This window comes from Stegostoma tigrinum, chromosome 22 (genome assembly GCF_030684315.1).
Source record: "Stegostoma tigrinum isolate sSteTig4 chromosome 22, sSteTig4.hap1, whole genome shotgun sequence".
Taxonomy (NCBI): domain Eukaryota; kingdom Metazoa; phylum Chordata; class Chondrichthyes; order Orectolobiformes; family Stegostomatidae; genus Stegostoma; species Stegostoma tigrinum.
The window spans coordinates 49,448,591-50,025,306 of NC_081375.1; the positions used below are offsets into that span (position 1 = coordinate 49,448,591).

A 576,716-nucleotide genomic window follows, 5' to 3' on the forward strand; every position below is an offset into this window, starting at 1 on the left:
ATTATCTCTAACTAAAACAACAGGAACCATTGGATGCTTTCTTCAGATGGGTGAGGCAAAAAAAGGCCTTCATTAAAAATATTGATTTCCTTTTTGGAATTAATCATTGATCCACTATTCTATTACAGAAAGCAATGAATAAACATCTGAGATAATGGGAACTGCAGATGCTGGAGAATCCAAGATAACAAAGTGTGAAGCTGGATGAACACAGCAGGCCAAGCAGCATCTCAGGAGCACAAAAGGTGATGTTTCGGGCCTAGACTGTTCATCAGAGAGGGTCTAGGCCTGAAACGTCAGCTTTTGTGCTCCTGAGATGCTGCTTGGCCTGCTGTGTTCATCCAGCTTCACACTTTGTTATAATAAACATCTGATTTGGTATTGGTGATGGAGAATGCCATCATCTCTGGAGAAACTTGGGAAAGATTGCCTGAAAGAGATGGCCCTTCCTACAACAGTATCAAACTATCCCATGCCTAATAAAATGAATAGAAGGTTGAATTCAAGAAATCATCTTTTATTTTCCAAAAAAAAATGTAATGCAGATTTTGAAAAGGCCACGGTCAACATCAGCTAGGCTTTGGGACTCTACATGTTAGTTTCCAAGCCATCTCCCATCACTTTATAACAAAGTGTCAAGCTGGATGAACATAGCAGGCCAAGCAGCATCTCAGGAGCACAAAAGCTGACGTTTCGGGCCTAGACCTTTCATCCCATCACTTTATTTCTGTTTGGCATAACAACTTTGGACATGGAAGGCAGCAAAGTATAATGACACATGGCAGTTGGAGACACCTTTCTCAATGTACAGAATATGCCTGTTCAGGAAATTTACTGATTCATTTGAAACTTATGAGGAAGAACCTTTGCTTTTGGTTGCGGTAATGATTAACAGAATCTTTCAATCTATCTAACACACAAGTTCCAGTTATTATCAATCCTTGGAAATGTTATGGCACTATCCAGGGTCTCCCATGACCAACGTATCTTACTTCACAACAAAGTGGACATGAACGAGAGTGAACCACCTTCTATAACTGCTTGAGCACCCACTAGCTTTGCAGAGTGATTCTCCGCAACTATCCTGTAGACATCATGGGTGGTTTGGAATTTTTTTTAACTAAAGGCTATTGAAAATAGCCCAAGTCACACCAAACCTAACTGATGTGAGTCTTTATAGTTCGACCAATGTCCTGAGGAGCAAACTAATTGATAAATAAATAAGTAAAGACAGCAGGTGAAGAAATGCACATCAGAAACAGCAAAACCCTGCAACAGGATGTAACCCAAACAACTAGTACAGTATTAAAATCACATCTTGGTTATGCTAACTTTCAAGATTGAGATGACCTCTCAGAGTCATGGTTACAGTGGAGTGCCATTTTTTGATGCCAGGCAACCAAAAATTTCAGTTAACCACACAGATTGAGTAAATATTGCAATTTATTTTATTTATAAATATTACTTTTTCTCTTCTTCTAAATATATTAATGGTGGGATCTTTGCTTTGTGCCTTTTCAGAGAGAAGGAAAAATGCCCAGGCCAACTGAATTGAAATCTGATAAAATGGATGTCATTAACAATGTTTAGAAAAATAATAATTCTGGGGATGGGGACATCACTGGCAACGCTGGCATTTATTGCCCCTCCCTTGTTGCGTCAAACTGAGTTACAAAGTGAATCCTGGAATTCTCCAGCACTACCGCTCGGCATTTTAACTCCCAATTTCAAAAGGGGAAACACCTTTCACATTAAAACAAAAGTGACGCTCCACTGTGCAGAACTATCTGGGTGAATGGTCAGTTGGTCACCTGCTTGAGTGCAAGGCAGCGCAGCATTGCAAGGGCTGCAGTAACCCTTGTTACTGTATGGATAGTGAAGAGGGTGATTGGCGGGATTTTGACCTCCAGTGCCAGTCAGAATGCAGAATTCTTCATTAATGTCAGGAAAGGATGAAAAAAAATGTTTTTGTCTTTTTTTGGCAACAAAAAAAACAATTCAACAATTCAGTTCAGTGGTCCTCCTCGGTCTTATCCAAGGAAAAACTTGAAAGAGTCAGCAAATCCTTCACTGGAGAGGGAGAGGTGCGAGTGCCTTCAGGAGGCAGTGGGTCTACAAGGTCTATGGACTCCTTGTGAGGGGCTGAGTCACAGGATGGGGCACGCCTTCTCAAACACATGTCACTGGATGATGCTTGCCCATGAGTGCCTTGTGTCGTCGTGTGGTGGTCCTCTGGCGGCTCTATAGAAATGCACGGGGGGCTCATTTTCTGCTTCGGCCGTACTGTTTTCTGACTGTCCAGTTCTGTCACTGCCTGGCCAATGGCCCAACAAGACGCCGCGGAGAACTGGTGCTGTGGAGCTGTGCCAACAGACGAGCAGATCTCAATTGAATGTCTCCGAGGGTCATCCAACCACGATGTGGGCTTGGCCAAGAACCCTTGAGTATCCACGCTGTAGAATTTTTTGATGTCTTTCATGGTGAGGTTTCCTGTGCTGCTGCACATTTTCATGGGCAGTGTAGGGCACATGGGAGGTTTGGAAGCTCTCTTGCTGCCACTGTTGATTTGAGAGACTTCCTGGTCCGCTGAGTTAGGGAGTTCCCTGAAAGGGTTCCGAATATGACGTGGTGACGTTGTCACAAAGTTAGTGATGTTGCATTGGTTACGGCGGTGCTGTTGAATGTGGACACTATGTTTGGTTGGTGCGTTTGGTGAGGCAGACAGTAGGACCACAGACGGTTGCACAACAGACACATGCGGCACAGACACATTCAAGAGTGAAGGCTCATTAGTCTGTACCTGCAAATTTTCCTTGGACTCCATACACAGTGGATCCAGAGAGTCATTTGTTACAGCAACCTAAAAAGGGTGTTAAAATTGTGGGGAGTGGGAGGAACAGAATAGGCCACAGAAAGGTTAGTGTGCTGACAATTCTTAAATCTACGTGGTGCTTTGGTAAATAATTTTAAAGTATGCTGGTTTGTGCAAAATCAAAAAGGGGCAAAAGATTCCGTGCTTAAAACAGCCACACCTAAGCTCACATGTGCTTGTCAGTTCTGGTTAATCACTAACTAAGACAGTGATGATTAAATACAGGCAGGATACAATTCTACATTTGTGACAAAACTGGTTTGAGTTGAGGAATTTTACAATCTTTAATGTCAGAAAAGTCTAGTGCCTTTAATTTGGAATTAATGCTGTGGTAATATATTTCTCCTCAGATCTAGACCCCAGTGAACTTTTACATCAACTTCCCCATCATGTAGATAATCCCTTCATGTTGAGGTCCTACTTCTGTTTTCTATGTTTCTGTGTTATGCCGTGGCAGGATGGTCAGATTTGGCTGTCATTTCTTTCTGTGACACTCGGGGTAATTTTTGCCTTTGCATTAACGGCTGGTGACTTTGGGGCAGTGCCTTTGATGAAGTTGTGAATGGGTGGGTTCTGCAACTGCCCACACCTGTTCAGTGGCCGAGCAGAGCAGATCTTACACCCATCTCCTTTCACCAAGGGCACAAAACTGCACAGAGCTTTATGTGGCAAACAAATTGTTCCTGTAAACATTTCCAATTGAGTGGAGGTGCTTGGTGCAGTTAGAGAGTCTAAGCCATTAAACTAACAGTTTCTACAGAATTATTTCTGGCACTCTGTGCTACTGTAACACTGGGCTGTGCTGAATTCATGACATTCCTAAGATTTTCCAACCTACGCAACTGTAGGCTGTGTGCCTGGAATAAAGGGTGTCAGTTCCTGGTGTTGGTTTGAGACGGGTTTGGTATGGAATGGAGGGGCCACCATGGTCTGTTCTGTCGTTTACTCTAAAGCTCTGTTTGTCCTTCTCCGCTATGAAATTGAATTGGTTGCTTGACCTTATTTGCCACACACTGTCAGTAACATGGACATAGATATGGTAAGGTAAAACCATCCCAACTGTTTATTCCACTACAGTAGTGTCTCTAACAGTCCCCATCTCAGACTCTTTCTTACAGTGTTCATCATGTATTCACATCAGACTGATTCGCACTAACCTCTTACTACGCAGGTTATCACCTCCCGAATACATGCCCAGCCTTTCTGCAGCTCAACGTATGAATCTTTGCCATCCTGTGTGACTGATAGTGGGGCCCTTTCCCTCCTCATTTCTATGAGTTGATGCAGCCTTTGACAGTCAGCCACACTGTCCTACTCCAATACTTCTCCATTGTGCAGCTTCAATTCTCACCCTTCAACCCCAGCATTGCCAGCATCAGAGTCTCTTGTCACCCTTACATTATTTCCCGTGTAATCCCTGAAGAAAGTGTCTTTGATTCCCTCCGTTCCCTCACCTATAGACTGGCCCTTGGTGGAACAGACTCAAGAGGGTCAGTGGCTTTGTCCTGTTCCTATACTTGAGTTCCTGTGATGCCCTTGACAATACAGCTTCTCTTGACCTCTCTGCTCTCCTTATTCTGTTAGGCTGCTTGTCTAATGCCCAGTCTTGGGTGAGCCACATTTAGTCCAGTTAAACATCGGGAAGATTAAAGCCATCATCTTCGCTTTCCACAAACTGCCATGCCATCGGTGCCTAATCTCTGGTCACTGTCTCAACTTAAAGTAGACCTTGTTCCTTCTTCAATGCCAGCTGAGCATCTAAAGCCTCCATCCCCAAACTAAGAGCAATTTTTCCCTCCAGAATATCACACATCTCTTTCACAGATTACTGCTTGCGATTCTCAACCAGGCCCCGGCACATAATATTCCATTGATGTCTTGGCTACCTCTGACCCTGCACTGCCTTATAAACTTCAGCTCATTTAAAAAAAAATGCTGCTGCAAACATTGTGCCCCACAATAAGTCTCATTCATCTCACAATCATCAACCTTGCTGAGATGACAAGGTGTGGAGCTGGATGAACATAGCAAGCCAAGCAGCATCAGAGGAGCAGGAAAGCTGACGTTTTGGGTCTGGCCCCATCTTCAGACCCTTTTGTGAAGAAGGGTCCAGACCCAAAACCTCAGCTTTCCTGGTCCTCTGATGCTGCTTGGCTTGCTGTGTTCATCCAGCTCCACACCTTGTCTTCTCAGATTCTCTAGCATTGGCAGTTCCTACTGTCTCTGAATCAACCTTGCTGACTTGGGTTGGCTTCCGATCTATCGATGCCTCCATGTTAACATTCCGAAAGGGCTGGGGATTGCGAAGCTAAGAAGCTTCCTCATCTATTCCGTATCATTCAGTTCCAAAATGGACAGAAAAGAGATAAGAACCATATAATCACAGAATCCCTGCAGTGTGGAAGCAGCCATTTGGCCCATTGAGTCCACACGGACCCACTAAACAACATCCCAGCCAGGCCCATCCCCATACCATATCCCTGTAACCCTGCATTTCCCATGGTTAATCCACCTATCCTACACATCCCTAGGTACCATGAACAATTTTATGTGGCCATTCCACCTAATCTAAGGGCCTATAACTCTCAGTGTCCTCTGCTCTGTACTGACCAGCAATTTGCTGGCTATGACCAAGAGGTACAGACACCTCCAGGGTCACCTAGAAGACTGTAATGTCTGCACCTAAATTTGAGGGTCAAGAAGGAGGATGGAAACTGGAGAAAGTAAGTCATTTTCCTTTACAGATACTGGCCATCATCTTCAGTGTGGCGGTCATTCTGGTTGCTGTTTGTGTGTGTTATTGCTGCTGCTACAGGTGTCCCAGGCTGGATTTATGCCCTGTTGTTTCCAAGTCCAACATCATTTTTGCTTTCTTTATCCTTTAATGGGATGGTGGCACACCAGCAAGGCTAGCATTTGTTGCCCGTCTCTAATTGTCATTGAACTGAATGCCTTGCTGGGCTATTTCTGGGGGCAGTTAAGAGTCAAGCACATTGCCGTGGGTCTTGAACTTAAAATGTACCAGCTGCCAATTGAGCATCCCCAGAGCATATTGTAGCCTCTGGTTGTAGTCCAGTGGCATTATCAGTGCTCAGCATACAATCCCCCTGAGGTACCATGTGTAAGCTTGTTCCAGCATCTATCTGCCATAAATGATGATGAAAGAGATCTACAGGTGAGTCCAAGATGATTTTGGGTGTGAGCCAGTATAGGGAATACGGCCTTGAATGGTCTGACTCAATTTTTACTGTAACCAATCAACAAAGGTATGAGGGTATCAAAATGGCAGGCAAATTGCCTTTCAATCTTTATCAAATTTTTATTAGCCTTTCCTGAAGACATTCTTTCCTTACGGAGATTCCAAAATGCTTAACCCAAGACACCATTCTGCATGTGAGTGACCAAGCAGTGAGTTTTGAGAGGCTAAGCCTGAGTGAGGAGAGATAAGAACTCAGGAGTAATGCAATTGTTGCCCTCACAGTGTCTACACACACACACACCTTTCAGCACGGGTCAGTGGGTTGTGGTCAGCCTGGCTGAAAATTCATTCTCCTTTCTGTAGTGGTGTTAGTGGGATCGAGTATATCATCCTAACTGAGACCATCTAAGTAACTGGAGTCGGGACTTAACTCCAGATATTCTTGTTCTTAACTTTTCACCAAATGATCACTGCATTAATATATTTAGTTAGCAGGCAATCTCAACCCCATAATCTTAATGATGTCAGAACAAACTAGTCATTTGCCTGAGGGTAGTTTCAAAGTGATGTCAATGAGGGGTACGTTTCTGTCTTGACAATCTCAACACGCCAGCGATATTCATTTCTCAAGCACATAGCTGTGGGTCTTGAATTTAAAAATCTACCAGCTGCCATTTGAAGATTCTCTTTGACAGGAATTCCTTTGATTTGAATCAAATTGCCCAGTAATCTGTAACTTGAATTCAACAAAAACCTGAAGGTAAATGTGAGTTCATCATGGTGACCATGTAATCGACAGTAGCAACTCCAGTTCATGCTGTCAATTGTATGTTCACCACTCATTCGTCTATTTTATTGCCAGGTTTTGGTGGAATTTAAGCTTCACTATCAGCTGTGGTGGGGTCTGAACCCATGTCGCCATTAGCCTGGGATTCTGGATCGCTGATCTAGTGATATTACCACTGCCCTGTCAAGTGGCACATATGGAGCTTATGGCATTGAGGGTCAAACCTGTATATGGGCACAGAACAGAGAGAGAAGATATCTCTTGAAACGAAATCAATAGGAACCAGAAGAAATGTATAATACAGGCGTCTGAATCAATATTGTTCATTCTACACTGTCACACAAAGTAATAATTATTCTCATTCTTTTGAGACTTCTAATGACAAGAGGTTCCACTACTCTCCAGTAGCTTTGGCTGCACTCCCTTTAGTCAACCGTTAGGTCATGTGTGTCAAAAGATAGTTTAAACCCACACTTTAACTCTAAATATTTTAAAAATATATGTTCAAAAATTGACATTGTTTCACATGAAAATCTGGGACTAACAGTCTGCAAAGCAGTAGAGGTGAAGTGGCACGCCTGTTAAATGTCATTTGTACTGAAGGAAACGGGAGGCCAGTGTTAGTATTCGTGCCGGAAGCCCATCTTCAACACAAAAAGGAAACAGGCTCCACACATCAGCAGATTCACTGTGAACACTTTTTAGTCTAGAAGGTGCGTACGATGGTAGGAGAGTAACCATCCTGGGAGCGGGGGAGGGAATAGGTGATGAAGGTATTAGCAACAAGAGTTTCTATGATATGCAGGGCTTCTGCCATGAGATCGAGGATGAAAAAAGCTGAGCTACATGTTGTCAAAACAAAGAGAAGGGGTGGAGCGGGGGGAGGGGGGGAGATCAATTAGAAACGAATCAGCAAGGATAATGCAAATAATGTTATGCAAGTTCTACAAGTATACCACGAATGCACTGCGTTTCTACAATAATAAGTCATCTTCTACAGAACACCATTACTAAAGTTTTTCAGATCATAAATTAAATGTTACATGGGAAATGGCTGCACATTGCAGGTAAGTCAATATATGATGAACAAGTGAATGCTGACTATTTTGCAATTACTCAGGCAGCGACTATGGAGAGAGATACCAAATTAAAGTTTCAGACTGTTGGCCTTTTATCAGCACTGACGCATTTATTTTAATTAATGGATGGGAATGTTACTGCCATGCCCGATTTTATTGCCCATCAACTGAGTGACTTGCTCAGCCATTTAAGACTCGGCTACATTTCTGTGGCAGTTCTGAGGAAGGCTTACCGGACCAGAAACGTTAGCTCTGATTTTTTTTCTTCACAGATACTGCCAGACCTGCTGAGCTTTCCCAGCACTTTTTGTTTTCGTTCCTACATTTCTGTGGGTCTCCAGTCGCGCATAGATCAGACCAGAGAAGGCCAGCACAGTTTTCAGTGACAATCACTGATAGCTTCATGGTCACGGTTATTGAGATAAACCTTTCAATTCCAGATTTTATCGGGTGGGTTTAAATTGAACCTGGGTGTTGTCAGCCTGGGCTGCTGAAATACTAGCCCAGTGACATTACCTCATTGACAACACCTCTACTGGAAGGCACAGCTTCTGGCAATTTCTACTTCAAAATTGCAGCATCCACTGTATTTTACTTAAGGAAAATGTTAACACCAGTTCTGAACAGCTGCTACTCTGTGAGGTTCATAAAACAGCTTCTATAAGGACTTTCATCCGACAGTGTGCTGTATTCTTTCTCCCTAATTGCCCTGGAGATGTTGGTAATCTGCCTTTTTGAACCACTGCAGCCCTTGTGTGAAGGGACACTCGCAGCTTGGAAGGAGTTCTCTGATTCTGACACTGTGACAGTGAAGGAATGGTGATATATTTCTGAGTCAGGATGGTGAGTGGCGTGGAGGGTAACTTGTGGGTGTACCTCTCATACAACTGCTCGTCCCTTCTATGGGAGAGACCGACTTTAGAAGGCACTATGGAACGATGCTTGGCGAGTTGCTGTGATGAATCTTGTAAATGGTGCACCAAAAAAACCGAGAGTCGGTGGGTGGAGGGAGTGAACATTTAATTTAGTGGATGATCGGGTGGTAATCAAGTGGGGCCGCTTTGTCCTGGAAGCTGTGCAGATTCTTCGATGTTGTTGGAGCTGCAATGCAAGGGGAGGATATTCCACCATGACTGATGCCTAGTAGACAGTGGACAGGGTTTGGGTAAAGTTAAATTAGAATTGCAGCCTTCTTAGTTAATATTGTGATTAACCCCAGATTCTATTAGATTAATTCAAATGCTGAAATTGACATTCTTGTCAATATCCTTTCTGAAGTGTTTTGACAAGTTAGTTACTGAGAGGCTAATTTTCTTGGCAGTGGATCTAGAATTGGGGATAAAGGGTGAATTTTGTTGAAGAGACAGGGAGCTCGCCTGATGACCTCAGTTAAGAGAACTGCATTGCATCCTTTGGGAAGGGCAGTCAAATCACAGGCTAATAAAGATAGAGGTGAGCCTTTCCCTGGGATCCTGATCATAGGGATAGATTTCCTGCCTCCTGACAGCTGCTGGCCAATAAGAGGTGGCAGCTTTTCTGCTCAGCAGTGATACTGGGAAGGAGACGGTCGCTGTTGGAATGCCAAACGCCAGACACCTAAGATTGATGGACGACCCAGGTAAGCAAGGGAAGGAGGGGTTCTCAGGGTGGTGATCGTAGAGGGCAGTGGGGCGGGGGTGTAAGGATCAGCAGTTAGGATGGAGGCTGAGTTTCAGCAAGCAGCTCCCTTCACGATGCTGGGTCCCTCAATCTGGCATTGAGTGCCTTTGAAGGAGAATTGATTCCTCAGTCTCCCTCCCTCACTGGGAGACAGAAAGAAGCCTGTGTCTCACATCACCACGGACTTGCTAATGGCTGGGTTAATATCCGTGGTGGTGGTAAGGACCAGTGGTCATTAATTAACAAAGTGTGGAGCTGGATGAACACAGCAGGCCAAGCAGCCTCTCAGGAGCTCAAAAGCTGACGTTTCAGGCCTAGACCCTTCATCAGAGAGGGTCTAGGCCCGAAACATCAGCTTTTGTGCTCCTGAGATGATGCTTGGCCTGCTGTGTTCATCCAGCTTCACAGTTTGTTATCTTGGATTCTCCAGCATCTGCAGTTCCCATCATCAGTGATCATTAATTGTCTGCTTAACAGGCTCCATTGGTGGCAGGGTGGGAAGTCTGGCCATAGACCTTCCTCTCTCAGAATTAATCAGGGTGGGTGTGGGAATGTGGGGTAGGTTCCAACTAACTGCTTCCTGGTGGATTTAATGTTTACCCCCCCAACCCAAATCTACCACCAGAGAGGGCAGAGGGTAGAGTAGGCGATGAAAGGTAGGCAATGGCCTCGTGGTACTATCACTAGACTATTAATTCAGGCACTCCGGTAATGTACTGTGGATCTAGCTTTAAATCTGGATATGGCAGATGGTGGAATTTGAATTCTATAATAATCTGGAATTAAAGGTCAAATGATGACCATTAATTCATTGTCAATTGTCAGGGAAAAACCTATCTGGTTTACTAATGTCCTTTTGCGAAGGAAACTGCCATCCTTACCTGGTCTGGCTTACATGTCATTCCAGACCCACAGCAATGTGGTTGACTCTTAACTGCCCTCCGGGCAAGTAGGCATGGGCAATAAATGCTGGCATGGCCAGTGACATCTACATCCCATGAATGAGTTTTAAAAAGAATGAAAAATATTCTACCCATGACTCAGGGTAATGGGATATCCATTGAGCACTGAGATGAGGAGAAATGTCTTCACTCAGAGTATTGTGAATCTTTGAAAGTGTCTGCTTTGGTGAGCTATGGACGCTCAGAATGTTCAAGACCAAGACTGGGAGGTGTTTATACTCTAAGAAGTCAAGCTTTCAGAGGTGTATTTTGTCCTTTTTTTCTGAAGAGTGGTTTTAACGCAGAGGTTACAAGCTATCTATTTGAATCTAATAAAGTAAACTGCCTGTGAGATATTGAGTTTTTTTTTAAAAGTTGAAACAATAGAAGCAGCCCGAATGAGTGGGGTCAAGCTTCTTCAAAATTAAGATTCTTAGTTTGAAACTTTCAGTAGCAATTGCTGTTGGGATCTTGAAACTGGATGTGGGAGCTATTTTTCCTCTCAGTTACACATAAAAGGTGGGGGCTGTCTTCCTGCTGCTAGATTGCATGTGAGACTATTTATTTTAATGAATTTGCCTTTTGCCAAAGGTGTGTTTATGAATTGTTACTATATTCCAACAGTTACTGTTTAGTAGTTAGATAATCTATTATTCTGTTAAGTTTTTCAACAGAGTCTTAACTCTATTCTCAACTTCTTTCTTTTATTGTACTTTAACTGAGGTGTATGAATAAAGTATGTTTTGCTTCAAAACCAATTGACCAATTGAATTGCATCTGGAATGCCACAGCTGGCACTTGCCTTTAGAGTAAGAAAAAGTTAGGGTCTAGGCTATCTTCTTAATATATTTTGAGAGGATTTCGTCTGGTCTATAACAGTGGGTAGGAAGAGTTGAAGTCCACAATCAACGATGATCGTATTAAACGTGAAATAGGCTGGAGGGGCATACAGTCCACTTGTGCTCCTGGATCTCTGTCTAACAGAGCACACAAGACAGGCTGAATAAAAAGTAGGAAGACACAGGTTGGGATAGGCACATATTATTAGCAAAGGGAACAGGTTTGTGTAGGACAGAGCGTAGAAAGATCAGGCATAGATTACCGAGAGCGGCATAGACTTTCTAGAAAGTGATATACTTGGGATTGATTTACAGCACCTGCTAGAGGATGAGTAAGTACTGCAAACCTAGATTCAAATGTCAATTTCTTTCCTGGTTTAGTTTCATGTTTCAAAATGAAAGCATTAAAAAAATACATGTAAGTGCTGGGTTAAAGGCATAGCCACATTTCTTGCTATGTCTGAACAAGGGAAAAAGGAAATACTGCCGACAGGTAAGAACGAGAAGGCAGTTTTGGTTTGAGATGGGTAGAGGGACCTTGTACCCACAGATGCTGACACCTACCTGCCTACGCAGCATTCTGTGAGCACTCACAGATCTCCGAGGGGGAGGTATCTTCGGGATAGTTTCAGAATCAAAACTGCTCTGACGGCTGACAGGAAGGAACAACCCGATGGGAACCTGGAGGCGGCCAGTGGCCCCTGTGGGCTGAGACTGAACTGAGGTGGTGGAACCTGGGGAAAGATAAGCAGTGATGGTTATTTGTCAAGTTTTGAACCATTGGATCAAATTTACCTGTGCAAGATAAAAACATTTTTACTAATTAATAAACAAATGAACTTGAATTTATGTCACGTTTTTCACATCTTCAGAATATCTGAAAGTGCAGCACATTATACATCATTGTTATTTTGTAGATAAATGTGGCAGCAAATTGGGACATGCCCATACCTGACAAATTACAAGTTTATCTGTTCTTGATGATGTGGTTCAGAGGTAAATATTGGTGAATCTGTCAGGAGAGATTCCATAATCATTGTGCCATGTACCTGTATATTTAATAGTTTAGCAGGGCATCGAAGAAATAGCGCCTACAACAGGACAGCTATCCCTTAGTACTGTACTCAAGTGTTGCACCAGTCTATAAGCTCAAGTGGGGCTTAACCTACATGCTGCATACACAGATGTGGATAGAATTAATGAGTGAAAATTAATCAGGGAACTCAGAGAAGTATAAATGTCAGTGGGCAATCAAGCAGGCTGTTTTGCCTTGGATGGTGCCAAAATTCTTGAGTATTGTTGGAGCTGCCCCCATCCAGGTGAGTGGGAATATTCCATTACACTCCTGACCTATGCCTTGTAGAGGGTGTACAGTCTTTGGTGGGGCGGTGGTGGGTGTTGGTGGTGTTGGGGAGGAGGAGGTCAGGAGGTGAGTTATGTGCTGCAGGATTCCTAGTCTTTGCCCTGCTCTTGTAGCTGTTGTATTATTGTGGCCATCCCAGTTCATCAATAGTAATAGTTAACATCAATAGTAAACCCAGAATGTTAATAGTGGGCGACTCAGCAATGGTAATGCCATTGAATATCAAGGGGTGATTGTTAGATTCTCTTGTTGGAGAAGGTCATTGCTGAGCACTTGTGTCATGTGAATGTGACTTCGACTTGTCAGCCCAAGCCTAGATATTTTCCAGATCTTGTTGCATTTGAACATGGACTGCTTCAGTGTCTGAGAAGCTATGAATGGCACTGAACATTGTGTAATCATTGATGACTATCCCCCCCTTCTAACCTTATGATGGAGGGAAGATCATTGATAAAGCAGCTGAAGATGATTGGGCCTGGTTCACTACCCTGACGATCTCCTGCAGAGATGTCCTGCAGCTGAGATGACTCATTTCAAACATGACAACCATCTTCCTATTTGCCAGGTATGACTTCAACAATTCCTTGACTCCCATTGATTCCAGATTTGCCTGGGCTCCCTTACACTCAGCTAAATGCAGCCTTGATGTTAAGGGGTGTCGCTCTCGCCTCACCTTTGGAACTCAGTTCTCTTGTCCATGTTTGAATTAAGGCTGTAATGAGATCAGGAGCCAAGTGGCCCTGGCAGAACCCAAACTGGGCATCATTGAGTGGGTTATTGCTGAGTAAGTGCTGCTTGACAGCTCTGTTAACAATCCTTCCATCACTTTTTACTGATGATAGAGAAGCGACAAAAATGGCTTAGTTGGATTTGTTCTGCTTTTTGTTTACCTAACAAACCAGGGCAATCTTCTACACTGCTGGGTAGATGCCAGCATGGCAACTGTACTGGAACAGCTTGGCATAGCTGGTGGAACACAAATCTTTAGAATTTTGTCAGGACCCACAACATTTGTAGTGTCCTGGGCCTCCAGGGGAGTAAAGGCTCAAGAAGAGGCCAAGATAGATCATCCGCTCAGCACTTTGAATCGTAGAATCCCTACAATGTGGAAGCAAGCCATTTGCCCTATTGAGTCTGCACTGACTGTCCAAAGAACATCCGACCCGCCCCCACCCTTTAGCTGTAGCCCTGCATTTCCCACAGCTATTTCACCTAGCCGGCACATTTCTGACAACTGTGGGGCAATTTAGCACGGCCAATCCATCAACCTGTACATCTTTGGACAGTGGGAGTAAACCAGAGCACCTGGCAGGAACATAGAACATAGAACATAGAAAAGTGCAGCACAGTACAGGCCCTTCAGCCCACTATGTTGTGCCGTGGAATAATCCTAATCCAAAAATAAAATAACCTAACCTACAGTCCCCTCAATTCACTGCTGTCCATGTGCATGTCCAGCAGTTGCTTAAATGTCACTAATGACTCTGCTTCCACGACTACCACTGGTAAACTATTCCATGCGCTCACAACTCTCTGGGTGAAGAACCTCCCTCTGACGTCTCCTCTCTACCTTCCTCCTAACACCTTAAAACTATGACCCCTCGTGGCAGTCAATCCTGCCCTGGGGAAAAGTCTCTGGCTATCGACTCTATCCATGCCTCTCATTACCTTGTACACCTCGATCAGGTCACCTCTCGTCCTCCTTCTCTCCAGAGAGAAAAGTCCGAGCTCAGTCAACCTCTCCTTGTAAGACAAGCCCTCCAAGTCCAGGCAGCATCCTGGTAAACCCACACAGATCTGGGGAAAATGTGCAAACTCCACACAGACAGTCAGCCAAGGCTTGAATGGAACCTGGTTCTCTGGCGCTGTGAGGCAGCATTGCTCACCAGTGAGCCACCATGCCATCCACTGCTGGCAGAAGAGTTTTCAAATGCAGCCTTATCTTTTGCAATGATTTTCTTATTGTTGAGGATTTTGAGGGTTGGATTGATGTAGAAAATGTGATTGATTTTCAACTTGAATTCCCTTTGCCAGAACTGTTGGGCATAGTGAGTTGTTGCATTGAGTAGATCAAATGAGTGGCTGATATCTAACCACATCACTTCCATACAGTACTGATGGATGAGACATACCTGATTGTAGCCGGTGACTACTCTCTGATCTCTGTAGGCCCTGCAAGGGAGCAGGGTCAACAGGCTGAAACATGTAGCTGTCATTGGGCAGTGAGTGTGTTCGACCTACAAAAGGCTTCCTCACAGTCAGAAGGTTCTTCTCTGGGATCTCCTCCTTCGCTTGCTGTTCTTGGATCTGCTCAGCCTGCAGGACAGAAAAGGTGCCATGAGGCTCATGGGGCACAGAACAGGATGAGAACTGAACGAAGCTGAGCTGCTGATAATATGAAACACACTCATGCAGAAGGTCATTGACACACAGAAACATCCTTCAGTAACAGCAACAGAAAGGCAACAAAACAAAAAGAGAAAGTTCAAAACGTCTGAGCAGGACATGTTACATCACTTTGCTATTAGGCAATGGTTTACAATTTCATTATGCTGCAACACAAAACAGACAGTCATGTGTCACAGATCGTTAGGACACAATACTGGGCACTCTGTGAGTACACGAACCATGACAATGCCAATTCCATCAGTCAGCTGCTTCATGCAAACATATCATCCTCTCTGCATATGTGCAGTATTCTTTGTTACCAAATACAGTGTCTTCAAGTGAATGACTACAAGTGATTAATCATTTCCACCAGCAATTTCTTGAAGTTACTGACAGGACCTATCACGCAAATTGGGAAAGGTATGCTTGACAGCAAAGGGCAAAAAAGTAAAAATATGCTGTAAATGAAAATCTGGGGAAAATTAAACTTTAAAAATCAAAACAGTGGGCTTAAAAACTTGCCTTGCCCATCATTAAACAACAGCTGGCAGATAATGATTTCTGTTGGAATCACTGGTGGCCTTTTGCCTGAATGGCCAAGACAATTCCTACCCCAACTGGTCCTCTTCTCCTTGTTTATGTCACTTCAAGATAAAACTGGAGCTGCATGAGTCCGAATTAAGGACCGGAGTGCAGGTTAGAATGCACTCAAATGCTTTTGATGAAGAAATTAATATTTTCAATGCAACATCTCTACTATCCACAGATTGGCCATTGTCTATAAAGGCTTGGTGCAAAAGAAAAAGTTGGGGTTAAATGTGCTAGGCTCTCAGAATCCAGCAGCATTGTGGAGAAACTGTTAACCAAACACTTGACTCAATTCTGGCTTTGCATAGGAAGACCAGTCAGCGAGGAACTGGCAGACTGGTTATCACCAGGGGCTTAAACAGTAGCTTCCTTCCATTGGTGTTAGTTCACCCAATGTGGTAGATTGTGCCTCCCATTCTATATATGAAATGGTGCTAACCTCAATTTATTTTGGTCCCCAAACCAACTCCAGAGTAAGTTGCATGCTATTTCTTTCCATGAAGACACTCATTCTATAATGGCTACCCCATGCATCTTCATCTTAACCATTTGATTATCCAGTTCACTTTTGTTATCAGGCCGGGTTTCAGCTGGGTAGCCTTATTTTGGAATATATTTGGCAAATGTTTGTCCAAAATGAACAATTTTGCACTTGTCAATTCTCTCCAGTCTTCAAGGTGTGACACCATGCAGGGGCTTGTTTCATTGGTGCTGGTTGCTGTCAGGTATCTGACTCAACCAGACATTCATATATGAACCATGAAGAAGGCAGAGCTCTCTGACCACAGTTTAACATCACAACTGAGCCTAAGCATGACCTTACCCACTGTTGACAACAGGTGAGATCTTCCACTCTAGCATTATGGTTTAATGGTGAACTGATTCTTGAAGTCATAGTTTTGATGATGGGTGAAAATGTCTAAGAGCGGGGCAGTAGAGATGACAATGCTTCATTAAATTCTGCCACCTCTTCGTAAAAATTGCCCTGTCCTTCAGCCCAGGCTGAGAAGCTTTAACCTTTAAAATTATTAAAATGTACAGCAAAAATATAGAGGAACTAGAAGAATGCACTTAATAGTCATTCTCTGATTTTGGACAAAGCATTGCATGAAAGATAATACTTGCAACCATTTACTGTTATTTTTGTTCACATGTACCTACCATTTTACATCTGTACCATGAGGCTAATAAGAAGAATTGCACCTGTACACATTTATCTGCTTAACACCACCCATTAATTCCAAATAAATTGTCTACCAGAACCAATGTCAACACTTAATCACATGCTCTTGCATGAGGCATGATGGGAATAGTACTCATTGTCATAGGCAATGGCTACAAGATAGCACAACAGCATTTCTGTGCTACTGTACCATGAAGACACAGTCAATGATGGGATGACATCAACAGAAGCACAGGCAGACCTAACGGAAGACAGATACAAGATCCAGAAATGTTGGCTTGAGATAAAGGTACTGTTGCGCGACAGTTGAAAGCATTAGTCTACACATCAGCCTGGAAATGTCGAATGCTTGGGCAACGGAGAGGAGCAGATGGTTTTATATAAAAAATCAGGGCTAGAAATACTCTTCCTTTGTGCATTTCCCACCAAAGTCAATGCAAAATAACCCAATAGTAGAATTCGATGGCTATAAACATAAAGTGTAACATTTTGTGTTTAGTTTGAAATGCCCAGAGTCTTGTTAGGTGTCGATAGTTTTACAACATGCTTTCTGGTTTTGTCATGTGGAGGATGTTCATCAATGACTGATGCAATGCTGTCTCTGAATGGAAAGCCTAGCCTAGGACTTATCATTCAGATTTGCCAAAATTGAAGAGTTTAGAGTTTGTCATTGACTTTCTAAACTCTGTTTCTCGGTGGTAATCATCGCCTTATAATCTCAGAATATTCAGCTCATTCTTTTTAAAGTAATTTATATTTCTTACAACAAATGTTGGAAGTAGCCTTCATTGCTGGCTCCACAACATCAGTCAGGTTATCTGTAGTAGAATCGGAAACAGAGGCTAGCTAGTCCCAGTCAAGGGGCACAAGGTGCATCCTATACTTGACCTCAGAGAGGTTTCTTTCCCTCGATGGCTGTCCAAAGGATCTTTCAATGACCTTCATCATTGAAGAGTGGCTGACACATGCTATCATAGCTCAAAGATGAGTGAAATGGTGGGAGGACAGCATCAACCAGAATCTGACAAGGAGACACCACCTTCAAGAAGGAAGGAGAGGGGAGATCAGTTTAACAACATTCTCTGATCTTGAGTCTGTTGTGGGCAGAGAATTGTCAGAGGTGCAGGCGATCAGTGCAGTCCAAATGGGGGAAGTGATCATTGATCAGTGTTTCCATGACAACATGTTGGTTGTCATCGCTGGACTGTTGTGCCTCATATCAAGTGATGTCATATCACATGACTCACGCTATGTTATCAGGTCATCGGTGCAGAATGGAGAAAAGTGTTTTTTAGTTGAATCAAGTTTGCTGTGTCTCATCGACTTGCTTTCAGGTTTATCCTACTTTATCTGTTCTTAGGTGAACACAGTTTCTTCCCTTTTCTCCTAAACACTTCATTGGGCTAATAACTACAATCCAGTCAAATGGCTAATAACTATGTTGAAAGGAGTCCTCTGTGAATTAAAACTGTGAACACATCTACAATATGCTATTGGAGGAAATCTTTTCCACTGGTGTTAAACTGTTTCTTAAAACATTCTTCTGTTCATAGCCGTGCCCTTGAATATCTCTCAACAGCTACTTGATCAATTCCTTTTATTGGTTCATGACCAACACTAGACTCCTATTAGCTTATTTTTCCAATAAGGATCAGTTTATGCTCAATTGCATCTCTCACCAGCTTAATGAACTAACAACTAAAACAATCCTTTACATAGAATTGTTTCAGTGTAGGAGGCCATTCAACCCATTGTGTCTGCGCTAGCTCTCTGAATGAGCATTTCACTGAATGCCATTCTTTTGCTTTCTTCCTGTAATAGTGCACACTTCCCTTTCAAATCACTGTGTAATCCTCTCCAATTGAACTTGCCTTCATCTCACCTTAACCACTCGCCTTGCCATAAAGTTTCTCCTCATGTTGCCTTTTCATGTTTTTACCGGGCCCTTGCTCAGCTCTGAATCTTAATGATTTGAAGACCTCTTTCCGATCTCCTCTCAGCCTTCTCTGTTGCAAGGAAAATAATCCTTCCTCAAACATGATGCCCAGAGCTGGATGCCGTACTTTAGCTGAAGAATAACCTCTTTGCTCTTATCTTTGAACCCCTATAAATAAAGCCATGGATGCATGAATTTATTATTAGCCACTCTTTCAACCTGCCCTGTGACCTCCGATAATTTATTCCTTATTCTCCTCTCCTGATTCCTCTCTATTTTTGTCTTACCTGGAGTTGGCTCCCTCCTTTTGAATGTGGTGACTCATGCAGGGAGTTCCAGGGGAGTTGGGATCTTAGTTCCTCATGTGTAAACCTTCACAAGAAGTGATGGTCTGATTTCCAACTATTGGCCCACCACTGGATAGTCCAATATAGTACTCAGCAAGTCTGAGATTTCCCAGGAAGAACCAGGATTCAAAGTATCATACCAGACTCAAAACTTTAATTCTCTTTCGCTCCACATATGCTGCCAGATCTGTTGGGTTTCTCCAGCATTCTCTGAATTGTTTCAACGTTAAAAGGAACTGATTTTTGCACTGCCACTTGGCTCTGGGGTTCTAAGCCTAATTATTATGCCCACAATGCTGAGTCAGAACTGCAAATTAGTAGGGAGCAGTTTGGGATGCATCCCTCCAGGATTGCTCTTGAGTCTATAGGAGTTAAAGATTAATTTTCTAAACACTGTGGCCAGGAAACTGGTAGACAAATCGTAGGGACATTAATCGAAAACTTGTTCATTTTCTTTGAAATATTTTGTTCATTGGTTATAAGAAAAAGGCTGCTTGACTGTGCAATTTTGTTGGAGGTTTGGAATGAAACTGCTAGAATATGTGTAATCGGAGCTGGTGACCCTAGTGGGATGCAATTATTCAATAATGTTGGACTATGGATGTCTGTCTAATTTCAGCAACAGAATACACAGACATGCACAGTGCAAGTACTGGGCTAACTGTGACAGCTCAGGCAGGTTTACTTTATACTGTGTTTTGTACATGTCAGTGTACTCATAAACGGCAGAGATAAATGATCAATAACATCAACACACAGTCAGTACTCAAGCTAGCTCCAAACAAGGGTAAATATATTAATAATCTAATATAACTCTTAACCAAAAGCTAACCAATCTATTTTAAGGGCATAACTGGGTGTGATGCCTATATAGCAACATAGTGAGTGTCTGGAAGGCATTTAAATGTTGAGTCAATTGAGAGTCTACCATCTCATCAGTAACAGACCTCCATAAAGGTGTAGAGGAGGAGGTCTTGAGATGCCATGGGTAGCATCTCTGTCACTGAGGCAGTAACTCCGGTCCAAGATCCACACCAGGACTTGATGATTGGCAAGGAAGGTATGCTCATAACGCAGGCTAACATGTTGAGTATCCACCTTTGTACCCTTCCAACACATGTCCTTGACAGAAGGTAAGAACCTTTCCTGGTCAGCCCTGTGTTGGAATCTCTGCTGTCACGGTCTGTAGCCCCACAATACAATATGCACATAAAGTTGCTCATTGCCACAGCAGCTCAGTTGGTGGAATGGCCACTCTGACTCCAGTTGGTGTTTCTAGCTGCTTTGTCTTAGGGACCTGTTTCCTTGTCCAATCCATGGTAGATGTTGTGACTCTGTGGGTTGTATCTGGCTTTTGGCAGAGAATATAAAGGGAAATAAGGGGTGGCACGGTGGCTCAGTGGTTAGCACTGCAGCCTCACAGCACCAGGGACCCAGGTTCGATTCCAGTCTCGGGTGACTGTCTGTGCGGAGTTTGCACGTTCTCCCCATGTCTGTGTGGATTTCCTCCCACAGTCCAAAGATGTGCAGGCTAGGTGGATTGGCCCTGCTAAATTGCCCGTAGTGTTCAGGGGAGTGTGGGTTCATGTGTTTTTGGGAGATGGATCTGGTGGGATGCTTCAAGGGGCAGTGTGGGCTTGTTAGGCCAAAGGGCCTGTTTCCACACTGTAGGGAATCTAATCTAATCATAATATGCATGAGTCCCCTTCTACTCCAATTGAGTTTATATGAACAGAAGTATAAATCAATGCTTCCTAAACTTTTTCCCACTGTGACCCTATTTCATGGCCTGTTAGAATGGGAACAAGGCTGTTGTAATTTCATTCCATTTCAATGACAGCCATTCCTACCTTGAGTCTTGTGGCACCAAAATTGTAACTCCTCATCCCTCCCCAACCCCTAAACACACACATCTTTAGGAAGCCCCGACATAAACTGTATTTATAGTGCTTTGAATTCCTTTCTTGCAGACAAGGACCATACAATTTGAAATTTACAAACAGGGTTAGAATTTCAGCTAACAAGGTGTAGAACTGGATGAACACAGCAGGCCAAGCAGCATCAGAGGGAGCAGCAAAGTCCAGACCTGAAACGTCAGCTTTCCTGCTCCTCTGATGCTACTTGGCCTGCGGTGTTCATCCAGCTCTACACCTTGTTATCTCAGATGCTCCAACATCGGCAGTTCCTACTATCTTAGAATTTGAGCTGATGATTTTCAGGTCAGTTGTTATTAAGCCTTTCAGAGAAGGACCCAGCTTTTAACTGTGTGTTTTGTCTCCTCTTGTTTCTGGAGTTGACTTCAAACGGCATGAGAATGATGTGCTAGTTGCTTCAAACCATAGAACAACAAGGTACTGAGGTGGAGGTCAATCAGAGGTTTGGTGCATGCATATTCTTTTGCTTGTATTATAAACGGATAAGAAAAAGTAAACCGGATGAGTATTTCGAGCCCTGTTGTAAGTGGAGTACAGGTGTGAAGTATGTACATTGCTTTCCAGCGTATTTAGTAAAAATACGTTAGCATCATCGGGTAAAGAGTCATCCGTCAGTGCTAACGACCACGATTTCTCAGACTGAATATCAGACGTCAGAGAAACAGCCTCCATCTCAGCTAGAGGGATCTAAAACAGGGGAGAGACGACCAGTTGTGAGAAACTAGGACAACAGTTCATAGATGGACTTTACACCTCACAGTCTGCACACTCACTTACCAGAACTCTCTCAGAACGGTAGCAGGTTTTTAAGTACAGGTTCATTACAGCATCTGGACACATTTTTATCCCGATCCCAGTTAATTTTCCACACATTCTTTTGCAGAGGGTTATCCCACTGGTGAGATATTATTAAGAGGTTTGCTGGCCAATGTGTTGATTGAGACTACCTCTTTTATTTGACTACAAGTTTTGGAAATTATTTCCTGGATTCAATTTAGTTCACAGAGAGGATATATTTTTGTTCCCCCTGTTGTTTTAAAAGTGTGCAGAAGAGTCCATGGGCTGCTTGAAAATAGAGGTGAGACTCCGAAAGAGCAGACAACACTGCCTGAAAGTGTGAAACTATTAAAAAACAAATACACATTGAGCCATCTGCCTGTTCATATCCCACATAACGTAAGAAAAAGGGGTAGGCCATTCAGCCCCTTGGGCTTGCCTATACAATCATTTAGACTGCAGCTGTTCTGAACTTCTTCCACCTTCCTTTGAAAACTATCCCTAACCATTTACTTCAGTTGTGGAGATCTCCAGTTGGGAAAATTCAGGACCTGCTTACGGTTTTCAGAAGAAATGAGCTGACCCGGTGATATAGGGAACAACGCATTTGCAATCAATATGACAAATGCGATACAGATCATATTGCACAGTGTTTTGGAAAACCTTATTTAAATGCCTGTTTGGCAAAAGGTAAAAGTGAACAGAGATAAAATGATTCCTTTGTGTTCATCTCAGCTGGAGACAATAGTATGCAGCGTTCATTCAGAAAATTTACCTGTTTTCATTTATCTGTGCAGGAGAGGTGGTGGGATTACAGCTATGTTGCTGACTAGTAATTCTGGGGGCCATGGTTAATGCTTAATGATTACTGATGGAATTTAGTTTGGATGATTTTAAATCTGAATTTGGCTAGTTATCAGTAATAGCATCCATAGAATGATTGTCAATTAAACACTTTTAAGGAGAAAAGAATCTGATGTATTCATGCCTTTTGGAGGAGGGAATCTGTTGTCCTTACCCAATCTGGCCGACATGTGACTCCAGACCATAATGGCTCTCTGAAATAGCCTAGTTAGCCACCCAGTTCAATTCAAAATGGGTAACATATGTTTTGCTGAGACTTGGGAGGCTTTTGCTAGAGTAAAGTTCCTCAGTATTGGCAGCCCCCACTTTACGACGAGCTAAGTGACTATTCTTCCTATGACAGATTCTGGGCCAATTAGAACTGAGCTGAGTTTGGAAATGGGTCACCCATTGATGTTCCCTTTAACTTCTGCTGGCAGTGTACAGCCAGCTGGTTGGACTGTGCAGTCCCTTTAAGAATTGTACTCAGCTGTTCATGCATACACCTTAAAGGGGGCATTGCTATTTGCGAGCAAGTTGTCCCTACACAACACATTTGGGATGGCTGCGTCAGGAGCACCTTTGAGGGAACAATGCTGCCAAACTTCCAGGGTTGTCCTGGAGTCACCCAGACATTGCTACGAGGAAACAAGGGGGTAAAATCACAGACCAACCAATCAGTGCCCTCTTCTCCTGTAATGTAAATTGTTGTCCCCAATTTGAAATTTGGCATCTTTGTGTTTGCCCCAGTGAATGCAAGGCCAAAAAAAAGCTTCAGAAACATATTTCCCTCCTCAGTATCTTTCACATTCTGTGCAACCAAGCCACTGCATCATTTATTGGAAAAATACTGGAAGAAGGCAGCAATGGGGATTAAAGGCTGTTTGCTTGGGCAGGGTGGTTGCAGGAAGGTGATCAGATGTTGAAATCCTCAGGAATGATTCTAGCTGGAGCTGGTAATGCCAAATGCTAAGGATCCCAGCCTGTTACTCATGTGAATTGAGATCAAGAATTATATTTCAGGTCTTTCAAAGAAATTCATTTGGAAAGATTTGTAATCATCTACATGAATTCTGGAATAAGGTTTAATCAGAATAACATCAGCATCCTCTGGGAAAATAGACAACATCTCTTACATTGACTGGAGCTACTTCACACAATTGGAACTCATGTTGGTACGTATTTCAATGTGAGGCTTTGATCTCTCCCAGTTTTCTCACTGTTTCGCTGAGTTGGAGGGTCTGTGTTGGAGATTTCTCCACTTTGAAGCAAATTAGGTCTCCAGTGCTATTTGGATCAGTAATTTATTAAAGATTCTTGGGAACGTAAGTGGTAGGGTTGATTTGGGGGAGCCAGTGGATACAATACACTTAATTTTTAAAAGGTATTTGAGGAGATACCACACAAAAAGTTAATATGCAAGAATAAGGGCTCATGGATTTGGGGCAATATGTTAGCATGTAATGAAGACTGGGTAATGGATGGAAAGGAAAGAATGGAAAAATGGCTCATTTTCAAGTTGGCTGTCCGTGACCAGTAGGAATGCTGCAATGATCAGTGTTGAATCTTCAGCTATTTGCAATCTCATTACAACATTTAAAAGACATTTGAATAGGTACATGAATAGGACAAGTTGCGGGATATGGGCCAAACAGAGGCAAATGGGACTAGTTCACTTTGGGAAACTTGGTCGGCATAGATGAGTTGGATTGAAGGGTCTGTTTCTGTGCTGTATGATTTATTAAAATAATCCACATTTTCTAACAATACAAATCTGTTTGGGAATGTAAGTTGCAGTTCGGCTGTAAAGTGGCTACAAAGGGATATAGGGTAAGAGATAACAAGGTGTAGAGTTGAATGAACACTGCAGGCCAAGCAGCATCAGAGGAGCAGGAAGGCTGGCGTTTTGGGCCTAGACCTTTCTTCAGAAATCTTTCTGAAGATCTAGTACCAAAATGTCAGCTTTCCTGCTTCTCTGATGCTGCTTGGCCTGCTGTGTTCATTCAATTCTACATCTTGTTATCTCAGATTCTCAACCATCTGCAGTTCCTACTGTCTCTGAAACCAAGGGACACACACAGGTTAAGTGAATGGGCAACAAGGCATCAGAAATGCATGGTATGATAATGTGTGATGTTTTCACTTTGATAGTAAGACCAGAAAAGCAGAAAAATATTTTAAAACATGCACAACTTGCAAATGGTGATGCTCAGGTTGACTTGGGTGTAGAGTGGTTGAAACAGCCAAAGGTTTTGGTGAGGTCAGTAATGTCCTTATGCAGCATTTGGTGCTATTTCTTTGCACTTTTAAGCGAATGTGGCAGATGCAGTATAATATGAGGTAAGTATGAACTTGTCCATTTTTGCAGGAGATACAGGAAAGCAGTATCTATTTAAATGGAGGAAGACTGCAGAATTCAGTGGTACGGAGGGATCACATAGTTAGACTGCAGGAAAGCGAGGAGGCAACTGGAATGCTGTTATTTATTGCAAAATAAATGGAATATAATAGGGAAATTTTATTGAAGCTGCACAGGGTATTGGTGAGACTACATTTGGAGTACTGTGTACTGTTTTGGTCTCCTTATTTGAAAACTGACATAATTGTCTTAGAGGCAGTACAGAGATGGTTCATTTGACTCATTTTTAGGAATAAAGAACTTATTTATGAAGAAAGATAGAACATGTTAGGCCTGTTTCAAATAGGGTTTCAAAAAAATGAGAGATGTTTGCATTGAAACATGTAAGATCTTGAGGGCATTGGATAGAGTGGAGATTTTTTTTCTTTTTGGTGAGACCTAAGACAGAGGAATTCTCTTCCCAGAAGGTGATGGAGGATGCATCTTTAAACTTATTCAAGAAATTTGATTGCCTAGGGTGTCAAGGGCAGTGGGATACAGACAGAAAGTGAAGTTGAGACCTCAACCAGATTGACCAAGATCTTAATGAATGATGGAGTAGACTTGAAGAGCCAAAGTAACCTACTGCCCTTCCTTAATCCTCTGCACCCATGCTACATGAGATTGATCACCTTCACAACAACCATCTATCATTTGGGTTGGTGGGTGCTTCCCCATTTACAGGGCTACACTGATAACCACTGGCTTGCCTACACCAGTGGCTGTTCTTATATCCCTTAAACTGATCTTTAACCTTGACTTTCATCAGGTAGAATGCAGTGAAAACAATCGAGGGGTTATGACAGACACCATGAGAGTCTGTTCAACCAATCAGCAAGTGATGGAACTGCTGGAAGCAAAACAGACCAACTTCTTCTTGGATGAACTTCAACTTATTAACTTGAGTGCAATGTCAGTTTGAAAGGGCATGCTGCAACTTTTCTTTGCGAACTAGTGGCGACGGTGCTGCACAATTGATCCAAAATCCACAGAGGATGATGCTGAGTGCATTATCAGTGGAGGAAGGAAGGCAGAAGCCAATAACTGCTGGGTTTTTCAAGCATGAACATATGCTTAGCCAAGTGCAGTGGTACATTAACATTTCTGTTAATCTTCCTTAACTGTATATAAATCGAGTGGGAAAGAGGAGCCTGTCATAGTTATGGTTATGATAAAGAGAGAAAATTGCCTGTCCATCCAAATGCATGTCTTAAACAAATACTGCAGTGCTAAATAAATAATGAATGCATTTAGTTGCTGCTTTTATTCACTGCTTAATGTGGACTCTTGCTGAGAGATCTTTGTATCTCCTGATCACTGCAATTACAAGATTTACTGCTGAGAGCTCTTGTAAATGCCTCATGGGAATCAGACATGATCTATAACCACAACGATCACTATAACTTTTACCAAATGTCAAACCATATTTGAGTCAACCCTTGTGCTTCTGCACAGAAGATAAAGCCACTGAGAATCACAGCAGCTTCTGGATTGAATGAATGAAGTGGAAAGTAGAACGGGTCAGTTATAGTCCACAGTTCTGCTTCAGATAACATCTGCTGTGGAAGTGACAACTGGGCAAAACCTAGAGCAAGCCATACTGTTGCCAAAGTGAGGGAGATGAAGATTAATCCTCCTCTTACTACTGCTACAACTATAGGGATTCTTGAAGCTTTTCTCAATGCAAGTTCTGCATCAATACCGAGCTTGCTTGGCACTTCTGGAGTAATGGTCTGATCTCCCATCACAATCCAGCAGGAGTAAACATGAAACAAAAAATCTCAGATTGTGAGTGAACCTTTCAGTTTCAATCCTTCCTATAATTTGTCAACAATAAATCTACCCATAATCTGCAAATGCCAATTTATTCTGTCGTCACTTAAATTTAAATTTTTAAGAGCTAATGATGTGTTTATTTTGGAATTTATATCGAAGCAGAATCAAGGATTAACTAGCCTGTGCCCTCTTTGTGAGGGCTTGCTGCACTCGAGCTGCTGTTTCCTACTCTATTGAAACACACTGCTCATACCATAACAAGATAAAGAATGATCAGACATAAAGCAGTCACTCTTACCAAACATGCTTCCGGCGAGCTATTCCAAATCACTATATATTATGTATCACTATATTCAAGCTATACCATACCAGTGTCACTCAGCATGCAGAGAGAAAAGCAAGTCAGTAAATGAATGAACATTAAAATCAAGTTAAATATCACTTATGCATCACCCAAGCTCATTTCACTGTCAGCAATCAGCTGTGATGCAGTCATTTGCAATTTCACTGTCTACAAACTTGTCTTCTTATTGCATTAAAAGGCCCATTTCTTGCAGCTCAAATGGCATAATTTTGCTGAGTAACTTTCTCTCTCTCTCTCTCTCTCTCTCTCTCTCTGTCTCCAGCTGATGCTGGGTGGACAGTTCCACTCATGTTTACTTCACAGTTAATTGCCCATTTTTCACGTGACTGCAGACTGCACTCATCCAAGGGCTGTCTGACCAAGGACAGCATTGCCCACTCTGCCCATTGCCCAGTCACATGTTGGCACTATTTGACAGGTCCCAGAAATCAGAGGCTAATACTTGATCAACTGCCCCACCTCAAAAGAAATCAAAACTTGTACAGCAGAGGCCAGTTGGAGAGTTCCCAGAGATATCTTGGTTGAGGCTCAGTAGCTCAGTACACTATACAAGCTCAAAAACTTCTCTAGGACTTTTGATACTGCTGTATGGCAAGGAAAGTGCTGTTCCACCCAAGCAATCATCAAACCCAGAATTCAGTACTGTTAGGGTGAACAGTATAGTAAGAAATGCTTAACACAAAGGTTAAATAAAACAAAATAACTCATGTTCGCTCTTGCTGTAGCCTGTGAATTATTTGTAGGGGACTGAGAATGGAAGGTGGCACAAGTCTGAACTAAATTCATGAATAGAGTGCCTTCCATCGTTCAAACTGTTAAAATTTGGAGAACCAAGATATTAAATGTGAAAGGGTTTCATCAGAATACCACTTTCTGCCCCATTCATTGATTTGACATAAATGCTGATATACACTAAGTTCACTCTTCCCAGTCTCACTCTCTGCTTTCAAATGCATTTTCCATTTTGTATGGACAACAGGCATTGCAATTTTCTCAGGTACGTAGCCATGCACATAAGGGTTGCAATTCAACCAAATGGGGTGAATGAGAATGAAATAGAACCAGATGGAGCCTCTCACCACCTAGCCAGCTGTAGGAACGTGTACTCTACCTTGCTACCTCTATGAGTAATTCATGGCAAGTTCTCTGGATCAAAGGTAAACCTTTGGCAACACAATCACAGTTAGTCACTTGGTAGCACAGAACTTGAGTATTACTAGAAAAGGAGATATGCTCTCAAAGCATTTCATCTTACATTCATTAGGATACACCCAAGGAAACCAAACTCAAAAGGAAAATCAGATTAACTAGCATGTGAGAAACTGCTGATTAGTTGGCAAGTGAATTCTGATTGATTAAGGTGTGGTTGTGGAGAATCAGGCCAGGAAACAATTACCATTTCCCCCAACTCCCTTCCCGTGAATGCAAGACAAAAACTTCAACAACACATCTATTTTTTTCAGCAGTAGACAATAACGGTTCTTACTATTGGCTTCCATTGTTGCCACCTGATACAATGCAATCTACAAAGCAAATAATCTGGGTTATACTACCTGAAGTGAAGAAGGTCACTTTCAGAAAGGAATTAGATATTTGATGTGTAAAAATTAAAAGTTTGTAGTTATTGGGAAACAGGGCAGGGATTGGACTGACTAGATAATTCTTTCACAGAGCCAGCACAGGCATGGCTGGTATTGCACCATTCTATGATAACTAATCTGCTGCATCCCAGGGACTGTTTCTGTTATAATTTGTCTTATTTAACTCTGCTGTTTTCGCAAAGGGTAGACAAGACTATTGAGTGAATAACAAGACTGGGTAGATCGCAGGCCTTCTGGCTTGTTGCAGATAGATTTCTGGGGAATGAAAGTTAGCTTTGATGGGTTACAGAGAGGAACATCAGTCAGGGTTTCCACTTCTCACTGCTGCTCAGTTTCCATCAGGAGAAATGTGGAACAGGTTAACCTATCAATATCTCCCATTTTACATTGTTGCGAGATATTGCAAAGACCTAACATCACACCCTTCCCCATAGTTTCGTCTTTCCTACTCCAATGACATGAACACTGTGTTGGCAGTGTGAATGCTACATTACATTAAGTTTCACTGGGCCTGGACATGCTTGTATCAAACAAAAAGTTTTTGCATGACCCAGTATTGTTTCAGGCAGAGTTCTCTTCAAGACAACATTAGCTTGTGAAGAACAAACCTCCCTTCCTCATGAAGTAACTAGCAATGAAGAAGAAATTATAAAAAAAAGGATCAACGAGAATTTCAAATATACTTTTTTGCTTGAAGGCACTCCTTTAAATGTTTTTACTGAAATAATTCACATTTTCTTGTGCCTTACCAAAACAATGCCGTGTGAATTTATTGAGTAGTTAAAGGAGGCAGATTTCTGCCAATGATGAGAGAGTACGTTAATTGCAGAGACCTGGCAGCAAGCCATCTGTCTACCCTCCATCATGAATGGTTGATGCCCTGCAAAACTGGGAGGGAAAACTATTTTTCCAATGGCTATCATGACCTTCATTCAGGGTCGGTCCTTTACTTGGTTAGGACAGTTTGAGAAACGATAATTATTCAGGTCTGGTTCATCCTGTGTGCAAATCCAATATTCAGAGTGATTTGGATGCGTTCTGTTCTGGGGCCTGTGAGGACTGAAAGCATTAAATTGATTGCATTAAGATGGCACCAGTCTCTGACAAACCTCAACATGACCATTGAACTCAGCAGAAGGGAAGAAGGAAATAGAATTACAAAAACAAATAATGCAATGCAAGTAGCTCCATCTCCAGATCAGGAACCTCAGCTAACTTAAGACAAGGCCTGAAAGGCTTGGACTCGGCAAGCTTTAGCTGAAGGATTTGAAAGCTTGAAATGTAGGAGTTTCATTTACGTAGAATCAATTGTTTTTGTTGATTACCCTTCCCCTACAATCTAACATCCAAAACAATAAAATGGACCACGATATAACTCAGTAAAAGTAAGGGGAGGGTGACAAAAAGTATTAAAATATGCCCACTGTTACGGCTGAGACTGAAACACTATAGAGAATCTTTTTTCAAACTTCTCCTTTTGACCTCTGTCTGAAGAGTGCCAAACATTGCTGAGGAAGCAGACTTTCCCATGTGTGAGTCTAGACTGAGAGTGCCTGTAAGCCTTTTATCCACACAGGCAAGGGGCTGTTCAGTTCACTCACACAACACAGGTGTCTTAGTGGGAATCACTGAACAGCAATGAGTGCAGTAATCTGAATCCCATTGCATAAGCATGTGATTACAAACTGAAGCCACTCTAATACTGCCCAGCCAGATCCATTCAGTCCCACGATTAATGCTAGAAACTCCATAGCCTATATGTGCTGGTACCAGACCTAGTAGTTGTATTGTTCTGTCCTTCTACAACAGCAGTTTCAACTCTTGTCATTATCCGGTATTACAACTCTAGTCTGCGCTACTTTATTTGCTGTCACGTGAAGCAGGAAATCCCAAGATCACTTTTATGCTCCTTAGTACACAGGATTAGATATTTACAAGTGTAAGGTTGGAGGTTTGCATCTTAGGCTGAATCTATTTAACGTAAATTGAACCACTTTTGCACCAAAGTGTATTAAGTCAGTGGCATCATTGCTTGTCTGTTTGGACAGATTATATGCAACTTGTCTCCTGATGGGCTCGACATACTGTGTTCATTTTGTCTGGTCTCTTATGATAATGGAGTGTCAAAACTCCAAAATATTCCTTTTTTAAAAATATTCAGAAGGGCTATCACACACAACTGAATGGCTTTTTCCATCACCAAATCACCTGTGGCAGTTCACACCAAATGTATTAACCACCACCATTACATCACCCAACTTTCCAATTGTTTAAGGAAGAGAGCTAAAGAAAACTGGTGGATGGGGAGATAAGGCACTGTACCCCCTCCAGTGCCCACCTCTCTTCAAAGTCATTGGTCGCTGCTATGTGTTCTTTCTTCAAGGACATCAAGATACGAATATAGCTGCAGAAGAGGGGCAGACCGTTGACAGATATGATCTTATCTAGTGCCAGCTGCCTGAAGCTGCGAACAACCACAATTGGGCTGGGAGTCCGTGAGCCACTGTCAGCTGGGGAGGGGGTGGGGCTGGTGGTGGACAGAGTGCTTTAGGTTCCCATCTAACTCCATTCCGATTTTGCGCTCACACTCCCACTTGCTCAGCTTTAATGTCACTGCATTGTCCTCAACTTTCTCTGCACACAAACTGAACATTTGGAAACACAGATGATGTAGTGATGGCGGTTAACAGGTGACAACTGCCACAGGTGGATTTGGCGATGGGAGGAGCCGTTCAGATGTTTGTGATACCACTTCTGGATACAGAAAATCAGGAATAGTTCAGAGTTTTGACACGTGATTACCATGGGGGACTAGGAAAAACATGGGACTACATGTGTCCAAGTCCCCAAGTGGAACGTGGGACGGTCTCCCACATAGAGAGCTCTCCACTGGGAAAAATAGCCCTCTATTCTCACACCTCCAATACTGAACAAGTGAAGAGATTCTGGACTGACTTCACAATGCTAGCAGGGATTCACAGCAGCTGGATTATGCATAACAAGGTCCCACAGGCACATTATACACAGCCAATGGATAAAGTTCCTTGTAGGAAGGGTGGGGTCCTTTAATCTCCTTGGTGCAAAAACATGATCGAGTGTTGTTGCAATTCGCTTTAAGACTGACAAATGCACAATGGAATTTCAAGGCGTCATCCACATTGGGCAGCATGCTGGCTCAGTGGTTAGCACTGCACCAGGGACCCGGGTTCGATTCCAGCTTTGGGTAACTGTCTGTGTGGAGTTTGCACATTCTCCCCATGTCTGCGTGGGTTTCCTCTGGATGTTCCGGTTTACTCCCACAGTCCAAAGATGTGCGGGCTAGGTGGATCGGCCATGCTAAATTGCCCCATAGTGTTCAGGGGTATGTGGGTTATAGGGGGATGGGTCTGGGTGGGATGCTTCAAGGGGCGATATGGACTTGTTGGGCTGAAGGGCCTGTTTCCGCACCATAGGGAATCTAATCTAATTCCAACTGAGCCCCCCTGTTCAGGGTTTATAATTCTCTCTGCAGTCCAAAACTGTACAAGAATGGAATATTGCTCACAAAGCTGAGAAGTGGAATCTCTTCAACACCTGAATACCTGCCCATCCAGCTGAATAGGCATGGCCTGACTCAGACTGCAACCCAGCTCCAACATCTGGCAAACTCAAGCTGTTCAAAACGTGAATATTGTTGCCAGGTGCACAGGAGTTCTTATAACAATCATCTTGCACGATTGGGCAGAACAAAGGAAAAGTTAATAGGTGGCCTGTCTCTTAACTTTAGCTCCTGACTTTTCTCTCTCTCTGAGACGTCCACGTGTCTTGCCACAGGCGTGTTAGCCTTGGCTCTGCCGATAGCAGGCTTGCCTTGGAGTTGGAACATTCTGGGTTCAAGTCTTACCACAGGCTTGAATACAAAGTTCACGTTGACACGCCTGTACAGAACCACGTGCTCCAGTTGACACATTACAAGGCTCTGCCTGCTCTCTTAAGTTTACATAATAGAACCTATGCCGCTAATTTGAAGAGGAATACGTAGTCTTCTCCACAGCCAATATTTATCCCCCAACCAACAGATCGAGGAAACCAATTTGGTGGCTATTTATGACATTGCTGTTTGAAGGGTCTTACTATGAGAAATTTCCCCGAATTACAGCCAAGAGTACATTTCAAGGTCATTGGCTTTAAAGGGCTTTGGGATGTGATGAATTGTAAATCCACTGTTTAAAATCAGCCGTTTTTCACTTCAGGAATTTTAAAATGCTAAAGTATAAGGTAGCTTGTCCTTGAGGGTGCATCCTTTCATTTCCTTCAGAAGGTGGTAGGTACACTTCCAAAAGAGTTGTGGAGCCTGATTTTCAAGGCCTGAGGTCATTGGACTTGATGGGGGCAGGATTGAAAATTTGCAGACCTAGACCTTGTCTTGGGTTCCTAATGCCTCCAGGATGGTTCAACACCTGGCTCGTGGGATGGCAAACATTCAGAGCAGAGAGGAAAAAAAACTGCTCCTTCAGTTGTCTAATGAATAAATCCTTAATTTGGTAAAGCCAAACAGTCTGGTCCACAATGGCGTGACTTCACCTTTGGTTTCGCAGTTGGGTCACCAGACACAATCCCACCATTTATTCAAGGCTGACCTTTCTGGACTTTCTTATGCCAGTTGTAGCATTGCTCAGTGTTTGACCCTGCGCGACCCCTCCATTGCCATGGATGCAATTGGCACTGTCTTCAGAAAGGTCGCTGCAGGCTCCAACTGCTGACACCACTTTGCACTCGGAAGCATTTATATTACTGACTGGATGCTGAGCTCACCTCCTCATCATTTCGGTCACTTGACGATTAAAAATAAGACTTGAGAGGAAAGTGGTTCGGGAATGCTAGCCCTCGGAATTCATTGGGATCAACCTACATTGAAAACTTGGTCTTTAGAAAGTGGGGAGATGGATGGAAATATTTCCCACATGATGCCTATAATGTAAGTATACTCCCTAAATGCCCACTCATGGAAAATAAGACTGATTGTATTCAGGAAAAATGCCCTATGTGCTATATCAATCAGAGTGACACTATTGAAAGGCACCTGTTGTATCCTCTTCAATGGATTCCCTTTGCCTCATTTAGCCTTGGTCTTTTGAGCCATTCTTAGGTTCCCGGTCTGAACATGGGACTTTGGTAGAGAAGCTAGAATTATTAACCTGTTTGTCAGCACAGCATTTGTTTTGTTGGGAGATGGCGTAGTTGTGGCAGACAGAACCTGAGAGGTTGTCCATGAGGGTTAACTCTCCTTCCAGTGAACCTTGGATCAGCAGGGACACATTGTCGAAAAATTGCTTGTCCTGTGTATACGAGGCATGTGGGAAAGGAAGGCAAAGTGGAGGGGTTAACCAGGGAAGAGAATGGTGGAAGGGTAAGGGTTGCATCAATACATCACAGGGTGGGTAGGAGACAGAAAGGAAAAAGAACACACCATTAAATAACATTCACATTCAGTAACTGTGAAACTGTTGATGTACAACCTTGGAAAACAATCTGATTCATTGTGTCCTGAAGCTGTACATTGTAAAGAATACATGTTGCTCATTTGGGATAGAGGATGCTCATATGAAGACATCATACTTACAGATACTTATTTTAGATGGCATGAGGTATTAAATAATTATCTGATTCATATCAACAGGTCTGAGATAGAATGGGATTCAAAATGTTTACTAGGATGGCAGTGGAGTGGGGTCTTGAGCTGGAGCTTGTCTGCTCCGGCCATTTCTTTTCTTCTTTTACCTTGTTTCATTTTTTTTTCTCCTTTTTATTCTCTCCACTTACCTCCAGTGCTGGCATGGCATTGGTGGTGGAGAGTTGAGCCAGTGCAGACTCAATGTACTCCCAGTCTTAAGGTGAAGGAGGGTGGACTCCCTGCTTTAGAAAGTCTGTAGTGCTGAATGTTTACATTTATTTCTTTATTTTTCTAATTCATACCAAAGATTTTGTACCGAGGTATCTTTGTACCTCGCTTTATAAGGACAATGATGCAGATCTCCTAACTTTATTTCTGCATTTTTCAAATGATACCAACAATTTTCTGTCTAGGTATCTTTGCAGATAATCTGACGCCTGAAATGATGACTTCAGAAATTTCGGGAACAACTCAGCAGGTCTGGCAGCACCTGTGAGGAGAAATCAGAGTTAACGTTTCCGGTGTGGTAACCCTTCCTCAGAACTGATGGTAGTTAGGAAAATGTTGGTTTTTATGCAGATGATAGGGTGGGGGGAGGGGGTAAGGACTAAATGATAGGTGGAGATAGAGCCCAAAGAGAGAGACAAACAGTTGGTCAGACAATGGAGTGGGTAACAATCTTGCTAGGAGGGTGAATAGCTGTTAATGGAGACTGTTTGTGGCTAACAATGGGTTGTGTGTAATAGCAGACTGTGTGATAACAAGGCCTGGTGTGTGAGGGTGAGGGCCAGGACATAGTGCAGTTCAAGCTCTAAAATTATTGATATTGAGTCCAGAAGGCTGCAGGGTCTCCAAGTAGAAAATGAGATGTTCTCCTGGCTTATGCTGAGCTTAGCTGGAGCACTGTAGCAAGTGGGAGATAGAAATACTGGCCAGATAACAGGGTGGTATGTTGAAGTGGCAGGCAACTGGAAGCTTGAGATTTTTTTTTGTGGGCAGATGGTAGATGTTCTGCAAAGTGGTCACCCAGTCTACGTATCATTTCCCCAGTGTACAGGAGACCACATTGTGAGCAGTGAATGCAGTAGACTAGATTGTGGGAAGTGCAGGTGAAGTGCTGCTTCACCTGGAAGGTATGCTTGGGCCCTTGGATGCTGAGGTGGAGGAGGTAAATGGGCAGGTGTTGCACCTTCGGTGATTGCAGGGGAAGGTGCTGTGGGACTGCTGGGAGGCGCTGGTAGTGAAGGAAGAGTGGGCTAAGGCGGAAGAGGGAGAGGAGGGGAATATGTGTCTGGTGGTGGGATTTCGCTGAAGATGGCAGAAGTGGTAGCTAATGATTTTCTGGATGTGAACGCTGGCGGGATGGTAGGTAAGGACATCGTGTTGTAGGAGGGAAGTGAGGGGTGAGGGTGGAGCTATGGGAGATGGGTCTGAGCCAGTTGAGAGCCCTGTCAACAACAGAGCTGGGGAGTCCATGTTTGAGGAAGAGGTGGACATTTCAGAGGCTCCTTTGTTGAAGTTGGCCTCATCAGAACAAATGCGACGGAGGTAGAGGAACTAGGAGAATGGGATGGAGTCTTTGGAGAAAGCAGAGTGTGAGGAAGTATAGTCCAGGTAACTGTGGGAGTTGGTGGATTTACAGTGAATATTGGTGGCCAGTCTACCCCCCGACATGTAAACAGAGATGTTGAGGGAGGGAAGGGAGGAGTCAGAGGTAGACAAGGTGAAAGCAAAGGGCACGGTAGAAACTGGAAGTAAAATCGATAAACCCTTCCAGTTTCGGACGAGAGGGGGAAGCAGCACTGATGATATCACTGATATATCAGAGAAAGAGTTGTGGGTGGGGTCTGGAATAGGACTGGAACAGGGAATGTTGTGCAGGAAGTTCAGTCTCCTTCACACACGTTTAGGAAGGAGTCAGTGAGGAACAAACTGTACTTCAATCCCGGGGCTGCCACCGCTCCGCTCCTGCCCTGGATTCCCCAAGAATTAAAGATTAATCTCTGGGATGTTTCTGCCGGCAAGTCTGGCAGAAACTTTACAGACATCATTAAAAGTATTACACCCTTTTATTTTATACTTTCCTCCAGCCATTTCACTTATGAGCTGGCTATTTGATAAATCAGTTCGCATAACAAGGTGTGGGGTTTGCTTTATTTTAGTTAAAGAAAGGAGAATAGACGAGGTGCTGTTACCAATGGGTGATCATGTGATGAATCCTCCAGGGATACATCTAACCAGAATCACAACTCTACCTTTTAACGAATAATATTGGGACCCAAACCTAGCCACCAGACTGTTATTGTTGGGGTCTCTTCAGCCCTTTTAGAAACACTAGGCTGGATATTAAGTGCCCCCACTGGGCATGTTGACAGCAGGAGATAGGGTGCTTACTCAGTCCATCATCTTCCCACTCACCCTGAGCTCATACGATAGTAAAGGGCTGTGTGGGCTCGGAAATCAGCCTGCACGCCAAATGTAACTAAACGAGGGGCAATTAAATCTGTTCCAGTTCAACAGGCTCTAATAATACACTGCTCATGTTAGAATATGTTGGTGTTGGCAGGCAGGCAGGCAGGAGTAGTTAGGCGATTTTTTTATTTGCAGAGATGGGCAGGAGAGGATCCTCTTTTACGAAAGCACCTGCAGTACCAGCAGTGCCCTCTACTGAGCTGGTGGCGCTGCCAGGGCTGCTGGAGCTGTTGGCCACTCAGATCAGCCTAAGAGTGGGGCCTTATTCCTGGTGAGGGCCTGATGAATGGCCCATTCTGACTTTGCTGTCGCTGCCTGAAGTGTGTTCTTGTTGTTGTTGCAGGGAGACACCTTTTGTCTCTTTTGTTGATTTCTGACCAACCTTTTTGTTGGGAAGGGGAGCTGTCTGCTGCCCAGTCTTCTGTCAGTCACATGAGGAGGGGCACAAACTATGCTGATGCATATGAATGTACAAAGCAAATGCAGGAGTGGGCCATTTGGCCTTCAGATCATTCTGGCCATTTAATAACATCGCAGCCGAACAGATTGTGGCCTCAACTTTCCTGCCTGCTTCCAATGCCATTTGCCCTCTACTTTTGTTACTCAACAATCCATCTATTCTGACGTAAAAAGGTTCCAGGACCCTGGCTCTACCCTCTCTGAAGAAGAAAATTCCACTGACTCATGACCCACTGAGAGAAAAGAAAATCACCTCACCTCTGTTTCAAATGAGAGAGGCCTGATACTTTTAAACAGCACTCCACCACCCCACCCTGGTTCTCATCTCTCCCACATCTCTCCCTTCCATATCCACCTTGTCAAAACCCCTCAGGACTTAGTCTATTCCTCAAGTTTCCATCTGGCTTTGTAAGGGATGGGTCCTAAGCCTGCCTCTTACATGGTCAGTGAACCAGGCAGGTGGAGATGAGGATCAGGCCTGGGATAGGGACTCAGAGATATGGGAACTGCAGATGCTGGAGAATCCAAGATAACAAAGTGTGAAGCTGGATGAACACAGCAGGCCAAGCAGCATCTCAGGAGCACAAAAGCTGACGTTTCGGGCCTAGACCCTTCATCCTCTCTGATGAAGGGTCTAGGCCCGAAACGTCAGCTTTTGTGCTCCTGAGATGCTGCTTGGCCTGCTGCGTTCATTCAGCTTCACACTTTGTTATCTGGGATAGGGACTCCCTTTCCTGGAGCTCAATGGATCAAGAAAGGCAGATATGCTCAATATAGCCCCTGAAGAGCACAAATCAGATTCATGGGATCGTATGGCGTTAATTGCCCACTTTAGGCATTCAATTGATTGATTGCAAATCTTGGGATTGAAGACATACAGGTCACTAGGAACTATTGACTTGCACCCAAAGGTATTAAGAGAATTGGTTGCAGAGATACTGCAAGCATTAGTCGAGGGAGGTGATGGCCTAGTGATTATCGCTGGACTGTTAATCCAGAGACCCAGATAATATTCTGGAGACCTGGGCTTGAATCCCACCATGGCAGAGGGTGGAATTTGAATTCAATAAAATATCTGGAATTAAGAGTTAATTGTTGGGAAAAACCCATTTGGTTCACTGATGTCCTTTAGGGAAGGAAACTGCCATCCTTACATGGTCTGGCCTACACATGGCTCCAGACCCACAGCAATGTGGTTGACTCTGAACTGCCGTCTGGGTAATTAGCGATGGGCAATAAAAACTGCTTAACCAGTGACGTTCTCATTCCTTTAATGAATAAAGAAAAAAAATTTCTAGAACTCACTGGAATCCAATGGATAGTTATGAATGTAATGCCCTGTTCAAGAAGCAAGGGAGCCAGAAAGCAAGGGATTATAGGCCAGTTGGCCTAACATCTGTCTTTGAGAAAACATTAGTGTCCCTTATTAAGGAAGAAATAGCATGAAATACCTTAATGCAATCAAACAGAGTCCACATAGTTTTGTAAGTGGAAATCGAATTTGAAAAATTTGCTAGGGCTCTTTTTGGATATTACAAGCAGACTAGATAAAGAGGAATGGGTAGATGCAGTATATTTGGATTTCCAGATGACATTTGATAAGATGCCACATTAGAAGGTTATTGTGCAAGTTCGAAGCTCACTGTATTGGGGATACCAAAAGTATGCACCCAGGTCTCTGGGTGTTCTTTTGCATGAAACACAGGAAGTTAGCAAACTGGTGCAGCAAGTTATTAAGGGAAATGAGACTCTGGCATGTACTACTTAGGAATTGGAATTTAAAAATGGGGAAGTCTTGTTTTACACTGCATTTCAGAAAGATGTACTTGCATTGGTGGTTGGTCATGAGGTATTTACTAGGCTAGTTTCTGGGATGAAAGGGTTGACTTATCAAAAATGGCCAAACAATTCAAGCCTTTATACATTACAATTTAGAGAATGAATGGTGATCATATTGAAGCATTGGAGATTCCAAGGAGGCCTGACATGGTGGATGTTGAAATAGTTGTTTCTATTAGCGGGGAGGATCTCAAACATTACGGAATGAGGGGATACTCATTTACAACTGAGATGTGAAGGAATTTCCTCTCCCAGAGGTGAGTGAATTCTCTGAACAGCCAACTCCTACTGTAATGTCTTATGGGTATACTTGCAAGAGGGTCTTGTAGTATACTGGACATTGTCCCCATTTCTAGGACAGAAGATTCAGGTCCCTTTTGCCCTGGAGGTGTATATCAGCATATCTGAACAGGTTGATTAAAAAGAAGGGGAACTTGCAGTTTGTATGGAGATAATGAACTCAGAAATCTCTCTGCGTGAGGATTAATGTTTTTCATTACACATTCCAAATGAACCATGTTGGGGCATTGTGGATTTTTCTGTTCCAAGACTCGAGATCATCAAGAATCACCTTCCAAACCGACTTCCATCTAGAAGGACAAGGATAGCTGATACATGACAACACCACCACTGAAAAGTTTCCCTCCAAGCCACTTACCATCCTGACTTGGAAATATATCCTTGTTCCTTCAATGTCGCTGTGTCAAAGTCCTAGAATTCTCTCTCTAATGGCACTGTGGGTCAACCTATAGCATGTGGACTGCAGCAATTCATGGTTAAGATGGCATTTGGCATGCTTGCCTTCATTGCTCAGACCACTGAGTATAGGAGTTCAGATGTCACGTTACGGCTGTACAGGATGTTGATGAGGCCACTTTTAGAGTACTGTTTAAGTTTTGGTTGCCCTTCTACAGGAAGAATATGACTAATTTAGAGAGGGTTCAGAAAAGATTTACGTCGCCTTGAATGGAGAGTTTGAGTTATAAGGACAGGCTGAGACTTTTTCCACTGGAGTGTAGGAGGTTGAAGGGTGACTTTATAGCGGTTTATAAAATCACGAGGGGCATAGGCAAGGTGAATAGCAAAGGTTTTTTCTTTCCCTAGGGTGGGTAGTTCAAAACTAGAGAGGATATTTTTAAGGTGGGAGGAGAAAAAAGGTGGGAGGCATTTCTTTTTTACACAGAGGGTAGTTCATATGTGGAATGAACTGTCAGGGGAAGTGGTAGATGAAGGTACAATTACACTATTTAAAAGATATTTGGTCAGGTACATGAATAGGAAGGGTTTAGAGGGATATTGGCCAAATGCAGGCAAATGGGACTAGGTCAGATTGGGACACCTGGTTGACATGGGTAAGTTGGACTGAAGGGTCTATTTCCATGCTGTATGTCCTTATAAAAAAATCAAGGCTGGATTCAGTATAAAGTTTACTCTATTTTGCTTAAGCCACTTCATCCTTCCTTGCTTGGGTATTCCATCTGGAACTGTGATGAATTAGGGAAGCACACACAGGGTCTGATTGTAACAAGGCGAAAGGTCGAAAAGTGAAAGGGATTTGATGTGGAATAGGATTCAGCAACAGAATTTTGTTGAGTCAATGCTTGTAGGGCCCTTTATGGACAATGGGAGGCTGGCTGGGAAAAACCTGGAGTCAGAAGGGGACAAAAGTACCGATGAGGGCTTCAGAGGATGGAAGGGAGGCAACGTGACAAGGTGAAATCCCTGTAATGAGGAAGAAATGGGAAGGAAGCTCACCTCTAGGTCAAGTAACCTTCTGAGGTCTCAAATAATCTGGTTCAGCCTGAGACAATAAGAAGGGGAGGGAACATAATCAGTGGCAATGAGTACTTACTGAGTTTGTATCAAGAGCTGAGCTTATCCTAACATTTATGTGTATGAGACTAAGTTCATTTAAAACCGGACTTTCGACAGAGTCTGACAATACAGAAGAGGTGAAAGGGCAGAGAGAGGTGATGGACAAGTAGAGGTAGAAGCCATCAGCATACATTGTAGGTGGCTCAGTGGTTAGCACTGCTGCCTCATAACACCAGGGACCCAGGTTTGATGTCAGCCTTGGGTGACCATCTGTGTGGAATCTGCATGTTCACCCTGTGTTTGTGTGGGTTTCCTTCGGGTGCTGTGCTTTCCTCAGGCTAGGTTGATTAGCACTGGGGAAATGCAGGGTTACAGGGATAGGATAGGCATCTGGATCTGGGTGGGATACTCTTCAGAGGATCAGTACAGAGTTGATGGGCTGAATGGCATCCTTCCTCCCTGTACAGTTCCTATGATACATATGGAAGCTAATCTCATGCCCAACAGTAATGTCACCATATTACAGCAGAGAGGTGAGGTTTAGATCCTTGGGGATAACATCATAGAGTTGGTTCGAGAAACCATTGGTTTGGTAAAAATGGAACCAAACAAGAGCAACTACACTGAACTGATTAATGGAGGAGAGAAGTTTTCTCCATTGAGAGGAGAATGAAGAAGGATGGTGTCATAGTCAAAGAGGAAGAAGGAGGATGAATAATGCACCAGGGATACAGTCATAGAGAATGCTGTTTGTGACTGACGACAGTGGCAGAAATCTGGTTGGAGCAATACAAAACATGAAACTGTGGAAAAGATATACAGGGACTTGTGAAGAGCCAGCTCTTTTAAGAATATTGGAGAGGAGGAGGTTTAAGAGTTGGGGCAGTAAGCTACGAGAACAGGGTAGGTGATTTTGAGGGGGAAATGCCAACATGAATTTTAAAAGGAAGGATTCATCATTTGTGGGGAGTAGCTAGCTAGCAGGGAGCCAGAAAAGAAAATCTAGTGGTCAGCAAGACTTTCTATTTCTACTGGGGAACACGGACTACCTTCCACATGACATCCTGAGAAATGGTGCTGATGGGGTGGAAAAGTAAACATTTTCCACAACAGCCCCAGCCAAAGATTTTACATTGAGTCCACTAATTTTCATTGAAAATCTAGAAGAAGAGGATGTATCCTTACAATCAGAGACAAGTCAGTTAAAAATAAATCACTAAAACTTCAACAGAAGGTTCTCAAGCGAACTGCCTCAGAAGCTGACAGATGCAGAATTGATCCACTTTGTTAAACTCTCTTCATTATTTTAAGCAGCTAAATCAGATTGTTCCTTTATTTCTTGGGACATAATCCAAATTACACTGCCTCACATCATAGCTCAGAGTTTCCACTGCCAAGACATGATTCTTGGGAGTCCCCACTGACCTCCAAATCAAATAGATCTGTGGGATGCCCAAACCCAAATACAATGCACCAAACACCAGTCTGAATTCTGGGACTATTTACAATGAACTAGGGGGCAGAGCCTCAAAATAAGAGGGAGCAGATTCATGACTGAGTTGAGAAGGAACATCTTCACCCAAAAGGTTGTTAATCTGTGGAATTCCCCGTCCAGTGAAGCAGTTAAGGCTGCCTCATTGAATGGTTTGAAGGCAAAGATAGATAGATGTTTGAACAGTAAAGGAATTAAGGGTTATGGTGAGTGGGTAGATAAGTGGACCTGAGTCCATAAAAAGACCAGCAATAATCTTATTGAATGGCAGAACAGATGGCCTGTTGCTCTATTTCTCATGTTGTTATGGTAGGACTGATGTATGGAGAGAGACCAGGTCAATTAAGACCATCTTCACTAGCATTCAGAAGAAGAAGAGCTCATAGAAAACCTATAAAAGTCTAAAGGGGCCAGACAAGAAGCATTTCCCAAATGACTGGGGAATCCAGAAACAAGGGCTCACTGTCTAAGGATAGGCTGTTTAGGAGTATGATGAGGAGACTTGCCTTCAAACAATGTGTGGTGAGTCTGTGAAATTCTATAACACAGAAAGCCATTAAACGCTTTCAAGAAGGAGTTAGATATAGTCAGAAGTTACATGATATCAGATTATAGTCAAACAGGTTTATTTGAAATCACAAGCTTTCGGAGCGTTGCTCCTTCGTCAGGTCACCTGAAGAAGCAGCAATGCTCTGGAAAGCTTGTGTTGTCAAATAAACCTGTTGGACTATAACCTGGAGTCAAGTGACTTCTGACTTTGTCCGCCCTAGTCCAACAATGGCACCTCCACATCAGAGTTAGATATAGTTCTTAGGGCTAAAGCACATGGGGAGAAAACAAGATATTGAGATCAGCCATGATCAGCCACGAAAGGACTGAACGGTCTGCGCCTGTTCCCATTTTTCTGTTGATAATGGGAACTGCAGATGCTGGAGAATCCAAGATAATGAAATGTGAGGCTGGATGAACACAGCATGCCCAGCAGCATCTCAGGAGCACAAAAGCTGACGTTTTGGGCCTAGACCCGAAACATCAGCTTTTGTGCTCCTGAGATGCTGCTGGCCTGCAGTGTTCATCCAGCCTCACATTTCATTATCCTATTTTTCTGTTGCTATGTTTCTAATCCTTTCTGATCAAGACTCTGAATGATTGCACAGCATATTATTAGTTTTAATTCATGAAGTCTTGTATCTCTTTCACTTTTTTTAGTGAGCCTGCACTCTAGTTTCTAATGATTTTTATAACAGAGTCCCTAAATCACACCCTCAACATTTGCCTGCTTATATTGTATTTCCATCTACAATTCATACCGTCAAATTTTACAGTGAATATAAGCTTGGCAGATTGGGATATGTAGAAATACATCTGTTTTCATTCTACCCACGCAGTTTTGTCCTTATGTTCTACTATTGTCATGTCTAAATCTGTCCTTTCTTGATGCACACAAAAAATTTCTATTGAGCATGATACCATCTGCAAGTGGATTTTGCTTTATTGTTTCTTGGCACTCATTACTCTCCTTGCCTTCTTTTGTTCCTTTCTATAATTTTCAATCTTAGCATTCTTGCCTTTCTTTTTTGACTGTGCATAAGCTTGCCTATTAAGTCTCTCATTGATTCTGATCACTCACTAAAACATGCTTGTTGATCTAGAGATTAGAAACCGTTCATTTGTTAACCACAAATAAACTCCTTGCACGAGTCTGCTGTTGATCTGCCAAGTTAACTACTGCCCTTTGATTCCTGCTTGTAATCCTCAGAGTGGAGGATTGGAGACCTTGTGGGACTACAGAGAATCCTTAAGCAGACCCACTGGATCCAGGTGGTAAGTGTAAAGGCCATCACCTCCTGGATCTGTTGGTCTTTGTCCCATTTTCTTACTTGCTGCTTGGAAAACCTGACTTCCTTGTCTATCAAAAATCTCTCTCACTCAGCCTTGAATAAAATCAATGATCTAGCCTCCGATGTTTTCAAGCGTAGGGAATTCCACAACCTTACAAGTCTTTGTGAGAAAAACAAAATCTCTTTGCATCTGTCTGAAAAATGAAACCCATTATTTTCTTCAATGGTGTCCCCGAGTTCCAGTCTCTCCAGCAAAGGGAAATATTTTCTCAGAATCCACCTTGTCAGGTCTCCTCAGGATCTTAGATGTTTCAGTAAGAACACCTCTCATTCTGCTAAACTTCACTGGGTACATGTCCAACGTGACTGAATCCTACATAATACACAGGACTCCTAACTATTAATTAGCCCAAATTAATTTAGCTTGTATTAAATGAATCTTTTTATTGATGTTGAGCAATAATAGATTGGGATTTAAATGAAACGGACTGTTATCTAGATCAAAGTTATTGACTCCTTGGCTCTGTTCTTTTGTATGTATTCTACCATGTAATTTGGTGATTAGAAATTCCATGCTGTATAAATACTTTCCATTAATGCTCTGTGGATGAGAAGTATTCAGACTAATATACTGTATCTTACCAATGGTGGCTCTAAAGAAAACGGCGAATCCATCTTGATTTGGAGTGACTCAGATGGACTCCCAGGGCTGTCACCTGCATCTCCACCTTCACCACCTCCCCACGTCACACCGTCCACATTCCCCTGGCCTGTATTCAACATTTTTAATTCGAGTTCCAGCTCTGCCTCAAGTTCTGCTTCCTCCTTCGCCTCTTTGTTGCTCTCTTCCAGGTGTTTCATCAGCACCGCGATAACTACATTCACCAGCACAAACTGAGCTGTCAGCACAAACGAGACAAAGTAGATTGGGGACACCACTGTGTTATAACAGGTGCCCTCTTGGTTACAGTCTCGCAAAGTATCCTGCCAATGAGGGAGAAAAGCAGTTAAAAAAAAGCAACAGAAAGCTCAGAGTCTGTTATGTGGATGGCAGTAGTGAGAAAACATGATTGCAAGTTCAAGAAGGTGGAACAAATAGCTTTCTCAAATATGGAACTAAATTTAATGTACTTCAAACTGTCATGTCAGTTAAGTGTCCCCTGGTGAAATGGGCATTTGGCTCAATTGAAGTAATTATTTTAATTTGATGCAGAAATCTAAATAACAACTATTAGGTGCTCCAGTATAGAAAGAATGTTAAAATTGTTGAGCTGAGATTCACTCGGATGACTTTAGATGGGAAGTAAAATTATGAAGAAATATTGGAATCATTTTCACTTGGGAAGAGAAATTCAAATGAGATTTAATAATAGTTATTCATGGGATTTGAAAGAGGAAGTCTTCTGATGAGGACTTTGGCTGAAGTCAGTAATTTAAACTATTGAATTGGTGGGGGTGATGAGAGATGGGGGTCAATGTCTTGACACAAAATTGTTCTGGGTAGAAGGAATAGTTGAGGTCAAGAGAGCTTCGGAAGGTGGGGGGAGGGGCATGATATTTGAAATTGAGGAAGGTACAGGAATCTGGGGAGAGAGGAACCTGATAAGTTTCAGGTTACTTCAGCCTCTTGTCTTGTTAAATTTCACTGGGGAGAAATGGATTGTAGGCAGGAAATGTAAAATGTGCTGTACAACACCAGCTGCTGATTATAAGCTTCGCTGGAACTGAATACTCACTGGACCCAGGCTGTACTTTGTGTTCAGCACTCCTACCCAGGGCACCGTTCTACCCTGATGCTTTTACTCTGTAATGTCTTCATGCACATTGCAAGTTTGGTTGATTGGCATGGTTGACTGCAGTCGTGCTCAATTTTGACAAATTAGAGACAATTAAAACAGCAGAGTCTAAAGCCGTTGTTGGAAGCAGATGGTGTCTAATATGTCAGAAACAGGACAGATGTCATTTGAAGAGAGTTGCTTCAAGTTATTAGCCAGAAGATAGAAAATGACCAATGAAAAGGCAGAAAGAAAAGATACCCACACCTTCAACATCTTCCTGTTCTAGTGAAAGGTTATCTAACTGACTGTTCCTCACTCCAAAGATGATGTAAAACCTGCTCAGTGTTTTACAGCATTTTCACCAAAGCAGAGAAACTGGATATTTGTCTCTTTGATGTTTATACAATCTTTACATGTGTGAATTAGCAGCTGGATTGGCTTATAAAACAACAGGGACTTCACTCCAAAAATAATTCATTGTTGCAAATTAGTGGGAAACATTCTTCAGGACTTGGAAAGTGCCATATGGCTATTGGTTGCGTTTTCTTCCTCATAGACAGAAGGACAGTAGAAAGGATTCCTGAAAATGATATTAAATCTTACTTTCAGCAGGGAATGGCATCAGATCACATTTGCTGAATTAGATACTAGTGATTTTCAGTGAAAGATTCTGTAGCCGGGAACAAAGGATGTCAAAGCCGTGTTCTGAAATGTATCAGACAACATAATTTCCACTTCACACACCAGGATGGGCTACATTTCCTTAAAGCAGTGCTTCCCAAACTTTTTCCTCACGTGACCCCATTTTAATACCCCAGACTTCATGTGACTCCAGATGAAGGTGTAGGTGTTTGTGAGAGTTTGTTGAGTGGTGGGGTAAGGATTTTCTTGAGTGGTTGATGGGGAGAGGGGGAGAGATACTGAATCTGCCGGAATGTGTTTAAATTGCATTTTGTTTTTAGAACATTACTAATTTTCAAAATTCTTTTTGTAGCAGTAGCAACCAGGCTTCGATAAGCTTCTTTGTTAATCCAGGCCCATCACTTAAAGAGGCCTCATGTTTGTTAGCATTCAGTCCGAGCACTGCCCCCAGCCGCTGAAGCTTACAATCATTAAATCTTGTCTCACGGTTCCAACGTTGGTTAGTTTGGGAAGCCCCACCTTTGGATTTGGGAATTTTACTAAAGGAGGAAAAAGCTCACCTTCATGATCCCATTCCAGTTATCTCCAGTTGACACTCGGAATAAAGTGAGGAAAGCCATTCCAAAGTTTCTGAATGTGGCATGTCGCCCTAACCCCTCACAGGGATGATAGTCATCACATTCTACAAAGAAGATATTAAACAAAAACTGTTGACTGAAATAAAATATCTTCTGAGGGTTCAGGGCGAATATTCTGTTATGTTGACATAATAAATTAGCAGTGTGGAGACCATTCTTCAGAATTAGACATTTAACTTGACCAACAGATCAAAGGAACAAGAGTAGGCAATTCAGTTTCTTTAGTCTGTTCCACCATTCAATTATATCATGATCGATCTGTATCTTAACTCTATTTTACCCATACTTAATACTTTGCTGAACAAAAATTTCCCAGTCTTAGTTTTCAATGTTATCACTAAATATTGCACAATTATGATGACGCCACTCAGCCTTCATGGCTGCATTGGCTCCCTGAATGAGTAATTTACTTAATACCATTCCCCTTTCTTCATCCTGTAATCCTACATATTTGTCCTGTTCCTAGAAACATTCTAACTCCATAGTAAATTTATCTATTGAACCAAGGAAAAATTGGATTTTCAATTTTTGAAAGAAATTCTCTTGCCTCTCAGCTACAACAGCTTTTTGGGGCGGGGAGGTGAGTTGCAGACTTTGACTACTGTTTGTGAGAGGAAGTCATCATGATACCAACACAGAATGACCTAATCTACATTGATGGTTGTGTTTCCCTCTACCCTTTGTTCTGAAAACCCCACTCTCTGCTTACCCTATCAACTCTTTTAATCATCTTAAACCCACATTAAATCACCCTTGATCTTTTAGGCTCACTTAATCTATGCAAGATACAATGGCCTAGGATTTGCAGTCATCAGCGAAGCCAGGGTGTTCACTTCTGACCTTGAAGAAAACCACTCACAAAGCTCTGGTGATCTTGTTGATGCAGTTTCTAGGCAGCAGTTTAAATCTGGGGCCAAATTAAGAAGCTGTCAAGGCACCAAGCAACAGTGACATTTGCAAGATGGTAAGGGATGCATAACACTGAGGTATTCACATACAGCTAACTAGGAGGTTAAAAGCATTCAACATCCTCCACTTTTAAATCAGTTTCTCACATGTAAATGATAAAGATTCAAATGATAAAGAAGTTAAATTGTAATCAAACTTTTAGAAAAGCCAACAATGTTTCTATAAATATAAAGCAAAGCTTTGGGGTAATTTCAGTATTTAGCAGTATTTGTGATGTTTGTACGCTATTAAAACACAGTCACACTTCATTTAAAAAGGGGTAACTTTTTTTAGGGAGTTTTATAAGAAGACTGACACTGTAGGAATGACAGTTTGATTGTCATTGAGTGTTGCCTGATCACTGGAGGCTGGGAGGAGGAGCACCTTCTAGAGATGGGTAGAATCACCACCAGGGGAGTAATGATGGCAAATGCAGTCAGTTTTGTGATCATTTATAGTGCGAGATCTGAGCAGATATTCCTAGGAGGAGGTGCAATGAGTAAGTCGCTCCGTCTGAGCCAGAAACACAGGGAATTGACAGCTAACGAAGGTGCCATTCATCTGTTTAACACAATCAATGGCAGAAAGTAAAAATGGGACAGACTGCTGGTCAGCCATGAGACGGAAAGAAATTGAAGTTTCTATTGTCATTGTCCATACCCCCAGTCAGCAGGGAGTTTGATCCCCGTTCCAGTGGCAGTAGATTTGGGACCTGCCTCCCATCCCTGCCCATGGGAGAGGTCATGTTATGCGTTACACCTGTATTGGGCAGAGAACCGATCAAGAAGATGAGAAAACCAAAGGTTTAGCTCTGGGCCATGTTGTGTTATTGAATCTGAATTTTGAACCTCTGCTCTCAACTGGCCAGATAAATGTGACCAACACAACATATCTTTGGTGGTAAGCTCTCTCCAGACCCACAGCAATGTGGTTGACTCTTAACTGCCCTCAGGGTAATTAGGGATGGGCAATAAATGCTGCCTAGCTAGCAACGCCCTCATCCCGTGAATGAGTAAAGAAAGAACTAAAGAGTTGGAGCTTCCTTACCATAACTATGTCCAGATTATTGGCAAAATACAGCAGATAGGAACAACCAAATCATGAGTAGAACTCTACGGAGGACAGGGACAAGCTGTCTAACAGTCAGGACAGCCCAGTCCATGCTGCAGGGCTCCACTCCAACACCATCCCAAACCACTTTCCATTGCTGTTAGCAGCCAGAAGCCATTGTTAAAACTACCTTGTTCTCATAACAATAAGACAGCAGATTCCCTAAATTCTGATGCAATTAATCCATGTAAGAGGTTTCATTGATGAGTAACCAACCCTCTGGTAACTTTTATTATTTAAGAAAATAAGATTTTGGGCTACATTATGTGCGTGCACTGACGTATGAAATGTTGTAAATGTAGCACATTTGAGAAGAACAAGTGATTTTGGACATCAGGTTCCCAAAGGTCTCCCACCATTCAGTGTTTACTCCCCTCATGTTTGGGTCTGTTGCAGACTAATACATAGACGTTGAGAGATGATTTGCTATGATTGTCATCCACTGTGCTCTTATCAAATCCCAGTTACAGGAGCTATATTAAATTGAGGAAAGCAGGTCAACAAATGAGTATCATGCAATACAAAGGAATTTTCAACTCAAAATAAATGTATTGTCCCTGCTGTATCTCACCTAGGTCCCCAAAAAGTTCAACTCCAAGAGCTGCAAATATGAAAAACAGCAGCATGAACAACAGTCCAAGATTTCCGACCTGAAAGAGACAGAAAGAGCATGATGAACATTGGTGAACATGCGTGGAACTAACACATGGGATGTCTTCAAATGATCATGTCATCTTTTACTTCTGATTTACAACATTAGATGAACGAAATGGTCACACATTGTACTTTTGTTTAATTGATGCTGTAAGCTTCTGATCTGACGATTCTTCAAATAGCAAGTCAGAGAAGCTTCCGGAATCAATTATGGTAAGTAAACTTTCATTTTGGAGGGTTCAATTTGAGACAATAGACTAGAAGTTTCTGACTGGAATATCTGCTGTAATATATGTAACATGTTTACATGACATTACTTTTTAATTTCAAAGGAAGCATTAATTTGATTTAAAAATTGTCATATGAATTGTTAACTAACTAGAAGCTGACATCACAAAAGGTAACTTCTAAAGATAAATTTATTTATTTCAACCTATAATAAATATTTGACCCAGCAGCTGAACAAAGAGAAGATCAATAAACACAGGCATCAAGTAATATTGAAGTAATACAACTCAGTCACTTTATAGTTTCATCAAGTTTGACATTATGGAGAGAGAGAGAGACAGATGGTATGTTTTTGACGTGGAATGTTAGGACAAGCCCACCTTCTTGTGGGGTGTGGGGAGATGTGAAAGATGCTAATGGTACCCTTTGAATAAGAATCAGGGAGTTTCTGCTGAACTATATTCATCACTCCAATCATGAAATCATAGAATCCCTGCAGCAGGGAAGAGGGCTTTTGGACCATTGAGTCTGCATTGACCCTCTGAAGAACATCCCACCCAGACCAACACTCCTACATTTTACCTGTAACCCTGCGTTTCCCATGGCTAATCCACTCTGCCTGCACATCCCTGGACAATATGGGGCAATTTAGCACGGCCAATCCATCTAACGTGTTCATCTTTGGACTGCAGGAGGAAACCGGAGCACCCAGACGGACCACTGCCGACACAAGGAGAATGCGCAAACTCCACACACACAGTCGTACATGCCTGGAATATAACACAGATCCCTAGCACTGTGAGGTAGCAGTGCTAACCACTTCACCATCTTGAGCAGTCACTCCAAGCCCTTCTTGTCATTTGGTGTAGATGGGACCAGAGAGGATAGAGCACCTCCTTGTTAATCTGCTCCTGAGTCTCATCAAGGTGGTTCCTAACAGGTACAAGTAGCAAGCAGGATGATGACGGGCTCATTTTTCTGTGGGGGCGAGGGTGTCACACACAATGTCAGCTGGTACACGTGAGGCCTTCCTTCAGTGCTGGCAATCAACATGACCAAAACAGATGACCTTACGATACCAACATTTGTGGAAGTTTGAAGCACTCAACTGGCACTTCAAAATGTCATTCAGGATTTGTGAAGTACTGTAGGATACCTGGAAGTTGTAAAATGAACTATATTATTGCAGGCTCTTTCTTTCTTAAATTGAAGAGATGCAATGTACAGAACGCTACTGAATCTGAAAGCATTGAAGATAAGTTAGGTCAAAGAGAATTGCCTAGGTGAAGTTAGTCCTGATTTTTAAAAGCCTGTATATTATAGTCCATGCATGAATTTAATGTGGTCACCAGGGGTCTTGCCTGCCAGCTGGAAAAGCAGGAAGAATCCCACATGCCTCTTTTGGAGAAGGTCTGTTTTGACTTCCTTGGCGTTATTAAATGTAGCACAACTGAGCTAACTGGGAGATCTGAAATGTGAGGCTGGATGAACACAGCAGGCCCAGCAGCTTCTCAGGAGCACAAAAGCTGATGTTTCGGGCCTAGACCCTTCATCAGAGAGGGGGATGGGGTGAGGGTTCTGGAATAAATAGGGAGAGAGGGGGAGGCGGACCGAAGATGGAGAGAAAAGAAGATAGGTGGAGAGAGTATAGGTGGGGAGGTAGGGAGGGGATAGGTCAGTCCAGGGAAGACGGAGAGGTCAAGGAGGTGGGATGAGGTTAGTAGGTAGGAAATGGAGGTGCGGCTTGGGGTGGGAGGAAGGGATGGGTGAGAGGAAGAACAGGTTAGGGAGGCAGAGACAGGTTGGACTGGTTTTGGGATGCAGTGGGTGGAGGGGATGAGCTGGGCTGGTTTTGGGATGCAGTGGGGGGAGGGGACAAACTGGGCTGGTTTTGGGATGCGGTGGGGGAAGGGGAGATTTTGAAGCTGGTGAAGTCCACATTGATACCATTGGGCTGCAGGGTTCCCAAGTGGAATATGAGTTGCTGTTCCTGCAACCTTCGGGTGGCATCATTGTGGCACTGCAGGAGGCCCATGATGGACATGTCGTCTGAGGAATGGGAGGGGGAGTTGAAATGGTTCGCGACTGGGAGGTGCAGTTGTTTATTGCGAACCGAGCGGAGGCGTTCTGCAAAGCGGTCCCCAAGCCTCCGCTTAGTTTCCCCAATGTAGAGGAAGCCACACCAGGTGCAGTGGATACAGTATACCACATTGGCAGATGTGCCGGTGAACATCTGCTTAATATGGAAAGTCATCTTGGGGCCTGGGATGGGGGTGAGGGAGGAGGTGTGGGGGCAAGTGTAGCACTTCCTGCGGTTGCAGGGGAAGGTGCCGGGTGTGGTGGGGTTGGAGGAGAGTGCGGGTATACTGCAGAGATGGTAATGGCTGCTGGTAATGAAGCCTCCTCAAGTCCAGGATGGCTGGGGGACACAGGCTACAGGTCAGTGATAGTAGAAAAGGGATCGCGGGGGTGAGGGTTGTAGGAGTAGGCGGAGAGGGATTGGCACACAGGGCAGGTGTCACCCTCAGTGGACCCCTCCCTTCTTGATGCCAACTCCCTTGCTCAGGCAGTGTGCTCTGACCTCCTCCTCCCAGAAGCTGGGTAACAACCCCAATGACATTTGCTATTTGGGTTTTCTGTACGATTAAACTCCCACGTATTGCTAGCTGTAAACTTGGTGGGGTGGAATGAGATCGCCGAGTGGCATTAATTGCCTGCTCAAGGGATCCAGCTGGTGGTTGAGTGGGAAGGCCCAGACTAATCAGGGAAGAAGCAGGATGTAGACAGGGCCCTCGCATGTGATCCTTCTGTCTGAAGTGCAAATGTTGATGTCAGAGTGACAGCCGACCATTTACATGAACAAATCACTCATCCCAGTTACAGGGAGAACAGGACATGCAGAAGTAAATGTTAAAGCTATGAAACTGCTTCTGATTTCTCAGTTTTATTCAATGCTTTACACATCAGGTTATCTTATTGACGTCATTCTCACTAATGTGTGCTCCATTCATTGGCTGCAATTCAAAATGTAAATCTCATACCTTCTAATGCCTTTTTTAACTTGGAGAACATCTGAATAAAATATCTAATTGAAGGACAATTACACGATTTTATTGAATGTTCTGCAAATTTTCTGTCTGCCCCCAAACTATCTACAACTTATCTGACAGTCACCTCATTGTCACCACTGCCCTCTGCATTCAACAGTAAATACTATCTTGATGGTAAAGTCTTTCAGCTCAGTCCCCTCTGTGCCAACATTAAGAGATGAGGCACACGTGATGCATTTGGATGACTGGTACTATCATTGGCTGCTCTGCTCCAGATTTTCAAGCCAAGCTCAATGTCTTCAATTCTGCATATGAAAGATTTGGTCTGTCATTGAATGTCACAGAGTTATAAAGCTGTACAGCATGGAAATTGACCATTTGGTCCAACTCTTCCATGCCGACCAGATATCCTAAATTAATCTAGTCCCATTTGCCAGCATTTGAATCATATCCCTCTAAACCCTTCCAATTCATATACCCATTTAGATGCCTTTTAAATTTTGTAATTCTACCAGCTTCCACCACTTCCTCTGGTAGCTTGTTTCATACATGCACCTCCCTCTGCATGAAAACGTAGTCCCTTAGTTCCCGTTAAAATCTTCCCCCTCTCACACTAAAACTATGTTCTACAATTTTGGCCATGAACACATTGACTATTTATCCTATCCGTGCCCCTCATGATTTTATAAACCTGCATAAGGTCACCCCTCAGCCTCCCACACTCCAGGGAAGATAGCCCAGGCCTATTTAGCCTCTCCCTATGGCTCAAACTCTCCAACCCCAGCAAAATCCATTTTTCTGCACCCTTTCAAGTTTCACAAAATCTTTCCTATAGCAGGGAGACCAGAACTGAACGCAGTATTCCAGAAATTGCCTAACCAATGTCCTGTGCAGCTGCAACATGACCTCCCAACTCCTCTAGTAAATGAGATAACAAAGTGTGAAGGTGGATGAACACAGCAGGCCAAGCAGCATCTTAGGAGCACAAAGGCTGACATTTCGGGCCTGGACCCTTCATCAGAAAAGGCTTTTCTGATGAAGGGTCTAGGCCAGAAATGTCAGCTTTTGTGCTGCTGAGATGCTGCTTGGCCTGCTGTGTGCATCCAGTTCCACAATTTGTTATCTCGGATTCTCCAGCATCTGTAGTTCCCATTATCTCCTTTAGTAAATATACTGAGCAAGAAAGGCAAATGTACCAAATGCTTTCTTCACTACCCTGTCTAAGTACAATTCCATTTTCAAAGGTATATGAGCCTGCACCCAATTACTCTTTGTTCAGCAACACTCCCCAGGATCCTATTGTTAAGGCTTTAGGTCCTGTCCCAACCATAGCTCATATCAACCTGGATCTAGTCAGTAAAATACACCATCTAATGTAAATGCTGACAGAGAGACTCTGGAACATGTTGAGTATTTTCCATACCTTGTGTGGCCTACTCCCAGAAAAGGCCACTGTAAGACCAGTACAGAAATTCGACCACAAAGATGCTGCCACACTGAGGAAGGGTCACCGGACCCGAAATGTTAACACAGATTTCTCTTCACAAATGCTGCTAGACCTGTTAAGCTTTTCTAGCAACTTCTGTTTTAATTTCTGCCACACTTGTTGGATTTAATGGGAGAATTGTTCAACAAATGATTGTGTCCCTGTTGAAGCCAGTTTTATTAGCAATCAGACAAACTCTTACAAAATCAATTATGTTGGTCTGCACTTCGAGGCAGGTTGGCTGAAAAAAGTCTCTCATGCTAGGATCTTTTTCTGTCAGCTCTCTGATGGTTCTTAGCGGAGGCAGGTGGGGGGTGGGGGGAAGCGGAGAAAGGAAATGCTACAGAATACTCTGAAATCCGCCTAAAAGCAGAACAGCACTGATGTTAATGACTGGTGGGAGCTCATGGCCAACTATTCAAAATTGTTGTAAATTGTTCATCAAGCATCACAATTCCCAGTATTAAATACTGAATTCAAACAGGGCAACAGCACGAGAGAAAACAAAAGGATGGAAGCCTTGTATCTGGAAAAGGAAGAAAAGCCCTGGAACATCCTGCCCAATGTGCCCAAATGTCTGTGGATCACAAATCAGCATCTTCAGTCACATGAAGACCCTCAGCAGAAACCCTTGACAATGATACTGAAAATTGAATCAGAGCGGGGGAGAGACAGTTAAAATCCTCACTTCACCTAGTTTGAGAGTGGGTGCTGAATGAGTGTTCCGTGCTGGTAAGTACCAGTAATGAACAAATGTTCAGTGCCAGTGTGTACTAGTAATGATTAAGTGTTCAGTGCCAGTGTGTGTCATTATCAAGAGTCAATGTTAAATGAGTGTTCAGTGCCAGTGTGTGCCAGTACTGATTCTCACTTTTGAATGGATATTCAGTGCCAGTGTGTGCCAGTACTGAGTCTCAGTATTGAATGGGTGTTCAGTGCCAGTGCGTGCCAGTATTGAGTTTCAGCATTGAATGGGCGTTCAGTGCCAGTGTGTGCCAGTATTGAGTCTCAGTATTGAATGGGTGTTTAGTGCCAGTGAATGCCAGCATTGAGTCTCAGTACTGAATGGGTGTTCAGTGCCAGTATTGAGTCTCAGTATTGAATGGGTGTTCAGTGCCAGTATAGAGTTTCAGTATTGAATGGGTGTTCAATGCCAGTGTGTGCCAGTATTAAGTTTCAGTATTGAATGAGTGTTCAATGCCAGTGTGGGTCAGCATTAAGTTTCAGTATTATATGGGTGTCCAGTGCCAGTATTGAATCTCAGCATTGAATGGGTGTTCAGTGCCAGTCTGTGCCAGCATTAAGTCTCAGTATTGAATGGGCCTTCAGTGCCAGTATTGAGTCTAAGTATTGAATGGCTGTTCAATGCCAGTATGTGCCAGGATTGAGTTTCCGTATTGAATGGGCGTTCAGTGACAGTGTGTGCCAGCATTGAGTTTCAGTATTGAATAGGTGTTCAGTGCCAGTGTGTGCCAGTATTGAGTCTCAGTATTGAATGGGTGCTCACTGACAGTGTGTGCCAGCATTGAGTTTCAGTATTGAATAGGTGTTCAGTGCCAGTGTGTGCCAGTATGAGTCTCAGTATTGAATGGGTGTTCAGTGCCAGAATTGAGTTTCAGTATTTAATGGGTGTTCAGTGCCAGTGTGTGCCAGTATTGAGTCTCAGTATTGATTGGGTGTTCAGTGCCAGCATTGAGTCTCAGTACTGAAAGGGTGTTCAATGCCAGTGTGTGCCAGCATTGAGTCTCAGTATTGAATGAGTGTTCAGTGCCAGTTTGTGCCAGAATTGAGTTTCAGTATTGAATGGATGTTCAGTGCCAGCATTGAGTCTCAGTATTGAATGGGTGTTCAGTGCCAGCATTGAGTTTCACTATTGAATGGGTGTTCAGTGCAAGCACTGAGTCTCAGTTTTGAATGGGTGTTCAGTGCCAGTGTGTGCCAGCATTGAGTCTCAGTATTGATTGGGTGTTCAGTGCCAGTTTGTGCCAGAATTGAGTTTTAGTATTGAATGGGTGTTCAGTGCCAGCATTGAGTTTCAGTATTGAATGGGTGTTCAGTGCCAGTATGTGCCAGTATTGAGTTTCCGTATTGAATGGGTGTTCAATGCCAGTGTGTGCCAGCATTGGGTTTCTGTATTCAATGGGTATTCAGTGCCAGTGTGTGCCAGCATTGAGTCTCAGCATTGAATGGTTGTTCAGTGCCAGTATTGAGTTTCAGTATTGAATGGGTGTTCAGTGCAAGTGTGTGCCAGCATTGAGTCTCAGCATTGAATGGGTGTTCAGTGACAGTATTGAATTTCAGTATTGAATGGGTGTTCAGTGCCAGTGTGTGCCAGCATTGAGTCTCAGTATTGATGGGTGTTCAGTGTCAGTATTGAGTCTCAGTATTGAATGGGTGTTCAGTGCCAGTGTGTGCCAGCATTGAGTCTCAGTATTGATGGGTGTTCAGTGTCAGTATTGAGTCTCAGTATTGAATGGGTGTTCAGTGCCAGCATTGAGTTTCACTATTGAATGGGTGTTCAGTGCAAGCACTGAGTCTCAGTTTTGAATGGGTGTTCAGTGCCAGTGTGTGCCAGCATTGAGTCTCAGTATTGAATGGGTGTTCAGCATCAGTATTGAGTCTCAGTATTGAATGGGTGTTCAGTGCCAGTGTGTGCCAGCATTGAAAACAGTATTTAATGGGTGTTCAGTGCCAGAAGTGAGTCAGAGTATTAAATGGATGTTCAGTGCCAGTGTGTGCGAGCATTGAGTTTCAGTATTGAATGGGTGTTCAGTGCCAGTGTGTGCCAGCATTGAGTCTCAGTATTGAATGGGTGTTCAGTGCCAGTATTGAGTTTCAGTATTGAATGGGTGTTCAGTGCCAGTATGTGCCAGCATTGATTTTTAGTATTAAATGGGTGTTCAGTGCCAGTGTGTGCCAGCAGTGAGTTTCAGTATTGAATGGATGTTCAGTACCAGTATGTGCCAGTATTGAGTTTCCGTATTGAATGGGGGTTCAGTGCCAATGTGTGCGAGCATTGAGTTTCAGTGTTGAATGGGTGTTCAATGCCAGTGTGAGCCAGCATTGAGTTTCAGTACTGAATGCGTGTTCAGTGCCAGATTGTGCCAGTACTGAGTCTCAGTATTGAATGGGCGATCAATGCCAGTGTGTGCCAGTATTGAGTTTCTGTATTGAATGGGTGTTCAATGCCAGTGTGCCAGTATTGAGTTTCCATATTGAATGGGTGTTCAATGCCAGTGTGTGCCAGCATTGAGTTTCCGTATTCAATGGGTATTCAGTGCCAGTGTTTGCCAGCATTGAGTCTCAGTATTGAATGGGTGTTCAGTGCCAGTATTGAGTTTCAGTATTGAATGGGTGTTCAGTGCCAGTCTGTGCCAGCATTAAGTCTCAGTACTGAATGGGCCTTCAGTGCCAGTATTGAGTCTAAGTATTGAATGGGTGTTCAATGCCAGTATGTGCCAGGATTGAGTTTCCGTATTGAATGGGCGTTCAGTGACAGTGTGTGCCAGCATTGAGTTTCAGTATTGAATCGGTGTTCAGTGCCAGTGTGTGCAAGCATTGAGTTTTAGGATTGAATGCGTGTTCGGTGAAAGTTTGTGCCAGTACTGAGTCTCAGTATTGAATGGGTGTTCAATGCCAGTGTGTGCCAGCATTGAGTTTCCGTATTTAATGGGTGTTCAATGCCAGTGTGTGCCAGCATTGAGTTTCCGTATTGAATGGGATTTCAGTGCCAGTGTGTGCCAGCACTGAATCTCAGTATTGAATGGTTGTTCAGTGCCAGTATTGAGTTTCAGTATTGAATGGGTGTTCAGTGCCAGTGTGTGCCCGCATTGAGTCTCAGTATTGAATGGGTGTTCAGTGCCAGTGTGTGCCATTATTGAGTCTCAGTATTGAATGGGTGTTCAGTGCCAGTGTGTGCCAGCATTGATTTTCAGTATTAAATGGGTGATCAGTGCCAGTGTGTGCCAGCATTGAGTCTCAGTATTGAATGGGTGTTCAGTGCCAGCACTGAGTCTCAGTACTGAATGGGTGTTCAATGCCAGTGTCTGCCAGTATTGAGGTTCTGCATTGAATGGGTGTTCAATGCCAGTGTGCCAGTATTGAGTTTCCGTATTGAATGGGTGTTCAATGCCAGTGTGTGCTAGCACAGAGGTTCCGTATTCAATGGGTATTCAGTGCCCGCATTGAGTCTCAGTATTGAATGGGTGTTCAGTGACAGTATTGAGTTTCAGTATTGAATGGGTGTTCAGTGCCAGTGTGTGCCAGCATTGAGTCTCAGTATTGAATGGGCCTTCAGTGCCAGTATTGAGTCTCAGTATTGAATGGGTGTTCAGTGCCAGTATTGAGTTTCAGTATTGAATGGGTGTTCAGTGCCAGTGTGTGCCAGTATTAAGTCTCAGTATTGAATGGGCCTTCAGTGCCAGTATTGAGTCTCAGTATTGAATGGGTGTTCAATGCCATTATGTGCCAGGATTGAGTTTCCGTATTGAATGGGTGTTCAGTGACAGTGTGTGCCAGCATTGAGTTTCAGTATTGAATAGGTGTTCAGTGCCAGTGTGTGCGAGCATTGAGTCTCAGGATTGAATGGTTGTTCAGTGCCAGTATTGAGTTTCAGTATTGAATGGGTGTTCAATGCCATTATGTGCCAGGATTGTGTTTCCGTATTGAATGGGTGTTCAGTGCCAGTTTGTGCCAGAATTGAGTTTCAGTATTGAATGGGTGTTCAGTGCCAGCAGTGAGTTTCAGTATTGAATGGGTGTTCAGTGCCAGTATGTGCCAGTATTGAGTTTCCGTGTTGAATGGGGGTTCAGTGCCATTGTGTGCGAGCATTGAGTTTCAGTACTGAATGCGTGTTCAGTGCCAGTTTGTGCCAGTACTGAGTCTTAGTATTGAATGGGCGATCAATGCCAGTGTGTGCCAGTATTGAGTTTCTGTATTGAATGGGTGTTCAATGCCAGTGTGCCAGCATTGAGTTTCCGTATTCAATGGGTAGTCAGTGCCAGTGTTTGCCAGCATTGAGTCTCAGTATTGAATGGGTGTTCAGTGCCAGTATTGAGTTTCAGTATTGAATGGGTGTTCAGTGCCAGTCTGTGCCAGCATTAAGTCTCAGTATTGAATGGGCCTTCAGTGCCAGTATTGAGTCTAAGTATTAAATGGGTGTTCAATGCCAGTATGTGCCAGGATTGAGTTTCCGTATTGAATGGGCGTTCAGTGACAGTGTGTGCCAGCATTGAGTTTCAGTATTGAATAGGTGTTCAGTGCCAGTGTGTGCAAGCATTGAGTTTTAGTATTGAATGCGTGTTCGGTGAAAGTTTGTGCCAGTACTGAGTCTCAGTATTGAATGGGTGTTCAATGCCAGTGTGTGCCAGCATTGAGTTTCCGTATTCAATGGGTATTCAGTGCCCGCATTGAGTCTCAGTATTGAATGGGTGTTCAGTGCCAGTATTGAGTTTCAGTATTGAATGGGTGTTCAGTGCCAGTCTGTGCCAGCATTGAGTCTCAGTATTGAATGGGTGTTCAGTGCCAGTGTGTGCCATTATTGAGTCTCAGTATTGAATGGGTGATCAGTGCCAGTGTGTGCCAGCATTGATTTTCAGTATTAAATGGTGTTCAGTGCCAGCGTTGAGTCTCAGTACTGAATGGGTGTTCAATGCCAGTGTGTGCCAGTATTGAGGTTCTGCATTGAATGGGTGTTCAATGCCAGTGTGCCAGTGTTGAGTTTCCGTATTGAATGGGTGTTCAGTGCCAGTGTGGCCAGCACTGAGGTTCCGTATTCTAAGGGTATTCAGTGCCCGCATTGAGTCTCAGTATTGAATGGGTGTTCAGTGACAGTATTGAGTTTCAGTATTGAATGGGTGTTCAGTGCCAGTGTGTGCCAGCATTGAGTCTCAGTATTGAATGGGCCTTCAGTGCCAGTATTGAGTCTCAGTATTGAATGGGTGTTCAGTGCCAGTGTGTGCCAGCATTGAGTTTCCGTATTGAATGGGTGTTCAATGCCAGTGTGTGCCAGCATTGGGTTTCTGTATTCAATGGGTATTCAGTGCCAGTGTGTGCCAGCATTGAGTCTCAGCATTGAATGGTTGTTCAGTGCCAGTATTGAGTTTCAGTATTGAATGGGTGTTCAGTGCAAGTGTGTGCCAGCATTGAGTCTCAGCATTGAATGGGTGTTCAGTGACAGTATTGAATTTCAGTATTGAATGGGTGTTCAGTGCCAGTGTGTGCCAGCATTGAGTCTCAGTATTGATGGGTGTTCAGTGTCAGTATTGAGTCTCAGTATTGAATGGGTGTTCAGTGCCAGTGTGTGCCAGCATTGAGTCTCAGTATTGATGGGTGTTCAGTGTCAGTATTGAGTCTCAGTATTGAATGGGTGTTCAGTGCCAGCATTGAGTTTCACTATTGAATGGGTGTTCAGTGCAAGCACTGAGTCTCAGTTTTGAATGGGTGTTCAGTGCCAGTGTGTGCCAGCATTGAGTCTCAGTATTGAATGGGTGTTCAGCATCAGTATTGAGTCTCAGTATTGAATGGGTGTTCAGTGCCAGTGTGTGCCAGCATTGAAAACAGTATTTAATGGGTGTTCAGTGCCAGAAGTGAGTCAGAGTATTAAATGGATGTTCAGTGCCAGTGTGTGCGAGCATTGAGTTTCAGTATTGAATGGGTGTTCAGTGCCAGTGTGTGCCAGCATTGAGTCTCAGTATTGAATGGGTGTTCAGTGCCAGTATTGAGTTTCAGTATTGAATGGGTGTTCAGTGCCAGTATGTGCCAGCATTGATTTTTAGTATTAAATGGGTGTTCAGTGCCAGTGTGTGCCAGCAGTGAGTTTCAGTATTGAATGGATGTTCAGTACCAGTATGTGCCAGTATTGAGTTTCCGTATTGAATGGGGGTTCAGTGCCAATGTGTGCGAGCATTGAGTTTCAGTGTTGAATGGGTGTTCAATGCCAGTGTGAGCCAGCATTGAGTTTCAGTACTGAATGCGTGTTCAGTGCCAGATTGTGCCAGTACTGAGTCTCAGTATTGAATGGGCGATCAATGCCAGTGTGTGCCAGTATTGAGTTTCTGTATTGAATGGGTGTTCAATGCCAGTGTGCCAGTATTGAGTTTCCATATTGAATGGGTGTTCAATGCCAGTGTGTGCCAGCATTGAGTTTCCGTATTCAATGGGTATTCAGTGCCAGTGTTTGCCAGCATTGAGTCTCAGTATTGAATGGGTGTTCAGTGCCAGTATTGAGTTTCAGTATTGAATGGGTGTTCAGTGCCAGTCTGTGCCAGCATTAAGTCTCAGTACTGAATGGGCCTTCAGTGCCAGTATTGAGTCTAAGTATTGAATGGGTGTTCAATGCCAGTATGTGCCAGGATTGAGTTTCCGTATTGAATGGGCGTTCAGTGACAGTGTGTGCCAGCATTGAGTTTCAGTATTGAATCGGTGTTCAGTGCCAGTGTGTGCAAGCATTGAGTTTTAGGATTGAATGCGTGTTCGGTGAAAGTTTGTGCCAGTACTGAGTCTCAGTATTGAATGGGTGTTCAATGCCAGTGTGTGCCAGCATTGAGTTTCCGTATTTAATGGGTGTTCAATGCCAGTGTGTGCCAGCATTGAGTTTCCGTATTGAATGGGATTTCAGTGCCAGTGTGTGCCAGCACTGAATCTCAGTATTGAATGGTTGTTCAGTGCCAGTATTGAGTTTCAGTATTGAATGGGTGTTCAGTGCCAGTGTGTGCCCGCATTGAGTCTCAGTATTGAATGGGTGTTCAGTGCCAGTGTGTGCCATTATTGAGTCTCAGTATTGAATGGGTGTTCAGTGCCAGTGTGTGCCAGCATTGATTTTCAGTATTAAATGGGTGATCAGTGCCAGTGTGTGCCAGCATTGAGTCTCAGTATTGAATGGGTGTTCAGTGCCAGCACTGAGTCTCAGTACTGAATGGGTGTTCAATGCCAGTGTCTGCCAGTATTGAGGTTCTGCATTGAATGGGTGTTCAATGCCAGTGTGCCAGTATTGAGTTTCCGTATTGAATGGGTGTTCAATGCCAGTGTGTGCTAGCACAGAGGTTCCGTATTCAATGGGTATTCAGTGCCCGCATTGAGTCTCAGTATTGAATGGGTGTTCAGTGACAGTATTGAGTTTCAGTATTGAATGGGTGTTCAGTGCCAGTGTGTGCCAGCATTGAGTCTCAGTATTGAATGGGCCTTCAGTGCCAGTATTGAGTCTCAGTATTGAATGGGTGTTCAGTGCCAGTATTGAGTTTCAGTATTGAATGGGTGTTCAGTGCCAGTGTGTGCCAGTATTAAGTCTCAGTATTGAATGGGCCTTCAGTGCCAGTATTGAGTCTCAGTATTGAATGGGTGTTCAATGCCATTATGTGCCAGGATTGAGTTTCCGTATTGAATGGGTGTTCAGTGACAGTGTGTGCCAGCATTGAGTTTCAGTATTGAATAGGTGTTCAGTGCCAGTGTGTGCGAGCATTGAGTCTCAGGATTGAATGGTTGTTCAGTGCCAGTATTGAGTTTCAGTATTGAATGGGTGTTCAATGCCATTATGTGCCAGGATTGTGTTTCCGTATTGAATGGGTGTTCAGTGCCAGTTTGTGCCAGAATTGAGTTTCAGTATTGAATGGGTGTTCAGTGCCAGCAGTGAGTTTCAGTATTGAATGGGTGTTCAGTGCCAGTATGTGCCAGTATTGAGTTTCCGTGTTGAATGGGGGTTCAGTGCCATTGTGTGCGAGCATTGAGTTTCAGTACTGAATGCGTGTTCAGTGCCAGTTTGTGCCAGTACTGAGTCTTAGTATTGAATGGGCGATCAATGCCAGTGTGTGCCAGTATTGAGTTTCTGTATTGAATGGGTGTTCAATGCCAGTGTGCCAGCATTGAGTTTCCGTATTCAATGGGTAGTCAGTGCCAGTGTTTGCCAGCATTGAGTCTCAGTATTGAATGGGTGTTCAGTGCCAGTATTGAGTTTCAGTATTGAATGGGTGTTCAGTGCCAGTCTGTGCCAGCATTAAGTCTCAGTATTGAATGGGCCTTCAGTGCCAGTATTGAGTCTAAGTATTAAATGGGTGTTCAATGCCAGTATGTGCCAGGATTGAGTTTCCGTATTGAATGGGCGTTCAGTGACAGTGTGTGCCAGCATTGAGTTTCAGTATTGAATAGGTGTTCAGTGCCAGTGTGTGCAAGCATTGAGTTTTAGTATTGAATGCGTGTTCGGTGAAAGTTTGTGCCAGTACTGAGTCTCAGTATTGAATGGGTGTTCAATGCCAGTGTGTGCCAGCATTGAGTTTCCGTATTCAATGGGTATTCAGTGCCCGCATTGAGTCTCAGTATTGAATGGGTGTTCAGTGCCAGTATTGAGTTTCAGTATTGAATGGGTGTTCAGTGCCAGTCTGTGCCAGCATTGAGTCTCAGTATTGAATGGGTGTTCAGTGCCAGTGTGTGCCATTATTGAGTCTCAGTATTGAATGGGTGATCAGTGCCAGTGTGTGCCAGCATTGATTTTCAGTATTAAATGGTGTTCAGTGCCAGCGTTGAGTCTCAGTACTGAATGGGTGTTCAATGCCAGTGTGTGCCAGTATTGAGGTTCTGCATTGAATGGGTGTTCAATGCCAGTGTGCCAGTGTTGAGTTTCCGTATTGAATGGGTGTTCAGTGCCAGTGTGGCCAGCACTGAGGTTCCGTATTCTAAGGGTATTCAGTGCCCGCATTGAGTCTCAGTATTGAATGGGTGTTCAGTGACAGTATTGAGTTTCAGTATTGAATGGGTGTTCAGTGCCAGTGTGTGCCAGCATTGAGTCTCAGTATTGAATGGGCCTTCAGTGCCAGTATTGAGTCTCAGTATTGAATGGGTGTTCAGTGCCAGTGTGTGCCAGCATTGAGTTTCAGAATTGAATGGGTGTTCAGTGCCAGTGTGTGCCAGCATTGAGTCTCAGTATTGAATGGGTGTTCAGTGCCAGTATTGAGTTTCAGTATTCAATGGGTGTTCAGTGCCAGTATGTGCCAGCATTGATTTTTAGTATTAAATGGGTGTTCAGTGCCAATGTGTGCCAGCATTGAGTCTCAGTATTGAATGGATGTTCAGTGCAAGTATTGAGTTTCAGTATTGAATGGGTGTTCAGAGCCAGCATTGAGTCTCAGTATTTTATGGGTGTTCAGTGCTAGTGTGAGACAGCATTGAGTCTCAGTATTGAATGGGTGTTCAGTGCCAGTTTGTGCCAGAATTGAGTTTCAGTATTGAATGGGTGTTCAGTGCCAGCAGTGAGTTTCAGTATTGAATAGGTGTTCAGTGCCAGTATGTGCCAGTATTGAGTTTCCGTATTGAATGGGGGTTCAGTGCCAGTGTGTGCGAGCATTGAGTTTCAGTGTTGAATGGGCGTTCAATGCCAGTGTGAGCCAGCATTGAGTTTCAGTCCTGAATGCGTGTTCAGTGCCAGTTTGTGCCAGTACTGAGTCTCAGTATTGAATGGGCGATCAATGCCAGTGTGTGCCAGTATTGAGTTTCTGTATTGAATGGGTGTTCAATGCCAGTGTGCCAGTATTGAGTTTCAGTATTGAATGGGTGTTCAGTGCCAGTGTGCGCCAGCATTGAGTCTCTGTATTGAATGGGTGTTCAGTGCCAGTGCGTGCGAGCATTGAGTTTTAGTATTGAATGCGTGTTCAGTGAAAGTTTGTGCCAGTACTGAGTCTCATTATTGAACGGGTATTCAATGCCAGTGTGTGCCATTATTGAGTTTCCGTATTGGATGGGTTTTCAATGCCAGTGTGTGCCAGCATTGAGTTTCAGTATTGAATGGGCCTTCAGTGCCAGCATTGAGTCTCTGCATTGAGTGGGTGTTCAGAGCCAGCATTGAGTCTCAGTATTGAATGGGTGTTCAGTGCAAGTGTGTGACAGCATTGAGTCTCAGTATTGAATGGGTGTTCAGTGCCAGTTTGTGCCAGAATTGAGTTTCAGTATTGAATGGGTGTTCAGTGCCAGCAGTGAGTTTCAGTATTGAATGGGTGTTCAGTGCCAGTATGTGCCAGTATTGAGTTTCCGTGTTGAAAGGGGGTTCAGTGCCATTGTGTGCGAGCATTGAGTTTCAGTACTGAATGCGTGTTCAGTGCCAGTTTGTGCCAGTACTGAGTCTTAGGATTGAATGGGCGATCAATGCCAGTGTGTGCCAGTATTGAGTTTCTGTGTTGAATGGGCCTTCAGTGCCAGTATTGAGTCTCAGTATTGAATGGGCGATCAATGCCAGTGTGTGCCAGTATTGAGGTTCTGCATTGAATGGGTGTTCAATGCCAGTGTGCCAGTATTGAGTTTCCGTATTGAATGGGTGTTCAATGCCAGTGTGTGCTAGCACAGAGGTTCCGTATTCAATGGGTATTCAGTGCCCGCATTGAGTCTCAGTATTGAATGGGTGTTCAGTGACAGTATTGAGTTTCAGTATTGAATGGGTGTTCAGTGCCAGTGCGTGCCAGCATTGAGTCTCAGTATTGAATGGGCCTTCAGTGCCAGTATTGAGTCTCAGTATTGAATGGGTGTTCAGTGCCAGTATTGAGTTTCAGTATTGAATGGGTGTTCAGTGCCAGTGTGTGCCAGTATTAAGTCTCAGTATTGAATGGGCCTTCAGTGCCAGTGTTGAGTCTCAGTATTGAATGGGTGTTCAATGCCATTATGTGCCAGGATTGAGTTTCCGTATTGAATGGGTGTTCAGTGACAGTGTGTGCCAGCATTGAGTTTCAGTATTGAATAGGTGTTCAGTGCCAGTGTGTGCGAGCATTGAGTCTCAGGATTGAATGGTTGTTCAGTGCCAGTATTGAGTTTCAGTATTGAATGGGTGTTCAGTGCCAGTGTGCGCCAGCATTGAGTCTCAGTATTGAATGGGTGTTCAGTGCCAGTGCGTGCGAGCATTGAGTTTTAGTACTGAATGCGTGTTCAGTGAAAGTTTGTGCCAGTACTGAGTCTCATTATTGAATGGGTATTCAATGCCAGTGTGTGCCATTATTGAGTTTCCGTATTGGATGGGTTTTCAATGCCAGTGTGTGCCAGCATTGAGTTTCAGTATTGAATGGGCCTTCAGTGCCAGCATTGAGTCTCTGTCTTGAGTGGGTGTTCAGAGCCAGCATTGAGTCTCAGTATTGAATGGGTGTTCAGTGCTAGTGTGTGACAGCATTGAGTCTCAGTATTGAATGGGTGTTCAGTGCCAGTTTGTGCCAGAATTGAGTTTCAGTATTGAATGGGTGTTCAGTGCCAGCAGTGAGTTTCAGTATTGAATGGGTGTTCAGTGCCAGTATGTGCCAGTATTGAGTTTCCGTGTTGAATGGGGGTTCAGTGCCATTGTGTGCGAGCATTGAGTTTCAGTACTGAATGCGTGTTCAGTGCCAGTTTGTGCCAGTACTGAGTCTTAGTATTGAATGGGCGATCAATGCCAGTGTGTGCCAGTATTGAGTTTCTGTATTGAATGGGTGTTCAATGCCAGTGTGCCAGCATTGAGTTTCCGTATTCAATGGGTAGTCAGTGCCAGTGTTTGCCAGCATTGAGTCTCAGTATTGAATGGGTCTTCAGTGCCAGTCTTGAGTTTCAGTATTGAATGGGTGTTCAGTGCCAGTCTGTGCCAGCATTAAGTCTCAGTATTGAATGGGCCTTCAGTGCCAGTATTGAGTCTAAGTATTGAATGGGTGTTCAATGCCAGTATGTGCCAGCATTGAGTTTCCGTATTTAATGGGTGTTCAATGCCAGTGTGTGCCAGCATTGAGTTTCCGTATTCAATGGGATTTCAGTGCCAGTGTGTGCCCGAATTGAGTCTCAGTATTGAATGGGTGTTCAGTGCCAGTGTGTGCCAGCATTGATTTTCAGTATTAAATGGGTGATCAGTGCCAGTGTGTGCCAGCATTGAGTCTCAGTATTGAATGGTGTTCAGTGCCAGCGTTGAGTCTCAGTTCTGAATGGGTGTTCAATGCCAGTGTGTGCCAGTATTGAGGTTCTGCATTGAATGGGTGTTCAATGCCAGTGTGCCAGTGTTGAGTTTCCGTATTGAATGGGTGTTCAGTGCCAGTGTGGCCAGCACTGAGGTTCCGTATTCTAAGGGTATTCAGTGCCCGCATTGAGTCTCAGTATTGAATGGGTGTTCAGTGACAGTATTGAGTTTCAGTATTGAATGGGTGTTCAGTGCCAGTGTGTGCCAGCATTGAGTCTCAGTATTGAATGGGCCTTCAGTGCCAGTATTGAGTCTCAGTATTGAATGGGTGTTCAGTGCCAGTGTGTGCCAGCATTGAGTTTCAGAATTGAATGGGTGTTCAGTGCCAGTGTGTGCCAGCATTGAGTCTCAGTATTGAATGGGTGTTCAGTGCCAGTATTGAGTTTCAGTATTCAATGGGTGTTCAGTGCCAGTATGTGCCAGCATTGATTTTTAGTATTAAATGGGTGTTCAGTGCCAATGTGTGCCAGCATTGAGTCTCAGTATTGAATGGATGTTCAGAGCCAGCATTGAGTCTCAGTATTTTATGGGTGTTCAGTGCTGGTGTGAGACAGCATTGAGTCTCAGTATTGAATGGGTGTTCAGTGCCAGTTTGTGCCAGAATTGAGTTTCAGTATTGAATGGGTGTTCAGTGCCAGCAGTGAGTTTCAGTATTGAATAGGTGTTCAGTGCCAGTATGTGCCAGTATTGAGTTTCCGTATTGAATGGGGGTTCAGTGCCAGTGTGTGCGAGCATTGAGTTTCAGTGTTGAATGGGTGTTCAATGCCAGTGTGAGCCAGCATTGAGTTTCAGTACTGAATGCGTGTTCAGTGCCAGTTTGTGCCAGTACTGAGTCTCAGTTTTGAATGGGCGATCAATGCCAGTGTGTGCCAGTATTGAGTTTCTGTATTGAATGGGTGTTCAATACCAGTGTGCCAGTATTGAGTTTCCGTATTGAATGGGTGTTCAATGCCAGTGTGTGCCAGCATTGAGTTTCCGTATTCAATGGGTATTCAGTGCCAGTGTTTGCCAGCATTGAGTCTCAGTATTGAATGGGTGTTCAGTGCCAGTATTGAGTCTCAGTATTGAATGGGTGTTCAGTGCCAGTGTGTGCCAGCATTAAGTCTCAGTATTGAATGGGCCTTCAGTGCCAGTATTGAGTCTAAGTATTGAATGGGTGTTCAATGCCAGTATGTGCCAGGATTGAGTTTCCGTATTGAATGGGCGTTCAGTGACAGTGTGTGCCAGCATTGAGTTTCAGTATTGAATAGGTGTTCAGTGCCAGTGTGTGCAAGCATTGAGTTTTAGTATTGAATGCGTGTTCGGTGAAAGTTTGTGCCAGTACTGAGTCTCAGTATTGAATGGGTGTTCAATGCCAGTGTGTGCCAGCATTGAGTTTCCGTATTCAATGGGATTTCAGTGCCAGTGTGTGCCAGCATTGAGTCTCAGTATTGAATGGGCGTTCAGTGCCAGTATTGAGTTTCAGTATTGAATGGGTGTTCAGTGCCAGTGTGTGCCCGCATTGAGTCTCAGTATTGAATGGGCGTTCAGTGCCAGTATTGAGTTTCAGTATTGAATGGGTGTTCAGTGCCAGTGTGTGCCCGCATTGAGTCTCAGTACTGAATGGGTGTTCAATGCCAGTGTGTTCCAGTATTGAGGTTCTGCATTGAATGGGTGTTCAATGCCAGTGTGCCAGTATTGAGTTTCCGTATTCAATGGGTATTCAGTGCCCGCTTTGAGTCTCAGTATTGAATGGGTGTACAGTGACAGTATTGAGTTTCAGTATTGAATGGGTGTTCAGTGCCAGCATTGAGTCTCAGTATTGAATGGGCCTTCAGTGCCAGTATTGAGTCTCAGTATTGAATGGGTGTTCAGAGCCAGCATTGAGTCTCAGTATTGAATGGGTGTTCAGTGCTAGTGTGTGACAGCATTGAGTCTCAGTATTGAATGGGTGTTCAGTGCCAGCAGTGAGTTTCAGTATTGAATGGGTGTTCAGTGCCAGTATGTGCCAGTATTGAGTTTCCGTATTCAATGGGTATTCAGTGCCCGCTTTGAGTCTCAGTATTGAATGGGTGTACAGTGACAGTATTGAGTTTCAGTATTGAATGGGTGTTCAGTGCCAGCATTGAGTCTCAGTATTGAATGGGCCTTCAGTGCCAGTATTGAGTCTCAGTATTGAATGGGTGTTCAGAGCCAGCATTGAGTCTCAGTATTGAATGGGTGTTCAGTGCTAGTGTGTGACAGCATTGAGTCTCAGTATTGAATGGGTGTTCAGTGCCAGCAGTGAGTTTCAGTATTGAATGGGTGTTCAGTGCCAGTATGTGCCAGTATTGAGTTTCAGTGTTGAAAGGGGGTTCAGTGCCATTGCGTGCGAGCATTGAGTTTCAGTACTGAATGCGTGTTCAGTGCCAGTTTGTGCCAGTACTGAGTCTTAGTATTGAATGGGCGATCAATGCCAGTGTGTGCCAGTATTGAGTTTCTGTATTGAATGGGCCTTCAGTGCCAGTATTGAGTCTCAGTATTGAATGGGCGATCAATGCCAGTGTGTGCCAGTATTGAGTTTCTGTATTGAATGGGTGTTCAATGCCAGTGTGGCAGTATTGAGTTTCCGTATTGAATGGGTGTTCAATGCCAGTGTGTGCCAGCATTGAGTTTCCGTATTCAATGGGTAGTCAGTGCCAGTGTTTGCCAGCATTGAGTCTCAGTATTGAATGGGTGTTCAGTGCCAGTCTTGAGTTTCAGTATTGAATGGGTGTTCAGTGCCAGTGTGTGCCAGCATTAAGTCTCAGTATTGAATGGGCCTTCAGTGCCAGTATTGAGTCTAAGTATTGAATGGGTGTTCAATGCCAGTATGTGCCAGGATTGAGTATCCGTATTGAATGGGCGTTCAGTGACAGTGTGTGCCAGCATTGAGTTTCAGTATTGAATCGGTGTTCAGTGCCAGTGTGTGCAAGCATTGAGTTTTAGGATTGAATGCGTGTTCGGAGAAAGTTTGTGCCAGTACTGAGTCTCAGTATTGAATGGGTGTTCAATGCCAGTGTGTGCCAGCATTGAGTTTCCGTATTTAATGGGTGTTCAATGCCAGTGTGTGCCATCATTGAGTTTCCGTATTCAATGGGATTTCAGTGCCAGTGTGTGCCAGCATTGAGTCTCAGTATTGAATGGTTGTTCAGTGCCAGTATTGAGTTTCAGTATTGAATGGGTGTTCAGTGCCAGTGTGTGCCCGCATTGAGTCTCAGTATTGAATGGGTGTTCAGTGCCAGTATTGAGTTTCAGTATTGAATAGGTGTTCAGTGGCAGTGTGTGCCATTATTGAGTCTCAGTATTGAATGGGTGTTCAGTGCCAGTGTGTGCCAGCATTGATTTTCAGTATTAAATGTGTGATCAGTGCCAGAGTGTGCCAGCATTGAGTCTCAGTATTGAATGGGTGTTCAGTGCCAGCATTGAGTCTCAGTACTGAATGGGTGTTCAAGGCCAGTGTGTGCCAGTATTGAGGTTCTGCATTGAATGGGTGTTCAATGCCAGTGTGCCAGTATTGAGTTTCCGTATTGAATGGGTGTTCAGTGCCAGTGTGTGCCAGCACTGAGGTTCCGTATTCAATGGGTATTCAGTGCCCGCATTGAGTCTCAGTATTGAATGGGTGTTCAGTGACAGTATTGAGTTTCAGTATTGAATGGGTGTTCAGTGCCAGTGTGTGCCAGCATTGAGTCTCAGTATTGAATGGGCCTTCAGTGCCAGTATTGAGTCTCAGTATTGAATGGGTGTTCAGTGCCAGTGTGTGCCAGCATTGAGTTTCAGTATTGAATGGGTGTTCAGTGCCAGTATTGAGTTTCAGTATTGAATGGGTGTTCAGTGTCAGCATTGAGTCTCAGTATTGAATGGGTGTTCAGTGCCAGCATTGAGTCTCAGTTTTGTTGTGTGTTCAGTGCCAGTGTGTGCCAGCATTGAGTCTCAGTATTGAATGGGCCTTCAGTGCCAGTATTGAGTCTCAGTATTGAATGGGTGTTCAATGCCAGTGTGTGCCAGCATTGAGTTTCCGTATTCAATGGGTAGTCAGTGCCAGTGTTTGCCAGCATTGAGTCTCAGTATTGAATGGGTGTTCAGTGCCAGTCTTGAGTTTCAGTATTGAATGGGTGTTCAGTGCCAGTGTGTGCCAGCATTAAGTCTCAGTATTGAATGGGCCTTCAGTGCCAGTATTGAGTCTAAGTATTGAATGGGTGTTCAATGCCAGTATGTGCCAGGATTGAGTATCCGTATTGAATGGGCGTTCAGTGACAGTGTGTGCCAGCATTGAGTTTCAGTATTGAATCGGTGTTCAGTGCCAGTGTGTGCAAGCATTGAGTTTTAGGATTGAATGCGTGTTCGGTGAAAGTTTGTGCCAGTACTGAGTCTCAGTATTGAATGGGTGTTTAATGCCAGTGTGTGCCAGCATTGAGTTTCCGTATTCAATGGGATTTCAGTGCCAGTGTGTGCCAGCATTGAGTCTCAGTATTGAATCGGCGTTCAGTGCCAGTATTGAGTTTCAGTATTGAATGGGTGTTCAGTGCCAGTGTGTGCCCGCATTGAGTCTCAGTATTGAATGGGCGTTCAGTGCCAGTATTGAGTTTCAGTATTGAATGGGTGTTCAGTGCCAGTGTGTGCCCGCATTGTTCTCAGTATTGAATGGGCGTTCTGTGCCAGTATTGCGTTTCAGTATTGAATAGGTGTTCAGTGCCCGTGTGTGCCATTATTGAGTCTCAGTATTGAATGGGTGTTCAATGCCAGTATGTGCCAGGATTGAGTATCCGTATTGAATGGGCGTTCAGTGACAGTGTGTGCCAGCATTGAGTTTCAGTATTGAATCGGTGTTCAGTGCCAGTGTGTGCAAGCATTGAGTTTTAGGATTGAATGCGTGTTCGGAGAAAGTTTGTGCCAGTACTGAGTCTCAGTATTGAATGGGTGTTCAATGCCAGTGTGTGCCAGCATTGAGTTTCCGTATTTAATGGGTGTTCAATGCCAGTGTGTGCCAGCAATGAGTTTCCGTATTCAATGGTATTTCAGTGCCAGTGTGTGCCAGCATTGAGTCTCAGTATTGAATGGTTGTTCAGTGCCAGTATTGAGTTTCAGTATTGAATGGGTGTTCAGTGCCAGTGTGTGCCCGCATTGAGTCTCAGTATTGAATGGGTGTTCAGTGCCAGTATTGAGTTTCAGTATTGAATAGGTGTTCAGTGGCAGTGTGTGCCATTATTGAGTCTCAGTATTGAATGGGTGTTCAGTGCCAGTGTGTGCCAGCATTGATTTTCAGTATTAAATGGGTGATCAGTGCCAGTGTGTGCCAGCATTGAGTCTCAGTATTGAATGGGTGTTCAGTGCCAGCATTGAGTCTCAGTACTGAATGGGTGTTCAAGGCCAGTGTGTGCCAGTATTGAGGTTCTGCATTGAATGGGTGTTCAATGCCAGTGTGCCAGTATTGAGTTTCCGTATTGAATGGGTGTTCAGTGCCAGTGTGTGCCAGCACTGAGGTTCCGTATTCAATGGGTATTCAGTGCCCGCATTGAGTCTCAGTATTGAATGGGTGTTCAGTGACAGTATTGAGTTTCAGTATTGAATGGGTGTTCAGTGCCAGTGTGTGCCAGCATTGAGTCTCAGTATTGAATGGGCCTTCAGTGCCAGTATTGAGTCTCAGTATTGAATGGGTGTTCAGTGCCAGTGTGTGCCAGCATTGAGTTTCAGTATTGAATGGGTGTTCAGTGCCAGTATTGAGTTTCCGTATTGAATGGGTGTTCAGTGCCAGCATTGAGTCTCAGTATTGAATGGGTGTTCAGTGCCAGCATTGAGTCTCAGTTTTGTTGTGTGTTCAGTGCCAGTGTGTGCCAGCATTGAGTCTCAGTATTGAATGGGCCTTCAGTGCCAGTATTGAGTCTCAGTATTGAATGGGTGTTCAGTGCCAGTATGTGCCAGCATTGATTTTTAGTATTAAATGGGTGTTCAGTGCCAGTGTGTGCCAGCATTGAGTCTCAGTATTGAATGGATGTTCAGTGCAAGTATTGAGTTTCAGTATTGAGTGGGTGTTCAGAGCCAGCATTGAGTCTCAGTATTTTATGGGTGTTCAGCGCTAGTGTGTGCCAGCTTTGAGTTTCAGTATTGAATGGGTGTTCAGTGCCAGTTTGTGCCAGTACTGAGTCTCAGTATTGAATGGGCGATCAATGCCAGTGTGTGCCAGTATTGAGTTTCTGTATTGAATGGGTGTTCAATGCCAGTGTGCCAGTATTGAGTTTCCGTATTGAATGGGTGTTCAATGCCAGTGTGTGCCAGCATTGAGTTTCCGTATTCAATGGGTATTCAGTGCCAGTGTTTGCCAGCATTGAGTCTCAGTATTGAATGGGTGTTCAGTGCCAGTGTGTGCCAGCATTAAGTCTCAGTATTGAATGGGCCTTCAGTGCCAGTATTGAGTCTAAGTATTGAATGGGTGTTCAATGCCAGTATGTGCCAGGATTGAGTTTCCGTATTGAATGGGCGTTCAGTGACAGTGTGTGCCAGCATTGAGTTTCAGTATTGAATAGGTGTTCAGTGCCAGTGTGTGCAAGCATTGAGTTGTAGTATTGAATGCGTGTTCGGTGAAAGTTTGTGCCAGTACTGAGTCTCAGTATTGAATGGGTGTTCAATGCCAGTGTGTGCCAGCATTGAGTTTCCGTATTCAATGGGATTTCAGTGCCAGTGTGTGCCAGCATTGAGTCTCAGTATTGAATGGTTGTTCAGTGCCAGTATTGAGTTTCAGTATTGAATGGGTGTTCAGTGCCAGTGTGTGCCCGCATTGAGTCTCAGTATTGAATGGGTGTTCAGTGCCAGTATTGAGTTTCAGTATTGAATAGGTGTTCAGTGGCAGTGTGTGCCATTATTGAGTCTCAGTATTGAATGGGTGTTCAGTGCCAGTGTGTGCCAGCATTGATTTTCAGTATTAAATGCGTGATCAGTGCCAGTGTGTGCCAGCATTGAGTCTCAGTATTGAATGGGTGTTCAGTGCCAGCATTGAGTCTCAGTACTGAATGGGTGTTCAAGGCCAGTGTGTGCCAGTATTGAGGTTCTGCATTGAATGGGTGTTCAATGCCAGTGTGCCAGTATTGAGTTTCCGTATTGAATGGGTGTTCAGTGCCAGTGTGTGCCAGCACTGAGGTTCCGTATACAATGGGTATTCAGTGCCCTCATTGAGTCTCAGTATTGAATGGGTGTTCAGTGACAGTATTGAGTTTCAGTATTGAATGGGTGTTCAGTGCCAGTGTGTGCCAGCATTGAGTCTCAGTATTGAATGGGCCTTCAGTGCCAGTATTGAGTCTCAGTATTGAATGGGTGTTCAGTGCCAGTGTGTGCCAGCATTGAGTTTCAGTATTGAATGGGTGTTCAGTGCCAGTATTGAGTTTCCGTATTGAATGGGTGTTCAGTGCCAGCATTGAGTCTCAGTATTGAATGGGTGTTCAGTGCCAGCATTGAGTCTCAGTTTTGTTGTGTGTTCAGTGCCAGTGTGTGCCAGCATTGAGTCTCAGTATTGAATGGGCCTTCAGTGCCAGTATTGAGTCTCAGTATTGAATGGGTGTTCAGTGCCAGTATGTGCCAGCATTGATTTTTAGTATTAAATGGGTGTTCAGTGCCAGTGTGTGCCAGCATTGAGTCTCAGTATTGAATGGATGTTCAGTGCAAGTATTGAGTTTCAGTATTGAGTGGGTGTTCAGAGCCAGCATTGAGTCTCAGTATTTTATGGGTGTTCAGCGCTAGTGTGTGCCAGCTTTGAGTTTCAGTATTGAATGGGTGTTCAGTGCCAGTTTGTGCCAGTACTGAGTCTCAGTATTGAATGGGCGATCAATGCCAGTGTGTGCCAGTATTGAGTTTCTGTATTGAATGGGTGTTCAATGCCAGTGTGCCAGTATTGAGTTTCCGTATTGAATGGGTGTTCAATGCCAGTGTGTGCCAGCATTGAGTTTCCGTATTCAATGGGTATTCAGTGCCAGTGTTTGCCAGCATTGAGTCTCAGTATTGAATGGGTGTTCAGTGCCAGTGTGTGCCAGCATTAAGTCTCAGTATTGAATGGGCCTTCAGTGCCAGTATTGAGTCTAAGTATTGAATGGGTGTTCAATGCCAGTATGTGCCAGGATTGAGTTTCCGTATTGAATGGGCGTTCAGTGACAGTGTGTGCCAGCATTGAGTTTCAGTATTGAATAGGTGTTCAGTGCCAGTGTGTGCAAGCATTGAGTTGTAGTATTGAATGCGTGTTCGGTGAAAGTTTGTGCCAGTACTGAGTCTCAGTATTGAATGGGTGTTCAATGCCAGTGTGTGCCAGCATTGAGTTTCCGTATTCAATGGGATTTCAGTGCCAGTGTGTGCCAGCATTGAGTCTCAGTATTGAATGGTTGTTCAGTGCCAGTATTGAGTTTCAGTATTGAATGGGTGTTCAGTGCCAGTGTGTGCCCGCATTGAGTCTCAGTATTGAATGGGTGTTCAGTGCCAGTATTGAGTTTCAGTATTGAATAGGTGTTCAGTGGCAGTGTGTGCCATTATTGAGTCTCAGTATTGAATGGGTGTTCAGTGCCAGTGTGTGCCAGCATTGATTTTCAGTATTAAATGCGTGATCAGTGCCAGTGTGTGCCAGCATTGAGTCTCAGTATTGAATGGGTGTTCAGTGCCAGCATTGAGTCTCAGTACTGAATGGGTGTTCAAGGTCAGTGTGTGCCAGTATTGAGGTTCTGCATTGAATGGGTGTTCAATGCCAGTGTGCCAGTATTGAGTTTCCGTATTGAATGGGTGTTCAGTGCCAGTGTGTGCCAGCACTGAGGTTCCGTATACAATGGGTATTCAGTGCCCTCATTGAGTCTCAGTATTGAATGGGTGTTCAGTGACAGTATTGAGTTTCAGTATTGAATGGGTGTTCAGTGCCAGTGTGTGCCAGCATTGAGTCTCAGTATTGAATGGGCCTTCAGTGCCAGTATTGAGTCTCAGTATTGAATGGGTGTTCAGTGCCAGTGTGTGCCAGCATTGAGTTTCAGTATTGAATGGGTGTTCAGTGCCAGTATTGAGTTTCAGTATTGAATGGGTATTCAGTGCCAGCATTGAGTCTCAGTATTGAATGGGTGTTCAGTGCCAGCATTGAGTCTCAGTTTTGTTGTGTGTTCAGTGCCAGTGTGTGCCAGCATTGAGTCTCAGTATTGAATGGGCCTTCAGTGCCAGTATTGAGTCTCAGTATTGAATGGGTGTTCAGTGCCAGTATGTGCCAGCATTGATTTTTAGTATTAAATGGGTGTTCAGTGCCAGTGTGTGCCAGCATTGAGTCTCAGTATTGAATGGATGTTCAGTGCAAGTATTGAGTTTCAGTATTGAGCGGGTGTTCAGAGCCAGCATTGAGTCTCAGTATTTTATGGGTGTTCAGCGCTAGTGTGTGCCAGCTTTGAGTTTCAGTATTGAATGGGTGTTCAGTGCCAGTTTGTGCCAGAATTGAGTTTCAGTATTGAATGGGTGTTCAGTGCCAGCAGTGAGTTTCAGTATTGAATAGGTGTTCAGTGCCAGTATGTGCCAGTATTGAGTTTCCGTGTTGAATGGGGGTTCAGTGCCTGTGTGTGCGAGCATTGAGTTTCAGTGTTGAATGGGTGTTCAATGCCAGTGTGAGCCAGCATTGAGTTTCAGTACTGAATGCGTGTTCAGTGCCAGTTTGTGCCAGTACTGAGTCTCAGTATTGAATGGGCGATCAATGCCAGTGTGTGCCAGTATTGAGTTTCTGTATTGAATGGGTGTTCAATGCCAGTGTGCCAGTATTGAGTTTCCGTATTGAATGGGTGTTCAATGCCAGTGTGTGCCAGCATTGAGTTTCCGTATTCAATGGGTATTCAGTGCCAGTGTTTGCCAGCATTGAGTCTCAGTATTGAATGGGTGTTCAGTGCCAGTGTGTGCCAGCATTAAGTCTCAGTATTGAATGGGCCTTCAGTGCCAGTATTGAGTCTAAGTATTGAATGGGTGTTCAATGCCAGTATGTGCCAGGATTGAGTTTCCGTATTGAATGGGCGTTCAGTGACAGTGTGTGCCAGCATTGAGTTTCAGTATTGAATAGGTGTTCAGTGCCAGTGTGTGCAAGCATTGAGTTTTAGTATTGAATGCGTGTTCGGTGAAAGTTTGTGCCAGTACTGAGTCTCAGTATTGAATGGGTGTTTAATGCCAGTGTGTGCCAGCATTGAGTTTCCGTATTCAATGGGATTTCAGTGCCAGTGTGTGCCAGCATTGAGTCTCAGTATTGAATCGGCGTTCAGTGCCAGTATTGAGTTTCAGTATTGAATGGGTGTTCAGTGCCAGTGTGTGCCCGCATTGAGTCTCAGTATTGAATGGGCGTTCAGTGCCAGTATTGAGTTTCAGTATTGAATGGGTGTTCAGTGCCAGTGTGTGCCCGCATTGTTCTCAGTATTGAATGGGCGTTCTGTGCCAGTATTGAGTTTCAGTATTGAATAGGTGTTCAGTGCCCGTGTGTGCCATTATTGAGTCTCAGTATTGAATGGGTGTTCAGTGCCAGTGTGTGCCAGCATTGATTTTCAGTATTAAATGGGAGATCAGTGCCAGTGTGTGCCAGCATTGAGTCTCAGTATTGAATGGGTGTTCTGTGCCAGCATTGAGTCTCAGTACTGAATGGGTGTTCAATGCCAGTGTGTTCCAGTATTGAGGTTCTGCATTGAATGGGTGTTCAATGCCAGTGTGCCAGTATTGAGTTTCCGTATTGAATGGGTGTTCAATGCCAGTGTGTGCCAGCACTGAGGTTCCGTATTCAATGGGTATTCAGTGCCCGCATTGAGTCTCAGTATTGAATGGGTGTTCAGTGACAGTATTGAGTTTCAGTATTGAATGGGTGTTCAGTGCCAGCATTGAGTCTCAGTATTGAATGGGCCTTCAGTGCCAGTATTGAGTCTCAGTATTGAATGGGTGTTCAGTGCCAGTATTGAGTTTCAGTATTGAATGGGTGTTCAGTGCCAGTGTGTGCCAGCATTAAGTCTCAGTATTGAATGGGCCTTCAGTGCCAGTATTGAGTCTAAGTATTGAATGGGTGTTCAATGCCAGTATGTGCCAGGATTGAGTTTCCGTATTGAATGGGCGTTCAGTGACAGTGTGTGCCAGCATTGAGTTTCAGTATTGAATAGGTGTTCAGTGCCAGTGTGTGCAAGCATTGAGTTGTAGTATTGAATGCGTGTTCGGTGAAAGTTTGTGCCAGTACTGAGTCTCAGTATTGAATGGGTGTTCAATGCCAGTGTGTGCCAGCATTGAGTTTCCGTATTCAATGGGATTTCAGTGCCAGTGTGTGCCAGCATTGAGTCTCAGTATTGAATGGTTGTTCAGTGCCAGTATTGAGTTTCAGTATTGAATGGGTGTTCAGTGCCAGTGTGTGCCCGCATTGAGTCTCAGTATTGAATGGGTGTTCAGTGCCAGTATTGAGTTTCAGTATTGAATAGGTGTTCAGTGGCAGTGTGTGCCATTATTGAGTCTCAGTATTGAATGGGTGTTCAGTGCCAGTGTGTGCCAGCATTGATTTTCAGTATTAAATGCGTGATCAGTGCCAGTGTGTGCCAGCATTGAGTCTCAGTATTGAATGGGTGTTCAGTGCCAGCATTGAGTCTCAGTACTGAATGGGTGTTCAAGGCCAGTGTGTGCCAGTATTGAGGTTCTGCATTGAATGGGTGTTCAATGCCAGTGTGCCAGTATTGAGTTTCCGTATTGAATGGGTGTTCAGTGCCAGTGTGTGCCAGCACTGAGGTTCCGTATACAATGGGTATTCAGTGCCCTCATTGAGTCTCAGTATTGAATGGGTGTTCAGTGACAGTATTGAGTTTCAGTATTGAATGGGTGTTCAGTGCCAGTGTGTGCCAGCATTGAGTCTCAGTATTGAATGGGCCTTCAGTGCCAGTATTGAGTCTCAGTATTGAATGGGTGTTCAGTGCCAGTGTGTGCCAGCATTGAGTTTCAGTATTGAATGGGTGTTCAGTGCCAGTATTGAGTTTCAGTATTGAATGGGTATTCAGTGCCAGCATTGAGTCTCAGTATTGAATGGGTGTTCAGTGCCAGCATTGAGTCTCAGTTTTGTTGTGTGTTCAGTGCCAGTGTGTGCCAGCATTGAGTCTCAGTATTGAATGGGCCTTCAGTGCCAGTATTGAGTCTCAGTATTGAATGGGTGTTCAGTGCCAGTATGTGCCAGCATTGATTTTTAGTATTAAATGGGTGTTCAGTGCCAGTGTGTGCCAGCATTGAGTCTCAGTATTGAATGGATGTTCAGTGCAAGTATTGAGTTTCAGTATTGAGCGGGTGTTCAGAGCCAGCATTGAGTCTCAGTATTTTATGGGTGTTCAGCGCTAGTGTGTGCCAGCTTTGAGTTTCAGTATTGAATGGGTGTTCAGTGCCAGTTTGTGCCAGAATTGAGTTTCAGTATTGAATGGGTGTTCAGTGCCAGCAGTGAGTTTCAGTATTGAATAAGTGTTCAGTGCCAGTATGTGCCAGTATTGAGTTTCCGTGTTGAATGGGGGTTCAGTGCCAGTGTGTGCGAGCATTGAGTTTCAGTGTTGAATGGGTGTTCAATGCCAGTGTGAGCCAGCATTGAGTTTCAGTACTGAATGCGTGTTCAGTGCCAGTTTGTGCCAGTACTGAGTCTCAGTATTGAATGGGCGATCAATGCCAGTGTGTGCCAGTATTGAGTTTCTGTATTGAATGGGTGTTCAATGCCAGTGTGCCAGTATTGAGTTTCCGTATTGAATGGGTGTTCAATGCCAGTGTGTGCCAGCATTGAGTTTCCGTATTCAATGGGTATTCAGTGCCAGTGTTTGCCAGCATTGAGTCTCAGTATTGAATGGGTGTTCAGTGCCAGTGTGTGCCAGCATTAAGTCTCAGTATTGAATGGGCCTTCAGTGCCAGTATTGAGTCTAAGTATTGAATGGGTGTTCAATGCCAGTATGTGCCAGGATTGAGTTTCCGTATTGAATGGGCGTTCAGTGACAGTGTGTGCCAGCATTGAGTTTCAGTATTGAATAGGTGTTCAGTGCCAGTGTGTGCAAGCATTGAGTTTTAGTATTGAATGCGTGTTCGGTGAAAGTTTGTGCCAGTACTGAGTCTCAGTATTGAATGGGTGTTTAATGCCAGTGTGTGCCAGCATTGAGTTTCCGTATTCAATGGGATTTCAGTGCCAGTGTGTGCCAGCATTGAGTCTCAGTATTGAATCGGCGTTCAGTGCCAGTATTGAGTTTCAGTATTGAATGGGTGTTCAGTGCCAGTGTGTGCCCGCATTGAGTCTCAGTATTGAATGGGCGTTCAGTGCCAGTATTGAGTTTCAGTATTGAATGGGTGTTCAGTGCCAGTGTGTGCCCGCATTGTTCTCAGTATTGAATGGGCGTTCTGTGCCAGTATTGAGTTTCAGTATTGAATAGGTGTTCAGTGCCCGTGTGTGCCATTATTGAGTCTCAGTATTGAATGGGTGTTCAGTGCCAGTGTGTGCCAGCATTGATTTTCAGTATTAAATGGGAGATCAGTGCCAGTGTGTGCCAGCATTGAGTCTCAGTATTGAATGGGTGTTCTGTGCCAGCATTGAGTCTCAGTACTGAATGGGTGTTCAATGCCAGTGTGTTCCAGTATTGAGGTTCTGCATTGAATGGGTGTTCAATGCCAGTGTGCCAGTATTGAGTTTCCGTATTGAATGGGTGTTCAATGCCAGTGTGTGCCAGCACTGAGGTTCCGTATTCAATGGGTATTCAGTGCCCGCATTGAGTCTCAGTATTGAATGGGTGTTCAGTGACAGTATTGAGTTTCAGTATTGAATGGGTGTTCAGTGCCAGCATTGAGTCTCAGTATTGAATGGGCCTTCAGTGCCAGTATTGAGTCTCAGTATTGAATGGGTGTTCAGTGCCAGTATTGAGTTTCAGTATTGAATGGGTGTTCAGTGCCAGTGTGTGCCAGCATTAAGTCTCAGTATTGAATGGGCCTTCAGTGCCAGTATTGAGTCTCAGTATTGAATGGGTGTTCAATGCCATTATGTGCCAGGATTGAGTTTCCGTATTGAATGGGTGTTCAGTGACAGTGTGTGCCAGCATTGAGTTTCAGTATTGAATAGGTGTTCAGTGCCAGTGTGTGCGAGCATTGAGTCTCAGTACTGAATGGGTGTTCAATGCCAGTGTGTTCCAGTATTGAGGTTCTGCATTGAATGGGTGTTCAATGCCAGTGTGCCAGTATTGAGTTTCCGTATTCAATGGGTATTGAGTGCCCGCTTTGAGTCTCAGTATTGAATGGGTGTACAGTGACAGTATTGAGTTTCAGTATTGAATGGGTGTTCAGTGCCAGCATTGAGTCTCAGTATTGAATGGGCCTTCAGTGCCAGTATTGAGTCTCAGTATTGAATGGGTGTTCAGTGCCAGTATTGAGTTTCAGTATTGAATGGGTGTTCAGTGCCAGTGTGTGCCAGCATTAAGTCTCAGTATTGAATGGGCCTTCAGTGCCAGTATTGAGTCTCAGTATTGAATGGGTGTTCAATGCCATTATGTGCCAGGATTGAGTTTCAGTATTGAATGGGTGTTCAGTGACAGTGTGTGCCAGCATTGAGTTTCAGTATTGAATAGGTGTTCAGTGCCAGTGTGTGCGAGCATTGAGTCTCAGGATTGAATGGTTGTTCAGTGCCAGTATTGAGTTTCAGTATTGAATGGGTGTTCAGTGCCAGTGTGCGCCAGCATTGAGTCTCTGTATTGAATGGGTGTTCAGTGCCAGTGCGTGCGAGCATTGAGTTTTAGTATTGAATGGGTGTTCAGTGCCAGCAGTGAGTTTCAGTATTGAATGGGTGTTCAGTGCCAGTATGTGCCAGTATTGAGTTTCCGTGTTGAAAGGGGGTTCAGTGCCATTGTGTGCGAGCATTGAGTTTCAGTACTGAATGCGTGTTCAGTGCCAGTTTGTGCCAGTACTGAGTCTTAGGATTGAATGGGCGATCAATGCCAGTGTGTGCCAGTATTGAGTTTCTGTGTTGAATGGGCCTTCAGTGCCAGTATTGAGTCTCAGTATTGAATGGGCGATCAATGCCAGTGTGTGCCAGTATTGAGGTTCTGCATTGAATGGGTGTTCAATGCCAGTGTGCCAGTATTGAGTTTCCGTATTGAATGGGTGTTCAATGCCAGTGTGTGCTAGCACAGAGGTTCCGTATTCAATGGGTATTCAGTGCCCGCATTGAGTCTCAGTGTTGAATGGGTGTTCAGTGACAGTATTGAGTTTCAGTATTGAATGGGTGTTCAGTGCCAGTGCGTGCCAGCATTGAGTCTCAGTATTGAATGGGCCTTCAGTGCCAGTATTGAGTCTCAGTATTGAATGGGTGTTCAGTGCCAGTATTGAGTTTCAGTATTGAATGGGTGTTCAGTGCCAGTGTGTGCCAGTATTAAGTCTCAGTATTGAATGGGCCTTCAGTGCCAGTATTGAGTCTCAGTATTGAATGGGTGTTCAATGCCATTATGTGCCAGGATTGAGTTTCCGTATTGAATGGGTGTTCAGTGACAGTGTGTGCCAGCATTGAGTTTCAGTATTGAATAGGTGTTCAGTGCCAGTGTGTGCGAGCATTGAGTCTCAGGATTGAATGGTTGTTCAGTGCCAGTATTGAGTTTCAGTATTGAATGGGTGTTCAGTGCCAGTGTGCGCCAGCATTGAGTCTCAGTATTGAATGGGTGTTCAGTGCCAGTGCGTGCGAGCATTGAGTTTTAGTACTGAATGCGTGTTCAGTGAAAGTTTGTGCCAGTACTGAGTCTCATTATTGAATGGGTATTCAATGCCAGTGTGTGCCATTATTGAGTTTCCGTATTGGATGGGTTTTCAATGCCAGTGTGTGCCAGCATTGAGTTTCAGTATTGAATGGGCCTTCAGTGCCAGCATTGAGTCTCTGTCTTGAGTGGGTGTTCAGAGCCAGCATTGAGTCTCAGTATTGAATGGGTGTTCAGTGCTAGTGTGTGACAGCATTGAGTCTCAGTATTGAATGGGTGTTCAGTGCCAGTTTGTGCCAGAATTGAGTTTCAGTATTGAATGGGTGTTCAGTGCCAGCAGTGAGTTTCAGTATTGAATGGGTGTTCAGTGCCAGTATGTGCCAGTATTGAGTTTCCGTGTTGAATGGGGGTTCAGTGCCATTGTGTGCGAGCATTGAGTTTCAGTACTGAATGCGTGTTCAGTGCCAGTTTGTGCCAGTACTGAGTCTTAGTATTGAATGGGCGATCAATGCCAGTGTGTGCCAGTATTGAGTTTCTGTATTGAATGGGTGTTCAATGCCAGTGTGCCAGCATTGAGTTTCCGTATTCAATGGGTAGTCAGTGCCAGTGTTTGCCAGCATTGAGTCTCAGTACTGAATGGGTCTTCAGTGCCAGTATTGAGTTTCAGTATTGAATGGGTGTTCAGTGCCAGTCTGTGCCAGCATTAAGTCTCAGTATTGAATGGGCCTTCAGTGCCAGTATTGAGTCTAAGTATTGAATGGGTGTTCAATGCCAGTATGTGCCAGGATTGAGTTTCCGTATTGAATGGGCGTTCAGTGACAGTGTGTGCCAGCATTGAGTTTCAGTATTGAATAGGTGTTCAGTGCCAGTGTGTGCAAGCATTGAGTTTTAGTATTGAATGCGTGTTCGGTGAAAGTTTGTGCCAGTACTGAGTCTCAGTATTGAATGGGTGTTCAATGCCAGTGTGTGCCAGCATTGAGTTTCCGTATTTAATGGGTGTTCAATGCCAGTGTGTGCCAGCATTGAGTTTCCGTATTCAATGGGATTTCAGTGCCAGTGTGTGCCCGAATTGAGTCTCAGTATTGAATGGGTGTTCAGTGCCAGTATTGAGTTTCAGTATTGAATAGGTGTTCAGTGGCAGTGTGTGCCATTATTGAGTCTCAGTATTGAATGGGTGTTCAGTGCCAGTGTGTGCCAGCATTGATTTTCAGTATTAAATGGGTGATCAGTGCCAGTGTGTGCCAGCATTGAGTCTCAGTATTGAATGGTGTTCAGTGCCAGCGTTGAGTCTCAGTACTGAATGGGTGTTCAATGCCAGTGTGTGCCAGTATTGAGGTTCTGCATTGAATGGGTGTTCAATGCCAGTGTGCCAGTGTTGAGTTTCCGTATTGAATGGGTGTTCAGTGCCAGTGTGGCCAGCACTGAGGTTCCGTATTCTAAGGGTATTCAGTGCCCGCATTGAGTCTCAGTATTGAATGGGTGTTCAGTGACAGTATTGAGTTTCAGTATTGAATGGGTGTTCAGTGCCAGTGTGTGCCAGCATTGAGTCTCAGTATTGAATGGGCCTTCAGTGCCAGTATTGAGTCTCAGTATTGAATGGGTGTTCAGTGCCAGTGTGTGCCAGCATTGAGTTTCAGAATTGAATGGGTGTTCAGTGCCAGTGTGTGCCAGCATTGAGTCTCAGTATTGAATGGGTGTTCAGTGCCAGTATTGAGTTTCAGTATTCAATGGGTGTTCAGTGCCAGTATGTGCCAGCATTGATTTTTAGTATTAAATGGGTGTTCAGTGCCAATGTGTGCCAGCATTGAGTCTCAGTATTGAATGGATGTTCAGAGCCAGCATTGAGTCTCAGTATTTTATGGGTGTTCAGTGCTAGTGTGAGACAGCATTGAGTCTCAGTATTGAATGGGTGTTCAGTGCCAGTTTGTGCCAGAATTGAGTTTCAGTATTGAATGGGTGTTCAGTGCCAGCAGTGAGTTTCAGTATTGAATAGGTGTTCAGTGCCAGTATGTGCCAGTATTGAGTTTCCGTATTGAATGGGGGTTCAGTGCCAGTGTGTGCGAGCATTGAGTTTCAGTGTTGAATGGGTGTTCAATGCCAGTGTGAGCCAGCATTGAGTTTCAGTACTGAATGCGTGTTCAGTGCCAGTTTGTGCCAGTACTGAGTCTCAGTTTTGAATGGGCGATCAATGCCAGTGTGTGCCAGTATTGAGTTTCTGTATTGAATGGGTGTTCAATACCAGTGTGCCAGTATTGAGTTTCCGTATTGAATGGGTGTTCAATGCCAGTGTGTGCCAGCATTGAGTTTCCGTATTCAATGGGTATTCAGTGCCAGTGTTTGCCAGCATTGAGTCTCAGTATTGAATGGGTGTTCAGTGCCAGTATTGAGTCTCAGTATTGAATGGGTGTTCAGTGCCAGTGTGTGCCAGCATTAAGTCTCAGTATTGAATGGGCCTTCAGTGCCAGTATTGAGTCTAAGTATTGAATGGGTGTTCAATGCCAGTATGTGCCAGCATTGAGTTTCAGTATTGAATAGGTGTTCAGTGCCAGTGTGTGCAAGCATTGAGTTTTAGTATTGAATGCGTGTTCGGTGAAAGTTTGTGCCAGTACTGAGTCTCAGTATTGAATGGGTGTTCAATGCCAGTGTGTGCCAGCATTGAGTTTCCGTATTCAATGGGATTTCAGTGCCAGTGTGTGCCAGCATTGAGTCTCAGTATTGAATGGGCGTTCAGTGCCAGTATTGAGTTTCAGTATTGAATGGGTGTTCAGTGCCAGTGTGTGCCCGCATTGAGTCTCAGTATTGAATGGGCGTTCAGTGCCAGTATTGAGTTTCAGTATTGAATGGGTGTTCAGTGCCAGTGTGTGCCCGCATTGAGTCTCAGTACTGAATGGGTGTTCAATGCCAGTGTGTTCCAGTATTGAGGTTCTGCATTGAATGGGTGTTCAATGCCAGTGTGCCAGTATTGAGTTTCCGTATTCAATGGGTATTCAGTGCCCGCTTTGAGTCTCAGTATTGAATGGGTGTACAGTGACAGTATTGAGTCTCAGTATTGAATGGGTGTTCAGTGCCAGCAGTGAGTTTCAGTATTGAATGGGTGTTCAGTGCCAGTATGTGCCAGTATTGAGTTTCCGTGTTGAAAGGGGGTTCAGTGCCATTGTGTGCGAGCATTGAGTTTCAGTACTGAATGCGTGTTCAGTGCCAGTTTGTGCCAGTACTGAGTCTTAGTATTGAATGGGCGATCAATGCCAGTGTGTGCCAGTATTGAGTTTCTGTATTGAATGGGCCTTCAGTGCCAGTATTGAGTCTCAGTATTGAATGGGCGATCAATGCCAGTGTGTGCCAGTATTGAGTTTCTGTATTGAATGGGTGTTCAATGCCAGTGTGGCAGTATTGAGTTTCCGTATTGAATGGGTGTTCAATGCCAGTGTGTGCCAGCATTGAGTTTCCGTATTCAATGGGTAGTCACTGCCAGTGTTTGCCAGCATTGAGTCTCAGTATTGAATGGGTGTTCAGTGCCAGTCTTGAGTTTCAGTATTGAATGGGTGTTCAGTGCCAGTGTGTGCCAGCATTAAGTCTCAGTATTGAATGGGCCTTCAGTGCCAGTATTGAGTTTCAGTATTGAATGGGTGTTCAGTGTCAGCATTGAGTCTCAGTATTGAATGGGTGTTCAGTGCCAGCATTGAGTCTCAGTTTTGTTGTGTGTTCAGTGCCAGTGTGTGCCAGCATTGAGTCTCAGTATTGAATGGGCCTTCAGTGCCAGTATTGAGTCTCAGTATTGAATGGGTGTTCAATGCCAGTGTGTGCCAGCATTGAGTTTCCGTATTCAATGGGTAGTCAGTGCCAGTGTTTGCCAGCATTGAGTCTCAGTATTGAATGGGTGTTCAGTGGCAGTCTTGAGTTTCAGTATTGAATGGGTGTTCAGTGCCAGTGTGTGCCAGCATTAAGTCTCAGTATTGAATGGGCCTTCAGTGCCAGTATTGAGTCTAAGTATTGAATGGGTGTTCAATGCCAGTATGTGCCAGGATTGAGTATCCGTATTGAATGGGCGTTCAGTGACAGTGTGTGCCAGCATTGAGTTTCAGTATTGAATCGGTGTTCAGTGCCAGTGTGTGCAAGCATTGAGTTTTAGGATTGAATGCGTGTTCGGAGAAAGTTTGTGCCAGTACTGAGTCTCAGTATTGAATGGGTGTTCAATGCCAGTGTGTGCCAGCATTGAGTTTCCGTATTTAATGGGTGTTCAATGCCAGTGTGTGCCAGCATTGAGTTTCCGTATTCAATGGGATTTCAGTGCCAGTGTGTGCCAGCATTGAGTCTCAGTATTGAATGGTTGTTCAGTGCCAGTATTGAGTTTCAGTATTGAATGGGTGTTCAGTGCCAGTGTGTGCTCGCATTGAGTCTCAGTATTGAATGGGTGTTCAGTGCCAGTATTGAGTTTCAGTATTGAATAGGTGTTCAGTGGCAGTGTGTGCCATTATTGAGTCTCAGTATTGAATGGGTGTTCAGTGCCAGTGTGTGCCAGCATTGATTTTCAGTATTAAATGTGTGATCAGTGCCAGTGTGTGCCAGCATTGAGTCTCAGTATTGAATGGGTGTTCAGTGCCAGCATTGAGTCTCAGTACTGAATGGGTGTTCAAGGCCAGTGTGTGCCAGTATTGAGGTTCTGCATTGAATGGGTGTTCAATGCCAGTGTGCCAGTATTGAGTTTCCGTATTGAATGGGTGTTCAGTGCCAGTGTGTGCCAGCACTGAGGTTCCGTATTCAATGGGTATTCAGTGCCCGCATTGAGTCTCAGTATTGAATGGGTGTTCAGTGACAGTATTGAGTTTCAGTATTGAATGGGTGTTCAGTGCCAGTGTGTGCCAGCATTGAGTCTCAGTATTGAATGGGCCTTCAGTGCCAGTATTGAGTCTCAGTATTGAATGGGTGTTCAGTGCCAGTGTGTGCCAGCATTGAGTTTCAGTATTGAATGGGTGTTCAGTGCCAGTATTGAGTTTCAGTATTGAATGGGTGTTCAGTGTCAGCATTGAGTCTCAGTATTGAATGGGTGTTCAGTGCCAGCATTGAGTCTCAGTTTTGTTGTGTGTTCAGTGCCAGTGTGTGCCAGCATTGAGTCTCAGTATTGAATGGGCCTTCAGTGCCAGTATTGAGTCTCAGTATTGAATGGGTGTTCAATGCCAGTGTGTGCCAGCATTGAGTTTCCGTATTCAATGGGTAGTCAGTGCCAGTGTTTGCCAGCATTGAGTCTCAGTATTGAATGGGTGTTCAGTGGCAGTCTTGAGTTTCAGTATTGAATGGGTGTTCAGTGCCAGTGTGTGCCAGCATTAAGTCTCAGTATTGAATGGGCCTTCAGTGCCAGTATTGAGTCTAAGTATTGAATGGGTGTTCAATGCCAGTATGTGCCAGGATTGAGTATCCGTATTGAATGGGCGTTCAGTGACAGTGTGTGCCAGCATTGAGTTTCAGTATTGAATCGGTGTTCAGTGCCAGTGTGTGCAAGCATTGAGTTTTAGGATTGAATGCGTGTTCGGAGAAAGTTTGTGCCAGTACTGAGTCTCAGTATTGAATGGGTGTTCAATGCCAGTGTGTGCCAGCATTGAGTTTCCGTATTTAATGGGTGTTCAATGCCAGTGTGTGCCAGCATTGAGTTTCCGTATTCAATGGGATTTCAGTGCCAGTGTGTGCCAGCATTGAGTCTCAGTATTGAATGGTTGTTCAGTGCCAGTATTGAGTTTCAGTATTGAATGGGTGTTCAGTGCCAGTGTGTGCTCGCATTGAGTCTCAGTATTGAATGGGTGTTCAGTGCCAGTATTGAGTTTCAGTATTGAATAGGTGTTCAGTGGCAGTGTGTGCCATTATTGAGTCTCAGTATTGAATGGGTGTTCAGTGCCAGTGTGTGCCAGCATTGATTTTCAGTATTAAATGTGTGATCAGTGCCAGTGTGTGCCAGCATTGAGTCTCAGTATTGAATGGGTGTTCAGTGCCAGCATTGAGTCTCAGTACTGAATGGGTGTTCAAGGCCAGTGTGTGCCAGTATTGAGGTTCTGCATTGAATGGGTGTTCAATGCCAGTGTGCCAGTATTGAGTTTCCGTATTGAATGGGTGTTCAGTGCCAGTGTGTGCCAGCACTGAGGTTCCGTATTCAATGGGTATTCAGTGCCCGCATTGAGTCTCAGTATTGAATGGGTGTTCAGTGACAGTATTGAGTTTCAGTATTGAATGGGTGTTCAGTGCCAGTGTGTGCCAGCATTGAGTCTCAGTATTGAATGGGCCTTCAGTGCCAGTATTGAGTCTCAGTATTGAATGGGTGTTCAGTGCCAGTGTGTGCCAGCATTGAGTTTCAGTATTGAATGGGTGTTCAGTGCCAGTATTGAGTTTCAGTATTGAATGGGTGTTCAGTGTCAGCATTGAGTCTCAGTATTGAATGGGTGTTCAGTGCCAGCATTGAGTCTCAGTTTTGTTGTGTGTTCAGTGCCAGTGTGTGCCAGCATTGAGTCTCAGTATTGAATGGGCCTTCAGTGCCAGTATTGAGTCTCAGTATTGAATGGGTGTTCAATGCCAGTGTGTGCCAGCATTGAGTTTCCGTATTCAATGGGTAGTCAGTGCCAGTGTTTGCCAGCATTGAGTCTCAGTATTGAATGGGTGTTCAGTGGCAGTCTTGAGTTTCAGTATTGAATGGGTGTTCAGTGCCAGTGTGTGCCAGCATTAAGTCTCAGTATTGAATGGGCCTTCAGTGCCAGTATTGAGTCTAAGTATTGAATGGGTGTTCAATGCCAGTATGTGCCAGGATTGAGTATCCGTATTGAATGGGCGTTCAGTGACAGTGTGTGCCAGCATTGAGTTTCAGTATTGAATCGGTGTTCAGTGCCAGTGTGTGCAAGCATTGAGTTTTAGGATTGAATGCGTGTTCGGAGAAAGTTTGTGCCAGTACTGAGTCTCAGTATTGAATGGGTGTTCAATGCCAGTGTGTGCCAGCATTGAGTTTCCGTATTTAATGGGTGTTCAATGCCAGTGTGTGCCAGCATTGAGTTTCCGTATTCAATGGGATTTCAGTGCCAGTGTGTGCCAGCATTGAGTCTCAGTATTGAATGGTTGTTCAGTGCCAGTATTGAGTTTCAGTATTGAATGGGTGTTCAGTGCCAGTGTGTGCTCGCATTGAGTCTCAGTATTGAATGGGTGTTCAGTGCCAGTATTGAGTTTCAGTATTGAATAGGTGTTCAGTGGCAGTGTGTGCCATTATTGAGTCTCAGTATTGAATGGGTGTTCAGTGCCAGTGTGTGCCAGCATTGATTTTCAGTATTAAATGTGTGATCAGTGCCAGTGTGTGCCAGCATTGAGTCTCAGTATTGAATGGGTGTTCAGTGCCAGCATTGAGTCTCAGTACTGAATGGGTGTTCAAGGCCAGTGTGTGCCAGTATTGAGGTTCTGCATTGAATGGGTGTTCAATGCCAGTGTGCCAGTATTGAGTTTCCGTATTGAATGGGTGTTCAGTGCCAGTGTGTGCCAGCACTGAGGTTCCGTATTCAATGGGTATTCAGTGCCCGCATTGAGTCTCAGTATTGAATGGGTGTTCAGTGACAGTATTGAGTCTCAGTATTGAATGGGTGTTCAGTGCCAGTGTGTGCCAGCATTGAGTTTCAGTATTGAATGGGTGTTCAGTGCCAGTATTGAGTTTCAGTATTGAATGGGTGTTCAGTGCCAGCATTGAGTCTCAGTATTGAATGGGTGTTCAGTGCCAGCATTGAGTCTCAGTTTTGTTGTGTGTTCAGTGCCAGCATTGAGTCTCAGTTTTGTTGTGTGTTCAGTGCCAGTGTGTGCCAGCATTGAGTCTCAGTATTGAATGGGCCTTCAGTGCCAGTATTGAGTCTCAGTATTGAATGGGAGTTCAGTGCCAGTATGTGCCAGCATTGATTTTTAGTATTAAATGGGTGTTCAGTGCCAGTGTGTGCCAGCATTGAGTCTCAGTATAGAATGGATGTTCAGTGCAAGTATTGAGTTTCAGTATTGAGCGGGTGTTCAGAGCCAGCATTGAGTCTCAGTATTTTATGGGTGTTCAGCGCTAGTGTGTGCCAGCTTTGAGTTTCAGTATTGAATGGGTGTTCAGTGCCAGTTTGTGCCAGAATTGAGTTTCAGTATTGAATGGGTGTTCAGTGCCAGCAGTGAGTTTCAGTATTGAATAGGTGTTCAGTGCCAGTATGTGCCAGTATTGAGTTTCCGTGTTGAATGGGGGTTCAGTGCCAGTGTGTGCGAGCATTGAGTTTCAGTGTTGAATGGGTGTTCAATGCCAGTGTGAGCCAGCATTGAGTTTCAGTACTGAATGCGTGTTCAGTGCCAGTTTGTGCCAGTACTGAGTCTCAGTATTGAATGGGCGATCAATGCCAGTGTGTGCCAGTATTGAGTTTCTGTATTGAATGGGTGTTCAATGCCAGTGTGCCAGTATTGAGTTTCCGTATTGAATGGGTGTTCAATGCCAGTGTGTGCCAGCATTGAGTTTCCGTATTCAATGGGTATTCAGTGCCAGTGTTTGCCAGCATTGAGTCTCAGTATTGAATGGGTGTTCAGTGCCAGCATTGAGTCTCAGTTTTGTTGTGTGTTCAGTGCCAGTGTGTGCCAGCATTGAGTCTCAGTATTGAATGGGCCTTCAGTGCCAGTATTGAGTCTCAGTATTGAATGGGTGTTCAATGCCAGTGTGTGCCAGCATTGAGTTTCCGTATTCAATGGGTAGTCAGTGCCAGTGTTTGCCAGCATTGAGTCTCAGTATTGAATGGGTGTTCAGTGGCAGTCTTGAGTTTCAGTATTGAATGGGTGTTCAGTGCCAGTGTGTGCCAGCATTAAGTCTCAGTATTGAATGGGCCTTCAGTGCCAGTATTGAGTCTAAGTATTGAATGGGTGTTCAATGCCAGTATGTGCCAGGATTGAGTATCCGTATTGAATGGGCGTTCAGTGACAGTGTGTGCCAGCATTGAGTTTCAGTATTGAATCGGTGTTCAGTGCCAGTGTGTGCAAGCATTGAGTTTTAGGATTGAATGCGTGTTCGGAGAAAGTTTGTGCCAGTACTGAGTCTCAGTATTGAATGGGTGTTCAATGCCAGTGTGTGCCAGCATTGAGTTTCCGTATTTAATGGGTGTTCAATGCCAGTGTGTGCCAGCATTGAGTTTCCGTATTCAATGGGATTTCAGTGCCAGTGTGTGCCAGCATTGAGTCTCAGTATTGAATGGTTGTTCAGTGCCAGTATTGAGTTTCAGTATTGAATGGGTGTTCAGTGCCAGTGTGTGCTCGCATTGAGTCTCAGTATTGAATGGGTGTTCAGTGCCAGTATTGAGTTTCAGTATTGAATAGGTGTTCAGTGGCAGTGTGTGCCATTATTGAGTCTCAGTATTGAATGGGTGTTCAGTGCCAGTGTGTGCCAGCATTGATTTTCAGTATTAAATGTGTGATCAGTGCCAGTGTGTGCCAGCATTGAGTCTCAGTATTGAATGGGTGTTCAGTGCCAGCATTGAGTCTCAGTACTGAATGGGTGTTCAAGGCCAGTGTGTGCCAGTATTGAGGTTCTGCATTGAATGGGTGTTCAATGCCAGTGTGCCAGTATTGAGTTTCCGTATTGAATGGGTGTTCAGTGCCAGTGTGTGCCAGCACTGAGGTTCCGTATTCAATGGGTATTCAGTGCCCGCATTGAGTCTCAGTATTGAATGGGTGTTCAGTGACAGTATTGAGTCTCAGTATTGAATGGGTGTTCAGTGCCAGTGTGTGCCAGCATTGAGTTTCAGTATTGAATGGGTGTTCAGTGCCAGTATTGAGTTTCAGTATTGAATGGGTGTTCAGTGCCAGCATTGAGTCTCAGTATTGAATGGGTGTTCAGTGCCAGCATTGAGTCTCAGTTTTGTTGTGTGTTCAGTGCCAGCATTGAGTCTCAGTTTTGTTGTGTGTTCAGTGCCAGTGTGTGCCAGCATTGAGTCTCAGTATTGAATGGGCCTTCAGTGCCAGTATTGAGTCTCAGTATTGAATGGGAGTTCAGTGCCAGTATGTGCCAGCATTGATTTTTAGTATTAAATGGGTGTTCAGTGCCAGTGTGTGCCAGCATTGAGTCTCAGTATAGAATGGATGTTCAGTGCAAGTATTGAGTTTCAGTATTGAGCGGGTGTTCAGAGCCAGCATTGAGTCTCAGTATTTTATGGGTGTTCAGCGCTAGTGTGTGCCAGCTTTGAGTTTCAGTATTGAATGGGTGTTCAGTGCCAGTTTGTGCCAGAATTGAGTTTCAGTATTGAATGGGTGTTCAGTGCCAGCAGTGAGTTTCAGTATTGAATAGGTGTTCAGTGCCAGTATGTGCCAGTATTGAGTTTCCGTGTTGAATGGGGGTTCAGTGCCAGTGTGTGCGAGCATTGAGTTTCAGTGTTGAATGGGTGTTCAATGCCAGTGTGAGCCAGCATTGAGTTTCAGTACTGAATGCGTGTTCAGTGCCAGTTTGTGCCAGTACTGAGTCTCAGTATTGAATGGGCGATCAATGCCAGTGTGTGCCAGTATTGAGTTTCTGTATTGAATGGGTGTTCAATGCCAGTGTGCCAGTATTGAGTTTCCGTATTGAATGGGTGTTCAATGCCAGTGTGTGCCAGCATTGAGTTTCCGTATTCAATGGGTATTCAGTGCCAGTGTTTGCCAGCATTGAGTCTCAGTATTGAATGGGTGTTCAGTGCCAGTGTGTGCCAGCATTAAGTCTCAGTATTGAATGGGCCTTCAGTGCCAGTATTGAGTCTGAGTATTGAATGGGTGTTCAATGCCAGTATGTGCCAGGATTGAGTTTCCGTATTGAATGGGCGTTCAGTGACAGTGTGTGCCAGCATTGAGTTTCAGTATTGAATAGGTGTTCAGTGCCAGTGTGTGCAAGCATTGAGTTTTAGTATTGAATGCGTGTTCGGTGAAAGTTTGTGCCAGTACTGAGTCTCAGTATTGAATGGGTGTTCAATGCCAGTGTGTGCCAGCATTGAGTTTCCGTATTCAATGGGATTTCAGTGCCAGTGTGTGCCAGCATTGAGTCTCAGTATTGAATGGTTGTTCAGTGCCAGTATTGAGTTTCAGTATTGAATGGGTGTTCAGTGCCAGTGTGTGCCCGCATTGAGTCTCAGTATTGAATGGGTGTTCAGTGCCAGTATTGAGTTTCAGTATTGAATAGGTGTTCAGTGGCAGTGTGTGCCATTATTGAGTCTCAGTATTGAATGGGTGTTCAGTGCCAGTGTGTGCCAGCATTGATTTTCAGTATTAAATGTGTGATCAGTGCCAGAGTGTGCCAGCATTGAGTCTCAGTATTGAATGGGTGTTCAGTGCCAGCATTGAGTCTCAGTACTGAATGGGTGTTCAAGGCCAGTGTGTGCCAGTATTGAGGTTCTGCATTGAATGGGTGTTCAATGCCAGTGTGCCAGTATTGAGTTTCCGTATTGAATGGGTGTTCAGTGCCAGTGTGTGCCAGCACTGAGGTTCCGTATTCAATGGGTATTCAGTGCCCGCATTGAGTCTCAGTATTGAATGGGTGTTCAGTGACAGTATTGAGTTTCAGTATTGAATGGGTGTTCAGTGCCAGTGTGTGCCAGCATTGAGTCTCAGTATTGAATGGGCCTTCAGTGCCAGTATTGAGTCTCAGTATTGAATGGGTGTTCAGTGCCAGTGTGTGCCAGCATTGAGTTTCAGTATTGAATGGGTGTTCAGTGCCAGTATTGAGTTTCAGTATTGAATGGGTGTTCAGTGTCAGCATTGAGTCTCAGTATTGAATGGGTGTTCAGTGCCAGCATTGAGTCTCAGTTTTGTTGTGTGTTCAGTGCCAGTGTGTGCCAGCATTGAGTCTCAGTATTGAATGGGCCTTCAGTGCCAGTATTGAGTCTCAGTATTGAATGGGTGTTCAATGCCAGTGTGTGCCAGCATTGAGTTTCCGTATTCAATGGGTAGTCAGTGCCAGTGTTTGCCAGCATTGAGTCTCAGTATTGAATGGGTGTTCAGTGCCAGTATTGAGTTTCAGTATTGAATAGGTGTTCAGTGGCAGTGTGTGCCATTATTGAGTCTCAGTATTGAATGGGTGTTCAGTGCCAGTGTGTGCCAGCATTGATTTTCAGTATTAAATGGGAGATCAGTGCCAGTGTGTGCCAGCATTGAGTCTCAGTATTGAATGGGTGTTCTGTGCCAGCATTGAGTCTCAGTACTGAATGGGTGTTCAATGCCAGTGTGTTCCAGTATTGAGGTTCTGCATTGAATGGGTGTTCAATGCCAGTGTGCCAGTATTGAGGTTCCGTATTGAATGGGTGTTCAATGCCAGTGTGTGCCAGCACTGAGGTTCCGTATTCAATGGGTATTCAGTGCCCGCATTGAGTCTCAGTATTGAATGGGTGTTCAGTGACAGTATTGAGTTTCAGTATTGAATGGGTGTTCAGTGCCAGCATTGAGTCTCAGTATTGAATGGGCCTTCAGTGCCAGTATTGAGTCTCAGTATTGAATGGGTGTTCAGTGCCAGTATTGAGTTTCCGTATTCAATAGGTGTTCAGTGCCAGTGTGTGCCAGCATTAAGTCTCAGTATTGAATGGGCCTTCAGTGCCAGTATTGAGTCTCAGTATTGAATGGGTGTTCAATGCCATTATGTGCCAGGATTGAGTTTCCGTATTGAATGGGTGTTCAGTGACAGTGTGTGCCAGCATTGAGTTTCAGTATTGAATAGGTGTTCAGTGCCAGTGTGTGCGAGCATTGAGTCTCAGGATTGAATGGTTGTTCAGTGCCAGTATTGAGTTTCAGTATTGAATGGGTGTTCAGTGCCAGTGTGCGCCAGCATTGAGTCTCAGTATTAAATGGGTGTTCAGTGCCAGTGCGTGCGAGCGTTGAGATTTAGTATTGAATGCGTGTTCAGTGAAAGTTTGTGCCAGGACTGAGTCTCATTATTGAATGGGTGTTCAATGCCAGTGTGTGCCATTATTGAGTTTCCGTATTGAATGGGTTTTCAATGCCAGTGTGTGCCAGCATTGAGTTTCAGTATTGAATGAGTGTTCACTGCCAGCATTGATTTTCAGTATTAAATGAGTGTTCAGAGCCAGTGTGTGCCAGCATTGAGTTTCCGTATTGAATGGGTTTTCAATGCCAGTGTGTGCCAGCATTGAGTTTCAGTATTGAATGGGTGTTCAGTGTCAGTATTGAGTCTCAGTATTGAATGGGTGTTCAGTGCCAGTGTGTGCCAGCATTGAGTCTCAGTTTTGAATGGGTGTTCAGTGCCAGCATTGAGTCTCAGTATTGAATGGGTGTTCAGTGCCAGTGCGTGCGAGCATTGAGTCTCAGTATTGAATGGGTGTGCAGTGCCAGTGTGTGCCAGCATTGAGTTTCAGTATTGAATGGGTGTTCAGTGCTAGTGTGTGCCAGCATTGAGTCTCAGTATTGAATGGGTGTTCAGTGTCAGTATTGAGTCTCAGTATTGAATGGGTGTTCAGTGCCAGCATGTGCCAGCATTGATTTTCAGTATTAAATGGATGTTCAGTGCCAGTGTGTGCCAGTATTGAGTCTCAGTATTCAATGTGTGTTCAGTGCCAGCATTGAGTCTCTGTATTGAATGGGTGTTCAATGCCAGTGTGTGCCAGCATTGAGCTGCAGTATTGAATGGGTGTTCAGTGCCAGCATTGAGTCTCAGTATTGAATGGGTGTTCAATGCCAGTGTGTGCCAGCATTGAGTTGCAGTATTGAATGGGTGTTCAGTGCCAGCATTGAGTCTCAGTATTGAATGGGTGTTCAGTGCCAGTGCGTGCGAGCATTGATTCTCAGTATTGAATGGGTGTTCAGTGCCAGTATGTGCCAGTATTGAGCTTCAGTATTGAATGGGTGTTCAGTGACAGTGTGTGCCAGCATTGAGTTTCAGTATTGAATAGGTGTTCAGTGCCAGTGTGTGCGAGCATTGAGTTTCAGTGTTGAATGGGTGTTCAATGCCAGTGTGAGCCAGCATTGAGTTTCAGTACTGAATGCGTGTTCAGTGCCAGTTTGTGCCAGTACTGAGTGTCCGTATTGAATGGGTGGTCAATGCCAGTGTGTGCCAGTATTGAGTTTCTGTATTGAATGGGTGTTCAATGCCAGTGTGGCAGTATTGAGTTGCAGTATTGAATGGGTGTTCAATGCCAGTGTGTGCCAGCATTGAGTTTCCGTATTCAATAGGTGTTCAGTGCCAGTGTGTGCCAGCATTAAGTCTCAGTATTGAATGGGCCTTCAGTGCCAGTATTGAGTCTCAGTATTGAATGGGTGTTCCATGCCAGTATGTGCCAGGATTGAGTTTCCGTATTGAATGGGTGTTCAGTGCCAGTGTGTGCGAGCATTGAGTTTTAGTATTGAATGCGTGTTCAGTGAAAGTTTGTGCCAGTACTGAGTCTCCGTCTTGAATGGCTGTTCAATGCCAGTGTGTGCCAGTATTGAGTTTTCGTATTGAATGGGTGTTCAATGCCAGTGTGTGCCAGCATTGAGTTTCCGTGTTCAATGTGTATTCAGTGCCAGTGTGTGCCAGCATTGAGTCTCCGTATTGACTGTTTGTTCAGTGCCAGTATTGAGTTTCAGTATTGAATGGGTGTTCAGTGCCAGTGTGTGCCCGCATTGAGTCTCAGTATTGAATGGGCGTTCAGTGCCAGTATTGAGTTTCAGTATTGAATAGGTGTTCAATGCCAGTGTGTGCCATTATTGAGTCTCAGTATTGAATGGGTGTTCAGTGCCAGTGTGTGCCAGCATTGATTTTCAGTATTAAATGGGTGATCAGTGCCAGTGTGTGCCAGCATTGAGTCTCAGTATTGAATGGGTGTTCAGTGCCAGCATTGAATCTCAGTACTGAATGGGTGTTCAATGCCAGTGTGTTCCAGTATTGAGGTTCTGCATTGAATGGGTGTTCAATGCCAGTGTGCCAGTATTGAGTTTCCGTATTGAATGGGTGTTCAATGCCAGTGTGTGCCAGCACTGAGGTTCCGTATTCAATGGGTATTCAGTGCCCGCATTGAGTCTCAGTATTGAATGGGTGTTCAGTGACAGTATTGAGTTTCAGTATTGAATGGGTGTTCAGTGCCAGCATTGAGTCTCAGTATTGAATGGGCCTTCAGTGCCAGTATTGAGTCTCAGTATTGAATGGGTGTTCAATGCCATTATGTGCCAGTATTGAGTTTCAGTATTGAATGGGTGTTCAGTGCCAGTGTGTGCCAGCATTAAGTCTCAGTATTGAATGGGCCTTCAGTGCCAGTATTGAGTCTCAGTATTGAATGGGTGTTCAATGCCATTATGTGCCAGGATTGAGTTTCCGTATTGAATGGGTGTTCAGTGACAGTGTGTGCCAGCATTGAGTTTCAGTATTGAATAGGTGTTCAGTGCCAGTGTGTGCGAGCATTGAGTCTCAGGATTGAATGGTTGTTCAGTGCCAGTATTGAGTTTCAGTATTGAATGGGTGTTCAGTGCCAGTGTGCGCCAGCATTGAGTCTCAGTATTAAATGGGTGTTCAGTGCCAGTGCGTGCGAGCATTGAGATTTAGTATTGAATGCGTGTTCAGTGAAAGTTTGTGCCAGTACTGAGTCTCATTATTGAATGGGTGTTCAAAGCCAGTGTGTGCCATTATTGAGTTTCCGTATTGAATGGGTTTTCAATGCCAGTGTGTGCCAGCATTGAGTTTCAGTATTGAATGAGTGTTCACTGCCAGCATTGATTTTCAGTATTAAATGAGTGTTCAGAGCCAGTGTGTGCCAGCATTGAGTCTCCGTATTGAATGGGTGTTCAGTGCCAGTGTTGAGTCTCAGTATTGAATGGGTGTTCAGTGCCATTGTGTGCCAGCATTGAGTTTCAGTATTGAATGGGTGTTCAGTGCCAGTGTGTGCCAGCATCGAGTCTCAGTATTGAATGGGTGTTCAGTGTCAGTATTGAGTCTCAGTATTGAATGGGTGTACAGTGCCAGTGTGTGCCAGCATTGAGTCTCAGTATTGAATGGGTGTTCAGTGCCAGTGCGTGCGAGCATTGAGTCTCAGTATTGAATGGGTGTTCAGTGCCAGTGTGTGCCAGCATTGAGTTTCAGTATTGAATGGGTCTTCAGTGCTAGTGTGTGCCAGCATTGAGTCTCAGTATTGAATGGGTGTTCAGTGTCAGTATTGAGTCTCAGTATTGAATGGGTGTTCAGTGCCAGCATGTGCCAGCATTGATTTTCAGTATTAAATGGATGTTCAGTGCCAGTGTGTGCCAGTATTGAGTCTCAGTATTCAATGTGTGTTCAGTGCCAGCATTGAGTCTCTGTATTGAATGGGTGTTCAATGCCAGTGCGTGCCAGCATTGAGTTTCTGTATTGAATGGGTGTTCAATGCCAGTGTGGCAGTATTGAGTTGCAGTATTGAATGGGTGTTCAATGCCAGTGTGTGCCAGCATTGAGTCTCAGTATTGAATGGGTGTTCAGTGCCAGTTTGTGCCAGTACTGAGTGTCAGTATTGAATGGGTGGTCAATGCCAGTGTGTGCCAGTATTGAGTTTCTGTATTGAATGGGTGTTCAATGCCAGTGTGGCAGTATTGAGTTGCAGTATTGAATGGGTGTTCAATGCCAGTGTGTGCCAGCATTGAGTTTCCGTATTCAATAGGTGTTCAGTGCCAGTGTGTGCCAGCATTAAGTCTCAGTATTGAATGGGCCTTCAGTGCCAGTATTGAGTCTCAGTATTGAATGGGTGTTCCATGCCAGTATGTGCCAGGATTGAGTTTCCGTATTGAATGGGTGTTCAGTGCCAGTGTGTGCGAGCATTGAGTTTTAGTATTGAATGCGTGTTCAGTGAAAGTTTGTGCCAGTACTGAGTCTCCGTCTTGAATGGGTGTTCAATGCCAGTGTGTGCCAGTATTGAGTTTTCGTATTGAATGGGTGTTCAATGCCAGTGTGTGCCAGCATTGAGTTTCCGTGTTCAATGTGTATTCAGTGCCAGTGTGTGCCAGCATTGAGTCTCCGTATTGACTGTTTGTTCAGTGCCAGTATTGAGTTTCAGTATTGAATGGGTGTTCAGTGCCAGTGTGTGCCCGCATTGAGTCTCAGTATTGAATGGGCGTTCAGTGCCAGTATTGAGTTTCAGTATTGAATAGGTGTTCAGTGCCAGTGTGTGCCATTATTGAGTCTCAGTATTGAATGGGTGTTCAGTGCCAGTGTGTGCCAGCATTGATTTTCAGTATTAAATGGGTGATCAGTGCCAGTGTGTGCCAGCATTGAGTCTCAGTATTGAATGGGTGTTCAGTGCCAGCATTGAGTCTCAGTACTGAATGGGTGTTCAATGCCAGTGTGTTCCAGTATTGAGGTTCTGCATTGAATGGGTGTTCAATGCCAGTGTGCCAGTATTGAGTTTCCGTATTGAATGGGTGTTCAATGCCAGTGTGTGCCAGCACTGAGGTTCCGTATTCAATGGGTATTCAGTGCCCGCATTGAGTCTCAGTATTGAATGGGTGTTCAGTGCCCGCATTGAGTCTCAGTATTGAATGGGTGTTCAGTGACAGTATTGAGTTTCAGTATTGAATGGGTGTTCAGTGCCAGCATTGAGTCTCAGTATTGAATGGGCCTTCAGTGCCAGTATTGAGTCTCAGTATTGAATGGGTGTTCAGTGCCATTATGTGCCAGTATTGAGTTTCAGTATTGAATGGGTGTTCAGTGCCAGTGTGTGCCAGCATTAAGTCTCAGTATTGAATGGGCCTTCAGTGCCAGTATTGAGTCTCAGTATTGAATGGGTGTTCAATGCCATTATGTGCCAGGATTGAGTTTCCGTATTGAATGGGTGTTCAGTGACAGTGTGTGCCAGCATTGAGTTTCAGTATTGAATAGGTGTTCAGTGCCAGTGTGTGCGAGCATTGAGTCTCAGGATTGAATGGTTGTTCAGTGCCAGTGTTGAGTTTCAGTATTGAATGGGTGTTCAGTGCCAGTGTGCGCCAGCATTGAGTCTCAGTATTAAATGGGTGTTCAGTGCCAGTGCGTGCGAGCATTGAGATTTAGTATTGAATGCGTGTTCAGTGAAAGTTTGTGCCAGTACTGAGTCTCATTATTGAATGGGTGTTCAAAGCCAGTGTGTGCCATGATTGAGTTTCCGTATTGAATGGGTTTTCAATGCCAGTGTGTGCCAGCATTGAGTTTCAGTATTGAATGAGTGTTCACTGCCAGCATTGACTTTCAGTATTAAATGAGTGTTCAGAGCCAGTGTGTGCCAGCATTGAGTCTCCGTATTGAATGGGTGTTCAGTGCCAGTGTTGAGTCTCAGTATTGAATGGGTGTTCAGTGCCATTGTGTGCCAGCATTGAGTTTCAGTATTGAATGGGTGTTCAGTGCCAGTGTGTGCCAGCATCGAGTCTCAGTATTGAATGGGTGTTCAGTGTCAGTATTGAGTCTCAGTATTGAATGGGTGTACAGTGCCAGTGTGTGCCAGCATTGAGTCTCAGTATTGAATGGGTGTTCAGTGCCAGTGCGTGCGAGCATTGAGTCTCAGTATTGAATGGGTGTTCAGTGCCAGTGTGTGCCAGCATTGAGTTTCAGTATTGAATGGGTCTTCAGTGCTAGTGTGTGCCAGCATTGAGTCTCAGTATTGAATGGGTGTTCAGTGTCAGTATTGAGTCTCAGTATTGAATGGGTGTTCAGTGCCAGCATGTGCCAGCATTGATTTTCAGTATTAAATGGATGTTCAGTGCCAGTGTGTGCCAGTATTGAGTCTCAGTATTCAATGTGTGTTCAGTGCCAGCATTGAGTCTCTGTATTGAATGGGTGTTCAGTGTCAGTATTGAGTCTCAGTATTGAATGGGTGTTCAGTGCCAGCATGTGCCAGCATTGATTTTCAGTATTAAATGGATGTTCAGTGCCAGTGTGTGCCAGTATTGAGTCTCAGTATTCAATGTGTGTTCAGTGCCAGCATTGAGTCTCTGTATTGAATGGGTGTTCAATGCCAGTGTGTGCCAGCATTGTGTTGCAGTATTGAATGGGTGTTCAGTGCCAGCATTGAGTCTCAGTGTTGAATGGGTGTTCAATGCCAGTGTGTGCCAGCATTGAGTTGCAGTATTGAATGGGTGTTCAGTGCCAGCATTGAGTCTCAGTATTGAATGGGTGTTCAGTGCCAGTGCGTGCGAGCATTGAGTCTCAGTATTGAATGGGTGTTCAGTGCCAGTATGTGCCAGTATTGAGTTTCAGTATTGAATGGGTGTTCAGTGACAGTGTGTGCCAGCATTGAGTTTCAGTATTGAATAGGTGTTCAGTGCCAGAGTGTGCGAGCATTGAGTTTCAATGTTGAATGGGTGTTCAATGCCAGTGTGAGCCAGCATTGAGTTTCAGTACTGAATGCGTGTTCAGTGCCAGTTTGTGCCAGTACTGAGTGTCAGTATTGAATGGGTGGTCAATGCCAGTGTGTGCCAGTATTGAGTTTCTGTATTGAATGGGTGTTCAATGCCAGTGTGGCAGTATTGAGTTGCAGTATTGAATGGGTGTTCAATGCCAGTGTGTGCCAGCATTGAGTTTCCGTATTCAATAGGTGTTCAGTGCCAGTGTGTGCCAGCATTAAGTCTCAGTATTGAATGGGCCTTCAGTGCCAGTATTGAGTCTCAGTATTGAATGGGTGTTTCATGCCAGTATGTGCCAGGATTGAGTTTCCGTATTGAATGGGTGTTCAGTGACAGTGTGTGCCAGCATTGAGTTTCAGTATTGAATAGGTGTTCAGTGCCAGTGTGTGCGAGCATTGAGTCTCAGGATTGAATGGTTGTTCAGTGCCAGTATTGAGTTTCAGCATTGAATGGGTGTTCAGTGCCAGTTTGTGCCAGTACTGAGTGTCAGTATTGAATGGGTGGTCAATGCCAGTGTGTGCCAGTATTGAGTTTCTGTATTGAATGGGTGTTCAATGCCAGTGTGGCAGTATTGAGTTGCAGTATTGAATGGGTGTTCAATGCCAGTGTGTGCCAGCATTGAGTTTCCGTATTCAATAGGTGTTCAGTGCCAGTGTGTGCCAGCATTAAGTCTCAGTATTGAATGGGCCTTCAGTGCCAGTACTGAGTCTCAGTATTGAATGGGTGTTCCATGCCAGTATGTGCCAGGATTGAGTTTCCGTATTGAATGGGTGTTCAGTGCCAGTGTGTGCGAGCATTGAGTTTTAGTATTGAATGTGTGTTCAGTGAAACTTTGTGCCAGTACTGAGTCTCCGTATTGAATGGGTGTTCAATGCCAGTGTGTGCCAGTATTGAGTTTTCGTATTGAATGGGTGTTCAATGCCAGTGTGTGCCAGCATTGAGTTTCCGTGTTCAATGTGTATTCAGTGCCAGTGTGTGCCAGCATTGAGTCTCCGTATTGAATGTTTGTTCAGTGCCAGTATTGAGTTTCAGTATTGAATGGGTGTTCAGTGACAGTGTGTGCCAGCATTGAGTTTCAGTATTGAATAGGTGTTCAGTGCCAGTGTGTGCGAGCATTGAGTTTCAGTGTTGAATGGGTGTTCAATGCCAGTGTGAGCCAGCATTGAGTTTCAGTACTGAATGCGTGTTCAGTGCCAGTTTGTGCCAGTACTGAGTGTCAGTATTGAATGGGTGGTCAATGCCAGTGTGTGCCAGTATTGAGTTTCTGTATTGAATGGGTGTTCAATGCCAGTGTGGCAGTATTGAGTTGCAGTATTGAATGGGTGTTCAATGCCAGTGTGTGCCAGCATTGAGTTTCCGTGTTCAATGTGTATTCAGTGCCAGTGTGTGCCAGCATTGAGTCTCCGTATTGACTGTTTGTTCAGTGCCAGTATTGAGTTTCAGTATTGAATGGGTGTTCAGTGCCAGTGTGTGCCCGCATTGAGTCTCAGTATTGAATGGGCGTTCAGTGCCAGTATTGAGTTTCAGTATTGAATAGGTGTTCACTGCCAGTGTGTGCCATTATTGAGTCTCAGTATTGAATGGGTGTTCAGTGCCAGTGTGTGCCAGCATTGATTTTCAGTATTAAATGGGTGATCAGTGCCAGTGTGTGCCAGCATTGAGTCTCAGTATTGAATGGGTGTTCAGTGCCAGCATTGAGTCTCAGTACTGAATGGGTGTTCAATGCCAGTGTGTTCCAGTATTGAGGTTCTGCATTGAATGGGTGTTCAATGCCAGTGTGCCAGTATTGAGTTTCCGTATTGAATGGGTGTTCAATGCCAGTGTGTGCCAGCACTGAGGTTCCGTATTCAATGGGTATTCAGTGCCCGCATTGAGTCTCAGTATTGAATGGGTGTTCAGTGACAGTATTGAGTTTCAGTATTGAATGGGTGTTCAGTGCCAGCATTGAGTCTCAGTATTGAATGGGCCTTCAGTGCCAGTATTGAGTCTCAGTATTGAATGGGTGTTCAATGCCATTATGTGCCAGTATTGAGTTTCAGTATTGAATGGGTGTTCAGTGCCAGTGTGTGCCAGCATTAAGTCTCAGTATTGAATGGGCCTTCAGTGCCAGTATTGAGTCTCAGTATTGAATGGGTGTTCAATGCCATTATGTGCCAGGATTGAGTTTCCGTATTGAATGGGTGTTCAGTGACAGTGTGTGCCAGCATTGAGTTTCAGTATTGAATAGGTGTTCAGTGCCAGTGTGTGCGAGCATTGAGTCTCAGGATTGAATGGTTGTTCAGTGCCAGTATTGAGTTTCAGTATTGAATGGGTGTTCAGTGCCAGTGTGCGCCAGCATTGAGTCTCAGTATTAAATGGGTGTTCAGTGCCAGTGCATGCGAGCATTGAGATTTAGTATTGAATGCGTGTTCAGTGAAAGTTTGTGCCAGTACTGAGTCTCATTATTGAATGGGTGTTCAAAGCCAGTGTGTGCCATTATTGAGTTTCCGTATTGAATGGGTTTTCAATGCCAGTGTGTGCCAGCATTGAGTTTCAGTATTGAATGAGTGTTCACTGCCAGCATTGATTTTCAGTATTAAATGAGTGTTCAGAGCCAGTGTGTGCCAGCATTGAGTCTCCGTATTGAATGGGTGTTCAGTGCCAGTGTTGAGTCTCAGTATTCAATAGGTGTTCAGTGCCAGTGTGTGCCAGCATTAAGTCTCAGTATTGAATGGGCCTTCAGTGCCAGTATTGAGTCTCAGTATTGAATGGGTGTTTCATGCCAGTATGTGCCAGGATTGAGTTTCCGTATTGAATGGGTGTTCAGTGACAGTGTGTGCCAGCATTGAGTTTCAGTATTGAATAGGTGTTCAGTGCCAGTGTGTGCGAGCATTGAGTCTCAGGATTGAATGGTTGTTCAGTGCCAGTATTGAGTTTCAGCATTGAATGGGTGTTCAGTGCCAGTTTGTGCCAGTACTGAGTGTCAGTATTGAATGGGTGGTCAATGCCAGTGGGTGCCAGTATTGAGTTTCTGTATTGAATGGGTGTTCAATGCCAGTGTGGCAGTATTGAGTCTCAGTATTGAATGGGTGTTCAATGCCAGTGTGTGCCAGCATTGAGTTTCCGTATTCAATAGGTGTTCAGTGCCAGTGTGTGCCAGCATTAAGTCTCAGTATTGAATGGGCCTTCAGTGCCAGTATTGAGTCTCAGTATTGAATGGGTGTTCCATGCCAGTATGTGCCAGGATTGAGTTTCCGTATTGAATGGGTGTTCAGTGCCAGTGTGTGCGAGCATTGAGTTTTAGTATTGAATGCGTGTTCAGTGAAACTTTGTGCCAGTACTGAGTCTCCGTATTGAATGGGTGTTCAATGCCAGTGTGTGCCAGTATTGAGTTTTCGTATTGAATGGGTGTTCAATGCCAGTGTGTGCCAGCATTGAGTTTCCGTGTTCAATGTGTATTCAGTGCCAGTGTGTGCCAGCATTGAGTCTCCGTATTGAATGTTTGTTCAGTGCCAGTATTGAGTTTCAGTATTGAATGGGTGTTCAGTGACAGTGTGTGCCAGCATTGAGTTTCAGTATTGAATAGGTGTTCAGTGCCAGTGTGTGCGAGCATTGAGTTTCAGTGTTGAATGGGTGTTCAATGCCAGTGTGAGCCAGCATTGAGTTTCAGTACTGAATGCGTGTTCAGTGCCAGTTTGTGCCAGTACTGAGTGTCAGTATTGAATGGGTGGTCAATGCCAGTGTGTGCCAGTATTGAGTTTCTGTATTGAATGGGTGTTCAATGCCAGTGTGGCAGTATTGAGTTGCAGTATTGAATGGGTGTTCAATGCCAGTGTGTGCCAGCATTGAGTTTCCGTATTCAATAGGTGTTCAGTGCCAGTGTGTGCCAGCATTAAGTCTCAGTATTGAATGGGCCTTCAGTGCCAGTATTGAGTCTCAGTATTGAATGGGTGTTCCATGCCAGTATGTGCCAGGATTGAGTTTCCGTATTGAATGGGTGTTCAGTGCCAGTGTGTGCGAGCATTGAGTTTTAGTATTGAATGCGTGTTCAGTGAAAGTTTGTGCCAGTACTGAGTCTCCGTCTTGAATGGGTGTTCAATGCCAGTGTGTGCCAGTATTGAGTTTTCGTATTGAATGGGTGTTCAATGCCAGTGTGTGCCAGCATTGAGTTTCCGTGTTCAATGTGTATTCAGTGCCAGTGTGTGCCAGCATTGAGTCTCCGTATTGACTGTTTGTTCAGTGCCAGTATTGAGATTCAGTATTGAATGGGTGTTCAGTGCCAGTGTGTGCCCGCATTGAGTCTCAGTATTGAATGGGCGTTCAGTGCCAGTATTGAGTTTCAGTATTGAATAGGTGTTCAGTGCCAGTGTGTGCCATTATTGAGTCTCAGTATTGAATGGGTGTTCAGTGCCAGTGTGTGCCAGCATTGATTTTCAGTATTAAATGGGTGATCAGTGCCAGTGTGTGCCAGCATTGAGTCTCAGTATTGAATGGGTGTTCAGTGCCAGCATTGAGTCTCAGTACTGAATGGGTGTTCAATGCCAGTGTGTTCCAGTATTGAGGTTCTGCATTGAATGGGTGTTCAATGCCAGTGTGCCAGTATTGAGTTTCCGTATTGAATGGGTGTTCAATGCCAGTGTGTGCCAGCACTGAGGTTCCGTATTCAATGGGTATTCAGTGCCCGCATTGAGTCTCAGTATTGAATGGGTGTTCAGTGACAGTATTGAGTTTCAGTATTGAATGGGTGTTCAGTGCCAGCATTGAGTCTCAGTATTGAATGGGCCTTCAGTGCCAGTATTGAGTCTCAGTATTGAATGGGTGTTCAATGCCATTATGTGCCAGTATTGAGTTTCAGTATTGAATGGGTGTTCAGTGCCAGTGTGTGCCAGCATTAAGTCTCAGTATTGAATGGGCCTTCAGTGCCAGTATTGAGTCTCAGTATTGAATGGGTGTTCAATGCCATTATGTGCCAGGATTGAGTTTCCGTATTGAATGGGTGTTCAGTGACAGTGTGTGCCAGTATTGAGTTTCAGTATTGAATGGGTGTTCAGTGCCAGTGTGCGCCAGCATTGAGTCTCAGTATTAAATGGGTGTTCAGTGCCAGTGCGTGCGAGCATTGAGATTTAGTATTGAATGCGTGTTCAGTGAAAGTTTGTGCCAGTACTGAGTCTCATTATTGAATGGGTGTTCAAAGCCAGTGTGTGCCATTATTGAGTTTCCGTATTGAATGGGTTTTCAATGCCAGTGTGTGCCAGCATTGAGTTTCAGTATTGAATGAGTGTTCACTGCCAGCATTGATTTTCAGTATTAAATGAGTGTTCAGAGCCAGTGTGTGCCAGCATTGAGTCTCCGTATTGAATGGGTGTTCAGTGCCAGTGTTGAGTCTCAGTATTGAATGGGTGTTCAGTGCCATTGTGTGCCAGCATTGAGTTTCAGTATTGAATGGGTGTTCAGTGCCAGTGTGTGCCAGCATCGAGTCTCAGTATTGAATGGGTGTTCAGTGTCAGTATTGAGTCTCAGTATTGAATGGGTGTACAGTGCCAGTGTGTGCCAGCATTGAGTCTCAGTATTGAATGGGTGTTCAGTGCCAGTGCGTGCGAGCATTGAGTCTCAGTATTGAATGGGTGTTCAGTGCCAGTGTGTGCCAGCATTGAGTTTCAGTATTGAATGGGTCTTCAGTGCTAGTGTGTGCCAGCATTGAGTCTCAGTATTGAATGGGTGTTCAGTGTCAGTATTGAGTCTCAGTATTGAATGGGTGTTCAGTGCCAGCATGTGCCAGCATTGATTTTCAGTATTAAATGGATGTTCAGTGCCAGTGTGTGCCAGTATTGAGTCTCAGTATTCAATGTGTGTTCAGTGCCAGCATTGAGTCTCTGTATTGAATGGGTGTTCAATGCCAGTGTGTGCCAGCATTGAGTTTCTGTATTGAATGGGTGTTCAATGCCAGTGTGGCAGTATTGAGTTGCAGTATTGAATGGGTGTTCAATGCCAGTGTGTGCCAGCATTGAGTCTCAGTATTGAATGGGTGTTCAGTGCCAGTTTGTGCCAGTACTGAGTGTCAGTATTGAATGGGTGGTCAATGCCAGTGTGTGCCAGTATTGAGTTTCTGTATTGAATGGGTGTTCAATGCCAGTGTGGCAGTATTGAGTTGCAGTATTGAATGGGTGTTCAATGCCAGTGTGTGCCAGCATTGAGTTTCCGTATTCAATAGGTGTTCAGTGCCAGTGTGTGCCAGCATTAAGTCTCAGTATTGAATGGGCCTTCAGTGCCAGTATTGAGTCTCAGTATTGAATGGGTGTTCCATGCCAGTATGTGCCAGGATTGAGTTTCCGTATTGAATGGGTGTTCAGTGCCAGTGTGTGCGAGCATTGAGTTTTAGTATTGAATGCGTGTTCAGTGAAAGTTTGTGCCAGTACTGAGTCTCCGTCTTGAATGGGTGTTCAATGCCAGTGTGTGCCAGTATTGAGTTTTCGTATTGAATGGGTGTTCAATGCCAGTGTGTGCCAGCATTGAGTTTCCGTGTTCAATGTGTATTCAGTGCCAGTGTGTGCCAGCATTGAGTCTCCGTATTGACTGTTTGTTCAGTGCCAGTATTGAGTTTCAGTATTGAATGGGTGTTCAGTGCCAGTGTGTGCCCGCATTGAGTCTCAGTATTGAATGGGCGTTCAGTGCCAGTATTGAGTTTCAGTATTGAATAGGTGTTCAGTGCCAGTGTGTGCCATTATTGAGTCTCAGTATTGAATGGGTGTTCAGTGCCAGTGTGTGCCAGCATTGATTTTCAGTATTAAATGGGTGATCAGTGCCAGTGTGTGCCAGCATTGAGTCTCAGTATTGAATGGGTGTTCAGTGCCAGCATTGAGTCTCAGTACTGAATGGGTGTTCAATGCCAGTGTGTTCCAGTATTGAGGTTCTGCATTGAATGGGTGTTCAATGCCAGTGTGCCAGTATTGAGTTTCCGTATTGAATGGGTGTTCAATGCCAGTGTGTGCCAGCACTGAGGTTCCGTATTCAATGGGTATTCAGTGCCCGCATTGAGTCTCAGTATTGAATGGGTGTTCAGTGACAGTATTGAGTTTCAGTATTGAATGGGTGTTCAGTGCCAGCATTGAGTCTCAGTATTGAATGGGCCTTCAGTGCCAGTATTGAGTCTCAGTATTGAATGGGTGTTCAATGCCATTATGTGCCAGTATTGAGTTTCAGTATTGAATGGGTGTTCAGTGCCAGTGTGTGCCAGCATTAAGTCTCAGTATTGAATGGGCCTTCAGTGCCAGTATTGAGTCTCAGTATTGAATGGGTGTTCAATGCCATTATGTGCCAGGATTGAGTTTCCGTATTGAATGGGTGTTCAGTGACAGTGTGTGCCAGCATTGAGTTTCAGTATTGAATAGGTGTTCAGTGCCAGTGTGTGCGAGCATTGAGTCTCAGGATTGAATGGTTGTTCAGTGCCAGTATTGAGTTTCAGTATTGAATGGGTGTTCAGTGCCAGTGTGCGCCAGCATTGAGTCTCAGTATTAAATGGGTGTTCAGTGCCAGTGCATGCGAGCATTGAGATTTAGTATTGAATGCGTGTTCAGTGAAAGTTTGTGCCAGTACTGAGTCTCATTATTGAATGGGTATTCAATGCCAGTGTGTGCCATTATTGAGTTTCCGTATTGAATGGGTTTTCAATGCCAGTGTGTGCCAGCATTGAGTTTCAGTATTGAATGAGTGTTCACTGCCAGCATTGATTTTCAGTATTAAATGAGTGTTCAGAGCCAGTGTGTGCCAGCATTGAGTCTCCGTATTGAATGGGTGTTCAATGCCAGTGTTGAGTCTCAGTATTCAATAGGTGTTCAGTGCCAGTGTGTGCCAGCATTAAGTCTCAGTATTGAATGGGCCTTCAGTGCCAGTATTGAGTCTCAGTATTGAATGGGTGTTTCATGCCAGTATGTGCCAGGATTGAGTTTCCGTATTGAATGGGTGTTCAGTGCCAGTGTGTGCCAGCATTGAGTTTCAGTATTGAATAGGTGTTCAGTGCCAGTGTGTGCGAGCATTGAGTCTCAGGATTGAATGGTTGTTCAGTGCCAGTATTGAGTTTCAGCATTGAATGGGTGTTCAGTGCCAGTTTGTGCCAGTACTGAGTGTCAGTATTGAATGGGTGGTCAATGCCAGTGTGTGCCAGTATTGAGTTTCTGTATTGAATGGGTGTTCAATGCCAGTGTGGCAGTATTGAGTCTCAGTATTGAATGGGTGTTCAATGCCAGTGTGTGCCAGCATTGAGTTTCCGTATTCAATAGGTGTTCAGTGCCAGTGTGTGCCAGCATTAAGTCTCAGTATTGAATGGGCCTTCAGTGCCAGTATTGAGTCTCAGTATTGAATGGGTGTTCCATGCCAGTATGTGCCAGGATTGAGTTTCCGTATTGAATGGGTGTTCAGTGCCAGTGTGTGCGAGCATTGAGTTTTAGTATTGAATGCGTGTTCAGTGAAAGTTTGTGCCAGTACTGAGTCTCCGTATTGAATGGGTGTTCAATGCCAGTGTGTGCCAGTATTGAGTTTTCGTATTGAATGGGTGTTCAATGCCAGTGTGTGCCAGCATTGAGTTTCCGTGTTCAATGTGTATTCAGTGCCAGTGTGTGCCAGCATTGAGTCTCCGTATTGAATGTTTGTTCAGTGCCAGTATTGAGTTTCAGTATTGAATGGGTGTTCAGTGACAGTGTGTGCCAGCATTGAGTTTCAGTATTGAATAGGTGTTCAGTGCCAGTGTGTGCGAGCATTGAGTTTCAGTGTTGAATGGGTGTTCAATGCCAGTGTGAGCCAGCATTGAGTTTCAGTACTGAATGCGTGTTCAGTGCCAGTTTGTGCCAGTACTGAGTGTCAGTATTGAATGGGTGGTCAATGCCAGTGTGTGCCAGTATTGAGTTTCTGTATTGAATGGGTGTTCAATGCCAGTGTGGCAGTATTGAGTTGCAGTATTGAATGGGTGTTCAATGCCAGTGTGTGCCAGCATTGAGTTTCCGTATTCAATAGGTGTTCAGTTCCAGTGTGTGCCAGCATTAAGTCTCAGTATTGAATGGGCCTTCAGTGCCAGTATTGAGTCTCAGTATTGAATGGGTGTTCCATGCCAGTATGTGCCAGGATTGAGTTTCCGTATTGAATGGGTGTTCAGTGCCAGTGTGTGCGAGCATTGAGTTTTAGTATTGAATGCGTGTTCAGTGAAAGTTTGTGCCAGTACTGAGTCTCCGTCTTGAATGGGTGTTCAATGCCAGTGTGTGCCAGTATTGAGTTTTCGTATTGAATGGGTGTTCAATGCCAGTGTGTGCCAGCATTGAGTTTCCGTGTTCAATGTGTATTCAGTGCCAGTGTGTGCCAGCATTGAGTCTCCGTATTGACTGTTTGTTCAGTGCCAGTATTGAGTTTCAGTATTGAATGGGTGTTCAGTGCCAGTGTGTGCCCGCATTGAGTCTCAGTATTGAATGGGCGTTCAGTGCCAGTATTGAGTTTCAGTATTGAATAGGTGTTCAGTGCCAGTGTGTGCCATTATTGAGTCTCAGTATTGAATGGGTGTTCAGTGCCAGTGTGTGCCAGCATTGATTTTCAGTATTAAATGGGTGATCAGTGCCAGTGTGTGCCAGCATTGAGTCTCAGTATTGAATGGGTGTTCAGTGCCAGCATTGAGTCTCAGTACTGAATGGGTGTTCAATGCCAGTGTGTTCCAGTATTGAGGTTCTGCATTGAATGGGTGTTCAATGCCAGTGTGCCAGTATTGAGTTTCCGTATTGAATGGGTGTTCAATGCCAGTGTGTGCCAGCACTGAGGTTCCGTATTCAATGGGTATTCAGTGCCCGCATTGAGTCTCAGTATTGAATGGGTGTTCAGTGACAGTATTGAGTTTCAGTATTGAATGGGTGTTCAGTGCCAGCATTGAGTCTCAGTATTGAATGGGCCTTCAGTGCCAGTATTGAGTCTCAGTATTGAATGGGTGTTCAATGCCATTATGTGCCAGTATTGAGTTTCAGTATTGAATGGGTGTTCAGTGCCAGTGTGTGCCAGCATTAAGTCTCAGTATTGAATGGGCCTTCAGTGCCAGTATTGAGTCTCAGTATTGAATGGGTGTTCAATGCCATTATGTGCCAGGATTGAGTTTCCGTATTGAATGGGTGTTCAGTGACAGTGTGTGCCAGTATTGAGTTTCAGTATTGAATGGGTGTTCAGTGCCAGTGTGCGCCAGCATTGAGTCTCAGTATTAAATGGGTGTTCAGTGCCAGTGCGTGCGAGCATTGAGATTTAGTATTGAATGCGTGTTCAGTGAAAGTTTGTGCCAGTACTGAGTCTCATTATTGAATGGGTGTTCAAAGCCAGTGTGTGCCATTATTGAGTTTCCGTATTGAATGGGTTTTCAATGCCAGTGTGTGCCAGCATTGAGTTTCAGTATTGAATGAGTGTTCACTGCCAGCATTGATTTTCAGTATTAAATGAGTGTTCAGAGCCAGTGTGTGCCAGCATTGAGTCTCCGTATTGAATGGGTGTTCAGTGCCAGTGTTGAGTCTCAGTATTGAATGGGTGTTCAGTGCCATTGTGTGCCAGCATTGAGTTTCAGTATTGAATGGGTGTTCAGTGCCAGTGTGTGCCAGCATCGAGTCTCAGTATTGAATGGGTGTTCAGTGTCAGTATTGAGTCTCAGTATTGAATGGGTGTACAGTGCCAGTGTGTGCCAGCATTGAGTCTCAGTATTGAATGGGTGTTCAGTGCCAGTGCGTGCGAGCATTGAGTCTCAGTATTGAATGGGTGTTCAGTGCCAGTGTGTGCCAGCATTGAGTTTCAGTATTGAATGGGTCTTCAGTGCTAGTGTGTGCCAGCATTGAGTCTCAGTATTGAATGGGTGTTCAGTGTCAGTATTGAGTCTCAGTATTGAATGGGTGTTCAGTGCCAGCATGTGCCAGCATTGATTTTCAGTATTAAATGGATGTTCAGTGCCAGTGTGTGCCAGTATTGAGTCTCAGTATTCAATGTGTGTTCAGTGCCAGCATTGAGTCTCTGTATTGAATGGGTGTTCAATGCCAGTGTGTGCCAGCATTGAGTTTCTGTATTGAATGGGTGTTCAATGCCAGTGTGGCAGTATTGAGTTGCAGTATTGAATGGGTGTTCAATGCCAGTGTGTGCCAGCATTGAGTCTCAGTATTGAATGGGTGTTCAGTGCCAGTTTGTGCCAGTACTGAGTGTCAGTATTGAATGGGTGGTCAATGCCAGTGTGTGCCAGTATTGAGTTTCTGTATTGAATGGGTGTTCAATGCCAGTGTGGCAGTATTGAGTTGCAGTATTGAATGGGTGTTCAATGCCAGTGTGTGCCAGCATTGAGTTTCCGTATTCAATAGGTGTTCAGTGCCAGTGTGTGCCAGCATTAAGTCTCAGTATTGAATGGGCCTTCAGTGCCAGTATTGAGTCTCAGTATTGAATGGGTGTTCCATGCCAGTATGTGCCAGGATTGAGTTTCCGTATTGAATGGGTGTTCAGTGCCAGTGTGTGCGAGCATTGAGTTTTAGTATTGAATGCGTGTTCAGTGAAAGTTTGTGCCAGTACTGAGTCTCCGTCTTGAATGGCTGTTCAATGCCAGTGTGTGCCAGTATTGAGTTTTCGTATTGAATGGGTGTTCAATGCCAGTGTGTGCCAGCATTGAGTTTCCGTGTTCAATGTGTATTCAGTGCCAGTGTGTGCCAGCATTGAGTCTCCGTATTGACTGTTTGTTCAGTGCCAGTATTGAGTTTCAGTATTGAATGGGTGTTCAGTGCCAGTGTGTGCCCGCATTGAGTCTCAGTATTGAATGGGCGTTCAGTGCCAGTATTGAGTTTCAGTATTGAATAGGTGTTCAGTGCCAGTGTGTGCCATTATTGAGTCTCAGTATTGAATGGGTGTTCAGTGCCAGTGTGTGCCAGCATTGATTTTCAGTATTAAATGGGTGATCAGTGCCAGTGTGTGCCAGCATTGAGTCTCAGTATTGAATGGGTGTTCAGTGCCAGCATTGAGTCTCAGTACTGAATGGGTGTTCAATGCCAGTGTGTTCCAGTATTGAGGTTCTGCATTGAATGGGTGTTCAATGCCAGTGTGCCAGTATTGAGTTTCCGTATTGAATGGGTGTTCAATGCCAGTGTGTGCCAGCACTGAGGTTCCGTATTCAATGGGTATTCAGTGCCCGCATTGAGTCTCAGTATTGAATGGGTGTTCAGTGACAGTATTGAGTTTCAGTATTGAATGGGTGTTCAGTGCCAGCATTGAGTCTCAGTATTGAATGGGCCTTCAGTGCCAGTATTGAGTCTCAGTATTGAATGGGTGTTCAATGCCATTATGTGCCAGTATTGAGTTTCAGTATTGAATGGGTGTTCAGTGCCAGTGTGTGCCAGCATTAAGTCTCAGTATTGAATGGGCCTTCAGTGCCAGTATTGAGTCTCAGTATTGAATGGGTGTTCAATGCCATTATGTGCCAGGATTGAGTTTCCGTATTGAATGGGTGTTCAGTGACAGTGTGTGCCAGCATTGAGTTTCAGTATTGAATAGGTGTTCAGTGCCAGTGTGTGCGAGCATTGAGTCTCAGGATTGAATGGTTGTTCAGTGCCAGTGTTGAGTTTCAGTATTGAATGGGTGTTCAGTGCCAGTGTGCGCCAGCATTGAGTCTCAGTATTAAATGGGTGTTCAGTGCCAGTGCGTGCGAGCATTGAGATTTAGTATTGAATGCGTGTTCAGTGAAAGTTTGTGCCAGTACTGAGTCTCATTATTGAATGGGTGTTCAAAGCCAGTGTGTGCCATTATTGAGTTTCCGTATTGAATGGGTTTTCAATGCCAGTGTGTGCCAGCATTGAGTTTCAGTATTGAATGAGTGTTCACTGCCAGCATTGATTTTCAGTATTAAATGAGTGTTCAGAGCCAGTGTGTGCCAGCATTGAGTCTCCGTATTGAATGGGTGTTCAGTGCCAGTGTTGAGTCTCAGTATTGAATGGGTGTTCAGTGCCAGTGTGTGCCAGCATCGAGTCTCAGTATTGTATGGGTGTTCAGTGTCAGTATTGAGTCTCAGTATTGAATGGGTGTACAGTGCCAGTGTGTGCCAGCATTGAGTCTCAGTATTGAATGGGTGTTCAGTGCCAGTGCGTGCGAGCATTGAGTCTCAGTATTGAATGGGTGTTCAGTGCCAGTGTGTGCCAGCATTGAGTTTCAGTATTGAATGGGTGTTCAGTGTCAGTATTGAGTCTCAGTATTGAATGGGTGTTCAGTGCCAGCATGTGCCAGCATTGATTTTCAGTATTAAATGGATGTTCAGTGCCAGTGTGTGCCAGTATTGAGTCTCAGTATTCAATGTGTGTTCAGTGCCAGCATTGAGTCTCTGTATTGAATGGGTGTTCAGTGTCAGTATTGAGTCTCAGTATTGAATGGGTGTTCAGTGCCAGCATGTGCCAGCATTGATTTTCAGTATTAAATGGATGTTCAGTGCCAGTGTGTGCCAGTATTGAGTCTCAGTATTCAATGTGTGTTCAGTGCCAGCATTGAGTCTCTGTATTGAATGGGTGTTCAATGCCAGTGTGTGCCAGCATTGAGTTTCTGTATTGAATGGGTGTTCAATGCCAGTGTGGCAGTATTGAGTTGCAGTATTGAATGGGTGTTCAATGCCAGTGTGTGCCAGCATTGAGTTTCCGTATTCAATAGGTGTTCAGTGCCAGTGTGTGCCAGCATTAAGTCTCAGTATTGAATGGGCCTTCAGTGCCAGTATTGAGTCTCAGTATTGAATGGGTGTTCCATGCCAGTATGTGCCAGGATTGAGTTTCCGTATTGAATGGGTGTTCAGTGCCAGTGTGTGCGAGCATTGAGTTTTAGTATTGAATGCGTGTTCAGTGAAAGTTTGTGCCAGTACTGAGTCTCCGTCTTGAATGGGTGTTCAATGCCAGTGTGTGCCAGTATTGAGTTTTCGTATTGAATGGGTGTTCAATGCCAGTGTGTGCCAGCATTGAGTTTCCGTGTTCAATGTGTATTCAGTGCCAGTGTGTGCCAGCATTGAGTCTCCGTATTGACTGTTTGTTCAGTGCCAGTATTGAGTTTCAGTATTGAATGGGTGTTCAGTGCCAGTGTGTGCCCGCATTGAGTCTCAGTATTGAATGGGCGTTCAGTGCCAGTATTGAGTTTCAGTATTGAATAGGTGTTCAGTGCCAGTGTGTGCCATTATTGAGTCTCAGTATTGAATGGGTGTTCAGTGCCAGTGTGTGCCAGCATTGATTTTCAGTATTAAATGGGTGATCAGTGCCAGTGTGTGCCAGCATTGAGTCTCAGTATTGAATGGGTGTTCAGTGCCAGCATTGAGTCTCAGTACTGAATGGGTGTTCAATGCCAGTGTGTTCCAGTATTGAGGTTCTGCATTGAATGGGTGTTCAATGCCAGTGTGCCAGTATTGAGTTTCCGTATTGAATGGGTGTTCAATGCCAGTGTGTGCCAGCACTGAGGTTCCGTATTCAATGGGTATTCAGTGCCCGCATTGAGTCTCAGTATTGAATGGGTGTTCAGTGCCCGCATTGAGTCTCAGTATTGAATGGGTGTTCAGTGACAGTATTGAGTTTCAGTATTGAATGGGTGTTCAGTGCCAGCATTGAGTCTCAGTATTGAATGGGCCTTCAGTGCCAGTATTGAGTCTCAGTATTGAATGGGTGTTCAGTGCCATTATGTGCCAGTATTGAGTTTCAGTATTGAATGGGTGTTCAGTGCCAGTGTGTGCCAGCATTAAGTCTCAGTATTGAATGGGCCTTCAGTGCCAGTATTGAGTCTCAGTATTGAATGGGTGTTCAATGCCATTATGTGCCAGGATTGAGTTTCCGTATTGAATGGGTGTTCAGTGACAGTGTGTGCCAGCATTGAGTTTCAGTATTGAATAGGTGTTCAGTGCCAGTGTGTGCGAGCATTGAGTCTCAGGATTGAATGGTTGTTCAGTGCCAGTGTTGAGTTTCAGTATTGAATGGGTGTTCAGTGCCAGTGTGCGCCAGCATTGAGTCTCAGTATTAAATGGGTGTTCAGTGCCAGTGCGTGCGAGCATTGAGATTTAGTATTGAATGCGTGTTCAGTGAAAGTTTGTGCCAGTACTGAGTCTCATTATTGAATGGGTGTTCAAAGCCAGTGTGTGCCATGATTGAGTTTCCGTATTGAATGGGTTTTCAATGCCAGTGTGTGCCAGCATTGAGTTTCAGTATTGAATGAGTGTTCACTGCCAGCATTGACTTTCAGTATTAAATGAGTGTTCAGAGCCAGTGTGTGCCAGCATTGAGTCTCCGTATTGAATGGGTGTTCAGTGCCAGTGTTGAGTCTCAGTATTGAATGGGTGATCAGTGCCAGTGTGTGCCAGCATTGAGTCTCAGTATTGAATGGGTGTTCAGTGCCAGCATTGAGTCTCAGTACTGAATGGGTGTTCAAGGCCAGTGTGTGCCAGTATTGAGGTTCTGCATTGAATGGGTGTTCAATGCCAGTGTGCCAGTATTGAGTTTCCGTATTGAATGGGTGTTCAATGCCAGTGTGTGCCAGCACTGAGGTTCCGTATTCAATGGGTATTCAGTGCCCGCATTGAGTCTCAGTATTGAATGGGTGTTCAGTGACAGTATTGAGTTTCAGTATTGAATGGGTGTTCAGTGCCAGTGTGTGCCAGCATTGAGTCTCAGTATTGAATGGGCCTTCAGTGCCAGTATTGAGTCTCAGTATTGAATGGGTGTTCAGTGCCAGTGTGTGCCAGCATTGAGTTTCAGTATTGAATGGGTCTTCAGTGCTAGTGTGTGCCAGCATTGAGTCTCAGTATTGAATGGGTGTTCAGTGTCAGTATTGAGTCTCAGTATTGAATGGGTGTTCAGTGCCAGCATGTGCCAGCATTGATTTTCAGTATTAAATGGATGTTCAGTGCCAGTGTGTGCCAGTATTGAGTCTCAGTATTCAATGTGTGTTCAGTGCCAGCATTGAGTCTCTGTATTGAATGGGTGTTCAATGCCAGTGTGTGCCAGCATTGAGTTGCAGTATTGAATGGGTGTTCAGTGCCAGCATTGAGTCTCAGTGTTGAATGGGTGTTCAATGCCAGTGTGTGCCAGCATTGAGTTGCAGTATTGAATGGGTGTTCAGTGCCAGCATTGAGTCTCAGTATTGAATGGGTGTTCAGTGCCAGTGCGTGCGAGCATTGAGTCTCAGTATTGAATGGGTGTTCAGTGCCAGTATGTGCCAGTATTGAGTTTCAGTATTGAATGGGTGTTCAGTGACAGTGTGTGCCAGCATTGAGTTTCAGTATTGAATAGGTGTTCAGTGCCAGTGTGTGCGAGCATTGAGTTTCAGTGTTGAATGGGTGTTCAATGCCAGTGTGAGCCAGCATTGAGTTTCAGGACTGAATGCGTGTTCAGTGCCAGTTTGTGCCAGTACTGAGTGTCAGTATTGAATGGGTGGTCAATGCCAGTGTGTGCCAGTATTGAGTTTCTGTATTGAATGGGTGTTCAATGCCAGTGTGGCAGTATTGAGTTGCAGTATTGAATGGGTGTTCAATGCCAGTGTGTGCCAGCATTGAGTTTCCGTATTCAGTAGGTGTTCAGTGCCAGTGTGTGCCAGCATTAAGTCTCAGTATTGAATGGGCCTTCAGTGCCAGTATTGAGTCTCAGTATTGAATGGGTGTTTCATGCCAGTATGTGCCAGGATTGAGTTTCCGTATTGAATGGGTGTTCAGTGACAGTGTGTGCCAGCATTGAGTTTCAGTATTGAATAGGTGTTCAGTGCCAGTGTGTGCGAGCATTGAGTCTCAGGATTGAATGGTTGTTCAGTGCCAGTATTGAGTTTCAGCATTGAATGGGTGTTCAGTGCCAGTTTGTGCCAGTACTGAGTGTCAGTATTGAATGGGTGGTCAATGCCAGTGTGTGCCAGTATTGAGTTTCTGTATTGAATGGGTGTTCAATGCCAGTGTGGCAGTATTGAGTTGCAGTATTGAATGGGTGTTCAATGCCAGTGTGTGCCAGCATTGAGTTTCCGTATTCAATAGGTGTTCAGTGCCAGTGTGTGCCAGCATTAAGTCTCAGTATTGAATGGGCCTTCAGTGCCAGTATTGAGTCTCAGTATTGAATGGGTGTTCCATGCCAGTATGTGCCAGGATTGAGTTTCCGTATTGAATGGGTGTTCAGTGCCAGTGTGTGCGAGCATTGAGTTTTAGTATTGAATGCGTGTTCAGTGAAACTTTGTGCCAGTACTGAGTCTCCGTATTGAATGGGTGTTCAATGCCAGTGTGTGCCAGTATTGAGTTTTCGTATTGAATGGGTGTTCAATGCCAGTGTGTGCCAGCATTGAGTTTCCGTGTTCAATGTGTATTCAGTGCCAGTGTGTGCCAGCATTGAGTCTCCGTATTGAATGTTTGTTCAGTGCCAGTATTGAGTTTCAGTATTGAATGGGTGTTCAGTGCCAGTGTGTGCCAGTATTGAGTTTCAGTATTGAATGGGTGTTCAGTGCCAGTGTGTGCCAGCATTGAGTCTCAGTATTGAATGGGTATTCATTGCCAGTGTGTGCCAGCATTGATTTTCAGTATTAAATGGGTGTTCAGTGCCAGTTTGTGCCAGCATTGTGTCTCAGTTTTGAATGGGTGTTCAGTGCCAGCATTGAATCTCAGTATTGAATGGGTGTTCAGTGCCAGTATTGAGTTTCCGTATTGAATGGGTGTTCAGTGCCAGTGTGTGCCAGCATTAAGTCTCAGTATTGAATGGGTGTTCAGTGCCAGTATTGAGTCTCAGTATTTAATGGGTGTTCAGTGCCAGTATTGAGTTTCTGTATTGAATGGGTGTTCAGTGCCAGTGTGTGCCAGCATTAAGTCTCAGTATTGAATGGGCCTTCAGTGCCAGTATTGAGTCTCAGTATTGAATGGGTGTTCAATGCCATTATGTGCCAGGATTGAGTTTCCGTATTGAATGGGTGTTCAGTGACAGTGTGTGCCAGCATTGAGTTTCAGTATTGAATAGGTGTTCAGTGCCAGTGTGTGCGAGCATTGAGTCTCAGGATTGAATGGTTGTTCAGTGCCAGTATTGAGTTTCAGTATTGAATGGGTGTTCAGTGCCAGTGTGCGCCAGCATTGAGTCTCAGCATTAAATGGGTGTTCAGTGCCAGTGCGTGCGAGCATTGAGATTTAGTATTGAATGCGTGTTCAGTGAAAGTTTGTGCCAGTACTGAGTCTCATTATTGAATGGGTGTTCAATGCCAGTGTGTGCCATTATTGAGTTTCCGTATTGAATGGGTTTTCAATGCCAGTGTGTGCCAGCATTGAGTTTCAGTATTGAATGAGTGTTCACTGCCAGCATTGATTTTCAGTATTAAATGAGTGTTCAGAGCCAGTGTGTGCCAGCATTGAGTCTCCGTATTGAATGGGTGTTCAGTGCCATTGTGTGCCAGCATTGAGTTTCAGTATTGAATGGGTGTTCAGTGCCAGTGTGTGCCAGCATCGAGTCTCAGTATTGAACGGGAGATCAGTGTCAGTATTGAGTCTCAGTATTGAATGGGTGTACAGTGCCAGTGTGTGCCAGCATTGAGTCTCAGTATTGAATGGGTGTTCAGTGCCAGTGCGTGCAAGCATTGAGTCTCAGTATTGAATGGGTGTTCAGTGCCAGTGTGTGCCAGCATTGAGTCTCAGTATTGAATGGGTGTTCAGTGCCAGTGCGTGCGAGCATTGAGTCTCAGTATTGAATGGGTGTTCAGTGCCAGTGTGTGCCAGCATTGAGTTTCAGTATTGAATGGGTGTTCAGTGCTAGTGTGTGCCAGCATTGAGTCTCAGTATTGAATGGGTGTTCAGTGTCAGTATTGAGTCTCAGTATTGAATGGGTGTTCAGTGCCAGCATGTGCCAGCATTGATTTTCAGTATTAAATGGATGTTCAGTGCCAGTGTGTGCCAGTATTGAGTCTCAGTATTCAATGTGTGTTCAGTGCCAGCATTGAGTCTCTGTATTGAATGGGTGTTCAGTGTCAGTATTGAGTCTCAGTATTGAATGGGTGTTCAGTGCCAGCATGTGCCAGCATTGATTTTCAGTATTAAATGGATGTTCAGTGCCAGTGTGTGCCAGTATTGAGTCTCAGTATTCAATGTGTGTTCAGTGCCAGCATTGAGTCTCTGTATTGAATGGGTGTTCAATGCCAGTGTGTGCCAGCATTGAGTTGCAGTATTGAATGGGTGTTCAGTGCCAGCATTGAGTCTCAGTGTTGAATGGGTGTTCAATGCCAGTGTGTGCCAGCATTGAGTTGCAGTATTGAATGGGTGTTCAGTGCCAGCATTGAGTCTCAGTATTGAATGGGTGTTCAGTGCCAGTGCGTGCGAGCATTGAGTCTCAGTATTGAATGGGTGTTCAGTGCCAGTATGTGCCAGTATTGAGTTTCAGTATTGAATGGGTGTTCAGTGACAGTGTGTGCCAGCATTGAGTTTCAGTATTGAATAGGTGTTCAGTGCCAGTGTGTGCGAGCATTGAGTTTCAGTGTTGAATGGGTGTTCAATGCCAGTGTGAGCCAGCATTGAGTTTCAGTACTGAATGCGTGTTCAGTGCCAGTTTGTGCCAGTACTGAGTGTCAGTATTGAATGGGTGGTCAATGCCAGTGTGTGCCAATATTGAGTTTCTGTATTGAATGGGTGTTCAATGCCAGTGTGGCAGTATTGAGTTGCAGTATTGAATGGGTGTTCAGTGACAGTGTGTGCCAGCATTGAGTTTCAGTATTGAATAGGTGTTCAGTGTCAGTGTGTGCCAGCATTGTGTCTCAGTTTTGAATGGGTGTTCAATGCCAGTGTGAGCCAGCATTGAGTTTCAGTACTGAATGCGTGTTCAGTGTCAGTTTGTGCCAGTACTGAGTGTCAGTATTGAATGGGTGGTCAATGCCAGTGTGTGCCAATATTGAGTTTCTGTATTGAATGGGTGTTCAATGCCAGTGTGGCAGTATTGAGTTGCAGTATTGAATGGGTGTTCAATGCCAGTGTGTGCCAGCATTGAATTTCCGTATTCAATAGGTGTTCAGTGCCAGTGTGTGCCAGCATTAAGTCTCAGTATTGAATGGGCCTTCAGTGCCAGTATTGAGTCTCAGTATTGAATGGGCGTTCCATGCCAGTATGTGCCAGGATTGAGTTTCCGTATTGAATGGGTGTTCAGTGCCAGTGTGTGCGAGCATTGAGTTTTAGTATTGAATGCGTGTTCAGTGAAAGTTTGTGCCAGTACTGAGTCTCCGTATTGAATGGGTGTTCAATGCCAGTGTGTGCCAGTATTGAGTTTTCGTATTGAATGGGTGTTCAATGCCAGTGTGTGCCAGCATTGAGTTTCCGTGTTCAATGTGTATTCAGTGCCAGTGTGTGCCAGCATTGAGTCTCCGTATTGAATGTTTGTTCAGTGCCAGTATTGAGTTTCAGTATTGAATTGGTGTTCAGTGCCAGTGTGTGCCAGTATTGAGTTTCAGTATTGAATGGGTGTTCAGTGCCAGTGTGTGCCAGCATTGAGTCTCAGTATTGAATGGGTATTCATTGCCAGTGTGTGCCAGCATTGATTTTCAGTATTAAATGGGTGTTCAGTGCCAGTTTGTGCCAGCATTGTGTCTCTGTTTTGAATGGGTGTTCAGTGCCAGCATTGAATCTCAGTATTGAATGGGTGTTCAGTGCCAGTATTGAGTTTCCGTATTGAATGGGTGTTCAGTGCCAGTGTGTGCCAGCATTAAGTCTCAGTATTGAATGGGTGTTCAGTGCCAGTATTGAGTCTCAGTATTTAATGGGTGTTCAGTGCCAGTATTGAGTTTCTGTATTGAATGGGTGTTCAGTGCCAGTGTGTGCCAGCATTAAGTCTCAGTATTGAATGGGCCTTCAGTGCCAGTATTGAGTCTCAGTATTGAATGGGTGTTCAATGCCATTATGTGCCAGGATTGAGTTTCCGTATTGAATGGGTGTTCAGTGACAGTGTGTGCCAGCATTGAGTTTCAGTATTGAATAGGTGTTCAGTGCCAGTGTGTGCGAGCATTGAGTCTCAGGATTGAATGGTTGTTCAGTGCCAGTATTGAGTTTCAGTATTGAATGGGTGTTCAGTGCCAGTGTGCGCCAGCATTGAGTCTCAGCATTAAATGGGCGTTCAGTGCCAGTGCGTGCGAGCATTGAGATTTAGTATTGAATGCGTGTTCAGTGAAAGTTTGTGCCAGTACTGAGTCTCATTATTGAATGGGTGTTCAATGCCAGTGTGTGCCATTTTTGAGTTTCCGTATTGAATGGGTTTTCAATGCCAGTGTGTGCCAGCATTGAGTTTCAGTATTGAATGAGTGTTCACTGCCAGCATTGATTTTCAGTATTAAATGAGTGTTCAGAGCCAGTGTGTGCCAGCATTGAGTCTCCGTATTGAATGGGTGTTCAGTGCCAGTGTTGAGTCTCAGTATTGAATGGGTGTTCAGTGCCATTGTGTGCCAGCATTGAGTTTCAGTATTGAATGGGTGTTCAGTGCCAGTGTGTGCCAGCATCGAGTCTCAGTATTGAATGGGTGATCAGTGTCAGTATTGAGTCTCAGTATTGAATGGGTGTTCAGTGCCAGTGCGTGCGAGCATTGAGTCTCAGTATTGAATGGGTGTTCAGTGCCAGTGTGTGCCAGCATTGAGTCTCAGTATTGAATGGGTGTTCAGTGCCAGTGCGTGCGAGCATTGAGTCTCAGTATTGAATGGGTGTTCAGTGCCAGTGTGTGCCAGCATTGAGTTTCAGTATTGAATGGGTGTTCAGTGCTAGTGTGTGCCAGCATTGAGTCTCAGTATTGAATGGGTGTTCAGTGTCAGTATTGAGTCTCAGTATTGAATGGGTGTTCAGTGCCAGCATGTGCCAGCATTGATTTTCAGTAATAAATGGATGTTCAGTGCCAGTGTGTGCCAGTATTGAGTCTCAGTATTCAATGTGTGTTCAGTGCCAGCATTGAGTCTCTGTATTGAATGGGTGTTCAGTGTCAGTATTGAGTCTCAGTATTGAATGGGTGTTCAGTGCCAGCATGTGCCAGCATTGATTTTCAGTATTAAATGGATGTTCAGTGCCAGTGTGTGCCAGTATTGTGTCTCAGTATTCAATGTGTGTTCAGTGCCAGCATTGAGTCTCTGTATTGAATGGGTGTTCAATGCCAGTGTGTGCCAGCATTGAGTTGCAGTATTGAATGGGTGTTCAGTGCCAGCATTGAGTCTCAGTGTTGAATGGGTGTTCAATGCCAGTGTGTGCCAGCATTGAGTTGCAGTATTGAATGGGTGTTCAGTGCCAGCATTGAGTCTCAGTATTGAATGGGTGTTCAGTGCCAGTGCGTGCGAGCATTGAGTCTCAGTATTGAATGGGTGTTCAGTGCCAGTATGTGCCAGTATTGAGTTTCAGTATTGAATGGGTGTTCAGTGACAGTGTGTGCCAGCATTGAGTTTCAGTATTGAATAGGTGTTCAGTGCCAGTGTGTGCGAGCATTGAATTTCAGTGTTGAATGGGTGTTCAATGCCAGTGTGAGCCAGCATTGAGTTTCAGTACTGAATGCGTGTTCAGTGCCAGTTTGTGCCAGTACTGAGTGTCAGTATTGAATGGGTGGTCAATGCCAGTGTGTGCCAGTATTGAGTTTCTGTATTGAATGGGTGTTCAATGCCAGTGTGGCAGTATTGAGTTGCAGTATTGAATGGGTGTTCAATGCCAGTGTGTGCCAGCATTGAGTTTCCGTATTCAATAGTTGTTCAGTGCCAGTGTGTGCCTGCATTAAGTCTCAGTATTGAATGGGCCTTCAGTGCCAGTATTGAGTCTCAGTATTGAATGGGTGTTCCATGCCAGTATGTGCCAGGATTGAGTTTCCGTATTGAATGGGTGTTCAGTGCCAGTGTGTGCGAGCATTGAGTTTTAGTATTGAATGCGTGTTCAGTGAAAGTTTGTGCCAGTACTGAGTCTCCGTATTGAATGGGTGTTCAATGCCAGTGTGTGCCAGTATTGAGTTTTCGTATTGAATGGGTGTTCAATGCCAGTGTGTGCCAGCATTGAGTTTCCGTGTTCAATGTGTATTCAGTGCCAGTGTGTGCCAGCATTGAGTCTCCGTATTGAATGTTTGTTCAGTGCCAGTATTGAGTTTCAGTATTGAATGGGTGTTCAGTGCCAGTGTGTGCCAGTATTGAGTTTCAGTATTGAATGGGTGTTCAGTGCCAGTGTGTGCCAGCATTGAGTCTCAGTATTGAATGGGTATTCATTGCCAGTGTGTGCCAGCATTGATTTTCAGTATTAAATGGGTGTTCAGTGCCAGTTTGTGCCAGCATTGTGTCTCAGTTTTGAATGGGTGTTCAGTGCCAGCATTGAATCTCAGTATTGAATGGGTGTTCAGTGCCAGTATTGAGTTTCCGTATTGAATGGGTGTTCAGTGCCAGTGTGTGCCAGCATTAAGTCTCAGTATTGAATGGGTGTTCAGTGCCAGTATTGAGTCTCAGTATTTAATGGGTGTTCAGTGCCAGTATTGAGTTTCTGTATTGAATGGGTGTTCAGTGCCAGTGTGTGCCAGCATTAAGTCTCAGTATTGAATGGGCCTTCAGTGCCAGTATTGAGTCTCAGTATTGAATGGGTGTTCAATGCCATTATGTGCCAGGATTGAGTTTCCGTATTGAATGGGTGTTCAGTGACAGTGTGTGCCAGCATTGAGTTTCAGTATTGAATAGGTGTTCAGTGCCAGTGTGTGCGAGCATTGAGTCTCAGGATTGAATGGTTGTTCAGTGCCAGTATTGAGTTTCAGTATTGAATGGGTGTTCAGTGCCAGTGTGCGCCAGCATTGAGTCTCAGCATTAAATGGGTGTTCAGTGCCAGTGCGTGCGAGCATTGAGATTTAGTATTGAATGCGTGTTCAGTGAAAGTTTGTGCCAGTACTGAGTCTCATTATTGAATGGGTGTTCAATGCCAGTGTGTGCCATTATTGAGTTTCCGTATTGAATGGGTTTTCAATGCCAGTGTGTGCCAGCATTGAGTTTCAGTATTGAATGAGTGTTCACTGCCAGCATTGATTTTCAGTATTAAATGAGTGTTCAGAGCCAGTGTGTGCCAGCATTGAGTCTCCGTATTGAATGGGTGTTCAGTGCCAGTGTTGAGTCTCAGTATTGAATGGGTGTTCAGTGCCATTGTGTGCCAGCATTGAGTTTCAGTATTGAATGGGTGTTCAGTGCCAGTGTGTGCCAGCATCGAGTCTCAGTATTGAATGGGTGTTCAGTGTCAGTATTGAGTCTCAGTATTGAATGGGTGTACAGTGCCAGTGTGTGCCAGCATTGAGTCTCAGTATTGAATGGGTGTTCAGTGCCAGTGCGTGCGAGCATTGAGTCTCAGTATTGAATGGGTGTTCAGTGCCAGTGTGTGCCAGCATTGAGTCTCAGTATTGAATGGGTGTTCAGTGCCAGTGCGTGCGAGCATTGAGTCTCAGTATTGAATGGGTGTTCAGTGCCAGTGTGTGCCAGCATTGAGTTTCAGTATTGAATGGGTGTTCTGTGCTAGTGTGTGCCAGCATTGAGTCTCAGTATTGAATGGGTGTTCAGTGTCAGTATTGAGTCTCAGTATTGAATGGGTGTTCAGTGCCCGCATGTGCCAGCATTGATTTTCAGTATTAAATGGATGTTCAGTGCCAGTGTGTGCCAGTATTGAGTCTCAGTATTCAATGTGTGTTCAGTGCCAGCATTGAGTCTCTGTATTGAATGGGTGTTCAGTGTCAGTATTGAGTCTCAGTATTGAATGGGTGTTCAGTGCCAGCATGTGCCAGCATTGATTTTCAGTATTAAATGGATGTTCAGTGCCAGTGTGTGCCAGTATTGAGTCTCAGTATTCAATGTGTGTTCAGTGCCAGCATTGAGTCTCTGTATTGAATGGGTGTTCAATGCCAGTGTGTGCCAGCATTGAGTTGCAGTATTGAATGGGTGTTCAGTGCCAGCATTGAGTCTCAGTGTTGAATGGGTGTTCAATGCCAGTGTGTGCCAGCATTGAGTTGCAGTATTGAATGGGTGTTCAGTGCCAGCATTGAGTCTCAGTATTGAATGGGTGTTCAGTGCCAGTGCGTGCGAGCATTGAGTCTCAGTATTGAATGGGTGTTCAGTGCCAGTATGTGCCAGTATTGAGTTTCAGTATTGAATGGGTGTTCAGTGACAGTGTGTGCCAGCATTGAGTTTCAGTATTGAATAGGTGTTCAGTGCCAGTGTGTGCCAGCATTGTGTCTCAGTTTTGAATGGGTGTTCAATGCCAGTGTGAGCCAGCATTGAGTTTCAGTACTGAATGCGTGTTCAGTGCCAGTTTGTGCCAGTACTGAGTGTCAGTATTGAATGGGTGGTCAATGCCAGTGTGTGCCAATATTGAGTTACTGTATTGAATGGGTGTTCAATGCCAGTGTGGCAGTATTGAGTTGCAGTATTGAATGGGTGTTCAATGCCAGTGTGTGCCAGCATTGAGTTTCCGTATTCAATAGGTGTTCAGTGCCAGTGTGTGCCAGCATTAAGTCTCAGTATTGAATGGGCCTTCAGTGCCAGTATTGAGTCTCAGTATTGAATGGGTGTTCCATGCCAGTATGTGCCAGGATTGAGTTTCCGTATTGAATGGGTGTTCAGTGCCAGTGTGTGCGAGCATTGAGTTTTAGTATTGAATGCGTGTTCAGTGAAAGTTTGTGCCAGTACTGAGTCTCCGTATTGAATGGGTGTTCAATGCCAGTGTGTGCCAGTATTGAGTTTTCGTATTGAATGGGTGTTCAATGCCAGTGTGTGCCAGCATTGAGTTTCCGTGTTCAATGTGTATTCAGTGCCAGTGTGTGCCAGCATTGAGTCTCCGTATTGAATGTTTGTTCAGTGCCAGTATTGAGTTTCAGTATTGAATGGGTGTTCAGTGCCAGTGTGTGCCAGTATTGAGTCTCAGTATTGAATGGGTGTTCAGTGCCAGTGTGTGCCAGCATTGAGTCTCAGTATTGAATGGGTATTCATTGCCAGTATGTGCCAGCATTGATTTTCAGTATTAAATGGGTGTTCAGTGCCAGTTTGTGCCAGCATTGTGTCTCAGTTTTGAATGGGTGTTCAGTGCCAGCATTGAGTCTCAGTATTGAATGGGTGTTCAGTGCCAGTATTGAGTTTCCGTATTGAATGGGTGTTCAGTGCCAGTGTGTGCCAGCATTAAGTCTCAGTATTGAATGGGTGTTCAGTGCCAGTATTGAGTCTCAGTATTTAATGGGTGTTCAGTGCCAGTATTGAGTTTCTGTATTGAATGGGTGTTCAGTGCCAGTGTGTGCCAGCATTAAGTCTCAGTATTGAATGGGCATCCAGTGCCAGTATTGAGTCTCAGTATTGAATGGGTGTTCAATGCCAGGAGGTTACGGAATTCAGTTTCCGTTTTGAATGGGTGTTCAGTGACAGTGTGTGGCAGCTTTGAGTTTCAGTATTGAATAGGTGTACAGTGCCAGTGTGTGCGAGCATTGAGTTTTAGTATTGAATGGGTGTTCAATGCCTGTGTGTGCCAGTATTGAGTTTTCGTATTGAATGGGTGTTCAATGCCAGTTTGTGCCAGCATTGAGTTTCCGTATTCAATGGGTATTCAGTGCCAGTGTGTGCCAGGATTGAGTCTCTGGATTGAATGGCTATTCAATGCCAGTATGTGCCAGGATTGAGTTTCCGCATTGAATGGGTGTTCAGTGACAGTGTGTGCCAGCATTGAGTTTCAGTATTGAATAGGTCTTCAGTGCCATTGTGCGCAAGCATTGAATTTTAGTATTGAATGCGTGTTCAGTGAAAGTTTGTGCCAGTACTGAGTCTCGGTATTGAATGGGTGTTCAATGCCAGTGTGTGCCAATATTGAGTTTCCATATTGAATGGGATTTCAATGCCAGTTTGTGCCAGCATTGAGTTTCCGTATTGAATGGGTGTTCAATGCCAGCGTGTGCCAGCATTGAGTTTCCGTATTCAATGGGTATTCAGTGCCAGTGTGTGCCAGGATTGAGTCTCAGGATTGAATGGTCGTTCAGTGCCAGTATTGAGTTTCAGGATTGAATGGGTGTTCAATGCCAGTGTGTGCCAGCATTGAGTTTCAGTCTTGAATGGGCGTTCAGTGCCAGTGTGTGCAGGTATTGAGCCTAAGTATTGAATGGGTGTTCAGTGCCAGTGTGTGCCAGCATTGAGTCTCAGTATTGAATGTGTGTTCGGTGCCAGTATTAAGTTTCAGTGTTAAATGGGTGTTCAGTGCCAATGTGTGCCAGCATTGAGTTTTAGTATTGAAAGGGTGTTCAGTGCCGGCATTGAGTCTCAGTATTGAATGAGTGTTCAGTGCCAGTGTGTGCCAGTATTGAGTTTCAGTATTGAATGAGTGTTCAGAGCCAGTGTGTGCCAGCATTGAGTCTCAGTATTGAATGGGTGTTCAGTGCCAGCATTGAGTCTCAGTACTAAATGGGTTTTTAATGCCAGTGTGTTCCAGTATTGAGGTGCTGCATTGAATGGGTGTTCAATGCCAGTGTGCCAGTATTGAGTTTCCGTATTGAATGGGTGTTCAATGCCAGTGTGTGCCAGCACTGAGGTTCCGTATTCAATGGGTATTCAGTGCCCGCATTGAGTCTCAGTATTGAATGGGTGTTCAGTGACAGTATTGAGTTTCAGTATTGAATGGGTGTTCAGTGCCAGTGTGTGCCAGCATTGAGTCTCAGTATTGAATGGGCCTTCAGTGCCAGTATTGAGTCTCAGTATTGAATGGGTGTTCAGTGCCAGTATTGAGTTTCAGTATTGAATGGGTGTTCAGTGCCAGTGTGTGCCAGCATTAAGTCTCAGTATTGAATGGGCCTTCAGTGCCAGTATTGAGTCTCAGTATTGAATGGGTGTTCAATGCCATTATGTGCCAGGATTGAGTTTCCGTATTGAATGGGTGTTCAGTGACAGTGTGTGCCAGCATTGGGTTTCAGTATTGAATAGATGTTCAGTGCCAGTGTGTGCGAGCATTGAGTCTCAGGATTGAATGGTTGTTCAGTGCCAGTATTGAGTTTCAGTATTGAATGGGTGTTCAGTGCCAGTGTGCGCCAGCATTGAGTCTCAGTATTAAATGGGTGTTCAGTGCCAGTGCGTGCGAGCATTGAGTTTTAGTATTGAATGCGTGTTCAGTGAAAGTTTGTGCCAGTACTGAGTCTCGTTATTGAATGGGTGTTCAATGCCAGTGTGTGCCATTATTGAGTTTCCGTATTGAATGGGTTTTCAATGCCAGTGTGTGCCAGCATTGAGTTTCAGTATTGAATGAGTATTCACTGCCAGCATTGATTTTCAGAATTAAATGAGTGTTCAGAGCCAGTGTGTGCCAGCATTGAGTCTCCGTATTGAATGGGTGTTCAGTGCCAGTGTTGAGTCTCAGTATTGAATGGGTGTTCAGTGCCATTGTGTGCCAGCATTGAGTTTCAGTATTGAATGGGTGTTCAGTGCCAGTGTGTGCCAGCATCGAGTCTCAGTATTGAATGGGTGTTCAGTGTCAGTATTGAGTCTCAGTATTGAATGGGTGTTCAGTGCCAGTGTGTGCCAGCATTGAGTCTCAGTATTGAATGGGTGTTCAGTGCCAGCATTGTGTCTCAGTATTGAATGGGTGTTCAGTGCTAGTGTATGCCAGCATTGAGTCTCAGTATTGAATGGGTGTTCAGTGTCAGTATTGAGTCTCAGTATTGAATGGGTGTTCAGTGCCAGTATTGAGTTTCAGTATTAAATGGGTGTTCAGTGCCAGCATGTGCCAGCATTGATTTTCAGTATTAAATGGATGTTCAGTGCCAGTGTGTGCCAGTATTGAGTCTCAGTATTCAATGCGTGTTCAGTGCCAGCATTGAGTCTCTGTATTGAGTGGGTGTTCAGAGCTAGCATTGAGTCTCAGTATTGAATGAATGTTCAATGGCAGTGTGTGCCAGCATTGAGTTGCAGTATTGAATGGGTGTTCAGTGCCAGCATTGAGTCTCAGTATTGAATGGGTGTTCAGTGCCAGTGCGTGCGAGCATTGAGTCTCAGTATTGAATGGGTGTTCAGTGCCAGTATGTGCCAGTATTGAGTTTCAGTATTGAATGGGTGTTCAGTGACAGTGTGTGCCAGCATTGAGTTTCAGTATTGAATAGGTGTTCAGTGCCAGTGTGTGCGAGCATTGAGTTTCAGTGTTGAATGGGTGTTCAATGCCAGTGTGAGCCAGCATTGAGTTTCAGTACTGAATGTGTGTTCAGTGCCAGTTTGTGCCAGTACTGAGTGTCAGTATTGAATGGGTGGTCAATGCCAGTGTGTGCCAGTATTGAGTTTCTGTATTGAATGGGTGTTCAATGCCAGTGTGGCAGTATTGAGTTGCAGTATTGAATGGGTGTTCAATGCCAGTGTGTGCCAGCATTGAGTTTCCGTATTCAATAGGTGTTCAGTGCCAGTGTGTGCCAGCATTAAGTCTCAGTATTGAATGGGCCTTCAGTGCCAGTATTGAGTCTCAGTATTGAATGGGTGTTCCATGCCAGTATGTGCCAGGATTGAGTTTCCGTATTGAATGGGTGTTCAGTGCCAGTGTGTGCGAGCATTGAGTTTTAGTATTGAATGCGTGTTCAGTGAAAGTTTGTGCCAGTACTGAGTCTCCGTATTGAATGGGTGTTCAATGCCAGTGTGTGCCAGTATTGAGTTTTCGTATTGAATGGGTGTTCAATGCCAGTGTGTGCCAGCATTGAGTTTCCGTGTTCAATGTGTATTCAGTGCCAGTGTGTGCCAGCATTGAGTCTCAGTATTGAATGTTTGTTCAGTGCCAGTATTGAGTTTCAGTATTGAATGGGTGTTCAGTGCCAGTGTGTGCCAGTATTGAGTTTCAGTATTGAATGGGTGTTCAGTGCCAGTGTGTGCCAGCATTGAGTCTCAGTATTGAATGGGTATTCATTGCCAGTGTGTGCCAGCATTGAGTTTCCATATTCAATGGGTATTCAGTGCCAGTTTGTGCCAGCATTGTGTCTCAGTATTGAATGGGTGTTCAGTGCCAGCATTGAGTCTCAGTATTGAATGGGTGTTCAGTGCCAGTATTGAGTTTCCGTATTGAATGGGTATTCATTGCCAGTGTGTGCCAGCATTGAGTTTCCATATTCAATGGGTATTCAGTGCCAGTTTGTGCCAGTATTGAGTCTCAGTATTTAATGGGTGTTCAGTGCCAGTATTGAGTTTCTGTTTTGAATGGGTGTTCAGTGCCAGTGTGTGCCAGCATTTAGTCTCAGTATTGAATGGGCATCCAGTGCCAGTATTGAGTCTCAGTATTGAATGGGTGTTCAATGCCAGGAGGTTACGGAATTCAGTTTCCGTTTTGAATGGGTGTTCAGTGACAGTGTGTGGCAGCATTGAGTTTCAGTATTGAATAGGTGTACAGTGCCAGTGTGTGCGAGCATTGAGTCTCAGGATTGAATGGGTGTTCAATGCCAGTTTGTGCCAGGACTGAGTTTCCGTATTGAATGGGTGTTCAGTGCCAGTGTGTGCGAGCATTGAGTTTTAGTATTGAATGCGTATTCAGTGAAAGTTTGTGCCAGTACTGAGTCTCAGTATTGAATGGGTGTTCAATGCCAGTGTGTGCCAGTGTTGAGTTTCCGTATTGAATGGGTGTTCAATGCCAGTTTGTGCCAGCATTGAGTTTCCGTATTCAATGGGTATTCAGTGCCAGTGTGTGCCAGGATTGAGTCTCAGGATTGAATGGCTGTTCAATGCCAGTATGTGCCAGGATTGAGTTTCCGTATTGAATGGGTGTTCAGTGACAGTTTGTGCCAGCATTGAGTTTCCGTATTGAATGGGTGTTCATTGCCAGCGTGTGCCAGCATTGAGTTTCCATATTCAATGGGTATTCAGTGCCAGTGTGTGCCAGGATTGAGGCTCAGGATTGAATGGTCGTTCAGTGCCAGTCTTGAGTTTCAGTATTGAATGGGTGTTCAATGCCAGTGTGTGCCAGCATTGAGTTTCAGTATTGAATGGGCGTTCAGTGCCAGTGTGTGCAGGTATTGAGCCTAAGTATTGAATGGGTGTTCAGTGCCAGCATTGAGTCTCAGTATTGAATGGGTGTTCAATGCCAGTATGTTACGGGATTGAGTTTCTGTTTTGAATGGGTGTTCAGTGACAGTGTGTGCCAGCATTGAGTTTCAGTATTGAATAGGTGTACAGTGCCAGTGTGTGCGAGCATTGAGTTTTAGTATTGAATGTGTGTTCAATGCCAGTTTGTGCCAGGACTGAGTCTCAGTATTGAATGGGTGTTCAATGCCAGTGTGTGCCAGTATTGAATTTCCGTATTGAATGGGTGTGCAATGCCAGTGTGTGCCAGTATTGAGTTTCCATCTTGAATGGGTGTTCAATGCCAGTGTGTGCCACCATTGAGTTTCCGTATGCAATGTGTATTCAGTGCCAGTGTGTTCCAGCATTGAGTCTCAGTATTGAATGGTTGTTCAGTGCCAGTATTGAGGCTCAGCATTGAATGGGTGTTCAGTGCCAGTGTGTGCCAGCATTGAGTCACAGTATTGAATGTGTGTTCAGTGCCAGCATTGAGTTTCAGTATTGAATGGGTGTTCAGTGCCAGTGTGTGCCAGCATCGAGTCTCAGTATTGAATGGGTGTTCAGTGCCAATGTGTGCCAGCATTGAGTTTTAATATTGAATGGGTGTTCAGTGCCGGCATTGAGTCTCAGTATTGAATGGGTGTTCAGTGCCAATGTGTGCCAGTATTGAGTTTCAGTATTGAATGAGTGTTCAGAGCCAGTGTGTGCCAGCATTGAGTCTCAGTATTGAGTGGGTGTTCAGTGCCAGTATTGAGTCTCAGTGTTGAATGGGTGTTCATTGCCAGCGTGTGCCAGTATTGAGTCTCAGTATTGAATGTATGTTCAGTGCCAGTGTGTGCCAGCATTGAGTCTCTGTATTGAATGGGTGTTCAGTGTCAGTATTGAGTCTCAGTATTGAATGTGTGTTCAGTGCCACTGTGTGCCAGCATTGAGTCTCAATATTGAATGGGTGTTCAGTGCCAGTATTGAGTTTCAGTATTGAATGGGTGTTCAGTGCCAGTATGTGCCAGCATTGATTTTTAGTATGAAATGTGTGTGCAGTGCCAGTGTGTGCCAGCATTGAGTCTCAGTATTGAATGGATGTTCAGTGCCAGTGTGTGCCGGTATTGAATCTCAGTATTGAATGGGTGTTCAGTGCAAGCATTGAGTCTCAGTATTGAATGGGTGTTCATTGCCAGTATGTGCCAGTATTGAGTCTCAGTATTGAACGGGTGTTCAGTGCCAGTGTGTGCCAGCATTGAGTCTCAGTATTGGATGGGTGTTCAGTGTCAGTGTTGAGTCTCAGTATTGAATGGGTGTTCAGTGCCAGTGTGTGCCAGCATTGAGTCTCAGTATTGAATGGGTGATCAGTGCGAGCATTGAGTCTCAGTATTGAGTGGGTGTTCAGAGCCAGCATTGAGTCTGAGTATTGAATGGGTTTTCAATGCCAGTGTGTGCCAGCATTGAGTTTCAGTATTTGATGGGTGTTCAGTGCCACCAGTGAGTCTCAGTATTGAATGGGCGTTCAATGCCAGTGTGTGCCAGCATTGAGTCTTCGTATCAAATGGGTGTTCAGTGCCAGTTTGTGCCAGAATTGAGTTTCAGTATTGAATGTGTGTTCAGTGCCACTGTGTGCCAGCATTGAGTCTCAGTATTGAATGGGTGTTCAGTGCCAGTATTGAGTTTTAGTATTGAATGGGTGTTCAGTGCCAGTATGTGCCAGCATTGATTTTTAGTATTGAATGGGTGTTCAGTGCCAGTATGTGCCAGCATTGATTTTTAGTATTAAATGGGTGTTCAGTGCCAGTGTGTACCAGCATTGAGTCTCAGTATTGAATGGATGTTCAGTGCCAGTGTGTGCCAGTATTGAATCTCAGTATTCAATGGGTGTTCAGTGCCAGCATTGAGTTTCAGTATTGAATGGGTGTTCAGTGCCTGTGTGTGCCAGCACTGAGTTTCAGTATTGAATGGGTGTTCAGTGCCTGTGTGTGCCAGCATTGTGTATCAGTTTTGAATGGGTGTTCAGTGCCATTGAGTGCCAGCATTGAGTCTCAGTATTGAATGGGTGTTCAGTGCCAGCATTGAGTTTCAGTATTGAATGGGTGTTCAATGCCAGTGTGTGCCAGCATTAAGTTTCAGTATTTTATAGGTGTTCAGTGCCATTGTGTGCCAGTATTGAGTCTCAGTATTGAATGGGTGTTCAGTGCCAGTATTGAGTTTCAGCATTGAATGTGTGTTCAGTATCAGTGAGTGCCAGCATTGAGTTTCAGTATTGAATGGGTGTTCAGTGCCTGTGTGTGCCAGCATTGAGTTTCAGTATTGAATGGGTGTTCAGTGCCTGTGTGTGCCAGCATTGTGTATCAGTTTTGAATGGGTGTTCAGTGCCAGTGAGTGCCAGCATTGAGTCTCAGTATTGAATGTGTGTTCAGTGCCAGCATTGAGGTTCAGTATTGAATGGGTGTTCAATGCCAGTGTGTGCCAGCATTGAGTCTCAGTATTGAATGGGTGTTCAGTGCCAGCATTGAGTCTCCGTAGTGAATGGCTGTTCATTGCCAGTATGTGCCAGTATTGAGTTTCAGTATTGAATGGGTGTTCAGTGCCAGTGTGTGCCAGCATTGAGTCTCAGTATTGAATGGGTGTTCAGTGCCAGCCTTGAGTCTCAGTATTGAATGGGTGTTCAATGCCAGTGTGTGCCAGCATTGATTTCAGTATTCAATGGGTGTTCAGTGCCACCAGTGATTCTCAGTATTGAATGGGTTTTCATGCCAGTGTGTGCCAGCATCGAGTCTTAGTATCAAATGGGTGTTCAGTGCCAGTTTGTGCCAGAATTGAGTTTCAGTATTGAATGAGTGTTCAATGCCAGTGTGTGCCAGAATTGGGTCTCAAATTGAATGGGTGTTTAGTGCCACAGAGTGCCAGCATTGAGTGTCAGTATTGAATGGGTGTTCTGTGCCAGTATTGAATCTCAGTATTCAATGGGTGTTCAGTGCCAGTATTGACTATCAGTATTGAATGTGTATTCAATGCCAGTGTGTGCCAGCATTGAGTCTCAGTATTGAATGGGTGTTCAGTGCCAGTGTGTGCCAGTATTGAGTTTCCGTATTGAATGGGTGTTCAACGCCAGTGTGTGCCAGTATTGAGTTGCAGTATTTTATGGGTGTTCAGTGCAAGTGTGTGCCAGTATTGAGTCTCAGTATTGAATGGTTGTTCAGTGCCAGTATTGAGTTTCAGCATTGAATGTGTGTTCAGTGCCAGTATGTGCCAGCATTGAGTTTCAGTGTTGAATGGGTGTTCAGTGCCAGTATGTGCCAGCATTGAGTTTCAGTATTGAATGGGTGTTCAGTGCCAGTGTGTGCCAGCATTGAGTCTCAGTGTTGAATGTGTGTTCAGTGCCAGCCTTGAGTCCCAGTATTGAATGGGTGTTCAGTGCCAGTGTGTGCCAGCATTGAGTCTCAGTATTGAATGGGTGATCAGTGCCAGCATTGAGTCTCAGTATTGAGTGGGTGTTCAGAGCCAGCATGGAGTCTGAGTATTGAATGGGTGTTCAATGCCAGTGTGTGCCAGCATTGAGTTTCAGTATTGAATGGGTGTTCAGTGCCACCACTGAGTCTCAGTATTGAATGGGTTTTCAATGCCAGTGTGTGCCAGCATCGAGTCTTAGTATCGAATGGGTGTTCAGTGCCAGTTTGTGCCAGAATTGAGTTTCAGTATTGAATGAGTGTTCAATGCCAGTGTGTGCCAGAATTGGGTCTCAAATTGAATGGGTATTCACTGCCAGCATTGGGTTTCAGTATTGAATGGATGTTCCCTGCCAATGTGTGCAGGTATTGAGTTTCAGTATTGAATGGGTGTTTAGTGCCACAGAGTGCCAGCATTGAGTGTCAGTATTGAATGGGTGTTCAGTGCCAGTATTGAGTCTCAGTATTGAATGGGAGTTCAGTGCCAGTGTGTGCCAGTATTGAGTATCAGTATTGAATGGGTGTTCAATGCCAGTGTGTGCCACTATTGAGTTGCAGTATTGAATGAGTGTTCAATGCCAGTGTGTGCCAGCATTAAGTTTCAGTATTGAATGGGTGTTCAGTGCCAGCATTGAGTTTCAGTATTGAATGGATGTTCAGTATTGAATGGATGTTCAGTGCCAGCATTGAGTCTCAGTATTGAATGGGTGTTCATTGCCAGTGTGTGCCAGCATTGAGTCTCTGTATTGAATGGGTGTTCAGTGCCAGTGTGTGCCAGTATTGAGTTTCCGTATTGAATGGGTGTTCAATGCCAGTGTGTGCCAGTATTGAGTTGCAGTATTTTATGGGTGTTCAGTGCAAGTGTGTGCCAGTATTGAGTCTCAGTATTGAATGGTTGTTCAGTGCCAGTATTGAGTTTCAGCATTGAATGTGTGTTCAGTGCCAGTGAGTGCCAGCATTGAATTTCAGTGTTGAATGGGTGTTCAGTGCCAGTATGTGCCAGCATTGAGTTTCAGTATTGAATGGGTGTTCAATGCCAGTGTCTGCCAGCATTGTGTATCAGTTTTGAATGAGTGTTCAATGCCAGTGTGTGCCAGAATTGGGTCTCAGTATTGAATGGGTGTTCAGTGCCAGCATTGAGTTTCAGTATTGAATGGATGTTCAGTGCCAGCATTGAGTCTCAGTATTGAATGGGTGTTCAGTGCCAGTTCGTGCGAGAATTGAGTTTCAGTATTGAACGGGTGTTCAGTGCCAGCATTGAGTCTCAGTATTGAATGGGTGTTCATTGCCAGTATGTGCCAGTATTGAGTCTCAGTATTGAATGGGTGTTCAGTGCCAGCCTTGAGTCCCAGTATTGAATGGGTGTTCAGTGCCAGTGTGTGCCAGCATTGAGTCTCAGTATTTTATGGGTGATCAGTGCCAGCATTGAGTCTCAGTATTGAGTGGGTGTTCAGAGCCAGCATGGATTCTGAGTATTGAATGGGTGTTCAATGCCAGTGTGTGCCAGCATTGAGTTTCAGTATTGAATGGGTGTTCAGTGCCACCACTGAGTCTCAGTATTGAATGGGTTTTCAATGCCAGTGTGTGCCAGCATTGAGTCTTAGTATCGAATGGGTGTTCAGTGCCAGTTTGTGCCAGAATTGAGTTTCAGTATTGAATGAATGTTCAATGCCAGTGTGTGCCAGAATTGGGTCTCAAATTGAATGGGTATTCAGTGCCAGCATTGGGTTTCAGTACTGAATGGATGTTCCCTGCCAATGTGTGCAGGTATTGAGTTTCAGTATTGAATGGGCGTTTAGTGCCACAGAGTGCCAGCATTGAGTCTCAGTATTGAATGGGTGTTCAGTGCCAGTTTGTGCGAGAATTGAGTTTCAGTATTGAACGGGTGTTCAGTGCCAGCATTGAGTCTCAGTATTGAATGGGTGTTCATTGCCAGTATGTGCCAGTAGTGAGTTTCAGTCTTGAATGGGTGTTCAGTGCCAGTGTATGCCAGCATTAAGTTTCAGTATTGAATGGGTGTTCAGTGCCAGCATTGAGTTTCAGTATTGAATGGATGTTCAGTATTGAATGGATGTTCAGTGCCAGCATTGAGTCTCAGTATTGAATGAATGTTCAGTGCCAGTGAGTGCCAGCATTGAGTCTCAGTATTGAATGAGTGTTCAGTGCCAGTGTGTGCCAGTATTGAGTCTCAGTATTGACTGGGTGTTCAGAGCCAGCATTGAGTCTCAGTATTGAATGGGTGTTCAATGCCAGTGTGTGCCAGCATTGAGTTTCAGTATTGAATGGGCGTTCAGTGCCAGTGTGTGCAGGTATTGAGCCTAAGTATTGAATGTGTGCTCAGTGCCAGCATTGAGTCTGAGTATTGAATGGGTGTTCAGTGCCAGTATTGAGGCTCAGTATTGAATGGGTGTTCAATGCCAGTGGGTTACGGAATTGAGTTTCCGTTTTGAATGGGTGTTCAGTGACAGTGTGTGGCAGCATTGAGTTTCAGTATTGAATAGGTGTACAGTGCCAGTGTGTGCGAGCATTGAGTTTTAGTATTGAATGCGTGTTCAATGCCAGTTTGTGCCAGTACTGAGTCACAGTATTGAATGGGTGTTCAATGCCAGTGTGTGCCAGTATTGAATTTCCGTATTGAATGGGTGTTCAATGCCAGTGTGTGCGAGTATTGAGTTTCCATATTGAATGGGTGTTCAATGCCAGTGTGTGCCACCATTGAGTTTCCGTATGCAATGTGTATTCAGTGCCAGTGTGTGCCAGCATTGAGTTTCAGTATTGAATGGTTGTTCAGTGCCAGTATTGAGTTTCAGTATTGAATGGGTGTTCAGTGCCAGTGTGTGCCAGCATTGAGTTTCAGTATTGAATGGGTGTTCAGTGCCCGCATTGATTTTCAGTATTAAATGGGTGTTCAGAGCCAGTGTGTGCCAGCATTGAGTCTCAGTATTGAATGGGTGTTCAGTGCCAGTATTGAGTTTCAGTATTGAATGGGTGTTCAGTGCCAGTGTGTGCCGGCATTGAGTCTCAGTATTGAATGAGTGTTCAGTGCCAGTATTGAGTTTCAGCATTGAATGGGTGTTCAGAGCCAGTGTGTGCCAGCATTGAGTCTCAGTATTGAGTGGGTGTTCAGTGCCAGTATTGAGTCTCAGTATTGAATGGGTGTTCATTGCCAGTGTGTGCCAGTATTGAGTCTCAGTATTGAATGGGTGTTCAGTGCCAGTGTGTGCCAGCATTGAGTCTCTGTATTGAATGGGTGTTCAGTGTCAGTATTGAGTCTCAGTATTGACTGTGTGTTCAGTGCCACTGTGTGCCAGCATTGAGTCTCAGTCTTGAATGGGTGTTCAGTGCCAGTATTGAGTTTCAGTCTTGAATGGGTGTTCAGTGCCAGTATGTGCCAGCATTGATTTTCAGTATTAAATGGGTGTTCAGTGCCAGTGTGTGCCAGCATTGAGTCTCAGTATTGAATGGATGTTCAGTGCCAGTGTGTGCCAGTATTGAATCTCAGTATTCAATGGGTGTTCAGTGCCAGTATTGACTATCAGTATTGAATGTGTGTTCAATGCCAGTGTGTGCCAGCATTGAGTCTCAGTATTGAATGGGTGTTCAGTGCGTGTGTTTCAGTATTGAGTTTCCGTATTGAATGCGTGTTCAGTGCCAGTGTGTGCCAGAATTGAGTCTCAGTATTGAATGGGTGTTCAGTGCCAGTGTGTGCCAGCATTGAGTCTCAGTATTGAATGGGTGTTCAGTGCCAGTTTGTGCGATAATTGAGTTTCAGTATTGAATGGGTGTTCAGTGCCAGCATTGAGTCTCAGTATTGAATGGGTGTTTATTGCCAGTGTGTGCCAGCATTGAGTCTCAGTATTGAATGGGTGTTCAGTGCCAGCATTGAGTCACAGTATTGAATGGGTGTTCAGTGCCAGTGTGTGCCAGCATTGAGTCTCAATCTTGAATGGGTGATCAGTGCCAGCATTGAGTCTCAGTATTGAGTGGGTGTTCAGAGCCAGCATTGAGTCTGAGTATTGAATGGGTGTTCAATGCCAGTGTGTGCCAGCATTGAGTTTCAGTCTTGGATGGGTGTTCAGTGCCACCACTGAGTCTCAGTATTGAATGGGTGTTCTCTGCCAGTGTGTGCCAGCATTGAGTCTTAGTATCGAATGGGTGTTCAGTGCCAGTTTGTGCCAGATTTGAGTTTCAGGATTGAATGAGTGTTCAATGCCAGTGTGTGCCAGAATTGGGTCTCAAATTGAATGGGTGTTCAGTGCCAGCATTGAGTCTCAGTATTGAATTGGTGTTCAGTGCCAGTGTGTGCCAGCATTGAGTCTCAGTATTGATTGGGTGTTCAGTGCCAATTTGTGCCAGAATTGAGTTTCAGGATTGAATGAGTGTTCAATGCCAGTGTGTGCCAGAATTGGGTCTCAAATTGAATGGGTGTTCAGTGCCAGCGTTGAGTCTCAGTATTGAATGGGTGTTCAGTGCCACCACTGAGTTTCAGTATTGAATGGGTGTTCAATGCCAGTGTATGCCAGCATTGAGTTTCAGTATTGAATGGGTGTTCAGTGCCACCACTGAGTTTCAGTATTGAATGGGTGTTCAATGCCAGTGTGTGCCAGCATTGAGTCTTCGTATCGAATGGGTGTTCAGTGCCAGTTTGTGCCAGAATTGAGTTTCACTATTGAATGAGTGTTCAATGCCAGTGTGTGCCAGAATTGGGTCACAGTAATGAATGGGTGTTAAGTGCCAGCATTGAGTTTCAGTATTGAATGGGTGTTTAGTGCCAGTGAGTACCACCATTGACTCTCAGTATTGAATGGGTGTTCAGTGCCAGTATTGAGTTTCAGCATTGAATGTGTGTTCAGTGCCATTGAGTGACAGCATTGAGTTTCAGTGTTGAATTGGTGTTCTGTGCCAGTGTGTGCCAGCATTGAGTTTCAGTATTGAATGGGTGTTCAACGCCAGTGTGTGCCAGTATTGAGTTGCAGTATTTCATGGGTGTTCAGTGCAAGTGTGTGCCAGTATTGAGTCTCAGTATTGAATGGGTGTTCAGTGCCAGCATTGAGTCTCAGTATTGAATGGGTGTTCATTGCCAGTGTGTGCCAGCATTGAGTCTCAGTATTGAATGGGTGTTCAGTGCCAGCATTGAGTCTCAGTATTGAATGGGTGTTCAGTGCCAGTGTGTGCCAGCATTGAGTCTCAATATTGAATGGGTGATCAGTGCCAGCATTGAGTCTCAGTATTGAGTGGGTGTTCAGAGCCAGCATTGAGTCTGAGTATTGAATGGGTGTTCAATGCCAGTGTGTGCCAGCATTGAGTTTCAGTCTTGGATGGGTGTTCAGTGCCAGCATTGAGTCTCAGTATTGAATGGGTGTTCAGTGCCAGTGTGTGCCATTATTGAGTCTCAGTATTGAATGGGTGTTCAGTGCCAGTATTGAGTTTCAGTATTGAATGGGTGTTCAGTGCCAGTGTGTGCCAGCATTGAGTTTCAGTATTGAATGGGTGTTCAGTGCCCGCATTGATTTTCAGTATTAAATGGGTGTTCAATGCCAGTGTGTGCCAGAATTGGGTCTCAAATTGAATGGGTGTTCAGTGCCAGCATTGAGTCTCAGTATTGAATTGGTGTTCAGTGCCAGTGTGTGCCAGCATTGAGTCTCAGTATTGATTGGGTGTTCAGTGCCAGTTTGTGCCAGAATTGAGTTTCAGGATTGAATGAGTGTTCAATGCCAGTGTGTGCCAGAATTGGGTCTCAAATTGAATGGGTGTTCAGTGCCAGCATTGAGTCTCAGTATTGAATGGGTGTTCAGTGCCAACACTGAGTTTCAGTATTGAATGGGTGATCAATGCCAGTGTGTGCCAGCATTGAGTTTCAGTATTGAATGGGTGTTCAGTGCCACCACTGAGTTTCAGTATTGAATGGGTGTTCAATGCCAGTGTGTGCCAGCATTGAGTCTTCGTATCGAATGGGTGTTCAGTGCCAGTTTGTGCCTGAATTGAGTTTCAGTATTGAATGAGTGTTCAATGCCAGTGTGTGCCAGAATTGGGTCACAGTAATGAATGGGTGTTAAGTGCCAGCATTGAGTTTCAGTATTGAATGGGTGTTTAGTGCCAGTGAGTGCCAGCATTGAGTCTCAGTATTGAATGGGTGTTCAGTGCCAGTATTGAGTTTCAGTATTGAATGGGTGTTCAACGCCAGTGTGTGCCAGTATTGAGTTGCAGTATTTTATGGGTGTTCAGTGCAAGTGTGTGCCAGTATTGAGTCTCAGTATTGACTGGGTGTTCAGTGCCAGTATTGAGTTTCAGTATTGAATGTGTGTTCAGTGCCATTGAGTGACAGCATTGAGTTTCAGTGTTGAATGGGTGTTTAGTGCCAGTGTGTGCCAGCATTGAGTTTCAGTATTGAATGGGTGTTCAGTGCCCGCATTGATTTTCAGTATTAAATGGGTGTTCAGTGCCAGTGTGTGCCAGCATTGAGTCTCAGTATTGAATGGGTGTTCAGTGCCAGTATTGAGTTTCAGTATTGAATGGGTGTTCAGTGCCAGTGTGTGCCGGCATTGAGTCTCAGTATTGAATGAGTGTTCAGTGCCAGTATTGAGTTTCAGCATTGAATGGGTGTTCAGAGCCAGTGTGTGCCAGTATTGAGTCTCAGTATTGAGTGGGTGTTCAGTGCCAGTATTGAGTCTCAGTATTGAATGGGTGTTCATTGCCAGTGTGTGCCAGTATTGAGTCTCAGTATTGAATGGGTGTTCAGTGCCAGTGTGTGCCAGCATTGAGTCTCTGTATTGAATGGGTGTTCAGTGTCAGTATTGAGTCTCAGTATTGAATGGGCGTTCAGTGCCAGTATGTGCCAGCATTGATTTTCAGTATTAAATGGGTGTTCAGTGCCAGTGTGTGCCAGCATTGGGTCTCAGTATTGAATGGATGTTCAGTGCCAGTGTGTGCCAGTATTGAATCTCAGTATTCAATGGGTGTTCAGTGCCAGTATTGACTATCAGTATTGAATGTGTGTTCAATGCCAGTGTGTGCCAGCATTGAGTCTCAGTATTGATTGGGTGTTCAGTGCCAGTTTGTGCCAGAATTGAGTTTCAGGATTGAATGAGTGTTCAATGCCAGTGTGTGCCAGAATTGGGTCTCAAATTGAATGGGTGTTCAGTGCCAGCATTGAGTCTCAGTATTGAATGGGTGTTCAGTGCCACCACTGAGTTTCAGTATTGAATGGGTGTTCAATGCCAGTGTGTGCCAGCATTGATTTTCAGTATTGAATGGGTGTTCAACGCCAGTGTGTGCCAGTATTGAGTTGCAGTATTTCATGGGTGTTCAGTGCAAGTGTGTGCCAGTATTGAGTCTCAGTATTGAATGGGTGTTCAGTGCCAGCTTGTGCGATAATTGAGTTTCAGTATTGAATGGGTGTTCAGTGCCAGCATTGAGTCTCAGTATTGAATGGGTGTTCATTGCCAGTGTGTGCCAGCATTGAGTCTCAGTATTGAATGGGTGTTCAGTGCCAGCATTGAGTCTCAGTATTGAATGGGTGTTCAGTGCCAGTGTGTGCCAGCATTGAGTCTCAATATTGAATGGGTGATCAGTGCCAGCATTGAGTCTCAGTATTGAGTGGGTGTTCAGAGCCAGCATTGAGTCTGAGTATTGAATGGGTGTTCAATGCCAGTGTGTGCCAGCATTGAGTTTCAGTCTTGGATGGGTGTTCAGTGCCAGCATTGAGTCTCAGTATTGAATGGGTGTTCAGTGCCAGTGTGTGCCATTATTGAGTCTCAGTATTGAATGGGTGTTCAGTGCCACCACTGAGTTTCAGTATTGAATGGGTGTTCAATGCCAGTGTGTGCCAGCATTGAGTTTCAGTATTGAATGGGTGTTCTTTGCCACCACTGAGTTTCAGTATTGAATGGGTGTTCAATGCCAGTGTGTGCCAGCATTGAGTGTTCGTATCGAATGGGTGTTCAGTGCCAGTTTGTGCCAGAATTGAGTTTCACTATTGAATGAGTGTTCAATGCCAGTGTGTGCCAGAATTGGGTCACAGTAATGAATGGGTGTTAAGTGCCAGCATTGAGTTTCAGTATTGAATGGGTGTCTAGTGCCAGTGAGTGCCAGCATTGACTCTCAGTATTGAATGGGTGTTCAGTGCCAGTATTGAGTTTCAGTGTTGAATGGGTGTTCAACGCCAATGTGTGCCAGTATTGAGTTGCAGTATTTTATGGGTGTTCAGTGCAAGTGTGTGCCAGTATTGAGTCTCAGTATTGACTGGGTGTTCAGTGCCAGTATTGAGTTTCAGCATTGAATGTGTGTTCAGTGCCATTGAGTGACAGCATTGAGTTTCAGTGTTGAATGGGTGTTCAGTGCCAGTGTGTGCCAGCATTGAGTCTCAGTATTGAATGGGTGTTCAGTGCCAGTATTGAGTTTCAGTATTGAATGGGTGTTCAGTGCCAGTGTGTGCCGGCATTGAGTCTCACTATTGAATGAGTGTTCAGTGCCAGTATTGAGTTTCAGCATTGAATGGGTGTTCAGAGCCAGTGTGTGCCAGCATTGAGTCTCAGTATTGAGTGGGTGCTGAGTGCCAGTATTGAGTCTCAGTATTGATTGGGTGTTCAGTGCCAGTTTGTGCCAGAATTGAGTTTCAGGATTGAATGAGTGTTCAATGCCAGTGTGTGCCAGAATTGGGTCTCAAATTGAATGGGTGTTCAGTGCCAGCGTTGAGTCTCAGTATTGAATGGGTGTTCAGTGCCACCACTGAGTTTCAGTATTGAATGGGTGTTCAATGCCAGTGTGTGCCAGCGTTGAGTTTCAGTATTGAATGGGTGTTCAGTGCCCGCATTGATTTTCAGTATTAAATGGGTGTTCAGAGCCAGTGTGTGCCAGCATTGAGTCTCAGTATTGAATGGGTGTTCAGTGCCAGTATTGAGTTTCAGTATTGAATGGGTGTTCAGTGCCAGTGTGTGCCGGCATTGAGTCTCAGTATTGAATGAGTGTTCAGTGCCAGTATTGAGTTTCAGCATTGAATGGGTGTTCAGAGCCAGTGTGTGCCAGCATTGAGTCTCAGTATTGAGTGGGTGTTCAGTGCCAGTATTGAGTCTCAGTATTGAATGGGTGTTCATTGCCAGTGTGTGCCAGTATTGAGTCTCAGTATTGAATGGGTGTTCAGTGCCAGTGTGTGCCAGCATTGAGTCTCTGTATTGAATGGGTGTTCAGTGTCAGTATTGAGTCTCAGTATTGACTGTGTGTTCAGTGCCACTGTGTGCCAGCATTGAGTCTCAGTATTGAATGGGTGTTCAGTGCCAGTATTGAGTTTCAGTCTTGAATGGGTGTTCAGTGCCAGTATGTGCCAGCATTGATTTTCAGTATTAAATGGGTGTTCAGTGCCAGTGTGTGCCAGCATTGAATCTCAGTATTGAATGGATGTTCAGTGCCAGTGTGTGCCAGTATTGAATCTCAGTATTCAATGGGTGTTCAGTGCCAGTATTGAGTTTCAGCATTGAATGTGTGTTCAGTGCCATTGAGTGACAGCATTGAGTTTCAGTGTTGAATGGGTGTTCAGTGCCAGTGTGTGCCAGCATTGAGTTTCAGTATTGAATGGGTGTTCAACGCCAGTGTGTGCCAGTATTGAGTTGCAGTATTTCATGGGTGTTCAGTGCAAGTGTGTGCCAGTATTGAGTCTCAGTATTGAATGGGTGTTCAGTGCCAGCATTGAGTCTCAGTATTGAATGGGTGTTCATTGCCAGTGTGTGCCAGCATTGAGTCTCAGTATTGAATGGGTGTTCAGTGCCAGCATTGAGTCTCAGTATTGAATGGGTGTTCAGTGCCAGTGTGTGCCAGCATTGAGTCTCAATATTGAATGGGTGATCAGTGCCAGCATTGAGTCTCAGTATTGAGTGGGTGTTCAGAGCCAGCATTGAGTCTGAGTATTGAATGGGTGTTCAATGCCAGTGTGTGCCAGCATTGAGTTTCAGTCTTGGATGGGTGTTCAGTGCCAGCATTGAGTCTCAGTATTGAATGGGTGTTCAGTGCCAGTGTGTGCCATTATTGAGTCTCAGTATTGAATGGGTGTTCAGTGCCAGTATTGAGTTTCAGTATTGAATGGGTGTTCAGTGCCAGTGTGTGCCAGCATTGAGTTTCAGTATTGAATGGGTGTTCAGTGCCCGCATTGATTTTCAGTATTAAATGGGTGTTCAATGCCAGTGTGTGCCAGAATTGGGTCTCAAATTGAATGGGTGTTCAGTGCCAGCATTGAGTCTCAGTATTGAATTGGTGTTCAGTGCCAGTGTGTGCCAGCATTGAGTCTCAGTATTGATTGGGTGTTCAGTGCCAGTTTGTGCCAGAATTGAGTTTCAGGATTGAATGAGTGTTCAATGCCAGTGTGTGCCAGAATTGGGTCTCAAATTGAATGGGTGTTCAGTGCCAGCATTGAGTCTCAGTATTGAATGGGTGTTCAGTGCCAACACTGAGTTTCAGTATTGAATGGGTGATCAATGCCAGTGTGTGCCAGCATTGAGTTTCAGTATTGAATGGGTGTTCAGTGCCACCACTGAGTTTCAGTATTGAATGGGTGTTCAATGCCAGTGTGTGCCAGCATTGAGTCTTCGTATCGAATGGGTGTTCAGTGCCAGTTTGTGCCTGAATTGAGTTTCAGTATTGAATGAGTGTTCAATGCCAGTGTGTGCCAGAATTGGGTCACAGTAATGAATGGGTGTTAAGTGCCAGCATTGAGTTTCAGTATTGAATGGGTGTTTAGTGCCAGTGAGTGCCAGCATTGAGTCTCAGTATTGAATGGGTGTTCAGTGCCAGTATTGAGTTTCAGTATTGAATGGGTGTTCAACGCCAGTGTGTGCCAGTATTGAGTTGCAGTATTTTATGGGTGTTCAGTGCAAGTGTGTGCCAGTATTGAGTCTCAGTATTGACTGGGTGTTCAGTGCCAGTATTGAGTTTCAGTATTGAATGTGTGTTCAGTGCCATTGAGTGACAGCATTGAGTTTCAGTGTTGAATGGGTGTTTAGTGCCAGTGTGTGCCAGCATTGAGTTTCAGTATTGAATGGGTGTTCAGTGCCCGCATTGATTTTCAGTATTAAATGGGTGTTCAGTGCCAGTGTGTGCCAGCATTGAGTCTCAGTATTGAATGGGTGTTCAGTGCCAGTATTGAGTTTCAGTATTGATTGGGTGTTCAGTGCCAGTGTGTGCCGGCATTGAGTCTCAGTATTGAATGAGTGTTCAGTGCCAGTATTGAGTTTCAGCATTGAATGGGTGTTCAGAGCCAGTGTGTGCCAGTATTGAGTCTCAGTATTGAGTGGGTGTTCAGTGCCAGTATTGAGTCTCAGTATTGAATGGGTGTTCATTGCCAGTGTGTGCCAGTATTGAGTCTCAGTATTGAATGGGTGTTCAGTGCCAGTGTGTGCCAGCATTGAGTCTCTGTATTGAATGGGTGTTCAGTGTCAGTATTGAGTCTCAGTATTGAATGGGCGTTCAGTGCCAGTATGTGCCAGCATTGATTTTCAGTATTAAATGGGTGTTCAGTGCCAGTGTGTGCCAGCATTGGGTCTCAGTATTGAATGGATGTTCAGTGCCAGTGTGTGCCAGTATTGAATCTCAGTATTCAATGGGTGTTCAGTGCCAGTATTGACTATCAGTATTGAATGTGTGTTCAATGCCAGTGTGTGCCAGCATTGAGTCTCAGTATTGATTGGGTGTTCAGTGCCAGTTTGTGCCAGAATTGAGTTTCAGGATTGAATGAGTGTTCAATGCCAGTGTGTGCCAGAATTGGGTCTCAAATTGAATGGGTGTTCAGTGCCAGCATTGAGTCTCAGTATTGAATGGGTGTTCAGTGCCACCACTGAGTTTCAGTATTGAATGGGTGTTCAATGCCAGTGTGTGCCAGCATTGATTTTCAGTATTGAATGGGTGTTCAACGCCAGTGTGTGCCAGTATTGAGTTGCAGTATTTCATGGGTGTTCAGTGCAAGTGTGTGCCAGTATTGAGTCTCAGTATTGAATGGGTGTTCAGTGCCAGCTTGTGCGATAATTGAGTTTCAGTATTGAATGGGTGTTCAGTGCCAGCATTGAGTCTCAGTATTGAATGGGTGTTCATTGCCAGTGTGTGCCAGCATTGAGTCTCAGTATTGAATGGGTGTTCAGTGCCAGCATTGAGTCTCAGTATTGAATGGGTGTTCAGTGCCAGTGTGTGCCAGCATTGAGTCTCAATATTGAATGGGTGATCAGTGCCAGTATTGAGTCTCAGTATTGAGTGGGTGTTCAGAGCCAGCATTGAGTCTGAGTATTGAATGGGTGTTCAATGCCAGTGTGTGCCAGCATTGAGTTTCAGTCTTGGATGGGTGTTCAGTGCCAGCATTGAGTCTCAGTATTGAATGGGTGTTCAGTGCCAGTGTGTGCCATTATTGAGTCTCAGTATTGAATGGGTGTTCAGTGCCACCACTGAGTTTCAGTATTGAATGGGTGTTCAATGCCAGTGTGTGCCAGCATTGAGTTTCAGTATTGAATGGGTGTTCTTTGCCACCACTGAGTTTCAGTATTGAATGGGTGTTCAATGCCAGTGTGTGCCAGCATTGAGTGTTCGTATCGAATGGGTGTTCAGTGCCAGTTTGTGCCAGAATTGAGTTTCACTATTGAATGAGTGTTCAATGCCAGTGTGTGCCAGAATTGGGTCACAGTAATGAATGGGTGTTAAGTGCCAGCATTGAGTTTCAGTATTGAATGGGTGTCTAGTGCCAGTGAGTGCCAGCATTGACTCTCAGTATTGAATGGGTGTTCAGTGCCAGTATTGAGTTTCAGTGTTGAATGGGTGTTCAACGCCAATGTGTGCCAGTATTGAGTTGCAGTATTTTATGGGTGTTCAGTGCAAGTGTGTGCCAGTATTGAGTCTCAGTATTGACTGGGTGTTCAGTGCCAGTATTGAGTTTCAGCATTGAATGTGTGTTCAGTGCCATTGAGTGACAGCATTGAGTTTCAGTGTTGAATGGGTGTTCAGTGCCAGTGTGTGCCAGCATTGAGTCTCAGTATTGAATGGGTGTTCAGTGCCAGTATTGAGTTTCAGTATTGAATGGGTGTTCAGTGCCAGTGTGTGCCGGCATTGAGTCTCACTATTGAATGAGTGTTCAGTGCCAGTATTGAGTTTCAGCGTTGAATGGGTGTTCAGAGCCAGTGTGTGCCAGCATTGAGTCTCAGTATTGAGTGGGTGCTGAGTGCCAGTATTGAGTCTCAGTATTGATTGGGTGTTCAGTGCCAGTTTGTGCCAGAATTGAGTTTCAGGATTGAATGAGTGTTCAATGCCAGTGTGTGCCAGAATTGGGTCTCAAATTGAATGGGTGTTCAGTGCCAGCGTTGAGTCTCAGTATTGAATGGGTGTTCAGTGCCACCACTGAGTTTCAGTATTGAATGGGTGTTCAATGCCAGTGTGTGCCAGCGTTGAGTTTCAGTATTGAATGGGTGTTCAGTGCCCGCATTGATTTTCAGTATTAAATGGGTGTTCAGAGCCAGTGTGTGCCAGCATTGAGTCTCAGTATTGAATGGGTGTTCAGTGCCAGTATTGAGTTTCAGTATTGAATGGGTGTTCAGTGCCAGTGTGTGCCGGCATTGAGTCTCAGTATTGAATGAGTGTTCAGTGCCAGTATTGAGTTTCAGCATTGAATGGGTGTTCAGAGCCAGTGTGTGCCAGCATTGAGTCTCAGTATTGAGTGGGTGTTCAGTGCCAGTATTGAGTCTCAGTATTGAATGGGTGTTCAGTGCCAGTGTGTGCCAGTATTGAGTCTCAGTATTGAATGGGTGTTCAGTGCCAGTGTGTGCCAGCATTGAGTCTCTGTATTGAATGGGTGTTCAGTGTCAGTATTGAGTCTCAGTATTGACTGTGTGTTCAGTGCCACTGTGTGCCAGCATTGAGTCTCAGTATTGAATGGGTGTTCAGTGCCAGTTTGTGCCAGAATTGAGTTTCACTATTGAATGAGTGTTCAATGCCAGTGTGTGCCAGAATTGGGTCACAGTAATGAATGGGTGTTAAGTGCCAGCATTGAGTTTCAGTATTGAATGGGTGTCTAGTGCCAGTGAGTGCCAGCATTGACTCTCAGTATTGAATGGGTGTTCAGTGCCAGTATTGAGTTTCAGTGTTGAATGGGTGTTCAACGCCAATGTGTGCCAGTATTGAGTTGCAGTATTTTATGGGTGTTCAGTGCAAGTGTGTGCCAGTATTGAGTCTCAGTATTGACTGGGTGTTCAGTGCCAGTATTGAGTTTCAGCATTGAATGTGTGTTCAGTGCCATTGAGTGACAGCATTGAGTTTCAGTGTTGAATGGGTGTTCAGTGCCAGTGTGTGCCAGCATTGAGTCTCAGTATTGAATGGGTGTTCAGTGCCAGTATTGAGTTTCAGTATTGAATGGGTGTTCAGTGCCAGTGTGTGCCGGCATTGAGTCTCACTATTGAATGAGTGTTCAGTGCCAGTATTGAGTTTCAGCGTTGAATGGGTGTTCAGAGCCAGTGTGTGCCAGCATTGAGTCTCAGTATTGAGTGGGTGCTGAGTGCCAGTATTGAGTCTCAGTATTGATTGGGTGTTCAGTGCCAGTTTGTGCCAGAATTGAGTTTCAGGATTGAATGAGTGTTCAATGCCAGTGTGTGCCAGAATTGGGTCTCAAATTGAATGGGTGTTCAGTGCCAGCGTTGAGTCTCAGTATTGAATGGGTGTTCAGTGCCACCACTGAGTTTCAGTATTGAATGGGTGTTCAATGCCAGTGTGTGCCAGCGTTGAGTTTCAGTATTGAATGGGTGTTCAGTGCCCGCATTGATTTTCAGTATTAAATGGGTGTTCAGAGCCAGTGTGTGCCAGCATTGAGTCTCAGTATTGAATGGGTGTTCAGTGCCAGTATTGAGTTTCAGTATTGAATGGGTGTTCAGTGCCAGTGTGTGCCGGCATTGAGTCTCAGTATTGAATGAGTGTTCAGTGCCAGTATTGAGTTTCAGCATTGAATGGGTGTTCAGAGCCAGTGTGTGCCAGCATTGAGTCTCAGTATTGAGTGGGTGTTCAGTGCCAGTATTGAGTCTCAGTATTGAATGGGTGTTCATTGCCAGTGTGTGCCAGTATTGAGTCTCAGTATTGAATGGGTGTTCAGTGCCAGTGTGTGCCAGCATTGAGTCTCTGTATTGAATGGGTGTTCAGTGTCAGTATTGAGTCTCAGTATTGACTGTGTGTTCAGTGCCACTGTGTGCCAGCATTGAGTCTCAGTATTGAATGGGTGTTCAGTGCCAGTATTGAGTTTCAGTCTTGAATGGGTGTTCAGTGCCAGTATGTGCCAGCATTGATTTTCAGTATTAAATGGGTGTTCAGTGCCAGTGTGTGCCAGCATTGAATCTCAGTATTGAATGGATGTTCAGTGCCAGTGTGTGCCAGTATTGAATCTCAGTATTCAATGGGTGTTCAGTGCCAGTATTGAGTTTCAGCATTGAATGTGTGTTCAGTGCCATTGAGTGACAGCATTGAGTTTCAGTGTTGAATGGGTGTTCAGTGCCAGTGTGTGCCAGCATTGAGTTTCAGTATTGAATGGGTGTTCAACGCCAGTGTGTGCCAGTATTGAGTTGCAGTATTTCATGGGTGTTCAGTGCAAGTGTGTGCCAGTATTGAGTCTCAGTATTGAATGGGTGTTCAGTGCCAGCATTGAGTCTCAGTATTGAATGGGTGTTCATTGCCAGTGTGTGCCAGCATTGAGTCTCAGTATTGAATGGGTGTTCAGTGCCAGCATTGAGTCTCAGTATTGAATGGGTGTTCAGTGCCAGTGTGTGCCAGCATTGAGTCTCAATATTGAATGGGTGATCAGTGCCAGCATTGAGTCTGAGTATTGAGTGGGTGTTCAGAGCCAGCATTGAGTCTGAGTATTGAATGGGTGTTCAATGCCAGTGTGTGCCAGCATTGAGTTTCAGTCTTGGATGGGTGTTCAGTGCCAGCATTGAGTCTCAGTATTGAATGGGTGTTCAGTGCCAGTGTGTGCCATTATTGAGTCTCAGTATTGAATGGGTGTTCAGTGCCAGTATTGAGTTTCAGTATTGAATGGGTGTTCAGTGCCAGTGTGTGCCAGCATTGAGTTTCAGTATTGAATGGGTGTTCAGTGCCCGCATTGATTTTCAGTATTAAATGGGTGTTCAATGCCAGTGTGTGCCAGAATTGGGTCTCAAATTGAATGGGTGTTCAGTGCCAGCATTGAGTCTCAGTATTGAATTGGTGTTCAGTGCCAGTGTGTGCCAGCATTGAGTCTCAGTATTGATTGGGTGTTCAGTGCCAGTTTGTGCCAGAATTGAGTTTCAGGATTGAATGAGTGTTCAATGCCAGTGTGTGCCAGAATTGGGTCTCAAATTGAATGGGTGTTCAGTGCCAGCATTGAGTCTCAGTATTGAATGGGTGTTCAGTGCCAACACTGAGTTTCAGTATTGAATGGGTGATCAATGCCAGTGTGTGCCAGCATTGAGTTTCAGTATTGAATGGGTGTTCAGTGCCACCACTGAGTTTCAGTATTGAATGGGTGTTCAATGCCAGTGTGTGCCAGCATTGAGTCTTCGTATCGAATGGGTGTTCAGTGCCAGTTTGTGCCTGAATTGAGTTTCAGTATTGAATGAGTGTTCAATGCCAGTGTGTGCCAGAATTGGGTCACAGTAATGAATGGGTGTTAAGTGCCAGCATTGAGTTTCAGTATTGAATGGGTGTTTAGTGCCAGTGAGTGCCAGCATTGAGTCTCAGTATTGAATGGGTGTTCAGTGCCAGTATTGAGTTTCAGTATTGAATGGGTGTTCAACGCCAGTGTGTGCCAGTATTGAGTTGCAGTATTTTATGGGTGTTCAGTGCAAGTGTGTGCCAGTATTGAGTCTCAGTATTGACTGGGTGTTCAGTGCCAGTATTGAGTTTCAGTATTGAATGTGTGTTCAGTGCCATTGAGTGACAGCATTGAGTTTCAGTGTTGAATGGGTGTTTAGTGCCAGTGTGTGCCAGCATTGAGTTTCAGTATTGAATGGGTGTTCAGTGCCCGCATTGATTTTCAGTATTAAATGGGTGTTCAGTGCCAGTGTGTGCCAGCATTGAGTCTCAGTATTGAATGGGTGTTCAGTGCCAGTATTGAGTTTCAGTATTGATTGGGTGTTCAGTGCCAGTGTGTGCCGGCATTGAGTCTCAGTATTGAATGAGTGTTCAGTGCCAGTATTGAGTTTCAGCATTGAATGGGTGTTCAGAGCCAGTGTGTGCCAGTATTGAGTCTCAGTATTGAGTGGGTGTTCAGTGCCAGTATTGAGTCTCAGTATTGAATGGGTGTTCATTGCCAGTGTGTGCCAGTATTGAGTCTCAGTATTGAATGGGTGTTCAGTGCCAGTGTGTGCCAGCATTGAGTCTCAGTATTGAATGGGTGTTCAGTGTCAGTATTGAGTCTCAGTATTGACTGTGTGTTCAGTGCCACTGTGTGCCAGCATTGAGTCTCAGTATTGAATGGGTGTTCAGTGCCAGTATTGAGTTTCAGTCTTGAATGGGTGTTCAGTGCCAGTATGTGCCAGCATTGATTTTCAGTATTAAATGGGTGTTCAGTGCCAGTGTGTGCCAGCATTGAATCTCAGTATTGAATGGATGTTCAGTGCCAGTGTGTGCCAGTATTGAATCTCAGTATTCAATGGGTGTTCAGTGCCAGTATTGAGTTTCAGCATTGAATGTGTGTTCAGTGCCATTGAGTGACAGCATTGAGTTTCAGTGTTGAATGGGTGTTCAGTGCCAGTGTGTGCCAGCATTGAGTTTCAGTATTGAATGGGTGTTCAACGCCAGTGTGTGCCAGTATTGAGTTGCAGTATTTCATGGGTGTTCAGTGCAAGTGTGTGCCAGTATTGAGTCTCAGTATTGAATGGGTGTTCAGTGCCAGCATTGAGTCTCAGTATTGAATGGGTGTTCATTGCCAGTGTGTGCCAGCATTGAGTCTCAGTATTGAATGGGTGTTCAGTGCCAGCATTGAGTCTCAGTATTGAATGGGTGTTCAGTGCCAGTGTGTGCCAGCATTGAGTCTCAATATTGAATGGGTGATCAGTGCCAGCATTGAGTCTGAGTATTGAGTGGGTGTTCAGAGCCAGCATTGAGTCTGAGTATTGAATGGGTGTTCAATGCCAGTGTGTGCCAGCATTGAGTTTCAGTCTTGGATGGGTGTTCAGTGCCAGCATTGAGTCTCAGTATTGAATGGGTGTTCAGTGCCAGTGTGTGCCATTATTGAGTCTCAGTATTGGATGGGTGTTCAGTGCCAGTATTGAGTTTCAGTATTGAATGGGTGTTCAGTGCCAGTGTGTGCCAGCATTGAGTTTCAGTATTGAATGGGTGTTCAGTGCCCGCATTGATTTTCAGTATTAAATGGGTGTTCAATGCCAGTGTGTGCCAGAATTGGGTCTCAAATTGAATGGGTGTTCAGTGCCAGCATTGAGTCTCAGTATTGAATTGGTGTTCAGTGCCAGTGTGTGCCAGCATTGAGTCTCAGTATTGATTGGGTGTTCAGTGCCAGTTTGTGCCAGAATTGAGTTTCAGGATTGAATGAGTGTTCAATGCCAGTGTGTGCCAGAATTGGGTCTCAAATTGAATGGGTGTTCAGTGCCAGCATTGAGTCTCAGTATTGAATGGGTGTTCAGTGCCAACACTGAGTTTCAGTATTGAATGGGTGATCAATGCCAGTGTGTGCCAGCATTGAGTTTCAGTATTGAATGGGTGTTCAGTGCCACCACTGAGTTTCAGTATTGAATGGGTGTTCAATGCCAGTGTGTGCCAGCATTGAGTCTTCGTATCGAATGGGTGTTCAGTGCCAGTTTGTGCCTGAATTGAGTTTCAGTATTGAATGAGTGTTCAATGCCAGTGTGTGCCAGAATTGGGTCACAGTAATGAATGGGTGTTAAGTGCCAGCATTGAGTTTCAGTATTGAATGGGTGTTTAGTGCCAGTGAGTGCCAGCATTGAGTCTCAGTATTGAATGGGTGTTCAGTGCCAGTATTGAGTTTCAGTATTGAATGGGTGTTCAACGCCAGTGTGTGCCAGTATTGAGTTGCAGTATTTTATGGGTGTTCAGTGCAAGTGTGTGCCAGTATTGAGTCTCAGTATTGACTGGGTGTTCAGTGCCAGTATTGAGTTTCAGTATTGAATGTGTGTTCAGTGCCATTGAGTGACAGCATTGAGTTTCAGTGTTGAATGGGTGTTTAGTGCCAGTGTGTGCCAGCATTGAGTTTCAGTATTGAATGGGTGTTCAGTGCCCGCATTGATTTTCAGTATTAAATGGGTGTTCAGTGCCAGTGTGTGCCAGCATTGAGTCTCAGTATTGAATGGGTGTTCAGTGCCAGTATTGAGTTTCAGTATTGATTGGGTGTTCAGTGCCAGTGTGTGCCGGCATTGAGTCTCAGTATTGAATGAGTGTTCAGTGCCAGTATTGAGTTTCAGCATTGAATGGGTGTTCAGAGCCAGTGTGTGCCAGTATTGAGTCTCAGTATTGAGTGGGTGTTCAGTGCCAGTATTGAGTCTCAGTATTGAATGGGTGTTCATTGCCAGTGTGTGCCAGTATTGAGTCTCAGTATTGAATGGGTGTTCAGTGCCAGTGTGTGCCAGCATTGAGTCTCTGTATTGAATGGGTGTTCAGTGTCAGTATTGAGTCTCAGTATTGAATGGGCGTTCAGTGCCAGTATGTGCCAGCATTGATTTTCAGTATTAAATGGGTGTTCAGTGCCAGTGTGTGCCAGCATTGGGTCTCAGTATTGAATGGATGTTCAGTGCCAGTGTGTGCCAGTATTGAATCTCAGTATTCAATGGGTGTTCAGTGCCAGTATTGACTATCAGTATTGAATGTGTGTTCAATGCCAGTGTGTGCCAGCATTGGGTCTCAAATTGAATGGGTGTTCAGTGCCAGCATTGAGTCTCAGTATTGAATGGGTGTTCAGTGCCACCACTGAGTTTCAGTATTGAATGGGTGTTCAATGCCAGTGTGTGCCAGCATTGATTTTCAGTATTGAATGGGTGTTCAACGCCAGTGTGTGCCAGTATTGAGTTGCAGTATTTCATGGGTGTTCAGTGCCAGCTTGTGCGATAATTGAGTTTCAGTATTGAATGGGTGTTCAGTGCCAGCATTGAGTCTCAGTATTGAATGGGTGTTCATTGCCAGTGTGTGCCAGCATTGAGTCTCAGTATTGAATGGGTGTTCAGTGCCAGCATTGAGTCTCAGTATTGAATGGGTGTTCAGTGCCAGTGTGTGCCAGCATTGAGTCTCAATATTGAATGGGTGATCAGTGCCAGCATTGAGTCTCAGTATTGAGTGGGTGTTCAGAGCCAGCATTGAGTCTGAGTATTGAATGGGTGTTCAATGCCAGTGTGTGCCAGCATTGAGTTTCAGTCTTGGATGGGTGTTCAGTGCCAGCATTGAGTCTCAGTATTGAATGGGTGTTCAGTGCCAGTGTGTGCCATTATTGAGTCTCAGTATTGAATGGGTGTTCAGTGCCACCACTGAGTTTCAGTATTGAATGGGTGTTCAATGCCAGTGTGTGCCAGCATTGAGTTTCAGTATTGAATGGGTGTTCTTTGCCACCACTGAGTTTCAGTATTGAATGGGTGTTCAATGCCAGTGTGTGCCAGCATTGAGTGTTCGTATCGAATGGGTGTTCAGTGCCAGTTTGTGCCAGAATTGAGTTTCACTATTGAATGAGTGTTCAATGCCAGTGTGTGCCAGAATTGGGTCACAGTAATGAATGGGTGTTAAGTGCCAGCATTGAGTTTCAGTATTGAATGGGTGTCTAGTGCCAGTGAGTGCCAGCATTGACTCTCAGTATTGAATGGGTGTTCAGTGCCAGTATTGAGTTTCAGTGTTGAATGGGTGTTCAACGCCAATGTGTGCCAGTATTGAGTTGCAGTATTTTATGGGTGTTCAGTGCAAGTGTGTGCCAGTATTGAGTCTCAGTATTGACTGGGTGTTCAGTGCCAGTATTGAGTTTCAGCATTGAATGTGTGTTCAGTGCCATTGAGTGACAGCATTGAGTTTCAGTGTTGAATGGGTGTTCAGTGCCAGTGTGTGCCAGCATTGAGTCTCAGTATTGAATGGGTGTTCAGTGCCAGTATTGAGTTTCAGTATTGAATGGGTGTTCAGTGCCAGTGTGTGCCGGCATTGAGTCTCACTATTGAATGAGTGTTCAGTGCCAGTATTGAGTTTCAGCATTGAATGGGTGTTCAGAGCCAGTGTGTGCCAGCATTGAGTCTCAGTATTGAGTGGGTGCTGAGTGCCAGTATTGAGTCTCAGTATTGAATGGGTGTTCATTGCCAGTGTGTGCCAGTATTGAGTCTCAGTATTGAATGGGTGTTCAGTGCCAGTGTGTGCCAGCATTGAGTCTCTGTATTGAATGGATGTTCAGTGTCAGTATTGAGTCTCAGTGTTGACTGTGTGTTCAGTGCCACTGTGTGCCAGCATTGAGTCTCAGTATTGAATGGGTGTTCAGTGCCAGTATTGAGTTTCAGTATGGAATGGGTGTTCAGTGCCAGTATGTGCCAGCATTGATTTTCAGTATTAAATGGGTGTTCAGTGCCAGTGTGTGCCAGCATTGAGTCTCAGTCTTGAATGGATGTTCAGTGCCAGTGTGTGCCAGTATTGAATCTCAGTATTCAATGGGTGTTCAGTGCCAGTATTGACTATCAGTATTGAATGTGTGTTCAATGCCAGTGTGTGCCAGCATTGAGTCTCAGTATTGAATGGGTGTTCAGTGCCAGTGTGTGCCAGTATTGAGATTCCGTATTGAATGCGTGTTCAGTGCCAGTGTGTGCCAGAATTGAGTCTCAGTGTTGAATGGGTGTTCAGTGTCAGAGTGTGCCAGCATTGAGTCTCAGTATTGAATGGGTGTTCAGTGCCAGTTTGTGCGATAATTGAGTTTCAGTATTGAATGGGTGTTCAGTGCCAGCATTGAGTCTCAGTATTGAATGGATGTTCATTGCCAGTGTGTGCCAGCATTGAGTCTCAGTATTGAATGGGTGTTCAGTGCCAGCATTGAGTCTCAGTATTGAATGGGTTTTCAGTGCCAGTGTGTGCCAGCATTGAGTCTCAATATTGAATGGGTGATCAGTGCCAGCATTGAGTCTGAGTATTGAGTGGGTGTTCAGAGCCAGCATTGATTCTGAGTATTGAATGGGTGTTCAATGCCAGTGTGTGCCAGCATTGAGTTTCAGTATTGGATGGGTGTTCAGTGCCACCACTGAGTCTCAGTATTGAATGGGTGTTCTCTGCCAGTGTGTGCCAGCATTGAGTCTTAGTATCGAATGGGTGTTCAGTGCCAGTTTGTGCCAGATTTGAGTTTCAGGATTGAATGAGTGTTCAATGCCAGTGTGTGCCAGAATAGGGTCTCAAATTGAATGGGTGTTCAGTGCCAGCATTGAGTCTCAGTATTGAATTGGTGTTCAGTGCCAGTGTGTGCCAGCATTGAGTCTCAGTATTGATTGGGTGTTCAGTGCCAGTTTGTGCCAGAATTGAGTTTCAGGATTGAATGAGTGTTCAATGCCAGTGTGTGCCAGAATTGGGTCTCAAATTGAATGGGTGTTCAGTGCCAGCATTGAGTCTCAGTATTGAATGGGTGTTCAGTGCCACCACTGAGGTTCAGTATTGAATGGGTGTTCAATGCCAGTGTGTGCCAGCATTGAGTTTCAGTATTGAATATGTGTTCAGTGCCACCACTGAGTTTCAGTCTTGAATGGGTGTTCAATGCCAGTGTGTGCCAGCATTGAGTCTTTGTATCGAATGGGTGCTCAGTGCCAGTTTGTGCCAGAATTGAGTTTCAGTATTGAATGAGTGTTCAATGCCAGTGTGTGCCAGAATTGGGTCACAGTAATGAATGGGTGTTAAGTGCCAGCATTGAGTTTCAGTATTGAATGGGTGTTTAGTGCCAGTGAGTGCCAGCATTGACTCTCAGTATTGAATGGGTGTTCAGTGCCAGTATTGAGTTTCAGTATTGAATGGGTGTTCAACGCCAGTGTGTGCCAGTATTGAGTTGCAGTATTTTATGGGTGTTCAGTGCAAGTGTGTGCCAGTATTGAGTCTCAGTATTGACTGGGTGTTCATAGCCAGCATTGAGTCTCAGTGTTGAATGGGTGTTCAGTGCCAGTGTGTGCCAGCATTGAGTCTCAGTATTGAATGGGTGTTCAGTGCCAGTATTGAGTTATAGTATTGAATGGGTGTTCAGTGCCAGTATGTGCCGGCATTGGTTCTCACTATTGAATGAGTGTTCAGTGCCAGTGTTGAGTTTCAGCATTGAATGGGTGTTCAGAGCCAGTGTGTGCCAGCATTGAGTCTCAGTATTGAGTGGGTGTTCAGTGCCAGTGTGTGCCAGCATTGAGTCTCTGTATTGAATGGGTGTTCAGTGTCAGTATTGAGTCTCAGTACTGACTGTGTGTTCAGTGCCACTGTGTGCCAGCATTGAGTCTCAGTATTGAATGGGTGTTCAGTGCCAGTATTGAGTTTCAGTCTTGAATGGGTGTTCAGTGCCAGTATGTGCCAGCATTGATTTTCAGTATTAAATGGGTGTTCAGTGCCAGTGTGTGCCAGCATTGAGTCTCAGTCTTGAATGGATGTTCAGTGCCAGTGTGTGCCAGTATTGAATCTCAGTATTCAATGGGTGTTCAGTGCCAGTATTGACTATCAGTATTGAATGTGTGTTCAATGCCAGTGTGTGCCAGCATTGAGTCTCAGTATTGAATGGGTGTTCAGTGCCAGTGTGTGCCAGTATTGAGATTCCGTATTGAATGCGTGTTCAGTGCCAGTGTGTGCCAGAATTGAGTCTCAGTATTGAATGGGTGTTCAGTGCAAGTGTGTGCCAGCATTGAGTCTCAGTATTGAATGGGTGTTCAGTGCCAGAATTGAGTCTCAGTATTGAATGGGTGTTCATTGCCAGTGTGTGCCAGCATTGAGTCTCAGTATTGAATGGGTGTTCAGTGCCAGCATTGAGTCTCAGTATTGAATGGGTTTTCAGTGCCAGTGTGTGCCAGCATTGAGTCTCAATAGTGAATGGGTGATCAGTGCCAGCATTGAGTCTGAGTATTGAGTGGGTGTTCAAAGCCAGCATTGAGTCTGAGTATTGAATGGGTGTTAAATGCCAGTGTGTGCCAGCATTGAGTTTCAGTATTGGATGGGTGTTCAGTGCCACGACTGAGTCTCAGTATTGAATGGGTGTTCTATGCCAGTGTGTGCCAGCATTGAGTCTTAGTATCGAATGGGTGTTCAGTGCCAGTTTGTGCCAGATTTGAGTTTCAGGATTGAATGAGTGTTCAATGCCAGTGTGTGCCAGAATTGGGTCTCAAATTGAATGGGTGTTCAGTGCCAGCATTGAGTCTCAGTATTGAATTGGTGTTCAGTGCCAGTGTGTGCCAGCATTGAGTCTCAGTATTGATTGGGTGTTCAGTGCCAGTTTGTGCCAGAATTGAGTTTCAGGATTGAATGAGTGTTCAATGCCAGTGTGTGCCAGAATTGGGTCTCAAATTGAATGGGTGTTCAGTGCCAGCGTTGAGTCTCAGTATTGAATGGGTGTTCAGTGCCACCACTGAGTTTCAGTATTGAATGGGTGTTCAATGCCAGTGTGTGCCAGCGTTGAGTTTCAGTATTGAATGGGTGTTCAGTGCCCGCATTGATTTTCAGTATTAAATGGGTGTTCAGAGCCAGTGTGTGCCAGCATTGAGTCTCAGTATTGAATGGGTGTTCAGTGCCAGTATTGAGTTTCAGTATTGAATGGGTGTTCAGTGCCAGTGTGTGCCGGCATTGAGTCTCAGTATTGAATGAGTGTTCAGTGCCAGTATTGAGTTTCAGCATTGAATGGGTGTTCAGAGCCAGTGTGTGCCAGCATTGAGTCTCAGTATTGAGTGGGTGTTCAGTGCCAGTATTGAGTCTCAGTATTGAATGGGTGTTCATTGCCAGTGTGTGCCAGTATTGAGTCTCAGTATTGAATGGGTGTTCAGTGCCAGTGTGTGCCAGCATTGAGTCTCTGTATTGAATGGGTGTTCAGTGTCAGTATTGAGTCTCAGTATTGACTGTGTGTTCAGTGCCACTGTGTGCCAGCATTGAGTCTCAGTATTGAATGGGTGTTCAGTGCCAGTATTGAGTTTCAGTCTTGAATGGGTGTTCAGTGCCAGTATGTGCCAGCATTGATTTTCAGTATTAAATGGGTGTTCAGTGCCAGTGTGTGCCAGCATTGAATCTCAGTATTGAATGGATGTTCAGTGCCAGTGTGTGCCAGTATTGAATCTCAGTATTCAATGGGTGTTCAGTGCCAGTATTGACTATCAGTATTGAATGTGTGTTCAATGCCAGTGTGTGCCAGCATTGAGTCTCAGTATTGAATGGGTGTTCAGTGCGTGTGTTTCAGTATTGATTTTCCGTATTGAATGCGTGTTCAGTGCAAGTGTGTGCCAGAATTGAGTCTCAGTATTGAATGGGTGTTCAGTGCCAGTGTGTGCCAGCATTGAGTCTCAGTATTGAATGGGTGTTCAGTGCCAGTTTGTGCGATAATTGAGTTTCAGTATTGAATGGGTGTTCAGTGCCAGCATTGAGTCTCAGTATTGAATGGGTGTTCAGTGCCAGTGTGTGCCAGCATTGAGTCTCAGTATTGATTGGGTGTTCAGTGCCAATTTGTGCCAGAATTGAGTTTCAGGATTGAATGAGTGTTCAATGCCAGTGTGTGCCAGAATTGGGTCTCAAATTGAATGGGTGTTCAGTGCCAGCATTGAGTCTCAGTATTGAATGGGTGTTCAGTGCCACCACTGAGTTTCAGTATTGAATGGGTGTTCAATGCCAGTGTGTGCCAGCATTGAGTTTCAGTATTGAATGGGTGTTCAGTGCCACCACTGAGTTTCAGTATTGAATGGGTGTTCAATGCCAGTGTGTGCCAGCATTGAGTCTTCGTATCGAATGGGTGTTCAGTGCCAGTGAGTGCCAGAATTGAGTTTCACTATTGAATGAGTGTTCAATGCCAGTGTGTGCCAGAATTGGGTCACAGTAATCAATGGGTGTTAAGTGACAGCATTGAGTTTCAGTATTGAATGTGTGTTTAGTGCCAGTGAGTACCACCATTGACTCTCAGTATTGAATGGGTGTTCAGTGCCAGTATTGAGTTTCAGTGTTGAATGGGTGTTCAGTGCCAGTGTGTGCCAGCATTGAGTTTCAGTATTGAATGGGTGTTCAACGCCAGTGTGTGCCAGTATTGAGTTGCAGTATTTCATGGGTGTTCAGTGCAAGTGTGTGCCAGTATTGAGTCTCAGTATTGAATGGGTGTTCAGTGCCAGTTTGTGCGATAATTGAGTTTCAGTATTGAATGGGTGTTCAGTGCCAGCATTGAGTCTCAGTATTGAATGGGTGTTCATTGCCAGTGTGTGCCAGCATTGAGTCTCAGTATTGAATGGGTGTTCAGTGCCAGCATTGAGTCTCAGTATTGAATGGGTGTTCAGTGCCAGTGTGTGCCAGCATTGAGTCTCAATATTGAATGGGTGATCAGTGCCAGCATTGAGTCTCAGTATTGAGTGGGTGTTCAGAGCCAGCATTGAGTCTGAGTATTGAATGGGTGTTCAATGCCAGTGTGTGCCAGCATTGAGTTTCAGTCTTGGATGGGTGTTCAGTGCCAGCATTGAGTCTCAGTATTGAATGGGTGTTCAGTGCCAGTGTGTGCCATTATTGAGTCTCAGTATTGAATGGGTGTTCAGTGCCAGTATTGAGTTTCAGTATTGAATGGGTGTTCAGTGCCAGTGTGTGCCAGCATTGAGTTTCAGTATTGAATGGGTGTTCAGTGCCCGCATTGATTTTCAGTATTAAATGGGTGTTCAATGCCAGTGTGTGCCAGAATTGGGTCTCAAATTGAATGGGTGTTCAGTGCCAGCATTGAGTCTCAGTATTGAATTGGTGTTCAGTGCCAGTGTGTGCCAGCATTGAGTCTCAGTATTGATTGGGTGTTCAGTGCCAGTTTGTGCCAGAATTGAGTTTCAGGATTGAATGAGTGTTCAATGCCAGTGTGTGCCAGAATTGGGTCACAGTAATGAATGGGTGTTAAGTGCCAGCATTGAGTTTCAGTATTGAATGGGTGTTTAGTGCCAGTGAGTGCCAGCATTGACTCTCAGTATTGAATGGGTGTTCAGTGCCAGTATTGAGTTTCAGTATTGAATGGGTGTTCAACGCCAGTGTGTGCCAGTATTGAGTTGCAGTATTTTATGGGTGTTCAGTGCAAGTGTGTGCCAGTATTGAGTCTCAGTATTGACTGGGTGTTCAGTGCCAGTATTGAGTTTCAGTATTGAATGTGTGTTCAGTGCCATTGAGTGACAGCATTGAGTTTCAGTGTTGAATGGGTGTTCAGTGCCAGTGTGTGCCAGCATTGAGTTTCAGTATTGAATGGGTGTTCAGTGCCCGCATTGATTTTCAGTATTAAATGGGTGTTCAGTGCCAGTGTGTGCCAGCATTGAGTCTCAGTATTGAATGGGTGTTCAGTGCCCGCATTGATTTTCAGTATTAAATGGGTGTTCAGTGCCAGTGTGTGCCAGCATTGAGTCTCAGTATTGAATGGGTGTTCAGTGCCAGTATTGAGTCTCAGTATTGAATGGGTGTTCATTGCCAGTGTGTGCCAGTATTGAGTCTCAGTATTGAATGGGTGTTCAGTGCCAGTGTGTGCCAGCATTGAGTCTCTGTATTGAATGGGTGTTCAGTGTCAGTATTGAGTCTCAGTATTGAATGGGCGTTCAGTGCCAGTATGTGCCAGCATTGATTTTCAGTATTAAATGGGTGTTCAGTGCCAGTGTGTGCCAGCATTGGGTCTCAGTATTGAATGGATGTTCAGTGCCAGTGTGTGCCAGTATTGAATCTCAGTATTCAATGGGTGTTCAGTGCCAGTATTGACTGTCAGAATTGAATGTGTGTTCAATGCCATTGTGTGCCAGCATTGAGTCTCAGTATTGATTGGGTGTACAGTGCCAGTTTGTGCCAGAATTGAGTTTCAGGATTGAATGAGTGTTCAATGCCAGTGTGTGCCAGAATTGGGTCTCAAATTGAATGGGTGTTCAGTGCCAGCATTGAGTCTCAGTCTTGAATGGGTGTTCAGTGCCACCACTGAGTTTCAGTATTGAATGGGTGTTCAATGCCAGTGTGTGCCAGCATTGAGTTTCAGTATCGAATGGGTGTTCAGTGCCAGTTTGTGCCAGAATTGAGTTTCACTATTGAATGAGTGTTCAATGCCAGTGTGTGCCAGAATTGGGTCACAGTAATGAATGGGTGTTAAGTGCCAGCATTGAGTTTCAGTATTGAATGGGTGTTTAGTGCCAGTGAGTGCCAGCATTGACTCTCAGTATTGAATGGGTGTTCAGTGCCAGTATTGAGTTTCAGTATTGAATGGGTGTTCAACGCCAGTGTGTGCCAGTATTGAGTTGCAGTATTTTATGGGTGTTCAGTGCAAGTGTGTGCCAGTATTGAGTCTCAGTATTGACTGGGTGTTCAGTGCCAGTATTGAGTTTAAGCATTGAATGTGTGTTCAGTGCCATTGAGTGACAGCATTGAGTTTCAGTGTTGAATGGGTGTTCAGTGCCAGTGTATGCCAGCATTGAGTCTCAGTATTGAATGGGTGTTCAGTGCCAGTATTGAGTTTCAGTATTGAATGGGTGTTCAGTGCCAGTGTGTGCCGGCATTGAGTCTCACTATTGAATGAGTGTTCAGTGCCAGTATTGAGTTTCAGCATTGAATGGGTGTTCAGAGCCAGTGTGTGCCAGCATTGAGTCTCAGTATTGAGTGGGTGTTGAGTGCCAGTATTGAGTCTCAGTATTGAATGGGTGTTCATTGCCAGTGTGTGCCAGTATTGAGTCTCAGTATTGAATGGGTGTTCAGTGCCAGTGTGTGCCAGCATTGAGTCTCTGTATTGAATGGGTGTTCAGTGTCAGTATTGAGTCTCAGTATTGACTGTGTGTTCAGTGCCACTGTGTGCCAGCATTGAGTCTCAGTATTGAATGGGTGTTCAATGCCAGTGTTGAGTTTCAGTATGGAATGGGTGTTCAGTGCCAGTATGTGCCAGCATTGATTTTCAGTATTAAATGGGTGTTCAGTGCCAGTGTGTGCCAGCATTGAGTCTCAGTCTTGAATGGATGTTCAGTGTCAGTGTGTGCCAGTATTGAATCTCAGTATTCAATGGGTGTTCAGTGCCAGTATTGACTATCAGTATTGAATGTGTGTTCAATGCCAGTGTGTGCCAGCATTGAGTCTCAGTATTGAATGGGTGTTCAGTGCCAGTGTGTGCCATTATTGAGTCTCAGTATTGAATGGGTTTTCAGTGCCAGTATTGAGTTTCAGTATTGAATGGGTGTTCAGTGCCAGTGTGTGCCAGCATTGAGTTTCAGTATTGAATGGGTGTTCAGTGCCCGCATTGATTTTCAGTATTAAATGGGTGTTCAATGCCAGTGTGTGCCAGAATTGGGTCTCAAATTGAATGGGTGTTCAGTGCCAGCATTGAGTCTCAGTATTGAATTGGTGTTCAGTGCCAGTGTGTGCCAGCATTGAGTCTCAGTATTGATTGGGTGTTCAGTGCCAGTTTGTGCCAGAATTGAGTTTCAGGATTGAATGAGTGTTCAATGCCAGTGTGTGCCAGAATTGGGTCTCAAATTGAATGGGTGTTCAGTGCCAGTATTGAGTTTCAGTATTGATGTGTGTTCAGTGCCATTGAGTGACAGCATTGAGTTTCACTGTTGAATGGGTGTTCAGTGCCAGTGTGTGCCAGCATTGAGTTTCAGTATTGAATGGGTGTTCAGTGCCCGCATTGATTTTCAGTATTAAATGGGTGTTCAGTGCCAGTGTGTGCCAGCATTGAGTCTCAGTATTGAATGTGTGTTCAGTGCCAGTATTGAGTTTCAGTATTGAATGGGTGTTCAGTGCCAGTGTGTGCCGGCATTGAGTCTCAGTATTGAATGAGTGTTCAGTGCCAGTATTGAGTTTCAGCATTGAATGGGTGTTCAGAGCCAGTGTGTGCCAGTATTGAGTCTCAGTATTGAGTGGGTGTTCAGTGCCAGTATTGAGTCTCAGTATTGAATGGGTGTTCATTGCCAGTGTGTGCCAGTATTGAGTCTCAGTATTGAATGGGTGTTCAGTGCCACTGTGTGCCAGCATTGAGTCTCTGTATTGAATGGGTGTTCAGTGTCAGTATTGAGTCTCAGTATTGAATGGGCGTTCAGTGCCAGTATGTGCCAGCATTGATTTTCAGTATTAAATGGGTGTTCAGTGCCAGTGTGTGCCAGCATTGGGTCTCAGTATTGAATGGATGTTCAGTGCCAGTGTGTGCCAGTATTGAAACTCAGTATTCAATGGGTGTTCAGTGCCAGTATTGACTATCAGTATTGAATGTGTGTTCAATGCCAGTGTGTGCCAGCATTGAGTCTCAGTATTGATTGGGTGTTCAGTGCCAGTTTGTGCCAGAATTGAGTTTCAGGATTGAATGAGTGTTCAATGCCAGTGTGTGCCAGAATTGGGTCTCAAATTGAATGGGTGTTCAGTGCCAGCATTGAGTCTCAGTATTGAATGGGTGTTCAGTGCCACCACTGAGTTTCAGTATTGAATGGGTGTTCAATGCCAGTGAGTGCCAGCATTGAATTTCAGTATTGAATGGGTGTTCTTTGCCACCACTGAGTTTCAGTATTGAATGGGTGTTCAATGCCAGTGTGTGCCAGCATTGAGTCTTCGTATCGATTGGGTGTTCAGTGCCAGTTTGTGCCAGAATTGAGTTTCACTATTGAATGAGTGTTCAATGCCAGTGTGTGCCAGAATTGGGTCACAGTAATGAATGGGTGTTAAGTGCCAGCATTGAGTTTCAGTATTGAATGGGTGTTTAGTGCCAGTGAGTGCCAGCATTGACTCTCAGTATTGAATGGGTGTTCAGTGCCAGTATTGAGTTTCAGTATTGAATGGGTGTTCAGTGCCAGTGTGTGCCGGCATTGAGTCTCACTATTGAATGAGTGTTCAGTGCCAGTATTGAGTTTCAGCATTGAATGGGTGTTCAGAGCCAGTGTGTGCCAGCATTGAGTCTCAGTATTGAGTGGGTGTTCAGTGCCAGTATTGAGTCTCAGTATTGAATGGGTGTTCATTGCCAGTGTGTGCCAGTATTGAGTCTCAGTATTGAATGGGTGTTCAGTGCCAGTGTGTGCCAGCATTGAGTCTCTGTATTGAATGGGTGTTCAGTGTCAGTATTGAGTCTCAGTATTGACTGTGTGTTCAGTGCCACTGTGTGCCAGCATTGATTTTCAGTATTAAATGGGTGTTCAGTGCCAGTGTGTGCCAGCATTGAGTCTCAGTCTTGAATGGATGTTCAGTGTCAGTGTGTGCCAGTATTGAATCTCAGTATTCAATGGGTGTTCAGTGCCAGTATTGACTATCAGTATTGAATGTGTGTTCAATGCCAGTGTGTGCCAGCATTGAGTCTCAGTATTGAATGGGTGTTCAGTGCCAGTGTGTGCCAGTATTGAGATTCCGTATTGAATGCGTGTTCAGTGCCAGTGTGTGCCAGAATTGAGTCTCAGTATTGAATGGGTGTTCAGTGCCAGAGTGTGCCAGCATTGAGTCTCAGTATTGAATGGGTGTTCAGTGCCAGTTTGTGCGATAATTGAGTTTCAGTATTGAATGGGTGTTCAGTGCCAGCATTGAGTCTCAGTATTGAATGGGTGTTCATTGCCAGTGTGTGCCAGCATTGAGTCTCAGTATTGAATGGGTGTTCAGTGCCAGCATTGAGTCTCAGTATTGAATGGGTTTTCAGTGCCAGTGTGTGCCAGCATTGAGTCTCAATATTGAATGGGTGATCAGTGCCAGCATTGAGTCTGAGTATTGAGTGGGTGTTCAGAGCCAGCATTGATTCTGAGTATTGAATGGGTGTTCAATGCCAGTGTGTGCCAGCATTGAGTTTCAGTATTGGATGGGTGTTTAGTGCCACCACTGAGTCTCAGTATTGAATGGGTGTTCTCTGCCAGTGTGTGCCAGCATTGAGTCTTAGTATCGAATGGGTGTTCAGTGCCAGTTTGTGCCAGATTTGAGTTTCAGGATTGAATGAGTGTTCAATGCCAGTGTGTGCCAGAATAGGGTCTCAAATTGAATGGGTGTTCAGTGCCAGCATTGAGTCTCAGTATTGAATTGGTGTTCAGTGCCAGTGTGTGCCAGCATTGAGTCTCAGTATTGATTGGGTGTTCAGTGCCAGTTTGTGCCAGAATTGAGTTTCAGGATTGAATGAGTGTTCAATGCCAGTGTGTGCCAGAATTGGGTCTCAAATTGAATGGGTGTTCAGTGCCAGCATTGAGTTTCAGTATTGAATGTGTGTTCGGTGCCACCACTGAGTTTCAGTATTGAATGGGTGTTCAATGCCAGTGTGTGCCAGCATTGAGTCTTCGTATCGAATGGGTGTTCAGTGCCACTTTGTGCCAGAATTGAGTTTCAGTATTGAATGAGTGTTCAATGCCAGTGTGTGCCAGAATTGGGTCACAGTAATGAATGGGTGTTAAGTGCCAGCATTGAGTTTCAGTATTGAATGGGTGTTCAGTGCCAGTATTGAGTTTCAGTATTGAATGGGTGTTCAACGCCAGTGTGTGCCAGTACTGAGTTGCAGTATTTTATGGGTGTTCAGTGCAAGTGTGTGCCAGTATTGAGTCTCAGTATTGACTGGGTGTTCAGAGCCAGCATTGAGTCTCAGTGTTGAATGGGTGTTCAGTGCCAGTGTGTGCCAGCATTGAGTCTCAGTATTGAATGGGTGTTCAGTGCCAGTATTGAGTTTCAGTATTGAATGGGTGTTCAGTGCCAGTGTGTGCCAGCATTGAGTCTCACTATTGAATGAGTGTTCAGTGCCAGTATTGAGTTTCAGCATTGAATGGGTGTTCAGAGCCAGTGTGTGCCAGCATTGAGTCTCAGTATTGAGTGGGTGTTCAGTGCCAGTATTGAGTCTCAGTATTGAATGGGTGTTCATTGCCAGTGTGTGCCAGTATTGAGTCTCAGTATTGAATTGGTGTTCAGTGCCAGTGTGTGCCAGCATTGAGTCTCTGTATTGAATGGGTGTTCAGTGTCAGTATTGAGTCTCAGGACTGACTGTGTGTTCAGTGCCACTGTGTGCCAGCATTGAGTCTCAGTATTGAATGGGTGGTCAGTGCCAGTATTGAGTTTCAGTCTTGAATGGGTGTTCAGTGCCAGTATGTGCCAGCATTGATTTTCAGTATTAAATGGGTGTTCAGTGCCAGTGTGTGCCAGCATTGAGTCTCAGTCTTGAATGGATGTTCAGTGCCAGTGTGTGCCAGTATTGAATCTCAGTATTCAATGGGTGTTCAGTGCCAGTATTGACTATCAGTATTGATTGTGTGTTCAATGCCAGTGTGTGCCAGCATTGAGTCTCAGTATTGAATGGGTGTTCAGTGCCAGTGTGTGCCAGTATTGAGTTTCCGTATTGAATGCGTGTTCAGTGCCAGTGTGTGCCAGAATTGAGTCTCAGTATTGAATGGGTGTTCATTGCCAGTGTGTGCCAGCATTGAGTCTCAGTATTGAATGGGTGTTCAGTGCCAGCATTGAGTCTCAGTATTGAATGGGTTTTCAGTGCCAGTGTGTGCCAGCATTGAGTCTCAATATTGAATGGGTGATCAGTGCCAGCATTGAGTCTGAGTATTGAGTGGGTGTTCAAAGCCAGCATTGAGTCTGAGTATTGAATGGGTGTTAAATGCCAGTGTGTGCCAGCATTGAGTTTCAGTATTGGATGGGTGTTCAGTGCCACGACTGAGTCTCAGTATTGAATGGGTGTTCTATGCCAGTGTGTGCCAGCATTGAGTCTTAGTATCGAATGGGTGTTCAGTGCCAGTTTGTGCCAGATTTGAGTTTCAGGATTGAATGAGTGTTCAATGCCAGTGTGTGCCAGAATTGGGTCTCAAATTGAATGGGTGTTCAGTGCCAGCATTGAGTCTCAGTATTGAATTGGTGTTCAGTGCCAGTGAGTGCCAGCATTGAGTCTCAGTATTGATTGGGTGTTCAGTGCCAGTTTGTGCCAGAATTGAGTTTCAGGATTGAATGAGTGTTCAATGCCAGTGTGTGCCAGAATTGGGTCTCAAATTGAATGGGTGTTCAGTGCCAGCGTTGAGTCTCAGTATTGAATGGGTGTTCAGTGCCACCACTGAGTTTCAGTATTGAATGGGTGTTCAATGCCAGTGTGTGCCAGCATTGAGTTTCAGTATTGAATGGGTGTTCAGTGCCACCACTGAGTTTCAGAATTCAATGGGTGTTCAATGCCAGTGTGTGCCAGCATTGAGTCTTCGTATCGAATGGGTGTTCAGTGCCCGTTTGTGCCAGAATTGAGTTTCAGTAATGAATGAGTGTTCAATGCCAGTGTGTGCCAGAATTGGGTCACAGTAATGAATGGGTGTTAAGTGCCAGCATTGAGTTTCAGTATTGAATGGGTGTTTAGTGCCAGTGAGTGCCAGCATTGAGTCTCAGTATTGAATGGGTGTTCAATGCCAGTATTGAGTTTCAGTATTGAATGGGTGTTCAACGCCAGTGTGTGCCAGTATTGAGTCTCAGTATTGAATGTGTGTTCAGTGCCATTGAGTGACAGCATTGAGTTTCAGTGTTGAATGGGTGTTCAGTGCCTGTGTGTGCCAGCATTGAGTTTCAGTATTGAATGGGTGTTCAGTGCCAGCATTGAGCTTCAGTATTGAATGGGTGTTCAATGCCAGTGTCTGCCAGCATTGTATATCAGTTTTGAATGAGTGTTCAATGCCAGTGTGTGCCAGAATTGGGTCTCAGTATTGAATGGGTGATCAGTGCCAGCATTGAATTTCAGTATTGAATGGATGTTCAGTATTGAATGGATGTTCAGTGCCAGCATTGAGTCTCAGTATTGAATGAGTGTTCAGTGCCAGTGAGTGCCAGCATTGAGTCTCAGTATTGAATGAGTGTTCAGTGCCAGTGTGTGCCAGTATTGAGTCTCAGTATTGACTGGGTGTTCAGAGCCAGCATTGAGTCTCAGTATTGAATGGGTGTTCAATGCCAGTGTGTGCCAGCATTGAGTTTCAGTATTGAATGGGCGTTCAGTGCCAGTGTGTGCAGGTATTGAGCCTAAGTATTGAATGGGTGCTCAGTGCCAGCATTGAGTCTGAGTATTGAATGGGTGTTCAGTGCCAGTATTGAGTCTCAGTATTGAATGGGTGTTCAATGCCAGTAGGTTACGGAATTGAGTTTCCGTTTTGAATGGGTGTTCAGTGACAGTGTGTGGCAGCATTGAGTTTCAGTCTTGAATGGGCGTTCAGTGCCAGTGTGTGCAGGTATTGAGCCTAAGTATTGAATGGGTGCTCAGTGCCAGCATTGAGTCTGAGTATTGAATGGGTGTTCAGTGCCAGTATTGAGTCTCAGTATTGAATGGGTGTTCAATGCCAGTAGGTTACGGAATTGAGTTTCCATATTGAATGGGTGTTCAATGCCAGTGTGTGCCACCATTGAGTTTCCGTATGCAATGTGTATTCAGTGCCAGTGTGTGCCAGCATTGAGTCTCAGTATTGAATGGTTGTTCAGTGCCAGTATTGAGTTTCAGTATTGAATGGGTGTTCAGTGCCAGTGTGTGCCAGCATTGAGTTTCAGTATTGAATGGGTGTTCAGTGCCCGCATTGATTTTCAGTATTAAATGGGTGTTCAGTGCCAGTGTGTGCCAGCATTGAGTCTCAGTATTGAATGGGTGTTCAGTGCCAGAATTGAGTTTCAGGATTGAATGAGTGTTCAATGCCAGTGTGTGCCAGAATTGGGTCTCAAATTGAATGGGTGTTCAGTGCCAGTATTGAGTTTCAGTATTGAATGTGTGTTCAGTGCCATTGAGTGACAGCATTGAGTTTCACTGTTGAATGGGTGTTCAGTGCCAGTGTGTGCCAGCATTGAGTTTCAGTATTGAATGGGTGTTCTGTGCCCGCATTGATTTTCAGTATTAAATGGGTGTTCAGTGCCAGTGTGTGCCAGCATTGAGTCTCAGTATTGAATGGGTGTTCAGTGCCAGTATTGAGTTTCAGTATTGAATGGGTGTTCAGTGCCAGTGTGTGCCGGCATTGAGTCTCAGTATTGAATGAGTGTTCAGTGCCAGTATTGAGTTTCAGCATTGAATGGGTGTTCAGAGCCAGTGTGTGCCAGTATTGAGTCTCAGTATTGAGTGGGTGTTCAGTGCCAGTATTGAGTCTCAGTATTGAATGGGTGTTCATTGCCAGTGTGTGCCAGTATTGAGTCTCAGTATTGAATGGGTGTTCAGTGCCAGTGTGTGCCAGCATTGAGTCTCTGTATTGAATGGGTGTTCAGTGTCAGTATTGAGTCTCAGTATTGAATGGGCGTTCAGTGCCAGTATGTGCCAGCATTGATTTTCAGTATTAAATGGGTGTTCAGTGCCAGTGTGTGCCAGCATTGGGTCTCAGTATTGAATGGATGTTCAGTGCCAGTGTGTGCCAGTATTGAAACTCAGTATTCAATGGGTGTTCAGTGCCAGTATTGACTATCAGTATTGAATGTGTGTTCAATGCCAGTGTGTGCCAGCATTGAGTCTCAGTATTGATTGGGTGTTCAGTGCCAGTTTGTGCCAGAATTGAGTTTCAGGATTGAATGAGTGTTCAATGCCAGTGTGTGCCAGAATTGGGTCTCAAATTGAATGGGTGTTCAGTGCCAGCATTGAGTCTCAGTATTGAATGGGTGTTCAGTGCCACCACTGAGTTTCAGTATTGAATGGGTGTTCAATGCCAGTGAGTGCCAGCATTGAGTTTCAGTATTGAATGGGTGTTCTTTGCCACCACTGAGTTTCAGTATTGAATGGGTGTTCAATGCCAGTGTGTGCCAGCATTGAGTCTTCGTATCGATTGGGTGTTCAGTGCCAGTTTGTGCCAGAATTGAGTTTCACTATTGAATGAGTGTTCAATGCCAGTGTGTGCCAGAATTGGGTCACAGTAATGAATGGGTGTTAAGTGCCAGCATTGAGTTTCAGTATTGAATGGGTGTTTAGTGCCAGTGAGTGCCAGCATTGACTCTCAGTATTGAATGGGTGTTCAGTGCCAGTATTGAGTTTCAGTATTGAATGGGTGTTCAACGCCAGTGTGTGCCAGTATTGAGTTGCAGTATTTTATGGGTGTTCAGTGCAAGTGTGTGCCAGTATTGAGTCTCAGTATTGACTGGGTGTTCATTGCCAGTATTGAGTTTCAGCATTGAATGTGTGTTCAGTGCCATTGAGTGACAGCATTGAGTTTCAGTGTTGAATGGGTGTTCAGTGCCAGTGTGTGCCAGCATTGAGTCTCAGTATTGAATGGGTGTTCAGTGCCAGTATTGAGTTTCAGTATTGAATGGGTGTTCAGTGCCAGTGTGTGCCGGCATTGAGTCTCACTATTGAATGAGTGTTCAGTGCCAGTATTGAGTTTCAGCATTGAATGGGTGTTCAGAGCCAGTGTGTGCCAGCATTGAGTCTCAGTATTGAGTGGGTGTTCAGTGCCAGTATTGAGTCTCAGTATTGAATGGGTGTTCATTGCCAGTGTGTGCCAGTATTGAGTCTCAGTATTGAATGGGTGTTCAGTGCCAGTGTGTGCCAGCATTGAGTCTCTGTATTGAATGGGTGTTCAGTGTCAGTATTGAGTCTCAGTATTGACTGTGTGTTCAGTGCCACTGTGTGCCAGCATTGATTTTCAGTATTAAATGGGTGTTCAGTGCCAGTGTGTGCCAGCATTGAGTCTCAGTCTTGAATGGATGTTCAGTGTCAGTGTGTGCCAGTATTGAATCTCAGTATTCAATGGGTGTTCAGTGCCAGTATTGACTATCAGTATTGAATGTGTGTTCAATGCCAGTGTGTGCCAGTATTGAGTCTCAGTATTGAATGGGTGTTCAGTGCCAGTGTGTGCCAGTATTGAGATTCCGTATTGAATGCGTGTTCAGTGCCAGTGTGTGCCAGAATTGAGTCTCAGTATTGAATGGGTGTTCAGTGCCAGAGTGTGCCAGCATTGAGTCTCAGTATTGAATGGGTGTTCAGTGCCAGTTTGTGCGATAATTGAGTTTCAGTATTGAATGGGTGTTCAGTGCCAGCATTGAGTCTCAGTACTGAATGGGTGTTCATTGCCAGTGTGTGCCAGCATTGAGTCTCAGTATTGAATGGGTGTTCAGTGCCAGCATTGAGTCTCAGTATTGAATGGGTTTTCAGTGCCAGTGTGTGCCAGCATTGAGTCTCAATATTGAATGGGTGATCAGTGCCAGCATTGAGTCTGAGTATTGAGTGGGTGTTCAGAGCCAGCATTGATTCTGAGTATTGAATGGGTGTTCAATGCCAGTGTGTGCCAGCATTGAGTTTCAGTATTGGATGGGTGTTTAGTGCCACCACTGAGTCTCAGTATTGAATGGGTGTTCTCTGCCAGTGTGTGCCAGCATTGAGTCTTAGTATCGAATGGGTGTTCAGTGCCAGTTTGTGCCAGATTTGAGTTTCAGGATTGAATGAGTGTTCAATGCCAGTGTGTGCCAGAATAGGGTCTCAAATTGAATGGGTGTTCAGTGCCAGCATTGAGTCTCAGTATTGAATTGGTGTTCAGTGCCAGTGTGTGCCAGCATTGAGTCTCAGTATTGATTGGGTGTTCAGTGCCAGTTTGTGCCAGAATTGAGTTTCAGGATTGAATGAGTGTTCAATGCCAGTGTGTGCCAGAATTGGGTCTCAAATTGAATGGGTGTTCAGTGCCAGCATTGAGTTTCAGTATTGAATGTGTGTTCGGTGCCACCACTGAGTTTCAGTATTGAATGGGTGTTCAATGCCAGTGTGTGCCAGCATTGAGTCTTCGTATCGAATGGGTGTTCAGTGCCACTTTGTGCCAGAATTGTGTTTCAGTATTGAATGAGTGTTCAATGCCAGTGTGTGCCAGAATTGGGTCACAGTAATGAATGGGTGTTAAGTGCCAGCATTGAGTTTCAGTATTGAATGGGTGTTTAGTGCCAGTGAGTGCCAGCATTGACTCTCAGTATTGAATGGGTGTTCAGTGCCAGTATTGAGTTTCAGTATTGAATGGGTGTTCAACGCCAGTGTGTGCCAGTATTGAGTTGCAGTATTTTATGGGTGTTCAGTGCAAGTGTGTGCCAGTATTGAGTCTCAGTATTGACTGGGTGTTCATTGCCAGTATTGAGTTTCAGCATTGAATGTGTGTTCAGTGCCATTGAGTGACAGCATTGAGTTTCAGTGTTGAATGGGTGTTCAGTGCCAGTGTGTGCCAGCATTGAGTCTCAGTATTGAATGGGTGTTCAGTGCCAGTATTGAGTTTCAGTATTGAATGGGTGTTCAGTGCCAGTGTGTGCCGGCATTGAGTCTCACTATTGAATGAGTGTTCAGTGCCAGTATTGAGTTTCAGCATTGAATGGGTGTTCAGAGCCAGTGTGTGCCAGCATTGAGTCTCAGTATTGAGTGGGTGTTCAGTGCCAGTATTGAGTCTCAGTATTGAATGGGTGTTCATTGCCAGTGTGTGCCAGTATTGAGTCTCAGTATTGAATGGGTGTTCAGTGCCAGTGTGTGCCAGCATTGAGTCTCTGTATTGAATGGGTGTTCAGTGTCAGTATTGAGTCTCAGTATTGACTGTGTGTTCAGTGCCACTGTGTGCCAGCATTGATTTTCAGTATTAAATGGGTGTTCAGTGCCAGTGTGTGCCAGCATTGAGTCTCAGTCTTGAATGGATGTTCAGTGTCAGTGTGTGCCAGTATTGAATCTCAGTATTCAATGGGTGTTCAGTGCCAGTATTGACTATCAGTATTGAATGTGTGTTCAATGCCAGTGTGTGCCAGTATTGAGTCTCAGTATTGAATGGGTGTTCAGTGCCAGTGTGTGCCAGTATTGAGATTCCGTATTGAATGCGTGTTCAGTGCCAGTGTGTGCCAGAATTGAGTCTCAGTATTGAATGGGTGTTCAGTGCCAGAGTGTGCCAGCATTGAGTCTCAGTATTGAATGGGTGTTCAGTGCCAGTTTGTGCGATAATTGAGTTTCAGTATTGAATGGGTGTTCAGTGCCAGCATTGAGTCTCAGTACTGAATGGGTGTTCATTGCCAGTGTGTGCCAGCATTGAGTCTCAGTATTGAATGGGTGTTCAGTGCCAGCATTGAGTCTCAGTATTGAATGGGTTTTCAGTGCCAGTGTGTGCCAGCATTGAGTCTCAATATTGAATGGGTGATCAGTGCCAGCATTGAGTCTGAGTATTGAGTGGGTGTTCAGAGCCAGCATTGATTCTGAGTATTGAATGGGTGTTCAATGCCAGTGTGTGCCAGCATTGAGTTTCAGTATTGGATGGGTGTTTAGTGCCACCACTGAGTCTCAGTATTGAATGGGTGTTCTCTGCCAGTGTGTGCCAGCATTGAGTCTTAGTATCGAATGGGTGTTCAGTGCCAGTTTGTGCCAGATTTGAGTTTCAGGATTGAATGAGTGTTCAATGCCAGTGTGTGCCAGAATAGGGTCTCAAATTGAATGGGTGTTCAGTGCCAGCATTGAGTCTCAGTATTGAATTGGTGTTCAGTGCCAGTGTGTGCCAGCATTGAGTCTCAGTATTGATTGGGTGTTCAGTGCCAGTTTGTGCCAGAATTGAGTTTCAGGATTGAATGAGTGTTCAATGCCAGTGTGTGCCAGAATTAGGTCTCAAATTGAATGGGTGTTCAGTGCCAGCATTGAGTTTCAGTATTGAATGTGTGTTCGGTGCCACCACTGAGTTTCAGTATTGAATGGGTGTTCAATGCCAGTGTGTGCCAGCATTGAGTCTTCGTATCGAATGGGTGTTCAGTGCCACTTTGTGCCAGAATTGTGTTTCAGTATTGAATGAGTGTTCAATGCCAGTGTGTGCCAGAATTGGGTCACAGTAATGAATGGGTGTTAAGTGCCAGCATTGAGTTTCAGTAGTGAATGGGTGTTCAGTGCCAGTATTGAGTTTCAGTATTGAATGGGTGTTCAACGCCAGTGTGTGCCAGTATTGAGTTGCAGTATTTTATGGGTGTTCAGTGCAAGTGTGTGCCAGTATTGAGTCTCAGTATTGACTGGGTGTTCAGAGCCAGCATTGAGTCTCAGTGTTGAATGGGTGTTCAGTGCCAGTGTGTGCCAGCATTGAGTCTCAGTATTGAATGGGTGTTCAGTGCCAGTATTGAGTTTCAGTATTGAATGGGTGTTCAGTGCCAGTGTGTGCCAGCATTGAGTCTCACTATTGAATGAGTGTTCAGTGCCAGTATTGAGTTTCAGCATTGAATGGGTGTTCAGAGCCAGTGTGTGCCAGCATTGAGTCTCAGTATTGAGTGGGTGTTCAGTGCCAGTATTGAGTCTCAGTATTGAATGGGTGTTCATTGCCAGTGTGTGCCAGTATTGAGTCTCAGTATTGAATTGGTGTTCAGTGCCAGTGTGTGCCAGCATTGAGTCTCTGTATTGAATGGGTGTTCAGTGTCAGTATTGAGTCTCAGGACTGACTGTGTGTTCAGTGCCACTGTGTGCCAGCATTGAGTCTCAGTATTGAATGGGTGGTCAGTGCCAGTATTGAGTTTCAGTCTTGAATGGGTGTTCAGTGCCAGTATGTGCCAGCATTGATTTTCAGTATTAAATGGGTGTTCAGTGCCAGTGTGTGCCAGCATTGAGTCTCAGTCTTGAATGGATGTTCAGTGCCAGTGTGTGCCAGTATTGAATCTCAGTATTCACTGGGTGTTCAGTGCCAGTATTGACTATCAGTATTGATTGTGTGTTCAATGCCAGTGTGTGCCAGTATTGAGTCTCAGTATTGAATGGGTGTTCAGTGCCAGTGTGTGCCAGTATTGAGTTTCCGTATTGAATGCGTGTTCAGTGCCAGTGTGTGCCAGAATTGAGTCTCAGTATTGAATGGGTGTTCAGTGCAAGTGTGTGCCAGCATTGAGTCTCAGTATTGAATTGGTGTTCAGTGCCAGTTTGTGCGATAATTGAGTTTCAGTATTGAATGGGTGTTCAGTGCCAGAATTGAGTCTCAGTATTGAATGGGTGTTCATTGCCAGTGTGTGCCAGCATTGAGTCTCAGTATTGAATGGGTGTTCAGTGCCAGCATTGAGTCTCAGTATTGAATGGGTTTTCAGTGCCAGTGTGTGCCAGCATTGAGTCTCAATATTGAATGGGTGATCAGTGCCAGCATTGAGTCTGAGTATTGAGTGGGTGTTCAAAGCCAGCATTGAGTCTGAGTATTGAATGGGTGTTAAATGCCAGTGTGTGCCAGCATTGAGTTTCAGTATTGGATGGGTGTTCAGTGCCACGACTGAGTCTCAGTATTGAATGGGTGTTCTATGCCAGTGTGTGCCAGCATTGAGTCTTAGTATCGAATGGGTGTTCAGTGCCAGTTTGTGCCAGATTTGAGTTTCAGGATTGAATGAGTGTTCAATGCCAGTGTGTGCCAGAATTGGGTCTCAAATTGAATGGGTGTTCAGTGCCAGCATTGAGTCTCAGTATTGAATTGGTGTTCAGTGCCAGTGTGTGCCAGCATTGAGTCTCAGTATTGATTGGGTGTTCAGTGCCAGTTTGTGCCAGAATTGAGTTTCAGGATTGAATGAGTGTTCAATGCCAGTGTGTGCCAGAATTGGGTCTCAAATTGAATGGGTGTTCAGTGCCAGCGTTGAGTCTCAGTATTGAATGGGTGTTCAGTGCCACCACTGAGTTTCAGTATTGAATGGGTGTTCAGTGCCAGTGTGTGCCAGCATTGAGTCTCAATATTGAATGGGTGATCAGTGCCAGCATTGAGTCTCAGTATTGAGTGGGTGTTCAGAGCCAGCATTGAGTCTGAGTATTGAATGGGTGTTCAATGCCAGTGTGTGCCAGCATTGAGTTTCAGTATTGGATTGGTGTTCAGTGCCACCACTGAGTCTCAGTCTTGAATTGGTGTTCAGTGCCAGTGTGTGCCAGCATTGAGTCTCAGTATTGATTGGGTGTTCAGTGCCAGTTTGTGCCAGAATTGAGTTTCAGGATTGAATGAGTGTTCAATGCCTGTGTGTGCCAGAATTGGGTCTCAAATTGAATGGGTGTTCAGTGCCAGCATTGAGTCTCAGTATTGATTGGGTGTTCAGTGCCAGCATTGAGTCTCAGTATTGAGTGGGTGTTCAGAGCCAGCATTGAGTCTGAGTATTGAATGTGTATTCAATGCCAGTGTGTGCCAGCATTGAGTTTCAGTATTGAATGGGTGTTCAGTGCCACCACTGAGTTTCAGTATTGAATGGGTGTTCAATGCCAGTGTGTGCCAGCATTGAGTCTTAGTATCGAATGGGTGTTCAGTGCCAGTTTGTGCCAGATTTGAGTTTCAGGATTGAATGAGTGTTCAATGCCAGTGTGTGCCAGAATTGGGTCTCAAATTGAATGGGTGTTCGGTGCCAGCATTGAGTCTCAGTATTGAATTGGTGTTCAGTGCCAGTGTGTGCCAGCATTGAGTCTCAGTATTGATTGGGTGTTCAGTGCCAGTTTGTGCCAGAATTGAGTTTCAGGATTGAATGAGTGTTCAATGCCAGTGTGTGCCAGAATTGGGTCTCAAATTGAATGGGTGCTCAGTGCCAGCATTGAGTCTCAGTATTGATTGGGTGTTCAGTGCCAGCATTGAGTCTCAGTATTGAGTGGGTGTTCAGAGCCAGCATTGAGTCTGAGTATTTAATGTGTATTCAATGCCAGTGTAGGCCAGCATTGAGTTTCAGTATTGAATGGGTGTTCAGTGCCACCACTGAGTTTCAGTATTGAATGGGTGTTCAATGCCAGTGTGTGCCAGCATTGAGTCTTGGTATCGAATGGGTGTTCAGTGCCAGTTTGTGCCAGCATTGAGTTTCAGTATTGAATGGGTGTTTAGTGCCAGTGAGTGCCAGCATTGAGTCTCAGTATTGAATGGGTGTTTAGTGCCAGTATTGAGTTTCAGTATTGAATGGGTGTTCAACGCCAGTGTGTGCCAGTGTTGAGTTGCAGTATTTTATGGGTGTTCAGTGCAAGTGTGTGCCAGTATTGATTCTCAGTATTGAATGGGTGTTCAGTGCCAGTGTTGAGTTTCAGCATTGAATGTGTGTTCAGTGCCACTGTGTGCCAGCATTGAGTCTCAGTATTGAATGGGTGTTCAGTGCCAGTATTGAGTTTCAGGATTGAATGGGTGTTCAGTGCCAGTATGTGCCAGCATTCATTTTCAGTATTAAATGGGTGTTCAGTGCCAGTGTGTGCCAGCATTGAGTCTCAGTATTGAATGGATGTTCAGTGCCAGTGTGTGCCAGTATTGAATCTCAGTATTCAATGGGTGTTCAGTGCCAGTATTGACTATCAGTGTTGAATGTGTGTTCAATGCCAGTGTGTGCCAGCATTGAGTCTCAGTATTGAATGGGTGTTCAGTGCCAGTGTGTGCCAGTATTGAGTTTCCGTATTGAATGCGTGTTCAGTGCCAGTGTGTGCCAGAATTGAGTCTCAGTATTGAATGGGTGTTCAGTGCAAGTGTGTGCCAGCATTGAGTCTCAGTATTGAATTGGTGTTCAGTGCCAGTTTGTGCGATAATTGAGTTTCAGTATTGAATGGGTGTTCAGTGCCAGAATTGAGTCTCAGTATTGAATGGGTGTTCATTGCCAGTGTGTGCCAGCATTGAGTCTCAGTATTGAATGGGTGTTCAGTGCCAGCATTGAGTCTCAGTATTGAATGGGTTTTCAGTGCCAGTGTGTGCCAGCATTGAGTCTCAATATTGAATGGGTGATCAGTGCCAGCATTGAGTCTGAGTATTGAGTGGGTGTTCAAAGCCAGCATTGAGTCTGAGTATTGAATGGGTGTTAAATGCCAGTGTGTGCCAGCATTGAGTTTCAGTATTGGATGGGTGTTCAGTGCCACGACTGAGTCTCAGTATTGAATGGGTGTTCTCTGCCAGTGTGTGCCAGCATTGAGTCTTAGTATCGAATGGGTGTTCAGTGCCAGTTTGTGCCAGATTTGAGTTTCAGGATTGAATGAGTGTTCAATGCCAGTGTGTGCCAGAATTGGGTCTCAAATTGAATGGGTGTTCAGTGCCAGCATTGAGTCTCAGTATTGAATTGGTGTTCAGTGCCAGTGTGTGCCAGCATTGAGTCTCAGTATTGATTGGGTGTTCAGTGCCAGTTTGTGCCAGAATTGAGTTTCAGGATTGAATGAGTGTTCAATGCCAGTGTGTGCCAGAATTGGGTCTCAAATTGAATGGGTGTTCAGTGCCAGCGTTGAGTCTCAGTATTGAATGGGTGTTCAGTGCCACCACTGAGTTTCAGTATTGAATGGGTGTTCAATGCCAGTGTGTGCCAGCATTGAGTTTCAGTATTGAATGGGTGTTCAGTGCCACCACTGAGTTTCAGAATTCAATAGGTGTTCAATGCCAGTGTGTGCCAGCATTGAGTCTTCGTATCGAATGGGTGTTCAGTGCCCGTTTGTGCCAGAATTGAGTTTCAGTAATGAATGAGTGTTCAATGCCAGTGTGTGCCAGAATTGGGTCACAGTAATGAATGGGTGTTAAGTGCCAGCATTGAGTTTCAGTATTGAATGGGTGTTTAGTGCCAGTGAGTGCCAGCATTGAGTCTCAGTATTGAATGGGTGTTCAATGCCAGTATTGAGTTTCAGTATTGAATGGGTGTTCAACGCCAGTGTGTGCCAGTATTGAGTCTCAGTATTGAATGTGTGTTCAGTGCCATTGAGTGACAGCATTGAGTTTCAGTGTTGAATGGGTGTTCAGTGCCTGTGTGTGCCAGCATTGAGTTTCAGTATTGAATGGGTGTTCAGTGCCAGCATTGAGCTTCAGTATTGAATGGGTGTTCAATGCCAGTGTCTGCCAGCATTGTATATCAGTTTTGAATGAGTGTTCAATGCCAGTGTGTGCCAGAATTGGGTCTCAGTATTGAATGGGTGATCAGTGCCAGCATTGAATTTCAGTATTGAATGGATGTTCAGTATTGAATGGATGTTCAGTGCCAGCATTGAGTCTCAGTATTGAATGAGTGTTCAGTGCCAGTGAGTGCCAGCATTGAGTCTCAGTATTGAATGAGTGTTCAGTGCCAGTGTGTGCCAGTATTGAGTCTCAGTATTGACTGGGTGTTCAGAGCCAGCATTGAGTCTCAGTATTGAATGGGTGTTCAATGCCAGTGTGTGCCAGCATTGAGTTTCAGTATTGAATGGGCGTTCAGTGCCAGTGTGTGCAGGTATTGAGCCTAAGTATTGAATGGGTGCTCAGTGCCAGCATTGAGTCTGAGTATTGAATGGGTGTTCAGTGCCAGTATTGAGTCTCAGTATTGAATGGGTGTTCAATGCCAGTAGGTTACGGAATTGAGTTTCCGTTTTGAATGGGTGTTCAGTGACAGTGTGTGGCAGCATTGAGTTTCAGTCTTGAATGGGCGTTCAGTGCCAGTGTGTGCAGGTATTGAGCCTAAGTATTGAATGGGTGCTCAGTGCCAGCATTGAGTCTGAGTATTGAATGGGTGTTCAGTGCCAGTATTGAGTCTCAGTATTGAATGGGTGTTCAATGCCAGTAGGTTACGGAATTGAGTTTCCATATTGAATGGGTGTTCAATGCCAGTGTGTGCCACCATTGAGTTTCCGTATGCAATGTGTATTCAGTGCCAGTGTGTGCCAGCATTGAGTCTCAGTATTGAATGGTTGTTCAGTGCCAGTATTGAGTTTCAGTATTGAATGGGTGTTCAGTGCCAGTGTGTGCCAGCATTGAGTTTCAGTATTGAATGGGTGTTCAGTGCCCGCATTGATTTTCAGTATTAAATGGGTGTTCAGTGCCAGTGTGTGCCAGCATTGAGTCTCAGTATTGAATGGGTGTTCAGTGCCAGAATTGAGTTTCAGGATTGAATGGGTGTTCAATGCCAGTGTGTGCCAGAATTGGGTCTCAAATTGAATGGGTGTTCAGTGCCAGTATTGAGTTTCAGTATTGAATGTGTGTTCAGTGCCATTGAGTGACAGCATTGAGTTTCACTGTTGAATGGGTGTTCAGTGCCAGTGTGTGCCAGCATTGAGTTTCAGTATTGAATGGGTGTTCAGTGCCCGCATTGATTTTCAGTATTAAATGGGTGTTCAGTGCCAGTGTGTGCCAGCATTGAGTCTCAGTATTGAATGGGTGTTCAGTGCCAGTATTGAGTTTCAGTATTGAATGGGTGTTCAGTGCCAGTGTGTGCCGGCATTGAGTCTCAGTATTGAATGAGTGTTCAGTGCCAGTATTGAGTTTCAGCATTGAATAGGTGTTCAGAGCCAGTGTGTGCCAGTATTGAGTCTCAGTATTGAGTGGGTGTTCAGTGCCAGTATTGAGTCTCAGTATTGAATGGGTGTTCATTGCCAGTGTGTGCCAGTATTGAGTCTCAGTATTGAATGGGTGTTCAGTGCCAGTGTGTGCCAGCATTGAGTCTCTGTATTGAATGGGTGTTCAGTGTCAGTATTGAGTCTCAGTATTGAATGGGCGTTCAGTGCCAGTATGTGCCAGCATTGATTTTCAGTATTAAATGGGTGTTCAGTGCCAGTGTGTGCCAGCATTGGGTCTCAGTATTGAATGGATGTTCAGTGCCAGTGTGTGCCAGTATTGAAACTCAGTATTCAATGGGTGTTCAGTGCCAGTATTGACTATCAGTATTGAATGTGTGTTCAATGCCAGTGTGTGCCAGCATTGAGTCTCAGTATTGATTGGGTGTTCAGTGCCAGTTTGTGCCAGAATTGAGTTTCAGGATTGAATGAGTGTTCAATGCCAGTGTGTGCCAGAATTGGGTCTCAAATTGAATGGGTGTTCAGTGCCAGCATTGAGTCTCAGTATTGAATGGGTGTTCAGTGCCACCACTGAGTTTCAGTATTGAATGGGTGTTCAATGCCAGTGAGTGCCAGCATTGAGTTTCAGTATTGAATGGGTGTTCTTTGCCACCACTGAGTTTCAGTATTGAATGGGTGTTCAATGCCAGTTTGTGCCAGCATTGAGTCTTCGTATCGATTGGGTGTTCAGTGCCAGTGTGTGCCAGAATTGGGTCACAGTAATGAATGGGTGTTAAGTGCCAGCATTGAGTTTCAGTATTGAATGGGTGTTTAGTGCCAGTGATTGCCAGCATTGACTCTCAGTATTGAATGGGTGTTCAGTGCCAGTATTGAGTTTCAGTATTGAATGGGTGTTCAACGCCAGTGTGTGCCAGTATTGAGTTGCAGTATTTTATGGGTGTTCAGTGCAAGTGTGTGCCAGTATTGAGTCTCAGTATTGACTGGGTGTTCATTGCCAGTATTGAGTTTCAGCATTGAATGTGTGTTCAGTGCCATTGAGTGACAGCATTGAGTTTCAGTGTTGAATGGGTGTTCAGTGCCAGTGTGTGCCAGCATTGAGTCTCAGTATTGAATGGGTGTTCAGTGCCAGTATTGAGTTTCAGTATTGAATGGGTGTTCAGTGCCAGTGTGTGCCGGCATTGAGTCTCACTATTGAATGAGTGTTCAGTGCCAGTATTGAGTTTCAGCATTGAATGGGTGTTCAGTGCCAGTATGTGCCAGCATTGAGTCTCAGTATTGAGTGGGTGTTCAGTGCCAGTATTGAGTCTCAGTATTGAATGGGTGTTCATTGCCAGTGTGTGCCAGTATTGAGTCTCAGTATTGAATGGGTGTTCAGTGCCAGTGTGTGCCAGCATTGAGTCTCTGTATTGAATGGGTGTTCAGTGTCAGTATTGAGTCTCAGTATTGACTGTGTGTTCAGTGCCACTGTGTGCCAGCATTGATTTTCAGTATTAAATGGGCGTTCAGTGCCAGTGTGTGCCAGCATTGAGTCTCAGTATTGAATGGATGTTCAGTGTCAGTGTGTGCCAGTATTGAATCTCAGTATTCAATGGGTGTTCAGTGCCAGTATTGACTATCAGTATTGAATGTGTGTTCAATGCCAGTGTGTGCCAGCATTGAGTCTCAGTATTGAATGGGTGTTCAGTGCCAGTGTGTGCCAGTATTGAGATTCCGTATTGAATGCGTGTTCAGTGCCAGTGTGTGCCAGAATTGATTCTCAGTATTGAATGGGTGTTCAGTGCCAGAGTGTGCCAGCATTGAGTCTCAGTATTGAATGGGTGTTCAGTGCCAGTTTGTGCGATAATTGAGTTTCAGTATTGAATGGGTGTTCAGTGCCAGCATTGAGTCTCAGTATTGAATGGGTGTTCATTGCCAGTGTGTGCCAGCATTGAGTCTCAGTATTGAATGGGTGTTCAGTGCCAGCATTGAGTCTCAGTATTGAATGGGTTTTCAGTGCCAGTGTGTGCCAGCATTGAGTCTCAATATTGAATGGGTGATCAGTGCCAGCATTGAGTCTGAGTATTGAGTGGGTGTTCAGAGCCAGCATTGATTCTGAGTATTGAATGGGTGTTCAATGCCAGTGTGTGCCAGCATTGAGTTTCAGTATTGGATGGGTGTTTAGTGCCACCACTGAGTCTCAGTATTGAATGGGTGTTCTCTGCCAGTGTGTGCCAGCATTGAGTCTTAGTATCGAATCGGTGTTCAGTGCCAGTTTGTGCCAGATTTGAGTTTCAGGATTGAATGAGTGTTCAATGCGAGTGTGTGCCAGAATAGGGTCTCAAATTGAATGGGTGTTCAGTGCCAGCATTGAGTCTCAGTATTGAATTGGTGTTCAGTGCCAGTGTGTGCCAGCATTGAGTCTCAGAATTGATTGGGTGTTCAGTGCCAGTTTGTGCCAGAATTGAGTTTCAGGATTGAATGAGTGTTCAATGCCAGTGTGTGCCAGAATTGGGTCTCAAATTGAATGGGTGTTCAGTGCCAGCATTGAGTTTCAGTATTGAATGTGTGTTCGGTGCCACCACTGAGTTTCAGTATTGAATGGGTGTTCAATGCCAGTGTGTGCCAGCATTGAGTCTTCGTATCGAATGGGTGTTCAGTGCCACTTTGTGCCAGAATTGAGTTTCAGTATTGAATGAGTGTTCAATGCCAGTGTGTGCCAGAATTGGGTCACAGTAATGAATGGGTGTTAAGTGCCAGCATTGAGTTTCAGTATTGAATAGGTGTTCAGTGCCAGTATTGAGTTTCAGTATTGAATGGGTGTTCAACGCCAGTGTGTGCCAGTATTGAGTTGCAGTATTTTATGGGTGTTCAGTGCAAGTGTGTGCCAGTATTGAGTCTCAGTATTGACTGGGTGTTCAGAGCCAGCATTGAGTCTCAGTGTTGAATGGGTGTTCAGTGCCAGTGTGTGCCAGCATTGAGTCTCAGTATTGAATGGGTGTTCAGTGCCAGTATTGAGTTTCAGTATTGAATGGGTGTTCAGTGCCAGTGTGTGCCAGCATTGAGTCTCACTATTGAATGAGTGTTCAGTGCCAGTATTGAGTTTCAGCATTGAATGGGTGTTCAGAGCCAGTGTGTGCCAGCATTGAGTCTCAGTATTGAGTGGGTGTTCAGTGCCAGTATTGAGTCTCAGTATTGAATGGGTGTTCATTGCCAGTGTGTGCCAGTATTGAGTCTCAGTATTGAATTGGTGTTCAGTGCCAGTGTGTGCCAGCATTGAGTCTCTGTATTGAATTGGTGTTCAGTGTCAGTATTGAGTCTCAGGACTGACTGTGTGTTCAGTGCCACTGTGTGCCAGCATTGAGTCTCAGTATTGAATGGGTGGTCAGTGCCAGTATTGAGTTTCAGTCTTGAATGGGTGTTCAGTGCCAGTATGTGCCAGCATTGATTTTCAGTATTAAATGGGTGTTCAGTGCCAGTGTGTGCCAGCATTGAGTCTCAGTCTTGAATGGATGTTCAGTGCCAGTGTGTGCCAGTATTGAATCTCAGTATTCAATGGGTGTTCAGTGCCAGTATTGACTATCAGTATTGATTGTGTGTTCAATGCCAGTGTGTGCCAGCATTGAGTCTCAGTATTGAATGGGTGTTCAGTGCCAGTGTGTGCCAGTATTGAGTTTCCGTATTGAATGCGTGTTCAGTGCCAGTGTGTGCCAGAATTGAGTCTCAGTATTGAATGGGTGTTCAGTGCAAGTGTGTGCCAGCATTGAGTCTCAGTATTGAATTGGTGTTCAGTGCCAGTTTGTGCGATAATTGAGTTTCAGTATTGAATGGGTGTTCAGTGCCAGAATTGAGTCTCAGTATTGAATGGGTGTTCATTGCCAGTGTGTGCCAGCATTGAGTCTCAGTATTGAATGGGTGTTCAGTGCCAGCATTGAGTCTCAGTATTGAATGGGTTTTCAGTGCCAGTGTGTGCCAGCATTGAGTCTCAATATTGAATGGGTGATCAGTGCCAGCATTGAGTCTGAGTATTGAGTGGGTGTTCAAAGCCAGCATTGAGTCTGAGTATTGAATGGGTGTTAAATGCCAGTGTGTGCCAGCATTGAGTTTCAGTATTGGATGGGTGTTCAGTGCCACGACTGAGTCTCAGTATTGAATGGGTGTTCTATGCCAGTGTGTGCCAGCATTGAGTCTTAGTATCGAATGGGTGTTCAGTGCCAGTTTGTGCCAGATTTGAGTTTCAGGATTGAATGAGTGTTCAATGCCAGTGTGTGCCAGAATTGGGTCTCAAATTGAATGGGTGTTCAGTGCCAGCATTGAGTCTCAGTATTGAATTGGTGTTCAGTGCCAGTGTGTGCCAGCATTGAGTCTCAGTATTGATTGGGTGTTCAGTGCTAGTTTGTGCCAGAATTGAGTTTCAGGATTGAATGAGTGTTCAATGCCAGTGTGTGCCAGAATTGGGTCTCAAATTGAATGGGTGTTCAGTGCCAGCGTTGAGTCTCAGTATTGAATGGGTGTTCAGTGCCACCACTGAGTTTCAGTATTGAATGGGTGTTCAATGCCAGTGTGTGCCAGCATTGAGTTTCAGTATTGAATGGGTGTTCAATGCCACCACTGAGTTTCAGAATTCAATGGGTGTTCAATGCCAGTGTGTGCCAGCATTGAGTCTTCGTATCGAATGGGTGTTCAGTGCCCGTTTGTGCCAGAATTGAGTTTCAGTAATGAATGAGTGTTCAATGCCAGTGTGTGCCAGAATTGGGTCACAGTAATGAATGGGTGTTAAGTGCCAGCATTGAGTTTCAGTATTGAATGGGTGTTTAGTGCCAGTGAGTGCCAGCATTGAGTCTCAGTATTGAATGGGTGTTCAATGCCAGTATTGAGTTTCAGTATTGAATGGGTGTTCAACGCCAGTGTGTGCCAGTATTGAGTCTCAGTATTGAATGTGTGTTCAGTGCCTGTGTGTGCCAGCATTGAGTTTCAGTATTGAATGGGTGTTCAGTGCCAGCATTGAGCTTCAGTATTGAATGGGTGTTCAATGCCAGTGTCTGCCAGCATTGTATATCAGTTTTGAATGAGTGTTCAATGCCAGTGTGTGCCAGAATTGGGTCTCAGTATTGAATGGGTGATCAGTGCCAGCATTGAATTTCAGTATTGAATGGATGTTCAGTATTGAATGGATGTTCAGTGCCAGCATTGAGTCTCAGTATTGAATGAGTGTTCAGTGCCAGTGAGTGCCAGCATTGAGTCTCAGTATTGAATGAGTGTTCAGTGCCAGTGTGTGCCAGTATTGAGTCTCAGTATTGACTGGGTGTTCAGAGCCAGCATTGAGTCTCAGTATTGAATGGGTGTTCAATGCCAGTGTGTGCCAGCATTGAGTTTCAGTATTGAATGGGCGTTCAGTGCCAGTGTGTGCAGGTATTGAGCCTAAGTATTGAATGGGTGCTCAGTGCCAGCATTGAGTCTGAGTATTGAATGGGTGTTCAGTGCCAGTATTGAGTCTCAGTATTGAATGGGTGTTCAATGCCAGTAGGTTACGGAATTGAGTTTCCATATTGAATGGGTGTTCAATGCCAGTGTGTGCCACCATTGAGTTTCCGTATGCAATGTGTATTCAGTGCCAGTGTGTGCCAGCATTGAGTCTCAGTATTGAATGGTTGTTCAGTGCCAGTATTGAGTTTCAGTATTGAATGGGTGTTCAGTGCCAGTGTGTGCCAGCATTGAGTTTCAGTATTGAATGGGTGTTCAGTGCCCGCATTGATTTTCAGTATTAAATGGGTGTTCAGTGCCAGTGTGTGCCAGCATTGAGTCTCAGTATTGAATGGGTGTTCAGTGCCAGTATTGAGTTTCAGTATTGAATGGGTGTTCAGTGCCAGTGTGTGCCGGCATTGAGTCTCAGTATTGAATGAGTGTTCAGTGCCAGTATTGAGTTTCAGCATTGAATGGGTGTTCAGAGCCAGTGTGTGCCAGCATTGAGTCTCAGTATTCAGTGGGTGTTCAGTGCCAGTATTGAGTTTCAGTATTGAATGGGTGTTCAACGCCAGTGTGTGCCAGTGTTGAGTTGCAGTATTTTATGGGTGTTCAGTGCAAGTGTGTGCCAGTATTGATTCTCAGTATTGAATGGGTGTTCAGTGCCAGTGTTGAGTTTCAGCATTGAATGTGTGTTCAGTGCCACTGTGTGCCAGCATTGAGTCTCAGTATTGAATGGGTGTTCAGTGCCAGTATTGAGTTTCAGGATTGAATGGGTGTTCAGTGCCAGTATGTGCCAGCATTCATTTTCAGTATTAAATGGGTGTTCAGTGCCAGTGTGTGCCAGCATTGAGTCTCAGTATTGAATGGATGTTCAGTGCCAGTGTGTGCCAGTATTGAATCTCAGTATTCAATGGGTGTTCAGTGCCAGTATTGACTATCAGTGTTGAATGTGTGTTCAATGCCAGTGTGTGCCAGCATTGAGTCTCAGTATTGAATGGGTGTTCAGTGCCAGTGTGTTTCAGTATTGAGTTTCCGTATTGAATGCGTGTTCAGTGCCAGTGTGTGCCAGAATTGAGTCTCAGTATTGAATGGGTGTTCAGTGCCAGTGTGTGCCAGCATTGAGTCTCAGTATTGAATGGGTGTTCAGTGCCAGTATTGAGTTTCAGCATTGAATGCGTGTTCAGTGCCAGTGAGTGCCAGCATTACGTTTCAGTATTTTATGGGTGTTCAGTGCCAGTGTGTGCCAGCATTGAGTCTCAGTATTGAATGGGTGTTCAGTGCCAGTATTGAGTTTCAGCATTGAATGCGTGTTCAGTGCCAGTGAGTGCCAGCATTGAGTTTCAGTGTTGAATGGGTGTTCAGTGCCTGTGTGTGCCAGCATTGAGTTTCAGTATTGAATGGGTGTTCAGTGCCAGCATTGAGTTTCAGTATTGAATGGGTGTTCAATGCCAGTGTCTGCCAGCATTGTGTATCAGTTTTGAATGAGTGTTCAGTGCCAGTGAGTGCCAGCATTGAGTCTCAGTATTGAATGGGTGTTCAGTGCCAGTGAGTGCCAGCAATGTGCCTCAATATTGAATGGCTGTTCAGTGCCAGCATTGAGTCTCAGTATTGAATGGGTGTTCAGTGCCAGTGTGTGCCATTATTGAGTCTCAGTATTAAATAGGTGTTCAGTGCCAGTATTGAGTTTCAGTATTGAATGGGTGTTCAGTGCCAGTGAGTCCCTGCATTGAGTTTCAAGATTGAATGGGTGTTCAGTGCCAGCATTGAGTCTCAGTATTGAATGAGTGTTCAGTGCCAGCATTGAGTCTCAGTATTGAATGAGTGCTCAGTGTCGGTGAGTGCCAGCATTGAGTCTCAGTATTGAATGGGTGTTCAGTGCCAGCATTGAGTCTCAGTATTGAATGAGTGTTCAGTGCCAGCATTGATTCTCAGTATTGAATGAGTGTTCAGTGCCAGTGTGTGCCAGTATTGAGTCTCAGTATTGAATGGGTGTTCAGCGCCAGCATTGAGTCTCAGTATTGAATGAGTGTTCAGTGCCAGTGTGTGCCAGTATTGAGTCTCAGTATTAACTGGGTGTTCAGAGCCAGCATTGAGTCTCAGTATTGAATGGGTGTTCAATGCCAGTGTGTGCCAGTATTGAATTTCCGTATTGAATGGGTGTTCAATGCCAGTGTGTGCGAGTATTGAGTTTCCATATTGAATGGGTGTTCAATGCCAGTGTGTGCCACCATTGAGTTTCCGGATGCAATGTGTATTCAGTGCCAGTGTGTGCAAGCATTGAGTCTCAGTATTGAATGGGTGTTCAGTGCCAGTATTGAGTTTCAGTATTGAATGGGTGTTCAGTGCCAGTGTGTGCCGGCATTGAGTCTCAGTATTGAATGAGTGTTCAGTGCCAGTATTGAGTTTCAGCATTGAATGGGTGTTCAGAGCCAGTGTGTGCCAGCATTGAGTCTCAGTATTGAGTGGGTGTTGAGTGCCAGTATTGAGTCTCAGTATTGAATGGTTGTTCAGTGCCAATGTGTGCCAGCATTGAGTCTCTGTATTGAATGGGTGTTCAGTGTCAGTATTGAGTCTCAGTATTGAATGTGTGTTCAGTGCCACTGTGTGCCAGCATTGAGTCTCAGTATTGAATGGGTGTTCAGTGCCAGTATTGAGTTTCAGGATTGAATGGGTGTTCAGTGCCAGTATGTGCCAGCATTCATTTTCAGTATTAAATGGGTGTTCAGTGCCAGTGTGTGCCAGCATTGAGTCTCAGTATTGAATGGATGTTCAGTGCCAGTGTGTGCCAGTATTGAATCTCAGTATTCAATGGGTGTTCAGTGCCAGTATTGACTATCAGTGTTGAATGTGTGTTCAATGCCAGTGTGTGCCAGCATTGAGTCTCAGTATTGAATGGGTGTTCAGTGCCAGTGTGTGCCAGTATTGAGTTTCCGTATTGAATGCGTGTTCAGTGCCAGTGTGTGCCAGAATTGAGTCTCAGTATTGAATGGGTGTTCAGTGCCAGTGTGTGCCAGCATTGAGTCTCAGTATTGAATGGGTGTTCAGACCCAGTTTGTGCGATAATTGAGTTTCTGTATTGAATGGGTGTTCAGTGCCAGCATTGAATCTCAGTATTGAATGGGTGTTCATTGCCAGTATGTGCCAGGATTGAGTTTCAGTGTTGAATGGGTGTTCAGTGCCAGTATTGAGTTTCAGTATTGAATGGGTGTTCAGTGCCAGTGTGTGCCGGCATTGAGTCTCAGTATTGAATGAGTGTTCAGTGCCAGTATTGAGTTTCAGCATTGAATGGGTGTTCAGAGCCAGTGTGTGCCAGCATTGAGTCTCAGTATTGAGTGGGTGTTGAGTGCCAGTATTGAGTCTCAGTGTTGAATGGGTGTTCAGTGCCAATGTGTGCCAGCATTGAGTCTCTGTATTGAATGGGTGTTCAGTGTCAGTATTGAGTCTCAGTATTGAATGTGTGTTCAGTGCCACTGTGTGCCAGCATTGAGTCTCAGTATTGAATGGGTGTTGAGTGCCAGTATTGAGTTTCAGGATTCAATGGGTGTTCAGTGCCAGTATGTGCCAGCATTGATTTTCAGTATTAAATGGGTGTTCAGTGCCAGTGTGTGCCAGCATTGAGTCTCAGTATTGAATGGATGTTCAGTGCCAGTGTGTGCCAGTATTGAATCTCAGTATTCAATGGGTGTTCAGTGCCAGTATTGACTATCAGTGTTGAATGTGTGTTCAATGCCAGTGTGTGCCAGCATTGAGTCTCAGTATTGAATGGGTTTTCAGTGCCAGTGTGTTTCAGTATTGAGTTTCCGTATTGAATGCGTGTTCAGTGCCAGTGTGTGCCAGAATTGAGTCTCAGTATTGAATGGGTGTTCAGTGCCAGTGTGTGCCAGCATTGAGTCTCAGTATTGAATGGGTGTTCAGAGCCAGTTTGTGCGATAATTGAGTTTCTGTATTGAATGGGTGTTCAGTGCCAGCATTGAGTCTCAGTATTGAATGGGTGTTCATTGCCAGTATGTGCCAGGATTGAGTTTCAGTGTTGAATGGGTGTTCAGTGCCAGTGTGTGCCAGCATTGAGTCTCAGTATTGAATGGGTGTTCAGTGCCAGCATTGAGTCTCAGTATCGAATGGGTGTTCAGTGCCAGTTTGTGCCAGAATTGAGTTTCAGTATTGAATGAGTGTTCAATGCCAGTGTGTGCCAGAATTGGGTCACAGTGTTGAATGGGTGTTCAGTGCCAGTATTGAGTTTCAGCATTGAATGTGTGTTCAGTGCCATTGAGTGCCAGCATTGAGTTTCAGTCTTGAATGGGTGTTCAGTGCCTGTGTGTGCCAGCATTGAGTTTCAGTATTGAATGGGTGTTCAGTGCCAGCATTGAGTTTCAGTCTTGAATGGGTGTTCAATGCCAGTGTCTGCCCGCATTGGGCATCAGTTTTGAATAAGTGTTCAATGCCAGTGTGTGCCAGAATTGGGTCTCCGTATTGAATGGGTGTTCAGTGCCAGCATTGAGTTTCAGTATTGAATGGATGTTCAGTGCCAGTGTGTGCAGGTATTGAATTTCAGTGTTGAATGGGTGTTTAGTGCCAGTGAGTGCCAGCATTTCGTCTCAGAATGAATGGGTGTTCAGTGCCAGTATTGAGTCTCAGTATTGAATGGGTGTTCAGTGCCAGTATTGAGTTTCAGTATTGAATGGGTGTTCAATGCCAGTGTGTGCCAGTATTGAGTTGCAGTATTGAATGAGTGTTCAATGCCAGTGTGTGCCAGCATTACGTTTCATTATTTTATGGGTGTTCAGTGCCAGTGTGTGCCAGTATTGAGTCTCAGTATTGAATGGGTGTTCAGTGCCAGTATTGAGTTTCAGCATTGAATGCGTGTTCAGTGCCAGTGAGTGCCAGCATTGAGTTTCAGTGTTGAATGGGTGTTCAGTGCCTGTGTGTGCCAGCATTGAGTTTCAGTATTGAATGGGTGTTCAGTGCCAGCATTGAGTTTCAGTATTGAATGGGTGTTCAATGCCAGTGTCTGCCAGCATTATGTATCAGTTTTGAATGAGTGTTCAGTGCCAGTGTGTGCCATTATTGAGTCTCAGTATTGAATGGGTGTTCAGTGCCAGTATTGAGTTTCAGTATTGAATGGGTGTTCAGTGCCAGTGAGTGCCAGCAATGTGCCTCAATATTGAATGGGTGTTCAGTGCCAGCATTGAGTCTCAGTATTGAATGGGTGTTCAGTGCCAGTGTGTGCCATTATTGAGTCTCAGTATTGAATGGGTGTTCAGTGCCAGTGTGTGCCATTATTGAGTCTCAGTATTGAATGGGTGTTCAGTGCCAGTATTGAGTTTCAGTATTGAATGGGTGTTCAGTGCCAGTGCGTCCCAGCATTGAGTTTCAAGATTGAATGGGTGTTCAATGCCAGTGAGTGCCAGCATTGAGTTTCAAGATTGAATGGGTGTTCAATGCCAGTGAGTGCCAGCATTGAGTTTCAAGATTGAATGGGTGTTCAGTGCCTGTGTGTGCCAGCATTGAGTTTCAGGATTGAATCGGTGTTCAGTGCCAGCATTGAGTTTCAGTATTGAATGGGTGTTCAATGCCAGTGTGTGCCAGCATTGAGTATCAGTATTGAATGGGTGTTCAGTGCCAGTGAGTGCCAGCATTGAGTCTCAGTATTGAATGGGTGTTCAGTGCCAGCATTGAGTCTCAGTATTGAATGAGTGTTCAGTGCCAGTGAGTGCCAGCATTGAGTCTCAGTATTGAATGAGTGTTCAGTGCCAGTGTGTGCCAGTATTGAGTCTCAGTATTGAATGGGTGTTCAGTGCCAGCATTGAGTCTCAGTTTTGAATGAGTGTTCAGTGCCAGTGTGTGCCAGTATTGAATCTCAGTATTGACTGGGTGTTCAGAGCCAGCATTGTGTATCAGTATTGAATGGGTGTTCAATGCCAGTGTGTGCCAGCATTGAGTTTCAGTATTGAATGGACGTTCAGTGCCAGTGTGTGCCGGTATTGAGCCTAAGTATTGAATGGGTGTTCAGTGCCAGCATTGAGTCTCAGTTTTGAATGGGTGTTCAGTGCCAGTATTGAGTCTCAGTATTGAATGGCTGTTCAATGCCAGTAGGTTACGGAATTGAGTTTCCGTTTTGAATGGGTGTTCAGTGACAGTGTGTGGCAGCATTGAGTTTCAGTCTTGAATAGGTGTACAGTGCCAGTGTGTGCGAGCATTGAGTTTTCGTATTGAATGCGTGTTCAATGCCAGTTTGTGCCAGTACTGAGTCACAGTATTGAATGGGTGTTCAATGCCAGTGTGTGCCAGTATTGAATTTCCGTATTGAATGGGTGTTCAATGCCAGTGTGTGCGAGTATTGAGTTTCCATATTGAATGGGTGTTCAATGCCAGTGTGTGCCACCATTGAGTTTCCGTATGCAATGTGTATTCAGTGCCAGTGTGTGCCAGCATTGAGTCTCAGTATTGAATGGGTGTTCAGTGCCAGTATTGAGTTTCACTATTGAATGGGTGTTCAGTGCTAGTGTGTGCCGGCATTGAGTCTCAGTGTTGAATGAGTGTTCAGTGCCAGTATTGAGTTTCAGCATTGAATGGGTGTTCAGAGCCAGTGTGTGCCAGCGTTGAGTCTCAGTATTGAGTGGGTGTTCAGTGCCAGTATTGAGTCTCAGAATTGAATGTGTGTTCAGTGCCACTGTGTGCCAGCATTGAGTTTCAGTATTGAATGGGTGTTCAGTGCCAGTATTGAGTTTCAGTATTTAATGGGTGTTCAGTGCCAGTATGTGCCAGCATTGATTTTCAGTATTAAATGTGTGTTCAATGCCAGTGTGTGCCAGCATTGAGTCTCAGTATTGAATGGGTGTTCAGTGCCAGTGTGTTTCAGTATTGAGTTTCCGTATTGAATGCTTGTTCAGTGCCAGTGTGTGCCAGAATTGAGTCTCAGTATTGAATGGGTGTTCAGTGCCAGTGTGTGCCAGCATTGAGTCTCAGTATTGAATGGGTGTTCAGTGCCAGTTTGTGCGATAATTGAGTTTCAGTATTGAATGGGTGTTCAGTGCCAGCATTGAGTCTCAGTATTGAATGGGTTTTCATTGCCAGTGTGTGCCAGTGTTGAGTTTCAGTATTGAATGGGTGTTCAGTGCCAGTGTGTGCCAGCATTGAGTCTCTGTATTGAATGGGTGTTCAGTGTCAGTATTGAGTCTCAGCATTGAATGGGTGTTCAGAGCCAGTGTGTGCCAGCATTGAGTCTCAGTATTGAGTGGGTGTTGAGTGCCAGTATTGAGTCTCAGTGTTGAATGGGTGTTCAGTGCCAATGTGTGCCAGCATTGAGTCTCTGTATTGAATGGGTGTTCAGTGTCAGTATTGAGTCTCAGTATTGAATGTGTGTTCAGTGCCACTGTGTGCCAGCATTGAGTCTCAGTATTGAATGGGTGTTGAGTGCCAGTATTGAGTTTCAGGATTCAATGGGTGTTCAGTGCCAGTATGTGCCAGCATTGATTTTCAGTATTAAATGGGTGTTCAGTGCCAGTGTGTGCCAGCATTGAGTCTCAGTATTGAATGGATGTTCAGTGCCAGTGTGTGCCAGTATTGAATCTCAGTATTCAATGGGTGTTCAGTGCCAGTATTGACTATCAGTGTTGAATGTGTGTTCAATGCCAGTGTGTGCCAGCATTGAGTCTCAGTATTGAATGGGTGTTCAGTGCCAGTGTGTTTCAGTATTGAGTTTCCGTATTGAATGCGTGTTCAGTGCCAGTGTGTGCCAGAATTGAGTCTCAGTATTGAATGGGTGTTCAGTGCCAGTGTGTGCCAGCATTGAGTCTCAGTATTGAATGGGTGTTCAGAGCCAGTTTGTGCGATAATTGAGTTTCTGTATTGAATGGGTGTTCAGTGCCAGCATTGAGTCTCAGTATTGAATGGGTGTTCATTGCCAGTATGTGCCAGGATTGAGTTTCAGTGTTGAATGGGTGTTCAGTGCCAGTGTGTGCCAGCATTGAGTCTCAGTATTGAATGGGTGTTCAGTGCCAGCATTGAGTCTCAGTATCGAATGGGTGTTCAGTGCCAGTTTGTGCCAGAATTGAGTTTCAGTATTGAATGAGTGTTCAATGCCAGTGTGTGCCAGAATTGGGTCACAGTGTTGAATGGGTGTTCAGTGCCAGTATTGAGTTTCAGCATTGAATGTGTGTTCAGTGCCATTGAGTGCCAGCATTGAGTTTCAGTCTTGAATGGGTGTTCAGTGCCTGTGTGTGCCAGCATTGAGTTTCAGTATTGAATGGGTGTTCAGTGCCAGCATTGAGTTTCAGTCTTGAATGGGTGTTCAATGCCAGTGTCTGCCCGCATTGGGCATCAGTTTTGAATAAGTGTTCAATGCCAGTGTGTGCCAGAATTGGGTCTCCGTATTGAATGGGTGTTCAGTGCCAGCATTGAGTTTCAGTATTGAATGGATGTTCAGTGCCAGTGTGTGCAGGTATTGAATTTCAGTGTTGAATGGGTGTTTAGTGCCAGTGAGTGCCAGCATTTCGTCTCAGAATGAATGGGTGTTCAGTGCCAGTATTGAGTCTCAGTATTGAATGGGTGTTCAGTGCCAGTATTGAGTTTCAGTATTGAATGGGTGTTCAATGCCAGTGTGTGCCAGTATTGAGTTGCAGTATTGAATGAGTGTTCAATGCCAGTGTGTGCCAGCATTACGTTTCATTATTTTATGGGTGTTCAGTGCCAGTGTGTGCCAGTATTGAGTCTCAGTATTGAATGGGTGTTCAGTGCCAGTATTGAGTTTCAGCATTGAATGCGTGTTCAGTGCCAGTGAGTGCCAGCATTGAGTTTCAGTGTTGAATGGGTGTTCAGTGCCTGTGTGTGCCAGCATTGAGTTTCAGTATTGAATGGGTGTTCAGTGCCAGCATTGAGTTTCAGTATTGAATGGGTGTTCAATGCCAGTGTCTGCCAGCATTATGTATCAGTTTTGAATGAGTGTTCAGTGCCAGTGTGTGCCATTATTGAGTCTCAGTATTGAATGGGTGTTCAGTGCCAGTATTGAGTTTCAGTATTGAATGGGTGTTCAGTGCCAGTGAGTGCCAGCATTGAGTCTCAGTATTGAATGGGTGTTCAGTGCCAGTGGGTGCCAGCAATGTGCCTCAATATTGAATGGGTGTTCAGTGCCAGCATTGAGTCTCAGTATTGAATGGGTGTTCAGTGCCAGTGTGTGCCATTATTGAGTCTCAGTATTGAATGGGTGTTCAGTGCCAGTGTGTGCCATTATTGAGTCTCAGTATTGAATGGGTGTTCAGTGCCAGTATTGAGTTTCAGTATTGAATGGGTGTTCAGTGCCAGTGCGTCCCAGCATTGAGTTTCAAGATTGAATGGGTGTTCAATGCCAGTGAGTGCCAGCATTGAGTTTCAAGATTGAATGGGTGTTCAATGCCAGTGAGTGCCAGCATTGAGTTTCAAGATTGAATGGGTGTTCAGTGCCTGTGTGTGCCAGCATTGAGTTTCAGGATTGAATCGGTGTTCAGTGCCAGCATTGAGTTTCAGTATTGAATGGGTGTTCAATGCCAGTGTGTGCCAGCATTGAGTATCAGTATTGAATGGGTGTTCAGTGCCAGTGAGTGCCAGCATTGAGTCTCAGTATTGAATGGGTGTTCAGTGCCAGCATTGAGTCTCAGTATTGAATGAGTGTTCAGTGCCAGTGAGTGCCAGCATTGAGTCTCAGTATTGAATGAGTGTTCAGTGCCAGTGTGTGCCAGTATTGAGTCTCAGTATTGAATGGGTGTTCAGTGCCAGCATTGAGTCTCAGTTTTGAATGAGTGTTCAGTGCCAGTGTGTGCCAGTATTGAATCTCAGTATTGACTGGGTGTTCAGAGCCAGCATTGTGTATCAGTATTGAATGGGTGTTCAATGCCAGTGTGTGCCAGCATTGAGTTTCAGTATTGAATGGACGTTCAGTGCCAGTGTGTGCCGGTATTGAGCCTAAGTATTGAATGGGTGTTCAGTGCCAGCATTGAGTCTCAGTTTTGAATGGGTGTTCAGTGCCAGTATTGAGTCTCAGTATTGAATGGCTGTTCAATGCCAGTAGGTTACGGAATTGAGTTTCCGTTTTGAATGGGTGTTCAGTGACAGTGTGTGGCAGCATTGAGTTTCAGTCTTGAATAGGTGTACAGTGCCAGTGTGTGCGAGCATTGAGTTTTCGTATTGAATGCGTGTTCAATGCCAGTTTGTGCCAGTACTGAGTCACAGTATTGAATGGGTGTTCAATGCCAGTGTGTGCCAGTATTGAATTTCCGTATTGAATGGGTGTTCAATGCCAGTGTGTGCGAGTATTGAGTTTCCATATTGAATGGGTGTTCAATGCCAGTGTGTGCCACCATTGAGTTTCCGTATGCAATGTGTATTCAGTGCCAGTGTGTGCCAGCATTGAGTCTCAGTATTGAATGGGTGTTCAGTGCCAGTATTGAGTTTCACTATTGAATGGGTGTTCAGTGCTAGTGTGTGCCGGCATTGAGTCTCAGTGTTGAATGAGTGTTCAGTGCCAGTATTGAGTTTCAGCATTGAATGGGTGTTCAGAGCCAGTGTGTGCCAGCGTTGAGTCTCAGTATTGAGTGGGTGTTCAGTGCCAGTATTGAGTCTCAGAATTGAATGTGTGTTCAGTGCCACTGTGTGCCAGCATTGAGTTTCAGTATTGAATGGGTGTTCAGTGCCAGTATTGAGTTTCAGTATTTAATGGGTGTTCAGTGCCAGTATGTGCCAGCATTGATTTTCAGTATTAAATGTGTGTTCAATGCCAGTGTGTGCCAGCATTGAGTCTCAGTATTGAATGGGTGTTCAGTGCCAGTGTGTTTCAGTATTGAGTTTCCGTATTGAATGCTTGTTCAGTGCCAGTGTGTGCCAGAATTGAGTCTCAGTATTGAATGGGTGTTCAGTGCCAGTGTGTGCCAGCATTGAGTCTCAGTATTGAATGGGTGTTCAGTGCCAGTTTGTGCGATAATTGAGTTTCAGTATTGAATGGGTGTTCAGTGCCAGCATTGAGTCTCAGTATTGAATGGGTTTTCATTGCCAGTGTGTGCCAGTGTTGAGTTTCAGTATTGAATGGGTGTTCAGTGCCAGTGTGTGCCAGCATTGAGTCTCTGTATTGAATGGGTGTTCAGTGTCAGTATTGAGTCTCAGTATTGAATGGGTGTTCAGTGCCAGTGTGTGCCAGCATTGAGTTTCAATTTTGAATGGGTGATCAGTGCCAGCATTGAGTCTCAGTATTGAGTGGGTGTTCAGAGCCAGCATTGAGTCTGAGTATTGAATGGGTGTTCAATGCCAGTGTGTGCCAGCATTGAGTTTCAGTATTGGATGGGTGTTCAGTGCCACCACTGAGTCTCAGCATTGAATGGGTGTTCAATGCCAGTGTGTGCCAGCATTGAGTCTTAGTCGCGAATGGGTGTTCAGTGCCAGTTTTTGCCAGAATTGAGTTTCAGTATTGAATGAGTGTTCAATGCCAGTGTGTGCCAGAATTGGGTCTCAAATTGAATGGGTGTTCAGTGCCAGCATTGAGTCTCAGTATTGAATTGGTGTTCAGTGTCAGTGTGTGCCAGCATTGAGTCTCAGTATTGATTGGGTGTTCAGTGCCAGCATTGAGTCTCAGTATTGAGTGGGTGTCTAGAGCCAGCATTGAGTCTGAGTATTGAATGGTGTTCAATGCCAGTGTGTGCCAGCATTGAGTTTCAGTATTGAATGGGTGTTCAGTGCCACCACTGAGTTTCAGTATTGAATGGGTGTTCAATGCCAGTGTGTGCCAGCATTGAGTCTTAGTATCGAATGAGTGTTCAGTGCCAGTTTGTGCCAGAATTGAGTTTCAGTATTGAATGAGTGTTCAATGCCAGTGTGTGCCAGAATTGGGTCTCAGTATTGAATGGGTGTTCAGTGCCAGCATTGAGTTTCAGTATTGAATGGATGTTCAGTGCCAGTGTGTGCAGGTATTGAGTTTCAGTATTGAATGGGTGTTTAGTGCCAGTGAGTGCCAGCATTGAGTCTCAGTATTGAATGGGTGTTCAGTGCCAGTATTGAGTTTCAGTATTGAATGGGTGTTCAGTGCCAGTGAGTCCCAGCATTGAGTTTCAAGATTGAATGGGTGATCAGTGCCTGTGTTTGCCAGCATTTGGTTTTCAGGATTGAATGGGTGTTCAGTGCCAGTGAGTCCCAGCATTGAGTTTCAAGATTGAATGGGTGTTCAGTGCCTGTGTGTGCCAGCATTGAGTTTTTGGATTGAATGGGTGTTCAGTGCCAGCATTGAGTTTCAGTATTGAATGGGTGTTCAATGCCAGTGTGTGCCAGCATTGAGTATCAGTATTGAATGGGTGTTCAGTGCCAGTGAGTGCCAGCATTGCGTCTCAAGATTGAATGGGTGTTCAGTGCCAGCATTGAGTCTCAGTATTGAATGAGTGTTCAGTGCCAGTGAGTGCCAGCATTGAGTCTCAGTATTGAATGAGTGTTCAGTGCCAGTGTGTGCCAGTATTGAGTCTCAGTATTGAATGGGTGTTCAGTGCCAGCATTGAGTCTCAGTATTGAATGAGTGTTCAGTGCCAGTGTGTGCCAGTATTGAATCTCAGTATTGACTGGGTGTTCAGAGCCAGCATTGTGTATCAGTATTGAATGGGTGTTCAATGCCAGTGTGTGCCAGCATTGAGTTTCAGTATTGAATGGGTGTTCAGTGCCAGCATTGAGTCTCAGTATTGAATGGGTGTTCAGTGCCAGTATTGAGTCTCAGTATTGAATGGCTGTTCAATGCCAGTAGGTTACGGAATTGAGTTTCCGTTTTGAATGGGTGTTCAGTGACAGTGTGTGGCAGCATTGAGTTTCAGTCTTGAATAGGTGTACAGTGCCAGTGTGTGCGAGCATTGAGTTTTCGTATTGAATGCGTGTTCAATGCCAGTTTGTGCCAGTACTGAGTCACAGTATTGAATGGGTGTTCAATGCCAGTGTGTGCCAGTATTGAATTTCCGTATTGAATGGGTGTTCAATGCCAGTGTGTGCGAGTATTGAGTTTCCATATTGAATGGGTGTTCAATGCCAGTGTGTGCCACCATTGAGTTTCCGTATGCAATGTGTATTCAGTGCCAGTGTGTGCCAGCATTGAGTCTCAGTATTGAATGGGTGTTCAGTGCCAGTATTGAGTTTCACTATTGAATGGGTGTTCAGTGCTAGTGTGTGCCGGCATTGAGTCTCAGTGTTGAATGAGTGTTCAGTGCCAGTATTGAGTTTCAGCATTGAATGGGTGTTCAGAGCCAGTGTGTGCCAGCGTTGAGTCTCAGTATTGAGTGGGTGTTCAGTGCCAGTATTGAGTCTCAGTATTGAATGTGTGTTCAGTGCCACTGTGTGCCAGCATTGAGTTTCAGTATTGAATGGGTGTTCAGTGCCAGTATTGAGTTTCAGTATTTAATGGGTGTTCAGTGCCAGTATGTGCCAGCATTGATTTTCAGTATTAAATGTGTGTTCAATGCCAGTGTGTGCCAGCATTGAGTCTCAGTATTGAATGGGTGTTCAGTGCCAGTGTGTTTCAGTATTGAGTTTCCGTATTGAATGCTTGTTCAGTGCCAGTGTGTGCCAGAATTGAGTCTCAGTATTGAATGGGTGTTCAGTGCCAGTGTGTGCCAGCATTGAGTCTCAGTATTGAATGGGTGTTCAGTGCCAGTTTGTGCGATAATTGAGTTTCAGTATTGAATGGGTGTTCAGTGCCAGCATTGAGTCTCAGTATTGAATGGGTTTTCATTGCCAGTGTGTGCCAGTGTTGAGTTTCAGTATTGAATGGGTGTTCAGTGCCAGTGTGTGCCAGCATTGAGTCTCTGTATTGAATGGGTGTTCAGTGTCAGTATTGAGTCTCAGTATTGAATGGGTGTTCAGTGCCAGTGTGTGCCAGCATTGAGTTTCAATTTTGAATGGGTGATCAGTGCCAGCATTGAGTCTCAGTATTGAGTGGGTGTTCAGAGCCAGCATTGAGTCTGAGTATTGAATGGGTGTTCAATGCCAGTGTGTGCCAGCATTGAGTTTCAGTATTGGATGGGTGTTCAGTGCCACCACTGAGTCTCAGCATTGAATGGGTGTTCAATGCCAGTGTGTGCCAGCATTGAGTCTTAGTCGCGAATGGGTGTTCAGTGCCAGTTTTTGCCAGAATTGAGTTTCAGTATTGAATGAGTGTTCAATGCCAGTGTGTGCTAGAATTGGGTCTCAAATTGAATGGGTGTTCAGTGCCAGCATTGAGTCTCAGTATTGAATTGGTGTTCAGTGTCAGTGTGTGCCAGCATTGAGTCTCAGTATTGATTGGGTGTTCAGTGCCAGCATTGAGTCTCAGTATTGAGTGGGTGTCTAGAGCCAGCATTGAGTCTGAGTATTGAATGGTGTTCAATGCCAGTGTGTGCCAGCATTGAGTTTCAGTATTGAATGGGTGTTCAGTGCCACCACTGAGTTTCAGTATTGAATGGGTGTTCAATGCCAGTGTGTGCCAGCATTGAGTCTTAGTATCGAATGAGTGTTCAGTGCCAGTTTGTGCCAGAATTGAGTTTCAGTATTGAATGAGTGTTCAATGCCAGTGTGTGCCAGAATTGGGTCTCAGTATTGAATGGGTGTTCAGTGCCAGCATTGAGTTTCAGTATTGAATGGATGTTCAGTGCCAGTGTGTGCAGGTATTGAGTTTCAGTATTGAATGGGTGTTTAGTGCCAGTGAGTGCCAGCATTGAGTCTCAGTATTGAATGGGTGTTCAGTGCCAGTATTGAGTTTCAGTATTGAATGGGTGTTCAGTGCCAGTGAGTCCCAGCATTGAGTTTCAAGATTGAATGGGTGATCAGTGCCTGTGTTTGCCAGCATTTGGTTTTCAGGATTGAATGGGTGTTCAGTGCCAGTGAGTCCCAGCATTGAGTTTCAAGATTGAATGGGTGTTCAGTGCCTGTGTGTGCCAGCATTGAGTTTCAGGATTGAATGGGTGTTCAGTGCCAGCATTGAGTTTCAGTATTGAATGGGTGTTCAATGCCAGTGTGTGCCAGCATTGAGTATCAGTATTGAATGGGTGTTCAGTGCCAGTGAGTGCCAGCATTGCGTCTCAAGATTGAATGAGCGTTCAGTACCAGTGTGTGCCAGTATTGAGTCTCAGTATTGAATGGGTGTTCAGTGCCAGCATTGAGTCTCAGTATTGAATGGGTGTTCAATGCCAGTGTGTGCCAGCATTGAGTTTCAGTATTGAATGGACGTTCAGTGCCAGTGTGTGCAGGTATTGAGCCTAAGTATTGAATGGGTGTTCAGTGCCAGCAGTGAGTCTCAGTATTGAATGGGTGTTCAGTGCGAGTAGGTTACGGAATTGAGTTTCCGTTTTGAATGGGTGTTCAGTGAGTGTGTGCGACCATTGAGTTTTAGTATTGAATTCGTGTTCAATGCCAGTTTGTCCCAGTACTGAGTGACAGTATTGAATGGGTGTTCAATGCCAGTGTGTGCCAGTATTGAATTTCCGTATTGAATGGGTGTTCAATGCCAGTGTGAGCGAGTATTGAGTTTCCATATTGAATGGGTGTTCAATGCCAGTGTGTGCCACCATTGAGTTTCCGTATGCAATGTGTATTCAGTGCCAGTGTGTGCCAGCATTGAGTCTCAGTATTGAATGGTTGTTCAGTGCCAATATTGAGTTTCAATATTGAATGGGTGTTCAGTGCTAGTGTGTGCCAGCATTGAGTCTCAGTATTGAATGGGTGTTCAGTGCCAGTATTGCGTTTCAGTATTGAATGGGTGTTCAGTGCCAGTGTGTGCCAGCATTGAGTTTCAGTATTGAATGGGTGTTCAGTGCCCGCATTGATTTTCAGTATTAAATGGGTGTTCAGTGCCAGTGTGTGCCAGCATTGAGTCTCAGTATTGAATGGGTGTTCAGTGCCAGTGTGTGCCAGCATTGAGTTTCAGTATTGAATGGGTGTTCAGTGCCAGTGTGTGCCGGCATTGAGTCTCAGTATTGAATGAGTGTTCAGTGCCAGTATTGAGTTTCAGCATTGAATGGGTGTTCAGAGCCAGTGTGTGCCAGCATTGAGTCTCAGTATTGAGTGGGTGTTCAGTGCCAGTATTGAGTCTCAGTATTGAATGGGTGTTCAGTGCCAGTGTGTGCCAGTCTTGAGTCTCAGTATTGAATGGGTGTTCAGTGCCAGTGTGTGCCAGCATTGAGTCTCTGTATTGAATGGGTGTTCAGTGTCAGTATTGAGTCTCAGTATTGAATGTGTGTTCAGTGCCACTGTGTGCCAGCATTGAGTCTCAGTATTGAATGGGTGTTCAGTGCCAGTATTGAGTTTCAGTATTGAATGGGTGTTCAGTGCCAGTATGTGCCAGCATTGATTTTCAGTATTAAATGGGTGTTCAGTGCCAGTGTGTGCCAGCATTGAGTCTCAGTATTGAATGGATGTTCAGTGCCAGTGTGTGCCAGAATTGAGTCTCAGTATTGAATGGGTGTTCAGTGCCAGTGTGTGCCAGCATTGAGTCTCAGTATTGAATGGGTGCTCAGTGCCAGTGTGTGCCAGTATTGAGTTTCCGTATTGAATGCGTGTTCAGTGCCAGTGTGTGCCAGAATTGAGTCTCAGTATTGAATGGGTGTTCAGTGCCAGTTTGTGCGATAATTGAGTTTCAGTATTGAATGGGTATTCAGTGCCAGCCTTGAGTCTCAGTATTGAATGGGTGTTCATTGCCAGTATGTGCCAGTATTGAGTTTCAGTATTGAATGGGTGTTCAGTGCCAGTGTGTGCCAGCATTGAGTCTCTGTATTGAATGGGTGTTCAGTGTCAGTATTGATTCTCAGTATTGAATGGGTGTTCAGTGCCAGTGTGTGCCAGCATTGAGTTTCAAGATTGAATGGGTGTTCATTGCCTGTGTGTGCCAGCATTGAGTTTCAGTATTGAATGGGTGTTCAGTGCCAGTTTGTGCGATAATTGAGTTTCAGTATTGAATGGGTGTTCAGTGCCAGCCTTGAGTCTCAGTACTGAATGGGTGTTCATTGCCAGTATGTGCCAGTATTGAGTTTCAGTGTTGAATGGGTGTTCAGTGCCAGTGTGTGCCAGCATTGAGTCTCTGTATTGAGTGGGTGTTCAGAGCCAGCATTGAGTTTCAATATTGAATGGGTGATCAGTGCCAGCATTGAGTCTCAGTATTGAGTGGGTCTTCAGAGCCAGCATTGAGTCTGAGTATTGAATGGGTGTTCAATGCCAGTGTGTGCCAGCATTGAGTTTCAGTATTGGATGGGTGTTCAGTGCCACCACTGAATCTCAGTATTGAATGGGTGTTCAGTGCCAGTGTGTGCCAGCATTGAGTCTCAGCATTGATTGGGTGTTCAGTGCCAGCATTGAGTCTCAGTATTGAGTGGGTGTTCAGAGCCAGCATTGAGTTTCAGTATTGAATGGATGTTCAGTGCCAGTGTGTGCAGGTATTGAGTTTCAGTATTGAATGGGTGTTTAGTGCCAGTGAGTGCCAGCATTGAGTCTCAGTATTGAATGGGTGTTCAGTGCCAGTATTGAGTCTCAGTATTGAATGGGTGTTCAGTGCCAGCATTGAGTTTCAGTATTGAATGGATGTTCAGTGCCAGTGTGTGCAGGTATTGAGTTTCAGTATTGAATGGGTGTTTAGTGCCAGTGAGTGCCAGCATTGAGTCTCAGTATTGAATGGGTGTTCAGTGCCAGTATTGAGTCTCAGTATTGAATGGGTGTTCAGTGCCAGTATTGAGTTTCAGCATTGAATGCGTGTTCAGTGCCAGTGAGTGCCAGCATTGAGTTTCAGTGTTGAATGGGTGATCAGTGCCAGCATTGAGTTTCAGTTTTGAATGGGCGTTCAATGCCAGTGTCTGCCAGCATTGTGTATCAGTTTTGAATGAGTGTTCAGTGCCAGTGAGTGCCAGCATTGAGTCTCAGTATTGAATGGGTGTTCAGTGCCAGTAAGTGCCAGCATTGTGCCTCAATATTGAATGGGTGTTCAGTGCCAGCATTGAGTCTCAGTATGGAATGGGTGTTCAGTGCCAGTGTGTGCCATTATTGAGTCTCAGTATTGAATGGGTGTTCAGTGCCAGTATTGAGTTTCAGTATTGAATGGGTGTTCAGTGCCAGTGAGTCCCAGCATTGAGTTTCAAGATTGAATGGGTGTTCAGTGCCTGTGTGTGCCAGCATTGAGTTTCAGTATTGAATGGGTGTTCAATGCCAGTGTGTGCCAGCATTGAGTATCAGTATTTAATGGGTGTTCAGTGCCAGTGAGTGCCAGCATTGAGTCTCAAGATTGAATGGGTATTCAGTGCCAGCATTGAGTCTCAGTATTGAATGAGTGTTGAGTGCCAGCATTGAGTCCCAGTATTGAATGGGTGTTCAGTGCCAGCACTGAGTCTCAGTATTGAATGAGTGTTCAGTGCCAGTGAGTGCCAGCATTGAGTCTCAGTATTGAATGAGTGTTCAGTACCAGTGTGTGCCAGTATTGAGTCTCAGTATTGAATGGGTGTTCAGTGCCAGCATTGAGTCTCAGTATTGAATGAGTGTTCAGTGCCAGTGTGTGCCAGTATTGAGTCTCAGTATTAACTGGGTGTTCAGAGCCAGCATTGAGTCTCAGTATTGAATGGGTGTTCAATGCCAGTGTGTGCCAGCATTGAGTTTCAGTATTGAATGGACGTTCAGTGCCAGTGTGTGCAGGTATTGAGCCTAAGTATTGAATGGGTGTTCAGTGCCAGCAGTGAGTCTCAGTATTGAATGGGTGTTCAGTGCCAGTATTGAGTCTCAGTATTGAGTGGGTGTTCAGTGCCAGTATTGAGTCTCAGTATTGAATGGGTGTTCAGTGCCAGTGTGTGCCAGTCTTGAGTCTCAGTATTGAATGGGTGTTCAGTGCCAGTGTGTGCCAGCATTGAGTCTCTGCATTGAATGGGTGTTCAGTGTCAGTATTGAGTCTCAGTATTGAATGTGTGTTCAGTGCCACTGTGTGCCAGCATTGAGTCTCAGTATTGAATGGGTGTTCAGTGCCAGTATTGAGTTTCAGTATTGAATGGGTGTTCAGTGCCAGTATGTGCCAGCATTGATTTTCAGTCTTAAATGGGTGTTCAGTGCCAGTGTGTGCCAGCATTGAGTCTCAGTATTGAATGGATGTTCAGTGCCAGTGTGTGCCAGAATTGAGTCTCAGTATTGAATGGGTGTTCAGTGCCAGTGTGTGCCAGCATTGAGTCTCAGTATTGAATGGGTGTTCAGTGCCAGTGTGTGCCAGTATTGAGTTTCCGTATTGAATGCGTGTTCAGTGCCAGTGTGTGCCAGAATTGAGTCTCAGTATTGAATGGGTGTTCAGTGCCAGTGTGTGCCAGCATTGAGTCTCTGTATTGAATGGGTGTTCAGTGTCAGTATTGAGTCTCAGTATTGAATGTGTGTTCAGTGCCACTGTGTGCCAGCATTGAGTCTCAGTATTGAATGGGTGTTCAGTGCCAGTATTGAGTTTCAGTATTGAATGGGTGTTCAGTGCCAGTATGTGCCAGCATTGATTTTCAGTATTAAATGGGTGTTCAGTGCCAGTGTGTGCCAGCATTGAGTCTCAGTATTGAATGGATGTTCAGTGCCAGTGTGTGCCAGAATTGAGTCTCAGTATTGAATGGGTGTTCAGTGCCAGTGTGTGCCAGCATTGAGTCTCAGTATTGAATGGGTGCTCAGTGCCAGTGTGTGCCAGTATTGAGTTTCCGTATTGAATGCGTGTTCAGTGCCAGTGTGTGCCAGAATTGAGTCTCAGTATTGAATGGGTGTTCAGTGCCAGTTTGTGCGATAATTGAGTTTCAGTATTGAATGGGTATTCAGTGCCAGCCTTGAGTCTCAGTATTGAATGGGTGTTCATTGCCAGTATGTGCCAGTATTGAGTTTCAGTATTGAATGGGTGTTCAGTGCCAGTGTGTGCCAGCATTGAGTCTCTGTATTGAATGGGTGTTCAGTGTCAGTATTGATTCTCAGTATTGAATGGGTGTTCAGTGCCAGTGTGTGCCAGCATTGAGTTTCAAGATTGAATGGGTGTTCATTGCCTGTGTGTGCCAGCATTGAGTTTCAGTATTGAATGGGTGTTCAGTGCCAGTTTGTGCGATAATTGAGTTTCAGTATTGAATGGGTGTTCAGTGCCAGCCTTGAGTCTCAGTACTGAATGGGTGTTCATTGCCAGTATGTGCCAGTATTGAGTTTCAGTGTTGAATGGGTGTTCAGTGCCAGTGTGTGCCAGCATTGAGTCTCTGTATTGAGTGGGTGTTCAGAGCCAGCATTGAGTTTCAATATTGAATGGGTGATCAGTGCCAGCATTGAGTCTCAGTATTGAGTGGGTCTTCAGAGCCAGCATTGAGTCTGAGTATTGAATGGGTGTTCAATGCCAGTGTGTGCCAGCATTGAGTTTCAGTATTGGATGGGTGTTCAGTGCCACCACTGAATCTCAGTATTGAATGGGTGTTCAGTGCCAGTGTGTGCCAGCATTGAGTCTCAGCATTGATTGGGTGTTCAGTGCCAGCATTGAGTCTCAGTATTGAGTGGGTGTTCAGAGCCAGCATTGAGTTTCAGTATTGAATGGATGTTCAGTGCCAGTGTGTGCAGGTATTGAGTTTCAGTATTGAATGGGTGTTTAGTGCCAGTGAGTGCCAGCATTGAGTCTCAGTATTGAATGGGTGTTCAGTGCCAGTATTGAGTCTCAGTATTGAATGGGTGTTCAGTGCCAGCATTGAGTTTCAGTATTGAATGGATGTTCAGTGCCAGTGTGTGCAGGTATTGAGTTTCAGTATTGAATGGGTGTTTAGTGCCAGTGAGTGCCAGCATTGAGTCTCAGTATTGAATGGGTGTTCAGTGCCAGTATTGAGTCTCAGTATTGAATGGGTGTTCAGTGCCAGTATTGAGTTTCAGCATTGAATGCGTGTTCAGTGCCAGTGAGTGCCAGCATTGAGTTTCAGTGTTGAATGGGTGATCAGTGCCAGCATTGAGTTTCAGTTTTGAATGGGCGTTCAATGCCAGTGTCTGCCAGCATTGTGTATCAGTTTTGAATGAGTGTTCAGTGCCAGTGAGTGCCAGCATTGAGTCTCAGTATTGAATGGGTGTTCAGTGCCAGTAAGTGCCAGCATTGTGCCTCAATATTGAATGGGTGTTCAGTGCCAGCATTGAGTCTCAGTATGGAATGGGTGTTCAGTGCCAGTGTGTGCCATTATTGAGTCTCAGTATTGAATGGGTGTTCAGTGCCAGTATTGAGTCTCAGTATTGAATGGGTGTTCAGTGCCAGTGAGTCCCAGCATTGAGTTTCAAGATTGAATGGGTGTTCAGTGCCTGTGTGTGCCAGCATTGAGTTTCAGTATTGAATGGGTGTTCAATGCCAGTGTGTGCCAGCATTGAGTATCAGTATTTAATGGGTGTTCAGTGCCAGTGAGTGCCAGCATTGAGTCTCAAGATTGAATGGGTATTCAGTGCCAGCATTGAGTCTCAGTATTGAATGAGTGTTGAGTGCCAGCATTGAGTCCCAGTATTGAATGGGTGTTCAGTGCCAGCATTGAGTCTCAGTATTGAATGAGTGTTCAGTGCCAGTGAGTGCCAGCATTGAGTCTCAGTATTGAATGAGTGTTCAGTACCAGTGTGTGCCAGTATTGAGTCTCAGTATTGAATGGGTGTTCAGTGCCAGCATTGAGTCTCAGTATTGAATGAGTGTTCAGTGCCAGTGTGTGCCAGTATTGAGTCTCAGTATTAACTGGGTGTTCAGAGCCAGCATTGAGTCTCAGTATTGAATGGGTGTTCAATGCCAGTGTGTGCCAGCATTGAGTTTCAGTATTGAATGGACGTTCAGTGCCAGTGTGTGCAGGTATTGAGCCTAAGTATTGAATGGGTGTTCAGTGCCAGCAGTGAGTCTCAGTATTGAATGGGTGTTCAGTGCCAGTATTGAGTCTCAGTATTGAGTGGGTGTTCAGTGCCAGTATTGAGTCTCAGTATTGAATGGGTGTTCAGTGCCAGTGTGTGCCAGTCTTGAGTCTCAGTATTGAATGGGTGTTCAGTGCCAGTGTGTGCCAGCATTGAGTCTCTGCATTGAATGGGTGTTCAGTGTCAGTATTGAGTCTCAGTATTGAATGTGTGTTCAGTGCCACTGTGTGCCAGCATTGAGTCTCAGTATTGAATGGGTGTTCAGTGCCAGTATTGAGTTTCAGTATTGAATGGGTGTTCAGTGCCAGTATGTGCCAGCATTGATTTTCAGTCTTAAATGGGTGTTCAGTGCCAGTGTGTGCCAGCATTGAGTCTCAGTATTGAATGGATGTTCAGTGCCAGTGTGTGCCAGAATTGAGTCTCAGTATTGAATGGGTGTTCAGTGCCAGTGTGTGCCAGCATTGAGTCTCAGTATTGAATGGGTGTTCAGTGCCAGTGTGTGCCAGTATTGAGTTTCCGTATTGAATGCGTGTTCAGTGCCAGTGTGTGCCAGAATTGAGTCTCAGTATTGAATGGGTGTTCAGTGCCAGTTTGTGCGATAATTGAGTTTCAGTATTGAATGGGTATTCAGTGCCAGCCTTGAGTCTCAGTATTGAATGGGTGTTCATTGCCAGTATGTGCCAGTATTGAGTTTCAGTATTGAATGGGTGTTCAGTGCCAGTGTGTGCCAGCATTGAGTCTCTGTATTGAATGGGTGTTCAGTGTCAGTATTGATTCTCAGTATTGAATGGGTGATCAGTGCCAGCATTGAGTCTCAGTATTGAGTGGGTCTTCAGAGCCAGCATTGAGTCTGAGTATTGAATGGGTGTTCAATGCCAGTGTGTGCCAGCATTGAGTTTCAGTATTGGATGGGTGTTCAGTGCCACCACTGAATCTCAGTATTGAATGGGTGTTCAGTGCCAGTGTGTGCCAGCATTGAGTCTCAGCATTGATTGGGTGTTCAGTGCCAGCATTGAGTCTCAGTATTGAGTGGGTGTTCAGAGCCAGCATTGAGTTTCAGTATTGAATGGGTGTTTAGTGCCAGTGAGTGCCAGCATTGAGTCTCAGTATTGAATGGGTGTTCAGTGCCAGTATTGAGTCTCAGTATTGAATGGGTGTTCAGTGCCAGCATTGAGTTTCAGTATTGAATGGATGTTCAGTGCCAGTGTGTGCAGGTATTGAGTTTCAGTATTGAATGGGTGTTTAGTGCCAGTGAGTGCCAGCATTGAGTCTCAGTATTGAATGGGTGTTCAGTGCCAGTATTGAGTCTCAGTATTGAATGGGTGTTCAGTGCCAGTATTGAGTTTCAGCATTGAATGCGTGTTCAGTGCCAGTGAGTGCCAGCATTGAGTTTCAGTGTTGAATGGGTGTTCAGTGCCTGTGTGTGCTAGCATTGAGTTTCAGTATTGAATGGGTGATCAGTGCCAGCATTGAGTTTCAGTATTGAATGGGCGTTCAATGCCAGTGTCTGCCAGCATTGTGTATCAGTTTTGAATGAGTGTTCAGTGCCATTGAGTGCCAGCATTGAGTCTCAGTATTGAATGGGTGTTCAGTGCCAGTAAGTGCCAGCATTGTGCCTCAATATTGAATGTGTGTTCAGTGCCAGCGTTGAGTCTCAGTATTGAATGGGTGTTTACTGCCAGTGTGTGCCATTATTGAGTCTCAGTATTGAATGGGTGTTCAGTGCCAGTATTGAGTTTCAGTATTGAATGGGTGTTCAGTGCCAGTGAGTCCCAGCATTGAGTTTCAAGATTGAATGGGTGTTCAGTGCCTGTGTGTGCCAGCAATGAGTTTCAGTATTGAATGGGTGTTCAATGCCAGTGTGTGCCAGCATTGAGTATCAGTATTGAATGGGTGTTCAGTGCCAGTGAGTGCCAGCATTGAGTCTCAAGATTGAATGGGTATTCAGTGCCAGCATTGAGTCTCAGTATTGAATGAATGTTGAGTGCCAGCATTGAGTCCCAGTATTGAATGGGTGTTCAGTGCCAGCATTGAGTCTCAGTATTGAATGAGTGTTCAGTGCCAGTGAGTGCCAGCATTGAGTCTCAGTATTGAATGAGTGTTCAGTACCAGTGTGTGCCAGTATTGAGTCTCAGTATTGAATGGGTGTTCAGTGCCAGCATTGAGTCTCAGTATTGAATGAGTGTTCAGTGCCAGTGTGTGCTAGTATTGAGTCTCAGTATTAACTGGGTGTTCAGAGCCAGCATTGAGTCTCAGTATTGAATGGGTGTTCAATGCCAGTGTGTGCCAGCATTGAGTTTCAGTATTGAATGGACGTTCAGTGCCAGTGTGTGCAGGTATTGAGCCTAAGTATTGAATGGGTGTTCAGTGCCAGCAGTGAGTCTCAGTATTGAATGGGTGTTCAGTGCCAGTATTGAGTCTCAGTATTGAATGGGTGTTCAATGCGAGTAGGTTACGGAATTGAGTTTCCGTTTTGAATGGGTGTTCAGTGAGTGTGTGCGACCATTGAGTTTTAGTATTGAATGCGTGTTCAATGCCAGTTTGTGCCAGTACTGAGTGACAGTATTGAATGGGTGTTCAATGCCAGTGTGTGCCAGTATTGAATTTCCGTATTGAATGGGTGTTCAATGCCAGTGTGAGCGAGTATTGAGTTTCCATATTGAATGGGTGTTCAATGCCAGTGTGTGCCACCGTTGAGTTTCCGTATGCAATGTGTATTCAGTGCCAGTGTGTGCCAGCATTGAGTCTCAGTATTGAATGGTTGTTCAGTGCCAATATTGAGTTTCAATATTGAATGGGTGTTCAGTGCTAGTGTGTGCCAGCATTGAGTCTCAGTATTGAATGGGTGTTCAGTGCCAGTATTGCGTTTCAGTATTGAATGGGTGTTCAGTGCCAGTGTGTGCCAGCATTGAGTTTCAGTATTGAATGGGTGTTCAGTGCCCGCATTGATTTTCAGTATTAAATGGGTGTTCAGTGCCAGTGTGTGCCAGCATTGAGTCTCAGTATTGAATGGGTGTTCAGTGCCAGTGTGTGCCAGCATTGAGTTTCAGTATTGAATGGGTGTTCAGTGCCAGTGTGTGCCGGCATTGAGTCTCAGTATTGAATGAGTGTTCAGTGCCAGTATTGAGTTTCAGCATTGAATGGGTGTTCAGAGCCAGTGTGTGCCAGCATTGAGTCTCAGTATTGTGTGGGTGTTCAGTGCCAGTATTGAGTCTCAGTATTGAATGGGTGTTCAGTGCCAGTGTGTGCCAGTCTTGAGTCTCAGTATTGAATGGGTGTTCAGTGCCAGTGTGTGCCAGCATTGAGTCTCTGTATTGAATGGGTGTTCAGTGTCAGTATTTAGTCTCAGTATTGAATGTGTGTTCAGTGCCACTGTGTGCCAGCATTGAGTCTCAGTATTGAATGGGTGTTCAGTGCCAGTATTGAGTTTCAGTATTGAATGGGTGTTCAGTGCCAGTATGTGCCAGTATTGAATTTCCGTATTGAATGGGTGTTCAATGCCAGTGTGAGCGAGTATTGAGTTTCCATATTGAATGGGTGTTCAATGCCAGTGTGTGCCACCGTTGAGTTTCCGTATGCAATGTGTATTCAGTGACAGTGTGTGCCAGCATTGAGTCTCAGTATTGAATGGTTGTTCAGTGCCAATATTGAGTTTCAATATTGAATGGGTGTTCAGTGCTAGTGTGTGCCAGCATTGAGTCTCAGTATTGAATGGGTGTTCAGTGCCAGTATTGCGTTTCAGTATTGAATGGGTGTTCAGTGCCAGTGTGTGCCAGCATTGAGTTTCAGTATTGAATGGGTGTTCAGTGCCCGCATTGATTTTCAGTATTAAATGGGTGTTCAGTGCCAGTGTGTGCCAGCATTGAGTCTCAGTATTGAATGGGTGTTCAGTGCCAGTGTGTGCCAGCATTGAGTTTCAGTATTGAATGGGTGTTCAGTGCCAGTGTGTGCCGGCATTGAGTCTCAGTATTGAATGAGTGTTCAGTGCCAGTATTGAGTTTCAGCATTGAATGGGTGTTCAGAGCCAGTGTGTGCCAGCATTGAGTCTCAGTATTGAGTGGGTGTTCAGTGCCAGTATTGAGTCTCAGTATTGAATGGGTGTTCAGTGCCAGTGTGTGCCAGTCTTGAGTCTCAGTATTGAATGGGTGTTCAGTGCCAGTGTGTGCCAGCATTGAGTCTCTGTATTGAATGGGTGTTCAGTGTCAGTATTGAGTCTCAGTATTGAATGTGTGTTCAGTGCCACTGTGTGCCAGCATTGAGTCTCAGTATTGAATGGGTGTTCAGTGCCAGTATTGAGTTTCAGTATTGAATGGGTGTTCAGTGCCAGTATGTGCCAGCATTGATTTTCAGTATTAAATGGGTGTTCAGTGCCAGTGTGGGCCAGCATTGAGTCTCAGTATTGAATGGATGTTCAGTGCCAGTGTGTGCCAGAATTGAGTCTCAGTATTGAATGGGTGTTCGGTGCCAGTGTGTGCCAGCATTGAGTCTCAGTGTTGAATGGGTGTTCAGTGCCAGTGTGTGCCAGTATTGAGTTTCCGTATTGAATGCGTGTTCAGTGCCAGTGTGTGCCAGAATTGAGTCTCAGTATTGAATGGGTGTTCAGTGCCAGTTTGTGCGATAATTGAGTTTCAGTATTGAATGGGTATTCAGTGCCAGCCTTGAGTCTCAGTATTGAATGGGTGTTCATTGCCAGTATGTGCCAGTATTGAGTTTCAGTATTGAATGGGTGTTCAGTGCCAGTGTGTGCCAGCATTGAGTCTCTGTATTGAATGGGTGTTCAGTGTCAGTATTGATTCTCAGTATTGAATGGGTGTTCAGTGCCAGTGTGTGCCAGCATTGAGTTTCAAGATTGAATGGGTGTTCAGTGCCTGTGTGTGCCAGCATTGAGTTTCAGAATTGAATGGGTGTTCAGTGCCAGTTTGTGCGATAATTGAGTTTCAGTATTGAATGGGTGTTCAGTGCCAGCCTTGATCCTCAGTACTGAATGGGTGTTCATTGCCAGTATGTGCCAGTATTGATTTTCAGTATTGAATGGGTGTTCAGTGCCAGTGTGTGCCAGCATTGAGTCTGTGTATTGAGTGGGTGTTCAGAGCCAGCATTGAGTTTCAATATTGAATGGGTGATCAGTGCCCGCATTGAGTCTCAGTATTGAGTGGGTCTTCAGAGCCAGCATTGAGTCTGAGTATTGAATGGGTGTTCAATGCCAGTGTGTGCCAGCATTGAGTTTCAGTATTGGATGGGTGTTCAGTGCCACCACTGAATCTCAGTATTGAATGGGTGTTCAGTGCCAGTGTGTGCCAGCATTGAGTCTCAGCATTGATTGGGTGTTCAGTGCCAGCATTGAGTCTCAGTATTGAGTGGGTGTTCAGAGCCAGCATTGAGTTTCAGTATTGAATGGATGTTCAGTGCCAGTGTGTGCAGGTATTGAGTTTCAGTATTGAATGGGTGTTTAGTGCCAGTGAGTGCCAGCATTGAGTCTCAGTATTGAATGGGTGTTCAGTGCCAGTATTGAGTCTCAGTATTCAATGGGTGTTCAGTGCCAGTATTGAGTTTTAGTATTGAATGGGTGTTCAATGCCAGTGTGTGCCAGTATTGAGTTGCAGTATTGAATGAGTGTTCAATGCCAGTGTGTGCCAGCATTAATTTTCAGTATTTTATGGGTGTTCAGTGCCAGTGTGTGCCAGTATTGAGTCTCAGTATTGAATGGGTGTTCAGTGCCAGTATTGAGTTTCAGCATTGAATGTGTGTTCAGTGCCAGTGAGTGCCAGCATTGAGTTTCAGTGTTGAATGGGTGTTCAGTGCCTGTGTGTGCCAGCATTGAGTTTTAGTATTGAATGGGTGTTCAGTGCCAGCATTGAGTTTCAGTATTGAATGGGTGTTCAATGCCAGTGTCTGCCAGAATTGTGTATCAGTTTTGAATGAGTGTTCAATGCCAGTGTGTGCCAGAATTGGGTCTCAGTATTGAATGGGTGTTCTGTGCCAGCATTGAGTTTCAGTATTGAATGGATGTTCAGTGCCAGTGTGTGCAGGTATTGAGTTTCAGTATTGAATGTGTGTTTAGTGCCAGTGAGTGCCAGCATTGAGTCTCAGTATTGAATGGGTGTTCAGTGCCAGTATTGAGTCTCAGTATTGTATGGGTGTTCAGTGCCAGTATTGAGTTTCAGTATTGAATGGGTGTTCAATGCCAGTGTGTGCCAGTATTGAGTTGCAGTATTGAATGAGTGTTCAATGCCAGTGTGTGCCAGCATTACGTTTCAGTATTTTATGGGTGTTCAGTGCCAGTGTGTGCCAGTATTGAGTCTCAGTATTGAATGGGTGTTCAGTGCCAGTATTGAGTTTCAGCATTGAATGCGTGTTCAGTGCCAGTGAGTGCCAGCATTGAGTTTCAGTATTGAATGGGTGTTCAGTGCCAGCATTGAGTTTCAGTATTGAATGGGTGTTCAATGCCAGTGTCTGCCAGCATTGTGTATCAGTTTTGAATGAGTGTTCAGAGCCAGTGAGTGCCAGCATTGAGTCTCAGTATTGAATGGGTGTTCAGTGCCAGTGAGTGCCAGCATTGTGCCTCAATATTGAATGGGTGTTCAGTGCCAGCATTGAGTCTCAGTATTGAATGGGTGTTCAGTGCCAGCATTGAGTCTCAGTTTTGATTGTGTGTTCAGTGCTAGTGTGTGCCAGCATTGAGTCTCAGTATTGAATGGGTGTTCAGTGCCAGTGTGTGCTAGCATTGAGTCTCAGTATTGAATGGGTGTTCAGTGCCAGTATTGAGTCTCAGTATTGAATGGGTGTTCAACGCCAGTGTGTGCCAGTATTGAGTTTCCATGTTGAATGGGTGTTCAATGCCAGTGTGTGCCAGTATTGATTTTCAGTATTGAATGTGTTCAATGCCCGTGTGTGCCAGCATTAAGTTTCAGTATTATATGGGTGTTCAGTGCCAGTGTGTGCCAGCATTGAGTTGCAGTATTTTATGGGTGTTCAGTGCCAGTGTGTGCCAGTATTGAGTCTCAGTATTGAATGGGTGTTCAGTGCCAGTATTGAGTTTCAGCATTGAATGCGTGTTCAGTGCCAGTGAGTGCCAGAATTGAGTTTCAGTGGTGAATGGGTGTTCAGTGCCTGTGTGTGCCAGCATTGAGTTTCAGTATTGAATGGGTGTTCAATGCCAGTGTCTGCCAGCATTGTGTATCTGTTTTGAATGAGTGTTCAGTGCCAGTGAGTGCCAGCATTGAGTCTCAGTATTGAATGGGTGTTCAGTGCCAGTGAGTGCCAGCATTGTGCCTCAATATTGAATGGGTGTTCAGTGCCAGCATTGAATCTCAGTATTGAATGGGTGTTCAGTGCCAGCATTGAGTCTCAGTTTTGATTGTGTGTTCAGTGCCAGTGTGTGCCAGCATTGAGTCTCAGTATTGAATGGGTGTTCAGTGCCAGTGTGTGCCAGTATGAGTCTCAGTATTGAATGGGTGTTCAGTGCCAGAATTCAGTTTCAGTATTGAATGGGTGTTCAGTGCCAGTATTGAGTCTCAGTATTGAATGGGTGTTCAACGCCAGTGTGTGCCAGTATTGAGTTTCCATATTGAATGGGTGTTCAATTCCAGTGTGTGCCAGTATTGAGTTTCAGTATTGAATGAGTGTTCAATGCCCGTGTGATCCAGCATTATGTTTCAGTATTATATGGGTGTTCAGTGCCAGTGTGTGCCAGCATTGAGTCTCTGTATTGAATGGCAGCGTGTGCCAGCATTGAGTCTCAGTTTTGATTGTGTGTTCAGTGCCAGTGTGTGCCAGCATTGAGTCTCAGTTTTGATTGTGTGTTCAGTGCCAGTGTGTGCCAGCATTGAGTCTCAGTATTGAATGGGTGTTCAGTGCCAGTGTGTGCCAGTATGAGTCTCAGTATTGAATGGGTGTTCAGTGCCAGTATTGAGTTTCAGCATTGAATGGGTGTTCAATGCCAGTGTGTGCCAGCATTGAGTATCAGTATTGAATGGGTGTTCAGTGCCAGCATTGAGTTTCAGTATTAAATGTGTGTTCAGTGCCAGCGAGTGCCAGCATTGAGTCTCAATATTGAATGGGTGTTCAGTGCCAGCATTGAGTCTCAGCACTGAATGGGTGTTCAGAGCCAGCATTGAGTCTCAGTATTGAATGGGCGTTCAGTGCCAGCATTGAGTTTTAGTATTGAATGGGTGTTCAGTGCCAGTGTCTGCCAGCATTGTGTATCAGTTTTGAATGAGTGTTCAGTGCCAGTGAGTGCCAGCATTGAGTCTCAGTATTGAATGGGTGTTCAATGCCAGTGAGTGCCAGCATTGTGCCTCAATATTGAATGGGTGTTCAGTGCCAGCATTGAGTCTCAGTATTGAATGGGTGTTCAGTGCCAGCATTGAGTCTCAGTTTTGATTCTGTGTTCAATGCCAGTGTGTGCCAGCATTGAGTCTCAGTATTGAATGGGTGTTCAGTGCCAGTGTGTGCCAGTATGAGTCTCAGTATTGAATGGGTGTTCAGTGCCAGAATTCAGTTTCAGTATTGAATGGGTGTTCAGTGCCAGTGTGTGCTAGCATTGAGTCTCAGTATTGAATGGGTGTGCAGTGCCAGTATTGAGTCTCAGTATTGAATGGGTGTTCAACGCCACTGTGTGCCAGTATTGAGTTTCCATATTGAATGGGTGTTGAATGCCAGTGTGTGCCAGTATTGAGTTTCAGTATTGAATGAGTGTTGAATGCCCGTGTGTGCCAGCATTAAGTTTCAGTATTATATGGGTGTTCAGTGCCAGTGTGTGCCAGCATTGAGTCTCTGTATTGAATGGGTGTTCAGTGCCAGTATTGAGTTTCAGTATTGAATGGGTGTTCAGTGCCAGTGAGTCCTAGCATTGAGTTTCAAGATTGAATGGGTGTTCAGTGCCTGTGTGTGCCAGCATTGAGTTTCAGTATTGAATGGGTGTTCAGTGCCAGCATTGAGTTTCAGTATTGAATGGGTGTTCAATGCCAGTGTGTGCCAGCATTGAGTTTCAGTATTGAATGGGTGTTCAGTGCCAGCATTGAGTTTCAGTATTGAATGGGTGTTCAGTGCCAGTGTGTGCCAGTATGAGTCTCAGTATTGAATGGGTGTTCAGTGCCAGTATTGAGTTTGAGTATTGAATGGGTGTTCAATGCCAGTGTGTGCCAGCATTGAGTATCAGTATTGAATGGGTGTTCAGTGCCAGTATTGAGTTTCAGTATTAAATGTGTGTTCAGTGCCAGCGAGTGCCAGCATTGAGTCTCAATATTGAATGGGTGTTCAGTGCCAGCATTGAGTCTCAGCACTGAATGGGTGTTCTGAGCCAGCATTGAGTCTCAGTATTGAATGGACGTTCAGTGCCAGCATTGAGTTTCAGTATTGAATGGGTGTTCAGTGCCAGCATTGAGTCTCAAGATTGAATGGGTGTTCAGTGCCAGCATTGAGTCTCAGTATTGAATGAGTGTTCAGTGCCAGCATTGAGTCTCAGTATTGAATGAGTGCTCAGTGCCGGTGAGTGCCAGTATTGAGTCTCAGTATTGAATGGGTGTTCAGTGCCAGCATTGAGTCTCAGTATTGAATGAGTGTTCAGTGCCAGTGAGTGCCAGCATTGAGTCTCAGTATTGAATGAGTGTTCAGTGCCAGTGTGTGCCAGTATTGAGTCTCAGTATTGAATGGGTGTTAAGTGCCAGCATTGAGTCTCAGTATTGAATGAGTGTTCAGTGCCAGTGTGTGCCAGTATTGAGTCTCAGTCTTGACTGGGTGTTCAGAGCCAGCATTGAGTCTCAGTATTGAATGGGTGTTCAATGCCAGTGTGTGCCAGCATTGAGTTTCAGTATTGAATGGACGTTCAGTGCCAGCGTGTGCAGGTATTGAGCCTAAGTATTGAATGGGTGTTCAGTGCCAGCATTGAGTCTCAGTATTGTATGCGTGTTCAGTGCCAGTGAGTGCCAGCATTGAGTCTCAATATTGAATGGGTGTTCAGTGCCAGCGTTGAATCTCAGTATTGAATGAGTGTTCAGTGCCAGTGTGTGCCAGTACTGAGTCTCAGTATTGAATGGGTGTTCAGTGCCAGCACTGAGTCTCAGTATTGAATGAGTGTTCAGTGCCAGTGTGTGCCAGTATTGAGTCTCAGTATTGAATGGGTGTTCAGTGCCAGTATTGAGTCTCAGTATTGAATGGGTGTTCAATGCCAGTGGGTTACGGTGTTGATTTTCCGTATTGAATGGGTGGTCAGTGACAGTGTGTGCCAGCATTGAGTTTTAGTATTGAACAGGTGTTCAGTGCCAGTGTGTGCGAGCATTGAGTTTTAGTATTGAATGCGTGTTCAATGCCAGTTTGTGCCAGTACTGAGTCTCAGTATTGAATGGGTGTTCAATGCCAGTGTGTGCCAGTATTGAATTTCCGTATTGAATGGGTGTTCAATGCCAGTGTGTGCCAGTATTGAGTTTCCATATTGAGTGGGTGTTCAATGCCAGTGTTTGCCAGCATTGAGTTTCTGTATTCAATGTGTATTCAGTGCCAGTGTGCGCCAGCATTGAGTCTCAGTATTGAATGTTTGTTCAGTGCCAGTATTGAGTTTCTGTATTGAATGGGTGTTCAGTGCCAGTGTGTGCCATCATTGACTCTCTGTATTGAATGGGTGTTCAGTGCCAGTATTGAGTTTCAGTATTGAATGGGTGTTCAGTGCCAGTGTGTGCCAGCATTGAGTTTCAGTCTTGAATGTGTGTTCAGTGCCAGTGTGTGCCCGCATTGATTTTCAGTATTAAATGGGTGTTCAGTGCCAGTGTGTGCCAGCATTGAGTTTTAGTATTGAATGGGTGTTCAGTGCCGGCATTGAGTCTCGGTATTGAATGAGTGTTCAGTGCCAGTATTGAGTTTCAGCATTGAATGGGTGTTCAGAGCCAGTGTGTGCCAGCATTGAGTCTCAGTATTGAGTGGGTGTTCAGTGCCAATATTGAGTCTCAGTATTGAATGGGTGTTCAGTGCCAGTGTGTGCCAGTATTGAGTCTCAGTATTGAATGGGTGTTCAGTGCCAGTGTGTGCCAGCATTGATTTTCAGTATTAAATGGGTGTTCAGTGCCAGTGTGTGCCAGAATTGAGTTTCAGTATTGAATGGGTGTTCAGTGCCAGTGTGTGCCAGTTTTGAGTTTCAGTATTAAATGGGTGTTCAGTGACATTGTGTGCCAGTTTTGAGTCTCAATATTAAATGGATGTTCAGTGCCACTGTGTGGTAGCTTTCAGTTTCTGCGTCCAGTGTTAAATGTCAATTTAATGACACTTTGAGATGTTAGTGCTCCAACAATAGCCCTCGCATAAACACTGCCGCCGGATTGTGTCAATGTTGCCCTGTAGGATTGAGCATGTATCTGTTTCAGAGTCATAACACTGGGTCAGTTATGTTGGAAGCACACTGACCACACATTCTACACAATATACCACCTACTGACATGTCTGAAGCTGTGAAATTACAGCATCGTGCTTACCTGTGGTAGAGCCTGGATTACAGTGTTCAGCAATGCTCTCATTCCCACTGCCATCTTCAAGAGCTTGAGAACTTGTTGGGGATATAAGTAACAGTTATAAATGGTACAAAAACATAATGTCTCAAATATTTCCTGACAATTTGCTCTTTCGTCCCAAGCAACACATTGCACCTTCTAATAATGTTTCACTTTAAATAATTCAGTTAAAGGCCTCATTTGATGCCAATGCAAGACCCTTGGACAGGTTAATGACATCCCGCTTTAATTCAAGGCAAGCTACTTCTTCATGCCTGTTTGGAGCTGGCCGTATTGGGAATTCTATCTTTATTCAGTACTCAACATTGTTCTAAATGAACAGACCAAACTAACATGAATACAGCAAGCTCAGAAGAGACGTGGTAAAGGAAGTAAGGGAGGCAGGGAGACAGTATGAGGTGACACTGGCAGCCAAGGTAGAAAGGAACACCAAAGTCCTTCAGAGTCTTTCCAATAATCAAAAGGTAGGAAGTGAAGGTGGTGGGGTGGGAAGACCAAAAAGGGAAGCTAGACAAGGAGGCTGAGATATTAAATGAATACTTTGCATCTGTCCTTTTATAGAAGGAGACACCGCTGAAGTCATAGTGAAAGAAGACATTGTCAAAATACTAGATGGGTTAAAGTTTGATAAAGAGGAGGTGTTAATTATTGCTAAGTCAACAGTATCACATGGATTGCATCCAAGGAGGCTGAGGAAATAAGTGTGGAAATTGCAGAGGAACTGGCATCTTCCAATCTTCCTTACACACAGGGTAGTTCCAGAGGACTGGAGAATTGCAAATGTTATACTTATGTTTAAAAATGGATGAAAGGGTAAACCTAGCAACTGTAGGCCAGTCAGCTTAACCTTAGTGGAGGACAAACAGGAGGCTGGAAGAACACAGCAAGTCAGGCAGCATCTGGAGGAAAGGAGGGGTCAATGTTTCAGGTATTACCCTTCTTCGGGACCCTGAAGAAGGGTTATACCTGAAACATTGAATGCTCCTTTCCTCTAGATGCTGCCTGGCTTGCTGTGTTCTTCCAGCCTCCTGTTTGTCTGGCTTGGATTCTAATATCTGCAGATTTTTTGTCTCTAAACTTGGTAGTGGGACAACTTTTGGAAACACTAATCTGGGACAAAATTAACAATAATTTGGAAAAGTACACATTAATGATAGAGAACCAACATGGATTTGTTAAAGGCAGAGTCTGGGAAAGGGGAGTATAAACAGCGCTTGTCACCGGAGCCTAGGATCAGGCAACATCATTCCTCTAGGACCAAACAGACCCAGGTCAAACACATAGGCAAGAGAAAGAACATGAGGAGCTCCTGCTCCAATCTCAAGTTATTGCTCACCTCATTTTCTACTGATAGGCTGACTAATGAACCAATCAGTTGTAAGTATGGGAAAGAGCCAGCCTCTGATTGAAGAAGCAGCTGGGAAGGTGATTTGCCATAAGGAGCAGGTCCCTGGGACTACAGATGTGAACTCAGGCTGGGCTTGGTGGTGAGGGGTGGTGAGAGGGTATGGGGTTGGTGCTCAGCCAAGGGAGGGACAGGGGCTGAACTAGGACAGGTTGGTGTGTGAGTACACATTTTCCCAGAATTTCTCACAGTAGGCTGATGTTGGTGCCAGGTGGGACGTTTGGCAGAGTTTCCTGTTTGAGCTGGCAGCAAGGAAGGAGTGACGTACCAACTGTACAAGGCCCATAACCCATTACAGACATCCCCCAAGACCTTCCCTGCCCATTTCATTTGCATTTACTTGCCCTTCCTCCCCTTCTTGCTCCTTTGCCTGACCACTTCAGTCCCCCACTGTCACCATCTCCCCACACCGCTCCAGCAATTGTCACTACTGGAGATAGGTTGTAGTCCCAATTGGCTGTACGGGCTGGAATGCTGAGTGACACCCAACAGCGTGGGTTCAATTCCCATAGTGGTTGAGGTTACCATGAAGTAGTCTCCTTCTCCACCTCTCCGCTCACCCTCAGGTTAAACTGTCTCATCAGAGAGAGGTAGCTGCTGGTGAGTAGCCCTATGGTCTTCTAGTACTCTGGGAAATGGACGATGAGTATAGCCAATAATTGACTAATAGTTTTGTCTGGCAATTCTTGGGTCACTGGGAGTCGCATATCTGTGCTAACAAAGTGTGGAGCTAGACGAACACAGCAGGCCAAGCAGCATCTTAGGAGCACAAGATGCTGCTTGGCCTGCTGTGTTCATCCAGCTCCACACTTTGTTATCTTGGATTCTCCAGCATCTGCAGTTCCCATTATCTCTGATGCAAATCTGTGCTCCCAAATCTTGTGGGACCTGGAGGAAGGATCCTCAACAGCAATAATCCCTCGGTGTCTCCAGGATTTAATGGATACTAACCCTGCGATTTGGAAGGGTGAGGTTGGTGTCAAAGGAGTAGACGGAGGTCCCAGCTTAATGTACTATCCCTGGTGTTTAGTACAGAATTGCTGGGCCATCATCTATAACATTAACATCAACTGTGCCTGTTCATTCTGTGACAAAGTTTGAAAAGATTGATTCAGCATCCAGGTGATGTAATCAGCCTCAGACTGAGTGCCACTTAGACCAGGTGGGGCATTGCTGCATTGTCTGACCCTAATCCGCAATCATACAGCACTGGCAATTATTTGTCTATTCCTCTTGGGCTGATTCTTTGAGTCCAACTGGGTCCAATTAGACCCACACTCCCATGCCTCTTCCCTCCAAGATCTGCAATTTGTTCTCCTTCAAGTATTCATCCAATTCCTTTATGAAAGTTGTAAACTGAATCTGTCTCTGCCAACATTTCAGGCAGCGCATTCTGAATCACAACTCAGAACGTAAAAGTCAATTCCTCATTTTTGCATCGACTCTCACCTTACCTCATCTCTAAAAGCACAGTCCTAAACCACCAGGGATGTGAATTTTTACATCCAAAGGAGTTTTACTTCGACTGCAGTGAATAATTAATACCGGTTTTACAGACCTCTAGCAATGCGGAGAACTCTCATGATTCTGATGATTGTGGGGTTGATTGGCAGGGAAGCATTCACTTCGATCTCTTCAAGGGTGATTCCCATAATGGACAGCAGGACAATAGCTAGGTCAAGCTGGTTCCATCTGTAGATAAACCACAAAGGAGGTATCACGAGCAATCTTCAAAACTTAGCAGCTACAGTGGCTTTGCAAAATTGCCTTTGTCCTGTGGCCATGTGGAAAACTAACATGCATTTGAAACTCACAGAGCAGTAGGTAAGCACAATGATAAAGAAACTCATTTTAACATGTCGATTGTGTCTTCATTTTTCAGGGTGATGGGGCATCATGATATCGAGCACCTAGGTGTTTGATATCTCTAGTTAGTGTCATCAGGGCCTGATAAAATATTAAAGATATTGTAAATTTCCTTCATGGTTGTAAGATGCAGATCTCCCTGGTAACAGACTGTTTGAGAAGAGAGCTTTTTAATCTCCGACCTTAGCAACATCACGTTGAGGGCTAAAGGAGTTTTATTCAATCAATAATAATTTTAAATGCTGTCAAATTTCCACATGCAATATTAAATTGATTACAGTCTGTTACACAGGGGATTTCAAGAGTATAAAGAGGCTTTGATCGGTCTGATGGTTTAGATGGTTGAGCACTTTTTCATAGACAAAGACTCATGTTAAAATTTCCTCCAAATTTGACGGGTTAGACCATAAGACCATAAGACATCGGAGTGGAAGTAAGGCCGTTCGGCCCATCAAGTCCACTCCGCCATTTAAATCATGGCTGATGGGCATTTCAACTCCACTTCCCTGCACTCTCCCCGTAGCCCTTGATTCCTTGTGAGATCAAGAATTTATCAATCTCTGCTTTGAAGGCATCCAATGTCCCGGCATCCACTCCGTGGCAATGAATTCCACAAGCCCACCACTCTCTGGCTGAAGAAGTGTTGTCTCATTTCAGCTTAAAGTTTACCCCCTCTAATTTTAAGGCTGTGCCCACGGGTCCTAGTCTCCCCGCCTAACGGAAACAACTTCCTAGTGTCCACCCCTTCTAAGCCATTCATTATCTTGTAAGTTTCTATTAGATCTCCCCTCAACCTTCTAAACTCTAATGAGTACAATCCCAGGATCCTTAGCAGTTCATCATACGTTAAACCTACCATTCCAGGGATCATCCATGTGAATCTCCGCTGGACACGCTCCAGGGCTAGTATGCCCTTCCTGAGGTGTGGGGCCCAAAATTGGACACAGTATTCTAAATGGGGCCTAACTAGAGCTTTATAAAGCTTCAGAAGCACATCGCTGCTTGTGGTGCAGTGATAGTATCCCTCACTCCAAACTAGGAGGCCAGGTTTCAAGTCCCATCCGCTCCAGAGCTATGTCATAATATCTCTGAACACGTTGTTTAGAAAATATCTGGGGCATTATTGTTAACAGTCTAATGTAAAAGAAAGAACTATAGATGCTAGAAATCTGAAAAAAATTAGAAATTGTTGGAGAAACTTAGGCCTGGCAGCACCTCTGGAAAGAAAGCAGAGTAAACATTTCAAGTCCAGTGACCCTTCTTGTGAACACTGTGAAAAGTCGATTCGCCATATTTCGAGGCTGTTGTCACCTCATTAAAACTTTTGGGTTATGGGAAGTTAAACTGCTCCATACTTGACGTTACAATGATGTGGGACCTGAATGTTACTACAAACCAATTGGAAACCAGTGGACTCATTACCTGTTGTACTCGATATACCTGTGTTGCTGAGTCTATGACTCAGAAGAGTGAATGGGTGAAGCTGGCATGATGCAACATGCCATCCCTATGTCAGATTGCTGTGTCTCTGGACAATGCAGAAATGTTTTCATAATAACTGCATTGTCCGACACTAGTGTGTGTGCACATTTAAAAAGTTCTGGGGGACATTGCTGTAACTTAGGCAGGGATAGGGTCCAAGGGAAAGCAGGATGGGGGAGGGGTGGGTCATGTGGAACCTGAGTTGGGGTAGGGGTCAGGAATGTAAAGCTCTGGGACCTGAGGGGACTGGGTGGAATTGGGAACTGATTTGGGGGAATCTGGGGATTAGGACTTGAGTTGGGGGTGGGGAGGGGGATTGGGACCTGAGTTGGGGGGGGTGGGGATTGGGACCTGAGTTGGGGGAGAGGGGGAGGGGGATTGGGACCTGAGTTGGAGGGGTGGATGGTGATTGGCACCTGAGTTGCAGGGGTGGAGGGTGATTGGAACCTGAGTTGGAGGGGTGCAGGGTGATTGGGACCTGAGTTGGGGGTGGTGATGGGGATTGGGACCTGACTTGGTGGGGGGAAGGGGATGGGAATTGGGAGCTGAGTTGTGTGGGGCGGGAGGGGAATTGAGACCTGAATGGGTGGGTAAGGGGCATTGTGACCCGACAGGAGTGGGGGAATTAAGAACTGAGCGGGGTGGGTGGAATTGGATCTGGGGTAGGAGAGGGGAAGGAAGGGGCAGGGGCTTTGGGACCTGAATGTGGCAGGGCAATGAGCATTGAGACCTGAGTGGGGGAGTGGGGCAGAGGCATTGGTGCCTGAGAGTAGTGGGGGGAATTAGGATCTATGTGGAGGATATGGAGGGTGGAAGGGGCATTGATACCTGAGTGGGGGGGGGGTGTACAAGCGTTGGCACCTGAATGGAAGGGGGATCGGGGCATTGGGACTAGAGAGCAGTAGGTGGGGGAGGTGGCAGGGGTATTGGGACCTGATTGGAGGTTGAAGGGGTATTGGGACCTGAGCGAGGTGCTGGGAGTAGAGGCAGAGGCTTTGGGACCTGAATGGGATTGGGAGTAGAGGTAGGGGTATTGGGTTCTCAGTGGAGATACAGGGGTGGGGGCAGGGACAGTGAGACATGAATGGGGTTGGGAGTAGAGGCAAGGGCATTGGGACTTCAGTGGGGGTGCAGGGACACTGGGACCTGAGACGGAAGGGGGAGCAGTGGGGAGATTGGGCCTGGGGAGAAAGGCTGGTGTGGAACAGGCACGTGGGGCCTAACTGGGGGAGGGCTGTGTGAGGTAATTGAGACCTGTAGTATGGGGATGTGGAAGGATGGGAAGTTGGAGTGGGAAACTCTTCCTTCCCTCTCCAATTCACCAGGATCTCCCGATCTCTCCTGACTCTTTGCAACTGAAGGCCATCCACAAGCAGGTGGGGAGGGAGGGGGATTGGGATCTGAGTTGGGGCAGGAAGGGGATTGGGACCTGAGTTGTGAGGGGGTGGAGGGGGATTGGGACCTGAGTTGTGAGGGGGTGGAGGGGGATTGGGACCTGAGATGGGTGGGGGTGAGGGGGATTGGGACCTGAGGTGTGGGGGGGAAGGGGAAGGGGGATTGGGATTGGGACTTGAGTCGGGGAGGGGTGGAGGGGGATTGGGACTGAATTGGGTGGGGGGAAGTGGAGGGGTATTGGGACCTGAGTTGGTGTGGGGGGGAGAGGGATTGGGACATGAGTTGGGGGTAGGGGAGGGGTATTGGGATCTGAGTTGGTAGGGGGGGGGAAGGGGATTGGGACCTGAGTTGGGTAAGGGGTAGGGAGGGGGATTGGACCTGAGTTGGGTGGGGGGGGGTGATGAGAGGTAGTGGGGCCTGAATTGGGTGGGGGGAAGGGGGATTGGGACATGAGTTGGGGGGGAGGGGAGGGGTATTGGGATCTGAGTTGGTGGGGGGGAGGGGGATTGGGACCTGAGTTGGGTAGGGGGTGGGGAAGGGGATTGGGGCCTGAATTGGGTGGGGGGGAGGGGGATTAGGACGTAAGTTGGGGGAGGGGAGGGGTATTGGGATCTGAGTTGGTAGGGGGGAGGGGGATTGGGACCTGAGTTGGGTAGGGAGGGGGGAAGGGGATTGGGACCTGAGTTGGGGGGAGGGGAGGGGTATTGGGATCTGAGTTGGTGGGGGGTGAGGGGGATTGGGACCTGAGTTGGGTAGGGAGGTAGGAAGGGGGATTGGACCTTAGTTGGGGGGTGCAGGGGAGGGGGATTGGGACCTGAGTTGGGGTACTGCCAGGACGTCACACGTCCAATCACGAGATGACGTTTGACCTGGAACAGTACACATGTGCATTTCTTGATTAGCATGTGCAGAGTGTCCCCTGCTTTCAGGTGTCAGCAGACTCTGTTTCTTGTAATTCAGGAGGAAAACCAGCAAAACTGGTGAATGATACAAACTGGGTTGTCTTGTACACTTCAGAATGGTGGACCAATACCTTCATATCCAAGTCTTTCACTGGATTTGGAGAATGCACCATTTAAGTAGGGCTTGAAAGATAAAGGCTTTTTCTCCTCTGTACCAACTAAAATAAACTATCACTCAGGAAAGCGTGAAGCATTCATCTTCCCCACTGCACCTCCCAACTTTGGTACTGTCATGGAATTTTACCTATCCTTGAAGAATCGGCGAAAACCAAAGGCAACCAGTTTGAATACAGACTCCAGGACAAAGATAATCGTGAAGATGTAGTTACAGATCTTCAAAGCCTCATCCAGAACCTGTGAACATTAGAGATTATGATTACATGTAAAGTATTACCTTAGAACAATGACAGAATTGCCTTTTTGTGGATACCAACTGATGTTTGACGCTATAAGGTACAGTGTAGAGGGAGATCATTTGGACCATTCCATCATTGTTGGTTCTTTGGTATGGCTATTCAATTAATACTGCTCTTTCCGCATTGCCTAGTAACATTATCCCTTTCTTCTCTTTTGAAAATTGTTGTTGAATTTGGTAATTCATATTTTTTTCTAATTTATTTTGTTTTGAAATTCACCTGTTTTTGTCCTGTTAAAATTTACAGTTCAAATGTGTACATTTTAATCCAGTATATTATGTTGATTCCTAAGATATATTGGTAACTATTACTGTGACAGAAGGCTTTGTGAGTCCATTGGAACGGTTATAATGGAATAGTGAGTATTGGAGTTGTTAGACAATTCGGGATTGCTGCAAAAATATCCTTTTGGAAGACAGCAAGATTTGGGAGTTGAGAAATACTTCTGACTGGGCGACAGTGGCCAGAGAAGAAGCCAATTATGTGTTCAAAATTTGTCATGATTATATTACACAATTGGTAGAATCTTAATATTCCAATAGATTTCACCTTCAAAATAATTGCTACCATTTATTTAGGAATCCTGTTAGTCTACCATGTCAGTTATCAAAAGTTGGGATTGTGTTGCTACAAACAAGAGAGCTGACAATGTGGTTTTTCAATAAATGTGCTCACTGTATTTTATTCAGTTTTACAATCAATTATGTCTCAGACTGTCAGAGTTGCACTGTGGTTGTGAGTACCCAGTACTAAACTTCAGTGCAGTCAATATGAGTGACCAGCTTGCCAGAAGTACCACTCGATTGGATGGTTTTGTTCCATGAACTCTTGAAGCCCGATTGGATGCATCACCTACTTAGGCGATCAACACCAGCAGGCTCTTCAGTCCCAAAGATGTTTTGATGTTCAAGATGACTTGCAATTTATTGGCTCCAGTCATATTCCCTGCCAATACTTTAAAAGCAGTCAGTTTTATGAAGCTGAGGGTGGTCAGCTTCATAACTGTGACTGAGGCAATTTTTAGGGTTTGTAGTTTGATGAGAAAACAATCATTCTTACCTTTGGTTGCCGATAATGTTCCATTGCCATGGTGATTACATTCAGCCCAATCACTACAGTGATGAACAAATCCAAATAATGGCTTGTGCACATTTTGTGGATGAGAAGCCGAGCAGGGGAATAGTCAGAGTAATAAGGTTTACACTGTGCTTCTAAATGGAGGCAAGACATTAAACAAAAGAAATTTACGTTTTAAAACAATGTCATTTTCTGCGAGATGTTATATTTTTCCATGCATTATAGAGCTCATTTCCTGCCAGGATAACTCCAGATATATTCAGTGTCGAAAGCAGCCAGCAAACAAACAGATAGGAATCCATCCATTGCAGGTCAGGTCTGAAAAGTACATCAGTTTGAGATGACAGGTATTCATTAAGATCTTTTAAGATCACTGTTCTCTGTGTTCTAGGAGGTTTAGCTCCTTGCATGCATTGCAATGACCCAGTGGTGTAAATGTTTCCTGAACTTAGGGTGTCTTGTCTCACTATCTTAGCTTTCAAGAAAGTTGAGGTCAATTCATAAATGGATGATTCAATATTTTAGTCAACCACACTTTGAAACCAGAAGGCACATTGATTTCTTAGTTCACTTGGGGCTTATCAGTAACTAAGAATTTCTAATCTAAACTGTTAGAAATCACGTCATTTGAGTATTCTTTTAATCATGGTTTTCAGAAAATTATAGTGCAAGCAACCAATGATTAAATAGGACAAAAATATGAGGGAGCTTTACACTCATGGGTCAAAGACTATTCATTTTAGTTTGGGCACCTTGCTTTTACGTTCCTCAAGTACTTAGCACAAGTCACATATTTTATTAAATAAATTCTTCTATTTGTGTATATTATTTAACCGATTAGCTCTATTTCTCTTAAAATAAATATGCAAAATTCTTGTTAAAGCACCAATGTTGACAGGATTGTTCTTTTGACACTGAAAATCTGAAGTGGTAATCATGAGTAATGTGCAGGCATAATTAGTCTCACAAGAGACGTGACTCTAGCTTGTTAGCTTTGTGAAACTCTCAACACTTTTAAGCAGCAGGACTCTGATTCAATGTTTTACAAGGGACTGCTCAATACAATCACCAGCACAATATACAGAAAAGGTAACTCCAAAAAATTCATTGTCAACAAATAGCCTTCTGAAATTACAATGAAAATGTATTGCCTTACTATCTTACCACTATTTTGCTTCTATACCCTCAAAAAATATCAATTATTTGAACTTGTCTCCCTGCTTATTTCTCTTTCCAAGCTAAATGACCGTGAACTACAACAGATGGATCTGGGTTGCCATCTATCATGATCAAATAAGTGACGGGATCAGCTGAAGAGGCTTATCAGCCGTTCTAATACCTTGAATGTTTTCCTTAGTCAGCAGAGATTGAGCGCATAGAGTATGACTTGACCCTCAATACCATTAATGCCTGTGGATAAGCCACTGCAGGAACTGTCAGCAATGGGAGGTTACATTTCCCCCTCCCCACACTCTCTCAACCATCACCGGGTCAAGCATCCTCACCCCTTGCTAAGATAATGTGGTTGATACCAGAAAAAAAAAGTGTGCCTTATTCCCAACTGATAATATCAAATGAGAATGGGGTCGAACCCCAAATCATCTCATGGAGAGCCCGGCTACCTGAATTCTGCAAACTTGGCTCTGGTCAGTAAAGTGAAAGATAATGTTGCCATGATCCAACCAGGCCATAGAGGTACTCTTTCATTAGAGACAGATGACTAGTGGTGGTTTAACCTGACAAACAAGGTCAGAAATTATAAAATTAATGGTCGGCCCTGGGCAGTGTTGTAGAACAGAGAGAACTAGGGGTTCAGTTGCATGGTTTGAAATTTGCATCATGGGTAGATAAGGTGGCTAAGAAGCCATTTAGTATGCTTGCCTCCATTGCTTAGTCCTTTGAATATAGGAATTCAGACATTATGTTGAGAATGTACAGGACACTGGTGAGGCCTCTTCTGGAGTACTGTGTCCAGTTCTGGTTACCTTGCTATAGGGAGGATATTAAAGATAAATGAAGGATTTAAATTAAGGAGTTTTCAGAAAAGATTTATTATGATGTTGCCAGAGACGAGTTCTAAGGAGAGGTGGGATAGGCCGAGACTTTTTCCACTGGAGTGCAGGAGTCAAGGGCTGACGGTATAGAAGTTTATAAAATCATGAGGGACATAGATAAGGTGATAGCAAAGATTGTTTTCCTAGGGTGGATGAATTTAAACTGGGGGGCATATTTTTAAGATGAGAGGAGAAAGATTTAAAAGGGATATGAGGGGCAACTTTTTTTACATAGTGTGTGGAATGAATGTCAGAAGAAGTGGTAGATGCAGTTACAATTACAACTTGTAAAAGCAATTTGGAGAAGTACATGAGTAGCAAAGGTTTGGAGGGATATGGGCTAAGCCCGGCAGGTGGGACTAGTTTAGTTTGGGAACATGGTCAGCATAGACTGGTTGGACCAAAGGGCCTGTTTCCATGCTGCATGACGCTGACTCTATGATAAGAGCGATGTCAAACAAGTGCATCCCTCTCCATGCAACTGTCTGAGGCTGAACTAGATTGTTCACAGATTTTGTGCCACGTTTGATGTGGAGGTGAGCTTCCAAGCCGCATATCTGCTCCATTACTGAGACCTCTTATTTTCATCTCTATAACCTCACTTGACTCTAGCCTTCCCTCACCATGTCTCCAGATGAAGCCCTTCACCATGTCTTTGTTACCACCAGGCTTAAATGGTCCAATGATCTCCTGTGTAGGTTGCCATCTTCTACCCTCCACATGACCATGATGTCATTTGAAATCCTGCTGCCATTTTTTAACTAGTAACAAGACCTAATCAACTACCAGCCCAGTGTTTGCTGGCCTGTGATCGCTAAAATTCTCCTCCTTAATTTCAAATAGCTCCATGGCCTTACTCTGTCACGGGTCTCCAACTTATCCAGCACTACAACCCACCGTGTTCTCGGCCCATCTCCATTTCTGGCCTCTTGCATGTCCCCAATTTTAAATCACTACACTGTGGGGGCTTGGTCTTCATCTGTCAAAGTCCTAAGCATTTGTGCCTCTCCATCTCTCTGTGGTTCTTTATGGCACCCCTTGAAACATAGGTATTGGTTATCTATTCAATAACCACCTTATGAGACATGTCATCAAAACTGCTCGATACAGTTCCACTGAGGAGGTGCTTTGGGATGTTTGTTGCATCGAGGACACTTTATAAATGGAGGCTGATGTTATTTTAAACTATTGACAGATTTTGGCACATGTCAAATCACCATTCCTTAAATATTTAGATTTTAAAAGGAATTCTTTTCTCGGTTGTCTTAAAATATTTGTGGTATTTCCAAATTGAGTCCTTGGAGAAATACAGTTCTGTATGTGCTACAAACCAGACCTAAATTTAATTAATTTGTAATGTTATTCCTAGAAGAATAATAATATTGAAAGATACTATTCCCGATTTAACACTACACCCGAGAATTCATTTGGATCAAATGCCGATGTCAGAATATCGAATGATGTCTAGACTGGAGAATTTTAGTCATGTGTAAGATTGCTTAGGGTTGGGTTTGCTTTCTTTGGAACTGAGGACCTGATGGGAGATCAGATTAAAGTGTGGAAAATTATGAGTGCTCTAGGGATAGTGGGTAGAATTACTCTTTTCCCCTTTGTTGAGAAGTTTATAACCATTGGGCATTACTTGAAAGAGTTTAGAGGGGAGTCGAAGGGAAATGTTTCCACCTGAAGGCTGGTGAGGAGTTGGCATGCACTGTATGGCATTGTGGTGGACACAAAAATCCTTGCAACAATTAAAAAGGGCTTTGGTTACATTGTGGGCCATTAGGCTGAAGCCCTCAGAGCTGAACACTGGGAATAGGCTAGCTGTTGTCAGCATGGACTCAAAGAGCTGAAAGGCACCTTACTTAGCTGTAAATTTCAATAATTGCCATGGAATTTATATAATCTCTTTCAACTGTACTACATGAACTGGAAACTTTCCACAGTGATTCGCAGGGTGAGAAACAATGTAGGCTATTGTAATGGACACAAGGCATCCATGATGGAGTGACATATCCTGCATGTATTAGAGTTAAGAAGAGGACTATTAGGCAGTCACTGCATGGCAGACTTCATACATGTTGCTAATCAATGAGGCAGCAAATATTTTATAGTGGCACCTTGCTACAACCCAATGGTTTCCATGGGAATAGAAAACCAATGCATTGAGGGGGACTATTCCACACCTTTATGTCACCCCTTTCAACTTGAAAGAGAATGGTTGGTTCTAAGGAGAGCAAAATAGCAATAAACGAGGGAAATTAAGTAAATTAAAGGGAACAAGATCAGCAAAATAAACAACCAGACCATAGTTTTACCCAAGAAGTTCCATTATATCTGATTGTTAAATCTTGTCTATCCTTCGAATCTTTCTGTACAGCGTGCTTTGATGAACTGAACAGTCCCTTCAGTCACACCGAGAATTTATAATTAGTGCTTTCAGATTGTCCATCTTTTTCTTTTATAATTCATACAGTGATTGGCTAACGAGAAATAGCTTGTAAAATTCACCAATCCAATGTAACATTTTGAAAAACTAACATGCTGATCATGCAGCTGAATATATCATTAATAGCTACTTTTCTTTTGGCAATTAACAGTAGAATACATCTTCATGCAGTCGGTAAAGCTTAGTTAATTATAAGACAATCTTCATGGACAGTCTTTAATAAGGAGGCATGGATCCATTTTAGATTGAACATAGGATCATTTTGGAGTGTGGACAGACTAAGATTGGCTCTGCAATGGCTTCAGTATATTTTACTCACGTAATTACTTTCTGGCAATTTGTAGAAATAAAAGTGAAAGGATCAAATGGGAATTTAAAAATTACATGTCAGGCCTCCACTGGAGTAACCTGGATAATTCTGGCACTGAGCTTCAGGTGAGATGCCTTAGAGCACAGAGGAAGGTTCACTGAGTTGTTACCAAAAACAAAGGCCTTCCTTTAAGGAGAAAAGTTCGAACTGTTTGTCAAGAAGTGACTAACAAAGGGTTTCAGGGTGACGATAAATTAGATAAAGAAAATTGTCCCCTAGTGAGTGGGTCAATAACACAGAGGTCATAGATTTAATATGCTTGACAAATGATCTAGAGGGGAGATGAGGACAAATCTTATCTGTCAGAGATTTGTCAGATCTGGATCTGAAAAGTTGGTGGAAGCCGATTCCACAAATAACTGCAAGAGGCTTAAACAATTTTTTTGAGGATGCAGGATGTGCAGGGTTACGAATGGAACAAAAGTGAGGATGTAGCGCTAAGCACAATGGTCAAAGTGCTAGAAGATGCACGACAGGCCAAGTGGCCTGTTCTATGTTACATGTTTCTATGATGCAGTGAATCTGGAGAATACTTTGGATCAGGCCTTGGTAATGGGAGAAGTAGACTATGTTAACAATAGGTCTGGCAGCGTCTGTGAAGGAAAAGAGTTAACGTTTCAGGTCCGGTGACCCTTCTGAGGTACTGAGCAAAGATGGCCCAATCATGTTGAATTGCAACAGCCCAGATAAGGAGGAGATTTCTATCCTATTCACCCATGCCGGTTTCAGGATGCAATGGTCTCAGAGGTGAAAGCACAGCACAAGGCAACACCAGGGGTGTGCCATAACACCTCTGAACGGCTTGATTAAAAATATCTACACAGTCACTTTGTCGCTAGGAGACATTCTGCTGTGCAGTGCAATAAAACAGAACCATCCAAATGAAATTGAAATATGTTCAATGAGATCATTCTCTGCTTGAAATTCACAAAAGATTTTTGATTGTAGTCCATGACTCCTTATTGTTTGTCCCGCGGTTAAAAGAGAAAACAGTTTAGTCTTGGGAAATACAGACAACTTCTGTGGCCTTTGTCACGCATCAGAATACACACGCTGGCACAGCCAACAAAAGATACTACAAAGAACAGAGAGTTGGGATCAGAATCAGGGGGACCACATTGATGTCCTTAAAACTCCGATTGGACTGGATTAGACTGACTGACACCAAACCTAACAGATAATCAAATGTTAGAGCACATGGCCTGGAACATGTGTGGGGAACAGGAAACAAATTAGCAAATGAAAATTGCACAGTTGGTCATAACATAAATGTTGGACACAATCAAGCTGTAAATCCAGCCATTAGACAACAAAAGTAGGAAGTTTGGCTTGATATTCTGAACACAGGAAAAGAAGTAATGGATTTTTCTACATTCTCCCTCTATAGCCATCAGCACGTAATGTTAAATTGTGAATTTAGTGTGAAGCAGTGTATTGCTAAACCAGGGATATAACTTACAGCTTCTTATATGGTGGGAGAATGCACGTCTATTTACTTGATGAACAGGAACATCTGTTGTAAAAACAGAGAGTGCTGGTACATCATTGACTCCTTGAGAATTCATGGAATCCTGCTTGCTGATGGTGGAGGGGGTTGATGGGGTGATGTCATGGGGGTTATGGATATGACCGAACTCTCTACAATGTTTTCTTAGGCTCAACTCAAAGGTGAAGAAAAATTCAAATTCCTGTACTTCATAGGCTTGAATGCTTGGATTCCCAATTTGTGTTCAGGTATATCTTCAAAATAGAGTCAGGTGATTTGAGTCTGCTTATTGTGTGTGTTTGAACAATCAGGTAGGCTGCAAGTAAGAGGGAGCCGAGTGGTTTAAGGTTAAGGCTAATTTTACAGCTTTTTGCAGTGACACATGAGCAGAATGTCTTTTTCAACCAAAAACGTCCTTCAGCAACACTGCACCCCATAACGTCATGATGGAGACTCGAAACTTCACGAGTAATCCTTACAGTATTAAATTCTTATTACCGTAAGATTTTGGGAGCGTGATGTGTGTGAGTATGTAAGCGCCTTGGATAATTTTCTTTGTTAAAAGTATAAAAATAAAGGCAATTTGTTGTTTATGTGTGGAACTCCTTGACTACATGTTTAGAGTGCTGGTTTTGTGTTTTGTAGGTCCTGGATCTGATAGTAATTGATAAAGCCTGGATTTCAGAATGCTTCAGAATATGATTTTAAACAAAACACAAAATTCAATCGCAGGCCATTATCATTCAGCTGGGCAGTAGAAGTGCTGAACGTTAGCTGTTTTTTGACTGCCTCTTTTCTCATTTCTTAACTTACAGATCTATGTAGGTGCCTTTTTCTAGGTGCCTATATTTTTACCATTATTTTCTCAAAACCAAAACAAATTTTCCCCAAAATAAGGCAGATTTTCTTTCACTATGTATAATGGATGTGCTTTTGCCAATGCCTAAAGGAAGAAAATTTCGATTTTATAAAATGTAAAAAACACACTGTAGATATCAGGATTTTTATGTCAATGTAATTTGTGCTAAATGGGTCAAGTTTTGACTTGTTCAGCATGTAATGCTCTGAAGGCTTTGGGGAAACAGACATCTGCATTGATAACCACAAAGTGTGTTAGTGTCCTCACTTTTATTCCCTAGTTTCAAAAATCATTAGTGGATATTGGCAAGTGGATACTAAAACATTGCGACACAACAGACAGTCGAACAAACTATGAGGAGTCAGTACAAACACATATTTCACACAGACAGTATTAAATAATTAAAAAAGAACCTGACAAACACACATGGAGACAAACCACAGTGGTCTTTCTGAGTCTGCATTTGAAGAGTGGGAATCTTTGGGATGAACAAATGGAGATAAATTATAGGAGCCTTGTAATTTTTAACCAATCAGATAGTATTCCAGTTGTCTTACCAGCCGATTGGGGGATTGTATCCCATTTGAATTTACCTTATAATGACGGGGTTTCTAGCTCAGTACGACTGTTCAGGCTTAACAAATATAAAGGTGATTTAAGTTGACTGCAAACTCCGCTCGATGCCTTTCTCAGAGTAGTACTCTACTTAGATGCAGAATTTTTGCAGTACTAATTTGGACATTGATGACATTTTTTAGGGTCGGTTTTTAAATTACAATTCAGCAGCAGCATCAGTGTTACCAATGAGACTATCAATAGCAACTGGAACCAAAAGAATTGGATTCTTACAACCATTTTCCAAGCTGAACCTTGTGTTCATTTGTGCCAATGTATGGCAAACTTTCTTCTTACTCTTTTGATCTGTTCTAATCTCAAGGAGAGTTTTAAGATTCAACTGGCATTGGATTACTCCAAGGCAGGGAGTTTAAGGTATAATAATGATTTTAATAAGTTCAACTGTTTTATGCCAGTTGAACCTTACCTTGCTGAATAAAGACAAATCTCTGCGTGGCTGCAGCAATCTGTTCTGTGACTAATGATGTACATGTTTATTTGTGTTTACTCCAAAGGTGAAGCTTTGTCATTTGTTAGCAGCAACGCAACACCACATGCATGCTGCTCGATAGCACAGGGCTCAACTTTATATAGCGTCAGCCTGGTTAACCTGTTAGTTAGAGAAGCAGATTTACCAGTGAGTTAACGTTAACGGAGCCCTCACTCACAATAAACAAACACCGTGGTGGCGCCCGACCTTACTGGAGAAATGGCATGAACAAGCACCTCCTGATTCCTGCTGAAACTATCGGGAAGAGATGGAGGCCGCCTCCACAAACTGCCTGTGCAATTCTGCTCCGACTTCTATCCAGGGAAAATGTAATCTGGCAAACCGACATTGGTTGGGACATTGACAAGAGCTGGAAAAGCTCAGCTGACACATTAACATCACGTGAAGGTGAGCAAAATGAGTTGATGCATATCTTTGCAGATGAGAGAGGATTGTCAAAGAGATGCTTTTTACCCCTCAAAATGGCGACCTTCTCTTTTGCTATGATGTCTGAACTTGAAGGTTCAAAGCTGAAGTGTCTCACTGGAGACACAGGAAGGTCACTGTCGAGTCCCTTAGGAGGTGACTCCATTGAGATGCAGCATCACCTTTTGAACCATCACCTTTCTAACAACTACCCCTGGCACAGCCCTCTTGACAGAGAGAATCGGGCTAGTCTGTCTTTTGATTATTTTTCATTTGATTCTGGAACTGTTGGCAGAAGTATGCACATCTCAACATATCAAGGAAAACCCTCAGAATGACTCAAGAAAAAGAGTTTTGGACCTGATTTCACAAATGAACTGAGAATATTCAGTTCACTACTGCTGTACTGTTCAGGTTGAGACTTTTCCAACTAACACCGATTAGCCGAAACAGACGAGAAAGTCAGAACTGTTACACAGAGAGCATTTTCTTTAGATTTGAGATGACGTTCCTAAGACTGCAAACATTTTTTGTTGTGAAGTGAACAGGAAACAAAGTCAGTTTGAAGGTGAAATTAACATTCAATTTTCTAACAAAATAATAATTTGCCATATCAGCCAATGATTGAGAAGCAATGAATCTAGCAATCAGACAGCTGCCTTACTGGATTTACCACTCATTTAAAGTTAATATTTATTTAAATCTTTGTTGGGTAAAATCCACACCTATTTCTTAATTTATAAGAAAGCTTTTTATTGCACTATTTAATTTCATTAACATTTAACAGTGGGTTTGTGAAATCTCATTCCCTACTCACACTGGGACGTTATTGTACAGGAACCAGCTTGAACATGATTTTGCCAGTTGAGTGCTTTTGAGAAGTGAGCATCATCTTCACTTAGAACACTGTTATCAAAGTCTATTATCAATCTTCATATTACCTGACACAAGAAGAAAAGACATATTGCCGCAGGAGCAGCAGATAGCACTCCTATTACAAATGCACACCAATAGAGTGAATGTACCAGTTCTGATTTTCTTGTATGTTTTAGCTAATCGGTATTAGTTGGAAAAGTCTCAACCTGAAGAGTAGAGCAGTAGTGAATTGAATATTCTCACCTGACACTTGTCAGGTCAGAATACAGTTGAATTTGGTAGGGACTCTTCAGATTATACCAAACAATTAACTTTGGTACTTACAGATACTGGCTTTGTACGTAATCTTACCCAAAATCTTACGTTACCCAAAACGTAATCTTATTGATATGGCATCAGTTAAGTGCAGGTCATTCCCTTTCCTGGAGCTTTCTGTCTGTCTGTGTGCAATTAAGGGCATTGATGATTTCACGCCGTATTTGAGATCATAATGATCTGTATCACAAATTTGAAAGGCTGCGGTTAGGTTGAAACTTAAGGAAGTAAAGCATTATCTGGGAAAATCGTGCAGGTCAGTGGTAAATCACAAGGCATGAAAATGAGTAAATTTTTATTTAGTGTTCATCTTAACCATTTTTAGTTGTAGGGATGGAATTATGCACAGTTTTCCTCAGGAAGGTAAATGTGAACAGTTGGCAGGGCAGATTCTATAGAGAGTTCGGAAAGAGCAGCCTCGATACATCAAATTATGTTTCATTTCTGCACTTTTAAAAAATGTTCTTACATTTAAATGGTCATTGGAAGTTGTTTGTAAACATGACCTCTCAGATTCTAATTATAATGGGCAGTCAAATTGGGAATTGGTTATTTTGCTGACTGATGTTTCAATCAATAACAACAGTGGAACTCCCAGTTACTTTAAGGAATACCACAATCCTGTTTTCTTAAAGAATACAGCTGATCAAGGTTGAATAGTACGTATTGCAATATTGGATCAATATCCTTGAGATTTTATTTGATGACCTGGGGAATTAGGGAGAAATTTCATTGCATCAAGAGATTAGTAAATTGAATACAGAGGGTGACTGTGTAAACTCTCAGATAGAAATGGTCTTTCATCATGCAACATTTTTAAAAGATTCCACGTTGATATTTGTACTTGTAAGCAATTTGCAAGGGATTGTACATAAACAATTGGCGAAATTCGAGAACATTCAATGATCAATTCAAATTACATGTAGCAAAGAAACTGAAACATTAATAAGTATTTGGTCTAACTAGTGTGATGATATTATGGCTGTAAGAGGTATAATTTGTTCCGGTCTTTTATGAAGAAAGGTTGAGACAGAGGTGCTGAGCCATCTGCTTACAGCTAGTAATGTAAACAGCTTGTGAGGCCTTAAGGTTTTTTTAAAAGTTAGAACAATAGAAGAAACCTTAATGGGTGCCATCAGGCTTCCACAGAACCAGGATTTTTAGTTTCAGCTCTCTGCTGTTATCGAGGTCTTAGAGTTGGATATGGAATTTCTTATTCATCTCTGTTACAACTAAAATCTGTTCTTGCTGTTGGAATTACATGTCAGACAATCTATTTCACCTTTGCCAAAAGTGTATGTATGGGATGTTACTACATTGGAACAGTCACTTATTAGTTAAGCGTTTCAGTAGTTACAATTGAACCAATTATTTTGTTTATAGAAAAAGTTAGGGTCTAGTCTAGCTTAATATATTTTGAGGGGGTTTGGTCTGGTCCCTAGCACTAGTGACTCCTCAATATCAGATTGGGCTGGAAAATTCAGAGACCATATTCAGTTCCTGTTGATGTTTGTATTTTCTCCATCAGCTACGTTCCAATTTTGGCAGGTTTGCTAGACGCACTCCAATGTGGTGGGTGGGAATGGGGATGGATAAGAAAATTAAATTTGGACAAAACAAGTCTGGCACAAATCTCCTGGTGGATCAAGAACTGATGCACTCCATTGGTGGATGTGGGTTAAGCTGGTTTGTTTACATCAATTCTTGATCAATCTTCAGAAAGTCCAGCCTTTATTATCACCCCTAGTTATCCTGAGGAGAAGATGATGCCTTCTTATGATGGCAAAACCACTTTTAGACTGAGTTTTGATACAACTGAAATCTCACTTAGATCAGCCCAGGCAAGGATAAACAGATTTCCTTCCCTAAAGAACACTATTGAATCATTTTAAATCGTGCTATAATTCATTATTACCAAACCCCTATCATGGTACTATAAACTCATTGCCTACATTATTAGTCTAGGATAGTAACCACCAAATTACAAAACCATTAGGAATCAGGAGGATAATGGCACAGTTGGTAGTGTAGGCGAAATAATTTTCTCTCATTTGTTTTATTATATTGTCAATCTAATTTGGCAGCTGTCTTTTATCTGATGAACACAACTTATTCCTTGAGCCAATTATGCTGTTCAGTTTCACCATCAATGCAAGGAACAACTCCACCCACACTTGAACATCTGGGAGAAGAGTTTCCGATCCTGAGACTTAGATGTTACAGTCGGTTTTACATTTAAAAAAAATTAAGTCAGACTTATGTGGATTGAAGTCTATCTGTTCTGATCTATTTCTGAGGCATTTTTAGGATTAATGTCCAGGGTTTACATTGGCAGCTATGTTTCCTCTTTTACTGTGGTTCAACTCAGATGCTAACTTCAAATAAACTTTGCAGCTATTCCTGTGTATTTGTGAAGGTCTTGCATATGGTGGCTATCACAGAACTTGTGTTTGTATCTTTTTCTAAAATGTGCTTGACTGTGCTGCAAGGGACTGGTCCCCAAGTGAGTCCGCCCAATCCTCGATGCTGAATCAGAAGGCCATGTGTTCAAGTCCAACTCCAGGGACCTGCACACAAAATCTACACTTAGCAGCCCAGTTTATTTCTGAGTGAATGCTATACTGTTGAAAGTTGACTTTTGGAAGTGACATTGATATGAAGCTTTGCCTACCACCTGCGATGACACAAAAGATCCATGGTACAATTCCGAAGAGAAGCATAGCAGTTAGCACTGATGATTTGGTCAGTATGTGACATTTGTACAACTTCACTAGTGGGGATGATGTGGTCATTATTGTATTGTTGGGTGTGAACTGGTTGTTGTGTTCTGCTGTTGTTACAGCAGTGACTACAATCACAAATCACTTCCTTGGCTGTAAATGTTTTTAGACGTGATCTAAGTGAGAGTACACTAGATTCCAGTGACAATTCTGGTATGTATTTTGGGAGATGGGGTTTTTAACAGTCTGGGCTCTCCCTGTCATTGACTATAAGTAACATACCCTTTGTCCAATCCATCCCTGTGAACTGTATGACTGGCTCCGTGATAGCAAGGCCATAGTTCCCCTTCTCTTTACATCAGCTGGAAGTTTAATGCTTGCGAAAGCTTGTCACCTTTCCTAGTAACTCCAGCCTCCAGCTGATGAAGGGTGGAACTCTCTGCTGTCTTTGTGGACAGCTTGCAAAGCCCACATTACCCTAGACATCCAACGCATGTACAGAGTGATTTCCCAATTGTTTAAACTGGGTTCCAAAGTGAGCAACTTGTGTGGACTCTCTCACTCAAGGTTTTTTCTTCATTCATTCATGGGATGAGGCATGACTGGCTGGGCTGGCATTTATTGTCCATCCCTACTTGTCCAAAGGGCAGTTAGGTGTCACCCACATTGCTATGAGTCTGGATTCACATGTAGTCCAGACCAGGTAAGGATGGCAGATTCCTTCCCTGAAGAGTGTTAGTGAACCAGGTGGGTTTTTCTTGCCAACGGATATATGGTCATCATTCGATTCTTAATTCCAGATTTTTATTGAATTCAAATTCCATCAACCATGGTGGGATTTGAACTCAGAACATTAGCTGCCCCCAGAACATTACCTGCTTCTGGATTAACAGTCCAGCGATAATACCACTAGGCCGTTACCTCCTCTTAGGTGCTCAGTGACAGACCAGCACCGTTTCTCACATGCTGTGTGAGCCCACTGGCTGTGACTGTTCTCAAGAGTGGCCAACAAAGTCAAGGTCAGGGCATTTATGACGATACATCGAAGCAGATAAACAGCTCAGCAAAAAGACCGACATAAATCTGACTTAATTTTTTCTGCAAAATCGCTCACTGTTCCCAAGTGATTCAGAACTAAAACATGCTGGCAGGCTCTCTCTCGAATGTGTTACAGTTAAATGTGAAATTTCGATGCTGACACAAGAAAAGAGCAGGAGAAGAGAGATTCTGGAAAAGTCACAAGAGCAATGATAATATAGACATGTAGAGAAGAAAAGAAGGCTGCCTACACTTCACTAAACCTGTACTATATTTAGTTATTTAATAATAATCTCTAGGAGAGACTTCTATTTAAATGGTGAATTTGACGATGCATCAACCAGTCTCCACATATATTTTGTAAGAGGCTGCACTCCTCTAGCAAGTGTGTATCAAGGTCTTGTAGCTTGACTGTGGTTTGGAGGATAAAATTAACAGTTGATCCATTCAAAGCTTTTCAGGGATAGGCAGAAATGTAGATTTGAGGTTACAAACAGATCAGACAAAATCTTACTGGATGTCAGAGCAGACTTGAGTTGACCATTCAGCCCATCCTACTCCTGACTTGTATGTTTGTCTGCGGCATCATGGTAGGGAGCAGGGAGGAGGGAAATCTCTGCAATGGGGCTGCTTACATCCCAGCTGGAGGGCAGCAGATTATCAGCTAAAACGTGAGGTCGGATAGCACCTGATCGTGGGTCAGTTCCTCCAAGAAGCTGGGTACCATCAGGGCCATACAGCCTGTGGGGTGGAATAGTGACCCATTATTGCTTCAAAGGCCATCTGGATTCTATTGGCCATCCTCAGGTGATCAAAGGCCTATGTTGCGTAACCTAATTCCATGCCCTTATGTTTCTTCATAGGTGTACCCCTATCACCTTGTCATGCAGTGTGTTCCAGATCCCAACACCCTCTGGGTGAGAGCATTGTTCTCCTCAGCTCCTCGCTAACCCTTCTGCCAGTTTGCTTTACAGGTATTTCATTTGCTGGGACTGGCTTTGATCAAGGAGACTTTATGGAGCTGTGGGCAGCATTCCTGCCTCCCAGACAGAGGTTTTTGGCCCCCGATGCTGTGTCCTTTCATCAGGCATCAAGTTGAAATTGAATGAGTGGCACCGTTTCTACCCAACCCTCCTAGGAGCCCAGAAGCAATCCCCTGCTTAGATCTACTGGTCATGTTCTCTGCTTGGTGCTCATTGAGAGCCTCAAATTAACCGTGGACCTGCTCTTCGATAACTTCTCCCCTTAGATACTCTGGCACTGATTCAGGACTGATTCAGTGCAAAGACTGTGACTTTCCTCCTTTTTGAAGGGACTGTCAACACTGGGACTTACAAAGAGCCAGCGGCAGCCAGACAATGGCTCGCCTTTTAACAGTTTGGTTCACCTGACTATTTGACTGGATTTGTGCAGTGTACTGAATGGACCTCGAAAGTGGAGTTGCAGTTAGACAGGTTAGTGAAGGAGGCATTTGCTACGCTTCTTCTTTATTGGTTAGTGCATTGCATATGGGAGTTGAGAGGTCATGTGGCGGCTGTACAGGACATTGGTTAGGCTCTGTTTAGATTTCTACGTTCAATTCTAGCCTCCTTGCTATAGGAAGGATGTTGTGAAACTTGAAAGGGTTCAGAAAATATTTACAAGGATGTTACTTGGGTTTGAGCTATAAGGAGAGGCTCAATAGTAGTGGGCTGTTTTCCCTGGAGTGTCGGAGGCTAAGGAGCGACCTTATAGAAGTTTATCAAATCCTGTTGGGCGTGGATTGGGTGAATTTTCCCCATGGTAGGAGAATCCAAAACTAGATGGTATAGGTGAGGGGTGAATGATTTAAAAGGGACCTGAAGGGCAACTTTTTCATGCAGAGGGTGGTGCGTGTATGGAATGAGCTGCCAGAGGAAGTGGTGGAGGCTGGTACAGTTACAACATTTAAAGGGCATCTGAAGGGTATATGAATAGGAACTAGATTAATTTAGAAATTTGATTGGCATGGACGAGTTGGACCTACGGGTCTGCTTCCTTGCCGTATGACTCTGAAAGCTTAGCAGGGACACATAGTAAAGGATGATGTTTCACATTAGAAGTTGGAATAAAGGGGGCTGATGCAGCCTGACTCTAGACAGGCATCCTCTATCTTTAAGCATCAGCTTGTGCTGCTTGAACTGGCCACAGTAAATTCTTCCAGTGATACATCTACAAGGAACAAATTTGTCAAACAAATGACCCTTTAGTTGAGTAGTTGGAGAACTGCAACGCTGCTGAATTAATTCGAGATAGCTACCATGATTTTCCTTGTAGCTTGAAAGATTTGCTCTTTCGAAGTTTCATGCTTTTTGAGTGAACACTTTAAGATGTGCAAATTTAAAAGCAGCCATCTCGAAGGACTGCTTTTCTTTTTAAACATTCTGGTGTCCACACTACAGATTGTTTTTCAGGGGAAAGGAGAGATTAGCTCCAAGTTCAGGCTCCAAGTTTGCTAATTGCATTGAACAGTGGAAGAAGTGAAGGAAAGAGAGCAAAGTGTAGAAAGGTGGAGAGGATGGAAAGAGACGTAGACTGGAGGAAAGCTGAGCAACAACAGCAGAAAGGAACCGACAATAGATAGAAAGGAGGAGGAGTAGGAGGAGGAGGCATGCAAAGCAAAGAGACAACTTTTGATTTACAGGCAAATCAAATTACAACACACCCTGCAGAAGCACCTCTACTCTTGGAAATAGCTGATAAAAACAAGGAACTTTTCACATCTCACTTCGACAGCTGTCAAAAACAAGTTTAAAATCAATGCAGAAATATCTGCCAGACTATGGTACACTTTATAAAAAGGTAGAATCTGTTAATTTTAAAAGAATTTATCACCAGTGAAATGCAGTTTGCTGTGTCTGACTGCAACAAATATATGAAATAGCAGTGTTGCCTCTAGATTAGCTGTCACAAATGTGACATTCCATGCCCTACTTAAATATTTAGAAGTATAGTGAGCTGTTGCATCTAGAGTGTGACCTTTATCTGTATTTCTCAAGGATTTTTGATAGATTTTAAATTTTGTTTTTTATGCACTGTTTGACTCATTGGATTCTTGAGTTACCACCTTGAGCATGACTGCTTCAGTATTGGATGGTGTCCTTCAATTCCCTCGTCCTGTGGCATATTTTGGAAAGGGACAAGGCACAAAACAATTTGACTTCTCCATATATGAGGCTGTGGGATAATGATCACTAATCCACAAACATCAATTATCTGGTGCCATTTCATCTTCACGTGAACGCAAGACACAATGCAATGCTGGTATTTTCCTATAGTCCACAATCATAAAGTTCATCAATAGTTTTGCAAAAGACTGCTAGTCAATTTTCATGAGCCTGATTGTGTCACAACAGTGTGGAAGTCATTGTACTCAAAGATGGAAGAGAACAAATACTAAACATTATCTCCAAATCTAAGGCATTTTTTAAACTCTGAAAGCCTGATTTTTTGACCAGGCTCTTGAAAAACAACTGAGCTATGAACTTGATACTGAAGATATGAAGGAATCCATTTCTGCCTCTGGCCTCCATTTACTTCTTGTGTGTCTAGTCATAGTACTATCTGCATGCATCACTGATAATTGCAGTCAAGCACAATTGTGGGGTCATACCGATGATTCTGATCCTACTGTATCAAAGTGCCGTGCTACGCCCCTTCGCTGTCTTAATGTCACACATTACTTGTCCCTGCGCTATCCTGCTTTGATCCTGTGTCACACAGCTACTGGCTGAGTTAAGCTGTTCTTTGTGACCCCAGAGTTAACCTGGGCAGTAAGAGTGTCTCAACGTTCTAACATCTCGGATGGCAGCATGACATTGCACGGGATTTACAGTGCCTGGCATAATCTCTGCTGTCTCTTAAAGCAAAGCTGCAACCCAGTTTCAGACTTGACTATAAATGGCCATGTCTGTGGCTTTGTTTGGGCTTAGAGTCTATAGACTTGAATCTTGGAGCAGCCAGGATTTAGGTGATGCTGTTTTGTGCGATATAAGATGCTTGATGTTATCTGTGAATGGCGGGGGTGGGGGGGTGTCTGAAGTTGTTTGATCAATTAATCCAACTGTAAAGAGATGAAAGATTTCCTTAATGACTGGAAAATCACAGCCTGGAAGTGTGTTGTTTTGCCACAGAATATCCCAGGTGTGTCACTGTCCTGACAGGGCAGCCCATCCCTAATTCCCTGCATTTCCTGTGTGTTTTGCACTTGGAGACGTGTTTTGCTGTTCTAGTCAAGTTTCCCAGGGCATTGCATACCTGTTGGGAATGGGTTTGAGGGATGAGCTTAGGGTACCCTGGGTAGGGATGAAATGGTCTAGTCATCTTGAGGCAAGCTTGCAGGGCCAAGCAGGTCATCTCCCGTCTGTCATATTTGTACATCTGTAGAACAGAAAAGTGGCTGAGGGTTAGGAGGTGCGTGCAAGAGGTCTGCTAGAATGGAGAGGCCATAATTGATGTGATTACATATTGACTGCGGATTGAGATTGGCTGACTTCTTTGTGGCAAAACTTCCTAGAGTTGTAGAGGAAGATTTGCCAACTGGACGGGATCTTGAGAGGGAATCCAGATTTGAGATATAAAAAAAGCCAGTTATGGGAATTTGAAAAGCCGCAAGCGAAAGTGGTCAGCAGCAGAAATAATTCCAAGCATCAGCCAGCGGCAAGTGATGGAATAGAGTTACAAAGTTAGAATGAAAGGCACTGTATCTGAATGTGAGGCACTCTGATTGGATATATGGATTATTCACAACAAAGGATGTGATTTGGCAGCGTTAGTGGAAGTAAACCAGCTTGTGGGTTGCAGGATGTGTAGGTGAGTGATGTTTGCTGACAGGAAGGTAAAGGAGGAGTGTTTCAGTCAAACAGTATTGCTAGAAACCTGTTCTTTACAAAACTGCAGTCTGTTGGGAATTAGAAATGAAATTGGAGATATGTTCACATATATCAGCAACGGCACAGTTGATGAATTAATGAGTTACTGATTTCTCTATGTGCTGACTAAAACAACTTGATTAAAACGGACCACAGTAAGGTTTGCAGATTATTACATAAAAATATTGTGTTATGTGGTTGTTAGCACACTTTAGAAACCCACAAAGCACAGTACTACACCAACCATATAACCCACTGTTCTACATTGAAGGTAAAGTCAACAAAGTCCTGCTCTGTCATTAGAGAGTGAGGCCAGAAATCACACGACACCAGGTTATAGTTCAACAGGTTTATTTGAAAACACACGCTTTTGGAGCCTCAGTCCTGAGCTTGTGTTTTCAAATGAACCTGTTGGACGATAACCTGGTGTTGTGTGATTTCTGACCTTGTCCACCCCAGTCCAACACCGGCACCTCCACATCATTAGAGAGAGAGAGAGAGGGAAATGACTTGTGATGATTTTAACCTGAGGGTCACTGTATCACCGGAAAGAGATGACGTTGAGAATCTCAGCTGGCACAGAATTTGAATGCTTGCAGTTGGCATCACTCTGCACTGCAAACCAACTGTCCAGCCAACTGAGCTAATCCTATCTATTGAACTACCACAGTAAAAGAGTCTTTGCTACACAGGTTCAGGACATGCAAGGGACTCTTAGCAGCTGACTTCCAGTGAGTGGGCCTCAGTACAGACTCCTTCTCCATTGTAGTCAGACACAAACAATACTGCAATGTTACTGAGGAGTGTCCCCTTTACAGATTGAATAACAGACTATGCACCTTTAACTCCACAAACAGGAGGGTATTGCCTGGTTTCTGAGATTTGCCTTTACTAAACAAATATTGCTTTAAGAGAATGCTGCACGGGAATGTGCCTGGCTAAGGGCTGAGAAGCAGTCGTGATGTACGTGGTAACCCCAAAACCCAATGTAACAGTGATCACACCTTCCAGGTCAATTGTGCAAGACATTGGGCCCTTCAGCTGGCAGAGTATTGTGCAGCAGAGACAACCATCTGATGGCAGAATGGAGCCATTAATATCTTTGCACCAGTGTGTACTACACTCATGAGAATGCTTTGGGTAAAAGACAGTTTGCCCTCTGGACGAGTTGCTGCCAAAACATGCAAGCGAGGTAATGATAGGGCAACTGTTCACTGAGCCAATGGGATTTTACTTCTGGGCCATGCAGAGGCCTAACAGGCATGCTATGGGATATCCTAATTGTCAGGCACTGAGGGAGTGGTGTCAAAGGTCAAGCACGACTCAGAAAGATACAGGAAGGACTACCGACCAGCCAGCTGTTTCTCCTTACTCCGTCTCTTTTTCTCCATTCGTCTGAGGCGCTTCTCCTCACGCCGTTTGGCCTCCTCCACCTCCTGGTGTTTCCGGCACTTGTGGAAATTCTCCACCACCACGCCCACAAACATGTTGAGCACAAAGAAGGCCACGATCAGCAGGAAGGAGATGAAGTACAGTAACATCCACGGGTTGTAATTCATTATCGGCTGGAAACACAAAGACAGTCACTTAATAAGACTCTTAAAATCACAGATTTGTCCAGCACGGATGGAAGATATTTGGCCCATTATGCTGGTGTCAGCTCTTTGAAGTACAATTGAATTAGTCCTACTCTTCTGGCCTTATTTCATAGCCTTACATTTCTTTTCCCCTTCAGCTATGTATCCAGTTCCTTTTTTGAATCTGATTCCATCACCCTATCATGCAATGGAATCCAAGGCCATGAATGACTGTAGGAAAAGAAATCCTTGGGTACCTTTAGCTATCGCTTTAAATCTGTCTCATCTGGTCATTGATACTCCAACTAATGAAGACCATTTTGCCCTCTTTACTCTTTCAAAACTACTCATAACTTTAACAGTTCTGTTCAAAATCCCATTAACCAACTCTGCTTCAAAAACAATTTCAGTTTCTACTGAAACATTTTTTTTCCCTTTATTCATACATGGAATGAGAGATGTCACTGGCCAGGCAACATTTAATGCCCATCCCTAATTGCCCAGTGGGCCGTTAAGAGTCAACCACATCGCTGTGGGTCTGGAGTCACATGTAGGCAGATGGCACTTTCCTTCCCTAAAGGATGTTAGTGAATCAGATGGGTTTTTCTGATAATCAATTCATGGTCATCATCAGATTCTTAATTCCAGATATTTATTGAATTCAAATTCCACCATCTGCTGTGGCAGGATTTGAACCCCGGTCCCGGAATGTTATCTGTGTCTCTGGATTAACAGTCCAGCGATTATACAAGTAGGCCGTTGCCTACCCCATCACTGATACCTATTCTGGTTCTTCAGCTATGACAAAGGAAGTTGAGTCACTTATACAAGTGGGGAACCTGCGTATCGCACAGCATATTACTTCACTTTGAATGCCTCTATGGGCATCAGTAACAAATTCTTAACAGCCCCTGCAGTGCCCAGACTCAGTTAAGAGACAACCATATTGCAATTGGTCTGGAGTCACTTGTCGGCCAGCAGGTTCTTTCTCTAAAGAGTATGAGTGAACGAAAGAGGTTTCTTTGACAGCTAGATAGTTTTGTGGTCACCATTACTGAGACTACCTTTCAATAAATGTTTTTACTCATTGACTTTCATTTGTAACCCACTTGCTGCTGGGGTGAGGTTTGAACCCATATTCCAAGGCGTGCTCTGGGCCCCTAGAATTAATTACCTCTCTACCATTGTCTCACCAATCTAACCCTGTAGTGATCTTGTCAATAATAGTGAGGAGGTGCAAACATGAGGGAAGTACAGAGAACATTATTGAGTTAATGGAACAGGAGACACCATGAGGGTGATGGGTCAGTTTATGGCTGTTTCCAGTTGCTGGAGACAGCAGTTTGGACTTCTGGGGCACTTACAGAGTCATACAGCACAGAAACAGACCCTTCAGCCCAACTTGTCCATGCTGAGCAAGTATTGCAAACTGAACTGGTCCCATTTGCCTGCTTATGGCTCATATCCCTCTAAACCTTTCCCTATCTATGTACATGTCCAAATGTCTTTTAAATGTTGTAATTACACTTAACTCTACCGTTTTCCTTGGCAGCTTGTTCCATTCAGGCACCAACTTGTAGGTAAAAAGGTTGCCGCACAGGTCCCTTTTATATCTTTCCCCTCTCACCTTAAACCTATGTCAACTAGTTTTGGACTCCCCTACCCTTGGAAAAAAGGGCCTTGGCTATTCACCTTATCTGTGCCCCTCATGATTTTATAATCCTTTTGAGGGTTATGGTCTTCTGAGCATAATATCTGGTAGAGGCCTTTGGAGAGCCTGCCCTACAGCTTTCAGTTTTCCAGAACTGATGTAGTGGAGACAACAGTCTATTTTCACACTGAGCTGATTGTGCATCTTCAGCCAATGCACCACCTAAATTGGAATGGATCACCCACAGCATCTCCGACGCCCCCCACCCTCCACCCCCACAAAGATGGAGTGACATACTGGCTTCATATTTTTTTAGAGTTACTAACCACCAAATATGCAGGGAGAAGGGACACATTTAGAAGTTATAGGTTGCTACTGTTATTGTATTCTTTCATTTCAGACTAATCTAACAGCTCTTTTTCTTTCACTTTCAGGCTAAATAATCCAACAATGTTCTCCAATCCGGTCCAACTCCACTTACCCTGAGCGATAATTGTTGTCACTTCCAATTGGAAGGTGGTTTTACTCTCCATTAAGAATGGATGGCAAAACCCCTCTCTGGAACATAAATGACTTGAGCATTATGAATGGGGATGCCTACACCATTGGGATGGTTCATTCCTGTCCATGGGGCTACAGTACATCTTGAACCACTGGAAACAGTGGTTCCTGGACCACTGGAAATGATTATTCAAGGAGCAACCAGAATGAGAACACTATTCCGTGAGTGGGATTGCATTTAGAACAATCTTGAGATTTGACGTTACCTGTTGATCTACTCCCACTGCATCCAGACCATCATACATAATGTCGACCCAGCCATCCTTCGATGCAAGAACAAACAAGGACATCAGGGCCTGTTAGAAGAAGATAATAAACTTATGGATTGTGTCAACATGTTATTAATCACATATTATGCAGGGGTGATCACTGAAATGAGCACTGACAGCAAGATTAATCAGCTTCATTTGAACAGACATAAATATCACGTGGTCTGACCCAGGGCCGCACAGGTTAATGACACTGTTAACATTGGCTTTCAGCAAACAACCCTATCTCTCAGTGCCTGAATAAACACCGAGTATGCTGACATTTATAATTCTTTCATTTCCAAAGCAGTGTGTGCTAAATGCAAGAACAAAACTAACAGATGAATGGCTCAGAATTTAGACTTGCTTTACATCATGTTTCATAATGTGAACAACATACAGTTTAGGTTTGGCATCGACTGAGGAGAAATACGCTAAAGGAGTAGGATTAGCAGCTGAAAAATTCTGCTCCTGAACTTACTTGGCTCATGCAGCATTAGTACCGGTGAATCAGAAAATAACTACTCACATTCTGATTTTAAACACAAGTCAGAAGGATGCTGCAGACAATTGTTGACCTGCTTGGTAAATATTTGCAGTAGGAAAACAATTGAACTTTGTAAATATAGATAGTTCAGAACAAACAGTAAAAAAAATTATAATTCCAACTCAAAGCCAGGTTGTGCTGAACAAATTTATCTTCCGTCAGCTTGGCTCATTGGCAGAGAGCTTTCACTTCTGCATTAGTCCTCCATCAAGACTTGAGCACATAATCTCAACCTGGCATGGCATTACAGTCACAAAGTACTGCAGCTTGACAGAGAGGCTTTCCTTTAATAAAAACGTTAAACTAAGGCAAGTTAAAATGAATGTTAAAGCTGCTACAGCACTTATAAATATGAGAGTTTGGCTGGTTTCTTGGTCAATGCACCCCTTCCCGAATGGGAATCATCTCACTGGGGGGCCTGTCACGTATTGATGGTACAAAATGGTGGCTGAGGGTACAAAATGGCTGCTGCTTTAGCCCACATTGCCTCAATCAATGCATTTCAAAGTAGCTTGTGGTGTTTTGAGGCATTTTTGCTTAAAGACAAACGACAAAGATTACAATATGAACAGACTTTGATGGTGTATCATTAGGCATTGGTGTTATAGATGTTAATTTCTAAAAAGCTGTTTGAGAACATTTTTTACTTAAACAGAAAACACCTAAGATAAAGGACACCATAACATATTGGATATCTAATTGACTGAATAATAAGGAAGAGGGCATTGGTCCAACATAGCACATCAAGTTTGGTATGAGTCATTTAGTTGAGTCTCACAAGATCAGTCTTGGAACGTGCTGTTCTCAATAACAATTAATGATCTAATGGCCATTAGAAGTAGAATGTCTAAATCTATTGTCGGAATTAAAGTATTAAGTAAAGCAATGTTTAAAGCACAAGAAATTCATGAAAACATGATAAGTAAACAAATAGCACCTAGTACTGATAAGTGTTAAAAACAAAAAAGTGACTAAAAACAACAAACAAGTAGCACAGTGCAATAAATTAAATGATGAAAATAATTTAACTGCTATAGCTGACCAAACTTTGAAGGAATTAGTACGTTTGTTAAAGTAAATAAGACAATGGGACATAACAGTAAATCTCCGGAATTACACTAATACTGCTCCTGTGAATTGTTTGTTACATTAAATATCCTTCAAATCCATCTCGCTGCATGATACAGGATCAGCAACATCACAATTACCTTAGGGTTCTGGTCCCTGCTACTCTAATAATGTGGCATCAGTCAGACATACGGACAATTTAGTATCAACCTGGGTCCTGAGTGTAAGACACTGGAATGGGGTTTGAACCCATAATCGTCAGACCTAGAGGGAAGGGGGTTAGCAGCTGACTCCTGCCTGACATCTTCAGTTTATAAAAGACTATATGAGGACTGCTAATGTAATGGTGATCTCAGAACTCCTGTATACTTGGCATACTGTGCAAATAGCGTGCAAACGCATTAAAATCCTCCCAATTATATCAATAAACTGGCCTGTCTCTAACATGGCTGATTAGTGTCTCATATGCACAGTGTATGTTACTGACAAGGACTGAACAGCAAATCTTCCTTAAGGATTTGTTCCTTTCCATTTTTGGGAGTGGGATGTCTTTACACATCAAAAGCTCCACTGAGTATCCTCTCTCCAAAAAATGGTCAGAGCTTCACAGGTCCTGCTGGGACAACAACCTCTCGTGGCACTCCTGGGGTGTCAGGTGCTCCCTACCATCACTCAAGGTAGAAGGCATGCCTCCTGCCCAGTGAGGGCATCATCAGCCCCAGAACCTCTTTGGCCAGTTCAGAGAATGAGCCTGTGAAACATATCTTTCAAATCCTGCTGTACCTGCCCCAGGTTGTCAAAGTTGTACTTGTGACGGGTCCACTTGTAGTTGGCTTGGATACAATCTGACTTGTTTGTGATGTTTCTGGTGTCTTCACCAACGCAAACGTAAAATTTGCCTTTGAAGAGCTGAAATAAAAATGATGCCCATATGTTGGTTGTGTTTGTACGTCAGGGTTGTTTTGTTGGAGAAAATTCTAGATGCCACTGGATAGAGAGAAGCCCCAATCTTGGGCTGTGAGAGCCCCAGTTTAGGACACACAGAGCCCACAACCCAGACCAAGTTCCACCGCCCGACTCCTCCCCCCCCACCCATGATAGTGAGACCCCATTCAAGAACGCAAAGAAACCCCATCTCGGGGCAGAGAAATCACTTGTTCTAGATCACATAGAAACTCCACCCTTAGACACACATCGCACCCCCACCCCGACACTTTCAGATACGCAAGGCCACCGCCCTCAGAATTCAGGCCTGTGACTGGTTGAAGATACAGACCTGTACTCCCAGGATGCCAAAGATGATGAAGAAGGCGCAGCAGATGACCACAATATTCCCGATGGGCTTCAGAGATGACATCAGTGTTTCAACAACAAGTTTGAGGCCCGGTGCTCGGCTGATGACGCTGTTAAGAGCAGGAGAATTCCTATGAGTCTGACTGAGCTGAATAACCTTTATACCAATAAATATCTGACATTGAATTTACACTTTGCACATGGGAAGCAGGAGGCAGAACTGTACCTTGAGATAAAATCCCCATGGGGACAAAGCAAAAACAAAAGGCCCATATTGGCAAACACTATAGTTGTAATGTAGCTAAAGCAGACTGCTCACTGGATAAGCTGTTATAAGAGTAGAAATCGGAGCAACATTATATTAAGGCTAGCAGTATTTAATAACATTCAAAGGACAAGAACAGCTCCACTTCTCTTCCATGTTGCAAACTACTCTGAATCAAAAATGTTTCACCATATTTTTCTCATTGGTAGCTCAAACCGTAACTTCATAATCAAAGTACTAATAAAGCCACCCTCATGGATCGAGAGGGCTCACTAACACCTTTTAACCTGAATAAACAACTGTAGTCAATGCATACTATAATGCGACAATGCTGAGTGGGGCTCAGAAAAGTTTAGGTCAATAATTATAATTGAACAGCAGCAAAGTGGGTGCCACATTGGTTGGCACTGCTGCCTCACAGCACCGGTGACCTGGATTCAATTCCAGCCTCTGGTGATTATAGGGATTTTCTGATAAGTGTTATTTACACTGGATTCACCATAACCGGGAGCTGAGAAACTGATGTTATGGTGAATAGGTAACGGTTAATGCTCTTTCAGATGTTTTTGCTGATTTTAAACAGGGAGTATTGAAATGGTAAGCACTGCAAACAGAACAATGATGTCAAACTGCCAAGTGAAGCTCTCCCTTACTCAATTTGATGGCATTCAGTTTTGCTGCTACAACAGATTAGAAGGGGTTGGATCTCTTTATGAATCATGCTGAAGGGCTGATGCAGAGTCTCCTCTAGCCCAGGGTAAGCTTTGGTTTACTAAAACAGGTCACTTGTGAATCATTTGCAATTTTGTAGTTTGTCCATTGAGTCAGCCTGCGGTCTGGGCATGTCAAAATGTAGCAGCTTTCCCCAGACATCTTTAATTAATCCTTTCACTTGGGTATTCATGACAAAATACCAAAGTATCCACAGAATAACTCAAGATGCATGGAATTATATAGAACCTTTAGCACAGAAAGAGGCAACTTAACTGGTCAATGTCAATGCTTATAGACTATACATGTCTGTTGCATCTCACTGTATCAACATATCCATCTATTCCTGTCTTCCTTGTACACCTATTTCCCCTTCAAGAAATCTATTCCATCCTGTGGGGCTGGATGAACACAGCAGGCCAAGCAGCATCTCAGGAGCACAAAAGCTGATGTTTTGCTGTGTTCATCCAGCATCTGCAGTTCCCATTATCTCTATTCCATCCTGTGCTTTTATTACCTCACAGATAATGGATGAGCTATCCAGCGCTTGAGAAAGCTAAAAGACACACACATTCATAAAATTAGCTTAATCGCAGTTATGTTGCCATTATACCTTTTACTGAATTGCTGGTGGCTCTAAGCCCTAAAGTGAGCTATGGGAACGCCTGCTACTTAGATGAGAGGGCAGTTTGGGTAAAAGGGTCAAGATATTCAAAGATCACCTGTTTCGGCCAGATAATATGTTCTGTAACTGACAATGCAGTGGAATAATGTTAATGACATCATTCTCTGGTGCATTGTTGGAATGCATCGTGAAGATTAAGGAAGTTGCACTTCTGATGGGGAGTTAGGAAGTTGGGATATTGTGCTGGACAATTTAAATCACTCAATGTATATTTCTAGAGGTGTATGACTTTCTACACCTTAGGAAACGAATAAGTGGTGGGTGAATATTTGTAAGTATTGTTTATACGTTGGCAATTCAGTTTAACACTTCTGCAACATATTGTGCCAGCCGTAGCTCAGTAGATATCACTGTCACTGCTGACTCAGAGGGGCAAGTCCCATTGGTAAACAACAATTAAGGCTCCAGTGCAAGGGTGCTGCACCTTTGGAGGTACGACCTTTTAATGGAACATTAATCAGAGTCTCTGCCTTTACAAATCCTTTCAGTGCCTTATAACGGAGCCTTTATGGCCAATGTAAAGAGCTTGGTTTTGGTCATGGACCTATTGAATGATAAAGATAGGAATCCATTGGGATTCTGCAGAACAGTGTGAGTGAGTGAGTGACTGAGTGTGTGTGTGTACATCTGTGAATGTTAAGGGCACAGTAGCCTTAGGCCTGCCTCCTACAAGCTCTTTCTTTACTCTGACCAATTATATCATCACAGTGGGTAGTACTTACTTCACTGAATGACATATTAGCAAATTCAGATTCATTTATGACATGTCTACCCAAGCCTTTTTTCCCCTCATAGTATTATTGTTATGCATTTGTTTATATACTTATGTTTATCTCCACCCCGTCTCCTCATGAGTTTTTGATTTTACAAATTGAGACAATCTGGAGGTTTTTACTGTTCTCCACAAAGTATTTTCTTTGGACTTGTAAGAATGTTAGTTTGTTTGGTAGAAACCACTGACTTGGAAAGTCTCCATGAAGGTCTGAATTCTGTGCTTCTCTCTTCAACTGGAAGGTCTTTAATATCTTGCATTTCTTTTGCAGAGTACTTTGTTGATGTACATCTATTCTTTGCAACTATAGACCCTGATATAGCAAGTGAATTTTTTGTAGGTAATATCATGGTAGAAAGGCATGTTGTTTTTCTGCTCTTCGTGGTGTCTTGTTTGGTATTATTGGCACCACATTCTAAATTTTTGTCAGTGGGATTAATTTCACATTTTGTCTGTAGATCTGTGCTGAAATAGACAATGTCAACTTTTTGAGTGTTTTGGTTTTTCTCCTTCCCTCTCTGTGAATTTTTGGTGAAATCAATTTGCTTGTTCAACCATAAGATTCATTATTACATTTTGTTGCGGGAATTCTTCCTTGGGAAATCCTAATCACCTTAGCCACTAATGGCAGGCTTTAATTTGGGAGTAGATGGTCATTACAATGTGTAGAAATTTCATTCAGTTTAGTTGCTGATGCTTCCACTATCCAGCTGCCATGAAATACCCTTTTGAGTGGGGTGGATGGTTCAGTTGCTGTCTCTTTGCTTGTGCTTTGCCTCCAACTTTATTGCCATTGAGAATCTAAACTCTCTTTTGTTTTGACAGTGGTGGAAAACATTTCAGCCAAACCACTCTAGTCACTTTTCTCCATCTCATTTACAAAATGCGACAATATTTTTTGACTTGATGCAACTAAGCTTAGAAGATTCTGCTTTTTATTTGGGTTTCGTAAAGAGCTACCAGAGCCCAGCTTTTCCTTGATATTTTGTTGTCTAAACTCTACCTCTTGAATGAAATTGAAGCCGATACACCTCTTCTCCACAGGAATGCAAATATTTGGTTGCATAGTATACATGGGTTCTCTAATATTTGGTATCCACCAAGTTGGAGATTGTAGCATACGTGCAATGTTAAACACAATGACCCTAGATCACATAGCTTAACTTTTGTCAGCTATAAGCAATGTTTTGTTAACCAAAGCTTGCTCTCTGTTGATACCGTGACACTAGGTCTTGTGTCTAACTTGAAATTTGTGAGTCGTCCATTGAAATGTCTGCATGCCTTACGGTCTTATGCCAAAATATTTGGTTTGGAAAACTGATTTTCTCTTAGAAAACCTTAGATTTATTTTCTACTAAAGACTGTTTCACTTAATTTTTCTCCGAGAGCATGTATTTCTTGGGTCTTTTGCTTCTTTTGTGCTTTGTCGCGCTTTGTCACATTTTCTGGAAGGGATCTACAAGCTTACAATATGTGGTTTCAAAGAGGGGTACTATTTGCAGTTGTGAGGTTTCTTTGGTCCATAGTATTGGCAAGGACTGTGATGTCTCTCCTCCCCTCTTAACTTATCTGGTGTGGCCTCTGTAGTTTTAGTTAAGAAATAAATAAATTTGATGATCTTCTGGGATCATAGGCTACAGATTCATACAGTTCAGTTCTGTGACCCATGAAGTCTGTACCACCAAAGCTACACTAAATCTACACTAGTCCCACCTTCCATCTAGACCCATAACCTTGAATGTTATGACAACTAAGTACTTTTTAAAGGTTGTGAGGTTACCTGCCTCAGCTACCTTCCTGGCAGTGCAGTCCAGAACCGTCCACCCTCTGGGAGAAAACAGTTTTTCTCCAATTTCCTCTAAACCTTTAAATTTCACCTTTAAATTATGCCCCCTTGTTATAGACTCTCCAACTGAGAGAAACAAGCTTTCAATTAATTTTCTTTGCGCGCATCATAATCTTATACACCCCTATCAGGTTTCCCCTCAAACTTCTCTGACCAATTTTCATGTCATCCTTACTCATCACGCCCCCAGCATTTTCATCAACATCATTTGTATGCATCACAAACTATAAGGGATTCTGTGCCAATCCCTGTGGTACGCCACTGGGCACCAACCTCCAATCACATAAGCAACCTTCCAACACCCACACTCTGTCACCTGCCATGAAGCCAACTTTGGATTCAACTTGCCAAGTTACCCTGGATCCCATTGTGCTTCTAACTCCTTTATCAGTCTCCCATGTGGGATTTGCTGAAATCCATATAAGCTTCAAAAACTGCACCACCCTCAACTACACACTTGGTCACCTGTTTGAAAAATTCAAACAAATTTGTTAGGTATGATCTCTGTCTGACAAAGGCATATTGACTACTTTTGACTGAACCTTTCTTCTCCTTAAGAATTTTCTCTAGTAGTTTCCCTGGCACTGACGTTAGTCTCATTAGTCTACAATTCATTAATTTATCTTTATCACTCTTCTTGACATTTGGAACAACAGTGGCTATCCTATGCCAAGTTTTATCCAATTCTCTTGGGATTGATCTGTTTCATTTCTAAGCCTCTGCTTCATTCACCACATGAATGGCTTTCCCTAGAGTTAGGTCTTCTTTGGAATGTGCTAAATCTGATAAAGACTCAACTGTAATGCCTATAACTGGTGGGTTCTTACTTTAAGTCTGGTCACATCTCTTTGCTAATCTGTATATATCATGTATGAAATCATATCTGAATTAATCTAGGTGCGACATTCTTTGTTGAATCTCGCCCTTTAAAGAATTTCATTAGTTATGACATTGAAATAATTTTCAGAGGCTTTCAATACCTCTTCAAATTCGTCTGATATTTCATTTACCCCTTGGCTAGCAATAACATTATCTGCTATGATTCAAATTATGTACAGAAGTGTATTTACATGTATAGCTTCTAATTATTAAGATTTAGATGCTGTTCTATATGTCAAAAATTATTTTCTTCAGTATGTCCAAATTGATGTTCTATTTGGCCAACGTTTGAAATTAAATCTCTTTAGTAATGCTATTTATGGTGCATATATTTCCTAAAGTGATTAAAAATTTATCTTTTTTAAAGGATATTTTTTATTCTGCAGTAATGGAAGTTCACCCTCACTTTTGCTGCTGTAATATCGATTTGCCTGTGCTTTATAGTTCACTAAGATTCCTATTGCATTCATCTTGCCTCACAAAATATTTCTGTGTTCAACCACAATTGAGTATTTTAAATTGCCCAAGGCTAATCTGCTTTAAATTACTCAGTTAGAGATTTCCTGACTCTCCACTCCTGGAATACACACATATTCTCTCTTAGCTTCAATCTTTCAACCCTACATTGTTGTACCTATGTGTTTGATAAGAACCACAACTTATTTTTCCTAATTACTGCTGTTTCAGCCTGAATTACTAGACCATTTAAGATTTACTGTTAGGTACAAGGGATTCTCTCGAGTTAACACACACTATCCCGAATGTCTGGACTGAACTTAGACTCAAGCCTGCTCCTATAGTCTGTGCCCCTGCATTAGACCTGTAGATTTCTTCTGTTCCAGAACATCTCTGTAGGTTCTGAAATGCTTTCGGCATTATTGTCTGAAGTATAATTCTGTGTTGTATTGCCTTGTATCATTGCTATTATCAACAATCAGATGTAACGTGCTTGTCTTGTAGTATCCTGGGTGACCAGCATGTTTTAGTTTCTGTATATTCTGTATATTCTATTATTTGGTACAGTATTATTTTTTTGAAGGCCTTCCATTTAATTTCTAATTTCTCTCTATTGGCACCATTTAGAAATAATGATGATAACTGCTGCTCACTCCATTGTAGGATGCCTACCACTGGCAACATTCTGCTGCTCACCATGTTATATCTGTGGGCTCTTTCAAGCCTGATGTGGTCTTGAATAGATGAGGACAGCAGAAATGTTTCATCGATATCCCGCAACTTTGGGCGGCTCGGTGGCTCAGTGGTTAGCACTGCAGCCTCACAGCGCCAGGGACCTGGGTTTGATTCCAGCCTCGGGTGACTGTCTGTGTGGAGTTTGCACATTCTCCCCTTGTCTGCGTGGGTTTACTCCAGGTGCTCCAGTTTCCTCCCACAGTCCAAAGATGTGCAGGCTGGGTGGATTGGCCATGCTAAATTGTCTGTAGTGTTCAGGGGTGTGTGGCTAATAGGGGGATGGGTCTGGGTGGGATGCTTCAAGGGGCGGTGTGGACTTGTTGGGCCGAAGGGCCTGTTTCCACACTGTAGGGAATCTAGTCTAATCTAAACTGTCATCAACCATGGAACGACCATCAGGCTGACTCATTACTCACTGCATAAACAAATAGTCCCCTTCTCCCTTTTGGTCTTTTCACATCTGATCTTCACTCTGTGACAGTTGCTTTCTGGCTCTCCAGGCCTTGCAAACAAGTTTTCCCTCATTTACACAATCAAAACCCTTCAGCATTTTGAATGGCTGTATCTACCCTTCTGGGTGGATGCCTTCAGGTGCAATGAGTAGAGACTGTGCTTCTAAGCTGGAAGGTTTTCAGGTTTGAGCCCCACTCCAGGGTTTGATGGGCACAGAAGATACCTTCATAATGTTTCCAAATAGGCAGAGTAAAGGATTTGCAAATCCTCCCAATACATCTGTGTCAAGCAGTGAGAGTGGGATCAGCCACATACGATGTGGAGTAGAAATGTCAAGTTACAGCCTTTGGCAACTGGTTCCAGTAAAAACTAACTACAGAAGCAGATGTAAGCATGCCCTTGTCATAAATACAAATCATAAAGTCCCTTCAGTGAGGAAGCAGGCCATTCAGCTCATCAACTCCAAACCTACCCACTGAAAGGCATCCCACCCAGACCCACCCACCACCCTATCCCTGAAACCCTGCACTTCCCATGCTAACCCACCTAGCTTCACATCCCTGGACACTTTGGGGCAATTTAACAGGGTCAATCCACCTAACCTGTACATCTTTGGACTGTCTTACTTTGGATAGTAGATGTGAGAAACTCTTAAATATCTGTCTGTTCCAAGGAGAACACGCCCTGTTTCTCCACGTACATTACTCCAACCCTTTAAGAAAAAGAGGCACTTTTATTTTTCAACTGTGTAGAACGCTTTTCTGTCTTGAAATGTTTCTGGGCATTTGCAAACTACAATCTCATGCAGCCTTTACAGGAAAGATGCTGTCAGGGTAAAGCCAAGAACTCGTGAAGGTTTCCTTGGAGACGATGGCTAGCAAATCCTTTAACTAGATGATGACACGTGATTGCAATTGCTTTCTGAAACTGACAATGTGAATGGTTCAGTTTCCCAAAATGCTAGTTAGTTTACCTTTCAAAACAAAAGCCTTGACGTTCTTGCCTACAAATCTGCTTTGAGCTGTTTATCCTTTGTTTTACGCAGTTTGCATATTTTGAGGGACACTTGAGATGGTGACACCCTCCTAGATTGTTCTTACATGATGGAGCATGTGGTAGAATGATAAATGCCGGTGACCTGTTTCACATTCAAAACTGCTAAATCGCTCTACAAAATTGGACCCATAGCAACCAACTCATCAGTCAATGACATCGCCATGGTTTCCAAAGAAACTCTAGAAAATCTATGGTAAGCTACTAACTGCAGACCCTAAAATGATTTTATTTAAGCAACAGCTCAGCAGCTCAAACTGCATCATCAGAATTTTCAAAAACAGCAAAAAGCCTGTTTTGTCCTTTAGTTTATTAAAGAAACACGGAATTTAGAAGCATGTGTAGGTCATTCAATCTTTTGAGCCTGCTCTGCCATTCAATATGATCATGGCTGACCATCCATCTGTTCCAGCTTTCTCCCCAGAGCCTTTGATCCCTTTAGCCTTAAGAGCTATATCTAACAAAACATTCAACATCTTGGCCTCAGCTGCATTCTTTGGTGGAGAATTTTATAGGCTTGTCACTCTCTGGGTAAAGAACTTTCTTCTCAAGATCTCAAATTTATCTTCATTAGGCTCCTCCAATCCCTTTACTCTCCAGTGATCCACCGGGCTGTCTCCCGACTACATTAATGCCACAGAAATGAAGATTATTCCCAAGCAAGAGCTGTTAGTTTTCAAACATCACAATGAGAGTAGACCATTGGACTGCTTGAGCATTTTTCATCACTTAATGTGACCATGGTTGAATTATATCTAACTTCACTAATCCAAATTATTTCTGGAGTACCTTTGTCCAACAAAACATTATCAGTTTCAGTTTCGGAGTTAATTATTGACACAGCCTTAGCCACCTTTTGGAGGAGACAGTTCCTGATTTTACTCCCTTTATGTGAAAACATGTTTCTAGAATCAACCCTGAATTACCTAACTCTGACTTGATGGTTATTACTTGTCTTTATTCCAATTGGAGAAAATGATTTCTTTCCTTCTACTCAACCAAATTCTTTAGTTCATTAAAACAGCTCATTTAGATCATTCACTAATTTTCTACACTCAAGGATGTATGACCTTGTCTAATGTCATAATTTTACTGTCTAATAAAAACATGGGTATAAATAAATCTGATACCCAAAACTAGTTAGATAACCCCAAGAATACATTCCCATGAATAGATTCTCACCTACTGCTCTTCATATAACACTAACCCCTTCCCAGTCAAAGAAGCCCCCCTGACGTCTTCAAGAGATTCCCATGGGATTTTTTACTTTGATGTAAGCAGAGAAGATATGGCCAATTCACATGAAAGACAATAGCTCTGACAGTGAAGCACTTCAGCAGCATTGCTCTCCTGACAATGTGGCTCTCCCTCAGTATAATGTTCTCCGTAAACTGTGCAGCAGTTATGACCATGGACCCTGCACAGCCCAGCACAATCTGTCCCTGTAATTTACTGCCCATGCAACACCTACTCAAATTGTCTTAAAGAGCCCCCATATTTCAATGGTTGGGCCATGCGCAAAAACATTAGAGTGGGTTTTGCTTGGTACTGCTCTGAAGCTTCAACCAGGATTTTATGCTGAACATTTCTAGATGTGAGGCTTCAATCTGCAAACTCTAAGCCAGAAACATGGAAGTTACCCCTGGACTGATGCAGACACACAAATGTAGAGGAGACCTAAGTTAATTCCTCACTGATGCTGTTGACCAGCACTTCTTCCTCCCTGGCAGCTATGTGTGTGACATAACCCTTCATTCTGTTGATGTTTCTACACGGCCTGTTCTGCTTTTCACCAGGTCGCACTGAGCTGGGACCCTTGGGTCGGAGGTGGCAGGTTCGATTACCGGAGCGGCCGAAGGGTGCGCAAGAGACGGAGGACTCGCAGCATTCCGAGGATCTTTGTCCCGCTGTCAGAAACCAGGGAGACCAGAATATCAATGACAGAAATCATCACCAGCAGCCCATCCAGGATATTCCAGGAGCTCTTTAGATAGGTTCGCTGACCGAAGCAAAGGCCCATTGCGACCAACTGCAAAGGAGAGCAGGGAACAGATCACTACTGCTGGGCCATTACCTCAGCAGGTCCATATTTTACTTGACAATCAATCTGAGGGCACAGAGACCACAGTGGCCTTAACAGCAACGTCAATCTGAGGGCACAGAGACCAGACTGGCCTTAACAGCAACGTCAATCTGAGGGCACAGAGACCACACTGGCCTTAACAGCAAGGTCATAACTGAGGAATTCCGGGCAGCCTGTCCATAGGCTTATTACAAGATGGAAGCAGTAAGTATCATTGGGAAATAGTGGGATAATCCCTAACGGTCAATGAGGGTTTTGGTGAAAGGGCAGAAGGGGACAGCTCTGGCAATGGTCGGGGATGGGGAGAGGTTGATTCAGCGATAGTAGTGATTTGGTAGTCGCAGAAAATCCATCAGTTGATGGAAATCTGCAATCTTTACCTGGTCTTCCTCCAGATTAGGTGGGTGACCATTCATTGGCCTAGCAAGTTAGACACTGCGAAGGCAACTGGGGCAGTGGGGGTGAAAAATGCTGGGCATATCAGTAACACCCACGTTCCATGAAAAACACAAATAAAAAACACAAAGTCCCACCATGCTGTGTCATTGTAACCAGGAATGAGAGATGAATGTGACCTAAACAACGATCCTCACAGCAGAATGAACACTTTTTTGTTATACAGCCAGCTCACATGTAGAACACCAATAACAGAGCACTGAGCTATCAGCATCTCTTATCGAAGGAGATCAGAGGGGACGCTTTTCAGAGAAGGGAGTGTGAGAGAGATTCAATCGATACTTCACCCATGCTGTGAATGAGTCATGGAGTTGGGTTTGGCAAGTGCCCAGTGGTCACATCAGTCAGGGTAAGTGTTGGATAGTTTCTCATTCCCAATACAATGGGATCCTGATCAACAGTGGGCCAAGGAATTGCAGGTGCATTTTAATTTAGATAAACATGAGGTGTTTTGGTAAGGCAAACCAGGTCAGGACTTACACGGTCAATGGTAGGGCCCTTGGGACTGTTGTTGAACAGAAAGAATGTGGCATGCAGGTATGTAGTTCCTTGAAAATGGTGTCACAGGTAGACAGGCATGAAGATGGCATTTGGCATGCATGCCTTCATCAGTCAGAACGTTGAGTACCGGCATTGGGACATCATGTTATGGCTGTACGAGGCATACAGGATTGGTAAGGCTACAATTGTAGCACTGCATACAATTTTGGTTGCCAAACTATACATAGGATGTTATTAAACTGGAAAGGGTGCAAAAAAGATTTATAAGGATGTTACCGAGACTTGAAGGTTTGAGTTCTCAGGACAGGCTGGATAGGCTGGGACTTTTTTCCTCTGGAACGTAGGAAAATGTGGGATTATCATATAGAGATTTATAAAATCATAAGGGACATAGATAAGGTGAATGGCCAAAGTCTTTTCCCTGGGTAGGGGAATCCAAAACTAGAGGACATATGTTTAATGTGAGGAGGAAAGATTAAAAGCGACCCAAGGGGCAACTTTTTCACACAGAGGGTGGTGAGTATATGTAATGAACTGCCAGAGGGAAGACATTTAGACAGGTACATAGACAAGAAAGGTTTAGAGCGATATGGGCAAAATGCAGGCAGGGGAGACTTGTTCAGTTTAGGAAACTTGGGTGGAATGGACGTGTTGGGCTGAAGGGTCTGTTTCCAAGCTGTGTGACTCCACTGTTCCAACCCATTTTTGAGAACTTTGACAGTGGGGATTCCTTCAGGTATTCTCTCAATCACCCTCTGGTGGCAATCTTTAACAAGTAAGACTTATTTTTAGTAAGTGCACCCACGATAGCCCTTTGTCCAATGTCATCATTTTGTGGGTGATATCACCAGCCCTCAATTGATCTAAATCCTCGTTGAGCAAGATTGGACAGCAGCGAGCAGCTTATACAGTCAGGACTAGAGGGCTTCAGTTATCACATTAAAGGTGGCAAAGTGTGTGACATTGTTCTGGCTGTTTCAAAATAAAAAGAATCTCATTCTGAGGTTTACCTTAACTGCCATCTCAGTCAAGAAGATCACTGTGAAAATATAGTTCGAAAATATCAAGAAGATTCGCTCCTTAAAGAGAACAGAAGTTTCAAGATTAGAATAAAGTCAACATAGTGCAGAATCTGAAATAACAAATAATGGGAAACACTCCATGGGTATGGCAGAATGAAGCAGAGTCAGTGGCAAGTTTTAGGGGGCCTGCATTCACCCCCGCCCCTCCACTCCACCAACTAAAATGTTGGCTGGGAATTGCACCATGGGAAATCTGAAGCCATGGTATGTCTGGCTGGGGTTTAGTTGGCCAATGGTGAGGATTCCTCCTTCATCTGGGCTGGTTCCTCATTATGAAACTGCCTGGTCAGTCTGGTTGGCTGGTGGCCCTGTCATTCCAGTAGTGCTGTGATGTGAGGGAGTCCCTGGATAAGGAGGTAATGGATCTGGATGTCAAGGTTAGTCTGGGATACCAGGTAGGAAAGAATCTGTTTGTGAGGCTGGTGGATGAGGATTTAAGGGGAGTGGGGTTTGAATTTGAAGAGTTTGGAGGTGGTGTGCTTCTAATGGGAACAAGGAGCATCCAAAAGGAGTTTCCCACTAACCGCATCACCTTACCACCACGCTCCCCGCAGCCCCCCCAACAGCCAAACACAACTTTTAACCTGACACCAGCTCACATAGCGCTGCTAGTCTACATCCTGAGCCTAGGCCTGTCTTGTTGCAGGTAAAATAATGAGGGGGTGGGATGATGCACTCACTTGGCCAACGGGGGCCTCAATATGTGGTAATAGCCGACATTACCACTTGACACTTCAGATCCCAGAATGAAATCTGGCTTGACAGATCATATTTTAATGTGGTGGTCTTTATATAAAACATGGGCATCCCAGGTTGCAGATTTTGTTTTAACAATAAAACTGAAGTTAATTATACAAAGGAAATGAGAAAAAAACAAACAAACCATGCTACCGTATACAAAGATTTCATGACACATGATAATCACAATCCCAACTATTCTCAACACCATCAAAATCCTCAGAAATTTCCCTTCCCTATCTAATGTAGTGATATTAGTTAGGTCCTTGTTTTACTTTTGGCCCTGTGAAATGTGAAGTCTTTTTCCTTGAAAACTCACACAACTGAGATCACAGACTTTCTCAGCTTTAAATATCCAATCCAGTTTAACCAAACACTCCTGGTCTGGAAATTTCACAAATTACATTCTTTCACTGAGGTAATTTATTCCCCAATCCCGTTTTTCTAGGAGATATTATATTGACATCTGGATTCAGCTAGTTTTCCTTTGAATTGCGCATAAGCTTTCCAATTTCTGGGTTTTTAAAAGCTGAAATCAACCTTTGATTATTCTAAATCCAAAAGTAAACTCATCTCTTTTTTTCTTTCCAGTCCTAAAACCTCGCAAAAGAAAAACTTTCATTAACACTCCAGAAGGCACATGCTGCATTAAAATCATGGTTCCTAAAAGACTTACCTCATTAATTATTAACTGTTTCAGAAAAAAAAACTGATGCCCATATGCCACCAGTTTAAAACCCAAACACTCAAGAAAAAATGTTTATAGTCATAAATCACTCGCCTTTCATCACATACCCAAGGGCCAAACAACATCTCTACCACACTCCTTTAGGTGGCAAGAAACAGAAATACAGAAACTAGGTGCATTCAGCCCTCTGAGCCTGCACCACTATTCAATATGATCATGGCTGATCATGCAATCTCAGTGTCCCATTTCCAATTTCTCTTCATATCCCTTGACTCCTCTAGCTGCAAAGGCCACGTCCAGCTCCCTCTTGAATATATCGAATGAATATATTGAATACATTGGCCCCAACAGCTTTCCGTGTTAGAGAATTCCTAGGGTTCACAACTCTGAAATTCTTCCTCACCTCAGTTCGCAATACCTTGTTGCTTATTCTTAGACTGTGACCCCTAGTTCTGGCAGACTGTTGGTAGACTGGTCAGGTGCTGTGTCTTAAGAAGCCCCAACTTCAAACTCATTGTCAAAGAGACATAAAATACAGTACCATCTTTCAGTCTGTTGAGCCTTTACCACAAAGCGAAAACTGCAGGGGTAACTCGTTTTTCAGAGCAAGGGAGGGGCAGAGTGAAGGAAAGAGCAATGGGGAAGCTTTGAGATAAGGTAGGTAGCAGGAGTGATTTGATAATGAAAATAGGATGGCAATGAGACAAGTAGCAGAGGATGGAAGAGCTGTTCAGTGTAACAGTGGAATTATTCCATATACCTGCTGCACAGGAACATGGGAGGAGTGGTTTTGATGTAAAATTTTTGAAGCTGGTGTTGAACCCACTTTTTGCATCATCTCTTATGGCATTTAATCACTCCTGCCTTCCACCCTATCACAGGGTCTCTCTTATGTTCATTCCCTCTTGATGTGGTAATACTGCAGTTAAGAGTTGCCATCTCCCTGATCTAACTGGAAGAGTCTTGTTTGATTAATAATAGTAAGCTGATTGAATTTTACTTTTTTTTAAAAATTCTTTACTTCTTTATTCTTCTGCCTTCATATTCGATGTTCTGGTTTCTTTTTCTGTGTCTGAAGATGGTATCGGCGAGCAGTCTCACCGTACAACACTTTTCACGACATTTTGTAATAAAATACATGTGACAATAAATAAACCAGGACAAATCAAATCAAACCATCTTTAATAGGTCACTGTGCACCTGGACATGCACTGTCAGTCTGGAGCTGGGTTGGAGAGGGCCCAGAGGAGCTCAACAACAATGATTCCAGGGATGGTGGGCTTGTCACATGTGGAGCGGTTGAGGACTCTGGTCTGGTACCCGATGGAGCGTAGAAGGATGAGGGGGGATCTCACTGAAACTTACACAATACTGAGAAACCTGGGATTTTTCCACAAGTAGGAGAGATGAGCACCTGGAGGCACAGCCTCTGAGTGAAGGGATGGCCCCTTAGAACTGAGATGAAAAGGAATTTCTTTAGCCAGAGGGAGAATCTGTGAAACTGATTGTCATAGAGGGCTGTGAAGGCAAAGTCATTGAGTGTCTTCAAGATAGAGATAGGTAAGTTTTTGATTAGTAAGGCAATCAAGGGTTATAAGGAGAAGGCACGGGAATGGTGCTCTGAAACAGTTCAACCATGATCGAGTAGACTTGATGGGCTGATTGGCCTAATTCTGTTCCTATATCTATTGTCTCTATAGTAAGACCTGCCTCGCTCTCATTTTAGGAGGAGAACAGGATAGGAGGAATCAAGATGAGTGGTGGGCTCCGAGAAATTCAGTTCCTCACCCTTCGTGTAGATAACATCTTGACTCTGACCACCCTGAGGCACTGATTGACAGTGCCGAATGCCCTGGACTGGTATTAGAGGTTGCCCTTGACTTACTGTCCAGGGACTCCCAATCAAAGGCTGTACTCCTGATCTTTCTGAGGCCGGCTCATAACCATGAGTAGCTTCCTTTCTTTGCGCCTGTGCTAAATGGTGTGGTAATGCAGAAATAATATCAACCTCATATCTTCGGCTGGAGGGGCAAAGCTCAAAAGATTAAGGCAAAGCCACATAAGGCAGGGATGTTGGAAGAATCTAAGTAGGCTCAGAGTGAGTGAACCCTCTTACAGCAATTGGAGAGCCCAGAGATTCAATCCATGAGCTGGATGTGTCTCTCTGAGCAAATAGTGTCCTTGCTGCAGCATTACCATGATAGTTGACAATGTGGCCTCAGGTGCACCAGTAAAGTGGATCAGAGATGTGGCATGAGGGTTCACTGAGGCTGGCACAAGTAGGGTGTCAATGTCCATGGATGTGGGCGGTGTGTGGTCATGCCCTGAGATGTTGGTGCCCGGTGTCCAGTATGGCGATCCTTTGGATCAAGAGGCGAGCTAAAGTCTTCAGGTACCTGCTCTGGTTTCCAAATTCACGACGTTTAGCTAGTTCGGAGCATTTGGTAAGATTGGAAGCTAAATATTAATGGTATGAGTTGTGCGGTTAATAAGGAGTTTAAGGAGCTGAAAAACCCCTTAATCAGCAATGCCTCACTCCCTACCAAGGAAAAAACCCTTGCCGCTCAGCAAATGCATAAAAGATGCAACAAAGCTGAGACAGGTTGCCAGATTGCCCACAATTCTTAGCAAATCTCGCCATGACATGTCGTTCAGGGCCAAGGAAATGACCATCTAGTCATCTCTGTGCATGTCCTTCACTGAGGCCTAAAAATCCATACCCAATCCTACTCTTGGGGAACATGCAAATTGGCAAAGGATGATCCCAACCCAAATGTTCTGAAGCCAACTGAGAATATGTATCATTAAAAGAATTGATAGATTATATATGGTGGATGGTAACTTTGAGAGGGAATGACCAATTTCTGATGACTGGAAGTTTGTCATTGGGAGGGCAAGGGGCTTATTACAGTAAGACTTGATCTATGTGATCTTGTTGGGGGCGCAGGCAGAAGGAAGGTGACAGGAATTTTCCAGGGATGATGGGAACTGCAGAAGCTGGAGAATTCCAAGATAATAAAATGTGAGGCTGGATGAACACAGCAGGCCAAGCAGCATCTCAGGAGCACAAAAGCTGACGTTTCGGGCCTAGACCCTTCATCAGAGAGGGGGATGGGGAGAGGGAACTGGAATAAATAGGGAGAGAGGGGGAGGCGGACCGAAGATGGAGAGAAAAGAAGATAGGTGGAAAGAGTATAGGTGGGGAGGTAGGGAGGGGATAGGTCAGTCCAGGGAAGACGGACCGGTCAAGCAGGTGGGATGAGGTTAGTAGGTAGATGGGGGTGCGGCTTGGGGTGGGAGGAAGGGATGGGTGAGAGGAAGAACAGGTTAGGGAGGCAGAGACAGGTTGGACTGGTTTTGGGATGCAGTGGGTGGAGTGGAGGAGCTGGGCTGGTTGTATGGTGCAGTGGGGGGAGGGGACGAACTGGGCTGGTTTAGGGATGCAGTAGGGGAAGGGGAGATCTTGAAACTGGTGAAGTCCACATTGATACCATTAGGCTGCAGGGTTCCCAGGCGGAATATGAGTTGCTGTTCCTGCAACCTTCGGGTGGCATCATTGTGGCACTGCAGGAGGCCCATGATGGACATGTCATCTAAAGAATGGGAGGGAGAGTGGAAATGGTTTGCGACTGGGAGGTGCAGTTGTTTGTTGCGAACTGAGCGGAGGTGTTCTGCAAAGCGGTCTCCAAGCCTCCGAGATAATGGGAACTGCAGATGCTGGAGATTCCAAGATAATAAAATGTGAGGCCTCACATTTTATTATCTTGGGGTCTCCAAGCCTCCGCTTGGTTTCCCCAATGTAGAGGAAGCCACACCGGGTACAGTGGATGCAGTATACCACATTGGCAGATGTGCAGGTGAACCTCTGCTTAATGTGGAATGTCATCTTGGGGCCTGGGATGGGGGTGATGGAGGAGGTGTGGGGGCAAGTGTAGCATTTCCTGCGGTTGCAGGGGAAGGTGCCGGGTGTGGTGGGGTTGGAGGGCAGTGTGGAGTGAACAAGGGAGTCACGGAGAGAGTGGTCTCTCCGGAAAGCAGACAGGGGTGGGGATGGAAAAATGTCTTGGGTGGTGGGGTCGGGTTGTAAATGGCGGAAGTGTCGGAGGATGATGCGTTGTATCCGGAGGTTGGTAGGGTGGTGTGTGAGAAGGAGGGGGATCCTCTTTGGGCGGTTGTGGCGGGGGCGGGGTGTGAGGGATGTGTTGCGGGAAATACGGGAGACGCGGTCAAGGGCGTTCTCGATCACTGTGGGGGGAAAGTGGCGGTCCTTGAAGAACTTGGATGTCTGGGATGTGCAGGAGTGGAATGTCTTATCGTGGGAGCAGATGCGGCGGAGGCGGAGGAATTGGGAATAGGGGATGAAATTTTTGCAGGAGGGTGTGTGGGAGGAGGTGTATTCTAGGTAGCTGTGGGAGTCGGTGGGCTTGAAATGGACATCAGTTACAAGCTGGTTGCCTGAGATGGAGACTGAGAGGTCCAGGAAGGTGAGGAATTTTCCAGGGACCCTTTCCCTTTAGTTCAGCCTTGGCAGTGTTCCTCTGTTTGCCTAATGCCTTCTCTCTAGAAATGACTGGACAGGGACGACCGGGGAGAGGAGTGAGGCCTGCTTTATCATGCTGCAAAGCTTGGCTTGGAGAGCTTGACAGCCTTTCCTCACTGTCAGTGATGCACGTTAATAAAAATAACAGGACTCAAGAGTTCACCACAACTTCTCAAAGGCAACCAGCTACTCTTTGAAAAATGTGCAACTACCCACTTACCCATTTAAAGCAATCAGGTTTGCAACAAAATAGCAGAAGAATGCTTCTAAACGCACATGGAAGATTCTGCAGGCTGATATTGTAAGCTGAAATTCCTAGTTTATGATTCTGACTATTAATGCGAGCACAAACTGATACTTTCCTTCAGTCTTCATTCAGAGGGCAGTTTTGCCACGAGTTTCCCAGCTCCCTACTTCCAAAATTCCGCAATCAGGAGCTCATTTCAGCGACTCGCATTAGTTGGTAACCAGTCACGTGTAGACCTGCTTGTTGTTTCAGAGTGTTTCCAAATCCTGCCCCTGATGACTGAATTATCACCACGGTGACAATGAAAATAGTTCCTGTGACTGGCTGTCAGTTTAATAACAATGGTGTGCAGCAAAATGCTTAGATTGCAAATCCAGGGCTTGAAGGCTTCCCCATCACTTGCCAACATTACTTATTTAAAGTTCAGCTTCCCCCGCTGATTACTGTCGTCTTCCTGCCACTGAAGCAGATTTTGAAGAAAAGGTTTTTCTTCCAGCTGACTCAATAAGCAGTTCTCTCATGAAGGAAACCAGAAATATAATGTAGAAGAACAGCTTAGGGAAGCTTTAAAAGAGGGCAGGAACTGGTTGGACTAGACGAAGCGTGTTGATCCTTCAGAATATATTATAGGTAAGTTTATGCGGCATAGATCATGTTAATAGTTTGGATTAATTTCAACACCATCAAGGGCAAATCTTGCTCCAATTCTCTTAGTTTATGCATTTATTTATGAACCCAGTGCCCTGTCCAGAACCACCCTGTGCAAGTTCCCCTCCAAGCTGCTGACCATCTTAACTTGTAAATATATCGCCGTTTCTTCACCGTCACTGGGTCAAAATCCTGGAATTCCCTCCCTAATGGCATTGTGAGTCAACTTACAGCAAGTGGACTGCATGGCTCAAGAAGGCAGCTCATCACCATCTTCTCACGGGCAACTAGGGATGGGCAAGAGGTGCTGGCCAGCCAGGGATGCCTACATTCCCTGAATGAATCAGAAAGCAGGCTGGCTTTCTAACTCCACCTCAGACCTGTCAGCAAGTGTGTGACATCATCCCCCATAACATGGCATTAATTTTTGAAACCCTGAACCACAGTCGAATCAACTCCACATGTGACTTTACTAACTTTTCCAGCACTGAGCTCAGAACTGAGTCATAACAGTTCCACCAACTCCACCCTCTACATCCCAGTAACCCCCACTTCCCGCTTCATATCATGTGTGGTGTTGGCTTGTTGAATCGGGCGCTGGTTTTACCTTGTCACTTTGCAACTTCTTCTTGTAATTTCACCTGCATACTGTTGTTGTCGGTGACCTTGTCAATGACCTCCATCAGCCTTCATTCATTGTAACCGGGAAGTGACAGTGGGTGAGCCTGGAGCTGGTTTCACTCCTGTGGGATACCCTGCTAGGGTATGGATTCAAGAATTGATTGTGTGGGTTTGTGCTTGGGAGCAGCTCCTGCGCAATGCAATGCTTCAACAATAACAGCTTGCATCTGTGGTATGTCTTCAAAGTCAGGCAATGTCCCAAGTGTCAGCTGTGGCTCAGTGGGAAACACTATGGCCTTTTTACTCAGGGGCTCACACCCTCAGTGAGGACACAGAAACGTAGAATAGTTTTCTTATGCATTCATCTTGCCTATCCCTAATTGGCCAGAGGGCAGTTCAGAATAAACCACATTGCTGTAGGTCTGGAGTCACATGTAGGTTAGACAATGTGAGCATGGCCAAAGGACATTCCCCAAAGGACAAAACTAGTTGCATTTTTCCTGACATTTGATAATGGTCATGATTAGACGCTTAGATTCCCAGAGTACAGGAAGAGACCATTCAGCCCATTGGGTTTGCGCCGGTCAGCTAAACAGCATCCCACCCAGACCCAACCCCCGACTCTTTCCCTGCAACCCTGCATTTCCCACGGCTAATCCATCTAGCCTGCACATTCCTGGACACTATGGGTGAATATGGCATGTCCAGTCCACCCTAACCTGCACATCTTTGGACTGTGGGAGGAAACCAGAGCACCCGGAGGAAACTTGCACAGACACGAGGAGAATGTGCAAACTTTACAAAGACAGTCACCCAAGGCTGGAATGAAGCACGGGTCCCTGGCGCAGTGAGGCAGCAGTGCTAACCACTGTGCCAATGTGCAATCCTAATTCAAGATGTTTATTAAATTTAAATTCTACCATAGCAGGATTTGAACTCAGGTCCCCAGAATATGATGAAGGGTCTAGGCCCGAAACATCAGCTTTTGTGCTCCTGAGATGCTGCTTGGCCTGCTGCGTTCATCCAGCTCCACACTTTGTTATCCCCAGAATATTAGCTTGGTCTCTGGATTAATAGCCTAGTAATCACCATTTGAGCAAGGCTGTTAGGCCAGACAAGTACTATGGGAGTGCAGTATGTCAGGTGCAACAAAACTGTATTGATCGGTATGTCCACACCATTCCCAGCACTGACTTCTGGTTTTGGGATCCACTACTGCACACGGACACCGGAGGTCTTTGCAGAGGCTGGAAGACTAATTAAAGGTAATGTTACTGATGGAAGTATGGCTTTTCAGGCCAGATGTTAACCTGAGGTTCCGACTACCTGCTCGAATGGATGTCCAAGATCCCGTGATACAATTTCAAAGAAGAGCACAGGATTTAGAAAGGATTACAGCACAGACGGAGGCCGCTGAACTGTCATCTCTGGGCCAATATTTATTCCTCATCCATAATAAACCCTCAGGTTATTTCAGATTTTTACCTGTGGTGTGCAAACTTGCTGGTGTATCCCTTCCATTTAAGGTTGTGAGCACTCTTCAAAAGCTACCATGGGTGAAGTGAAGTAGTGAAAGGGACTTTATAAATGTAACACCTTCTTTTTGTTAGTGCAACCAGATGAAAATTGGCCTTCAGAATAGGAGAGCGAGAGAGAGAGAAAACTGAAAGGAAGCAGATTGGGGATTTGGGGAGAACAAAGACATGCAATCAAATCCTCCTGAATTTCTAAATCTAAGGCCCTCATCGTTTAATAGAAGGAAGGGTTTGATGACCAGTTTCATCGAAGCTTTGCTTGCATGAAAGAACATTCAGCTGTAAGCAATTACGACTTGGCTTCCTAATCCAGTGTGTTATGTTTGAGCATGTCAGATTTTAAAAGTCTGGCAATCTATCAGAGGCTTGCGTGCAGACCATGGAGAATTCCCTTCGAAATACCAAGGGAAGTATTAGAGGAATTTCTAGGGAAATGCTGCTGTCGAACTGTAAACTGGCAGGCAGTCAATGACTCCCAAACGCAATCATTTTCCTTTAGCCTGTCTACATGTTCCACATTAAGGCTTATTAGAGAGGATGGCAAACTGAATCATTGGGCGTGGGCTACAACTCTCATTTCATCAAGGTCACTCAAAGGGGTTCCCGATGGACAAGTATAACACAGGGGCAAATCATCCATAATTCATTGAACAGACTGCTGCTCAGAATTAGCCTTCAAAGTTTGAAACCGTTGTAATTCTAAAGGAAGCCCACTTATATGCCCGCTTAGAAAGAGAATAAGGCCAGGCAGCCCATTGAGTTTCCTGCCTTCCCAATCCACAAGTAATGACAGAACGTGGCACTATGACCTCTGTCATAAAGTTACCACCCTTCCTACAGATATTTTCTAACCAACCGTTTAGAAATGTGACTGCACATCTCTGGAGTAGACGGGCTTTAATTTGGGTCTCCTGGCTCAGAGGTAAGAACAGTACCACAGTGCCGCAAGGACGTTTTAAAGCACTAGACTTACACGTATTTTCTTAATCCCTCAGACGTATTAACCTCTCCTGAATGTTCAGTACCTCTTTGATTCTTTTCAAAGGTATAACTTCTTTCTGTGACTGTTCCAGTCTGCATCTTTTTGAATGGAAACTGCTATGGTTATGATTAAAGCCTCTGAATTCAATTTGTTTGAGGATATTGGATGACATGGACTGTTATAATTTTTTTTGACTGATTCAAATCAAACATTTCAGCAAATCACTTTCGGCTCAAACTAGAAATCAAGAGAGGCAATCAAAGGGCTGAGGTCAAGTTGTAGAGAAGTATTTTAAATCCAATTCATCATCTGTTGCCATTTGGTTAAATCTGCAATACATTACTACCAGTTCTGTTCAACAGTTATCTTTATAACATGGTGCAGCTAAGTTGACAGGCATTTGGTACCCTTGTCTTTATTGGTCAGTGTTGGAGTTGGAAGGTCATGTTGCAGCTGTACACAACACTGGTTAGGCCACTTCTGGAATACTGCATTCAATTCAGGTTGAATGGGGGGACGTGGTTAAACTGGAAAGGGTTCAGAAAGGACTTACAAGTAGATTGCCAGGGCTGGAGGGTTTGAGCTACAGGGAGAGGCTGCATCGACTGTGACTTCTTTCTCTCCTGATGTGTCAGAGGCTGCGAGGTAACCTTATAGAGAATTTCTAAAATCGTGAGCAGCAGTGGATAGGATGAAAAGCCAGTGTCTTTTTCTCCCAGGGTTCGGGAGTCCAAAACTAAAGGGCATAGGTTTAAGATGATTGGGGAAGACTCAAAAGGGGCATGGGGGGAACGTTTTCACACAGAGGGTGGTGCGTGTATGGAACGAGCTGCCAGTGGAGTTGGTGGAGGCTGGTACAGTTACAACATTTAAAAGGCATCTGGATGGATAGATATATGAATAGGAAGGGTTTAGAAGGATATGGGCCAAATGTAGGCAAATGAGACTAGATTAATTTAGGGTATTTGGTTGACATGAATGAGTTGGACTGAAGGGTCTGTTTCTGTGCTACACATCTCCATGACTGTATGACTTGAAGTTAAAGCTAGTGCAAGAGTGTTACTTGTAAAATGTAGTATGTAATCTGTATAGATATTAATGCTCTATTGAACACCAATCACACCGGTAGCACTATGAATTGCCCATTTCCCAGGGAACAGGAGCAATCATTGAGACAATGCATAATGGCACAGCTATCAAGACAGAGTTTCAAGGTCAGATCAATATAAGGGAAAAATTGTAATCCCTTGTGACATTCAATGTGATCTAATGACCTATTATGTCATTAATATCTAGATGGGAGACTGAGGCACTCATGGGACTGGTCTTGATCACATTTGCTACCTGGTGTGCACTGTGCAGGGTCCAACCATAGCTTATCACCCAAATTTACCGCATGTTAATTCTAGCATGAGAAATATGTTTAAACATAAAGTAGATTCTGTAATAACTCCACAGAGACCCATCACCCAGCCACCACTTTGTTTACACAAGAACAGTTCTTCACTTTAGTACTGCCTCATTCAGAGTCAGGTACCAGACTGTGTGTCAGCATCTCTGACACTCCCTTTCTTTTATCTGTCAGCCAGGGCTCCCTGATTGGACCAGATTAACAGCCCCATTCAGGAACTCATATTCTATGAGGTCCAGCTGGCTGACCTCATTACAATCAATACAGAATCAACGACTGTTCTGACTTGTGAAGCCAGGAAATGTATTGTTCTACAGTTTGGAATCTTGTTTGTTTAGTAAATCTCCTGGGTCTCAGCTTTTGTCTTTTGTTTAAATGAATATTACTGATTCCTAATCAGATTGTAGCATAATCTGAGGGTTTAGGATACCAAAATAATATGGCAATCTAATAATGTAGAATTGGTGGCCTTGCCTGGGATTACAAGTTTTATAAGTCTCTTGAACAGAGCACATTTTGTGAAAAAGAAACATTTCTATGCATGACTCTTGTATGCAAATACCATATTAAAAAGCCATCAGAATGTTTAGGTAAACTTCAGCTTTTTCACATGTTCTTTATTTACACAGTGGGCCACAGATCAGAGAATGTTCAGTCAACAAACAGAATGTAAAATAGTAGTACAGATGCAACCCATGGGCATTTTTAAGCACCCAAAGACAATTTTTGAAACAAATAAATTAGTGCTGGCAAGCACAAAAATGCCAAAAACTGATATTTCAATTGAAGGTCAAAAGAACAACAGTGTTTGCCTCAGAACGCCAGGGATTCCGCACTCGGAGAAAGAATGGCCTTTTTAATAAGATCCGCAATATCATCTCACATGACGCACTCAGCTTCGTGAAATACTGTTTATCATGCAGATTGGAAACCTGTTTAACGTAAAGTTTATAGTGCAGGGCAGGATTGTAAGACTGTCTAATACCATGATTATACTACAGGGAAACGTGTCAGATTACATGGTAATATAGCTATGCATATAAGGTACAGCATAATACTGCAGGCTTGTTTAATTATCACTTAAACTTTGCAGCTATAAAACATAATAATTTCGCATTCCTGAATTGGATCCATGGCATATTCTGTTCAACATCTTATTTATAAGAAACAGCATCATCACAGTCCCATCTGATAGCTTTTGTATACCATGGAGTGATGCAATAAATCTGCCTAATTATAATCTGAGGTTGAAAATTCTTTCCAACTGCAAGTATTTCTGTAATATGGGGCTGGTAGACTTCACACTTTGAACCAATCGTATTAGCGATAGATTCACAACAGTGACGGCAAATGGTTCCGTTTGCAACTTTAGATTGTCAGCCCCAGAATTACTCTGAGTCTAGTTTACATGAAACCAAACCCAGAGCAAATCTCTGGCTTTGCTTATATAACTAACCGTGGAGTTACTCTGTGCCCTGTTTTATTGTAACACTGGCCCCAGAGATAGTCTCTAAGCCTTGTTTATATAACACTGGCTAGACAGTGACTCCCTGAGCCTTGTTTATGGAACACAATGCAGAGGTATTCTCTGAGCCTTGGTTAAATAACATTGAGGGCAATATTATTCTCTGAGACTTGTTTATATTACATTGGCCCTAGAATTACTTACTCTCTGAGCCTTGTTTCTACATTAAATACAGGTGTTTATTAATTGGCTTCTGTGAGGTGCAAAATTGTGTTTTGCAAAATTCACTTTGCATTCCAAATGTTTTATGCTAATCGATCTATTTCTTTCTTTATACAGAATAGTTTTTTTCTCATGTCTTACTTGATTGAAGTGTCAGCCAGAGGAAGATAACTGAATAAAACACTGACCTATGCTTACCAATCCTCCAGCATTTTAAATAATTAACACATCTCTCATCAAAGTAATTGCTGTATCAACTACTGTATCTAGTAACCATTCAGTAAAATGAGACATGCAGGACTGCAACCTGCTTAGAGGTTTCAGGGATTGTTATACAAGAAGAGCTGATGAGCCATTATAAACACTGAGCTAGGATCATAAACCTCTACATTCAGCTCTCTCATCCCTGCACAATGATGTGGTTTCATTTTAACCCATTGGCAGCCAACACATTGTTGTCTCCAAAAGCTTTTGTGCTCTTGAGATGCTGCTTGGCCTGCTGTGTTTATCCAGCTCCACACTTTGTTATCTTGGATTCTCCAGAATCTGCAGTTCCCAATATCTCTGAACATAGTTGTCTCCTATGCTCAGTTGACACTACACTGTTCACATACATATACTATGAAGTCAAGATCATCACTGACATTACTAAATATTAGGAGATTTGTTACTATAGCACTAAACTACATCCACTTATTTATCACTTCCAACTTACCAGCTCCTTGTAGCTCAGCAGGAAGTTTGGGCTGAAGGGAGAGAGATTTCTGACATTGAAGTTTGGGCTTGTTCTCCTTCAAGTAGAGAAGGATAAGAAGAGATTTGGTAGAAGTGTTTAAAATCATGAAGGTTTAGGTCAAGTTAAGGAAGAGAAACTGTTTCCAATGGCCTGAAGATAGATAACCAGAGGGTACAGATTCAGGTGCGTGTCGAAAGAAGCTGAGGAGACGTGAGGGGAAAATGATTTGGGATAATGAGTGATCAGGATTTCGATGTGCTGTCTAATAAAGTGATGGAAAACAATTCAATCGTAATCATCTAAAATAAATTAGACAAATGCTTTAAGTAGAGCAATAGGCAGCAAAAGGGGGAAACAGCAGGGATTAACAAATGGGATTAACTCCATTCCTTTTGAAAGGTCTGGCCCAGAATGTTTTCTGTTTTTTACCATTCTGCGAATGGACAACATTGCCCTCCACTCTGACATTTTCTAAAACTTCCTACTTATTTGTTCTTGGTTTTAAGAAACACATGTCAAACTGGGAAGTGACTCTGTGGCATAGGCTCCCAGTCAATGGTCTAAGGAGCTGGAGAAGACCCACGCCGCCTGACAAGTGATGTGCATGTGATTACAGCCTATTTTCTGGTTCAGTTACTCTGTATTTAGGAATATAGGAACAGGAATAGGCCATTCAGCTAGCCGAGCCTGCTTCACCATGTAATACAATCATGGTTGCCCAAACCCTTCATTACATTTTAACCACCCTATCCAATCATCTGTTACTCCATTGAAAATCAGAAATCTATAAAACTCTACCTTAAACATACTCATAGACCATGCTTGTGTAGCTCTCTGCGGTAGAAAATTCCAAAGGGTTAGCACCATTTCCAGCATCCATTCTCATTTCAATTCTAAATGGCATGCCCTTTATGTTTGAATTGTGCACTCTGGTTCCAGAACCCCAACCAGGGGAAACTTCTTACCTGCATTTATTCTGTGTGAGTATTAAATATCCCTTTAGGTATTTTGTCAGTTTCAATGAGATTACCTCTTGTTCTTTGAAACTCCAGAGAATACAGACCCAGTTTGTCCAATCTCCCTTTGTAGGAGAGTTTAAATATCCAGGTAACAAGTCTGATGAACCTTCATTACACTCCCTCAATGGCAAGAATATCTCTCATGAGATAAGGGAAGGCTATGCTTAGGGGTTGGATTGGGATTGAATTGAGCATCTTGGAGGTGGGTCATTTGGAGCAAATTAACTTGATGAGGGCTGAATGAGAAGGAAGACAGATGTTTGATGCTTCTGGCATTTTCCAGCATAACTTCACTAAATTATAATCTGGAGCAAGGACTCTGGCTGATCTTTTGGTTAGTATGAGTCAGTCACACACTGCCACTATAATTATGCACTTTACACTGTGCACTGTGGCTTTACAATTTTCTTTATGGGCAGGTAGAACAGGATGGCTGAAAGAGTTATCTGCATTTATTGATATACTTATACAAAGATCTATCTCTGATTGTCTACACACTTGATTATCTACTTAATTCTTCTACAAATAAAACCCTTCCCGTCTGTCCGTCTTTCCATCTCTCTCTCTCTGCCTATTTATCTATTGCCGGCTCTATATGCCTCATTCACTCTTCCAAATATCAATCTGTATCAATCTACCTCTGTCCCCAAATCTCTCTTTTGATATAAGCTGTTTGATGTACCTGATTTATTTTGCATTTCATTTACTTTGTGTTCACATTTTGAATTAATAATTTATGAGTTTTCTGCATCTCTAAAGTTAGTAATTAATTTGTAGCAATGGTGATTTCTTTTCAAACAGTTTGTGTGGGCTGCTTTGGCAGCATTATGAGTTTTTGTTCGCTTTAGGCTTTTATTACTTAGCAGGGTACATCATTGTGCGTCAAGGCTTTTTTTTTATAAGATCATGGAAACCATCTATAGCTTTGAGGAAGGAATTTTTGATCGAGTTTTTCTTTGTTTTGGGAAGTTCTGTGTAGTCCTTGCAGTGAGATGCATATATAAAGAATGCTCTTGTGAAGGAGAGAATATGGTGACTCCAGATTACTTTAGACTAAGTATTTAATGTTAATTCTAGAATGAGATGTTAGGATAAAACCCTGAAGAGGACTTGAAGTTGGGTTGGATTACGTGAAGGTATATGATAGCTCCAGGAATAAGTTAGCAGAGGTCCTATTTTAGGAATTAAAATCCCAGTTACCTGAAACCAATAGGGGTGGGGGTGTTACAAGAAAATGTTTTGTTTTGAAACATTCTGGATTATACTTCTACTGTGTATTCCAAACTCATTGACTTCACCTTATAAGTAAATAGACCAGATTTTTCCAGTTTATCTTCTTTTCTTTCACTTAACACATTTCTGATTTATTGCGAAAGCAAGAGCTGCAATATTATGTGCTTGTGTTTCAGTGAGAGACACCTCATTAAAACCAAAGCAAAACAAAATATGGCTTATCAAGCCAGAATTCAGCCTGGTATTTAACATGTCCAGTCTGATAACATTAGCTGAGATCATAACATCCTGTGTCTCTCTTTCTCTCTTCCTTTCAGTGGCAATTCTAAAGGGATTCTCTGGCAAAGTCTCTGTCCACCATTGGACATTGCCATGGGACTGACCATTCAGGCAGGAAACAGAAACCAAGTTTGTGTTTGCATTATAATCTCAGGATGGGAAGGCAGCCTAAATATAGGGACATGAAAAACAGATGTAGTGTGTGGAGCTCCTTGAGCCATTCAATAGAGTCAGCCACAGAATTACCCTTCCCTCAAATTCCAGATAAAACCTGATCAAAAGTGGCGTAATACAAATTGGTATCTTCAAAATTCATTGTTAAAGTGCATGTTTGGCTGTGCCATAGGGAGGACTGGGAAACATGTCTGACATTATAATTAGATTTTAGCCCGCTAACCTGCCGTAAATTATACTAACTGCAAGCATTGCAAATGAAACAGGCCAGAAAGAATTATTTGGATAAATAAAACCTACTGCACTCTTAGGATCAATCTTCGGTCTCTCCATGGCAATAGTAATGCAGTTCAGGAAGATAATGACCAGAACAATGTGGTCGAACATCTTGTGTGAAATAATTTTGCTGCAAATGAGGCGGATCCTGAAAAGAGAAAATGATCCATTGACCTTCTACGCAGAACAAACATGACAAGTCATGCACATCATCTCGTAAGCAGTGACCAAGCCGAGCAGATGTTGCTGTACTCAGGAAGTTCAAAACCTTGTGGTATGTTGTAAGTACGGAGAAACTCTCTCCAGTTGCAGAAGCACACAAATTTGAGATAACTGGCTAAAGAACCAAAGGCAAATTTGAAATGAATATTCAAATGGCTTATATTTGCACCATGCTGTCTGAAAGGGTAGTGGAAGCAGATTCAATACAACTTTCAAAGGGAGGTGGATTAACTTTACGAAAAGGCAAAATGAGTGATTAAGCCCTGGAGCAATCCTAAATCTTAAGTGGGCCTCCACATTCCTCTCTTTCTATGTATCCTGCCAGCATTTCCAGTTCACCATATGTACATTCTGGATTTGTATTGAGTCACCAATTGAATGCGCATTGGGTTTCTCCGCGTAAACAGATTAGCTTTGTTTTTAGTGCTGAGATACTGTCCCTCTATCGCTAATAATCTCTGTTGCTAAGCTCCTTTGCCATCGCAGCTGTCTACTTGACGAATGAATGTACTGTCTGAGCCCGTACTGAAGAATCCAATTGCCAGTAATCAAGGTGGAGGACTGGGTACATCCAAATGTACAAATAAACGACATGCTTGCATCGATATGCAGTCCTTCTCAATCTCATAATATGACAAACTTTCACAAGGATGTACCCTGCTAAGTAATAAAAGCCTAAAGTGAACACAAACTCATAATGCTGCCAAAGTAGCCCACACGAACTGTGACAAACACTACATTGGACAAACTGGCAGAAAGCTGGCCACCAGGATACATGAACATCAACTAGCCACAAAACGACATGACCCACTATCACTCGTATCCTTACATACAGATAAGGAAGGACACCACTTTGATTGGGACAACACATCCATCCTAGGACAAGCCAAACAGAGACACGCACGAGAATTCCTAGAAGCATGGCATTCCAACCGGAACTCCATCAACAAACACATTGATTTGGAGCCAATCTGCCATCCTCTGAGAAAAAGAACAGGAAATGACATCACCAACCCAAGGAAACCTAACCAGAAAAATATAAAGCGGGACATAACACCAGCGCTTCGTCGGAGGCTCACTGATGATGTTACCTAGTATGGTGACGAAACGTCTGAAAACTAACCTTCCAGCTCAGCGAGCAACCTCACATCCAGAATCTCATAATATCTCATAACACACACTATAATAGGTTCTATTCTAAGAGTAAAATGAAACAAAGAACTGCAAATGTTGAAGATCTGAACCAAATACGGAAATTGCTGGAGAAACTCAAAACGATCACTGATTCAAAACATTAACTTTGCTTTCTCTCCACAGATGCTGCCAGACCTGCTGAGTTTCTCCAGCAATTTCTGCTTTTGCTTTTTTAAGAGCAGTTGATGTTGTAATTTCAGAACAAGGCAACTATGTTTGAGAAATAACACAAACTAGAACAAAATAAATGGTAGGATCACTTGTATTGGGTACTGGGGTTGAAGGATAAATATTGATCAGGACATCAGGGAGAGCTTTTCTTCTTCGCATTAGCTCTCTTATATACACACATGACCTTGGCTTAATGTCTCATTTAAAAGACAACATGACTGATATCCCCAGTGCAGGCTTGGATTTTCTTTCCAAGACTGGAATTTCTCAGAGGCTCTTGCCACTGGTTGAAAAGTTGTGAGGTGAGCTCACCTCCACAGAGGCAGGAAGCCACGTCCCAAATTTAGGGCTGTCAAGCTTTAATTAACTAAGGTGCTGGCTTCCACCCACAATCCATGACTCAAAAGTGGTGACTCTATCACCACGGAACTGCACAGAACTCTTCAATGTTTAGAATGCCCATGGAATGCTGACTTTGCTGTTTTTGGCTGGTAAGCAACTTTGATAAACAAACATCTGGGACCTTTTCAAAACCTAGCTCCCAAATCTGGAAACAAACGACTTGCAGCTCAGAATCTTTACATTGGTTTTATGCCATTTGTCAAAATTGAACTTGTTTTCTGAGCATTGACTTGAAAGCTGTGATTGTACTGTACTCTGCACCTTGGCACAATGCCCACATAACAGGGTGACTATCCTATAAATCCCACCGCCCCCCCCACTAAAAATAAACAAGTAATTGCAGATACTGGAAATTGGAAATGAAAACAGAAATTGCTAGAGAATCTCAGCAGGTCTGGCAGCAGCTGTGAAGAGAAAGCAGACTTAACACGTTAGATTCAGTGATCCTTGTTTGGAACTGTTCTGAACAAGGGTCACTGGACCTGGAACATTAACTCTGCTTTCTCTCCACAGATGCTGTCAGACCTGCTGAGTTTCCCCAGCAATTTTTGTTTTTGCTGTAAATCAACCAATTGATATCAACAAAAGAAACAATATCTACTTCTACCTTTGCTAAATTGTCAGATTCAGTTTTTGCCTCAGGACCTCAGCTGTTGAACCTCTCCGGAATTTTGGTTGGCTCCAAACCTGCCGATTCTAAGGAAGTCTTGACATCCTCCAGGAGTCTACCCTTCCTAAAATTGAGGTCATCCAATACACTAATGCCCATATCTAAACTCGCCCTATCCTATTCGCCCTTCTTCCAATTGCTTGCTGAGCTACACTGGTTTCCCAGTTAAGCATCACTTTGATTGTAAAGATTTTGTCTATGCTTACAAACTCCTCCATGGATTTACCCTCCCTTTCTCTGTAACCTCCTAGAACTCCCTGTCATATCTACCTTCCAGTAATTCCCATGTTATACGCAATAATTAATGGCTGTACCATTTGCGGCCAAGTCTTCAGCTGCCTGGGCCCCCAAGTCTCTGGAATACCCTTTTGAAATCTGTATGCCCTTGCAACTCAAAGTTCCAATCTCTGTCTCTTTAAATCCCATCTCTTTGACCTCAGGTTTTCTGTCCTAATGTCTCTTGATGCGGATCAGTTCAGATTCTGTTTGGGCACGTTCGCACTGGGTCATTTGACACCATTAAAGGTAACCAAATGAATTTCAATTGGATGCGCGGAAGAGTTTGTCTTGCACTATATGGACTGTGGCTGTTCAAAACAGCAGCTCACTATCTTCTTCTCAAAGAATGGGTAACAGCTGATGGACCAAACAGCAATGGCAACATCTTGTGAATAAATAAATAAAGAACTTTAGATACTGAGCGGGCCAAGGATTTGTTAGTTTTCTAACCCTATGTTTTGCTTTCTCAAAAGAAAAAAAATCCAAAATGTTAACGTAAGATTCCGACTTTCATTTCATAGCAACAAGTCTCTTACTTGGACTGTGGAGGGAACAGATAAAGTGACCAGCCTTCTCGTTCTCTGAAACAGGGTGGCAACTTGGCTTGAATCCACGCCCGCAAACGTGCTCTTTTACCCTGTGGAAACAAGTTGGCACCCATCAGTCCCATTTGAATTCCTCTCACTGAAAACGGAAAGTTTCACTGCTGTGGTAGAGGTCCTTCCTTCTTTCATGGGCACAAGCAGCAATGAGCTTAATAAACCCGTGTACACACAAAATACAGGCATTTGTGATGAATTTAGTAAGCACTTCAAACTTCCAAAAAAGTTTGTAAAACAACACGGAACAAAGTGATCCGAATTCAATCAAATTGTTTCTGATATGGAAACATCTGCTGGCCGTGTAGCACAGTGGAGCAAACTCAGTGAACATGCCTTACTGCTAACGCACTTGGTTTTGTAAAACCGACTGATTTATCTGATTGACCCGACAATCTACATCTGCTGCATCCCAAGTGGCTTTCAAATTTACTATCTTTATGTAGACTGCAGAGAAATAATGACAGAGCTTGCATTCATTTTCGACCGAGGCATGTTCACGAAGGAGTGGAACAGCCAAAAGCTTATTTCATTGTGAAATGCTTTTAGGAGAGCCATGCAGGCAAGTGGATCAGAGAGGAGGTTGAAGATTGTGTGAAGGAGGTCAAGAGGGAGCAAGAGGGAAAGATGGAGACAGAAACAATCAGGAAGAGTAAGGGGTCACCTACTCAGGACAGGAATGAGGAGGAACATTTTCTTCTCAGATGGTAGTAAATTTGTGAAATTCATGACAGCAGAGGGCTGGGTCAAAAAGTACAGTAAAGGCTGGAACAGACAGACTTCTCTTCATTAAGGGAATCCAGGGTTATGGGATAAAAGTGGGAAAGTGTAGTTGAGGATTATCAGATCAGCATGGTCTCATTGATTGTTGGAGCAGACCCAATGGGCTGAATGGCCTACTTCCACTCCTGCATCTGATGGTCGAAGAGTTCTTATAAAAAAGGGAGCATCTTGTCAGGATTTTCCAGTTTGCTCTCACTCTATATAAAAAATAAATTGAAAGAACTGCGGGCGCCGCGAATCAGGAACAAATACAGAAGTTGCTGGAAAAGCTCAGCAGGTCTGGCAGCATCTGTGAAGGAAAAAACAGAGTTAACGCTTCGGGTCGGATGACCCTTCCTCAGAACTGGTCTCACTCTATGTGATGATGAAGGAATTTATAGACGGAGAGTGACAGAGGTTCCATTCCCTCTGTTTAAACCAAGCTCAAACTCTTAACCCCAGAGATGATATTCAAAAAATGCACTGACTTCCAGCAAACATTGATTTCTTGTATGTTTTCACCCCCTGGAGTCACTCACCATGTCAATATCATCTTCAGTATGTTCAAACTCAGCTCTCTGTTCATCCGTGTGGACCTGGTGTGGCAAGGCAGTCGGGGAGGTTTTACCATTGCAGTCATGGCGATCCATTGGCGTGAGCCTGCTGCTTTGGATACTAGGAGATCTGTGAAGGCTAGGTACTTGCAGAGTGTCAGGAAGGTCGAAAGAGCCCCTCATCTCCAGGGATTCCACACGCTGAGTGCCTGGCCCCCTCCCACTACCTGCATGACTGGATCTCTCATCTTCTGAGCCCTCGCCATCGTCGGAACTCTCTTTGCCATCACCCGAGAGGAGGGATTTCCGCTCGCCTGTCTGATGTTTACGCTTCACACTCTGAGCTCGGCCAAGGCTATTCCAGCTCGAGCGTCGGCTGTTCCAGCTGCTGGCCGTGCTCCAGGGTGCATAAGGGGAGCTACGTGCACTAGTCTGAAAGGAAAGAGACACTGAATTAAAAGACCTTCTCAATAGTTCCATCTATTCACCGAAAACAAAAGCCTGGAGTGTTGAGAAGATCACTGCATGCTGCATCACTGATTGTAAGGGCTCCCATTACTACTACTGCTGCGTTACTGATTTCACAGTGTTCCATCATCACAGTCGTGTCCCTGCCATTTCACATTTAGATTGACGTGGAGGTGCTGGTGTTGGACTGGGGTGGACAAGGTCACAAATCGCACGACACCAGGTTCTAGTCCAACAGGTTTATTTGAAAACACCAGCTCTTGGTCCACTGCTCCTTCTTCCGGTGCACCCAGTGAAGATGCAATGGTCTGAAATCTTGTGTTTTCAAGTAAACCTGTTGGACTATAACCTGGTGTCATGTGACTTCTCACCTTTTTTTCTTTAATCATTCATGGGATGAGGGGCATCTCTGGCTAGGCAGCATTCATTGCCCATCCCTAATTGCCCAGAGGGCAGGTGAGAGTCAACCAGATTGCTGTGGGTCTGGAGTCAAGTGTGGACCAGACAAGGTAAGGATGGCAGTTTCCTTCCCTAAAGGACGTTAGCGAACCAGATGTATTTTTCCGACAATCGACAATGGATTCACGATCATCGTTAGATTCAAATTCCACCATCTGTCATGGCAGGATTCGAACCCAGGTCCCCAGTACACTATCTGGGTCTCTGGATTAACAGTCCAGCGAGAATACCACCATGCCATTGCCTCAGCCATGTACCTTGTCCACATTTACATTGTTAAGTCCATGTTGTCATTGTATTTTTGAAGTGGTGCTGTAGGTTAATTCCAGTGCTTATTGTTATAAAGGATTATGTACTTGAATGAAATGTTTGATTTTGCAAGGAATAATGCAGCTGAAGAAATGTAAATGTAATAACTGGGTTGCTATGAATGAGGTTTTTTTCTGCTATAGTGAAATGTGTGATATGTGCTTAGACCTTCATTTAATAGATCTTTATTTCAGTTCATTTCCATATGGTTTCTGAGATTGGCCTATGGTGGTTACCGGGTGAGTTGGCAGGATCAGTGCTGCAAAGGATGCTGGGTGAGATGAATGGATTAGCATGAAGTGACACAAAGTGCCACAGGTGCCATAAATGTCCAGGGGCAGGCAGAGGGGCATAGATTGACATGCAGAGGCCTTGGAAATTGGATACAAGGAAATTAGTGCTATGAGCGATGTAGGTTGACATGGAGTATATGTGAGGTTATAGGGTCTGGGTACAGAGCATGATGTTGCATGGGTTGTCTTGGATGGTCCATGGAGAGTGCGTGGAAGGACTGACAGCCGGATGGCTATTTTATGTTTAGAAATTTCATTTTGAAACTTTAAGAGAGTGCCGGTTCATTGAGGTAGGCCCAGCCCGAGTGGACAGTGCAGTACTCAAAAACATCAAGTTAAAACAAACCTCTGTCAGACACAGCACAAAATAAAGACTCACTGGTGACTTCTGCTCATAAAAGTTGGGATCGATTGACACGTTGCTTCCTCTGCGGGACTCGTTGTATAAATGTGCAGAATCTCCACAAAGCATTCCCTTTGGGGTTGGCATTGGCGTGGCATTGGTGTGGATGATGAGCGGTGGAGTCAGACTAGTTTTGACGTCCACGTGGCCATTCACTGCCATCACTGCAGGGGACAAAAGTGACATTAAACTGCATTGATCTTCACCACCTGACACGTGCCAATTCTCATTTGACCCTTTTAAAAACTTTTGGATGCTGGCACAGATCTGGCATTACTGTAATATCGAGACGTTTGAAAAATATTGGACAAAATCTTCCAAAGCATTGTGTCCCCAGTTTTCAGCAATCAAGGACTACCTAGGGGACTATTGTGAGCAAAACCATTGAACAAAAATCACAAGTGCATTCAAAATTATTCCATTTCCCTGCATTTAATTTAAATATTTTTGACAAAACTAGTCATTTTCTGATCAACCTGTTCAGAGATGGTATTACTCATTTCTGAAGTAGGTGGGCATAGTGTTAAGGGCTTGGATAGAGAGGAATTTGTTAATTGTGTGGAAGAAAATTTTCTGATTCAGTATGTGGATAGACCTACTGGAGAAGGTACAAAGCGTGGCCTACTCTTGGGAAAAATAAAGCAGGGAGGGTGACTGAAATGTTAGTGGGGGAGCACATTGGGGCCAGTGACCTTAATTCTATTAGTTTTAAAATAGTGATGGAAAAAGATAGAATGCATCTGAAAGTTAATTTTATAAATTGTATGAAGGCTAATTTTGATTGTATTATGCAAGAACTTTCAAAAGTTGATTGGGGACCAATGTTTGCAGATAAAAAGATGCTGGGAAAATGGGAAGCCTTCAAAAATGAGGTAATGAACCGAGCGACAGTATGTTCCTGTTAGGGTGAAGGGCAAGGCTGGTAGGTGTATAGGATGCTGGACGACTACAGAAATTGAGGTTTTGATCAAGAATAAGAAGGAAGCATGTGCCCGGTATAGGCAGCAGAGTTCGAGTGAATCCCTGTAAGAGTAAAAAGGCAGTTCGAGCGTACTTAAGAGGGAAATCAGCAGGGCAAAAAGGGGACATGAAATATCTTTGGAAAATATGGCTGAAGAGAATCCAGTGGGATCCCACAAATATATTGTGGACAAATGGGTAACTAGGAAGAGAATAAGGCCCCTTAAAGATCAGCAATGTCACCTTCATGTGGAACCGCAGGAGATGGCGGAGATACTAAATGAGCATTTTGCATCAGTGTTCACTGTGGAGAAGGACATGGGAGACATAAAACATAGGGACATAAGTAGTGACATATATCCATGTTACAGAGGAGGAGGTGCTAGGAAGCTTAAAATGCATAAAGCTGGGTAAATCCTCAGGGCCTGATCAGGTGTACCCCAGAATTCTGTGGGAAGCTAGGGAAGTGATTGCTGGGCCCCTTGCTGAGATATTTGTATTATTGATAGCCACAGGTGAGGTGTGGGTAGAGTGGAGTTTGGCTACTGTGGCGTCAATGTTTAAGAAAGATGGTAAGGAAAAGATAGGGAACTCTAGACCAGTGAGCCTGACATTGGTGCTGGGCAAATTGTTAGAGAGAATCCTGAGAGACAAGATTTACATATATTTGGAAAGGAAAGGACTGATGCGGGATAGTCAACATGGCTTTGTGCTCAGGAAATCGTGTCTCACTAACTTGATTGAGATTTTTGAAGAAATAATGAAGACGATTGATAGGGGCAGAGCAGTAAGAGTGATCTATATGGACTTCAGTAAGGCATTTGAAAAGGTTCGGCATGGTAGATTGGTTAGTAAGGTTAGGTCACATTGAATAGGAAGAACTAGCCATTTGGATAAAGAACTGGCTCGAAGATAGAAGGCGATGGTGGAGGTTTGTTTTTCAGACTGGAGGCCTGTGTCGGTGGGCTTGAAATGGACATCAGTTACAAGCTGGTTGCCTGAGATGGAGACTGAGAGGTCCAGGAAGGTGAGGGATGTGCTGGAGATGGCCCAGGTGAACTGAAGGTTGGGGTGGAAGGTGTTGGTGAAGTGGATGAACTGTTCGAGCTCCTCTGGGGAGCAAGAGGCGGCGCCGAAACAATCATCAATGTACCGGAGGAAGAGGTGGGGTTTGGGGCCTGTGTAGGTGCGGAAGAGGGACTGTTCCACGTAACCTACAAAGAGGCAGGCATAGCTGGGACCCATGCGGGTGCCCAGGCCACCCCCTTAGTCTGTAGGACCGACTCCCACAGATACCTAGAATACACCTCCTCCCACCCACCCTCCTGCAAAAATTCCATCCCCTATTCCCAATTCCTCCGCCTCCGCCGCATCTGCTCCCACGACAAGACATTCCACTCCCGCACATCCCAGATGTCCAAATTCTTCAAGGACCGCAACTTTCCCCCCACAGTGATCGAGAACGCCCTCGACCGCGTCTCCCGTATTTCCCGCAACATGTCTCTCACACCCCACCCCCGCCACAACCGCCTAAAGAGGATCCCCCTCATTCTCACACACCACCCCACCAACCTCCAGATACAACGCATCATCCTCCGACACTTCCGCCATCTACAACCCGACCCCACCACCCAAGACATTTTTCCATCCCCACCCCTGTCTGCTTTCCGGAGAGACCCATCTCTCCGTGACTCCCTCGTTCGCTCCACACTGCCCTCCAACCCCACCACACCCGGCACCTTCCCCTGCAACCGCAGGAAATGCTACACTTGCCCCCACACCTCCCCCCTCACCCCTATTCCAGGCCCCAAGATGACATTCCACATTAAGCAGAGGTTCACCTGCACATCTGCCAATGTGGTATACTGCATCCACTGTACCCAGTGTGGCTTCCTCTACATTGGGGAACCCAAGCGGAGGCTTGGAGACCGCTTTGTAGAACACCTCCGCTCAGTTCGCAACAAACTACTGCACCTCCCAGTTGCAAACCATTTCCACTCCCCCTCCCATTCTTCAGATGACATGTCCATCATGGGCCTCCTGCAATGCCACAATGATGCCACCCGAAGGTTGCAGGAACAGCAACTCATATTCCGCCTGGGAACCCTGCAGCCTAATGGTATCAATGTGGACTTCACCAGTTTCAAAATCTCCCCTTCCCCAACTGCATCCCTAAACCAGCCCAGTTCGTCCCCTCCCCCCACTGCACCACACAACCAGCCCAGCTCCTCCACTCCACCCACTGCATCCCAAAACCAGTCCAACCTGTGTCCGCCTCCCTAACCTGTTCGTCCTCTCACCCATCCCTTCCTCCCACCCCAAGCCGCACCCCCATCTACCTACTAACCTCATCCCACCTCCTTGACCTTTCCGTCTTCCCTGGACTGACCTATCCCCTCCTTACCTCCCCACCTATACTCTCTCCACCTATCTTCTTTTCTCTCCATCTTCGGTCCGCCTCCCCCTCTCTCCCTATTTATTCCAGAACCCTCACCCCATCCCCCTCTCTGATGAAGGGTCTAGGCCCGAAACGTCAGCTTTTGTGCTCCTGAGATGCTGCTTGGCCTGCTGTGTTCATCCAGCCTCACATTTTGTTGTCTTGGATTCTCCAGCATCTGCAGTTCCCATTACCTCATCTCTATGTATAACAGTGGTTTACTAACCTTCCATGTTGATAGGCACCAGCCCTGAAGCTGTTCGCATGTTTAAGGTCCCACTGGTGCTATGGATCCTTGTAAAGCTAGAATTATAGAATCCCTAGAGTGTGGAAATAGGCCATAGAACATAGAACATTACAGCACAGTACAGGCCCTTCGGCCCTCGATGTTGTGCCGACCTGTCATACCGATCTACGACCATATACTTGTCCAATGACAACTTAAATGTACCTAAAGCTGGCGAATCTACTACCGTTGCAGGCAAAGCGTTCTATTCCCTTACAACTCTCTGAGTAAAGAAACTACCTCTGACATCTGTCCTATATCTTTCACCACTCAATTTAAAGCTATGCCCCCTCGTGCTCGCTGTCACCATCCTCGGAAAAAGGCTCTCCCTATCCACTCTATCTAACCCTCTGATTATTTTATATGTTTCAATTAAGTCACCTCTCAACCTTCTTCTCTCTAATGAAAACAGCCTCAAGTCCCTCAGCCTTTCCTCGTAAGACCTTCCCTCCATACCAGGCAACATCCTAGTAAATCTCCTCTGCACCCTTTCCAAAGCTTCCACATCCTTCTTATAATGCGGTGACCAGAACTGTACACAATACTCCAAGTGCGGCCGCACCAGAGTTTTGTACAGCTGCAGCATAACCTCTTGGTTCCGGAACTCGATCCCTCTATTAATGAAAGCTAAAACACTGTATGCCTTCTTAGCAGCCCAGTCAACCTGGGTGGCAACTTTCAAGGATCTGTGTACATGGACACCGAGATCTCTCGGCTCATCTACACTGCTAAGAATCTTACCATTAGCCCTGTACTTTGCCTTCTGATTATTCCTACCAAAGTGCATCACCTCACACTTTTGGCCCATCAAGTCTACACCGATCCACTGAAGAGCATCCCACCCAGGACCACCCCCCTGACCTCATCCCTGTAACCTTGCATTTCCTATGGCCAGTCCATCTAACCTGCACATCTTTGGACTAAGGGAGGAAACTGGAGGGAACCCATGCAGACACGGGGAGAATGTACAAACTCCACACCGACAGCACCTGAGGTAGAATCAAACCTGGGTCCCTGATGCTGTGAAGCTGATCTAATCATTGAGCTACCATTCATTAGTTTGACTAAGGAAATTTGCCCTGGGCAGTGCACTGGCCAATGTGATGTGGCAAAAAGACTTCGCACTTTGGAGGCACCAGATGGGTCAGTGGGGGGCTGGAAGAAAGCAGGAAGTATAGACCCAGAATTGTGGAAGGAGGTTAGAGAATCCAAACAGGTTAATGGAGTAGAACTGGAATGTCAAGCAAGTTCCAATGTTTTAACATTTGCAAATTCTGACACAAAAATCTCACTCAAATTGTGGGAAGATAGGGAAGCAATTTTTCTGCAGCTTCCTGCATGCAATTAAATATACAGATAAAATACATAATTCCAGACCATTTAAGGATGGGCAAAGAATGCTGGCCCAGCCAGAGATGCCCATATCCCCCAGATGAATAGGAAACACAATGTATGTAGATGAATGTTTTAGGAGTTTAAGCGACATTGAAGATTGATTGTTAGTTTAAAGGAATTGAAAACACGAGTCAGCGTCAATTTTTAATACAATAAACCTTCTAAATCACATTGAAAAACTGCTGCCTGGATACTGCTATCAAAAATTTGTGCATTCATAAAACTGTCACCATGCTTGACAAACCTAAAGCATTCACACAAATCTCTGTCTTTGTTGAAAATGTATGCAGCAACTGAACTTACAGGTTGTGTTTGGAAGGTCCTTTTTGCTCCCACTGTCATCTTCAAGGCTCTGACAAAAAAAATCAGCCTCTGAGTCCGACTTTGAGACGTCTCCCTTGAGTGAGAGTGAAATAGAGGCTTTAAGTTGCAGACACAACATGGTGCGGAACTCGGGCACAATTCTCTCACATGTTCCTAGTCACTGACAGAAATCTATGCTTATTGAAAGTCTTAGAAGAAAGTTCAATTCAATAACATAAATGAACTCCCACGGTCCTTAGTGCAATTATTGGAAGCATCTTTAGAAAAAGATGTTAAATAGTTTGTTTGATTTTAACTTTAGTCATGCAACAATTATTACAGCATGCTAATTGTGAGTAGCTCATGCAGCACCAGGTGTTTTTTGTTAACCTCATGTTAATGATATAACTGAAGAGAAGAATTCTTGTTTTTATTAGTTCTCTTTTGGACACCTTGTTCTCCTGCCTTTCCAGAAAGTAGTCTCACACATCATTCTCTCCATTCTCTACTGACAGCATTGGCAACAGTGTGCAACATCTACAACAGACCCTGGAGGAACTCGATGAGGCTCCTCAGACAGCACCTTTCAAAACCGTAACTTTGAGAAGGACAAGAGCAACAGATACATGGAAATACAGTCACTTGTACGTCCCCGTCCAAGACACTCGCCATCCTGACTTGGAAATATATCACTGTTCCTTCAGTGTCACTAGGTCAAAGGTCTGAAACTCCCTGGCTAACAGCACTGTTGCTACAGTGGCTCAAGAAAGCAGCTCACCACCACGTTCTCCAGGGCAATTAGGGATGAGTACTAATTCTGTCCAATAATGCTCACATCCCCATCAGCAAATAAAGTAAACAAAAAATTCTTTACCTGACAGAGAAGATAGATTCATACAGCTAGAGGATTTCCTTTTAAACAGCATCTTTCACAACCTGAAGAAGCCCCAAAGTGCTTTACGCTAATGACACACCACTGAAACTCAGTCACTGCTGTATGCAAATTTGTATCTTGCAAGATCCAACAAGTAACAATGTGACAAAAAGAAATTGACCTCTTTCAGTAATGTTTGTGATGGATCAATATTGTTCAGAGTTCTCAGCCCTTTTTAGAAATAGTGATGGAAGTTTTACATCCAATTAAGAGGGCAAAGAGATTAATATCTTGCCAGAAAGGCAGTCCTGCCCTTCCTTGGTCAAGGTCAGCCTGGATTTTATACTTGTGCTTCTGTCATGAAACCTGAACCCTCAATATTTCGCTGTAGCTTCAGTGAGAATGAGACCCAGCCACAGTAGGGAATTTGTGTTTATTTCCACAAAATTTCAGGATGAGAAACAAACATCTTGCAGTAAGTGAAATCACACAGTGTTGCTTTTTACTTCCTTCTTTTCATTTCTGTTGATTTTGTTGTAACTTCTGACCACTTAATATCTGTGCTAGCACCATACGTTATGGCTAAGTTAGGAATTATCTACATGGAGTACAGTTGTTTTGTTTTGTGCATTGAGAAGATGACCATGATGAATTTAAGTGTCATCTTATTTCTCCATTTTGGTTTAAGATCATTGTCTCTCCCACTTAACATCCCTTGAATGTTCCTGTGCCATGCATTTGAAGCTTTGGTCTTGTAACAATGCCACTCTGCAGAGAACCTCACATTAAGTGAATCATATTCAATCTCCCCCCCAACTTCCTTCTACCTTACCTTTTGGCTGTTTACTTACATTACCATCATCTCCCCATTTTAATAACTCTACATTCCCCAGGCAACGCAATTGGATGTGTCTTCCAGCAGATGTCAGAGATACCTTGGCAAAGTGGCAGTGTTCCTCCCTGTACTGTCAAGTCAGCAGCTTTCATAGAAGACCATCTGCACTTATTACAATCTTACCAAAAATAGGCTAATTATTTATTGTGCCAAGTTCTGTGATGGGTTTATCTCTCTGTGAGCTCTACCGCTGTTTTGTTATTTTTATAATTTGTTCATAGGATGGGGGCAGTGCTGGTTAAACCAGCATTAATTGCCCAACCCTAATTTCCCAGACAGCAGTTAAGAGTCAACTGCATTGTTCTGCATCTGGAGTGACATGCAGGCCAGTATGGGTAAGGATGCCAGTTTCATTTCTTAAAGGTCATTATTGAATCAGATAGGTATTTACCACAATTTGCATGGTCACCAGTAACTTTCTATTCCAGGTTTTTATAGAATTCAAATAAGCTAAAGTAACCAAAGTCCCAGAAGACCGTACAGCTGCTCTCTCATTAGAGGGAGAGAGCTACTTGTCACCTCCTGAGCATTACTATGCCTCAGGCGAGGGGAAGGCAGGACCTTTGTGGTGATTTCAGCCATTGAGGGCATTAAACTGATGACAAGGGTTGTTTGCTTGCTGATAATTGAGATAGGGCCTCAGGTAACCGAACAATTTGGAGTTGGGAACAAATTTCAGAGAGAAGTTTTGATCCCCACCAGCACAGGTGTTGTCTCTTTGTTGTCTGCAGTCAACACTCACTTTAAATCTAAGAAAACTAGTTAATCTTTCCTTCAGAAATTAATATGACTTTTAATGGACACGTCCAGGATATTTTATAAATGAACCAGCCACCCTGTGCACTTTGCATAGCAGTGGAAGCATTCATAAAAAGGGAGCCAGGAAAAATCTTTCAGATCAACAAGAACCAAATCAGTTCAAACACAGGCAATTCACAAATTGTAGACAAAGAATACCGAGCTGTCTTTTCAGTATTTCCTCTTCATGCATGTCCCCTTCCTTGTCTGTCTGCATGTGTGTGAGGCAATGTTTTCAACAAGATTCGAATTTTCAATAGTAGTGTTTAATGGCAATACCTTATAATTGTTTACCTGTAGCTAGGGTCTAATTACTTATTGTAAAGACTGCTTCTCATTGAGTACAGAAATGTGTCTGTGTTGTCTATGAACCTGTACTTGAAAATTAGGTAAATTGGAGAATATTGTGGACTCGTCTTAAAACTTTTAATATTTGTGATGAATCAGAAATAGCAGGGTTTGATTTCCAGCACATTAACCAAGTGAGGTGTGACAATTCTCTGAACTCTCACACCAATGCATCTCTGAGATTCCCAAACTCTGTACTGACCCTCTCTAGCTCACACAAGCAATCTGTTCATTAGATTAATGATAGACAAATGCAAGAAAAATGTGTAAATCAAGGAAAAGGTTTGTTTTAAAACAAACATCAATCTTTAATATTGACACTGATCAAATCTACATTGTTACAAATGATAGGGTGTCGATTATGCTATTGATAATAAAAGTAAAGGCACCACAGTCCCAGAGGAACGCAGGGGTGCTCTCTCACTAGAGAGAGATGACTGGTGGTGAGTTATTCCTGAGGGTCACCACGTCTCAGGCGAAGGGAGAGATTGAGATGACAGTGCCTTTATGGTAACCTTAGCCGATACAGGAATTGAACCTGCGCTGTTGGCATAACTCTGCACCATCGATATTCCACAGAAAGGAAAGCCCTCTGTATACTCACCATTTTGGTTTTGATTTTATTGTCACCTGTGTCAAAATACAGCGAAAAGCTTCGTTCAACACAGTTGTAGGTGTACAGGGAACACAGTAGGGGGCTGAGAATGCATCACTGGGGGGCTCCAGTGTTGAGTATTACTGGGGTGGAGGTGCAGATATCCATCCTCACTGATTGCAGCCAAAGGGTCAGAAAAGCTGAGGATCCAGTTGCAGAGGGCAGGGCTGATACTAAGGTCATGCAGTTTTGAGATCAGCCTGGAGGGCATAATAGTGTTGAAGGCGGAGCTATAGTCAACGACTAGGACTTGTTTAGAGGGATAGCATAGAACCCAAAATTCAAAGGATTTGAGCTGCAATAAACAAATTCAACTACTTCGAGTTTTCAGTTTGTCATATCATGTGATATAACCAACAAACATTGTATCCAATTATCTTTCACCATGATTTGGGTTTATTTGTATACTGCTACAGTTAATTTTGCTTAAATTTAATTTGTCAATCTGCTTGGAATTTGTGTACAGGACTCAATTTAGAGTTAATGGCTCATCATGAATTCTGACTTTTTAAAATTCTTTCATGGGCTATGGGTGTGGCTGGAAAGGCTAGCATTCACTGCCCATCCTTAAATGCCCTTGAATTGAGTGGCCTGCAAGGTCATCTGCGAGGGCAATTCAGAGTCAACCACATTGCCATGGGTCTGGAGTGTCATACAAGCCAGACCAGGTAAGGACACTAGATTTCCTTCCTTAAAGGAGATTAGTGAACCAGACAGATTTTTGAAACCATCGATGATAGTTTTACAATCACTATGACCAAAACCAGCTTTTTGTTCCATGTTAATTCTGACAATTACCTTAGTTGCAGTTGCTGGCCTGTTTCCTATGGGCTCTCAGACAAGTAAAATCATAATTTCTTTGCAAACATAAAGTTGTGTATGACTGCTGACAGGATAATTGTTGCATCAGTTATTACAGTTTAGAAGAAACTGGGTAAGTTGTGACCTTTGGTCACTTGTGATTCAAGCATGAGGGCAAGAGAAGAGATGTAGGACCTCAGACTTCCATGGCCGAGGAGTTGAGATAGAGGAAAGTTGTGAGATAGAGAATGACAGCCACCCTCATCCAAGAGAACCAATGGTCCCTTTCTAACTAATGCAGGAACACCATGGCAGCAAGAAGTCAACATTCCCCACACCCATGTCAAACTAAGATCTACATTTAGCTGGCAAGCAGGGAAGGAATGCACTCAGTCTAAAATATTTACCTGAGGTCCATGTTCCTCTTCAACTTTCTGAGCAAGGCAAAAGGATTTAGGAAACAAAATTTTAGTCAGTGCTCAGAAAACTATTTATGCAATACGATTGCTCGGTCCTTTACATTATGAATGACTCAGAAAGCGCACAAGAAATCTGAGTGCTCAGAGAGGACTGTGTCATGTTTGCACTGACAGAACTCTACTGTTGTGCTGGTAGAAAAACAAATGGAACAATAGCACAACAGGGAAACGACCATATTTGGTTAGGAATGAGGAAGGTGAATACCCCTGCACTGTTGGGTTTCAAAACACATTTCAAATGTTTCTAAAGAGATAGTAAGAGCTGCAGATGCTGGAGTCAGAGATAATGCATTGTGGAGCTGGAGGAGCACAGCGGGCCAGGCAGCATCAGAGGAACAGGAAAGCTGATGTTTCCGGCCGGGACCCTTCTTTGGAAGGGCTCCAACCCAAAACATTAGCTTTCCTGCTCCTCTGATGCTGCCTGGCCTGCTGTGCTCCTCCAGCTCCACACTGAATTATCAAATGTTTCTAAATCCTCTCTAGGGTCCTCTTATTTACTCAAATGTGTAAGGCAATTAATATAATCAATCATCTTCTTGTATGGTTAATCTGAATACTTAGAGATGGATTTTTTTCTATACTTCTTTCTTTTGTCAGAGTTATCTGCGATTTATGGACAACTTCAAGCTATTCTGTGATCACAAATGCCCAGAAACTAATGGCAGACAGGACTGTGACAAGAATCAAGCAACCTGCATCTCTTCAGGATCTTTGGTAATTGTATGCCTGGAGAAGAGCTCTCTGTAAATCATGAAGCAAATAACCTTGGTATGAAGACAGTCATCTGGTCATCAGAGTGAAGTTTTCTTTCTTACAAAACTAAGAACTGGTTTAAATAATGCAGTGGGTAGCTTACTGTAATAGATCTGGAAGATGGTGTTTCATACAATGCTAAAGTCTCCCTTTTATTCTGATTACTAGTGCACAATGTGTAACATTGGCATTACCTTCTGCCTTGGCATCTTCACATTCACTCCTTAACAATATCCGTTCTGTTTTCTAGCCAGTTACAAAACAGCAAGGACAATTTATGACAAGATAATAAAGCTATTTTTTCCATACTTTCCCATCTAATCTCTTAGTTACTTGTCCTCTGTTCTCTCTAAGGTAAATCAATAGGAATGGAGGACCTACTGTGCAGCCAAAATGTAGCTATTAACACGTTGGAATAAACTATGAGTGTTCCTCAGCATGTGTTTCGGCCATGACTGTGAATACTATTTTTACACAGCCTATCTTGAAAGGAAGACCAATTGTATTGTCTGATTGCATGATAACTCAAAGGAGAGGGTTCAAAGGAGAAAACAGTGATCTGTTAGCAAACAGATGCACAGTTTCCCTCGGATGCATGCTAATTAAGTTATGGTGTGGTGTCCTGAGATATTTATTAAAACCGAGGACACAATGGTAACTACAGGGAGCCCAATTTCTGGCACAGTGCCAGTAGAAGATAAAGCTTCAGTAATCAGGGATAAAAGTGTAAAGTCAACAACAATCTTTTCAGTTCATAATGTGCTCTAAGGATGAAAAAACACCTTCAAATTGTGATCAGACATAATGGGAACTGCAGATGCTGGAGAATCCGAGATAACAAAGTGTGAAGCTGGATGAACACAGCAGGCCAAGCAGCATCTCAGGAGCACAAAAGCTGACGTTTCAGGCCTAGACTCTTCATCAGGGTCTAGGCCTGAAACATCAGCTTTTGTGCTCCTGAGATGCTGCTTGGCCTGCTGTGTTCATCCAGCTACACACTATGTTACCTTCAAATTGTGTCAGGTTTCATATTCCCTGGAGGTTTACTTGAAGTCAAAGGTGTCACTGAACTGGAGTAACTTAGTTAGCCATGTTACAATTGCTTTGGGATGTTAGACAGGCAATGGAAGGGTAAGAGATACTTAATATGGGGATAGGTAAAGGAAGTTAAAACATTAAATTTCAAAGGTTTGTAACAAAAGTTGAAGCATAGAAAGAAGACTTGCTCCAAATAATCCTTCCAAAAGACCCAATAGTTATAACCGACACTATCTTTGATCTTGAACTTAAGTTTGAAAAGCTAGCCTGAAAACTGACTACTCTCAGAAAAGTAATGCTTCTTGGTGCTAGTTTTAAAATGTTTTTCAGATGTGAGCCTTGCAAGTTCATTTTCCAAATCAACATGGTTTCAACTTATGCTTATGTCCCATCTTTCTGCATTCCAATGTGAAGTTAATATCTCTATGTCTTATTATAAAACCATAAAATCCCTAGAGTGTGGAAATAGGCCATTTGGCCCATTGAGTCCACACTGATCCTCTGAAGATCATCCCACCTTATCCCTGTAACCCCACATTTACTCTGGCTAACCCACCCAGTCTGCTCATCCTTGGACACGATTGGGAAATTTGCAAGTTGTTCAAGAAGGCACTTGCCCATCACTTTCTCAAGAGCAACTAGGGTCAGGCATAAATGTTGGCAGATCCAGTAATGCCAGCATCCTGTGAATGTATGAAAAAAATGCCAGTGGGTTTAAACTAGCCTTGGTCTCCTGCATACTTCTGCTTAAGTACATGATCATTTCTGGAAGAAATCTATATTGATAGTTTAGTGGGTGGACACATTCTCTTAGTGTTTGTTGGAACTTCTACTTTTATCCTGATGCCTCAATGTAATCACTGAGGCTGATGTCATTACATAATTATACATTGTGCTTGTTATACATTCTTCTAGATCATTGGAGTATGGTCAGCTAGCAAGTAAGAAAAGCATGAATGAGATTTGTGGCAGTGGATTCGTTGAGTCAGGGGCGGGGATAGGTGATGACCTGCAGGTGAAAGTAGATAGTCTTTGTGATGGATGAATATGAGGTTGGAATTTCATGTAGTGTGGGTTCAGCCTGTGCCAAAGGATGGGGAAGAAGGGGCTGCATTAAATGATGAGACCCTGAGTTAATAATGGAGACTTCAGTCTTCTCAGTGTTTAAATGGATGGAACTGATTCATCCATTACTGGGTCTTGGTCAAGCCACCTGACTTGTAGAAGAGGAACAAGGTGAGGTTAAGGGAGATCTTATGCACGAACATAATAATTTGGAGTAGGAATTAGCCATGTAGAAGTTGCTACAAGCTTAGTCTGTCCAACCTTTCTTCATAAGAAAACCTTCCCAGTCCAAATATTTGCTGATAAGCCTTCTTTGACCTACCTCCAATACTACATGTGGTACCCAACATGTGACCTCACCAGTGCCATGTGTATTTCTACTGTAATCTGGGATTTTCCTGGCTCATTTATTCAAATGTACCTGACAAGCATAATTGTGGGGAATCAGCCAAAGACACATGTTTCATTCTAAGCATGGTGCAAATCCGATCTTGGTAAACACAGGCCATTATCTCATTCCTACCAAGTTTCATGGAAATTAACCTTCAACCAATTGTTCTCAGTCATCAGTCTGGTGCCTATATAGATTGACATTTGATACTTTCAATCTGATGGATCAAGACAGGACTTCTTTTCCTTTGGGAGTCTAACTTAGAGTCGAAACATTCTTAGAATCTTTGATGCAGTGTGGTATTGTAGTCTTTGTGATAAGGTTGTGATCACATGGTAAGCTGGTAAAACGATAGGTCATTGCTGCAGATGAGGCAATTGTAGAAATGGACATTTGCTGTTTATCAAAAAGCTGTATGGGGGACATTGCATAACTGTGTCCAGCTGACCTTCAGCTTCTCATTGTCACTAATAACATAACCATTGTCACTGGTGTGACATTAATCTTTTTGATTAAAAACAATGCAGTCAACTCTATGACCTAAAGTCAAGAGCTAAGTGAATCACTGTAGGCAGTGATGATAGAACATGGCAGATGAACAAATAAGACTTTTGGCACTGAGCTAGATGACCATTTTTAGAGAAAGACTGGTTACAATGTTGACATACATGTATTACATCAAATTTATAGAAAAGTAGAAAGGTCATTCAGTCCAAGTGATCCATACCAGTGCTTAGATTTCATACTAGACCCATCTCACTCAACTTTATCTAATTCCACCAGCAGATCCTTCTATTCTTTGTTTCCTCCTGTATTTATCTGGGTTCCTCTTAATCCATTGATGCTATTTTTTCAACAGACTCCAAGTGGTTGCGAACTCTGAGTTCTCATCTGTCTCTGGATAAATAACGTTTGACAAGGCTCCTTACTGCATGTCTGTCTGTCTTATTCTTCTGATCTCTCATTTTGGATTCCCTACAAACATAAATACCTTTTTAATGTCAAACCTAGTGAGCCCTTCTGGTGAAGAAATAAAAAAAAACTGCAGACAGTGGAAATCTGAAACAACATTGGAAAACACTGGAGAAACTCAGCAGATCTGACAGCATCAGAAACGGAGTTGACAATATGAGTCTGGTATGGCTCTTCTTCAGTTTGGTTTAGAATTGTTAACTGGTGCTTAATTCTTAAGAGGGCTCTTATGGTGCAGTGATATTGTTCTTCCCTCCAAGCCAGAAGGCCTGGGCTCAAGCTCCACCTGCTCTAGAGTGTGTCAAAGTAATATCTCTGAACAAGTTGATTAGAAATATTTATAAATGAACTATTGAACTCTGTGATAACAAAGTGTGAAGCTGGGTGAACACAGCAGGCCAAGCAGCATCTCAGTTGCTTGGCCTGCTGCGTTCATCCAGCTTCACACTTTGTTATCTTGGATTCTTCAGCATTTGCAGTTCCCATTATCTCTATTGAACTTTGTGACTTGTTTACTATATCCCAACTGAAGGCCACAGAAGGTTGTGTAATTTGGATTAAGGGCAGGAGGTTCTCTGGCTCAAAACCCTGGAACTTCTTATGGATTATGGGTCTCCCTATACCCCATGGACTGTGGCAGTTCAAGAAGTCAGCTCACACGGCAAAGAGGAATGGGCACCAAATGCTAGCCCAGTTAGTAGCATTCACAGGAACAAACAGAATAAAAGTGTTCCAAGTCAGGACAGTGAGTGGCTTGGAGGGGAACGTGCAGATGGTGATGGTTCCCATGTATCTGCTGCCCTTGACCTTCTGAGTGGTAGTGGTCTTGGTTTGGAAGGCGCCGTAGGAGGAGGCTTGGAGTTGAACATGCTGCTCCCACTGTGACTCTGTGGGAAGGGAGGAAATGCTGAGGGTGGTGGATGCCACACAGTGTGCTTTCTGAGGATGATCCACCTCAAAAGAATGGCCAACAGAACGCTGCAGGAGCTGTCAGTGCTCAAGTCAGAGTTCTGTCTTTATATCAATTATACAAGAGATACCTCACCTACAGTACAATGTCTTGTACCAATCCAAAGTCCATACACAGCAAGCAAGCAACAAAACCCAGTGTTTGCACATTATGTCTTCTTACATTCAAAAGGCAAGTTGACTACGTGAAATGAATGTGCACAGCCACAATTAAATGTCAGTGAACATAGGCCAGTGGATATGCATTCATTTAGCATCAACTGAAGCAATCTTACTCAGGGAGGTCACAGAATGACCCCTGTTATGACTGAAAAAAATTGAGCTGATGTAGGAAGGTATGTATGTCATTGTGGTAGAGGGCACTTTCACATCTAATTCTGAACCAGTGCTTAAGGAGCATGTTTCAGACTATGGGGAATCTGGTACCTGCCACGAGATGTCCTCTCTCTTACAGTAGTGTTCAACCTTCCATTATGTCATCAAATATATTGACAAGGAAAAAGAAGTGCTGTACAGTTACCTTACTATGCTAGAACATCAGGACAAGTGGAGGCCATTCAGCCCCTCAAGCCTGCTGTGCCATTCAATTAAATTGCGACAAATGTGCATCTCAGTCTTATTTACCTTCACCCGTACCCAGCAGAAATCTATCAATCTCTGGCCCAGTGGCTTAAAATTGTCCCAAAACATTCAATCTTTTTTCAAGTAGACACTTCTATTTTTCATCTGCAACATTTTGACTGCCTTTACTCTAAAAATTGCTTTACCTGATTCTCTCCTGAATGGCTTCACTCTAATTTTTAAGACAATACTCCATCATTCATGATTCCCTAGCAAATACTTCCACTGCATTGGAGTTATAGAATCACTCTAATGTTTTAACCACCTTGATCACATCATTCCTTTTATATACAATGGGAGTATAAGCCTAGTTTCTGCATTCTAATTCACTCTGTCACCCTCTTGCAATCCACAAAATCCTCAAATCCTGGGTCTCCTGCATGCTGGAGGGAACAAGCCAGCAGGCTAACCATTTGTGAGGTATTTACCCTTAAGTTGGCCATCAAGGTGAACACTATTTTAAAAATTGAGAAAATAATGGCCTGTCTCATTGTAATCACTGATATATATGCTTTTTGTTTGATTGCACATTCAGATCAAATTCAGCATCATGACCATTCAACCTGAAAAAAAAACTATTTCTTTAGCATTGATCCTCTCAGCCTGTCCAAAATAAATCTCTGGAAGGAGCCCTGCAGAGGGAACCATCTTCAATCAGGAAAGAAAGTCAATCCTCGACTGTTTCCACAGCCAGAGAAAAATGACTTAGCCTTCACTCAGATCTATTAAAGGAATGCATATGAGAAAAATCAATGGACAAACACAATTCCGTCTTACACAGCAGCTCAGAAGGTTGCTGAACTTTGCTCCCTCCCCCACCCTCCGGTCTCTGCTGCGATCATGTAGAAATGCTGTGGATGTGAATTGATGGTGAACAGTTACGTACCCCAGACGAGTCGACAGGCAGCTGAATACAGCTTAACTGCCCACTCGCATCCTCCCGCTTCTGGACCTCCTGAAGTGAAACAAACACGGTGTCGACATTGAGGTGACTAAAATAAGCTCAACTTAAATACTTCAGACACAGTGAAAAAGACACAGTTAATTGCGGAAAAAATGCTTTAAAAATAATTAAGTTTCATCAAATCTTTGCACTAAGTGTAGCAGCTACTTGTATCACACAGCAATATTGTGGTAACCAATACCTCTGACATAGGATACAAATTACTTGAAAGAAAAATGTAACCAGGTAGATTTTATATCTCATCAGTGCCAGAAATTTACACAAATGAGCAACAGTTTGAATAATTAAAAACCAAAAGAACTGTGTAAATCAGAAACAAAGACAGAAATTGCTGGGGAAACTTAGGAGGTCTGGCAGCATCTGTGGAGAGAAATCAGAGTTAACGTTTCAGGTCGAATGACCCTTCCTCAGAACAGCAGCTCTCAGGGGCCGTGATGAAGGGTCACTTGATTCGAAACATTAACTCTGATCTCTCTCCGCAGATGCTGCCAGACCAGCTGAGCTTTTCCAGCAATTTCTGTTTTTGTGGTTGATCTTGAATAATTTGTTCCTTCCAAGAAAAAAAATTACAATGATTTGTATTGGCCACCTTGTAAATAAGTTTCCAATTCAAATTGATACAGACTTCTGAAATTCATTTAAAATCAAAGCCAATGTGAATTAAAAGTAGCAAAATAAACCATCCTTTTCCCATTTGTAAATTTGTTTTTGGAATCATTATTTTGTAAGAGGTGCAGTCACGTCACCAAGGTCTTGTTTCCTCCTGCAGTTTTGATTTAGTTTATAGCCATCTCTTGGATTTACTTCATAATGAACATCAGGCGAGAGAAATGAGTGAAATGCAGTCCCAGTGGGCAGCGAGACTGAGTCTGCAGGATTAAATTGGCACTAATCTGTTTTTAATTGGCACCAGTCTCAATCAGAGAGGTTAGTGAAAGAGTTACAAAAATAATTGTGCAGTTGCAGGAAAAGTACATTGACAAGAGTTCAGTAACAACTCTATTTCAAATGGTCAACTCTGAGTAACCAAAATGCAAAGTGTTCCATTTATCAACAATAATTAATGCACAACTTAACATGTGCAACATTAAGAAAAAGAAATTTCAGAGGAGGATACTGGTTATGTCTGAACAGTGTTTTAAGAGTTTTCCAATTGTGGATAGAAATACTTTATTGTCTTCAGAAACATAATTGAAATGAAGGGAAAAACTAGCAGTTATAGTATCAATACTCATTGCCATAATAAAAATTATCCTTAGAGGGCTCCACTATATCTAAAAAAGGACCCTAGGTTTCTCTCTATTGCAATGTGGCTTCCTCTTCTCAAAAGCAGCTGTAAGGATTTAATCTGTAGATATAAGAAGTTGATGGAAATGGGTAACTTCATTAAAATAGGGCAAGAATAGATACACTTGAATATCAGAGAATGTAAATAAGTTGTGTGTTTGCATCAAACACGTGTATTTCTGGGCTAGGGATGAATACTCATTGTGCTGGATTAGTAACTGAAGGACGTGAACAATGATACTGTCAGGATGGGTCTGGCTCAGGGAGAGATACCTTTATTGGAGGTAAATCACTACGTTGTAGTTGCGTTTTGAAACCTAACATTAATTAAAATGAAGGAAAATTGTCAGAAAGAGAGGGGAAGGGGGGATGAGAGACGGCATCTATAACAGAGAGGTGACACCAGTGGTAATGACAACTTACAGTTAAACAGCATCTTCAAAGTAATGAAGGACAAAGCTTGGGGAATTGTAACAGAAGGTGTGGTATAAGGATACCAGGAACAGCGTGGAAAGTATCTTTTGAAAGGAGCTGGGGATGGTATACGTAAGAAGTAGTGCATTCGATGGCAGAATCAAGTCATATTTTCTTCAATGGTGATTTTAGACAATGTGGAAAATTTCTAACAAGTTGATTCTTATGCCCAAGGGTAACACTGTCAACAATAACTGACTAACTTCCTTTTGGACATCAAAAGCACCTCACCACATGTAAGTGATTTAATTTATTTTGAGATAACACACAAGTAGCCTATCACTTCACACACCATCACGTGCCACCTTCTGCGAAAGCAGTAAAGCCACCAGCTTCTGAATAGATACAACAGCAGTCAGAGGCGGAAAACAGGATAAAGGTCTGCGCATCTTTTATGAAAAGGAATTCCCCCAGATGTCATGCAGCAGCCAAAGCAGTTTATAGATCTGCTTCAGTTTCAGGCTATTGCTGCTACCTAGCAACCAGCATTGCGAGTGAAGCCATGCACTATAATTAACGCAAAGCTTTCCAGTTCTGCAAATCACTGTTGGACCAGAGAAATAAACAAAGCATAACTGTCAATTTGCTCAAGTGATGAACTCTGAATGGAAAATGGAAATGGCTTGGATAGGGTGAGTGTCCCAACAGTATACTTACTGTAAGAATCACTTTCCCAACACTCCACCAAGAACCATCTTACTGTAGACCTGAACAAATACTTTTCATGAAATTATGCTGTTTGGGAGAGTTGAACACTTCCCTAAGTCAATGTTTGACAACCTTGATAACACAGGTACAATATAACTTTTTTGAGGTACAGATGTGAGTCTGCGGCAGTGGCGGCATCCTACAGCAAACCTTTATTGTTTGTAGATCCAATTTGATGCAAATACAATAGTGAGCACTATTGGTACCTCATATTCAGGGAAAGCCAATCAACTATACCCTCTCTTAGAACCAGAAACAAGTCTGCAATTTCCCTTATTTATGTAGGCATTCATGATAACCAGTAACTGTGGTCACATTGGGTATCTCAAAGGCTACTACCAAATGTAGCTGTGATCACCAATAGGTGGTGAATGAAGCAGGGGTAAAGATCAGGTAGAGAATAAAATGGTTCTTATCGAAAGAAAACATTGATTGTCTCATCTGTAATATGATGTGGGAAATGCTAGTCGGCTCTACATTTTTAAAAAATACTTCAAAACGATGTGTTCCCTGAAATGGACAATAATTCACATTGATGACACTGCGCATTGATGGGCCACCACTGATTCAACACATTAGAAGCGAAATGAACCCTGTTTGATAGGATTAAAGCAGAACATGTTATGAAAAGACGTACCAGATACTAGGGAGTGACTTCAAGGCAGCTACTTGGTCCTGGGGTTCAGGTGTTGAGCCTTTCACCTCCATTAATTTCATACATATTCTCACTGGAATGCCTTAATTAGATTATAGACCTATGATCACTCCCATGTATCTACCACTTGACATTGCTGTTAACATGCTCTGTCATTGCTAATTAGACCACATCAAATTTATTTTCCAATCGTCTATTTAACGCTACAAATAAATGGTACAGAAAGCAAATTGTTTTCAGGATGCGGCTTTGTTTCTCCAAAGGTTGGAATTCCGAGCCTACGACTAATTCAATCTCCTGTTTTTATTTTATTGCTGTTGTTGCTGTCACTCCTTTCCAATTTCGATTCCTATACTTTTGCTCTGCCTTTAAGGTCCCTTCCAGGCACTCCAACATTATAATTCTCACTACTGAATTCTTTAAAAGTGCTCCATGCTAAAACATGTCCCTTTATTTATCACATTACCACATCCAAAACTCCACTGCATTCTCCAACCTTGCAGATTTACCTTCTCCATGGAGAGGATCCAAGATCTTGTGGTCCACATGGGGACCAAGTTAGAATTGATAGTTTTGGCTGACTTTGAATGTTAAGCATCTCTGAAACCATGAGGAATCCAAGAGGTACTATCTCTGAATAAAAATGAAGACCTCAGTTTAGCAGCAATGTTGGGAATAGACAACCTATATTTCAAGCTTGGCCTAACCAGTAATCCAGAGTGAAGCAAGTGGGAAAGGATTTGCTCATGCACAGAAAGCCATATTAAAATGGAAATATTTAAACACATATTACTTGGCATGTGTCCACTCCTCATATGTATGGATCACAAAACAGCTAGCTAATACCTCAATTCATGGAATGATCAAATGGGCATGACGGGGGATCTCATAGAAACCTGTAAAATTCTAATAGGGCTAAAGAGGGTAAATACAGGAAAGATGTCCCTCATGATCAGGAAGTCAAAAACCAGGGATCACATTCTAAGGATACAGGGTAAACCAGTTGGCACTGAGATGAGGAGAAATGGGTTCACCCAGCGAGTGGTCAGCTTGTGGAATTCTCTCCCACAGAAGGTGGTAGAAGACAGAACATTAAATATTTTCAAGAGGGAGTTAGATATAATTCTTAGGGCTAAGGTGATCAAAGGACAGAGCTGGAACAGGGTGCAGACCAGGCTGGGATGGTCAAATTTCTGACTTCTGTTCATTTTTTAAATGTTTTTATGAGGGTATTTGTCTCTTGTTAGGGGATGGTTAATCTGCTCATGAGTGGCAGTAATTGCATTAATTCTTGAATATGACAGTGCTTTCTAACAACCAATGTCTTAACCTGATGAGAAAAGGGATGCTTCTTGAGGGGACATTTGTGAAAAAGTTTCAGTGGCCCGCTGTTCCTGTACTCACTTTAAAATTGCGCAATTTGATTTATCATCACTTGTTCTTCTAAAATACATTACTTCAAACTGGCTTTGACCCGATCATGATTGGAGTAAGGGAATATACTTGGTGGGTCCCCAGTATTACTGATGTGCGACCCTTTTGACAATATTACACCCTTCTCTAAACCCCACACCCACCGATGTTACTGCTCTAGATGGCACAAAAGGGGTCAGCAATCTTCATCATAGGAAGTGCCAAGTTTTGAAAAAAGTTAGTCAAAAACACAATATCTTCATGCAACGTTGTTACAGAAATTGCAAACATAATGGAGGGAAAATTATAACAGCATTTTAACGCGTTTTACTAAGGATTTGTTAATTGAATGATATTTTCTTCTAAGTGCATTATTCATAAAAGTGTCCAAAACATAAAACAAACTCGTTATTTACCAACAAAATGGGTTTGATTGATCGAGGTGGGGACCTGCACAAGTCTAGGTCCTTAATAGGACGCTTGAGGCTTTGGAGCTGCAAGTTACAGATCGCTAACTGAGAATGTGGGAGAGGAACTGGAAGGTATTTATAGTTTTATTTTAATGTTACTTCCAACAATTTGTGAGAAACATAGCCAGTTCAAATCTGAAGCTAAAAGCTAATTATTTGAAAGAATTAAAATAATCCTGTCAAAAGTGGACAGTTGCCTGATGATGTGAGATATTTGGAAATTGATGTGTCCCTAATGTAGCAGATTACAGTAACATAACACCAGAGTTTTATTTGGTTACTCTACATTAAAGTGCCACCAAAGCCATGAAAGCTCATGGACCGTCTGTGAAAAAACAGCGCTGACTGCTTTAATTTTGAGGATCTTAAAGAGTTTAACAGCAATCAACCTCCAAAAAACGTAATTTGCTGCATGTGCACTGTGTGCTCAGTTGTAACTTGTGCATGGTGCTTAGAATTACTGAGACAAGACGCAACCAAAGCTATATCTAACCTTCCTTTCAGCATCGTTGAACCACGCTTATAATGAAAGAAAAGCTGTGTTTGACAGGAAGGGTTTGTCTAAATCACCTTTGCTTCTCAAGTGGCTGACTCCAGGAATACCCTCATTTCCCAAGATCTCAGTCAGGCAGTGTGAATTTAGACAGCTATCTATTCAATCTGCAAACTGCATACAGGGCCAGTCTGAGTCCTGACCAGAAGGGAGATGATTGGTGTTAATGGTATTCTGAATCACTTCTGGAGATGGCACAGTTGCCTGTGACTGTGCATGACTTTCTAGACTTAATCTACAGCATATAACTATCCTCCACCTTTTACTCACAGAAAAGTCACCCCGCAATAGTTTCCGTCATAAGGTGTGTTTGCTGTAGGGGATAGAGACTCTATTGAAATAGACACAGAAACTACAAGCAGGGGCAGGCCATTTGGCCCTTTGAGATTGCTCTGCTATTCAATATGATCATGGCTGATCCTCTATCTCAACAATATGTTTCCGCTTTTTCTCTATATGCATGGTTTGTTAGGTGGTGGGGTTGTTCCTACAAAACAAGCTGTTCAGTAACTGGGACTGCTGCAATAAAATAGACTCTGCTGAAGAACTGGAACTATTCTTATAACATAAACTCTGCTGAGTAATTGGGATGGTTGCTATCGAGTCTGTTGATTAAATGGGACTGTTCCTATAACAAATTCTACTGAATAATTGGGGTAGCTGCTATGAAGAGCTCTATTGCTGAATAAACACTACAGTTGCTGTAAAACAGATTCTGATTGTTGTGCCCTATGTTCCAGCTCACCTCCCACTCACAGATTGACAGAGTCTCGCCAGCAATCACTCTGGTACTTCGTATATCCACATGCTTACTTGTTAGGGATTCACTGGATTGCATTGTGAAGGCCAGGGTTGGCCAATTCTTCCTTCTGCTATCCTAATAGTTATTTTAAAATTTGCCCCTCCCTAGTGCAGAGTAAGATCAACTGTCTGACCTCAGAATGTGGTTTTAAACTCAGTACTTTGCTTCCCTGGCACAACTAAAAATTTCCAAATGAAGATTTTGTCAAGACTCAATGCACAATCATATTACACAGGACTATGCGTCTGAACTTGGGGCACAGTAATGAAGATTAATCTCCAATCAAAAACAAAAAGCACAGGGACTTTGAAATGGACTTCACAATCAGATGATGATGAATCCAATGCATTAACAAAATGATTACCTTCTTATTTCAAGACATTTATCATTGATCACAGAGAAAACAAAGTGAAGGTGAGGCTGCATTAACTCTCAAAAAATATTCAAAACCCCAATCTCAATTTATGGCTCAAACAGCCATGAGGTCTTCTTAAAGGGAAAGTACTTACATTTGGGCTGTTGCAAGTCTTGTACTCTATAAAAGGCAGATTAAAAGATTGTACCAACCGAAATTGCAGCCTTAACACTTGAAAAGTCTGCTTTCTGCCTGTATGTGTCACAAGTGCAGAACAGGAAAACATAACTGAGGGGCACTATGCATTCTGCTTTAAATCACCCTCTGAATGCAAGTTGTGAAACACAAGAAAACAATCATATAAAGAATATCAAAGGGAAACACTGTATGTCAGGATTTGGATAAACATATGACTAAGAAATATTTGGAGGGATATAGGCCAAGTGCAGGCAGGTGGGATGAGTTTAGTTTGGGATTATGGTCGGCATGGACTAGTTGGACTGAAGGGTCTGTTTCCATGCTGTGTGACTCTCTGACTCTATATCATTTCATAGCATGATGTGCCAATTCTGACAAATAGTTACGTACAGCAAATGTTCAACTTCAGAATGAACAACTTAGATCATCAGATTAAATTGTCAGATCCCATTATTAATGTCAGATTAACCTATTACAGGGCAGAATACAGCAGTGTTGCTAACAACGTGCTGACAGATAGATGGGTTTTTACTGGCAAACCTATTATTTCTTTATTGATGGCTAATAGATAACATGAAACAGCACAACTCAATGTAGGGCAGCTCTGCAAGATAGTATTTTGCAGCATATCACTGTATGTCACACTTTATCATTGTATATCACAATGTGTCAGAGCATTTAACTGCATGTCATTGTATACAGTGGAATATTATAGCATAACACGGAAACACGTTCGAAAAAAATCATAATTTCTCATGCTTTTAAGGTATCAGTGGAACTGGTTTTAGTTGACAAAGAACAAATATGCTATTTAACAGCCCCTCTATATCCCAATTGTGGACACAGGAATTAATAGCATGCTAATTGAGTATTTGAATGCATTTTGTAACTGATGACTTTTTTCGTTTGAATGTCAATAAATTCATTGGTGATTGCCATAGATGGCTTGTTTCTATGGAACCTTTTCTCTCATTCTTCTGTCTTTGTTCTGGGTGACACAGGGCTCCTTTATCTTTGTTTTCTTGTGTGCTGCATATTTATTAAGTAGCAGTGAACATTAGAAAGTGCACTTAGCAATCACAAATAGCGGCCAGAGGGTACTATCCAATTGTAATTCTCATGCACTATTCAAAGATTTATCACATTGTATTTTACCTCAGTCTGAAATCCTTCCACTAAAATGGCAACTAACAAGTTAAAGAGAACATAGTTGCCGAATGTCATGAGGGCGATGAAGTACAAAGCAGCCCATGGAGAGGTGGAGGCCATTCCATTGTACAAGACCTTGTTCCAATCCTCTTGAGTCAATATCTGGGAAGATAAAAAAAATCTTTTATGAAATAACATATATAAACTTCCAAATGCATTACACAACAGGCTCATCAATTTATCATTTTCCCAGTATACAGACATCCAAATTTACTTTTTTCCATAAATTAAGGCAATGCCAATCTATATATACTAGAGCAGGATTCAAAGAACTGGGCTTTGTGAACATCGATCACGGAAACAAGCTTTTAGCTAAGTTGTCAATTTTCCACTCATCCTTGTAGCCAGTCTGAGATCCATGTAGTGTTATAATTGGTCTTTAATATGAGCCTGAGATGAGCAGAAGACATATTTGGATTCTCTGGCGATAGGCTTCCCTGAGTTCGCCAAAGTTAGTTGTGTTTTTGTGGCCAGAATGCCTTTGCTTAGGGTCTGCCTTTGAGCTGCTCCCAGAGTTCAGGTGCATTGCTAGGATCTGGTGTTAAACACGACCCACTTGCCCAGAGAAAATGTCTAACTTCTGACTGGCCAATGAATGTTGGCATCTTCCTGTTCCCAAACTTTCTGCAATGGGCTTAATATTCCTCTTGACAAAACTTTGGTGTGGATGCTGACTCTAGGTCGTCAGGAGTGCTAGCTGGCCCTCTGCTGATTTCAGTGATTGTGGGAGTTAGTGTCAGATCAAAGGAGTTACTCAAGCTGGTTCAGGGCCATGATCAACCACATATGCAAGTATAGGAGGGTCTTGTGATTAGTTATTGCCAATCTTCACTGTATAGGCTCACTAAACTGGAGAAAGCTGCATTCAGAGCATTGTACAAGGTGCAATTGCATGGATAAAAAGAGACTCAACTGCAGATGGTTGATGAAAAATTATGAACAGTAGAGTTTCCTCTTTTTGAGAAACGAGTTTTTAAAATGACTTGATGCTACTTGTTTGTGGGAGATTGGCAGCCCCTATTGAGTAACGTTGTCACCATCTGTGCACCAGTTCCACCAAAACAAATGAAAGCTCCTGTGAACTACCTTGGGATGTTTTAATCCAGTAAAGGCACTATGTAAACATGGGTTGTTGTAAAGTCAACAAAATGTGAGGCTGGATGAACACAGCAGGCCAAGCAGCATCTCAGGAGCACAAAAGCTGACGTTTCGGGCCTACACCCTTCATCAGAGAGAGATGAAGGGTCTAGGCCCGAAACATCAGCTTTTGTGCTCCTGAGATGCTGCTTGGCCTGCTGTGTTCATCCAGCCTCACATTTTGTTGTCTTGGATTTTCCAGCATCTGCAGTTCCCATTATCTTTGTTGTAAAGTCAGCTTGTTTAGCTCAAATGGTTCCATTAAGGAGAATCGCATAGGTCATTTGGTGTCAGGTCAACCCAGAATGTAGCAACATGTGTTTGAAATGCAAATGCAGCTTTGTGATTGAGCTGCAAAGACACCTAGCAGCTTGCTGAATGCAGTCACCACCTGGGATTTGGCAAGTCCCTTCTTTCCATTGTATTTCAACTTATAAAGCTGCAATGTCACCATACTGAGTGGAGTTCTACGAAGAACTGGGCGGCACGGTGGTTCAATGGTTAGCACTGCTGCCTCACAGCGCCAGAGACCAGGTTTGATTCCAGCCTCGGGTGACTGTCTGTGTGGAGTTTGCACATTCTCCCCGTGTCTGTGTGGGTTTCCTTCGGGTGCTCCGGTTTCCTCCCACTGTTTGAGATGGGCACGTTATATGGATTGGCCATGCTAAATTGCCCATAGTGTCCGGGGATGTGCAGGCTAGGTGAGTTAGTCATGGGAAATGTAGGATTATAGGAATAGGGTTGTGGGGCTAGGGCTGGGTGGAATGTTCTTCAGTGGGTTTGTGTAGACTTGATGGACTGAATGGCCTCAATCTTTACTGTGGGGAATCAATGAACTGCATACCCTCCTAAAAGTACCATTCCTAAAAGCCTGCTTCTTAGTTGTCCAATCTGGATATTATAAAGTTATTTGCTTTTCTGTCATTTTTCAAAGAAATGACACTTGCTGGGTGAACTTTGTGTGGGTTTAGTTTACTGGCCAAAAGAAACTTTACATTTGTGGTCACCTCCTGCACTTCTCCCCTCATCAACTGAATAGTGTCCACAGATTCAAAGCCTTTCCAACCATTAACAAGATCCCTGCAAGGTCAGAAATCACACGACACCGGGCTATGGTCCAACAGGTTTATACGAAAACGCAAGCTTGCGTAGCACTACTCCTTCTTCAAGCTCTGGTTACTAACAGCTGAAGGAGGACTGAGGCTATGAAAGCTTGTGTTTTCAAATAAACCTGTTGGACTGTAACCTGATGTCAGGCGATTTCCGACCTTGTCCACCCAGTATCCTCCACATCAAAGATCCCTGCAGGTATTTTCACTTAACCACATAAATGTTCGAGAAACGCATTGTCAGAGCATTAATTGTGATGAAGCCCTTTGTTTATTTAACGAGATATTTACAGCAGCTATGGTAACATGTTGGTGGAAGAGTGAGAATTTTTTTTTGTCAGGAGGAATATAACAAACTGCTACATTTATATAACACCCTTGCTGTAGTTAAAAACATCCCCTGGTGAGAAGTGCAATTCGACACAAAACTAAAGAAGGATCAATTAGGACAAATGGTCAAAGGTTTGGTCAGAAAGGAACGGATTGAAGAAGGAGAGGGAGGGCTGGACAGGCAGAGAGATTTAGAGACAGATTATTCAGTAAAATAACTGAAGACACAGTCTTCAAGTGCTGAAAACAGGGATACACAAGAGGCTAAAGTTGATGGCATGCACAAATCCTGGGGTTGCAGGATGTGGTCGAGATAAAGGTTAAGTCATAAAATGATTTGAACACAAGGAGCAGGACGAGTACAGATGTGATCTTCTGCAGATTCCAAAAATTGAAAACTATTTTCATGCCAGTGTCATATTGTGACTGTTCTGACTGAATGCTAAGAGGAAGCCAGGCTTGTCGAACTGATAGCATTGTGCACATAATTAACAGTTGCGCTTGGAAAAGCTTCATCAGTCAATTAGCACAGTAGTTCCACCCCTCTGTTCTAAATCCAGGCCAATTCTTTCCGGAATGAGACTAGATTCATGCCCTGATTCTTCTGAGGAAGGGTCACTTGACCTGAAATGATCTCTGATTTTTCTCCTCAGATGCTGCCAGACCTGCTGAGCTTTTTCAGCAATTTCTATTTTTGTACCAATTTCTGTTTTTATCCAGGAATTTCTTAACTGATCAATGTCAGCCGTATTAATAAGAGGAAGCGCCAAGGAGTGCCTAAGGACGTCATCACAAAAGGATAGGGACCAGGCCTATGTGAACACCCTGAGCCGATGGGATGTTTCTCCTGAAATCTTTTTCTCATTCCTGCATTACACTTGCTCTCATTTTATGGTAGTTTGACTGGCTACAGAGTGTAACCGGTGCAAGAGAGCAAATATTGGCATCGAAAATTAATTAGGAAAAGTTGCCGCCTTTCTAGCAGTGTGAAATGGATGTATTGGGAAACATTTTGTACACTTTTATCAGCACCTCAGTGACTTTCTAAAAAGCACAGCATGATTCCACATTGGAGGAGATTTGGTCCATTGTGCCGGTGCTGATTCTCTAAAAGAGTTCACTAAGTAATTCCAAACACCTGTCTTTTCCTCATGGCCCTTGCAATGGTTTCTTCTTCAGCTATATCCCCAATTGCCTTTCGAAAGTTACTTTTGAATCGGTATCAGCTGTTCTTTCAGGAAAAGTATTCAAGATCGCAACAGGCTGCTGCACAAAAATTCTCCTCATCTCCCCTTTGGTTCTGTTACCAATCATTTTATATCTGTGTTGCCACTTGGCTATGTGTGCAGTTTCCCGTTATTTATCAAAATCTTGAACATTTCTGCTAAATCTGATCCTAACTTTCTTTATTCGAGGAGAACAGCGCAGTCTAGTCTCTCTGCATGTTCCTCATCTGTGGTACCATTTGAGTAAATCTGTTCAATGTCATCTTCAGCACCTTTAACATCTTTCCTAAAGTGCAAGACTGACAATTTTAGCCCAGAGTCAACTGAACATTTAAGATTGAAGGCTGAGGGTAACTTTGAGTACCTGGAAGACTGTTACAATAGCCCAGAGAAGCGAGTCAAAATTCTTTCGGTCGGGAAGAGTGTCTCCTCCTTTCTCTGAGGCAAACTTGCAGCCAAAAAGATGCATTCCCAGAATACTGTAAGGAAAAACAGAATAATATATTCACTGGTAGTAAAACACAATGGCACACAGTTACAGAATTTTTGGCAATGGTGGCGACATCAAAGGACAAACCTTTATTCTCTTATCCCAGAGCCATGCTAAATTCCCCTTTCTTTATGTAGTTTCATCCATAGAATCCCCACGGAGTCGAAGAAGGCCATTCAGCCCACCAAGTCTACACTGACCCTCTGAAGAACATCGCACCCAGAGCCACCCTCCTACTCTATCCCTATAACCCCACATTTTCCAGGGCTAACCCACCAGCCTGCACATCCCTGGGCACTATGGGGCAACTTAGCATGGCCAGTCCACCCTAACCTGCACATCTTTGGGCTGTGGGAGGAAACCAGAGCACCCAGACAAAACCCACATAGGCAGTCACCAAAGGCTGGAATCAAACCCAGGTGCCTGGTGCTTTGAGGCAGCAATGCTAACCATTTTACCGCTTTGCATTAATGCTGTTGTGCATTTCGCCTTGTCAGTTATCTGATCCATCTTGTAATCAGTTACCGGAAGCAACCACAGAATAGAATGAATCAGTTCTTACCACATTGCACAGCTCATGTGTGAAACTAAGAAAAGTGACATTATTAGATGGGCGATCTGGTTGGATCATCCATTTACGCTGCATGTGCCTGAAGTGAGTGGCTCCACTGAGCCCAAGGCGTTGAAGAGGAAATTTTTATAGCACATACATTTCCATGTCAAATGTGAATTCAAGTCCCATCCCAGAGATCTGAACATTAAAGTCAGGGTTGACACACAAGTGCAGTGCTGAGCGACGCAGACACTGCACTTGTTGCTGTGTTTTGGCTGGGATATTAAATCAAGGTCTCATTTACTCTTTTGGGTGTAAATGACCTGATGATACTTACATCGACGAAGAGCAAGAAAACTCCCCATAGTGTCCTGACTAATATTTATCATCCTGTCAGCATCACTAAAACTGCTTAACTGGCAGTTGCTTTGTTTTCTACATTAAAGTAACTTTCATTTCAAAACCTATTGAATTGGCTGCTGGATGCTTTGGAAACACCCTTGATGTTGTGAAAGTTGCCATACTGTTACAAATATTTCCTTCCTCCCATTATATTAAAGAGATTCTCTCTGTCCTACTTTTATTCCAAATCTGCTTTTCTTTCACCTTAAACATTTCTTGGGTTTATCCTATCCCTAGGGAAAGTCTATGCTAACCTTCAACAACTGCTATACAGAGCCATTAACTGTGATAATGGGAACTGCAGATGCTGGAGAATCCAAGATAACAAAGTGTGGAGCTGGATGAACGCAGCAGGCCAAGCAGCATCTTAGGAGCACAAAAGCTGACATTTTGGACCCAGGCCCTTCATCAGAGAGGGGGATGGGGAGACGGAACTGGAATAAATAGAGAGAGAGGGGGAGGCGGATCGAAGATGGAGAGAAAAGAAGATAGGTGGAGAGGAGAGTATAGGTGAGGAGGTAGGGAGGGGATAGGTCAGTCCAGGGAAGACGGACTGGTCAAGGAGACCTTGACCTGCCCGTCTTCCCTGGACTAACCTATTCCCTCCCTACTTCTTCACCTATACTCTCCTCTCTACCCTCCTTGACCTGTCTGTCTTCCCTGGACTGACCTATCCCCTCCCTAACTCCCCACCTATACTCTCCTCTCCACCTATCTTCTTTTCTCTCCATCTTCAGTCCGCCTCCCCCTCTCTCCCTATTTATTCCAGTTCCCTCTCCCTAACTCCGTCTCTGATGAAGGGTCTAGGCCCAGAGCCATTAACTCCCTGGTTTGCCTTGTATCCTGTCCTACAATGTCTAAAGCAAAGATTGATAGTGGTTTGTTAAAATATATTGAACAAAATGGCTATGTGGAGTTAAGATGCAGATCTAAGTGAATGGTGGCTTAGTTTTGAAGAGTGACATCCTACTCCTGCAAGTATGTTCTTAAAACCAGTACTGTGCTCTGTGGTGCTTAACTCTGTCTTTATTTCCTCAATGTAAGCAAAATGCATCCTGATCTATTTGCATCTTAATTATTGGGGTGATTTTAACTCTGTCGATGAAAGAGTTTCGTGGAGTTAAAAGTTTGTTTACTGTGAATCTTATTCCAAACCTTTTGACTGCATTTGATATGAAGCTTAGCGTGCACTTACAAAACAGAAATAAGTAATCAGGGTGGAGGTCTAATGTATTTGTTTCAAGCTATGAGCTTCTGATTGAGTGAAAATTCTCTATACCAAGAATCCTTGAAATGTTTAGTGGCATATTTGCCAACTCCTTTCATTTTTGTATCTATTTTCCTATTGCTTTGACCTTTCACAATTGCCAAATGGTGAATGGCTTTGGTATAAAGCATCATCTGGGTGGAACACAGAGAAGAACAGGAGGCAGGGAGGATTGCATGTTGCGAGGGGAACCTGCATAATTTCCCACCCATTGATCGAAATGGCAGGCTGTGACTATACTCTTCCCCATTTACCTCTCTGCCCTGCTCCATTCGATGAGGTTTTCCAGTGTACTCAAAGGCTCTGGAGTTTTGCTTGAGAAAACATTGCCTCGCACTCACCTGAAGATGAAGATGAAAAGCATCAGCAGCATGCAGAAGGTGGCAACGTTGTCCATTGTCTTCATCAGGACCACCAGCTGGCGTTGCAAGGCTGGCATGAACCGTACCAACTTCAGTACTCGCATCAGGCGGAAGGTCCGCAGCACTGACAGGCCCCCACCTTGCTGTCCTACAATCTCCCATACACTGGGAGGAGCAGAGAAAGGCAGATCAAATTAAACGAGGGGCGTAACATTAGTTTGAGAACTTGTAATCAATTACCATTCAACACTTGAACCTGGTAACGGGCAGACATTTTAACGAGTGCAAATGCAGAAACTGGGGCTCTAGTTAATTCAGAAAGTTGGACTCTCAAATGTGATGTACAGAACTGGCAGAGAATCAATTCCTTGCAGTTAAGTGTTTCTTCAGATTAAGGTGAAGGGCCCCATCAATATATAGAGGGGACACTGCTCAGTAATGTGCAGCATTGTTGATGTCTGTGTGCAAGAGCCAAAGGGCTTTTCACTGGGGTCCCCGTGCTGGGGGTCAGCTGCACACACGTCCTGACTTGTCCTTCACCTGTTTAACAAGGACCACTCTCATTGTTTAAAGGGGGGTTTAAAGTCTGCCATTCAAAACATGGGCTTTGTCACAAGAAACTTGTTAGTGGCTTCCCATGTCCACCATTCCTTGATTGAAAGGTGTCCTGCTGGCTTTCGGGCGCTGAGACGGTCAGTAGGTCATCACGGATTGGGTGAATGACAGGCAGCACTAATGGTTTCAACCAGCTTGTGGGTTTTCATCAGTTGCCAGAGGCGTGGGACGTTGCTGTTTGCAAGCGTGGGAAGCCAGGTGAGAGCTGTTGAGTGGAGAGACTCAGTTATGCTGCGTGCATGGTGAACTTCATGAGATGGGTGCCCAGGATCATCAGCTCAAACTCCATCCCGAAGTGTGAAATGCAGAAAAAAAATCATTGCCATTCCAAAACCTGGAAAGGATCTCATCCTGGCAAACAGTTACTGAGCAATTTCCATCTGCTTTATGTCTTTTTGTGCAATAGGTATCCCCTGAAGTAGAGAGCATCCTGTAAGTTGACCATACTGGTTTCTATAAAGTATGCGAGACAGGGAATGAGTAAGCCAAGAAAAAGAGAGGAAATGAAAGATTCAGGAAAGGGAGAGCTGGGGGTTTAGGGTTTGATTTTGTACAAGAATGTAAAATGGACAATTGTCAGCCTAGTTTATATTTTTGCTGATATTTACTTTCTAATGCTCGTCTTTTCAAAGATCTCCATGGTGATACTTTACTGTTTGATGCCTTCAGGACCAGATTCTGCATCTCCTTGACAATTTACCTGATGACGACAATGATGCCATCGAAAATGTTGTAAGGATTCTTGATGTAGCCAAATGGCCCATACACCAGGATCTTCAGAAGCATTTCCAGTGCAAACAGGCTGGTGAAGACAATATTGCTGATCTCCAGGGCATTCGTGAGTTCTTCTGGCTGAAAAAGAAAATGAAAAATACATGAGAATGAAAACAGGATAAATGTTTGTGCCTATCCCAGCTTCAAGGCTCTGCCTCATTTTTGTTTGGGAGCTGTTTTCTTTTTGCAAGTGAAGGATGTGAGTACAGCATTTGTTTCAAGTGCTGTCCTCCAATGAATAGTGGTTACATGTAGAATAAAGCCCTCTCTAATCTGCCTCAACAACATGTTTTAACATTCCAACAGCACATTACATTAGCACAGATTCTTCAAATCCCGATGTTCTTCCTGAAGACCAGTGACACAGTGCCCAACAATACCCCTGCTCAGTAGAAAATACCCTAGCCAAAAGATTCATCCCAGCTAAGACCTTTGGAACCAACAGCGAGAGACACTTAAATCTCACATTAAACTGGTCTCATCTGGAAGAAGCAAAGGTGATGTGAGAAAAAATCTTTCCGTTCATTGAACATTCAGGAATGCACTGCCTGGAAATGTAGTAGAGGCAGGTTCAATTGAAGCATTCAAGAGGGAGTTGGGTAGTTGTCTGGATAACAATAATGTGCAAGAGTTTGGGGTAAAAGCAGAAGATTGGCAGTGGGTAATGATGCTCATTTAACAAGCCAGTGCAGGCATAATAGGTGAATGCCATTCGAAATTAAAATCCATTTACTCTTATATTATCTTTCTCTCTGCTATCATTTGCCTTGACCACAAACTGTAGTTAGGTATTTGAGTTGTTAGGGGAATGAGTTGGTGCTAAGCATGTACTGAATCGAAGATTCATTACCAATGTGTGAAGCAAGGGTGTCGAAAAGATTTACAGATGTTACCGGGATTGAAGGGCTTGAGCTAAATGGAGGCTGAGCAGGCTGGGATTCTTTCCCTGAAGTGTAGGAGGCTGAGGGGTGACCTTACAGAGATTTATAAAATTGTGAGGGGCATGGATAGGGTGAATAGCCAAGGTCTTTTTGCACAGGGTAATGAAGTCCAAAACAAGAGGTTTAAGGTGAGAGGGAAAAGATTTAAAAGGGATCTAAGGGGCAACATTTTCACACATGAGGGTGGCGTGTGTGTGGAATGAGCTGCCAGAGGAAGTGGTGGAGGCTGGTACAATTACAACATTTAAAGGGCATCTGGGTGGGTACATGAATAGGAAGAGTTTAGAGGGATTTGGGCCAAATGCAGGCAAAAGGGGCTAGTTCAGTTCAGGAAACTTGGTCAGAATGGATGAGTTGGACCAAAGAGTTTGTTTCCATGCTGTGTGACTCAAAGACTCTAAAAGAATGTTCTGATTCTGTCTTGTTGGTGTTTCTCCACCTCTCCCCTATCACGCTGTGTAGAAGGCAGGTAAACACAATGGGGTTGATTATTAGCAATGGGAACACAAATTGACTTTCCCTTCTTCTAAAGCCAGGCAAACCAACTGAACATTCCTATCTCAGTCTTGTCTGAAATTTTCTTCCTCTGCTTTGGTGAGTGAGTGAATCTAGAATCTCTCAGAAAGTATAAATACCCATTGATGGTCAGCCTGTCTCTTAAGCTTGAAGATCATTTAATAACATGCACTTGCAGAGTTCAGAAAGGGTCACGGAGATGAATGGCATTGGAATGGGCTGTTTGTCTTCTCACATCCGTGACAGTCAAAACAGCCACCTAACTGTTCCAATGCCATTTTCAAGCACTTGGCTCATAGTTCTTGTACACCTTGGCATCTCAAGTGAACCATCGGACTTATGAAGGTGTTTGCCTCTCCCACCCTTACAAGCAGTGAGTTCCAGATTCTCCACCACCCTCTTGGTAAAAAAGAGTTTTGTTTCACATCTCCTCTAAACCTTCTACCCTTTATCTTAAATCTATGTCCTCCGATAATAGAGCCCTATCTAAAACCCCTCGTAATTTTGTAAATCTCAATCATGTCCCCTCCTAGTCTCCCCTGCTCTAAGAACACCAACCCTATCCAATCTCTCTTTATAACTGAAAGTCTCCAGCCCAGCCAACAACCTGGTAAATCTCCTCTGCACACTCACCAATGAAATCACATCCTTCCTATAATGTGGATTCCAGAACTGCACATAATTCTCCAGCTATGGCCGAATCAACGTTTTATATAACTCCATCATAACCTCCCTGCTCTTAAACTCTATAGAGCAAGTATACCATACGTCTTAACCACTACATCCACCTGTCCTGATACCTGATTAGACTAGTGTACTTGCACACCAAGGTCCCCCTGATACTGAGAAACATACTTATGGTGAATTGGTAATCTGTTTTATATCATGCATAACATTCTTTTCCATTAGCTTCAAATGAAAATTGTGTACAGTATTAAAAAAGGCTGGCTATCTCATTATCATCCTTTCTAGTGTTGCTAAAGTAGAACAATTTCACCCTCACCATCTTCTAAGTCTCTAGCTCCTCAAGGAGAAAATGCGAAGTGTAATTAAAAGGTTAAAAAGAATACATCAAATATTAATAAATGAACGAGTCAGAAAGAAATGATAGAAAGAACACTGAAATTAGTATATTGTAGTTGTCACTTTAATTATCCTGGCAAAGTTTGGATCTAAGTCCAAAGCTGAAAACATCAACTGATGTTGCATCAGCTCAGATGCCTCAAACTCTCAGTTCCTTTTTCAAACAAGGTCAGAAGTCACACAACACCAGGATATAGTCCAACAGATTTATTTGAAAACACAAGCTTTCGGAGCACAGCCCCTTCGTCAAGTGAAGTAGTGAAGTGAGCGAGAAGCACATGGAACACAAAATGTATAAGTAGAAGACCAAAGGCTTGCACAACCGATGAGGATGCATTAAACAAACCTAAGGTGCTGTTAAATCTTTAATCAGCTAGAAAGTTTTAATTGATTAATATGGATATGTAACATTTTCAGCCTCCCAGATGGAACTGAGATTTAGTTTTGAAATATTGCATTACTGCCTGCTGGTGCTATTAATGCTGGATTCATTAAAACACAGAAAACATTTGAAAACTCCTCCACAGGACTCTGCAGCAGGCTGAAAGCACATGTCTAAGCATATAAGGCATGAACCTCATGAATGTTTTGTTAAGTGCTGTGCTGCTCATTAAATCTGTTTTGCAAAAGAGAGTTACAAACAGCCTTAATGAAGAACTTTAATCAATAAATAAAGGTTTACCTCACTTGGATTACTTCTGTGTGTTCTCTGATTCAAAGAGTCACGCGACTACTAATTATTGAGAGTCTGATACTTCTTTCAAAGTAAGTTTACGCAACATTCATTGCAGAAATATACAACCGGCCTCTTACATGATGAGCGCTGGTTAACAAAGTAGCAACACATGGGTCCTTTTAAAATCAGAGAACATCTTGCTGACAGCCTATAGACTCAGGCTTCAGTTCCATGTGATCTGATCTCACTATGGTGTAACTTCTTACAGCACATGTTCAGTAGATAGCTTTAGACTAAAAGCATAATCAGAGATTTGAAGACCAAATCAACAAGAATGAATTGCAAAGTTGAATTAATATTTTTGTTTGCTCGTCAATTACTTTCAGGAGTTGGAAGTAAATTAGGGTGCTTTATCTATCCCAGCGTGCATCTATAATTGTTGCTCTTCGCGAAAACAACATAAAAAGATGGACAAAAACAGAAGTTGCTGGAAGCTCAGCAGGTCTGGCAGCATTTGCGAAGAAAAAATCCGAGTTACCGTTGCGGGTCAGAATTGAGGAAAGGTCATTGGATCCAAAACATTAGTTCTGATTTTCTCTTCACAGACGCTGCCAGACCTGCTGAGCTTTTCCAGCATCTTCTGTTTTTGTTCCTGATTTACAACATCCACAATTCTTTCGGTCTTTTATCAAAACATGAAATTTAGTTAGTCGTTACATGTGTAGGAAGATGAAGTCTACACTTTTGTGAGTCAACATTAACAGGTTTTTATTAGACATAAGAATGTACAAGGCATGGTCAGCGACGACATCTTGCTGACAGCCTATAGACTCAGGCTTCAGTTCCATGTGATCTGATCTCACTATGGTGTAACTTCTTACAGCACATGTTCAGTAGATAGCTTTAGACTAAAAGCATAATTAACCCTTTACTGCATATTGTGCTTGTCCAATCTTTCTTTCCAAACATTCATTTTGATTTTAAATGTTCTCAATTGTATCTACTTTATAAATTGGCAGACAGCTTGAAATATTTGAGCAACAAAATTTATTTGATCACTTTATTTTAAAATTTGCTGAAAATTATGGCCTTTTCTACAAATTTGACTGAATTTGAACATTTTGCAGACAGGCCTCTTCAATATTATATATTTTAAATGGCATATTTAAATACTGTATGCACTTCAATGAAGTCCTAATTTGACTTTCTTTACTCTGTGACCGCTCTGCAGTCTAAACTGTACTGCAGTGGCACAGTGGGGAAAGCTGCGTTATTGGAGGTGCCATCTTCTGGTGAGAACCTTGATACTTTTAGGTGGTTGCAAATAGATTGCCCGGCATTATTTGAATGTGTACATTAATATGTATCCCTGAAATAATGTCACGTGATTATTGTTAGGTAGATGCACTAGGGCTTGCAGACATGGTGGTTGGCATCCTTGTGCATATGGAAGCTTAGCTGCTGATCTCTTTAGCATGTCCTGTTTCATTCAGCAGCAGTTATTAGGTGATACACCACATTGAAGAACCCACCCTGAATTCAAGTTAACTGGGCCTTGACGTCTGGCATTTGTGTCAGGTTTGCTAACATGGCCTTTCTACAGATGGGAATGATTTATTTGGCAGTGGGATCAGGGCACCTCTCTTTGAGTGTTTACGTACGAGTCGGCTGATACCTTTCTGCGGGGCTTGTCGTTCTTTAGAAGCATAAGCAGACAGAGAGCAGGTATCGCGGCGTTAACAATGAGTCATGGCAGAGCGACGACAAGTTAGCAATATCATATCCAACGCCACTGTGGCCATTTCTATCCTAATTTGTTGAGAATGGGGCAGGGTGGATTAGGGAGCAGTAATAATGCTAATTTACACCCTACCTGATTTCATCTCCACTGGAGTGACAAGACTGCAACATTGATCAGGTATAAACCCAGCATTCCGAGCATGTTACAGTAAAAAGGTGGTCAATGTTTCATATAACTGAGAAAAGTCACCAACTAATAAAAAGGCCAGCAAAATTGAGGTGGCACAACGGCTCAGTGGTTGGCACTGATGCCTCACAGCACCGGATTCGATTCCACCCTCGGACAACTGTCTGTGTAGAGTTTCCACATTCTCCCTGTGTCTGTATGGGTTTCCTCTGGGTGATCTGGTTTCCTCCCATAGTCCAAGGGTGTGCAGGTTAGGTGGATTGGCCATGGGAAATTCCAGTTTACGGGGTTAGGATAGTGGGGTAGGTCTGGGTGGGATGCTCTTTGGAGGATCGGTGAGACTCGATGGGCTGAATGGCCCGCTCACATACTATGGTTGTTAACAAAAATCAGACTAAGCGTGTTTACAACCAATTTTATTCAGATTCTTGAAATCCGCTTTGTTTTATCCATGACATGAGGTTCTTGGATCTCAACCTTTCTCATCTGCCTACTCCCTAAAAATATTCTGGCTGGATTGGTCCAATTTTTTACCCTTCCATTGGGAAAACTAAATTAGAGGATCAAGGCTGGCCAATTCTTTGAATGTACAGCAACTTTAGGATCAATGTGATGGACTTTGATGAAGAAAGTGCATTGGGGCTACAGATCTACAGAACCTTATTAAATGATCAAGCTGAGTTGATACCTGGCGATACTGATACACAGTAGTAAACCGCTGACATAGTTATAGACCAATTGCTGTTGTTAAGAAAGTTGGGCCTCAAAAGAGTATTGCTAAGGCACTGATGTTGTGATAGGCCGCTTGATATCGCTAATTTCATCAACACATCAATACTTTTCGTTATCACAGACCATATCCTCAGTTATTAATCAAGTGCTTTGAGTGAGCAGCGGTTTGCATTTATATAGCACCTTAACTTAGTAAAATATCTCAAGGTGCTTGCAACAATGTAATTGTGCAAAATTTGAGATTGAGCCAAGTTGGTGGCATTTAGGCATGATGTGAGGGCAGGTTAATAGGACCAATTGTACAAATTTTTCTTTCAACAGTTCCTTTAAATGGCAGATCGTTGTAATCCAAAGACAAGTTTTCTTATTTGTACTTATTGAACAATTCACTGACTGGTGAAACAAACTCAGCTGTTCGAAGGTTCCTTTAGCTGATAGACAGTCATGTTTTGGTAGAGTCTTTTCTGGTTTAAGATAGACAAAAGAGCAAATTTGCATAAGTTTGCTTTGCACCAACGAGTTTGGACGTTAAACCTGTAAATGGCGCAATCTGTGTATTGTTATATTCAGTGTGAGCGTACCACAGTACATCTTCATGACCGAGTATGAACAGGTCTTGCCAGTCTTATTGTTTCTTAAGATTTATTTCATCAATGCCACTTAACTGCCAAACATAAATGGGCACTGACAACAAGCCAGGTTTGCAGGAGTCATCACACACTATTCAGTTCCACCTCCTTGAAATCTCTTGAATGTTTTGGGCCTATGTTTTACATTATAGACATATAACTAAAATTAAACAAGGTAATTATGGTGTGCTCAAACAAACAACACATCTAAGATCATCTCAGCTGCTCATTTATCAGCAACTCTCCAATCTGCGAACCCTGGGTGTAATACATTTGATATGTGAACCCACTACCTCTCACTTGATGAAGAACACTCACCTTCAGTCTAGCTTTGGGCGGTCAAGGCGTTTAGGTCAAATCGATACTCATCACTTGGTTTCTGTTTGCGAATGTGGAAGGTGTGCCCCTTTCCCATTGCGACACAATCTATTGCCCTCTCACTGCTCGTCCAGGGGAATAGACAGACCACCCACGTCTGCACACTATAACTGTTGGAGCTCAACCAGCTACCAGCAAGATACATATCTACTCGTTGTCCTGCCAGTGTCACCCCATCTCAAGGTCTCGAGGTCAGACATAGGACAGCCTTTTGATATCCACTTGCGAGCCAGGCTGATCAATCAACAATAAGCAACACAGCACAGACACTTTTCAGATTAGCACATCCACCATCGAGACTGAATTGCACCTGAACTTAATGTCATCTCAGTCAGGAATATAACAACAGACTGGCTATAGTTCAACAAAAGGCCATTTGGCTCACTGTGTCTTTACCAACATATTGAAAGAACAATTTATCCAAAGGCACTCCCACTCTTTTCCCTTGTAACCCTGTACATCTCCGGCCGGGAAAACTGGCCATTGCTGGTAGCGAAGCTGTTACATTGGGAAATGGAAGGTATGTGTGGGGCTCGTGCAGGGCTGAGCAGGCCGACACACCAGTGAGAATGGTGATGGGAATGGCTGGAGGTGGGTGCAGGTTACAGCTGCGCAGGTGCTGTGCAATAGCACTGTTGATGTCACCTTCCATCACTTTACTGATGATCGAGAGCAGACTGATGGGGCAGTAATTGACTGGATTGGTTTGTCTGGCTTGATTAGCCCATACTTGGGCAATTTTCCACATTGCGGGTAGATACTAGTGTTGTAAGATTAGATTAGATTAGATTAGATTCCCTACAGTGTGGAAACTGGCCCTTCTGCCCAACAAGTCCACACCGCCCCTTGAAGCATCCCACCCAGACCCATTCTCCTGTAACCCACACACCCCTGAACACTATGGGCAATTTAGCATGGCCAATACATCTAACCTGCACATCTTTGGACTGTGGGAGGAAACCGGAGCACCGGAGGAAAGCCACGCAGACATGGGGAGAATGCGCAAACTCCACACAGACAGTCGCCCTAGGCGGGAATCGAACCCGGGTCCCTAGCGCTGTGAGGCTGCAGTGCTAACCACTGAGCCACCATGCCGCTCAACTGTACTTGAACAGCTTGGCTGGGGGCGCGGCAAGTTCTGGAGCACGAGTCTTCAGTACTATTGCTGGAATGTCATCAGGGCCCGTAGCCTTTGCAGTATCGAGTGTCTCCAACTGTTTCTTGATACGACGTGGAGTCAATCAAATTGGCTGAAGACTGGTACCTGTGTTGCTGGGGACTACTGGAGGAGGCCGAGATGGGTCATCCACTTAGCACTTCTGGCTGAAGATTGCTGCGAATGCTTCAGCCTTATCATTTGCACAGATGTGCTGGTCTCCCTTATCATTGAGGGTGGGGATATTTGTTGAGTCTCCTCCTCCAGCGAGGTGCTTAATTGTCCACCATCATTCACAACTGGATGCGGCTGGACGGCTGAGCTGAGATCTGATCACTGGTTGTGGGATTGCTTAGTTCTGTCTAAACTTGCTGCTTATGGCACACAAGTAGTCCTGTTTGGTAGCTTCACCAGGTTTACGCCTGGATTTTTGGTGTGCCGCTCCTGGAATGCCCTCCTGCACTCTCCATTCAACCAGGGTTGATCCCCTGGCTTGATGGTAATGGTTGAGTTGGGAATATGCTGGGCCATGAGGTTACGGATTGTGCTCGAGTACAATGCTGCTGCAATTGATGGCCCACAGCGCCTGATGGATGCCCAGATGTGAGGTCTGTTCAATGTTTATCCCATTTAACAGGAAGAATGTTCCAAATACAGAGAAAGTGCTATTTTCCCCGGGGTTGGGGGAGGGAGCTGGAGCAATACAACCAAATATTCACTTAAATAACTGCTGGAAAAATGAACTGAAATTGGGCTAATCACCAAGTTGTGCATATTTATCACTGCTTCATACACCTATTCCAAAACCCAGAATTGATAACGGCCATGTGGAAAAAATTGAGACACTCAATGTGAATGTTAGGAAGAGAGAGGTGAGCTTAGTACTAGTATGGAAATGGTCTCATATCCTTAGAGTAAAGTGCTGAGATAAGCTGATTTAGGATTATTCCTCACAATGATTTTCGGGCTTTGGAATTGTGTGGAAGGCTGCTGACAAGCTGCTTCCAGAATTAGCACAACACTAGAAACTGAGGAACTTAATTACAAGCTGTGGCTTCTATGACAGTCAAAGGGAAGTCAATTACAAGGTGCCAAACTCCACATCATGGAGTGATAGAAAAGTAACATTCTTCCTCACTCCACAACAGGTAGGATTAACTATCGTCAAACAATTTTAGAGCAAAGACTCTTAAAAGACAATGGAGTGTTTGAACAGACTTGTGAAACAGGCAAAATGCTAACATTGCTGCGGACAGAAAATAACAGCATATTACATTTATAAAGCACTTCTAACATACAGGATCTGCAGTAAGAATTACTAAAAATATCCAGTGGAGTGGTTACTCTCACTATCTTTGAAGAAGATATTTTTAATGTGGAGAGAGCAAGTGGGGAGGCACGGTGGCTCAGTGGTTAACACTGCTGCCTCACATCTCCAGGGACCAGAGTTCGATTCCACCCGGGTCGATTCGGGTGACTGTTTGTGTGGAGTCTGCACATTCTCCCTGTGTCTGCATGGGTTTCCTCTGGGTGCTCCGGTTTCCTCCCACAGTCCAAAGACGAGCAGGTTAGGTGGATTGACCATGCTAAATCACCCATAGCGTCTGGGGAAGTGCTGGCTATGTGGGTTAGCCATGGAGAATGTAGGGTTACAGGGATAAGGCAGGGATTGAGTCTGGTTGGAATGCTCTGCAACAGTTTGATGCAGATTCAGTAGGCTGAATGGCCTGCTTCCACACTGTAGGAACTGTAGGAATTCTATGAGTGAAAGGGGTTTGAGTGGTGAACAGCACAGTAGCGCTGAGCAGTGTGAAGGCTTTGTCAGTGTGATTAAAATCAGAAGCTCTTTCATTTGGTGAAGGATTTTGTGCTGTGAAAGCTTGTGCCTTTGAACAAACCTGTTGGACGATAACCTGGTGTCATGTGACTTCTGACTTTGTTCACCTCATTCCAGCAGTGGCACCTCCACATCAGTGGACCCTGAGGGCACATACACACCAGGACTGGGGGAGTATAGTCATGGCAAACATCATCTTGAATAGGATAACAAAGTGTGAAGCTGGATGAACACAGCAGGCCAAGCAACATTTTAGCAGCACAAAAGCTGATGTTTCAGGCCTAGACCTTTGCATCAGAAAAAGGTTTTCTGATGAAAGGTCTGGGCCCGAAACGTCAGCTTTTGTGCTCCTGAGATGCTGCTTGGCCTGCTGTGTTCATCCAGCTCCACACTTTGTTATCTTGGATTCTCCAGCATCTTCAGCTCCCATTATCACTGATCATCTTGAATAGGAGATGACTGGTAGCCCGTTTCAAAAAAGTTTCTTTTTCATTGATGCATCATTCTGCACTGCTGCCAAGGATACCCTGCTCCAAGCTTATAGTGTGTAAAAGTCATTTAAGAGTTTTTTTTTAAACATGTGCTTAGATTTTCAGGGTATTACATTGCGGTATGCACCAGCAGTGGAGGTCAATGCAGTTACGGAATAGGGACACTGACCTCACTCTGGTATAATGGGCTGAATTCTGGACAATGCTGGAAAATTATCGGGTTCAGTTTCACAACCTGGTATGGAGACTTTGAAGTTGTCGCTCTTGATAAAGACACACCTGAGTGAGATGAAGTTAGGAATGGAAAGAGGTGGTCTTTGTGATAAATTTAATAATGGCTTTGAAGCTTGGCTGAAAATGGACCCTGAAGTTTGACTTTAATCCGAGAAATAGAGGCGAAATCAGGGTCTCAATGTGGAAATTGTTTGAATCAAGAAGGATAATATCAGATTGGAAACAGTACAGGCCCATCCATCACATGGTGGGCAAACAGCTTCATGGGACAGTGGTACTCAGTCTCAAGGCAGAGAAGTAGAGCTGGGGTGTTATCGGTCCACCGGAGGAACCCATTGAGCTGAGGTAGCCTCTCGACCTAAAGAAGAAAAAATAAATCTTGCCTTTGGATGCCATTAGTTTTGAACATCTCAATGACTTTCACTTTGAAAGAGCTCTTGAAATGTTATATGTACAAACATGGCTGCCCATTACTACACAGCAAGATCCCACAAAGAGGAACATAAGATGAATAAGAAGTCAAGCCATTCTTGATAGTGTGGTTTGGAATCTTAGAATCCATTCAGTGTGGGAGCAGGCCATTTGACCCATCAAGATCCACCTAGACTGCACATCCCTAGACATTATGGACAACTTAGCATGTAGGTATTGTGCAGTGGGTATTTTTCTGTCCAACTGAACAGTGCTTATAATGCTCGGTTTGAAAGATGGCCATTCTGACAACGTAGGCCATCCTCAGCACTCCACGGAAGGGCCACCTTGGACTATGACCTGGAGTGGGCCTAACCTCTTAACTGTAAGACCTTTCCCATGTAGATGAGGACCACAGTTGGCCGAAGATGGAAATTTGTAGTGTGTACAGGTATTACTGTGAGGGTGGGGGCTCATATTTGGTCAGACAGGAGTGAAAGAGAACGTGGAAGGTACCATTGGACTGATCATAGTCCAAAGCAATGGATTGCTCAGTTTCACTACAGTGTAATGGAGCAGGCTGCTTGTAATTCACTTAAATATGTAGCCATTAGCACATTTCCTTCTTAATGTAACCTGATGAATGTGGTTCACAATACTGTCTTTAAGAGAGGTGTCTGTGCTGTTTCTCTGGCAGAGGGGTGTTGTCACAATGGTGCTAAATGCCTTTATCAGGCAGACAGGTGGTAGACAGCCTTTTGAGTTGTCCCTGAGAGAAAATGAGACAATGAGACAAAATATCGTGAGTGGCCAGGGTCAGGGCTCACACAGGTTCAGGATGGCTTTTAATTTTAATATCAGCGTGGTGGGTAGGTTTTTGCTTCTGTGCCCAAGTGAAGACAGGTTTCCTCCTAAAAATCAAAAGGGGCAGATTGTTTCTTCCTTCTGGACTAGAGAGAGACAGCACGGGAGAATCATTACTCTTTTGCTGTCTCGTATTTTTGCCAAAAGGCAGGCTTATGTGATGCTGCCTATATTAGAACAGTAGATAGTTAGTATTTAAATAATACATTACCCTGTTAGGTGTTTCAATAGAGTAAAGTTATGTCAATCTTCTTTTTTGTTATATTTTAACTATGTTGTAAAAGTAAAGTATATTTTGATTAAAGACTAGGGGCAGATAATCGAATCACATCTTTAATACAACAATGTCGACTTGCTTTTAAATAACTTTTAAATTTAGCATCTAGTGTATTTCCTTACAATGCTTGGGAGAGGAGTAGTGTCTGGTCTGGTCGATAACAGTACCCAGCTGTTATCTGCGTGGAAGAGTTTAGCAATCAGTGCTAGATATTTCTAAACAACCAGTTCAGACATGTCAGAAGACAGATTTGGAGCATCTGGGCTCTGAACCTGGGCCTTCTGGCCTAGAGGTAGAGGCAATACCAGTGCATCATAAGGGTCCAGACAGAAAACAGAGTCTAAGCTAATGCTTTTCATTAGGGATGCCCTTAACCACACTCAATCATGAGTAAACCATGAGTAAAACTATTCAGAGTGGGGTGAGGTTCGACCATACCTAAGCCCTGCCCTGTTACAGGGTTGTATGGTTGAATGTGCTGATTAAGGTCGGGTTTCGAGCCAGTACAGATTTACCCTCTGACTCAATTATGCATAAAGTACAGCTCATTCAAGCAAATCCAATTCTAAGTCCAGTCCTTCTGAAGTTTATTTTTAATAAAACCTGCTCTCTTAAGTGCATTGCACCCAGGCTGATTTTAGTGTTTCAAAGGATTCAGAATCACAAGCAATTGGGAGAGAATAGATGGGAGCAAACCCTTTGCTGTGATGGAAAGATCAAGCTAAGGGGTCACAGGTATAGGGGAACCGACAGAAGAAGCAACGGCAATGCAAGGAAATACTTTAGCGAGCAGCGGATGGTCGGGATCTGGAATGCTCTTCCTGATGGTGTGATCGAGGGAGGTGCAGCTGAGGCTTTTAAAGGGGAATTGGACCGTTATGTGAATTGTAAAAAGTTGCAGGGTGATGTGGAAAAGGTCGGTCGTGGCATGAAGTGAATTGCTCCTTGAATGGGCCAGCACAGACAAGAGGGGTACAGTGCTAGAACCATTCTGTGACTTGGTGCTGATGGCTTACATCTGACAGCGGAGATCTGATAATGTTTCAGAGAGTAAGGTAAAGAATAAGGTCACTATAGTATAACTAAAGAGAGGTGACTGGTGGTGGTTTAACCTAAGGATCACCAGGCCTCAGGTGAGAGGAGAGTCCTTCATGATAAACTTATCCTGTGCAAGAACTGGACCCATACTGTTGGCGTCACTCTCTTTTACTGTCCAGCCAACTGAACTAACTAACCCCTTTTAGGAAAGTAGTACAGCTCATAATTTAAAAAAAAATCCAGTTCCAGGGAAATGATATATTACCAGATTAATTCAACATCAATCAAACATTAAAGAATATCATTTAGGAAAACTCAAAGAATAATAGAGAAACGTTAAGTGCAAAGCAATATTTGGCAAGCGGTACGGTGATAAATGTACAAATTCAGCGCATGACAAATACCCTGGTGTTGGAAGTCATGTTGTGTTGGTAGCATCGTAATAAAATTGCTGGATTAGTAATTCAGAGACTTAGCCTAGTATTCTAGGGACACAAGGTTGAAAACTCAATTCATAAATCTGGAATTGAAAGCTGGTTGCGTTCACGGTGACTATGATGACCATTAGTGTTTGTTGTAAATACCTACATGGTTCATTAACGTCTTTTAGGGAAGGAGGTTTGCTGTCTCTATCTGGTTTGGGCGCATTTTGACTCCATAATCACATGCGCGTCTCTTAACCATGCTTTGAAATGCCTGGCAAGCCAAACAGTTCAAGGGCAAATAGGGACGGGCAACAAATGCTGGCTTTGCCCATGACATCCGTGTCCCATGAAAGAATAAATAAAAAAAAATCATGTAGCACAGTCTTGTATTCTCTAGTGAGTTAATCTCAGTCAGAGGACTGCGAGCTACTTTGGGCAGCATTGGTTGTCAAAAATGGAAAATAAATTAGAAAGAGTAACCAGACATCATTGTTAACTGGTACGTCCAACTAGCAAGGGAGCGTTTGGAGATGCTGGCTCCCATGGTCGAGCAGTTGGCTAATACTCACTGAATAGGATGACACACACAGAATAGCCATGCCGAGAGGGACCGCAAACAGCTTTTCACAGTTCGGTATCATCAGGAGCGCACAGGAGCAGTTGGGGGAATGAGAGCTTGTGGTAATGCCGTGCAAGCGAAATTATCGTGCACGACTGAATGCATGTTGCCAATGCTTGCGCAGCATTAAGTGTTTTCACAACAACTCAGCAACACTAACAATCTGCAGATTTAGGAAGGAGACAAGTTGTGAATGCGGCAAGCTGTGACACAGATTGTGAAAGGCAGATTTAAATTTTATAATTGTATCTGAATTAGCAACAAAACTGGGCAAGGAAGTCCACTATTGACAACAGAAAGGAAAGTGGTGAGTCAGATGATGGATAGCGATTACTGACATGCAGTGTCACAGGTAAGCCAGTGATTGGGAACAATATTATTAAAGAAGTTAACAACTGCTCAACATTCATTGCTTTAGATAACAAGAAAGCTCTCGATGAAGATTGACATTCCTGTCATTTTCTGTATCCCCGCAGAAAAAGCAAAACACCAGCACAGCTCATCACTCCAGAAACCTATTGGCTAGGATATGATGCCAGGGGCTTCAATGACATTAGTCTATTCATGAATTGAGAATTCTTTGTTTCTTGATATTAGCTCCAAGGTATTTATTAATATTTGAAACCTGTATTGGAAGACCAGCTTGTCCTAATCTTCCAATTTAGTGTAAAATAATTTTCTGGATACATTTATTCCATATCATCAACTATGCCATCAATCTCTGTCAAATTAGCTCTTGGATAACCTCTCAACACTGAAAAGAATAAAAGGATTGCATTTACACAACATTTTGATGATGTCCCAAAGTACCATAGCCAATGTTTCTGTCGTAATGTAGAAAACATCTCAGCCAATTGACACAGAGAAAGAGCCAGCAAATGACAATGGGATAAAAGATCAGATTTAAATGTTGGTTGAGGGATAAAGCAAAATCATCCCAGGTTTTCCTCACTCTCCAGGAGGCCTCCACACTCTTGGAAATGTATATTGTAGATTTTTCCAAGCTCTGTATGTCTTAATGGTTAGATTTTGACGTAGTCACTAGTGTTCAGTCTCACCAGAATTTTGTACATGGATTCCACTGACTCTAACGCCACTGATTTGACTACGGAGGTCATTACTGTCAGCTACAGGTCAGTTTATTCCCAGTGACATAAAAATCAGCCCAAGATCCAAGGAAAGAGGAGGGTGATGTGGGAGCCTCGATTCACAGATTTGATAGTTTCTTATTGTGTCGCTACTTTCACTGGCTAGAATCAAAGTGACAGCTTTGGTGATAAACTGAAACATTGCAAGGTCACAGCCCACCTCAGCACAAAGTTGAGACAGACAATGCTCACAAGAAAAATGGTCAGGGCAGTGAGATACATGTTAAGGAATCTGTGATGAGACCATTCAGACTGAGTTGTGTATAAATCTGTTGATTGCATTAGCAGGGAGACAATCGTTTTGCTGGGGGATATTCTGCAAACTCTAGTGCCAGTTTCAGTTTTCCAAAGCATCAGGAAAGACATTGTGCTTTAGCCATCAGCCAATATATAACTGGTTCTGTAAGTGCATTTCAGTTTGTGCAACACATTTATAAAATCGATTCGTATTGCACAGTGTGCAATGCTATGACTTGAAAAATCAGCTGTTTTAATCACACATCAGTGCTCTGTCTAACTGAACTGAGTGAGAAGTATTGGGCTTGTGTTGGAAAGGCCCTGTTCACAGTCTGCAAAACCTAATCATGCAGAAGATGAAGAAGAAATGTTCCTTACTGAATTATACAAGAAATGGAAGAACAAATCTCATGTTCACCTGCATAGTGTGTGAATGTTACAGTTTGCACCAACTGTCTCAATAGATAGGCTCAAACAAACATAAAAGATTGATCCTCCCCTATTTAATTTCTTTTCTGCACAGGGACTTTGTTGGTAATAATAGTGTGAAGCTGGATGAACACAGCAGGCTAAGCAGCATCTCAGGAGCACAAAAGCTGACATTTCAGGCCGAGACCCTTCATCAGAGAGGGGGATGGGGAGAGGGTTCTGGAATAAATAGGGAGAGAGGGGGATTCCCACTTCCTACAGACAAAGGGGGTGGCCATGGGTACGCGCATGGGCCGAAGCTATACCAGCCTCTTTGTAGGTTACGTGGAACAGTCCCTCTTCCACACCTACACAGGCCCCAAACCCCACCTCTTCCTCCGTTACATTGATGGCTGTATTGGCGCCGACTCTTGCTCCCCAGAGGAGCTCAAACAGTTCATCCACTTCACCAACACCTTCCAACCCAACCTCAAGTTCACCTAGACCATCGCCAACACATCCCTCACCTTCCTGGACCTCTCAGTCACCATCTCAGGTAACCAGCTAGAAACTGATGTCCATTTCAAGCCCACCGACTCCCACGTCTACCTAGAATACACCTCCTCCCACACACCCTCCTGCAAAAATTCCATTCCCTATTCCCAATTCCTCTGCCTTCGCCGCATCTGCTCCCACGATGAGGCATTCCACTCCCGCACATCCCAGATGTCCAAGTTCTTCAAGGACCGCCACTTTCCCCCTGCAATGGTCGAGAACGCCCTTTACCCTGTCTCCCGCATTTCCCGCAACACATCCCTCACACCCCGCCCCCGCCACAACTGCCCAAAAAGGATCCCCCTCGTTCTCACACACCACTCCAACAACCTCCGGATACAACGCATCATCCTGCGACACTTCTGCCATCTACAATCCGACCCCACCACCAAGGGTATTTTTCCATCGCCACCCTGGTCTGCCTTCCAGAGAGACCACTCTGTCCGTGACTCCCTTGTTCGGTCCACACTCCCCTCCAACCCCACCACACCCGGCACCTTCCCCTGCAACCGCAGGAAGTGCTACACTTGCCCCCACACCTCCTCCCGCACCCCCATCCCAGGACCCAAGATGACTTTCCATATGAAGCAGATGTTCACCTGCACATCTGCCAATGTAGTATACTGTATCCACTGTACGTGGTGTGGCTTCCTCTACATTGGGGAAACCAAGCGGAGGCTTGGGGACCGCTTTGCAGAACGCCTCCGCTCGGTTCGCAATAAACAACTGCACCTCCCAGTCGCGAACCATTTCAACTCCCCCTCCCATTCCTCAGACGACATGGGCCTCCTGCAGTGCCACAATGATGCCACCCGAAGGTTGCAGGAACAGCAACGCATATTCCGCTTGGGAACCCTGCAGCCATGTGGTATCAATGTGGACTTCACAAGCTTCAAAATCTCTCCTTCCCCCAACGCATCCGAAAACCAGCCCAGTTCGTCCCCTCCCCCCACTGCATCACACAACCAGCCCAGCTCATCCCCTCCCCCCACTGCATCCCAAAACCAGCCCAGCCTGTCTCTGCCTCCCTAACCCGTTCTTCCTCTCACCCATCCCTTCGTCCCACCTCAAGCCGCACCCCCAGCTACCTACTAACCTCATCCCACCTCCTTGACCTGTCCGTCTTCCCTGGACTGACCTATCCCCTTCCTACCTCCCCACCTACACTCTCCTCTCCACCTATCTTCTTTTCTCTGCATCTTCGGTCTGCCTCCCCCTCTCTCCCTATTTATTCCAGAACCCTCACCCCATCCCCCTCTCTGATGAAGGGTCTAGGCCCGAAACGTCAGCTTTTGTGCTCCTGAGATGCTGCTTGGCCTGCTGTGTTCATCCATCTTCACACTTTATTATCTTGGATTCTCCAGCATCTGCAGTTCCCATTATCTCTGACTTTGTTGGTAAGATTGGTATTTATCACTTTTTTACCCATTTTCTTTGTCTCAAGATTGGCTAGGACCCTTTCAATATTATTTCAGGATCAACTACACTGTTTGTGTGAGTGGAATTCCTCTTTAGTTATAAGCACGGTAGGTTAACGGCAAAAAAAAATCTCCCACTATCAACATCCAGGCGTGTTACTAATGACTAGAAACTGAATTTGACTTGCCACATAACTGTGGTGGTGACAAGAACAGGTCAGAGGCTGGGAATTCTGCAACAAGTAATCCACATCCTGACTCCTCAAAGCCTATCTGCCATCAACAAGGCACAAGTCAGGAGTGTGATGGAATACTCCCTAGTTGCCTGGATGGGTGCAGCCCCAATACCATTCAAGAAGCTTGACACCATCCAGAACAAACCAGCCTGCTTGATTGGCATCACATCCAGAAACATCCACCCACTCCATCAGTGATATATTTCAGAAATTCATGAAGGCCACTCACCTTCCAAACCCACAACCTCCACCATCTGGAAAGACAAAGGCAGTAAATACATGGGAACAACACCATCTGCAAGTTCCCTTCCAAGCTACTCACAACTTGACTTGGAACAGTATTGCCATTCCTTTATCCTTACTGGGTCAAAAGACTGGAATTGACATCCTTATAGAATTGTGGGCATTCCTACTGCCAATGGACTACAGGGTTTCAAGAGGGCAGCTCATCACTGCTTTCTCAAAGGGCAGCTAGGGCCGGACAATAAACGTTGGCCAACCAGCGATGCCTACATCCCATGACTGAATGAAAAAGAATGAAGGAATCAGATGGGATTCTTCCACAAAACCAGTTTTGTTATCATGCTTATTGATACAGGCTGTTTACTTCTAGATCAAATTCTCATGGTGGGATTTGAGTCCTTGGATAACTGGCACAGCTGACTGCTCACATACACTGACCTGCTGCTGCCCAGAGTCAGGACCTGTTGATCTGAAGGTCCTTGCAGCAACCAATGCTGAAATGTGAACTACTTCAAGAAAATAATATTCCTGTGATACAGGTGAACAGCTGAAGATAAGATTAATTACAAAACACTGCAGGTTTAGCTGCCACTGATTAAGATTAAGTGAGCTGACAGACAGGATCCCTTGGATAAAAGCCTCTGAGCTTCCAACAAGCCCTTGACATCTGTACTAAATTGGATAAGCCCTTCAAAAACAAAAAAAAAGTCAGACAACTCTGCTTTGTCACAATAAATTCTGGCTAGAGAGTTTCTTGCTGTTTGAAAGTCGAAGTTATTTAATAGTCCTTCTGTACTGCTTTCCGTTCAAGAAGAATAACAGAAATTCATGTTGAACTGCATTTTTTTCTCTCTCTCCTACAATTCCAATATATTGGTGCATTGACCATGCAACAACAACATCTTGCATTTATGTAGCATCTTTAACACAGTAAAATATCCCAAGACACTCTATCAGGCATAATGATACTGAGCCAAAATTGGCAACCATTTTTCATTTGTTCATGAGATGTAGGCTTTGCTGGCATTTATTATCGAATCTCATTCCCTGGAGGTTAGTTATGTGTTGATGACATGTAGACCAGACCAGGTAAGGATGACAGATTTCCTTACCTCAAGGACATCACTGGCTCAGATGCGTTTTTACAACAATCAACACTACTAGTAACAAGCTACACCACTGCCTCCCTCATTACAATATCCCCCTGCTTAGAGAGAGGTTTTCAGAAGTTTTTGTTTAAAACAGAAGAGATATGGAGAAATGGAGAGACTTAGGATGGAAAGTCAAGAGTTTAGGGCCTTGGTGGCTGAAGCCATGGTCAACAACAGTGAAGTGAAAGTGTCAGGATGCACAAGATGCTCAAAATTAGAGGAGCAATTGGAGGACTGCACATCTTGAAGAAATTGTATAGTGATAAGGAGGATGAGGATGTGGAGGAATTTGAATACAGAGGTGAGAAACCCAAGTTACATTTCAACAGCTAGAAATTTTGTTTTGCAATTTGACATGTTGTGCAAGATAAGCTAGGCTATACCAATTATTCAAATACCCCAAAACATCTTCCTTCAACCTTAGCAATTTTCTCAAAATGCAGCTCCTTCAGCAGATTTGAGACCACCTCTTCTAATGTCCTCAACTTTAAGTCAGTCTTGATTTTTTTCACAGCTATCTACAACACAGTAAGGGAATTTTCCACATGTTGTAAAGCACTCACCGCTGAGTAACTCACCTCCTGGCTCTCCAAAGCCTGTCTGCCATCTGCAAGGCACAAGTCAGGAGTGTGATAGAATACTCCCCGCTTGCCTGGATGAGTGCAGCCCTAACGACATTCAAGAAGCTCGACACCATCCAGGACAAAGCAACTGCTTTATTGGCACCACATCCACAAATATTCACTCCCTTCAGCATAGGCGTTCAGCAGTACTTATAAGATATATTGCAGAAATTCACCAAGGTTCCTCAGATAACATCTTCCAAACTCACAATCTCTCTACCTGGATGACTTCAACTCAAACAATATGCAAGAAACTTAACACCATCAAAGACAAAGCAGCCCACTTAATTGGTACCACATCAACAAACATCCATCCCGTTCACACTGACTGCCTTGAACGATCTATGTGCAAGATGCACTGCAGAAGTTCACTAAGGCTCCGTAGACAGAACTTTCCAATTTTATTGAGAAGGACAAGGGCAGCAAATAAATGGGAACGCCAGCACCTGCAAGTTCCACGCCAAGCGACTCACCATCCTGACTTGAAAATATATTGCTGGTCCTTCAGTGTTGTGGGGTCAAAATCGTGATACTCTTCCTAACAGCATTGTGGGTCTACACATGGACTTCAGCCTACCGCCACCTTCTCAGGGGCATCTCGGGATGGGCAATAAATGTTGGCACAGCTAGCAAAATGCAAGCCCTATAAGTGAATAAAAAATAACTATAGCTTCACTTGTTGCTGTTTGGTATTTGTCATTACAAGAGTTTGTTCAGAGGTTGGGCGTCCCATATTCTGGATCATTTACAGCTGGGTAGCAAACTTCCAAGGCTGAAATATTTTCATGGACACTGTTAAGAGAATCACAGTCATGGAACGACTAATAGTCCAGAAAATTGGAGCATGTCCTGGTGATCTTGACTCTTAAACTCAGTTTTATTTAGTAGGAGTCTCCTGTCATTTCTATTATTTCCATTTCCATTATCGCTGTCAGTGTTAAAACTGGGATTAGCCGATATCTGTTGCTATCACAAGAACAAAGAAATAAGACAACCTGTATTAGTATCACCGAGTGCTGCAGACAACAATTTAACTCTATGGACAACTAGTCATCTGCACAGAGTTAAAATTAGATCCAGGGATTTTAGCCATTTTGAAATGCTTTCATTATCTAAATAACTGAGGGCAAACCCCAGAAAGTTTAAGAATATTTTGAAATACATGTAACCATTACAATATGTGCAGGACTATAATTTGCAAACTGAAGGAATCTCATGCCTCGTTGACGAACAGCAGCCCCAGTCACTATTGCATCTGGTCCCATCCAGACTGGATTAAGCAGATTATAAAGTAAACTTTGAGCCTCAATACAGACACCTGTAAGTTGCATTTCTGCATGAAATACCTGGGCAACAGCTGAATGTTCAAGTAACATGAGGTAATGTCCCCTTGGAGGACTTTTAAATAAAGTTTCCTTTGGTCACAAGCCCTGTCACACATCACCCAAAGTCTTACTATAGATTTGTTCTAAAAATATGAAAGGGATTTTGTTGGAGTCTAGGATTGGATATATGGGCTTTGACTGGAGGTCAGGACTGGGTCTGTTTGGAGTAAAGGACTTAGTTCCTGGTCTTTGATTGGAAAATAGTGCTATGTAAATAGTTTTGGTTATTGGTAAAGATTGGACATACATTTTTCGATTAGAATTTAAGATGAGGACTATGGTTTTTGATCAGCAGCAAAGATCAAGTATAGGATTTTAGAGAAAAAAATCAGAGAAAAAAAGTTTGCTTGTTAAAAATGGAATATCTGCGGGAATTAGCAACGCCCCCTGAGGAGATAGTGCTCCTGTGTTTGCACTTCACACTATCACCATGAGAGACTTCATTAAAAAGAGAGATCACATAAAACTTGGAAGCCTGAACTTCAAGTACATGTTATACTGATTGGAAGCTCTCAAATCAGTTGAATAAGTTCACTTGGAAATACCATCATGCCAGCTCAGAGCTCATCAATACACTCATCTAAAAACAGATATTCCTGCAAACAGCAGTTTAATAGAAGTTGGTTCAATTATCACATGTCACTCCTATTCAGCCATTACACCTTTTTGTGGACTTGCCAACTGGATGCTACCTCAAAGATCTTTATCTTCAACAAGTTAACCACAGTGATTAATGAGAGGGCCTCAGCTAAAACACAGCCTCAGATGAACCTATAGTCTGATGCTTGGAGCTGAGTTGAGATAATAAGTGTCGAATGGTAATGGACTAAGGAAACGTATCCGCCAACAATCTTTCACAAAGTCCCCAATGCTCAACAGTTAATGAGGTTCTCTGGCTGCATAGCCACTATTCCTGTGCAAGACTCACATGAACCAATTTTAACATAGCAATGCTTGCAAAAGAACAATGCAATAATTCTTGGGAGACCTTTTTAGTGATGGACAATGGAGAGAACTCTCCTCTTCTTCAAGATGTGGATGATGGATCAACATTGCCCGCTTGGAAAGGTAGACGTGGCCTCAGTTGTTTTGCATATCTCCTGCAGTGTCACATTCCCTTGATGTTGCACAGGACAGTCAGATCTACTCAGTTATATGTTCAAGTCCCTCATGTGTAATTTGAACCCGTAACACTCTCCAGGGTGACACAGGCTAACTAATGGAGAGGCTTGAAATCTGAAATAACACCCAGAAATTCTGGAAATATTCATCAGGTCAGGGAGTATTTGTGGAGGAAGAAACGTCAAAGTTCTAGGTCAATAACGGTCCAATGAAAACTCACAGATTGAAAATATTAACATTTTCCCATACATTTTCTATTTTTGTTACATCATTTAAATATTCTCAATCAACATCACTGTAGTAAATACTGTTATAATGATGACTTCTAACAATACAATGCATTGGTGATGAAATTGAGACTGTGGTCAGTCCCTTTAGAACAGAAGATAGATTTTGTAAGTGCTAGAATAGGCCATTTGGGCCATCAAACCTACAACATCATTCAACAGGATTCCGACTGAACCTCTGCATCAACTTCATTCACCACCTGACCCTAATTTCCCTTAATTCCTATGATTCTCAAAGAGCTATCTATCTCAGTCTTGTCTATACTCAATGCCTGAGCAGTCATGTTCATTTGGGGCAGAAAATTGTGCAGACTCACTGCCCTTTGAGTAAAGTAACGTCGTCTCATCACAATCTGAAATGGCTAGCCCCTTATCCTGAGACTAAGCATATGCTCTCAGCTTTTACTGCCTCTCATTCTTCTCAACTCCAGGAAGTATAAGAGGTTAATACACCGTGAATGCCAGAGACATGAAACAGAAAGAAACAGGGCTGGAAATACTTAGCGTGCGAATTACTGAATTACCAGAGAATCTAGGCCCATTCTCCTCACTTGCCTCCTCATAGAACAGCTCTCCCAACCTGGGAACCAGTCACATGAACCTTCAAAGGACCTCCCCACAGACAGGTACATCATGGAGGCAGCAGAATCAAATTTGGGTCAGTGCAGTGCCTGGCAGCATCAGTAGCATCTGTATTGGTGAGGACTCATAGTGGCGAGGGCTTCGGTGGAGGTGAGGTGGCACTAAGAGCAGCAGCTTTCGCTCCAGCACAGAAGGCAACTTGTGCCTGGCCACCAGGTCGTTGACGGAGCACTTAACAAGGAGAACTGCAAAGCTGGACACTTCCTTCATTTCTTTTGGCTTTACATTCCATGTTTTGGTTTATATTTTAAGATGGCACTAAAGAGTGGCGATTCTACACATCACTTTTTAATTATGTTTTTTCCACAAGATACATGAGGCGATAAATAAATGAAACAAATCTTTCCTTAGGTAGAAAACGACGGAAACTGCACACAGTTCTTAAGGTGCAGGCTCTGTGTTTCTTGCGGATTTCCAGCATCCGCAGGGTTTTGCTTTCATACCATCTGTCTTCCTAACTACTTGCTGGATCTGTATGTCAGCTTTTTATGATTTGTGCACACAGTTACCTCAATCCCTAGAAAGACTAAAAGCACGGTGCTGTATTTTCCAAGGAGCATCAATCTCTCACCTGCCTGCTTTTTACAAACAAGGGGAGCTCAGCATTTCCGAGAGGAGTTTCCAATGTAGGGGGCCTGGGTCTGGCCATAGGATGGTCAAGTTGGAATCACTGGGCTGGTTGGCATAGGGCCAACCAGGCAAGGAAGCTCATCCAACAGTGTATTGCTTAAACATTTGCAAAGACAGGCCCATTCCTCTGATGCATTGAGATCTGTTTACAGTCTTGTAGATAATCCTATCACTTGCAAAAGCTCACATATTGTTCACAAACCTGTAGATAAGTCCGCTGATAACTTTATCAGCACTTTATACATGGAGCTATCGAGCTAGTTGTGAACTTTACTCATTATTCCATGACACAGATATAAATTTGACTGTAAGAAACAACAGTGCTTGAATCCACACTGTCACCCATTCCTCATGATTAGAGAACGGTGATTGATAATGCTGCGAATTTGGAAGCAGTACAGCTTTGTAGCTCTGATATAAGCAAGTTATTAGTCCACAAGGATCCTGTTCCTCCTGCACTGTGTCTCAAACACTCTGGTTGAATAATTAAAGTCGCTTATGTTGAGGGCATTCTGGCTGCAATTTCAATTAACACTGACAAAATACATTTGCACTGCAGTGTCTGCACACAAACGCTCAGAGACTTGAACAAAACACAACAAATCATTTTCTTTGTCACTTATATTTCAATGGAGCTTGAAGTCCCTTTGGAGTAATTTGTCCCATTTCCAGAGTTCCTGACTGCCAGTCATAAACATCCATTAATGTTCTCAAGTGATATAATAGGACATCTGTGACACTTCCTTGATCCATTCATCTTGCAGTAATTTTTCTGTCTGTATCTGTGTGTCAACAATGAAAGCCAGGAATTTAAAGCATTTAAGATTTTGGCTTTTAAATACCATATATGTGGTAATTCCATGTTTCTGGAATTCCAGCAAAAAGGCATTAATAGGGATGGAGATATAGCGACAACTTATCTGATGTATGTGTGCACTTTATATAGTAATAGAGTCATACAGTGCGGAAATAGAAGCTTCAGTCCAACCAGTTCATGCTGATCACAATCCCAAACTACACTAGTCCCAGATAACAAGGTGTAGAGCTGAATGAACACAGCAGGCCAAGCAGCATCTTAGGAGCAGGAAGGCTGACATTTTGGGCCTAGACCTACACTAGTCCCACGTGCCTGCTCCAGACCCATATTCCTCCAAACATTTCCTACTCACGCATTTATCCAAATGTCTTTTGAACATTGCAATTGTGCCAAAATATATAGTACCATCATCTCTTTCAGATTTTAGGTTTTGAACTAGTGGCATGTAAGTTTTGTTGCGTGTACACGAAACAGTTTAATAATTAACTTTTCAGTATTTCTAGAGCCATGACTTAAAATCAGAATATGTCAGTGAATAACTGACTAGTACCCACCTGGAGTGATAATGGGAATTTGTTTGTATTGTAAGAATTTATGATCAGAGAAAGCAAATATGGAAAGGCATTAGCTTATCTTTGGTTCACAAGAAATGATTGTACATTTTCCTTTGGAAGAACTCATAGAATGGAAAGCTTTTGGGTTCAGTTCTCAAAAGGCTTGACTGAGGTCAGATATAAGAACAGTTTCTCCTGGAGAAAGGAGTTAGTTCAGAACAGTTAAGGAACAGGTTACCTTAGCGTTAGGGTTTTAATTTGAAAATTCCAGATTGGATGGGTTTGGTTGGAACCCTGAAGGGTTCTCTGCTGAAAAATGTTTAAGCAGAAGTGTGTGAATAATCCAGAAAAAGGCTATCAAACTCTCAGGTCTGGAAATTGAAAGTAATATTAAGCCAACCTAATAGGTATGATAGAGAAAGGAATTCTCTTTGGGGTTTGAGTACTGTAAACTGATGGAGTTGGGATATACAGGATCTTGCATTATCATGTGTTTCAAAATCTTTCAAATTGTGGAACATGTTAATAGTCTAGTTTGTTCTATTTTATCTTCAATTCTTTTATGTATTAAGCATTCAAATTATTGACAGGTCCAAAACCAAAGCATTGCATGCTTATGTTCCAGTGAAAGATCACCCAGTAAATACAGCAAAAAATCCATGATCTATCAAGCCAGATTCATTCTGGGATCTAACTTGTCCAGTAATAGAATCAACTGATGTCATAATGGATTGTGACTCCAAATCTATGATCTCATAATTAAATTCTTTGAGGGTGACAGTTTGATCATGGATTACTTTTTTATTTATTGATTGAGATACAGTTTTTAGCTTTATTATAAATTAGAAAGATAAAGAGAAGATGATGTGCATTTTTATGGAGTTTTTCATGACCACCGGATGACTCAAAAGCTTTGTCACTCTAATGCCCAGAGGGGGAACGAAGAGAGAGATCCTGAATAGTTTTGTTTTTAAGATATATTATTTTGTTAAATATGTTTTCAAAATGGATTCTTGTAGTAAGTTAAAACTGCTACCATTGAGCATAGAATGCAAAAATTGGCTACATCTAGAAATTTCCAGCATTTATCAGCATTAAATGAATGTGTCACCTCTGGAATGTCATACTTCCCAATTGGATGAGCAGTCCTGCCAAATTAACAAAATAAAGCAATGGTTATCTCAGCCAATTATGAGCATTTGAAATCATTAAAACACTATCTTTGAATTGTATGACCATTTCCACAGATGCCTGCCACAAAACATACTGCATTTTTGCCAGGACATCAGAACCCATGTCATTATTTGAGAGGATAAGGTGGAGGCCGCAGTCAGATAACTGGGGCAGCTGGTTTGTTTTAATCACTGTTAGTTCTACAGCTTTCACTTTTGTCTGTCAGTCATCTTGTAGCATCAGAAGAGAAAGCAGCTCTGGGCTCAGCTAACACTTGTCTCTGATATCAATTGCTCTCAACTTTCTGATTTCTGGAAAGATTCTTGTATTTTCCTGTGAAGTAAGCTGATTCCCAGCTTTAACTAGGACCTTCACCAGCAATTTGACTGTATCTGTGCTTCTATGAAAGGGGCTTCTGTGCCCAGCCAATGGAAGAATAGGCAATGATGCATTTCTCCAAATCCTGACATTTACTTACTGAACACTTTAAATTAGAGAAATCTGATATCTTTGCTTATGAGTAATTTGAAATTAGTTACTTCTCTCCTTCCCTTTCTATGAATGTGTCATGAACCATTCCCCATCTCCGCATCAGTTTATACACAATAATAAAAACCATTTTGCTGTAACCCTAAAGTTTTTGCTGTGGATCATCTTAAACTGAACTTCAGAAACAGGATTTGGAGAAATGCATCATTGCCTATTTTTAAAATGGAAAACACAAAGATAAACCAAAAACTAATCCTGCACAAACGCAAGAAAATAGCAGTAAAAGTGACATTTTTCTTTTGTCACCAATGAAGTACTTTTAAAAAATAACCATCATTGAAAGGTTGGGAATGTGGCAGTCCATTTTGTGTGCAGCAAACTCACATAAACATCAATGTGGCAGTGACCAGATAATCAGCTTTCTTTGTTGATTGAGGGATACATATTGGCTAGGGTCCCAGGAATAACTTTGTTGCAGATATTGGTGACACACTGCAGTATGTCACATACAGGAGGCAGTCATTGTTCTTACAGAACTGATGGCAGAGGGTTGAGTTTCAGTCTGTTATGACGTTCGGAAAACATTCACTCCTGGACAAACACCACAAAGCCCATCGATCACATTACTAATCATGGACAGCGCTAGCGCAGAATCATGTTGCATTCACTGACCTAGCAACAGTCTCGAGGCTCTGTGTACGTCACTGCTGGAAGTGCTTTATGACATGTTAGAAATGTAAAACTAATTGCAACGCCCAATAATCCGGCAATTTCCATTGTGCACTAATTGTATTACATTTGGATGGAAGTCAGAGACAAAACAGCCATTTGGGATCTCCATAATATGCATGCAAGTACAGAAGACTCTGATTATAAGAAACCTAAAGATCCCTAACCAAATACTCTAGTCTTCATCAGGGAATCTTTGCATTAAGGCACGCTGAAATATCAAGATTTGAAAGGCCATCAGGTTTTGACAGAACCTGGGGAGGAAGGCTCAAATGCTGTTTACAGATAACTCTCCCACATAATCCTGAACGTTTACTGCCCAGCTTGAGGCCACTTGGCCCATCACGCCAGCGTATCACTGGAGCAATTCCAAACTAGTCACTGTTGTCATGTAGATAATGTGGCTGCCAATCTGCAAGGTCCCATTTACAGTTTTGCTAAAACTGCTCAGCAAAGGCTGATGTAGAAAGGTTTGAAGACACAGGGAGTTGGAACTTATATATGAGAACAGTCTAAAATCTGACAGCCGATAAAACATCCAGAGTAACTTTTGAAATGAGACAAAAATGTAACAATTTGAGATTTCTGTGACAGTTCAGCTGAATATTCTTTCTCTTTTATTGTCAGATATGAGTTGGAACTTGTGTTAATTTATTCTAGTTTTCTCTCATTTCCTTCCACTCCCAGAGTGCCTACTGTCATGGAATGAAAAATGCACTGTTCTTAGCCTATCTGTTACATTCACATAATTATTTCTGTGTGATTGCAAGAATACTATTTTTTGTTTCTTCATCCTGGGCTGAAAAAATATGAATAGCATATCAATGGGGTTACTGAATGTGCTTGTTAGAAGTGGGGACCTGCTGAGGTTTGGTATTCATCAGAGCTGACTTGTTCTTTTTTTGAGGAGAGACAGAAAAAGATATTGTCCTGAAAGAAGTCCCATGCCTTACTTCTACCAAGCACTTCATAAAATGTGCATACAATCAATCATTCATTTCAATTAGATCCCCTGCTATTTTGTTTGGTATATCTGAACTACACCTTCGCCATTTGAGGTAACAAGGTGTAGTGCTGGATGGACACAGTCGGCCAAGCTGCATCAGAGGAGCAGGAAAGCTGAGATTTCAGGCTTAGACCCTTCTTCAGAAAACCTCTTCACCCCTTCACCATTTGATATGGCTTACAGTGCATGGTGTTAGAGTTTCTTCTTTCTTTTGTTATATTTTAGCCGTAGTGCACGAATAAAGTGCATTCTACTTCAAATATGGTAGTTTGACCAATCAAATTGCATCTGGAACGCAATGCCTGGCACTTACCTTTAAAATAAGAAAAAGTTAGCGTCTAGGCTATCTTTATAATTTGAGGGGGTTTGGTCTGGTCCATAACACTTTTGCTCCAGGGCAACTTGGCTATCTGTTCTATTTGCTCCTCTTTCTCCCCCTGGTAATACAAAACCAATCACCTTTCCAAGTCCCTTCCATTCCAAAGAAGTGAATTATCAGGTTCAAACTCGATTTCTCCCTCCACAGAAACTGTTAGAACTGCCGGGTTTCTAGGGCAATTTCTGTTCTTATGTTAGAAGGCAGCTTGCTGTTTGGCAGAATGGACGAGCAATGGGATAACTACAGAGCATTGGCCTGGGTTTAACAAAGAAATGCTGTGTGGGGTTTGGGGGCATTGGCTTTGGAACAGTGAGGAGATGACATGGAGCATTGATAAACGAGGGGAGGATTTTGAGCAAGGTGTAAAGAGAGACAATGGAGCAAATTTGAAGCTACGAATTTATCTAATATCATTGAAACTTAACATTATTAGACATACTTGTAGCCAATCCTTTAAATGACGCTGGCCATGGTTATTTCCCTAAACGAGAAAAATAAAGCAAGCCCTGGAGTTGTATCAGTGCTAATGGGAACTGCAGATGCTGGAGAATCCGCGATAACAAAGTGTGGAGCTGGATGAACACAGCAGGCCAAGCAGCATCTCAGGAGCACAAAAGCTGATGTTTCGGGCCTAGACCCTTCTTCAGAGAGGGGGATGGGGAGAGGGAACTGGAATAAATAGGGAGAGAGGGGGAGGTGGATCGAAGATGGCTATTTCATGGATGTGAGTTTGCTCGCTGAGCTGGAAGGTTAGTTTTCAGACGTTTCGTCACCATTCTAGGTAACATCATCAGTGAGCCTCCGACGAAGCGCTGGTGTTATGTCCCGCTTTCTATTTATCTGGTTAGGTTTCCTTGGGTTGGTGATGTCATTTCCTGTTCTTTTTCTCAGGGGATGGTAGATTGGCTCCAAGTCAATGTGTGTGTTGATGGAATTCCAGTTGGAATGCCACGCTTCTAGGAAAGTGGCATTCCAACCGGAATTCCATCAACAAACACATTGACTTGGAGCCAATCTACCATCCCTTGAGAAAAAGAACAGGAAATGACATCACCAACCCAAGGAAACCTAACCAGATAAATAGAAAGCGGGACATAACACCAGCGCTTCGTCGGAGGCTCACTGATGATGTTACCTAGAATGGTGACGAAACGTCTGAAAACTAACCTTCCAGCTCAGCGAGCAAACTTTCACATCCAGAACCTCAACCTGAGCTACAAATCTTCTCAAAACTCGATGGCTATTTCATTTCTGAAGGGTTAGAGTTGAAAAGCTGAGAGGTTTTGTTAACTGTGTATCGCCTTGTGGTTCATTTACAGTCTCTGAGTACCAAACACTTCCAATCTCCACATAAACTGAAGGCTCGGACACAATGGCTAAAGAGTAAAAATTAAATTAACAAGGTTCGTCCCAGAATTGAGAGACCTGTAGTTAACAGACTGAATGGCCTGGTGCTGTTCCTGGGCAAATATAAAAGGTAGGACATGACAGGTGCTGACAAATAATTCCAATTTCACAAAATCACTCCTATATCCAACAGTGAACTGAACTGGAAAGCCTTTACTCACTGTGTAGTTGGAATAAGAAACATGCTACCATATGGAATAGTGCAGTCAACCCTATGGCATCATTTAAGAGGAAGCTGGATAAAGCCTGAGTGAAGAAAAAAATATGATGTTGTGCAGATAGGGGATGGGGAGAGATACAGTCAGAGGGGCAGATGAGGAGCATAAATATTGGAATGAAGCAAGCAGCCTGTTTGTGTGTGATATGTTCTGTGTAATTCTATCATAGACTCAGGAAAGCAACTCATCTTCTCAAAGGCAAAGAGGGACAGGCAGCAAATACTGCCCCCTGCAGCGATACCCATGTTCCATGAGTAAATGGAAGAAAACAACTGGCTGCGCTGAGGAAGGGGCACAGGGGCATTGGTGAGGAAGGGGTACAGGGGCATTGGTGAGGAAGGGGTACAGGGGCATTGCTGAGGAAGGAGTAAAGGGGCATTGCTGAGGGAGGGGTACAGGGGCATTGCTGAGGGAGGGGCACAGGGGCATTGGTGAGGGAGGGGTACAGGGGCATTGCTGAGGAAGGGGTACAGGGGCATTGCTGAGGGAGGGGCACAGGGGCATTGGTGAGGGAGGGGTACAGGGGCATTGCTGAGGAAGGGGCACAGGGGCATTGGTGAGGGATGGGTACAGGGGCATTGCTGAGGAAGGGGTACAGGGGCATTGGTGAGGGAGGGGTACAGGGGCATTGGTGAGGGAGAGGTACAGGGGCATTGCTGAGGAAGGGGCACAGGGGCATTGCTGAGGAAGGGGTAAAGGGGCATTGCTGAGGGAGGGGTACAGAGGCATTGCTGAGGAAGGGGCACGGGGCATTGCTGAGGAAGGGGTAAAGGGGCATTGCTGAGGAAGGGGCACAGGGAGGGGCATTGCTGAGGAAGGGGCACAGGGGCATTGCTGAGGAACGGGTAAAGGGGCATTGCTGAGGAAGAGGTAAAGGGGCATTGCTGAGGAAGGGGTAAAGGGGCATTGCTGAGGAAGGGGCACAGGGAGGGGCATTGCTGAGGAAGGGGTAAAGGGGCATTGCTGAGGGAGGGGTACAGAGGCATTGCTGAGGAAGGGGCACGGGGCATTGCTGAGGAAGGGGTAAAGGGGCATTGCTGAGGAAGGGGCACAGGGAGGGGCATTGCTGAGGAAGGGGTAAAGGGGCATTGCTGAGGGAGGGGTACAGAGGCATTGCTGAGGAAGGGGCACGGGGCATTGCTGAGGAAGGGGTAAAGGGGCATTGCTGAGGGAGGGGTACAGAGGCATTGCTGAGGAAGGGGCACGGGGCATTGCTGAGGGAGGGGTACAGGGGCATTGCTGAGGAAGGGGCACAGGGGCTTTGCTGAGGGAGGGGTAGAGGGGCATTGCTGAGGAAGGGGTACAGGGGCATTGCCGAGGAAGGGGCATGGGGCATTGCTGAGGAAGGGGCACAGGGGCATTGCCGAGGAAGGGGCACAGGGGCATTGCTGAGGAAGGGGTGCTGGGGTATTGCTGAGGGAGGGTTCTGGGGTATTGCTGAGGGAGAGGCACAGGGGCATTGCTGAGGAAGCAGTACTGGGCTATTGCTGAGGAAGTGGTACAGGGCCATTGCCGAGGAAGGGGTGCAGGGGCATTGCTGAGGTGGGGGGCAGGGCTATTGCTGAGGTTAGGGTACGGGGCATTTCTGACGGAGTGGTAAAGGGGCACTGCTGAGAAATGGGCACAGGGGCATTGCTGAGGAAGGGGTACCAGGGCATTGCTGAGGAAGGGGTACTGGGGCATTGCAGACGAAGGGGCACAGGGGCATTGCTGAGAAATGGGTACTGGGGCATTGCAGAGGAAGGGGCACAGGGGCATTGCTGAGGAATGGGTTGAGGGGTATTGCTGAGAACCGGGCACATGTGCATTACCGAGGAAGGGGTACAGGGGCATTGGTGAGGAAGGGGTACAGGGCATTGCTGTGGAAGGGGTACAGTGGCATCGGTGAAGAAGGGGCACAGAAGCATAGTTGAGGAAGGGGTAGAGGGGCATTGCTGAGAAAGTGGCACAAGGGCATTACTGAGGAAGAGGTACGGGGCATTGCTGAGGAAGGGGAACAGGGCATTGCTGAGGAAGGGGTATGGGGCTTTGCTGAGGTTGAGGTACAGGGGCATTGGTGAGGAAGAGGTAAAGGGGCATTGCTGAGAAAAGTGGACAGGGACATTGCTGAGGAAGGGGTATGGGGCATTGCCGAGGGAGAGGTGCAGGGGCATTGCTGAGGAAGGGTGAAAGGCCATTGCCGAGGGGAACGAATGCAAAAATGTTGTTGAGGGGATGATTATAGATTTGTCATCAAATATTCTTACCTTGGAGTAAAACTCAAGCAATGCAGCAGGCAATCAGAACGGAATGAGTATTTGTCATTAACAGTTGTCACTGACACTCAGCTGCTGATTAATTTGCAACACAGACACTTAAGGTCCTCAACAACAGGCCTTACTTCCATGAGGCAACACTCTTATATAATGAACAGTATCTTATGGTGACGCTGATCCATGGGCAAAGTTCCATTCTAATTCTACTGCATCACTCAGAGCTGCGGAAGAGATTGATTTGAAGTCTCTGGCCCTATCCCAAGGCCGGTAAATGATTGTCAGCAACTTCTTCACACTTCACTTTCTCTTTCTGATACTGTGGTGTAGTTATAAACAGTGATACTCACTACAAAGGCCTCTGTTAATATGTCACAGTGATTGGCTTATGGTCTGGGGCAGCTACTGACAGCAAGATTTTGTAGTGAGATTTGACCATTAGCTCAGGGAAGACTCTTTGATTCTCTTCGGGGAGCATCAAAGTGAGTATCGGATAGTCCTGAAGATTAGCGAGTCCCACTGACATTGCAACGAAGCTGTGATTCACTCAGCTCTATACACATCAACCCAGGGAAGTTGCTACCTGATTAGCAGTCAATTCTAGCTGATTAGGAGTATCACTTCATTGGCGGCCTCTTGGAAATTCAGTCAAAGGGTTTACAGATATATGTTTGAGAGTAAATTCAACTCTTGAGAAATGAAAGACAAATTACCATGTTTCCTACATCAGATCTGGAACTACCTGTAAGAGTAACCTAGTACCTACACACTTGTGTTAGTATTACCTCAGTGATCGTGATCCTGCCACTAAATCAGAAGGTCAAGTGTTCCAAGGAACAGAGTAGGGTGATACTACATACCTGCTGCTGAGTTTTCATGCATTAGAACAGTCACTACGCTTCAAAAGTTGCCAGGGTTAGAGGGCTTGAGCTACAGGGAGAGGCTGAATAGGCTGGGGCTATTTTCCCTGGAGCACCAGAGGCTGTGGGGTGACCTTATAGAATTTATAAAATCACAAGGGGCATGGATAGGGCAAATAGCCAAGGTCTTTTTTCTCGGTTGAGGGAGTCGAAAGCTAGAGGGCATAGGTTGAAGGTGAGAGGGGAAAATTTAAAAGGGACCTTGGGGCAACTTTTTAACACAGAGTGGTGTGTGAATGGAATGAGCTGCCAGAGGACGTGGTGGAGGCTGATACAATTACAACATTTAAAAGAAATCTGGATGGGTGCATGAATAGGAAAAGCTTAGAGGTATATGGGCCATATGTTGGCAAAAGGGACTGGATTGAATTAGGATATCTGGTCAGCATGGATGAGTTGGACCGAAGGGTCTGTTGCTATGCTTGATGATTCTATGACTCTGAGTGCCATGCTGAAGTCATGATCTTTTCGTTTTAGGAACCAACCCCTCTTCCCAACATCAGACAGAATCACTATTGTGTGGAAGCAGGCAACTCAGCCCATCAAGTCCACACCAACTCTCTGAAGGACATCCCATTCATACTACCCCCCCTACCCAATATCCCTGCATTTCCCATGGCTAATCTACCTAGCCTACTTCGGGACACTATGGAGCAATTCTTTCAGTGTGGCCAATCCACCTAACCGGCACATCTTTGGACTGTGGGAGGAAACCCACATAGGCACAGGGAGAATGTGCAAACTGTGGGCTGGAATCAAACCTGGGTCCCTGGCGCTCTGAGGCAGCAGTACTAACCACTGAGCCACTGTGCCAACTCAACAGTGTTGGCATTCCTATATGGAACTCTTTTAGTTCAAGAAGGCAGTTCCCGCTACTTCCTCCTGGGTAATCATGGCTGGGTAATAAATGCATCCCATGAATGAATTCTGAAAAAAAGTCACTAATGTCAAGTTGACTTGTTGAGTAGGATTTCCGAGATGCCAGAGTGCTCCAATGCCAAAAACAAACCTCTTCAATACTGTGGCCAAAAGCCTTGGAAAATGTCTATGAAAAAGAAGTGAGGAGGCGTGATTTCTTTTTGTCAAGAGCCTGCATCTATAATAAAATCGTAAAGCATTCCAAAAAGAGTGTTATGAAACAAAACATGACACTGAATGACATAAGGATATCATGGGGCAGATGGACCAAAGCTCGTTTTAAGGTGCATCTTAAAAGAGGAGGGAGTGGGGAAGCAGAGGAAATTGCTGAATGTATGGCCCAAACAGATGAACGCCCAGGATGCAATCGAGCCCAATTAAGGTAGAGCAGAATTAGAGAAGCACAGATGCCAGGACAGGTTGTAGAGTGTGGTACAGAGATAAGGGGAGGCATAAGGATCATGGGAAAGGGTTTACCTTGTCACCAAGACCGTTAATACAACTATAGAGGAAATTCTCTATTCAATGATGAGAACTCCAAAATTGAGACCACAGTGAACACAGGAGTGTTGGGTGAACAAGGCTTGGCTTGAGTCTGGAAACGGGCAGCAGAATTTTGCATAAGTTCAAATTCAGAAATGGTGAAATGTGGGTGGTCAGCGACTGGCATTGGAATAGACAAGTTGTGATATAACAGAGATATGCATGAGGATGTCAACAGGAGATGACAGAGGCAGAGGTGGAGCGAGGAATAAGTGGTCTTAGTGATGGTGTAAAATCATGGCCAGATACTCTCACTACAAGTAATATCAGCCAATCTGGTGGCATTGGTATGTATGATTGGGAAGCTTACAAAGTTTGTGAGTTACATTCAAATCAAGTATGTTGTGTATCCCAGATAATAAAATGTGAGGCTGGATGAACACAGCAGGCCCAGCAGCAGCTCAGGAGCACAAAAGCTGACCTTTCGGGCCTAGACCCTTCATCAGAGAGGGGGATGGGGTGAGGGTTCTGGAATAAATAGGGAGAGAGGGGGAGGCGGACCGAAGATGGAGAGAAAACAAGATAGGTGGAGAGGAGAGTATAGGTGGGGAGGTAGGGAGGAGATAGGTCAGTTCAGGGAAGACGGACAGGTCAAGGAGGTGGGATGAGGTTAGTAGGTGGGAGACGGAGGTGCGGCTTGGGTTGGGAGGAAGGGATGGGTGAGAGGAAGAACAGGTGAGGGAGGCAGAGACAGGTTGGACTGGTTTTGGGATGCAGTGGGTGGAGGGGAAGAGCTGGGCTGGTTGTGTGGTGCAGTGGGGGGAGGGGACGAACTGGGCTGGTTTTCGGATGCGGTGGGGGAAGGGGAGATTTTGAAGCTGGTGAAGTCCACATTGATACCATTGGGCTGCAGGGTTCCCAAGCAGAATATGAGTTGCTGTTCCTGCAACCTTCGGGTGGCATCATTGTGGCACTGCAGGAGGCCCATGATGGACATGTCATCTAAAGAATGGGAAGGGGAGTGGAAATGGTTTGCGACTGGGAGGTGCAGTTGTTTATTGCGAACTGAGCGGAGGTGTTCTGCAAAGCGGTCCCCAAGCCTCCGTTTGGTTTCCCCAATGTAGAGGAAGCCACACCGGGTACAGTGGATGCAGTATACCACATTGGCAGATGTGCAGGTGAACCTCTGCTTAATATGGAAAGTCATCTTGGGGCCTGGGAAAGGGGTGAGGGAGGAGGTGTGAGGGCAAGTGTAGCATTTCCTGCGGTTGTAGGGGAAGGTGCCGGGTGTGGTGGGGTTGGAGGGCAGTGTGGAGCGAACAAGGGAGTCACGGAGAGAGTGGTCTCTCCGGAAAGCAGACAAGGGTGTGGATGGAAAAATGTCTTGGGTGGTGGGGTCGGATTGTAGATGGCGGAAGTGTCGGAGGATGATGCGTTGTATCTGGAGGTTGGTGGGGTGGTGTGTGAGAACGAGGGGGATCCTCTTTGGGCGGTTGTGGCGGGGGCGGGGTGTGAGGGATGTGTTGCGGGAAATGCAGGAGACGTGGTCAGGGGCGTTCTCGACCACTGCAGGGGGAAAGTTGCAGTCCTTGAAGAACTTGGACATCTGGGATGTGCGGGAGTGGAATGCCTCATCGTGGGAGCAGATGCGGCGGAGGCGGAGTAATTGGGAATAGGGGATGGAATTTTTGCAAGAGGGTGGGTGGGCGGAGGTGTATTCTAGGTAGCTGTGGGAGTCGGTGGGCTTGAAATGTACATCAGTTACAAGCTGGCGTGAAATGGACATCAGTTACAAGCTCCCCAGAGGAGCTCGAACAGTTCATCCACTTCACCAACACCTTCCACCCCAACCTTCAGTTCACCTGGGCCATCTCCAGCACATCCCTCACCTTCCTGGACCTCTCAGTCTCCATCTCAGGCAACCAGCTTGTAACTGATGTCCATTTCAAGCCCACCGACTCCTACAGCTACCTAGAATACACCTCCTCCCACCCACCCTCCTGCAAAAATTCCATCCCCTATTCCCAATTCCTCCGCCTCCGCCGCATCTGCTCCCACGATGAGGCATTCCACTCCCGCCCATCCCAGATGTCCAAGTTCTTCAAGGACTGCAACTTTCTCCCCACAGTGGTCGAGAACGCCCTTGACCGCGTCTCCCGCATTTCCCGCAACACATCCCTCACACCCCGCCCCCGCCACAACCGCCCAAAGAGGATCCCCCTCCTTCTCACACACCACCCCACCAACCTCCGGATACAACGCATCATCCTCCGACACTTCCGCCATCTACAATCCGACCCCACCACCCAAGACATTTTTCCATCCCCACCCTTGTCTGCTTTCCGGAGAGACCACTCTCTCCGTGACTCCCTTGTTCGCTCCACACTGCACTCCAAACCCACCACAGCCAGCACCTGCCCCTGCAACCGCAGGAAATGCTACACTTGCCCCCACACCTCGTCCCTCACCCCTATCCCAGGCCCCAAGATGACTTTCCATATTAAGCAGAGGTTCACCTGCACATCTGCCAATGTGGTATACTGCATCCACTGTACCCGGTGTGGCTTCCTCTACATTGGGGAAACCAAGCAGAGGCTTGGAGACCGCTTTGCAGAACACCTCCGCTCAGTTCGCAATAAACAACTGCACCTCCCAGTCGCAAACCATTTCCACTCCCCCTCCCATTCTTTAGATGACATGTCCATCATGGGCCTCCTGCAGTGCCACAATGATGCCACCTGAAGGTTGCAGGAATAGCAACTCATATTCCGCTTGGGAACCCTGCAGCCCAATGGTATCAATGTGGACTTCACCAGCTTCAAAATCTCCCCTTCCCCCACCGCATCCGAAAACCAGCCCAGTTCGTCCCCTCCCCCCACTGCACCACACAACCAGCCTAGTTCTTCCCCTCCACCCACTGCATCCCAAAACCAGTCCAACCTGTCTCTGCCTCACTAACCTGTTCTTCCTCTCACCCATCCCTTCCTCCCACCCCAAGCCGCACCTCCATCTTCTACCTACTAACCGCATCCCACCTCCTTGACCTGTCCGTCTTTCCTGGACTGACCTATCACCTCCCTACCTCCCCACCTATACTCTCCTCTCCACCTATCTTGTTTTCTCTCCATCTTCGGTCCGCCTCTCCCTCTCTCCCTATTTATTCCAGAACCCTCACCCCGTCCCCCTCTCTGATGAAGGGTCTAGGCCCGAAACGTCAGCTTTTGTGCTCCTGAGGTGCTGCTGGGCCTGCTGTGTTCATCCAGCCTCACATTTTATTATCTTGGATTCTCCAGCATCTGCGGTTCCCATTATCACTGTTGTGTATCCCAGGATCCTTTACATGGTTTAAGTTACAGCTTCCCTGAATCAAATGAATGAGCCATGTCCATTGGACAAAACTGTGAGATTCTGCCAGTTGCACGGAGTTCACATTGAGATCATTTTCCTCCATCAAGCGGGCAACAGCAGATGCAGCTTGATTGCTTTTTATATCAATAAATATTTAATTTAAACGGTCATTTGGTAGAATGCTAGTAATGCTGACAAAAGACATTGTGTCCAAGCTTTTCATCTTATACTCATTAGGATATTTTGTAAGAACATCAGCTTAAGGTGAAAAGCAACTTTTATAATATATGAGAGGACAATATTGATTTGTTTGCATGTAAACTGGAATGCACCAGGTAATGATGATTGACAGTTAACCATCAGTTTTTTAAACATTTGAAACCATCCTGGTTGACTCTGATTGGTGAAGGAATTGCCTGGACAATTACACTAGCAAATGGTTGTCACCTATTTTGTTGCATTGATTCAGATGCGGTTCATACGCATGATCTTTCTGACTGGAAGGAAGACAACCTGCCTAGTTTAAAAGTAACGTTTGCCAATTAATTAGCAATCATCATTAACTTGTGCATCCTTCAATATAGGAGGTGACTAGATATAGCACTTTGGGCGAATGGGATGAAAAGTTATGGGGAGAAAGCAGGATTAGGGTGAGTTGGACGATCAGCCATGATTGTGAAGAATGGGGGAACAGGCTCAAAGGGGCGTATGGCCTCCTCCTGCTCCTATCTTCTATGTTTCTGTGACAACTAATTAGAGTCAATCAATCATCACTCTCCTCTCATAAAGCATTGAGGGTTAAAATAAATTCTATTAAATCTGTAAAATTTAAATTTTACTTAAATTTGTATTTTTATGAATTGCTGTGATGAGTGCAAGATAAAAAGGCTTTGACAAAATGTGCCTTGTTAGCAATATTTAATTTTGTAATAAAAACTGACACAGTGCACATCAATTAGCGTACAGGCAATAAAAGTGGCAAATAATTCAGTATAATTCTCAAAATCATTTTCAGTGATTGTAAATGAAATTCCTTACAGGTGGAGGCCAAGGCGACTGATTAAAAATGTGGATTTTCAAGATAAATTCATTTTCAATTCATTGTTAAAACTGCGCCTGGTCACCACTCTTAAATTCACCAGGGACACATTTTATTGGAAAGAGGAATGAAGTAATTATGATCTGTGAGATGAGGAGAGAAAATAAGAAATAGGACCGAACTAGATCATGAGGCCCACGGACTGTTGCCACAATTCCCCTTTTCCCGCCCACTCTCCATATCCCGCAATTCTCGGAGAGTCTGAAAATCCTTTGGAATTAGCTATGTCCAATTGCTGTGGTTTTTGGAAGATTTTGTCGAAACTTGTGATTATGTAAATATTGTCAGAAAATGGAAATGTGACTTAACAGCATAATTCCAAACGCATTTCAGATGTCTTTCCCCAAAGTAAAAGATTTTCCTTTTGCTTCTCATTTTTCACTTTTGTTACTTCGACCATTACAAAGGCACAGGTCGGAAAAGTGGTGGGTGGACAGACCATCGAAATTCATCAATTTATTCATTATGGAAGATGGCTTTCTGACTGGCTCCAACTGGGAATGTGAAAGAAAGGTCAACTGTGGGAGGACCAATGGAAGTGTGATCGGAGAGGAAATCTCCAGGGATGTAGCAACCAGAGTTGGCAACCCATTCTCTGATTGTCAGGGATTTATCGCACAGAGACTCTGTTGTTCCTGAAGCTTCATGAAGCTTATGATATTTCTACATATGAACAGTTTCTGTCACACTACCAGCAAAGACAGGGCAAATGAGGATTGAAGATAGGTCTGTGTACTGATCTGTCAAGGAAAAACCCCAGCATTTCATTTCAAGGCATTTGTGAAGACTGTAAATTTACTGATGGAAGTTTCTCTTTGAAGTGGATATCCACTCAGGTTATTCTCAGCGAATGAAAGATTAAGGCCCAACATGATTTTGAATACAACCTTATATTTAGACAAACCCAGAGATCCTTCTTGTCACTTCAGCCAGGTCTAAAATGCACATTGGACAGTTGTAATTGGTATTAGTGTTATTCATTGACATGACTGGTATGAAGCTTTGTCATCTCCAACCTCACCTGAGCTTACAGTGTATTGATTCTACTAACTTCAGAGAACAGAGAGAATTCAGTGCAACCAGTGGGGTGGGGAGAATGATGCAGATGTTTGAATTATGGAACAGCCCTTGAGGATACAGTATTGGCCTGATGAGAAACCAGGAAGGTTAGTGTTTGCAGAAATATGTGTGCTGTATTCACGTTCATGTGTGGATAATTTTCATCCTTACCTTTAATTACAAAACAAGAGATAAAGCAGGTCCTTTCATCAATTATGTGGCAACAACCTGAATTTATACAGTGCATTTAATGCTTAAGATGTTAATGCATAGGTGTTTAATCAGATAAAAATGTGATCAAGAAGATGGTTGACCAAGTGTTAGGTCTAAAAGCCGATTTTAAGCAGAGAGAGAGGAGAGATAGAATTTCAAACATTTAAGTCGCAAGTGTCCGAGTCCTCAAAAATGCTGCGGATTGTATGTTATTGTGATTGGAACCCTTCATATTCATAGCTGCTAATTCCCTCCAACAGACCACCCCCGAGCACAGAAATATGGACTCAGTTGAGTGTTAAAAGGGAGAAATGGTCCCAAAGTGGTTCTGCAGCTTGTATCTGCCAGGTTAGCTCAACTATCATGTCAACTAACAAATATGTATTCCTCCTCTATTCCTGTAACATTTCTTAATTTATCATCAACTAACAGCAGTCTTTAATATTTTGAGATGAGTTCCTGCGGAGGAATAGTTGCTACAAGTGGAGAATATTGAGAGGGCGAATTGGACATAGACAGCAATGGTATTGAAGGAGAAATCCAGTACAACATAAGACCATAACACACAAGAGCAGAAGTAGGTCATTTAGCTCATCAAATCTGCTCTGCCTTTCAATGGGATCACACCTGATCTGATCATCCTCATCTCCAATTTCAGGCCTTATCCCCATAGACCTTGATTCACTTACTGAATAAAAATCTGCTTATCTCAGTCCTGGGTATATGTAACAACCCAGCTTGGATGGCCCTGTGTAACGAAGAATTCTACTGATTCACTACCTTCTGGGAGAATAAATTCCTCCTCATCTCTGTCTTAAATGCCCGACCCTTGTGGTGAGATTATGCCCTCTGGTCCTGGATTTTTCCACAAGGAGAAACAACCTTTCTTTATCCACCCTGTCAAGTCACTAAGAATTTTGTACGTTTCAATAAGGTCACTTCTCATTCTTCGAAATTCTAATGAGTACAGGCCCCAGATACCTAACTTCTCCTCAAAAAGCAGTCCGTCCATAACTGATATCAGCCTAGTGAACCTTCTCCGGACCACCTTCAATGCCAGGATATCTTTCCTTAGGTGAAAGAACCAAAGCTGTTCACAGTATTCTAGCTGTGATCTGACTGGCGCCATGTCCAGTTTTAGCAAAACCTCTCTGTTTTCACACTCCTTGTTTGATATTCAATCCCCCAGCCAACAATTTAGACATCAGTTATATCCCTGACAGGGCAAGCAATTCCAATTGGCTTGACATTCTGACCTGGTGCAACTTCATCCCTTAAAGTTGTCAAACTTAAAAGTAGGAGCCTGCTTATTTACGCCAAAACACAAAATCAGGGGGTTTTAAGTTGTTAACACCCCCTTGTCTTTTGGTCTTGTTCCTGTCTCTCTCTGCAGCATGGTTCATCTAAAAGTGAAAATCAGCACAAATAGTATGACTTGATGAAATGCATTGTAACATTGTGCTCAATCCATCGTAGACAATGGATTTCCAGGACTTAGCATGCAAATAGAAATGTAAAATGACTCTTGCTTATTTTAAGCACAAAGGAAAGATAAAAGCATTCAAAGGTTACAGAAATAACTTATTGTACCTCACCTGTTCATGATATTCAATCCCCATGCTTAGTGTATTGATGAGAATAGCGATCATAATTCCCCGGCCAAAATATTTGCTGTCAACAATCTTGCGGCAAGTGTCACAGACTGGCTTCCAAAATGTCCAGCATTTGTTTGCCGTGGTTACACGCAACTGACTGCGTTGAGGGTCTCTCTGGTCAGTGTAGTGGGTGTCCTGGGTGAACTCATACACTCCCTCGCTGTCTGAATCCAGCGTCTCATTCTCCCTCACCTCGGATTCACTGCCCCTGATGCAAATGGGGCAGCTTTGTGGGTCGCAGTTCAGAATGTCGGCTGTTCCGCCAGGAGAGCCATATGGCAGGCAGTGACCGGACAGCTTGCAGGAGCTTTTACAATGGCCTGGCAACACAGTAATCACATTGGGAGGTTTAATACTTTAAAAATAAAAGGTGCATGAAACAAAAAGAAAACAGATACTGATTAATCTGAAATAAAACCAGAAAACACTGGAAACACTCAACAGACTGAGTAGCATCACTGGACAGAGAAACAGAGGTAACATCATGGGTCTCAGATTCTCCAGCATCTGCAGCTCCCATTATCTCTAACATTACAGATCACTGACTTTTTAACAGAGAAGGAGTATGATGAATTTATTGAATGGCTTAAATTTTCCGAATCTAACTGGGATCACATTTGTCCAAATAAACAGCCTCTGAGGTTTCAGAGGTAGTAGGAACTGCAGATGCTGGAGAATCTGAGATAACAAGGTGTAGAGCTGGATGAACACAATAGGCCAAGCAGCATCAGAGGAGCAGGAAGGCTGACGTTTCGGGCCTAGACCCTTCTTCTGACTTCTGAGAGCCTTTCTGCTCCTCTGATGCTGCTTGGCCTGCTGTGTTCATCCAGCTCTACACCTTGTGGTCTCAGGCTTCACTCTGCAAAGCTGAGAGGCTGTCACTGGTATTGATCTGCATGTCACTGACTATCCCAGCAGGAGCTAGGTGCTGGAGGAGAAGATCCACCCAAACCACTCAGCCTTGGGCCATCTGTAAATGTTACTGTGAGGTCACCATTCAAAGCTCGGCTCTTTTTTCTACCTACAAAAACCTAGGGGCAGTACTCATGGAGAGACCCATGACAACATTGTAAACCTTCTATAATGGGAATGGCTTTGAGTTACCATATAACCACCTAAGCTTTAACTTGGAAAAGAGCAAGGGTCAAACATTACCAAATGTCTTGGTGAAGCTTTGCTTTAATGCTACACATTGGTTTGCTATTGATCTCTTTACATGCACTTATGAATGCAACTTATTCTCCAGACTCAGACTTGAAAGAATTTCCTGCACCTCTTAGTACACAACACAAGATTGTTTATCATTCCACATATGAACCACCCTCTGTATGAAAAAGTTGTCCCTCAGGTCCCTTTTAAATCTTCCTCCTCTCACCTTAAACATATGCCCTCTTGTTTTGAACTCCCCGACCCTAGGCAAAGATCTTTGCTAATCACCTTATCTATGCCCCTCATGATTTTGTAAACCTCTATGAGGTCTTTCCTCAATCTCCTACGGTCCAGTAAAAAAAGTCTCAGCCTATCCAGGGTCTCAAACCACCCAGTCCCTTTAATATATTGGTAAATCTTTTCTGCACCCTCTCCAATTTAATAATATCCTTCCTATAACGGGGCAACCAGAACACAGCACTCCAAAAGTGGCCTCACAACTGGCAACATGATGTCCCAACTCCTATATTCAATGGTCTTGCCAATGAAGGCAAGTGTGCCAAATGCCGCCTTCGCTATCCTGCCTATCTGCTATGCCACTTCGGAGGAACTGTGTACCTGAACCCCTAGGTCTCTCCGTTCGACATTTCCCTGAGGCCCTAAGTACGTCTGTGCATGCCCTTGATAGAGCTAGTATTTCTGGTCCATCGCTAAACTCTGCCAGACTGAGTTATAGACCGTACAACCTCAAAGTTCACTCCAGCAATCTCTGACTTTGGTAGAACTCTCTATTTACCCCTTGGTCACCATTCAATTCATAATTGGACAATTAATTCACATCAATTTCAGTGATTAGAAAATGCTTAATTGTGGACTGGAGGTTACAATGTATTCTTGAGTCTTCTCAATATTAATTCCAATGTGAATGCAATAATTACTAATAGATGAGTAGCTGCTGTGCGAAAGAATGGAGGCGTAGTGGCTCTCACAAAGGATGAAGACTATAGCACAACTTATTTAACTGCAAATTGCAGAGCTCACTGTTATTATTTGTACTGATGGAATTCATTGTTACTGTTTAAACTGGAATCGATCAGCACTTTAGTCACCGATACTGTGTGAATAGAATTCTCTATCAGCTTTAGGGCATCACAGTGGCTCAGTGGTTCGCACTGCTGCCTTACAGTGCCAGGTCCCCAGGTTCGATTCCATCCTCAGGCAACTGTCTGCATGGAGTTTGCATATTCTCCCTGTGTCTGTGTGGGTTTCCTCCGGGTTTCCTCCTACAGTCCAAAGATGTGAAGGCTAGGTGGATTGGCCATGCTAATTTGCTTGTAGTGTTCAGGGATATGTGGATTAGGGGGATGGGTCTGGGTGGGATGCTCTGAGGGTCAGCATTGGGCTGACGGGTCTGGTCCCATTCTATGATCTTCCCATGGATTTGTAGCCTGGGTTATCAGAACATTTGAATGTGCTGGGCCTGTTTTCTTTATGCAGCACTGGTTTATGAAATCAGTGCCTGCAGAGTTTGATCTTTTTCTCTCTGCCTCTTCTAAAGCTGCTCGACGAAAAAAAAAGTCAAGCTTTTCGGGTCTGGAATTTTCTCATCAGCGCTGCCTTTGAGCACCACTCTGTTTATTATTGTGGGATCTGCTGAACAACCTCCAGCTGGGATAGGATTCCCAGGTCAGGCACCGTTCCAGGCAATAAGCTCCACATTTACCAACACATGGCCCTGACACCAAATCACCAGAACGTGTAAATTAACCCCCATCAGAATGAGTGTGTGAGATATTTTTGCCCAGGGGATATAACAGGAGGCAACCACCACCATGCAACCATCAGAACATCAAAGACAAAAGGCTGAGGGTTGGCAAAGCATTGCATTTCTCACTCTGTCTCAGCAGGATTTTTTTTGTCTCAAAAGTGTGGGTCAGTGACACCACCATTAGGAAAGGTAATCAGGGAGATACTGAGCCGAACGGGAAAAGGAACAATGATAATACAGTGTGAGGCTGGATGAACACAGCAGGCCAAGCAGCATCTCAGGAGCACAAAAGCTGACGTTTCGGGCCTAGACCCTTCATCAGAGAAGGAACAATGGTGGTTTTCTAAAGTGGCCCGATAACACTCATCAAACTTACCTGCAACGATTGCTGCCTGGTACCTGAAAAACTGAGGGGACAGTGTAATAAGCAGAAATGGGAATGACATGAGGAGTGTAACCTGCCTGCCTAATGTGGCAAAACCCAGCTATCAATCCATGTGTGATGTGCTGCAAAGGATAACAGTGGCATTCTGCCAAACAGTGATGTTCCCCCCTCCCCCATTACAGTGACCATTCCCTCCTCCCCAATTCAGTGAACATTCCCTCCTCCCCATTACAGTGACCATTCCCCCCTCCCCCATTACAAACAGTGATGTTCCTCACTCCCCCAACAGTGACATTTCCCCCCTCTTTCCACTGCAGTGTCCATTCCCCCTACCCCTTTACAAACAGTGATGGGTCCCGTTCCCCCATTACAGTGACCTTCTTCCCCCCTCCCTCATTACAGTGACAATTCCACCCCTCCCCCATTACAGTGACATTCCCCCCTCCCCCATTACAGTGACATTCCCCCCTCCCCCATTAGTGGCCATTCCCCCCTCCCCCATTGCAGTGACCTTATCCCCCCTCCCCCATTGCAGTGACCTTATCCCCCCCTCCCTCATCACAGTGACTATTCTACTTCTGTCCAATTACAGTGACCATCTCCCCCATTTCAGGGACCTTCTCCCCCCTCCCCCATTAGTGACCATTCCATTCCTCCCCCATTACAGTGAACATTCCACTCCTCCCCCACTGTAGTGGCCTTCACCCCCGTCCCCCATTATAGTGATCATTCTACTTCTCCCCCATTGCATTGACCATTCCCCCCTCCCCCATTACAGTGACCATTCCACCCTCCCCCATTACAGTGACCTTCTCCCCCCTGTTACAGTGACCATTCCCCCCTCCCCCATTACAGCGACCATTCCACTTCTCCCCCAATACAGTGACCATTCCCCCTCCCCATTACAGTGATCTTCTCCCCCCTCCCCCATTACAGTGAACATTTCCCCCCTCCCCCATTACAGCGAACATTTCCCCCCTCCCCCATTACAGGGACCTTCTCCCCCCTCCCCCATTACAGTGAACATTTCCCCCCTCCCCCATTACAGGGATCTTCTCCCCCCTCCCCCAATACAGTGAACATTCCCCCCCCCTCCCCCATTACAGTGAACATTTCCCCCCTCCCCCATTACAGGGACCTTCTCCCCCCTCCCCCATTACAGTGAACATTTCCCCCCTCCCCCATTACAGGGATCTTCTCCCCCCTCCCCCATTACAGTGAACATTCCCCCCCCCTCCCCCATTACAGTGAACATTTCCCCCCTCCCCCATTACAGGGACCTTCTCCCCCCTCCCCCATTACAGTGAACATTTCCCCCCTCCCCCATTACAGGGATCTTCTCCCCCCTCCCCCATTACAGTGAACATTCCCCCCCCCCTCCCCCATTACAGTGAACATTTCCCCCCTCCCCCATTACAGGGACCTTCTCCCCCCTCCCCCATTACAGTGAACATTTCCCCCCTCCCCCATTACAGGGATCTTCTCCCCCCTCCCCCATTACAGTGAACATTCCCCCCCCCTCCCCCATTACAGTGAACATTTCCCCCCTCCCCCATTACAGGGACCTTCTCCCCCCTCCCCCATTACAGTGAACATTCCACTTCACCCCCATTACAGTGACCATTCCACTCCTCCCCCACTGTAGTGGCCTTCACCCCCGTCCCCCATTATAGTGATCATTCTACTTCTCCCCCATTGCATTGACCATTCCCCCCTCCCCCATTACAGTGAACATTCCCCCCCCTCCCCCATTACAGGTTGGATGGTGGATCCGCTATGTGGATGATACCTTTTGTTATCATTAAATGCTCTAAACTGGAGGAGACCCATCTCCTCAAACAACATCCTCACTGGCATAAAGTTCACCAGGGAAGAGGAGAACAGCCACAGACTTCCCTTCCTGAATGTAATGGTCAAACATAAGGCCAACGGTGAGCTCCAGACCAGCATACACCCATACCCATCAGGTATTCAGCTACAACAGTCATCATCTCAATACCCACAAACGGAGCTGCATCAAAACACTGTTGAAGCGAGCCACAATGCACTGCAGCACCCTGAGGAAGAACACCTACACAGCGTCTTTAGAAATAATGATTGCCCAAAAGGCACAGTCTGTTAATACCTATACAACAGACCACAAACAGGAAGACACAACACATCCACAGACACTAGCCACCCTATCATACATTGAGGACATATCTGCAATCACCATCAGATTACTCCGCTCCCTGGGGATCGTGGCAGCCCACAAACTGGCAACTACTCTACAACAGCTACTGACAAGAATAAAGGACCCGACAACCATAACTAACAGAGCTAACGTTATTTACAAGATATCACATCAAGGCGGCCATAAACATTACATAGGGCAAACGGGAAGGAAACTAGCCATCAGGATTCATCAACGCCAACTATACCAAGAGACATGACCAACTATCACTCATTTCGTACACAGGGGCTAAGAGGGACACCATTTTGACTGGACAATGCAGCCATTCTAGGACAAGCCATTCTAGGACAAGCCAAGCAAAGACTCAGATGAGAATTCCTGGAGGCCTGGCACTCGAACCGGAAGTCCGTTAACACACATGTAGAATTGGACCCCATTTAGCAACCGTTAAGAAACAAATCCGGAAGTGATACCACCCACCCCAACAAACCGAGACATAAATAGCAAGTGGGACAGAACACTGACATTTCACTGATGGCGCACTGATGATGTTTGCTAGTATGGTGACAAAACATCTGCAAACAAACTTATAGCTCAGCGAGCAAATCAACACCTGAAACAGTGAGCATCCCCCCTCCCCCATTACAGTGACCGTCTTCCCCTCCCCCATTACAGTGATCTTCTCCCCCCTCCTCCATTACAGTGACCTTCTCCCCCCTCCCCAATTAGTGACATTCCCCACTCCCCCATTACAGTGACATTCCCCACTCCCCCATTACAGTGACCATTCCCCCTCCCCCATTAGTGACATTCCCCACTCCCCCATTACAGTGACCATTCCCCCTCCCCCATTACAGTGACCTTCTCCTTCCTCCCCATTACAACAGTAATACACCTTCCTAATCTACAGGACGGGGTGAAATGGGTCATGGTTTGCAGCATGTCACTGTTTCCTGAGTGGGAAATGAACCAGGGTTGACAACATGGAACTGGAAATAATTGACCTGCTGCATTTTTGAGTGGATATGCATTTTACTTAGGTCAATTACAAGCTTCAGTTGAATGGATTTTTGTTATCTTTGTGGTGTTGAGACATTTTACTTAGAATCCCAACACTGCCACTACGTTGCATGGGATGCAGAACCACCCAATATCAGTAACTTATGAAACACTGCCCCCATCACTTCCTTCTGGGGATTTTTAAACGACCTGTTCTGACACACCCTCAGGGCGCAGTGGGACCTGAACACAGATTTTGTGGCCCAGTGGTAAAGACGCTACCACTGAGTCCCCAAATGGTGTGAAAGTTTGAGATAACAATGTGTGGAGCTGGATGAACATAGCAGGCCAAGCAGCATCTCAGGAGCACAAAAGCTGATGTTTCGGGCCGAGACCCTTCATCAGAGAGGGGGATGGGGAGTGGGTTCTGAAATAAATAGGGAGAGAGGGGGAGGTGGATTGAAGATGGAAAGAAGAGAAGATAGGTAGAGAGGAGACAGACAAGTTAAAGAGGCGGGGATGGAGCCAGTAAAGGTGAGTGTAGGTGGGGAGGTAGGGAGTGGATAGGTCAGTCCGAGGATGATGGACAGGTCAAGGGGGTGGGATGAGGTTAGTAGGTAGGAAATGGAGGTGTGGTTTGAGGTGGGAGGAGTGTATGGGGAGAGGAAGAACGGGTTAGGGAGGGGGGACAAGTTGGGCTGGTTTTGGGATGCAGTGGGGGAGGGGACGAACTAGGCTGGTTTTGGGATGCAGTGGGGGAAGGGGAGATTTTGAAGCTTGTGAAATCCACATTCTTACCCTTGGGCTGCAGGGTTCCCAAGCGGAATATGAGTTGCTGTTTCTGCAACCTACAGGTAGCATCGTTGTGACACTGCAGGAGGCCCAGGATGGACATATCGTCTGAGGAATGGGACGGGTAGTTGAAATGGTTCGTGACTGGGAGGTGCAGTTGTTTATTACAAACTGAGCGTAGGTGTTCTGCAAAATGGTCCCCAAGCCACCGCTTGGTTTCCCCAATGTAGAGGAGGCCACAACGGGAACAGCGGGTACAGTATAACACATTGGCAGATGTGCAGGTGAACATCTGCTTGATGTGGAAAGTCATCTTGGGGCCTGGGATGGGGGTGAGGGAGGAAGTATGGGGGCAAGTGTAGCATTTCCTGCGGTTGCAGGGGAAGGTGCCGGGTGTGGTGGGGTTGGAGGGAAGTGTGGAGCGGACAAGGGAGTCACGGAGAGAGTGGTCTCTCTGGAAGGCAGACAAGGGTGGTGATGGAAAAATGTCTTTAGTGGTGGGGTTGGATTGTAGATGGCAAAAGTGTCAGAGGATGATGCGTTGAATCCGGAGCTTGGTGGGGTGGTACATGAGGACGAGGGGGATTCTGTTTTGGTGGTTATTGCGGGGACAGGGTGTGAGGGATGAGTTGCGGGAAATGCTAGAGACACGGTCAAGGGCGTTCTCGACCACTGCGGGGGAGAAGTGGTGGTCCTTGAAGAACGAGGACATCTGGGATGTTTGGGAGTTGAATGCCTCATCCTGGGAGCAGATGTGGCCAAGGTGAAGGAATTCGGAATAGGGAATGGAATTTTTGCAGGAAGGTGTGTAGGAGGTGTATTCCAGGTAGCGATGGGAGTCAGTGGGCTTGAAATGGATATTGGTTTCTAGCTGGTTATCTGAGATGGAGACTGAGAGATCCAGGAAGGTGAGGGATGTGCTGGAGATGGTCCAGGTGAACTGAAGGTTGGGGTGGAAGGTGTTGGTGAAGTGGATGAACTGTTCGAGCTCCTCTTGGGAGCACGAGGCAGCACCGATACAGTCATCAATGTACTGGAGGAAGAGGTGGGGTTTGGGGCCAGTGTAGGTGCGGAAGAGGGACTGTTCCATGTAAACTACAAAGAGGCAGGCATAGCTTGGGACCATGTGGGTAAACATGGCCACCCGCTTTGTCTGTAGGAAGTGGGAGGAATTGAAGGAGATGTTGTTGAGGGTGAGGTCGAGTTCGGCTAGGCGGATAAAGGTGTCGGTGGAGGGGGTGTTGGTTGGGCCTGTGGGACAGAAAGAAGTGGAGGGCCTTTCCACATAACCTACAAAGAGGTAGGCATAGCTTGGCATGAAAGTTTGGTATTTATGAAAAAGGGTCCCAACCCGAAATGTCAGCTTTCCTGCTCCTCTGATGCCGCATGTGGTTCCTCCAGCTCTGTACCTTGTTATCTCAGATTCCAGCCTCTGCAGTTCTTACTACCTCTACATGAAAGGTCAGGCTGGTATTTAATGGCTAACATATCATTACGGGCTACTGACCCAAAATAAGAAGACGTTTTAATTTCGTGGTGTCCGATTCACCAGGAGGTATTGGAGTGACAGGGCAATGATACTTTGTTATTAACAAGTCTGCTTTCTAGGTGAGGGTCTGCCTTAGAGCATTGCTACCCACAAAGTGTGCCCTCCGCTCTGGTCATGCTCTGGCTCACTCACCAGCACTCTGGCTTTCCAGGAGCCGATGCATTTTGCGGTATGGCCCTGGCGGGATGTTGAGATTTGCCATTGCGTTGTCAGGATTCATGGTCGCGTCCTTTAGGGTCTTCTCCCCATTGCCGCTGAGGTTGATCACCTCGTGCTGGGAGCTCGGCTGCAGGGTCGGGTAACTCCTGGCATCGGCCGCCCTTTGGCCTCTGTCTGCTGCCCCCTGCCGGAGGGAGGACTTGCACTGCACCGGCTCAATGTGGCAGTTGGCGTGGTAGATGCTGTGGACAGACTCGGTATTAGCGGGAGCCGCGGGTGCCGGGAGAGGGTGCAGCTTGGTCAGGGGCGAAGGCAGCACGATGAGGCGGTTGGCGGCACCGTGGCGGGCCGGGTCGGTCTCCGTGTCTCTGATCTCCGGGCCGGCACGGTGGGCTCGCAGGTTCCCGTTGCTGACGTGGTAGTGGTGGTGGTGATGGTGATGGTGGATCAGGTGGTGGATGGAGGACGCCCGCTTGCGTTTCCTCCGTTTGCGGGGCTGTGGGCCTGGCCCAGTCCAGCTGCCGGCCTGGTGGCTCCTCCGGCTCGCCACCAGGTGGCACACATGCACCACCTCCCGCCTGGCCTTCCGCAACATGTGGCTAATGTACTTGAGGAGTTCATCATAGCAGCTCCCTGGCTCAGAGAAACTGGCCAGTGTGCTGGCATTGGACATGAACCGAACCCTCTGCTCCTTCATCAATTGGCTTTCACGCTGCTTGGTCTCGGAAAACTGGGTGGCAATGACGACCAGACATAAATTGATCATAAAAAATGACCCAACCTGGAAAAGAATGAAAATAGACAGGAGAGAGTTAGGAAAAGAGCACTGCAATTTGACCCCAACTTCCACAGTTGAGGGGAACGACAGAAATGTGTCAGGAAAATGGTTTGAAATGGGGATGGCAAGGTGATGACGTTCAGCAATAAATGCCAGGAGCCAATCCCAAAGGAACGATGTGAAGATAAAAGGAAACACAATTGCGAAAGCAAAATATCGTGTAAGCTGGGAATCTGAAGCAAACACAGAGAATGCTGGAAAAACTGAGCAGGTCTGGCAGCATCCATGGAGAAAGGAGAAACAGAGTGAATATTTGGAACCCAATGTTTCTTCTTCAGTACTGGCTCTGCTTGTTCAATTCGAAAGGATTAGGCTGGACTTGAAACATTAACTGTCTCTCTCTCTTGTTTCGCAGCCAGACCTGGCGAGTTTCTCCAGTATTCACTGCGCTTGTTTCAGATCACTGCAGTTGCTGGAGGCTGAAATAAAAACCGAAGACGAAGGGAAATGCTGAGGGTCGGGGCAGAGAGAAAAGAGAAAGTTGGGGCACAGCCCGGTTTTGGAAAAATGAAAGAGCAAGAGGTGGAAAGAAAAACAAAAGGAAAGTTGTGCGATTGCCCATTTAACATGGAGTTGAGGAGAAATTTGTTCCCTCAGAATATTAAGACACTGCGGACCTCCCCTCCCCAGGGACCAACGGAGGGTGGGTGGGAGACATTGAGTATTTTTAAGCTAATGCTAACTAGATTCTTGACTAACCACAAGGGAGGAAAAGGTTATTGGAGACACTTTTGGAGGACTTAGGACTTAGAGTCACAGAGAAATACAACAGAAACAGAACGTTTGGTCCAACTCATCCATGCCGATCAGATTATTTCCAGATAGCCAGAGACTATTTCCCAGGGCAGAAATGGCTAGCACGAGGGGTCATAGTTTTAAGCTGGTTGGTGGAAAGTATAGAGGGGATGTCAGAGGCAGGTTCTTTACGCAGAGAGTTGTGAGAGCATGGAATGCGTTGCCAGCAGCAGTTGTGGAAGCAAGGTCATTGGGGTCATTTAAGAGACTGCTGGACATGCATATGGTCACAGAAATTTGAGGGTGCATCCATGAGGATCAATGGTCGGCACAACATTGTGGGCTGAAGGGCCTGTTCTGTGCTGTACTGTTCTATGTTCTATGTTCTATGTTCTATTATCCTAAATTAATTTAGTCCCATTTGCCACCATTGGGCCGATATCCCTCTAAACCCTTCCCATTCATATACCCATTCAGATGCCCTTTAAATGCTGTAATTGTACCAGCTTCCACCACTTCCTCTGGCAGCTTATTCTATACACACACCACCCTCTGTGTGAAAAAATTACCCCTCTGCTCCCTTTTGTATCTCTCCCCTCTCACCTTAATCCTATGCCCTCTAGTTTTAGACTCCTCCATCCTGGGAAAAGACCTTGTCCACTCACCCTATCTGATTGAGGCTGCCAGTCAGCCTCCGACATTCCAGGGAAAATAGCCCCAGCCTTTTCAGCCTCTCCCTGTGGCTGAAGGCTTCCAACTCCGGCAACATCCTTATAAATCTTTCTTGAACCCTTTCCAGTCTAACAACATCTTCCTATAGCATGGAGATCAGAATTGTACGCAGTATTCCAATAGTGGAATACTTACAGTTGTGGAATACTTACAACTGTGGAATCCACAATTGGATCAGCCCTATTGAATTGGGGAGCAGGCTGTCAGGTGGCCAAATGGCCTATTCCTGTTCCTGTTTCCTTATTTGAATATGAGAGGCCAGAGGACAGGAATGATTAAAATGACAGAGCCTCCAGGCCAAAGGATGTGGTAATGGAAGAAGAAGCTAAAGATGCATCATGAGGTGACAACAATGACAGGGTAACTGCTGAAGCATAAGTGTCTCACTGTACAGTAAAAAGCTTTTCCTTGTCATTCTTATTTCAAACAAGCACCGCTCACTGAGCATTCATACCAACAGAGCTTTCATACACTTTGTTCTATAAATGTGACAAGGCAGGTACGTGCTGAGGATCAGCAAGAGGTTGAGGTGCAGGTGTGGTTTACATGAGTTAGCCTGTACCTCTTAAAGCTAAGCTGCACCTCTTAAAGCTAAGCTGCACCTCTTAATGGGCAGATGCCTACTTGCTCCAGTAGTTTGGAGCAGTTTGTTGGCAGGGATAAACAGTGCCAGTGTTATACAGCAGACCAGACCAGGGTTCCCAGGTTCAGGAGTGCAGTGCTGGTGCTGGAACAGAGACATTATAGGGGCAGGGCGCCCCCGAAACATACAATGCAAAGGTGATGGGACCAGATTGTCAAGGAGCCTGGCTCTCCTTCCACAAAGCACTGAATGACCTCATGTGAGTGGTAACCTTCAAATGTTACCTCTGACCCAGTGCAGCATAAATCTCATGCACCCAGACTCAATGCAATCTAGCTCATCAGTAACTATCAGCAACCTCTGACGATCGGAATGCATGGCTAAGGTGTGCCTGCTCCACTTCGCCCTGACACAGTTATGGTTGCAAACCTCACACATGCATATCTCACAGCTACCACATACCGGTTACTGTTCAACCACATCACTCAAACACTCTCAGTCTCATCCCTCTTCTCTCTAACTGGGGAGGGGACACACAGCAGTAGGTGTTCAGTGGGGTCAAGGCCTGGCTGCTCTACCTGAGCCTGTTGGAGCGTTCTGAACTATTGGTGCCATGGTTTCTGAGGCAGTGCCACTCAGCGTAGCTGAGTGTGATTGGGATGCCAGCTCGTTCCTGTTGTTGGCACCTTCTGAGGTCTCACTTGACCATCATCATCCATGTTGGCACGACACACCAGCTGCAGCGAGGGTGATATGCTCTTCTTTCCAAATGCCCCATGCATTTGGCGTTTTGGAGAGCAATGTGCCACTGCCAGTCAGCGGTGGGTGGCAGTGAAGAGTGTGAGCAGTGTGTTGGGGAGACATTGGGATTTCTGGCCTGGCTCAGATACTGACATCTTGTTGATTTTAGAGGACAGTTTAGAAGCAGGGTGGTGTGTCAGCAGGGATGAGGGGGCCGCTGCCAGGGCAAGAGGTTAGGAAAACACAGGTGACACATGGCAGTCTCATTTTGCTGCAAAGGATTTAGATGAGGACATTGAATGGGTAGCCCTTGTCACTTCCTGCTTAGTTTGACATGGGAGATGATAGAAATGGCAGCTGCCTGAATTACAGTTTACTCCATCTCTCTGCCTATTCTCCAATGACCCAAAACACTGCAGCCCAAGGGAGATGGAGACTTTCCATTTCTCTCGTTGGTCTTTGCGAAAACCCAGCACCAGTCGGTACGGTGGCTCAGTGGTTAGCACTGCAGCCTCTCAGCGCCAGGGACCCGGGTTCGATTCCAGCCTCAGGCGACTGTCTGTGTGGAGTTTGCACGTTCTCCCTGTGTCTGTATGGGTTTCCTCCAGGTGCTCCGGTTTCCTCCCACAGTCCAAAGATGTGCAGGCTAGGTGGATCAGCCATGCTAAATTGCCTGTAGTGTTCAGGGGTGTGTGGGTGATGGGGGATGGGTCTGGGTGAGATGCTTCAAAGAGTGGTGTGGACTAATTGGGCCAAAGGGCCTGCTTCCACACTGTAGGGAATCTAATCTAATCAGTCCCTGCTGATTCCATCAATCTGAGTGAGTTCCTCTAGCAGGGCTGGACATACATCAAGAGAGGCAGGAAAATCCCACAACAACCAACATACCCCATCCCCACTGACTTTCCACCCTCAGCTCCATCTACCCCCTTCCAGAAAATTCAACGAATCGCTGAGGGGGGCTGCTCCCTCAATCACAGGAGTGTTCTCTCCCATGACTGGAGAAGCAACGAGCCGTTAGCAAGTAAGGATTGGCGAAGAGGGGAATTCTGGGAAACGTGGAGTCAGCGCTGACCTCAGGCCGGGAATGTTATCGGGGGCCAAGGTTTGGGGAGAGTCATCTGCTGGGCCACAGGGTGTGGGGGGACATGAGGAAGCGAAGGTCTCGTGGTATTATCACTGGACCATTAATCTAGAGACCCAGGTAATGTTATGGGGACCTAGGTTCAAATCCCCAAACTGCAGCTGGTGGAATTTGAATTCATTGAAGCTTTGTAATTATCAGTCCCATTTGGCCATGAATCGATTGTCAGGAAAAGCCCATCTAGTTCATTAATGTCCTTTAAGGGAGGAAACTGCCATATTCACTTGGTCTGGCCTACATGTGACTCCAGGCCCACAGCAATATGGTTGACGCTGAACTGCCCTGAGGGAAGGTGGTTTAGTCTGTGATGTCCTCATCCAATGAATGAACATAAATTAGGACTGCTGAATCTGGAGAGAAGTTGAATGCATTGAGAGGGCTGGGGATGAGTAAACCTTCAACAGGAATGAATGGAGGAAGAGGATGGACGGGAGGTGGGTAGAACAGGAGGCTTGAAGAGAAATGAAGGCAGGGAAACTGCAAAGGGTGTTAGCTGAGAGAAAGGCCGCAAAGGAGACAGAACTTTTTTTTATATCCATTAACAAAGGAGTACTCAGCTAACTTGGAGTGAGGAAGTCTTGAAATCACTCAGGTAATGAATCTGGAATCTCTAGCTTATGCTGCACAGGTTCAAGAATTAATAAAAACGGAAAGAACTGTAGATGCTGTAAATCAAAAATAAAAACAGAAATTCCTTGAAAAGCTCAACAGGTCTGGCAGCATCTGTGGAAAGAAATCAAAGTTAACATTTCAGGTTGTGTAGCCTTCCTCAGAACTGATGGTAGTTGGGAAAATAATGGTTTATATGCAGAAGATCGGGTGAGAGAAGGTGGTAAGGAGTAAATGATAGGTGGGGATAGAGCCCAAACAGACAGAAGAGCAGTTGGACAGTCAAAGGAATTAATAACTATGTGGCAAGGAGGGTGAATAGCTGTTAACGGGGACTGTTAGTGACTAACAATGGCTTGCATATAACAGCAGACTATCATGAACAAAGTCTGGTGTGTGAGCTCTGGGGGCATGGGAGAGCCTGAGCCCTAAAATTGTTGAACTTGATTTTGAATCCAGAACCAACAGGGTTCCCAAGTGGAAAATGAGTTGCTGAGCTTCACAGTAGGACTGCAGGAAGCCTGAGACAGCGATTTTGGCTAGGGAACAGGGTGAGGTATTGAATTTACATTTTCCTCGCTACTGTCAGATCTGAGGAAGGGTCACCGGACACGAAACTCTAACTCTGATTTCTCTCCACAGATGTTGCCTGACCTGCTGAGTTTTTCCAGCAATTTCTGTTTTTGTTTTAAGAATTAATATGCAGAGAAAATTGTAATGGGTGATGTTGTTATGAACAGTGTGTCAATTGTAAAATTTAAATTAGATTGGGTCAATGAACTAAATGGTAATAATTACCTGGGCTAAAGGTCCACCTTTGTGAATATGCGAGGTAAATAAATTATCTGTGTTCTCATCAAGTCTGTAGAAACTATGATTATGATCAAAATCTTTTGTGTTTAGAAGTATGTGTCAAAAATTTGGAAAAGAAACCCTTGTTAACTTATGCCTGAGATAGTAGAAACTGCAGATTCTGGAGAATCTGAGATAACAAGGTGTACAGCTAGATAAACACAGCAGGCCAAGCAGCATCAGAGCAGCAGGAAAGCTGATGTTTCAGGATTAGACCCTTCTTTAGAAATGGGGTCTGAAGATGGGTCCAGGCCCGAAACGTCAGCTTTCCTGCTCCCCTGATGCTGCTTGGCCTGCTGTGTTTATCTAGCTCTACACCTTGTTAACTTATGCCGGTTGTCTTGTGCCAGTTTAAATTATTCTAGGAAACTAATGCTTTTCTTGTGTGTATTATTTTTAAGTTTAAAATGGGCTTGATCGTTATTGAGAGCATTGCTAAATTCTTCTAATTCTGCTTCTGAATGAGTGCAAATGAAATATATATATTCTGCATCAACACATCTAAAGAAGATATTGTTAATAAGTAAGTTGATGACAGTACATGAGGAGCCTTTGCAAACTAAAAAGTAACATCAGAAAATCAAAATGTAGATCTCGAGAAAGCCCCAAGAAGAGGCCTCAGAATGAAAAACCTATTCTTTACCCTGTCCTCCAACAACAGCATACGCGACAAGTCTGCTCAACAAAGTCCAAAGCAAGTTAGTTGAGAGTTTGGTGCCCTTATGTAGCACGAATGCTGAAGGTTCTAAGAGCATCTTAAGGCATTTCTAGGTGCGATTGTTTCAGAAAGAACAGTAACAGATGGTTAAAGTTGACAGCTTGAGTTTCAAATGAGTGCTAGACTTTCACAATCAACTTGCTTCAGTTGCACTCTTGACTTATCTGTTCCCTTACCCTTTCAAGCATGATCGTCCACACAGGACGTAGTGAAAATTAATAGCAAGATCATTTTGAGCCTCTCTGGGTTCCCATAGTCCCTCAAACAGCAGGGGAAAAGAGCCCAATTTTGCAGCCACTACGTTTCCCAATTCAGAGCTCAGGAAAACTTTTCGGAAACTTCCCAAGGCCCCTCTCCACTGGAACTTGAGTACCTATGGTACTTTCATGGTGATAATAATAAACTCGTGATTCAGAAGCTTGGACTAATAATCCAGCGAAGGTGAGTTTGAATGCCACTGTAATATGACAGAATAAAACGGGTCAATTTTATATTCGGTCTAAAAGGACCTGTAAATTAAAAACAGGGTGGGGTGGGGCAAATAAAAATCACCATGAAACTATCAAACCATCATTAAAACCAACTGGTTCATCCACATGGATTAGGAAACTGTCACTCCATTCTGGTCTGGGCTCACTTGTGGCTAACTTACACTGGTTTTTTGATATGGTCTCACAGTCCACTCCATTGTAACAGGGTTTTCTCAAGACAATGAGGGCCACACAATCGATGCCAATCTAATGCTCACATCCCCAGAGAGAAACAAAAAATCAACAACATGTGGACCGGAATACTTACAATGATGAGAAGGATGAAGTAGATGAAATTGTAGAACGAATGAGCATCCATGACAAAATACATGATGTCAACCCATCCTTCCAAGGTTATAACCTGAGAGAAAAATCAGATATTTCAGAGATTCACAGAGCTTGACATCATCACCGAGCTTGTTGTTGTGCTTTGACCAGTCATTCTGTATTTTAACTTCAATAAAATCAAGACCTAATGATCGCCCTTGCCCATTTTTCAATGGTTCTAGACTGTCTTTGATCACAATCTTTTGGGAACTGGTGTCATTGGCAGAAGTTACAAATCCAGAAGCTTCGACTAATAATCAAATTGATGTGAGTTAAAATCCTATCGGAAATCTGACAGGACAAACATTTGTCAATTTTATAATTGGTCCAGAAATGATCTGGAAATAAAATTAGTGAAAGGCACCAAGTGACTATCAGATTATCACAAAACCCAACTGGTCCATGAATGTGGATTACAGAAGGATACCTGCCCCTCTAATCTGGTCTGGCTCCACAAGGATTTACCTAATTTACGAATTAATGATAATTTTATCATTTATACGTTAATAGTGGAATGAGGCTACTAGATCACAATAAACAACTATGATGACATAAGGAAAATTGGTTATTTTTGCATCTGCAGATATTACTCATAATGACACAGCAGTGTATCTTTCTACATTGACACGGTCTCAGTCACTTTTCCTGATTAAAAAGTTTTGGTAGTTTGGGAGTTCTTGCCCTCTGCTAGGTGTTGTTTTTGGTAGTGGCTGGGCACTGCCAATCAGATCCTTCATGCACTTGTTACTCTCCCCACCACCACATGCTGCCTCGAAGCAGCTGTGGGTGGGGGGAGCGAGGGGGATTGAGACTGTCACACATCTCCTGCTGGAATGTGCCTTTGAAAGGAAGGTCTGGAGAAAGATGCAATGGCTCATAACGAGGTTCTTTCCCAAGCAGCTCTGTGCCGCAGGACTCTGTGCTCCACTGTCTGTTCCCCTGGGACACACACTGAGACAAACATTGACTGCGCCTGGAGGACCGTCATCTCGCCTAAAGATGCTGTTTGCTCGGCCCGAAACTTGTTGGTCTTCCAGTGTAAACTGTTAACCTTGACCGGATGTTGCAGACTGGTACATTCTTAGGCCCAGGACTATGTGCTGAGGCACGCACTAAAGCATGGGGTTATTGCCACCAATGAACAGCGGGGGAAGGCCACTGTCTGAGGCCTGTGGGCGGCTCAATGGTTAGCACTGCTGTCTCACAGCGCCAGGGACCCGGGTTCGATTCTACCCTTGGGCGAGTTTGCACATTCTCCCCCTCCAGTGCAATCCCATCCTTCCTATAGTGCGGTGACCAGACCTGCACACTGTACTCCAGCTGTGGCCTAACCAAAGTCCTGCATATCTCCAACAGAATCTCCCCTGCTCCGATAATATACGCCTCCACTGACAAAGGCGAGTGTCCCGTATGCATACTTCATGATCCTGTCCTGCCACCTTCAGGTATCTGTGAACACACACCTCAAGGCATGCAGAGGAGGTTCACCAGGATGTTGCCTGGGATGGTGCATTTCAGGGATGAAAAGAGGCTGGGTAAGCTTGGGCTGTTTTCCCCAGAGCAACAGTGTTGAAACAGAGGATTCCATACTCCTTCCCGATAGAGCTGTATAAAATCATGAGGGGCATGGACAGGGTGGATAGAAAGCAGCTGTTCCCCTCAATTGAAGAGTCAATAACAAGTGAACGTCATCTTAAAGTCAAAGTCAGGATGTTTAGAGGGGGATTTGAGGTAAAGCTTTTTCACTCTGAGAGTGGTGGGGGTCTAGAAGGCACTGCCTGGGAGGAGAGTTGAGGCAGGGAACCTCACAACCTTTGAAAAGTGCTTGATTAGCCCTTGAAATGTCATAACAATCAAGGCTATGTGTCTACTGCGATAAAGTGGACGAGTGTAGGTAGTAGTACAGACTCGAAGGGTCAAATGGCTCCTTCTGCACTGCATGATTCTAGAATTCTGTGATCCCTCTGACAAACAAAAGAACTGCAGATGTGGAAGTGCAAAAAAAAAGAATATGCTGGAGAAACTCAGCAGGTCCGGCAGCATCTGAGAAAGCTGAGTTTGCATCCAGTGACCCTTCTTCAGAACTGACTGCGTAGCGAGGAAAAGGTTGGTAGAAACGCGGAGGTCGAGGTGAGGGAGGAGGGCGGGAAGGATAAACAATGGGTGAAGATGGAGTCCAGCAGCTGGGCAGACAAAGGAAAGGGGTGAAGATCAGCCGGGAGAGCCCAATAGCTGCGAATGGGGACCATTAATGGCTGGCAATGGGGTGTGTGTGGTAGCAGTCCATGTGACGTCAAGGCCTGGCGTGTGGGGGTTGGGACATGGGACAAGATGTCTACATGGCTTGAGCACCATGAATATCGGAACAGACTCTCGAGGTTAGATTCCTTAGCTCCATTCTGAGGTCAGCTCCATGGTGACGGGACTCCCACTTGCTGGTGTGCAGAGCCATGCTTTCAGGAAAAGTAACTTGGAACGGGGAAAAGGAAGGGAAGAAATGGCCAGAAATAAAGCTGTGTGAACGAGCGAGTGAAAGGAGTGAAGCTGTTGGACAGTGACAACTATGTGCCGGAGCGAAGCCAGCTATAGTAAGCAGAGCGTGTGGGAAGGCTGGCAACATCTGTTGGTTGAGAGGCTCGGACTGGGTGGGGGGGTGGAGATGGCAGTGAGAGGGGTGAGCATGGAGGAGGGGTGGGGTTGTGTCTAAGCAAGCCCAAGCAGTTGCATGCAAGGTCGAGAGCACAAGTTGCCTGGACCGCTGCCTTACATTCCAAACGCTGGATACAAAATACTTCTGCTGCATTTACCAGGTCTGAACCATCTCTCCTGAAAGAACATATGTATTGTGTGGAGGAAGGAGTGGGGGCTTGGGTTGAGAGGGGGGGACACTGGTGTTGGTGTGGGTGTGGAATTGGAAAATGGTTCTCATGAGCATCTGGAACTACTTATTAGAATTCTACAGTGTGCTCGGAATCGTTTTAAATGATTTTCAGGTCCTCTGTGTCTCAGTGTTAATAGAAGGGAGAGTATAACTAAGAGAACTATTTATGGATGCAATTTATTTTCAGAAAGGGTTTTCTGATGCTGCGGCCTAATGATGAGCCACTTGGCACAGTGTCCTGGCGCTGGTTAATGGGTGGAAATTCATAGGGAGAACATGTCCCTGTTTTGTAGAGAAGACCTCCTGACAGACCTGGAAATATATCACCATTCCTTCACTGTCGCTCGGTCAAGATCCTGAAATTGCCTCTCGAAGGGCATTGTGGGTCTACCGACAGCACATGGACTGCAGCGTTTCATGATGGCAGATCACCAAGGGCAAATGAGAAGGGTAATAAATGATGCCCACATCCCCTGGGTGAATGCAAAACAGGGAAGCTCCACACAAGTGGAGCAAACGAACCTCGCAGGACCAGCAGACGAGACTGTAGCACTACTGCATCATGCACTGGCACTAAACACAGAACAGTTTCCCTGGTGAGACTGAGTTGGTTTACATCAAGGTTGAAAAGTGGCATTTCCCTTGGAACAGGAAACAACAGGAGAAAATGGTGTGAAAGTAATTGTGGGTGCTAATGAATTGAGGGATTGCTGAGGGTATTGGGGGGACGAAAGTCTCAAACTAGTCACCCATTGACCTCCTGTCTTTGCATTGCAGACCAGCGTCTGTAGTGATGCAGTAAAGCAAACTACATGGGTCTCAAAGTCCTCACAGCTGCAGAGGCTTCACAGAGATTCTAGTAAGTACTGGCACTAGGAAGGTCCACAGCAAAGACTGGAGGTGCCAACGCTCCACAATTGGCCTGGAGTCTCCAGGAACCAATCTCCAAGATAAAGCTGTATGCAACCCTCGAAGAAATAAAAAAATCACAGGGATGTTAAAGGAAAAAGCTTTGCTTTGTAGGTGAGAGCATCGGTTTCTCTGAACATTTCTTCTTACCATTTACAAAAATATTGATACTGCTGAGGCGGGGAAAACTGCTGGTTGATAGATAAGCATCATCCATTGGTAATTATTTTGCTTTCTGACTGATGTAGGTAGGCAGTGTGCTGGTTGACCAATGGCTGAAGTGGTCTGGGGGCCAGTCATATGATAAGCCCATCAAGGAAACACTGATGCACAGTTGGGAGCCCGAGGAAAATGTGTGTGACATGGGACAGGCTGTAAACATTACATTTCCCATCCAGTATGGTCCAGTAACTGCCGTTTGACCCTCTGCCTCCCATGGGATGCAGGATGTGTCTTAACATTGCGGGAGGGGGCTGCCTGGGTAGATAGTGCTTGGCTTCTTCCTCTCTGTCCACTAAAACTCTCTGGCTGATGAAGGTCAAACAAGATAACTACGCACTGTGATGCTCAGCGAGCTGTTCATGAACGTTCTCACACGCATGGATTAACGTCTAATCCGAGCATGCCAGTTTGAGAGCTTGTTTCAGTTTCGCCTGTTCTTCAAGTAATCCATTTGAAAAAGGAGAAACAAAATAAAACAAACCCCAAGGTTTAGCTCCGTAATGTGTCAAGCATCAAATCTGAAAAGACACTATGACAGAGAGCTCAGTCTGAGCTTCTGTTCTCCCAGGATATGTAGTAATGTCCTTGCAGGTCATTTACCTGCTTACTGCCTCCTTCTGCCGTGAACACCGAGCCCTGTTATAAAAGCATGTGCCTAACCTCCTGTTTCATGCACTTAATTTTCATTCAATTATTACAATGTAAAATTAAAAAAAGATAAGCTGCTTATCAATTAATCCTCTTCAAGATAATTTGTTTGCAGACAGCAATTTTTGATCCTCAAGTGTTCCAGGATGTTTTTTTTCCAAGGGGCTGTGCAGAGGAATTTGGATGATTTTTTTTTCATTCAGTTTTAAAGTGATGTTGAAGGTTACTGAGTTACCTTGCGAATGCAACACACAGAAGCTGATCATTGCTTCCAGCCAAACCTGCATTTATACCTCAAGAAGGCCTACACCCACCTCACTTTACCTGAACCTGACTGAATATCTTTCCCTTCCTTTCTGCCTCATATGTTTATCCAGATTTCTCTCAAACATGTCCATGCTTGTCACCTCAGCTGCTCTTCCCGCAAGTTCCACTTTGCCACAAATTATTGAGTAATCACATTTCTCCTGCATTAACTCGTGAGTGACTTATATTGAGGAACTTGGTCTTGTGTACAACATATCTACCTTAGAACTCCCTGTCATGTAGAACTATTTTCTCATGTCGAACCTATCAAATCATTTGATGACCTTCCATTTACTCATCATTTGATAGATCATGCCCAGTCTGTTCTGCCTTTCCCGATGAGTAAATCTTTTTAGCTCTCGTATGATCCTTGTGCACTTTCCCCAGTGCCTGTGCATCCGTTTCAAAGTATAGAGACCAGAAAAATTCACAGGAATACTGCATTCCTGACCCCACTACTTGCCCTCCCCACCAGAGCCTGTCCACTAGCTATAAGTCAGGAGTCTGATGGAATACTCCCCACTTGCCTGGATGCGTGCAGCCTCAACAAACACTCAAGAAGTTTGACGCCATCCAGGACAAAACAGCCACTTGATTGGCACCACATCCACAAACATCCACTCCCCTCACCACTAGTACTCTGTGGCAGTCGTAATATTTATTATGTACTCTGTAGAAATTCACCAAAGATCATCAGACAGCCTCTTCCAAACTCATGACCACTTTCACCTAGAAGGACAAGAGCAGCAGATATGTGGGAATACCACCACCTTGAAGTTCCCCTCCAAGCCACTCACCATCCTGACTTGGAAATATGTCGTCGTTCTTTCCCTGTCACTGGGTCAAAATCCTGGAATTCCCTCCCAAAGGGCATTGTGGGTCTACCTACATGACATGGTCTGCAGCAGTTCAAGAAGGGAGCTCGCCTCCACCTACTCAAGGGCAACTAGGGATGGGCAAGAAATGCAGGACCAGTCAGTGCACCATGAGTGAATAAAAAAGAAGTAGCTATAATCGTGCGTGGTCTAACAAAATTGAATAAAAGTTTGCTGCTTTTTGATTCTACCCATCTAGAAATAAATTGCTTGGTTTTTTGCCTTCTGCTGCTTTTCCAGCACCACCGTTTGGGTTTGATGAACAGCAACAATGCTGCAGAGCCAGAAATGTTTTCCCTCCGTCACTTTTGAATGACATAAAGCAACCTCTCGCATATTAGTCAGCAGATCCAGGGTCACTGTGTACCGAGACAGCATCAAACACAACACACTCTCCATGGCAACCAGCACCAAAATGTACAGTGCAACAAATTTGTTTCGTTGTCACTGTTGAGTCCTATGACAGCAGGTCAAGTTGGCATAAATTAAACTGCTCCTTTTATTTGCTTGTCCTCATTGAGGTTGCCAAAAAAAAATATCAGCAGTGAGCTCAGAGAAGGTTCAGCTCAGCTCAGATGCAGGAGTTCTGCTCTCTGAGTTATATCCACTCCCATCACGAAGATGACAGGCATTGCTCACTCTGCTACATATTGGTAAGGGCTGCCCAAATTGGAGAAGAAGTATTTCTGAAGGTGCCAACAATTTGAGTGTCTCTGACAGGGCCACATGGAGACAGTGGAAGAACATACCCCACACACCTTCCTTTTTAAATACTACCCACCCCTGAGTATATGGATCCAGCATTGGACTGTCTCACAGTCTCAGGACCCCCAAAACCAACATTCCGCCTTGGGAGCCTACAATCCAATGGTCTTAATGTGGACTTTACTATCTTCAAAATCTCCCCACCCCGGCTTCATCCTATGACCAACCCTCTCTCTCATTCCTGCCTCCTTGACCTGTCCATTTTCTCTCTCACCTATCTGCTCCTCCTACCTCACTGACCAGACCTCAGCATTGCCTACCTGCACTCACCTATCACCACCCTATTTACCTACCCCAGCTGCACCCCTCCTCTATTTATTTCAGAGCCCACTACCCTTCCCCCATTTCTGAAGAAGGGTCCTGATCTGAAACATCAACTCTCCTGCTCCTCTCGTGCTGCCTGGCCTGCTGTGTTCATTCAGCTCCACACTGTGTTATCTCTGACTCTAGCATCAGCAGTTCTTACTATCTCTGTGTTAGCAAGTCATTCTTTATCCTGAGGTCTGCTTCAGAAGAAGACTTCTGTTCATGAATTGTTCATGAAGTTCATGTTGGGACTGCATGGGGGCTCAGTGGATAGCACTGCTACCTCACAGCGACAGGGATCTGGGTTTGATTCTAGCCTTTGGTCACTGTCTGTGTGGAGTCTGCACATTCTCCCCGTGTTTGTGTGGGTTTCCTCCGGGTGCTCCGATTTCCTCCCACAGTCCAAAGATGTGCAGGCTAGGTGGATTGGCCATGCTAAATTGCCCATAGTGTTCAGGCGTGTGTGGGTTATAGGGGGATGGGTCTGGGTGGGATGCTCCAAGGGGCGGTGTGGACTTGTTGGGCCAAAGGGCCTGTTTCCACACTGTAGGGAATCTAATCTAGATTTCACTAGCATGCTGGAAATTGATCAGCACTCTTGGTCCAGAATGTAAGTGAATGGACAGCAGGGAAAGGGGCAGCTGTAATTTTGAGACCTATTGCAGTAGGTGGTCATTACGGAGAAACTACTGTACTCAATTCAAAATTAAACAGTGACTCAGAAAAACTGCAACTAAACAAGTCAGCAGCATTTTTGTACACTCCAAGCCATTTCCATTTCTCAAAGCAAAATAGTTCCCATTCATCTCTTGAGAATTTGCAGGTAATACTGATGCTTGTATTAATAAATGATTTCAAAGAGCAAAGCCTTGATAGTCTTGCTCCAAAACTATTCACTGCAAAACAATAAGGTTCAGTGATTCTCTTCGACATAGCCAATTCTGTTAAGTCCAGATACCTGAAGATTACTACCTGCTGATGCTGTGCACTGAAGGTTAATGTCCTCAGTTATTCAGGACTATTGTCTAATGTCACCAAATTATGCGCAACTAAGGAGCCAATATGATTGAGGCATTTGACATAATTAACATCAGCAGAGGAAAAAGCAATTGAGAAACCAAAGAGTATAGAAGCCATCAAACTCCAGGACCTAATGGCAACAGCCTGGGGTCTGGATGAGGAGCCGAAGAGATTTTGGATGTAGAGATTATGATTTTTCCAAAGTTTCCCAAATACCGAAATGGTCCTAGTAGATTGGAAATCAACAAATGTAACACTGCTATTTGAGAAAAGTGGGAGGGAGCAAACAGGGAAACACAAGTCAGTTAGCATGAAAAGTGCTGGTAATGCTGGAGTCTATCGTAAGGAACTCTTAACGATGCATTCAGAAAATTATTGTTTGATCAGACAAAGCCAATGTGGTTTTACGAGAGAATGCTTGACAAGCTTATGCGATTTTATTGAGGAGGTGGCTTGCAATAGGGGGGATCAGTAAATGTAATGTACCTAGATTACCAAAAGACATATCAAAAAATGCCACATAAAATGTTAATGCACACGATAAGGACACACAGAATGGGAGTAATAAATTAGTGTGGGTAGAGGATTGAGTGATGGGCTGGAAGCGGGGCAGGGATAAGCAGGACATTTTCAAGCAGTAACTGGTGGAGCCCACAGTGTCAGTGCTGGTTCTCAGCTATTTCCAATTCTATTTTCATTGCTTAGATAAATAAATGGAATATGTGCTGGTTTTCTGAGTGAGGCAGCAATGTGACTTTCTAAACCGTGGGGAAGATATAATGCGGCAGCCAGGAGATATAGAAAGGCTACATCAGTGGGCCCCAAATATGTAGAACCAAAAAAGTAGACAATATGGATTTATTCATTTTGGAAGGAAGAATGGAAGAGCAGATTGCTTTGTTTTTTAACAAAAAGAACACTTTAAATGTAGATTATTAAAACATTTGGAGGTACTGAACAAGAAAAATAAGTTACAATGCTGGTTCAGCAAGAAATTAGAAGACAAATGGTATAGTCTTTATTTCAAGGTTTCTTGCTGTACAAGATGAGGAAGCTTTGTGACAATTACATAGGGCACTGTTAAAGCCTGTGGTGCTTTCAGTAATCATGATTAAATACTTTTACTGGAAGCAGTGCAGAGGAGGTTCACAGGTTGGTCCCTGAGATGAGAGAGTGGGTAAAGTGAGACCATACATTCTGGAGCTTAGGAAAATAAGAGAAGAGCTGAACTTGAAGAAAACGGACAGACTTCCCATTGAATGGTGGTTTACCCTTAGTGGGTATCTGAATCACAAAAATGAAATCTTAGTATTGAAAGGATCTACTATTTAGGACTGAGATGACGAGAAGTTTCTTCGATTGGGGGGGGCTGTGAAAATTTGGAATTTGTTATCTCTCAAATGGTTATGGATGCTCCATCATTAAATATATTGAAGCTTGAGATTTCTAAACTCTTGGAATTAAGAGAGATGGGGAGCAGATGGGAACCTGGTGCTGAGGTTAGAGATCAGCAGTGATCATACTGAATGTTGGAACATGCTGAGGGGCCATATGGTCTACTCCTACCCTGAACATTCTTTTACTGCCTCCTCGTGACTGACCAGAAGATGTAGGAACAGAAATAAACCATTTTGACTCACATAGTCTGCTCTGCCATTCAATGAGATCATGTCTGATCTGATCATTCTCAACTGTATTTTCCTGCTTTATTTTCCATAACCCTTGACCCCCTTACTGATTAAGAACATTGAACGGTATGGCAGAAGAACAGGCCCTTTAGCCCACCATGTCTGTACTGAGCCTCATTCCATCTGTCTGCACATGGTCACTCTATTCCGTGCTTGTTCATTTGTCTGCTTAAATGCCTCTTAAATGTTGCTATTGTAAGTGTATCTGCCACCTTCCAGTGAGGTTGTCTCTCACTCTTCCAAACTTCAAGGAGTACACACCCAGTCTATTCAACCGCTCTTGAAGTGAATATTCATTTTCAAACCAACACCATTAAAAAACAGGTTATCTGGTAATCTATCACATTGTGGGCTATGAACAATTGGAAGTGACAACTTCATAGTTACTATTTTTGTCCATCAGCATAAGTAAAAGACCTAGTAGGTATAATTTGAGTTTTTAATATAATTTGGAAAATTATCTCCAGTACCAACAAGGGAAGTAGGATTTCAGTTATGGTGTGGTGACAGTGTTTGTTGCTTTGAGTCAGGGGCTATCAGCTCAAAATCTCCCGTTCCCTTCCTTACAGAGAGTTGAGTGTTATTGGTTGACATTCCGATGCCGTACTGAGTGTTGAAGGGGCTGGCTTTGACTTGAGGCATTAAAATGACCCCTAAGGTGGGCTTAAAGAATCCCAGTGCACTATTTAGAAGATGAGTCAGGGGGCAATACTCATTCTCATGTCAATATCAGATCATATGCTTATCCATCTCATTGTCATCTGTGAAATCTTACTGTGTACAAACCAGCTGTGACATTTGCTGCATAGCAACAGTGGCTACTGTTTAAAAGGTGCTTCGTTGGTTTATTATCTTGACATTTCTATTGTGCTGTATAAACGTGAGCTTTTTGTTCTTTTTAAAAGAAATCTCTTTCACCCCTGGTTCCGGTGAATTATTTGTAGGCTGCTGTTGGCTTTCATCAGAAAGAGAGGAACCGAGTCTGCTAGACACCTCAGAGTAAAAGCTGTAACCGACTGAAGGAAGAGCAGCTCAATGTACCTGAAATATTGCTATCCATGCGTAGCCAATGTTATCGAAGTTGATGGCTCCTTTGAATGGGTTGTGATCAGCAGGTTGGCACTGGGTATAGTACTGGTTCCAGTTTATACAGCTGATATTGTCTGTGGTGTTACTCAGTAACAGGTAGTAACTTGTATCGTCTAGGGTACATTCGATGTTGTTCACTCTTCTTTGGGGCACGCTGCGACAGTAGCGCATTCCATTATCCTTCAGGAGGGAACATATGAAGGGATTCTCATCATCGTTTTCTGTGTGATAATATCGATCCAGCTCTTGAGAGGCAGGTCTTTGAAAACAAAAGGAAAAAGCCAGAGAATTAGAGAGAAACACATTTGACATTAGGGTGGCTTCAGAAGCTCAGAGGATATAATAATAAGCTAGCTAGACAGTGAATTGGACTTTTTCTGGCTCTTATCATCTTGAAAAGCTTCTTACCTATGACACAATTAGATTTTAAAGATATGAAAGGTCTGTGCTAGTGATTAGATGCTGAGTGTTACTGATAAGAAGCAATGCCATAACAATGATAAAGACTGCCCCTGGAGACACCACTTGGCATTGCATCCATAGTGCACTCTCCTATTTTGTTGAAAATGCATCAGTTATTGCGTCTTAAGTTTAAACTCTTTGCTTTCTTCATCGGGTAATGGTATTTTCACATCATAACCTCCCTTGCATATCCACCTGGTTGCCACATGCAAGTTGACCAGCCTAATCCTCCCTGTTAAAGCGGCTCAGAAGATGGCACTTGTGAATAGTCTGGCATGTTTTTGACTTTTTCTTCCTTCTTTTGGCATGTAGCCTCACCTTTGCCTCTTGCTCCACCAAAAAGATTGAAATGGAAAGTGGGAACTCCCTACACATATTTGCCTGAAGGTTTTAAAAATTATTTGTTCATTGGATGTGGGTATTGCTGGCTAGACCAGCATTTATATACCATCCCTAATTACCCAGAGGGCAGTTAAGAGTTAACCACATTGCTGTGGGTCTGGAGTCATGTATAGGCCAGACCAGGTAAGGATGGCAGTTTCCTTCCCTAAAGGACAATAGTGAACCAGATGGGTTTATCCTGGCAATTGACAATAGATTCATGGTCACCATTAGACTCTCAATTCCAGATTTTTATTGGGTTCAAACTTTATCACCTGCCATGGTGGGATTTCAACCCAGGTCTCCAGAACATTATTTAGGTCTCTGAATTAATAGACTAGCAATAAAATGTCAAGGCCATCACCAATCCATAAATTTATGGCTCCACGGTCACCTCACTGATGAGGCATTATAATTGATTTATTCATCTGACATGGTGAGATTTGAACCTATGTTCCCAGGGCATTAGCCTAGTTTCTGATTTACTTATTCTGTGACATTACCACCACGCTTCTATCCCCCCCATACACACTTTCAGCTTACTAGTTGATGGCTTCACTGTTTAGTTTGGGAACACATTAGTACAGGGTAAGGCAGATTTCACTGGTCTCTGACCCCGGAAGGAAAATGAAGTGCAACTTATGAATGACACGTGCTGGTTTGATTTGTTTTGTATACTTCAGGACTGTACTGCAGTATGACCACTACACTTATTTCTAGGGTTACACTGAATGGAACCATCGCATGTTTTGGAATTTTGTTTTACAGCCAGCATTTTGTCTTGCCCTTCAGCTGCGTGGCTTGTGGACAATTTCAAGAGCAGATAAGAGCCAATCACTTTGTTATGGGTCCGAAGTCAGGATGGTCAATTTCCTTCACGAAAGGACATTAATTCACCAGATGGACTTTTACAACTGCTGATAATAGGTATCATAGTCTATTACTGAGACTAGCTTTCAATTCCAGATTTATGAATTTAAATTAAACTCCATCAGCTGCAATGGTGGGATTTGAATGCATAGCCCCAGTGCTCCTGGATTACTAGCTCAGTGACATTACCGCTACACCACTAGATCCCCACTATGTCATAACTCCTGCTACAATATGAACATACGGGCATGGAGTAAGGTCAGAATCTAAACTGGGAGGTTTTCCCTTGGTCATAGACGCCAACATTTACTACAAAGCTCAATCCTGAAGAAAGTCCTTGGATAAATTGCTATGAGGCGATTGGCAAGCACTTACACTTTGATAACAGGAGAGGACAATACTGAGAGAAACATTGTCCCTCTAAATAGGAGATAAAAAGCTTGCATTTGTGTAGAAACTTTCATGTCTTCAAAGTGCTCCAAAATTCTCAGGAGTCAAATAGGTTTGGGGGTGTAGACAATGTTATAATATATGGAAGCATGACAGTTAATTTTAGCACAGCAAAATCTAGCAGATGGCAATGGGATAGCTCAGCAGACATTCTGTTTGGGTGATTTTGAGGAATAAATGTTTGTCAGCGCACTGAGTTCAACTCCCCTGTTCCTCTCAATACTGTTACATCTTTTACATTCACCTGAGAGAATAGACAGAACTTTAGTTTCCCTATCTCTAAGACTGCGGCTCTCCCTGGGCAGCAGATTCTCTGTGCTAGCCTGGATTATGTCTCTGGTGTGATGTATTGAGTTGAGAGTTCCATCCACTGAGTCACAGCTGATCACATTTTGGATCGACAGATTTTTTTTTCCCTGTCAGGTTATCCATTGGTCCAGAAGACAGCTCCATAGTAGGAACTCCCCCAGACAATTAAGTGGCTGTAGGAAAATAAAAATCAGGTGGCACTTTAGGAGATTTTCGCAGTAACTGATCTCTACCTCAGGAATCTGTTGGATTCAATGTTCTGGGTGGGGCTTGGGGAAAGGAAGATGGTGATCATCAGCTCCAGTAGATGGCAACAAGGGGGAGGGAGACACAAGACAAAATGGATGGATAATATCACACCAAGGACTGGCATCTATGAGCAGCAGAGTAGAGAATTCAGTGCAGGAAGATTCTTCATAGTGCAGTCAATCCTCAGAATATGGATGGGTGAAAAACCACACAAGACATTTCATCAAGGACATTTCTTCAACTTCATTAGGGGATTCCAGATGAACCCACACCTGTTCTAAATGTACTTCTGAGCTTGCATAGAATTCCATTCAAATTATTTCCTACTTGCCTCATCATCCAAAATCTGCAAAGTGTCTTATCTTGATCCAAGCAGTCACTTGCCCACGGCCGTTCACTAATGATTCACCTTTTACAGTGCACATGTGTTTCACAGCAGGGTCTCTCACTGGGGACGAGCCATTGCCAGAGGTGGGAGATCGTAAAGAGCACTTTGCAAAGTGTGTGAGAGAGAAATGGAGAGAGAGAGAGGCAAAAAAAACTCACACACACATTTCCTCAGTGCAAGCTCAACCACAAAATTTCAAGGGGCCTCTAGGTCCAAACTTTGGACTGAGCTGACTGAACTGACCACAGGAGGATTGCAAGTATGGTCTGGAAAATATGTTGCACAGGCTAGTGGGTGAGAAGAAGGTTAATTACAGTCACCCACAGCCACATTCCCAATCCAGCCCTGCCTAGCAGACTATCACAGCATCATAGAGTCATACAGCATGGAAACAGGCCCTTCGGTCCAACTGGTCCATGCTGACCAAAATCCCAAACTAAACTAGTTCCACTTGTCTGCTCCTGGCCCATATCCCTCCAAACACTTCTTATTCATGTACCTATCCAAATGTCTTTTAAACATTGTAGCTCTACTCTGGAAGTTCATTCCACAAATGACCCACTGGCTGAGTTGAAGAAAGTTGCCCCTCATGTCTTTTTTTAAATTCTTTGCCTCTCATCTTAAACATATGCTCCCTAATGTTGAAATCGCTGACTGTAGGAAATATACATCTGCCATTCATCTTATCTATATCCCTCATGGTTTTATAAACCTCTATATGAGTTGCCCCTCAACCCTTTACGCTCAAGTGAGAAAGATCCCAGCCTATCCATCCTCTCCTTATAACAACTACAGCTCTGCGTTCAACACCATTCTCCCCTTCAGACTGACCTCAAAACTCTGTGACCTTGGCCTCCGTACAACCCTCTGCAACTGGATCCCCAGCTTTCTGACCCATAGGCAGCAATCAGTGAGGATAGGTAACTGCACCTCCTCCACAATATCACTCAACACAGGAGCCCCCCAGGGATGCATCCCCAGCCCTCGACTGTACTCCCTGTATACCCATGACTGCACGGTGGCTCAGTGGTTAGCACTGCTGCCTCACAGCGCCAGGGACCCACCCTTGGGTGACTGTCTGTGTAGAGCTTGCACATTCTCCCCGTGTCTGTGTGGGTTTCTTCCCACAGCCCAAAAATGTGCAGGCTAGGCGGATTGGCCGTGCTAAATTGCCCATAGTGCCCAGGGCTCTTTAGGTTAGATGGGTTAGACATGGGAAATCAGGGGTAGGGGGATGGCTCTGGGTGGGATGCTCTTTGGAGGGGCAGAGTTGGGCCGAATGGCCTGTTTCCACACTGTAGGGATTCTATGATTCTGTGACCGTGTTGCCAAATTCTGAATGAGTGCCATCTACAGGTTTGCTGATGAGACCACCATATGGGATGGATATCTAACAAGAAGTCTAAACATGGAAGGGAGATAGAGGGCTTGGTGGCATGGTACAATGAGAACAACCCGCCTCTCAACGTCAGCAAAACTGAAGAACTGATCATTGACTTCAGAAAAAAAGGAGGAGAACACACCTCATCTAGATCAATGGAACTGAGGTTGAGAGGGTGGACAGTGTCAACTTCCTAGGAGTGATAATAACCAACAACTTGTCCCACAGGATGTGACGGTCAAGAAGGCACAACAACGCCTCTTCTTCTTCAGGAGGCTCAGGAAACTAAGCATGTCCATAGGTCCCTCACCACCTTCTACAGATGCACCATTGAAAGCATACTGCCCGTGTGTATAACGGCCTGGTATGGCAACTGCTCTGCCCAGGACAGTAAGAAACTACAGGAGGAGGTGGACACAGCCCAGAACATCATAGAAGCCATCCTCCCATCCACAGACTCTGTTTATATGGCTCACTGCCATGGTAAGGCTGCCAACATTATCCAAGATCAACACCTGGTGATGATCTCCTACAACCTCTTCCATCAGGCAGAAGATACAGAAGCCTGAATACACGAACCTGCAGGTTCAGGAACAGCTTCTTCCCAGCTGGTATTAGACTGATGAATGGACTCTATAACATCAAATAAAATTGATCTCGCTTAGTGCACGCCCTGTGCAATGTAACGTGTGTCTCTGTCTAAGTCTTTTTGATCTGTAAATCCTTGCTTACTATGATCTGCCTGTACCGCTCATAAACAAAGCTTTTCACTGTACTTCGGTGCACATGACAATAAATTAATTCCTCCTTTCCAGGCAATATTTTTTCTGAACCCATATCTGGGCCGATAATCCATAGCAAAGGACAAGCTACTATCTTTAGGAGAGAAGGAATGAGAATTTGAAGAAGGAATGCAATATAGGTGTAAAATTATTTTATGCTAACAGTGAATAATGGAATGAAAGGTGACCCGATGCTCCTATGTACACATAGTATAACTTATTACTCTATTCTTGGCTTCATAGTAACTACCTGCATCTAAGATCAAAAGTCATGGGTCTTATTCTAGAGAATGAAGCACAAAATCTTGCTTCGGTGTAGCGCAGTGGGAGTGCTGCACTGTCAGAGGGAAAATACTTCAAATGAGATGCGAAGTACAGGCTGTCAACTGGATAGAACGGATCCCATAGCATGATTTCAAGGAGCACTGGGGGTGTGATTCCTGCCGTCCTAGATAATATTTATCTCTCCAAATTCCTCACAACAGTTGTGATCAGAGATAATGGGAACTGCAGATGCTGGAGAATCCAAGATAACAAAGTGTGAGGCTGGATGAACACAGCAGGCCAAGCAACATCTCAGGAGCACAAAAGCTTTGCTTGGCCTGCTGTGTTCATCCAGCTTCACACTTTGTTATCCTCACAACAGTTGAACCCTTCCTTATCATAGCACTGTGTACAATTTGTCTTTCACATTTCCTACATTACAATGTTGAAATCCATTCAAAAGCAGGCAGTAAAATGACATGAAAGGTGCTACGAAAATTGAACTTTTTACTTTCTTTTTAGTAGTGTTACTGCTGAGAGATGTAGAGATACAACTTGGGCTCCATTGAATTGACACTGCGGGATGGGGAGAAACTGAACTACAACCCTGCAGCCCAATGGTATCAATGTGGACTTCACAAGCTTCAAAATCTCCCCTTCCCCCACTGCATCCCAAAACCAGCCCAGCTCATCCCCTTCCCCCACGGCATCCCAACACCAGCCCAGCTCGTCCCCTCCCCCCACTGCATCCCAGAACCAGCCCAGCCTGTCTCTGCTTCCCTAACCTGTTCTTCCTCTCACCCAACCCTTCCTCCCACCTCAAGCCGCACCTCCATTTCCTACCCACTACCTCATCCCGCCCCCTTGACCTGTCCGTCTTCCCTGGACTGACCTATCCCCTCCCTACCTCCCCACCTATACTCTCCTCTCCACCTATCTTCTTTTCTCTCCATCTTCGGTCCTCCTCCCCCTCTCTCCCTATTTATTCCAGAAGCCTCTCCCCATCCCCCTCTCTGATGAAGGGTCTAGGCCCGAAATGTCAGCTTTTGTGCTCCTGAGATACTGCTTGGCCTGCTGTGTTCCTCCAGCTCCACACTTTGTTATCTTGGATTCTCCAGCATCTGCAGTTCCCATTATCTCTGACACAAATGGGTTTCATCTTGTTGGCTATCACTGGGCTGAAACACAGATCTCAGGTAAAAATCCAGCAAACTAACCCTTCCAGCCAAACAGAAGAATCATCACTTCACTTGCAGCCTTCCTTCCAACACTGAGTTAATAAAAATGTTCAAACCATTGTGACTTTAGTTGCTTTTTAATTGTGTTCAATTGCTAATGAACGCACTAGGAATTGAAAAGAAGCCAGGGACAGTTGATTTTCACAGGAATGAAAATCGGGAGGCAGGGGGAGCTGGGTTCAATCACATTGAAAATTACGGGAGAAGGGCTCGGCAGAGGTTATTAAAGATTCCAGAACAAGTAATAGGACGAGTGTGGAAAGGCTTAGGAATCTACGTCAAGCACAGCAGCTAAGGAGACAACTATGAGAAAGGGGGGGGCGGTCAATGCAGGACTGAGGTATTGTACTTAAGTGCAGGCAGTATATGAAACAAGGTAAATGATCTTGAAGCACAGATTGAAATTGGCAGGTATGATGTTGTGGGTATCACAGAGCTGCAAGGGGATCAGGGCTGGGAACTAAACATCCAAGGATATACATCCTATTAAAAGGACAAGCAGATTGGCAGAGGAGGCAGGGTTGCCTAGTCAGTAAGAAATGAAAGTAAATCAATCGTAAGAAGTGATATAGAGTTGGAAGGTGTAGAACCTGTCTGGGTAGAGTTGAGAAACCACAAAGGGAAAAAGATCCTGACGGGAGACATAATAGGAACTGTCAATGCTGGACAATCTGAGGTAACATGGTGTGAAGTTGGATGAGCCCAAAACGTCAAACTTTCCTGCTCCTCTGATGCTGCTTGGCCTGCTGTGTTCATCCAGCTTCACACCATGTTATCTAAAACCCTGATGGGAGTTGTATACAGACCTCGTAGCAGTGGTTGCGATGTGGGGAAGAAAATAAATGAGGAGATAGAAAAGGCATGTAAGGAAGACACTATTACAATAATCTTAGGGTGCGTCAATATGCAGATGGCAGGGAAATCAGTTAGGTGCCAGTTCCCAAGAAAAGTAATCCATGGAATGTCCACAAAATGGTTTTTTGGAGCCCATTCAGAAACAGACAATTCTGGATTTTGTGATGTGTAATGAGGCAGATTGGATTTAGGAAACTTATGCTGAAGTAACGACCATAATAAGTCAGAATTCACCCTGCAGTTTGAGAGCAGAAAGCTTGAATCAGATGTAATGATATTACAATTGAGTAAAGGTTAAGAGAAAGACATGAGGGAGGAGTAGGCCAAAGTTGATTAGAAGGGAAGATGATGGTATTTGGGAGGCACAGCAGAAAGTTATCCCAAGTAAGAAGAAACATACTAAGGAGAGGACAAGGCAACCTTGGATGACTAGGGAAGTCAGGGACAGCAGAAAAGCAAAAGGCACACAATGTAGTAAAGATTAGTGGGAAACCAAAGGATTGGAAAGCTTTTAATCACCAGCACAAGATAACTCAAAAAGCAATAAGGGAGCAGAATATGAAATATGAGGGTAAGCTGGCTAGTAGTATAATGAAAGATTGCAAGAATTTTTTTAGATAAATACATAAAAAGTGAGTGAACATTGGGCCACTGGAAAGTGAGGCTAGGGAAGCAGTGATGGGGAACAAAGAAATGGCAGAGGAACTGAATAGGCACTTTGCATCACCTTCATGGTGGGTGACACCAGCAGGACACCAGAACTTCAAGAGTGCTAGGGGACAGAGGTAAGAGTAGTAGCTATCAATAAGAAGAAGGTCCTGGGGAAGCTGACAGGTTAAGGTGGATAAATCATCTGGATCAGATAGATTCATTGGTGGATGTGGGCACAGTTACAATATTTCAAAGACATTTGGATAAACACATGAAGGTTTGGAGGAAGATGAGCCAGGAGGAGGCAGGTGGGACTAGTTTATTATGGAATTACGGTCAGCATGGACTGGTTGGAGCGAAGAGCCTGTTTCTGTGCTGTATGACTCTATGACTATGACTTGACCCCAGCTTTCTGAAGGAGATAGCTGAGGAGATTGTACAGGTTTCGGTGGTGATCATCCAGGGATCTCTGAGTCAGGGAGGGTCCCAGAGAACTGTAAAATGACTAATGTAACTACCCTGTTTAGGAAGTGAGGGAGGCAGAAGATGGGAAATTATAGGCTGCTTAGCTGTAGGTAAGGTTTAAGAGTCCATTACTAAGGATTAGGCTGCAGAGTACATTGAAGTGCACGGTTAAGTATGGCTGAGTTATCATGGCTTCGTTGTGGGGAGGTCGTGCCTGACAAATCTAATAGAACACTTTGAAGAAGTAATGAGCAAGTTAGTCAAAGGAGGGACAGCGGATATGATCTATTTGGATTTCCAGAAGGTCTTTGGCAAGGTGCCACACAGGAGGCTGCTAAATAAGGAGATGGGGCAAGGACTGGCATAGAATGAGGATTGGCTGACTAGTAGAGGGCAGAAAGTAGGGACAAACGAGTCATTCTCAGGATGGTAGCTGGCGACTAGCAAACAAGTGAGACTACAACTATTCATGTTATACATTAACGATCTGGATGAAAGAGCCGGGGGCATTGTTGCCAAGGTTGCAATGACACAAAGATAGATGGAGGGCCAGGCAATTTTGAGGAAGTGTGGAGGCTGTAGAAGGACTTGGACAGGCGAAGACAGGGCAGATGGAATATGCTCAGGGAAACATAATGTTATGTATTTGGCATGAAATTAGAGATGTAGACAGGGAGAGTCAATGGGAAATCCGAAGCACAAAGGACCTTGACAGTCCTATTTCAAGATTCTCTTAAGTTTAATGTGGCGTCTCAGTTGGCAGTTAGGAAGGAAATGCAATGTTAGCATTCATTTTGATAGAGTTAGAATACAGAGTAGGGACGAACTTCAGAGGTTGTATGAGGCTCTGGAATGATTGCATTTGGAATATTGGGCCCCATATCTAAACAAGGATGTGCTGGTCTTAGAGGGGGTACAGAGGAGGTTTGCAAAAATAACCCTGGGGATGAAGGGCTTGTCTTATGAGCAGTGGTTGAGGACTCTGGTCCGTACTTGGTGGAGTTCGGAAGGATGACAGGGGAGCTGATTGAAAATGGCAGAATACTGAGAGGCCCGAATGGATGGATATGGAGAAAATGTTTCCACTAAGAGTAGAGACTAGGAACCAGGGGCACAGACTCGCAGTGAAGTGATGACCCTTCAGGATTGTGATGAGGAGGAATTTCTTCAAGCAGAGGTTGGTGAATCTATGGAACTCATTGCAGCAGAAGATTGTGGAGGCCAGGACATTGGGTGTGTTTAAGACAGAGATAGATAGGTTCTTGATTAGTAAGGGGATCAAAGATTATGGGGAGAAGGTGCGAGATTGAGGTTGAGAAACATATCAGGCATGGTCAAATGGAAGAAGACTTGGATGGGCCAATCGATCTAATTCTGTTTATATATCTTATGGTGTGATTGACTCTTGAGGACAATCAGAACTACTTCAAAGAGAAGAGGGAAGGGCAGTTTTTACAGGGACCTCAGTCACGTTTCAATGGTCTGCCTAGCATTGTGTACGTGAGCTGGCATTCCCACACTCCCCCCCTCACTGTAGGACAGCATCAGATTTAAGATTGGGTGTGTGATAGGTGCATTGACCTGGTAAATGGTCATTCCTTTTACATAGATAACTGTGGCCTCCAGGCTTTGAGGTGAGACATACTCACATTGTAAAGTTCTCTTCGAGAAAGCACCTGTTTCGCAGCAGTCCTGCCCACAGCTGGACCCCGACAATGCCAAAAATAAAGAAGACAAAGAAACAGAGGAGAAGTACGTTGCCTAACATAGGCAAAGTGTCCAGCAACAGCGTCACCAGTATCCTCATACCTGCAGAACAAAAGAAAGGACATCAGATAACACCAGTCCTTAGCCTTCCTGCTGTGAGGGGCCACTGAGCTCATTAACCTGATAGTAGCTGTCAACCATTTGTCAGCCTATTAGTCCTCAGTAAGACAAATTATTCAGTGTATCAATGTATTAAGCATCTGCCACCTTCATCAATATCTCTTAATAAAAATATATTTCCAAATGAGTTAATCTACCCAAACTGTGCTGTGTTGGCTAATCAGCAAAGATACCTTCTGCAGATCATACATCAGTTATTCATTAATACCTATTATACCCCATTGAAATACATCTATCTGTCCTTTGTCAATTAGATGTTGTTTTGTCATTTTTTGATAATACATATCAATAAATATCAATTAATACTTGTCCATCAATATTTCTTAAAGGATCAAGTTATTGATGTATTTACCTTTATGTTGCACTCTATTGTACCATCGTTTTTGTCAGATTTTGAAGCATATGCCCATTTTTGTTTACTACACCAGCAGTTTCTATAGATATTTAAATTGAAAGATTAAAACGAAGGTTTACAGAAAGACCCTGACTAATTGAATGTGTCCTCAACCAGGAGAGAAGGGATAGACTCAGAACACATTTAATACCACCAGGCAATCCCCTGTGGCAGATATTACCTGCTGCCTTTTAAGTGCCTTAGATAGAGTGTGTACCTGCATTATGTGCTTCAGGTGAAAACTCCAGACTGTGCTGTGCACAAAAACACGGGGTTTAAGGCTTCAACTACAGGGTACAGATTTGTACCCAGAAACCTCAGAAGTGAGACAATGGATTGTTTTGTACCCTCATGTCCACTGTTGTGAAGGCCTTGGAGAGGCTGTAAGGGAGACTTGCCAGGTTGACACATGAGTTGAGGGTTTTCAGTCACTTGGAGAGACTGCACAAGCTGGGATTGTTCTCATTGGAACAGAGAGGGCCAAGGGGATATTTAATAAAAGTGTTCAAAACTATGAGGCTTATTAGTTGAGTAAATATAGAGAAAATGCAACCACTGGCAAGAGATTTGGTAACCGTAGGACATAGACTTAAGATAATTTGGAAAAGAGCCATTAGGGAGTTATTGTGGTTTAGGACACATTGCTTGAAAAGATGGTAGAAGTGGATTGAATTGTAGTTTTCAAGAGAAGACCTAGGAAGGAGAGTGCAAGTGAGTAAAAGTAATAGGATAGTTCTTTCAAAGGGCTAGCACAGTCATGGTGAGCCAAATGGTCTCTTTCTGCACTTTGCAATCCTACATTCTCCTATTCTTGGCCCTCCCACTTCTGAGAGTGAAGTTTTGTGGTTATGCAGCAACCAGGAGTTCTCAGGCTTCCCATCACATTGAAATATTAAGAGGCAGCAGAAGTCAGAAGCCCATGTGTAAAGACTTAGCATTTGACAAAAGGGAGTGTGGGAAACTGGAAAGTATTATTAGAATGGAAAGCAGCTCAAAAGCTGTGCCTAGTCAGCTCTGATTGATTTTCAACATTTATCTCATTAACTTCTATAGCAAACCTTATTCATTCTCACGACTCTGGCTTTTGCCAGGAGTCGCTGAGCATTAATTTTTCTTCAATGACCAAGCAGACTGCTTTTGACGTTGGTGGTCTATACAATATCAAGCCAAAAAACAATGGAAACAGATAGAAAAGTGTCACAGAATGAATGATCTATAAATATTGAACATCTGAGAAATTAGCATGAAATCATTGTTGATAGGATATCTCCATATTTCAAAGGTTAGAAAGAGCACTCAGTATCCAAAGGGGCCATATTGAGACAATGTATGAATAATAAAGTTCAAAGTGTGGAGGGGCATTTTACAGTGTGACGTAGAACTCTAGACTTTGGCACTTCACACAAATATAGCTTCCCCACAAACACCCAGCCCGCACCAAATAACTAAACCATAACGAAAGAGCCCTATTTCCTTCAATAGTGAGGAACTTTAGGTTTCCTGATAGGTCAAAATCCTGGAAAAGTGAGTTTGTTAACACCCTACACCAACATTAATACCAAAAATCATGCAGCACGTTTAAGAGTTGTGGAGACATTTTGTATCTCACAACTCGCTTTTGCACAATCTCTCATCCTGAGATTGTTTTCTGACTAAGGGTCTAGGCCTGAAACGTCAGCTTTCCTGCTCCTAAGATGCTGCTTGGCCTGTTGTGTTCAACCAGCTCCACACCTCATTATCTCTCATCCTGGGTTACCCAGTTATTTTAAAGACCCTGTTTGGAAGAAGGGTCACTGGATCAAAATAGTGACTTTGATTTCTCTCCACAGATGCCAACAGGCCTGCTGAGCTTTTCCAGCAATTTGTGTTTTTGTTTCTGATTTCCAGCATCCACAGTTCTTTTAGTTTTTAAATTGAAGACCCTAATGGGTTCACATATTCATTGACAATATCAATCAGATCTGGCCCACTGTGTTGATCCAGTGATGGATTGGCCTGATCTAAGCAGAGTTTCAAATTCCAATCTGAGAAGAATCAAGGGCGTGATGATAAGCATCGGCATCTCCTAGAATGGACAGGTGAAAGGTCAGCCAGTTTGGCATGGTAGGGGTAAGGAACACGCAAGCGGAAATTAAGGAGGGGTTTTTTTTGCTTTATTTGCTTTGCTGCTCTAAAATGCTTGTTTTTTTTTGTGTTCAGCCAACTGTTTTGATGCCAGTTTAGGAGATGCAGATTGATCCTTTTTTTATTGGGATGTGGGCATTGCTGGCTAATTGCCCAAAGGGCAGTTAAGACCATAAGACCATAAGACATAGGAGTGGAAGTAAGGCCATTTGGCCCATCAAGTCCACTCTGCCATTTAAATCATGGCTGATGGGCATTTCAACTCCACTTCCCTGCACACTCCCCGTAGCCCTTGATTCCTTGTGAGATCAAGAATTTATCAATCTCTGCTTTGAAGGCATCCAATATCCCGGCATCCACTCTGTGGCAATGAATTCCACAAGCCCACCACTCTCTGGCTGAAGAAGTGTCGTCTCATTTCAGCTTAAAGTTTACCCCCTCTAATTTTAAGGCTGTGCCCACGGGTCCTAGTCTCCCCGCCTAACGGAAACAACTTCCTAGTGTCCACCCCTTCTAAGCCATACATTATCTTGTAAGTTTCTATTAGATCTCCCCTCAACCTTCTAAACTCTAATGAGTACAATCCCAGGATCCTTAGCCGTCCATCATACGCTAAACCTACCATTCCAGGGATCATCCGTGTGAATCTCCGCTGGACACGCTCCAGGGCTAGTATGTCCTTCCTGAGGTGTGGAGCCCAAAATTGGACACAGTATTCTAAGAGTCAACCACTTTCCCCTTGTCTCTGACTGTACATTCCAGATTTCAAGTAGCCCCAGATCTGAAATGATGACATTTTTGCCCCAAAGGAAAGGATAAAACTTTGGCTCCAAAAGGCAGACACTGATGAAGAAAGCACTTCAGTGACCATGACTGAAGATATCTGAATTCAGTTGGCACTTGTGTCTGTCTCTTGCTTTCAAAATTACTCATTTAATCCAATCCAAAAATACTTGGTAGGAAGGGGAGAGTTAATGGCTGCTCATACAATCAGTGCTGACAACTGTTAATATTGATGAAAATGATGGATACAATTATTAGTTGTCCTATCACATCCTCTTATGTCTCCATTCAACCAAAATTATATTTTACAGATATGAGCTATGGCCAGCTGATTTGAAAATTAATTTACCTAATTATAGCAACAATTAAACAGCCGTAGGCTTGGTTTGCCTCATCTATCAGATTGTCATTAAGCTGCATAAAATGATCATTTCTGGCCCTGGAATAGCTGGTACAACAGAACTTCTACTGAATACAATAATTGTTATTAATGACGATGCCCAAAAAGGCTGGCTTTTAATCTGACACTCTGAATTACAGCTAATGCTCAGCTATTCATCTTTAAGATCTGCCTGATGGGTGATAAAATTGTGGAGTTGCTGCTGTTTACTGAAATTATTTGGAGAGAACGATAGTGGAGAATGGGGTAAATGGTTTAGTGCATTGGGCTGAGTCTGAGCGCCATGCTATCAGAGAAAATAAGGGGAACAAACACAGGAAAAATAGTTGAGCAACAACAGTTTGCATTTATATTGCACACTTAACAAAACAATAGTCCTGAGGGGTGTCAACAATCAGAGTCCGACAAGCTGCCACATAAACAGATATTAGGAGAGATGCTCAAAGAGTTGGTTCTGAAATAGTGGCGCAAATGAAGGGACAGAGTGGAGTCAGACAGGTTTAGGGAATGAATTCCAGAGTTCAGGAATGTGATAGATGAAAGCGTGACTACTGATGATTCCAAAAGAAGCAGAGAATGGCAGTTCATTAGCGTTAGTCAATGGGTTCCTAACTGGGGTGGATCAAGCATTATGAGGGAGTGATGTGAGGGAGTGAGCATGAGGAACAAAGATAGTAAAATTTAACTGTTGTGGAAGTTTCAAATCAATTGTAGTGGAGCAGATTTCTATTATATATTCCAACTGTTCTTTAATTCACTTAAGGAGGTTGCAGTGAGGCCTGAACTGCTTCCATATTCCCTTCGTTTTGCTTTCATTGTCAATAGATGTGAAGCTGGAATGGCACAGCAGGTCAGACAGCATCCAAGGAGCAGGAAAGCTGACATTTTTGACCAAAACTCTTTGTCAGGACTGGGGAGGGGGAGAGAGCCCAGAAATAAATGGCAGGGAAGGGGCGCTCGTGGAAGAGTAGGAGAGATGGTGATAGGTGGATGCAAGTAGGGGGTTATTGTGGTTGGCCAATGGGAAGGGAGAGGTGGATAGGTGAGTAGGAAGATGGATAGGTTGGGTCAGGTCAGGAGGTGAGGAGGAGGAAGGGGAGGGCTGGACATTGGATAAGGCTGGGGGTGGAGGGATTTTGAAGTTGGTGAAGTCAATGTTGAGGCCATTGGGCTGAAAGCTCCCAAGGCGAAATATTGTTCCTCCAGTTTATGTTTGGCCTCACTCTGACAGTGAAGGAGGCCCAGGATGGACATGTCGCCAGGGGACGGGGAGGGGGAGTTAAAATGGATGACAACTGGAAGGTCAGGTTGGTTGGTGTGTGCAGAGCATGGATGCTCTGTGAACCGGTCCCTGACTCTACATCCCCTCTCACCCACCCTCCTGCAAAAGTGCTATCCCATGCTCTCAGAGATAGCAAGAACTGTCGATGCTGGAGTCAGAGATAACACAGTGTGGAGCTGGAGGAACTCAGCAGGCCGGGCAGCATCAGAGGAGCAGGAAAGTTGACGTTTTGGGTTGGGACCCATTTGGTCTCCCCAATATATAGGAGACCACATTGGGAGCAATGGGTACAATAGATCAGGTTGGAGGGAGTGCAGGTGAAACTCTGCTGGATCTGGAAGGGCTGTTTGGGGCCTTGGATGGAAGTGAGAGGGAGGCGTAGGGGTGGTATGTGAGGTCTAAGAGGACTCTATCCTTATTGCTGTTGGGTGGAGCGAGGTTGAGGGTAGAAGTGTGGGAAATGGAGGAGATTTGGTTGAGGGCATCTTTAATTGCAGAGGTGGGGGGGGGGGCATTCCGGTTCCTAAGGTAGGAGGATATCTGGGATGTCCTGGAGTAAAACTCCTCATTCTGAGAACAGATGCGGCAGACGTGGAAGAATTGAGAAAACTTTCAATTCCCCAGTCCCCAACGCTCAGCTTTACACCTGTACCCCCACACAGGCGGCCTAAAAACCCTCTGCTTCTTTCTCTTCCATAGGCCCTACCAATCCCCCTCTAGTGACACTCCCATTCGCCGGGCAGAACTGCTCCTCACCCTCAACAATTTTTCCTTTGGTACCTCCTACTTCCTGCAACCCAAAGGGGTGGCCATGGGCACCAACATGGGCCTCTTTGTAGGATTCGTGGAATATTCCCTTTTCCACAACTAGACCGGGACCATCCCTCACCTCTTTCTCCGCTGTATTGATGAGTGCATCAGTGCTGCCTCATGCTCCCATGAGGAGCTCGAGCAGTTCATCAACTTCGCCAACACCTTCCACCACACCCTCATATTCACTTGGACTATTTCTGACATGTCCCTCCCCTTCCTAGATCTCTCCATCTCCGTCTCTGGAAATCGACTGACCGCTGACATCCATTTCAAACCCACTGATTCCCACAGCTACCTCGACTACATTCCCTCTCACCCACCCTCCTGCAAAAGCGCTATCCCATGCTCTCAGAGATAGCAAGAACTGTCGATGCTGGAGTCAGAGATAACACAGTGTGGAGCTGGAGGAACTCATAACACAGTGTGGAGCTGGAGGAACTCAGCAGGCCGGGCAGCATCAAAGGAGCAGGAAAGTTGACGTTTTGGGTTGGGACCCATTTCTGAAGAGGAGCTCCAACCCGAAATGTGAATTTTCCTGCTTCTCTGATGCTGCTTGGCCTGCTGAGTTCCTCCAGCTCCACACTGTTATCCCATGCTCTCAATTCCTCTGCATCTGCTACATCTGTTCCCAGGATGAGGCGTTCCACTTCACGACATCCCGGATATGCTCCACATTAGGGGCTGTAGCATTCCCCCCCCCCATCTGTAATTAAGGATGCCCTCAACTACTTCTCCATTTCTTGCACTTCTACCCTCAAACCATGCTCTCCCAACTACAAAAGGATGGAGATTCTCTAGTCTTCACGTATCACCCCACCAACCTCTTAACCCAATGGACCATCCTCTGACAGTCTCACCATCTACAATCAGATCCTCCCCCCCCACCAACAAGATATTTCCCTCCCCACCCCGTCCGCTTTTCACAGGGAGCGCTCATTCTGTGCCTCCGTTGTCAGCTCTACACTCCCCATCAACCTCTCCATCACACCCGGTACCTTTCCCTGTAACTGCAAGAGGTGCTACACCTGCCCCTATGCCTTCCTCTCACCTCTAACCAAGGCCCCAAACAATCCTCCCAGATCTGGCAGAAATTCCCCTTCAATTCCTCCATTCTGACCTCTTGTGCCCGTTGCTCCGAATGTGGTCTCGTGTATGCCAGGAAGATTAAAAGCAGACTCGGGGATCTGTTCACAGAGCACCTACGCTCTGCACACATCAACCAACACGAACTTCCAGGTGCCATCCATTTTAATTCCCACTTCTGCTCTCCTGGTGACATGTCTATCCTGGGCCTCCTTCACTGTCAGAGTGAGGCTAAACATCAACTGGAGGAACAATACCTGATATTTTGCCTTGGGAACTTACAGCCCAATGGACTTAATATTGGCTTCACCAGCTTCAAACTCCCTCCAACCCCAAGCCTTATCCCATGTCCAGCCCTCCCCGTCCTCCTCACCTCCCTGACCTGACCCAACCTGTCCATCTTCCTACTCAACCATCTGCTCCACCTTTCCTACGGACCAATCACAATACTCCCCTACCTGTATCCACTGATCACCATTTCTCTTACCCTTCCACTAACCCCACAGTCCGTTTATTTCTGGGATCCCCTCCCCTTCCCCAGTTCTGATGAACGATTTCAGCCTGAAACGTTGATTTTCCTCCTCCTCAGATGCTGTCTGACCTGCTGTGCTTTTCTACTTCACATTTATTGACTCTGGCATCCAGCATCTGCAGTTTTTACTGTCTCCAAGTCGTTTGTTTTTTATTGCTTTGAAGGAAAGAAAAATTTGCATTTCACATTGTAGAACCTTTCTCATTGCCAGGAAAACCTTTTGAAGCCAATGACATCATTTCCATAAGAGCAGACAAAGGCCATTCAGCGTCTCGAGTCTGCCTTGTCATTTAACGAGATCATGGTCGATCTGAATCCTTAATTCTTCTTTCCTGCTTTTTCGCCATAACTGTTGATTCCCTTACTGATTAAAACTCTACCTCTAGTGATTGGTATTATTGTGTTAAGGCGGCACAGTGGCTCAGTGGCTTTCACTGCTGCCTCACAGTGCTGGGGACTTGGGTTTGATTCTAGCATTAGGCGTGACTTGTGTCGAGTTTGCATATTTTACCCATGTCTGTGCGGATTTCTGTTGGGTGCTCCGGTTTCTTCCCACAGTCCAAAGACGTGCAGGTTAGGGTGGGCTGGCCATGCTAAATTGCCCCATAGTGTTGAGGGATGTGCAGGCTAGGTGTATCAGTCATAGGAAATGCAGGGATAGGGTGAGATAATCTTCAAAGAGTCATTGGAGACTTGATGGGGCCTTTGGCTTCTTTCTGCCCTGTATAGCATTGCATGATTGTAGTTCTTTTGTTCCTCTTGCTTATTTAGTGATTTTGGATTGCTGTTAGTGCCTTCCATCATGAAGACTGATGTAAAACATTTATTCAATTCCTCTGCAATGTTCTGTTTCCCCATTATTATCTTCCCTACCTCATTTATTTATTTTAAGAAGCTCTTGCTCTTGCTACGCTTAAAGTTTATTTTCATCACCTTTCTTATTTTTTGGTCACCTTTTGTTACTTTTTAAAACTTTCCCATTCCTCTGTCTTACCACCAATCATTACTACAAAGTTCTAAGGAAGCATCACCAGACCCGGAACATTAACTCTGTTTTTTCCTTCACAGATGCTACCAGACCTGCTGAGCTTTTCCAGCAACTTTGATTTTGTTCCAGATTAACAGCATCCGCAGTTCTTTTGGTTTTTATTCCTGTACAGTATGTCTTTTTCTTTAAATTTGAAGCTTAACTTGTCTAGGTAACCATGGTTAGCTTATCCCTTTCCTAACTGGAATATGTATTTGCCAAGAGGAGAGGAATGTTTGCCATGGACCTGGAGTCACATATAGGCCAGATTAGATAAGAATTCGAAGGGACATCAGTGAACCTGGTGGATATTTAAACAATAGTTCAAGGAAATGCCATGGTCAATGTTATTGAGACTAGTTTTTTTAAAATTTCAGATTTATTAACAAAGTTCATATTCCGATAATTAGCATGGTGGGATTTGAACTCTTGTCTCAAGGGTATTAACCTAGGATGACTCATCCAGTGACAGTACCACTATGCCACCACCTTCCTCCAGCCTGAGTTTTGACCCAGATAATCTATTATTTTTTCTACTGCGAAGATAAACACAAAATATTTGTTTAACTCCTCTCAAAATGCCACATCCAGCTCTTTCTTGCAGTCCCGTCAGTTAGCCACAACATTAACTGGAACTGGATGAAAACTGTTTCGGTATTGTTAAGGGATAATCATACTTACTGGGAACTCTGTTAATGGCTCGAAGCGGTCGCAGTACCCTCACAGTACGGACAGCTGATAGACTGACATTCTGTAGGTCCAGTGAATACTCTAACATGCTGGAAAACAAACAGAAGGGTAACCATTATGGGCCATTCACAATAATAGACAAGGTAATGGGTGTGAGTCATCATTCATTTCTCAGACCACACCTTTCCCAACATTTCTGTAACATCAGCGTGTTTCACATTCATGTTGTCTGCTTTACTGCATGGCAACGAGAGAAACAAAAGAAAACTGTTCAAACTCAGTAAATCAGAACCACAGCCAACATATTTGCAACACATGCATTTGCACCTGAAATAGGGACAAGGTTAATGTTCCAAATGCGAACCTTCATGGGAACTAGCAGACTGATGCTTAAGAGGCCTCCTCTATGGTTGGAGTTGCCAGCTCAGGTTAGAGAGTTTTCAATTTGTGCTCCTGAGATGCTGCTTGGCCTGCTGTGTTCATCCAGCCTCACATTTTATTACCAGTGATCACAACCTGTTTCTCCACCCCCTCCCCCCTCCATTTTCTGGCTCACTCCACAGAGAAAAGCGAACGGAATCTTTGTCTTTTAATTAAACTGAACTGCTCGTCAAACAGGTTTTGTTTGTTCATTCCAATATTTTTATGACTGAGGAATGTTCACAGACATAGTAGACTCCCCTAGGATGATTTTCTTGCTCTTGTTCACCATGCTGCCCAGATCAGTTCTGCAGAATTGGCAGCCCTATTGAAGAGTACCACCATAGATACAGCCTCAGGGCGCTTTCTCAAAGGGTCTGTCGCTCGGCAAGTGATTTTAAGTTGGAATTGATATGTTTGTATCACTTGCTACATGAAAGAACAGCACACAGCATTTTATCATTGGCCACCAGGGAGGAAGTTTCATTCATAGGGCACCTTCTGCAAGCTCAGCTGGTCCCAAAGTGTTTCACAGCCAATGAAGAGCAGCCAGAATCGGAAGTGTTGGGACAACCAATTTGCACAAAGCAAGCTCCCACAAACAGCACTGCGTAAATGAGACCATAATTTTCATTCCTGAAGTTGAGAGAGGAATAAATATTGTCCAAGACATTGGAGGGAGCTCCTTTGCCCTCCTTGAACCCCATTGGGTCTTTTCACATGAGAGAAAAGACAGGGCCTTGGTTTAATCTCTGTTTTAAAAGGCAGCACTTCAGGGGCTGGGTTTAATGCTGGAGAACTGCTGGGAGGCCTGTCTTACTTTGATGGGGGAAGAGGTGGGTGCAAAAGAATGTAATCCCTTACTGGCCAACATTGGGTCTTCTACAGAACACAGACCCTGCTGGTTCAGAAATCCCACCCTCTGGGAGCTGCTAGCCAATCAGAGGCTACTGGCTATCCATTAGTCGAACAGGCAAAAGGAGTCACAGTTGGTGTAGGTAAATGCTCCAAAACCCAGCCTGAGGATTAATACTGGATCCCTGGTCACAGGGGAGTGGGGTGGGATGGGGGTCATTGTAAGTGGTTCTCCAGGGACTAGGGGCAGAGGGCTTAGAGGCAAGAGGCAAGAGTGAGGTGGAGGAAGTGGGGTAAGACATTTACATCCCGTGATTGGATGCTGGGTGCTTGTCAACGAGACCCTTCTATCGAGTTGGTAGTTTCTGGGGGCCTGGGATTACCATGTGGCTCCCATTTAGTCTCAGAGTTGCCACTAAATTCTGGTGTGACTCTGTTTTAATGGCTTTCACTGATGATCCTGATTGACAGTCTGCTGCCAGTGGGCTGGTTCCTGTGTCAGGTTCTTTCTGACCCCAACTTAATCAAGAGCAGCTTTCCCAACACGAGGAATCCAATGTAGGAAATGCCGAGCAATTCTCCAGACCGAGTCTAGATTAATTGACTTGATTAGGATACATCTGTTGGGCAAATAATGCACTGCAGGATTTGATGTGATTTACTGTTGTCACATGTACCGAGGTACAGTGAAAAGTATTGTTTTGCATGCTAACCAGACAAATCATAGCTTACATAAGCACATCACGGTAATAGAACAGAATGCAGAATATAGTGTTACATCTGTAGAGAAGGTGCAGAGAAAGATCAGGTCTAACATATGAGCGGTCTGTTCTAAAGTCTGATAACAGCAGGTCGAAGTTGTTCTTAAATCTGTTGGCATGCCTCTTCGAGGGCATTGGTACAGACAGATTGTGAGGTTTCAACCAAACATCTCTCCCCATTTTTACCAACAGCCCATAAACAGATCGAGATTTTAGTTTTATAATCAGTGAAGGTAGTTTCCCCCCAATCCCTCTGTTGGCAGATTCTGATTTTGTAAGGATTATCACAAGACTATCATCAAGTTTAACCAGAAGTAGGATTTATTTCAAAAACTCTTAGATGGCAGGGAATACTCTGCAAGACAGGAATGCTTACAAAACATATATGGGGAGATAGAATTAGAAACAGTAAAGAGGCTATTCTATTGGTAACTAGTACAAAGCAACCAAAAGTGACTGAAATAACTCCACAAAGGCCTGTACCCTGTCACCAAGTCACACCTCATTTACACCTTCATAGTATATGACACTGATCCAGCTAGTTAAGAGCTTGCTGTTAGAGTAAACAGAGCCCCTCACACTCCTGTTTATATCTGTCAGCCAGGACTCTCTGATTAGACAAGGTTAGCAGCCCCAATCAGGGAACTCATATTCTATGAGGTCCGACTCAATAGATAAACAATGTCCTTGCTTTAAAGGTAGAGTTGATAAGCCCCAGACTGGAGCTGGCAGGCTGGAAATCCTTTGTGAGGACGGTTGATGGGCCAGCCAACAATTGAAAATTTAGAGTTTCTTTTCCAAAAGTCTTTTGAGGAGGTTTTGATGTAATATACCTTCTGCTTCACTGTTTTGATGGAAGAAGGTTGATTATTTCCAGAGAGTACAAAAACACATGGTTGGTCCTGTTTTATAGGCCAGAATATTTTCTTTGAAGGCCACAGTTAGGTTGATGTGGACAGTAAATGCGGCTCCTAAACAGTCTGCTATTTCAAAACTGTACGGGTAAAATGATGACAAACACAGAGAATGCTGGAGAAACTCAGCAGGTCTTGCAGCATCTGAGAAGAGAGAAACAGAGTTAATAGAGTTAGAGTCATACAGCATGTAAACTGACCCTTTGGTCCAACTCATCCATGCCGACTGAGTTTCCCAGACTAAATAGTTCCATTTGTCTGTGCTTGGTCCATATCCCTCTAAACCTTTCCGATTCACTTCCCTGTTCAAATACCTTTTAAATGTTGCGACTGTATCTGCATTTACCACAGCCCTTGGCAGTTCATTCCACACGTGAACCACTTTCTGTCTGAAAAAGCTGCCTCTCAGGTCCCTTTTAACTCTTTGTCCTGTCATGTTAAAAATATGCCTTCTCATTTTGAACTCCCTACCCCAGGAAAAGACCTTTGCTATTCACCTTATCGATGCCCCTCATGATTTTATAAACCTCTATAAGGTCACCCCTCAATCCCCTACACTCCAGTGAAAAAAATACCAGCCTAACTAGCCTCTCCTTATTACTCAAACCCTCCAGTCCTGGTAATATCCTTGTAAATCTTTTCTACCGCTTTTTCAATTTAATAATATCCTTCCTATAAAAGACCAGAGTTGTGCACAGCACTCCAAAAGTGGCCTCACCAACATCCTGGACAAGCGCAACATGATGTCCCAACTCCTATATTTAATGGTCTGAGCAATGAAGGTAAGGGTGCTAACTGTCTTCTTCACCATTCTATCGACATGTAATGCCACTTTCAAAGGTATATGTACCTGAACTTCTAAGTCTCTCTGTTTGATAACAATCCCCAGGGCCCTAGCATCAACTGTATAAGCCCTGCCCCATGTGTGTCTTCCCAAAGTGCAACACCTTGCATTTATCCAAATTAAACTCAGTCTGGTCTTCTTCAGAACCGAGTTTAATCTTTCCAGCTTTCGCCATATTTCGCCTTTATTCGTGCGTTAAAAAATGTAGTTAGATTCAGTGTGGTGGGAATCATGTGACCAAGTCTGCTCAGTGGATGAAGTCGTTCCCATCAAAATGAAGGCTTTGTGGATAGCCAATCGTCTTTGGCCTATTTGAGAGGTTTGCTGGAAAGTCAGGGACATATCCTACTGCACAGGGCCATTTCTTGGAGAAAACTATCCCTGCAGCAGGTTAGAACACAAATAAGTATTGCAGACCCGTTCAAAGTTACTTAGGCTGTTACTTGCCTGGCTGCCATTGACTTCTGAGAATTTTATGGAAGGTTATTGTTAAGGCCAGGTTCTTCAATGTGAATGTACCCTGTCACCTCTGATAATGTTCACAACAGTTTTGAAGTAGTCACTAAATTATATATATGAATGTGTATCAAAATTATGTTTCGTTATTCCATTTGCTACGGCATGCTGGAGAATGATGGAAAATGTTCCATGCTGGTTGTGATTTGACCTCTGCAAACTCATTAGAATGGTACAGGTGAGGCACTGCTCTGAGACCTCACTGTGACGCTGTCAGACCCAACACAAGATGTGAACTGCGCCCATGGTGTATTTGATTCTTCTCCAAAAACACAAACTCAGGAATGTGTCATGACCTTTCACCCAACAGCTACAACAAAAACCATTGTGTCAAAGGTTTTGCATTTCCACGCTGGGCCATCTGTTGTGAACATTATCAGAGGCTTCCTGTGGTTCTGATAGTGGTGGTCCAACACAGTCCTGCTCCTCAGTGATTGTGGACACTGTAACTCTGGAGGGTTCACCTCATGCACACAACTATTTGGCAGTTTCTACCTGTGGTAACGTAATAATTTATTTAAGCCTTTGCCCAGGCATTCAATGTACATCATTAATACACTTGTGGCCAATCCTAATCAGCAGAAGCTCTCAACTGCTTGTGATGTGTTTTCAACCACAGAATAATGTGTTTCCATGGTGACTGTCGGCATTTAGCACTGGTTTGAAAGACAAAAATATATGTTTTTGTCACTTTTATTCTGTTGCCAGGTATCATTATTCCATTGGAAATGCTTGTTATTTCCTCCGCTAATGCCAATTATTAATTGTTTACTACGCCAATGCAGCTTTCCACAGCGAAAATGCATAATTACTGCAAATATAAATTGATGAGTCCCTGAAGTATTTTGCTTTGGTGTCAGTGGGTTGCATTCTTGCTTTTGCTAGAAGGTTGTAGGGTCAAGTTTCATTGCAGAGACTTTTCAAAGCTGTGAGGGACACAGTTACAGACTGCTCATCACCAGGGGCCTTTGAGCTAAGGAATAACGACATGACAACAGCCTTCTGATTGACTCCAGAAACATAGAGACCAGGCTGTCACTCCACTGCAGTAGAGAGGGAGTGCTGCACTGCCAGAGATGTTACTCCTCAGACGAGATGTTAAACTGAGTCCCTGTCTTTCCCCCTGTATTACTATGTCATTTGTGTTACATATCACCCCAGTGATTTCTTCCAATGAATCTGAATTCTTTTCAGCAAACACTCTGGTGTGAATGTTAGTCCACAAGATAAACTGTTCAATTTGTAATTCCAAAAAGGCATGAGAAAGGCTGTCAGCTTTACAGAATCATACAATGCAGAAGAAACCCTTCAGTCCATTGAGTCTGTACTACCAACAAATTACACTCAATCTACACTAGTCTCATTTTCCAGAACTCGGCTCATAGCATTCAATATTATGACATTTCAAGTGCACATCAAAGTTGTTACATTTCCCATCTCAACTACCTTCCCAAGCAGTGCATTCCAGATCCCCATCACCTTCTGGTGAAAACGCTTTCCCACAAATCCCCTCTAAATGTCCTGATTTTCATCTTAAAATTATGCCCCATTGTTAATGACCTTTCAGCTAAGGGGAACTGCTGCTTTCTATCCATCCTGTCCATGCCCCTCAAAATCTCATACACCACTATCAGGTCCCCCCTCAAACTTCTCTGCTCCAAAGAAAACAACTTGAATTTATCCATCCTCTCTTCATTGTTGAAATGATCTATTCCAGGAATGCACTCGGTGAATCCACAATGCAACACTTCCAGTGCAATCACATCCTTCCTACAGTGTGGTCAGCAGAACTGCACACTGTATTCCAGCTGTGGCCTAACCAACTCCATGTTGAGCCCCCAACCCGCTCTTATCATCTATGTCACAACTGATAAAAGCAAATGTCCTTCCTCTGTGACTTTTTCACTACTCTATTAATTTGTTCTGCCACTCTCAGGGATCTGTGGACAAATGCCCCAAGATCCCTCTTGTTCCTCTCAGCTTCCTAATGTCCTGACATTCATTAAGTCCTCCCTTGTCTCGTTCCTTCTTTCAAAGTGCATCATCTCACACTTCATTTGTCACTGATCTGCCCATCTGATCAATTTGTTTATATCCTCCTGTAACTTAACATCTTCCTCCTCAATATTCACCCACCTGGCCAACCTTTGTATCAACTGCCCACTTGCTTATCATTATCCCTAACACTCTCATCTATGTTGTTTATATATAAGCAATAAGGGTCCCAGCTCTGATCCCATTGGTACACCAATGGACACCGGCTCCAGCACACAAACAGCCTTCTACTATCACCATCAATTCTGAGGAAGGGTCACCGGACCCGAAACATTAACTGTTTTCTCCTTCACAGATGCTGCCAGCCCTGCTGAGCTTTTCCAGCAACTTTGTTTTTGCTTCTACCACCACCCTCTGTCTCCTACCTTGTCAAAGGTTTTGCAGCAATCCATTTAAACTATATCAGTGGCACATTAACCTTTCTGGAGTTTTCATTCAAATGTAATTACCAGAATCTACTGTGCTCTAACTTTGGTGAATTGCTTGTTTTGCTAAACTTTCATCCATAGGAGACGTTGGGTGAATGTCACACTCTACCAGTAGTTTTATGAAGTTGAGCTGGATCCACACAGATTCTTCTTGAAACGTTAAGCATGGGCACAGTAACCTTTCCTGATCACCATCTCATACAATGTAGAATTATTCCTTAACTAAGCACAGGAATTACTTCTTCCTTAACTTCGTCCAGGGATTGGGTACGGTTTGCTCCCTGGTGTATGAGCTAGATTGGGTTTGCATTTCCCTTTATGGTAATATGGCACTCTACCTTCCATTTCCCCAAACCCATTTTGAAATTCACTTCCTTGATGTGCAGCTGCAATCTTGTTGACCTTGTGAATTCATTTCAGGGTTGAACACGCTTCTGGATGGCAAATAGAAATTCAGTCATTTCTCTCCCCTTGCATTTGAGTTCTCAATGACATTGCTCCAGGTCCCTGCAGTTTCATTGAGGATTGATATAATTTAATCTTTCTGAGCTACTTAAGCTGGCCTGACAACACAGAGATACTCACTACAAGTATCCATTTTAAACTCTGTGATGTGCCCATTCACTTTCAAGTCTATATTCAAATATTCATTCCCAGAATTGTTTCTTTTCTCTCTAGCTTTGAATCTTTTTTTCCACTTCTAAAGCCTGCCTTGGTATTGCAGACTTTCTCTGCTTGTTCACTGTACTTTGAATTGGAATTGTGAAGACTCTTCTAAAATGCCGCACTCCAGCAGCTGTGTCATTGAGCTCCCTGTGCTTGGGCCATCATCCCATTTATGAGGCTTCTTCCCTTCTCTTCCAGAAAGTCGCTTTACTCTGCTTTTTGCACAGAGTTACACTTTTGCACACTTTCTCCCCTGCAGCCAATGTGGAAACAGTTTACCTTATGTCTTCCATTCTGCTTCACTTCCTATTGTCTTCTGTCTCTGGAGCTCGGACTGCCTAGCGACCTGTACTGATTTTTACATGCACCAAATCCTTTTTGGCTTGAATAACCAGACCTGACCTGAAACACCAACCATGATCTGGTCATGTGTTAGTAGTTACTTCATATGCACCATTTGCTGCTGGCTGTTTGAGATTATTTCTAAATGAATCTGCTTTGTCTTTAGGTCTGCTTTCTTCAATTTGATTTCACACATTGCATTGTTAAATTGCTCCCTACACGGAAGCGTGCGTTGAATGCCCTCAGTACTTCTTCATTCAAAGGACTATTATTACTAATACTCTGTTGTGCAACTGCATCATTTGCAATGTCCCCACTGCATGCAGTAATCCATTAATCTGGATCTTTTGACCGTTTTTGTCCAACACTGACACGATTCTATACGTCATAAATCTTTTCTTGCCAACCTCGTTCTCTTGACTCTGTTGCATTCTGTCAATTATGTGGGATGGACCTGGGAAGAGTCAGGTTAGTCTCCATCCTGCTCCTTCAACTGTGGCTACTTTGAGAGCCTGACTAAGGCAAATGTGGATGCTGAATAACTGAGCCGGACAGTGACAGATACTGAAAAGACGCTAAAAAGTACTGGCAGCACTTCAGGTAGGGTAGTCTCCAAGCCTCGAAAGGATGCATCCTAAATTGCTGACAGATGTAAGGGACCAAATCGTGGAGACATGGACGGAAAATTTTCCACGCCTGCCTGACCACAGGATTAGTCCCAGGGGACTGGAGGATTGCAAATGTGGCTCGTTGTTTAAGAAAGGGACAAGAGATAACCCAGGAAACTACAGACCTGTCAGCCTGACGTCCCCAGTGGGAAACACATTCAGGTTATAATATGGGTTAAGATGGATAGACACTTAAAGAAAAATAAGTAAATACTAGTCAGTCAACATGGCTGTTCAAGGGCAGGTCATGTCTGACAAATTTGATTGAGTTCTTCAATATGGTGCCACAGGCAATGGAAGGGGGTAGTGCTATGGATGTTTTGTTCTTAAACTCTCAAGAAGCATTTGATACAGTGCCACATGGCTGGTTAGTTGGAAAATTAGAAATGTTCGGGATGGATGGGTCCTTGACAGCATGGGCTAGCAGTTGGGTAAAAGATTGGAAATGGAGAGTAGGTACGGATGGCTATTTCTCAGATTGGAGATGCATTGAAAGTGGCGTTCACCAGGTATTGCTGTTTGCACCCTTGATTTTTCTGATCTATAGCAACAATTTGGAGATGGTTGCTGAGGGAAATATCTCTAAGATTGCAAATGGTACTAAGCCAGGGAGAATAGTGACATGTGAGGATAATGCTGAGTGACTTCAGAGGGATGGTGACAAGTTGGCCAATTGGGCAGATGCCTGGCAGATGAATTGCAACGCACAGAAGGTAAAGCATTTTAGGAGAAGAAATATAGAGAAACAATATTGGCTGATTAATACAATTTTGAGGGGATTAATACAATTTCAAGCTTCGGTACATAATACTTCAAAGGTGGGCAGGCAAGTTGAACCAGTTGTTCGAATGTTTTATAGGATCCTTGGGCTTTTAATTAGCGGCATTATGTATAAAAGCAAGGAAGTGATGCCACTCCTCTACAAATCACTGCTGGGACTACATTTGGCGTATTGTGCATAATTCTGGGCACCTTATTTAAGGAAGGGTGCTAAAGCCCTGGAGAGAGCAAAAAGGAGATTTACTAGAATAACACCAGGAATGAAGGATTTTAGAATTGAGGAAAGATTAGAGACATTGGGTTTATTCTTTTTGGAACAGAAATGATTAAGATGTTGATTAAAATTATGAATAATTTTGACAAGATAAAGAAGAATATTCTGTTTCCACTCGTTTGTACGCCAGTAACCAAGGGCTGCAATTTCAAAATTGTCAGCAAGGGAGCTATGATTGAGATGAAAAGAAACTTATTTACCCAGACAGTTGTTATGCTGTGGAATGGGCTGCCTGGGAGAGCGGTGGGTTCCACAGGAGGTTTCAAAACAGAGCTGGATATATATTTGAAAGGGATGAATTTAAAGGGCTGTGAGAATGGGATAGCTGTTTCTGGAGCTAGGGTAGACATGATGGGTTGAATGGTCTTCTACTGTCCTATAAAATTTTATGATACTTTTGTACTGTCTTAAAGGTGCTATATGGAAGTAAGTTATTGTTGTATTAAGTCTCTCGGTTGCTTTGTGTTCGTATTTCAAGTCAGAATCGTAAACTGTGCTGACTTTATCTGTTCTCTTCCCCGACAGACGCGGATCCAGAAACTGATTCTAGATTAGGATTTAGCTGTGTCCTGGACAGCCCACATATATCAGCTGAGCCATGACAGAAGCCCTCACAATGTAGTTTGGTTTTGTCAGTCAAATATGCTTCTTCTATTTTTATATCTTTTTTAGGTCTTTAACGCTTTCTATCGTCATCTAATTGAACCAACTCCAGCTTGAATTACTGGCAGGAACTGTTTTTATACACAGATTAACAACAGATTCCTTATGACTGACGTAACCACAAATTTCACACCCAGATAGATAAAATGTCCATGTCCTCAATGCGCTGTGCGATTGGATGAATTCACAGCCTGGCTATCGGCCACGTTTGTTCTACCGTGGACCTATGGAACCTGAGCTTTGCTTTGGTTGGCGTAGGGGGGTTGTTTCTCTTCAAGTTAACAACGGCGTCAAAGGATGGTGGTGCTGTAAGTTAAGTGAACATTTCGTATCTCCCTCTCTCACTGCCCCAAACATTCAGATAGCACCCTTCACATTCAATGTTGTAGTACAGGGGCACTGTTGTCATTTCATGCACAGCAAGATTCCATGAGCAGCAACCTGATAAAACCAACTAATCTGCTTTACTGATTTTGTTTGAAGGGTTGGTATTAGTCAGGCCACAAATTCCTCTGTAAAGTGGCACCATACCACCCACCAGACAAAGCAGGCTGAACCCTGTCTAATGTCTCAGTTTCAAGGCAGCATTTCTGTCAGTGCAGCACTCCCTTAGCACTGCACTGAAGTTTCAGCCTATTTCTTGACCTAGAGATACAGAGATGGGAGCAGGGCCCACTGACTCACAGCTGGCAGAAAAGCAGTGGGTGCAAAGTGACTCCTGAGGTCTGTTTCCAGGACCTTGCATCCCTTTCCCATGGGAATTACGACATTATTCTGAGATATTCTGAGGCACTTAATTGGAAAAGTGCTGGGTCTCTCAGTGATTTAAGGCTTGGATAGATCAGACCCTCAGGCAGAAGCCAACAGATTCTGCGTCAGCAACACTGGGTGTTATTTTACAGGAACCTCCTCAGGAGATCAACGGCAATTGTCCAGGGTTGGGTAAGGGGAATGGATTAATTTTCTCAGGGAGGGAGGTGTTGGTCAGTAGTGAGTTAGTCAACAGGAAGGGCTGGGATTTGTCTTCGTGTGTCAGGTCCGCTGTTGGACTCAGAGCACCTTTGAAGCAGAAAACATTCCCCACCCCATCCTCGGAAAGCTGGAGGCCGATCCTACGGGATTTGTCAAGCAACGGCTCTGGGGCCACTTGAAGGTCTTCACTGGAAAGTTGCCCACAAACTAGGGCCTAACTGCTGGGAGGCAAAAGAACCCGAACCCTGGACCACCCGTTCCCGATAACATTGCTTCCCCGCCTTCAAACAGGCCTCTGTCGGGAGGAAGGCATTAAATTTTAACCAACAATTTGTATTAAGGCAGTGACTCTTAATGCCTGTGTATCAAAATGGATGCTGTTGAGTTGCTGTTTAATCTGGGGAGTGCAGGACTCTTGAGATGATGGATGTAAGGCACTTAGGAGGATCTAAGCAAATATATACCCTATCCAAGAAATATTTCCATCTTATTTCTGTGTGGCTCTGTTTTGATAAAAGCTCTGAGTCAAGCACATCTCCTTTCAACCACATTAATAAATTGGTCAGTATTTCACAGTACATTCATTACAATCGCTTTCAATGTTCAAATGCCATTTGAGTTGAAAAGCATGTATCAAAGAGAAGTAGACCTTTTGTTAGCAACAATAGCCCCTCAACAACCTGAAGTATCATTTTGGAATAACATCCTTCATTAAAAACATTTTTTTTTCATTATCTCACCTTTGAGGAAAGCTAAATGATGTCCAAGTGCCGAAGGCCCTGGCTTTAAAACAGGCCATTCATAATCGGGCATTGGGCAAATGCCTAGAGTTTTTTAATGTAGTGTTCACCCCAAGCTGTCATTTTCAAAATAAACATTTTTCATGGTTGGGGGGGGGGGGGGGGGTGGATGTTGCAAACATGGCCAGTATTTGCTGCTGATCCCTCCTTGGCCTTGAGCCGAGAGGATTTACTGTTCCTGTCTGGAATATTCCAGCTTCACTATTTCTTTCTGGAATGGCACAGACCTTACACAGTTCTGATGGCCTGAACACTTTCTCAGCTCTCTCAACTCCACAAGTTCTCCCAGCTCAGAGATTCCACGATCCAGAAATATTTCGGTGAGAATGACAAGTTCCCCCAAAATAAATCATGCTAAGAGAAAATGGTTCTCCCATCTGAGGTGAAATCCTGATTCTTCTCAAATGAACTGAAGTTCTAAAGCTAAACTAGTGGCCTCTGTTCTGTGTGTAAACTCAGCACAAACACCCCACCACAATGTGGAGGCACCGGTGTTAGACTGGGGTGGACAAGGTCAAAAATTACATGACACCAGGTTATAGTCCAATAGGTTTATTTGAAAACACCAGCTTTCAGAGCCTCACTCCTTCAGGTGTCAGCGAGAAAGGTGGCAGCAGGCACAGATTTTATAAGCAAAGGATCAAAGGGTCATAGAACTATGCAAATGTATTGAACAAACCTAAGATGGCTGTTAAATCTTTAATCAGTTAGAAAGGGTTAATATGCAAATCTCAGTTACAGACATTTGACTGAAGCCATCTTGGAAATGATGCATTTAGCTTACTGTTCTAAGTGACTTTCTGACCTTTTAAAAGAAAGTCACCTAGACAGAACAGACCAAAGTCTATCTGTCTCTATTATAAAATGCAAATTCAAGAATATATTAATATATTATATACATCTGGTACAGCGATACTACCAACACACTAATCCAGTACAATTGTCACCAGCATGCAGCAAAGGTTGCTGGGGAGGAGTAAGGTCATCATTGAAGGCATCAGTGAAGAGGTGAGTTCTGTGGGGTTTCTGACAGCATTTTAGACATATGATAAGGAGAATAGGAAAGTGAATGGTGCTTGCTTGAATGTAAAACTGCAGGAGACGATAATGTAGATGTTAATGCAGAAAATAAATTTGTAGAGTATAATTTAAAAATCCATATCAGGCAATTAATCAGGCTTGTGGAACAGAAATCTCCACAGATCAGCTTTGGTGTGACCCAGAGGTTAGAGGGGAACTATTATTTCCATCCAAATCAATATGGAGAAGCATAGCATTATCATTTCATATCATTATTATGTGAAGACAAGTTTTCTCAATTGATCTCAGTGAACGTGACCATGATATTTCCTTATGTGTACTTGCTGTTTGGCGGCAGTCTCAGATAGGACCCTGACTCACTTAGTAGAAATTTCTTTTATGTCATGGATGCAGTGCTGGTAAAAATTATTGTGTTCGCCTTACAACAGTCACGCAAATACCCTCTAAAATACAGCTCATTCTTACAAAATGAAAAACACATGGTTTGAAGCCCTGTTCAAGTGTTGTCAAAATGTTAAGTTACTTGAAATCTGGAAACTCTCCACATGTAAAGGTTTTCTTTTTAAAATCCACTGACAAATTACCCTTCTGAAGATTAGGTCAGAAGCCAAAAATAACATTAGTAAGGGATTTTATAAAAAAAAACTCATGTCCAGTTTTCCCCTGTTATCTGTTTGCTGAAGTCAGTGACTCATTCTGAGATTTAGATGTATTAGGTGTCAATACGCGACAACTGACTGAAATGTCTGTTATTTTCTTGCTGGCATAGCAGCTAGGCTTAGTCAAGGTCCCACTCTGACAGTGAGCACCCTGTCTGGGTTGACACTGAATGCACTTCAGGGCAAGAGCAGTGTGGTGGAGACGCTGTCTTTTGAATGAAGTACTAACCAAGGCTCGTTTTTCTCCCTCTCAGGTCAATGTGAAAGATTCCACGCAAGATTCGAAGAAGAGAACAGTCTTCTCGCAGTTTTCCGGCCCACAGTTACCTCAGGCACAATCAGTCCAGAAATGGCTTTTCTGATTAGTAGCACATTGCACACAGCAAGATCTGACAATCAGCAAAGTGTTTGCTGCATGTCCTACATCGATGAGGTAAGCCCAGCGGTGAGACTCATGACTCTGATGTTGGTGGGTCCGGTGCAGGCAGCGGCAATGCGGTGGAAGAGGACAATTGGCCCAGTAGCGAAAGATGGCACCTGAAGTTCGGTGACTTTGATGTTGGTTGGGTCCAGTGTAGATGGTGGTGAAGTGGCAGAGGAGGGATGATGGCACAGGCATCGTTGGCCATGTCAGAAGTCACATGACACCAGGTTATTGTCCAACAGATTTATTTAAAATCACAAACTTTCAGAGTGCTGCTCCTTCAGCAGGTGAACTTCACCTGCTGAAGGAGCAGTGCTCCGAAAGCTCTTGGCTTTAAGTAAACCTGTTAGACTATAACCTATGTCTTGTGACGTCTGACTTTGTCCACCCTAGTCCAACACCAGCACCTCCATATCTTCATTGATAATGAGCTGGCTCAGGACTGATAGACTCTGTTTGAACTATATCGCTCCCTTTTCTCCCGCCACATTCTAAAATTATTCAAAATGGTGCCGAATTGTGGTGACAAATGAAAGCTGTATTTTAACTGTTAAATACACATGACAATAAAATCATACATTTATTCAAAAGCAGTGGTTACTTTTCCAAGAAAATATTTAATGGCCTAAAGGAGTTCTTTGGAGCATTCTGAGGACCTGAAGGGTGCTACATGAATGCAAGACTGTTTTTTTTAATCCCTGTGCCAGTAGAGATCAGAAGCAAAACACTCTCCAGTAGTTCATCATAATATATATAGTGAGTACCTGACAGAGTTTACTGTGGCTGTCAAATAGTAGACATCGTGTCATTGTCAGGAATTATTTCATTTGGATCAGAAGGGTTATGCAATGAGGATGGGTAGTGAGATAAAATTAACAGATTTTAGACAACAGCCAATGACCGAAGCGTTTGTTTAAATGGAGGATAATGAATCACTGTCAGGGAATTCATGAGCCGGATATCAACAAGAAAGAAAACAAAGCTATAAACTGAACAACCATGAGATGGAAAGACCGCTTTAAATACAGAGAAAGTAGAACATGGAACTGTACAGCACAGGAACAGGCCCTTGGGCCCACAATGTTGTACCAAACATGATGCCAAATCAAATTAATCCCTTTTGCCTGCCCTTGGTCCATATCCCTCCATTCTTTGCATGTTCATGTGCTTATCTAAAAGCCCCTCAATCGTCCTTATCATACCTGCCTCCACTACTACCCATGGAAGTGCATCCCAGACTCTTAGCATCCAAGATTGCCGAGCCTTTGGCATTGATCTTTAAGTCGTCATTGTCTACAGGAATAGTGTCAGATGACTGGAGGATAGCAAATGTGGTTCCCCTGTTCAAGAAGGGGAGTAGAGACAACCCTGGTAATTATAGACCAGTGAGCCTTACCTCAGTTGTTGGTAAAGTGTTGGAAAAGGTTATAAGGGATAGGATTTATAATCATCTAGAAAAGAATAAATTGATTAGTGATAGTCAGCACGGTTTTGTGAAGGGAAGGTCATGCCTCACAAACCTTATTGAGTTCTTTGAGAAGGTGACCAAACAGGTAGATGAGAGTAAACCGGTTGATGTGGTGTATATGGATTTCAGCAAGGCGTTCGATAAGGTTTCCCACAATAGGTTATTGTACAAAATGCGGAGGAATGGAATTGTGGGAGATATAGCAGTTTGGATTGGAAATTGGCTTGCTGAAAGAAGACAGAGGGTGGTAGTTGATGGGAAATGTTCATCCTAGAGACCAGTTACTAGTGGTGTACCGCAAGGGTCGGTGTTGGGTCCACTGCTGTTTGTCACTTTTATAAATGACCTGGATGAGGGCGTAGAAGGATGGGTTAGTAAATTTGCAGACGACACTAAGGTCAGTGGAGTTGTGGATAGTGACGAAGGATGCTGTAGGTTGCAGAGAGACATAGATAAGCTGCAGAGCTGGGCTGAGAGGTGGCAAATGGACTTTAATGTGGACAAGTGTGAGGTAATGCACTTTGGTAGGAGTAACCAAAAGGCAAAGTACAGGGCTAATGGTAAGATTCTTGGTAGTGTAGATGAGCAGAGAGATCTCAGTGTCCATGTACACAGATCCTTGAAAGTTGCCACCCAGGTTGACAGGGCTGTTAAGAAGGCATACAGTGTTTTAGCTTTTACTCATAGAGGGATCGAGTTCCGGAACCAAGACGTTATGGTGAAGCTGTACAAAACTCTGGCCGCGCTTGGAGTATTGTGTACAGTTCTGGTCACCGCATTATAAGAAGGATGTGGAAGCTTTGGAAAGGGTGCAGAGGAGATTTACTAGGATGTTGCCTGGTATGGAGGGAAGGTCTTACGAGGAAAGGCTGAGGGACTTGAGGCTGTTTTCATTACAGAGAAGAAGGTTGAGAAGTGACTTAATTGAAACATATAAAATAATCAGAGGGTTAGATAGGGTGGATAGGGAGAGCCTTTTTCCTTGGATGGTGATGATGAGCACGAGGGGGCATAGCTTTAAATTGAGGGGTGAAAGATATAGGACAGATGTCAGAGGTAGTTTCTTTACACAGAGAGTAGTAAGGGAATGGAACGCTTTGCCTGCAACGGTAGTAGATTTGCCAACTTTAGGTACATTTAAGTCGTCATTGGATAAGCATATGGACGTACATGGAATAGTGTAGGTTAGATGGGCTTGAGATCTGTATGACACGTCAGCACAACATCGAGGGCCGAACGGCCTGTACTGTGCTGTAATGTTCTATGTTCTATCTCTGTATAAAGAAAAAAACTTGCCCCTCACATCTCTTTTGAACTTTTCCCCTCTCACCTTACCCTAGTATTAGACATTTCAACTCTGGGAAAATGATTCTGACTATCAAACTATCTATGCATCTCATAATTTTATAGATTTCTATCAAGTCTCCCCTCAGCCTCCTCCACTCCAGAGAAAGCAACCCAAGTTTTTCTAGGCTCTCCTTGTAGCTCATACCCTCTAAACCAGACGGCATCCTGGTAAACCTCTTCTGCACCCTACCTTACAGCTAGGCCCCTGGTAGTCCCAATAATTTAACCCATACCATTTACTCAAAAATGTGAAACATAGGTCTGAACATTTCTTTTCACTGTTATGCAACACATTTAAGTGACACGACGAAAGGAAGGAAATCTTGCATCTACGCAGCACCTTTTACCACTTCAAGCCATTCCATGGCATTTTCCCACCAATTTACTTCTGAGGTGCAGTCGTTGGCATGATTTTGAAAAGCCCAGTTTCTAGGCAGCAGGATCTCACAGTGATGGGATTGAACAATCTCTTTTCTGATGAACTATTTGAAGGATAACTATTGGATAGGGCGGTGAGGAGAGCTCGTATAGCATCGTGGGATCATTGTGTGCAAAAGAGATGGCACTTTGGCTTTCAATCATTCAGCACTCCCCCGTACTGAATGTGTCAGCTCAGATGACTGGAGCAGAAATCAAACTGCCGGAATCTGCCTTAATGGCCACTGGGCCATGGCTAATGCCAGTAATAAAAGCAATGTCACCAACAGAGAGCAAATTGTAGCAAGACCTCTCACCATCCCAGTCTGGTTTAGCGAAGGACTGAACACTGCGCCAAATTCCTTTCTGAACCACTAGGCTCAATGAGACACCAGGCAGGGCATTCACTCACTGAGCTTACATGGGCACGTGAACGTCCCCATTGATGCTCTGCTGGGGTGGGGGGGGCAAGAAAGAGAGAAGACCCAAGGGGTGAGCAAGGCCTTTGCCCGAGACTGCACTTCATGTGGTTTGAGTTTGTTTTCAAATCTGGTCGTGGTCTGTCAAAATCGATTGTTTTTGATGAAACCCAGATGCGAGAAGCAAAGTTTCTTACATGAAAACAGTAGCTCGAGCAAGGAAAAAGTGAGCAGGCATAATCTGGCAAGAGTCACGGGAGGGCAGTCAAATTCACCAACACCAAGCGCTCCTTGGGCAGGCGTGTGTGTGTGAGATAGCAGGGCACCCGTGAGGTGCATCTGGACGTTAGTTCACGTTCCACTACCACATTCCCAATCCTTAGCTTGAGGTGGGGACACAAACTGTGCCATTGCTCAGGGTGCTGGGTTTTATTTGCTAACGGACAGGAGAGCACAGCTGCAATTAATCAGCCAGTTGCACTGGGCTGGATTAAGTCAGAGAGCAATTTGATCCCTGAAGGGATCTCGGAGCAATGGGGAAGCTCTCAGAACTGCGTGACCTACAGAAGAAAGAGAGGAACATGGGAGCTGACCTTTCAACTCTGAGTCTGCACTGCCATTCAGTGGCTGAGTTGTACCCTCACTCCATTTCCACATCCCTGTTCCTCCATCTTTAATACCCTTCCCGACTAAGAATCTATGGCCCAGTAGGATTATGGCAACTTCCCCTTTTTTATCCTTATTTAAATATGGAGAATAAAGCTGCACACCTGTGTGGTCTTACTAATGCCATCCCCTTGCAATGATGGCCAATATGCTGTTTGCCTTCCCAGTTGCTCAAATACATACATCACCAACCCAAGGAAACCTAACCAGATAAATAGAAAGCGGGACATAACACCAGCGCTTCGTCGGAGGCTCACTGATGATGTTACCTAGAATGGTGACGAAACGTCTGAAAACTAACCTACCAGCTCAGCGAGCAAACTCACATCCACATACACACAGACTTTGAGTGTGAGCAGGAGCATTTCCAAGTTTCATATCTTTCTCAAATATTTTGCTTTTCTATTCTTAGACCAAAGTGAATACCCTCATATTTCCCTACATTATCATCCAGCTGGCAGCTTCTTACCATAAGCACTTAACCGTCTATATAACTTCGTAGCCTCTTTGCATTATCTTTACTGCTTATGTAGCTTTGTATCATCTGCAAACTCAGATAAATCAGGCCCAGCAGCATCTCAGGAGCACAAAAGCTGACGTTTCGGGCCTAGACCCTTCATCAGAGAAGGGGATGGGGAGAGGGTTATGAAATAAATAGGGAGAGAGGGGGAGGCGGACCGAAGATGGAGAGAAAACAAGATAGGTGGAGAGGAGAGTATAGGTGGGGAGGTAGGGAGGGGATAGGTCAGTCCGGGGAAGACGGACAGGTGAAGGAGGTGGGATGAGGTTAGCAGGTAGGAAACGGAGGTGCGGCTTGGGGTGGGAGGAAGGGATGGGTGAGAGGAAGAGCAGGTTAGGGAGGCAGAGACAGGCTGGGCTGGTTTTGGGATGCAGTGGGTGGAGGGGAAGAGCTGGGCTGGTTTTGGGATGCGGTGGGGGAAGGGGAGATTTTGAAGCTGGTGAAGTCCACATTGATACCATTGGGCTGCAGGGTTCCCAAGCGGAATATGAGTTGCTGTTCCTCCAACCTTCAGGTGGCATCATTGTGGCACTGCAGGAGGCCCATGATGGACATGTCGTCTAAAGAATGGGAGGGGGAGTGGAAATGGTTCGTGACTGGGAGGTGCAGTTGTTTACTGCGAACCAAGCGGAGGTGTTCTGCAAAGCGGTCCCCAAGCCTCCACTTGGTTTCCCCAATGTAGCGGAAGCCACACCGGGTACAATGGATACAGTATACCACATTGGCAGATGTGCAGGTGAACCTCTGCTTAATATGGAAAGTCATCTTGGGGCCTGGGATAGGGGTGACGGAGGAGGTGTGGGGGCAAGTGTAGCATTTCCTGCGTTTGCACGGGAAGGTGCCGGGTGTGGTAGGGTGGGAGGGCAGTGTGGAGCGAACAAGGGAGTCACGGAGAGAGTGGTCTCTCCGGAAAGCAGACAAGGGTTGGGATGGAAAAATGTCTTGGGTGGTGGGGTCGGATTGTAGATGGCGGAAGTGTTGGAGGATGATGCGCTGTATCCGGAGGTTGGTGGGGTGGTGTGTGAGAACGAGGGGGATCCTCTTTGGGCGGTTGTGGTGGGGGCGGGGTGTGAGTGATGTGTGGCGGGAAATGCGGGAGACGCGGTCAAGGGCGTTCTCAACCACTGTGGGGGTAAGTTGCGGTCCTTGAAGAACGTGGACATCTGGGATGTGCGGGAGTGGAATGCCTCATCGTGAGAGCAGATGCAGCGGAGGCGGAGGAGTTGGGAATAGGGGATGGAATTTTTGCAGGAGGGTGGGTGGGAGAAGGTTTATTCTAGGTAGCTGTGGGAGTCGGTGGGCTTGAAATGGACATCAGTTACAAGCTGGTTGCCTGAGATGGAGACTGAGAGGTCCAGGAAGGTGAGGGATGTGCTGGAGATGGCCCAGGTGAACTGAAGGTTGGGGTGGAAGGTGTTGGTGAAGTGGATGAACTGTTCGAGCTCCTCTGGGGAGCAAGAGGCGGCGCCGATACAGTCATCAATGTAACGGAGGAAGAGGTGGGGTTTGGGGCCTGTGTAGGTGCGGAAGAGGGACTGTTCCACGTAACCTACAAAGAGGCAGGCATAGCTGGGGCCCATGCGGGTGCCCATGGGCACCTCCTTTGTCTGTAGAAAGTGGGAGGAATCGAAAGAGAAGTTGTTGAGGGTGAGGACGAGTTTGGCTAGGCAGAAGGGTGTCGGTGGAGGGGGACTGGCCGGGTCTGCGGGACAGGAAGAAGCAGATGGCCTTGAGGCCATCTGCATGCGGAATACAGGTGTATAGGGACTGGACGTCCATGGTGAAAATGAGGTGTTTGGGGCCAGGGAATTGGAAGTTCTGGAGGAGGTGGAGGGCGTGGGTGGTGTCACGGACGTAGGTAGGGAGTTCCTGGACCAAAGGGGAGAAATGGAGTCCAGATAGATGGAGATGAGTTCGGTGGGGCAGGAACAGGCTGAGACGATGGGTCGACCAGGGAAGGCAGGTTTATGGATTTTGGGAAGGAGATAGAAACGGGCCGTGTGGGGTTGGGGAACAATGATGTTGGAGGCTGTGGGTGGGAGGTCCCCTGAGGTGATGAGGTCATGAATGGTGTTGGAGATGATGGTTTGGTGCTCGGGGGTGGGGTCATGATCGAGGGGCCAGTGGGAGGAGGTGTCGGAGAGTTGGCGTTTGGCCTCGGCGATGTAGAGGTCAGTGCGCCATACTACCACTGCGCCACCCTTGTCTGCGGGTTTGATGGTGAGGTTGGGGTGGAGCGGAAGGAGCAGAGGGCTGCCCGTTCTGCAGGGGAGAGGTTGGAGTGGGTGAGAGGGGTGGAGAGGTGAAACCAGTCCAGCCTGTCTCTGTCTCCCTCACCTGTTCTTCCTCTCACCCATCCCTTCCTCCTACCTCAAGCCGCACCTCCATCTCCTACCTACTAACCTCATCCCACCTCCTTCACCTGTCCTTCTTCCCTGGACTGACCTATCCCCTCCCTACCTCCCCACCTATACTCTCCTCTCCACCTATCTTGTTTTCTCTCCATCTTCGGTCCGCCTTCCCCTCGCTCCCTATTTGTTCCAGAACCCTCTCCCCATCCCCCTCTCTGATGAAGGGTCTAGGCCCGAAACGTCAGCTTTTGTGCTCCTGAGATGCTGCTGGGCCTGCTGTGTTCATCCAGCCTCACATTTTATTATCTTGGATTCTCCAGCATCTGCAGTTCCCATTATCACATCACATCTCAGATAAATCACCCTGTTTTGCCATCTAAAGGTAAATAACTGAGGCCTCAGCACTCAGTGATGCTTCGCTAGTCACTGTGTGTCAACCTGAAAATACCCCTTTGATGCCTACACCTCGCTTCCTATCCAATAACCAACCCTCTATCCATGCTAATGTATTATCATCATTTATATATATCTTTTATGTAGCACCTTTCCAAATACCTTTTTGGAAATAGATCGATACCACGTCTGCAGTTTCCATTTTATCGATCTTATCAGCTGGACCTTCAAAAAAATTCTAATTCGTCAAACTCAATTTTCCTTCGTAAAACCATTTTGATTTTGATCATTCAGTGATTTTCTCATGACATTGTTCAGGCTTTCTCATTATTAGAGGCAGCTCTTTCCCGATCATTGATGTCAGGCTAACTAGCCTGTGAGTCCCTATGTATCCCTCCCTCCTTCCTACAACAACCATTGATACTTCCAATCTGTTTTCAGAGCATTCCAGGAATTTTGGAACATCCTGGCAATGGCATCCACTATCTCTGTTGATTTCTTTTAGGGCCCTAAGGTACAGACCATCTGGTTCTGGAGCTTCGCTGGACGTTAATTACCTTAGTTTCGCTCACACAGCTTCAGTGCCAATATCAATTACCTTAATTTTCTTGTTCATTTTATCACCTGCTTATTTGTCACATGCAAATTGCGTCTTTTATTGCAGAGACAGACACAAAATATTTGTTCAATTTCACCACTATTTGCTTGTTAACCACCATAATTTCTCCTCAGCTTCTAGGAGACCAGCAGTATTCTTCTCTTATTCCGTACGATTTTATGCTCACGTATAACGGATGGACTGAACTTTCTTTGAGTTACTTTTAATATAGTTGTGTCATTTTTCAAATAAGAAGATTGAAACTTTACACTGTACTCCAGATGTGGTCTCACTGAGACCCTGTGCAGCTGCGATAAAACCTCCTTACTGTTCTATTCCATTCCCCTTATAGTAAATGCCAACATTCCTTTTGCCTCTCTAAACATTTGCAGTAATTTAATGTACTGTACGCTTTTCCTTTTAATCAAACACTATCCTTAATTTTCTGAGTAAATTCAAATTCAATGCCATTCTCGTCCAAGCAATTAGGGAGTATTCCAGTTACACTTTCCTGTTTTTCAACAGAATGCATTTCGTTGTACATTTTGAATTGCTTCTTTAAATGTTTTCCACCGTTTATTTAAGGTAATATGTTTTGCTCTGATTACCCAGTCAACCTCAGCCAGTTCTCTCTTCAGAACTATGTAATTGGCTTTACTTGATTTTAAAGTGCTTGTTTGTGATCGGATTGCATCATTTTTAAACTCAACATGGAATTCAGCAGTATTATGATCACTAGTTCCCAGTGGACCTATTACAATGAGACTACTAATTAAAGCTACCTCATTCCACAATGTGAGGCTTGTGATAGATTTATCCTTTAGTCACTTGCACAATGTGTAGAATTACAGAATCACAGCAGCATTATGGCATAGGAGGAGGCTGTTTGGCCCATTGGGCCTGTACTAGCTCTTTAAATGAACATAACTAACTCATTCCTTGTTTGGTGTTTCCTGTATAGCATGAAACCTCTTTGAACTGTGTCACATTCGTGACTAGCCTTCTGCAAATATAAATAAATCTCAGTATATACGAACAGAGGAGATGTCTTAGGGATCACTGATGTTATGGCTCACATGCAAGATCTGTCAGGTGACCCCATTATCCATGTGGTGTACTGAAAATTAAGAAAGTTTTATTCTTCAAAGGAATGAAAGCTAACTGTCAACTGGAAGTGGACAAAGGGCCAATGGTCATCCTGGCATCATGGTTAGCTGCCCATGGTCCTTGGTCAAGACGATTTAAACAGCTGATTGGCACATTAGAGATGCCCATCCCCCAAACTAATGTATTTTAATAGAGAAAAATGGGGAGAGAGGGGTACAGGGTCAAGCCACCATCTTCTCGAGCAAAGATCAGGCATCCCCTTGTATCAGCCCAAGGGAAGAACAAAGATGGCTGCCACCAAAGACCCCTGAAGACTACCTGGAAAGACTGTAATGCCACTAGGACATGGGATTGCACTGTTCCTACTCCTCCATTCTACAGAATGGCTTCAGGGTCAGTGAGATTTTCTGATCTATCACAGGTTATATATTTTCTTTCTTCACCTAATTAATGAATGCACCACATCTAACTGGTGTTTCTCAATAAACTATCAGAAAATTGCTACACGTTGTTGACTGCCTATATGAGGTAACTCAGATCATGAAACCCTTAAAATCAACACAATCTCCTGTTATTTCCCCAGACCCTTGTACGTTACAATAAATACTGTAACGACAAAAGAAGACTAGGAATTCCACTGCAAATAACTCACCTCCTGACTTCCCAAAATCAGTCTACAAGCCACAAGGCACGAATTAGCAGTGTGACTGGAATACTCCCTAATTGCTTGGGTGAGAATGGTGTCAACACATTCAAGAAACTCAACCCCATCCAGTCTGTTTGATTGGCACCCTATCCACCACCTTCAACATCCTGTCCCTCCAGTACTGAGGCATATGTGTTAGGAACACGCTCCATCTACAAATCACAGTGCAAAGGCTCACCAGTCAGCTCCCAAATTTGCGATGTCTACCACCTTCAAAGAAATGGCTAGCAGCTGGAAGACTGCCATCTGCAAGCTCCCTTCAGAGCCACACAGCGTCCTGAATTGGAAATATATTGCTGTTTCTCTATTGCTCCTGGGTTTAAATCCTGGGACTTCTTTCCCAACAGTGCCTAAACACTTTAAACAGCACAATTAGATCATCCATTCCTGTTATATACAATTTTGTGCAGAAACTGCAATTCTCGCAGTAAAAATCTGACACTTATTAGTTTCAGAGCATCATAGGAACTTACACCAAGGAGGATGCCATTTGACTCATCGTGACTGTATCAGGTCTGTGCTAGAATGATCTAATTGTCCTATTTTCTCCCTGTGGTCCTTTGTGTCCCTCAAATGCAGCTATTTATCCTCATTTCCTTTAAAAGATCGAATGATCAGCTTTTCCTCAGTTATTATTCTGTGATCTATCATCATCCACTGCAGAAAGGCACTACTAACTATGCCGAACCCCCTTCCTCAGTGAGAATTTTAATTGGTGACCCATCAGCAGAAAATAGAAAATTAACATTTTCCTTCATGCTATGTGAGATATTGATGTTTGAGCTTTTGGAAAGGATAGGTTACACTACCTGGAAAGACAATAAATTCAGTTGTGACTCACACGACATGGAAGATTTACATCAATTCTATTAATACCACAAAAAAGGGGAGAGAATTTGTATCATAGGTATTTAAAAATTTGCTTCATAAAAACGGACTTGTATGTGGTCCGATGAGACGCTTACTCAATGTAAAGATGGCAGAGGTTGATAGATGGAGAGAATTAAATGAAAAACAAATGGTGTGAGGTTGTGTCTGCCAAGAGAACACAATGGAATTTGATTAAGTTAGAAAACCTTCTCTTGTCAAACTCCAAGCTCAGAGCAGCACATTCTGGTCAGCAGGAGCTGCATTTAATACGAAGCAGGTGATGAGAAGACTTTGAAAAGGGGAAACATTCACGAAATACAAACATGCAGCGTCTCATTAAAATGATGTCAGCGCTGGATGAAGCCAGAACACGTGGTTATCCTGGCCGCTCAGATAGACATCCTGGGCACTGAAGGTGCTGAACAATTACGTCTTGAAAGGAACAACAGGGCTATTTTTCCTGTCCTACTCTAGCTATGTTTCAAAACCATCAAGACTAAGGGAAGAAATATTACTTTTTAGCACGCAGCTACTGCTACATATGTTTAATTCATTTTCTTGAAAGGTTATGTCCTAATTGATACAACATTTGAAAGAACTGAATCCCACAAACCTTTTCCAGTGATCCATTAATGACTTTAGACAAACGGCATCAAATGTAAAGACACAAATGGCATTCACTGTATTACAGTTAAACGTAGAAAGCTGGCGGGCTATGATGTCTGGCAGGACTGCCTTGCCTTCATTGTGGCTATTGCTATTTCTCAGTTCCCACCAACATCTCCTGACCCGTCGCTGCAGCTCGGCCTCGGGGTCAGGAGCTGGGGTGGTGGTGAAGCAGACAGAACAATGCGAGGTGGTATGAATGAATACCCTGCAAAATGCACTGAGTTTTGGGGAAAAGGTGTGGAGGGTACGAAGAGGGGAAGGAGTTGGTGAAGTGTTAATGGGGGGAGGGGTGGCTAAAACTTCAATACAATGGAAAATGCGAAGGTTTCGCACCAAGTAATGTTATAAACATACACTCCTTTACAATTGCAACAATTGCAAATCAGTCTGACTTTCCGTCAGTAGGAAGTTTTGGAATGCAGAATGTAAATAAGTTGAAGTATGATATGTGGTGAGTGTAACATGCTTAGGAACAGATGACTTGGTGTTAACTATGAAAACATCTTGCAACCAACATTCTCAGATATAAAATCACACATGTGTGGCTCAGGCAGAACTAGGTTTCAGGTAAGGGCACTACCACATAGTCACAAGAACCTCCCGGTACTGATGGTATATGGATTGTTTACTCATAAGTAGAACATTATCTAAGGATTCAATTGTGCACCTGTAAGGAGACACAGGCTGAAACGTAGGCTCTCAAACCATGGGTACAATGTGTCGCCCTGTAAGCGCATCTTCATTAAAGTGTGAAAATATTAGCTCCCATTCTATCCTTCAGCGGTTGGCTTTGTGGATGTTAACCTCATCATTCCAAATGACACCCACAGCGACCAGCACTGAGGTTTTCCTTGTTTCATGGCGAGGTCTTTCTTGACATTGATCGCATGATTGTCTTTGCGGGACCACTTTGAAAAGTGGCCGAAAGATGGCTTGGGTGTGGCACAGTGGCTCAGTGGTTAGCACTGATGCTTCACAGCACCAGGGACCTGGGTTGGATTCTACCCTTGGGTGACTGTCTGTGTGGAGTTTGCACATTCTCCCCGTGTCTGCGTGGGGTTTCCTCTGCGTGCTCCGGTTTCCTCCCACAGTCCAAAGGTGTGCAGGTTAGGGTGGGTTGGCTGTGCTAAATAGCCCATAGTGTCCAGGGATATGCAGGCTAGGAGGATTTAGCCAAGGAAGTGCAGGGATAGGGTGGGATGCTCTCCAGAGAGTCAGCATGGACTTTTTGGGCTGAATGGCCTGTTTCCACACTGTAAGGAGTCTATCAGGCATGTCCTGGGTACTAGTATGGAAAGAAAACAGGAGCAGGCCATTCAGCCCCTCAGGTCTGCTCCACTAATTACTGTAGCTAATTAAATACTTCAATTTTTTTTACCCACACATCTCCCATGAGCCTTTATGCCATCAAAACTTTGTTACCTCACTTTAATTATACTCAAAGAGTAAGCTTCCATAGACCTCTGGAGGAGAAATTTCAAAGTATATTCCTGAAATGGAATCCCCCTTAATTTTAATTGCCAGTTCCAGAATTCCCAAATAGCAGAAATATCCTACATGTATCTGCCCTGCTAACCATATCAGAATTTTGCATATTTCAATGAGATCGCCTCTCGTTCTTCTAAACTCTGTACTCTTTTTACACTTGCTGCCTTCTCGCTCAGCACTGCGTACACAGTTGCGCTTTCTCATTGCAAGTACTTACAGACGATGCAGCTGCCGTATGGCTCATGCTGATTAATAAACTCTCTTGCTCTCACTGCCTGTCATTGGTGTGTTGGGAGGATTTACAGATTGACAATCAACCTGTCTGACCATATTATGGCACCATTTCCATGGGCATCAAGTCCTGAAGTGGCATTTGGAGCCGCCAGCCCAGAGACAGGTCTGTTACACAATGCATCACAAGATCTTGTCTAATAGTTGCCAAAAGCACTCTTCTTGTTGCCTCATATGTGAAAGCCTCAGATGGTAGGAGGATAACATGATGAGCTTTGGTCTCTACCTACTGAACAATTATTATCTCCCTCACTGCCTTCTCAATATCATCCATTAGTTTATTTTTTCTTCACAGAAAAGATCAATTGATTATGTCATGAACTCATTTTTTAATTCACTCATGGTGTGTGGGCATTGCTGGCTGGGCCAGTATTTATTGCCGGTCCTTAGTTGCCTTTGAGAAGGTGGTGGTGAGCTGCTTTCTCAAACCGTAAGTGGTATCACAGATAAGAGATGCCAGACCTTTTCGATTTTGGATTTTCTCATCTAGTTGTTCGGTCTATTACAGGGCCTTGGTGAGCCTACAGCTGGAGTATTGTGTGCAGTTTTGCTCTCTTCATCCGAGGAAGGATGTTCTGGCTTTGGCAGGAGAGCTACAAAGGTTTTCGAGACTGATTTCTGGAATGGCAGGGCCGGCAAATGAAGAGAGGCTGGATCCATTAGGACTATATTCACTGGGATTTAGAAGTGAAGGGAGTATTCCATAGAAACCTGTAAATGTTTAACAGGACTAGACAGGCTCAGTACAGGAATGAAGTTCTGGATGATGGGCGAATCTAGTTGTCTAAGGAGTCAGAGAGAGCTATGTAGGACTGGGGTGACGAGAAATGTCTTTACCCAGGAGTGGTGACCCTGTGGAATTATCTGAAGGAGGTTGAGACCAAAACATTGAATGTTTTGAAGAAGGGGTGGCATGGTGGCTCCCGGCTTAGCACTGTTGCCTCACAGCGCCATCGACCCTGATTTGATTCCACCTTCGGGTGGCTCTCTGCATGGAATTTGCACATTCGCCCCACGTCTGCGTGGGTTTTTTCCGGGAGCTCCTGTTCTCTCCCACAGTCCAAAGATGTGCGGACGAGGTGGATTAGCCGATGGGAAATGCACGGTTATGGGATAGGGGGATGGGTCTGTGTGGGATGCGCTTTGGAGTGTCAGTATGTTCTCCATGGGCCAAATGGCCTGCTTCCACACTATGGATTCTAAGAGTCAGATCTACTTCTAAGGGGTTAAAGGAATCAAAAGGCATGGGGAGAAAGCGGACAGGTGGACTGAAGTGGATGGTCAGCCATGATTATATTGAATAGTGGAGCAGGCTTAATGGACTTAGTGGCTTTCTATTCTCCATTTCTATCTTCTGTGCTTCTTTTTCTGCCTTATAGAGCCATTGTCTTCAAGCTGTAGGAATTTCAAGGCAAAAAGCAATTTCTGGAAAAGCTAACAGCTGACTGCACATTGAAAACCCACATTCACCAACCACACAGAGACAGAGGAGAGCTGTTTGTTTGGTACCCTGGTGCATTGGAGTACATCCGAATGTTCATTAAATCTCCTCATGCTCAAATGCCTTCTCATTGCATGCATGCAGATAATCTTGATCTACTCGGATTGAACGGCACAGAGTTTCTTCACACATCTGCTTGCAGAAGCGTTTTGTTCTTTTGAAGAATGAAGCGTCTGCTGAAGGACTTATTATAAAAGTTAATACAATGCAAGGACAGCATTCAATGAGATCAGGTCACTGCATAAAGTCTCATGGTTATCTGCCTAGGAGAGGAACGAAAATAATTTACAAAGATGAACCAGAACTGACTGGCTGTAAATATCAGGAAAGGCTTAACAGTTTGTAATGTGTTAAAGCTGAGTAGCGGTCTTTATAATTATGATAAGAGGCTCAGGGAAGATGATTCCATGTGTGAAACATCCAAGGTTATGAATGTAAGATAGTCACCATGGATCCAATTGGGAATTCCCAGCAAGAATGTGGGACTTACTCTCTCACAGAGTAGTTGAACTGAATAGATTAAACACAAAGGGGAAGTGCATGATAAATGCACCAGATGGAGAAAAAAGAAATGTTGCAAAGTGAACTAGGGGTGTCGTGGCAGTATGTGCGCAGCATCGACACTGGTTTTGAGTTTTTCCTCATTTTCCACTCGGAATTGGTGGCACCTGAGGCAGACACAGCATGTGGCCATGTCTGTTCCCATAGATAGTTCTTTGAGGAGCAGGTTGTGAGTGACTGCCAGAGGTAGCAGAGTCTTAGAGTCATGTGGCACTGAAAGAGGCCTTTCGGTCCATCCAGTACCCGCCGAATGTAATGCCAAACTACCCACTAGTCCCACTTGCCTGCTCCTGGCCCATATTCCTCCAACCTTTCCAATTCATGTATTTGCCTAAATGTCTTTTACAAGTTGTAATTGTATCCACATCCACCACTTCCTCTCCCGAACCCTCTCCAGCTTAATAATACCCTTCCTATAACAGGGCCACCAGAACTGCACAGAGTAGTCCAGAAGAGGCCTCACCAACATCCTGTATAAACTCAACATAACGTCCCAACTCCTATACTCAAAGGACTGAGCAATGAAGGCAAGCATGCCAAATACCTTTGTAAACACACTGTCTATATGCGATGCAAACTCTTTGTCCCTCTGTTCTCCAACGCTACCGAAGGCCCTACCATTAATTGTATAAGTCCTGCCCCTGTTGCACCAAAATGCAACAGCAGCTTGAGCTGAATCACTGTGCATTATGTATGGCTGACCAGGGACTCTCCTTCTCTTACCACTTGTCATAGGTGTATCAGAAGAATTTACAATGAAACATGTTAAAGCTACATTACAAATGCACTTTCTGCGAATGAAGGGGGTTTGAACCTGGAGCTTTGGGTGCAGAGAAAAGAGTTATTACTGGCTTAGAACACACTGGTGACAATGGTCCCTTTCATTTTAAATCATCCCCTTCCATTTTTCTTCCACCCAACAGATATGGGAGGGAATGGGGAAGGAGCTTTCACACTTCCCACATGACAAAGCTGCCATTATTTCAAATGAGAGGCACATGGAGCATATGTGGTAAATCATTTATAGGGAAACCTTAAGAAAATGAACTTTTATTTTGGTGCTTAAATGTAATTAGGCAACAACATCTGTTCTCGTTGGAAAATACAGAATACGGGACAAGATCCAAGTTTAAAACATAATGAAAGGAATCGACAGGTGGATTGGGGAGCCTCTCACTGCCAAAAAAGGACAGAGCTTGCTTGTGAGGTAAGAGAGCCACAAAATAAATGCTATTTCAGAAGTTAACTGCTTACAGCTCAGTGAGGCACTGGTGGGGCTGATGGCATCCAAGTGCAGATCAGTTCATGTACTGTTAGCAACAGAAAACTGGCAAATTAGCAACTGAGCAGTAATTGGGCAAAAATGAGCTTGGTATTAAGGTGGGTGATAGATACTACACATCCATGATGGTTATAAGCAAAATACTAAATAAAAAGCTGGAAGAACTGTGAACGCTAGAAATCAGAAACAAAAATAGAAATTGTATAAAAGCTAACAACGGATTGAGTGTGGTAGCAGACCATGTGAAAACAAGGCCTGGTGTGTGAGGATTGGGGTAAGGATATGGGAGAAGGTGCCTCAAAGTTGAATTCAAAGATATAACACCTGCTTACTTACCTCCTCCCTCCCTAATATCCAAGGGCCTAATCACACCTTCCAGGTGAAACAGCACTTTACCTGCACGTCCCACAATTTAGTCAACTGCATTCACTGCTCATAATGTGGTGTCCTCTACACTGGGGAGATGAAGCATAGACTGAGTGACAGCTTTGCAGGGCATGTCAGTGCAAGCTAGAAGAACAGCACCTCATTTTCTGGTCGGGAAGTCCACCGCCTCCTGGACTTGATATCAAGTTCTACAACTTTAGGGCATGCAGCATCTTCTCCCATGCCCTTACCCCAGCACCCTCACACCAGGCCTTGTTACGACACAGTCTGCTATTACTCACCACCCATCATTAGCCACCACTAGTCCCCATTAGCAGCTATTCATCCTTCCAGCTGGAACATTATCCACTCCTTTGTCTGCCCAACTGTCCTTCTCTCTCTTTGGCCTCTGTCCCCACCTATAGTTTATTCCTTACCCTCCCCCCACCCCGTCTCCTGCATACAAATCAACATTTCCCAGCTACCATCAGTTCTGAAGAAGGGTGACCGGACATGAAGTGTTAACTCTGATTTCTCTCCTCAGGTGCTGCCTGACTTGCAGAGACTTTCCAGTAATTTCTGCTTTTGTTTTTAAGTTAAATACTCTTTCTTTACCTAATTTTCTCTGGTTCACAGGAGTAAAAAGTAAGTTTCAATGTGCTATGTTACATTTTTCCTCGGATGCATGGAAGGAAAAGCATATGAATGTGCACTGAAGATGGGGCAGCCTCTCTTTCTCGCTATTTCGATCTCTTGAGGTGGGCTTCAAATCTCCCACGACTACCTGAAGTATGCATCTTTTCAGATGCACATTCCACCCGATTCGGTTTTCCCAGATTCTGCATTGAATCTAGATTGGTGTGTCTACCTTCTGAAATGCACCTCCTTCCTTTTTGTTGGCTGAGGGTTTGTGTTTTGTTCCAATCAGCAAGGATCTTCAGGGGGTCTATCTCGTTTCCCAGACTTGAACATTGAGCCCATCTAATTACATAGAACATAGAACAATACAGTGCAGAACAGGCCCTTCGGCCCTTGATGTTGTGCCTACCTGTGAACTAATCTAAGTCCCTCCCCCTACACTATCCCATCATCATCCATCTGCTTATCCAAGGACTGTTTAAATGCCCCTAATGTGGCTGAGTTAACAGCATTGGCAGGCAGGGCGTTCCACGCCTTTACCACTCTCTGAGTAAAGAACCTGCCTCTGACATCTGTCTTAAATCTATCACCCCTCAATTTGTAGCTATGCCCCCTTGTACAAGCTGAAGTCATCATCTTCGGAAAAAGACTCTCACTGTCCACCCTATCTAATCCTCTGATTATCTTGTATGTCTCTATTAAATCCCCTCTTAGCCTCCTTCTCTCCAATGAGAACAGGCCCAAGTCCCTCAACCTTTCTTCATAGGGCCTGTGCTCCAGACCAGGCAACGTCCTGATATATCTCCTCTGCGCCTTTTCCAATGCTTCCACACCATTCCTGTAATGGGGCAACCAGAACAGGACGCAATATTCCAAGTGAGGCCGCACTAGCGTATTGTACAGTTTGCAGCATGACATCACGGCTCCGGAACTCAATCCCTCTACCAATAAGACCTAATACACCGTAAGCCTTCTTAACAGCACTATCAACCTGGGTGGCAACTGCTGTCACAACAATGACAGGTTTCTGCTGCTTGTCTCTTTCTTCTCACCAGTCCCTGATCACCTTTTGGCTTTCCTACAAGAACAACGTAAGTGCCCCATCAAATGTATCGTTTATTTCCATTTTTCTGGAGCGGCCATTCCTTCTGTGGTGCCCTGAGTCACTCATTCTTAGCTCAACATCTGCAAATGCTAACATCTGAATGAAAAATATCTTCAAAGCATTTTCACAAAACTCTTTTCTTGCTTCTTCTGATATTTTCTCCTTCAGGTTCCTGTGTCTCTGAATTCTTGTCTTTGAGGTGGAAAATGTGAAATATACTTGCTTCAAGTTACTGGGTGTGAAATAGTCTCTAGTGTTTGGAGAGATGGACAAGGTGAAAAATCAGAGGTCAGCTGTGGAAATGCGAAATGTAGCTAAGGTTCAGTCTTTTCAGTTTTTCAGTTGCTTCAGTTTTCTCTTTCTCTGCTAGCTTCCTGTATAACGGCAGAAGGTATGATGCCAGCCCATGCACCAAGCCGTACACAATCATCCTTGTTCCCAAACATCCTTGCCAAGTGAGGGAGAAATTCATGTGTCCTTTCTCTTCTCCTGCCTACTGTATTCACTGCCCACAGGGTGGACTTCTCTACAATGTGGAGACGAGAGGCTAATTAGGTAGCAGTATTAATAAACACTTTCATGTTATCCACAGGATTGACTTCAAACCTGTAGTGGCTCACTTCCCTTCCTCTCCCATTGACCCTTTGCCATTGAACTCATTGTACTGCCATAGCTAGCTAGGCCAGCATTTATTGTCCATCCCTAATTTCCCAGAGGGCAGTTAAGAGTCAAGCACATTGCTGTGGATCTGGAGTCACAGGTAGGCCAGGTAAAGATGGCAGTTTCCTTCCCAAAAGGACATTAGTGAACCAGATGAGGCCTTTTTTTCTGACAATCAACAATGGCTTCATGGTGATCATATATTTGAACCTCTGATCCAATCCTGATTTCCATCTTGGAAACACATCACCATTCCTTTAGTGTTGCTGGGCCATAATCCTGGGACTCCCTCACTACTCACACCAAATGGACTACAGCAGTTTAAGAAGGCAGCTAACCACCACTGCATCAAGATCAACTAGGACTGGGACAATAAATGCTGTCCCAGCAGGTGATGCCCATGTCGCTGCATTAATAAAAAAAACCTTAGCTACATTCGCATTTCCACAGCTGACCTCTGATTTTTCACCTTGCCCGTCTCTCCAAACACTAGACACTATTTCACACCCAGTAACTGGAAGCAATTATATTTCACATTTTCCACCTCAAAGACAAGAATTCAGAGACACAGAAACCTGAAGAAGAAAATATCAGAAGAAGCAAGAAAGGACTTTTGTGTAAATGCTTTGAAGATATTTTTCATTTAGATATTAGCATTTGCAGGTCTTTTGGACCATCTTTAGTAGGCACGGAGTTAACTCTTCCAGCTCTTAGTGGCACAGGAATGAAGGCTTATGAAGTTATCATTGATTCAGAGTTGGCAAAATTCTGCTGGGTAAGTGGTGTGAGATATCTACCATCTGATGAGCATTTTTCCCACTTAGAGTTAAAAAGATCATAAGAAATAGGGTCAAGATTAGACCATTCAGCCCCTCGAGCCTGCTCCACCATTTAATAGGATCGTGGTTGATCTGATATTCCTCATGTCCACTTTTCTGCAGTTTCCTCACACTCTTGAATTACGCCTTCACCCGATCAAGAATCTATCTATTACACCCTTAAATATACACAAGGACCCTGCTCCCCACAGCTCTACTAGCCAGGAGTTTCAAAGATTCTCAACTCTGAGAGAAAATAATTCCTCCTTATGTCAGGCTTGACCGGCACCCTTTTATTATGAGACTATGCCCTCTGGTCCTAGACTCTCCCAAGAGGGGAAACAGTCTCTCAGTGTGTACCCTTCAAGCCCCTTAAAAACCAATATGTTTCAATCAGATCGCCTCTCGTTCTTCTAAACTCCAGTGAGTAGAGTCTTAAACTATTCTAATCCTGGTTGTTTCCTTATTTCTTCTGGCAAGACCTCTAGATAAAAGCAAGTCAATTATATCTGCGCTGAAGAATTTACCATTGAGAGCTTAATTTCTTCTGACTGAAACACTATATTGAAACAGAAAACTTGCATTTTCAATGGCACCATGAGGATTTTATTGGCTTGTGTTGCCTCAATGTTATAGTTCAGGGCTTGCACATTGGTGAGATGGTTATTCATGTCTCTCTGTAGCCTGTAGTGGTTTCCTGTTCCCTAAGACCAACACCTGTCACCTCTAGAAGGTTCTGGAAAACTTTTCGTTTCCATCTTTGAACATAGAACATAGATAGAACATAGAACAGTACAGCACAGAACAGGCCCTTCAGCCCACAATGTTGTGCCGACCATTGATCCTCATGGATGCACCCTCAAATTTCTGTGACCATATGCATGTCCAGCAGTCTCTTAAATGACCCCAATGACCTTGCTTCCACAACTGCTGCTGGCAACGCATTCCATGCTCTCACAACTCTCTGCGTAAAGAACCTGCCTCTGACATCCCCTCTATACTTTCCACCAACCAGCTTAAAACTATGACCCCTCGTGCTAGCCATTTCTGCCCTGGGAAATAGTCTCTGGCTATCGACTCTATCTATGCCTCTCATTATCTTGTATACCTCAATTAGGTCCCCTCTCCTCCTCCTTTTCTCCAATGAAAAGAGACCGAGCTCAGTCAACCTCTCTTCATAAGATAAGCCCTCCAGTCCAGGCAGCATCCTGGTAAACCTCCTCTGAACCCTCTCCAAAGCATCCACATCTTTCCTATAATAGGGCGCCCAGAACTGGACGCAGTATTCCAAGTGCGGTCTAACCAAAGTTTTATAGAGCTGCAACAAGATCTCACGACTCTTAAACTCAATCCCCCTGTTAATGAAAGCCAAAACACCATATGCTTTCTTAACAACCCTGTCCACTTGGGTGGCCATTTTAAGGGATCTATGTATCTGCACACCAAGATCCCTCTGTTCCTCCACGCTGCCAAGAATCCTATCCTTAATCCTGTACTCAGCTTTCAAATTCGACCTTCCAAAATGCATCACCTCGCATTTATCCAGGTTGAACTCCATCTGCCACCTCTCAGCCCATCTCTGCATCCTGTCAATGTCCCGCTGCAGCCTACAACAGCCCTCTACACTGTCAACGACACCTCCGACCTTTGTGTCGTCTGCAAACTTGCTGACCCATCCTTCAATTCCCTCGTCCAAGTCATTAATAAAAATTACAAACAGTAGAGGCCCAAGGACAGAGCCCTGTGGAACCCCACTCACCACTGACTTCCAGGCAGAATATTTTCCTTCTACTACCACTCGCTGTCTTCTGTTGGCCAGCCAATTCTGTATCCAAGCAGCTAAGTTCCCCTGTATCCCATTCCTCCTGACCTTCTGAATGAGCCTTCCATGGGGAACCTTATCAAATGCCTTACTGAAGTCCATATACACCACATCCACAGCTTGACCCTCATCAACCTTACTAGTCACATCCTCAAAAAACTCGATAAGGTTTGTAAGGCATGACCTACCCCTCACAAAGCCGTGTTGACTGTATTTGATCAAGCCATGCTCTTCCAGATGGTCATAAATCTTATCCCTCAGAATCCTTTCTAACACCTTGCAGACGACAGACGTGAGACTTACCGGTCTGACATGTAAACTGCTAAAGAAATGCAGGGTTCAGAAGAAGAGTCATTCTAGACTTGTAACATTAACTCACTGTCTGTCTATGGATGCTGCCTGATCTGCTGAGTTTCTCCAGCACTTTCAGCATTTTCTTTTTCACAGATCTCCAGCACCTGCAGTATTTGGCTTGTAATTGTCCAGACCACAGTTCTCTGCAAGCTCACCATTTCTCAGCAGAGATTGTACAATCCTTTGATGTTGCCCAGGAGGGTAATGAAACACGTGCGGACTAACGAACCAGCTTGGCGAACCAACCGCAACAATGCACAACCTGAGCTACAAATCTACTCAAGAATCCTTTCTTCACAGGCTATTGCATGTGGCCACAGGCCTCTGTTGTATCATGGTATACATTGTTAACACATCCATTCTCATTATAACACACTTGGACCATTCCAAAAATGCTTTACAACCAATAAACTACTTTTTGAAGAAAATTCAACAAGGTGTAAGAGGGGAGAGCAATATTTACCAAGTTAATCTGACATCTGAGCGTAACACTGCTGGAAGGCAGGAACTGGGGGAAGGCCATTCTACTCTCAAGCACTGTAGCCTCACAGGGCCAGGGACCCAGGTTCGATTCCAGCCTCGGGCGACTGTCTGTGTGGAGTTTGCACATTCTCCCCGTGTCTGCGTGGGTTTCCTCCAGGTGCTCTGGTTTCCTCCCACAGTCCAAAGATGTGCTGGCTGGGTGGGTTGACCATACTAAAATTGCCCGTAGTGTTCAGGGGTGAGTGAGTTATAGGGGGTTGGGTCTAGGTGGGATTCTTCAAGGGGCGGCGTGGACTTGTTGGGCCGAAGGGCCTGTTTCCACACTGTAGGGAATCTAATCTAATCTAATCAACAGGCTCAGACAAATTAGCTCCCTTAACTAAAACTAACTGCAAACTTGGAGGTTAGCTTTGATCGTTAAGTAAGTAGAGTTGATGAATCATCGGAGCGAGTTGAGTTTAAACAGGGGATGACTTTAATGCCAAACAGTACATTTGTGCACTTTCTCCGGTCTGCATTTATAACTGATGGTCAGCAGCGATAGACTTTGTGCCTTGTACAATTGCCTAGTGGTGTGGCAGTTAAAGTGCAAACTGGAGTTAAGGCTTCCCGAGAGATGGCTTGGGAGTGAACTTGTTTGTATGCTGTCACATAAATTTATCACTATCTTGGGGGCAGCATCATCTTTCACAATCTGACCTGATGAATTTGCCTTGGAAGTGTGCGTGCGGCAATGAGCCAACAAAATGACAGCAGGACGTTTAACCAGAACAGTACAGACCGACGAAGGAATTTTAATGGACCGCACCATAACGCTGCTGCATTCGGCAGACGTTCAATGGACAAGGCAGCAACAGACAAAATCCAATCAGCTCAGAGAACTTACCCGGCAATAACAATGAAAAAGTCGAGGCGGTTCCACGTGTCACCGAGGTAACATTTCGGGCCAAAGATGCCCAGCGCAATCATCTTGGCAATCATCTCCACAGCGAAGAATGCAAAGATGAAATCGTCGAAGCCCTGAAAAACAGGAGGAGCAGAGTGTCAGTGTGTTAAGTGGAGGCTGGAGCAGGGACTTTCAGCTGTGACTATCCACTACGATAAAAAAAGACGATGTCGTGGGACTGCATCACAGAGGACCTATCAGGCGGCAACTAATAGAAAAGATAAATTATTTACACTGTTAATTGACGGTGCAACTGTCAGCCATTCGGTCTGGAATCTGACATCTGTTCATCTCCTTATCTCTCAAGCCCTGTGAGCAACTTGTCACAAAATGTAGCCACGGTGGAAAATGATTAAGATCCATCCATTGGAAAGTCTCCTGATCCTGTAGGATCTTTGGTCCATCTGAGCGCTGCATTGCTGGAAGGCAGGAACCGGGGAAGGCCATTCTACTCTCAAGCCAATGCTGTAAGTCACTTAGAATGTGGATGATCTGTATCCTAAACCTGGGCTCTATTTAATAGAGTTTATGGTGCTCTCAGACGCACGTTGGAGAGCCAGCAGGAGGCCCATTGCCCTTCCTATGGCGATGGCTGGACTCACTCCCTTTACTGGGCAGTGGGAGGCTTTCATCAGTTCAACGACCCCGCAGACAGGGTAGTGAGAGATCAGTAGGTCCATTGAAGAGATTCATTTCCAGGAAGGAAATGCCTGCAGCTGGTTTGTCATCGCCTGAGGCCAAGGATCATTGGTGGGTCCCGGAACACTGCAAGGACTGGGGGAAGCTGCTGGTGAGGGGAGGCAGTGTGCAAGTTAATGATGGAGTATCACTGGGGGTGAGGTTAAATCGGGAAGGAGAGTGTATCGATTTGCATTGAAACAGGTGTGGAACAGGACGGGGTATAAATGGGGTCTGTGTAAAATGGGTGGGATAGGGTGGCTGCCAATATATCAGGAGCGTGTAAATGGCATTTGTGGAAACGGGGAGGTGTAATTTGACCAGGAGTAAGTCCGTTGGGTGTAAATTGGGTAAATATAAATCAAGCAGTTTAATTGGACAGAGGGGGGGATCAAAGGGAGTTAATTGGATGGGGGTTAATTCAGGCAGGGGCAAACTGGGTGAGGTCAAATTCAAAAGGGATAAGTTGACCAGGATACAGTCAGTGATAGTAGGAACTGCAGATGCTGGAGAATCTGAGATAACAAAGTGTAAAGTGGATGAACACAGCAGGCCAAGCAGCTTCAGAGGAGCAGGAAAGCTGACGTTTCGGGTCTGGACCCTTCTTCAGAAATGGGGGAGGGGGAGGGGATTCTGAAATAAATAGGGGGAGAGGGAGGAGGCAGATATAAGATAGATAAAAGTCCACCTCTTTGACCTGTCTGTCTCCTTTCACCCTATCTTCTCCTTTATCCATCTTCTATCCGCCCCTCCCTCTCTCCCTATTTATTTCAGAACCTCCTTCCTCTCCCCCATTTCTGAAGAAACGTCCAGACCCGAAACGTCAGCTTTCCTGCTCCTCTGATGCTGCTTGGCCCGCTGTGTTCATCCAGCTCTACACCTTGTTACCTCAGGATACAATCAGTGATGTCATTCGGATGTTTGTTAGCTATGATAGGAATGAATCAATGCAGAAATATGTATCATATTACAGTATGCCTCCTTCGACACATACAGCAGGTTGGAAGATATGGCTGACCAGGTCTGAGCTGTCATTGGCTTCCTGAAACAAAATTGAACAACAAGCCAAATTTATTTTTGTGGAACTGAAGATGATGAGAGTGCCTCGTACCTCCAATGCAGAACACGACAATGATGTCACTTTAATAAGGTATTTTGTCCTGGTTTTTTTTGAAGTGAGGTTGTAAGGCAGAGGTGCAGAGCTGTGTCTAAGAAAGTAAACAACTTGTGAGGCCTTGGGTCTTTGTTAAAGTTGGAACAATGGAAGCAGCCTGGGTGTGGCCAGTTCTCAGATCAGGTTTTCTGTTTTATTTTTAATTTTTAGGTTTAGCTTTAAGCAGGCGCTATTGAGGTTTGAATGTCTTCTGGCTGCTACATCTCAGAATTTTCTCGATGTTATTTTCCTCCTGGATTGGAGAACTGCATGTGAGAGTCTGTGTCTGACTTTCCCCTTTTGCCAAGGGGTGTGTTTATGGGATGCTACTATATTGGTACAGTTAATTCATAATAGTTACTGTATCCATTATTCTGTTAAGTTTTCCAGTAGAGTTATGTTACTTCTAAATTCCTCTTTCTTTTGTTGGTGTTTGTATAGTGTTTAAATTGTGCTTTGCCTAATGTCGAGTCGTTTGACCAGTTGCATTGCATCTGGGGCATTACATTTGCCTTTTAAAAAAAGTTAGGGTTTTGTGAGAGGGTCTGGTCTGGCCCTTAACAAGAATGAGAAATGATACTGCAGTCATTCATGAACTGGCAATCCTGCTTCTCTATGTTGGCCAGAGATAATAAGAACTTCAGATGCTGGAGAATCTGAGATAACAAGTTGGAGAGCTATATGAACATCGCAGAGGCCAAGCAGCATCAGAGGAGCGGGAAGGCTGACGTTTCGGGCCTAGACCCTTCTTCAGAAATTTCTGAAGAAGGGTCTAGGCCTGAAACATCAGCTTTCCTGCTCCTCTGGTGTTGCCTGGCCTGCTGTGATCATCCAGCTCTACACCTTGTTATCTCTGTGTTGGCCATGTTGGTTTTGGTTCAGGGGTAACTGAGTTCGAAAAGGTTTTCAGCCAGGGGGCAGTTGATCTTTCAGATGAACAGCCGCGGTCACTGAGGAACTCTCCTTGAAATGTAGTAGCATTGATAATAATGTCTGGGAGGAGCTCGTTACCAATCATTCAAAATATAGACAACTTGCTCATCAACCTGCATCAAGCTCTGAGCCACAACATCTTAAGGTTGAAACAGAGCGATATCAGAGTGTGAAAGGGAGCAAAAGGAAATCTGGGTCCTACTACCTCACAGTAAGCCATTTCCTGTGAGTCTAACAACTTGTGAATCGATAATCAGCCAGGCCAGTCATGGCAGAAAGATATCAAGATGCCATCCTCAAATCACTAAACAACCGATGACACCAGGGACAAAAGCTGGTGCGTATACCTTGGGCAGTTTGTTTCCATTGGGTGGTTGGAAATCACTACAGGCAGCTCCATATAGGACAGGTATAAATTAGGATGGCTGTCAATTGGCTGGGGTGTAAGCTTGATCATGCATCTGGCAGTATCTGCTTGCTATGTGATTGTTCTGGGGAAAGTTACGTCACCAATGTTTGTGTATAGGATGCACCCACTGGTAGTTCCATTTGGCCAGTGAGAACTTGGAGATCTTGAATGCCAGTTATTTCTTTGATGATTTCTTCACAAAGGACATTGACAAGTTGGGGAAATGGGCAGGTAGGTGGCAGATGAAGTTTAAAGCAGAGAAATGTGAGGTGATGCACTTTGCAAGACAAACTGAAATACCATATACAATAAGGAGTATAATTCAAAAGGGGGCACAGGAGCAGACAGACCTGGGCGTATGTGTGCACAGATCACTGCAGGTAGAAAGACAGTTGAAGGGAGCACCTAATAAAATGAGAAGTGTCCTTGGCTTTTTTCATTAGGGGCACGGAATACAAGAAGAAGGAGGTGATGTTGAACTTGCATAGGACATTTGTTAGACCCCTGCCTGAGTATTGTGTACAATGGTGAGTGCCCCATTATAGGAAAGATGTGAATGTATTGGAGGCAGTGCAGTACAATTTACAAGAACGGTTCCAGGAATGAGAAGCTTCAGTTATGAGGATAGCCTTCAGCTGGGACGGTTCTGCTCGGAGAGGAAAAGGCTGAGAGGAGATTTGAATGAGGAACATTGAGTGGGCTGGATAGTCTAGATAGGGAGAAACCATGCCTGCTCATAAAAGGAACAAAAGGAGCATAGGTTTAAAATAATGCACAAAAGAAGCGAAGGTAATGTGAAGAAAATCTTTATCACTCGGCACCCTGTTAGTGTAGGGAATGCACTGCTTGGGAATGCTGTGAATACAGGATCAATCGAGGATTCATGGAGACATTGGATGATCATTTGGATCGAAGTAGTATACAAGAGTATGGGGGAAAATGTAGGAGATTGCCATTAGGTAATAGAACTAAGGGTAAACATGTTGGGCTAAAAGGCATCGTTCAGCTCTGTGATTAGTGATTCAAGCAAAGACAAAAGCCTACAGGATTAACTGTGCCTGCTGGGGAAGTGCAACCTGTCTTAAATCTAATAAAAAAAAAGTCTCTTTTAATATTATTAAACCTCAGCTTCTGACATTCCCTTGACTGCGATGATTGACAGAGTGAAGTGTGAACAGCATGTGCATTTTTAAAAAAAAGCCTTTCACAGATCATTCCAGCAAATATTGCGTTTTTAATGTTGCATAAGATAAACTAATTTGAAAAAATACAGCCTTTGCTGAAACTTGATGGTTAGGAAATGATTGTTAATTTCAACATGCCGTTAAAAAAAGCCTCACATCTGTCTTTAATGCTGAAGCGAATGAGGGGCTATAAATGGCTTGCATTAATGAACCTGTGCAAAGATTGGGGTTAATGTACCGGATTCTACTTTGCCAATCTGTAAAGACTACTCACTGAATTACCAAGAATTACAGATTAATCCTGAGATGATGCTTTCAGCAAGCACATAGGAGGAGGGGATGTTAATGCACAGCAGAAAGATCACTGGGTTACTAATTCAGAGCCCCAGGATAATTTCTAGGAGCGTGATTTCAAATCCCACCATGACAAAGGGTGAAATGTGGATTCTTTAAAATCTGAAGTTGGAAGCTAGTGTAATGGTGATCATGTGTTGATTGTTGCAAAAGCGCATCGAAGTATTGAATGCCCTTTAGGGATGGAAATCTTACCCAATCTGGCCTGCATCTGACTCCAGACAGACATGAATGATGTCACCTCTTAAAAGAGCTATGAAATGACCCAAAGATCCAATTAGTTCAGGGACAATTCGGGTTGAGCAGCAAATGTGATGCCCACACCCAGGCAAGATTAAAGGACATAGAATTATAAAGAACATTGAAATAAATTTAAATATCTTTTTCATTTACTTTTAAACACATTCATTCATTTGGGATAAAAGGAATTTTGGATGATGAGGGGACACGGGCTTTTTAACTGTGTGGCAGAGGTAGATGTGGGAGTTCAGGTTTTGAAATCTCCAAGAATGTGTCCTGTCAGATTCTACAAGCTTACCCCGGTTTGGTAAAATAAGAGAAGGAGCTTTAGACTTCATCTCTTTGAAAAGCAACCTAGCCTTTGAAAGAAACGTGGAGCTGGATGAACACAGCAGGCTAAGCAGCATCTTGGGAGCACAAAAGCTGACCTTTCGGGCATAGGCCCGAAACGTCAGCTTTTGTGCTTCTAAGATGCTGCTTGGCCTGCTGTGTTCATCCAGCTCCACACTTCATTATCTCAGATTCTGCAGCATCTGCAGTTCCCATTATCTCTAGCCTTTGAAAGACTCTCTTACCTGTGCAGAATCGTTACCAGAGTTTGATACTTCACTACTGAAAGACTAAAACTGGGGAATATAATTGAAGAGCTAGGGATCTCCCTTTATACGTAGACATGGGATTTCTCTTGTTCTCAGAGGGTCATGAGAATGTGGAATTCTCTCCCCGAGATGGCAGTGGATTTGAGGATTTTAAATTTATTCAGGGTTGGGCTAGAGAAGTTTATCATCGGTGATGGTGTCAAGTATTGCGAGGGAGGAGACAGGAAAGCCGAGTTGTGACCAGTTATGATTTTATCGAATGGTGGACTTGTCACAAAGGGGTAATTGGCTTCATTTTACGCCATTGCATTCTGGAATCTAATTTCTGATGCCTAACTGAGGTGACCATTCTTCTGTTGTAAATTTCAACAAAAAAATGGCAGCATTGATAAGCCTAATCTTGTCCAATGTCATCAATATTATTTATATAGCAGTTTTGATGGAATGAAACGTTCCAAGGCACTGTGAGAATGGTGGCTACTGTGGGTTCTCGGAACTTGAGAAAATCTAGGGACAGACCGAAATGTAACGATCTACAATCAAATGACACAGACCATTTCTGAAACAACTGGTCCATGCCTTCTGGCTGCTACTGCTTATAGTTTCATCTACTCGTGTTTCTCTGTACCTCAGTTACAAGTGAACACCCACATACAGAGTGCTGTTTCAAACTGCTACAACATTTTACAGGAATATTATAAAGTACACCATGACACTGAGCCTCTTAAGCAGGTAGAAGGTCAGATGAGCAAAAGCTTCATCAAAAAGGTAGGTTTCAAGGTACATCACAGGGGAGAAAGTGTGGTACAGGCGCAGAGGGGTGAAGGCAGTTAACTCTCGATTTTGGACCTTGGGCTGTTGAAGGCACAGCCACCCATTGGTAGAGCTACTGTGATGAGAATGCATAACAGACAGGATGAAGGGAGCTCAGATATCTTGGAAGGTTGCAGGAGGTAGGCCATGAAAAGATTTGGAAACAAGGATGAGAACTTTGAAATTAAGAAATTGCATGAATCAGGGGTGACAGGGGAATGGGACATGCTTTAAGTTAAGACACAAGCAGCAGAGCTTCAGAAAACCTCAGTTTTACGGACTGTAAAAATTGGGAGGCCAATAAGGAGTGCATAGGAATAGAGTAAACAAAGGCAGGTTGAGGGGTTTCGGCAGCAGATGAGCGAAGATAGGGAATGAAGTCAGGTGGTGTGATCCTTGCTCACTTTATGCCCTTTACAGTCATCAGGAGTTTGACAGTTTCCTTCCTAGTCACATGGCTATCAACAGACTGTTGTAAAACCTCTACAGTTCTATGGACTCAGCAGAGAGCAGATCTGAGACCTTGCAGCTCTGCAAGGTCTGGTTTTTATCATCAGTGTTCACTTCTCACTTGAGAAGACCATCAAACAGTGACTGTTGGAGAATGCTCAGCCACAGTGACCCTTGAGGCTAAATAGCCTAACAATACTCGCTATCTTTGCCGATATATAAAGAATGGACACATGGGTACGCCACTTACCTTTGTTATGTGCCGCGTTTTGTGATGAAGATTAGATTAGATTAGATTCCCTACAGTGTGGAAACAGGTCCTTCAGCCCAACAAGTCCACACCGCCCCTTGAAGCATCCCACCCAGACCCATCCCCCTATAACTCACACACCCCTGAACACTATGGGCAATTTAGCATGGCTGATCCACCTAGCCTGCACATCTTTGGACTGATGATTGTACTGAAGACCAATGATTTAGAGAAATGCAAGAACCTATGAAATAGGATCAGGAATTTAGAGTTTATTATCTTTCAAGCTTGCCCTGCCATTTGATATGAGCATGGTTGATCTATCTTCAAGTCCACTTTCTTACCTGCTCCCCAAATCCCTTCATTCTCCAAGCTCCAAAATCTCTCTATTTCAGCGTGAATGAGACAGTATCAACAATCTTCTGGGGTAGAGGGTTCCAAAGATTCATATCCTTTAGGTGAAAAGATTTCTCCTTATCTCAGTTCTAAATGATCGGCTCTTTATCCTGAGACTGTGCGTCATGTCCTAGATGGAGTGGCATGGTGCCTCAATGGTTAGCACTGCTGCCTTGCAGCCCCAGGAACCCGGGTTTGATTCCACCCTCGGGCAACTGTCTGTGTGGAGTTTGCACATTCTCCCTGTGTCCACATGGGGTTCCTCCGGGTGCTCTGGTTTCCTCCCACAGTCCAAAGATGTGCAGGTTAGGGTGGATTGGTCATACTAAATTGCCCATAGTGTTCAGTGACATGCAGGCTAGGTGGATTAGCCATGGGAAATGTGATGTTAGAGGAATTGGGTGGGATGCTCTTCTGAAGGTCTGTGTGGGCTGAATGGTTTGCTCCCACACTGTAGGGAATCTATTTCCCAGCCAGGGAGAAATAAACGCTCAGTTAGCTCCCTCAGAATTATTATATTTCAATGAGTTCATCTCTCTTTTCTCCTAAGCTCCTGAGAATGTGGTCCCAATTTACCCTGCCTCACATCATAGGACAACCTCCACGTCCCAGTGACCATTATAGTGAATGTTCATTGTACCAACTCTGATGCTAATATTAAAAAACATACCCAAAACTCCACACAGCATTCCAGGAGTAACCTCACCAATGCCCTGAACGCTTGTACACCATACCCTACACAACAGAGACCTAAAAGAATTGTACTTTTCGATTTGCATGTAGTATAGGCATACCAGTTTCCGTGCATCTTGTTGAGTGCACGAGCCATCAACATTTACAACATTCACAGACAAAATATTACTTTTCTATTCTTATGATCAAATGAATATTCTCACACTTCCTCGCTTTACACTCCATCTGTTGCTTCGTTGTCCAATCACTTAGCCTCAAAAAAACTAAAAAAACAGATTGCCTCGAGGAGTACAGCGATCCAGTGAAAAATAAAAAGAAATTAGGAAATTGAAGAGAGGGTGTGAAAAAATATTGGCAAGCAAGATAAAGGAAACCTCAAAGATGTTTTACTGATCTATAAAGAGCGAAAATTTAGTTAATGGAAAAGTGGGACCCTCAGAGATGAAGAATGGAACTTGAGTGAAGATGAAGAGGATATGGGAAAAATTTTAAATTTTTTTTATCTCTGTATTCACAAAGGAAGGGGGTGATATGGATAATTTAATTCAAGAGGAGCGGTGTGAAATATTGTCAGAGGAGTTGGAATCCTTGAAAGTGGTTAAGTTGCCAGGTCTGGATGGTTTGTTCCCCGGGGTTCTTGCAGTCTATATTTATAATTTTGGAGGATTTACACTCATTTTCCATTTTTGTCTCCTTTTATGAACTTTTTGGTGGCCATCGCATTTTTTTTTACAAAATTCCCAATCCTTAAACTTGCTGCCTTTCTCTGCCACATTAAAGTTTTTTTCTTCGAATCCAATATTATAGCTAACCTCCTGAGTAAGCAATGGATGGATATTTCTAGCTTTCGTTTTTGATTTTAAGTAGAATGCATTTTTGTTGAACATTTTGAATTGTTTTTAATGCTTTCCCTCTGCCTGTTTGCACAATTTCTGTTTTTTTAATCAAATCTTAGCCACTGTTTCCTCATAGATTTGTATGTAGTTTTGTCTCTGTTTAAGATTCTTGTTTGGACCTGGAACATGTTCCTTTTTAACTTAACACTAAATTCAAATTTATTATCATCACTTTTTCTGACAAAACGTTTAATATGAGATTTCACATGAGCCCTGACACATTGCACAATGCAGGTCAATAGCAAGAGGTTAAGCAGGAATCCCAAGGACTTATTTGGCAGGGTAAGTAGAAGGCTAAATGTATTAAATACTTGATTTCAAGAGATAGTGATCAGTTAAGATATAAACAATGTACTGTCCAACAGCTAGCATGCTCCAGGACCTTGGTCAAAGTCACAGAGAAATTCTAGGTCAGGCTAAAGAAATTGAGCATGAATGTATCCTGAAGGACAAATGAGTTAAATGCCAGGGTGCTTAAATTCACAAGGGTGACCTATGAAGCAGTGATAGTAATTTTGAAAGAATCAGTGAAGAACTGATAAACAGAAGTGATCATGCCAGTTCCGTTTCCAAGATGGTGCTAAAACATGTCATTGCAAGCCCATTCTACATATTATACAGAAATGGCCTTGTATCATGGTTTCAGTGTCAGGTAATCAAATGCAGAGGTAAAACCAAACAGCTCAACATGAACAAATTCAGGACAGAAAATTCAGGAGGTGGGAACAGGAGCCCAGGTATTGCCTGCGTGAGGTAGCGTTGCCAAAAGAGACCTTGAGAGCTCAGTGGTTGTTAGCAGATGTGATCTTTTGGTATTTACCACCATATTCCTCTGAATTTTCTGCGTGTTTTCCACCACTGTGCTCATTTGCACGTCCCCACATTGAAAATTCAATGCGGAAACTCATACCTCTCCAGGACCTCAAAGCTATAATGTTCCTGACTGGTCTAACCACCATCACCATTTCTGTTACAATCTGTAGCCAGCTGAGACCAATCTTAGTCATGCCATACTTTTGAATTTATTGGTTGGTGATGCCCTCCACTTTATAAATGGCTTGGATGAGGAAGTGGAAGGGTGGGTTAGTAAGTTTGCCGATGACACGAAGGTTGGTGGAGATGTGGACAGCGTGGAGGGCTGTTGTAGGTTGCAATGGGATTTTGACAGGATATTGATCTGGGTAAAGAAGTGGCAGATGGAATTCAACCCAGAGAAGTGTGAAATGATTCATTCTGGAAGGTCAAATTCGAATGCCAAATACAGGGTTAATGGCAGGATTCTTGGCAGGGTGGAGGAACAGAGGGATCTTGTGGTCCACGTCTATAGATCCCTCAAAGTTGCTGCCCAAGTTTTAGGATCGTAAAGAAAGTGTATGGTGTGTTGCTTTCATTTGCGGGGGAATTGAGTTTAAGAGCTGTGGTGTTATGCTGCAGTTCTATAAAACCCTGGTTAGACCACACTTGGAATATTGTGTTCAGCACTGGTCACCTCATTATAGGAAAGATGTGGAAGCTTTAGAAAGGGTGCAGAGGAGATTTACTAGGATGCAACCTGGACTGGAGGGCAGGACTTATCAGGAAAGGTTGAGGGAGCTAGGGCTTTTTTCACTGAAGCGAAGAAGGATGAGAGGTGACTTGATAAAGGTGTACAAGATGATGGGAGGCATAGGTAGAATGGATACTCTTTCTCCCCGGGAAATAATGACTATTATGAGGGGGCATAATTTAATGGTGATTGGTGGAAGGTATAGAGGAGATGTCAGAGGTAGGCTCTTTACACAGAGAGTGGTAGGTGTGTGGAATGCATTGCCAGCAGTGCTGGTGGAGTCAGATACTTTAGAGACTTTTAAGGTGGCCTTGGATAGGCACATGGAGGATAGTAAAATGTAGGGCATGCAGGGTAGTTTGATCTTAGTCGGATAATAGGTCGGCACAACATTGTGGGCTGAAGGGCCTGTACTGTGCTGAACTATTCTATGTTCCATGTTCTATGTTCCATGAATATAGGCCTCACTCCCCACAATTACAACATTATTTGTATTAATCAGGAAATTGGGATAAATTGTGAACACTAATGCAGTTGTATTCCTTTATTGCTGTCTGATCACTCATTAATTTTAATATGTGTGAACAGGTATATCTGACATATGCAGATATTAGCTTGTACCACTTATACACAGGCACTAACAGACTATCTGTATGCTAATAGGGATGAAATGAAAATATAATGGCTTTCAAATACTTCATGGCTGCTTAACCTTTGAGGGGATGTACAAGGCTTCCAATTTATGTCAAAACTGTCTCTGATGAAAACAATCTACTCACTGTTAATCTCATGGTTTGCATTTCAAATGCACTTCTTTTTAAAGTTCTGAAACCTCAGTGGATGTGCTTTTTTGCAGCAGAGAGGAGAATTGTCTTTTGGTTTTCAAATCCCACTCTGTGACTTCCCCAATATATTGATGGTGGTGGATCAACGTGCCACATAGTAGTCATTTTGTTTTCTCGTCCAGAATCAGATCTAATTCATCAATCCTGACTTTTGCCAATTTTCCTTGCCCATTATTCCTTTTGTCATTTAATAATGCCACCCTATCACGGCCCATTCTCTTTTTCCTGTCTCTGCATGTGTTCTGTTCACCTCTGCCAGCTTCCGGTTCTGCTAAACGATCAATCCAACAGAGTCATCCTTAACATCATTACTGGAAACTGTTCTCCACTTCCGATAGCTTCATCTTGTGTAAATATTATTCAGGCAGTGAAAACAAAGACTCTTCAAAGAAACAATAGATTATTATAAAGTCAATCAAATCAGGTTTTTCCTCTCCTCTACAGCGGCAGAAACGTTTCTTCCAGAGATTTAAGTGCATTATCTTTCCTTGGAGATCAGCCAGGCATTCATAGAAAGGACGTATCTCACAAGCAGGCTGAACAGATTGGTATAGAAGGACTAAACTAAGAAAACATTGTTTTACTACCACTGGAAGTTTAAATGTAACACAGTTTAACTTGTAGCCAACATGTGGTTAGTAACTCTGCTCTGCGATCTGTTGAGGTTTGAATTGTAAGTGTTATAGATCACTCATGGGTTGAGTTGCTATGGAAGCATGTGCCTTTTTTACGTGCATAGTGTAGTTTGAAAGTGTTAGTGAGTGCAGAGGCTGCAATGTTTCTGTGACCACACCCTGATCAGGAATCTTTCCTGGCTTTCTCGGATCCCCCTGGGTGGGTGTTGGAAGGATTTTTGGGTTCATGTTATGAGCACACCTTTCGGGGCTATCATATCCTGAGGTGGGGCTTGAAGCATGTGCTTCCAGCTCAGAGACAGGGACACTATCGTTGTTCAACGAGACGTCCCTTGAACTTTGAGCACACGGTCTGATTAGTTGATTGCGAGGGGTGAGCATTTGGAGGAATTTCAACTTCTTAAGATGCATCTCACAGCAAGGGAGGGGTGCTTCAGATCCTACTGACCCCTCAGAGATATAGCCAACCACAGTCATGTTCAGCATTTGTAGCTCAGAGTGAAACAAAGAGAGCTCACCTGTAGAATTTTGCAGCGCTCCGAGTCACAGGTATTGTCTTCACAGGGTTGGAACATTCCCAGGGTGACACAATTCAGTAAGATGACCAACATGCTCATCCGCTCGAACCACGTAAGGGGGCAAGGAGTTAAGGAAACATCAAGACATGGACACAGCAACAGACTATCACAAAACCCGGTAAGGAAACGATACATTCAAAACTCCGAAGGTTTGCAGCAATGAACAACCAAGGCAGCAGCCTGGTAGGATTGGCTAATCACCGTCCAGATTAATACAGCCATCCTTGACTGCAGTTTGTTGAACAGGCTGTGAAACTGATCCAATTGTGTTGTTTCCTGCCAGGCAAGCCAGTGCAAATATTTCCCCCTTAGATCTGGGTTTCAGTCAAGCGCTCTCATGCACTCAGAGAGAATATGTACTTACAAGGTTTTAGACGTTCCATTACTGTGAATTGATGCTTCAGAACAGGAATTAAACTTGTATTAAAAGGCATTAACACTGTGTGTGGAGAGTTTCTCATTGAACAGCTTGCTGCTTCAGCTCTCTCCCCTCATTTTCTGCAGATGCTGGCTCCCAGTGGATCGCAATTGCATGGCTCATTGGAATTTCACTGGAGTGGCATTAGCTCAGCTCTTTCAGACAGGATTATTCAGCTATTTTACAATAAATGTTTAGGCACATACAGATTTGATGGGGAGCTAGCTGGCTCTCTTTTCTCATCACCATATTTCTCAGAGTAGGACATAGATTCACATTGAATTGGCCCATGTTGATGGTACAGTACTACAGTGGTTTGTCACTGTCTTCTTCTGGATGTCTGATCATCCTGGTCTCCTGCTCTTACTACCTGCCATCAGGAAAGAATGACAGGCTGACAACCATCTTGTTTGACCCCATCATGAACAAGGCCAATGCGTTCTGGTGTGGTAGCTGAACCCTGAAGCTCTGGTCCAGAGGCATGGGCGCTACCTAATGTGACACAAGACCTTAAAGCATGGGGTAAGGTGAGGAGATATGTGTCTGAGAACTACCACACCCAGAGAAGGCAGCATGCACACAGTATTGTTATAATTTTGCATCAGATGCTAACCACCTTAGTCAACTAAGCTAATTGAACTCTGCTAAGGAGATCAGGGTGAATTGTTGCAACCGCCCAAAGAGGATCCCCCTCGTTCTCACACACCACCCCACCAACCTCTGGATATAACGCATCATCCTCCGACACTTCCGCCATCTACAATCCGACCCCACCACCCAAGACATTTTTCCATCCCCACCCCTGTCTGCTTTCCGGAGAGACCACTCTCTCCGTGACTCCCTTGTTTGCTCCACACTGCCCTCCAACCCCACCACACCCGGCACCTTCCCCTGCAACCTCAGGAAATGCTACACTTGCCCCCACACCTCCTCCCTCACCCCTATCCCAGGCCCCAAGATGACTTTCCACATTAAGGAGAGGTTCACCTGCACATCTGCCAATGTGGTATACTGCATCCACTGTACCCGGTGTAGCTTCCTCTACATTGGGGAAACCAAGCGGAGGCTTGGGGACCGCTTTGCAGAACACCTCCGCTCGGTTTGCAATAAACAACTGCACCTCCCAGTCGCAAACCATTTCCACTCCCCCTCCCATTCTTTAGATGTCGTGTCCATCATGGGCCTCCTGCAGTGCCACAATGATGCAGGAACAGCAACTCGTATTCAGCTTGGGAACCCTGCAGCCCAATGGTATCAATGTGGACTTCACCAGCTTCAAAATCTCCCCTTCCTCCACTGCATCCCAAAACCAGCCCAGTTCATCCCCTCCCCCCACTGCACCACACAACCAGCCCAGCTCTTCCCTTCCACCCACTGCATCCCAAAACCAGTCCAACCTGTCTCTGCCTCCCTAACCTGTTCTTCCTCTCACCCATCCCTTCCTCCCACCCCAAGCCGCACCTCCATCTCCTACCTACTAACGTCATCCCACCTCCTTGACCTGTCCTTCTTCCCTGGACTGACCTATCCCCTCCCTACCTCCCCACCTATACTCTCCTCTCCACCTATCTTCTTTTCTTTCCATTTTCGGTCCGCCTCCCCCTCTCTCCCTATTTATTCCAGAACCCTCACCCCATCCCCCTCTCTGATGAAGGGTCTAGGCCCGAAACGTCAGCTTTTGTGCTCCTGAGATGCTGCTTGGCCTGCTGTGTTCATCCAGCCTCACATTTTATTATCAGGGTAAATCGTTCATTTGTTGTGAGTTTCATGAGAACTGGAGTTGTTCAAGCAGCCTCTCAAACTCTGAATTCTCAGGCCAAGGGCATTTAGTGAGCTATCTGACCTGGGAGCTGGGACAATGGGAGCATCGCAGTCTCTTCCAGGTTGGGAATTCCTCCAATTTGACCAACAAAGAAACAGTGATTTTCCTTTTCTAATCACCTCTTGCTGGAACTGATGATTTTCCTTGCAGTGGAGCATAGTGGGGCAAAATGAAGAGTGAGCTGCACAGAGTAGAAAGGGAGAAACAGTTTCTGCTTGTAAAAGGAACTAGAACAAGACAGCATAGATTTAAAATAATGTGCGCAGTAAGGTGGCTTTAGAAACCCTTTTTCAGAGTGAGTGTTTTTCTGGGCAGTGGAGATGGTGAGGTTGGGAAGCCTTGTCACAACAGAATCCAATTCAGCCCTCAAAAGAATAGAACCAATAAAAGATACAGTTATGAGGATGTCCTGCCTATGATGAATGATCGACATGTTGAATGAACCCATACTAAAGATGTGAAGATGATACACTAGAATCATTTCACTTGGGCTCCTGATCAACCCCACTTCCCTTCCATCCAGAACACACCTACTGGCTGGTGCTGTGTTGGAGTTGAATGCTGTATCTCGGCACTGGGTGGGAGATAAGGCTCCTGCTAGTGATTGCTCTGAAGCTCCGACCACTGTTTTAAATTGACCTGAATATGTGTCCAGTGTCGAGCTGTGTGTGTTCAACATTTTTATCAGATTCTTTACTTCTCTTGTCTGACTTCTTGTGATCTGTTCCTCGGCAAGTCCCAACTAACATGCCCGAGTGGCTAGTCCTCAGGTCTGACCGAAACAAAAATAGGCTATTCCACCACTGAGGCATCACAGATTCACTAAACTGTTGTGGTGCAGAAGGAGACCATTCAAACCATCATATGTGTATGTGCCCTTCAAACAACCAACATTACCTTTTGCCTTTACTGTGGCAAACTATTTCTATCCAGATAACCATCCAATGATCTTTAGAGTTCCTCAGTTGGATGTGCCTTCACCAGTTTTCCAGGCTATCCATGCTATACTACTCACTCTGAAATAGTGTTTCTAATGCCACATTACTGCGCATATTATTTTAAATCTATGCTCTCTTGTTCTAGTTCCTTGCACAAGCAGAAACTGTTTCTCCCTATCTACTCTGTGCAGCTCACTCTTCATTTTGAATACCTCAATGATATCTCCTCTCGTAGCTCTTCTCTATAGGGACTCAGACCTCACTGAAGGTTCTTCAATCTACCTTCATAACTGAAGTTTCTCAGTGTTGGAGCCATTTGTATAAATCGTTTCTGCTCTCACTCCAAAGCATTCTCATCTTTCCTATAATGTGGTGCACACAACTGTATATGGTACTCTAGCTGATGTCTAACAAATATCTAATACAAGTTCATCATCACTTCCTCGTTATTGAACTCTATGCACCGATTAATAAAGCCAAGGACACTGCATGTGAGGTCAGCTAATCCAATCCTAAGCTCAAACAATGAGACAGAGTACTGGAAGGAGATAGACAGCTTAGTGTCATGGTGTAAAGACAACAATCTCTCCCTCAATGTTAACAAAACAAAGGAGCTGGTCATTGGCTTCAGGAAGTGGAGAGGAGGACACCCCCTGCCTGTATCGATTTTGCTGAGGTGGAGATGGCCAAAGGCTTCAAGTTCCAAAGAGTAAACATCACCTGCAATCAATCCTCCTACAGCCAAGAAAGCACACCATCACCTCTTCTTCCTCAGGAGGCTGATTCAGAGTGTCTAAAAAAACTCTTACTCACTTTTATAGATGCACCGTAGAAAGCATCCTATCTGGTTGGGCAATGGCTCTGCCCAAGTCTGCAAGAAGCTACAGAGATATGTGAACACAGCCCAGCACACAAACCAACCTTGTTTCCATTGACTCCACCCACATCTCCCATTACCTTGAGAAAGCAACCGACATAGTAAAAGTGAGAACAAAAATAAAGTTGCTGGAAAAGCTCAGCATCTGGGAAGGGAAAAAACAGAATTAATGTTTTGGGTCTGGTGACCCTTCCTTCTGAGGGTGATGCTGCCAGATCTGCTGAGCTTTTCCAGCAACTTTGTTTTTGTTCCTGATTTACAGCATCCACAATTCTGTCGGTTTTTATTGAAATAGTAAAAGCCCCCTCCCACCCAAGTAATACTCACTACCACCCTCTTCCATTGGGCAGGAGATACAAAATTTACAATGGATACCAACAAATTTAAGAATAGCTTCTTCCCTGCGATTGTCAGACTAAAGAACAGGTCCCTCATATATCAGAGTTGATCTTTCTCTGAATCTTCTCTGTAGCTATAACACCATTTTCTGCGATAATGGGAACTGCAGGTGCTGGAGAATCTGAGATAACAAAATGTGGGGCTGAATGAAGACAGCAGGCCAAGCAGCATCTGAGGAGCACAGAAGTTTTTTTTTTGGTTCGGGCCTAGACCCTTCTTCAGAAAAAAGGGCGATGGGGAGTGGGTTCTGAAATAAATAGGGAGAGAGGGGGAGGTGGATAGAAGATGGGTAGAGGAGAAGATAGGTGGAGAGGAGACAGACAAGTTAAAGAGGTGGGGATGGAGCCAGTAAAGGTGAGGATAGGTGGGGAGGTAGGGAGGGGATAGGTCAGTCCAGGGAGGATGGAAAGGTCAAGGGGGCTGGATGAGGTTAGAAATGGGGGTGCAGCTTGAGTTGGGAGGAGGGGATAGGTGAGAGGAAGGACAGGTTAGGGAGGCGGGGGCAAGCTGGGCTGGTTTTGGGATGCAGCAGGGGGAGGGGAGATTTTGAAGCTTGTGAAATCCACATTGATACCATTGGGCTGCAGGGTTCCCAAGTGGAATATGAGTTGCTGTTCCTGCAACTGTTTGGGCGGCATCATTGTGGCACTGCAGGAGGCCCAGGATGGACATGCTCCTAAGATGCTGCTTGGCCTGCTGTGTTCATCCAGCTCCACACTATTTTCTGCATCCTGTTCTATTACCCTGATGTACTAATGAAAGGTGTGATTTGTCTGGGTAGCACACAAAACAGTACTTTTCACTTTATCTCGGTATACATGACAATAATAAATCAAATCAAATCCCTCGTGTGTACCAATGAGCATAGTCTCAATTTCTCCTCTTGTCTTAGCTGCCTTCCTGATTCCCCCAAAGTGGTTAGGCTTTCTGCCATCAGCACGTAAATGATAATGTACAATAACCCCTCAAATATTCCCAGAAACATTCTCCTGAAACATTCAAGGTAACAAAGTGTGGAGCTGGATGAACACAGCAGGCCAAGCAGCATCTCAGGAGCACAAAGGCTGACGTTTCGGGCCTAGACCCTTCATCAGACATCTCTGATGAAGGGTCTAGGCCCGAAACGTCAGCTTTTGTGCTCCTGAGATGCTGCTTGGCCTGCTGTGTTCATCCAGCTCCACACTTTGTTATCTTGGATTCTCCAGCATCTGCAGTTCCCATTATCTCCTGAAACATTCATTCTGTTTTACTCCACACACATGTTACCCAGCCTACTGAGCTTGACAATCATCTGTGCTCACATCAGCCTGCTGGCTTGTGCAGTATATTACTTTTTACAGGAGGTTTAGCTGTAAAGCAAAAAGGTGCCCAGCTATTCATCCTTCTGTGACTTTCAGAGTCTAATGAATGACAGCCTGTTCCTTCGAGCTGAGAAATCTCCAGTTTTCATAACAGGAAATTGATAAAGAAAATCCTTTTGACAGATTAACTGATAAATAAATTCAGAGTAATTGCAATGAGCTTGTCATAATTGTCATCCAGCAGTCTGTCACTGTGGGTTCTCCTGACAAAACCAGATACTACATACCACTCCAACAACTTGCGAACCCAACGCATCATCCTTTGACATTTCCACCATCTACAATCAGAACTCCTCCACCAAAAAAAATTTCCCTCCCCACCCCTGTCTGCTTTCCACAGGGACTGTTCATTCTGCAATTCCCTTGTCAGGTCTATACTCCCCACCAATATCTCCACCACACCCAGTACCTCCATAGAATAGAATCCCTACAGTGTGGAAACAGGCCCTTCAGCCCAACAAGTCCACACTGACCCTCAGAGCATCCCACCCAGACCCATTCTCCAAACCCACCTCATCTGCACACCCCTGGACACTACAGGGCAATTTATCATGGCCAATCCACCTAGCCTGCACATTTTTGGACTGTGAAAGAAAACCGGAGCACCCGGAGGAAAGCCACGCAGACACAGGGAGAATGTGCAAACTCCACACGAAAGTTGCCAGAGGGTAGAATCGAACCTGGGTCCTTGGTGCTGTGAGCCAACGGTGCGAACCACTGAGCCACTGTGCCTCCCACGCAACTGCAACCTTACCCTACAGCTGCAGGAGGTGCTACATCTGCCCCTCCACCTCCCTCCACCTGCTTCCAAGGCCCCAAACAATCCTTCCTGATCTGGCAGAGATTCATCTGCACTTCATCCAACCTGACCTATTGTACCCATTGCTTCCAATGGGGTCCCCTCTGTATCGGGGAGACCAAACGCAGACTAAGGGACCAGTTCACGGAGTGTCTGTGCACAGCATGCACCAACCAACCCAACCTACCAGTAGCCATCCATTTTAATACCCCCTCCCCCTCCTCAAGCGACATGTCCATCCTTGGCCTCCTCCACTGTCAAAATGAGTCCGAAAGTAAACTGGAGGAACAACACCTGATATTTTGCCTTGGAAGCTTACAGCCCAACGGCATCAATATTGACTTCATCAGCTTCAAAATCCATCCACTTCCCGCCTTATCCCATGCCCAGTCCAATCCCTCTCCTCACCTCCCTGACCTAATCTAACCTGTCCATCTTCCCACTCACCTACCCACTCCACCCTTCTCATGGACCAATGACAGCAATGCCCTACCTGTATCCATCTATCACCATCCCACCTACCCATACGCCAGCCCCACCATCCTATTTATTTCTGGTCTCCCCTCCCCCCCCTCCCCAATCCTGAAGGAGGGTTTTAGCCCGAAAAGTTAACTTCCCTGCTCCTCGGATACTATCTGACCTGCTGTGCTTTTCCAGCCTCACACTTATAGAGCCTGGCTTCCATCATCTGCAGTCCTTAATGTTTCAGAGCCAGACATACAACAGGCTTGAATCCTTGTTGATAATGCCTCTGTGTGAAAGCTCATTTCTATGTCTGCAACCGACCCACACTGGTGTGAACTTGGCAGGGAAAATTGGTCTAGCGAATGCCCACCACTTTTGTGCCAGCCATCCCTCACATAAACAGTCAGATGGAATAAGATTACATGGCAGCTTCCTCTGCTGGGCTGTTCCAAAACATTTCCACAGATGGTTAACTACTTTTCAAATGCGGTCACTATTGTAACATAGCAAATACAATTCGTATACGCAAACCTCCGCATTCAGGCAAATGATCCACTAACTGCTACTCAGTGCTGTTGGTTTGAGGTATGAATACCAGTCAGGACACAAGTGACGTACTCTTTGAAAAGGTGAATCCACCTGAGAGAGCAGGGAGACGTCTACAGTTTAATGTTCCACGTGAGTATGTACTCCCTCCGTACTGAACTAGAATGGCAGCCTGCATAACACATTAATGTTTCAAGTTCAGGCTGGAGTCCACAACCTTCTAATGCAGAGTCAAGTGCATGACAACTATGGCACAACTGAGCCCCACTTTCATGTTAAACAACCCGGCATGAGTCCTCCAGCTCCACACCTCATTATCTCAGACTCCACCATCGGCAGTTCCTACTATCTCTGAGTGAGTTATAATCCCACTGCAAAGCCACTTCTGACGAAGGACCCAGGCCTGAAACGTCAGCTTTCCTGCTCCTCCTATGCTGCCTGGCCTGCTGTGTTTCTCCATCTCCACACTGTGTTTTCTCAGACTCCAGCATCAGCAGTTCCTACTATGTCCCAGCATGGCAGTACTTGATTTTGAATACCAAGTACATTCTCTCAAGCTCAGGGTAAGCTTCACAGAGCCCTGTGAGGTTGATAATGGGAACTGCAGATGCTGGAGAATCCAAGATAACAAAGTGTGGAGCTGGATGAACACAGCAGGCCAAGCAGCATCTCAGGAGCACAAAAGCTGACGTTTCGTGCCTAGACTATCAGCTCTGATGAAGGATCTAGGCCCGAAACATCAGCTTTTGTGCTCCTGAGATGCTGCTTGGCCTGCTGTGTCCATCCAGCCCCACACTTTGTTGCCCTGTGAGGGTATTTGGCTTTGGGTTTAGCTGCACAGTACAAATATATATGTGGCAATGAAACTAAAACTACCAGGTGAAAAGGAGTAAACTGGCTCCCTTTCCTTTTTTATTGACCAGCTCAGTGAGGCTTAAGTTCCTTCTAGCTTAAGGCTCTAAGTATCTCCAGTTAAAATGTAGTTAACTATTTTTACTATAAATGATAGGGAGCTAATCACAGGTTTCTTTGAGTTAAACCCAAAGCAATAAATGTAACATGAAGCACATAGCTTTTGTACACACATAGGAATGAGGTTCCAATACAAAAGAATACATAAGAACATGCAGTTTTAAGTCCTTTGGGTGTCTCTGAAGCATGAAGTTTTAACTGACTAGTTAGTTCCTTCTATGATGTCAGTCATCATAAATATTGCAGTTATCTCGTAGGCTCTCTGTTCTCTTCCAGTCAGTGATATCAAACTGAGCACTTGTCTTCTTCGGATTGAGAGACACAGAGAGAGAGAGTATTTTCTTACACGGTGTTCAGTGCTGCTTTATTTATTCTATCTTTCTTGATCTGCCAAAAAAAGCTCCTTGAAATGTAAGTTAGTTGCATATCCTATTATTACTGAGGTTATAGTTTCCATGCTTGGTAACTGCAGGGAGATGTTTCATCTCCAATATTTGGAGATTCTCACAATGGTATAAATAAGAAAAAGGAAAAGGCAATATTTCTGCCTTTACCTGAAGCTTTTTGTAAATATGTTAATTTCTGGTCTGACTAACTTTTGGTCTAATCCACATCAGTTTGATGAAACTTGGTCAAACTGTGTGAATTAAATGCTTCCTGTGATGATTTAAAATATGTCTTTTTGCCCTTTTTAAAAACCTTCCATGAATGCTCCAGGTATTAAATTGGCTGATGGAGTTCAACAATAGATAACCCACATTTAATATCATCAGAACAGGATCATCACTCGATTAGCTATGATCTTATTGAATGGGAGAGCAGGCTTGAAGGACTGAATAGCCTATTCCTGCTCCTAAACCCCATATTCTTATGTAGATAGCTGGCTATCTACAATGGTAATATACATAGCTCAGTTACAAATTGGCAGGTTTAAACTCTGCAAAGAAGACAGCAAAGAAAGCTCAGCTCCAATTACTTAAGTCACTCAATCATGTTAGAGTTTGTGTTCCTGTTTTCTTTGCCATTATAATGCCCTGCCTTACTCTCCTGGCATTACTGCTTTCTGGGGCATTCTCATGGGTGCCAGTATTTTCTGACCCCTTCACTGGTTATTTTGATTTAATTTTAATCTCATCAGTTAAGTGGGGAATGGGACCTTCCCAATCGAACACTAGTTTTGCATCACACTCTGCTTTATTGTTTGCTGAAAGTGATACTGTACAATTGAGCATGACGTCAAACAGGCATACACCTAAACTTGCTGAGTCTGCCAAATCAAAATGCCCCTTTACTGTGCAATATCCTAAATAGCATCGTGTCAGTGTAATTGTCAATTGTCCAATTGTTCTGCATTTGAATACTTAGGTCTTGTAACTGATCTATGCCCACGTTGCTCGATTGGTTAAGCTGAAGTGTGGTCTTGTTGCAGGCTGGTCTGTAATATCTAAATGACCTGATTACCTCCTCCCCTATTGTACACACACATCTTTTCTAGATTTGAGATTGTACTACCTGACATGGGGAGAATTAGAATTAGATTTTGTTGTTGTGTGTACTCAAGTATAGGAATACAGGTGTACAGTGAAAAGTGTACAAGTTCTCCATTCTCTGGTGCTACCTTGGTTACAAAAATCAGAATTAAAAACAATCAAACAGCAGAAATAAAAGAAACAGAGCCAAAAGGAAAGAAAAATGTCTAGATCTTGAAATCCCGTCTTGATAAAGGTGTACGGAATGGCCAACCCCAGTTACTGCGCTGCAGGCAGGAAGGAGCTGTTACTTTAACCTATTCCTTGATCCTTGCTGACCTACATGTTGCAATCTCAAGTACACTCTCATCACAGAGTGACCACTGAAGAGTTTGTCCAGTGATATGAGACTTAACCCAGAAATCACAGATTATCCAAGTAAACATGGGGTCCAAGTTATGGGTGATTTAATAATATCTTTTTAAAAGATCCCATTTTAAATATAAATTGACATAGCAGAAAAGCGCCATGATTCCGAACTGGTGTGAATACAACATTGGTGTTGGATTAAACAAAGCACAGGGGAAGCGGGGGGTATCAATTGCTGTGGGTGGCGGGGATAGTCTCTCCAGAAAGGGTTATAGCCCTGGATCGGACACACCCTTGGATGAAACTGCCCTCTGCAGCTGCAAGGGGCAGTATCCTCTGTCATTAACCTTCTTACACGCGAGACTTTATTAGGTTAAAGCCAGCCTGGATCACTTTGATCAGCTTCTTCCTGACCAGATTGATCTTTCTGCCATTTGTGATGGCTGTTTTTCTTTTCCCAAGATTGACTCATAGTTGATTTGCATATGGATCAGGATTGAGTCTGCATCTTATCAGGCTGTAGAAATGTTTTCTTTCAGGGCCTGTGCTTGTGTAAGCTTCAGCAGAGATAACAGAGTTACATTAGCCCACATTAGTCTGTTTAGCAGCCTGCTATAGGAAATTTCTTAGTAAAAGGAAGAGATATTTCTAAAATAATCAATTATTTTTATAAGATTTTTACAAGGTTATTAGAAAGCTAGTTGTTACATAGTCTGGCTATCATCTTGACAATCTGATGTCCTGACAAAATGAATCACCTGTCCCTTATACAGGCAGATTTTTCGTCCATTGATAAGTGCTTCACCCAAGGACTGAAAATGTCCATCCACCTCAATATTTCTAAATGTAAACATGTGAGATACACTGATTGAGCCCAGGCATATTTTCTGATAGAAACAACTGACATTTGGAAGGGTGCACCTTTGCCTATTTTTATGCAACCCAGTAATAATTAAACCCCTTAACTTCTGGCAACAGAGAGTGTCACATTGTGAATGATCAGTGCTGCACAGCATGGTGTCAAATTGATTGATTTGATTGAGTTCCATACAGCCTTTAGCACTATATTCTAAGTGTATGGTAATGGCTATGAAGCCTGGGCAGCAGGCTGTCAATTCAAATCCTGGTCAACACCATGTGGAGCTGGAGGAACACAGCAGGTCAGGCAGCATCAGAGGAGCAGGAGAGTCAGCATTTCAAGTTGAGATGAAGGCTCCTGCTCCTCTGATGCTGCCTGAGCTACTGCGTTCCTCAAGCTCCACACTTTGTTGACGACGACTCCAGCATTGGTAGTTCTTGCCATCTCTGAGTGAATTCAAATCCTGCCACGGCAACATGTAAACTGGGCTCAGTAAATCAGGACTTGGCACCAGGAGATGGTGATGGCAACCCAACTTATTTGTGGATGCCCTTCAGGGAAGGGAGACTGCCAGTCCTGTTTGTGCCAGCGTGCGCGTGGCACCAGGCCAATGTCACATTGTTGGCTAATTCCTGCTGAGCAAACCACTCAGTTGTAACACCATTGCTTCAAGGGAACTTCCACATTGGAGCATCACACGAAGGGCAATCTCTGCTGCCTTTCCAGCCACGTTCAAATCCCAAGAACAGATGCAAACAAACTGCCTGACAGTGTGGTGTGGGACTGAGTCTCCAGTCATGCTGCTGCTGCCACATTGTTGCAGATAGCATGTTGCTCCAATTTGGTGCCAATTTGGCGAGATATTAGCCTTGTTAAACAAGAAGCACGTTGCTCATCTGTCATCACATTTTTGGTAATAATGTGTCCATTGAGAAGGACTGGGGAGATGAAATATCAGGAAAATAATCCCAATAGAGGAAAAAGTTAGGAAGATTTAAATAAGACACCAACGTCACATTCTTTTCCCGAGAAACCATGAAATCTTCTTCCCCTCCTGCTCCCATGCTCATTGACTTACACAGGCTCCTGGCATCAAATGATGTTAAAACTCTCATCTATCTTTTCATCTTCCTCCATGGTCTTAGTCACCCGGGCGGCACGGTGGCTCAGTGGCTAGCACTGCTGCCTCATTAGCACCAGGGACCCAGGTTCAATCCCACCCTTGGGTGACTGTCTGTGTGGAGTTTGCACATTCTCCCTGTGTCTGTGTGGGTTTCCTCCCACAGCCCAAAGACATGGGGGTTAGGTGGATTGGCCATGGGAAATGCAGGGTTACTGGGGGGTGGCGTGGTGTGTGCAGGGTAGACTCTGGGTGGGATGCTCTTGGGAGGATCAGTGTGGACTTGATGGGCTGAATGACTTGCTTCCACACTGTAGGAATTCTATGATTCTCTCTTACAATGTCACCAACCCTCCAGCAGACACGTCAAGCTTCTTGGCTATCTCCAATTTAAATCCCTCCAGCATCAGTGACTATGCTTTCATTTCCCTGGATCCCAAGCTCTGGCATTGGCTCCTGGCACCTCTCAGTTTTGCTTTGCTATGTTCAGATACTCACTTCTTTGACCCAGCTTTTAATGATCTGTCCTAATACTTCTTGATATGGCTGTGGCTTATATTTCCTTTTATCATTGCCCTGTGAAGCTCCTCAGGATATTTTATTGTTACTGTTGATGAAAATGCTTTGTATTGGGATCTGGCTCTCCTCCAAATATTTGTAACTCTGGTCAGCCTGACACAAGTTAAACTCCATTCCAAGTTCAGCTTGAACTCTAGCCATGGACCTTATACCTTCAACTGGATCAAAATTCTGGAGCTGTCCATCCAAATGCACTGCAGGAGCATTATCAGCTTCACCAGCAACTCTCTCATCTCAAGTAATAGGAAGATGAACTTTTAACTGTCCTATTGTTGTTAACGGACTGTGCGCCCCCCCCCCCCCCCCCGACAATACTGCTTTTGTAGGCTTCAGTCTGCTTAAGCACTCCCTGGAGATTTCTGTGGGGGAATGGGCAATAATTATTGGCTTAAAGAAGATTGTATTTCAAACAGACAGTGTTTATACATAGTACAGAGCTGTACTATGGCTTTAAATCTCTCAGCTCCTATTTTATGGTAAACACTTGTCCATGTAACTCCCCCTTCCACTGTCGCGCTTGAGATAATTCAAAACCCTCCCAGCTCCGCACAAACACAGCAGACACTACCATCATTCATTCTTGAAGTTCTTTCAAACAAGTCATCTCAGTGAAGACGGTTATCTAAGATTACAAAGGGATCGTGGTCAATTGGGCCAAATGGGCTAGGGAGCAGCACATGGAATTTAATTTGGATGAATGCGAGATATTGCATTTTGGTAAACTAGATATCAGCAGGACTTATACTGTTAATGGTAGGGTACTAAGGCTTCACTGCTCAGATCTTTGAGTTGGGATGCCACGTTGCAGTCGTACAGCATGTTGGTGAGGCCTCGACTGGAGTACAGTGTACAGTCCTGGCCACCCAGTTATAGCAAGGATATTATTAAATTGGAGATGGTTCAGAAAAGATTTAACAGAATTTGGCTGGGACTGGAGGGTTTGAGCTATAAAGAAAGGTTGGATAGGCTGGGACTTTTTTCACTGGAGTATAAGAGGTTGAGGGGTGACCTTATTGAGGTTTAAAACATCATGAGGGGCATAGATAAGGTGATAAGGAAAGGATGAGTTTCAACCTGGGGGACATATTTTTAAGGTGAGAGGAGAAAGAATTAAAAGGGGCCTGAGGGGCATCTTTTCCACACAGAAGGTGGTTCATGTGTGGAATGAACTGCCAGAGGAAGTGACGGATGTGGGTACAGTTACAACATTTAAAAGACATTTGGACAGGTTCATGAATAGGAAAGGTTTGGAGAGATATGGGCCAGGTACAGGCAGGTGGGACTAGTTTAGGCTGGGAGCATGGTCAGCGTGGACTGGTTGGACTGAAGGATCTGTTTTTGTTTATGACTCTATGACTATCTTACAAAAGCTCCGTGTGATTAATAATGGGGGAGCTAAATGTGTTATTTAGCTTTGACTACTAATCACCTGAGCAAGACGTCACGCGACCTGGAAGGAAGCTAGGGACGGAACTGACTGTTACTCTGAAGGTATTCCTGGATGCCAGTGAACTTTCAAATCAAGAGTGACCATCCAGATCATGTAACTGAGATCGATCACCCCATATTATCACATCACAGAACACAATGGGAATCATTCCATTGATGAGGAGATCTTGTGGTCCAGTCTCCTACCTTGAAGCTAGAAGTTTTAGGTCATAGGATGGCTTTGTGGTCAAAAGTTTAATGTCAAAATCTTCTGATATGACTGCTTAAGGGTGTGAAAGTCAGCCAGAACAATGGTAGCTCCAGCATCATCTCCATGCTGGTTCATATCTTGAGGAAGTGCTGCCCATGTACTGAGGGACTACCACAAACTCATTCTGGGATGAAGCTGCAGGGGGAACAAGGAATGTAGATAGTTGACCTCATTAAGTGATGTTATATAATCAATGGAATGTTTAAGAGGAATTCAGCAAACATCAATTCTAATTAAAAAGGCAATGAAGGGCACTAATCTCAAAATGGTTGAAAGTAAATTTGCACCAGACTATCAGGAGGATTTTTCTCTCAAAGAGTGACAATGTTCCGAATAATCTTCTAAATAAGGAAATGAAGTCAGTCCATTCAAGAGGTGCTTAAAACGCAGTTGGACATTATTGTGGGAGGGCTCGAGAAACTGAGAGGTGAGACTGGAGGGGCCAGACAGCTCTTTTCCCATCTTTAACCAGCTTGGTGACTGCCCAGTAAAAGCCTGGCTGAGCACAGCTCAGATGTAAGGGTGATCAACCTGCAATGAAATTAAGCCTTTGAGCACATATTTGTCAAGGATTTACCTTCAAGTGGATAATGGCTTCTTCTTTTCTTGGAATTAACTGAAAAAAAAACTACACATGCCAACTGCAATAAAGTTGAGTGGACTGAACTAATAGTTTTTTTTACTTTCATAATTCCATGCCTCACATACATTCTCAAATGACCTTCACACTGGTATGGGCCTCTGTCAATGACAGCCCAGGCCAGCTGGATAGGGGTTCTGATCCCAGTGATACGTGGAGCAGATGGTGCTAGAATGGCGTTGGGTAGACGTGGAGTCTGGATGTTTGTGCACTCGCTCTGATGCCTCTGCACGTCCCCACCCGGAAAGTTTCTCCAGGCGTTTGCTGGCCTTGCGAATCAACCTTCTCCATTTCAGCCTGTCGCAAATCTGGGATTCCTGTGGGTTGCCGGGGAGTTTCGACCTCTTCCGAGAGGCTTCAACAATAAAGAGTTTCTGCTGTACTCCTGGGTGGGGTGGGAGGGGGTGTTCTCCTGCCACAAATGCGTTCTGTGTCGGGCAGTTGCTTCATGAACCTGGGATCAGTTTAGCGCAGTTGGCTGGACAGTTGGTTTGTCAATCAGTGTGATGCCAACAACGCGTGTTCAATACCTCACACCGGCTGTGGTTACGATAAAGCACTCTCCTTCTCAACCTCTCTCCCTGCGTGAGGTGTGGTGACCCTCAGGTTAAACCGCTACCAGTTGTCTCTTCCAGATGAGCGAGCAGCCCTATGGTCTGGTAAGACTGTGGTGAGTTGATCCAATAGCAAATAAGGTACTTCTTGAGGTGTAGCTACTGTTGTAATATGGGAGACCATGCCAACCAGACTGCTCACCGCAAATCTCCACAAACAACAATGTCAATGGCTGTGTCACTTTTGTGATGTTGATTGAGGGAAATTTATTAGTTAAGACATCAGGGATAACTCATCTGCTTCTGAAAATAGTGCTGTGGGATCTGTAACATCTGGCCAAGTCGGCAGGTGGGCCTTTGTTTAACATCTCCTCCAAAAGATAACAGTGCAACTCTTCCTCTAGAGACTCAGGTTTCATTCATATATGTATAACCTCAGGTAGACCCTGAACCAGAAATACTCCAGTTCAGAGATAAGAGCACTGCCAACTGAGTCAAAACTGACAACTTTGATTAATTTGGATCGGTAGATCAATAGAACACTGGCAAGAGAATTTTGTCTTTTTTTAACCATATCATGGGATGTTGTGGCAGGGCTAACAAGACCAGACTCTATTGCCCTAATTGTCTGGTTAGGCTATTTCCAAGCACAGTTAGAGTCAACCACATTGCTGTGGGTTTGCAGTCACATGTAAGCCTGGGCAACTAAGATGAAAATTTTCCTCCCTTAAAGGACATGAGTGAAGCAGATGGCTTGTTTACAATGATGGATGATGGTTTCATGGTCATGATTACTGAGAACAGCTTTCAATTCCTGATTTTATTAATTCAATTGAAAATCCAACTAGTGCCATGGTGGGATTTATACCAATACTCCAGAGGATTGCCCTGGGTCTCTTGGTTACTACTCTAGCGACATTACCGATACCTCACCATCACCGCTGATTCCCAATCGGAACGATTGGAACTCAGCTCTGCAGTTGAGAAGATTCAAACACAACTGCATCATCTCCTCCAAACAATCAGAGAAAGCTGAAAACCTTTTCGGGTTGTTGAAGGAAGCTCAGTCTAGGTCTGGGAGTTTGGTGGGAGTAGCAGTTTAGAACGCTTTATTCTGCCCTGGTAGGGTTCTTTAAAACTCAAGGGCAAAGACACAGCCACAATCCTGCAGATCATGGGACAAGTTAACACTAAGTGGCAAGAACAAGAAATGCCATTTCAAAGTCTAGACTCCTAATGAATTATGGATTAAATATGCGTAAACCCTTTGTGAGAATCAAGTGGTGTTATTTATGGTTCGGCTGAGTGCTTATGAGTTAGATGAGTCATGTAGGCTTTTCTTTTTCCATTCCTATTTTCCTTTTAGCCTCCAGGCTTCTGTAGAAAAATCAATCTGAGAGCAATTGATTCAAAATACTGGAAACAGCTATCGTCTACCATGGGGCAGCAGTAATTTCACCAAGCAAGCACATTTGAATGCCTGCAAAGGCTGCAAAATAACTTCCTTTATTATTCGTTCAAGGAGTGTGGTCATTGCTGGATGGACCACTGTTATAGCTGGTCCCTAACTGCCCTTGAGGAGGGAATGTTATGTGCGTTCTTGAACCACTGCAGTCCCTAAGTTGTAGGGACACAGAGAGTCGGGTTGGGAGGGAGTTTTGACCCAGTGACAGTAAGGGAATGAAGATAGTTGAGTGTCGTAGAGGGGAACTTGTAAGTGATGGTCTTCTCATGGGTCTGCTGCCCTTGAACATCTAGACAGTAGTTGCTGTGGGATTGGAAGGTGTTATTGGAAGAGCCTTTGTGAAATACTGCTGTGTATGTTTTTGATGGTATTTACAGCTCTCATTGTGCACCAGTGGTGAAGGGAATGGGTGTTGAAGGTTATGGGTGGAGGGTCAATCAAGCAGGCTGCTTTGTCCTGAATGTTGTCAAACTTCTAGAGTGTTGTTGGGGCTGCCCCCATCCAGGCAAGAGGGGAGCATTCCATCACCCTCCTGACTTGTGCCTTACAGATAGGGTACAGGCTTTGGGGAGACATTCTGAGTTTCTGTCCTGCTCTTGTAATTACCTTATTTACATGGTGAGTCCAGTGCAGTTTCTGGTTAATGGTAAGTGCCAGAATGGTCTTTTCCCCAGGATAGGGGAGTCCAAAACTAGAGGACGTAGGCTTCAGTGAGAAAGGAAAAATTTAAAAGGGACCTAAGGGGCAACTTTTTCACACAGAGGGTGGTGTGTGTATGGCTTGAGCTGCCAGAGGAAGTGGTGGAGGCTGGCACAGTTACAATGTTTACTAGACATCTAGATGGGTACAGGAATAGGAAGGGTTTAGAGGGATATGGGCCAAATGCTGACAAATGAGGCTAGATTTATTTGGGATATTTGTTTGGCATCGATGAGTTGGACTGAAGGGTCTGTTTCTATGTTGTATGACTCTATGAAACACTATTTTCTCGCAACCCTGTGAAGGTCTCATCATGGAAGTCCTTCCATTTCTTGTTTGATGTCATTTCCACATTATCGCTTTTACTGAACATTCTGCAGGGTAGCTTACAAAATGCGAGAATCAAGGTAATAATTTTCTTTAGTCTCACAAATCATGTCGGTTCAATCTAATCTTATATCACATCAGGACAGATGGATACCTCTTCCTGATTCTCTTCCTATTCTTGTTATCTGTATGTATCGATTGGATCAGAGGCTAATGGGGCACAGGCCCTGCATTGGAGTGATGCTTTCTTAGCAACTTGTTATCTTTTCTAATCTTTGCTATCAGCTCAACAATTAAACAAAACAAACGTTCAGCATGATGGAATGTGCCAAAATGTTTCACAGGAACTGATATCTAGTAATGTCAGATCAGTTATGGTCTGCCTGAATGTTGAAGCAGGATCCAGGCCTACTCTTGTTCCTATCTCTGATGGTAACATGTAGTGTTAGGGTGGATGACCAAACTTGGGTCAAAGTGGTGAGTTTGAAGCAGCAGCTTAAAGGAGCAGTTAAAAGAGCAAGGAAAGGGAGAAAGACAACGAGGGAAATTCCAGTTTTAGGGGGTTTAAGCTCAAAAGGCATAACTGTGAAAGACAGAGGAGTAAAAACTGGTGATGCTGGAGACAAGCATTAGAGGAACACTGGCATTTTTGAGAGTTGTGGGGCTGTAGGAGATTACAGAAGAAGGGGAGGGTGAGACCTTAGATGGATATGGAAACAAGAATGAAGCTTTTAAAATTGAGACATTGATTTTGTGTTCCTTTATTCCTGGTGCCTCTGCCAGAGGAAGTACTATGTGTATGTTAGTGTGTGTGTGTGTCTGTGTGTGTGTGTGTGTGTGTGTGTGTGTGTGTGTGTGTGTGTGTGTGTGTGTGTGTGTGTGTGTGTGTGAGAGAGAGAGAGAGAGAGAGAGAATGCACTTTGGCGAAACCCGTGCGTATGTGGTGTATTTTAATATGGGGAAGCTTTAGTAGTGCATACAGTTCTGAGTGAAGAAACTCTCCCACTCTTACCAACTGCCAGAGCTGCAATGGAAGGATTTGTAGTTTGGTAATGAACCTGTTTGAGCTTCTCTGTGTTCAATTCTTCAAACTGTATTAAAATTTTAAACGCCTTGGTCAGAGTACCAAATTGTTGGCTATGCTGAAGGAAATATCTATTTCAAGGTTATGCGATAATAATCTGCAGTGGCCGTTTTGGGAGCACGATTGCCTCTAAGATACAAGGTGCTGTGTTTGAGCCCCACCCCAGAGCTTGAACACAACGTCTGACACTACAGACCCGGGGAGTTGTTGCACATTTGAATGGGGTCATACCCGCCCTGGTATGTGTCAAAGATCTCACGGCATTGTTTTGAAGAAAGCAGGTGAGTTACTCCAGGTTTCCTGGCCCATTTATCCTTTGATCAACATCACACAGAGAGAGAGGGGGAAAGGATTGTCTGGTCATTATCCCATTGTTTGGGAGAGTTTGCTGTGTGCAAGATTGGCCGCTGTGTTTTTACAATAGCTGATTGTGTCTATGACAACTCTGTTCTGGCTAAGAGTTACAACAGCAGCTTAGGATAATATCAAGTGCACATAAATTGTACAACAAGCTTTGATATATCTGGCCCTGGTGCCTCGTGCCTCTGAAGATGTGTAATAACTGTTTTAAATACCTTACTTCAGACTGGAGTGTTCACTGTTGATGTTCCAGCTCCTGACAGTAATAAAGAAATGTAAAACTAAACAGCTCCTGAAACTGCAGTGGCACAATGTCCTGGCATCGCCTGTTTCTGTTTAAACTGAAGCAATGTTGTCCTATTTATGCTCCCTGCAATTGCAAAGGCACCATTCCTGGAACTTAAAGCAACAGTTTCTAAGTTGGCCAGATATTTGCATAATTGTACCTCATTAATTCCAAAGCCTTTAAACTGGGTTCAACCTTTCTTAAAAAAAAGCAAAGACAACCAGCTCGAAAATATGTAAAGGGAACCCCTGTCCCATTCTCAAGGTGTAGAGCTGGATGAACACAGGAGGCCAAGCAGCACCAGAGGAGCAGGAAAGCTGATGTTTTGGATCTAGACCCTTCTTCAGATTAAGGGTTTTCTGAAGAGGGGTCGAGACCTGAAAAGTCAGCTTTCCTGCTCCTCTGATGCTGCTTGGCCTCCTGTGTTCATCCAGCTCTACACCTTGTTGTCTCAGATTCTTCAGCATCGGCAGTTCCTATGATCCCTACCCATTCACAAACTGCTGTATTTGCTGTTACCGTACATGCAGAGGGTACGCTCACTGCCCATGCGCCCACCATGTCTGTGATGTCAGGGATCCCACAGGTAGCTAGCTGTCAATGAACAGGACTTTCTGTATGATCGAGCAGTTCAGTGATATTTTAACAAGTGCAGCACCAATCAAATGCTTTATCCAACATACAGGGTTTTCAATATTGTGTGATCGTACTCTGCTTGTCTAGTGTCACAGCTAAACGCTGCAGTTTTCTGAGAATCCTAGGATGTTGATCAGCCCGGTGGCCCACTTCCTCAACGCTTGCACGGCTCCACCACAGTTTGCTGCTCCAACAAGTGAGAGAGTCGGCCCACTGAGTGGAAGTTAGGCCTCCTAGCATGAGGAGGCAGTGACTGCGGTGGTGTATGGGGCAATGAGCAAACTGAGAGGATTGGTGGTGAACATTTAATCATGATGCAGCAGTTCAGATGCGCTGCTGGTCGGTGTGGACTTGTTGGGCTGAAGGGCCTGTTTTCACACTGTAGGGGTTCTATGATTCTATAGTTCTATGAGTTTGGTGCATGTGCTCATGAAATTGAGTCAAAGCAGACATCAGCTGTACCAACTCAGTCCTATGGCAGAGATATACTGCTCAATTTACTCAACTGGATGGACTAAACAATAGTCTTTGAACAACGGACTCTAGTTAAGAATGGAATTCATCCAGCCATAATTCAATTAAGGAAACCATAGATCCAGAATCCACTAGTTCTGACCATATTCTGGTAACTGGTCAGGTGATATGCCAACTGACTCTCCCTTGTATTTAGCAAACCCTTTTTTTCTCCTGGCTGCAGAACTGAAGCAGAAGAGACAGTGAAGAAGAAAAGCTCTAAGAGGGCATTCTTCCTCTCTCTCTGTGTCTCCATCTATGCTGTCTGCTGAAGCCCTTTTTCCTGCTGTTTGAGCATTCACATGCTGCAGGCAGCATTTTAAGAAGCAAAGCAGCAGCTGCCAGCTCCATAAGGAAAGGTAATCCATCTGTCAAAGTGTCTGAGTTGTCTGGGTGGTGAATCCAGCTCCGTTGAGCTCAGCCTGAGACATCCAGGTGATCAATCTGCAACACCCATGTACCATTAACATTCATTAGACTTTCAAATACTGCTCAATCTATCTCACGCTCCATCTTCCATACTCGCAGACCTTTGACTGCAAGGTCATGTGGGATTCAGAGATCTTTTAGAATTTTACTTAGAATCATGTGCTATGTACAGTAAATTCTATCTTTTTTTGCAAAAAAAAAGCTTACAAGGAAATCTGACTATGTGTGAATCACAGAATGTCAGGAGTGTTACACTGTAGAAGAAGGTCATTGAGACACTGTGCCTATACTGGTTCTCTGAGCACGTTGTGCCAATCTTTAGCCTTTTCCTTGTAACCATGTACAATGTTATCTAATGCCGTGTGGAAATGTGGGATCTATACCACACTTTCAGACAGTGCAATCCATATCCTAACTACTGACTGTGTGAAGGAAACTCATCTCCCAATTGTTTCTCTTATAAAATGCTTTAAAATGGTCCTCTGGCTCTCAAGCCTCTTACGAACGGAATTGTGTCTCCCTATCCATTGTATTCAGTGCCCCCATCAGTTTGAAAATTTCTATCAAATTTCCCCTTTGCCATGCTCTTTCAAATCAATCAAAACTTCTTCAATCTTGGAATCCCTACAGTGTGGAAGCAGGTCATCTGGCCCATCGAGTCCACACTGACCCTCTGAAAAGCATCTCCTCCCAGACCCAGACCCAGCCCCCTACTCTATCCCTGTAACCCTGCATTTCCCATGGCTAACCCACCCAGCCTGCGCATCCCTGGACACTACGGGAAATTTAGCATGGCCAACCCACCCTAACCTGCACATCTTTGGACTGTGAGAGGAAACCCATGCAGACTTGGAGAGAACATACAAACTCCACACAGAGACTGGAATTGAACCTGAATCCCTGGTGCTGTCAGGCAGCAAAGTTAATCACTGAGTCACCGTGCCCCAAATTGAAATTTCTCATCCTCTGAACACTTCTGCATTCTCTCTTATGTGTTTGCATCCTTCTAAAACTCTGGCTGAGAGTCTTATATAACTTCTCATGTCTTATGTAAGTTCATCATAACCTCCTTGTGCTCTATATTCCTCTTAATGAGTACTGAATATTTCATTTAACTGCTCTGTTAACCTGTCCTGCACCTTGAATGCGTTATGTTCAAACACTAGCCAGTCTGTATCAGTACACCTGGTGGAATGGTACCCTTTATTTTATGCTGTTTCTCCATGTTCCATCTACAAACTGTCTTTTGTAGTCATAGCACAGAAACTGTTAAACACTCACTGAGTTGATAGCGTCCTCTTTTAAAAGACTCTAATGTGCTGAGACGAGGAGAGAGAGAAACGGGAACTATTTTAACCCGCCTCTTCTGCTCATAAGAAAAACCTATGGTGCAAAAATGGATGAGGTCAAATTATTGAGAAAATGCTGTTTCAAAGTTGAATGGTATAGCTTTTCTTGTTGTGGTTTAGTGTATGCGCTTACTAGAGTTGTTACTCAGTTGCCTGAGGCCAGGTTTCAGAAATGTGCATGCTCAATAATGAGAAGATTGCAATAATTGCTCGAAATATCATTTTTTCCACCCTGTCAACTGTTATGTGTCTGACCGAACCTGACCCTATATTCTTTATGGAATCATGAATGTCAATTTCCACTTGCGCAACATTGCCAGACTTTGCCCATTCCTTAGCTTATTTGTTGAAACTGCCCTCATTTTCATTCTGGCTCCCTTTAGGTGCAACTAAATCAATGAATCCCTGGCTCCCCTCACTCCCTGCACCTTCATTTAACTGGAACTGCTCCAACATTTAGCCATCTGTATCGAAATTCAAATGGGGATGTTGTAGTGCAGGGGCCTCTCTACCAGAAGCTCTGGGTTCAAGTTGGACCAAGCAGCCCATTTGAACTTGTAAGCATTCAATGACTCAAAATCTGACTCCAGAACTTGATAGCCAAGGATGGTGCATTGAAAACGCAGCCAAACCGTAATCTTCTGACATGCCAGTGTCCAGCAGAAAGACAGAGAATTTTCTGGTCAGTCGTGTGAACGAGAGAAATTGGATCTTCCACCGTCATTGTCCTTGCTCCAGGCTACAACATGGATATAAAAGAATACGTTACTACGGCTACTCAGTCTCTGTGGGAACCCAGTTGACTGGGCAGTGATTATGGTTCGTACCAAAAACACTGAGTATTGGTTTGACTTTCATTGATTGCATTCCAGTGTGGCTTTGGATGCTAACCAACTTTAGCAGACACATGATAACAAAGTGTGAGGCTGGATGAACACAGCAGGCCAAGCAGCATCTCAGGAGCACAAAAGCTGACGTTTCGGGCCTAGACCCTTCATCAGAGAGGGGGATGGGGAGAGGGTTCTGGAATAAATAGGGAGAGAGGGGGAGGTGGACCAAAGATGGAGAGAAAAGAAGATAGGTGGAGAGGAGAGTATAGGTGGGGAGGTAGGGAGGGGATAGGTCAGTCCGGGGACGACGGATAGGTCAAGGAGGTGGGATGAGGTTAGTAGGTAGGAAATGGAGGTGCGGCTTGGGGTGGGAGGAAGGGATGGGTGAGAGGAAGAACAGGTGAGGGAGGCAGAGACAGGTTGGACTGGTTTTGGGATGCAGTGGGGGAGGGGAAGGGCTGGGCTGGCTGTGTGGTGCAGTGGGGGGAGGGGACGAGCTGGGCTGGTTTTGGGATGCAGTGGGGGAAAGGGAGATTTTGAAGCTTGTGAAGTCCACATTGATACCATTGGGCTGCAGGGTTCCCAAGCGGAATATGAGTTGCTGTTCCTGCAACCTTCGGGTGGCATCATTATGGCACTGCAGGTGGCCCATGATGGACATGTCGTCTGAGGAATGGGACGGGGAGTTAAAATGGTTCGCGACCGGGAGGCGCAGTTGTTTATTGCAAACTGAGCGGAGGTGTTCGGCAAAGCGGTCGACAAGCCTCTGCTTGGTTTCCCCATGTAGAGGAAGCCACACCGGGTACAGTGGACACAGTATACCACATTGGCAGATGTGCAGGTGAACATCTGCTTAATATGGAAAGCCATCTTGGGGCCTGGGATGTGGGTGAGGGAGGAGGTGTGGGGGCAAGTGTAGCACTTCCTGCGGTTGCAGGTGAATGTGCTGGGTGTGGTGGGGTTGGAGGGGAGTGCGGAGCGGACAAGGGAGTCACGGAGAGAGTGGTCTCTCTGGAAGGCAGAAAAGGGTGCGGATGGAAAAATGTCTTGGGTGATGGGGTCGGATTGTAGATGGCGGAAGTGTCGGAGGATGATGCGTTGTATCTGGAGGTTGGTCGGGTGGTATACACTAGCCCTAAACCCCACATCTTCCTCCTTTACATTGATGACTGTATCGGCACTGCCTCTTGTTCCGAAGGGGAGCTCGAACAGTTCATCCACTTCACCAATACCTTCCACCCCAACCTCAAGTTCACCTGGGCCATCTCCAACACATCCCTCACCTTCTTGGACCTCTCAGTCTCCATCTCAGGTAACCAGCTAGGAACTGATGTCCATTTCAAGCCCACCGACTCCCATAGCTACCTAGAATACACCTCCTCCCACCCACCCTCCTGCAAAATTTCCATCCCCTATTCCGAATTCCTCCGCCTCCGCCGCATCTGCTCCTGGGATGGGCATTCCACTCCCGCACATCCCAGATGTCCTCGTTCTTCAAGGACCGCAACCTTCCCCCCACAGTGGTCGAGAACGCCCTTGACTGTCTCTCCTGCATTTCCCGCAACACATCCCTCATACCCTGCCCCCGCAACAACTGTCCTAAGAGGATCCCCCTCGTCCTCACATACCACCCCACCAACCTCCGGATACAACACATCACCCTACGTCATTTCTGCCATCTACAATCCGACCCCACCACCCAAGACATTTTTCCATTCTCACCCTTGTCTGCCTTCCGGAAAGACCACTCTCTCCGCGACTCTCTTGTCCACTCCATACTCCCCTCCAACCTCACCACACCCGGCACCTTCCCCTGCAACCGCAGGAAGTGCTACACTTGCCCCCACACCTCCTCCCTCACCCCTATCCCAGGCCCCAAGATGACATTCCACATTAAGCAGAGGTTCACCTGCACATCTGCCAATGTGGTATACGGTATCCACTGTATCTGGCGTGGCTTCCTCTACATTGGGGAAACCAAGCGGAGGCTTAGGGACCGCTTTGCAGAACACCTCCGCTCGGTTCACAACAAACAGCTGCACCTCCCAGTTGCAAACCATTTCCACTCCCCCTCCCATTCTTTAGATGACATGTCCATCATGGGCCTCCTGCAGTGCCACAATGATGCCACCTGAAGGTTGCAGGAACAGCAACTCATATTCCGCTTGGGAACCCTGCAGCCCAATGGTATCAATGTGGACTTCACAAGCTTCAAAATCTCCCCCTCTCCCACTGCATCCCAAAACCAGCCCAGCTTTTCGCTGCCTCCCTCACCTGTTCTTCCTCTCACCTATCCCCTCCTCCCACGTCAAGCCACACCTCCATTTCCAGCTTCACACTTTGTTATCTTGTATTCTCCAGCATCTGCAGTTCCCATTATCTCGAATAACAGTGAGATGTTTGATTGCAATTTCACCATGAATTGGTTAAGGTCCCTGATTCTTTACTCACTAACATTCTGAGTCACTGCTCATCACAATTGGGCTTGCATGCTGAAGTGGCAGAAGAGGGAGGTGTGGGCAGGGGAGGTGGTAAAAATAATGATAAATAAACACTGTAGTAAAAAGGCCTGATAACTGTTCCTCAATTATACTAATTGATCCGCTTAACTTCAATCTTCCTTACAGTCTGCTCCTATCCTGGTCTAAAGACAGATCTAAATATTATTGCTAATGGCCAGGCTTGCCCTAAATCCCTACCATGTTATACTTAATATTGCTGAGTGAAGTTATTTGTCACAGATTTCTAGATGTACTCCACATGGACCCAAACTTAACATTGGCCTCCTCTGTTTAAAAAGTCAAATCTTACCAAGATCAAAACAACATTGGAAAGAAAAGTTATGCTTGATTTGGAATGTCAATTCTGTTTCTTTCTCCACAGATGCAGACACACCTGTTGTGTTTTTCCACAGAACCTCTACAGTGTGGAAGCAGGCCGTTTGGCCCATCAAGTCCACGCTGATCCTCTGAAGAGTGTCCCATCCAGACCCACACTTCTACCCTTTCCCTGCTTATCTGCATTTCCCACAGCTAATCCACCTAGCCTGCACATCCCTACACACGATGGGCATTTTAGGATGGCCAAGCAGCCTAATCTGCACATGTTTGGAAGGAAACCAGAGCATCCAGAGGAAACCCACACATAGAGGGAGAATGTGCAAACTTCACACCGATAGTCATCTGAGGCTGGAGTCGAATCCAGGCCCCTTGCTCTGTGAGGCAGCAGTACCAACAACTGTGTCACCAAGCTACCTCTAAGTGTTAGTGATAATGGGAACTGCAGGTGAATCGGTTTGTAGATGGCGGAAGTGTCGGAGGATGATGATAACCTCCGGATACAATGCATCATACTTCCGCCATCTACAATCCGACCCCACCACCCAAGCTATTTTTCCATCCCCACCCTTGTCTGCCTTCCAGAGAGACCACTCTCTCCACAACTTCCTTGTCCGCTCCACACTCCCCTCCAACCCCACCACACCCGGCACCTTCCCCTTCAAAGCTCACCAGAGAGTTGCAGTTAAATACTGAGAGCTTGAACACCGAGTTTTACTATTGTTCACCACACATTAAGCAACAATTTCAAAATGGACATACTTTATGGCTACATTAATTCTCACAAGAAAGCTGTGAGACACCCCAATTATGATTTCATGATACACTAGTTATTGACTGTGTTGCTCATTTGTTATGCATTTCTCAAAGGCAACAAATGGAAAAGCTGAAGCCTACTAATTATTGCCAGTTCAGTGGATCATTTTCTGCAAAAGAGGTGAGTGCACTTAAAAAAAAGTAACATTACAAAAAGCAAACTTCAAATCTAATACTTTTGGTAATTTGGCACCTTGAGTCAATTGCAAACGTGGTTATTTTTCTCATGTCATTCTGTCTGAGAAGGCCCCAAAGATGGCATTATGAAAGTTAGGTGCAGAATTTATTCAGCCCCCATGTTTCTGATGGGTCGAGATGACCCACCTCCACCTCCACTGCCATGGGCAATGATCCCTGAATGATCCCTCTGGAGGGGTTTCCCCTCTATACTTTGGCTCAGGTAAGGACTCCAGACTTGCAGCAAGCAACATGACTCCCAAATGCCTTCTTAAATGGCCCATCCAATGCTCAGCTAACCTGCTATAAAATCTTGCAGAAAAACTGAAACTTATGGACTACTCAGCACTGGCCAGCTACCAGAAATGTGCAGCCCCGTCGATGGGCCCTGACTAATGTTTAGGGCCTTGCGCTAAAATCGCAGAAGATCTGTCCCACAAACTAGCAGAGCAACATCCTGTTGCACATCCCGCAGAAGCGTGTTTATTTTTATTGACCAGTGACCCGGGTTTGATTCCACTCTTGGGCGACTGTCTGTGTGAAGTTTGCACTTTCTCCCCGGGTCTGCGTGGGTTTCCTCCGGGTGCTCTAGTTTCCTGCCACAGTCCAGAGATTTGCAGGTTAGGGTGGATTGGCCATGCTAAAATTGCCCTTAGTGCCCAGGGATGTGAAGATTAGCTATAGGAAATGCAGGATTATGGGAATAGGATTGTAGGGCTGGGTCTGGATGTGATGCCCGTCAGAGGGTTGATGCAGATTTGCTGGATCAAATGGCCTCTTTCCACACTGTATTGATTATACGAGGTCAAGAAGTAGCTCGTGACCATTTTCTCAAGGATAACTAGGGGCAGACAATAAATTCTGGCACACCCGGCAATACCCACGCCCCTCGAATGAATGAAAATAAAGGAATGCTGGGAAATATTTTTGAGTGAAGTTTTGAAGGTAAATTAGTGCGTGTTTCTACGCTGCCTCATTGGAGCTTTCAGATTTCCATGGAGGTTTTCACCTGTAGGGCAGACAGACTGCTACCAGAACACTTGTTCAATGAACCTTATTGTGAGGTGGTGTTGGCGCATTTACTGTAGTTGAGGGTAGAATTAAGCTTTTGATTTGATGTGAAGTAAAGGCTAATGGAGTGTGTAACTCAAAGAGGCTGGAGGAGAAAGGCTGGGAAGTTATGTTTCAGTTGTACAGAGTCTTGAGCCCATCTCCACTGGAGCCACACACTCAGATTGGGTCACAGCACACAGAGAGATCAGCAAACGCTCATGCTAACAAGGCTAGAAGGGGTAAAATTCTGATGATATCAAACGTGACTTGTACTGCCTTCACTATGGGAGACTGGTATGTGATCTAACCTCTTTATTTGTTCACGGGGTGAGGGTGTTATTGGCTAAGCAGCATTCATTACCCATCCCTAAGTGCCCAGAGAGTAGTTAAGACTCAAAACATTGCTGTGTTTGAAATTTGAAGAAAATGCAAAATTGTGGGTCTGGCGTCACATGTAGGCCAGACCAGGTAAGGATAGCAGTTTCCATCCCTAAAGGACATTAGTGTATCAGATGAATTTTCCCTCAACAATTGACAATGGATTCATGGTCATCATCAGACTCTAAATTCCAGATATTTAATTGAATTCAAATTCCACATTCTGTTGGAGCAGGATTTGAACCCTGGTTGTTACCTGGATCTCTGGATGAACAGGGCAGCAATAATACTACTAGGCCATCACCTCCCCACCAGATTGAGGTGTTGAAAAAGTTAAACAGATTCAGGAGGGTAGGTTCAAAGGAACTATTTTCTCGAGTAGGGGGGAAACAAGGGGAATTATCTGGAAATGAAAAGCCAAGGCATTCGGAGGAAAATCGGGATGTGTACAGCGCATGGGAAATCACAGAGTATTAGAATGCAGAGTGAGTCCACTCAGGACTTTGTGAAACAACTGTTTTAATTCTTCTCCCAACATTTGGCTCAAAACTCTCCATAATCATTAACAGCAAATGGTTTCTCCATAATTTAACTCTCTAAGCTGTGAGATCATTCTGATGAACTTGCACTGAACTCTGTTAAGGGTGGTAGATCTTTCCTAAGGCATTTTGCTGCTTGCGGCTGTCCAGACTTTGTAACAGTTGAATGCTGAGGTTGTCTACCCAAGAGCTGATTTCTCCATGTCACATGAGCTTCAGGCAGCCTCCCACTCTGAAAGACCTACCTGACAATGGCAAAGAATGCATGAAGTGTTTTCCTATGGCTTTTCACATTGTCCTTTGAAGGAAACTCAGGTCAACTCCCTACAGAATCTTCTGTCTGTCAACAGCAATTGTCTCTTGAAGTTACAACTCTCAGCAAAGGAGGGACCACCTTTTGTCAGTTACTTTAAAACTGTGACCACTGGTTACTTATCACTTAGCAGAGGAAACAACTTATTTCTACTTGTTCTACCTCATTTTGAAAGTCTCTGTTAGCCTCTCTTTAACACTGTGTTCAAAGGAGAAAAATTGCAGTATGTGTAGTCTTTCTACAATTTCAGCTCCCTCTTGCCTGGTACCATCAAACATATATAACTCTTAGAGGCTTGACATCTTTCTGTAGTGGGGGGATAGGCCATTCAGCTAACAAGTCCACACTGCCCCTCCAAACAGTACTCCACCCAAACCCATTCTCCTAGTCTAACCCACCTAACATAAATTATCCCTGGGCACTACAGGCAATTTAGCATGGCCAATCCACCTAGCCAGCACACCTTTGAACTGTGGGAGGAAACTTGCACAGACACAGGGAGAACGCAGACAGCCAGCCAAAGGTGGAATTGAACCGGGGTCACTGATGCTGTGAGGGAGCAGTGCTAACCACTGAGCCACCGCGCTGCTCAGTGTGACCAAGGTTCTGTATATAGCACCCTGCTGAGGCCCAAGCAGTGATTTATAAGTGCTTACCATGACCAGTCTTTACGTTCAACGTCCCTAATTATAAAGCCAAGCATACCTTAAATTTTCTATTGGCCTATCATCTTGCCCTAAAACTTTCAAACATTTGTGAATATGCATCCTCACGTCCCTCTGCTCCAGAGCTGCTCAAGATAATACCATTTAGATTCACATGTCATTTTTATTAAAGTGCACCACCTCAGATTTAACAAAATTAAATTGTATCAGCCTCATGCATCTCGTAACATCATGTCCTTCTGAGCTCTTCTATGATCAACCACACTGTGTTGGTCAGTTTTCTATATTCTACAGATTACAAAATTCTACTTGTTGTCCCAAGTCAAGGTCCTTAATGGGTGAGTGGTGGGCCTGTGGAATTCATTGCCATGGAGTGCAGTGGAGGCCGGGACATTAAATGCCTTCAAGGTAGAGATCGACAAATTCTTGATCTCACAAGGAATCAAGGGCTACGGGGAGAGTGCAGGGAAATGGAGTTGAAGTGCCCATCAGCCATGATTTAAATGGCGGGGTGGACTTGATGGGCCGAATAGCCTTACTTCCACTCCTATGTCTTATCGTCTTAATGTAGAACCTACTCCTCCAGCACATTTTCACTTGAAAGTTTCCATACTCAAGGACACCTGGAGGTAACATAATTCAGATTGATACATTTTTTTGTTTCGTAAAGGTGTTGAAGGATGTGGAATGAAGGACAGTATGAGTTGAGGTGCAGTTGAGCCACAATCTATCTAATGGTATCCAGGATGAAATAGGTTTTGCGCACTCGAGTCTGGATTTTGTTCCGCCATCAGTGATCTGGAGGAATCTGGTGTGGGAAGGACTAACCTTGGTCACACGGTGACATCTCAGGAGCATGTAACACCCAGGTTCACAGCTGGATTACATGGTGCGGGGCAGGGGACAGCTCAGATGTCAGGAGACCCAGGTAACCTGGTCCCTGTTTGGGAGAAGGTGCCGTATTTATTGGGCAGAAGGCCCTGTTTGAAAACTGAACTCTGCTGGTTTTCTGAGGTAGCACTGCCATCCAACAGTCCCAGCATTGTAAGACGTTTGAATATCACAACAGAAAATGTTAGACGATCCAAGTCAAAGAACTTCGCAACATTGTGAAAGTTTATTTGGTATCGTCAATGGGTTGCTGTGTGTTCTGAGCTGTCACAATCCACCCAGCACTCTGGCCCACAGTTCAGTGAGAATGTTGCTGAAAGATCTCCTGCTGACCATTCAGGGGCACACAGATCCCACTGCCAGCCAATGGCTGCAGTAGGATATTATGAATGACTGAGGTGACCTGGACAGAGGTCACTGTGGAACTGAGCAGCCGTGGGCTCCGACCGAGGGACTGGGCCCAGTGTCAAGTTGGTAAATGGGCTCCTCTGTAATGCAAGGATGAGGTCACCTATCTTATTGTCAAGCATTGGCTGAAAGGTGAGTGGGGAAAAGGAAGGGTTGGGAAAGTTATGAAGGGGGAAGGCTCTCCTCCTTCAGCAGGTTCCATAGCTGCAAAGACTGCACCGAATCTGCCCCTTCCTCTCCAGCTGACCCAGATTTCCTGAGGGAGAGGATTGGAAGGACATTGAAGGAACACAACATCCTGTGGAGCCCAGGGACAGTCCGTCAGTGAGACATTCTCCTCAGCATCGCTGCAAACCTCACCCTGCCTCCCCGCACGGCACTCCAGAGGCAGACAGGGGGAGGAGCTGCCTGAGGATTGGGGCAATGGGAGGAGGCCTTCTACATCATGTCCTCTCCCATGTCTCAGGTAGGAGAGCCCATTGCTGTTTCCATGGAGACCGGGGGAAGGAGAGCACACAGTGAACGCCTGGTGTCAGTGTGACCCTGCACACCATTGCTGGCTCCATCAGCTCACTGCAGCAGCAGACCAGCAAGAGGAGAGGAGATACAATTTATAACGAGAATATCATCCCTGCCAGCCCTGGCTGATATTGGTAGCAGCCACTATGCTTCCATTCCAGATTGATGACTGTAAGAATGCTCACGATGTACATCTTAATTGAATCTAACCTAATGGGAATCTAAGGTGACAGCACAACTTCTGAACAGATTCTGATAAAACTTATTCCATCTGGGTCTCTTCCTCTTACCATGATCGCTATGACGATCCACTTCTTATTATGTCAGAGTGTTAGAAACAGACCGATGCACCGTATCCCAGAAGTGCTGATGGTTAAATGCAGCTTAATTCTCGTGCTAAAGAAAGAAGTAACTTGCATTTCTTACTGAGCCTTTCTTCGCCTGTGCCTAACAGTCAATTTCTGAAGTACTGCCACAGCTGTAATGTGGGAGCCGGGATGATCAATTTGTGCACAACAAGCTCCCACTGACTGATGGATGGAATCTTTCCCTAATGAGGCGAGATAGGAGGGGTAGATAATCAGACGAGTTGCCACTGGAGAGATACCCACTGCCTATCTGATCACAGGGATTAATTTCTCGCTGGGAAGGCCAAGGATCCAGATTCCAATCCTGCCACCAATCCTGCTCTTAAAATGGCTAACAAATGACCCTTGAAGGTCCTCTTGATATCACTGTGATGATTAACTGGTTTTCCGATGGGCGAAAACCCCTGCAGACGTTCTATCCGGTAAAAGGATGGAGGGAGGGAAGGATGGAGGATGGAGGGAAGTTGCGCTGATGGGGAGGGGAGAGAGAGGGGCTCAATCTGCTCCAAATGGGGGTAATGAGAGGGATAGATGGGTGTGCTGAACATGAATATGAATGAATGATTTTATTGTCATGTGTATTTTACAGTGAGAAAAAAAATGAATTGCAGTAAAAAGCTTTTCCTCTGTTGCTGTCTTCTGCCACCATTTTGAACAGTTGGGAGGAGGGGCTGTGTTTTAGCTGCCATCCCCGTGTCCTTTCCTCTTGATCCTAAACCTCTGTCCCAGTGTCCACAATTCTCCCTCAAGACACAGCTAGCCATTTCTGATGGCCGGGCCTGATGTGAAATCATTGACCTGAATTTCTGAGTTTTCCAGCCAAGAGGTGGGGGAGTTTCTTGAGTCAGCATGGTGAAGAAAATAGGGATCTGGGTCAAGATCCTTCATGATGCGTTCCTATTGCTCAGTTAGATTCCCAGGTGAGAAATTAAGTGCAGCACTAATTTTGTGAAATTTTAAAGAATAGTTTGAATACAAACGAATTGTTAACTTAATTTGGTGATGGATTAAAACTTCAAACAAGACTTATTTCCTTTAAAAAGATAGTAGGAACTGCTGATGCAGGAGTCTGAGATAACAAGTGTGGAGCTGAAGATGAGGGTCCTCACATATCACCCCATTAACCTTCGGATTCAACGCATCATTCTCCGCCGTCTCCGTTACCTGCAATCCGACCCCACAATCAAAGCCATTTTTCCCTTCTCACCCTTATCTGTCTTACTGTCTTACTGACCACTCTCTCCATGACTCCCTTGTCCACTCCACACTCCACACCAGCCCCACCACCCCTGGCACTTGTCCCTGCAACCTCCTCCCTCTCCTCCATCCCAGGCCCCAAGAAAGCCTTCCACCTTAAACAGATGTTCACCTGCACATCTGCTAATGTGGTATATTGTATCCAGTGTTCCCGTTGTGGCCTCCTCTCCATTGGGGAAACCAAATGGAGGCTTGGGGACCGCTTTGTGAAACACCTACACTCGGTTTGTGACAAATGACTACACCTCCCAGTCACGAACCACTTCAGCTTCCCCTCCCACTCCTTGGATGACATGTCCGTCCGGGTCATCCTCCAGTGCCCGAAGGCTGGAGGAACAGCACATCGTATTTCCCTTGGGAACCCTGCAGCCCAAAGGTATAATTGTGGACTTCACAAGCTTCAAAATCTCCCCTCCCCCGACCTTATCCCATGACCAGCCCAGTTCGTCCCCACCTCCTTGACATGTCCATCTTTTCTCCTACCTATCTGCTCCTTCCACCTCACTGACCAACCCCCACCCCCACTTCCTACCTACTAGCCTCATCCCTGCCTCCTTGACCTGTCCATCATCCCTGCCACCTACCTGCCCCTCCCTCCTCACTGATCAACCCCCATCCCAACTCTCAACCTGCATTCACCTTTACTGGCTCCACCCCGCCTCCCTGACCTGTCCATCACCTTTACTGGCTCCACCCCGCCTCCCTGACCTGTCCATCTCCTCTCCACCTATCTTCTCCTTTATCCATCTGCTTTCCGCCTCCCCATCTCTCCCTATTTATTTCAGAATCACCTTCCCCTCCCCCATTTCTGAAGAAGTGTCTAGGCCCTCTGATGCTCCTCTGATGCTGCTTGGCCTGCAGTGTTCATCCACCTTTAAAGGACTGGATTTTGGACTCTGAGTTTGGACTCATGTGTGCGACAGTGTCTCTGTCCTGGAGGTGCCTGCAATCTGCACTTCAGTCTCTGAGGAAGCAGGGATAGGCCTGCCCACACCTACAGTAGGCCTGTGGTGCCAATGGAGGTATGTGGGCAGATTAGAAAGCCGCTTCCCTCTGCTGGGACATTGCCTTGCTGGGCCATTTCAGAGCTCGAAGCCAACCACATTTCTGTGGGTCTGGAGTCTTACAATGGTCCAGGCAAGGTAGGGATAGCAGATTTCCTCCCCTAAAGACATGGTCAATATGAAGAGGGCATGTATTCATGAAGGCCCCTGGTACTCAGTCCTCACACTCCAAGCCATGCCTCATGTCCCTTTAATACCCCCATGCACCTTCTGTGTTCTCCACAAAACCCAGGATCCCTGCATGTGCCCCTATGCCTCCTCCAAAAACTCTGATCCCCATATATTCCACTCCCTCCCTCCCTGTACTGCCCTGACTGCATTTTGACACTGGGGGGAGGACTGGTTGATTGTATGTGGAAGTGTGCACATGTGTGTGTGTGTGTGTGTGTGTGTGTGTGTGTGAGTCCATGTGCATGTGAATGTGATGAATGTGCATGTGTGTGTGCATGTGTGTGTGCACATGTGTTTGTGGTGTGTGTGTGTTTGCGCACATGTGGTGGAGGGGCGTGCACCCAAGTACACCCCACATATCCTCCCTTTAGTGCCTGGCCTGATGAAAATAGTGACAGGTGCCTCACTTGTTCTCTCTCCCCCTGTTACCTGATCCTGGGCTCCAGTAAGTAGAATCGGGGGTAGCTTATAGTCCTGGACGTGGCTACTGGTTTCCTCCCACAATCCAAAGACATGCAAGCTTGGTGGATTGGCCATGCTAAATTACCTGTAGTGTTCAGGGATGTGTAGATTAGGTGGGTTATAGGGGATTGGGTCTGGGTGGGATGCTCTGAGGGTCGGTGTGTACTTGTTGGGCCGAAGGGCCTGTTTCCACACTGTAGGAATTCTATGATTCTATGCCTCTGGATGTATTGGGACTATACAGCTAACAAATCTGAATGGCTGGCAGCAGCTTTCTCGGTTATTTACCTGAATGAGGAACATTAATTTGTTGGTAGGGCAGTGTCATTGGCACACCTCACTTTCTCATTGGATATGTGGCACAAAACGTACTGCCTTCATATCTGATTTAGGGGAGCCAATGGCCTAGCAGTATTATTGCTGGACTGTTAATCCAGAGACCCAGGTAGTGTCCTGGGGACCTGTGTTCAAATTCTGCCACAGCAAATGGTCAAATTTGAATTTAATAAAAATTGGGATTAAGGGTCTAATGATGACCTTGAACCCATTGTCAATTGTTGGGAAAACCCATTTAGTTCACTAACATCCTCTGGGGAAGGAAACTGTCATCCTTATCTGGTCTGGTCTACATGTGACTCCAGACCCACAGCAGTGTGGTTGACTCATTAACTACCCATGAGTGAATAAAGGGGAAAAAAAACCTGTGTACTCAACAATTGTACTTTACAATGGAAAAAAGAGCACCTTTTTTCCACTGGAGAAAGTACTCTAATACATTGTAATACATTCACAATAATGGTCAATATAATGGTCATCTATCTTTTAAGAACAATGCCGTCAATCTAGTAAGGTCATTAATCACTACATTAACATTATTCTGTAAACATAACATGTGAGGTCGACCTTCAAAATCAAAAAGTTCCCAATCCTAGACAAAGTGGTCTCTGTGGTTCATGCTTCTCTCGAGAAGTCATGAACATAAGTCCTGCTAAAGCCTGTCCAATTCCTTCAAAGGTGTTGGGGGAAGATGTTTGGAAGTGACCACCTCTTCAACCAAGTAGGCAAGAGTGGGATTGCTGAATGCGGACTTGCACCTTTAACCTGGCGTCTCAAAAATCCCGCAAATAGGAGTAGTGAGAAAATCGTCATTTCAGAACTTCCCATTCCATTCTGACATGGAAGCAGGCATAAAGTCAAGCCCTTTATCTCAGCAAAGGGATTAAGCAGAGATACAGAGGGAAATGCAAGATGAAAATCTTTCCTGATTTTAGTTTGACTCCTTTATTTGTTTCTTTTTGGAAATAAACAAATTAGATAAATTTTGAACGTGTCTCAAACAGAAGGGCCATGATTGTTGTTACTTCTGCTTTGTTGATGGTTGGAAAATGCAAATGTTCTAATTTAGTGACATCTTTGTGAAGGCAGAGAGAGAAAAAAAAACAGAGACACACGACAGAATGAGAAACTGAGAGTGACAGAGACCGGTTCCGGAAGCAACCACTGAATTAATTACCTGTAAACAGTTTCTTTACTTGTTCTATGTTCAGGACTCTTATGATTGTGCACTCCACATTTATAGAACATCCTGAAGGGGAATTTGTGGAGCAGAGAGTAATCTCTCTGTCCCTGAGTGAGAAGGTCTCAGTTAGAACTTCCTGGAAAAGGAAAATTATTCTCGCAGGCAGATTGAATAATATCTCACAAAAACATCCAATATCCAAATGGCAAGAGGAGGAGAGATTTCTAGTCAGCCATTGAATGGAAAGAAATTGCAAACCTGTACATCACTATCAAAGCGCGAGGCTACAACATGCATGCAAGTGTGTATATCGTGGTAGCAATGAGTGACTGTTATGGTCAGACTCCAGAAACTCACCACACTTTATACGTTAACTTTCCACTTCAGTTCTTAGCAAACTCTCAGTTCCCTTATCTGATGTTGGTGAAGCCCGATCAATTTTTACCCTTCTCGCACCCCACTGCTCCCCTATCAGCCAAACCCCTTCCCCCGGGTTTGGGTTCCTTCCCCTGAGCAGCCAATCCCCATTCCCCTGGTTTGGGTGCCATCCCTGAGCAGCCAATCCCCATTCCCCGGGTTTGGGTGCCATCCCTGAGCAGCCAATCCTCTTTCCCCGGGTTTGGGTGCCATCCCGGAGCAGCCAATCCTCTTTCGCCGGGTTTAGGTTCCTTCCCTGAACAGCCAATCCCCATTCCCCGGATTTGGGTGCCATCCTTGAGCAGCCAATCCCCTTTCCCCGGGTTTGGGTTCCTTCCCTGAGCAGCCAATCCCCATTCCCCTGGTTTGGGTGCCATCCCTGAGCAGCCAATCCCTATTCCCAGGGTTTAGGTGCTGTCGCTGAGCAGCCAATCCCCTTTCCCCGGGTTTGGGTGCCATCCCTGAGCAGCCAATCCTCTTTCCCCGGGTTTGGGTGCCATCCCGGAGCAGCCAATCCTCTTTTGCCGGGTTTAGGTTCCTTCCCTGAACAGCCAATCCCCATTCCCCAGGTTTGAGTGCCGTCCCTGAACAGCCAATCCCCATTCCCCGGGTTTGGGTGCTGTCCCTGAGCAGCCAATCCCTATTCCCAGGGTTTAGGTGCTGTCGCTGAGCAGCCAATCCCCTTTCCCCGGGTTTGGGTTCCTTTCCTGAGCAGCCAATCCCCATTCCCCGGGTTTGGGTGCCGTTCCTGAGCAGCCAATCCCCATTCCCCGGGTTTAGTGTCGGACATCTTGCCTTTGAGTGGCTCCGCCGCATCAGTCTGAAACAGGGGAGAAGATGTAAAAAATAAAAACATATAGAAACTAAATGCTTAAAAAGCCAACGGTTTATGACTCTCAAACAGCAACACTGGCATTATAGTCAGTGCTATTCAACAAGAAATTTAACCTCTGTCATCATTAATTAGTTGGCCTTGATGTTTACTCCCACATGGCCCAAGCATTCCTTTCATTAAAAAGAAGCCAATTCTCTGACCCAACAGCAAAGCTGGGAGGAACCTGCTATTTATTTATGTGACTTTCATTACTTAAAGCATCTTGTAAAAGGCTGGACAGGGTCAGATGGGGATAAGTGACAGGATGAAGTAAATCGGGAAACATCTCAGGCATGACCAGCTTAGGGCACAGCGATGGGCTCTGTACAGTGGAGGTGGAGGGAGAGGAAAGGGTTCTCATTTGACAGGTCCCATTACTGAAGCAAATTACTGTCAGATTTTATTCTTCCCCCCTCTCCATCATGAACCCCCACACTTCCCCTGCCCCTGTGCTGCCTTACAGGATTGACTTACAGCAGCAGCTCTGAACTCCTGTTTGTCTCAGGCTCAGTTTCTGTTGATGCTTTTGAGATAGATGCTGATAGCCCTCCTTTAAGAAGCAAAGCAATGGACAGCTCACAACACAATGTACTGCCACCACAAGTAGCTCGCACAGCAATAAGACCGAGGCACATGAAGCCTTTTAATGAAAACATAGAAAGGGGCCAGCAGAGAAGAATGCCGTTCAGCCTGTTGTATCAAATGCTGAGTGTCTGCAATAGTAACTCAGTTTGTGCCAACACAACCCCCACCACATTCCACCCGACCATTCCCTCCAGCCTAGTAAACATTTTGTTCTCAGCAGTTTGTCCAACTCCATTTTGAAAGTCATTGTAAGTATCCCTGAAAAGAACCCTTAGGCATATCCTAACCACTTACAGCAAGAAAATATCTTTCTTCATTTCACCATTCCTTTTGTTAACCAGCTTTAATTGCTGTGCTCCAATGCTTGATCCTTCAGCCAATGAAAACAGTTTCTATGCTTAGATCTTTTGTAATTTTAAACAACTCTATCTACCAACTCTGAAAGGCCTTAAAGTCCATAACATTGAATCAGTTTCCTAATTTACCCCAGCGTCTCCCAACACTTTCTGCACCTATATCCTGAGGTTCCACTGCTCATAGGCTCAGACTTGCCAAAACCTTTTGTTAAGTTGCGATATCATCAAGCACAGTGTTCGACTGGCTCTGAAGTTCTGAGGAAGGGTCACTGGACCCTGAAATGTTAACTCTGATTTCTCTCCACAGATGCTGCCAGACATGCTGAGATTTTTCCAGCAATTTCGGTTTTTGTTTGTCACTGGAAGATTCATATTGGTAACATATAACCCTCAGTGTATATAATGTAGGTTATACGCAACATATCTTTCTCTCACTCTATTGGAATCAATCTCAATGTCTGCGTGTGTTGGGGAGTGCTTATGGATGCATTGGAATAGTTGGCTCTGGAAGTAAAAATTGCTTTGATGGGGCATTCAGCAGCGAATGAGCTGAGGCAGGGTTGGAGATAGAGGATATTAGAGAAGTATTCGATGGAATGGATTGGGAAAGTGCTGTGACCTTAACTAACCAGTGCAGTCTCCGACACTCACAAGAGAGAGGGATAGACATGGTAGTAAAAGAAACAGCTAGCTGAATTATTGCCAGAAATCAGCTCAGGGTCATTTTTGTTGAATTTCCTGGAGGCTTTCATGCTATCATTCCAAATTTGCCTCATGACTAAGTATCACACACTTACGGTGTCCTGGTTGTTTGATGCGAGCCCAATTCTCCCACTAATCGTAGGCAGCAGTAAGTGTCACTTCCGGGAATCCCAAGATTCCTGGCACTGAAGCCATAATTAAAAGGCCATTGTGAATTTGGTCAAGAACTGGCAGCCTGGTCGTGGTAGACAGGGGAATTTGGTGCCTTGCTTCACAAACAGAGATGTTGCAGTCTGGCTGGATGGGATGGTACAGAGGAGGCCCATCCACTTGCCCCAGCACCAACTGAAGAGACCACAACAGCAAACATGCCAGCCTGCTCTCAGGTTGCCACCCATGACAGTGAAATTGTCACTATTCTGGAGGATACCCAGCAGTACCACAAAAGTGTCAGTGGCCTAGCAACTGTATCTCTGTAGTATGATCCCGATCTCAGGAGCACCGCACTCTCCACTGGTGTGTCATTACTATTGAGAATTTATAAAGCTCTAGTTAGGCCCCATTTAGAATACTGTGTCCAATTTTGGGCCCCACATCTCAGGAAGGGCATACTAGCCCTGGAGCATGTCCGGCGGAGATTCACACGGGTGATCCCTGGAATGGTAGGTTTAACGTATGATGAACGGCTAAGGATCCTGGGATTGTACTCATTAGAGTTTAGAAGGTTGAGGGGAGATCTAATAGAAACATACAAGATAATGTATGGCTTAGAAGGAGCGGACGCTGGGAAGTTGTTTCTGTTAGGTGGGGAGACTTGGACCCATGGGCACAGCCTTAAAATTAGATGGGGTAAATTTAAAATGGCAATGAGACAACATTTCTTCAGCCAGAGAGTGGTGGGCTTGTGGAATTCATTGCCGCAGAGTGCAGTGGAGGCTGGGACGTCAGGTGCCTTCAAGGCAGAGATCGGCAAATTCTTGATCTCACAAGGAATCAAGGGCTACGGGGAGAGTGCAGGGAAGTGGAGTTGAAATGCCCATCAGCCATGATTTAAATGGCGGAATGGACTTGATGGGTCGAATAGCCTGACTTCCACTCCTATGTCTTCTGGTCTTATGGACCTTCTCTGTTCCAGGAGAAGCCACCATCCTCCCTCTGCTGCCTCATACTCACTTTACTATGGTTACGGTGCTTCCCTCTCACTGGTGTTCTCACTACACCACGCTCACAATTACTTGCATCATCTGTGCTCACTTTCCCTGGCCCACCACTAGGCTGCTAACTCTGCCTAGCCTTGGCACCTCCTCGTCACTCAGTGTCCCACCTCACCACCTTTCTCCCATCAGCTTTGGTGCTAGCTGCTGTACTGGCCACTTTCATCTTATTGCCAGGAGCTGTAGATGCAGTAAATCAAGGGAAGCCTCTGATATCAGTCCGCAGGCTTGGGCACGGTCAGTCACGCGTTTAGGGTAGTCATGGACAGAATCCTACCCTCGTAAGGGAGGGTGAGGAGCCCAATACAGGACACCTTCCTTGGATCTCTCAGGCCTACAGTGGGCTGTCCCCTTCTGGAATGGGACATAGAGGGATGCTTGGTCATATGAAACTTGAGTATTCTAAGGAAAGGCATTTTATTGAAGGTTTTGAGTTATTTGAATGTAGCTTTCTCCTGAATATGGGTGATTAACTTTTGTCTTGGTGATCAGGTAGAGGTTGGTCTGGCCACTACGCTCATAAAATGATTAGAAGAGCTTAAGTGAGCTCCATAACCATGGTAACCGGACAATTGAGTGAGATTGGGAAGATCTTACGGCAAGTTGCTGTTTCCATGCTGTTATTCTAATGACACCTTTATGCATCTTTGATGCACTGTAATTTAATGGTCAGACACTTGGAATGCGTGGAGAAGAATTTAGAGCATGTTGTCCTCATTTGGGGTTGTGTAGGACAATGCACTGGAGCATTCATGTAAGATTGCTGAACATAAGTCCGCTATAGTCCGTGGTGGAATCTCGTAGGGCTCTGAGTGACTGGGCTCTTGTGAAATATGTAGTAGAATTGGATAAAAATACCAAAAAGGCTCATATAGTCATAATCCCAAATAAATTGGTCCCACTTGCCTGGTCCAGCTCATATCCCTCCAAACATCTGCTTTCATGTACCTATCCAAGTGTCTTTTGAACATTATAAAACACAATTGCCCCTTATGTCTTTTTTAAGTCTTTCTCCTCTTCATGTTGGAACATCTTGCGTCATCCCTCATGCTTTTCATTTGGGGCGTAGCAACTTTCTCCCTAGGCAGTGGTGAGTTGCCAATTAAGTGAGATTATTGTTTGTTAAATGCCTTGCTCATGGCTCAACTCACCTCAATTTTATATTCAGTTTTCTACCTCACTAAAACCCGACAGGCAACCTAGAGAGAAAGGAGTGGTGTGGTGGCATGGCGGTTAGCACAGCTGCCTTACAGCGCGAGGGACCCAGGTTTGATTCCAGCCTCGGGAGACTACATGTGTGGAGTTTGCACGCTGTCCCTGTGTCTGTGTGGGTTTCCTCCAGGTGCTCCGGTTTCCTCCCACAGTCCAAAGATGTGCAGGTTAGGTGGATCGGCCGTGCTAAATTGCCCGTAGTCCTCAGGGAAGCTTAAATTAGGTGGGTCATAGGGGGGTGGGTCTGCGTTGGTGCTTTGAGGTTTGGTGTGGGCTTGTTGGGCTGAAGGGTCTGTTTCCAGACTGTAGGGGTTCTATGAGATATTTGAGGAAAATACCCAATGAGTTCAACTCACCACTGCTCCAAACAAACTCCATGTTGGACACTGGACACCAAGGTTTCATTGCACAGTGCTGGCCACACACCACACATCTCAGATATTGGCACTCAATGTGTGCCAGCCTCTAAGAACCTGCATGACACTTCTCTGATCCACTTCCAGGATGTTGTTACACCTAAGAACTATGGATGAAGAGTTCATGGGACTCGAGAAGTTAACTCTGCTTCCTTCCCGTAAATGCTGCTGGACATTGCCAGCACTTTCTGTCTTTGTGTGCATTGTTAATGAGGTGAACCTGTAAAAGATGTGCTGAGAAGCCCCCTGAGAATCCCCCCAAAAGTCTCAATGTAACTTGGACTTAGGCCAAAAGAGGCTGAAAATGCAGCCCTATGTGAATACATACTGGGATCATAGGGAGGTGATGTCCTCGTGGTATTATCACTGGACTGTTAGTCGAGTGACCCAGACAATGTTCGAGGGACTCGGATTCAAATCCCACCACGGCAGACAGTGGAATTTGAATTCAATAAATATCTGGAATTAAGAATCTAATGATGACCATGAATCCATTGCCGATTGTTGGGAAAAATCCACCTGGTTCACTAATGTCCTTTAGGGAAGGAAATCTGCCATCGTTGCCTGACCTGGCCTACGTGAGACTCCAAACCCCACAGCAGTGAGGTTGATGCTTAACTGAGCTCTAGGCAATTAGGGAACGGCAATAAATGCTGCCTGGCCAGTGATGCTGTCATCCCATGAATGAATAAAGGAAAAAAAATCAAGTCAAGTCACTTGACAGACCTGAGAGTGCAAACTGGATGATGTAGCATGATATCTCATTAATGGTCTGGTGCTGTCGGTCTTGCCCTCTGATGTGCTTATAAATTATAAAGAGAAAATGGACCTAACACCGTATAACATACGATAATGTATATGTCACTGACACGATCAGATACATCTTCACTTCAATGCACATGCCACAAAGGTATCATCATTGGAATGAAGGACAAGAACCAAATTGGAACAACATTATGTGCAGTGAGAAATATCAGTGCAACTCTCTACCGTTATGTGATTCATTGAGTCAGGTCACCAATTACTGACATAAAGCTACGGCCTACACATGAACAGTCTGGAACTATATATTTTGCCGAACCCACAGAGTAAGCTGCAGGCCAAACAAGTGCTGACTCTCTGTTATCTACGCTTCCGTCAGTTGCTTCTGCCACTCCTGACCTTGAAATAAACGTGTTTTTTAAGCAATCTCCTGTAAGCAAAATGTCACATTGCACCTGTACTTGGAGTCTCTCACCTCGGATAGGGTGAGCGTGGCTTGGATCTAGCCACTCGGCAGTGTGAATGGCAGCTATCCATGTGGTGAGGGCAGGTCATGGATACGGCAGCAACTTTCTGAAACACTCTGGTGAGGCAGCTGTCAAACTCAGCACCACAGCCACCATTTTGGAATGAAAACTGCCATTGGGCCAACTGCCCTGAACGTTACACTGACCTGAACATTACACTGACCTGAACATTACACTGACCTGAACGTTACACTGACCTGAACGTTACACTGACCTGAACGTTACACTGCCTGAGACGCACTGACCTGAACATTATACTGCCCTGAACGTTACACTGCCCTGAACAATACACTGACCTGAACGTTACACTGACCTGAACGTCACACTGCCCTGAACATTACACTAACCTGAACGTTACACTGACCTGAACGTCACACTGCCCTGAACATTACACTGACCTGAACGTTACACTGACCTGAACATTACACTGACCTGAACGTTACACTGACCTGAACGTTACACTGACCTGAACATTACACTGACCTGAACGTTACACTGACCTGAACGTTACACTGACCTGAACATTACACTGACCTGAACGTTACACTGACCGGAACGTTACACTGACCTGAATGTTACACTGACCTGAACATTACACTGACCTGAACGTTACACTGACCTGAATGTTACACTGCCTGAGACGCACTGACCTGAACATTACACTGACCTGAATGTTACACTGACCTGAACGTTACACTGCCTGAGACGCACTGACCTGAACATTATACTGACCTGAACGTTACACTGACCTGAACGTAACACTGCCTGAGACGCACTGACCTGAACATTACACTGACCTGAACATTACACTGACCTGAACGTTACACTGACCTGAACGTTACACTGCCTGAGACGCACTGACCTGAACGTTACACTGCCCTGAACATTACACTGACTTGAACGTTACACTGACCTGAACATTACACTGACCTGAACGTTACACTGACCTGAACGTTACACTGTCCTAAACATTACACTGACTGGAACGTTACACTGACTTGAACGTTACACTGACCTGAACGTTACACTGACCGGAACGTTACACTGACCTGAACGTTACACTGACCAGAATGTTACACTGACCTGAACATGACACCAACCTGAACATTACACAGACCTGAACGTTACACTGACCTGAACGTTACACTGACCGGAACGTTACACTGACCTGAACGTTACACTGCCCTGAATGTTACACAGACATGAACGTTACACTGACCTGAACGTTACACTGACCAGAACGTTACACTGACCTGAACATTACACTGACCTGAGCATCACACTGCCTGAGACGCACTGACCTGAACATTTCACTGACCTGAACGTTACACTGACCGGAACGTTCCTCTGACCTGAACATTACACTGACCTGAACGTTACACTGACCTGAACATTACACTGACCTGAACGTTACACTGACCTGAACGTTACACTGCCTGAGACGCACTGACCTGAACGATACACTGCCCTGAACATTACACTGACTTGAACGTTACACTGACCTGAACATTACACTGACCTGAACGTTACACTGACCTGAACGTTACACTGTCCTAAACATTACACTGACTGGAACGTTACACTGACTTGAACGTTACACTGACCTGAACGTTACACTGACCTGAGCGTTACACTGACCAGAATGTTACACTGACCTGAACATTACACCAACCTGAACATTACACAGACCTGAACGTTACACTGACCGGAACGTTACACTGACCGGAACGTTACACTGACCTGAACGTTACACTGCCCTGAATGTTACACAGACATGAACGTTACACTGACCTGAACGTTACACTGACCAGAACGTTACACTGACCAGAACGTTACACTGACCTGAACATTACACTGCCTGAGACGCACTGACCTGAACATTTCACTGACCTGAACGTTACACTGACCGGAACGTTCCTCTGACCTGAACATTACACTGACCTGAACGTTACACTGACCTGAACATTACACCGACCTGAATGTTACACAGACCTGAACGTTACACGGACCTGAACGTTACACTGACCGGAACGTTACACTGACCTGAACGTTACACTGCCCTGAATGTTACACAGACATGAACGTTACACTGACCTGAACGTTACACTGCCCTGAATGTTACACAGACATGAACGTTACACTGACCTGAACGTTACACTGACCAGAACGTTACACTGACCTGAGCATTACGCTGCCTGAGACGCACTCACCTGAACATTACACTGACCTGAACATTACACTGACCTGAACGTTACACTGTCCTAAACATTACACTGACTGGAACGTTACACTGACTTGAACGTTACACTGCCTGAGACGCACTGACCTGAACATTTCACTGACCTGAACATTACACTGACCTGAACATTACACTGACCAGAACGTTACACTGCCTGAGACGCACTGACCTGAACATTTCACTGACCTGAACATTACACTGACCTGAACATTACACTGACCAGAACGTTACACTGACCTGAACGTTACACTGACCGGAACGTTACTCTGACCTGAACATTACACTAACCTGAACGTTACACAGACCTGAATGTTACACTGACCTGAACATTACACTGACCTGAACGTTGCACTGACCTGAATGTTACACTGACCTGAACATTACACTGACCTGAACGTTGCACTGACCTGAACATTACACTGACCTGAACGTTACACTGACCTGAACGTTACACTGACCTGAACGTTACACTGCCTGAGACGCACTGACCTGAACATTATACTGACCTGAACGTTACACTGACCTGAACGTAACACTGCCTGAGACGCACTGACCTGAACATTACACTGACCTGAACATTACACTGACCTGAACGTTACACTGACCTGAACGTTACACTGCCTGAGACGCACTGACCTGAACGTTACACTGCCCTGAACATTACACTGACTTGAACGTTACACTGACCTGAACATTACACTGACCTGAACGTTACACTGACCTGAACGTTACACTGTCCTAAACATTACACTGACTGGAACGTTACACTGACTTGAACGTTACACTGACCTGAACGTTACACTGACCGGAACGTTACACTGACCTGAACGTTACACTGACCAGAATGTTACACTGACCTGAACATTACACCAACCTGAACGTTACACAGACCTGAACGTTACACTGACCTGAACGTTACACTGACCGGAACGTTACACTGACCTGAACGTTACACTGCCCTGAATGTTACACAGACATGAACGTTACACTGACCTGAACGTTACACTGACCAGAACGTTACACTGACCTGAACATTACACTGACCTGAGCATTACACTGCCTGAGACGCACTGACCTGAACATTTCACTGACCTGAACGTTACACTGACCGGAACGTTACACTGACCTGAACATTACACCGACCTGAATGTTACACAGACCTGAACGTTACACTGACCTGAACGTTACACTGACCGGAACGTTACACTGACCTGAACGTTACACTGCCCTGAATGTTACACAGACATGAACGTTACACTGACCTGAACGTTACACTGACCAGAACGTTACACTGACCTGAGCATTACGCTGCCTGAGACGCACTCACCTGAACATTACACTGACCTGAACATTACACTGACCTGAACGTTACACTGTCCTAAACATTACACTGACTGGAACGTTACACTGACTTGAACGTTACACTGACCTGAATGTTACACTGACCTGAACGTTACACTGACCTGAACATTACACTGACCAGAACGTTACACTGACCTGAACATTACACTGCCTGAGACGCACTGACCTGAACATTACACTGACCTGAACATTACACTGACCAGAACGTTACACTGACCTGAATGTTACACTGACCGGAACGTTACTCTGACCTGAACATTACACTAAACTGAACGTTACACTGACCTGAACATTACACTGACCTGAACGTTGCACAGACCTGAATGTTACACTGACCTGAACATTACACTGACCTGAATGTTACACAGACCTGAACATTACACTGACCAGAACGTTACACTGACCTGAACGTTACACTGACCGGAACGTTACACTGGTCTGAGATGCACTGACCTGAACATTACACTGATCTGAACATTACGCTGCCCTGAACATTACACTGCCCGAGACGCAGTGAGATTTGGAATGACAAAAGGAAAGCTGAGCAATGAAGTGAAAGTGCAGGGGACTCTTTTTCCATTGCACAGCAAAGCCATGTGGAATAGCGGATATTGAAATGGGTTCCTGACTGCCAACTTGATCAGTTCCTGATAAATCTTTCCCCAATGTAACCATCTCAATGACCTTCAATCCCTTTTCTACTTGGGAATATGCTAAATTGCCGATTAACCTGGCTCCACAGGCCTTTGTTGTAAATTATGACACAGATCTGTTATCCTTTAGGTGAGTAAAGTTCTGTCTGATTTTTTTTATTCCATGTAAATTTTGGAATGTTTAATTTGTGCGATCGAGCATCTAAAAGTTTCACGCATATAAAAACATATTTGCATTTATACAGCACCTGGTCACATACTTACAATGTTTTAAAGGATTTTACAGCCAATCATTATCCACTGAATACAATGACCATTATTATGTAGGTGACAATATACAATATGGAATATTTTGCTTTGATCAATTTTGCTATTTCCATTGCATTGTGTTGAAAAGGTCAAGCAGTTTACTTTGCAGTCCTGTGGCTTTGCAAGAAAAATATACAGGAAGAATCATTGAATCCATATAGTATGGAAGCAAGCCATTCAGCCCATCAAGTCCAAACTGACCCTCTGAAGACCATCCCACCCAGATCACCCCTGCATTTCCCATGGCTAATCCACCCTAACCTGCACATCCTTGGACTGTGAGAGGAAACCAGTTCACCCAAAGGAAATCCACGCAGACACCTGAGGCTGGAATCAAACCTGGGTCTCTCGTGCTATGAGGCAGCAGTGTTAACCACTGAACCTCCGTGCCATCCATGTGAATAACCTTGTGGAATTAGGTACTGCAAACATCGGTGTTCCTTAAAGTTTACAGAACTGTGCACACATCAAACCCAAGGACTGATACAACCCTATACTAACCCTGCTCTGTTTGGGCCTTTTTCTGGACTGTGCACTGACAATGACAGTCAGATTGTCAAGTGCACTTGAAAGTGGCAATTGATGTGAAGGGAAAGAGCATTAAAAAAGTCTAAAGAGAAACTGGAGAGAGAGCCTGCCCTTCCAGTGACACCTCAACATCCAGCAATACAAAGGGAAGAAGATGCAGTTAACATAAATTACATTTTTTATTTAAAACAAAGCAAGACCTTGCCATAGTCTGGACTGACTGTTTATCCAGATTTGACATTGATGATTATCCAAAACTGATCAGTGTTTATGTAGCAGCTGGAACAGTCCCTGTTCACTGCTGTAATGCTGGCCCAAGAATCTGTACTTATTATGGTGTTTACACATGGACAGAAAATCAACCCCTTCTTAGTGGTTTCTAGCAGGCAGTAATTGGCTGCTCTTCAATCTTTCAATACGATCTTTGAATCAGTCCTTGCTATGTTTATGCACGAACCAAAAGCTGATATGTCTGTCAGTGTTCAAACATTGACCAGAAAATGGCTGCTTCACAGAAAAGTTGATGAGAATCCTAAACATTGCTACATTGTCAGGGACAATGATACACTAACATGGAAGTAGTTGGGTGAAAATCTTTTCAGGAGATTTAATATTCCCCTCTGCCAAGGGGCGGAACAATCTCAGTTGATAAATTCAGGTTACACTCAGATGACTCAAAATGTGCTTCAGTTTGCCATGATTATGAGGTTGTGGATAGGCCAGGTTGCATTCATTTAAGGTCATTCCTGAACAAATCCTGAAGTTGTCTCCCTAAGATTATTATGAGTTTTTATTGTCACATATATGTAGAAAGATACACTGATTGTTGCCACAATTTGGTGTCATTTTGAGTTACAAAAATATGTTTAAAAACTTACGTCAATAGGGATCATTTTCTGCACAAAGGGTCTTTGAGCACAGTTTTAGGTCTTCTACAGGGTGTCCCAGGTCACAGCCACTGCTGCCTCCAAGAGCCACTCCCTCTGGGCACCAGCACTGCCATGGCCAATGACCCACTGAGTTCTCCAGTCCAGGCTCCAGGCCTACCTCAGCCCAAAGTCCTTGCACCAGGCACTAAAATGGCCAATGACCCACTGAGTTCTCCAGTCCAGGCTCCGGGCCTACCTCAGCCCAAAGTCTTTGCACCAGGCACTAAAATGGCCAATGACCCCCAGAGTCCACATTCTGGGCCTACTGCAGCCAGAAGTCCATGTGCCAGGCACCACCTCTGCTGCAGCTGATGGCCCGCTGAACACCACTGCAGCTTCCCCACAACGCCAGAGGTGAAGAAGAGAAAAAAACAGAAAGGAGAGACAAGTAAGAAGAAAAAGAGAAGGATGTGGCCGGCCTTGGTCAACATTCTGAGGTTGCAGTGTTCCATTGCAGCAACTCATCAAAGCTTCTTAGAAAGCATCTCTCAAATTAATGATCTCCATTATTTAAAAGGATAAGGGAAACAGGCAGTTGGGAACATCATCCCTTCCAGAGTCCTCGCCAAGTCATGCACCATTCTGCCTTCGGTGTACATTGCTGCTCCTCCGTTGTCAGTGGGTTACATTCCTACACCACCCCAACTCCATAAGAACATGGTGGAAATACTTTCACCCTATGGATGGAAGTGATTTAAGAAACTGGCCAGGCATTCTCACTAGCACCATCGCTAATGGCAACTGATGGGGGGAAATGAGGGATAGAGCAAAGTTAGTGATTTCCCAAGACTGTCCTTTAGAAAGGCACCTCAACAGTTGTCAACAGCCCTAATAATGTCAATCCTTTTCATTTACTCTGAATTCAGGATAATTCGTGTGTTACAAGAAGACATGAAAACTACAAGGCAGTAAGATGTTAACATTGTGGTACAATCTTCCCCTGGCTGGCCAGCCTTTCACTTTAGGACTGATATCCTTTCAGCAACCTGAAATGTGAGTGCTCATGTGACTTCAAATGAACCTGTTGAACTATAACCTGGTGTCGTGTGATTTCTGACCTTGTCCTCCCCTTCCCAGTCCAACACCGGCACCTTTACATCATAGAAGCAAGATACTTCATTAGCTTACTCTGTCTCACCCACCCCAACGGACCTATGAAAAGAAACACTGACAGGCATTTGACTGACTGACCCCCGAGGAGTGATCCCCAGCAATAAGGGATCTCTCAATCCTCTCAAAATTCTTGCAGAATTGGTGATGGGGGGACTGTCCTTTTTTCTCTAATGTCACTGAATTGATGAACAAAATGGGACGATGCTCAAGGGTTCATTAAAGATCAATGAGTACTTCTTATTTTTTGAGCAATTAAAGGAATTAATCATCAGGAACAACGAAAGAAAGAATTACACTTATTTAATCGCCTTAACATATTTTCCATGATCAGTTCCAAGTACATCTCATATGTTGAATTACTTTAATGTACACTGATGATATGTCAAGCCAAATATTCCAAAAGAAGCATAGAATCCCCACAGTCTGGAAGCAGGCCATTTGGCCCATTGAGCCCACACAGACCTTGTGAAGAGCATCACACTCAGAGCCAACACCCCAACCCTATCCCTGTAACCCTGCATTTCCCATGCCTAATCCACCTGGCCTGCACATCCATGTACGCTATGAGCAATTTAACATGGTCAGTCCACCTTAACTTGCACATCTTTGGACTGGGGGAGAAAACCGGAGCACCAGGAGGAAACCCACGCAGACATGGGGAGAATCTATCACTAAAAGTAGGATTGCATCACTAAAAGTAGGATTACGGGTGCAGCAGGTAACTAAAAATGCAAATGGAATTTTGTCTGCCATTGTTTGAGGGATGGAGTTTAAAAACAGGGAGGCTGTGCTGCAGCTGTACAGGGTCCTGGTGAGGCCACACCTGGAGCACTGAGTGCAGTTTTGGTCTCCTTACTTGAGAAGAGATACATTAGCACTGGAGGGAGTGCAGAGGAGATTCACTCTGTTGATTCCAGAGTTGAGTAGACTGGAATTATACTCATGGAGATTCAGAAGAATGAGGGGAGATCTTATAGAAACATATAAGATTATGAAGGGAATAGATAAGGTGGAGGCAGGGAGGTTGTTTCCGCTAACAGGTGAAACTCGGACTAGAGGGCATCACCTCAAAATAAAGGGAAGCAGATGTCGGACTGAGGTCAGGAGCAACTTCTTCACCCAAAGGGCTGTCAATCTGCGGAATTCCCTGCCCAGTGAAGCGGTTGAAGCTACCTCGCTGAATGTTTTTAAGGCAAGGCTAGATAAATTTTTGAACAGTAAAGGAATTACAGGTTATGGTGACCGGGTGGGTAAGTGGAGCTGAGTCTCAAAAAGATCAGCCATGATCTAATTAAATGGCAGGGCAGGCTTGAGGGGCCGGATGGCCTACTCCTGCTCCTAATTCTTACGTTCTTAATGTGCAAACTCCACATAGACAGTCACCCAAGGCAGGAATAGAACTGGGGTCCCTGGTGCAGCGAGGCAATAGTGTTAATCACCGAGTCTTTGTCCCACCCTAAAAGCAGCGATAAGACAAAATGATCAACTACTTTGTTTGTGGTTGTGGAAGCCAAAGCCTTGATCTTTTACATAATGGGATCTTCAGTGTCTACCTGAGCCTTCAGATCAGGAGGCCTGTAACTGACTGATATCTCTCAGAGGAATGCACTACACAAGTGCACTCAGTTGAGATGACACATTGGAATGCATGAGTAGGGCCTGAACTCATACCTTCTGATCAGAGGGTGTGAGAGAAAACTAGGTGCGTTTTCTTTTGAGGTCTGCCCTAGAACAGGAAGAGGAAAGGAGCTGGGGACAAGCACAACATCCTCTGTTATATGAGTAACACTAAACACTAAATGGACGTACATGGAATAGTGTAGGTTAGATGGACTTCAGATCGGTATGACAGGTCAGCACAACATCGAGGGCTGAAGGGCCTGTACTGTGCTGTAATGTTCTATGTTCTATGTTCTAAACTCTGTCAGGTACACGAGTGAGGCAGTTTCTGGGACTTGAGGTCGAGAAAGAAGACCCAAAAAAGGAGCTTCAGGGACGAGGATTCTCTTGCTAAATATTCGCGTAGATAAACAAAGGATGACAAATAATATTTTGCTTCAAAGTAGAATTGGAGTTAGAAGGGAAAGTGACTGCCAGAAATGAAGACAACAGCTTTTTATTTTTGCAAATAGTTGTCATAAAAGATTGCATGGCATTGATTTTTAAAAAAAAGACTGGGAGATCTTCCCAGTATTCTGACTAATATTTATCCTTCAACTAACACCTATAAAATGAGAGCATCATGACATTGCTGCTCATGGGACTTTGTTGCGTTAAAGTTTGTTGCCATATTTCTGTTATTATTACATGGGTTATGACCTCCTGGCCACCCTTACCTACTCTATAAGGCCTCTTATGCTGTGTGCAGTCTTGCAGAAGATATGTGCTATGTCTTTAAGAAACATGCTCGGGATGTCATCACCATACCATGGCATGCGACCTAACTAGATGATCCCAGTTCAAGTCCCACCCACTTCTTATGTGTCACAACATGGCTGGCAAGGTGATTTAAAAAAACCATGGACTCTATCCTACTGCGTCCTCTTGTAGCATGACAAGCTGAGGGTAATGCGTTACAGTCCTTCTGAATAACTTTGCTTGAGCTTAGATACGAAGTGCCCATGAGGTGCTGTAATAAGATTTTACTGAGTTCTTGAGTGACGAGGAGTAAAAGTATTCAGTTGTACATGAATCACATCTCTTTCTTTACCTTATGGGAGCTAAACTAAGTATCACGGAGTTATACAGCTTGAAAACAGTCGTTTTAATCCAACTCACCCATGCTGACCAGGATTCTCAAACTCAACCCATTTGTCTGTGTTTGGCCCATATCCCTCTAAAGCCCTCCCCTCCACACCCCTGTCGAAATATCTTTTCAATGTTGTAACTGCATCTACCACTTCCTCTGGCAGCTCATTCCACATATGAACCACGCTCGGTCTGAAATTGTTGCCCCTCAGGTCCCTTTTAAATCTAATTCCTCTAACCTTAAAAATATGCCCTCTAGTTTTGGTCTCCCCCCTGTCATGGGGTAAAGACCTTTGCTATTCACCTTATCTATGCCCCTCATGATTTTATCAACCTCTGTCAGGTCACTATGCAACCGCCTGTGCTCCAGGGAGAAAAGTTCTAGTCCATCTGGCCTCTCCTCATAACTTAATCCGTCCTGTCCCGGTAACACCTTTGTAAATCTTTTCTCTACCCCTTCCAATTTAATAACATCCTTCCTATAGCAGGGGGACATAAACATTACACAGTGCTCCAAAGGTGGCCTCATCTCAGATCATAATAGTTACAATCATTGACCATCGCATCATATTTTCCCAGAGTTGAAAGATCTATCACTACTGGGTCATGCATTTGAGGTGAGAGGGGGAAATTCTAAGGTTTTGGAGTAGATTTGTAGCTCGGGTTGTGGATGTCGAGGTTGGTTGGCTTGCCGAGCTGGTTCGTTGTTCCGCAGAAGTTTCATTACCGTGCTGGGCAACATCATCAGTGCAGCCTCTGATGAAGCGCCGTTGTGCTTTCCCACCTGGTTTTTAAACCCTGGGGTCTCTTGAGCTGGATGACCTCACTTCTGGTTTCTCGAACCCGTATACACTCTGCGAAGGAAAACTGCAAGTGAGGCAGTCCATTTCAATGGACTCCAGAGTTTAAAAACCAGGCGGGAAAACACACCGACGCTTCATCGGAGGCTGCACTGATGATGTTGCCCAGCACAGTAACGAAACGTCTATGAAACAACAAACCAGCTCAGCAAGCCAACCAACCTCAATAAGAGGGGGGGAGGTTCAAAGGAGATACAAGCTTTTTTACACAGAGAGTGGTAAATGTCTGGATTGTTTCGGCCATTGGTTGGCGGTGGAGGCAGATACGATAGGGGTGTTTGAGGAGCTTTTAGAAAAGCACATGAATATGCAAGGAATGGAGGGGGATATGGACAAAGGGCAGGCAGAAGGGATTAGTTTCATTTGGCATCATGCTCAGCACAACATTGTGGGCGGAAGGGCCACTTGCTGTGTTGTACTGTCCACTATATTCTGTCTCCCATCAGTGTGTCAGGGGATGACAGCAATGGAGGGTGGGGGTAGGTGAGGGGGGTGGAATGGTGTGGGGGAGGGGACAATCATTGATGCCTATGACTCCTGGAGCAGCCTGCTTGGACAGGCATTGGTAGAGGCAAACAGACCGAAAGTCTGAGATTGCCTGGAGGAGGGGAGAGGGGGTGTAAGGTGCAACAGAAGCCAGCCTCGCAGGCAATTGCTCTCCTCAACACCAAAGGTGCTCAGGTTAGCATGAGTGAGTATGGGCTCTTGAGCTACAGTGGGCTATGTTGAACTCAGACAGATGACCATCAGGGTCCAATCATCATCTTAAATACATCGGAAGGCTGCCTGCAAGACAATTAAAATGCTTGGGACATCCTGTGATTGTGTAAGATGTTATAACAATGCCAGTCTTTCAATCCTCCTTTGAACTTGTTTTTAAATAAACAATCCGCAGTGGGGCAGAGAGGCTGTGAGAGAATACTCTGTAACTTCCACTCAATTGACCATCTTAAATGTGAGCAGTTCAATAAAAGCAAATTTCCAAGTCTCTGAGCAAATTATCATTGACACATTAAGTAAAATGCAATTGATTGCAAAATGACTGTGCAAATCCCTTGTGTTTTTGCTCCCGAAGATATCATTTCCTGATTGGAATATTGCACGTGTCCTCCCTCTTACCGCGTTCTATTTGCACCTTGCAGAGTAAATCAATCAGAAAATGAGCAAGAAGTAAAGTGGGGAGGGTACGAAGTAACAAACACGTGAGACGATTGTAGACAGGACCTCATCCATTTCTTCAACAGCTCAAATACAATTTTGTTTTTGAACAGCTCGTGGGGTAAGTAGCTGTAGTTTCCCTACAAAGATTGCGGCAGAAAAAGATATTACGTTTCAACAGATTAGCAACGTCCAGCCAGAGAACAATGGGGAACCAATGAATTTCATATCATTCTGTTCTCCTCAGAGCACAACTGTTGTGCCATACAGCAAGGACTGAGTCTCCAACTGGGTTCTTATGAAAGAGGGAAAGCATACGTTCAATTCACAATCAGTTGAAAGGCACATTGCAGACTAATACAGGCTTCTGACGTAAAGAACAGTGGGCACATTCCAACTGTGCAGCAAAAAGGGCAGAACAATAGAACCTACATTTATATAGTGCCTCAGGGCCCAAAGCAATTCATGGTCGATGAATTATCCACATTAGGTACATGCATTCCCTGCAGCGAGCTTCATCAGTCAGCTACACTTGTTGAGATCCTAACTCGAACAGGACTTTGGATTGAGCTACTGGAACCTTATCTGATATTTAACTAATTTTTATTTCTTGGTCACTGGGATTGATTTTGAGTGATTCCTGCCTGAATTTAACCCAGCAGTAATGGCTTCAGAAAGTGCTCAGCAGTCTCCCTGCTTCGTTAGGATCGATGATGCAGCATTTTGAAATGGGCTTGTCACTGACTGATCCAAGCACTCAGCCCCTTTGTGTACGGCAGTCAAAATCCTAGGATACAAATAGATTCCTGATCACCACTTTCCTCACAGGAACTTGCACAGTTTCTGACCAGTTCTCTGGGTGATGAAAGGGGAGAAAGTGTTTTGAAGATGAGGTCTATTTCTGGCTGCCTAGAGGTGACAGCAGCGCACCAGGGCCCCTATAAATGATTTGGGCCTTGTACTACTGCACCATCCCAGAAGCCCATTGCTCTGTGCTTTTCGACGCACTCCGTGGAAATTCAGAGGCCGTTCTGGCTTGACTTCTGGGATTCAACCCAGTAAAGTGTTCTAGAGCTGCCTGTTACTTGCCCAGCAACTTGCCTGCCTCAATGAAATGAATTTGGTGCTTCATACTGACAGGATTCCTCGTCACTGTCAGAATGGGCAGCTAGTCAAAGGTCATCCCAAACTGAGTTCAGTCGTAGACCACAGAGCATCGACTGGTTCCTGTCATCAGGGAAAAGTGGGCAGATGTGTTGCTGAGGTCAACTGAGATTAATTGAGTTATTGTGACTTTGGTAACAGGCTGTGGTGGTGACATGAGGTCAGAAACCTCACTCAGTCTCAATTCTGTCAAAAAGCGGCCATATTCAATCACACTATGGCTGTTAAGAACATACGAGCTAGGAGCAGGAGTGGGTAATTCACCATCTTGAGCCTTCTCCCCCATTTAATACCATTATGGCCGATCTCACCTCAGCCTCAACTCTACTCCACTGCTCGTTCCCCTTTAACCCATTACTAATTAAAAGTCTGTATATCCTCCTTAAATTTACTCTGTTCCCCAGCATCTAATGCACTCTGGGAGAATGAATTCCACAGATTCTTTGGGAGAATTAATTCCTCTTCATCTCTATTTTAAATCTGTTACTCCCCGCCACCTTAGCCTAAAACTGCGACTTCCCATTCTAGATTACCCCATGAAGCGAAACATTCTCTCTATGTCTACTTTGTGAATCCTCTTAAGTATCTTCTATACCTCAATTAGATCTCCTCTTAACCTTCTAAACTCTAGGGAGTACATATCTACACAACTGAATCTCTCTTCATAAGACAAGCCTTTCAGCTCTGGAATTAATCTCGTGTCTCTTCTCCGAACTGCCTCTAATGCGATCACATTCTTCAAGTTGAGTTGCCGCTGTAGTTTAGCATTAATGCGCACGAGTGTCCCCTAACCTTACCTTGCCTAACCCGCTCAACGCAAGCATCTATACCTTTCTCCCTCATGTATTTATCAGATTGGGGATGGTTAAATACAGCTAATTTTCTTTCTTTATTCTTTCACAGGATGAGGGCATCACTGACCAGGCAGCATTTATTGCCCATTCCTAATTGCTGTCCCCAGAGGGCAGTTCAGAATCAACCACATTGCTGTGGATTTAGAATCACACATAGGCCAGACTAGGTAAGGATAGCAGTTTCCTTCCCAAAAGGACCTTAGTGAAGCATTTGGGCTTTTCCCTGATAATCGACAATGGATTCACAGTCATCATTAGATTCTTCATTCCAGATATTTTACTGAATTCAAATTTCACCATCTGCCGTGGTGGGATTCGAACCTGGGTGCCAAGAACATGACCTGGGTCTCTGGATTAACAGTCCAGCAATAATACCACTAGGCCATTGCTAACTTTCAAACTCCTGCCCAATCAGTTCATCAATTACCATCAAGCTGAATGAATTTATTCCCTTGTTTTTGGTTGTGAACAAGTTATTAGACTTTCACGGTAATGATCTGCAACACACTAGAAAGGGTGATGGAACTTTATTCAACAGTCAATCTCAGAAGGGAATTGGAGAGAAAGATGTTTTCCTCATTCTTTTTTGGGATATGAGTGTCACTGCAAAAGCCAGCTTTACTGGCCACCCTGAGCTTGAACTGATTTGAACCACCTGTAAGAGAGTTCACTTTGTAGGACACAGTGTATGTACAATGTAGAGACACTGCCTGACTGTGGGTCTACAATCTATACTGTTGGTTTCCTGTAACTCCTGCTTCATTACTTGTAATGTGTTTCATTGCTTTAAATGAAGTAACCTAATAGAGTTGATTAATTCCTAATGAGCAATTATTTGACATTATCATGAACATGACAAACCCAAATCAGTGTGAAGTAAACAGAAAGTGGAGATACTCAGCGGGTCTGGTAGCATCTGTGGACAGCGAGGAGCAGAGCTAACGTTTCCAGTCTATTTACCGCTCGTTCAGAGTAGGAGTTCTTCAGAGTAAAGCTCAGAGGAAGAATTACACTAGGCTCAAAACGTTAATTCAGTTTCACTCTCCACAGAAGCTGCCAGGCCTGCCAAGTTTATCCAGTGACATAGAGTCACCGAGGTCTACAGCAAAGAAAACGTCCATCCAGCCCATTGAGAATGCGTCAACCACCCGATTATTCTAATTTCATTTCCCAACGCTAAGCCCATAGCCTTATGTGCCTTGGAACTGCAGGTATACATATAAATATGAGCATTTCTGTCTCTACCATCCTTACAGGTAGTGAGTTCCAGATCCCCAGCACTCTCTGGATGAAAAGCATTTCCCTCTCATCTCCTCACCTTAATTTTATGCCCTCGAGTCAGCCATCCCCCCACAAAGGGGGAAGGTTTCTTTCTGCCTACCCTGTCAATTTCTCTTGTAATTTTATACATCTGATTCTTGTGCCCTCTTAGTCTTGTCTGCTCTCCATTTGACTCCAGGTCTGTCTAATCTCGCTTCATAACTGAAACTCCCTCCAGCCAGGCAACGACCTGGTAAATCTCCTCTGCACCTTCTCCAGTCTAATCACATCCCTCCTATCATGTGGATTCCAGCACTCCACATACCCACAATACTCTAGCTGCAGCCTAACCATTATTAAATATGAAGTGCCTTTGTAACAACCTCAGGTGTTGCATGACACACCAACAATGAAATTGGTGACTAACCACAGCGATCGCTCACTAACAGTTGGTCTACACCAGACCCAGAGGTTGGGAGAACCTTTTGTGATGAAGAGCTGTAACTCTAAGACCATCTGCTCCTCCCAAGGATGAGATACTTGCAATGTGAGCTTTGAGAAGATTTGTAGCTCAGGTTGAGGTTCTGGATGTGAGTTTGCTCGCTGAGCTGGAAGGTTAGTTTTCAGATGTTTCATCACCATTCTAGGTAACATCATCAGTGAGCCTCCGACGAAGCGCTGGTGTTATGTCCCGCTTTCTATTTATCTGGTTAGGTTTCCTTGGGCTGGTGATGTCATCAGTGCACCATAGGTGACATCATAACACCAGCGCTTCGTCGGAGGCTCACTGATGATGTTACCTAGAATGGTGACGAAACGTCTGAAAACTAACCTTCCAGCTCAGCGAGCAAACTCACATCCAATACTTACTATGTAATCATTCAAATTACTCATCTACTGTGTCCCAACATCTGAATGGAAACTCTTTAACAATCGGACAATTTTATCAACTTAAAGACAAGGTAACATCAGACAACATTTTCAAAGTGAATGCTTTTTGCTTTTTTTCCAGATTTTCAGCACCCGCAGTATTTTCCTGTTATTTGCACGTTCCTATTTTTTCAGAATCCTTACAGTGCAAAAGCAGGTCATTCAGCCTGTTGAGTGCACACTGACCCTCTGAAGAGCATCACATTCAAGACTACTACCCCCTACTCAACCTTGTAATCCGGAATTTCCCATGGCTAATCCACCGAACCTGCACATCTTTGGACTGTGGGAGGAAACCGGAGAACCCAGAGGAAATTCACACAGACACAGGGAGAATGTGCAAACTCCACACAGACCGTCACCCGAAGGTGGAATCGAACCTGGCACTGTGAGGCAGTAGTGTCAACCACTGAGCCATCGTGCCATCCTCAGACAATCATTATTAATCCAGGCCTCAACTCCACCTTCATGCTCGCTTCTCATATCCATTGATCCCCTTCGAGATCAAACATCTAACAAAATTTTTCAGCCCACTTTGGAAACAAAGGCCTTGCGCATGCGAAGATAGGTCAAATGATTTTCTGTCCTGTGCTCTTTAATTTATATCCCTGTCAGGACACTGTCTATTCAGTGTTTCCTCTGAATTTCATGGTCATTAACGGAATTGTACATCTCTGATGATAGGTTGAATGGGTTTGAAAGTGGTTTGAGGTGTGAGGCAGATGCTTAATCCAATGCAGTTGTTTTTACAACTGAACCCAATGTCAAAATTACTCGGTTGGTTTCTAAAAAGGACCAGCAAAAGTTCAGAAACAGGGCACATTTCTTCACAGAAGGTAGTGAAGGACTCCCTAGAATATCTGTTTGAACTGAAGTCAAATTAAACAAAAGGAGTTTTCATGTTAAACAAAATCATCCCTAAATACACTGAATTAAATTAAAATCGAGAGTGGGGAGTGTAGCAGTATTGGACTGGGCCGTGACACTGTGGACTGGCATTTAATATCCAGGATTTCCCACTCTTCAGACGCATTAATTAAATGTGTTGAACTGCACCTCATGTAAATCTCGGTTGGAGATCTGGTGCTTGACGTATGGACATAAAGAACTTTACTCAGGGCCTTTCTAGACTAACACAGAACAGGGAATGATGCCACAGAGTCCTGGGAGCAGCATGTTCCTCTCCTCTCCCTACTGCTGAGGACAAATTTGGACAGTGGGTCCAGTGAGGGGTAGTGGTGAACTAAAACACCCTCTGCTAAGAACCACCTCTTAGACCTCTCCAACTCTTTTTCCTCCTTTAAGACCTTCCTGAAAAGCTACCTTCCCCAATGACACACCAAAACCATCCAGTGTGGATGCAGGCCATTCAGCCCATCCAGTCCACACCACATCACAGAAGAGCATCCCACCTGGACCCATCCTTGTAATCCCACATTTCCCACGAATAACCCACCAAGCCTGCACATCTTTGGACTGTGGGAGGAAACCAGTGCACCTGGAGGAAACACACACAGGCACTGGGAGAATGTGCAAACTCCACACAGCTGCCCAAAGCCAGAATCAAACCCAGGTCCGTGGCACTGTGAGGCAGCAGCGCTAACCACTGAGCTACCATGTTGTTTCTTACTGAATAGCTCCTCCTCTGGGATGGAATGCCTGACTCTGCACCAGCAAATTGCTTTAGGAAGTTTTGCTACTTTACAGGCACCGATTAGATGCAAAACTCTTGTTGTCTTTACCCTTTCATTTTACCAGTTACACATTCATTTCACTTGTTATGCATGATAACATTAGCTTGAGGCCAATGAATTTGCAGGATAAATAATCAGCAACTCCCTGTGACCTCAGAAAATGTGGCAATGTTTTCAACATTAATGGGAGCTGCTGACTTTAAATGGCTTGCGGGTTGTATCCAGCAATTGTGCTTTTTGATATCTATATGAGAAATTAGTTTAAAGGGTGAAAAGGGAGCAAGAGATAGACTGCAGTCCACTTCAGGCTGAATTAATATATATAATTAGGGCCGCAATCTGCTCTATCTTTTCAAGAGGCTCTATCTCACTTACATGAGATTTTCAAAATTGTCATTATCCTCTTGTTTCCCTGTGATACACTCAACAGTAGTTTATAATTCATCATTTTCAGTGATTTTTAATGAATACCAGAGCATTTTTGAACCCTTGGTCCCCCAGCCTCTACATAATGGGTGTCTCAAGTACTGACAGCTTTAAAGCAGACTAAACTTTGCTGTGAATTAAAAGCAAAAGCTACAGATACTTTTAGGTAATATATTTCTTTTGTTAATTCTCATCCTGGGGTCAAGCGAAACAAGTCCTGCATTTGCTGCCAACACAAATCTGTTCTGATGAAATGTCAGAGACCTGTAAGATCGACTCTATTTTTACCTCTCTCTGTAGAGGCTGCTTGATCTAATGCTGGTTTTTGAACATCTTGTAGGTTCAATTCCCACTCCCACCCCATACTCATCTTTTAAGATTTGCCAACTCTGGCTGACTGTATTTCTGGGGTTTGAATACTTGACCTTCTGCTACTTTTTTTTTCTTTTCTTTTAATACATTCACAGGCTTTTGTGTCACTGTCTAGGCCAGCATTAATTGCTGAACTCTCATTGCTCAGAGGTTACATAAGAGTCAGCCACATTGCTGTGGGTCTAGGGTCACATGTAGGCCAGCCCAGGTGAGGATGGCAGTTTCCTTCCCTAAAGGACAACAGTGCACCAGTCTGGCTCGAAAAGTTGGCTTGCTTTCTCTCTGTGGATGCTGTCTGACCCACTGTGATCTCCAGCATTTTTTGTTTTCAACACAGATTCCAGCATCTGCAATAATTTGCACCTGCATAAGTGAACCAGGTGGGTTTTCCTGACAAACAACAATGGTATCATGGGAATCATTAGACTCTTAAGTTCAGATATTTATTAAATTCAAATTCCACCATCTGCTATGACTGGCCATTGGTAGCTGTGAAGAACCTTCCTCACAGATCACCATCTTCCTGCATCAGTTGGAAAGCAAACATACTTCCATTTTTGTATCAGAGACAGTAGGAACTGCAGATGCTGGAGAATCCGAGAGAACAAAGTGTGGAGCTGGATGAACACAGCAGGCCAAGCAGCATCTTAGGAGCACAAAAGCTGACGTTTCAGGCCTAGACCCTTTCTGAAACATCAGCTTTCCTGCTCCTAAGATGCTGCTGGCCTGCTGTCTTCATCCAGCTCTACACTTTGTTATCTCCATACTTCCATTTTTCATAAGATACACAACTCGATTGGTGGTGTAAATTCTGATGGTCAGTCAAGAGGATACTTCTCAGCACACCTATAATGTTCACCAAAACAAAATTGCTCATTAATATTTGAAAAATAAAAGCCTTGTTTCCATAAGGTATTAACTGAAAATGTCGGAGATACTCTGCAGTCCTCAACCTGAAATATTACGAATATTTCTGTACAGGCGCTGCCTGACCTTTTGAGAATTGACTGCTTTGATTTCAGATTTAAGGTACCAGCCTGTATTTTACTTATCAAAGTTGCATTTTATATTTCTTATAGATGCTTTGACTTTTCTCCTGGGTTTTCTCCCTGAGTGTCTTGGAGATTAGTCTTTAATTTCTGAAGACTTCAGAACTGTCCTTGAGAGTTACTGTTGGATATTTTGTATTTGGGTTTTATGCTGAGAAGACACTATTTCAGTGATTGAAAATATTTCTGCAGTTACAAAATGTCTGCTGCACTCATTCTAATGGGTCGGGCGCCCACATTTCTCTGTGATAGCAAGAACCACAGATGCTGGAGTCAAAGATAACACAGTGTGAGCTGGATGAACACAGCAGGCCAGGCAGCATCAGAGGAGCAGGACAGTTGACATTTCAGGTCGGGACCCTTCTTCAGAAATGCCCATTCCTGAAGAAGGGTCCCAACACCAAACAACAACTGATGCTGCCTGGCCTGCTGCATTCCTCCAGTTCCACACTGTGTTATCTCATTTTTCTGAGTTGTCCTTTGCTTAGCACTGAGACCGCATCAGAACTTACTAATCATGCACAGTGAGCATGGATTAGTTACCAGACTCACATGATCTAATATTGAGCAATTAAACAATTGGACACTACCAGGTAGAGCCATTGCTTTTGTTGTTAAGATTGGGTAACTGAGGATTTAGGGAAGGTATAGGGTAGGATTAAACAAAAGGGCTACACCAGGAACAAGTGTTCTGAGACAACCACCAAATAGAAGAATTTAAGTAGAATTTCATCTCAGGAGTTTGCATGGCTGGAGCAGAAGACCATGACAGGTTCATCAGGAAGGGATGAACTTCAAAGTGGGCAAGGGGAAGGAGACATGTCAGTAGAGGGGAAGCTAGCGTGGTTAGCTCTTCCTCACTGTTGGACTGTATTGACTGGTCCCAGCAAGCAAAGGAAGATGGCCATGTTCAAAGTACAAACACTCAAAATGGAAAGGCTTTCCATCTGACAACCTTGCAAAAAAGCTTTATTTCTCCTCCCTACTTCCAGCAGTAGGCTAATGTCGCCAACTGCCCTCAGCTGCCTCCTGCCTTATCACTGGGTCACTATTGCTGAGGCTTTGTCGTTCCTGTGAGACAGCATCTGTACTTTAAATCTAATTCTAAAAGACACCCTGCCTGGCATTATCGCATGTGGCCAATGATGGAAACAAACAAATGATCCGATCACACCACAGTCAGGGACAGTATCACTGAGAGGGAAAAAGGAACACATGATGATCAGTCCTGAGGACAGAAAATGTCAGCCTGGTAGGCAGCATGTTACCTGCAATCAATAACCTTCTGAAGGAAGAAACAGTTACACAAATAACAAAATCCTGCTGTGAGTCTTGCAACAATGATTCAGATTATTGGTGGCCCAAGTGTTAAGCAGTTAGTATGTTGAGTGCCCGACTAGTCTCCGAGCTGACTTCTCTCATCACAACGGGGCTGTTAAAGGACTCGAGGAAGTTGTCATAGTCATGAGGAATGGAATCCCATAACCATTCCAGGATCCGATCATTTGGAAGAGGTGCAGGTCTAGATTCCCATTAGGGATCTCTGTCATGTGAAGTCTCATAATTGGCAGCCCTGTCAAAGACAAGGTCCTGGTATCTGGTTGTTTCTACAAAATGAAAACTTTTATCACCAAAAACCCATTGGTATCAGGGTATCTAATATAGTTAAGGGCCTTCATAGAATCCCTACAGTGTGGGAACAGACCATTTGGCCCAACACGTCCATACCACTCCACCGAGTCCCATCCCTGCATTTCCCATGTCTAACACCTAACCTAAACATCCCTGGACACTACGGGCAATTTCCTATGGCCAATCCACCTAGCCTGCACATCTTTGGACAATGGGAGGAAACACACACAACACAGGGAGAATATGTAAACTCCACACAGTCACCTGAAAGTGGAATCGAATCCAGGTCCCTCACACTGGTAGGCAGCTGTGCTAACCACTGAGCCACCATGCTGCCCCTGACAAAATTCCAGCTGTCGGACTGAAGACTTGTGCTCCAGAACTAGCTCCATCCCTGTCAAACTGTTGCAGTGGTCGTCTGATGGAAAATTGCTAAGTTATAGCCTGCCTACAATAAAACTGGGCAAATTCACTTGGGCCTATTCCCGACTGCATTGTTCTACTTGCAAGAATCTGCAAAGTTGTTGAAAGTCCGGACAATAGTGCCAGTTATTTGGTATAATCTGCCCAATGATGCCCAGGGCTTCAGAGCTAATTCCAACCTTGGTGTAAAGAGGGACAAACAGCTGAACTCTAGAAATGAGGTAGCAGTGACTGCCCTTAACAGCAAAGCAGTATTTGACTGAATGTGGCTTCAAGGAGTCCTAGGGAAGACAGTGAGGATCGGGGTAAGAGTTTTCATTGTCTGGAGTCACAGCCTACAGAAGGGAAGATGGTTCTGGTTTTTGGAGGTCAATCGTCATAATCCCAGGGCAGCATCTGTCCTGTTCCTTGGAACAGTATCACAGAATTAAATATCTTCAGTTGCTTTATGACTGACATTCCTTAATGATAAGCTCAGAAATGAACTTCACAATGTTCAGTGCTCAGAAATGAACTTCACAATGTTCACAACTCAGATATAGAAAGTGGTACTTTACTCACATGTAGCAAGACCTGGGCAACATCCAGACTTGGGTGTGGGCTTGAGAGGTAAGTAACATTTATGCCAACAAGTGCCCATCATCATTATCATCTCCAACAACAGAGTCAAACCATTTTGCCAAGATGTTCAATGGCATTACCATCAACATCCTGAAAGCTATTATTGACCAGAAACTGAATTGGACGAGGCACATAAACATTGAGGTTACAAGAACAGGTCACAGACTGGAAATGCAGCTTGACCATCATCCAAAAAGCAAAATGTTTCCAATGACAAAACAGCCTGTTCAACTGGCATCTTGTCCACTACATCAAACATTCACTCCGTCCAGCACTGACACACATTACAGTAGGAATGTCTACAAGATGTATTACAGCTACTCATCCAAGTTTCTCTGACTGCATCTTCCAAACCTGGATCCAATAACCTCTTGAAGTATAAGAGCAGCAGATGTATGCCACCAGCAACTGCAAATTCCCCTCCAAGTCCACCCAGACTTGGAATCGTATTGTTGCTGCTTCACTGTTGTGGATTAAGGCAAAAACCTGGACTCTCTTCCTAAAAGCCTTGTAGATGCACTTATGCCACACGGACGAGGGCGATACAAAAAGACAGTGGCAGAACTTAAATTTTCAGCATTGCAGTAGTATTGACACGTCCAAATTCCCAAAACAAGCATTTATACTGTTTGGTCTGTTGTGGTGAGTATTGTCATTTCTGGTTTTGTTCTGTATGGGTACGTAAGTAGGGTCCAAATCTATGTGTGTTTGTTGATTGCATTACAGGTGGAGAACCATGTCTCTAGGAATTCCCGTGTGTGTCTATGTCTGGGTGCCTACTAAACAGACAACAGCAGGAGGACACAGTACAGCCTAACGCACTGGCTACACTGTCCTACATCAAAATTACACTCACAGCCACTATACCACAATCAGTCACAAGGATTAAAGACCCTGTTCCCACAACATGCAGAGCCAACGTGGTTTACAAAATACCGTGCAAAGGATGCCACTAACGTTAGATCGGACAGACAGGAAGGAAACGAGCCATCAGAATACATGAAAACCATCTAGCAGCAAAACAGCACAACGAACTTTCCCTAATATCAGTCTGCTCCAACAATGAAGGCCATCAGTTTAACCGGGACAAGGTAACCATAGTATGGTCCTCGCTGTCTTCCCTAGGGCTCTCTGAAGCCACATTCAGTCAAATACTGCTTTGCTGTTAAGGGCAGTCACTGCCTAGCCACATTCAGTCAAATACTGCTTTGCTGTTAAGGGCAGTCACTGCCACCTCATTTCCCTCTTTACACCAAGGTTGGAATTAGCTCTGAAGCCCTGGGCATACTATGGTTACCTTGTCCCGGTTAAACTGATGGCCTTCATTGTTGGAGCAGACTGATATTAGGGTAATATTCCCAAATCTCTCTGTTCTGTAGCTTTCTCCATTTCAATAACTTTTAGCTCCTCTATTCTTCCTGCCCAACAGCGGAATGTCACATTTTCCCCACATTATATTCCATCTGTCAAATTTCAGCCGACTTACGTAACCTGTCTACATCCCTCTGTTGATCCATTGTGTCATCCTCATCCCTTGCCTTCCCGTCTAATTTTGTGCCATCTGCAAACTTGTCATTAACATATTTTGCAGACAATTGTGACCCCAGTACTGATCCCTGTGGCACCCTGTTAATTATAGGTTGTCAAACTGAAAATGCTCCCTTATCCCATCTTTTTCTCTTCTTTTTGTTGGCCAAATCTCTGTCTACACAAGTCTACCACCTCCAACACCATGGGCTCTTATTGTATTGAGTAGCCTTATGTGTGGTACCTTATCAAATGCATTCTGAAAATCCAAATACATCACATCCACTGGATTCCCTTTACCTATCTTGCTTGTTACCTCCTCAAATAATGCTAGTAAAGTTCTTAGGCATGATTTCCCCTTCATGAAGATATGCTGACTCTGCTTGAGTCATATATTTCTAAATCCTCTGCTATTACACAATTGATATGAATATTTTCCCACAACAGGCTCTCAGTCAACTGGCTTATTGTTATCTGTTTTCTTGCCTCCTTCCTTTCATAAATAAAGGCTTCACATTCACAGTTTTCCACTGTTCTGGGACTTTTCCAGAATCTAAGGATTTCTGGATGATTTCTACCTGCACATCCACCACTTCTATAGTTACTTCCTCTAATATCCGAGGATATATTCTATCAGGTTCAGAGAAGTTTTTGGTCTTCAGTCCCATTCATATTTCCAGCTGATTTTCTCTGGATGTATTTGATTCAATTTATTTATTGTCATATGTATTTTGTTACAAAATATAGTGAGAACTTTTGTAAAGTTATTCAATTTATTTCCTGTCCTTTAGTCCTTTGATTATTTAGTATTTTTAGAATGCTGTTAATATTTTCTCCTGTGAAGACTGATGTTAAAGTGTTTCTCCACTTCCTCTGTCATTTCCTTGTTCCCCAGCCTCATTGTCTACAGGGCTTACATTCACTTCTGCTTTTCTTTCCTTTTTATATGTTTAAAGAAGCTCTTGCTGTCCATTTTCATATTACTTGCAAGTTTACTCTCAAAGTTTTTCTTCTCACTCTTTATTCTTTTTATGCTTGTCTTTTGCTGGTCTTTAAAACCTTCTCAGTCCTCTGACTTACCACAAATCTTTGTAGCACTGTATGTGGTCTTCAATTGACATGATCCTTAACTTCCCTGGTTAACCATGGTTAGCTTAGTCCCTTCTTAGAATCCTTCTAGAATATCCCTTTGCTGCGAGCTATGAATTATTTTCTTCAACATGTGCCATTGTCCCTGAACTGTCTTTGCTGCTAAACTCCTTTCCCAGTATACTCCAGCCAGCTCTGCCTTCATTCTTCTGTAATTGCCCTGATTTAAACATAGCTCAGCTATTTGCAAACCGAGCTTGCACTCTCAAACTAAATACTAAATCCGATTACGTCATGGTCACTGTTTCCTAGGGGATCTTTAACTCTGACATCATTTATTAAATCTGCCTCATTACACATCGCCTAATCCAAAATAACCTGATCCCTGTTTAGTTCTACAACATATTGTTCCAGGAAACTGTCCCGGATACACTTATGAATTCTTCCTCGTGGTTTTTTTTTGCTAATCTCACTCTATCTACATGAAAATTAAATTCATCCATGATTAATGCACTGCCTTTGTTACGTACTCTTATTATCTCCTGATTTATTATCTGTCCCATCATACAGCTGCTATCAGGATACCTACAGAGCACTGAGTTCCTTCCATTTCAACTGACAGAGAAGCAATGCTTTAAAAGCTTGTGATTACAAATAAACATGTTGGACTATAACCTGGCCTTGCCCATCCCTGTCCAACACCAGCACCTTTGCATCATACTTTCCATTTTGTCACTATTAAAGTGATCAACCACAACAAGGTCTATTGTGACAGGCTGACATGCAGCTAACAGTGCCCCTGAGTTTTAGACATTTTTCCAATTAAAGTGGGAAGTATTCATATTCCACCAGCTCTGCACATCTGTGTCCATCAGGAATTCTGCATGGATTGAACCAATAATTTTGAAACAGTGACAGAGGCCTGAAGCCAATGACACAATCACATGGTCTAAAAAGAGGCCGTTTAGCCCACTGTGGTTCTGCTGGCTTTTTGAAAGAGCTTTCTAAGTAGTCCCACTGGCCTGCTCTTTCCCCATAACACTATGCTACTTCCTTTTCAAAGCATATGTCCGAATTCCTTGTTATTACCCCAACTGCCTTTCAAGCTGCATTATCTAGAAAGGAGCAATTCCCGTCTGCTCACTCAGTCACAACATGCCAGGAAAAGACTGCCTTTACAGAAAAGGCACTTGGTCACGTTGCACGACTTTCTCAAAGGCGGTGTAGGGAAGGGAAGTAAATAGTCCGCTTAACCAAAGATGCACACGTTCTGAGATTTGTTTAACGGATTGAAAATTCCTTCATCTGCATTGTCACTGTATGGGGAGCAGCGAGAGTTTACCAAGTAACGGAGCAAAACGTTACTCATTTGTGGTAGTAAGTGAGGGTGTCTCTATGGGGTGGGAGTGGGGGATGTTATAATTAGGGAGGGGTGCATCAAATTCTGGTTTACTTGAAGGTGCAGTTGAATGTTACTCCCTGCATTCTAATTACTAATAATTATCCTGTAATCACACTGATGTCCCTATTCAGTGGCAGCGAACCCCACCTGCTGAGTCAGACGCAGGCGTTAAATGCTATTAACTGAACGCAAACACAGGTGGAAATCCAAGCAGCAGCACAGGGCACTGCCAGCGAGGAGACATGTTGTTCAAACCTAATTACAGGTTCAGCACACACTGCTCTCAGTTGTCAGGCAGAACGACCTGTTGAGTTGTCAGGCCAACAAGCTGTAGATACTTCCCAGTGAGTGCAGTTAAAGGAACAGTGTACTCGTTGGGGGAGGTAGTAGGAACTGCAGATGCTGGAGAATCTGAGATAACAAGGTGTAGAGATGGATGAACACAGCAGGCCAAGCAGCATCAGAGGAGCAGGAAAGCTGACATTTCTAGCCATTTCTGAAGAAGGGTCTAGGCCTGAAACATCAGCTTTCCTGCTCCTCTGATGCTGCATAGCCTGCTGTGTTCATCCAGCTCTACACCTTCCTATCTCAGTGTACTCATGGGCACTGTTTTCTTTTTCAGTGGCTGGTGTGATTCTGTCTGACCCCTGAAAATGCAGAGGCAATGTTGCTGAATTCCTCGGTGAGGGTATATCCAAGAAGTTCAATACAATCCAGGGCAAAGCAACCCGTTTGAACAGAACCCCACTCAAAGCCTTTAACTTCCACTCCTTCAATCACTCAGTCACAGCTCTGTGTACCACTGACAATCCACTGCAGCTCATAAGGCTCCTGCAATAGCATCTTCCAAACCTATAGCCTCTATCACCTCAAAGGACAAGGGCAGCAGTCGGAAGTGAACATCACCACACTTCACAGTCTCTCCCTCCAAGCTACCCAGCACCCAGACTTGAGAATATATCGCTGCTCCTTCACTGTTGCTGGGTCAAAATCCTGGAACTCCCGCTCCCATCCCACCACCAATGCCCACCGCCCAACAGCACTGTGGGTCTGCCTACAGCACAAGGGCTGCAGTGATTGAAGAAGGCAGCTCACCACCACCGTCTCAAGGGCAATTAGGAACGGGCAATAAATGTTGGTCTAGCCAGCGACACCCCAAACAAATTAAAACAATGGCTGGGAGACAGATCTCATAGAATCCAGACATCGCCTCGAGTGCAGCTGCTGACTGGAATCCTGGCAAACTTAATTTTACCAGATAAACCAACAACTTAGCTGCAGCTGTACAGAGAGAGCAGAGTCAACGTTTCGAGTCTGGCATGACTCTTCAGAACTGAAAGGTGTTGAGAAATAGATTTTTCCCATACTTTTGACACAGAAAGGAATAGGATTGAGAGATCTGTGAGAGAAACCCTGATTTCAAGACAAGTGAAGATTCAGGAAGATACTATAGACATGTGGAGACTGTTTAAGGAACAGTTGTTGCGTGTGATGAGTAAATATGTCCCTCTGAGACAGGCAAGAAGGGGTAAGATAAAGGAACTTTGGATGACGAGAGCGGTGGAGCTTCTTGTGAAAAGGAAGAAGGTAGCTTACATAAGGTGGAGGAAGCTAGGGTCAAGTTCAGCTCTAGAGGAAAACACGCAGGCAAGGAAGGAGCTCAAAAATGGTCTGAGGAGAGCCAGGAGGGGGCACGAGAAAGGCTTGGCAGAAGGAATCCGGGAAAACACAAAGGCTTTTTACACTTATGTGAGGAATAAGAGAATGGTCAAAGAAAGAGTAGGGCCGATCAGAGATAGCATAGGGAACTTGTGTGTGGAGTCTGAGGAGGTAGGGGAAGCCCTAAATGAGTTTTTTACTTCTGTCTTTATGAAAGAAACGAACTTTGTAGTGAATGAAACCTTTGAAGAGCAGGTGTGCATGCTGGAATGGATAGAGATAGAGGAAGCTGATGTGCTGAAAATTTTGTCAAACATTAAGATTGACAAGTCGCCAGGCCCGGACCAGATTTGTCCTCGGCTTCTTTGGGAAGCGAGAAATGCAATTGCTTCGCCACTTGCGAGGATCTTTGCATCGTCGCTCTCCACTGGAGTCGTACCTGAGGACTGGAGAGAGGCAAATGTAATTCCTCTCTTCAAGAAAGGAAATAGGGAAATCCCCAGCACTTACAGACCAGTAAGTCTCACGTCTGTCGTCTGCAAGGTGTTAGAAAGGATTCTGAGGGATAGGATTTATGACCGTCTGGAAGAGCATGGCTTGATCAAATGCAGTCAACACGGCTTTGTGAGGGGCAGGTCATGCCTCACAAACCTTATCGAGTTCTTTGAGGATGTGACTAGAAAAGTTGATGAGGGTCGAGCTGTGGGATGTGGTGTATATGGACTTCAGTAAGGCATTTGATAAGGTTCCCCATGGTAGGCTCATTCAGAAGGTCAGGAGGAATGGGATACAGGGGAACTTAGCTGTCTGGATACAGAATTGGCTGGCCAACAGAAGGCAGCGAGTGGTAGTAGAAGGAAAGTATTCTGCCTGGAAGTCAGTGGTGAGTGGTGTTCCACAGGGCTCTGTCCTTGGGCCTCTACTGTTTGTAATTTTTATTAATGACTTGGATGAGGGGATTGAAGGATGGGTCAGCAAGTTTGCAGACGACACAAAGGTCGGAGGTGTCGTTGACAGTGTAGAGGGCTGTTGTAGGCTGCAACGGGTCATTGACAGGATGCAGAGATGGGCTGAGAGGTGGCAGATGGAGTTCAACCTGGATAAATGCGAGGTGATGCATTTTGGAAGGTGGAATTTGAAAGCTGAGTACAGGATTAAGGATAGGATTCTTGGCAGTGTGGAGGAACAGAGGGATCTTGGTGTGCAGATACATAGATCCCTTAAAATGGCCACCCAAGTGGGCAGGGTTGTTAAGAAAGCATATGGTGTTTTGGCTTTCATTAACAGGGGGATTGAGTTTAAGAGTCGTGAGATCTTGTTGCAGCTCTATAAAACTTTGGTTAGACCGCACTTGGAATACTGCGTCCAGTTCTGGTCGCCCTATTATAGAAAAGATGTGGATGCTTTGGAGACGGTTCAGAGGAGGTTTACCAGGATGCTGCCTGGACTGGAGGGCTTATCTTATGAAGAGAGGTTGACTGAGCTCGGACTTCTTTCATTGGAGAAAAGGAGGAGGAGAGGGGACCTAATTGAGGTATACAAGATAATGAGAGTCATAGATAGAGTTGATAGCCAGAGACTATTTCCCAGGGCAGAAATGGCTAACACGAGGGGTCATAGTTTTAAGGTGGTTGGAGGAAAGTATAGAGGGGATGTCAGAGGCGGGTTCTTTACACAGAGAGTTGTGAGAGCGTGGAATGTGTTGCCAGCAACAGTTGTGGAAGCAAGGTCATTGGGGTCATTTAAGAGACTGCTGGACATGCATACGGTCACAGAAATTTGAGGGTGCATACATGAGGATCAATGGTCGGCACAACATCGTGGGCTGAAGGGCCTGTTCTGTGCTGTACTGTTCTATGTTCTATGTTCTATACAAAGAAACACAGAAAATAGGAGCAGGATTTGGCATTTTGGTCTATTGGGCCTACTGCATCACTCATGGCTGATCCTCTAATGCAACACCAAACTCCCACTCTCTCCCCATACTGCTTGATGCTTTTTTTTTAGCCTATAAATTAATTTCATTCTTAAATACATTTGTTGACTTCTGAGGTAGAGAATTCTCGGGGTTTCCATCCTCTGAGTGAAGAAATTTCTCCTCACCTCAGGAAAAACAATGACAATGAGGGTGAAAGGAGGAGCAATCCGAAAGTCTCGTTGGGGTCTGAAGCGAGGCCTCAGTTGTGGCAGCGGAAGGAGCTTGGCCCCAGTAGCTGACAGCAGGAAAGGTGGGACCAGAATACATTTGTAGAATCCTTACCATGTGGAAGTAGGCCATTCAGTCCATCAAGACCAAACTGACCCTTCAGAGAGCAACCCATCCAGGCCACCCACCTACCCTATTCCTGTAACCTTGGATTCCCCATGGCTATCCCATCCAGCCTGTGCTGGACTGTATGGGCAATTTAGCATGGCCAATCCAGCTGGCCTGCACATCTGTGGGCTGTGGTAGGAAACCGGAGCACCTGGAGGAAACCCACGCAGACACGGGGAGAATGTGCAAACTCCACGCAGACAGTCACCCGAGGGTGGAGTTGAACCTCGGTTCCTTGCACTGTGAGGCAGCAGTGCTTACCACCCTAACCCAAACACAGATCGAAACAGCCAGCAGAAATGCTGAAGAACCTGCTTTTGGTGCTCCCTCAACACAAAGCTGAGAGCCAGGATCACAACCTGGTACAGCTTTACTCAACATAGAATCTTCCCAATAATGCTTGATATTTTTTGAGGTTCTACACGCCTTCAGTTGGAAAACTCCAGAGTGACTCCAGTCCAAGCATCAAGTTGTAACTTCCTAGAGGACTACACCACACTGTTCCCATTGAACCCACCCTGTGAGATGTCCCAAAATGCCCAACCTTTATACATCACGGATCCCCAGCTGGTTTCAAGGCAGGGCCCAGGTCAGGACTTGCTGATAGGTGGTGGTATGTGTCGCTCCTCCTCTGGCAGGTATTTTGGGTCCTGACTTTCCATGTGTTTGTCTGTGGTAATTTATTCAGTTGCATTGACGACTGGGAAGCCGGATGTCTAATCTCACTCCAGGATTTAACACAACTCAGGCTGACCTTATGGTCCAGTAGCATCTTTCGGATTGAATGCTAGACTGAGTCCCCGTCAACACATTGACGTGCAAAATTCTGGGACACTGCTTGAAGGAGGGCAGGGGAGCTCTCTGACCTGAATGTTCACAATGCAAAGCATTTAAACTTCATGGAGTGATAAATCATACTGCAGTGTGTGTGACCTTCCTGTGTGCACATTGGCTCTTGTGTTCCATCTATGTGCAGTCCCTACAATAGGTCACCATTCTCAATTAGTGAAATACTTTGGGGCTGTCCTCTTGGTTTTAAAAGGTGGTTTTCTATATCAAGATATTTCTTTGTTGTATTTAGTTGGCGTCAGCCTAACGAACAGGAACTGCACTTCAAATATAATTGGTTCAGTACAGGTAAGGGCTTTAACCCAGTGACTGGCTCTAACACTGAGGCTGTCACCTCAGTGAACCACAGGTGCCATTTCCAGATTTCAATTCCAGAGTTGACTTAGTTGGATTTAAATGCCATCATCAACCCCTGCTCCGACAGCAATAGCCGGGACCTTTCAGTTACTAATACAGTGACATTATCACTGTACCTGTGCATCCCCCTAATCGGGGTGTAAGGGTGGGTCACAGTGTGGGTGAAACATGAGCAAGTGTGACTCGGGAGTGAATAAAAACAAAGAAGTGAGTGTGAGTCAGGGAGTGAATGTGTGTCAGGGGGTGAGTGTGTATCAGGGAGTGAGTGTGAATCAGGGAGTGAGTGTGAATCAGGGATTGAGTATGTATCAGGGAGTTTGTGTGAATCAGAGAGTGAGTGTGAGTCAGAGCGTGAGTGTATGTCACGGATTTTGTGTGAATCAGAGAGTGTGTGTGTGAGTCAGGGAGTGAGTGTGAGTCAGAGAGTGATTGTGAATCAGGGAGTCAATGTGTATCAGGGAGTTTGTGTGAATCAGAGAGTGTGTGTGAGTCAGGGAGTGAGTGTTAGACAGAGAGTGGGTGTGTATGAAGGAGTGAGTGTGTATCAGGGAGTGTTTGCGTGTCAGAGAGTGAGTGTGAATCAGGGAGTGAATGTGTATCAGTGTGTTTGTGTGAACCAGAGAGTTTGTGAGTGAGTCAGGGAGTGAGTGCAAGGCAGAGAGAGAGTGTGAGTCAGAGAGTGAATATGATGAGGGAATGAGTGTGTGTCAGGGAGTGAGAATGAATCAGGGAGTGAGTGTAATGAGGGAGTGATTGTGTGTCAGAGAGTGAGTGTGTGTCAGGGAGTGAGTCTGAGGCAGAGAGTGAGAGTGTATCAGGGAATGAGTGTGTGTCAGGGAGTGAGTGTGAGTCAGGAAGTGAGTGTGATTCATGGAGTGAGTTCACGAAAACAGAAGTTGCTGGAAAAGTTCAGCAGATCTGGCAGTATCTGTGAAGAAAAAAATCAGAGTTAATGTTTCGGGTCCCTTGGCTCTTCTTCAGAATTCAGGGAGTGGGTGCGAATCAGTGATTGAGTGTGATCAAGGAGTGAGTGCAAATCAGGGAGTAAGTGTGATCAGGGAGTGAGTGTGATCAGGGCGTGAGTGTGAATCAGGGTTTGAATGTGTATCCAGCTGTAGTGGCTCGGAAATGAGTATGAATGCTGATGCCAATAGTTAATTGTAGCTGTGGGTGCTCTGTGTGTGTAAGTCATTAATATGGGAGAGCGGACATTGTGAGATTGCACCCTGCCTCTTGCTGGTCATCCAGTGACTGTGTCTGCAACCAACACAGGCTGGATAACCAAACCAGGGCCCAGCTACTCAGGCTTGGATTGACAGGCCTGATCGTAACTCCAGAGAAGCTGCTGCCCTTTTAGAAAGTGCACACTGAAGTGGATTTGAGCTTCTAATTCTAGCTCCCATCAATTAATGAAGTGCGAGTTGAAACATTGATTAATAATGATGGGTTTTGTACCATTCAGAACCTTTCTCAGCTATTTTTAGCCTCTTGTTCTCATTAAGGTGAGGAATTATGAGCCGGGAAATGGAACATTACCTTTTGCCTAATGATAAGTAGTTTCAGGTATGGTCTAGCTAAGCAATAGCGCAATCTTTGACAAACATTAGGTTTTCTACACCTTAAATAAAACAATCGGTAACAGATGGGCATTACTTAGCACTGTTGGCTGAGAATGACAACACACACCTATTAATGATAATGCTTAAAGGCAAACACCTCTCATGCACCAATTAATTTCCAATATGTACATAATACAGTGGTGATACACATTGCTTGCTTGTGTTGATATCAAACAACACATCCAAAATGGCAACAAATCTACATTAAGCCTCATCATTAATCATCCCAGGAATGACAAAAGGTACTGATGGATTCCAAGATCTCTCCAAGAAAGCTGTGATAATTGAGAAATCTCCACTGGATCCCCACTCTCGCAGTTCAGTTCATATTTGCATTTTACTTCTTTTGTTAAGACAATGCACTGCTGCCTCACATTCTAAAGAAACTTTGATTTCTATCAAGCAGCTTTTTGTTAAGGTTGATCCATCCTTATTGCTTGATGTCACATGATGTCCCAGGACATCAGCAAAATGTAAACGGGATGCGCTGTGGTTATTCAGAGGGTGCCGTGCTGTAGGGGGCATTAACAGTGATTATTCATCATAGATCCATGGCCATCAGTGTCATTCATAGACACGGGGGGGAGAAATATTTTTACAGAAGCAAAAAAGCATTGTACAAGTGACAAGAGCTGTGAGGACCCCAGTTTGTTTCTCTAAGTGGACTCTGAAGGTGAACTGTCTTTTCAAAAAGAGTCATAAAGACAGCCACGCTCTTTAAATGTGCCCTCAAAATAAAATACTTTTGCAAAATGGCCCTGGAAAAATACATATCTTCTTTGAAAAAAATCTCAAGGATGTCCAAATGATGTAGAATATGATATCGCCTTCACGCTCTGTGCAATTCAAAGTTAAGTAACTGCTTATTTTTTAAATATAAATGCTCCCGTAATTTGAGGTTGTAGACATGCTCACCGAGCTGGTGGGTTTGGTTGCCGAAGTTCCATCACCCTGCTCGGTAACATCGGCAGTACGCCTCCGGTGAAACATCGGTGTTCTGTCCATTGTGTTATTTCTACGCCTCGGTGTGCTGGGGTGGTCAATATTGCTTCCGGTTTTGTTTCTCAGTGGTTTGTATATTGGGTCCAGTTCCATGAGTTTGTTGATGGAGCTCTGGATGGAAGGCCAGGCCTCCAGGAATCCCCTGGTGTGCCTCTGTTTGGCTCGTGCTAGTATTAATGAGTTGTCCCTCAATGTCCGTGTGTCGTGAGACAAGTGAGAATTGGTCATGTCTCATGGTGGCTGGTTGGTGTTCGTGTATCTGTACAGTCAACTTTCTTCCGGTTTGCCCTATGTAGTGTTTCTCAGGCCTTACGTGGTATTTTGTATATTACTCCAGTTTTACTGGTTTTGGGTAGGGGGTCCTTTACATTTGTCAGTAGCTGTCATAGGGTGGCTTATGGAGTAGTCCTGTGGTCATCTCTGATGTATGCTAGGATGATAAGTGATTCTGTTCGTGTTGTGGCTTCCTGTTGTGGTCTGTCTCGGGGGTAACGGTGGATTGAGCATTTTGGGTATCCATTTCTTTCGAAGATTCCGTTTAGGTGTTCCTGTTATGCTCTGTGTAGTCTTCGAAAGAAATGGATATCCAAAGAGCACAATCCACCGTTACCCCCGAGACAGACCACAACAGAAAGCCACAACACGACCAGAATCACTTATCAACCTAGCATACGTCAGAGATGACCACAGGACTACTCAGACTCCCCATAAACCAATAACCACCCTATGACACCAACTGACCACCAAGAGACACAAGCAATTCTCACTTGTCTCACTACACTTAGACTATGAGGGACATGAATTCAACTGGGACAACACATCGATAATTGCTTAAGCCAAACAGAGACACGCCAGGGAATTCCTGGATGCTGGCTATTCCAACTGGAACTCCATCAACAAACACATTGAATTAGACCCTGTGTACAAACTACTGAGAAACAAAACCGGAAGCAATATTAACCACTCCAGCCAACTGAGGGATATAAATAGCAAGCGGGAAACAACACCACCCCTTCACTGGAGGCGCACTGACCATGCTACCTAGCATGATGACGAAACATCTGCAATCAAACACACCGGCTCGGTGAGCAAGCCTACAGCCTCATCCACAACCCGAGCTACAAATCTTCTCGAAAACTTTAAGCTCCTGTAACTTAGAAAACGCAGAGCCAATTTGTTACCTGCAAACTCCTGCAAACTACAATGTCCTAAGGGCCACATTATGTGTAGTGCACATTATCTGTATGCTGTAGTAGTGTGGGTTGAGGTTAATATTGGTCAGGGAGCACTTCCCTGTTCTTCAAAATAGGATTAAGTGCCCCAGCAGAGATGGCAGAACAGGGCTAGGATGAACAACCCTGACAGTGCAGCATTTCCTCGGTATAGCACTGGAGTTTCAGATTAGATTCAGTGTCCACTTCCCTAGAAAGGGACTCCTCTATGACTGAGCCAAGCCTGACACATTTCTGAGACACTTAGGGCAGAACTTAGCACATAACGTGCGGTAGTCTATCTAAAAGGAACCTTCAAGCTTTGCTATCCTGTCTTATGATACATTTCCATTTTGTGGCCTGATTATCCTTCAGTGTTTAGGAGAATTAAATTGGACAAAAGTCTATTTATAACCTGACCATGTTAACCGATTGAGCCAAGATATTGTAAAGACTAGATTTTTTGAAAAAAATTCTTCTTTATTTTGGATTGTGGACCAAAATGGGAAAAGGACAGCTTTGAATCAAAGACAGGAGAAGTTGCTCCACTTATAGAAACAAGTTACTGGAACTTCTTGTGAGTTTTGTTTCCACTGGAGCTTTGTTCAGGCAGTGGGAGGAAATGTCTAAGGCACCACCGCTCCATGAGTGAGTTTTTTTTCCATTCACAGACTATGGACATTGTTGGCCAGGCAAGTATTTGCTGCCCCTCTCCCATTCCCCAGAGGACAGTTTAGAGTGCACAGCAAGCTTCACCCAGAGACGTCCAGTCCCTATACACCTGTATTCCTCATGCAGATGGCCTCAAGGCCCTCTGCTTATTCCTGTCCCGCAGGCCTGACCAGTCGCCCTCCACCGACACCCTCATCCGCTGAGCCGAACTCATCCTCACCCTCAACAACTTCTCTTTCACTTCCTCCCACGTACAAAGGCGGTGGCCATGGGTACCCACATGGGCCCAAGCTATGCCTACCTCTTTGTAGGTTACGTGGAACAGTCCCTCTTCTGCACCTGCACAGGCCCCAAGCCCCACCTCTTCCTCCATTACAGTGATGACTGTATCGGCACCGCTTCTTGCTCCCAAGAGGAGCTCAAACAGTTCATCCACTTTACCAACACCTTCCACCCCAACCTCAAGTTCACCTGGGCCATCTCCAACACATCCCTCACATTCCTGGACCTCTCAGTCTCCATCTTGGGTAACCAGCTGGAAACTGATGTCCATTTCAAGCCCAACTCCCACAGCTACCTAGAAAACACCCCCTCCCACCCAACCGCCTGCAAAAATTCCATCACCAATCCCAATTCCTTCGCCTCCGCATCTGCTCCCAGGATGAGGGATTCCACTCCCGCACATCCTAGATGTCCACGTTCTTCAAGGACCAAAACTTTCCCCCCGCAGTGGTCGAGAGCGCCCTTGACCGCGTCTCCTGCATTTTCCGCAATATATCCCTCACACCCCGCCCCCACAACAACTGCCCTAAGAGGAACCCCTCGTCCTCACATACCATCCCACCAACCTCCGGATACCACGCATCATCCTCCGACACTTCCGCCATCTACAATCCGACCCCACCACCAAAGACATTTTTCCATCCGCACCCTTGTCTGCTTTCCAGAGAGACCACTCTCTCCGTGACTCCCTTGTCCGCTCCACTCTCCCCTCCAACCCCACCACACCCGGCACCTTCCCCTGCAACTGCAGGAAGTGCTACACTTGCCCCCACACCTCCTCCCTCATCCCCATCCCAGGCCCCAAGATGACTTTCCATATTAAGCAGATGTTCACCTGCACATCTGCCAATGTGGTATACTGTGTCCATTGTACCCGGTGTGGCTACCTCTACATTGGGGAAACCAAGCGGAGGCTTGGGGACCGCTTTGCAGAACACCTCCGCTGGGTTCGCAATAAACAACTGCACCTCCCAGTCGCGAACCATTTTATCTCCTCCTCCCATTCCTCAGACAACATGTCCATCATGGGCTTCCTGCAGTGCCACAATGATGCCCCAAAGGTTGGAGGAACAGCAACTCATATTCCGCTTGGGAACCCTGCAGCTCAATGGTATCAACATGGACTTCACAAGCTTCAAAATCTCCCCTTCCTCCACTGCATCCCAAAACCAGCCCAGCTCATCCCCTCCCACCACTGCATCCCAAAACCAGCCCAACTTGCCCTCGCCTCCCTAACCTGTTCTTCCTCTCACCTATCCCATCCTCCCACCTCAAGCGGCACCTCTATTTCCTACCTAGTAACCTCATCCCACCTCCTTGACCTGTCCTTCTTCCCTGAACTGACCTATCCCCTCCCTACCTCCCCACTTATACTCTCCTCTCCACCTAACTTCTTTTCTCTCCATCTTCGGTCCGCCACCCCCTCTCTCCCTATTTATTTCAAAACCCTCTCCCCATCCCCCTCTCTGATGACGGGTCTAGGCCCGAAACATCAGCTTTTGTGCTCCTGAGATGCTGCTTGGCATGCTGTGTTTCTCCAGCTCCACACTTTGTTATCTTGGATTCTCCAGCATCTGCAGTTCCTGTTATCTCTGTTCACCCAGAGACAGATTGCCGATTGGTTTGTGTTATGGATGCCAGAAGTCATCAGCATGATGACAGTGCTCTGCCTCCAGGGCAGGGGAACACAGTGTAACTTTAGTTTGCATTAAAGAAAAGCCAAGCTCACATACAGTCTGCCTCCCTGCGGTGAAGTAACTGAAACCTGGAAGTGAGCTAGCTTTCCCACTAGTTTCCGTACGCTGTTGTCTCCAACCAGTGAGTTAGTGTGTGAACCACTCTGTCTTCAGTGGAAAGAAAGCAGCTGGAGAACAGGAAGGTCTTCAAAGAAGTGAAAGGGATGTCTCATTGAATCCTGTACACTGGTGCTATCGAACTTCGTTTTCCCGGTATTTGTTCACCATCCATAACCTCCATGTTTGTTGTTTGTGCTTGTCTGTATGGGTGTATTGGGATTTAAGAAAAAAATTAGAATTTTAACTGATAGATGTGTATTAATAATTAACATTATTGTTTTCCTGCGGCTAAAAATGATTTTGTTGCAATAAATAGTTGTTTCTTTTTCAGTACAGAAACCTGGTCAGGATTTTCTGTGAAGCTGACAGAACAATTACAAAGTTCGGAATACCTTGATTCAATTTTTTAACTTTTGCGATGATCCCATGAGTAGTGGGGCTTGCGTTTCATCGCACTTTGCCAAATGGGATCTGACAATGCTATAACTTATTCATTTAGTGTGTAAATAACAGACAGTGAACCTTTCTAAATGTCCTTCTGCAGCTCTTGAAACTTGCTAAACCCCTGGGGTCACTATCATTAAAAACCTGAGAGTGGGATAGATCTGAACACAGAGGGACAGACCTGTGTAGAACATTTTATACTGGCCAGCGACACCTGCATCTTTTAATCTCAATTAAAGAAATAGTATGCTAAAATGATTAACACACTGATTTGATGAGATTGTAGACATGCTCGCCGATTCGTGTGTTTGGTCGCAGACATTTCATCACGCTGCTGGGTGACATCGTCAGTGTGCCTCTAGTGAAGTGTTGGTGTTCTGTCCTCCTTGTTATTTCCATGTCTTGGTTTGCTGGGGTGGTTGGCATCACTTCCAGTTCTGTTTCTCAGTGGTCTGTATATCAGGTCAAGGTCAATGTGTTTGTTGATGGACTTCCAGTTAGAATGCCAGGCCGTCACAAATTCCCTGCCATGAGCCTGTTCTTGACTCGTGCTATTATTCTGTGATGTCCCAGTTGAATTTGTGTCCTTCTTTGTCCTTGTGTACTGAGACTAGTGAGAACTGGTCGTGTCGCTTCTTGGCTAGTTGGTGTTTTGTGTATCATTTTATTGTCAGTTTTTTTGCCCTATGTAATGTTTTTCACAGTCCTTGCATGGTATTTTATATATTACGTTATTTTTATTGGTTGTAGGTACAGGAAGTAACAGTGGATTGTGCTTTCTGTGTACACAGGAAGACCACCCATACGGACCAGATGCTTAGTTACACCCCACTCCAGCACCCATAAACGGAGCTGCGTCAAGATCTTATTCAAATGGGTCCCAACACACTGCGGCAACCCGGAATTGAGCAAAGCAGTACAGCAGCACATGTACAGAAGTTTTTAAAAGGAATGGATACCCAAAAAGCACAACCCACCGTCACTCCCGAGACAGACCACAGCAAGAAGACACAACATGGCCAGACACACTAGTCACCCTACCGTACATCAGAGACGTATCAGCGGTGACCACAAGACTACTCAGACCCCTAGGTATCAGGGTAGCCCACAACCCAACAACCACCCAGAGGCAGCTACTGACGAACGTAAAGGATCCCATACCCACAACCAATAAAACTATTGTAATATACAAATTACCATTATTCACTGGAGGTGCACTGACGACGTTAGCCAGCAGGGTTACAAAACGCTTGTAACCAAACCCACCAGCTCGGCGAGCACGTCTACAACCTCGTCCTCAACCTGGGCCACAAATCTTCTCAAAAATTTTAAACATTGATTTGAATCAAGGATCTGATACATCAAATCCAAACATCGTTTGGGAAGTTGGAACTGCATTACAGCATCATTGGAATCACCAGGAGCTGCGGTGAGATTTGTTAAAATGTGAGCCCATTGTGTTTCTCAACCAATGACAAGTAATTACAGGTTGGAAAGGGTGAACAGTCAAAATGTATAATTGGAATCGAATTCAGTATGTGCAGAGTCCGTATGACTGCACCCAGACAACACACATGTTGGAGAGTGTTATGACATTGAAGTTGGAGTATATTGTAGACTGGATCACAAGCTGTCATTAAAATTCATGAATCTTGTCTATTGATCAACAACTCAGAATGGCCCCCTCCTGCAGCATAACACACATGCCTGTGCTCTGATATATGATTGATACTGACCACAGTGGCAAGGTAGGGAAAATTGGAATTCAGAGTTGGAGTATAATAAAAATAGATTTGACAATGAGATGTCAATAGAGAGTACGATACAACAGCAACGTCAATAATCAGGTGCCAGAGGCTGTGAAGAATGGATGGAACAGTTTGTACAAATCAGGAATGAATGTAACACGAGATCTGAATACACAGATGGCACAAAGATCATGAAGCAGGGATTCTTATTCCACCAGAATCAGATCATTACAAAGCTGAAGGAAAGTTAAGGTTAAACAATGAAACTGCAGCATTTAAATGGTATTAAGTTTACATCTGGTTGAGGAGATCATTTGTCTGTATGATTCTTCTCCCCACGCATCCTCTTTACCTAAAAGATACCTTTTTCTCCAGGGTGGGTCCAGTTGAAAGGTATAGATGCCCTGCCCAGGACCCTCCCTCACCATCGTCACCTGCTGCTGGAAGTTCAGCTACACATACTCTCATAGAGTGATAGCAAGAACTGCAGATGCTGGAGTCAGAGACAACACAGTGTGGAGCTGCAGGAACACAGCAGGTCAGGCAGCATCAGAAGGCTCCCGACCTGAAATGTCAACTTTCCTGCTCCTTTGATGCTGCCTGGCCTGCTTTGTTCCTCCAGCTCCACACTATATTATCATGTACTCTCATGGAATAATGTTGAACGTAATAGGTCTATAAAAGAGTTTGGAGAAATCTAATACAGACACTCAGTGGGAAGGGGAAACTATTACTAACCACAAACTACCATCAGAGAAAAGGATCACCATCTCTCCGCTGTACTGAAAGGACATCAAGCTATAAGTCATTGAATCCCAACTATGTGGGCACAGGTCATTCAACACATTACACTCACACTGACCTTCCCAAAGGCATCCCACCCTGCCCTATATTCCATCACAGCTAATCCGCCTAACCTAGACATCTTTGGACTGTAGGAGAAAGCTGAAGCACCCAGCAAAAGCCCACGCAGACACAGGGAGAACGTGCAAACTCCACACAGACAGTTACCCGAGGCTGGGATTGAACTGGGTCCCTGGCGCTGTGAGGCTGCAGTGCTAACCACTGAGCCACCTTTCAACCAATGGGGGGATCAGAGGGTAAGAACATAAGACATAGGAGTGGAAGTAAGGCCATTCGGCCCATCGAGTCCACTCCGCCATTTAATCATGGCTGATAGGCATTTCATCTCCACTTCCCTGCACTCTCCCCGTAGCCCTTGATTCCTTGTGAGATCAAGAATTTATCAATCTCCGCCTTGAAGACATTTAACGTCCCGGTCTCCACTGCGCTCCGTGGCAATGAATTCCACAGGCCCACCACTCTTTGGCTGAAGAAATGTCTCTTCATTTCCATTCTAAATTTACCCCCTCTAACTCTAAAGCTGTGTCCATGGGTCCTATCTGCCTGCCTAATGGAAACAACTTCCCAGTGTCCACCCTTTCTAAGCCATACGTTATCTTGTAAGTTTCTATTAGATCTCCCCTCAACCTTCTAAACTCTAATGAGTACAATCCCAGGATCCTTAGCTGTTCATCATACGTTAAACCTCACATTCCAGGGATAGAGGGGAAAACAAGAGACAGGAGTGGTTCAGTCAAACTTCACCTCATATCAGAGACAAATTGGATGCAGTTCATAGGCTGCATTAAAGTGAAGTCTATAAGCGGCTTTGTGCTTTTAATAACAAGAAACAGACAAAGCTGGAAACTTGCAGCAAGATCATCATTGCCTGTAAGAAAAGCAAAGACGATAGTGTTTCAGACATAGACTCTCCTTGTGAACTCTGTGCTTGAAAAGAATCTATTCCGATGCCAAACGTTCTGAACTTGAATCTTGAAGTTGCTCAGCACATGTTGGAAGAGCATGTTTTCATTAGCCTGAGGATTTGCTAACAATATTCAGTGTTTGATTGTATTTATCTAGGGAATTATCTGAGCAGAGCTAGTGTCAAGCATTTATTTCCATGTGTTCTAAATGTTGTTAGCTCATGCTCCCCTGCATGTCATTAGATCTTCAAGAAATGACAGATCTATGGGGGGATGGTGGCATGGTGCTGGGAACAATTGAGGGAATGGGTCTTCAACAAAAACACTGCATTGTTTATGGACCCCTATTCATAAGCCTAAACATCCAATCCCTCCATCATCACTGCACATTGTGGACATGATACATGACTGGCCAACAGGGAACAAGGCAACCATTCACGTTCCATTTGACAACTGGGCTCTATGAATACCCAGGATATCTACTAGATGCCTTGCAGGAGCTCACCAAGGCTTCTCGGGCAACATCTTGAAATCCCCTACAGCAGGGAGAGCAAGAGAAACTGGGTGTGGGGCACTGCAATGGAATACCACTGCTTCCAGACAGCTTGTACATTCATTACCCCCAACCTTACCGACAAAACTCCCAGCCTCCAGTCAGACCCTTTCCTGAAATGAACAATTAATATTGCCGTCATCAGCATTAGATCAAAAATCATTGAAATCCCAAAGTAAAAGCACTTTAGGAGCACCTAGATAATGCAGAAATCACTGGGTTGAGAAGGTGACTCACCTTCACAAAGACACTGGGATGAGGAGTGTGGTCAGGAAAAGCAGGATTTTGAAATACTGACCTGTTTCTGTTATAACCACTGTCCTACATGAAAATATCAGACACTTTAATAGGTCTTTCTAAAGCTGGGTGTAATTGTATGATGTACTTTTCTTTTGTCAATGTGAATTAATTTTTATGTGCTGCTTGGTGAACTCAGACTATACCTTCATGCATGCTTATGCTCACTTACTGTACTGTCGAGTGTGAATAAAGGGGACATAGATTTTTAATTTTTATATAAGTTGGAGCTTAATTTCTTTAATGAATGGTGTGGCAGCTTTTGCAGAACTGTACAACATTGAAAATAGGTGTTTTCCACCAAATGGAAAGAGCTTAATAGATCTTTATTTCTTTTACCACATTCTGCAAATAGATTTTAAATATTGCATTAACATGATTTATCACATCTCAAAGCATTCCAAGGTGCAACAAATTGCCTTAAAGCTAAGTGAAGCAGGATGTAGTTATGATCGCAGAATTCCCAGTGTGTAGAGGCAGGCCATTCAGCCCATTCCACCCCTCCAAAGAGATCCCACCCAGACCCATCTCCTACCCCTATTCCTGCATTTCCCATCCTAAACACTATGGGCAATGTAACATGGCCAATCCCACCGAACCTGCACATCTTTGGACGGTGGGAGGAAACCAGAGCACCCAGATGAAACCCACACAGACACAGGAAGAACGTGCAAACTCTACACTGACAGTCACACTGAGGCTGGAATTGAACCCGAATCCCTGGTGCTGTGAGGCAGGTGTGCTAACCACTGAGCTACCATGCTACTATATAAATTGTAATGATTTGAACCAGGTGAATCTTATTGACGATTAGATCCTTGACTGAGGCTGTTAACCTGGGCCAGTCAGGGATCCTTGGCTTACAGAGGTAACCAGGAATTCAGACAGTCTGCTGACTTCAGCAGACTGTCCTATGTGAAAATATCAGACATTTTAATAGGTCTTTCTAAAGCTGGGGATAACTGTATGATGTATTTTTCTTTTGTCAATGAGAATTAATTTTTATGTGCTGCTGTGGTGAACTCAGACTATACCTTCATGCATGCTTATGCTCACTTACCGTACTGTCAAGTACCGACTCTAAGCTGGCCGTTCACAGCCAGTGTACTGTGCTCATGTTAATAAAAGATGAGTTAGTGATGGCTTACTAGCCTCTGTGCAATTATATCACAAACAATGCCACAAAATCTTTAATATGAACCTAAAAATAACCTAATGTGACAAGCTGGTGGAATCTCAGAGGGACGGAGGAATAGTAGTTGTTCCTCTAATTGTTCAATGGGATGTGAGCTTGCAAATTATTCTGTGCCTCAGCCAGTCAGACCTTCCCCTCCCCTAGACCATACGGTTCCTTATCCCTGGATTCAAAGGGTGCTAATCGTATACAGAGGGGGTTTAAACCTTGGGCAATGACACAATTAAGAATCATTCCAAATGCCAATTTTATAAACTCAGAATGCAACTGAACCTTGTCATGGTTTACAGCTGAAATTACAAGCCAATCGTTTCCGCTCAGTGTTGATGGTTAAGACTTTGAGACAAATGTTTATGGAGAATTATGCAATAATTCCGTAAGGTGGGGAATTTCAAGATGGGGGCATATTTTTAAGGTGCAAGGAGGAAGGTTTTATAAAGACATGAGGGGTGACTTTTTTTGCACAGAGAGAGGTTCATGTGTGGAATGAGGAAGAGGCGGGTGTGGGTACAGTTACCATGTTTAAGAGACATTCGGATAAGTTTGGAGAAGGTTTGGAGGGATATGGGCCAAGGTGGGGCTCATTGAGTTTGGGGTTATGGTCAGCAATGGGCTGGTTGGACTGAAGGGGTCTGTTGCTGTGCTGTTTGACTCTATGACTCTATTTCCTTCCTGATTTGTGAGAGTGTGGACTTCTCCATACGTATGAGTTTGTTTGCAATGTACCTGGTATCTAATGGCAATTCACTCTCATCATTATCCACATCAAACTCCACAAGACCATAAGAAATAGGAGCAGGAGTAGGTCCTCTGTCCCTTGGGCCTGCTCTGCCATTCAATAAGATCGTGGCTAATCTTTTTCCTGGACTGGGCTCCACTTACGTACCCACTCACCATAACTCTTAATTCCTTTACTGTTCAAAAAATCTATCTAGCTTTCCCTTAAAACATTCAATGAGGTAGCCTCAACTGCTTCACTGGGCGGGGAATTCCACAGATTCACAGCCCCTTGGGTGAAGAAGTTCCTCCTCAACTCAGTCCTAAATCTGTTCCCTCTTATTTGGAAGCTATACCCCCTTGTTCTAGTTTTACCCACCAGTAGAAAAAACCTCCCCGCTTCTATCTTATCTATTCCCTTTATAATTTTATAAGTTTCTATAAAGTCCCTCTTATTCTTCAAAATTCCAATGAGTATAATCCCAGTCTATTCGGCCTCTCCTCATAACTGTTGAACAGGACGTCAAGCATCGAGCAGCACAGGCACAAGCTGCACCTGGCCTAGGTGAGGGATGTGTGATACCGCGGGTCTTGTACTGTCTTTAGCTTTTGCTCTGGAACAGTGGTAAAGAACAGCCTGTAAAAGGTCACAATTTGCATTCGTGTAGGATCTTACACTAGCAATCCAGCAAATTGGATTTGAATAATTGGCACATATTTAGATATTAATACTTCACTGGCTTTTGTTATATAAGGGGAGGGACCAAAAGATGTAATAATACTTAGGTGAGTAAGCATGTAACATCTAAAAACTGCAGTTTGTTTATTCTTTCTAATTTTACCAGATGTAACAGACTTTATGAAATAAAACCCGAGTCTCTTTCCATCACCTTAACACAGGGTATAATTTATCATAATCTCAAACTTGGAGCGAGTAGCGAACACAACCAATTCTATGTCGAATTTGTACCTTGTGTTTTTTGCTCAAGCTTGTTTTTTTCTAAGCGTTCAATGTGACAAAACCTATTGTGCTATGTCTCAGAGTAATAATGGAGTTTACCTTTTAGAGGTGCAAAACCCACAAGATGTCCTTTCTGTAACGCAGTAAGTCACCTGAAGGTATAAAATTCTCAGACTCCGTCATAACTGGAGCTACTGAAGCATGAGACCCTGATGAGATCCTGCAACTTTTGTAACTAAATAGCTTAAAATTTTCCCAGATTCTGAAGAGCCTCTGACTGTTTATGCCGGGAGCTGTAATAAATGTGTGTTGAATCTTTCCTTACCATGTTACCCACATCTAGTTCCTGTACATTGGGAGTTAACATCAGCATTACTGTATCAGATATAAGTATCCTGCTGGAAGCAAAGCCTACAACACAGTAGCAGATCAAAACCAGCAAAAGCAATGATTTTTGTTCACATTGGGTGGTGTACAAGAACAGTATCCTGGGGCGATGGAGACAGGCACGTGTTCTTATCTCTGTGGGATAATGTCAAATCTTTATGTGAACACCCCTACATGAGTTTACGACTGGCAAGGGCAGGGCATATTTTTATTGGGATGTGGGTCTCACTGGCCAGAGCAAAATTCATTGTCCAGCTCTAGTTGGCCTGGAGAAGGTGGCGATGAGCTATTTTCTTGAAACGCTATCATCTTAAGAGTTGTCAGTACATCGACATTCCTGAGTCAATAGATGTGAAGCTGGAAAAACACAGCAGGCCAGGCAGCATCAGAGGAGCAGGAAAGTCAACACTGCGGGCCAGAACCCTTCGTCAGGACCGGGGAGGGGAGCCCAGCAGCAAATAGAGGGAAGGGATTGGGGCTGGGGAAGTGTAGGTGGGATGGTGATAGGTGGATGCAGGTAGGGGGGTTATTGTGATTGGTCCATGGGAAGGGTGGAGTGGATACGTGGGTAGGAGGATGGACAGGTTGGAACTGGTCAGGGAGGCAAGGAGGAGGGGGAGGGCTGAATAGGGGATAAGGCTGGGGTTGGACGGATTTTGAAGTTGGTGAAGTTAATGCTAAGGCCGTTGGGCTGTAAGCTCCCAAGGCGAAATATCAGGTGTTGTTCCTCCAGGTTATGTTTGGCTTCACTCTGACAGTGAAGTAAGCCCAGGATGGACATGTCACCAGGGGACGGGGAGGGGGAGTTAAAAGGGATGACAACAAAAAGGTCGGGTTGGTTGGTGTGAGCAGAGAACAGATGCTCCATGAACCAGTCCCCGAGGCTGCTTTTGGTCTCCCCGACATACAGGAGGCTACATAAGGGGCAAAGGATACAATAGGTCAGGTTAGATAAAGAGCAGGGTGAATCTCTGCTAGATCTGGAAGGATTGTTTGGGGCCTTGGACGGAGGTGAGGGGGAGATGTAGGAATGTCCAGAGCTGACAAGGGAGTCACAGAATGAATGTCCCCTGTGGAAAGCAGACAGGGTCAGGGAAGGAAGTATCTTTTTGGTGGTGGGGTCTAATTTTAGATGGTGGAAATGTCAGAGGATAATGTGTTGAATTGGGAGGTTGTTGGGGTGGCACATGAAGACTAAGGGGACTCTACCCTTACTGTTGTTTTGGGGGAAGGTGTTTGAAGGCAGAAGTGCAAGAAATGGAGGAGATTTAGTTCAGGGCATCCTTAATTACAGAGGGGGAGAAATTCTGGTCACTAACATAGGAGGATATCTAGGATGTCCTGGAGTAAAACGCCTCATTCTGGGAGCAGATGTGGCAGAAGCAGTGGAATTAAGAGTATGGGATAGCAATTTTGCTGGAGAGTGGGTGAGACGAGGTGTAGTCAAGGTAGTTGTGGGAGCCTGAAATGAATGTCAGTGTCAGAACTATCAATGTCCAGTGTCAGTGAATGACAATATCTCTATGTCTACAATCCTGCCAGGAATGGTGTTTCAAAGTTTTGACCCAGTGACACTGAAGGAACAGTGAGATATATTTTCAAGTATTTGCTCTTATGTATTTGCTGCCCTTGTCCTCCTAGGCAGCAGGTGTCGCAGGATTGAAAGGTGTGTGGGTCATAGTGGGATTGAAAGCGATAACAGATTTACCTGGCCGCACGGTAAGAGAGGCTTAAAATTCTAGGGCATTACCTCCCCTTGCAATCTCACAGGAAGAACTAACTGGCCAGGAATGGGTACAAAATTCTGGACTACATGGATGGGCTCCTGAAGGAACAGTTCTTGTCAATAATGTTAGGATGGGTGAGGTAAGATATATCGGTGTTGGAAACATGAGCCCCTTCCAGGGTCAACCAAGCAGCTCCAGAGGTGAGTGAGAGCACATGTTGCTCGTTGGAGGCTTGTTACTGAGAGCTGGTGTCTTCCCCAGAGGCTTCTGCACGGGGTAAGGATCCCGAGGGGATGGTGGAAATCGATGTTTGTGCTACACCATGGATGACAAATAAAGATCTCAGATGAGAAAAGGGTTTGGTCCTTGCTTGGACACTGTGCAGAGTGGGGTGGGCAAATTCTGAGGACCTGCTCGTGGGTCTGCACCTGGGCTTGGTCAAAGTGGCCGTCATCAGGTCCAGACAGCAGGGGTGGAGGGGAGTCATAGTTCCTGACTGCCATCCCCTCTTCCAGGGCTCTGCTCATGCCTGAATGTCCTTGGAGAGACAGCATGCAGTGGCCACCAACATTCTTGATGCCTTTAGAGAGAGGTGAGCACCATAGGCATGTGGAATACCCCTTTCAACTGCATTTTAATTCAGTTCACCCTCCTCTCTTCCCACCTTTCCCTCACCTTTGCTGTCTTAGCACTGGCCCTGATGGCTTGTATTAAACTGATCACATAATTAGAAACAGAAGTGTTTTGGTGGTGGTTACAAAACTTGTTCAGAAGGTGTGTAGCAGCATTTCTGGATAGAAGCAAAGAGAAAAAAAATGAACAGAGCTGGATTCTTTGTTATTTGATTCGGACTCAAATGGCTGTAATATTTTCCTTTAAACTGTTTGATCCTTTTTGTCCAAATGATGTCTTTAGTTCAATTCAAATGTTGGTGAGGAAGGTAACACTGGGTTCCCTTAAATTGTCAAATGAGTGATCTGCTGCTGGGTATTGAAACAAAAGAGTTGGGTTCTTTGCGGTACAGTGCCCCTACCTCTACACCAGGAGTCACTTTGCTCTAAAGCAGTGCAAGTTGTGGTGCTACAGGCCTGGCTGCTGTTTTTATACTCCCCTGAGAGTTACTCCCCGCTAACAGTATCCAAAACGGTATACCTGTTAGAGAGGGCATGAGCCACAGGAGACCCCCGGATTATCTGCCTGCCTCTCCTGGCTCTCACCATCTACCTGACTGAAGCTCTGGTGCGACCACCCCCTTGTGACTAGTGCCTATCACACTCTGTGCCCCCTGTATGCTCCTCAGTGTGTCCAAATGCCACTCCAACTGAACAACATGGTCTTGTGAGGAGCTGCACTGGGTCACACCACCTGCTCCAGAGTTGAGGTGGGTGGGGCGGGGGGGTGTTCTAACAATGTCTGAACTAGTTGGTTAGAAATAGAGGAGCTGGGTTCTTCCCCTGGGGTGCAGTTAGCTTCTGGAAAGGGAACATACCCAGAAGTGAAAGGTGGTGACTGGTGTTTGAGAATAAAGCCCTTATAAATGTCTGATGGTCTTTTATTGCCCAGTCCAACATATGACTTCAGTCTGTTAAACAGGAGACTCCAACAGCTACTAGTCCACAAGGAATCAGGAGAAACAAATGCATCCTTTGAGTGTCTCTGACCCCAGGCTCGCTTGTCACTGGATTAAAATTGAAATTGGGCTTCAACAGTGCTTTTGAGCTATAAAGCTATTATGGCATGGAAGGAGGCTATTCAGCCAATCAATTCCATACTAACACCATCTTGGGAAATTTTGACCAGCTTTATACCCTTAGCTCTACAAGTTTATTTCTCTCAATTCCAACTAATTTCCTGCACAATCATTGATCATCTGCATGTCCACTGTCCACATGGGCAGCAGATTCCAAGCCATCAACCCTCTACTCCTCAGCCCCTCTTGAAGACCCTCAAGTCCTGCTTAAAGTGTGGTGACAAAATAGTCCCTGTTTTGGCACTCAGTAGTTATGGTGTCCAAGATCCTATTGCTTTGCAAGTTTTTTTCTCTTAATATGTCCCACTACGTTGGAAGGAAAAAGCTCATGAACCCCACTGGGTGTAAATCTATTCACTTACAGGGACAGCACGGTGGCTCAGTGGTTAACACTGCTGCCTCGTAGCATCAGAGACCTGGGCTCAGATTTCAGCCTCGGGTGATTGTCTGTGTGGAGTTTGCAGATTCTCCCCATGTCTGTGTGGGTTTCCCCCGGTTTCCTCCCACAGTCCAAAGATGTGCAGGTTAGGTGGATTGGCCGTGGGAAATTGTCCAAAGTGTCCAGGGATGTGCAGGCTAAGTGGGTAAACCATGGGACATGCAGGATTGGAGGTCTGGATGGGATGCTCTTCGGAGGGTCAGTGTGGACTCGATGGGCTGAATGGCCTGCTTCCACATTGTTGGGATTCTATGATTCTACAGAAGGACTCCACTGATTTCCGGACAGTCTCCCCTATGCAGGTTACGATTGCATCCACAAACTAAGTGGAAAGCCAAACGAAGAGGTTGGTGTACCATTTTAATTGCTGGCCTGTCCAGTTTGCAGTCTCGCTGAGTTAAATCCCATCCTTATCCTTACGCATAAAAAGAATATATATCTTTGTTCCCTTATTTTTCAGAAAAACAGGAGGTGAGTCACCAAAGGTGCTCCTCCTTTAGAACTCTGGCAGGGGAGTTATGCAATGCCCTGAGATTGGAATAACCCATGTTGAAACACAACCCACGCAGTGTTTTGGCTTGTTCATGCTGTGTCACTTTTCCTGGCCTTCATTAAATAATTAAAGCTTCTGACAAGAACAATGTGATGTAGCTAGCCCCGCTGTACAGCAACATTCCAAGGAACAAGGATGGGGAGGGGGGTGGGTTGGGGGGAAGACATGGCTATTGCTGCAAAATTGAAACAGGAAACAGGCCTGAAGAAGGGCCCCGACCCAAAATGTCAGCTTTCCTGTTCCTCTGATGCTGCCTGGCCTGCTGTGTTCATCCAGCTCCACGCCTTGTTATCTCTACTCCAGCATTGGCAGTTCTTACTATCGCTGAAGGAAGCAGTACAGTGCCTGGTCTCTCCTGTAGAGAAGTTGTTCCATCTCATCAACGTGCAGGATGAGGAACAAGAACATGGAAAAGACATCAGGATACCACAGTCCCAAATAACAAAATCATTCCTTTCACTGCCTTTTAGATAAGTCAACATTTTCCACTTTTTACTGGACCAAATGTTTTGGCACAGATGATAAGCTTCTGGAACAGCTCAAAAAACCTCCCCTGTGCTTATGACAGTATCAAAGGGTTATTTACCATTTCTATGCAATGATCCATGCTGCATTACCAGCCCTTATCAACTCAGAAACATATGGGAGGGACCTGCTCACATGATTCTTAGTGCCACACTCACCCAGGAGATGGTACCTCTCACCCCAGGGAGCAGTCTTACTCAAGCCCCTTTGCTTTTGAAACTTCTTTATTCACAGACTTATTAGGATTTGCTATGCACTCAATGAGAGAGTGATGGAAGTGGATTCCATACGAGGTTTCGAAAGAGAATTAGACATATATTCAAAAGCAATGAATTTATAGAATCCCTATGGTGCAGAAGCAGGCCTTTTGGTCCATCAAGTCCACACCAAACCTCTGAAGAGAGTCCCACCCAGGCACACCTTCAACCCTACCCCTGTAACACCGCATTCCCATGACCAATCCACCTATCCTGCACACCTTTTCTGTGGGAGGAAACCATAGCAGCAGGAAGGAAACCATGCAGACACAGAAAGAACGTGTAAACTTCACATAGCGTGAGGGTGGAATTGAACCTGGGTCCCTGGGGCCGTGAGGCAGCAGTGCCGAGCAGTGAGCCACTGAAGTGCCTAATTTTGAAGGCTGCGGAGCTCCTTCGGGAGCCAGAACAGATGCGATGAGTCGAATGGCCTCCTTCAGTGTTGTTAAGTTCTACGATTCTCTGCTTTTCTCATGTGGGAGAGGGAGGATGGGAGCTCTAGTATGGGCAGCGTGAGTCAGCAATAGCAGCTGTTCATGATCAGATTGCAGGCTCAAGGAAGAAAATTCTCAACATCTGTTTGAGCAAGAAAGATAGACAACCCGAAATACTGACTGGCGGGCTAGCTTCCTCAAGGAGAATTCAGCTGTCTTCTGCAGGCACCAGCTGAGAGTGAATTGCACAGAGCGAAAGGGGTTTGCCAATGTCACTGAAAAGTCATTGAGCTGTGAGGGCATCATGGACTAGGCCGGTACTTATTGCCAATCCCTAACTGCACAGAGGGCAGGTAAGAGTCAACCGCATCTATAGACACCAATCCCAATCCCATCTGGATTGGCTTTAGGCACCCATTGGAGGTGAGTTCTAATCCCTCCATCTGTCATGACTCTGAGATAACAAAATGTGAAGCTGGGAGAACACAGCAGGCCAAATAGCATCTTAGGAGCACAAAAGCTGACGTTTCGGGCCTCGACCTCTCTGATGAAGGGTCGAGCCCTGAAACTTCAGCTTTTGTGCTCCTAAGATGCTACTTGGCCTGCTGTGTTCATCCAGCTTCACACTTTTTATATCACAGATTCTCCAGCATCTGCAATTCCCATTATCTCTGTCATGATTTGGTAGTTTTAGTCATTTGTGAGGTAACATCACTTCAAAATGATTATAAATGTAATTGTTCCTTTGTATAAACCCAAATGGCTCACTAATGTCCCTCCGAAAGAACCATATTTATATAGCTATTCACAACATCAGAATGTCCCAATGATTTACCTTTAAAGTGACTATAATTGTAACAAAAGAAATTCAGCAGCCAAGTCACACCCAGCAAACTTACACAAACGGCAAATAGATAAATAAGCAATTAATTTCTTTTCGTGAATTTGGCTGAAGAAGAAATACTAATGGCATCGCTGGACAGAAGATCTCTGTTCTCTAAAGTCTCATCTGAAAGATGACAGCCTGAACAGAGCAGCAACCCTTTAGTGAGAGAACCTGCTGATAACTTGCTGAAGTCCCACACAGTACTGGGTTTGAAATTCCACAGCCCAAAATGTGTGGGCTAGGTGGGTTGACCATGCTAAATTAGCCATAGTGCTCAGAGATGTGTAGGTGAGGTTGATCAGCCATGGGACGCAGGGTTATGAGTATAGGCTGGGGCGATAGGTCAGGGTGGGATGCTCTTCAGAGAGTTGATGTGGACTTGTTGGGCCAAATGGCCTGTTTCCACATTGTGGGGATTCTAAGTGTGAGAACATAGAAGCTATTAAACAGAAAAAAGTCCATGCTCCATCTCACTTACCCGTCACTATCTGTAATGTATTGGTGTACTCCTCCACCCTCAGCCAAAAGTCCCATGGCTCTATAAGTTACATGAAATAAAAGTAGTTTTCCCAATATCAAGATGGCCTTACCTCTATCAAGCTTTAAATAAATAGATCTATCGCCGAGGCCAGACGCCAACTCTCCGACACCACCTCCTACCGCCTCCTCGATCATGACCCCACACCCGAGCACCAAACCATCATCTCCAACACCATTCACGACCTCATCACCTCAGGGGACCTCCCACCCACAGCCTCCAACCTCATTGTTCCCCAACCCCGCACGGCCCGTTTCTATCTCCTTCCCAAAATCCACAAACCTGCCTGCCCTGGTCGACCCATCGTCTCAGCCTGCTCCTGCCCCACCGAACTCATCTCCACCTATCTGGACTCCATTTTCTCCCCTTCGGTCCAGGAACTCCCCACCTACGTCCGTGACACCACCCATGCCCTCCACCTCCTCCAGGACTTCCAATTCCCTGGCCCCCAACACCTCATATTCACCATGGACATCCAGTCCCTGTACACCTGCATTCCGCACGGAGATGGCCTCAAGGCCCTCCGCTTCTTCCTGTCCCGCAGGCCCGACCAGGCCCCCTCCACCGACACTCTCATCCGCCTAGCTGAACTCGTCCTCACACTCAACAACTTCTCTTTTGACTCCTCCCACTTCCTACAGACTAAGGGGGTGGCCATGGGCACCCGCATGGGCCCCAGCTATGCCTGCCTCTTTGTAGGTTACGTGGAACAGTCCCTCTTCCGCACCTACACAGGCCCCAAACCCCACCTCTTCCTCCGGTACATTGATGACTGTATCGGCGCCGCCTCTTGCTCCCCAGAGGAGCTCGAACAGTTCATCCACTTCACCAACACCTTCCACCCCAACCTTCAGTTCACCTGGGCCATCTCCAGCACATCCCTCACCTTCCTGGACCTCTCAGTTTCCATCTCAGGCAACCAGCTTGTAACTGATGTCCATTTCAAGCCCACCGACTCCCACAGCTACCTAGAATACACCTCCTCCCACCCACCCTCCTGCAAAAATTCCATCCCCTATTCCCAATTCCTCCGCCTCCGCCGCATCTGCTCCCACGATAAGACATTTCACTCCCGCACATCCCAGATGTCCAAGTTCTTTAAGGACCGCAACTTTCCCCCCATGGTGATCGAGAACGCCCTTGACCGCGTCTCCCGCATTTCCCGCGACACATCCCTCACACCCCGCCCCCGCCACAACCGCCCCAAGAGGATCCCCCTCGTTCTCACACACCACCTTACCAACCTCCGGATACAACGCATTATCCTCCGACACTTCCGCCATTTACAATCCGACCCCACCACCCAAGACATTTTTCCATCCCCTCCCCTGTCTGCTTTCCGGAGAGACCACTCTCTCCGTGACTCCCTTGTTCGCTCCACACTGCCCTCCAACCCCACCACACCCGGCACCTTCCCCTGCAACCGCAGGAAATGCTACACTTGTCCCCACACCTCCTCCCTCACCCCCATCCCAGGCCCCAAGATGACATTCCACATTAAGCAGATGTTCACCTGCACATCTGCCAATGTGGTATACTGCATCCACTGTACCCGGTGCGGCTTCCTCTACATTGGGGAAACCAAGCGGAGGCTTGGGGACCGCTTTGCAGAACACCTCCGCTCAGTTCGCAACAAACAACTGCACCTCCCAGTCGCAAACCATTTCCACTCCCCCTCCCATTCTCTTGATGACATGTCCATCATGGGCCTCCTGCACTGCCACAATGATGCCACCCGAAGGTTGCAGGAACAGCAACTCATATTCCGCCTGGGAACCCTGCAGCCATATGGTATCAATGTGGACTTCACCAGTTTCAAAATCTCCCCTTCCCCTACTACATCCCTAAACCAGCCCAGTTCATCCCCTCCCCCCACTGCACCACACAACCAGCCCAGCTCTTCCCCCCCACCCACTGCATCCCAAAACCAGTCCAACCTGTCTCTGCCTCCCTAACCGGTTCTTCCTCTCACCCATCCCTTCCTCCCACCCCAAGCCGCACCCCCAGCTACCTACTAACCTCATCCCACCTCCTTGACCTGTCCGTCTTCCCTGGACTGACCTATCCCCTCCCTACCTCCCCACCTACACTCTCTCCACCTATCTTCTTTACTCTCCATCTTCGGTCCGCCTCCCCCTCTCTCCCTATTTATTCCAGTTCCCTCCCCCCATCCCCCTCTCTGATGAAGGGTCTAGGCCCGAAGCATCAGCTTTTGTGCTCCTGAGATGCTGCTTGGCCTGCTGTGTTCATCCAGCCTCACATTTTATTATCTTGGAATCTCCAGCATCTGCAGTTCCCATTATCTCAGATCTATCAGCCAGCTATCTTTACAAATATTACATGTTTTCAATGAAGGTGCTATACCTGAGGTAAATATGGAATCAGTAATATAAGGTTATATATGTTTATCTGTCTAAAAACACACATGCTGCATGGAAACAGGAAAATTAAATGTTTCTTGCCACGGATTAGCTTTCTGAAAAGGAAACTGCTTTGGCCAATGAACTGTTCTTCAAGGCAGACCGATACAGCGTTGAATGTTCTGGAGTCTGTTCTCTGATATTCAGTCAAGCCACTGATCATACATGGTTGTCTCTCAAGTCTTTACAGGTACAGCTTGGTCAAGAAATGCTATACTGAGATGTTCCTTCAATTACTCATTCAGAAGAACGAATAATGTTCACCCCAAACACAACAAGAAGGCTTTGTTCTCAGATATGGGAGAGATCAGCTGGGCAGCCCTTCCTTGCAGGTTTGTCATCCCCCCAACTAAAGACCAGATCAAACAAGAACATCTCCATCATTTATATATCTCAGTCACGTCTCACCTTCAGTCTCTTCTGCTCAAAGGAAAACACACCCAATTGGTCTAATTTCATTTCATAACTGAAACTCCCTCCAGCCAGGCAACGACCTGGTAAATCTCCTCTGCACCTTCTCCAGTCTAATCACATCCCTCCTATCATGTGGATTCCAGCACTCCACATACCCACAATACTCTAGCTGCAGCCTAACCATTATTAAATATGAAGTGCCTTTGTAACAATCTCAGGTGTTGCATGACACACCAACAATGAAATTGGTGACTAACCACAGCGATCGCTCACTAACAGTTGGTTTATACCAGACCCAGAGGTTAGGAGAATCTTTTGTGATGAAGAGCTGTAACCCTAAGACCATCTGTTCCTCCCAAGGATGAGACACCTGCTATGTAATCATTCAAATTACTCATCTACTGTGTCCCAACATCTGAATGGAAACTCTTTAACAATCAGACAATTATATCAACTTAAAGACAAGGTAACATCGGACAATATTTTCATACTGAGCTCTTTTTAATGCCAGAAGATAGTGCAGCTACTCCCTTTGACCTCAAAAGAAAGAGAGGGCGGGAGGAATGAAAACCTTAATGAACAGAAAAGATACAGTGAGACGTGGCATCCTAGCACCAACAACAGGAGATCAGATTAATTACCACATTAACCTTTGTTGGAGTTTTCTGTGCAGACTTTGGCGACAATGTTTCCTGCTTTCTAACAAAGAATACACTTTAGGGAACCTAATTGGCTATAAAATGCTTTGGGATATCAAGAAGATTGTGTATTGATGTGAGTCTTTCTTCATTATCATAAGCCCTGTGATGATTTTGTCTGTGACTGACAAAATGCAGGATCCTTCTGTTCCAATGTCAAATTTTCTTTAGTTGCAAAAAGCCACAACTATCCACTTCCTGATGAGACTTATTCATTGTAGCTGAGTGGCAACTTTATTCTTGTCTATCCCTTTTCAGAATTCCGACAGCGTGGAAACAGGCCATTTGGCCCAACAAATCCACACTAACCCCCCGAAGAGCATCCCATCCAGATACATTCCTGTAACCCTGCCTTTCCCATGGATAACCCACCTAGCCCACACATCTCGAGACACTATGGGTAATTTAGCATGGCCAATCCACCCTAACCCGCACATCTTTAGACTGTGGGGGACAAACAGATAGGGGAGTGGGTAACTAATCCATTCCTCCTCTTCTGCTAATTTACTGTGTGTGCAGGCCAATCATAAGTTAACCCTGCCTTCAGGTCTGTCTCCATGAAAAGATCGAAGTTAACCAGAATCCATAGCTTAATGGAGTGAACACCAGTGAAAGGGTGAGCATTATTTCTATCAGATTTTCCCTGAGGTTCTGCTTCAAAGCACCTCATTGTTTGGTTGGTTTGTTGTCTTTCATATGCTTTCCTTCCCTCCCTGTCACCCTCTCACACACTGCAGCGATATTCAGAGCCTTTCATTAAGAGAGTAGTCTGCACCTAGCTTTCTGCATTGTCACTCAGCAACCATCTAAGGGAACTACTCACATTCCTGAAAAAGCAGCAGGCACGCAACATAGTGTTCTGTGTAAATTTTCGTTCGCTAACAAATGGATCATTCGTTAGTTAGGGCAGTACGGTGGCTCAGTGGTTCGCACTGCTGCCTTACAGCACCAGGGATCCGGGTTTGATTCCAGCCTCGGGCTGTGTGGAATTTGCATGCTCTCCTTGTTCCTGGTTGGGTTTCCTCCAACTGCTCTATTTACACCCTGTAGTCCAAAGATATGCACGTAAGGTGGATAGCCTGTGATAAAAATTGCCCTCAGTGTTCAGGGATGTACAGCCTAGGTGGATTAGCTAAAGGAAATGAGAGGATAGCGGCTGGGTCTTCAGAGGGTCATTGTGGACTCGATGGGCTGAATGCCATCTTTGTGCACTGTAGGAATTCTACAAGTGAATAGTTTTCCCAACTAGGAAATATTTAATTTGCTGATCGCTTTTAATTTGAATAGAATGATTCGGAGCTTGGATTTAAACAAAAACATCAGAAAAAATTGCCTCAAAGTACAAGGGCTGCGTAGATTAAACCTTTCTATTCATCAGCATGGACACTGCCTGCTGACCGAAAGCTGGCAGTACTGGCATGGCCTTAATCCACTGAAATGACCCGAGGTGCTTCACGGGACTTTAATCTGACAATATTTGAACTTAAGCTTCATAAAGAGATATTCTGAGTAAGGGTCATCGGATCCAAAATGTTAACTCTGATTTAGAACATAGAACATAGAACATAGAACAGTACAGCACAGAACAGGCCCTTCAGCCCACAATGTTGTGCCGACCACTGATCCTCATGTATGCACCCTCAAATTTCTGTGACCATATACATGTCCAGCAGTCTCTTAAATGACCCCAATGACCTTGCTTCCACAACTGCTGCTGGCAACGCATTCCATGCTCCCACAACTCTCTGCGTAAAGAACCTGCCTCTGACATCCCCTCTATACTTTCCTCCAAACAGCTTAAAACTATGACCCCTCGTGCTAGCCATTTCTGCCCTGGGAAATAGTCTCTGGCTATCAACTCTATCTATGCCTCTCATTATCTTGTATACCTCAATTAGGTCCCCTCTCCTCCTCCTTTTCTCCAATGAAAAGAGACTGAGCTCAGTCAACCTCTCTTCATAAGATAAACCCTCCAGTCCAGGCAGCATCCTGGTAAACCTCCTCTGAACCCTCTCCAAAGCATCCACATCTTTCCTATAATAGGGCGCCCAGAACTGGATGCAGTATTCCAAGTGCGGTCTAACCAAAGTTTTATAGAGCTGCATCAAGATCTCACGACTCTTAAACTCAATCCCCCTGTTAATGAAAGCCAAAACACCATATGCTTTCTTAACAACCCTGTCCACTTGGGTGGCCATTTTAAGGGATCTATGTATCTGCACACCAAGATCCCTCTGTTCCTCCACGCTGCCAAGAATCCTATCCTTAATCCTGTACTCAGCTTTCAAATTCGACCTTCCAAAATGCATCACCTCGCATTTATCCAGGTTGAACTCCATCTGCCACCTCTCAGCCCATCTCTGCATCCTGTCAATGTCCCGCTGCAGCCTACAACAGCCCTCTACACTGTCAACGACACCTCCGACCTTTGTGTCGTCTGCAAACTTGCTGACCCATCCTTCAATCCCCTCGTCCAAGTCATTAATAAAAATTACAAACAGTAGAGGCCCAAGGACAGAGCCCTGTGGAACTCCACTCACCACTGACTTCCAGGCAGAATATTTTCCTTCTACTACCACTCGCTGTCTTCTGTTGGCCAGCCAATTCTGTATCCAAGCAGCTAAGTTCCCCTGTATCCCATTCCTCCTGACCTTCTGAATGAGCCTACCATGGGGAACCTTATCAAATGCCTTACTGAAGTCCATATACACCACATCCACAGCTCGACCCTCATCAACTTTTCTAGTCACATCCTCAAAAAACTCAGTAAGGTTTGTAAGGCATGACCTACCCCTCACAAAGCCGTGTTGACTGTATTTGATCAAGCCATGCTCTTCCAGATGGTCATAAATCTTATCCCTCAGAATCCTTTCTAACACCTTGCAGACGACAGACGTGAGACTTACCGGTCTATAATTGCCGGGGATTTCCCTATTTCCTTTCTTGAAGAGAGGAATTACATTTGCCTCTCTCCAGTCCTCAGGTACGACTCCAGTGGAGAGCGAGGATGCAAAGATCTTCGCAAGTGGCGAAGCAATTGCATTTCTCGCTTCCCAAAGCAGCCGAGGACAAATCTGATCCGGGCCTGGCGACTTGTCAATCTTAATGTTTGACAAAATTTTCAGCACATCAGCTTCCTCTATCTCTATCCATTCCAGCATGCACACCTGCTCTTCAAAGGTTTCATTCACTACAAAGTTTGTTTCTTTCGTAAAGACAGAAGCAAAAAACTCATTTAGGGCTTCCCCTACCTCCTCAGGCTCCACACACAAGTTCCCTATGCTATCCCTGATCGGCCCTACTCTTTCTTTGACCATTCTCTTATTCCTCACGTAAGTGTAAAATGCCTTTGTGTTTTCCCGGATTCCTTCTGCCAAGCCTTTCTCGTGCCCCCTCCTGGCTCTCCTCAGACCATTTTTGAGCTCCTTCCTTGCCTGCATGTAATCCTCTCTAGCTGAACTTGACCCTAGCTTCCTCCACCTTATGTAAGCTACCTTCTTCCTTTTCACTAGAAGCTCCACCGCTCTCGTCATCCAAAGTTCCCTAATCTTACCCCTTCTTGCCTGTCTCAGAGGGACATATTTACTCATCACTCCCAACAACTGTTCCTTAAACCGTCTCCACACCGTTTCTCTTCACAGATGCTGCTAGTCAGTCCTACTGAGCTTTTCCAGCAACTTCTGGTTTTGTTTCTAAAGAGATATTTAAACAGGTTCCCAAATGTTTGGTCCAGGAGACACTTCGCTGAAGTGTCTTGAAGGAAGACAGAGGTTAGAGAGAGCTTTACCCCAACGAATGAATGAATGAGCTTTATTGTCACATGTACTGAAATGAGTACTGTGCAAAGTTTACTGTCTCCACATTACAGCACGAGGTAAAAAGCTACCTAAACAATACTAGAGGTAATCCCAAAGCTTAGGGTCTGCATAGACAACTGAGGAACGATACAAAGAAGGAAACGGCCAGAATTGGTTTGGTGCAGAGTTTGCAGAGGATTTTAGGGCTAGAGGTGTTTGTAATGGCTAGCCATTCAATGCCTGAACCTGATCCAGCCACTATACAATAAAATCACAAGATCCATACGACCTGGTGTGATAATCTTCCACCCTCTCATTTAACAAGAATCTATCCACTACTGCTTTAAAAATAGTCAAAGTCTCTGCTTCCACCAAATTTTAGGAAGAGACTTACAAAACTCACAACTCTTTCCATACATGGACTGCCACAGCCCACAAAGTCAGCTGGCCACCAGCTTCTCAAGGGCAACTAGGGACGGCGAATAAATACCGGCCCAGTCAACATGTTTCGTGAAAAGAAATTCACCTCATTTTTGGTTTAAATGGGCAACCCTTTATTTTTAAACAGTGGCGCCCAGTTCTAGATTCTCCTGTAAGCATCCTTTCCACATCTACCCTGTCTAGACCCCTCAAGATCATATTCTAACCTATTCAATTGCAGATACAAGCCTAACCTCGCTGACCTTTCCTCATAGAGGAGTCCAAAACAAGAGGGGCATGGGTTTAAGGTGAGAGGGGAAGGATTTAAAAAGGTCCTAAGGGGCAAACTTTTCATGCAGGGAGTGGTTTGTGTATGGAATGAGCTGCCAGAGGAAGTGGTGGAGGCTGGTATATTTGCAATAGTTGAAAGGGATCTGGATGTGGACATGAATAGCAAGGGTTTAGAGGGATATGGGCCAAATGCTTGAAAATGGGACTTGATTAATTTAGGTTATCTGGTTGGCATGGACAAATTGGACTGAAGGGACTGTTCCCATGCTGTATAATCCATGAGTCCACATCTCTATAATATTCTACAATATCTACAATATTCCAGGTATTGGTCTAGTCAACCTTTTCTGAACTACTTACAATGTGTTTGCTTCATTTATTAAATAAGGTGATTAAACTTGTACATGGTACTCTAGGTTCATATCTATGTTCTCTATCAGCACGGTCTTACTGCCCGTGTTACAAACACTGAGGTAAACTGACAGCTGAGTTACGATCCGTACCAGACTGTGCTATCCTGTTCATAAGTTAGCTGCAAGAAAGTGATAGAGATCAAGTGGATGAGAAACAGCGATGAAGTGAAAGAAAGTGAGAGGGAAAGCTAGTTTGGAAGTGGATTTGTGGACGGGCCCTAAAGTTCTAACCCATTGCTCTCAGTTCACTGCGATGTGTCATCAGTATGTTAGTATACCTTTAAGAGACATACTGAATCATAGCCTGCAAACTGTAAAGATCTCTGATTCCATCTTAACTCAGATCATTTGAAGCACAGCAAACTACAAGAAGTGCGTTGTTCTGTGCAAATTAATAGCTTGTTTTTGATCCAGACACTTATGTGCCAGTGAATGTACTATTTGTATATATTAGCAAGTTGTAATAAAACAGCTGCTGGATTCTGCAATGCCATGATATTCATGTCGAGTTTCTTATGTTCTGAGAGAACAGCATTGCTGCATCAGGTAGAGTACCCTGCTGGAGGCAATAAGCATGTTAAATTCATCTCTCAGGTCAACAGAACAGCACTCCAGAGCCCTGAGATATTGTTCCCTCCTACTTGCAGAATAAAACATAAGAAGAACCATTAACAGGACAGAATTGTTTCAGATATATGAATATTACCGGTACTTAAGATTCACAAAGGCATCACTCCCACCTCTCCCCTTGATGTCTTTATCTGTGTGGGTGTCTTGCATTGTAAAAGACTGCTCTATATTTTTGCTAGCTAAACAATGCAGAGCCTGATGATGTTTCAAGCAGAAATTGCAGGCTGTCATTGGCTCCCCCAACACTGCTGTACCCCCTGCACTAGGCTCTTCACCACATTTAAGGAAGGGGTAAGCATTGATAAGGAAGGAGAAGACGGTTCCTGGGGTGTGTGTATGTGTGTGTGTGTGCGGGTGCGTGTGTGTGTTAGTGTGTGTGAGAGAGAGACACACACAGTGTGTGTGCATGTGTGAGAGAGAGTCTGTGCATACGTGTGTGTCTGCGTGTGTGTGGAGAGAGAGACAGTGTGTGTGTCTGTGTGTAGGAATGTGTGTGCGTGAGGGAGAGTGTGTATGTGTTAGTGTATGTTTTGTGTTAGTGTGTGATTGTTAGTGGGTGTGTGTGTGTGTGTGTGTGTGTGTGTGTGTGTGTGTGTGTGTGTCTGGGGGAACTAATTGTGTGGATTTTTGAACTGTTCCTTTGGCAGGTTGGATTTGTATAATTTCGGTTGTGAGTTGTGTGGGTGTAAGACTAACAGGACTGCAATTTACTCTCCTGAGCCAGGTTTGTTCAGAATGTGAAACTATTTCCCCTGAAGTGACAACCCATCAAAGCAATCATATTCCCACAATCCGTGACTTTACGTGTCCTTTCCTGGGATCAAATGGAATCTTCCTTCTAATATTATGGTTCACCTTAAAGGAAGAGGAGATGACTGGGGAGTGACACTCAGCTCGAGACATTCTAAAAACTCCATGAAACTTGTCCGTCAGCAAAACAAGACACAGTGTGCACTGCAGGATGAAAGTACACACACTGTACGAATGTTTCAGCAGTGATCCTTAATTCCACTGGCAAAAGCTGATAAATAAAAGCTCAATTTGGAGAAATGACTGTTTTTTGAAAGTAGACAGCTATAGTCTGACACTCCTAACAAAAACCATCAAGAGCTTAATTCCAGGTCTCAAATAAGCGGGTCAGTGTAGGACAGTGGGAAGAGGGATGCCTTACATCCAGCACACATGGCCAGTGGCTGCAGGAACAAGACAAACTGACCAATTATGCCTTGCTTATTGTTAATTCACCTTGAGTAGATTATTTTGTTTGTCAGACCACGAAGTGTTTCTCTGTGTGTTTGGGGCTTCTTAGACTCAATGGTGTGTGGAGAAGGAGGGGGGTAGTAGTGCGTGATATTGATACTGACAGAGGCTTGGGGCTGCACTCCTTGACACTGCTGTTTCATCTGCCCGCAGTTGCCTCATTGCTTCTGTCCTCGGCTGAAGGTGCCATCAATTTGTGCTGAGAGAGGTCACACACAGACAGGCACACACAGACACAGACACACACAGACACACACACACACACACACACACACACACAAACACACACACAAACACACAAACACATGCACAGGCATGCAAACATGCATACAGACAGACAGGCACATATACACACACCTAGCCTCTTGCTACAGCTCAAACCCTTCAATTCCAGCAACATTCTTGAAAATCTTTTCTGAATCCTTTCCAGCTTAATGCCGTCTTTCCCAGAGCAGAGCTGAACGCTGTATTGTAAAAGTGGTCTCACCAATTACCCGTACAGCTGCAACATGACATCTCAACTCCTATACTTAATGCACTGACCAATAAAGGCAAGTGTGCTAAACACTTCCTTCACCACCCTGTCTATCTGTGACTCCTCTTTTAAGGAACTATATTCCTGCACCCTTTGGTCTCCAATTTTGATGTCATCTGCAAACTTACTAACCATATCTCCTACATCCACATTCAAATCATTTATATAAATGATGAAAAGCAGTGGACCCAGCACCGATTCCTGTGGCACACCATTTGTCACAGGCCTCCAGTCTGTAAAGTGACCCTCCACCACCGCCTTTGAGCCAGTTCTGTATCCAGATGACTAGTTCTCCCTGTATTCCATGTGACCGAACCTTGCCAACCCATCTACCATGAAGAATCTTGTTGAATGCCTTACTGAAGTTGAGCAAAGGTTACTTGCCGCTTCAGAGTTCAAGATTTTTTTATACATTCATGGGCCAGCATTTGTTACCCATTTCTAACTGCTCTGGAGAAGGTGGTGGTGAATTGCTGAAGTCCTTTAGGTGTAGGGACATCCACAGTGCTCTTAGAGGGAGGGTTCGAGGATTTTGACCCAGCAACAGTGAAGGCACGGTGATATATTTCCAAGTCAACATGGTGCATGACCTGGACAGGAAATTGCAGGGGCTGCTATTTCCAGACATCTGCTCCCCTTGTCTTTCTAGTTGGTAGCGGTTTAGAAGGTTCTGTTGCAGTCATTGTGAGTTGTCGCAATGCGTCATGTTGATGGTACACACTGATGCCACTGTGTCAGTTAATGAGGGAGTGAATGTTGCAGGTTATGGGTGCTAGTCAAACAGGCTGCTTTGTCCGGGATGGTGTTGAGTTTCTTGAGTGTTGTTAGAGCTGCACCCATCTAGGCAAGTGGGGAGTATTCCATCACACTGCTGACTTGTGCCTTGTAGATGATGGACAGGCTCTGGGGAGTAAGGAATTGAGTTACTTGACACAGTATTCCTAGCCTCTG

At 44.3% G+C, this 576,716-nt stretch overlaps 1 protein-coding gene and 1 long non-coding RNA gene across 3 annotated transcripts; one reads left to right on the forward strand and one right to left on the reverse strand.

The window, feature by feature from the left end:
• Positions 1-1,425: 1,425 nt before the first annotated feature.
• Positions 1,426-467,316, reverse strand: cacna1g (calcium channel, voltage-dependent, T type, alpha 1G subunit). The gene is made up of 37 exons (XM_048554900.2): positions 467,179-467,316; positions 454,527-454,660; positions 416,649-416,746; positions 407,292-407,451; positions 396,850-397,156; positions 386,130-386,222; positions 378,353-379,160; positions 369,346-369,725; positions 326,294-326,445; positions 324,958-325,143; positions 322,269-322,383; positions 318,049-318,204; positions 309,901-309,969; positions 303,134-303,160; positions 298,356-298,449; positions 292,951-293,138; positions 291,028-291,474; positions 289,664-289,764; positions 286,214-286,337; positions 269,304-269,372; positions 267,098-267,282; positions 257,382-257,508; positions 256,889-257,014; positions 254,449-254,538; positions 251,805-252,018; positions 231,849-232,000; positions 230,618-230,727; positions 226,227-226,360; positions 223,228-223,298; positions 50,133-50,211; positions 47,426-47,547; positions 45,088-45,429; positions 34,052-34,192; positions 21,668-21,802; positions 14,872-15,055; positions 11,941-12,110; positions 1,426-2,860 (listed from the first exon to the last, which is right to left on the reverse strand). Exons 1-37 carry the CDS (start codon positions 467,275-467,277, stop codon positions 2,012-2,014), a joined length of 7,038 nt encoding a protein of 2,345 aa, XP_048410857.1. The 5' UTR covers positions 467,278-467,316; the 3' UTR covers positions 1,426-2,011.
• On the forward strand, positions 275,925-304,669 carry LOC125463545 (uncharacterized). 2 transcript variants are annotated; one of them, XR_007249855.1, is made up of 3 exons: positions 275,925-276,218; positions 298,871-299,704; positions 303,803-304,669. It is a non-coding gene; the product is annotated as an uncharacterized LOC125463545 (long non-coding RNA). The 2 variants fall into 2 exon arrangements; XR_007249856.1 differs by having other exon boundaries at positions 298,871-298,999.
• Positions 467,317-576,716: the final 109,400 nt, after the last annotated feature.

Bases quoted from the DNA above. Each gene is read 5' to 3' on its own strand.
- cacna1g (XM_048554900.2), bottom strand. From the start codon at position 467,277: ATGAGCATGTTGGTCATCTTACTGAATTGTGTCACCCTGGGAATGTTC. The intron at 318,205-322,268 runs GTACTCAAAGTT...TTATCTTCCCAG, and splicing joins CTATTGTAACAGTCTTCCAG to ATATTGACTCAAGAGGATTG. The intron at 34,193-45,087 runs GTAAGATACAGT...TCGTATACACAG, and splicing joins TTTCTTTAGAGCCACCATTG to GACAAGCAATTTTTCGACAA.